The 536,356-nt window shown below is 44.1% G+C and overlaps 7 protein-coding genes, 4 long non-coding RNA genes, 1 other non-coding gene and 4 pseudogenes across 51 annotated transcripts, besides 50 other annotated features; 10 read left to right on the forward strand and 6 right to left on the reverse strand.

Annotated features, from left to right (window-relative positions):
- Window positions 3,663-4,162, forward strand: PPIAP56 (peptidylprolyl isomerase A pseudogene 56; annotated as a pseudogene).
- Window positions 10,573-11,179: an enhancer, noted in NCBI's record as "H3K27ac-H3K4me1 hESC enhancer chr18:12253496-12254102 (GRCh37/hg19 assembly coordinates)". NCBI's record gives its function as "activates a minimal SCP1, AML or CMV promoter by ChIP-STARR-seq in primed H9 embryonic stem cells {active_cell/tissue: H9 hESC(primed)}" and the evidence as "EXISTENCE:reporter gene assay evidence [ECO:0000049][PMID:30033119]".
- Window positions 11,437-34,671, forward strand: CIDEA (cell death inducing DFFA like effector a). Of its 3 annotated transcripts, NR_134607.2 has the most exons (6): window positions 11,437-12,032; window positions 19,901-20,045; window positions 20,676-20,942; window positions 21,383-21,529; window positions 31,169-31,350; window positions 34,199-34,671. NR_134607.2 is itself a non-coding variant. In NM_001318383.2 (5 exons), exons 1-5 carry the CDS (start codon window positions 11,893-11,895, stop codon window positions 34,344-34,346), a joined length of 762 nt encoding a protein of 253 aa, NP_001305312.1. In that variant the 5' UTR covers window positions 11,437-11,892; the 3' UTR covers window positions 34,347-34,671. The 3 variants fall into 3 exon arrangements, 2 of the variants coding, with proteins under 2 accessions (NP_001305312.1, NP_001270.1); NM_001318383.2 differs by lacking the exon at window positions 20,676-20,942; NM_001279.4 differs by lacking the exon at window positions 20,676-20,942 and having other exon boundaries at window positions 11,437-11,497.
- Window positions 12,089-14,532, forward strand: LOC105371996 (uncharacterized). The gene is made up of 2 exons (XR_935158.3): window positions 12,089-12,507; window positions 12,655-14,532. It is a non-coding gene; the product is annotated as an uncharacterized LOC105371996 (long non-coding RNA).
- Window positions 15,335-15,835: an enhancer, noted in NCBI's record as "H3K4me1 hESC enhancer chr18:12258258-12258758 (GRCh37/hg19 assembly coordinates)". NCBI's record gives its function as "activates a minimal SCP1, AML or CMV promoter by ChIP-STARR-seq in naive H9 embryonic stem cells {active_cell/tissue: H9 hESC(naive)}" and the evidence as "EXISTENCE:reporter gene assay evidence [ECO:0000049][PMID:30033119]".
- Window positions 28,918-29,097: a silencer, noted in NCBI's record as "silent region_9307". NCBI's record gives its function as "represses an Ori minimal core promoter by ATAC-STARR-seq in GM12878 lymphoblastoid cells {active_cell/tissue: GM12878}" and the evidence as "EXISTENCE:reporter gene assay evidence [ECO:0000049][PMID:35858748]".
- Window positions 33,348-33,971: an enhancer, noted in NCBI's record as "H3K27ac-H3K4me1 hESC enhancer chr18:12276271-12276894 (GRCh37/hg19 assembly coordinates)". NCBI's record gives its function as "activates a minimal SCP1, AML or CMV promoter by ChIP-STARR-seq in primed H9 embryonic stem cells {active_cell/tissue: H9 hESC(primed)}" and the evidence as "EXISTENCE:reporter gene assay evidence [ECO:0000049][PMID:30033119]".
- Window positions 34,773-38,727: an enhancer, noted in NCBI's record as "VISTA enhancer hs1751". NCBI's record gives its function as "enhancer in: heart[8/8]" and the evidence as "EXISTENCE:transgenic organism evidence [ECO:0001131][PMID:17130149]".
- Window positions 44,104-45,099: an enhancer, noted in NCBI's record as "H3K27ac-H3K4me1 hESC enhancer chr18:12287027-12288022 (GRCh37/hg19 assembly coordinates)". NCBI's record gives its function as "activates a minimal SCP1, AML or CMV promoter by ChIP-STARR-seq in primed H9 embryonic stem cells {active_cell/tissue: H9 hESC(primed)}" and the evidence as "EXISTENCE:reporter gene assay evidence [ECO:0000049][PMID:30033119]".
- Window positions 45,100-46,093: an enhancer, noted in NCBI's record as "H3K27ac-H3K4me1 hESC enhancer chr18:12288023-12289016 (GRCh37/hg19 assembly coordinates)". NCBI's record gives its function as "activates a minimal SCP1, AML or CMV promoter by ChIP-STARR-seq in naive H9 embryonic stem cells {active_cell/tissue: H9 hESC(naive)}" and the evidence as "EXISTENCE:reporter gene assay evidence [ECO:0000049][PMID:30033119]".
- Window positions 46,344-47,107: an enhancer, noted in NCBI's record as "H3K4me1 hESC enhancer chr18:12289267-12290030 (GRCh37/hg19 assembly coordinates)". NCBI's record gives its function as "activates a minimal SCP1, AML or CMV promoter by ChIP-STARR-seq in naive H9 embryonic stem cells {active_cell/tissue: H9 hESC(naive)}" and the evidence as "EXISTENCE:reporter gene assay evidence [ECO:0000049][PMID:30033119]".
- On the reverse strand, window positions 61,167-61,270 carry RNU6-170P (RNA, U6 small nuclear 170, pseudogene; annotated as a pseudogene).
- Window positions 64,745-86,902, forward strand: TUBB6 (tubulin beta 6 class V). Of its 8 annotated transcripts, none has more exons than NM_001303524.1 (5): window positions 64,745-64,845; window positions 65,338-65,425; window positions 65,763-65,871; window positions 68,019-68,129; window positions 82,143-83,692. In NM_001303524.1, the coding sequence occupies exons 2-5, from the start codon at window positions 65,369-65,371 to the stop codon at window positions 83,204-83,206; spliced, it is 1,341 nt and encodes a 446-aa protein (NP_001290453.1). In that variant the 5' UTR covers window positions 64,745-64,845; window positions 65,338-65,368; the 3' UTR covers window positions 83,207-83,692. The 8 variants fall into 8 exon arrangements, with proteins under 8 accessions (NP_001290453.1, NP_001290457.1, NP_001290459.1 ...); NM_001303528.2 differs by lacking the exon at window positions 64,745-64,845 and adding an exon at window positions 77,705-77,820 and having other exon boundaries at window positions 65,317-65,425; NM_001303530.3 differs by lacking the exon at window positions 64,745-64,845 and adding an exon at window positions 77,612-77,820 and having other exon boundaries at window positions 65,317-65,425; window positions 81,885-83,645.
- Window positions 64,803-65,292: a silencer, noted in NCBI's record as "silent region_9308". NCBI's record gives its function as "represses an Ori minimal core promoter by ATAC-STARR-seq in GM12878 lymphoblastoid cells {active_cell/tissue: GM12878}" and the evidence as "EXISTENCE:reporter gene assay evidence [ECO:0000049][PMID:35858748]".
- Window positions 65,383-65,482: a silencer, noted in NCBI's record as "silent region_9309". NCBI's record gives its function as "represses an Ori minimal core promoter by ATAC-STARR-seq in GM12878 lymphoblastoid cells {active_cell/tissue: GM12878}" and the evidence as "EXISTENCE:reporter gene assay evidence [ECO:0000049][PMID:35858748]".
- Window positions 65,503-65,852: a silencer, noted in NCBI's record as "silent region_9310". NCBI's record gives its function as "represses an Ori minimal core promoter by ATAC-STARR-seq in GM12878 lymphoblastoid cells {active_cell/tissue: GM12878}" and the evidence as "EXISTENCE:reporter gene assay evidence [ECO:0000049][PMID:35858748]".
- Window positions 75,620-76,120: an enhancer, noted in NCBI's record as "H3K4me1 hESC enhancer chr18:12318543-12319043 (GRCh37/hg19 assembly coordinates)". NCBI's record gives its function as "activates a minimal SCP1, AML or CMV promoter by ChIP-STARR-seq in primed H9 embryonic stem cells {active_cell/tissue: H9 hESC(primed)}" and the evidence as "EXISTENCE:reporter gene assay evidence [ECO:0000049][PMID:30033119]".
- Window positions 75,660-75,729: an enhancer, noted in NCBI's record as "active region_13101". NCBI's record gives its function as "activates an Ori minimal core promoter by ATAC-STARR-seq in GM12878 lymphoblastoid cells {active_cell/tissue: GM12878}" and the evidence as "EXISTENCE:reporter gene assay evidence [ECO:0000049][PMID:35858748]".
- Window positions 84,642-85,491: an enhancer, noted in NCBI's record as "H3K27ac-H3K4me1 hESC enhancer chr18:12327565-12328414 (GRCh37/hg19 assembly coordinates)". NCBI's record gives its function as "activates a minimal SCP1, AML or CMV promoter by ChIP-STARR-seq in naive H9 embryonic stem cells {active_cell/tissue: H9 hESC(naive)}" and the evidence as "EXISTENCE:reporter gene assay evidence [ECO:0000049][PMID:30033119]".
- Window positions 85,026-85,320: a silencer, noted in NCBI's record as "tiled region #11778; K562 Repressive DNase unmatched - State 25:Art". NCBI's record gives its function as "represses a minimal TATA promoter and a strong SV40 promoter by Sharpr-MPRA in K562 cells {active_cell/tissue: K562}" and the evidence as "EXISTENCE:reporter gene assay evidence [ECO:0000049][PMID:27701403]".
- AFG3L2 (AFG3 like matrix AAA peptidase subunit 2) lies at window positions 86,020-134,303 on the reverse strand. 2 transcript variants are annotated; one of them, NM_006796.3, is made up of 17 exons: window positions 134,045-134,303; window positions 128,668-128,767; window positions 127,925-128,002; window positions 124,352-124,458; window positions 124,041-124,193; window positions 120,858-120,932; window positions 117,003-117,127; window positions 115,746-116,019; window positions 113,770-113,907; window positions 110,081-110,234; window positions 108,382-108,489; window positions 108,161-108,286; window positions 105,349-105,459; window positions 101,208-101,323; window positions 97,277-97,477; window positions 94,417-94,611; window positions 86,020-86,859 (listed from the first exon to the last, which is right to left on the reverse strand). In NM_006796.3, exons 1-17 carry the CDS (start codon window positions 134,156-134,158, stop codon window positions 86,641-86,643), a joined length of 2,394 nt encoding a protein of 797 aa, NP_006787.2. In that variant the 5' UTR covers window positions 134,159-134,303; the 3' UTR covers window positions 86,020-86,640. The 2 variants fall into 2 exon arrangements, with proteins under 2 accessions (NP_006787.2, XP_011523903.1); XM_011525601.4 differs by lacking the exon at window positions 97,277-97,477.
- On the forward strand, window positions 90,688-101,399 carry LOC107985154 (uncharacterized). Of its 2 annotated transcripts, none has more exons than XR_002958227.2 (2): window positions 90,688-93,978; window positions 101,125-101,399. It is a non-coding gene; the product is annotated as an uncharacterized LOC107985154 (long non-coding RNA). The 2 variants fall into 2 exon arrangements; XR_001753363.2 differs by lacking the exon at window positions 90,688-93,978 and adding an exon at window positions 94,876-95,656.
- Window positions 91,272-92,127: an enhancer, noted in NCBI's record as "OCT4-NANOG-H3K27ac-H3K4me1 hESC enhancer chr18:12334195-12335050 (GRCh37/hg19 assembly coordinates)". NCBI's record gives its function as "activates a minimal SCP1, AML or CMV promoter by ChIP-STARR-seq in naive H9 embryonic stem cells {active_cell/tissue: H9 hESC(naive)}" and the evidence as "EXISTENCE:reporter gene assay evidence [ECO:0000049][PMID:30033119]".
- Window positions 92,986-93,841: an enhancer, noted in NCBI's record as "OCT4-NANOG-H3K27ac-H3K4me1 hESC enhancer chr18:12335909-12336764 (GRCh37/hg19 assembly coordinates)". NCBI's record gives its function as "activates a minimal SCP1, AML or CMV promoter by ChIP-STARR-seq in naive and primed H9 embryonic stem cells {active_cell/tissue: H9 hESC(naive and primed)}" and the evidence as "EXISTENCE:reporter gene assay evidence [ECO:0000049][PMID:30033119]".
- Window positions 133,868-134,767: a silencer, noted in NCBI's record as "silent region_9311". NCBI's record gives its function as "represses an Ori minimal core promoter by ATAC-STARR-seq in GM12878 lymphoblastoid cells {active_cell/tissue: GM12878}" and the evidence as "EXISTENCE:reporter gene assay evidence [ECO:0000049][PMID:35858748]".
- Window positions 133,868-135,071: a biological region, named in NCBI's record as "H3K27ac hESC enhancer GRCh37_chr18:12377463-12377994".
- Window positions 134,540-135,071: an enhancer, noted in NCBI's record as "H3K27ac hESC enhancer chr18:12377463-12377994 (GRCh37/hg19 assembly coordinates)". NCBI's record gives its function as "activates a minimal SCP1, AML or CMV promoter by ChIP-STARR-seq in primed H9 embryonic stem cells {active_cell/tissue: H9 hESC(primed)}" and the evidence as "EXISTENCE:reporter gene assay evidence [ECO:0000049][PMID:30033119]".
- Window positions 135,072-135,601: an enhancer, noted in NCBI's record as "H3K27ac hESC enhancer chr18:12377995-12378524 (GRCh37/hg19 assembly coordinates)". NCBI's record gives its function as "activates a minimal SCP1, AML or CMV promoter by ChIP-STARR-seq in primed H9 embryonic stem cells {active_cell/tissue: H9 hESC(primed)}" and the evidence as "EXISTENCE:reporter gene assay evidence [ECO:0000049][PMID:30033119]".
- Window positions 157,488-157,549, forward strand: RNU7-129P (RNA, U7 small nuclear 129 pseudogene; annotated as a pseudogene).
- Window positions 159,086-159,380: a silencer, noted in NCBI's record as "tiled region #1882; HepG2 Repressive non-DNase unmatched - State 10:DNaseD". NCBI's record gives its function as "represses a minimal TATA promoter and a strong SV40 promoter by Sharpr-MPRA in HepG2 cells {active_cell/tissue: HepG2}" and the evidence as "EXISTENCE:reporter gene assay evidence [ECO:0000049][PMID:27701403]".
- Window positions 164,404-165,065: an enhancer, noted in NCBI's record as "H3K27ac-H3K4me1 hESC enhancer chr18:12407327-12407988 (GRCh37/hg19 assembly coordinates)". NCBI's record gives its function as "activates a minimal SCP1, AML or CMV promoter by ChIP-STARR-seq in naive H9 embryonic stem cells {active_cell/tissue: H9 hESC(naive)}" and the evidence as "EXISTENCE:reporter gene assay evidence [ECO:0000049][PMID:30033119]".
- Window positions 164,404-165,832: a biological region, named in NCBI's record as "hESC enhancers GRCh37_chr18:12407327-12407988 and GRCh37_chr18:12407989-12408648".
- Window positions 164,803-165,382: a silencer, noted in NCBI's record as "silent region_9312". NCBI's record gives its function as "represses an Ori minimal core promoter by ATAC-STARR-seq in GM12878 lymphoblastoid cells {active_cell/tissue: GM12878}" and the evidence as "EXISTENCE:reporter gene assay evidence [ECO:0000049][PMID:35858748]".
- On the forward strand, window positions 165,005-189,314 carry PRELID3A (PRELI domain containing 3A). Of its 8 annotated transcripts, none has more exons than XM_024451076.2 (7): window positions 165,005-165,295; window positions 177,401-177,569; window positions 178,616-178,705; window positions 184,117-184,187; window positions 184,297-184,399; window positions 186,426-186,512; window positions 188,226-189,314. In XM_024451076.2, the coding sequence occupies exons 2-6, from the start codon at window positions 177,432-177,434 to the stop codon at window positions 186,477-186,479; spliced, it is 456 nt and encodes a 151-aa protein (XP_024306844.1). In that variant the 5' UTR covers window positions 165,005-165,295; window positions 177,401-177,431; the 3' UTR covers window positions 186,480-186,512; window positions 188,226-189,314. The 8 variants fall into 8 exon arrangements, with proteins under 8 accessions (XP_024306844.1, NP_001135877.1, NP_006544.2 ...); NM_001142405.2 differs by having other exon boundaries at window positions 165,005-165,083; window positions 188,226-189,310; NM_006553.4 differs by having other exon boundaries at window positions 165,005-165,083; window positions 186,426-186,509; window positions 188,226-189,310.
- Window positions 165,066-165,725: an enhancer, noted in NCBI's record as "H3K27ac hESC enhancer chr18:12407989-12408648 (GRCh37/hg19 assembly coordinates)". NCBI's record gives its function as "activates a minimal SCP1, AML or CMV promoter by ChIP-STARR-seq in primed H9 embryonic stem cells {active_cell/tissue: H9 hESC(primed)}" and the evidence as "EXISTENCE:reporter gene assay evidence [ECO:0000049][PMID:30033119]".
- Window positions 165,583-165,832: an enhancer, noted in NCBI's record as "active region_13102". NCBI's record gives its function as "activates an Ori minimal core promoter by ATAC-STARR-seq in GM12878 lymphoblastoid cells {active_cell/tissue: GM12878}" and the evidence as "EXISTENCE:reporter gene assay evidence [ECO:0000049][PMID:35858748]".
- Window positions 172,750-173,700: an enhancer, noted in NCBI's record as "NANOG-H3K27ac-H3K4me1 hESC enhancer chr18:12415673-12416623 (GRCh37/hg19 assembly coordinates)". NCBI's record gives its function as "activates a minimal SCP1, AML or CMV promoter by ChIP-STARR-seq in naive H9 embryonic stem cells {active_cell/tissue: H9 hESC(naive)}" and the evidence as "EXISTENCE:reporter gene assay evidence [ECO:0000049][PMID:30033119]".
- Window positions 177,560-177,709: a silencer, noted in NCBI's record as "silent region_9313". NCBI's record gives its function as "represses an Ori minimal core promoter by ATAC-STARR-seq in GM12878 lymphoblastoid cells {active_cell/tissue: GM12878}" and the evidence as "EXISTENCE:reporter gene assay evidence [ECO:0000049][PMID:35858748]".
- Window positions 188,836-189,354: an enhancer, noted in NCBI's record as "H3K4me1 hESC enhancer chr18:12431759-12432277 (GRCh37/hg19 assembly coordinates)". NCBI's record gives its function as "activates a minimal SCP1, AML or CMV promoter by ChIP-STARR-seq in primed H9 embryonic stem cells {active_cell/tissue: H9 hESC(primed)}" and the evidence as "EXISTENCE:reporter gene assay evidence [ECO:0000049][PMID:30033119]".
- On the forward strand, window positions 189,850-204,874 carry LOC105371998 (uncharacterized). Its single transcript, NR_136514.1, has 6 exons — window positions 189,850-190,076; window positions 194,651-194,804; window positions 195,480-195,700; window positions 196,061-196,182; window positions 200,469-200,651; window positions 204,620-204,874. It is a non-coding gene; the product is annotated as an uncharacterized LOC105371998 (long non-coding RNA).
- SPIRE1 (spire type actin nucleation factor 1) lies at window positions 203,588-419,167 on the reverse strand. Of its 14 annotated transcripts, XM_047437674.1 has the most exons (19): window positions 393,317-393,428; window positions 392,715-392,776; window positions 392,138-392,172; window positions 303,750-303,980; window positions 292,552-292,677; window positions 269,530-269,607; window positions 263,553-263,717; window positions 253,092-253,178; window positions 250,148-250,277; window positions 243,035-243,076; window positions 236,775-236,947; window positions 221,944-222,034; window positions 220,427-220,569; window positions 216,831-217,004; window positions 211,422-211,559; window positions 210,144-210,214; window positions 209,561-209,588; window positions 209,331-209,467; window positions 203,588-206,972 (listed from the first exon to the last, which is right to left on the reverse strand). In XM_047437674.1, exons 3-19 carry the CDS (start codon window positions 392,147-392,149, stop codon window positions 206,714-206,716), a joined length of 2,085 nt encoding a protein of 694 aa, XP_047293630.1. In that variant the 5' UTR covers window positions 392,150-392,172; window positions 392,715-392,776; window positions 393,317-393,428; the 3' UTR covers window positions 203,588-206,713. The 14 variants fall into 14 exon arrangements, 13 of the variants coding, with proteins under 13 accessions (XP_047293630.1, XP_011524003.1, XP_024306992.1 ...); XM_011525701.2 differs by lacking the exons at window positions 392,715-392,776; window positions 393,317-393,428 and adding an exon at window positions 414,606-415,183; XM_024451224.2 differs by lacking the exons at window positions 392,715-392,776; window positions 393,317-393,428 and adding an exon at window positions 413,727-413,808.
- Window positions 207,490-208,148, forward strand: HMGB3P28 (high mobility group box 3 pseudogene 28; annotated as a pseudogene).
- Window positions 222,244-222,402: a silencer, noted in NCBI's record as "fragment chr18:12465167-12465325 (GRCh37/hg19 assembly coordinates)". NCBI's record gives its function as "represses an EF-1alpha promoter that drives an FKBP-Casp9 reporter gene in an ReSE screen in HepG2 liver carcinoma cells {active_cell/tissue: HepG2}" and the evidence as "EXISTENCE:reporter gene assay evidence [ECO:0000049][PMID:32094911]".
- Window positions 251,515-251,714: a silencer, noted in NCBI's record as "fragment chr18:12494438-12494637 (GRCh37/hg19 assembly coordinates)". NCBI's record gives its function as "represses an EF-1alpha promoter that drives an FKBP-Casp9 reporter gene in an ReSE screen in K562 erythroleukemia cells {active_cell/tissue: K562}" and the evidence as "EXISTENCE:reporter gene assay evidence [ECO:0000049][PMID:32094911]".
- Window positions 285,633-285,833: a silencer, noted in NCBI's record as "peak3058 fragment used in MPRA reporter construct". NCBI's record gives its function as "represses an SCP1 promoter by STARR-seq MPRAs in K562 erythroleukemia cells {active_cell/tissue: K562}" and the evidence as "EXISTENCE:reporter gene assay evidence [ECO:0000049][PMID:32103011]".
- LOC124904371 (small nucleolar RNA U13) lies at window positions 290,500-290,601 on the reverse strand. The gene has a single exon (XR_007066489.1). It is a non-coding gene; the product is annotated as a small nucleolar RNA U13 (small nucleolar RNA).
- Window positions 297,035-297,214: a silencer, noted in NCBI's record as "silent region_9314". NCBI's record gives its function as "represses an Ori minimal core promoter by ATAC-STARR-seq in GM12878 lymphoblastoid cells {active_cell/tissue: GM12878}" and the evidence as "EXISTENCE:reporter gene assay evidence [ECO:0000049][PMID:35858748]".
- Window positions 404,643-405,467: an enhancer, noted in NCBI's record as "OCT4-NANOG hESC enhancer chr18:12647566-12648390 (GRCh37/hg19 assembly coordinates)". NCBI's record gives its function as "activates a minimal SCP1, AML or CMV promoter by ChIP-STARR-seq in primed H9 embryonic stem cells {active_cell/tissue: H9 hESC(primed)}" and the evidence as "EXISTENCE:reporter gene assay evidence [ECO:0000049][PMID:30033119]".
- Window positions 408,645-409,228: an enhancer, noted in NCBI's record as "NANOG hESC enhancer chr18:12651568-12652151 (GRCh37/hg19 assembly coordinates)". NCBI's record gives its function as "activates a minimal SCP1, AML or CMV promoter by ChIP-STARR-seq in primed H9 embryonic stem cells {active_cell/tissue: H9 hESC(primed)}" and the evidence as "EXISTENCE:reporter gene assay evidence [ECO:0000049][PMID:30033119]".
- Window positions 414,603-414,722: a silencer, noted in NCBI's record as "silent region_9315". NCBI's record gives its function as "represses an Ori minimal core promoter by ATAC-STARR-seq in GM12878 lymphoblastoid cells {active_cell/tissue: GM12878}" and the evidence as "EXISTENCE:reporter gene assay evidence [ECO:0000049][PMID:35858748]".
- Window positions 414,913-415,332: a silencer, noted in NCBI's record as "silent region_9316". NCBI's record gives its function as "represses an Ori minimal core promoter by ATAC-STARR-seq in GM12878 lymphoblastoid cells {active_cell/tissue: GM12878}" and the evidence as "EXISTENCE:reporter gene assay evidence [ECO:0000049][PMID:35858748]".
- Window positions 414,913-415,370: a biological region, named in NCBI's record as "ReSE screen-validated silencer GRCh37_chr18:12658125-12658293".
- Window positions 415,202-415,370: a silencer, noted in NCBI's record as "fragment chr18:12658125-12658293 (GRCh37/hg19 assembly coordinates)". NCBI's record gives its function as "represses an EF-1alpha promoter that drives an FKBP-Casp9 reporter gene in an ReSE screen in phorbol 12-myristate 13-acetate-treated (for megakaryocytic differentiation) K562 erythroleukemia cells {active_cell/tissue: K562(+PMA)}" and the evidence as "EXISTENCE:reporter gene assay evidence [ECO:0000049][PMID:32094911]".
- Window positions 415,373-415,442: a silencer, noted in NCBI's record as "silent region_9317". NCBI's record gives its function as "represses an Ori minimal core promoter by ATAC-STARR-seq in GM12878 lymphoblastoid cells {active_cell/tissue: GM12878}" and the evidence as "EXISTENCE:reporter gene assay evidence [ECO:0000049][PMID:35858748]".
- Window positions 415,493-415,642: a silencer, noted in NCBI's record as "silent region_9318". NCBI's record gives its function as "represses an Ori minimal core promoter by ATAC-STARR-seq in GM12878 lymphoblastoid cells {active_cell/tissue: GM12878}" and the evidence as "EXISTENCE:reporter gene assay evidence [ECO:0000049][PMID:35858748]".
- On the forward strand, window positions 415,814-482,816 carry PSMG2 (proteasome assembly chaperone 2). Of its 2 annotated transcripts, none has more exons than NM_147163.2 (7): window positions 415,814-415,849; window positions 463,626-463,797; window positions 469,778-469,836; window positions 475,593-475,711; window positions 477,586-477,759; window positions 481,575-481,695; window positions 482,515-482,816. In NM_147163.2, the coding sequence occupies exons 2-7, from the start codon at window positions 463,662-463,664 to the stop codon at window positions 482,605-482,607; spliced, it is 702 nt and encodes a 233-aa protein (NP_671692.1). In that variant the 5' UTR covers window positions 415,814-415,849; window positions 463,626-463,661; the 3' UTR covers window positions 482,608-482,816. The 2 variants fall into 2 exon arrangements, with proteins under 2 accessions (NP_671692.1, NP_064617.2); NM_020232.5 differs by lacking the exon at window positions 415,814-415,849 and adding an exon at window positions 460,118-460,240.
- CEP76 (centrosomal protein 76) lies at window positions 419,032-459,853 on the reverse strand. Of its 8 annotated transcripts, none has more exons than NR_073537.1 (13): window positions 459,562-459,853; window positions 458,034-458,189; window positions 456,906-456,976; window positions 456,055-456,279; window positions 454,299-454,484; window positions 452,330-452,427; window positions 448,435-448,563; window positions 443,338-443,526; window positions 437,738-437,904; window positions 435,185-435,518; window positions 431,612-431,829; window positions 430,464-430,579; window positions 419,032-419,245 (listed from the first exon to the last, which is right to left on the reverse strand). NR_073537.1 is itself a non-coding variant. In XM_005258149.6 (13 exons), exons 1-13 carry the CDS (start codon window positions 459,622-459,624, stop codon window positions 419,229-419,231), a joined length of 1,974 nt encoding a protein of 657 aa, XP_005258206.1. In that variant the 5' UTR covers window positions 459,625-459,799; the 3' UTR covers window positions 419,034-419,228. The 8 variants fall into 8 exon arrangements, 7 of the variants coding, with proteins under 7 accessions (XP_005258206.1, XP_047293764.1, XP_016881470.1 ...); XM_005258149.6 differs by having other exon boundaries at window positions 419,034-419,245; window positions 456,906-456,981; window positions 459,562-459,799; XM_017025981.2 differs by lacking the exon at window positions 419,032-419,245 and adding an exon at window positions 426,706-427,064 and having other exon boundaries at window positions 456,906-456,981; window positions 459,562-459,799.
- Window positions 458,944-459,841: an enhancer, noted in NCBI's record as "H3K27ac hESC enhancer chr18:12701867-12702764 (GRCh37/hg19 assembly coordinates)". NCBI's record gives its function as "activates a minimal SCP1, AML or CMV promoter by ChIP-STARR-seq in naive H9 embryonic stem cells {active_cell/tissue: H9 hESC(naive)}" and the evidence as "EXISTENCE:reporter gene assay evidence [ECO:0000049][PMID:30033119]".
- Window positions 459,127-459,426: an enhancer, noted in NCBI's record as "active region_13103". NCBI's record gives its function as "activates an Ori minimal core promoter by ATAC-STARR-seq in GM12878 lymphoblastoid cells {active_cell/tissue: GM12878}" and the evidence as "EXISTENCE:reporter gene assay evidence [ECO:0000049][PMID:35858748]".
- Window positions 459,437-459,486: an enhancer, noted in NCBI's record as "active region_13104". NCBI's record gives its function as "activates an Ori minimal core promoter by ATAC-STARR-seq in GM12878 lymphoblastoid cells {active_cell/tissue: GM12878}" and the evidence as "EXISTENCE:reporter gene assay evidence [ECO:0000049][PMID:35858748]".
- Window positions 479,863-480,364: an enhancer, noted in NCBI's record as "NANOG hESC enhancer chr18:12722786-12723287 (GRCh37/hg19 assembly coordinates)". NCBI's record gives its function as "activates a minimal SCP1, AML or CMV promoter by ChIP-STARR-seq in naive H9 embryonic stem cells {active_cell/tissue: H9 hESC(naive)}" and the evidence as "EXISTENCE:reporter gene assay evidence [ECO:0000049][PMID:30033119]".
- Window positions 491,408-491,574: a silencer, noted in NCBI's record as "fragment chr18:12734331-12734497 (GRCh37/hg19 assembly coordinates)". NCBI's record gives its function as "represses an EF-1alpha promoter that drives an FKBP-Casp9 reporter gene in an ReSE screen in phorbol 12-myristate 13-acetate-treated (for megakaryocytic differentiation) K562 erythroleukemia cells {active_cell/tissue: K562(+PMA)}" and the evidence as "EXISTENCE:reporter gene assay evidence [ECO:0000049][PMID:32094911]".
- Window positions 496,562-506,498, reverse strand: LINC01882 (long intergenic non-protein coding RNA 1882). The gene is made up of 2 exons (NR_110763.1): window positions 506,370-506,498; window positions 496,562-497,006 (listed from the first exon to the last, which is right to left on the reverse strand). It is a non-coding gene; the product is annotated as a long intergenic non-protein coding RNA 1882 (long non-coding RNA).
- Window positions 507,436-507,555: an enhancer, noted in NCBI's record as "active region_13105". NCBI's record gives its function as "activates an Ori minimal core promoter by ATAC-STARR-seq in GM12878 lymphoblastoid cells {active_cell/tissue: GM12878}" and the evidence as "EXISTENCE:reporter gene assay evidence [ECO:0000049][PMID:35858748]".
- Window positions 523,604-524,105: an enhancer, noted in NCBI's record as "H3K4me1 hESC enhancer chr18:12766527-12767028 (GRCh37/hg19 assembly coordinates)". NCBI's record gives its function as "activates a minimal SCP1, AML or CMV promoter by ChIP-STARR-seq in naive H9 embryonic stem cells {active_cell/tissue: H9 hESC(naive)}" and the evidence as "EXISTENCE:reporter gene assay evidence [ECO:0000049][PMID:30033119]".
- Window positions 524,106-524,605: an enhancer, noted in NCBI's record as "H3K4me1 hESC enhancer chr18:12767029-12767528 (GRCh37/hg19 assembly coordinates)". NCBI's record gives its function as "activates a minimal SCP1, AML or CMV promoter by ChIP-STARR-seq in naive H9 embryonic stem cells {active_cell/tissue: H9 hESC(naive)}" and the evidence as "EXISTENCE:reporter gene assay evidence [ECO:0000049][PMID:30033119]".

The raw sequence follows: 536,356 nt of genomic DNA on the forward strand, positions 1-536,356 counted from the left end.
TCCCTCTCCCCTTTCTTTCTTCAGACTCCCTCTGTCGCCGAGGCTGGACTGTACTGCCGTGATCTCAACTCGCTGCAACCTCCCTGCCTCGGGCTCCCGTGATTCTCCTGCCTCGGCTAACCGAGTGCCTGGGATTGCAGGCACGTGCCGCCATGCCTGACTGGTTTTTTGCGTTTTTGGTGAAGATGGGGTTTCGCCGTGTTGACCGGGCTGATCTCCAGCTCCTGACCTCGAGTGATCTGCCTGCCTCGGCCTCCCAAGGTGCTGGGATTGCAGACGGAGTCTCGCTCACTCAATGCTCAATGTTGCCCAGGCTGGAGTGCAGTGGCGTGATCTCTGCTCGCTACAACCTCCACCTCCCAGCTGCCAGCCTTGGCCTCCCAAAGTGCTAAGATTACAGCCTCTGCCCGGCCCCCCCGTCTAGGAAGTGAGGAGCGCCTCTGCCCGGCTGCCCCGTCTGGGAGGTGAGAAGCGCCTCTGCCCGGCTGCCCCGTCTGGGAGGTGGGGAGCGCCACTGCCTGGCCGCCCCGTCTGGGAGGTGGGGAGCGCCTCTGCCAGACTGCCCCATCTAGGAAGCGAGCGCCTCTGCCCGGCTGCCCCGTCTGGGAGGTGGGGAGCGCCTCTGCCCGGCTGCCCAGTCTGGGAGGTGAGGAGCGCCTCTGCCCGGCCGCCCCATCTAGGAAGTGAGCACCTCTGCCCGGCCGCCCCGTCTGGGTGGTGTACCCAACAGCTCTGAAGAGACAGCGACCATCAAGAACGGGCCATGATGACGATGGTGGTTTTGTAGAAAAGAAAAGGGGGAAATGTGGGGAAAAGAAAGAGAAAACAGATTGTTACTGTGTCTGTGTAGAAAGAAGTAGACATAGGAAACTCCATTTTGTTCTGTACTAAGAAAAATTCTTCTGCCTTGGGATGCTGTTAATCTGTAACCTTACCCCCAACCCCGTGCTCTCTGAAACATGTGCTGTGTCCACTCAGGGTTAAATGGACTAAGGGCGGTGCAAGTTGTGCTTTGTTAAACAGATGCTTGAAGACAGCATGCTCGTTAAGAGTCATCACCACTCCCTAATCTCAAGTATCCAGGGACACAAACACTGCGGAAGGCCGCAGGGCCCTCTGCCTAGGAAAACCAGAGAACTTTGTTCACGTGTTTATCTGCTGACCTTCTCTCCACTATTATCCTATGACCCTGCCACATCCCCCTCTCCGAGAAACACCCAAGGATGATCAATAAATACTAAAAAAAAAAAAAAAAGAATTCTTCACAATTATGTCTATATAATTACACAGAAGTAACTGAAGAGCATTCTGAGCTGATATTGAAAGATAACTAATCAATTAATACCTTATATTGGTAATACATGCATGTGGTTTTAATTGAAATTAAAAGGTACAAAATTCAAAAAGTACGAAAGATCACAGGAAAAATCTCAATTTCCTTTCCATTTCTGTTTCATATCCCCAGTGCCATCCACTAAGGCAAATGCTGTGGGCAGTTTTCTGAGAAACTTAAAAAGCCGGACTCCACAAAACCAAATATTGAGGTTCTGGTTGAGGCCTGAGAGTCTGGGAGTTTTGTGTGTCCATGTGTGTTAAAGGTGCAAATACGAGGTGGGTATTGCAAACAACTCCAGCTCATTCTCAGGGACTCACCTGAGACATTATAAGCAGTGCCTCAGAATTCTTACAAGGCCTTATTTAATTCTCTCTTTCCATCTTATGTAGGTAAAGAGAAACATTGTACGACTGAGTTTGAAGTTCACACATAATGTGAGGTGGTAAGCTTGTTTCTTTTGTTTTTCTTCTTTCTATTTTGTCAATATTTGTAGACCAACCCATCAGATTCCATGCCCTGTAGGAGCATCAGAAATTGCAAATTTAAGAGGAAAAAGTGGAGGAGCTCAGGAAGACAATAATGAGGATACATTGTTTACTCGGTAAAAATTACTGCACTAGAGCATCCATGGTGAACACAGTTAGTGGGTTTTTGAATTTTTTCTGTCCTTTAAGCAGTTTTCATCTAGTCACATGATCCTTGGGGTTCTGTCATTTCAGGTTGTCTTTAATTATGAAGTGGAAAGGAGGGGAATGCCTTTCTCTTAGCCAATCCTGGGTGTCATATAATAATAAGGGAGAGAAGATTCTGGTTGCATTAACACGATTTTTATGAGAGCTTCCCTTTCTCTGAATGTTGGCTATTGAATCCAGGTATGTCACTTCATGACTATGCTGCTATTTCAGAAAGTGTAATCGCCTGAAACACGTGCTCCACTTAGGGCTCTAACATAAATCCCTCGAAATGCCGAAACTTCGCCTTTTCCAAACAAGTCATTTTTCTTCTGGCCCCAGGGCTGCAGTCAGAGCTCGGCCTGCCCCACCTAAGAAGACAGGGTTGGCGGCCGCAGTAGCTCACGTCTGTAATCCAGGCCCTTTGGGAGGCCGAGGCGGGTGGATCACGAGGTCAGGAGTTCAAGATTAGCCTGACCAAGATGGTGAATCGCCGTCTCTACTAAAACTACAAAAATTATCCAGGCGCAGTGGCAGGCACCTGTAATCCCAGCTACTCAGGAGGCTGAAGCAGGAGAATCACTTGAACCCAGGCCGCAGAGGTTGCAGTGAGCCGAGATCGCACCGCTGCACTCCCGCCTGGGTGACAGAGTGAGATTCTGTCAAAAAAAAAAAAGGAAGGCAGGGTCGGCCCTCAGACCCACTCCCCATCCCGTGGTGTGCTGAAGGGGGCCCTGGCACCAGGTCACTGTGCTCTGCTGGGGCCTCTCAAACCACGGCCATGCCAGGGAGGAGGCAGCGTTGAGCAGCCACTGGCTCTTTCTGGTCAGGGCCACCCCACCCAGCAGGGTCAAAAGAGGACCATTTCCATGAGCTGAAGGGAGGCACCAGGGAGGGCAGAGGCTGGAGCTCCAGGCTGGAGGTGAAGATGGCAAAACCCGGGCATGAGGAACAACGACGCAAAGCCAGCCGGGTGCAGAGCCGCCGCAACCCCACAGCCGCCACCAACCTCCTTCCTGCCCTTTCTGCACGAGACCTGCCGACTGAGTGGACCAAATACACACCAGGGGTGCCGCGGCTGCCAGAAACGGTTCTCGGAAGTGGAATTGGTGGAGGAAAGGTGAGGCTCATTTGTTCAAGTTTTGATACATATTTACCCAATTACTTTCCAAAGAGTGGAGCAGGTGATCCTCCCATCAGCAGTAAGAGTACAAATTCCTGTTTCGTTGCACCCTCCCCAACATGGCTGGGTTCTTTTAAACAAGCTTTACCAAACGGACAGGCAAAAGGCGGCATCCAGGGACTGTTTTATTTCCCTTTGATTATCCGTCATCCTGGACATTTCCTCAAGGGCAATTCTCACCAGCCATTTCCATCCGTTTTTCTGTTTTTCTATTGTTTGAAAAGGTAAGTTTCTGAATAAGGTTGGAAGGAAGGCATAAACCGCAGTTATTACATTATCATTAGTATGATGTTGATGTCATAGAAAGGGGAAGGAGAGCACTGTAGAGACACCGTCCAGCCAAGCTTCATGGTCAGCACAGGGAAAGGGGCTGCATACATGCAGGAAAGAGAAGCAAGGCGGGATCTATTGAAATTTTAAAATACACAGCTTTGCAGACGCCGCTGCCTCCCAGAGTCCCCTGCCATCAGCCATGGTCAACCCCACCGTGTTCTTTGACATTGCCATTGGTGGTGAGCCCTTGGGCTGGTCTCCTTCCGAATATTTGCGGACAAAGTTCCAAAAATAGCAGAAAACTTTCATGCTCTGAACCCTGAAGAGAAAGAATTTGCCTATGAGGGTTCCTGCTTCCACAGAATTATTCCAGGTCTTGTTGCCAGGCTGGCGACTTCACAGGCCATAATGACACTGGCGGCAAGTCTGCAGGGAGAAAATTGATGACAAGGACTTCATCCTGATTCATCTGGGTCCTGGTGTCTTGTCCATGGCAAATGCTGGACCTAACACAAACAGGTCCCAGTATCTCACCGGCGCAGCCAGGACTGAGTGGGTGGCAAGCACGTGGTCTTTGGCAAGGTGCATGGACACGGTGGAAGCCACGGAGCGCCTGGGCCCAGGAATGGCACGACCAGCAGCGGATCACCACTGCCGACTGTGGACAGCGCTAACGATTTGACTTGTGTTTTCTCTTAACCACCGGCGCACTCCTTCTGTAGCTCAGGAGCGCCCCCTCCACCCCATTGCTCACAGCGTCCTATCATCTTTGTGCTCCCGCTGCAGTTCTTTGGCTTCCACAGTTTTCTTACTTCCCTCCATATTTAGCTGGACTGCACTTTATGGTTATGAAATAAAAACGAAATAACAAAATAAATAAATAAATGAAATATACATACCCTAAAACCCACCAATTCCACTTCTTGGTATTACCCCCAGCGAGGCACCCACGGAGACAGGATGCATGCGAGCATGCTCAGGAGAGCACTGTGGATGCCAAGGACCAACTGGAAACAGCGCAGAGGGCAGCAAGAGGGAGATGTTCGCTGTGATGCGCTGTACACCTGCCGGGAACTCCAGGCAGTTACAACAGCGGGGCAGTCCCCGTGCCCGGGGACAGGAAGAGCTACACACTGTTGGGTGAGAAAGCAAGCTGTGAACATTCCGTGGAATATGATACCGCTGTGCAAACCACCCACAGTGCAGAATCCCACTTGTGATGTGTGGGTATCACCCACAGGACAAGGCACTGGAGGATTCAGAGCGAGCTGAGGACGGGGCAGGAGAGGGGCAGGATTGGAGGCCATGATCCCAGAAGATTTTGCCTTCTCCACAACGTTTACATAAAAATCATTAATAATGACACAGTATTTATCTATTACTTATAGAGTTAAGATGTTATTAAAACCTTTCTGGAAGATCAGGACATTTTGTATGGAGAGCCTGGGGCTGGTGTCTTGGACGTGCTGCTGTTGACGCTGACACCCCCATTGCACGAAGCAGAGTCTGCTCTGCCCTCCTGCCCAGTTGGGAAAGTCCTGGAATTAGCTCTGAACACAGGCTTCTTTGGCCACTTTTTTTGGACAGAAAAACACATATAGAAGTCAGTGAAAAGAACATCACCTTTGTTCCTATATTTGGAAGGAAAATAAACATCCAAGCCCAGCAACAGCCACAACCAAAACAAGTGTCCGGAGTGCCCAGCTTGTTAATAGCACAAAGCACTGAAGGGTCGGCTGCAGCCTGCAGAGACCATGCCTCCCCTCAGAGCAGGCTTCCCAGCCTGTGGCACAGGGGACCCCCAGAGTGTGAGCACAATGTCGCTGGGTTATATGAGTCTTTTCGGAGAGAAGGGCTATCACTCTCATCAGACGTTTCAGGGATTTTGAGCCCCAAAAGGTTAAGAATCAATGTATGGGGGCCCCATTAAATATCGTAGGCATGAAATAATACAAGATTGAGTTTTGTTAAATTTTATTTTATTTTGTTTTTTAGATACAGAATCTCAATCTGTTGCCCAGGCTGGAGTGCAGCAATGCAATCATAGCTCAGTGCAGCGTTGAACTCCTGGGCCCAAGTGATCCTCCCACCTCAGCATCCAGAGTAGCTGGGACCACAGGTATCCCCCACCGCACCCAGCTAATTAGTTCATTTTTGTAGAAATGGGGTTTCACTATGCTGCCCAGGCTGGTCTCAAACTCCTGGCCTCAAGAGATCCTCCTGCCTTGGCCTCCCAAAGTGCTAGGATTACAGGTGTGAGTCACCACGCCCAGCCTGCCACATTGAGTTTTTATTGTAAGCTGCCCAAGAAATCAAGAAATTCTTAATGTCTACTCCAGAATTAAAAGGATCTTTTGCTTTTCACCTAGTTGGACAAGCAATTGTCTACACTGAGTTTCCTCACACAAGTTTCCTCACACAAGTTTCCTGACTGCCCTCACCCTTTGCAACCTTGGGTACCAACTCTGAAACCTAGGACCTGCACTTCAAATCGGGCATTGCTGAGGGCAGGTGAATTTCAACTCCTCCTGTTCGGAATGTGCTGCAGCTGCCCTCTCAAATTCAGCTCTCTGCATACATGACAGCATACACGACAGATGCAGAGAGCCGGATTTCCCTGTTTATGGTTATTCTGTGTGTGGAACTGAGGCTTGGAATTGGAACACCGAGGAGAGATGGCGCCCTGACTTCCTGCGTAATCTTTCCCACACCACAGGGCTCACCAGCCCTGGGCCATCAAGTGTGAACCCACTAAAGCCCCATCTGCTGCCCTGGCCCTTCTGCCTACAAACCCGCTCACTTTCCTAACGGGCACGCCTGACCTCATTAGTTAACAATGTGAAGAAAGACATCTTAGTCGACTGCAAGCAATGCTCCTCAATTTTGTGAAAATTCACCTTAGTTTTTTGCTGTAACCCAGCTCATGGCCAAGGCATCGTTGCATAGATTTGAGACACTAGAAATCAAACCTGAACTGCCGGAAGTGCAGATGCCCAGGCAGACCTCCTGGTCAGGCTTCAAATCCCACCTTCCACACCTGTTCCTGGGAGATGAAGTTTGTACCCATGGTCATCTGTCCCTCTGCCACTCCATTCAGATGTGTCCACGTCTCCATGGCCCCTCCATCCAAGAGAAAGCAACACACATGTGCAACCAGGAAACATACAAAAGTGCCTTGCAGCCTTGTGGATCCTTACCGGCCAGATAGCCATGGGCTGTGGAATGGAACATAAATATCACACAATGCAGTTTTCCTTGGCAGCAAAAATGAGCAAACAAATAACATACATAATAAAATGAATAATTTCACAGGCACAATGAAGAGTGAACAAAACCAGGCACAAATGAGAACACCCTGCGTGATTCTATTTATACAAAGTTCAAGAATACGCAAAATGAACCTGTTGTAATGGAAGGCAAAACAGTGTGATCTCCCAATGAGATACCATCTCACACCAGTTAGAATGGCAATCATTAAAAAGTCAGGAAACAACAGGTGCTGGAGAGGATGTGGAGAAATAGGAACACTTTTACACTGTTGGTGGGACTGTAAACTAGTTCAACCATTGTGGAAGTCAGTGTGGTGATTCCTCAGGGATCTAGAACTAGAAATACCATTTGACCCAGCCATCCCATTACTGGGATATACCCAAAGGATTATAAATCATGCTGCTATAAAGACACATGTACACGTATGTTTATTGCAGCACTAATTCACAATAGCAAAGACTTGGAACCAACCCAAATGTCCAACAATGATAGACTGGATTAAGAAAATGTGGCACATATACACCATGGAATACTAAGCCATAAAAAATGATGAGCTCATGTCCTTTGTAGGGAGGGACATGGATGAAATTGGAAATCATCATTCTCAGTAAACTATCGCAAGGACAAAAACCAAACACCGCATGTTCTCACTCATAGGTGGGAATTGAACAATGAGAACACATGGACACAGGAAGGGGAACATCACACTCTGGGGACTGTGGTGGGGTGGGGGGAGGGGGGAGGGATAGCATTAGGAGATATACCTAATGCTAAATGACGAGTTAATGGGTGCAGCACACCAGCATGGCACATGTATACATATGTAACTAACCTGCACATTGTGCACAGGTACCCTAAAACTTAAAGTATAATAATAATAAAATAAAATAAAATAAACAGTGTGATCTCCAGTGTGGGGTGGGTGGTACGGCCTTGAAGGGGCAAAGGGAGCCTAATGGGCACTGCAAATATTCTGTCTTGATCCAAGCAGTTTATGAACATAAACATTCACACAAAGATCTGTGCATTTTCGCAGATGCACATTATTCTGCAGTACAATTGTTCTTAATTTTTTAAAGCCCAGCATGAACCAACTGGTAGCCCAAGGGCAAGGAGCAGCCCGTGGGGCAGCCTCCTGAGCACAGGGCTGGACAGAGAGGGCGGGGGAATGGACCTGGTGGAGAGCTAACCAGTGAGATGCTCAGAAAATGCTTGCTGAGTGGGACAGCAATCATTTACACCTTAGTATAAATAACTATAGAAAGTTTTTTCAAACAGGGAGGCTGGAAGCTATACGGAAATAGGAGGACACTTGGCTTTGGCAAATAGCAGAGCAAATTGAAATAAATTATTTGCCTTACTGACCATTCTGCTGAAGATGCCCTGGCTATGTGTTTAACGGTGTTTGGATTAGTCCTCTTCCAGTGCTTGATGGTTCACAATGTATTTCAAAAGCATTACCTCACTCGACTCTCACTGCACCCCACTGAAACTTGGTAAAAAGTGCATGTCATCAGGGATCAGTAGGAATAAAGAAACTGAAGCTCAAAAAGGAAAGTTCCCACAGTGACAGAATTTGAAAGTAGCAAGGCCAAAGTTCAGGGATGATTGTTTCCTCCACCAAAAAAAAACAAAAACAGAAATTGGATTAGAAACTGGAGTTTCTTTGAACCCTAAGCACCGATGTTTATAACGTATTGCGGTAAGTGGGAATCAATTTCTGTTTCAGGCACGCGCTCTTGGCTAGGAGTAGGGAGTGGAGCCGTTCATTGCTGTCGTGGTCAGTCCCACTCACGCTGCTGGAGCTGACCAGGCCGGCCCTTCCCTCATGGCATTTGAGTCTCACACACCCTGTGAGACAGACAGGCCGCTGCCCTGTGACAGATGAAGATCTGAGGCTTGGGGTAGTTATGTGACTGGCCCAAGGTCACCCAGCTAGAGGAGGCAAAACCAGGCTAGGAACCTAGGTCTCTGCACTCCAGAGCATGGGCTGTGCCCAGCACATGCTGAGACTCGGGGAGTGGGGAGGCATCCATACTTTGGAGAAAGAGCAGAGCCCACTGTGGCATCACCCCACAGATACTGCTGGGAGCCGAGGGAAGGCAATGCTGAGGTCCCTCCCTGAGGGTGTGGGTGTCAGGTGGAGCCCACTGTTCACAGCTGCACAGGCTCTGTGACAACAAACATTTGGTGAATTGAACTAAAAAGCTGGGTTCCCAATCCTGGTTGCCCGGGCACAGAGTAGTTGTTGAACATGGATGAATGAAACCTGTCGAGTGAGAGTGGAATGAATTTGTGTGCTGGAGACGAGAATATGCTGGAAGGCTGGGCATGACTCGCACTGTTGTCTTCTCCATCATCTGTTGGGTTTGCAGCCAAGTCCCCTGGAGCTCAGTCTGCCCTCTGCCCTCTCCCACCTCTCCCCACCACCCTCCTAGCGCAGCACTCCAGGATTCCCACTCAGCAGCAGGGCAGTGACCGACTTTTACTCCCAGCCTGAAGATCTGCATGAGAACCAATGCACACCAGGGCTATGCTGCCTCCGTGACCAAGGGGTCCCCAGGGCCTGGTCTCACCACCATCTCCGCTTCCACCACAGACTTGCTCCCGTCCAGGATTCCTCATCTCTCCAGTCTCCCAAGCTCAAAACCCCAGGGTGATCTCCTGCTGGGTCCCTTCTGCCATCGCCATGGCCTGGAAATGTTTGCTAGTCCCCACCCCACCCCCATGTCCACACTCAGTGCCCAGGTCTTTATTTTTATTTTGTTAGAAGTGATAATGTCACTATGGTTATGTATGAGATCATGTCCTTGTTTCTCCAGAGATGCAAGCTAAAGGATTTAATTTGGAAGGGTTCAAATTCAAATATAAAGAACAAAGAAATATGTCAAAATGTTAACAGTGGTTGAATCCAGGGGCTGGGTGTAAGTGTGCTCATTGTACTGTTCTCTCTTATCTATCTATCTATCTATCTATCTATCTATCTATCTATCTATCTTATATATAGATAGATAGATATATACACACAAACAGATTTTTTTCTTTCTTTAGAGAGAAAGTCTCACTCTGTTGCCCATATTGGAGTGCAGTGACATGATCACAGCTCACTGCAACCTCAAACTCCTGGGCTCAGGTGATCCTCCCTCCTCAGCCTCCTGAGTAGCTAGCACTACAGGTGCTCGCCGTCATGCTTGGCTAATTATCGTTATTTTTGTGTAGAGATAGTAGTCTCACAGTGTTACCCAGGCTGGTCTCAAATTCCTGGCTTCAAGCCATCCTCCTGTTTTGGCCTCCCAAAGTACTGGGATTACAGATGTAAGCCAGTACCCTCAGCCCTGTTCTTTCTATGTATCTCTATATTTGAACTTTTTCACAATAAAAAGGTTAGAGGTAAGTTGACCTGAATTGATTGGACCCATTTTCTCATCCATCACATTGGGGCTGTGAGTGGGAGGGGCAGTGAATGACCTCCTAAAGCTGTGTCCGCTCAGTGCCTCTGGGGGAAGCTGCCCCCTGTGAGCCTGGAGCTGGGTGTTCCCAGCAGGCGGAGTCCTTGACTCTGGAAGGCAATTGCCTTTGGCTTCAACAGTCCTGCAAGTCACAAGGCTTGTTGACCACGGTGACCCTTTCTGAGAGCCAGCGGAGGAAGAGGGCGGGCATAGGGTCAGGTCTTAAGAGATCAGGTCAGTCTGCTCAAACCAGGTGGGCTCAGGAGGAGCCGGCGAGGGTCCCGCTGCAGCTCCCGAAACGCTGTTTCCAGGCGGCAGTCAGCAGTTGGGCACGAGAGGATATCCTAGCAAGCCTCCATCCCAGAAAGTTACACCTCTTACTGCCCGAGTCCCACCCCTCAACACTGAGCCCACCTCTTCAGTCCTGTAGTGAGGGGTTCTGGGAACCCCTTGTAACTGCCCGCCTTCCTCGGAGGTCTCAGAGGCCCTAATTGCGTCTTCCGATGGGAACAACCATGAGAGCAGGGTGTGGACGGAAGTCCCCCAGCCCCAGCGGGGTTCACTCTTTGCCTCCTCACTCTGCGAGGGTCCCTTACTACAGCTAAAAGGCAATTCATGCAGTCCAAAGGCTCCTTTCCCCTCCCGTTCTGCATGCCCTTCTCACTGTCCCCAAATGCTCATGACATGGCCTTGAGAGCAGCGCAGCGGGCAGGAAGCCCAGGCGCCTCGGAGAACCTGAAGGGCTGCAGGTCCCGGTGTCTGCGGCAGCTTCCGCATCCCTGCAGGGAACCAGCGGCTCGCTGAGCCTGGGGCTGGGCTCTGGGGGACTCCAGAGCTGGAGGCAAGTGGCGCTCACATCCGTCTCCTCACCTGCCCCACCCGTGGCCTGGGTTTAAAATCCACATACCCGTCTTTCCGCGGCCAAAGTGATGCTGCCAGGATTGGTTATGACCCCAACTGCCCCGACCCCCAGAAGTGCAAAACGAACAGGCTGGCAAGTGACCAAAAGAGACCCGGGGAGCATCTGGGCTTCCAAGGTCCTCGGTACGGCCCAAGGCAGCGAAGGACGCGCGGCTCCAGGCTGCGGGAGCCAGGACGACCGGGGGCTCCCAGAGCGCGAAGTCGCGATCCTCGGCGGTGGAGAGCTCGTGCCAAAACGTCCTCCCCTGCGCCAGTCAGGCCTTCGCGGGGCTGGCAGGCGGGCGGGGGCGGGGCCGCCGCACTTTAAGAGGCTGTGCAGGCAGACAGACCTCCAGGCCCGCTAGGGGATCCGCGCCATGGAGGCCGCCCGGGACTATGCAGGAGCCCTCATCAGGCGAGTGCCCCGCGTCCCCCTGATTGCCGTGCGCTTCCAATCGCCTTGCGTTCGGTGGCCTCATATTCCCCTGTGCGCCTCTAGTACCGTACCCCGCTCCCTTCAGCCCCCTGCTCCCCGCATTCTCTTGCGCTCCGCGACCCCGCGCACACACCCATCCGCCCCACTGGTGCCCAAGCCGTCCAGCCGCGCCCGCGGGCAGAGCCCAATCCCGTCCCGCGCCTCCTCACCCTCTTGCAGCTGGGCACAGGTACCAGGTGTGGCTCTTGCGAGGTGCGCGGGCGTCTGCAAACCAGGTGACAGCTGGCGAGTGGCTGCATGCATCTCTGGCCGCTGCTGCAGTCGCGGGCGCAGAAGAGGGTCCGGTCCCAGGAACCCCGAGCAAAGCTTCCGCGATGCGAGGGGACCGGGCTTCTGGGGGTCCTGGAAATCACAACGGGAGCTGGGCGCGGGAGGGGCCCAGGCTTGGCCCCTCCTGGAAGCGCGGGCTCTGGTCTCCGAGGGGAGGCCCCAACCGTCCGGCGGAGCCCTCCAGGTTGGTGGTGCTGGGAGAAGCGCTCCTCCTTGCCTCCGGGTCCAAGGGCGGAGACGCTGCCTGGGGAGCAGGGGGGACAAGGGGCGGGTGGACCCTGAGGAGTCTTCCCTGCGCTTCGCACCCGCTCGTGGTCGAACAGGCAGCATTGGCTATTTTCCTGCTTGGGTTAATATTCATATCCCAACAGACCCAAGCCAATTCTTGGTAAAATCCTAAGTCATTGCGTGGCAGCAACTGTAAAGTAAGGTCTAAGAGGGAGATCGTGTTTCTCTGAAGATCAAGTACCTGGAAAAGGATAGAGAACCATTTGCGGGCTTGAAGGTGCAGGCGTTCAGCGGCGCCGGGTCCCACTGTGTGTGCTACGTGTGGCGGGCAGAGAGACTACATGTGTGAAAGGGAGCGGTCCGGCTACGAAACGCAATCTATGAGCTTCCAATCCCGGGTTCTTAAATGGGAGCTGTTGTAGACACTGCAGGTTAGAAGCATCTTTCTCTTTAAAAATAAGCCCACAGTACAAGTCGGGGCGGTGGCAGGGGGACGCTGAGAAACACCTGCTTCGTGTATGGTCATTAACACGCTTAGGCCTAAAGGTCAGGGCCCTGTATCTTTTGCGTTCTTCCAGAACCATCCACACCACAGTCCCACTTCCAGGAGGGGAGGTCTTAGCAGTTTGGAATGCGTCCTTCCAACCACTTTTCCAGTGAATTCACAACACACCCACTGTTCCTCCGGAGCATGGGGGAAGGAGGTGTGGGCTGACTCGCACTAACCAATCCTGGTTGGCCTCTGAGCAGGATTCAGGCTGAGCCTGTCCCTGCCTCTGACTATTATAACAGCTCACCAAAATCCAAAATGCATCTGTGTGGGGTCTCTGTGAGGTCGTGTGAAGTGGAAGTGACTTGCTTATGAGCTGTTGACAAATGAAACATTGGGAAACCTTGAGTCTCCTAGGACACATTCCTTCCAGCTTGGCTCATCCCAGGAGTGAATGACTCTACCTGTTATGGACAAGCTGTTGCTGCAGTTCTTTGAAATCTACCTGCTTCCAGGCTGAACTACTGTCATTCTGTGAAATCTACCTGCTCCCAGGCTGAACTACTGTCATTCTGTGAAATCTACCTGCTCCCAGGCTGGACTACTGTCATTCTGTGAAATCTACCTGTTACCAAACTAAACTGGAAGAAAACAATCTGTAATTCTTGTTGAAGGGAAAACACCTTTTCTTCCCTGCCCCTCTCTAAAACCCTGTCCGGGCAAAAGAGCCAGAGGCCAGGTCCTAACATATTTGCTAATTGTGCTCTTGCTGGACTTCGGCTTCCTCTCAGGGTTCCTTAATTTAAACCAGGTCCAGGATGTCATAATTCTGTCTTTATTAGTAACTACATTTTACCAAGGAAAGAACCGAATCAATGTGCACAAAAATTTTTAAAAATCAGGTACTTGTAGTCAGTGGTGAAACCTTAACCCAGGCATTTGTTAGTCAGCTAGAATCGTTAGGGGCCTTGGTCCTGAGGAAAGCAGCCTGAGGTCTCACAACAAAGCTCCAGACATCAAGGAGGTCCACATGCAGGTTGACTATCACAGACAAAGTCTGCTCTGTTCCTGTGTTCTGCCAGTGATAACATTCCTGCCAAACGCTGAAGTTGTTATGAAGCTGGTACATGTTATAAGCTTCGTGTGAAATGGCTGCTTTCATAGCTATCTAGCACATTTTTCCTTTCCTTGAACAAGGAACTCTAGGTTTTGTGCTGCTATTTCAGTACAAATTTCACCAGTCTTCTTAGTGACATTAGTAAGGAATTAAGTATGCTACAAGTCAATCTCTCAGCTTTCTGCTTCTTGAATTTAAATTCTTATTTTAACGAAACTGCAAAGTGTTCAAAGACTTCATGGTCATGTATTGAACACTTGATAATGTCAAGCCTTTAGGTAGCTTGCGAAGAACTGAGCCATGAACCAGGCAGTCCTTGTCGGGGCGAGTTTATCTGGGGGGTAGGTGTGCTCCCACCTGCATATGTCACGTCCAAGAGCCCTAGGGGAGCCGGGCAGCAGGAAGTCTCGTCAAGGCAGCACTTGCTTCCCTGCTTCCTGCCACTGACCCCACCATCCTCTGACACTGTCTCTACAGCTCAGGGACTCTTCTCCAGGCCTGTGGAGCACTTTCCCAGCCCTCCCTTCCTTCTCTGCGTGGCTGTGCTTGACCTCACACTTCCCTCCTTGGCATTCCCTGCTGCTCTTGGTGACAGTGCTCGGTTGGCTTCTGTCCAATTCCTGTGTACTGCTTCTTCCTCCCACGGTGGCTGCCTCTTTTTCTTCCTAATGATGAGATGCAGAGTTCCCTCAGCCATCACTGCCCCCTGAATATTCCCAGGCACTATTTTACACAGCCTGTACTGCTGCCCCCTCACCCATGACACCAAAATATTTCACTTTGAGGAAGACCTTAATACTGGGCCCTTTTCCTCCATAGGTGGCATGTAAAGAAAGCTTTTTAATTCTCTGTACGGCTCAGGTTTGTTTTACTGGAGAAGAGTTCAGGTCTACTGTCAGTCTGTGGCTTGTTGGTGTATTTCACACACTTTTGGAAGTTGGCGGCGCCCTGCCTCCCTCGGGGCAGAATACAAAACCTTCCCTTCCCACCTGTTCCTGAGAGACATGCCGTTTCACAGCGTTCTATGAAGTCTGACTTTTCCTCTCTGGATTTCTGTGAAACAGCCTACTTCCTTAAACAAACTGTTTCCTTATATCTTCCCTGTTAGAGGGTTATTTCCCTTTCTGTTTCCTGTGGTTGTGTGCCCCCACTTTCACAGGAATTAGGAGCGGCAGTTCTCATGTGTGGTGTGTCTAAACGCAGGATCCTAGGGCCGCTCAGTGGCCCTGCTTTTAGGCACGGTGCTGATGGCCAGTGATAGAGATGACTCTACTCAGCGGGCTGGAGGTGACTTGGGTGGAGACGGTGGCTTGTTCATGTAGCAGCAGATTCGGTACCTGTAGGGTCCTGGAGTACATAGGCCTGGCGTGCAGAACATCTCATTCAACCCCTTTCTGTGTTACATATGAGACAGCCTTGATTTTACATAATTTGACCCAGAAATCACTCACCTCCTCCTTGACAAGAAGGTGGGGTGTAAATTTCCTTTCCTCTGTGCCCCCACCAGCCTTTCCTCCAGCAGTGACGCAGCTCTTGGTTTGGAAATGCTACAGGTGAGAACAATAGGTGTTTTTTCACTGACGATGGCAATCTTGAGGGCAGGTGAAGGCAGGGAGAACCAGAAATGGTTGCCAGCTCTTATCTTGTCAGACAGGTAAAGACCGCAGGAACCTGGAATTAATCATCTGGGCCAGGTCACCGGAGCACAGGTGCTTACGAAGGCGTGAGCATGTTCGTCCAATGAGGAGATGCAGGGCCAGGGCTGCGCCTTTGACCACTGGGGCTGGACCTAGCATTGGAAGACATGGACCATGTTCTCTCATTTCTCTGATTTTGGCCTAGCATCTTTCACTCAGTAAATAGATGGCGTGCTGACAGGCGCTGTGGGAAAGTAGGAGATGCACCGCCAGACTCCGTGAGACAGATGCTAGAGGCCTTGTGCAAGACTGTGGTGACTTCCTGCCTTGGGGGCGAAGAGGGGCTCTTTCTCGCTGCTGAGGCCGGGCCCTTCTCTCTTGTGGGAGCCGCGTCTTCTGGCCAGGTGCCGCACCGCTGGGTGGAAGCCGGAGCTGGATTCAGACCCTGGTCTAGCCTTTGCTGCCCTGACGATTCGCCTCCTGCTTTCCCCAGGCCTAGGTTTCACTGTAAGGTGGATCCCAAGGAGTGGTAAGGCAAGGCGCTAGCTCTCACACACGAGGGTTTGGCATCCAGCGGCACTTGGGCCTTTCTGTCACCCTCCTTGAGGGGACTTCAGCTAGTTTAAATTTCAGCTGCCATGATGAGGTGGAGGCGACGCCAGGGTTCTGAACGTGAAATGTAACACAGCCCGTCCTCACCGCCCTCTCCCCCCGGGTCACCAGGAGTGAGAGTGTGCCCGAATTCCCCGTGGTGTCAGCACAGCAGTGTTGTTTATGGCATTGTGTAACTGAGAACCCTGCGTCACTCTCTTAATCGAGGTGACAGTTCAGAAGCTGTGTGCCAGTCCTGGGGCCGCGTTGGTGCACAGCCCGGCCGGGCGAGGCTCTGATTGGCTAGGTGGGTCCCTGGCAAACGTGTGCGGGTCATTCTGACAGGTCCGGAGCCCCAACCCAGCACATTTCCCTCGGGCTTGCCTCATTGAAAACAAACTGTGTAGCAACTTTGTCTACCCAGAAGGGAAAGGCGTTGAGGGCATGAACTCGAAGCGCTGCTGTGCTTTCAGCCATAGAGCAGCTTTTCCGCACAGCCCTCTAGATAGATGTTTATTGCTTGAGATTTGAAGTTCAGAGGATGGATAACAAAACAACCTGCTCCCACAACCAAAAAAAGTCTTGGCTTTGGACAGACCTGGGATCAGGTTTTATCTTTTTCCCTTATTGACTGGCCCACTTGGAGAAGCCACTCTGAGCCTCAGTTTTCTCATCCGTGAAGTGGGGCAATAGTTTCCTTGCAAGGTTGTGAGGATAATTTGCTAATATTAATTAATATTGAATTAATGGGCATGGTGGTGCACACCTGTAATCCCAGCACTTAGGGAGGCCAAGGTGGGCAGATCACGAGGTCAGGAGTTGGAGACAAGCCTGAACAACATGGTGAAAACCTTTTCTTTACTAAAAATACAAAAATTAGCCAGGCATGGTAGCGGGCGCCTGTAACCCCAGCTACTCAGGAGGCTGAGGCAGGAGAATTGCTTGAACCCGAGAAGCAGAGGCTGTAGTGAGCCCAGATGGCATCACTGCACTCCAGCCTGGGCAACAGAGCGAGACTCTGTCTCCAAAAACAAACAAACAAAAATTGAACTAACATTAACAAGAGCTGAAATTGCTAATACACTGCTGGCCATGGTGCTTAGATGCCAGCAGTTATGAGGCCCTGATGTCATCCTGGCCAAGGATACTCCAGACCAAATTCTTGCCAATGACCTTGGTCTGGTTCTAGAACGACACTTTGTTGGTGAGGCACCTGGAGAAGGCACAAACACTCACGATTATGGAAAGCCTGAAACTGGGATCAAGCTGGTAGCGTGAACTCAACAAGGCGATTTTTGAGAGCCAGCTTGTTACTCTACTCTCAGGTTTTTGGTCTGTTTTTTGTTTGTTTGTTTGTTTGTTTGTTTGTTTGTTTGTTTTAGAGACAGTGTCACTCTTTTGCCCAGGCTGGAGTGCACTGTGGCCCCAATCTAGGGCTCGAGCAATCCCCTTGCCTCAGCCTCCCAAGTAGCTAGGACTACAGGCATGCACCACCACGCCTGACTAATTTTTTTTTTCAATTTATTTTTTGTAAAGATGAGGGTCTCACTATGTTGCCCAGATTGGTCTCTAACTCCTGGGCTCAAGTGACCCTCCTGCCTCAGCCTTCCAAAGTGCTGGGATTACAGGCATGAGCCATTGCACCCAGCCAACTATCGGTTTTTTATATTACAAACAATTTGGTAAGTCATTGAATTTTCACTTGGATCCATTTGCAGAGCTTTAAGTTAGATAATATACTATCTAAAATGTATGTGCCTACAACTAAGCTAGGTATTACAGGAAATATAACAACGAAGTCTTTATCCATACAGAAAATAAAGCATGGATAGATGGCTGTGTGTCATAAAGTGCCAAATCGCAGGTGACAGGCATTGGCAATCCGTGCAGGTGTTCCCTAGTATTTTAGCATTCAGTGAGTTAATCCAGAAAAACTGCTCTAAGAGTCAAAAAGCAGTGATGTGCTCACTTTGTGTCTTTTTCAAGGTTGTCCTGAAACTACACCCTTTGTTTCATTCTCTTGAATGTCCGTGTACAAGCATTTGTCCAAATAGCCACTAATTTGAGCACCTGTGGTAGGTGGGTGCTCTCCGGGGTGAGGGAAGTGTCCAGTCCTGCTCTGTGGGGGCATGGGGATTCAATGAGGTCACACAGATGCCACTATCACGGTGCCTGGCTCTAGGTAAGACCTGAACCCTTGCTGATTTCTGATTGTGTTATTTGCAATCATTTTGTTATGAATCTATTTCTGAATGTAAAAAAGTCGGCCAAGAGTGCTGGCTCACGCCTGAAATCCTAGCACTTTGGGATGCTGAGGTGGGTGGATCACTTGAGGTCAGGAGTTTGAAACCAGCTTGGCCATCATGGTGAAACTCAGTCTCTACTAAATATACAAAAAATTAGCTGGCCATGGTGGTGCACGCCTGCAATCCCAGCTACTCAGGAGGCTGAGGCAGGAGAATTGCTTGAACCCAGGAGGCGGAAGAATCGCTTGAACCATTCCAGTCTGGGCAACAGAGCGAGACTCCATCTCAAAACAAACAAACAAACAAAAGTCTGCGGTCCTGGGTGAAAACTCTACATGTGGCTCTACTGGCCCCCCTTCTAGTGACAGCAGCAGGGTAACTGTGTCTCCCCTCTTGGAGTTATTTTTATAAAATTTCATGCCTTCATGCTTTTTGGTTTAAAAGCATGCAATCATGTGTTGAAGGCAGTTTCCCTTTTCTTTTCTTTTTTCTTTTTCTTTCAGTTGGAGTCTCACTATGTCATCCAGGCTGGAGTACAGTGGTGCAACCTTGGCTCACTGCAGCCTTGACCTTCTAGGTTCATCCGGGCTCAAGCAATCCTCTCATCTCCACTTCCTGAGTAGATGAGAGTATAGCTGCACCACCACACCCAGCTAATTTTTTTTTATTTTTATTTTTTTGTAAAGACAGGGTCTCACTATGTTGCCCAGGCTGGTCTCGAACTCCTGGGTTCAAGCTATCTTCTTGCCTCAGCCTCCCAAAGCACTGGAATTACAGGCATGAGAGCCACCATGCCCAGCAGGTTTTGCATTTCTTAAATTGCTATCAAAAGCTTCATCTGGGAGGCTGAGGCAGGAGGGAGGACTGCTTGAACCCAGGAGTTCAAGACCAGCCTGGGCAACAAAGTAAGGCCCTGTCTCTACAAAAATACAAAACTCAGACAAACATGGTGGCTTGCACCTATAGTCCCAGCTACTCAGGAGGCTGAGGCAGGAGGATCGCTTGAGCCCAGGAGGTCAAGGCTGCAGTAAGTTGAGATCACACTACTGCAATCCAGCCTGGGCAACAAAGCAAGACCCTGTATCTAAAAGGAGAAAAAAAAAGTAAATTTTTGAATTAATTCTTTGATAAATGTGGACTTAATCCAAAGTGTCCTGTGATGTAAGCCCTGAAGGTCTTTTCTTTCTTGTGATTCCAGCCACAGTTCTAAGGGTGGTTCTGCTGTTCTTGGTTCCTCCTAAGTTGATTTCAGAAACTTCATTGATTGCTATAGTGACCAATATTGCACTTTTGAATTGATTTCTGGCTTACCCTTATTGTGTAAACATGTAGCTATGTGCACGTGTCTGAGTGCACTGAGTCTCTAACTCTGCGTAACTACTTCATGGCCACTAGAAATCATTCTTTTGGATTTTTTAAATCTCCCACCCATATTTGCAGAATATAATTCTTATTTCTTGTTTGAGTTGAATTCCCTAACCATTCCTTCTCAAAGAGTTTCAGCAAGGACTTTGGATGTTCTAGTAAAATAGGAATAAAGATGGATGTGTGTTTTGGCTTGATGTGTTACTTGTTTCTTCTTTGGAATTATGTGTACACTTGTATATATAATTTTTAGTAATCCCAACAACTGAATTTCTTTCTTTTAGATGCAAATATTAAAAATGCATTATTTTTATGTACTTTCACACTTCTTCTGACAGACTCTTTTTAAAAAGTTTTACTTTTCACCTCCATTTTCAGGCCCCTGACATTTATGGGATCACAGACTAAGCGAGTCCTGTTCACCCCGCTCATGCATCCAGCTCGCCCTTTCCGGGTCTCCAACCATGACAGGAGCAGCCGGCGTGGGGTGATGGCAAGCAGCCTGCAGGAGCTCATCAGCAAGGTGCCCCACATCCCGCACCTCTCCCCCAGTCCACAGGGGTGCCCTGCACTCACACAGGGCCATGGTCTTGGGCTCTAAGCCAGGGCCAGCACAGAAAGATCAAGAAAAGCAGCATCTCACTGGGGGGAAACGGGGAGAGAAATTGGGAATGACTGCTGGTGGTTATGGAGTTTCTTTTTCTTTTTCTGTTTTTGAGACAGGATCTTGCCATGTGGCCCAGGCTGGCCTCAAACTCCTGGGCTTAAGTGATCCTCCCACCTCAACCTCCCAAGTGCATGCCAGTTTCTTTCTTGGGTGATGAAAGTGCTGTAAAATTGATTGTGGTGACGGTGGGCCAACTCTGTGAGCATACCAAAAACCACTGCACCGTATACTTTAAATGAGTGGATCATATGATATGTGAATTATACATCAGTAAAGCTGTTTTTAAAAGAGGAGGAAAAGAAAGAAGGAGAAACAGCAAGTTAAACTCATCAGACCCTCTCTTGGCCTCAGAGACTCTGAGAGTAAAGGTTAGGTATAAATGATCAAGGGGAACATTACATCTCTGTACCATAAAACATTGAGGTACAGAGACAAAAACCTTAAAACAGTCACTAATGGAGAATGTTGCTTTGTTTCTTTGACAAGGGAGGATGCAGGGATGGAGCCGACTTTGGAAGTCTGGGTTTGGTTGTAAAGGCCAGGATCTAGAACAGTGTCCTAGACCACCAAATAAGGAAGAATCCCAGCCTCTCAGAGAAGCATAACTCAGACTCAGGCACCCATGGAAACAAGAAACAAGCATCCAACATGCAGTCTCTGAAGCAAGAGAGACACTCAGCTACGCACACGAGGCTGTGGCTCTTACAGCAGCAAACATGCAAGAGCTTTCTTTTTATTCATCTAAATAAATAGGTAATCTTAGAAATTACAAATATTATTTAATGTAATCATTACCTCATGTATCTTAAGAAGACAGATCCATTAAAAATCTTAACTTCCCGGCCGCATGCAATGGCATGTACTTGTAGCCCCAGCTACTCCGGAGGCTGTGGCAGGAAGATTGCTTGAGCCCAGGAGTCTGAGGCTGTGATGCACTATGATTGTGTCTGTGAATAGCCACTGCACTCCAGCCTGGGCAGCATAGTGGGTCCCCATCTTAAAAAGAACATTCTTCACTTCCCTGTTTCCAAGCAAAGACTGAGTCATAGACACAAGTCAAGGTTACCTTTACCATTAAAATTTTATCAGAATCAGCCCAACACTTTTGAAAACTGTAACTTAATAAATGTCATTGGCTGGTCACATGGAAATACCTGGCTTCACTCCATTTCTCTGATGTGTTGCACACCTAGACTCTGGATGCCCTCGTCATCGCTACCGGACTGGTCACTCTGGTGCTGGAGGAAGATGGCACCGTGGTGGACACAGAAGAGTTCTTTCAGACCTTGGGAGACAACACGCATTTCATGATCTTGGAAAAAGGACAGAAGTGGATGCCGGTAAGCAAAAACACTGTCACCCAAACAGCTACTGGGTAGACTTTTTACCTACAAATTTGTGTGCCCTACTTGGGTGTTGACTTGTCCACTTTCTTTCTTTTTTTTTTTTTCTTTTTTTGAGACGGAGTCTCGCTCTGTCACCCAGGCTGGAGTGCAGTGGCGCGATCTCGGCTCACTGCAAGCTCCGCCTCCCGGGTTCACGCCATTCTCCTGCCTCAGCCTCCGGAGTAGCTGGGACTACAGGCACCCGCCACCACGCCTGGCTAACTTTTTGTATTTTTAGTAGAGACGGGGTTTCACCGTGTTAGCCAGGATGGTCTCGATCTCCTGACCTCGCGATCCGCCCGCCTCTGCCTCCCAAAGTGCTGGGATTACAGGCGTGAGCCACCGCGCCCGGCCAACTTCTCCACTTTCTAAATATGCACTTTGTATTCACCTAACAACTGGATCCACTGCCCTCAAAGGGATTCTTACAAATGTTTCTAGGAAACTTAGTCTCTCTGTGAACTGAGGCTATTTGATATAAAGCAAATAATTCCAGGGAACAGGCTTTGGCCAGTGAGTAGCTACAGATCCTGTAAATGCACGGAATTGACTTGGCAACTCTTCACCATCTCTGTTCTTAGAAGGCTGGAGAAGTAAACACCATCAAGGAAGTTAGGGAGAGGGGTGTGTGTGCATGTGTGAATATGGAGATTTAGAAAAGTAAAGAGACAGAATGAAGCCTTCGGTCTCTGGGAAAACTATAGATGATATAGCCCAAAAAACCTTCTCAGTATAAAATGCCTAAAAATGTAAAGCACAATATCAAAATATCTTTTCACATAATAAACTGATCTCCAAGAAAGAGAAATCCTCAGTGGTTAAAATGTTGAGGCCAGCATCCAGAGAGGAACACGAACACTGAAGCTGGCAGTTCCCCAGGCATCTCCTCTGGGGTTCCCCCACCTGTGAGCACCCACAGACCTCAGGGACAGATGCTGGGAGGACAGGAGACAGCCTCCAGCTGACACAAAGTCAAGGGGTGAGATGTGAGGGTCTGCGTAAAGCAGGGAATCTTAGAGCTCTCTCCTGGCAATTTGGGCCACAAGCTGCCCTCATGAGGGTTTAGGCATTGCTGAGTCCCAAACCCCTAAGCTGAGAGTTCGGTTTTCAGAGATCTGGGGGAGTAGCATCAATGGAGGGGTTTGCTCATTGGATTCTCTTTACTCCAGCCCCGTTTCCAGGATTGATAGTGCCCCAGGTAACTAGCAGGAGCTCAGGCAGTTCCGCTTGGGATGAACATCCATCCTGGCCTCAAAGAGTTTTCATTCGTAACGTTCTCACAATGCAAGTTCACAATCAAAACACAGAACGTAAGGACTCAGGCACCACATTCATGAGAGTAAGCAGAAGCAATCAAGTCAGGCCTGCCAGGACCGCAGATGTTGGAATCATCAGACATACAGTATAAAATTAGTGTACTAAAAATGCTCACCCATGGCTAAGTTTGACTGACTAAATAAATAAATTAATTAAATGCTCAAAGAAACATTAAAAATAATCTAAAATAAGAATAGCTAGGAATTGAAGACCAGCCTAGGCAACAGCAAAACCCCAATCTCCACCAAAAAAAATTTTTTTAAGGCTTAGCTGGGCAAGATGCTACACACCTGAAGTCCTAGCTACTCAGGAGGCTGAGGCAGGAGGATCACTTGAGCCCAGGACTTGGATGCTGCAATGAACTATGATCACACCTCTGCACTCCAGCCTGAGTGACAGAGCAAGACCCTATATCAAAAAAAACAAAAAATAAGAAAATACCAGCCTGAGCAACATGGCAAAACCCCATCTCTACCAAAAAATACAAAAATTAGCCTGGCGTAGTGGTGCATACCTCTAGTCCCAGCTACTTGAGAGGCTGAGGCGGGAGAACCACTTGCTCCTGGGAGGTCAAGGCTGCAGAGAGTCATGATTGCACCATTGCACTCCAGCCCCAGGGACAGAGGGAAACCCTGTCTCAAAAAATAAAAATACATTAAAAAGGAACAAGAGCTAATAAGAACTGACTATACAGATTTGAAATAATCAAATAGAATTTTTGGAAATGAAAAATATAACAACTAAAATCAAGTAAATGGAGACTCAGGTTAGACAGAGCTGAAGGTAATGATAAAAGATCTGAAAGATGTTGCCTGTGATGTAACACAAAGCAGTAGAGGTGGGGAACACGAAGGATGTTAGAGACCAGACTGAAATCTAATCTCTCTCTCTTTGGCATCCTCACGTAGGGAAGGATTTTTTTAAAACAAGATACAATGCACAAGTCATTTTTTTTTTTTTTTTGAGACAGAGTCTCACTCTGTTGCCCAGGCTTGAGTGCAGTGGTGTGATCTCGGCTCACTGCAACTTCTGCCTCCCGAGTTCAGGTGATTCTTCTGCCTCAGCCTCCCGAGTAGCTGGGACTACAGGCACGTGCCACCACGCCTGGCTAATTTTTGTATTTTCAGTAGAGATGGGGTTTCACCATATTGGACAGGCTGGTCTCGAACTCCTGACCTTGTGATCCACCTGCCTCGGCCTCCCAAAGTGCTGGGATTACAGGTGTGAGCCACCGCACCCGGCCGATTTTTTTATTTTTAAGATATAGGGCAACACACTCCTCTACTACCACCAACAGCTACTTAATGCAGCAATTTGCTTCATCTCAGAGAGTGAGGCACAGACTATGACCCAGCAGCTGCTTTCCTGGGCATGAACCTGAGATTCCAACAACACCACGTCAGCAGGTGTGTGTTAGAGCGTCCATGGCAGCAATGCCCTAAGTGGTGAGAACAAACACTGGAAACAAATCATGTACCCTTGCAGCACACACGTGTGCCCAGCACATAGAAGTACTTCTAAGTAAATACACACGAAGAAACTGTAATGTGGTCCCTGAACAGAATGCTCTTCAGCTGTGAAAATGTGTGAAGTTCAGCTACAGGCATCCATGTGGATACACATCAGCTATGCTGAGCAAAAGATCACAGGATAATACAGTAAACAACGCATCCTCAAACTTTATCTCAGGACCTCTTTACTCTCCTAAAAATTAACGAGGACCCCAAACAGCCTTTGGCATGATCTCGGCTCACTGCAACCTCTGCCTCCCTGGCTCAAGTGTTTCTTGTGCCTCAGCCTCCCAAGTAGCTGGGATCACAGGCAAGCCACCACCACGCCTGGCTAATTTTTGTATTTTTAGTAGAGACAGGGTTTCACCATGTTTTCCAGGCTGGTCTTGAACTTCTGACCTCAAGTGATCCACCGGCCTTGGCCTCCCAAAGTGCTGGGATTACAGGCATGAGCCACCACACCCGGCTTGTATCAATAAATTCTATAGACATGTGCCAATCAGAGGTTCTGAGCTGCAGAGACTTTGTCCCTTGGGGGACATTTGTTAATGTCTGAAGACATGTTAGGCTGTTGCATCTAGTGTGTAGAGACCAGAGATGCTGCCAAACATCCTGCAATGCACAGGACAACCCCGACAGCAAAGACTTATCCAGCCTCCAATGTCGTTAGTGTCAAGGTCGAGAAACTATAAGCTATAGATAGATATAGATATTCCCAATAGTCAAAATTGTTTTTTGTTTGTTTGCTTGTTTTTTGAGATGGAGTCTCGCTCTGTCGCCCAGGCTGGAGTGCAGTGGCGCGATCTCGGCTCACTGCAACCTATGCCTCCTGGCTTCAAGGGATCCTCCTGCCTCAGCCTCCTGAGTAGCTGGGATTACAAGTGCCTGCCACCATGCCCGGCCATTTTTTTTTTTTTTTTTTTTTTCATTTTTAGTAGAGACGGGGTTTTGTCATATTGGCCAGGCTGGTCTCGAACTCCTGACCTCAGGTGATCCACCCACCTTGGCCTCCCAAAGTGCTAGGATTACAGGCATGAGCCACCGCCCCCAGTGGTTTTTTTTTTTTTTTAATTTGTTTGCTTTTTGTTTGGAGACAGTCTTGCTCTGTCGCCCACTCTGGAGTGCAGTGGCACGATCTCAGCTCACTGCTACCTCGACCTCCTGGGCTCCCCCACCTCAGCCTCCCAAGTAGCTGGGACTACAGGCATGTGCCACCATGCCTGGCTGATTTTTGTATCTTCTTGTAGAGACAGGGTTTTGCCATGCTGGCCAGGCTGGCTTCAAACTCCTGGTTTCAAGCTCCTGAGCTCCAGCGATCCACTACCTCTGCCTCCCACAGTGCTGGGATTACAGGCGTGAGCCACCCCGCCCAGCCAATATTCAAATTCAAATTGTTTGGAAGTTACTGATTAGCATATTTTTGAAAGAAATTAAAATTCAGAAATTTAAAAATAGGTATTAATTCATTAAAAGTAATAACCCAATACAGATTAACTTAACTCACTTTTTTTTTTTTTTAGATGGAGTCTCGCTCTGTCGCCCAGGCTGGAGTGCAGTGGCGTGATCTCGGCTCACTGCAACCTCCACCTCCTGGGTTCAAGCGATTCTCCTGCCTCAGCCTCCCAAGTAGCTGGGATTACAGGTGCCTGCCACCACGCCCAGCTAATTTTTGTATTTTTAGTGGGGTTTCACTATGTTGGCCAGGCTGGTCTTAAACTTCTGACCTTGTGATCTGCCTGCCTCAGCTTCCCAAAGTGCTGGAGTTGCAGGCACGAGCCACCACGACCAGCCACCAGGTTAATTTAACTCATATTTTTATGAAAAGTGACTATTTTCCAAAACAAAAAGATGGAGGAACGGCATTTTTTACATTTTTGTAAATTTCTTTAATGTCTGGCTTAATAGAAGATTCTTATATCTGCTTCTTTATATTCAGTCTGTTGTAACATATTGTTTTGATGGAAGTATGAAGAAAATCCATCCTGACACAGATATGCAGCTGGGAAAGGAGGAGGATTTTAATAGCCTATTCAGATAACTGAGGATATTCTTTTTTTTATATTATGCCAGAACTCACCAAGTCATGGTTTCAGAATAGTGAGTTGAGGTGTTTTCAGAAAGGTCAGATGCAGCGTGTAATCTGAAGGTATACCAGTGAAGTTGGCCTCCTCTGTTACAGTGAATCCATCAGTCCGTCTTCCATTTTGAATGGACCTTTTTCCTGGGGATGATTTTGTAACAGCAGGCGTTGGTCATTGAGAAAAACTGATTCACTGAGTTATGCAGGTTTTCCAAATGTGCTGTGGAAACAGCACTTCTTGTGAGAACAAAGAAGGCAAACTGCATCTTACTGTTTATTATGGCCTTTCTTTCTCTTTTTCTTTTTTTTCGAGGCAGGGTTTGCTCTGTCACCCGGGCTGGAGTGCAGTGGCGTTATCTTGGTTCACTGCAGCCTTCACCTCCTGGGCTCAAGGGATCCTGCCACCTCCTCCTCCCAAGTAATTGGGACTACCGGTGCATGTCACCACACCCAGCTAAATGCTTGTATTTTTTTAGAGATGGGATTTCTCCATGTTGCCCAGGCTAATCTTGAACTCCTGGGCTCAAGTGATCCACCTGCCTCAGCCTCCCAAAATGTTGGGATTACGGGCATAAGCCACCGTGCTTGGCCTAGTTTTGACCTCTCAGTCCCTTAATAGGGCCTCAGGATTCCTGGATGTCTCCAGATTACACTTTGATAAACTCCACATCAAATCATTTACAGATAATTCAAAAATATGCAAAATTAACAATATAATGTTTGAGATACACATGTGCTAAAAATAGAGAAAAGTAAGGGGAAAACGCATGGCATAAAAACCTCTTGAGAGGAGGGGAGATGTGGGAGGTGGATGGGGTCTCTAAGGGATGGCAGTGTGTAGGTTTCATTTTACGTCTTTCTGTCCCTTACTTCTACATATATTATACATATACATATATATTATATATATAACCTCACAATTTTCCTGACTGGGAAAGAAACCACAGACCAATTATAAAAGCATAATATTTAGAATAAAATGTAATCTTTAATGTAGATGAGGGCTGGGCGCAGTGGCTCACACCTGTAATCCCAGCACTTTGGGAGGCCAAGGTGGGTGGATCACAAGGTCAGGAGTTCAAGACCAGCCTGGCCCACGGGGTGAAACCCCGTCTTTACTAAAAATACAAAAATTAGACAAGCATGCTGGTAGGCACCTGTAATCCCAGCTACTTGGGAGGTTGAGGCAGATAATTGTTCGAACCTGGGAGTTGGAGGTGCAGTGAGCTGAGATAGCACCAATGCACTCCAGCCTGGGCGACAGAGCAAGACTCCGTCTCACAAAAAAAAAAAAAAAAAAAAAAAAAAAAGCAGGTGGGGAGATGTCTGTAGATGAGACTATTAATTGTGGGGTGAATTAGACAAATCATTTAAAGCAAATATTGGTCTGCATGGCTTTTTGCTTGAGGAAAGTGTAACAGCAAAAATAATGCCCCCACAGACCACAGACACCTCTGTTTGTTTTCTTTTCTTTTTCTTTTTCTTTTCTTTTTTTTTTTTTTTTTTTTTTTGAGACAGTTTTGCTTTTGTCGCCCAGGAGGGAGTGCAATGGCGTGATCTGGGCTCACTGCAACCTCCACCTCCAGGGTTCAAGTAATTCTCCTGCCTCAGCCTCCCGAGTAGCTGGGATTACAGGCGCCCACCACCACGCCCGGCTAATTTTTGTATTATTAGTAGAGACGGGGTTTCGCCATGTTGGCCAGGCTGGTCTCAAACTCCTGACCTCAGGCGATCCACCCACCTCGGCCTCCCACCGTGCTAGGATTACAGGCGTGAGCCCAGGCGGCCGGACAGACGCCCCTGTCTTAATCCTCAGCCGTGGCAGATGGGATTAAGTGAAGGTTACTGGGGCGGGGTTGGGGTGGGGTTTGTCCTGGATCATCTGGGTAGAGGCCGAAGTCTTCACAAGGGTCCTTATGAGAGGGAGGCAGGTGAGCATGAAGGCCAGAGGCAGAGGAGGAGGAGAGATGTGGGGTACCCACCAAGGCAGGCGCCCAAGAAGCCGGGAAAAGCGAGGGGCCGGGCCTGCCCCGCAGCCCCCACGGCGGCCCTGCGCCCTGGCTTTGACTCTGACCTCGGCAGTGGGACAGCATTGGTGTGTGGGTTTCATGCCACTGAGGTTCTGGTCGTTTGTTACAGCAGCAGTAGGAGATGGGAAAGGCGGGTTTGTTTTTCTAAAGGAGACACTCAGCTAACAGGGAGGAGTTGGTGGTGGGCGCTGGGAACCTGGTTGCAGGGCAGGGTGGTGGGGGCGGTCGATGCCACGGGTGTAGATGCCACCGCCGGCCACGCGCTCCAGGGGGCTCGCGGCCCCCGTTTCGGCTGCGCAACCACCTCCCTGGATCCCAGCCACCTGTAGGCCTTTCTGGGCAAAACCAGTTTAGACTGAGACCAGAACGCTGGAGCAGGAAGCCGCCAGCAGGTGTCTCGCTCCCCGGTCCCAGCGCCCTCAGGAAGAGCGCGGCCCCGCAGCCCCCGCCCGGCGAGGCCCCAGCGGATCCGCGGCGGGAGGGCGTCATAATTTTAACCAAGACTGGAGACATTTAGGGAGAGTAAAATTAAAACTTTCAAAAGTCAGAAAGGGATGTGAGGCTCGGAAAAAGAGGCGCGGGACGGGAGGAGAAGCCCTCTCTGATGCCAGGATCTGAGCTTTCCAAACACGTTTCCCGGCTGAGGGCTCGCTGGCGCCCCCAAGAGGCCGCTGAGAGAAAACGGCCTCAGCCTCAGCTTTGAGTGTGTGTGTGGGGGGGGGGGGTTGGGGGGGGGTTGTTGTTGTTGTTGTTGTTGTTGTTTGGTTGGGTTTTTTTGTTTGTTCGTTTGTTTTGAGATGGAGCCTCACTCTGTCGCCCAGGCTGGAGTGCAGTGGCGCGATCTCGGCTCACTGCAACCTCTACCTCCCAGGTTCAAGTGCTTCTCCTGCCTCAGCCTTCTGAGTAGCTGGGATTACAGGCGTGCACCACCATGCCTGGCTAATTTTTGTATTTTTAGTAGAGACAGGGTTTCGCCATGTTGGCCAGGCTGATCTCAAACTCCTGACCTCAGGTCATCTGCTCGTCTCGGCCTCCCAAAATGCTGGGATTACAGGTGTGCACCACCATGCCCGGCTAATTTTTGTATTTTTAGTAGAGACGGGGTTTCGCCATGTTGACCAGGCTAGTCTCAAACTCCTGACCTCAGGTCACCTGCTCCTCTTGGCCTCCCAAAGTGCTGGGATTACAGGTGTGAGCCACTGTGCCCGGCCTCAGCTTTGATTTTTAAAGTAATAAGAGGGAGCTACAACCGCTTAGAAAAGGATGATGAAGTCAACCTCACCCGAGATTCCACCTCACAAAATTTTATTTTCTTTTTCCTTCTTTTTTTTTTGACAAGGTCTTGCTCTGTCATCCAGTCTGGAGGGCAGTAGCACAATCATAGCTCACTGCAGCCTCAACCTCCTGCCCTGTTCAAGGGGTGCTCCTGCCCCAGCCTCCAAAAGTGCTGAGACTACAGGCATGAGCCACTGTGCCTGGCCACAAAATGTTTCCTGAAAGACAAATTCAAGTCAAAGACAAATGCCTGATATTTGTACCTTGGGGCAGCTTTGCTCTCTTATATTTTTAAAGTGTCACAGGAGGGAGAGCTTTTAGTTGACAGATTCCTAATCCATACATACCCCAGATCTATTCAAACAAATTCTGTATGATCCGAATTAGAGGCTACAACTGGAACCACAGGTGGGTTTGTCTGTATGGTGGGACAGGGGAATAAAGAAGGCTGGCCACGGCGAGGAGGGTTTGGGTAATTTTAGGGGTATTTACATTTTAAGTTCCCATTCATGAGGTCACTGTCATTGGTGAATTTACCATTCACAGCTTCAGCGGCTCCCAACCTCGAAGGCTCACAAGACCTAGTAACCCTGTGTAGACCCGAATCCTGAGTGCTGCAAGATCTGTATGTGGCACAAGCCACTCAGAAAGAACAGCTCCTGGCCTGTCATTTGTACTGGGGGCAGCTTTGCTCTCATATTTTTAAACCATTTTGTGGGGAAAATTCTGTTCCGGTGCTGTTTATAAACCTGGGATGTGTAGAGGTCACTGACTTCCTCCTCCCACCCAGGGGGGTCTCCTCCCACCCAGGGGTTCTGCTGCATGGCTTTGGGCTTCCCCATGGAGTCCGCTCTCAACCCTGGGGGGTTATTAAAACACAGAGGTGCTCTGGGAAGGTGCCCACTCTGCCCTCACTTCAGCCATATGATTCTGGTACTTTCCACCCAGTAGCCCCCATAAAATTGAACCAATGCTGCCTGCTTCTCCATTACCATAACTGTGTTACAGTGATGAGATGAGATTCTTTTGTCACCAGGTAACCATGGTGGCCTCCAGGGCGAGTGGGTCCCCACCACTCATCAGGGCACATCTATCCACTGAGCAACGGGGTCCTAAAATCCAGGCCCTGACGCCACACCAGACTCACCCTGAGTCCGGAACTGAAGGCAGATCAGGGACAGACGCCTCGTGGCTAATTGGACACAGTCGTAGTGTGTGCAAATGGGTCCTGCTGAAAGCATCTCTCTATCGATTAGCCACGGAGCCGCTCACAGACCTTAAACAGACACATAGGAGAATCTGAAGCTGGCATAAGAGCAGAGTGATGACGTGGGAGGGTTAGGAAGGCTCCTGAAGCCTGCCCCTCCCCCCATTGTCACAGGGCAGCCAGCACGTCCCCACTTGCTCGCCGCCGAAGAGGTCGGGAATAGCGAGAGTCACCTTCGACTTGTACAGGCTGAACCCCAAGGACTTCATCGGCTGCCTTAACGTGAAGGCCACCATGTATGAGATGTACTCCGTGTCCTACGACATCCGGTGCACGGGACTCAAGGGCCTGCTGAGGTAACACACTCCAGGGGTCACCTCCGGGGGTCTGCAGACTGCACAGGGTGTGGCACAGGCAGCAGTCCCCACCCTGTTCCTCTGGGCTCCCAGGCCGGCTAGCACTGTTAGGGGCAGTTGGAGTAATGTTGTCTGGAGGTCAACTCTTATCCCACAGGCTCATCTCACACAACAGAAAATCTCAAGCCAAAACAGATTTATTTCTTCCAAAGACCACTAACTATTCATTAGAAACAAAAGCTAAATAATAAATATAAAGAGGAACCACATTCATTTTAAGAACTAGAGCACTTAATTCTAGGTGATGATGACTAAAACCAGAGCCATGGAGGTCGTGGCCGGGTTTGTACAGAACGGTCACCTAGACCCTGGTGAATCACACGCCTTTGCATGTATCTCCTGTACTCCTGATAACTTCAGCCTTACCAGTAATGTGGCATGGGCGTGTGTCCTCTCCACATAATGCCAGGGCACCGTCATCCCAAAGACGAAGGCCAGGCTGGTTGCACAGCATCCCAGGAAACAGAACTTTTAGAAGACAGACTCCTGATCCAGCCATACCCCAGACCCATTCAAACAAATTCCATGTGATCAAAAGGAGCCTTCCTGGGTGTTCCTGCCCCATAACTGGGTGCCACCCCTGCCATTGAGCCTGGGACTGAGAGAAACACCAGCAGTCCCTGCTCTAAGGAATCAGCTGTGTGACCTTTCACAGACTCCTTAACTTCTCTGAGCCTTGCTTTTATCATCTTTAAATGAGAAGGTTGGTCAGGCATGGTGGCTCACACCTATAATCCCAGCACTTTGGGAGGCCAAGGTCAGCAGATCACTTGAGGCCAAGAGTTCGAGACCAGCCTAGCCAACATGGCGAAACTCTGTCTCTACTAAATATACAAAAATTAGCTGGGCGTGGTGGCGGATGCCTGTAATCCCAGCCACTCAGGAGGCTGAGGCAGGAGAATTGTTTAACCCCAGGAGGCGGAGGTTGCAGTGAGCTGAGATCCGCCACTGTGAGCCATAACCACACCACTGCACTCCAGACTGGGTGACAGAGCAAGACTGTGTCTCAAAAATAAATAAATAAACAAACAAAAAATAAATAAAATGAAAAGGTTGCTTCCAAGCTCTTTATGATTGCCAGGGCTCTAACTACACCTACTTCTACTCCAGTAAATTTACCGTTGATCCTTAAAGAACTAACCTCTGTGGAGGGAGTGGATGGGAGAGTGGCTGATTGCAGTAGAAAGGTCTTCAAGTCGAAAAGTTTTGCAGCTGCTGCCATTCCAGTGCCCCCTGCACGTCCCTGTGGGCAGGGCCGCCCGTTTCTCTTTGAGGGTGTTGTTTCCGTCCCCCGTGGCCTTGACAACTGCTCTGATTTGTGCTGAGCACAGCAAAGGGGAAATGCCCTCCTCTCAGAGGTCTCCTGGCCTCACCTGAGGTGGGCCAGGGTGTGTGGCTTCTCTGTGGCCTCAGTTTCCCATTCAGAGCCATCAGTGGCTGACTCTAAACTACAGTCACTGTCATAGTGTTGGAGTCTTGACTCCCAGGAGAGCTTCCTTTTTTTTGTCTTTTCCTTTTTGCCGGGTTAGGAGAAAATAGCTTTACACTTGGATTTTAAAAGTTAGGCAAGAGAGTTACAACAACTGAAAAAGGTAAGATGAAGAAAGCTAACCTCACCCAAAATTCCACCTCAGTGAAATCTTTTTTCTTTTTCTTTTCTTATTTTTTTTCTTTTTTGAGACGGAATCTCACTCTGCTGCCCAGGCTGGAGGGCAGGGGCACGATCTCAGCTCACTGCAACCTCCTCCTTTCAAGTTCAAGCCATTCCCGTGGCTCAGCCTCCCAAGTAGCTGAGATTACAGGCATGCACCACCACACCCAGCTAACTTTTGTATTTTTAATAGAGACGGGGTTTCACCATGTTGGCCAGGCTGGTCTCAATCTACTGGCCTCAGGTGATCCACCCACCTCGGTCTCCAAAAGTGCTGGGATTACAGGCATGAACCACATTCCAGGCCCTTTTTCTTTTTTTTTAAGAAAGAGGGTCTCACACTGTCCCCCAGGCTGGAGTGCAGTAGCACAATCATAGTTCACTGCAGCTTCCAACTCTTGGACTCAAGCGATCCTCCCACCTCAGCCTCTGAAAGTGCTGGGATTATAGGCATGAGCCACCACACCTGGCCACAAAGTCTTTCTTGAAAGACAAGTTCAGCCTTCTTGTTACTAATTTGTATTCTCTGATAAATCCGATGACACCACAAGCAGCCATGGAACTCACGACAGCCCCCACACTGGAGGCACCGCCTGCTAGGGACCCTGTTGTGGGTGCTGGGGGCAGTGGGCCCTCCTGATGAGACAGCTGCCCAGGCTTGGCTATCGCATCCCCATGGGCTCAGTCACTGCTGAATGTCCTGCTACTACCTTAGGAAGGGAAGGGATTTCAGTAGCAGGGCCCCTAGAACAGCCCAGCAGCCGAAGCCCAGGACACAGCACACCTGTGCGGGTGCGGCCATCTGCTCCACACAGAGCTTGCCAGCCACTCAACAAGCAGGCCGCACTTCAGGTGGCTCATGGGAGCCGTGCTTCTTGCGGTGGTCTTGGGCCAGCAGCAAGGGGGTCCTCAGGGAGCTCACAGAGACCTGCTCCTGGCCAGACCCACTGCCACGGCAGCTGCATCTGTGCCAGCCCTGGGACACGTGCACTCTGAGAGTCAGACAGCCATGCTCTAAATGTCAGCCTGGCCTCCTCCGAGTGCCTTTTGGTGGGGGGAGTGAAGTATTCCCATCCTGTCTGTTTCTCACTGGCCCAAAATCCCAAGCTAAAGCCTCCCCATCTGCCTCTGCCACAGGAGTCTGCTGCGGTTCCTGTCCTACTCCGCCCAGGTGACGGGACAGTTTCTCATCTATCTGGGCACATACATGCTCCGGGTGCTGGATGACAAGGAAGAGCGGCCATCCCTCCGGTCACAAGCCAAGGGCAGGTTCACGTGTGGATAGGGATGCAGGCTGTCGCCGGCTCTTGAGCCAAACACTGTGTTTCGTTTGGCTCAATGACGAATGTTGAAGATGCTTTTATGTTCTGAGCCACATGCACTTGGAGGCCGCTGGTCACGCTGCTCAGGAGTGGTGCCCAGAAAAGGAAAGGGCTTGGTGGTACATGAAGTGGGGGCAGTGGGCAGGGTGCCCTGGGGGGGAGGCATAGAGGGCCCTGGGGGTCATGGGAAGCGAGCACGCAGCAGGCGTGCCCAGGAGCGTGTGCATGTGTCAGAGCCATTTGGTCCATCATCTCCTGCAATAAACCCATCGCAAGAATGACCTTCAAGATGTGTGACACTTCCTGTGTCTCCTTTATCTCTCAGAAGAGCAAAAAGCAAACAAAACAAAACAAAACTATCAGAACAGCAAAAAAAAAAAAAAACTTTATATAGAAGCAAAACTCATCCAGGAATATTCTGCTAACAGATATAATCTCTCATAAGTCTTTATTAGTGCCACAAAAATAACAAGCTGCAAAATGTTATTGTATGTTTTTTTCAAACATGGATTTTTAACAGGCTCAAAGGGGCCCTCACACTGAAGGACTCAAATTGTGGAGGTCTTCAAGGACTTTTTTACTTTTTCACTTGTGAAAGTGAAAGGACTTTACTTTTTCAGCCTCTTTTTTCTTTTTCTTCTTTTTTTTTTTTTTTTTTTTTTGAGACAGGGTCTAGCTCTGTCACCCAAGCTGGAGTACAGCGGCCTGATCTCGGCTCACTGCTGCCTCGACCTCCCTGGGCTCAAGCCATCCTCCCACCTCAGCCTCCTGAGTAGCTGAGATTACAAGTGCACACCACCACCCCTAGTTTTTTTTATTTTTGTAGAGATGGGGTCTTGCTATGTTGCTCAGACTGGTCTCAAACTCCTAGACTCAAGCAATCCTCCTACCTGGGCCTCCCAAAGTTCTGAGATTACAGACGTGAGCCACCACACCCGGCCCAGCCTTTTTCTTAAAAACCAAAAAACAACTGCTGCACCCTCAGCTGCAGATTCTGCCTGCAGCCAGGTGGGGCACCGCGTTGCCAAGGTGGAGCTGTGCCTCATGCTGGCTCAGCTGCGAGGAACCTCCTGTCCGTGGCTGGGATCTCTAGCTGCAGGCACAGCTGGACGAAGGCAATCAGACAACATTGTAAGAATCTGTCTCCCACTCTCTTGGATCTGATTCCCTGCAGGGAGGGGGGACCCCCTCAAGTGGAAGCAAGTGCAGACCTCAGGCCCTGCAGCAGGAAGCTCTGGGCTACACCTTGTCCCCCCATTGGATGTCCTGGGTTACACCTCATGCTGCAGACACAGCAGCTGGTGGCTCTGCCAGGCTGGGCCACACACTGAGTCCTGGAGCCACCCCAAAGAGAAATAGGGTGCTGTTCCTAGAATCAGGGGGAACAGATGCTAGAAGAAAAATATTTCCTGATTAAGAAATGATGCCTTGGAGGCCTTTTCCTTCCCTAGCCACCAACTCTGGCCACAGAAAGACACCACAGTGTGTCCCGGAACCCTAGAGGAAGAAAAACTCTCCCCTCCCCTACCCCCTTCCCGGGGCTCCCAGCTGCTGCTCAGCCGTTCCCGGCAGGGATGGTCCTCCCTTCACAGACAGTTTGCAGTCCCCTTTGAGAGGCCCCGTGACCGGCGCTGAGTCCTGGGCTCTCACTGTGTCTGAGCCAGTTCTTGGAGAAGCTGGGCCAGGCCCCACAGCAGGACAGACAAAAGGAAAGGAGGTGGCGTTCCTCAAAGCACAGGCTCTTCTTTCACACTGCGAAAAAAACAGGCACTTTCAGTATTATCCCTTCTTGCCTTCCAGAATGAGCTGCGCTGCTGGTAGAGCGAGGGTTACAAAGAGTGTTCAGGCACAGGCCGTCTGCTGTGACTTCAAAACATTTCCTATATAAGGAGCTCCTGACCGCCCTGCCCACCTCGGGCCAGCAGGAGAGGAGGTGAGGAGGAGGGCTGTAGCCAGGCGTGTGGCCGGCCTGGCCGAGGGGCGCTCACTCCTGCCTCTCACTGACTCTGGGCTTGCGTCACTTCCCAAGGATTCCACCGGCCTGGGCAGTGACTGCCTGGCTTCCAAAAAAGGAATTTTCACTCCAGTGCCTGATCCTGTTGACTCAGCCCCTGCCCTCACTCGCTGAGAGGCCCTAGGCCTACGTCCAGATGGTGGGGAAACTGTGGGGGCCCAACCTGTTCGAAGGGAGGAATTGGGGAAGGGACGGGCTGGCCTTCTCCCCATGGGAAAGGGGAGGACATTCAGAAGGACCTCTTGGCATTTGGGAGCTTCTGAAGGAGCTGCGGCCACCGCCGCCCTGTCTCCTGTGCCCATGATTCACGGAGTGGCCCGGGACAGAGCAGCCTCTTCGCAGAACCCTCAGGGAGGCTCCAGGCCTCAGGGAGGAGGCAGCAAAGGTTGGTTTTGCTATTGTCAAAGTCTTCAGTGGGCCCTTGGCCAGGAGACTGGTGGAATTGAAACCCACTCCCTTAGGGGAAGGGTCCCAGCAGGCGTGGCTGTCTTGTCTCTGGTTCGGATTAGGTGACAGGCACTCCAAATGTGACACTTTCTCGTTCTCATCTTAGTTTCTCTATCATCTGCATTTAGCCCGCTAGCTCAGACCAGGATGTGCCCCATGCAGGTGAGGGTGGGTGGGGAGAGCCAAGGCACTCCAGCGGGCTCAGGGCCTGGACCCTGTGAGGCCTGGATGCCGCCTCCACCTAAGCCTTCAGCTGAACCCCCAGGGTGGCGTGTGTGTCCCTTCAGGGGCTGAGTGTTCGTCTGTGTGTCTTTGATGGGGCCAAGCAGAAGAGCTCGAATTGGAAATTATTCACTTCTAGAATCACAATTCAGAAAAAAAGAAATGGTTCCCATGAGCCCAGGTTTCATGCTCCTGCAGTCACTACATGGACCTGGACGTCACTCCTATGACCTCTTTTTCAGGCGCACAAACACAGGTAGCTGCCATGAGCATCCCACGCGCATGCGTCCTGGTGTGTTTCTGCCACATGATCCGTAGGCTAGATTCAAGGAGCACTTTCTGCCAGCAGCAGGGAACAGAGTGCAGGCCTGGGATGAACTGAGGACATCAGAATGAAATGCTCTAAGAGCCATGATCTCATGGCCAGAGACAGACTCTGGCTAAAATCACCTGTAGTGACCAGACTTCACAGCCCAAACCACTGTCTTCATCCATAAAATCAGGATCCAATCGACTTGGTCCAGGAACTCCATTCCCAGACAGATTTTCTTGGCCCAGATTTTAAAAATGTAAACACGGTCCCTCTTCCAGCCAGCACTTTTCAGCTGGCCAGCCACAGCTTGCCCTTCTCCTGCACCCCAAGGAAACTGTCACCACCCGCCAGGTCAGGAGCCCAGCTCAAAGCCATGGCGTAGGCCTCTTCAGGACTAGGATTCTAAAACGGGGGTCCATTTCCCCAAAGGGAAGTTCTCCTTTCTCCTCATGTGATGAGGTGGGGGCGGCTCATCAAGCCACATGTGGGGGTGGGCCTCCACCCAGGATGGCACTGTCCCCACACAGGGTCTCCTGGCTCCCACTCCCTCCTGTGTTATAAATTGTAGGGAAAGAAAACTGTGGCCAGCACCTTTCTCTACCATCACCTCCACGGGGACAGCTATTCCTTGCTAGAATTACCAGGCCCCCTCCAGCAGCAGAGGCCATGGGGCTACCTGCCTGCCCTCCAGCTCTGACAGCCAGCTCTCAAGTCCCAGTGGGCCAGGAGGAGAGCTCTGTCTTCCCCAAGATTTTATTGTATTGTGGCAAAATCAACATAACTTTTTTTTTTTCTTTTGAGATGGAGTTTCGCTCTTATTGCCTAGGCTGGAGTACAATGGTGTGGTCTCGACTCACTGCAAACTCCGCCTCCTGGGTTCAAGCGATTCTCCTGCCTCAGCCTCCTGAATAGCTGGGATTACAGGTGCGTGCCACCACACCCAGGTAATTTTTGTATTTTTGGGGTTTCACCACATTGGCCAGGCTAGTCTTGAACTCCTGACCTCAGGTGATGCACCCACCTTGGCCTCCCAAAGTGCTGGGATTACAGGTGTGAGCCACCATGCCTGGCCAACATAACATTTTTTTAAATGTATCTTCCACCTCAGCCTCCCAAGTAGTTGACACTATAGGTGCACACCACCACACCCAGCTCATCATCTTTTTTTTTTTTTTTTAGATTTTTTTTTTGTTGTTAGCAACAGGATCTTACTATGTTGCCCAGGCTGCTCTCCAACTCCTGGGTGCAAGTGATCCTCTCACCTCAGCCTCCCAGAGGACTGGGATTATGGGCATGAGCTATTGCTTTTAAAATCTGATGATCAGTGCAGTGCCTTTTATTCTGAGCCTCCACTCCACTGAGTGGTCTCCCCCACTTCATGCCCCAGGGGCTCATGTGCCAAGGCAGTGGGGGACACACTCCGACTATGGGGAGTTGTGTCCCACCCAGGCCTCCCCTGAGATGCCCACTGGCTATGACTGTCGGAGGCCAGTCTGTGAAGGTCACTGCGGCAACTCCCCCAGCCCACCTGCAAGAAGGCTTCAGGCCACCACTGCTGGGAGCCAGGTTCTCCCTGCCACTCCAAGGCCAGGCCAGGGTACCAGGACCCCTGTGATATTGTGATATAATAAAAAATACGTTTTTGGCCTCTGCCCCCATTCCTGACATAGATCTCCTAAAATCTGTAATCTCCTGAGTGATTGGAATGGCTGACAGAATTCCTAAATCCTTTGGAATTTCCTGGGTTATGGGGGCATCTTTTCTTTTTTTTTTCAAGACAGCATCTTGCTCTGTCACCCAGGCTGGAGTGTAGTGGTGTGATCACAGCTCACTGCAGCTTCCTGGGCTCAAGTGATCCTCCCACCTCAGTCTCCTAGGTAGCTGGGACTACAGCTGCACACCACCATGCCTGGCTAATCATTTTTATTTTTTGTAGAGATGAGGTCTCCTTATGTTGTCCAGGCTGATCTCAAATTCTTGGGCTCAAGCGATCCACTTGCTTTGGCCTCCAGAAGGGCTGGGATGACAGGCATGAGCCCCCGCGCCTGGCCAGGAGCATCATTTTAGGAGACTCTTGGTGGGCTCCTGCATGGCCTCAGGATAGGGGCTGGTTGCCAGGGAACCAGCCCTGTGATTAAAGGGTCAGGACTTTCAGCCACATCCCCCAACCTCTGGGGAAGGGAGAGGAGCTGAAGTTTGAATCAATCACCAGTGGCCAATGAGGTAATCAATTGTGCCTATGTAATGAAGGCTCCAGAAAAATCCCCAAGCTACAGGGCTCAAAGAGCTTCCAGAGAGTGAACACGTACAGGCTCTGAGATCGTGGTGTCCAGGGAGACCACGGAAGCTCCATGCCCTGCCCCACATGCCTTCCCCATGAGTGTCTTCATCTGTGTCCTTTGTAATATCCTTCATAATAAAAGGCTAAACATACAGAAAGGATTTCCCTGAGTTCTGTGAGCTACCCTAGCAAATTAACCACCCCCAAGCCGGGGATCAGGGGAACTGAGATTTGTCACAGCTTGGGGCTTGCAATGGGCGTGAAAAGTGAGGGCAGCCTTGAGGACTGAGCTCTCAGCCCGTGGTGTTTGATGCTGTCTCCAAGAGGACTGTGTCAGAGTTGAATTGAATGAGAGGACACTCAGCTGGTGTCTGCTGGAGAACGGGTTGTCTGTGGAGAGAAATCCCCACGCATTTCGGTGCCCTAAGGTGAAATACTCTGTATTGAGAGTGAAAGCAGAGAGAAAAAGCAGTGTTTTTTCCACAGCCCCCCACGCACCCAGCCATTGTGATGTTACTGCTCGTGATGGTGACTTTACGTGTCCACTTGGCCAGGCCACGGCACCCAGTTTCTGGTGAAACACCAATCCCGATGTTGCTGTGAAAGATATTTTTGAAGATGAGACTAACATTTAAAGCTGTGGACTTTACGTAAAGCACATGCCCTCCAGGTTGCCCATTAGGGAGTGGCCTCATCCAGTCCATTGAAGGCCTTCAGAGAAAAAACTGACATCCCCTTAGAGAAAGAATTCTGCCCGCAGACAGCCCTGCGGGTGGCGCTGCGACATCAGCTCTTCCGGGGCTCCAGCCTGCAGCCTCCCTGCAGATTTCAGACTTCCCAGCCCGCACAGTCACACAACTGTACACACAGCTCATGGGAATGACATGTGGGAAGACAACTAAGGCAGGATCACTTTCAAGCCATATACCAACACCTGCCTCATTGGTATGTGGTTAGACCTCAAACTTACAAAGGCTGGGCACAGTGACTCACACCTGTAATCCCAGTACTTTGGGAGGCTGAGGCAGGAGGATCACTTGAGCCCAGGAGGTTGAGGCTGCAGTAAGTTATGACTGCACCACTGTACTCCAGCCTGGGTGACAGAGTAAGACTCTATCTCTTTTTTTTTTTTAAAAAAAAAAAAAAGAAAGAAAACCATGCAATCTGCAGAGTCCTAATGAGGAAAAAGGAGTCAGGTTGGTGGCACCAGGTGAAAACAAAGAGATAAAGCAGATGAGCAATGGGTCTGGCTTCCTCCATGGTCCAGGACAGATAAACAAAGAGAGGAAACAGACATGCTGTGGGTCTGTTTTTCTTTATGGTCCAGGACATGTGGCCCTCCTGAGCAGATAACGTACAGAGCTCACAAGCTTCCTGCTTATCAACAAACACCTTAATTTATCAAACACCTAGGCTGATAGAAAAATGGAAGTTAGTTATCAGTCAGCTCAAGTTCCATTCTATAAACTCCCCAGCCAGCCTTGGTCTCCTGGCAGGCAGCTCCTCTTCTGCTGATTCTGCCCACTGCAACCTTGCAACACATTTTCCTACTTTCTCTAATAAATCTGCCTTTCTTTACCTACAACTGTCTTGGTAAATTCTTTTACCCCTGCGCCACCGGCCCAGTGAGTCTCCGCTACCTGCCACACAAACACAATAAAAACCTGAAAGGTTTGACTCACTCCTATACCTAACAGAAGAATTAACAGTAATGCTTTGACTTATTCCTTTACCTAATTCACCAGGATTTACTCCAAATGATATTTTACTTTAGGAAAAAAATCATCTCTCTCCTCAAAGGATAAAATGTGCCAGGGTTGGGAGCTGAGTCTCAGATGTTATGAAGGTGCACAGAAACCCTTCTCCCCAAGATCCCCGTGCTGTTCACCATCCTTGGCTTGAACACTGAGATATGGCAGCCCTTGCAACAGGAGCTCGTTCAACTTGTGCAGTTTTGTCTGTCTTAGGGTGTGTTTTATTTTTTTAAGGTAAAGTCTTGCTTTGTTGCCCAGGTTGGAGTGCAGTGGCATGATCAGAGCTCACTGCAGTCTTGACCTCCCAGGCTCAACAGATTCTCCCACCTCAGCCTCCCAAGTAGCTGGGACTACAGGTCCACCATGGCCAGCTAACTCTGGGGAGGTTTCAGACAAATATCTGGGTCCCTAAAACTTCTACCCACAGGTTATAGTTCTGTCCTCTTGAGTTATTTTTTTTTAATCCCTCCTGTCCAGCTTCCCTACCGCAGGGCAGTGCCTTTGTGCTTGATCCAGCATTTCCCCAAAAGGACCCCACCCCACTTCCTCCACAAGCCAACATGTAGAGTCCTCTCAAGTCCACAAACTGGGCTCTCCAATGCTCTGCCCTGAACCTGCCCCAATCCTGCAGGGTGTATTTCTTTCATTAGCTTCTTTTATTTCCCTGCAGTCTCTGTCAGTGTGAAGCAGAAATGTTAAATGACAATACAATCTTTCAACAAGACCACGACAAATGGAAGGAGCCCCCTTCAGAGTGACCACTCCAGGGGGCTCAGGGAGGCAGCCCGGGTGCAGCTGTTGAACAGGGGATGTTAGAATGGGTTCCACCTGGGGGGTCCCCCAGGGAGGCAGGGCTGGCCTTGGGGCAAGCCTGATGGTCCCTTTGTGACCAGCCTTGGGATCTCTCTGAAAGCCACCTCTAAGATCCTGGGGATGTAGAGAAGAAGACAAACCCACCTGGTCCTCCTCCCCTCCGGGACTGGGAGAGACCATATCCACAGGTGCCTCCTCGGGCGTGCTGGGTCAGCCAGGCCTCTGGAGTGCCTGGGTTATGGGGGTTATCATCTTATTCAATTACCACTGGAGAGCCTGAAGTCTACGCAGGAAGCTGAGATGGGAGGATCACTTGAGGCCAGGAGTTCAAGACCAGCCTGGGCAACATAGAGAGACCCTTGACTCTCAAAAAATATATATATAAAGTGTTGTATAATGCAACAAAATATGTAAACCTGGAATCGCATCAGATTTTTTACTCCATAAACTTTTTATTTGCTCCCAGATATCTCTTAAGTGGCATGAAGAATCTACTGATGTGTCTGGCAAGCTGGGAGCTAGAGTAAGACTAGCTGGGCCTCAACAGGCAGGCTGCAGAGCCAAAGCTGAAAAGGCAAATTGGTTATTTTCTTTTATTTTCTTTTTCTTTTTCTTTTTTTTTTTTTTTTTGACAGAGTCTCACTCTGTCACCCAGGCTGGAGTGCAGAGGCACAATCTTGGCTCACTGCAACCTCCACCTCCCAGGTTCAAGCAATTCTCCTGCCTCAGCCTCCCAAGTAGCTGGGACTATAGGCATGCGCCACCACACCTGGCTAATTTTTTTGTATTTTTAGTAGAGATGGGGTTTCACTGTGTTGGCCAGGCTGGTCTCAAACTTCTGACCTCAGGTGATCCATCTGCCTCAGCCTCCCAGAGTGCTGGGATTACAGGTGTGAATCACTGCACCTGCCAAATTGTCTATTTCAAGCTTTGCATATTCACTCTAATTTTTAAATGGGGCCGGACGTGGTGGCAAGCACTTGTAGTCTCAGCTACTAGGGAAGCTGAAGTGGGAGGATCACTTGAGCCCAGGAGATGGAGGCCAGCCTAGGCAACATAGCAAAACCCCCATCTCTAAATAAAAATAAAAATAAAGAGCTTGGAGCCTGGATGGGGCTGGGCATATAGCAAGCACAGATGCTTGGGAAGTACACCCTTTAATTTTCACACTAAGGAGAAAGAAAGGGCTAAGAGTAGTTCAATACAGTATCTTCAAAAGGTTTGACCATTTATTTGCCCATTTTTTCCTGAAAAGAGTGAATGAAAACATTTACTATAACTCAGATACTAATACACCTTTTTGTTTCTTTTCTTTAAGAAACAGGCACAGTTGTTAAGATCTGTTTCAGATGAAGTTGGGTGATGGATACATGGGCTTTCATTAGTCTCTGATTTGGGTATGTTTTTAATGTTCTATAATGAAAAGGGTTTTATTGATTGATTTCTTTTCTTTTCTTTTTTTTTTTTTTTTGAGACAGAGTCTCGCTCTATCCCCCAGGCTGGAGTGCAGTGGTATGGAGTACAGGGGCGTGATCTCGGCTCACTGCAACCTCCGCCTCCCGGGTTCAAGCGATTCTCATGCCTCAGCCTCCCAAGTAGCTGGGATTACAGGCACCTGCCACCAGGCCTGGTTAATTTTTGTATTTTTAGTAGAGATGGGGTTTCACCATGTTGGCCAGGCTGATCTCAAACTCCTGACTTCAGGTGATTCACCCACCTCGGCCTCCTGAAGTGCTGGGATTACAGGCAGGAGCAACCGCGCCCGGCCAATTGATTGATTTTTTTTAAATGCTTCCTCCCTCCCAGGGAACTGTGAATGAAGCTCTTCTTTTAAATGTATATATTTCAGAGATGGGGATCTCACTGTGATGCCCAGGCTGGTCTTGAACTCCTGGCCTCAGCTGGTCTTGAACTCCTGGCCTCAAGTAATCCTCCTACCTCGGCCTCCCAAAGTGCTAGATGACAGGCATGATCCCGGCCAAGCCCTTCCTTTAACCACAGCTCTGGAGACTGTCACTTGGACGACCAGGGCTGCCAGGGTTTCCGGAGGGCACGGCCTCCTGACTGCTCAGGGCTTCCTCAAGGTGAGCTCAAGACCCGCAGGGCTTCCCTATGGCAAGCCGTCGAGGCTTTCTTTGGATGCAGGTGGCCGCAGAGCGCTCATGCGGCGTCGGTGCTGGCAGCCAGGTGAGCTGCGCCAGCTCAGCCCGAATGAGCGGTGTCAGGCTATGCACCGTGCTCCCGCCCGCCCTGCGCCCAGACCTCCGCCTGCCCTGGAGGTGAAGGACGCGGGCTCCCCACGCTCCCCCGAGTGATGGTGCAGAGGCGTACTCCCTCTCGGGGTCCCCACTCCACATTCCGGCGTCCTCGGAACAGCCGGCACAGGCAGGGCGGGCGTCAGCTGTCCGGTCGCACCTCCCTGCAGGGGCATTCCTTGGCCTGCTGCTGCCTGCCAGGCTGACCCAGGCGCAGGCGCTCAGGTAAAGGCAGTGGCCAGCCCAAGCTGCCGACCCAGCCGCTCCTCCCAGCAGAGGCCAGGTGAGGAGGCGAGGATGGTGGGGGTCGCCCAGGGAGAAAAATCTCATCCGACAAGGAAAGCCTGGTGACCCCCTGTCTGCCTGGGCAGAACTCCCCTCCCAGGAATGAGCTTTGGACAACGTGGTTCCTCCCGTTGAATCAGGTTCTGACCGAGTCCGCTGCAGCTGCAGGCGGGGGCGCCCTGCCGAGCAGATACCCAGCGGAGCTCCGGGGCCCCGTTTCTACTGTAAGCAGCTGGGGGCCAAATGTGCGCCCGGGCACGTCTCTTGGCCTCTCCCAGACTCGGCACCCTCATCTGTAAGAACGTGAACGATGTCCGCCCTGGACAGGACTGCGGTCGCGAGAGGTGCCCGGGCCAGGCAAGGGACACAGCGCGGATCTGCTGGTTTCCCCCTTGATTCCATGCGTGGGCGTGAAGCGTATTCTTGGGAGTCAGGCACAAATGTGACTTAGTAAGGAAGGGTGAGCGTTGCTGGGATGGGTGGGGAAAAATGTTTTCTGCATCACGGGGCCAGCTGGAGCGGGGAGTGGCCACCGCAGGATTCCTGGGTGCAGCTGAGACAGCTGGGGCGGGGCGTGCTGGGCTCACACTGAGTTCAACTCTCCAAATAGCCCTCGCGCCACTGTCCAGAACAGACGATAAGAATTTCACAGGACTTTCGTCTGGAAGTTTGCGGTTGACAATGCGTTTTTACCTACATGATCACAGTAACTTTCCCAGCAAGGCTGTTAGCTAAAGAAGGTGCCCTCCCCGCCCTGGAGCCTGAGAGAGGACGAGCTGCAGCCTTGTCCAAGAGAAAGGCCCGGGGGACCCAGCCATCCACCTCCCTGCCCACCACCACCCTTCCTTCCAAGGAGCACGCAAGACCAAGCCTAGGACTCGCTACAAAGCTCGGTTCCTAACTAGACCGGCGGGGACTGACTAGGAATGGAATCCAGGCAAACACCTGGCCGATCATAATCAGGTGCAAACCATTCTGATTCTATTTTTTAATGCCATTCTAATTTATAATATGTTAAACTCTGAGAAAAGCCTAGAGAGAGCCACTTTGCTAAGGCGTGCATTATTCAATTTTTCCTTATTCCAGTCATAATATTCTGGGTCCTCCTCTCATAATATTCTGGGTGCCTCCTGCAAGGCAAGCTTTCTGCCGTCCTAGTCTCTCCATTCACAATCACTCGCTTAGGGCATTGGCATAGAAAGTAACACACTGAGTCTTATGCACAACACGCAGGAGGTGTCCTCTTTAACCTTCAGGAATGTGTATTCTAGTGCCGGAGGTGGGACTTCTGAATGTGAAAGGCGGGATCCTCTGCTGGGACAGGGCTTGGTGAGTGCAGAGGCTGCGGTGGGTACAGACAGGAGGCGGTCGCTCAGCTCTCACAGAGCTGGCCTGGTGATATCCTGCCCACCTGGAATCTGGGACCTGAAAAAGAGCACATTGGCTCATCCTAGCCTGGAGGTGCAGACAGTGCAGATTAAGTTGATTCAAACCAATCCACAGGGGTAAAAATACCTCAAAAAAAGAATGAACCTTCCACTTGTGCTTTTAACTGAGAAAGTGCAGCACAGCTTTAGATATCTTTGCTGGCAGCTGTTCATTATGCAACAGTTCAGCTGGTGGCAGGAAAGGCAGGAAGAAAGATGAGCATATCCAAAAGATCCAGAGATGGGGAAGGGGCTGGAAGGAGGGGAGGGAAGTGGGCGAGGGTTTTGTTTTTGGTTTTTTTTTGTTGTTTTTTTTTGTTTTTGTTTTTGTGTTTTTTGAGACAAGAGTTTTGCTCTGTCGCCCAGGCTGGAGTGCAGTGGTGTGATCTTGGCTCACTGCAAGCTCCGCCTCCTGGGTTCACACCATTCTCCTGTCTCAGCCTCCCAAGTAGCTGGGACTACAGGCACCTGCCACCATGCCTGGCTAATTTTTTGCATTTTTAGTAGAGACGGGGTTTCACCATGTTAGCCAGGATGGTCTCGATCTCCTGACTTCGTGATCCATCCGTCTTGGCCTCCCAAAGTGCTGGAATTACAGGCGTGAGCCACTGCACCCAGCCAGGCGAGGGTTTTTTCAGAGGTGAAGGGCAGAAGTCCCAGAGGTGGATGGGCACGAGAGCAGGGTCCAAGCAGAGGACAGAGGTGGAAGTCTGGGACCAAGGATGGAGGTAGCAGCTGTGGGGAGAGCAGGAAACAAGAAGTGCGGGCTGCAGGGAGAGACTCCAGGTCCTGGGAGGGCTCGTCTGGAGTACCTAGGCAGGGTCTGAAGCCTAGGGGAACAAAGTTCTGTGACTAGAGCCAAAGGTCAAGGTTCTGAGTGGGGTCCACTGAAATTATGGCTTTTCCATGAATGCCATCACAAAGCAAAGAGGAAGATAACTAATCAACAGATGCAAGTTCTGACTTATAAAATCTGTGTCACACAAAGCTGTATCCTGGCCTGCATGCACACACTTTCTGGACTCACCACAGGCATGGTCCTGGAAACCACTGGCCTGCAAGGCAAGAGAAGGCAGAAGTCACCAGGGTGCCCCTGGGAAATCCTGTTTCCCAGAACCTGTGCCAGTTCAGCTGTGTTGCACAAAGTCTGCCCCTGCCCCCTGCAGGGTTGCATCAGGGCCCCTCTGCCCTGCAGACTGGAGCACGGGTGCCCTCACTGTTGGCTGTTGAGCCTCCCAGCCCTGGTGGAAGGCAGGCTGCCATTCCTTGCTAGGCACCTTCCACACCCTGCCCTCTTGCCCTCACCAGCAGCTTCCCGCATTCATTCTCAGCACTTCCATCCTCAGTATGGACAGGAAGAAAATGTGCCAATCCATGTAATAGTAAGAATGATGGCAGTCACTATTTGTTCCTGGAACAATTTTATAAATTATTATAATAATATTGGCTGGATGCCGTGACTCCCGGCTGTAATCCCAGCACTCTGGCCAAGGTGAAAGGATCACTTGATCCCAGGAGTTTGAGACCAGCCTGGGCAACATAGTGAGACCCTGCCTTTTATTATATTTAAAAATTAAATATACAAAAGAAAAATAGGCCAGGCGCTGTGGCTCACACCTCTAATCCCAGCACTTTGGGAGGCCGAGGCAGGTGGATCATCTGAGGTCAGGAGTTCAAGACCAGCCTGACCAACATGACAAAACCCTGTCTCTACTAAAAATATAAAAATTAGCCGGGTGTGGTGGCTGGTGCCTGTAATCCCAGCTACTCGGGAGGCTGAGGCAGGAGAATCACCTGAACCTGGGAGGTAGAGGTTGCAGTGAACCAAGATTGTACCACTGCACTCCAGCCTGGGTGACAAGAGTGAGACTCTGTCTCAAAAAAAAAAAAAGAAAAAGAAAAAAATATAGATAGATAGATAGATATAGTATCATATGATTATATAAGTTACAATAATTATTATGATTATTTTTGTCTGTTTCAGATGTTACTAAATATTCATAAGGATTACAATCAGCACCTAGCACAGTGTCTGGGACATGGCAAGTGCTCAATATTTATGGAAGAAAAGAGTGAATAAATCAAGAAATCGTCATTAAACACCAAAATTGTGTTTAACAGAACCAAACAGCGCCACGCACTTGTGACCCTGACCTGAAGCTTCTGGTCGAGAAGGCCCTTGAACTCCCAGGCCCTCCCTGTAAGCAGGTTGGGCAGTGCAGAGGGCACAGGGCACAGGGCGGAGCCACAGGGAAAGATGAGCAGGGTGCTACCCACAGGAAGGTGCCCTCCCGATCCCCCCACAGCCTCTGCCCCCTGTAAACACAGTGGCCTGTCTTCTCTGGGCCTCTTCCCTTTTCTCTGCATCCTGCCCTCTATTTTCTTCTCACTAACACAGAATGGAACATTTATTTTGTTTGTTACATGATCTTGGTAAATACTTGTTTGATTGTAAATAAAAGGTGAATGAGTATATCCTTCTCTATCCCAAAAATCCCACACAAAACAACAACCTTCCAAATCAAATAATCACTTAGATCAATATTTTACTTAATGTGACCTTTACTTTTAATAGCCCAGTGGCCCTCAACAAAACAGTTTCAGAACTGTCTCCTACAGCTTCAGGACTATTGGTGCAGGTATGTGGTGTGCATGCCGCCAAACATGTGACATGCCTGCCGCGTGCAGGACAGCAACAGGACGAGACTTACACACAGCACACAGCTACCCGACAGCCCCATACGGTTACAGTTACATCCCCCAGGTTCCCGTGTGGCAGAGCCCAAGTTAAGCCACAGAGCTGTGAGACGCGCTCATCCCAGCCACCCCTCTATTAGCAGGAGGGTTCTGTGCTCTGACAACCGCAAGGGCTAGACACTACGGAGTCACATTGAAGGGGACGGAGAATACTGCAAATGAAACCGTCAAGACAGTCCCTGGAAGAAGGGTGTGAGCAATACGGCCTGCAGAGCATAGAGCTGTATCTGTGTTATCTTTGGTTACTCTTCAGTGTTCTCCAATGTTTGTGAAGCTTGTCTATTACTCCCCTTCCCCCTTTACAAAATCGCACCACTGTACTCCATCCTGGGCGACAGAGCGAGACTCTGCCTCTAAAAAAAAAAAAAAAAAATTGTGGTTAAGGACCGGGCATGGTGGCTCACGTCTGTAATCCCAGCACTTTGGGACACCGAGGCGGGCGGATCACGAGGTCAGGAGTTTGACACCATGCATGGTGGCATGCACCTATAATCCCAGCTACTCAGGAGGCTGAGGCAAGAGAATGGCTTGAACCCAGGAGATGGAGGTTGTAGTGAGCTGAGATCGCGCTGCTGCACTCCAGCCTGGGCAACAGAGTGAGACTCTGACTCAAAAAAAAAAAAAAAAAAAATTCTGGTTAAAAAAACATATCAGGCCGGGCGCGGTGGCTCACACCTGTAATCCCAGCACTTTGGGAGGCCGAGGCGGGTGGATCACAAGGTCAGGAGTTTGAGACCAGCCTGACCAACATGGTGAAACCCTGTCTCTACTAAAAATACAAAAATTAGTTGGGTATGGTGGTGCGTGCCTGTAATCCCAGCTACTCAGGAGGCTGAGGCAGGAGAATTACTTAAACTCAGGTGGTGGAGGTTGCAGTGAGCTGAGATGGTGCCATTGCACTCCAGCCCGGGCGACAGAGCGAGACTCCACCTCAAAAAAAAAAAAAAATCTCATGCCGGGCGCAGTGGCTCACACCTGTAATCCCAGCACTTTGGGAGGCCGAAGCAGGCAGATCACCTGAGGTCGGGAGTTTGAGACCAGCCTGACCAACATGGAGAAACCCTGTCTCTACTAAATATACAAAAAAAAAATTAGCCTGGCATGGTGGTGCATGCCTGTAATCCCAGCTACTTGGGAGGCTGAGGCAGGAGAATCGCTTGAACCCAGGAGGCAGAGGTTGTGGTGAGCCAAGATCACACCATTGCACTCCAGCCTGGGCAACAAGAGCAAAACTCCATCTCAAAAATAATAATTATATATAAAATTATATATAAAATATAATATATATTATTATATCATATATATCTCATATATCTCTATATCTCTCTCTCATAAAATTAACCATCTTACCCATTTTTACATGTATAGGTTAATAGCATTAAACATATTCACATAGTTGTGCAACCGATCTCCAAAATTTTTTCATCTTACAAGACTCATCTATTATCATCTATTACTTTTTTCCTTCTTTTTTTTTTTTCCTGAGACAGAGTCTCACTCTGACGCCCAGGCTGGAGTGCAGTGGTGCAATCTCAGCTCACTGAAACCTCCTCCTCCCAGGTTCAAACAATTCTCATGCCCCAGCTGCCCAAGAAGATGGGATGACCGGCACCCACCACCACGCCTGGCTAATCTTTGTATTTTTAGTAGAGACAGAGTTTCACCATGTTGACCAGGCTGGTCTCAAACTCCTGACCTCAGGTGATCTGCCTACCTCAGCCTCCCAAAGTGCTGGAACTACAAGCGTGAGCCACCATGCCCAACCTCATGAATTACTTTTTAATGGAAAGGTAATAAAAGAGTATTTTCAAACATGTAAGCCCCAAGAGCATTTTCAAACATGTGAGCCCCAAAGGTAATAAAAGAATATTTTCAAATATGTGAGCCCCAAGTAAGAGAGTTGTCCTGCTTCTGCTGCTTTCAAAAATCCCAGGGTGAGGGTGCCTTTCCTTACTTCCCCTGCCCCTACCCTGAGTCTCGGGTTGGGAGATTCCAGAGTTGGTTCTCACCTGGCTCCCCCTGCCCATCCTGGAGCTTCTCTCCCCTCCTCTCGGCTCCTGCTTCAGCCCCCAGCCCCTGCAAGCGTGTGTTCAAGACCAGGGGCCAGGCTGGGGTGGGTGGAGGATGAAGGTCCACGATCATGTTGGGGCATGTGACAAGAAGGCTCTGGGGCAGCCCAGGAGTTTGGGATCCTCACATGTGGCTTGATTCAACCCCCCGGTGTTGCAGAGGAAGACGCTGAGGCTCAGAGATCACACAGCTAGTTAGAGGTTCATCAGGGACTAACCCAAGGGTTCCATCACCTCACTCAGAGCCCGTCCTACTAAAACGCGCTGAAGGCAGAAGGGTCGCGCTCTGCAGGGAAAAGCACTCCATCACAGCTGTGAGTGGGATATGCCCCCCGTATGCTGAACTGCTGTACAACAAGACAACCAGCCTGTTAGCATGAGACAGGTGTCAGGTCACATGTGTTACAAACCGGACTTGCTGCGCTCAACTGTCTACACAAATATTTATTCTTCATCGTGTACTTCATGGATAGATGCTCACTACCATCTTAGAAGAGGTGAAATGGGGTGGTGAGATGTTGGTCAAAGGAAACATAATTTCAGTAATAGGAGGAATAAGTCGGTGAGAGCTATTACAACATGGTGACTGTGCTTAGTAACAGTGTATCGTGTTCCTGAAACTTGCTAAGAGAATAGAGTTTGAGTGTTCTCGTCACAAAAAAATAAGTATGTGAGGTAATGCATACATTAATAGCTCAATGCAAGGCCGGGTGCGATGGCTCACGCCTGTAATCCCAGCACTTTGGGAGGCTGAGGCAGGCGGATCACAAGGTCGGGAGATCAAGACCATCCTGGCTAACATGGTGAAACCCCGTCTCTACTAAAAATACAAAACATTAGCCAGGCGTGGTGACAGGCACCTGTAGTCCCAGCTACTCAGGAGGCTGAGGCAGGAGAATGGCATGGACCCGGGAGGCGGAGCTTGCAGTAAGCTGAGATCACACCACTACACTCCAGCCTGGGCAACAGAGTGAGACTCCGTCTCAAAAAAAAAAAAAAAAAGATAGCTCGATGGAGCCCTTCCACAATGTATACCTCTTTCCAGACATGTTGTACACAATAAACATACACAATTTTTGTCCATTAAAAATAAATAAATAAATGTTTTGTAAAAGAGGAAGTCAAATAAATTCCTTGATATCAAGATCTTTTAAAATAGAATTGGCAAATCAACTATAATTAATAGAGAAATAGATAAAATAGAAAAAATGCGGCAAGCAGGCTGTAGCCTTGTAGAGGGAGTTGTATCAACTGGTTTTTGTTTTTTGCGTTTTTTTTTGAGACGGAGTCTAGCTGTCGCCCAGGCTGGAGTGCAGTGGCACAATCTTGGCTCACTGAAACCTCTGCCTCCCGGGTTTAAGTAATTCTGCTGACCCAGCCTCCTGAGTAACTGAGATTACAGGCGCCCACCATCACATCTGGCTAATTTTTTTTTTTTTTTTTTTTTTTTTTAGTAGAGACGGCGTTTCACCATGTTGGCCAGGCTGGTCTCAAACTCCTGACTTCAAGTGATCACTCGCCTCGGCCTCCCAAAGTGCTGGGATTACAGGCAACTGGTTTTCTTTAATTTAAGAAGCACTGGTATTGATTAGTCATAGGATGTGAGAGCTGGAGGGAATTTAAAGATCGTCCGGTCTTACTCACTGGCCAAGGAGGAAACTGATTTTGTCTAAACCGAGAATTTCCAGGATGCAGGGAAAGAGGCGCTGTGAGCTTTACAATTCATCTTCTAGGTGGATCAAAACCCTTCACACAGGACTTCCTCTATCGCTCTTGGGATTTAGCAGTTCCACAAAAACAGAAATATTTTCTAATCAGACATCCCAAACCTGTCTAGACTCTTGCTCTCTTGTCTAGGAAAAGAACATAAACAGGTTTTTTATTTTGTTTCCAACCCTACATGAAACCAACCCGAGGGGGAGGTGCAGAGGTATGGCCCATCCCCAGACCAATGCCACCGTCCAAATGTACCCAAACATGGAACCCCGGGTGCATTTCAGCGCACGTCCTCCCAGAGACCTCGATGGACTCGATGTCACCCCCACAGTAGTCAGCGGTCCACTGCCTCTCTACCCAGCACGAGAGAGGCTTGGTCATGCTGGTGGGGTGGAATTAGCCCAAAGGGGTTGTGCCCCTAACTGACCAGCAGAGCCCTAGAAGTGTAGAGGCCATAGTGTTCATGCTGGGGCCAGGCCACTGATCTTGAAGCTCTGGTTGAGAGCTGCCTGCGTGTGACCCCTGATATGGCAGGATTCATGCCCCAAACCCGCTCTATGGGCCCCATCCACCTCCTGACTCATCATCACAGGAAAGAGGCCCTTGGAGACAACTCCTCTGAAGTCACCCTGCAGCTCACACTGGGCAGGGCCTCCCGCCACCTCAGGTCTTTGTGAAATTGAAGCTCCTGCTTCTTAAAGTAAAACCAGAGGTGATTGCTGTCCTTTGAAATTCTGAGCCTGGAAGGACTTAACTCATTTTTAAAATGGGAATAACTGAAAATCCAATGAGCCTGCAGGCCTCTAAGGACATCGTCCTGGGTGGTCCCTGCCACACAAGGCACTATTGCCCCAGATCATAACCCAGAAGGCAGTGGCTGGACTTCCCAGACAGATGCTTCCTGCCCTGGCTGGGAGTGCCCAGGGTAGCCAGGGAGACTGGTTCCTGGGGACCTGGAAGGCTGGGAAGTGACCAGGGCTAGCACAGGGTGGGCCCTCCAGCTGGAGCACACCCTCCATTCCTCTCTCTCAAAATCCACACTCAGAGTCCAGTCACCCTTTTCCAAATTCTTCAAACTGTTGGTCACCTGTCAGTTGGTCTTAAATCAATGTCAGAGGCAAATTGCCTTCAAAAGGCTCATGGAAAATGTATATTATGAAAAAACTATGCATGGATTTCAAAATGTTTTTGTGCCAAAATAAACTCACATGAACTTATGTCTGAATAAGATTGAGTTTGAGGCACTAAGAAAGATAAGACACCAGTTTGACAAGAGCTTCTATGAGATCAACATGAATTTTGCTAAAAGTGAAACAAGAACAAATAACAAATTTACAGCGAAGCTTGAGTGAAAGAATGGTGAAATCACTGATGCTTTATGAAAAGGTTATGGGGGCCGGGAGCGGTAGTCACACCTGTAATCCCAGCACTCTGAAAGGCCAAGGTGGGCAGATCACTCGAGGCCAGGAGTTCAAGATCAGCTGGCCAACATTGTGAAACCTGTCTCTCCTAAAAATACAAAAATTAGCCCGGTGTGGTGGCACACACCTGTAATCACAGCTACTCAGGAGGCTGAGGCATGAGAATCACTTGAACCCAGGAGGCGGAAGTTGCAGTGAGTCGAGATCGCACCACTGCACTCCAGCCTGGGTGACAGAGCAGGACTCTACTTCAATAAATAAATAAATAAATAAATAAATACATACATAAGTTATGGGGACAATGCCCCAAAGAAATCAGCAATTTATAAATGGATAACTTAGCTGGGTGCAGTGGCTCACGCCTGTAATCCCAGCATTTTGGGAGGCCAAGGTGGGCGGATCACTTGAGGACAGGAGTTTGAGACCAGCCTGGGCAACATAGTGAGACTCCATCTCTACAAAAAATTTAAAAATTATCCAGCCATGGTCACGTGCACCTATAGTCTCAGCTGCTCAGAAGATGATAGGAGGATCTCTGGGCCCAGGAGTTTGAGGTTGCAGTGAGCTGTGATCACACCACTGCATACCAGCCTGAATGACAGAGCAAGACCCTATCTAAAAAAACAAATAGAAAACCAAATGAATAACTTGTTTTAAAAAGGGACAAGATGACGCTGAAAAGGAAGCCTGTAGTGGCAGATCATCCACATTCTTTTTTTTTTTTTTGAGATGGAGTTTCACTCTGTCACCCAGACTGGAGTGCAGTGGTGCAATCTCCGCTCACTGCAACCTCCACCTCCAGGGTTCAAGCAATTCTCCTGCCTCAGCCTCCCGAGTAGCTGGAATTACACGTGCACGCCACCACATCCTGATAATTTTTGTATTTTTAGTAGAGATGGGATTTCACCATGTTGGCCAGGCTGGTCTCAAACTCCTGACCTCGTGATCTGCCCGCCTCAGCTTCCCAAAGTGCTGGGTCTACAGGTATGAGCCACTGTGCCTGGCCATCCACATCCATTTTTGAGGAAAAAATTCATCTTTCTCATGCCATAATTGAAGAGGCCCAATGACTAATAGCAGAAACAATAGCCTATGCCATAGACATCTCAATTGGTCCAGCTTACACAATTCTGACTGAAAAATTAGAATGGAGCAAACTTTCCACTCAGTGGAAACCACTGTGTCCAGATCAGCTGCAGACAAAAGCAAAGCTTCTGATGGAAATTTTAAACAAATGAAATCAAGATCCTGAAACATTTCTTTAAGGAACTGTAACAAAGGAAATGTGGCTTTACCAGTACAATCCTGATGAAAAAGCACAACCAAAGCAATGGCTACCAAAAGATGGGAATGGTCCAGCCAAACACGAGTGGACCAGTCAAGAGTAAAGGTCAGGGCAACAGGTCTTTGGGATGCTCAAGGCAACTTGTTTGTTGACTTTCTGGAGGACCAAAGGATAACATCTGCTTATTATGGGAGTGCTTTGAAAAATTAGCCAAACTGGGCTGGGCACGGTGGCTCACACCTATAATCCCAGCACTTTGGGAGGCCAAGGCAGCTGGATCACTTGAGGTCAGGAGTTTAAGACCAGCCTGGCCAACATGCTGAAACCCCATCTCTACTAAAAATGCAAAAAAAAAAAAAATTAGTTGGGCATGGTGGCAGGCACTTGTAATTCCAGCTACTCAGGAGGCTGAGGCAGGAGAATTGCTTGAACCCAGGAGGCAGAGGTTGCAGTGAACCAAGATTGCGCCATTGCACTCCAGCCTGGGCAACAAGAGCAAAACTCCCCCTCAAAAAAGAAGAAAGAAAGAGAGAAAGAGAGAGGGAGGGAGGGAGGGAGGAAAGAAGGAAGGGAGGGAGGAAGGAAGGAAGGAAGGAAGTAAGGAAGGAAGGAAGGAAGGAAAGAAAGGGAAGGATAGGAAGGAAAGAGAAAGGAAGAAAGAAAAATTAGCCACACTGTTAGCATAAAAATGCCCAGGAAGCTTCACTAGAAAGTCCTGCATTACTACAATATCTCTGCTCATTCTTCTCATCAAAGAAGGGCAATTTTGTGAGGGTTTCAACAGGAAATCATGAGGCATCCACATTATAGTCCTGATTGGGCTCCTTCTGACTCCTTTTTGTTTCCTAATCTTAGAAAATCTGTAAAGGGCATCCATCTTTTTTCAGTTAACAATGTAAAAAACACTGCATTGGCATCGTTAAATTCTCAGGAGCCTGAGCTCTTTACAGATGGACTAAGTGGCACATCATCATTGACAAAAATGTCTTGAACTTGATGCCATTTATATTGAGAAATAAAGCTTATATTTTCTTTTTATCCTTTAATTCCATTTTTCCATGAACTTTTTGAATTCCTCTTATATACTAGAAATGGATGAGGTTTTTGGTATGTAAATGACCCTTGAGTAAAGCTGTTGGAAATCAGTTTGGGAAATTGTAACAGCATTTAAAAACTGGGATATGCTAGAAAAGAAAATATCAGAGTACATAGCACATACTAAATTTATTTTGTGAGGCTTGTATTCGTGTGTGTGTGATGTGTACATGTGTACTGAATCACTAATATATTTGAAATTATAGGTCAAGTAAAAAAAAGTGAAAACCACCAATTTAGGCTGATTTTCTTAGAAGAGCCTGCCTTTTGCTTTAGATTCTCTCTTCTCCTTTTTTCCCCAAATCTTCCAAGTCCCCCCATACAGGCCAGCTTTGCTGGGTCTTCCAATCCCAGCCCCATTGAGTTGGAGAAACCTTTTCCCTCATTGTCAGAGCAAGCTGAGTGTCACCTGGCATATGTTATCAGAGAGAAGGATACCCTTCTCCAACAGTGCCCTTAGCCCAGAGAAATCTGTCATTAATGACAGAGGTCAAGATGCCATGGTTCTCAGGGACAGGAAGATCATTTAGAGCCAGGAACCCATCCAGAGGTATCCAGGGGCTGGCAAGCATCCCTGTGCCCACAGATGAGGCTGGCCCTGCCCAGAGCCCCATGCTCAGCCCCGTGCTGGAAGGTTCTGTGTGCCTCAGGTATGTCCCATCCAGACAGACTGGAAAGATGCTAGACTGAGAGAGCTTTCATTAGAAGGATTTTAATAGACGTTAAAATATATTTCTGTCACTTGTGCCTCACTTCTCAACTTCTTCTCTACTAACAGTTATAATCATCATGACTGCAACTCAAAGTCCTTACCAAGACCCTCTTTGAATGAGAAAGCTCTGCCATGCCTTCCCTGTCATCATCCACTCTTGCAGCACAGCTGGCCCTCTGTATCTGCGGGTTCCACACCGATGGATTCAACTGACCGTGGATCAGAAATACCCAGAAAAAAAATTATATCTCTACTGAACACATATGGCCTTTGTTTTTCATCATTATTCCCTAAACTATACAGCATAACTATTTACATGGTATTTACATTGTGTTGGGTATAAGTAATCTAGAGATGATTTAAAGTATACAGCAGGTTAGAAGCAAATGCTAAGCCCTTTTATATAAGGGACTTGAGCATCCTTGGATTTTGGCATCCAAAGGAGATCCTGAAACAACTGCCGCAAGAATACCAAGAGCCAACTGACTGTCCTAACACCTCTGTGTCCTCCCATCTTCCACGTGGTGCTGTCATCCACTTCCTAAAATCTCTTCCATGCATTTTATACTTTCTATCTTGGCTGCAATTCCCCATCTGTTCACGTATGGTGTCCACTTTTCCACTAGATCGTCAACATGTTTGTCATAGTTGTTTTAAAGTCCTATTGGATAGTTCCGACATCTGGGCCAGGCCTGGGGTTGGTTCTGCCGATTGCTCTGTCTCCTAACAATAGGTTGGGTTTTCTCTTGCCTTTTCCTATAACTTTTGTAGAGAAAAACGGAAGAGATTGGGATGAATGATATTGATGCCTGGAAATGGGCGTGCCTCTTGTCTTGTATGGACATCACGTCAGTGTGAGAGTTGGAGTTCATCTGGCCAGTGGTGAGCTGGGCTTGGGTCTTATGGTGGTGGTAGTTACCCTCAGAGGCAAAATCCCCTCCAGCAGTGGCCGCTGTGACCCTGGGCTTTATTTATGTTGACTCTGGGCTGTCAGATGATTGTTTTTCTTTAAGAGCTTTACTGAGATCACCTACCATACAACTGACCCATTTAAAGCATTCAATGGTTTTTAATGTAGTCACAGATTTGTGCACCCATCACCACAATCAATTTTAGAACATTTTCATCACCCAAAAAGAAACCTCACTATCCTCGCCTGCACCTGCCACTTTCCTGACCCTACCCAGGCCCTGACGGCCCCTCCTCTACTTTCTCTCTGCTTTCTGTCCTGCTCCTTTCATAGAAGTGGACTCATATAGCATGCAGCCCCCTGCGCCTGGCATCCTTCACTCAGCACTCTGCTGTCCAGGCTCATCCTGTCTCGCACGCGTCAGTGCTTTGTTCCCCCTTATCGCAGCACAGTACTGCATTGTGTGGGTGTCTGTGGGGCGAGGGGTTCTCCCCGCTCCTGTTCCATCCTCAGCTCTCCTGTCCCTGCTTGGCTGGCCCCAGAGGAGGCCTCCCTCCATGCTCTGGCTTGGCATTCAGTGTTTAACTCCTGGTGGAGGCTGGGGAGATGCCAGGTTCTCCTGGTCCAGTCTTGCTCCTGGTCAGGCCCCCTGAGCCTGGGCCTGAGGCTTTCTCAGTGCCCTAGGGCACCCTCCAGGCCATCACACTCTGCCTGGCACTGTGGGGAGTGGCCTGGCCCTGCAAGGGAGCTCAGCTGGGGGAGCATAGCAGCCGCATCTGCACGCCTGCCCCTCTCACCAAAGCCCAGTGGAGGCCCTGGGAAAAGAGCTGCTAAGGGTTGGGTTCCCATGTCTGGGGCTTCCAGGCCCTATGAATGGTGGGACGAGCACACACACGTTGTTCATGGAGCCTGTTAGCATTTGAGACACTCTCCTTCCCACTTTAGGAGCCAGCTTGCCCCTGCTGGGCTTTGCCAAAAGTGGAATAGGTTGCATCTCCTCTCTCCTGGAAAGGCCCTGTCCCTCCTTGGAAGTTAGCTGGAACTCTATGCCCACCAGGCCTGTGCCCACTGCTGTCACCCTATCTGTGGCACTCTGGGACAGCTATTTGGGGCAGGGTCTAGCTCTTTGTATACCTAGAGCCAAGAACAATGCATGGTATGCAATTGACACTTAATATATGTGTACTGCATGAAAGAGAACTGATAAATTAGTGATTCTTAAACAGGGGTGCACGGCAAGATTTCCGGGGAGTGAACCCCCCACCACATCATCCCCACCCCACCTCACTTGGAAGCACTGTCAGCCTTTGATTCAAGCCAGGGGGTCCCTGGGTCGGGCTCCCCCAGCATGAGTTCCCCGCAGAGTGAGCCTCGTGCAAGGCCAAGGAGATTTGCCTCTGTGTTGTAGGCCTCCCTCTGGGCACCCACCCTGGAACTCTCTGAGCCCTGGGCCTGCACCAAGGGATGTGGGCCCCACCAGCCTCCCTGCAGCAGGCCTCACCACCAGCATGTGTGACCCCGCCAGCTCAGGGAGGGTAACCGCTTGGACGTATAGAGCCAGATGTTCACTGTGTTCAAACAGGGCCCCATGGTGCAAACAGGAGTTGCTAAAGATAAGAGGATCAGTTTGAGGGCTGGGGCCAGCTCTCCAACGTGGTCCAAATCAGCAGAGAATTCTGAACGACCCATCAAGAAGTTCTCAATTCAAACCTAGCCTACTAGAGTGACATGAAAGTACATGTTTGTCAAAGCATGAAAATAAAACATACTATTAGTAATATTCCATAACTTTAAACACAGTCATGTGCCCTGTGGGCCCCCATCTGCATACTTACCCTGGGCCCTGCAGATGTAGGGAGGGCCTGTGGTCCACACCCAGCCTCCAGCGAGGGTTGTCTTGCCTGTTTCACACACCACCCTCAGCGTTGGGTGCTCTGGGACCCCACGTTACAGCTGAGGGTCTCAAGGTGCACCGAGGCCAGTCATATGAACTACTGGCCCGTCATAAAGCACATGACTCTAGAGTCAGGCCCACCCCAGCAGTCTGACCTGACAGCCCCGCACTTTGCAGCTTCCCAGAGCCCCTTGTACTATGCTGGGTTGTCCCTGTCCCAGGCACTCCCTGGGACTCTCTAGAACAGGCTCCTCTCATAGCCATTTGGCCTGTGAGCATGGTTCTCTGGTTGATCAAATATTATTATTTTAATACTCTATGTGAAATATTATTTTTCTTTAAAAAAAAATTTTGGCCAGGTGCAGTGGCTCATGCCTGTAATCCCAGCACTTTGGGAGGCTTAGGTGGGCAGATCACGAGGTCAGGAGATCGAGACCATCCTGGCTAACACGGTGAAACCCCATCTCCACTAAAAATACAAAAAATTAGCCAGACGTGGTGGCGGGCGCCTGTAGTCCCAGCTACTCCGGAGGCTGAGGCAGGAGAATGGCGTGAACCTGGGAGGTGGAGCTTGCAGTGAGCCGAGATCACGCCACTGCACTCCAGCCTGGGCCACAGAGCAAGACTCCGTCTAAAAAAAAAAAAAAAGAAAGAAAGAAAATGGACAAGTCAACAGCCAAGTAGGGCGTGTACTTTTGTAGGTAAAAAGTCTACCCAGTAGCTGTTTGGGTGACAGTGTTTTTGCTTACCGGCATCCACTTCTGTCCTTTTTCCAAGATCATGAAATGCATCTCAAAAAAAAAAAAATTTTTTTTAGGCCAGGCACTGTGGCTCACACCTGTAATCCCAGCACTTTGGGAGGCTGAGGCAGGAGGATTACCTGAGGTCAGGAGTTCAAGACCAGCCTGGCCAACATGGTGAAACCCTGCCTCTACTAATAATACAAAAATTAGCTGGGTGTGGTGATGTGCGCCTGTAATTCCAGCTATTCGGGAGGCTGAGGCAAGAGAATCACTTGAACCCGGGAGGCGGAGGTTTCAATGAGCCAAGATTGCACCACTGCACTCCAGCCTGAGCGACAGAGTGAAACTGTGTCTCAAAATAAATAAATAAATAAATATGAAACGCTTCATGAATTTGCATGTCATCTTTGTGCAGGGCCACGTTAATCTTCTCTGTATCATTCCACTTCTAGTATACTGCTGCCAAAGCAAGCACGAAATATTATTTTGCAAAAGAATTAGAACCCAAGAGAATACATTTAACTTGACTGCGCAAACACAGTCTAGTGTTTAGCAGATCCCCGGGCCGCCTTTATAAACTTTGACTCCCCCATTTGTAACCAAGACTGCTCAGGCCGACTGACCTAAGAACACCATGGATCATGGTTACATTCATCCGCCCATCGATACTGGCCCCTGTGCCCACTCACCAGATCAGGAGGACCATGGCTGCTCTTTCCGGGAGAACCTGCAGAGAGTAAATTCTGACAACGCTTCACTGAAGGCGCCAGATAGCAGGAGAGCTTATTCTCAGCCTAACTCAGAACTGATGCCTGCTTGCCTGGCTTGCTGCTGGGAGCCGCAGGTTCCCTTCCCCAGCGAGGCAGTGGGGAGCAGGAAGTGTGTTCCAGTCCTTGAAGTCCACGTGGCAACTCCCAGGGCCTAGAGAGAGTCAACACTGGGGCACCCCAGCCTTCCCAGCCTCCCCATGGCACCCTCCCACTCTCCACTTCTTGTCCCGGCCTCTGCCTCTCCCTGCACAGTTGGCAGGTGAAATATCCACTTCTTTCTGGAGAAACTCCATATTTTATCTACCAAGAGGAACGTCACATAAAAACACCAGGGTCTGATGTCATTCATTTTTCCAGATTTGGGGGTTTAGTTGAAAATAACACCACTCACGGCCATTACCAGCCTAGTTCAAGAGCCCCATTGGCCCCTCCGGGTCCCCTTCCCCAGGGACTTCTCAGCATTTGGGGAGGACGAGACCCTCCTGTCTTATTCCTTGGTGCAGCCCAGAAAAGGGCGAGAGAGGAAGAAACACTCATCAGCCATCTCCTACGGTCCAGGTGTGTGTAAACACCAGCATTCAAATCTGGGCAGTGAGCCCGGAATCCTCTCTACACATGCATGAAACAGAAGGAGGCGTTCAGAGAAGCAAGACTGTGATCTAAGGCACAGAAGAGACGGGCAAGAGGAGGAGGAAAGTGAGCAGACAGGAGTGCACGGGTAATGTGGCTCGCCCAGAGCACCAAGTCATGAACGCCATCACTGCCTTCGACCCAGGTGAGGGGCCTTGTCCTTGCCTGCCCCCTCCCTACAGGGCCACTGGGATGAGCCCACAGCTCCTAGATGGCACCTCAGCCCCCCGGACCTCAGGAGTCCCTGCCCAGACCTCCCCAAACCTACTCCTAGGGCCCCTTCTTCCCGCAGGGTGGCCTGGGATGGCTGTGAGTGGCTGAGGACTGAAGTGTCCACAGGCATGTACTGGAGACCCATCTCGGCGTGGGACAGAATTGGAGGTGGGGAGAAAGGCGGGTGTTGAAAGTGAGGACTGCAGGCTGAGACCAGCCCCCGCACTTCCACGCCCTGATGCAAATCAACGAGGAGCCCAAGAAGTCTACCGATTTCTTTTTTATTTTATTTTATTTTATTTTTATTGAGACGCGGTCTCACTCTGTCACCCTGGCTGGAGTGCAGTGACATGATCACAGCTCACAGCAACCTCCACCTCCCAGGTTCAAGCAATCAATCCTCCCACCTCAGACTCTGGAGTAGCTGGGTACAGGCATGTACCACCATGCCTGGCTAATTTTTTAACTTTTTGTAGAGACAAGGGTCTCACTATAATGCCCAGGCTGGTCTCGAGGTCCTGGGCTCAAGCAATCCTGCCATGTCAGCTTTGGAAGTTTTGGGATTACAGGCGTGAACCACTGTGCCCGGCCTAGCCTGAGAATTCTAAACTGGAACCTGGCTTTCCAGATACCATGGTGTATTTTTTAAGGTAGGAGAAGAGAATGTGTCCTCTACGCTTTTTTAAGTTTGGTTTGCGGCTTGTGTGCATTTGGACACACCGCGTCACAAACAGCCTCGCCCAGGAGGAGTGAGGGCCACAGATCGGGAGGGTAGGGGGCCCAGAGCCTGGAGAGCCCCAGGCCGGGCTCACAGGTCAGGGTTTCACCTGCCGGCTCCCAGAAGGGAGTGGCCAACAGACACCAGGGAAGTCAGGGTTGGGATTCAAAGAGAGGCCAAGGCTGCAGAGAGACTGGGAGCCACTTTAGGAAAGAAACGTGAATTCAGGCTTTGCACAGCAGAACTGTCCCCATGTCCTGGGGAGGCCTTGGTTCATTCTGCGGGGAAATCCCTTGTGTCTTGCGGGGCCCCGCCTCTGATGAGAGGGAAGGGAGATAAGCTTTGCAGGGGGAAGGTTTCCTCCCGGTCTCCTCACTCTTCGAGCACTGAGTTTCTCCAGACAAAGCGCACTCCGCGGGCACCAATCCCTGCAGACAGCGCAGAGCGCACAGCGAGCAGGAGCCCAGAAACCAGCAGGTCGGCTTGTCCCTTGTCAAATCCAAGTGACAACGGACTTCCGGAAGCCACGCTGACACCTACTTTCTGGCTCGATCAGACCCCTGGACTTAAATTCCAGCCCAAGGGCTAGCACTGAAAGGGTGGCTATTTCAGCAAACGACCAAAGCTTCTAAAGTAGACACTTTCTTTTAAACCACTTGATGGCTGGATTTCTTAGAGAGAGAGACTAAAGCTGGAGGAAGGGTTCTTCCAGGGATGGCACAGGCCCTCCGCTCTCGGGCTCCCCACACTAGACTTCGGGCCGGCAGGATGGGTTAAGGTAGCACTCGTTGGAGTCAATAATTAAGCAATGGAAACAAACAGCCTAAATAAGGGTGTTGAGGACTCAGGAGAAGGTGGCTGATTAATCTCAGGCTCATAGTTTGAAATGGGAGCGCAGGGGCTGGGCTGTGGCCTCCTCATCTGCTCCCTGGGCGTGTGGCTGTGTAAAGAGGTGTGGGGACCCACAAGAAGGCCGAGGAGCAGCACTGGGGTGGAGAGAGCAGTGGGGAGGCGGGGACCCAAGGGTTAAAAAAAAAAATTCCTCAATTTGGAAACATTTGCAAAACTCCAGAAGAAAAACTTTTAAAAGTTCTCCACTCCCTTCCAAACGTACAAACATGCACACACACAATTAGGAATTTCCCAAAGTTTTCATCTGTCTAAAAAGAAAGTGCCAGTGCAAATTACAGAACATCGTCGCTTCCTCATGTGCGGCGTTTCTACGGGCCTGGGAGGGGACGCAGAGGCTACCCCGGTGGTCCCAGCCTGCAGCGTTCACGTGAGGAAACTTCCGCAAAAGCCCTGATGCATGCACATTCTGACTGCAGAGGCCAGAGCATCCCGCATTTTGGAGGCTGAAAGGCTCCCCTAGGATAACCTTTTCCGTTAACAGAGGAGTCCGCTGAAGCGCAGAGCTAACTGAAAACAGCTAGAATTAAAATCCAAGTCACCCGGCCGGCATCAGCAGTCATTCCTTTCCACCACACAAAACTGGCCAGGAAGACGGACTCTGGCGCGCCCTCCCAGGCCGAAGCGCATTTCTTCGCTAACGCGCGAGGAGTAGGCTGCATAGACCCGGCGCAGGAGGTGTTCATTTTCGGATCCAGCCCTGTAGTCACTTTAGCTAAACCCGGTTCCAAAGGGGTGGGAGTCGTCGGAGAGGAATGGCCTCTGTATCTCCGGAGACGGAAACACCAGGACGAAGAGGCCCTAAGAACGTGTGCCCGGGGTGCGACCGGGGGGTGGGGGGCAGGGGGCAGAGACCCTGAAAAGCTCCACCGCCGAACCCCAGGGCAGTGTCCCGGCTTGGCTGGACTGGGCGCGGGCGGCTGCAATGCTCCCGGGCGCGGCGCTGGGACCCCGCGGGCCACGTCGGCTCCGCTGCCCCGACGCCAGGGCCCGACTCGCGTCTCCCTCTGGCGGGGCACCACAAGGGGCAGCGAAACGGTGGTGGGGGCGGGCGCCGCGCTCCTTCCCGTCTCCTCCCCGCCAGCTCCGGGCCCGTCCTTTTCCGCCCGGCTCCCGGCAAGGGTCCCCCGACTGGCGCCCGCGCGTCCTCCCTCGGCTGCTGCAGGCCGGGCCGCGGCGTCGAGCGGGGGCGGCGGGGCGGGGCCCGCAGCCATTGGCGAGCGGCGGGGCGGGGGCGGGGGCGCGGAGGGTCGGCCCCGGGACGCGCGCAGCCGGCCCGCAGTTGCCGCTGTCGTCCGCAGAGCCAGTTCCTAGCGCAGAGCCGCGCCCGCCATGAGGGAGATCGTGCACATCCAGGCGGGCCAGTGCGGGAACCAGATCGGCACCAAGGTGGGCCTGGCGCGGTGCAGGGCCTCTCCGCGGGTCGGCTGCTGGCGGGCCCCGGGTCTCCCGGCGCGACCCCCGCCGGGGCGCGCACCCGCTGTGCGCCCCTGGGTCCTCGGAGCCCGGTGCGGACCCGCGAGGGCCGCAGGGAGGGAGCGCCCGGGGCGTGGCCGGCCGGGGACCTTCTACTCTTCGCTCCCCACCCCCATCCCAACTGGGAGCGGCTGCCGGCGGCTCAGGCGCGCCTGGAATTCGGCCGCCGGGGCGCCTGGGGTGGGCGCGGGTGGCGGCGTCCCGGGCTCTGGGTTCTGAGCGTCTGTCCCCCCGCCTTGCCCTGCCCAAGTTTTGGGAAGTGATCAGCGATGAGCACGGCATCGACCCGGCCGGAGGCTACGTGGGAGACTCGGCGCTGCAGCTGGAGAGAATCAACGTCTACTACAATGAGTCATCGTGTGAGTAGCAAGGCCGCCGCGCCCTGCCCGGCCGGGACCCGCGTGGACGCTCCGGCGCCGCCTCTTAGCGCGGCGAGTTTGCTTCGGGAAAAGTTCTCTCGGGGTGTAGCAGGATGCCCGGCCACTCCCTTCGCTCCTCCGGGGCGGGAAATCCGCCGTCAGTTTATTCAAACAGCTCGATTCAGCCTATCCTGAGGGTCTGAGCGCTTGAACGGGACCACCCGTTAGCGTTGTGAAATCAACGTAGCGGTTCCTGCCCAGCCTTCTCTGTCTAGCCGGGCGCGGTGGCTCAAGCCTCTAATCCCAGCGCTTTGGGAGGCCGAGACTGGAGGATCATTTGGGGCCAGGAGTTCAGGACCAGCCTGGGCAGCATAGGAGACCACCCCCCGCCCCCCTCCCGCCCCGATCTCTACAACAATTTTAAAATTAGCCGGGCTTGGTGGCCCACCCCTGTAGTACCAGTTAACTGAGGGCTTGAGCTCAGGAGGTCGAGGCTGCAGTGAGCTGTGATCGCGCCACTGCACTCCAGCCTGGGTGACAGAGCGAGACCCTGTTAGAATAAATTAGAGCGTTTCTCAAGGATCCTTGGGAAAAACAAAGCTTCCCCCCCCCCCCCCCCAGTTTAAAACGTATCTCTTATTGGGGATTCTTGGCTAAAAATTTGAGAAACGCTCTCTTAAGTGACTTTTCTGGTCCCTTGCAGACCTCTAAAAAGACTTTAACCTCCCTGGAAGCTGAAACTCCAGGCAGTTCTCAGCAACGAGTGGAGTTTTATTCATTTACGCAGCAATGACAAAAGGCTGGGAACATCAGGGCATGGAAGATGAAATTTCTAGAGGACACTAAGGATAGTTCCAGTATACACTGCACTTCATGTTAATCCCTCACCCAGCTTGGGTACATCCATTTTCGATCTTGGCGAGTGCACTGCAGGACAGGAGTTGAAGAGCAGGTCCTATCTGGAATCATATTAACCGTGTCCTCACCGGGAACAAGTTCTAGCCCAATTGGCATGAAATTTCCACACAAGAACACTCTGACTCAAAATGAGAGTGACTCTGGGGAAACAGCCAGTGGCGTGCTCCGGGTAACAAGGTTCTCAGACTGCACATGGGCACATGTATGTGTATGCATGGGGGAGGTGTCACAAAGCAGAGAATTTCATCCAAACCTGGCAATTTGCTGTAAATACCTAGTTTATTTCCATGGAGCTAAAGTTGTAAAACTTCCTAACAGGAAAGAGGTGTCAGGGTGAGCTGGAAAATACAGTAGGCAGGAAGTCAGGGGACTTGATTTCTCATCCTGCCTCTTCCTGGAACCTCCTCTGCCAGGTCATGCCTGGACTCGTTCCTCATTCCAGTGTTAAGGTTCTAGGATTTTTTTTCTTTCTTTTTTTTAAGAGACAGGGTTTCGGCCAGGCACGGTGGCTCACCCCTGTAATCCCAGCACTTTGGGAGGCCGAGGTGGGCAGATCACAAGGTCAGGAGATCGAGACCATCCTGGCTAACACGGTGAAACCCCATCTCTACTGAAAATACAAAAAAAATTAGCCGGGCGTGGTGGTGGGCACCTGTGGTCCCAGCTACTTGGGAGGCTGAGGCAGGAGAATGGCATGAACCCAGGAGGCGGAGCTTGCAGTGAGCCGAGATCACACCACTGCATTCCAGCCTGGGCAACAGAGCGAGACTCCATCGCAAAAAAAAAAAAAAAAAGACAAGGTCTCACTCTGGAGTACAGTGGCATAACCATGGCTCACTGCAGTCTTGACCTCCTGGGTTCAGATGATCCTGCCACCTCAGCTTCCAGAGTAGCTAGGACTAGAGGTGCACACTACCACACTTAGCTAATTTTCTTGGTTTTTTGTTTGTTTGTTTTTAGAAACAGGGTTTTGCTCTGTTGCCCAGGCTGGTCTTGAACTCCTGGGCTCAAGCGATCTGCCCACCTCAGCCTCCCAATGTGCTGAGATTACAGGGATGAGCCAGTGCGCCCAGCCAATTCTGTGATTCTAAGAAAGTTCCTGTACCCTTTCTGAAAAGACCCTGGTTGATCCATTCCAGGCAGCTAGAACTGGTGGGACTTGAAACGGGGAAGTCAATTACTTTAGAAACCTGAAAGTAACTCTTGTGGGTGGTTCTTTTCTCCTCCAGCTCAGAAATATGTGCCCAGGGCCGCCCTGGTGGACTTAGAGCCAGGCACCATGGACAGCGTGCGGTCTGGGCCTTTTGGGCAGCTTTTCCGGCCTGACAACTTCATCTTTGGTAGGTTCCATCTTTCTCACTTTCTTCTTCTTCTTTTATTTTTTTAAATCAAATATTTTATATGCCAGATTTAAAGCATCATGTGTCATAGAAAAAGTGTGAATGGAAATCAGTGGTTCCCAGCCCCACCCCTCCCATCCCTAGCTGGGTTCATCACAAGGAACAGTTTTTTTTAAATCTTGACTTTTTTGGTGGGAAGGAACCTCTATATCTCTAAATGAAATTCTTCTACTGGTAGTTCTTGATTAAAAAACAAAAATCAAGCCAGGCGCGGTGGCTCATGCCTGTAATCCCACCACTTTGGGAGGCCAAGACGAGCGGATCACGAGGTCAGGAGATCAAGACCATCCTGGCTGACACGGTGAAACCCTGTCTCTACTAAAAATACAAAAAATTAGCCGGGCATGGTGGCACGTGCCTGTAGTCCCAGCTACTCGGGAGGCTGAGGCAGGAGAATCGCTGGAACCCGGGAGGTAGAGGTTGCAGTGAGCTGAGATTGCACTACTGCACTCCAACCTGGGTGACAGAGCGAGACTCCATCTCAAAAATAGCAAAAAACAAAAAAACAAAAACCAAGAAACAATTTTAGACATTAGCTTCTTTTTCCCCATCATTATAAAGTTATTTTGCCATTTGTTTTTGGTTCCTATATTGGTTTTATCAGAATTAGGTAAATCCTTTTTTTCTTGCTTCTTCCACCTAAAAAATGATAGTAAAACATATCTTTCTGCAGACTTCTGAAGAAAATTATATAAAATTACATGAAGTGGTACCATTAGTGTTATCAAGTAGAACCTACAGGATAGGTGGCAGATTTGGAAGTTTCCCACCTATTTTAATGTTAGAGACCACATATCTATTGACATTATTGCTAAAAAAAAAAATTCCTCACTCAATCAAACATATTTCCAATACCTGTGAAAAGCAGTGTCTTCCAAGAAAATGTGAAGAATTTGAAGACTGATTCTGGCTTAAAAGCACTATGGTGTAGGAATCAAATACATCATGAAAAATCTACATTCTAACCCCTTTCTCAAAAGGCACCAGGAAGAGATAGTTTAATAGAGGGTAACAGACAATCCCATTATCCAAACCATTCCAGAGAGAAAATGATGGAAAACTTCCCAACATTTCCTATGAGGCTAGGTAGCTTCTACTAGAACATACAAGTGAAAGCTGTATATCAAACTTACTTAAAAATATAGATGCAAAAATCCAAAATAAAATACTTAGAATATCAAATGTAGTTGTGTTTTTTAAAAAATATATTAATAGCACATTGTGACCAAGTAAGACTGAGAGGCAGACAGTGTAATGGTTAGGAGTCTGGCTGTGCTGCCAGACTCCCTGGGTTTAAATTTTGGCCCTTCCACTCACTATGTGGCCTTAGACTTATTTAACTTACTTGTGACTTAATTTCCTCATCACAAGTGGGACTGTCTACCTCTTAGTGAGATGTAAGGATTAAATAAACACTTAGAATGTCTAGTACAAAATAAGTGTTTGAGAAATACTAGCAACATCCCAGGAATGCAAGGATGGTTCAACATTAAGAAGTCTACTAATAGATTAAAGACAACATCTTAATAGATGACCCAAAAAAGTGGGTTTTTTTTCTGACTCCCAGCAGGAAACAATTTTTTAAAAAAGATTAAAGTTTTGGAAGCCAGGAGCAGTAGCTAACGCCTGTAATCCCAGCACTTTGGGAGGCCAAGGCGGGCGGATCACCTGAGGTCGGGAGTTTGAGACCAGCCTGACCAACATGGAGAAACCCCATCTCTACTAAAAATACAAAATTAGCCCAGTGTGGTGGCACATGCCTGTAATCCCAGCTACTCGGGAGGCTGAGGCAGGAGAATCACTTGAACCCAGCAGGCGGAGGTTGGGGTGAACCAAGATCGCACCATTGCACTCCAGCCTGGGCAACAAGAGTGAAATTCTATCTCAAAAAAAAAAAAAAAAAGATAAAGTTTTGGATGTGTTCCTGATTTGTAGAGGACAAAAAAACTTCTATGTAAGCTGGAAGTAGAAAGAAACTTCCTTTATTTACAGATTATCTACCAGAAACCCATAGCAACATTACACTCCCTGGTGAAACAGAAGCATTTCCAGCAGAATTAGGTATAAGAAACAGATGTCCATTGTCTCTACAATTATTCCATGTTCTGAAGGCTTTAGCCAGTGCACAAAAACCAGAGAAAGAAAAAATGCAAATCATGTAAAGGAAAAGACAAAAGTGTTATTTGTTGATGAAATGATTCTCTTGGAGTTTCCAGATAGGCTATCAGCTGAAAAATGACTAGCACTTACAAGACTTCAGTAAGGGAGCCAGACACAAGATAAAATATTCAGAAATTAATAGTTTTGCGATCAGGTTACCAATCTTTCTGATTTGCCTGGAACTGGGAGGTGTTCCCCAGGACACTAGACTTTGAGTGCTAAAACTGCCAGGGTCCCAGGCAAACTGGAACAGATGAATCACATTAAAAGCAATAATCACTGGGGAACACATCCTATTCACAACTGTAATAAAAGCTATAAATACCTGGGGACAAAATTTACTACTAACTAGAGGCAAGAGGGAATTAAAACAAAATATTCTCCCACCAGATTGGCCAGTATTTCAGAAGCTGCTAAGACCTAGTGTTGGTGAAGGTGTTTGGGAAAATAACAGCTGTTCAGAGAACTACTTAGTAGATTGAGCAAATCAATAATTTCCATCCAAGAGTTCCAGTTCAAGGAATCTGTTCTGCAGAAATGCTCACACATAGAGATTGCAGATTGGCCTCCAGAAGAGCTGAATCCATTTGCATGCCCACGGGGGGTGTCTGAGAGCTCCTCTTGCCCAGTGTCATCCTTGTCAATTCAGAGGGACTGCTCTCTGAGTACTGTAATAAAGACCTGACTTGGATAACATTAATATTCTGTATTGTGAGAAAGGAAAAAGGACGATCCTACTTTATACAGATCAGCATTGAGTAACTCACTTACTAAGTAGGTATAGACTCAGCAGCCACAGCTTCTTTCTGGACCACATTCCCAGGTCACAGAGTTAACATAGCCAGGAAGAAAGAGCACCGCACCGGGAGAGGGAAACTGAGCAGCTGACCCTAGCTCTGTGCCCGCTGGCAGCATCAGTTCCCTTCTCTGGGGGTCTTCATTTTACTATCTGAAATGAAGGACCCCCCCCAAGCATCTTGGGGTCACAGACCCCTGTAAGAATCTGCGAGAAGAAATGGCCCTATCTCCCCCACTTGTTGTAGAATTCTGCCCAGTCTTCTCCTTGAGGTTCAGTGGATTTTTGGTGAGAATCTGAGCGAGCGGACAGCTAAGATTTCTTGAGTCTGAATTATAGTTGGCTGAGTCTACCGTAGTCTCAGTAAGCTTTACCAGACACAATTCATGTATTTCCAACTAATACACCTTTTAGAAATCACACCTCTTCTTTGATAGGCAGTGTGTGCACATGGTGCGTAGCTGGAAAGGCCATACAGTGAAAACCCACCTCCCTCCCTGCCTGCCTCCCTCGCAGGAGTCCTTCCTGAGATTGGGAAACAGTTACAAGCATATCTGTGAATTTTTATAGATAAAAAAGATCTTAAAGTTTTACATATGTAAAATATATACCTTCTTCAAAGAAGGATATGAAACAACAGTAAAAGACAGGCATAAATGTAGCAGTTTACAACACAGAGTCAACTGTGAGCTCAGCTGTGGCTGAGAATTAATTTTAGCTCTGGGTTTCTGGCAACTAAATCCAAAAAAGGAAGCACAGCAGGTGACACAGCTGACATTGTCTCATAAAGGGGAATATATGCTTTTAATATATTTAAAAGGGAGCTCTCCCCACCATCCTGAGTGATTCGTATTTATTTTTAATTTGTACTTTGCTTTGCTTTTTAAACTTTGCTTTTTTTTTTTAGCAAAAACTAATATAACCACACTCTTAAAAGTTTAAAACTAGAGTTAAAAAAAAATTCTGTATGTTCATCATCTTAGTGTAATTATTGTCAGCACTGAGGTATTTTTTTCACCTTTGTTTCTTTTTGCTGACTCTCATTATTGTAATCATGGTATCATTTATATCTTTTTCCATTGAACATTATATTATAAACCATATTTCACATTTAGTTTCTAAAATCCATAATTTTTAATAGCTCCATAATGTGTAATTAATTCTTTATGCAACTTTATAATGGCCAATAATCAGGAAGCTGTTTCTTTTCAGCTTTTTGCTCTTAAAAGGAATATTGAACATCTTGATTCACTTAAATTTGTCTGTTTCTCACTTTGATTTCAGAATAGATTCTCAAAAAGCAAAATTACTGGGTCAAAGAGTGAAGAGATTTAAGCCCTTTTTACACACTTCCAATTGGATTAATGCCACCAGCAGTGTCTGAGAGCGTAGTTTTTGCTGCACTTTTGCCTGAAATTAAACTTTTCAAAGAAACGTAGCAACTGAATGCTTATTTTATGAGAGACTCAGGGCTTTAAGAACTACTTTATAGGAAATGTAAGAACAGCTCTGAATTTGGCCCTTCTATTCTACACTGACGTAAATTGTCAGCGTAAAACAGAGAAACCTGCACACATATCACGCCAGGACTCACGCATAGAGGAGCCGGAAGGCAGGACATTAAAATGCAACTCAGCGCACGCTGCACTGTTTCCCAGGGGAAGGGTGGTTAGCCGAAACTCATGCCACACCCATTACTGCTTTTTGAGATAAAATAGGAAAAAAGTATATAATTCTACATAGTTGAGTAAGTTCACACTCACACTTGTTACACAGGGCTTCATGTACCAGTGGCCGGTTTTATTTCTTAAATGGGTAGTAGGTGTGTAGAGATTCATATTATTTTTCATATGCTTTTGCATGCCTTAACTCTGTCAAAAAAAAGATATCAGTTGTCTCAAAGGTGTGGTCACGGAAAAGGCAGCTTTCATGGAGAAGGTTTTCAGCAGGTCATGGCTGTCTGGCCCCGGCCCAGTCTGCCCCAGGCCTGGCAGCAACTGAGGGACCCAACCCAGTCTGGATGGGTGCCCCGAGGAGGCCTCACCCACCAGCAGTCAACGCAGTGCAGCCAGGACCTGGCCAGGTCTCAAGAGAGAGTCGAAGCCATGAACTGATCTTTATGACATGAGTGCATCACAAACTATTGAAGTGGTGAGAAGCTAGTTTCTCACAGCTGCCACTTTAGCAATTGTGAGTTTTCTTTGGTTTATTTGAATTGAACATTGGGAGAGTGTAAGGTCTTTCTAGCTGTTGACAAATGGGATCACGAAGATTAAGACAAATTAAGACAGACCTATGGTGCCCATTTAGTTATCTAATTGTCCCTGTAAGCCTTCAAAAATGTTAGAAATGACCTTTGGCACATAAAAACTGTCCCCGAAATTGCTTCTTGCATCTTTGCTTCATCTGACTTGCAACCCTATTTTTGATTCAGAATGTTTTAAGTTTTCAACAGGTTGTACTAACATGATATGTCTTTAATAGGAATTTTAGCAAGTTGACACCATTTTGAGTTAAGAATTGTGACTTGTTTAAATGAATATGCTTATTTGTTAAAATAACATATTATGGAGAATGGAGAAGTATCCAGAATGTATAAACATTCTATATTGTTTAGCTAAATAGTTTTTAAGTCGTTCTCCAGTAAAAGAGGCAGAATTGTCTGTGAACTGGAGATGATCCATCCTCACTGGCTTTATACCATATTGTTCCAGTTAGAGTTGGTAAATTACAATAAACCAGTGTCATTCCATTTCCAAATAGAGTTTGAAATGATTTAGGAAACACTCACTTACATTAGTAGTGTATACTTTTAAAAGTGAAAGTTACCTGTAATTCCAGCACTTTGGGAGGCGCAGACAGGCAGATCATCTGAGGTCAGGAGTTCGAGACCAGCCTGGCCAACATGGTGAAACCCTGTCTCTCCTGAAAATACAAAAATTAGCCAGGCGTGATGAGTGCCTGTAATCCCAGCTACTCGGGAGGCTGAGGCAGGAGAATCACTGGAACCTGAGAGGCGGAGGTTGCAGTGAGCCGAGATTGAGCCATTGCACTGCAGCCTGGGTGATGGAGTGAGACCCTGTCAAAAAAAAAAAAAAAAAGAAAACTTCCCAGTTGGGCAGTGGCTAATGCCTGTAATCCCAACACTTTGGGAGGCTGAGGCAAGTAGATCACTTGAGCCCAGGAGTTGAAGGTCAGCCTGGGCAACATAGTAAGACCCTCTGTACAAAAAGTTTTTTTAAATTAGCTAGGCGTGGTGGTGTGCACCTGGGGTCCCAGCTATTCAGGAGGCTGAGGTGGGAGGATCACTTGAGCTAGGGAGGTTGAGGCTGAGGCTGCAGTGAGCGGTGTTTGCGCCACTGCACTCCAGCCTGGGCGACAGAGCAAGACCCTGTCTCAAAAAAAAGAAAAGAAAAACTTCTGTAATGAATTGCTGGTTGCATAGCAGTCATACCTACTCTATTGTTGGAAAGTTTTGTGGGAAAAGAATGAAGCACCAGAAAGGTAAACGTTCTTCCAGCCTCTTTCTGTATTTCTAACTTTTTCTTCCAGATTCAGGGCTAGAAGAGGGGGCAGGAGTGCACAGACCCTTGACACTTATTCCATCACCCATTGTGAGCTTGAAACCAGAGGGGGGACTCAGAGAAAACCCTGGGGACCTGTTGCAGCCCCACTGCCAAAAAGCTTAGAGTTGGCAGCCTCCTGCTAACTGTCTGGAGTCACTGACTAACATCACACCGTATCAGTACAGAAGATGTTCAGTTCACAACTCCCAAATATTTAACTGGAACATCTGTTGCTATGAGACAGTGGCAAAATATTTTTCAGAAGTCACCAGCTTCCTCCTTTCATCAAGAGCACAGAAAACTTCATGGCTATTCATGCTATAAATATTGAGGAAGCTGGGTAAATGGTGTGAGCTGCAGAGGGAGTCAAGTTCAGCATCTCCGTCCACTTACAGCTAGCTCAGGTCTGATTGATTGGGGTTCTATGTTTGCCAAAAGCCACCTACTATTTTCAGTTGTTGGTTTCTGCTATTTTAATGAAATAGGTCCCAGGCTATTTTGACAGCTGCCCTGGGTCTTTCCTTTGTAAAATGTGACAGTTCTAGCACCGAGTGTGGACCAGCCCCGAGCTTGTTCCTCCCAATACCTATGTTGTAGTTTTGCCAGGTGCTGCCTGCTAGGTTGGGTGGGGAAGGGGTGGAGAGAAGTTGGTGGGGGCTTAGGAAGGACGGTGACCATTTTCTCGCCTACTAAGAGAAGGCAGTCAGCTAGGATTCACTGTGCAACACAGCTGGGCAGGAAGAAGAGAATCCCCTGTTTGTAAGAGAACAGTCACATACTAGATGCTGTCTACGGCTTGTGAAAAACACAAGGAAACGGCCACCTGAGAGTACTAAAGTGGCCAGGCCCACGGGGTGTGCTGCAAGCACACAGCAGGCATCTGCCTAGCCCGGCCCCTCTGCAGAGCCATAGGGCCTGCCATGCCAGTGACACTGGGCTTTGGACTGCCAAATGGGGCAAAGACAATAGGAGAGAAAGGCTGAGCTGATTTCTCAGTGGGACTGAGACGGAGATCTAGGGAGGCTGATGCTGCAGACAAGTGCAAGGGCCCTCTGTGGTCAGTTTCAGCTGGCCAGTTCTGCTCTCTGGAAACTTCAGTGTTCAATATTTAAATGTGTGGTTTTGTTTGTTTGTTTGTTTGAGATGGGGTCTCGCCTTGTCACCCAGGCTGGAGTGCAGTGGTGTGATCATAGCTCACTGTAGCCTCAAACTCCTGGGCTCAAGCAGTCCTCCCACTTCACCCTCCTGTGCTAGGATTGCAGGTGTGAGCTCCCATAGCTGGTCTTATACAAAAAAAAGTGTTTAATGTTTTCATGTCAAAGTTAAAACAAAGTGCTTGTACATGGTTTTTTCAAACAGTACACATAGATTGTGTATACAGTGCAGAAAGGGAAAGCTGTCATCCCTTCTACTGGTGGCCCCTGAGGTTTTATTCCCTAGGGGGATAACCGAGTGTGTAGACAGTTGTGCTGTGTCCTGCTGACATTTTTCCTTTTTCCTTTTTTTTTTTTTTCTTTTTTTTTTTGAGACGGAGTTTCGCTCTTGTTGCCCAGGCTGGAGTGCAATGGCGCAATCTCGGCTCACTGCAACCTCCACCTCCTGGGTTCAAGCAATTCTCCTGCCTCAGCCTCTGGAGTAGCTGGGATTACAGGCACCTGCCACCACACCCAGCTAATTTTTTGTATTTTTAGTAGAGATGGGGTTTCCCCATATTGGCCAGGCTGGTCTCGAACTCCTGACCTCAGGTGATCCTCCTGTCTCGGCCTCCCAAAAGTACTGGGATTACAGGTGTGAGCCACCGCGCCCGGCCCTGCTGACATTTTTCTGTGTCCATGTGCACCTAGGTGAGCACACAGAGCTGATTTTGTCTGGGGAAAATGGGATCCTGCTATACACACCATTTTGCAGCCTTTTGAAAAATTCATTAATGTATCTCAGACATCCTCCGTGACAGTCACAGTGCCTACCATTGTATATGTCATCATTTAGTAATTTCCCACTTACTGATGACATTTTAAAATTTTTCATTAAAGAAGAGCTGGGCTCAGGCGTTCACACCTGCCATCCCAGCACTTTGGGAGGCCAAGACAGGATGATCACTTGAGTTCAAAAGTTTAAGACCAACATGGACAACATAAGGGGACCCTCTCTACAAAATTTTTCTTTTTTTTGACGGAGTCTCACTCTGTCGCCCAGGGTGGAGTGCAGTGGTGCGATCTTAGCTCATTGCAAGCTCCACCTCCCGGGTTCACGCCATTCTCCTGCCTCAGCCTCCGGAGTAGCTGGGACTACAGGCGCCCGCCACCATGCCATGCTAATTTTTTTTATATTTTTGGTAGAGACGGGGTTTCACCATGTTAGCGAGGATGGTCTCAATCTCCTGACCTCGTGATCCACCCGCCTCGGCCTCCCAAAGTGCTAAGATTACAAGCGTGAGCCACCGTGCCCAGCCAAAAAAATGTTTTTTTAATTGTCCCAGCTACTCAGGAGGCTGAGGCAGGAGGATCCCTTGAGCCCAGGAGTTGGAGGCTGCAGTGGCTATGATTGCACCACTGCACTCCAGCCTGGGTAGCAGTGGAAGACCCCATTTCTAAAATAATAATAATAAAAAATTCCTTTTTTATACTTTAATATTCACTTATCATAAAATAAATGTTTTAGTTAAAATGTCATAAAGCTAGAAATGAACTCTCTTAGGACCCCATCCTTCAAAGACAACCTGTGCTTTCTTAATTGCATTGTAAATGTTTTAATAAAGTAATTTTTTTTTTCATTTTGCTAGCTAGCTAGGTAAAACATTTTCATGGTTTAGGACTTAAAAGGAACAAAAGGGTATATAGTGAAAAGTTGATCTCCTTCCTACCCCGAACTAGTGTTAAGATTCTTGAATGTCCTTTCAGGTATGTTCAGGCAGACGCATATATTTACACACATACAATGGAGCCAGCTGTATACACTGTTTAGTACCCTAGTGTTCCTCCCTGGCTCCCCAGCAACGTATTTTGAAGATCTTTCCATTTCACAAGTATGGCTGCCTCATTCCTGTTGATGGCTGATAGTATCCTCTGCAGAGATACCGCCGTGGATTTAACCAGTCTTCAGTTGATAGGTATTTGGGTTGTTCCCCTTTTTATTATTATAAATTGTTCCTCAGTAAACATTTGTATATATGTCATTTTGCACATGTATGGGTCTATCTAGAAAAACTTACAGAAGTGTAATTGCTGTGTCTAGGGGGATAATTTTGATAGCTGTAGCTCAGCTGTTCTACAGCCCACTGCCCTTGCTATCTCCAGTAGCTCCCGTGGGAAGTGGCCTTCCCCAAACCCTCAGCAGTGCAACTCAGGTGTTTGGATCTCTGTCAGTTTCACAGCAGAAAAATAGAATCTCCTTGTTTTAATTTGCGTTTCCCTTATGAGAAGGGTTTAGCATTATTTCCAGTACCTAAGCTATTGGAATTTCCTTTCCTGTGAGCTGTATGTTTATAGCCTTTGCCTGTTTTCCTAATGGCTGTTGTTTTTCTTACTGATTTAAGGACTTCTTTAGATATTGAAGGAGGGTATCCTTTATATGTGATATGAGTTATTAACAGTCCAGTACATACATTTTAACATTAAGTTCAGTACACTTAATGAAGAATCACAGAATTTGTTTTTTCTTGCACTGAACACCTACAGTGTGTAGCACTGATAAATGCTTCATCCCCCCCAAGAGTAGAGCCACTGTGTAAGGCTGCACTTGTTATGTACTGCAGAAGCCAGGGGTGCCATCAGTAGACCTCATTGTGAGCAGGCCCGTGTCCCAAATTGCATGGGAGCCCCTTGTCCACTAATTAAAGATTGACAAGTGAAAGGCAGCTTGCTTACCCGATGTAGCACTTGGCAGCTCTCAGAGGCAGCCTTGGTGGTTTCACTGCTTCATAGTTCAGTGCCCCCAGGGTGAGTGCAGCATCAGGGATGGACCTGCCCACGTGAAACCAGAGAGGCTGGTCTTTGGCAGTGGCTGTGAATTGTTGCCACCAGCCGTGTGTAGACAAAAGTCAAGTTGGAGTAAGTGGGGAGAGGTCTGTATAATGCAATGCAAGTTTTTATGACTTGAATTAGTTAAATCTGCAGCCCAAAATTTCATGAAAATAAATATTTAAAACATTTTATTAAAAATTAAATTGACAAAGTCATATTAGAAATTAGTATTTCAATTTTCCCAACTCTAAGTATACTGGAATAAATTGCCTTAAAGTGAAAGAGTGAGAGTGTATTTAGTAAGTCTTGGTTAAGCCTTTTTGGTTTACATTCAGAAACAAGAAAAGAATGACTGATGTAAAATGTCATGACCTGCAAGTTAGGTCGTTTCCAATTCTGCTTTCTTCAACATTGAGTTGTTGGCCAGGTGCGGTGGCTCATGCCTGTAATCCCAGCACTTTGGGAGGCCGAGGTGGGCGGATCACTTGAGGTCAGGAGTTCAAGACCAGCCTGGCCAACGTGGTGAAACCCTCTCTCTACTAAAAAATACAAAAATTAGCCGGGTGTGGTGGCAGCACCTGTAATCCCAGCTTCTCGGGGGGCTGAAGCAGAATTGCTTGAACCCAGGAGGTGGAGGTTGCAGTGAGACAATACCGTGCCACTGCACTTTAGCCTGGGCAACAGAGTGAGACTCCATCTCAAAATAAATAAATAAATAAATAAACAAAATTGAGTTAAGTGACAGATGATTGAAAATACTTTTTTTTTTTTTTTTGAGACAGGGTCTTGCTCTGTCACCCAGGCTGGAGTGCTGTAGCACAATCTTGGCTCACTGCAACCTCCATCTTCTACGCTTAAGTGATCCTCCCACCTCAGCCTCCCGAGTAGCTGGGACTACAGGCATGCACTACCAGACCCAGCTAATTTTTGTATTTTTAGTAGAGATGGGGTTTTGCCATGTTGCCCAGGCTTGAAAATACTTTTTGATAATAGCTCACTATTTGATTTTTGGGATGTAACTCTGAAGACAATCAAAGAACTGAATGACATTGTAGAACATAATTCATTCCCATTTACATATATCTGTGGACAAGATTTCTCATATATGTAAAAATTAAGAGGAATAGAATTGATCCCAAGCCTTGGCCCTTTCTGGCAGTATTTAATATTCACCCTTGGATAAATGAATTAATAGGAAAAAAATAGATATAGATAGGTAGATAGATAACATTTAATACTTTGTAATCACAGGAAATTAAAAAGAATCAACTTCAACTGATTGGAATTATTTCTGATTTTTAATATATTCTATCAATACATTTAACAGAAGAAGAGTTTTTTAAAGTGATTATATTGTTTCCAGAAATTAAAATTATATCATATGCAACTATTTGACTTATGAAAAATAATAGATGTTAACTTTAAAATAAATGAGAGGTATCTAGTATCTAGTTTTTTCAAATGTTCATTAGCCAAGTGTAGTGGCATGTGCCTGTAGTCCCTGCTACTCAAGAGGTTGAAGTGGGAGAATCACTTAAGCCCAGGAGTTCAAAGCTGCAGTCAGCTAGGGTGGTGCCAGTGTACGCCACCCTGGGTGACAGAGCGAGACCTTGTCTCTAAATAAATAAATACAGATGTTCACAGCAATGTATGAAAGCCATTGCATTATATGAAACTCGTAGTGCCCAGAAAACCAAAAACAAAAATTAGTTCCTCCCACTCCTACGTGCATCTGTTCATATGGACATACAAACCTGTGTAATTTTTACAGCTGGGAAAAAAATGCTTCTGCTAGTGAAATAATCCATTTTAAAATGAGATAAAATGAAAAATAGGATTTTAAATTTAAGAGCCAATCTTTCAGATTCAATTTTTTTTAGGTAAAGTAAGATATACATAAGCCTGTCTGGCAAAAATGCACCATTATGGGGCTGGCCCGGTGGCTCACACCTGTAATCCCAGCACTTTGGGAGGCCGAAGTGGGTGGATCACGAAGTCAGGAGATTGAGACCATCCTGGCTAACATGGTGAAACCCCATCTCTACTAAAAAATACAAAAAATTAGCCAGGCGTGGTGGTGGGTGCCTGTAGTCACAGCTACTTGGGAGGCTGAGGCAGGAGAATGGTGTGAACCCGGGAGGCGGAGCTTGCAGTGAGCCGAGATCGCACCACTGCACCTCCAGCCTGGGTGGCAGAGCAAGACTCCGTCTCAAAAAAAAAAAGCACCATTATGCAGAAAACAGACTAGGTCTCTTTCTTGTTACTTGAACTCTGCATAAAATACAGAAGTCTTTCAGACATATTAAGCTCCTTTTCTCAACTGGCCTGGAAACAATTTGAGGGCAGGAATTACTTCCTGTGCTTAGTATTTAATTATAGGGGCAGAATAAATAATTGGTTCTGCAAACATTTTGCAACAGTAATTCTGGATGATGAATGAGGGGCTCCATTAACATGAAAAAGTGTCAAGTTTTAAAAATAAAATACTTGGGCCGGGCGCCGTGGCTCACGCCTGTAATCCCAGCACTTTGGGAGGCCGAGGCGGGCGGATCACAAGGTCAGGAGTTCGAGACTATCCTGGCTAACACGGTGAAACCCCGTCTCTACTAAAAATACAAAAATATTAGCCAGGAGTGGTGGCAGGCGCCTGTAGTCCCGGCTACACGGGAGGCTGAGGCAGGAGAATGGCGTGAACCCAGGAGGCGGAGCTTGCAATGAGCCGAGATTGCGCCACTGCACTCCAGCCTGGGCGACAGAGTGAGACTGCGTCTCCAAAAAAAAGAAAGAAAGAAAAGAAAATACTTATACATAGTACAGTATAAGATTCAGAAAGCCCAAAGGAGAGAACTTTTTTTTTTTTTTTGAGCTGTAGTCCCATTCTGACGCCCAAGCTGGAGTGCAGTGGCACCATCTCAGCACACTAGAACCTCCACCTCCCAGGTCCCAGGTTCAAGCAATTCTCCTGCCTCAGCCTCCCAAGTAGCTGGGACTACAGGCTCCCCACCACCACGCCCGGCTGATTTTTGTATTTTCAGTAGAGATGGGGTTTCCTCATGTTGCCCAGGCTGGTCTCTAACTCCTGACTTCAAGTGATCCACCCGCCTCGGCCTCCCAAAGTGCTGGGATTACAGGCATGAGCCACGGCGCCCGGCCAGTAACTTATTTTTTTAATGTATACCTTTTGTTCCCTTTGAATTCTACCATGTGCAAGAATTACCTCTTTAACATGGAACAACCAGGTCAAAATGTATATACATCTTTAAAATTGACCAGTAGCTACTTTGACTTGCCTAAAAACGTACCAGTGCATCTGCTCAGCTGCACCGTTGGTGGGTGCCTGTTTCCCCGGCCCCTCCCTTTGGCTAACAGCACATCATGGAATCACTTCACACCCTCCTTGTCGGTGACCAAGCATGGTGATGGCGCAGCCCTTTCCTGTTTAAACGGCACGGGACTCTCTTTGTTGCAGGCCAGACGGGTGCAGGGAACAACTGGGCGAAAGGGCACTACACGGAGGGCGCGGAGCTGGTGGACGCAGTGCTGGACGTGGTGCGGAAGGAGTGCGAGCACTGCGACTGCCTGCAGGGCTTCCAGCTCACGCACTCGCTGGGCGGCGGCACGGGCTCAGGCATGGGCACGCTGCTCATCAGCAAGATCCGTGAGGAGTTCCCGGACCGCATCATGAACACCTTCAGCGTCATGCCCTCGCCCAAGGTGTCGGACACGGTGGTGGAGCCCTACAATGCCACACTGTCGGTGCACCAGCTGGTGGAGAATACAGACGAGACCTACTGCATCGACAACGAGGCGCTCTATGACATCTGCTTCCGCACTCTGAAGCTGACAACGCCCACCTACGGGGACCTCAACCACCTGGTGTCCGCCACCATGAGTGGGGTCACCACCTCGCTGCGCTTCCCGGGCCAGCTCAATGCTGACCTGCGCAAGCTGGCGGTGAACATGGTGCCCTTCCCGCGCCTGCACTTCTTCATGCCTGGCTTCGCGCCGCTCACCAGCCGCGGCAGCCAGCAGTACCGGGCCCTGACCGTGCCCGAGCTCACCCAGCAGATGTTCGACGCCAGGAACATGATGGCCGCCTGCGATCCGCGCCATGGCCGCTACCTGACCGTGGCCACCGTGTTCCGCGGGCCCATGTCCATGAAGGAGGTGGACGAGCAGATGCTGGCCATCCAGAGTAAGAACAGCAGCTACTTCGTGGAGTGGATTCCCAACAACGTGAAGGTGGCCGTGTGCGACATCCCGCCCCGCGGCCTGAAGATGGCCTCCACCTTCATCGGCAACAGCACGGCCATCCAGGAGCTGTTCAAGCGCATCTCCGAGCAGTTCTCAGCCATGTTCCGGCGCAAGGCCTTCCTGCACTGGTTCACGGGTGAGGGCATGGATGAAATGGAGTTCACCGAGGCGGAGAGCAACATGAACGACCTGGTATCCGAGTACCAGCAGTACCAGGATGCCACCGCCAATGACGGGGAGGAAGCTTTTGAGGATGAGGAAGAGGAGATCGATGGATAGTCGGAATAGAGCCGCCCCAACTCAGATCCTACAACACGCAAGTTCCTTCTTGAACCCTGGTGCCTCCTACCCTATGGCCCTGAATGGTGCACTGGTTTAATTGTGTTGGTGTCGGCCCCTCACAAATGCAGCCAAGTCATGTAATTAGTCATCTGGAACAAAGACTAAAAACAGCAGAGAATTGCGGGTTCTACCCAGTCAGAAGATCACACCATGGAGACTTTCTACTAGAGGACTTGAAAGAGAACTGAGGGGCCACAAAATAAACTTCACCTTCCATTAAGTGTTCAAGCATGTCTGCAAATTAGGAGGGAGTTAGAAACAGTCTTTTTCATCCTTTGTGATGAAGCCTGAAATTGTGCCGTGTTGCCTTATATGAATATGCAGTATGGGACTTTGAAATAATGATTCATAATAAAATACTAAACGTGTGTCTTCATCTCTCTAGCCATGTGCATAAATGACGTAAGTTACTTTGTATGGTTACAATGGCTACTTGGGTCACTGGTCTCTCCCTGGGGTGAACTCCTCCCCACTTCAGTTCACGAAAACAACAGAGGAAAGGGCTCTTCTTTAAATGGAGGCTTTAAGGGGGGCAGCCAAAACTGTTGCTAGCTGGAAGGCAATGCAGTACAGACAAAAGCCCCTCCTCCATCCGCAGCCACCTTTTAGACTCCCACAGGATCTTGCATTTTCCCAAGTCAGGTCCTGGGCTAGGGTTCCCCAACCTTGTAGGGGAACAAACAGCCCCAAAAGGCCTCCGGACAAAGCCAGGGGTGCTGGGTGGGAGCTGGGGTGCCAACAGCCAGCCCTGCATGGAAGGGATGGGCCCTTTTCTGCTGTGACCCATCACACCTGATGGCTTCTACCACCGGCCACACCTTTGGAGTTTCCAAAGATAAACTCCACGGGGCACGCACAGTAGCCCTGCTAGTGCCTGGTACAGACCTCACTGTTGACAATATTTTTGCTTTACTTCTTCCTGCCCTCTTGAAGCTGTGAACGTGGGACTTGCTCTAGCCATAAGAATGGGCATAGTGTGTCACCCCCGAGTGGAAGCGTCATGTGCCAGTGCCAGCCCTCCTGCTCTGCCTCCCACGTGGGCAGCCCCCCCGATCCCTCCTGTCCACCCGTCCAGGTTCCTGAGTGACCATCCTGGGCAGAGCCCACTCTGACCTGTGTTGGACAGGGAATAAGAGACAGACAAAGCTTTGTCATTCGGGACCACTTAGGGTTAGGGTTCCCCACAGTACAACCACAACACCACCCTTGGTCTGTGATCCCAGGCCTTACATTGACTAGCTGTATTTATTTTGTGTTAAGCCCCAGCCTTGGGCAGATGGAAAGTTCATCACTAAACACAGCAGCATGGCTTGAGGTGATCACAGATCTTTTTGCAGAAATCTGAACTATTCTGAGACCACAGTAAAAATAAATCTTACCAGCTCACCACCCACATCTGTCCTGAAAACATGTTCTGTGTGACCGTGGAAAGATCTATGCATGAGCAGGCCCCACAAGATGGTGGCACAGGGAGCCACGGTTGCTCCTAGCACAGAGGGCCACTTGCACAGGTTGAGCAGCCATCCAGGGCCCAGAGCTTAAGGTTGCTCACCTCACCAGAAACATGGGTGTTGTCGGTGCTATCTGGCTTTGTCACTCTTACTGTATCAAGCCTGACAGACAGTGGGCCCCACTCTCGTCCCCCGGGAGGTCTCACAGCCAAGGCCTGTGAGAGGGCAGCCCACGCTGGCTCCATGCCTTGCAGTGGTTGGATAAGGAGTAGAGAGCGTCTCCTAATCGTCTACTGCCTGTATGGTAAAAAGCACACCCAGCACCCTCACAACTGTGTGAGCCTCAGCCTGGAAACAATGCTTCATTGGGCACCTCCCAAAAACACCCTATGAGGAAAGGAAGTGGCCAGTGTGGCAATGCCTGCAGGTGCAAAGGTCCAGCAGGGGGCGCCTGTTCTCCTGGCATGCTGAGCTGTGGAGTCCAAACAGCTGCTTCCACGGCCTGCCGGGGACAGGTGGGTATCTCAGGCTGCTGGGAAGTAGCCATGGGTGGAGCATGCATGGCCTGGGGCCATGGCAGGGATGCCACTAGATTGTGTTAATTCTAAAGCCACTGTTCCGACAACATCAACACCACACAAGGCAAGCTGGAATAATGCTAAAACAGACTGCTAAAAATGTAAATAGTTAAAAATGCCAGTGTCTCCTCCATGTCCAAATAACAGCAATTGATAGAAGACATAGCAAATCTTCCTCATGCCATCTTTTTTAAGGAATTTTGATATAGGTTTGCAACACTACAGACTCACTTTTCTGGAAGCACATAACCAATAACTCCCTTTCAATAGACAATAGGAGCAGCTTACCAGTCAGACCACTCCTGAGATGTCCCCAGAGAGCCAGGGCCCAGGGGACTCCAGCTTAGTTCCACTGTTCCTTCTCTAAAATCCAGGTGACGGCTCAGGTCAGCCTGCCAGGCCCGCTACAGTTATACGTTAACTTCTATACCCAGAAGGTGTGGCCAACATCTGGCCATGACTGGCCTCTTGAGGACCTGCACTGGGGTGGTTATCACAGATTCAGGCCATGACTAACCCCTCAGGACCCATGTACTTTATATCCAGAGCTCAGTGCATCTTTACAGGACACATAACTCTAGAAGGTTCCAACCTCCTGTGGGAGCTAATGAGAACCAGCGAGGCTGAGATTTTGAAGGATTCTCCTCTAAAAAGCAAGAAAATTTAATTTCTTGCCATTATGTTTTCTAAAAATATCCAGAGCATAAATAGGGACCCTATGTGTGTTCAGAAAAGTACAGTGTTGACATTTTATTTTTTATGTAAAGAAGCCATATTTACATAATACATTCATATTTTTAAGTATGTTACAGCTCCTGTAGAAAACCATTCCATTAAGACAGCAACAAGTGATCTGGATTCAATCTTTAAAATATTAAGTCAAATTAAAATGTTCTTATCAAGACTCCAATTTAATTTCACAGCCCATCTGCACAGGGGAACTGAGGAGAAACAGGAATGAAGAGTGGGCGACAAAGAGAAAGCATCCCTTCCCACACGCCAAGAGTCCAGTGCAACGATCCCTGCCACACGGTCAGCCGACCCCACTTGGTGCCACAGGGTCCAGCCTCGGCCACTCTGGGCTCAACCTTTCCAGCACGTCTGGGAGCCCAATGAGGCTATGGGACAGTGTGCATTTCCCTCAAGGCCTCCGGAAAGTCACCTGCCACCCACTGTGACCTCTGAGGCTGAAAGGACTAAGGACTCCTTTCCCCATCATTTCAGCTGGGCCAGTGGCTGGCTAAAATCAGCGCAGCATTCCCATTCTTCTGAAAGCCACAGCTGAAATAATGCACCAGCTGAAACCACAGTGGACAGACTGAGATGGCCTCCCTCTGGGCCTCTAGTTGGCAACTTTCTCACCCGGGGGCTCCTCTTTCTCCTTTTCCCGCTCCTTGTTCCAGTCCTTAAGGCCTTCTGGAAGTGAGGTGTCCTCATCCAAGCTGCCAGTGCCTTCCACAAATTCTTCATAGGTAGATTTTTCCGCAAATGGTCTGGGGCCCAAAAGTTCAACCATATCATTCTTATCTAATACTTCTTTTTCTAACAACAGAAGAGCAACCTGAAATATGAACAATTTTCATTAAATACAGTTACTCAGCAAAGTCTATTCAGAAATATTAATTTTTTATTTACAGGTGACCCCATTCCAAAAAAGGATTTAAGACCAATGAAAAAGATGTCTCATACATAAGGTTGCATAGTTTTAGAGTAAGATGTGCAAAATATCAAAGCAACCAATGTCCATCTGTAAGGGATACATTTCCATACTAGACATATTTCCACACATCTGCACAATGAATGCTGACCATCTATAATGAGGAGGAAGCTGGCCGGGCGCGGTAGCTCGCGCCTGTAATCCTAGCACTTTGGGAGGCCGAGGCGGGTGGATCACAAGGTCAAGACCATCCTGGCCAACAGGGTGAAACCGTGTCTCTACTAAAAATGCAAAAAAATAGCTGGGCATGGTGGTGTGCGCCTGTAGTCCCAGCTACTTGGGAGGCTGAGGCAGGAGGATCACTTGAACCCGGGAGGCGGAGGTTGCAGTGAGCCAAGATTGTGCCACTGCACTCCAGCCTGGGCGACAGAGCGAGACTCCTTCTCAAAACAAACAAACAAAAAAAAATAGGAGGAGGCTGTGTATGTTCTATATACATCTCAGAGATACACACTTCAATTAAAAAAACAAGATGTTCAGTGTGCACAGCATCTTACGTTTGCTTTTCTGAGGTGATAAGAATGTATCTTTTTATGTGCATTAAAGCAGAATAGGCAGCCAAGTGCAGTGGCTCACACCTGTAATCCCAGCACTTTGGGAGGCCGAGGTGGGCGGATCACCTGAGGTCCGAAGTTCGACACCAGCCTGGCCAAAATGGCAAAACCCCGTCTCTACTAAAAATACAAAAATTAGCCAGGCGCAGTGGTGGGTGCCTGTAAGCCCAGCTACTCAGGAGGCCGAGGCAGGAGAATGGCTTGAACCCAGGAGGCAGAGGTTGCAGTGAGCCGAGATCGCGCCATTGCACTCCAGCAGCCTGGGCAACAGAGCAAGACTCGGTCTCAAAAAAAAAAAAACAGACTAGGCAGGAGCCATCAGCTTAGGGCTTTTTCTGTACCCAGAACCCATCCATACACAAACTGGAACTTAACCTAGAGGCATTCTTTGTAACTAACTTCAAATTAAGCTTCTACCAATCATAAACAGCCAACCAGCCAACTGTGGCAGAACTTGGGACCATGCATTGGACCACACAAATAAGGCAAATGCCCAGCAGTAGCCAATCAAGCAGTCATGCACCGCTAAGAGCAGTCATGCACTGCTAACAACGTTTCAGTCAATGATGGGCCCCATGTAGATGGTGGTCCCGTAAGATTATAATACCTTATTTTAACTGTACCTTTTCTATGTTTAGATGTGTTTAGATACCATTGTGTTACAATGGCCTGAAGCATTCAGTACAGTCACATGCGAGCAGGTATGCAGCCTAGGAGCAATAGGCCACACCACACAGCCTAGGTGTGCGGCAGGTGTAGCGCACTCTGATGCCTGCACGACGACAAAATCAACTAACAGCAAACTCCTCAGACCGTATCCCCATCATTAAGCAACACATGACTGCAGTTTCTTTCTTTGCTTCTAGGCTCAGCCTACAAAAGCTTGCTGCTCATGCTGCCGGAGCAGAGCTCTGAACTTCTAATTCTGAGGGCTGCCCGATTCCCAAACTGTTCTTTGCTCAAATAAACTTATCTGTTAAATTTACTTTGTCTAAAGTTTCTTTTAAATGGTACATAAAAAATATATGGCCACGCGCAATGGCTCACGCCTGTAATCCCAGCACTTTGGGGCGGCGGATCACCTGAGGTCAGGAGTTCGAGACCAGCCTGCCCAACATGGTGAAACCCTGTCTCTACTAAAAATACAAAAATTAGCCTGGCGTTGTGGCACCTGCCTGTAATCCCAGCTACTCAGGAGGCTGAGGCGGGAGAATTACTTGAACCCAGGAGGCGGAGGTTGCAGTGAGCCAAGATGGAGGCACTGCACTCCAGCCTGGGCAACAGAGGGAGAGTCTGTCTAAAAGTAAATAAATAAATATATATATATATATATATATATATATATATATATATATATATATATATATAAAACAAGGGCAGAGATACAAAATGAAGGCAGGAAGGTTAATGTGACAGTAGTTTACTTTGAAGTTCTATTCATTTGTTACAGCTGGACCATAAATTTGACATTACACGTTTTAACAGCCTACAGAAAAAGGGACCCCTACCGGAGTACACACATGGAAGTGTGACGGTATCATGAGAAGAGGGAACAGTGTTTATGTTAGATCATATACCTAGTGTAAAGAAAATTAAGCAGTTTAAATTATAAGTTGATCTCATAAAATGATTTTTTTTTTTTTTTTTTGAGACAGAGTCTTGTTCTGTCACCCAGGCTGGAGTACAATGGCGCGATGTTGGCTCACTGCAACCTCCGCCTCCCAGGTTCAAGTGATTCTCCTGCCTCAGCCTCCCCAGTAGTTGGGATTACAGGCGTCCACCACCACGCCCAGCTAACTTTTTGTATTTTAAGTAGAGATGGGGTTTCACCATGTTGGCCAGGCTAGTCTCAAACTCAGCCCCTCAAAGTACTGGGATTACAGGGATAAGCCACTGCACCTGGCCAGACTTATTTCTTGAGATAACTCCTTACTCTGAAATTTAATCTATTTGTAGTTTGCAATAAATGTTATGTTTTTAAAGATATAAAATTATGAAAGTTTTGTCTTTTCAGTTTTTAAAAATTTTATTATAAAATGCTTCAAATAGGTACAAAAGTGGAAAGAATGGATAATCCCCATGTAACCACTATCAACAGTGATCAATTTAGAAACATTCTTGTTTCAGCTCTCTAGATTATTTTTAAGAAAATCCCAGATGTCATATCATTTTATCCATATATATATATATATTTTTTGTCTATATCTCTAAAAGATTAGGATTGTTTAGAAAACCAGAATACTATAATGCTCTGATTTTAAAAATATATTGTCTGCATATACGTAAGGGAAAAAAGCTTTAGGATTCATTCTTAGGCCATTTTTAATTCTCAATTTGCTTATACACACACACACACACACACCATAGTTGTGGGTGATCACTTACATTTCAATAATTTAATCCAATATATAAAAAATATATATTATATATAACATATACTATATAACATATAATATATTATATACTATAATATATTATATATTATATAAATATATTATATAAATTATATATAATATAAAATATATTAATAATATATAAAAATATATAATCTATTATATAATAGATTATAATCTATTATATAACTATTATATAATAGATTATAATCTATTATATAACTATTATATAATAGATTATATATATAATATATATAATATATAATAATCTAATATATATAATAATAGATAATATAATAAATAATATATATAATAATCTAATATATAATCTATTATATAAATATATGATATATAATTATATAAATATATAGATTATATATTATAAATATAGATTATATATAATATATAAATATATATTATATATTATAAATATATAATATATAAAATTATATATATAATATATAATTATATATATATATTTTTTCCCCCTGAAACAGGGTCTCACTTGTCACCCAGGCTGGAATGCAGTGACGTGATCACAGCTCACTGTAGCCTCTAGCCTCAACTTCCTGGGCTCAGGTGATCCTCCCATCTCAGCCTCCAAGTAGCTGGGACTACAGATGCACACCACCATGCCGGGCTAATTTTTTATATTTTTAGTACAAACAGGGTTTCACCATGTTGCCCAGGCTAGTCTCGAATTCCTGGGCTCAAGTGATCCACCCACCTCAGCCTCCCAAAGTGCTGGGATTATAGACATGTGCCACAGTTCTTGGCCAAAATATTATTTCAACATGTGACGACACAAAACATGATTGAGGTTTTTTTACATTCCTTTCTTCATGCTGAATCTTCAGTAACCAGCATGCACTTGACATTTAACAGTTCTCGATTCACAGCGGCCACCAAGTGCTCGGCAGCCCTCCGCAGCTGCCTTACAGGGCCACACAGGCTCAGGGAGAGGGGAACGACCAGGGCTCTGCAGGCAGGACACCTGGGTCAGACCCTGGCTGTGCTGCTTACCCACTGTATGACCCTAAGCAAAGCTACCTGACCTCTCTCTGTTAACAGCTTCTTCACCTGAAACTGATGTAAGAGGTCACTAATGTTAGCCACCTCATGAGGTCACAGGGTTTTCAGAAAGGAACCCTCAGGCAGTGCCTGGTACACAGGTGTTGGGTGAATGCTGGCAAGCCCTCAGGTACACACTCCCTGCCCTCGCAGAGTCTGGAAGGCAATGGTTTCAGGAGCACAGGCCCTAGCCCCTCTCTTCTCCATAGCCTCCCTACCTCCTGGCTGGCTCTGCAGTATTCTGCACGTGGCTCATTCTCTCTGATGGACCAGAAAGTACTTCAAAACTGTCCAGTGTTTCAAGAGCCTCACCATGCTAACCCAATTCTCCTTTCAATAAACAGACCTTAGTTGTGCAGCGTGAGTCGTGTGAGTACAGACACTGAGACTGTGGATGGGTGGGAGAACTGGGGAGATTCTCACATCACTGCAGACCTCCTCAGTGCCTCACAGAGGGCTCATCTGGACTGGGCTCTTCTGCATTCCTGTCTTTCACAGCTCAACACCTGGCTATCTGGCAGCCCTGACCTCTGTTCATATTCTGATTGCAAATGCGCCTTGCTCAAATCCTCTTGGGTGTTGAGACCAAACCGTTTATCACTCCCTTTCCTCCCCCTGCCCAGGGATGCCTTGGAGTCATTCTTGGGCTTTCTTCTCTTTTGTTCTCTATGAAGTCTTGGTTTTACAGCTCTGCCTTTGCCTTTTTATTTTCATGGCCACCCCTGCAGGCACCACCTGAGGAGTGCTGAGATGCCCCCACTGCTTCCAAGCTGGTCTGGTCTGTGTTCCTGTTCCAATCCAGCTGGCATGCTGCCACCACACTCTCCTGAAATGATCTTTTCATCATTTCTGCTCAAGATTCTTTAAGGACTCCTTTAAGAACTACTACAAAATAAGGAGGCTGGGTTAGATCATTTTTAAGATCACTTCTACTTCTAAAGCTGTGTGCCTCAACTTTCTACCTAGCTCTGGAGGGCCTGGGACTTATGAAAGGAAAATAAAATCTCGGGACCCTAAACGCATTATGCCAAGGGGAAAAGTTAAGCTTGGAAACTGAGTTGCACAAGAGCTGCCTTCCTATTGTTCCTAAAGAGATGGCTGCAAAGACAGAAACCATTTATCTCCCCAGGTGGCCTCCCTCACTCATTGCTCACAAGGAGATTCCTTGTGGGCCCTAAAACCTTTACCCTGAAACAAAGTTCTGCTGGATCTCACCCTGACAATGTAAGTTAACAGCTTATCTCACAGGAATGGACAAAGACCAGACCAGAAATCATCCCTCTGCCAACCTGAGACAAATGTGTATTTGACTCTTTCTTCTACTCTATGTTTACTTTATTGCATGTAAAATGAGGATTTACTGAACAAGAGATGCATGCGTAACTGACATCCCTCTACTCCTCCTTTCACATGTCACATGTGGATTCAATGGGCAAAAATCAAGAATGCGACCACTCACCTTCACCACCTACCCTCCCCTTTTCTCCCTTCCTCCTTCCCTTCCTGCCACTCTTTCCCCTTTAAATATTCAAGCCCTCGAAGCTCTCTCTGGAAAAAGCAGGGACCACAGATCCCCTGTAACTGGTGTTTCTTTTTCCCTGGGTACATCCTCAACCTTGACGAAACAAACCTCTAAGCTGACAGAGATCTGTCTCAGCCACTCTTGGGTCTACAGGGTCCACCACCTGCAAGTGCAGCAGGCTCAGGGCTGCCCCCGGGCTCCACGCCGCACACTCTTCCTTCCCCTTCCTTCAGCTCTATGACCTGCTCATCCTTCTGGGTACCTCGGCCCTATCTCCTGCAGAGCCGTCCTGGACCACTCTGCCCATGCTGGCCTTTTCTTCCTCAGAGCCCTGCTGCATGCTTTCCAGTGTTTTGGGGATGCTGGTGCTCACTCATTTCACTGCACACTTTTGTGCACCGACAGCATGGATTCTTCTGAAGTCTAACATAGGGGTTATAGTCGGCTTCTTGAAGACTTGCTGATTGAACAGCATAATCTTAGTGAAGCTGCCTTTGCAAAATTATAACAGCAAGAGAAATTTGGCATGGCTGACTCCATCTTGCTTCTAGCCTCACACACTGTCCTCACTTGTTCCCGGGTGTGGGCCAAGCTAGCTTCGGGAGGAATTTATAGTTTAAATGATAATAGCACTTCCCCAAAACTAAACTACCCTTGTAAAACTAATGAAAGGCCACCAAATTAGGAGGATAAGAGGAGACTGCATTCTACTAAGATGTAGGCATGGTTAAATAATTACCAGCCATTATTATGGAGGTCAGATTTGCAACTTCCCCAATTACTCCTACAGATAACATCTACTGTAAAACTTAGGCTTGGCCTTTTGCGATAGCTTTTCAGCTTTTTGCATTTCTGACAACCAATGGCTCCACCTGGACTTACCAACTGGTCCTGTGGCCCCACTCAGAAACTGACTCAGCACAGGAGGATAGCTTCCATGCCCTATGATTTCACCTCTGCCCCAACCAACCAGCCAGCATTCCTCACTCCCTGGCCCTTACCTGCCAAACTATCCTTGAAAAACCCTGGTCTCCAAGGAGACCGATTTGAGTAATAATAAAACTCCAGGCTGCCATTCAGCCAGCTCTGCATGAATTAAGCTCTTTCTCTACTGCAATTCCCCTGTCTTGAGAAACTGGCTGTACCTGGGCAGCAGGCAAAATAAATCTATTAGGCAGTTGTGTCAATCCCTTATAAAAGGCTTTTACATTTGTGTTTTTCTCATTACAGTATAGAATATTCAAAGTTTTTTTTAATTCTAATTTTTTTCACATGGACTCTGGAAAATTAAGAAGTTACCAAATGCAAGAAATCCACTGAGTTCAGAAAGGGTCCCTTCCTTTTGTAGGTGCTATCAAATGAGGTACAACAACGACAAACACAATGCTTTCTTGTGGAAGTTCATGAGCAAGCCACAAGCAAGGTAACTTTCACGTACCAATTTCCTACTTAGCAGTTTGGCTGCTTCTTTTACTTGCCCTTTCATCTTTCACTACCTATTTATTTTAGAGGTGAAACACAATGGTAAACCAGGCAATCATGCTTCTCATTAGGAGTACTGTGAACTATCTGGTGAGGGAGAGTCCTGATTTGTTTACTTTGTGGTTACTGACAGACTTCATTAATCATTCAGTCACATTCCTAAGAGCCACAGGAGCCGGGACAGTGTCAACTTCTGCTCACCACATTGCAACCCCCGCTTGAAGACAGAGCAGACAACGAAACATCAGAACGAACGGACCCATGGGTGAGCCAGAGAGAGGGAATTCTGCAGTCTACACACCAACCAAAACAGTCTATCTATCACTTCAATCTTTTTTTTGCAAAACTGTAAAGAATTATTCCCACAACTGGCACCTACCTTCTCCACGTCAGCTTTCTTTTCTGTGAGAAGAGCTACTGTTCTTTTATAAGCATCATTAATAAGTATTCGTACTTCATCATCTATCAATCTTGCAGTGGCTTCACTGTAAGGTTTCTCCAATACCATGTCCCCCTGACGTGGGAGGTCAAAGGAGATTTGCCCAACCTTTTCATTCATGCCAAACTGAACAATCTGAAAAATACATAATTAGTGGTGATTACATATGATTGTTCTTTAACCAGACAAAATCTACACAGCAGCCTGGAGCCGGCTAAAGTGCACAAAGGTGCTCTGTGTAGCCAGCAGCAGCAGCAGCAGCAGCACAGTGCTTTAAACTCATGACTAGAAACACAGAGCCAGAAGCCCAGGCATAACACCTACAACAAAGTTAGGACGCAAATCCCAACTGTATGATATTATTACCTGATTTCTCTCTTTTTTTTTTAGACAGAGTCTTGGTCTGTTGCCCAGGCTATAGTGCAGTGGCACCATCTTGGCTCACTGCAACCTCCACATCCCGAGTTCAAGCGATTCTCGAGCCTCAGCCTCCCAAGCAGCTGGGATTATAGGCACCTGCCACCACTCCCGGCTAATTTTTGTATTTTTAATAGAGACGGGTTTTTGTCATGTTGGCCAGGCTGGTCTTGAACTCCTGACCTCAGGTGATCTGCCCGCTTCGGCCTCCCAAAGTGCTGGGATTACGGGCATGAGCCCAGCCACTACCTGGTTTCTTTTTGTTTTTGTTTTGAGACAGGGTCTTGTTCTGTCGCCCAGGCTGGAATGCAGTGCATGATCATAGCTCACTGCAGCTTTGACCTTCTGGGCTCAAATTATCCTCCCACTTCAGCTTCCCAAAGTGCTGGGATTACAGGTATGAGCCACCGTGCCCAGCCTGATATTACTATCTGCACAAGAGAAAGTAGAGAAGCAGCAAGAAGCATCTGATAGACCTGAAGAAACAAGAACCCCCAGCTGCCAACAGGTTCTTCCCAGAAGGATGGCATGCCACTCACGCTGAGAACATGTGAGACCAGAAGGGCAACTGCATTTCCCCGTTCACTGAGTCCATGGGGCCCAGGGAACAGTCTGAAGAAGCTGATCCAGTCTGGACCCATGAGCCCCCAAAACTAACCAGCACCACAAAGGAGGAGGCTTCTGCAAGTAAGACCCAAACTCACTGGAAAAAAGAGAAGGCCCAGATAAGAGTGGGGATCAAACAGCCAGGGATGCTTGGAAGGTAGGAAACCACATTCCTAACATTTCATGAATACAGTCAGAAAAGCTCCTAGACCTCCTCCCACCTAAGAGAGCAGCAGAACAAATTTCATGTAAAAATAGGCAATAGAAAAATCCCTTATAAAGTTATTATAAGAAAAAAATAAGCTGAATAGTTTCTCCAGAGATAAGAAAAGTGGGATGAAAAGACGTGTCAATATTAAGAGGAAATCCGTATCTTCTTATTTCAAAACAGGCTAAAAGAAATCAGGGAAATGACATATGATATGAAAGATCTACTTAAATCAGAACTAGAAAAGCTTCAATGAGGTGCTAGAGAAAAAATACATATCAAAGCCACCACGCCCAGCCTGAAATAAACTTTAAATACTGTACTAAAAAAAGGTTTCTCGGGGCCGGGCACGGTGGCTCACGCCTGTAATCCCAGCACTTTGGCAGGCCAAGGCGGGCGGATCACCAGGTCAGGAGACAAGACCATCCTGGCTAACACAGTGAAATGCCTGCCTCTACTAAAGATACAAAAAATTAGCCAGGAGTGGTGGCGGGCACTACTTGGGAGGCTGAGGCAGGAGAATGGCGTGAACCTGGCAGGCGGAGCTTGCAGTGTGCCCAGATGGCGCCACTGCACTCCAGCCTGGGCGACCGAGACTCTGTCTCAAAAAAAAAAAAAAAAAAAAAAAAAAGGTTTCTCAGCCAAGCACAGCGGCTCATGCCTGTAATCCCAGTGCTTTGAGAGGCCGAGGCGGGCGGATCACCTGAGGTCAGGAGTTCAAGACCAGCCTGACCAACATGGAGAAACCCCGTCTCTACTAAAAATACAAAACTAGCCAGGCGTGGTGGCACATGAATGTAATCCCAGCTACTCAAGAGGCTGAGGCAGGAGAATTGCTTGAACCCAGGAGGCAGAGGTTGTGGTGAGCCGAGATCGCACCATTGCACTCCAGCCTGGGCAACAAGAGCAAAACTCCAGATCAAAAAAAAAAAAAAACAAAAAAGCTGGGCGCAGTGGCTCACGCCTGTAATCCCAGCACTTTGGGAGGCTGGAGGATCACAAGGTCAGGAGATAAGACCATCCTGGCTAACACGGTGAAACCCTGTCTCTACTAAAAATACAAAAAAATCAGCCAGGCGTGGTGGTGGGCGCCTGTAACCCCAGCTCCTCAGGAGACTGAGGCAGAAGAATGGTGTGAACCTGGGAGGCAGAGCTTGCAGTGAGCCGAGATTGCACCACTGCACTCCAGCCTGGGCAAGAGTGCGAGGCTCAGTCTCAAAAAAAAAAAAAAAAAAAAAATTAGCCACATGTGGTGGCGCATGCCTGTAATCCCAGCTACTCAGGAGGCTGAGGCAGGACAATCACTTGAACCCAGGAGGCAGAGGTTGCAGTGAGCCAAGATAGAGCCACTGCACTCCAGCCTGGGCAACAGAGGGAGACTGTGTCTCAAAAAAATAAAGTTTCTCTTCATAAGTTTTAATTGCTTTACTTCTTTTAAGAGATAATCCTTGCCTAAAAAGCCTAAAACAGTGAAGCACAACTATATTGTTTCAGAGCCATTCATAGAATGTCAATTTCTCGTGCAAATATGAATACATGAGGAGGAAATGCACTCTTTCATATACTCACTTGGGCATATGCACTCTGAGTTACTTTTCTCAAGTCATCTTGAGCACCAGTTGTAATTCTTCCAAAGAAGATTTCTTCAGAGACTCGACCACCTAAAGTCATACACATCCTATCCAAGAGCTGCTCTTTGGTATAGAGGTATTGTTCTTTTGGTAAATACTGAGCATAACCTAGTCCTTTGCCACGTGGGATGATGGATACCTGGTAAGTAGAAAACAGTGTTGAAGATCCTACTACAGATGAAGACTTGATCAAAACATCTGTGTATAAACAGATAAACTCATTGACTAAAAATAAGCACAACAGCCGCACAGTTCATCAGCCTTAGTGGGATGTGATCTAGCAGTGACTGCTCAGGAGGAGTATTTTCTCTCAGGATAAGTTCACCTTAGAGTGTTTTTTTTCTTGAGATTGAGATTGAGTCCTGCTCTGTCACCCAGGCTGGAGTGCAGTGGCACGATCTCAACTCACTGCAACCTCCACCTCCCGGGTTCAAGTGATTCTCCTGCCTCAGCCTCCTGAGTAGCTCGGATTATAAGCGCCCACCACCAGGCCTGGCTAATTTTTTATTTTTAGTAAAGAAGGGGTTTCACCATGTTGGTCAGGCTGGTCTCGAACGCCTGAGCTCGTGATCCTCCTGCCTCAGCCTCCCAAACTGCTGGGATTACAGGCGTGAGCTACCACGTCCAGCTTCACCTTAGAATTCTAAATGGCTTTTCTTTTTTTTTTTTTTTTTAAGTAAAAACAGGGTCTCACTTTGCTGCTCGGGATGGTCTTAAACTCCTGACTACAAGCAATTCCCCCACCTTGGCCTCCCAAAGTGCTAGGATTACAGGCATGCGCCACCACACCCAGCAAATTTCTTGTCTTTTTGTAAAACTCAATTGAAAGTATTCCATCTTGACATTCTGACAGTTCTGATGTTGTGCAAGCATGCAGGCTTCATTCAACTCTGCTGTCGGACGTGGCCACACCCTCCTTTGAAGGAAGAGGGGTACAGCAGGCCAAGATGCTCGGCAGCCTTTCCTTTCCAGTCCTCTTTTGCAATTAAGTAAATTCCTTTAATTTTTAAAAAATTCAGTTTATTGAGAGATGACATATATGGTAAAATGCACCCATCTGAAGTGTAGAGTTCAATGAGTTTTGACAAACATAACATCAAGCCACAATGAAGATACAGAATATTCTCATCATGCCCAGAAAGTTCCCTTGTACCCACTGGTAGGGAGTCTTTCCCTCCACACCCAACCCCAGGCAACCACAGACATGCCTTCTGTCCCTATGGATTAGTTTAGCTTCTAGAATTGCAAATAAATGAAATTGTATGGCACATACTTCATTGTTTGGCCTCTTTCCCTGTTTTTGAGATCCATAGATACTGCTGTATGTATTAATAATCATTCATTTTTACTGCTGTGTGGCACTCCACTGCTACAAACATACCAAATATCCATTTCATTCTTGATGGAAGTCAGGGTTATTTTCAGTTTATTGATATTATACATAAAGTAGTAACAGTCCTTGCATGGACATAGGTTTTTATTTCTCTTGGGGAAATAAAAGTTGAATTGTTTGGTCACATGGAAGTGTTCGTCTACCTTAATAAGAAACTGCCAAACTGTTTTCCAAAACAATGGTACCATTTTACATTCCCTATTTTTGTTTTTGGCAGAGCTTCATTCTGTCCCCCAGGCTGGAGTGCAGTGGCACGACTGCTGCTTACTGTAGCCTCCGCCTCTTGGGTTCAAGTGATCCTCCCCATCTCCAGTGATTCTCCTGCCTCAGTCTCCTGAGTAGCTGGGATTATAGGCGTTCACCATCATGTCTGGCTAATTTTTCTATTTTTAGTAGAGACAGGTTTCGCCACGTTAGCCAGGCTGGTCTCAAACTCCTAACCTCAAGTGATCCGCCTGCCTCGGCGTCCCAAAGTGCTGGGATTACAGGCATGAGCCACTGTACCCGGCCCCATTTTACATTCCTATCAATAACGTGTGAGCGTTTCAACTGCTCCATATCCTTATCAACAATGAAGACTGTCTCTTCTTCATTTTAACCATTCTAGCAAGTATGTTCAGGTAGCTCATGGGTGAATTTGCATGTCCCTGATAAATAATGATACCCTGTGTGTGCTTAATGCCCACTCATATACCTTCTGGGAAATGCATGTTTAAATCTTTCGCCCATTGTTTTACTGGGTTGTTTTCTTATTATTGAGTTCTAAGAGTTCTTTACAGGTTCTAGAAATAAGTCCTTTGTCCTGTATATGTACTGCATGTATTTTTGGAGGGCGTGGCTTGCCTTTTTATTTTCTTAACTGTCTTTCAAAGAAAGAGAGTTTGAAATTTTGATGAGATCCCACCTATCAACGTTTTCTTTTGTGGCTCATGCTTTTTGTGTCCCAAGAAATTTTTGCATGGTCAAGGCCACAGAGATTTTTCCCTGTATTTTCTCCTAGAAGTTTGATGGTTTTAGTTCTTATGACCTGTTTCAAATAATTTTTTGCATATGATGCAAGGGTTAACGTTCACCATTTTTCCTGTGAATACTCTGTTGCCAGAACCACCTGTAGATAAGACAATTCCTCCCCCTTGAATTATCCTGGTACCTCTGTGAACCAAAAGTTTGTGGTTCACTTTCCGGGCTCCATTCCACCCCACTGGCCTGCGTGCCAGTCCTCTTACCAGCACTACACTCTCATCACTGTAGCTGCACAGTCTTAATACTGGGATGAGTAACTTACTGTTTTGGCTACTCTTACTCATTTGTATTTCCATATCGGTTTTAGATTCAGCTTCTCAATTTCCACAAAAAAAAAAAATCTGCTATAATTACCAGAGATTGCACTGAAATTATCAATTAGTTTTGGGAGAACTGATGTAACACTCCATGAGCAAAGTCCACCTCTATTTTTATTTAGGGCTTGTTATCAATGTGCATGTCCTACAAATATTTTCTTAAATTTATTCCTCCATATTTCGAGTTTTTAGATGCTACTGAAATTGCTAATGAAATTGAATTTTTAAAATTTCATTTTCCAATTGTTTATTGCTAATACACAGAAATACAATTGGTCTTTGTATACTGACCTTGAATTCTTCAACCTTGCTAACTTTACTTATTAGTTCTAGTGGGTTCTCTGTGGGTTCCTTAGGATGTTTTATGGACACTCTAATGTTGTCTTCTCTATGGTTCCCTTGCTTCAGGGGACCCCCACACCCCTGGCCCGCCTCAATTCCCAGCAGCCCTGATACCCATCGCAAGGCAGGGAGGCAGCTGCTTTCTGTCATCTGTGCTGCAGCAGTTCGGGAAATGCCTCAGTTGAAAAGCAAAAAACTTAAAAATCTCACATGGTTCCCCCGTCTTTCAGGGGTAGATTTCTCTTTGGTCTCTGCTTACCCTTTTGCCAGGTTCTCTGGGATTGCCACTGTGCATGTGTAGTTTAGTTGTCGGCCTGAGATTTGGGCAGTTCCTGCTCAGATTCGGGCCTCACCACTTGGTAGTTTTCTTGCTTCTGGGATTTTCCTGTTAAATTTCCAGTATTCTTTAAGTCCTGGACTATCTCCTCTACCACCTCAGGATAATAAAGACTATGTCTCATACCACTGTAGTGTGGAGATTATGAAAAACCCTTTGGCAAGAAAGCCACAGGCTCCCAGTTCAAACCCACTGCAACTGCTGCTTTATAGGAGCAAACTCTCCAGCTCTCGCCTGCTTTTGGACACTCTGTGGTCCCTTTAAATAATTTTCTGTCCAAATTTTATATTTATCTATGGGACGGTTTGTGCAACTATGGTTACCAGAAGTTACCAGAAGTTTTGGCTAAAGCCTTGTTTCTTTCTCCTTTGCAGGAGTGTAGCTTGCTTCTTGAGTGACTGCAGCGAGCATCTGCTCACCCATGCACTGGCTGCCTAGTGCAGCTACCCTGCTTCACCTTTAAAAGCGGGTCTGCGTGCTCCAGATACCAGCCGGCAACCGCATGGCCTGCTTCGTGGTATGCCACAGTCTTCTTCTCCTCAGGCTGCAGAACCTGCGTTTTCTTCTCTAAGCCTAACAAAATAACAACAAAAAAACCCAAGCCATTGTTACAGTGACACTGACATTAAAAGACAGTTATACAGTGCTATACATTGCCTTACCTAAAATGGGGTTTGGAGACTGAGCTGCCTATCACAATCCAAAAATTCCTAATCAAGGCCAGGCGCAGTGGCTCATGCCTGTAATCCCAGCACTTTGGGAGGCTGAGGTGGTCCAATCACTTGAGGTGAGGAGTTCGAGACCAGCCTGGCCAACATGGTGAAACCCCGTCTCTACTAAAAATACAAAATTAGCCAGGCGTCGTGGTGAGCGCCTGTACTCCCAGCTGCTAGGGAGGCTGGGGCAGGAGAATCACTTGAACCCAGGAGGCGGAGGTTGCAGTGAACTGAGATCATGCCGCTGCACTCCAGCCTGGGCTACAGAGTAAGAATCCGTCTCAAAAAAAAAAAAAATTAAATTAAGTTAAAAATTTTTTTAAAAAATTAAATAGAATTCCCAATCAAGGTCAGAATAAAAGCAAAAGGTCAGGTTCAAAATACAACTACAGCAAAAATGCACTCACTCCCCCATCCCCAGGCCTGCTTTCACCCTAACTCTCTCACTTTTAAGCCACACACCCTGTGTTTTGGGAAACAAATAGAAATGTAAAATAAAATTCAGCATTAAGGTCATTTTAAAACACGCAAAATTACAGAAACCAAAACTCTGGAAAGGTCCTCATTGCATAGTCTAGGTATTCAGAATTATCAAATACTGGGCACGCGAAGATGGCTGCCATAAGACACTACCTGCTGTCTGTTCTGCTGGAAGGCAGAAGAGAGTCTGAGAAAGCAGGCAGCCAGTTCAACACCCGGAGCTACCTAGGTGGAGCCAGCCAGGCTGATGCTGGCGCACCCTCACCTAACCAGCCGGCCCTATGGCTCAGAGCAAGCCACAGAAGTGGCAGAGCAGACCCAGAGGGCAAACCCCAGCGACACAGGGCCCACAAGACCCGTGCTGCAGCCTGCGTCCACCACAGTGCTGACCGGACTCTAGTCTGAGCGTGATTCTTCTCTGGCCTGGATCAACGTGGGCTCTGCCCCTCACTCCATACCTCTGTGCTGTAAAAACTAACTGCGCCATTTGTACTAAAACAAATCATCACACAGTGGCAAAAGTAGTTTTGCCATGTTCATGGTAATCCACCTGAGAATTTCTCAGCTGATGTTAAGGAGACTGGAAGACAAAAACAAAAGCTGTGTTCCCAATGACACAACCCAAGACAAGCATATGCCACAGGGCGGGAAGTTACAAAACAGGAGTTAAGTCTGTCTGCCGATGAACACTTCTGGCTTACCTGTAAAAGCAAAGAAGCCTTCTTTCCCCACAGTTCACCTTAGGAGTCATTCATTTTCTCAGTGCCTATCTCACTACACAACACTGCCTGCGGGGCCCAGCAGCTGCCTCAGAGCAAAACCTGCGGCTGCGTGGCTGCCCGCTCTGCCCTGCCCTCTCTGATCACTTCTCCTTAACCTAAAAAAAAGGCATAAATACACAGTTTTCACCTGTCTCTACAGTGAATTATTATATTTTGCTTCATTCCATTCACAACTCTTACCATCTGAGGTTTACCTTTTCAATAACAAATTTATAGAATAAAAGGGCTGGTGATTCATTCATTCAACAATTCATTGTTTACTGGGCACCTATCCCCGGCAAACCACATTGCTCTACCAGCCTCTATGTCCTCACTGGAAGCCCCACTCGTCTGGTTTTGTACCCTCTACTCAGATGAACTGTCAAAAGTCACCCTAACACGCTCACTGCCAAATCCAAAGTTCCTCTTCCTCCTCCACATCCCTGTGCCTCGCCCTACTGCCAGCGCCTCATTTCCTGTCCCCTCCAGCCTACAGGTCCCTGTTACTGGCACATCTTCCTCGCTTGTCTGCTGATGCACCTTCAGTGCTTGTGGTACACCATGAGCACGGGTGACCTTGCTGACTCACCTTTCTCTCCTCTTACCAAATGTGAGCACTGGGTAACATTTCCTCTGCAACTCCCTCTCTCCCAGGAGGGTGGCTCCAAGTGTCCCCAACCGCCCATCTCACTCCACCTGGCACACCCTGGGACCACCACTGCCTGTTCCCAAGTCACACACGCATACCCCTGCCCCGGCTCACATGCAGGACAGCTCATTCTCTACGAGCCAGCTGCCTCTGCAAGCGCCCCACACTCCTGCGGTCTCTCAGTCTGTCCTCATTTTTTTTACGGCTGTCACTGGTGCTCCCCCCTGATAAGCTGTGGGCTCATGGTGCTCACAGTGATGACTGCAAGGTTCTCTGCCTCCATCCAGAGGCTTCCCTACTCTTCAAAGCCAGATTCATTCTCCTAAAATACCATCGATCATTATGTTACTCAGTGGCTCACGCCTGTAATCCGAACACTTTGGGAGGCCGAGGCAGGCAGATCACCTGAGGTCAGGAGTTCGAGATCAGCCTGGCCAACATGGTGAAACCCCATCTCTACTAAAAATACAAAAATTAGCCAGGCGTGGTGGCACGCACCTGTAATCCCAGCTGTTTGGGAGGCTGAGGGAGGAGAATTGCTTGAACTCGGAAGGTGGAGGTTGCAGTGAGCCAAGATCAAGCCACTGCACTTCAGCCTGGGGGAGAGGGCAAGACTCCATCTCAAAAAAAAAAAAAAAAAAAAAAAAGGAGTTAGAGACCAGCCTGGCCAACGTGGTGAAACCCCATCTCTACTAAAAGTACAAAAATTAGCCGGGCATGGTGGCAGGTGCCTGTAATAGCAGCTACTCGGAAAGCTGTTTATTTGAACCCTGGAGGTGGAGGTTGCAGTGAGCCGAGATTGTGCCACTGCACCCCAGCCTGGGTGACAGAATGAGACTCTGTCTCAAAAAACAAAAAAACAAAACAAAACAACAACAACAAAAAACCCACCTTAATTCAACACTGGCCATAGGACAAAATTTTAAAAGTCTTTGAGCTTAACATTCAAGACTTTCCAAAACTGACCAGTTTACTCTCCCTCAACACAGGGTAGACTGCCTCAAGTCCATCTGCCAGGCCACTTCCACGTCACACCCCAGTTTCATCCTGAGCCTGGGGCACACCCCTCCTCTTCCGTGGAACTCTGCCTGGTGCAGGGCTTCCCCTTCCTTTGAATGCCCAAGTTCTTGAATTGCTACTTGCCTTTAGGGATTAAATCAGAAGCCCTATGGAATGCTAAGAAAACGCACTGTGTGCGCTCCCCCTATGCTGACTGAGGAAGCACTTCCAGCTCTACGCCTGTTACAGTTATTTTATTTTATTTATTATTATTATTTTTTTTTTTTTTGAGACAGAGACTTACTCTGCTGCCCAGGCTGGAATGCAGTGGCACGATCTCGGCTCACCATAACCTCTGCCTCCCGGGTTCAAGCGATTCTCCTGCCTCAGCCTCCCAAGTAGCTGAGACTTCAAGTACGAGCCACCATGCCTGGCTAATCTTTGTATTTTTAGTAGAGATGGGGTTTCACTATGTTAGCCAGGCTGGTCTCAAACTCCTGACCTTGTGATCTGCCTGCCTCGGCCTCCCAAAGTGCTGGGATTACAGGCGTGAGCCACCGCACCCGGCTGTTACAGATATTTTACACCCATCACCTGTATCTAGCACAGAGCACCTCTAACTCATGTGATGAAACTTTTGTAAACAGGAAGGTTGTGAGCTTTTTAACAAACTTGATTGGTATAGTTCATGGGTAGACACCTCGCTGCTGGCTGCCTGTGCAAGCAAAGCATTCGTGAGCTGCCATCTCAAACTCACCCAGCACCATGGACCTCCATGCAGAGGGCAGGTGGCAGGGGACGGTGGCAGGAAGAAGGAGGAGAGGGAGGAGAGGCATGGGAGGGGCCATGACACCAAGAGAGCACAAATGTGGTGGGCCCCAGGGCTGAGTGGATACACTTTCTTTGCTTCTAGTTCTTGCCCAAACAGAGAAATCCCTGGCCTCAAATTCATTTTATCAGCCTTTCCACTTGAGTTATGTTCAGTTTCCTTACCACCAATCACTCGTTCAATTGCCTGTTCAAAGTGTTTCTGATTTATGGAATCTGACAGATGCCTTGCAGCAATCAACGCAGCTTCATTACAGACATTAGCAACATCAGCACCTAAAAAATGAACACAGAACAGCTTACCCACCGAAATACGCCCAAACTGATCAGTCACACAATATGGACAGCCAAATCCATAGTTAATTTTTAAATCAGCAGTACAATGAATAAAGGTTTTGTGTAAATATAATTCTGTTTTGACTCATGATAACCCTAAGCTATTCTAGCGTTTAATGTAAGCCTGGTATAATTCTGGCCCTCTGAACTAAGATGAAAGTATTAGTAGTCAATAGATAATTACAGGCAACTATTTACCTTAATAGACAATATAGCTCACATAATAGCAAACTAAGACAGCATCTAAAAATGCTCATTTAAATAACTTAGTTCTATCACCTGTGTTGGAAAAATGGCTTGCATAGATATTAGGTGAAGTACTGATATATGATGAAAAATCTAATTTTTATAATCACCTAGTACATTCAGTGAAACAACTAAATTTAAATATAGCTAAAAGCTTGTCAAATGCTTTTTAGATCCATCTCTTTAAACTAACTTTTCAGTTAAGTATATGGTAGCATAAATAAGCTACAGCATACCATCTGTGTTAAATAAACAAATATTAAAACATTATAAATTTCAAAGTCCAAAGACAAGTAAAAAGTTAGGATCCCTGGAACAAGATGATCATCTTCTGACCACACTATTGTATATAATCTTTTCATACTTCTCAAACTGTTCTTTTTTTATTTCATTTTGCGTTCAGAAGGAGAGAAATAGGGAATGGGAAAGGATCATATTTTACATTAAAAAATTATTGGAATAAGCACATGAAAAGATGCTCAACATCACTAGTCATTAGAGAAGTGCAAATCAAAACAACAGTGAGATGCCAAATCACACCAGCTAGGATGGCTGTAATAAAAAGACAGTGACGAGTGCTGGCAAGGATGTGGAGAAACTGGGACCCTCACAGGTTACTGGTGGGAATGTAAAATGGCACAGGTAATTAAAACAACCTGGCAGTTCCTCAAAAAGTTAGAGTTACCATATCACCCAGCAATTCCACTCCTAGGTATATACCAAGAGAAACACTATGACCACAAAAAATCTGTACACCGATGTTCATGGCAGCATTATTCATAATAGCCAAAAAGTGGAAACAGCCCAAATGGCCATCAACTGATGGGTGGATCAACAAGATGTGGAACAGCCAAACAATGGCACATTTACTTGGCCACAAAAAGGAATGAAGTTCTGATGCCTGCCACAATTTGAATCAATCCTGTTCATTATGTTAAGTGAACATAAACCAGGCACAAAAGACCACATGTTTTTATTTTTATTTTTTTGAGGTGGAGTTTTGCTCTTGTCACCCAGGCTGGAGTGCAATGGCGTGATCTCAGCTCACTGCAACCTCCACCTCCCAGGTTCAAGCGATTCTCCTGCTTCAGCCTCCCGAGTAGCTGGGATTACAGCACCCCCACCACCACGCCCGGCAATTTTTGTATTTTTAGTAGAGACAGGGTTTCGCCTCATTGGCCAGGCTGGTCTTGAACTCCTGACGTCAGGTGATCCACCTGCCTTGGTATCCCAAAGTGCTGGGATTACAGGTGTGAGCCACCGTACCTGGCCAAAACCACGTTTTTATATAATATGTACAGAATAAAAAAACCTAGAGAGACAGAAAGTTTGATTGTCTTGAGATGGAATCTTGCTCTCTCATCTGGGCTGGAGTGCAGTGGGGTGATTTAGGCTCACTGCAACCTCACCTCCTGGGTTCAAGCCATTCTCCTGCCTCAGCCTCCCGAACAGCTGGGATTACAGGCATGCACCACCATGCCCGGCTAATTTCTGTATTTTTAGTAGAGACAGGGTTTTGCCATGTTAGCCAGGCTGGTCTCGAACTCCTGACCTCAGGTGATCCACCTGCCTCAGACTCCCAAAGTGCTGGTATTACAGGTGTGAGCCACCGTGCCCAGCCCAAAATGTTTTAAAATTATAGTGATGGTTGTACAACCCTGTAAATATACTAGAAACCATTAATTGTACACTTTATACGGGTGATTTTTAGTTAACTTTATTTCAATAGAGCTTTTAAAAAAACGCTTAGGAATAATTCCTACAATATTTATAGAAAAAAATGATACACTGTCAAGAATTTTTCACAAAATACTCCCGAGGAAGCAGAAAGAGAAGAGGGTATAGATAAAAGTAAGGTCAGATGTGAATTAGTAATTGTTCCTGAAACTAGGTGACAGGTACAGATGGGTTCATTACACCATTTCCTCAAAATCTGTGTATGTTTGAAATTTCCCATAATAACAAAGTAAAAATAGTCGGGCACAGTGGCTCATGCCTATAATCCCAGCACTTTGGGAGGCCAAGGCAGGAGGATCACTTACAGCCAGGAGTTTCGGGCCAGCCTGTGCAACATAATAAGTAAGACCCTGTCTCCACAAAATCAAAAAATTAGCTGGGCATGGTGGTACATGCCTGTAGTCCCAGCTACAAACAAGGCTGAGACAGGAGGATCACTTGAGCCCAGAAGGTTGAGGCTACAGTGAGCTATGATTACACCACTCAGTCCATCCTGTGCAATTAAGTGAGACCCTGTCTCAAAAAAAATAAAAATGAGAATATAAACTTAGGAAGCCCACAGTAAAGAAGTGAAAAGGTAAGAAAGTAAACCGGTACCTGGTAACTGTTACTGATTTTAATATGCTTCTAAATAGGGTCCTCGTTATTTTCCACTCACCTGAAAACCCTGGAGTTAAAGATGCCAGTTTTCTTGCCAATTTATCCTTCTCCAGGGTACTGTCCAGTTTTAGCGGTCGGAGATGAACTTTGAAAATAGAAGCTCTTCCTTTTATGTCTGGTGGTCCTTTAGAAATCATTTTTAAGGAAAAGAAAATCATATTGAAACAGTCACACCTACACTCATGAGCACTGGACCTGCCCCAGCAAACATCATCTCACCAATAAAGATCTGCCTGTCGAAACGCCCCGGCCTAAGCAGCGCGGGGTCCAGGATATCTGGTCGATTGGTGCCGGCCAAAATGACGACATTTGTTGTTGTATTAAAACCTGAAAGATAACAAAAATGCAAACACTATTAAATGACAAGAGGCAGAAAGCAACAGTGCACCATCAGGAACATATGAGCACTGCAAATTCATAGCTACAGTAAACACATTTTCTATTCATTATCTAGTGTTTTTTGTTTTTTTTTTTTTTGAGACGGAGTTTCACTCCTGTTGTCCAGGCAGGAGTGCAATGGCGTGATCTCAGCTCACTGCAACCTCCGCTTCCCAGGTTCAAGCAATTCTCCTGCCTCAGCCTCCCGAGTAGCTGGGATTACAGGCATGCCCCACCACACCTGGCTAATTTTTGTATTTTTAGTAGAGATAGGGTTTCTCCATGTTGGTCAGGCTGGTCTCGAACACCTAACCTCAGGTGATCCACCCGCCTGGGCCTCCCAAAGTGCTGGGATTACAGGCGTGAACCACCGCCCCTGGCCTATCCAGTGTTTTTTAAGTTACAAACTTGAATTATTTTTTTACTATTCAGCTCGTCCTTGAAAATAATCATATATTAGACTTAAAAGTTTTACGAGTAAATTTCCTAAAGACAAATGACCAAATATTTAAATTTAACTAGAAATTTAACAGATAATGTCAATTTTAAAAATGTCTTAAAATCAGATTAAATTGGCAAAGGATGTGTCTGACACCCTGGGCCACAGGACAACCAACTGCCTATCTGAAGGCAGAGATCAACCTCTACCTCCCACCTCTTCTCCACACTCAAATGGCTCAGTGTTACTGCCCATTTCTCAGTGTAAATGCCATGGTCCCAGGCCCTTCACCCTCAGGACCCTGGCACGGCAGGAGCTCCTGGGTGAATTTCCCTCAGATGTGGTGCTCCAATGTGAACGCAACAGGGGCTGACCATCGCGGGACGGAGGAGGCTTTCTACCTCCTTATTCTGCCCCTATGCCTGGCTTCATCATTGAAGCCAGTTCAGTACTGGCACTGTGCTTCCCCTTTCTGCACAAACAACCAAGCATCCACATTTTTATCTTCCAGCAGGAAGAACACATGACATCCTGAGAAGTGGCTTTCCTAAATGAAATAAAAGCTGGCTAGCATGGAAAGACTGCTACTCTCTTAGTAAAAAAGTATTCAAAATTTGCTAAATTCACACTTGGTTAGGCTTAGATTTTCCTTATGCTTCAGAGATGGTGATGATTTAGAGAATGAGATGGTAATTCTTTTGTGACTCATTTCACCAATTCTTCTCTTATTCAAACACCAGACACAAACAGCATGTTAACACCGATATTAAGTTATGCAGGCTGCCAGGAAAAAATATTTTGCTATTATTTGTATTAGTATAAAAGGGCCTTTTAAAAGAGCTGTTTGTTTTAGGGAATGCTTTTTTTTGTTTGTGATACTCAATATTGGAATAAGGACTCTCATTTTGGGGACATGAAAGGCATAAAAAGTGCAGCTTAAACTCAGGAGACTGAGGCAGGAGGATCGCTTGAACCCAGGGGTCAGAGGATGCAGTGAGCCGAAATCACACCACTCACTTCAGCCTGGACGACAGAGTCAGACTCCATCTCAAAAAAAAAAACAAAAGTGCAGTTAAAGATACAAAAGCCTTGACCACTCACCATCCATCTCCACCAGCAGCTGGTTGAGTGTGTTCTCCTGCTCACTCTGCCCTCCAAAGTTGCCTCTTCCTCTCTTCCTTCCCACCGCATCGATTTCATCGATGAAGAGGATGCAAGGGGCATTCTTCCGAGCAAGGGCAAATAAGTCTCGGACCTTGGCAAAAACAGAAAGAGAGTCACCTGACCAGAGAATATTATGTATTCTCTGAATAAGAAATGAAATAAATCGGCCGGGCACAGTGGCTCATGCCTGTAATCCCAGCACTGTGGGAGGCCGAGGCTGGTGGATCACCTGAGGTCAGGAGTTCGAGACCAGCCTGACCAACATGGAGAAACCCCATCTCTACTAAAAATACAAAATTAGGCAGGCATGGTGGCGCGTGCCTGTGATCCCAGCTACTCAGGAGGCTGAGGCAGGAGAATCGCTTGAACCTGGGAGGCAGAGGTTGCAGTGAGCTGAGACTGAGCCATTGCACTCCTGCCTGGGCAACAAGAGCGAAATTCTGTCTCAAAAAAAAAAAAAAAAAAAAAAAATGAAATAAATCTTCAGCTTCCCGTCCCATGTGCAGACAATCTTTTTGTGATACACACTGTAAGGTACATTTTTTAAAAGAGTTACAAGTAGCAAAGCAGCAGCAAATGAGGAGTAACCTGGGTAACCGACTTAAGGTGAGCAAATCTTTCTCAGATCCCATAAATTACTGTATATGTAATAAACACTGATAATATCTGCTATTTTTGTAACATCAACAAATTAACATTACATATATACCTAAACAAAGACAACACAGTAGAGCTGTAAACTTTACATTCAGTTGAAAAGTTCAGACTTCTCTAGAGTTCACATTTCATGCCTAACACAGTTATTAACAAGCTGAGGCTACTAAGGAGTCTATGCAATCACACATATACAGTGAAGCCAAAGACCATCCAAGCCCATCAGCTCATCCCCAAAGAGGGGGTGACAGCCTTCGTCTGCCACCCACCCCACCACAGACCATCCTGATAGCACATACCCTCAGACAAACCTGCAGTCAGGAAGAGGAGGAAGAGCCACTCAGCACCTCACCATCAGTCACCTGCCCCTTCAAGGAGAATCAGAGACAACTCTCCACCTGCCCACTCCCACCCCCCCCCCCCCACTTCACTGGACAGAAGTCCAGGTCTTCCTGCCTGGATTTCTGGATGTTCATTCCTACACTGCTCTGAACACATCCCCTAAAATAACTGGTATCCTTCTCCAGCCTCCCCTCTGAATTCCAGATCTGTGACCTACAGACCCACACCTTCATAGTACATCCATCCCATCCCGGCATGAACAGGAACTCAGCCATTCCAGCAAGCCTTAAGCAGGAGTCTGCATCTTCCCCTACAGGCTAACTGGAGCTGGGGTCCACCTCACACCCCACTGCTGCTGCCAAAATAACTGCTGGAAAAGCCCCTGCTTGCTGAGGCTCAGGCCTTGTGGCAGGCACTCCACCCCACTGTGCCATGGGTCTCCCCCAGCCTGACTGCCACTAGGCATGATGTCCTCAGTGATTTCCATCCATGTGGCTCTCGGTCTCTCAGTTCCCTGACCACCCCTTCATTCACCTTTTACTTCACTCTGACAAGACCAGCACTGCCAAGGTTGCCTTTTAAACCACCATCTTCAAGTCATCTACTCTCTGAGCACCCCCTCCTATCATCTGGACCCACAGACACACTCAGGTATCTCACGCCAACTCTTTACCACTTCTCAGCTCTGCAACCCACCAGGCCCACCCTTCCCCACCACCCCCCACAGCTCCTCTCCTGTCTTCAATTTCCCCCCATCCACTTTATATCTCATGGCCCATCATCATTAACACCCAACTCCCCCTCATTCCCTATTTTTCTATGACTTATCTGCACAACAACAGCAAAGTGTGAAATAGATGTGAAGGTGAGGCCGGACAAGGTGGCTCACGCCTGTAATCCCAGCACTTTAGGAGGGCAAGGCAGGGGGTGCATCACCTGAAGTGAGGAGTTCAATACCAGCCTGGCCAACATAGTGAAACCCCATCTCTACTAAAAATACAAAAATTAGCTGGGCATGGTGGTGGGTGCCTGCAATCCCAGCTACTAGGGAGGCTGAGGCAGAATCACTTGAACCCGGGAGGCAGAGGTTATGCCGCTGCACTCCAGCCTGGGCGACAGAGCAAGACTCCATCTCAAAAAAAATTAAAAAAAAAAAAAAAGAACTCTTACAATTCAACAACCAAAAAAACCCAATTAAAAAATGAGCAAAGGATCTGAATAGACAACTCTCCAAGGAAGATATACAAATATACAAATGGCCAATAAGCATATACAAGATGTTCAACATCACTCCTCATCATGGAAATGCAAATCAAAACCACGAGATACTACATCACACCCACTAAGGTGGCTATCATCAAAGTGTTGGTAAGGGCGGGGAAACATCAGAACCCCTTACACATTGCTGGTAGGGATGGAAAATGGGCAAGTAGTTTGGAAAACAGTCTGGTGGTTCCTTAAAATGTTAAACATGGAGTTACCATTCAAAAACATGTTAAGTGAAAGAAATCAGGCATAAAAAAACCACATATTGTATAATTTCATTTACATGGAATGTCTGTACTAGGAAATTCCTTTGGGTAGTTTGCTTAGGACTCCCGATTTACATATTTTTTTTTTTTTTGAGACGAGTCTCACTCTGTCACCCAAGCTGGAGTGCAGTGGCGTGATCTCAGCTCACTGCAAGCTCTGCCTCCCAGGTTCACGCCATTCTCCTGCCTCAGCCTCCCAAGTAGCTGGGACTACAGGCGCCCGCCACCACGCATGGCTAATTTTGGTTTTGTTTTTTTAGTAGAGATGGTGTTTCACCATGTTAGCCAGGATGGTCTCGATCTCCAGACCTCCTGATCCGCCTGCCTTGGCCTCCCAAAGTGCTGGGATATCAAGTGTGAGCCACCACGCCCGGCCACGATTTCTTCTTGATGTAATGGAAATGTTGTAAAACTGATTGTGGTGATGGTTGCACAAATCTGTGAATTACTAAAAGCTACTGAACTGTATACTTTACAGGGATCAATTGTTTGGTATGTCAATTATATCTCAATAAATGTTGTCACCAAAAAAAAAAAAAATCCACAAATAAAGCAAAATTTTTTTTTTTTTTTTGAGACAGCGTCTCACTCTGTTGCCCAGGCTGGAATGCAGTGGTGTCATCTTGGTTCACTGCAACTTCTGCCGCCTGGGTTCAAGAGATTCTCCTGCCTCAGCCTCCGAAATAGCTGGGATTATAGGCATGCGCGACCACGCCTGGCTAATTTTTCTATTTTTAGTACAGACAGGGTTTCGCCATGTTGGCCAGGCTGGTCTCGAACTCCTGACTTCAAGCGTTCCACCCACTTCAGCCTTCCAAAGTGCTGGAATTACAGGCATGAGCCACCGCGCCCAGCCGTCAATTCTTTAAATTGGTCTACTATAGGTAGCAGACTGCAGTCCTAGCTGGTGCGAGGGAAGGTGGGGTGGAAGTCACAGGCCTTGCTGAAGTCTTAGGCCTGGAGGAGAGCTCAGGCCAGGGACTGGTGAGAGGTCACTCTAGCACTCTAGGGGGAAGGGCCATCTCTAGCAAGTGCCTCCATCTGTGGTGAAGTGGTGGGTGCAAGGAAGCTGTACCATCCGAACAGAATGAGACTCACTCTAGCAGGGCCCACACCAACGAACATCTCCAAAAACTCAGATCCACTAACGGTGATGAAGGGGACATTGGCTTCTCCGGCTGTGGCCTTAGCTAGCAGCGTCTTCCCAGTGCCTGGAGGACCAGTGAGAATGGCACCCTTCAGATATGAAAAAAGAAATTACATTTAATGAGAATTCCAGAAAAGTAAATTGTGTATCCACAAATAATTACAAGATATAACTCTGTCTCTAAATCTTATTGATATATATTAAATATTACTTAAACATCTGAGCTATGGTAGAACATTTTTATATTAGTAAGAATAAAAAGATTATCAAAAATAATTTTGTTTCAAAAAATTTGGTAAGAATGTGAAATTTAAAATATTTCCTTTTTTTCCTAGGGCTGATTTTTAGACCTTTAGTCTAACAGTATGTAAAGGGTGACTTGGGCTAGGAATATACTAATAAATCTGCTAAGGTTTACTTAAATAATTTAAGAAGACACCAACACCACACTCCTGATTTATGTAATTCTTTTACTCTTTACAAGTAAAATTGGTTTTTGAGCTCAAATAATTAATAAACCCAACTTCTGACTTCTACTTTCATGTACAAATCAGTACATTTTTAGCATGGTTGGACGTGCAACTTAAAACCTAACTGTGAATTTGTTTTTATTTCCACTGACTACCCACAAACAGTATCCTCTCTTATTTATAGACATACTACCACACTACCATATCCAAATACTGTGAGGAGGTAGATAATATGGTCAAATGATATTTTTTCTAGGCTTTGTAATAAAACCTTAAGGTATTTTTAAAATTTTGCTTATTTTCTTCTTTAAAAGTTTCACAAATGAAGTAGAAATCTAACGACCAATGATGAACTTAACTTCAAAGAAAGATGTGTTTGCTCAAACAATACACTTTTTTTTTTTTGAGATAGAGTTTCACTCTTGTCCAGGCTGGAGTGCAATGGCACGATCTCGGCTCACTGCAACCTCCACCTCCCAGGTTGAAGCGATTCTCCTGCCTCAGCCTCTTGAGCAGCTGGGATTACAGGCGCACAACACCATGCCCAGCTAATTTTTTGTATTTTTAGTAGAGACAGGGATTCACCATGTTGGCCAGGCTGGTCTCGAACTCCTGACCTCAGGTGATCCACCCACCTCAGCCTCCCAAAGTGCTGGGATTACAGGAGTGAGCCACTGCGCCTGGCCCTACACAACTATTATATTAAGTTGTAGAGACAGTTAGGTGTAATGCAAACGGGTACTAAGTAAGTTATAAATTCATAAAATATGACTTTTTATCTATAGAAGTAAGACATAAAAATCAAGGAAATGATTATCTTTCAAAGGATTCCTTTAAAGTAAAATTTATTCATGGACTTTTAAAAGAATTATACCTTTTTATTCATTTACTTAATAGCTGATCCATTTAACAAATATGAAGTTAATGCTCCACGCCTAGCCCTAGGGGCACCAAGCCCTGTAGGGTACAGCCCACCACTAGCACAGTGGGCAAGAGCATATTTGCTGGAAAGGGGAAGGTGATGGTGAGTGCTGTGTCCTCTCCACTGGATCCTGTGCCGTGAACCTCAGCGCCAGCACAGGTGTCCTGTCCACATACATCCCTCGAAGGGACACTGGGTGACAGCAGAGTGTGACATTGTCAGTGAGCTACAGCGGGCCTACAGTTGCTGAGAGATAGGGCATCTAAATCAGATTGGAGGGAAAAGGAAGACGAATCAAGAAAATCTTCCAAGAGGAGGTGACACAGATATTTTCAGGAATACATACACTATACAAGACACATGCACACAGAACTGACCCAAAACGATCCTCGAGTTGGGCAGAGGCTAGCCTAGTAAGCTGAGAAAGAGGAAGGACAGAAAAACAGCTATCTATAATAAGTAATCAAACTTCACAGAATTATAACTTCAGAGATCAAGAAACATTTCAAAAAGTTAATCTTAAATTTCATTTTACCTTTGGGATTTTTGCTCCTAGGTCTTGATACTGCTTTGGGTTTTTCAAGAAATTCACAAATTCCATGATCTCTAGCTTGGCCTCCTCACAGCCAGCCACATCTTTGAACTTCACATCAATTTCATCCTTTAAGACCTTGGCAGTGGTTTCTCCGACACTGAAGAGTCCGCCCATCCCTCGGCCTGTCCGGCCAATGCCAGCAGGCCCTCTTCTGATGGTGTAGAGCAAGAAGGCGATGATGAGCACCGTAGGCAGCATGCTCAGCAGAAAAGAGCTGGGGACACACAGCGCAACACGGGTTAGGACTGGCTGCTCACCTCCAGCTTTCACATGTGGTGCAAGATATCAATATAAATATATATAGCTACACCAAGGTATACCTTCTGCACTTAATACAAAGGAGGGTAACTTGCAAGTGTTCTTCAAAGGCAACAGAATTCCCAAATAAGCTCCATGGCAACCAACTCTTCGAAATAAATGGAGCATCTGCCCAGACTTTAAGTGGGGTTACTAACATGGTCTTATTAAAGACAACCCCCAAAGAAGAAGTTCTGATGAGAGAAGAATCACCTAAAAATCCTGGAAAACTGTGAAATGTAAACATAAATGATAGTTCAAAGATGGGAATGGCACTCTTTGATACAAAGGGGTTCTTTATGCTAAAATCCTACCAAAGGTCAATGCATTGAATGTTAATACCCTAAACCACTGCTTCATCAAGATAAGTATAAATGTGTACAAAAGGAATGAATCAAAAATAAAAATAAAAATAAAAATAAAGATAAAAAGCCAGGTGTGGTGGCTCACAACTGTAATCCCAGCACTTTGGGAGGCGGAGGCAGGTGGATTACCTGAAGTCAGGAGTTCAAGACCAGCCTGGCCAACATAGTGAATCCCTGCCTCTACTAGAAATACAAAAATTAGCTGGGCATGGTGGTGGAAGCCTATAATCCCAGCTACTCTGGAGACTGAGGCAGGAGAATCGCGTGAACTGGGGTGGGGACAAAGGTTGCAGTGAGTCAAGATCATACGACTGCACTACAGCCTGGGCGACAGAGCGAAACCCCACCTCAAAAAAAAAAGAAAATGAATGAGTCATGCAAAAACTAGTGAGTTACTAATAGTTTTTTAAAAATCTGGCCAAACTGATAAAGGCCTGTTTGAGAATATAATGTATAGCCCTGCACCCAGGGACAGAACACAGTGAACCACAGGCAGCACAGTCAACAGTCTACAAAATATTATATTTGAGATTACCCATCACTTTCAGCAATGTAGACAACAGGCACCCGATTTTCTCCTTCTATGCCCAATTCCTGCTGTAAAGTTTCCAGATTCCGTTCAAAGGTGTCCACACTGCCAATATTAAACCAAACGTATTGCTATAAAAACAAAAAAACAAATATCCTAAGAATGTAGTGAAACTAAAAGGTTCAATTCACTAAACGGTTCAACTTTTTAAGAATTTTCCAGAAATACTGAAAATTTATAAATTAAAGAATAAACAATAATAAAAGACTGGCTTTAATAATGGTGGTGATTAAATGTCACTCATTGAGAACACTTGGCAATTCTTGGCAAATAAGCATTTCTTTAGCAGCAATATCTCAGTGGCTCTAAAATTATAAACTCAAAAAACAGAATGAAAAACCTATTTGAAAACGTAATCCTTTTTAAAATAAATATGCATTATTTCCCTCTTCCTCTATTTCCTAGGTATTTTAGCTCCCTATTCCCAAATTTAAAACTACTGTGAAACAGGGATAAGAGCTAAAGTTTACTGGGCATGTACTAAGTACCAGGCATTGTTCTGGGCCCTTCAGATGCATTAGTTCATTCAATCCTGAGGACCATCCTAAGAAGCAGGTGCCATCACTGGGGGTGATGTTCAAAATCCGAGCACCGCACCCCACTGTGCAACTGGAACAGATGCGCCTTGCTGTGCCAGGCACTCCCTCTTTATTCTCTAGAGCTGCAGAGACCCAGAGGGCCCAGCACAGGGACACCTCAGGGGCCAGGTCAAGGCTATTCTACCAATCAGCACATAATTATTTCCTATTGTACTCGTGTCTACTGACTGAATATGAGCCCTGACTCCTGTTTCCATTCTACAGATGACAAAACTTGCTCATGGTCACACATGAAATAAGAGGCTGGGATCTGAACCCAGACAGTCTGGCTCCTGAACCAGTGTCCTAACCACAATGTCACACTGCCTTTACACAACCATGAGGACACTGATTTTAACAGCTCACATTTATGGAGTTTACTAGCTAGAAGACCCCATTTCAAGCACTGTGCATGTATTAGCTCCATTTTATAGTACAAAAAAACTTTGTTTCTCCTCTAACCTGCAATCATCTTTTTTTAGAAAAGTATTTTTTAAATCAAAACAGTAAGTCTATCATATAAAACTCATTAGAGAGGCTGGGCACAGTGGCCAGTAATCCCAGCACTTTGGGAAGCCCAGGTGGCAGATCACCTGAGGTGAGGAGTTTGAGACCCCCCTGGCCACCATGGTCTCAAACTGTCTCTACTAAAACTACAAAAATTAGCTAGGCATGGTGGCACCCACCTATAGGCCCAGCTACTTGGGAGGCATGAACCTGGGAGGCACAGGTTGCAGTGAGCCAAGATTGTGCCACTGCATTCCAGTCTGGGCAACAGAGCGAGACTCCATTTCAAAATAAAAAACAAGGCCGGGTGCAGTGGCTCACGCCTGTAATTCCAACACTTTGGGAGGCCAAGGCGGGTGGATCACAAGGTCAGGAGCTCAAGATGAGCCTGGTCAAGATGGTGAAACCCCGTCTCTACTAAAAATACAAAAAATTAGCCAGGCATGGTGGCAGGCACCAGCAATCCCAGCTACTTGGGAGGCTGAGGCAGAGAACTTCTTGAACCTGGGAGGCGGAAGTTGCAGTGAGCCAAGATCGCGCCACTGCACTCCAGCCTGGGCGACAAAGTCAGACTCAGTCTCAAAAAACAAACAAAAAAACAAAACCTCATAGAGAGCAACAAGTCATCGCATATCCTTCCAACCAGTGTTACTGAGTGAGGAACATTACTTTGGTATTTCTCTCCAAGTATCTAAAAATAAAAGATGAAGAGTAAGTTTTATATTATATAACAACATAACAGTATTTGGTAAATTATTCACCAACAAAGATACAAAATTCACATGGTTACAAAGCCCCAAAACCTGCTCAGAATAGATTAACCACAGAGGATGGAACATTCCCCAACTCAGCCCCTGCTATCAACTGGGCAATGGGCCAAACGCCTGGCTCCCATCACAGAAGCAGTGTGAACCCAGGACCAGCAGCATAGTGCCACCCAGCAGCATGTTAGAAATGCAGATTCTCAGAACACAATCTAGATAAGAACCTCTGTGGGGATGGGGTCCCAGGACTCAAGTTTTAATAGCTTTCTAGACAATTTTTATGCACACTAAAATTTGAAAACCACGACTGACTCACCCTATCTCATTTAAGCATTAAGCCCTTCTCTACTGTCACAGAGAAGGTAAGCCATCTACTAGTCAAGAGTAGAACTGATGTAAGGCTAAAGGCTGTGTGTGTGCAGCACTGCACAGTGATTAATACTGCTGCTCCATTCACAGCAAGACACTGAAAATCTGTTTCTGAAAGCTCAAAACAAGAAGTCTTTAGTAAGCAGGTAATATACATTCGCTGTAAAAACTTGGGATATGCACATACAGAAAGCAAAGACATCCATAACCCCAACATTCAGACACAAACAACATCAGCATTTCAGGCCTGTCCCTCAAGACTGTATAATGCCACCTTTACAATCTTGAAATACAATTTTGAAAAGAAATCAATATAAACCTTAACTGTAATATAAAAGAGAAATACAAAGAAAGCACTTTATATACAATGGTATGAATTTCAACACATAAATGCTTGTGCATGCCAACACTGGAAAACAAGTTCCCGCCAATGTCAAAATCACCCGTAGGGACGGCACTGCCCCCAAGGACAACTGCTCAGCCGGAAACAGAACAGGGAACAAGGATTCCCTGTTAACCCTGTGCCTGACATGGGCCGCTGGGCTATTTCTCATTTTTTGCTACGTATAGACAATGTGTGAGAGGACGTCCTTGCAGAGACATCCCACACACATCCCTACTTTCTCCCTAGGCTTCCCTCCTAGAAGCAGAGGGATGGGTGTGTGTGTGCTTCCCACAGTGCTGGAACACACGTTGCCTACCGGCCTCATGAGAAAGTGCCAACTTAATTCCCAGCACTAAAGTCTGAGGATAAAGCACGGTTATTAATAGGCATTGCATCACTAGGTAGAGGGAATGGGAAATCAAGACAATTAAAATACCTTCCCAAACACAGGGCAACACCAGAGCCCTGTGACTTTACAGACATTCTGCTATTTGCTGACATGCAATTAAACAGAGAGATATGGTCACCATCACTTCTAGTTGTCCTTAAATGTTGCCCTGTCCAGGCGGGATGGCTAGAAAATGGTTAAACACAATTATCCTAAGGGAGCCTAGCAAGTCCTGGGAGCCTCAGCTTCACCTCTCTCCCCTCCCCTCCAGAATTCCCTCAATGCATTCAGCTTGCTCTGGGGTCTCTGGAAGTATATTCCAGACTGGTTGGAGAGGAACTACAAATTATTTTTAAAATAGGAAATCAAATGGAAATTAAAACAATATAATATCACAAAATGGTTGGGAGATGGTGGGGATGCTTTTAAACTAATTTGATAAAAGCTGTCTCAAAACATAGGCAATTGAGATTTTAATTTTTTTTCCTAATCAAATAACTACTTCTCAGTCTTGAAAAGTCACAGACTATTCTGGAATACTGAAAACTGGGATTTCACTCACTGTCTTCTTAATGTAGTCAAAATGATTATCAGAAACAAAACAAAACAATGACCCAATCCCTATATCAATAATCCATACACAACATTCCCATTTCCACTGATGTTAGTAAGATCACCCCTGCCACACTGCCCAGTTCTGATATATCTGGTGCGTATAACTCCTAGAGTATGAGGCAGGTTTTCCTTTCAGCTTTAAATCTGAAAAAGTTAATTTACAACTAATTCACATCAATTAATAAAATGATTTACCCCATCAACAGGAGTTTTTCCTGGTGTAAAGGTCACTCGAACAAAACGCTTGTTGACGACTTCCAATCTGTCTACCTAGAATTTTAAAAATAAATTCACACATAAATTCACAGAAAATACTTGAGATACTCTTTTAAGCTCATTTAAAATGCATATGATGTTTCAGCCACACAAGGAAAGAATAAAGAATCAGATAAAGATGCCCCCATGTTCCCCCCTATAATTCTGCAGAAGCTCCCAGGCACATCCCCTCCCAAAGGGGGCTATGCTCTCATTTAGGGGCTGCATTGCCCAAACCACATCCTTACACTTGCACTACACATGAAGGTAACCCTACACGATATGCACATTCCCTTCTGCCTGTTTTTAACTTTAAAAATGGTCTTGTTTTATATATAAGTATTCTTCTACAACTTTCTTTTTCCCTCCAACATTGCATTTGTGAGGTTTACGCAAGCTGACACTTCCGTGCTGCAGGGTACGCCATGCTATGACCACACCCAAGGTACTGATCCATCCTCCTGTTAACAGACAGCTAGCCTGTTACACATTTCTCACAAGCAATGCTGTTACGAACATTCCCATATCTACCTTTGTGGGCACATCTTAAAAAACTTCTCCAGGAAACACACCTGTAGATAGACACACTAAGGCTGTGTTGCAGGGTATACATACCTTTGACTTTACTAGATATTGCCAAATTGCTCTCCAAAATGGCTCCCCAATTCACACTGCCATGAGCAAAACATTATTATTGCTCTATAGGACATAGCCTATCGCTCTATAGGACATACCAACATTTGGTAGTATAAGACTTCTTAATTTTTGTCACTCTATAAATATAAAATAGTTTAAGCTTTTTTTTAAATTGAATCACCTAGTTATATAGGATCCTTTTTTTATTTGTTTTTAGACAGGATTTCACTCAGGCTGGAGTGCAGTGGTACAATCATAGCTCACTGCAGCCTCAACTTCTCTGGGCACAAGAGATCCTCCCACCTCAGCTTCCTGAGTAGCTGGGACTAAGAATGCAAGCCACCACAGATGGCCAATTTTTTTACATTTCTTTGTAGAGATGGGGTCTCCCTACATTCCCCAGGCTGGTCTCGAACTCCTAGATTCAAGTGATCCTCCCACCTCAGCCTCCCAAAGTGCACAGATTACAGGTGTGAGCCACCACGGCCAGCCTACATAGGATTCTTAGTAACACTGTTAAAACACCACATCCCAAGGACTGTAACTGGTTTAGGAGCATGAGCGCTCTGGGATGTGCTTATTTCTAACTGCTTGCTTTGTCAGCAAGTCTGGAAGGCAAGAATGACAAACAAAAAGCAAAGGAGCCCCAGAGCAATCCCAGAGGGGCTGGAATCGGGGAGCAACTGTTCTTAAAGGCAGTCTCTGTCAGAGAGGAATGACTGGCACTGCTCCACCCCACAGACACCCGCTGGGGAGACAGCAGACTAATGCCAAAGAGCCAGAGGGTCAGGAGGAGCTGCAGCTATGGAGAAGCCACCTCGAGGACCTGCCATCCCAATCAGAAGGACGGCTGCAGCCCAGTCCACACGCAATGACCACTGCTTCTGAGCAGCTTCTGAGTGGGAGTCCCCACTACATCTGAGAATTACACATATAAGATCCTCACTTTCATAAGATAAACATGTTTCAAAAATCCAACTAGATAAAAGGACTCTGGAAGATGGTGGCATAAGGAAGCACCAGGAACCCATCTCCCTACGCACAGGACAATGGTACAGGCAGGATCTGTCCGATGTAAGCATTTTGGAATTCTGGAGTCCACTGAAGGTTTCCAACTTCCAGGGGAAACATAAACTGAAGTTAATCTCAGTCAACTTCAGCTCTTAGCACAGTAGCAGCTGCTCATTTGAGTAGATAACCATTTCTTACATCCTTACCTTCCTGCACAACCTTCAGAACGAATTCAAATTCTTTACACTACCTCAGTAAGTATTCATGTCGTCTTACTTTATCCATTTCATGGATGAAAACCCAAGTATTAAGAGGTTAAGGGGTTTCCCCAAGGCTACACAGCAGGCCTAATTCTGGTGTCTATCACTACACTGCATCAATTCTTTTTTTTTTTTTTTTTTTTTGAGATGGAGTCTCGCTCTGTCGCCCAGGCTGGAGTGCAGTGGTGCAATCTCGGCTCACTGCAAGCTCCGCCTCCCGGGTTCACGCCATTCTCCTGCCTCAGACTCCCAAATAGCTGGGACTACAGGCACGTGCCACCACACCCGGCTAATTTTTTGTATTTTTTAGTAGATTCGGGGGTTTCACCATGTTAGCCAGGATGGTCTCAATCTCCTGACCTCGTGATTCACCCGCCTCGGCCTCCCAAAGTGCTGGGATTACAGGCGTGACCCACTACGCCCGGCCACTGCATCAATTCTAAGACACACATTTTTCATATTTTAACATCAGAAATGGAGATCCATTTTACAATTGATGGCATGTCATAATTTCATCAGCATCTTATTAGATTTGTCTTAGCAACTTATAAAATACCATGTGTCTTACAATCAATAGCATCTTAAATATGCTGAAATATGGTCTTACTTATTTCCCATTGGTTGTGGTGAATATAGTCACACATGGGCAAGCCCAGCAGACAGTAACAAAGGCTGCTCCGCAGACAGAGAAATGGCAGGGACCACGCACCCACTTGGCCCTCCCTTAGAGCCCCATCTGCTCTGACAACACACGCTGATTAGCTGCCACGCCCACAGGTGACTAAATGTAGTAAAGACCCACAGAGGGCCCAAAGAGGCTGGCACACAACAGCACAAAGCAGGGGCAGACGCTGGCACATGATAGCACAGAGCAGGGGCAGAGGCTGGCACACGACAGCACAGAGCAGGGGCAGCTGAGGGCACGTGAGAAAAGGGCGCAAGCAGAGGACTGCCAAGACCATGGTCAGAAGCAGTGGTTCCAAAACCCAGTTCTGGGAGGTAGTGAAATAAAAGAATTTGTGGGTAAATTTGAGGACACCAGGTCAAAACACGGGTTCTCTAGTTGCAGTACTTCTCAGCATTAGAAAAATCTGAGTGAAAATAACAATTTTACAATGGACGAGCCAGGTTAACCTGCTGACTGTCACTTCTTTGGTCTAATCTGATGAATTTCACCTTTGAACCACAACAGCCACCAATCCCATAAAATACTTACTACTCCTTTTGAAAGATAGTTATTGACAAAGTCCTTCCAAGTGATTTCTCTCCCGGATCTCTTGAGCAGCAAGTAAAACATGACTCCACCCCAGAACAGAGCAGTCCAGAGGAAGAACATCCTGAAATCCTTGTCGTCCCATGGAATGTCACCCTGGGCAGAGAGGGAGACAGCTTCTGTGAAGAATGAAATTCCACAATACGATCTATGCTCTGTGAGACACAAATCCCTCCAACACTACACTAATGCCTCCCAACCTTCTCTGGGCCACCATCATAACCTCAAAATTCACACAATGTATAGCATCAAACCTTCTGAAACCTGGACCACCAGTGAGAATCATCTTTCTTGCCACCTCGTTTTCCACCGCCACCACCTCCTCCTCCAGAAGAGCGTGTGGTAGCAGCTGGCTTTGATTCTGTTCATAAACAAAGAGCACACACAGAAGCACGGCAAGGTTTTAGCTCTCTCAGCAATGTCTTCATGTATACGGTTTAATAAAAGACTCATTGCAGAATACACTGTGGCAACTGATCAGTTACTAAGTGAAGCACTATGAGAAAGAATACAAATACAAAGCTTACCAATCAGGGAGGCTCCCAAGGGCTATACTTGCATCATCTCATGAAATATGCACAATAACCCAATAACCCAAGAAATTATAGGACTGTTATACCCTTCACAGAGGGAGAAAGTATAGCTTAAGTAACTTGTTGGATGGGTGGCAGTGTTAGGGGACAGTGAATAAGTCACAGAGTTGGGATGCAAATTCCTCAGTCCCCACTCAAAGTTTAAAGTGTGTTCTGGCCACGCACGGTGGCTCATGCCTGTAATACCAGAATTTCGGGGGGCCAAAGCAGGAGAATCCCTTGAGCCCAGGAGTTCAAGACCAGACTGAGCAACAAAGCAAGACCCTGCCTCTGGCCGGGCGCGGTGGTTCACGCCTGTAATCCCAGCACTTTGGGAGGCCAAGGTGGGCGATCACCTGAGGTCGGGAGTTTGAGACCAGCCTGTTCAACATGGAGAAACCCTGTCTCTACTAAAAATACAAAATTAGCTGGGCATGGTGGCGCATGCCTGTAATCCCAGCTACTAGGGAGGCTGAGGCAGGAGAATCGCTTCAACCTGGGAGGCGGAAGTTGTGGTGAGCCAAGATCACGCCATTGCACTCCAGCCTGGGCAACAAGCGTGAAACTCCGTCTCAAAAAAAAATAAAAAATAAAAAATAAAAAAATAAAATAAAAATTAGCCAGGCATCGTAGTGTGCACCTGTGGTCCCAGCTACACAGGAGGCTGAGGCAGGAGAATCGCTTGAGTCCTAGAGTTTGAGCCTGTAGTGAGCTGTGATTGTACCACTGCACTCCAGCCTGGGCAACAGGAAGACCTTATCTCAAAAACAACAGCAACAACAAAACAAAACAAAAGTAAGTACTCCCTTTCCCACTCCCACAAAGTATACATTGTTAACACTTTCTTGTGCAGGAAAGCCCATGGTTTTGACAAATGGCTAAAAAAACACACCCACAGTTGGTATTCAGCTGGCATCTTTGCTTTGTAGGGAAATGTATGTAAGGAAAACTGTAAATCAGTCCTTGTTGTTGTTTTAGACGGAGTTTCACTCTGTCTCCCAGAGTGGAGTACAATGGCGTGATCTCAGCTCACTGCAACCTCTGCCTCCCAGGCTGGAGTACAATGGCGTGATCTCAGCTCACTGCAACCTCTGCCTTCCAGGTTCAAGCGATTCTCATGCCTCAGCCTCCCAAGTAGTTGGGATTACAGGAGCACGCCACCATGCCCGGCTAATTTTTGTATTTTTAGTAGAGATAGGGTTTCATCATGTTGGCCAGGCTGGTCTTCAACTCCTGACCTCAGCTGATGCACCCGTTTCGGCCTCCCAAAGTGCTGGGATTACAGGCGTTGAGCCACCGCACCCGGACCGAATACACTTCTAATGTCTTCAGTGACCATGAAGCAACCCCTCTAGTGTAGCAGGATGGGAGGCTACAGGCACCCGGTCATCCTCAGTGGCTATGTAACATGTGGCTTCATGACACATTCACTCCGCTATGCTGCATACGAGGGGCTTCTGCACCTCTGTCTCGAGTGGAGTCTGAGACAGGTATGATATGCACAAGCCTCAGCCCCCAGAATGAGGCCCAGGACTAAAAAACACGCAGTAAGCACACCACTAAAGCTGTGCAACACTCCAAACCACTCAGGGAGAAAGGAATGTCCACACAAAAGCAACCCAAAAGCTTGCATGGGTTATCATTACTCGGCCCCCACACCAAGACTCAAAGACCACCTAGCATGCACTGGGAGAACTGTAGGTACTGCTCCAATCTAGAGCCCCGGGGCTGTCACCAGCCCACACCAGTGCTTCTCCCTCCCCATGTCCCCTGGCTCTTACTCCTTTGCATTCTTTGGGCATATATTTGTCTGTCCAACTAGATGACAAGTACATTTAAAAACGTGGACTCCTCGAGGCCAGGTGCAGTGGTCACGCCTGTAATCCTAGCACTTTGGGAGGCAGAGGCGGGTGGATCACATGAGGTCAGGAGTTCAAGACCAGCTTGGCCAACATGGTGAAACCTCATCTCTTAAAAATTAGCTAGGCATGGTGGCGCATGCCTATAATCCCAGCTACTGTGGAGGCTGAGGCAGGAGAATCACCTGAACCCAAGAGGCAGAGGTTGCAGTGAGATCGTGCCACTGCACTCCAGCCTGGGCGACAGAGACCCCTCCTCAAAAAAAAAAAAAAAGAAACTGAATTACAGTTTTCTTTACATTTCCCTAAAAAAGCAAGGATGGGCCGGGCATGGTGGCTCACGCCTGTAATCCCAGCACTTTGGGAGGCCGAGGCAGGCGGATCACAAGGTCAGGAGATGGAGACCATCCTGGCTAACACAGCGAAACCCCGTCTCTACTAAAAATACAAAAAAAAAAAAATTAGCCAGGCGTGCGCCTTTAGTCCCAGCTACTCAGGAGGCTGAGGCAGGAGAATGGTGCGAACCCAAGAGGCGGAGCTTGCAGTGAGCCAAGATCATGCCACTGCACTCCAGCCTGGACGACAGAGCTAGACTCTGTCTCAAAAAAAAAAAAAAAAAAAAAAAAGCAAGGAAGTCAGTCAAAATGGGCACAGGAGGCCCACTCAGTCCCCCAGCCACCGTGCTCTAAAAAAGTCTCTCCGAATCCCTAAGGTGAGGTAATGCTCTGAGGAGCAATTTTTAAAACACTGCCCTAAACACAATATGTATCAAATAAATTGCATGTATTAGATTTCTACGATTTTTCTCAATGTTTTAAATTATGTGCCAGATATCTACCAAATATGCTTAGTTTGACCAGACAATACCTCTAAGGTAGCCTTAAATTACTTCAATTTGCAAAATGACAGAAAAATATCAACAGAAAATTAAGGTGAAATGTAACATAAGGTCTCTAGAATTTTATATGTACTTGCAACCTACAGCTTCACAACTGACTTACTATAACTTTCTTTTTTTTTTTTTTTTCTTTTTTTTTTGAGACAGGGTCTCTCTGTTGCCCAGGCTGGAGTGCAGTGGCACAATCACAGCTCCCTGCTGGGCTCAGGTGATTCTCCCACCTCAGCCTCCCAGGTAGCTGGGACTACAGGTGTGCACCACCATGTCTAACTAATTTTTTGTATTTTTAGTAGGGACAGAGTTTCACCACATTGCCCAGGCTGGTCTCAACCTCCTGGGCTCAAGTGATCCACCCGCCTAGGCCTCCCAAAAGGCTGGGATTACAGGCGTGAGACACTGTGCCCGGCCTGATAACTCTTTTCTTTGTTCAGTGGAAACTACCACCATTATACATGAGGGGAAAACACAAAATTCAAATATAATATTGTCAAAAGGTACCTTTTTTCTCTCCCATAACTTCTTTAGGTTCACTAGCTTTTTTTCCATTTTTTCCATTAGGAAAGTATTTTTCAAATCCTGTTAGAAAAAGAAAAAAAATACTTATCTTCAAACTAAAATTCATCAGGTTTGTGTTCATTTTGTTTTCAAAGCAGCTGATGCATCACTGAAAAGCACAAGCTGGCCAGGCGCAATGGCTCATGCCTGTAATCCCAGCACTTTGGGAGGCTGAGGTGGGCAGATCACCTGAGGTCAGGAGTTCGAGACCAGCCTGCCCAACATGGCGAAACTCCGACTCTACTAAAAGTACAAAAAATTGGCTGGGTGTGGTGGCAGGTGCCTGTAATCCCAGCTACTCGGGAGGCTGAGGCAGGAGAATCGCTTGAACCCAGAAGGCGGAGGTTGCAGTACGCCAAGATCGCACTAGTGCACTCCAACCTGGGCGACAAGAGCCAAACTCAGTCTCCAAAAAAAAAAAAAAAAGCACAAGCTAAAAGCATAACATTTCTTGTGTACAAGTACATCAAAGTCTAAATAATATAGTTCACAACCCAGAAGTGTTAAAGGAAAAAGCCTCCTTTTTGCATATCAATTTCATTATCTACAAATGTGTTACATTTGAAGATGACATATCTTCATCGCTGTAATCAGACATAAGTTGGAGGCAGGGGAATGGGTTACAGAAGGAGACAAAAGACCCAACCTAAGAATGTAGAACACTACAGCCACACCTAAGCATTTACCTTTTGGGGGTCGAGAACAGAATCTTTGATAAGCAGCAATTATATCTGTCAAAAGAGAATTTCTGCTGGCCCTTGCTTGAGTTGTAACAAATCGGTAAAGCTGCAACAAGACATAAAAATAAAACCATAGTTATATCAAGATAAAAAACTTAAAAGAGCTTCATTTCCTGGTCATAAAGTAGATGAAAGGTCTCTCTCTTCCACAGGTGGTTATGAAGTAACACAGAATGACTCCCTTAGTGAGGACTAGGATTACCTAGCACTAGGCCACTGATTCCAGCAAAAGAACCAGGAGACACACATTATTATCCAGAAAACAAGAATATTTCAAAATCAGACATAATGTAGAATTGCAATCCAATTATAATTATGTGACAACACATTCACTTTGATGATGTTTGTTTAATTTGTAGCATTCAAAAGACAAACCCTGGCCAGGCGCAGTGGCTCACACCTGTAATCCCAGTACATTGGGAGGCCGAGGTGGGTGCATCACGAGGTCAGGAGTTCAAGACCAGCCTGGCCAAGATGGTGAAACCCCGTCTCTACTAAAAATACAAAAATTAGCCAGGCACAGTGGCAGGTGCCTGTAATCCTAGCTACTCGGGAGGCTGAGGCAGGAGTACTGCTTGAACCCAGGCAGCAGAAGTTGCAGTGAGCCGAGATCACGCCACTGCACTCCAGCCTGGGCGATGGAGTGAGACTCCGTCTCAAAAAAATAAAAATAAAATAATAGTTATAAAAATTACAAAACCAAATAAAACCACCTCACATCCACTATAATCAAAAAGACAGACAAGTATGGGTGAGGATGTGAGAAACTGGAGCCCTGTACACTGTGCTGGTGAGAATGTAAAATGGTGTAGCCACTCTGGAAAACAGTTTGACAGAGCTCCAAAATGGTACCACATGACTCTATGGGTCACCATATGACCCAGCAATGCCATCCCTACCCAAGGAAGCTGAAAACACATGTCCACGAAAAATATGCACACAAATGTTCACAGAAGCCTTATTCATAACAGTCAAAAAGTAGGAACAAGCCAAACGTTCACCACCTGATGATGAACAGATAAATAAAATGTGGTATACCCATACAAGAGAATACCAGTCACTCAAACAAAGGAATGAAGTACTGACACGTGGATGAACTCTGAAAACATCATATTAAGTGAAAGAAGGCAGACACAAAAGGTCACATATTATGATTCCATTTATACGAAATGTCTAGAATAGGCAAATCCATAGAGAGATAGACACATTAGTAGTTGCCTAGAGTTGGGGGAATGATTACAGAGAAATGCGAAATGATTACTAATGGTCGCAGGGCTTCTTTCTGGAGTGCTGAAAATGTTCTGGAATTGGAGACAGTGATGATGGTTGCATAACTTTATGAATATGTTAAAAACCAATGAACTGTACATTTAAGATGAACAATGGTTTGTAAATTAAAATGTCAATAAAAAACAAATAAAACAGAATGAGATGATTTAACTTCAAATAAATACAGAATTCCACACAGCAAAACAGGACAGGAACACCAACACTGTTTTTGTCTGAGTGCAATACTGGCCTGGGAGACTTTGGAGCTTATGTTGTGTTACACCCTGCCCAACCACAGGAACACTTGGCCTATGAAATAACCACTGATAACAGATAAGAATGCAACATAAGAGTTTTTTTCCAGTGCCAAATCCATTAAGGGTGTAGATTAAAATGAAATGTTATTCAAGCTAGACAAGTCAACAACTCCAGGCCAGGTGCTGTCAAGCAGTGGGGTGTCCGAAGGGGAATCAGAACCAGTTCCCACCCCTAAGAAGCACAGAAACATAGGGAAGAAAATCATGGGACAAATCAGTTACACTATGGCATAACAATGTAACCAAACAAAAGCTCTGAGTACAGGGAACAGGAGTGGTGCAGAGGTAATATGAAGGGGTCTTTATATTGCCACGTCTTAGTCTTAGTCCTTTCTGTTCCGCTATAACAGAGTGCCTGAAGCTGGGTAATTTACAAAGAAAGGTTTATTTAGCTCACAGTTCTGCAAGAGGGGAAGTATGAGAAACAGGGTGCTGGGCTTATGGTGAGGGTCACATGCTAGGTCAAATTATGGCAGGAGAAGGTGCTACATCAAAACACGGTGGGAGAAGGTCAATGGCAAAGCAGCCACATACCATGAGGGAGGAACTTCTACTTTATAACAACCTAAGGTCTCTGAAATTAAGCCAGTCCCAATACAGCTCACAGAACTCACTACCTCTAGAATGGCACCAAGACACTCATGAGAGCTCCACCCCCATGGCCCAAACACCTCCCACTGGGCCCCACCTCTCAATACCACCACGATGGGGAACAAATTTCAACATGAGTTTTGGTGAGGCCAAACTCAAACCATAGTACCATATAAAGCAAGTCTTTATATCACCATAAAGTTTAGTACAGAACAGGGCACTGTATGCGCTCCATAAATATTGACAGAAAAGCCCTTTTTAGGCTCTATTTTCAAATTGTGTTGACATGGAATATCCCTAGCAATAATCCGTGACTGAATTTAACACTGAGGTTGTGTTCTATGAAGAAATCATCAATGAAACTTCTTCTCCTCTGCATATGTAATCCAAGATCTGCATGTCTAGCATTCAAAGAATAATGTAAGAGATACTAATTCACAAAATTTAAGTTGAGAGCACCGCATTTTGGAGAATTAGCCTTTATGTTTGACAACAGGAGCACTTTTCAGTTGCTTTATCATCAGTCTTATTCCTCTGGGCATCACACCTGAGAACTCATCTCTCAACACATCAGAATCTCTTCCTCACCGTGAAAGCAGTACTTCTGTCTCTGATCTTTAAGGGTAGCAGGAACATAAAGGAAAACCTGTCCTATCAGACTCCCTCACAGCACAGTAATGCCCAGGTGTCACTAGGCAAATCTTCAGAGAGTACCAAAGAGTATGTATCAGGACCGCGAACCCCCACACCCTCCGCAAATCAATCAGCTACAGCTGTCAGCACAGAGGACTTCCTTATACATCAGCATCTGAGTGATACAGGGACAATAGTGTCACTCAAAAGGAAAGCCTTTGGGTAACACTTCTGACATAAAACTGCAAACTCACAATGCAGATCCCCACCTGGAACTGTATGTCTGAATCCAATATTCATGAGCAGCAAAAGAAAAGCAGTCAGGCCGGGCAAGGTGGCTCACGTCTGTAATACTAGCACTTTGGGAGGCCAAATGGATTGCTTGAGGCCAGGAGTTTGAGACCAGCCTGGCCAACAAGGTGAAACACCATCTCTACTAAAAATACAAAATTTAGCCAGGCGTAGTGGCGGGCGCCTGTAATCCCAGCTACTCGGGAGGCTGAGGCAGGAGAATTGCTTGAACCCTGGAGGCGAAGGTTGCAGTGACCCAAAATCACACCACTGCACTCCAGTCTGGGCGACAGAGCGAGACCCTGTCTCAAAAAAAAAAAAAAAAGAAAAGAAAAGAAAAGGGATCAGAGCTTGGTAAAACAGGGAAATGGATACAGGAAACCGAAAAAGGACCTACCACACGGCAGCGTGGCGTGACCATGGCGAAGAAATTGATTTAAGACTGGCAAGGGAGCCTCAAGGAGTAAAAATCATGAATGCAGGCACTATTATTCCCCCTCCCCACCCCCGCTCTTTTTTTTTTTAGGAGACAGAGTCCGTCACCCACGCTGGAGTACAGCAATGCAATCAAAACTCACTGGAGCCTCAACCTCCCGCGCCAAGCAACCCGCCTTGGCCCCCCGAGTTGCTGGGACTATAGTCATAAGTCACTGAGCCCAGGTAAGAAAAAAAAAAAAAAAACAATTTGTAGAGGCCAGGAGCTGTGGCTCAGGTCTGTAATTCCAACACTTTGAGAGGAGGAGGCGGGAGGATCGCCTGGGTCCTGGAGTTCCAGGCCAGCCTGGGCAACTGGGCAAGATGGTGAACCCTATCTTTTGGGACGGAGTCTCGCTCTGTCGCCCAGGCTAGAGTGCAGTGGCCCGCTCTTGGCTCACTGCCAGCTCCACCGCCCAGGTTCACGCCATTCCCCTGCCTCAGTCTCCCGAGCAGCTGGGACTACAGGCGCCCGCCACCACGCCCGGCTAATTTTTTGTATTTTTAGTAGAGATGGGGTTTCACCGTGTTAGCCAGGATGATCTCGATTTTCTGACCTCGTGATCCACCCGCCTGCTGGGATTACAGCCGTGAGCTACCGCGCCTGGCCTCTCCAGAAACTTTTTAAAAATCAACCACGGTGCTGTAGTCCCAGATACTCCGGAGGCTGAGGCGGGAGGATCGCTTGAGTTTGGGGCTGCAGTGAGCTGTGTTTGCGCCGCTGCACTCCGGCCTGGGCGAAGAAGCAAAACCCCGTCTCTTAAAAAATAAAAATAAAAATAAAAATCGTAGATCGGAGGGTCTGCTACCCTACCCAAGCTGGTTTCCAACTCCTGGAGTCAAGCGATTCTCCCGCCTCGGCCTCCCTAAGTGCTGGGATCGCAGGCGTGAGCCCCGGCACTAGCCTATCTCCCCTTACAGTGAAGACGTTGAGCTGACTACAAGGGCGCTGGGATAGCAGGAGGCCAAGCCAGGTTCCCGTGGCCGACCCGGGGACCTCAACCACCACCCGTACACCAGTGCAAGGCTGAGGAACCGTGTCACTTAAACAGTGAGAGCGACTATTCGACACGTGAACCTTTCATTGAGACTGATCACGGCCATGGTTCTGTCAACACTCTATCATTATGTCAGAAACACGTATCAGGTCCCGTGTGTGTATCTAGAGGGATGGCTACCAACAGAGAAAGAGCCTCCTGCTGAGAGCAGGCCCTGATATGCAACGAACACAGAGTCCCTGCTATGAAAAGGTGACATTCTTAATAATAATAGCTAATACTGCCAGTCCTGGAATGCCCGCAATGGCCCCATTCAACAGACGGGAACACGGAGACTCGGAGAGGTTAGGCAGCCCGACTCCAAAACCCGTCCTTGCGACTACATCGTGCTCGTGCTGCTGACTCAAAATTACAGACGCCTTCGTTCCGTGCTCCGGGGACACGAAAGCGGGGACAAGGACGGCCACCAAGCCAACATGACCTTCGAGGCTTCAACCGCCCCGGTGAAGCGCGAAAACCCGGCTCTACTGAAGCTGCGCGTTTTCAAAACTTGAATCCCACAGGCAGGGCTGAGCGCGAATCGGCGCTCCCGGGGCCGGCTGAGAGACAGCGCAGGGCGCCCAGGCCCTCGGCAGGGACGGCCCGCGTGCGGCCGGAGGGCGGGGGCCAGTGACCTTGACGTCCGCTCTCCCGAGCCGGAAGTGGGCCCGAGGCAGGGTGGAGGGCGCCGGGCGCCCAGGTAGGACTCACCGTCCGGAGGCAGGGCTGCTCGCCCGGGCCCACGCCGCCAGGCACGAGGAGCTGCTGTAGGCCGCGGGGCCAGCAGCCGCCCCGGCCCCACAGCCGCAAACAGCGGTGCGCCATGGCCGCCGCCGTGGCCCTCTCGGCCCGGGACGCTGCGCAGGCGCGGGCAGGCGACGACTGGCGGCCTCGGGAAGCGGGCTCGGCTCGGGGAAAGGCCGCCAGGCAGCGAAGCGCGCCGGCGGCTCACGGAGGAGCCCAAGCTCTCAACGCGGCGTCTCCTGCCGCCAGCCCCGCCCCGGCGCGCTGACGTCGGCGTCTCCTCTCCGAGGCCCGCCGCGACCTCCGCCAGTGCAGAAGACAGGACCAAATGGGAGGAGCATGGGGGCGGGACCGGAGGCGGGGGCCGACGGAGCAGCGTTGGGGGCGCGGCAGGAGGCGGGGCCGAGAAGGACCCTGGAGGGCAAGGGGGAGCTAGAGGCGGGGACCGGGCCGAGGGAGGACTCGGGAGGGCGAGCGAGAGCTGGGGGCGGGGCTGATGGCGCACGTGGGGGGCGTGGCTGGAGGTGGGGCCGAGGAAGGACTAGGAGAGCGAGCAGGAGCTGGAGGCGGGGCCGACGGAGGGGTGTGGGGGGCGTGGCTGGAGGCGGGGACTAAGGGGAGACGCGTGACTGGGATCCTGGGCTTCCGAGCCTGGGCAGCCGGGTGGGCCAGCCAGTAGGAGCGAGGGGGAAGTAGCGAAGGCCCCAGCGGCGGCAGATGGAAGGACCCTCCGAGCGCCAGCTGAGTCATGGGGTGGTGCTAGGCTCTGGAGACACCGAAGCACACATTCCTGACCCCTGGGAGGGCGATGCGAAGATTCACAAGCAGCAGGGAATGTTGGGGCTGTGCCGTGCAGCCTGCGCTCTAGGAACCCTGTCGGGGAACTGGTTCTCGGAGAGCAAGTCGAGTCTTCCAGGTAGTGGAAACTACACATTGTTTCCTGTACCGTGACAGCGGAGGAAAAAGGAGAGGTCTTTGAACTGAGGTGGGGGACTTGGGGGTTTTTCTGAGACGGGCTCTCGCTCTGTCGCCCAGGCTGGCGACGCTGGACCTCAGGCAAAGGACAGTAATCCTTGAGAGACAGGAGACAAAACCAGGTGAGTCCTGTGATTACCCCAGTGGCAGTAAAACAATAACAAAAAGATATACCAGATACACCATCATACCATGCTCACACAAAAGAAAACTGAGTAGACAAATAGATTTTAGGGCAAGGAAATTCCAAAGAAAATTAATTGCAGGGAAAAGAATATCACTAAGGATGAAGAGGATCGGGTTTCTTTTCCAGAGACAGGGTCTCAGTCTGTCACTTAGGCTGGAATGCCATGGTGCAATCGTAGCTCACTGCAGCCTCTAACTCCTGGGCTCAAGGGATCCTCCTGCCTCAGCCTCCCAAGTAGCTGGGACCACACACGCTCGACCACACTCGACTTTTTTTATTTTGTGTAGAGTTGAAGTCTCACTTTGTTGCCCAGGCTAGTCTCAAACTCCTGGCTTTAAGCAATCCTCCTGACTCAGCCTCCCAAAGTGCTGGGATTACAGATGTGAGCCACCCACATCTGGCCAAGAGAATTATTATTATTATTATTATTATTATTATTATTATTATAAAGGGGTCAGTTCATCAGTAGGACATAACAACCCTAAACATCTTTGTTCCCATTAACAGAAGCTTAAAATACATGGAGCAAAGACTGACAGAACCACAACTTCCAATTATATTTGGAGATTTCAAATCCTTCTTTTGATAATTGACAGAACAATTAGACAGGAAAATAGTAAGTATATAGAAGACTTAAACACAACCAACTAAATCAAATAGACATTTATAGAAAACTACTCATAACAACAGAATACACATTATTTTCAAGTTTTCACAGAGCACTTATCAAAATAAACCATATTGTAGGCCATAAAAATATTAAGAGGAGTCAAGTCATATAAAACATATTTTCTATCCACAATGAAATTAAATTAGAAATCAGTATCAGAAATAGGCTGAGGTGAGAGGATCACTTGAGCCCAAGAGTTCCAGACAAGCCTGGGCAAAACAAAGACCTCGGCTTCAAAAAAGAAAAAACTAGACAGAAAATGAAGTAAAACCAAAGAACAGAAAGAAGATAAAAGTAAAAATCAATAAAATTAAAAACTAAAAGACATAGAGAAATGAATGAAATCAAAGTGTGTTCTTTGAGAAGATCAATAGTCAGAGCAATCAGGAAAAAAGAAAATGACACAAATTGGCCCAGCACGGTGGCTCATGCCTGTAATCCCAACACTTTGGGAGGCCAAGGCAGGCAGATCACCTGAGGTCAGGAGTTTGAGACCAGCAAGCAGGCCAAAAAAAGAAAGAAAAAGAAACAAGGAAGGAAAGAGAGTGAGAGAAAGAAAGGAGAGAGAGAGAGAGAAAGAAAGAGAAAGAAAGTAAGAGAGAGAGAGGCCGGGCAAGGTGGCTCACGCCTGTAATCCCAGCACTTTGGGAGGCTGAGGTGGGCGGATCACGAGTTCAGGAGTTCAATACCAGCCTGGCCAATATGGTGAAACCCCGTCTCTACTAAAAATACAAAAATTAGCTGGGTGTGGTGGCGTGCGCCTGTAGTCCCAGGTACTCAGGAGGCTGAGGCAGAAGCAGAAGAATCGCTTGAACCCAGGAGGCGGAGGTTGCAGTGAGCCAAGATTGTGTCACTGCACTCCAGCCTGGGTGACAGAGCGAGATTCCATCTCAAAAAAAAAAAAAAAAAGGAACAAAGAAACCCCATCTCTACTAAAAAAAAAAAAAATACAAAAATTAGCCGGGCATGGTGGCAAGCACCTGTAGTCCCAGCTATTCGGGAGGCTGAGATAGGAGAATAACTTGAACCTGGGAGTCAGAGATTGCAGTGAGCCAAGATCGCGCCACTGCACTCTAGCCTGGAATGCGAGACTCCATCTCAAAAAAAAAAAAAAAAGACACAAATTACCAATACCAAGAATGAGAAAGTTGACATGACTTCACATTCTACATATATTAAAATGAAAATAGAATATACGCCAATGAATTTGAACAATGAACTATACAAATTCCTTGTGAAATACAAGTTACCAAAGCTCACTTTTAAGACAACACAAAAAGTCCTACATCTATTAAATAAATTGAATTTGTAGTTAAAAACGTTTCCATGGGTTGGGCGTGGTGGCTCACGCCTGTAATCCCAGTGCTTTGGGAGGCCAAGGCAGGCTGATCACCAGAGGTCAGGAGTTCAAGACCAGCCTGACCAACATGGAGAAAACCCGTCTCTACTAAAAATACAAAATTAGCCAGCCGTGGTGGCACACGTCTGTAATCCCAGCTACTTGGGAGGCTGAGGCAGGAGAATCGTTTGAACCCAGGAGGCAGAGGTTGCGGTGAGTGGAGTTAGCACCATTGCACTCAGCCTGGGCAACAAGAGCAAAACTCCATCTCAAAAAAACAAAAACAAAACAAAACCTTTCCATGAAGGAGACCCCAGGCCTGGATGGCTTAACTAAGAAATTCTACCAAACATTTAAGGAAGAAATAATACCAATTCTAAAGAAGTTCTTCCAGAAAATTAACATGGGGAAGTACTTCTCAATTCTTTCTATGAGGCCATTACCCTAATATTAAAACCAGACAAAGACATTACTGAAAAACAAACTACAAAACAAAACACTATAAGCCTATATCTTCCATGAATATAGTTGCAACAATTCTCAACAAAATATTAGCAAATCAAATCAAACAATGTATAAAAAGAGCTATATACCACAACCAGTGGGATTTATCCCAGATATGAAAGGCTTGTTCCACATCAGAAAATCAATGAATGTAATCCATCAAATCAATAGGCTAAAGAAGAAAAATCGCATGATCAATAGATGCAACAAAAAAAAGCATTTAACAAACTCCAACACCCATGCATGATTAAAACTCTCTGTAAACTAACGAATAGAGGGGAACTTACTCAACTGGATAAATAATTTTTACCAAAAAACCCACAGGTAAGATGGTACTTAGGGATAAGAAAGTAGAAGCACGCCTGTAATCCCAGCACTTCAGGGGGCCAAGCTGGCAGATCACCTGAGGTCGGGAGTTCAAGACCAGCCTGACCAACATGGAGAAACCCCATCTCTACTAAAAATACAAAATTAGCCGGGCATGGTGGCGCATGCCTATAATCCCAGCTACTTGGGAGGCTGAGGCAGCAGAATCACTTGAACCCGGGAGCCGGAGGTTGCAGTGAGCCGAGATTGCACCATTGCACTCCAGCCTAAGCAATAAGAGTGAAACTCCATCTCTAAAAAAAAAAAAAAAAAAAAAAAAAAAAAAAAATTATATATACATATATATATATGTATATATACACACACACACATTCATATATGTACTTTTTTTTAGAGACAGGGTCTCCCTCTGTTACCCAGGCTATAGTACAGCAGCACAATCACAGCTCACTGCAGCCTTAAACTCCTGGGCTCAAGCAGTCCTCCTCCCTGAGCCTCCCAAGTAGCTAAGACTATAGGTCCTTGCCACCACACTCATCTAATTTTTAAATTTTTTGTAGAGTCAGGGTCTCACTATGTTGCCTAGGCTGGTCTCAAACTCCTGGTCTCAAGCAGCCTACTGCTTCAGCCTTCCAAAGGACTGGAATTACAGGTATGAACCACAGCACCCAGCCTATATATAAAGATATATTGTATACAATATAGAGAGATGTAAATATATTTATATATTTCTTTTTATGTATTTATTGAAAATATAGGTTTATATATAATTTTATATGTAAATAAATATAAATATAGTTTACATATATTATGTTTATATGGATATATAAAATAATTTTATATAAGCATATACATTTTTATATATTTTACATATATAGTCTATAAATATAAACATAAATTGTACATATATGTTTATAAGTATAAACATATTTTTGTACATATTCTGTATATTTATATATTTAACATATATTCATGTTTATAAATATATATCATATATATGCATCACATTACTTCTGTTCTCCAGAAAACCATGACTAATACAAAGACATACAAAAAACAAGTAGCAAATGTTAGAAGTCCTTCCTTCTTATCTTCAATTACTTTAGGGCTGGGCGCAATGGCTCATGCCTGTAATCCCAGCACTTTGGGAGGCTGAGGCAGGTGGATCACTTGGGTCCAGGAGTTAAAGACCAGGCTGGGCAACATGGCAAAACCCTATCTTTACAAAAAATACAAAAATAAGGCAGGCATGGTGGCACATGCCTATAGTCCCAGCTACTTGGGAGACTAAGGCAGAAGGATCATTTGAGCCCAGGATGAGGAGGTTGCAGTGAACTGAGATCACACCACTGCACTCCAGCCTGGGCAACAGAGTGAAACCCTGTCTCAAAAAAATAAATAAATAAGTAATTACTTTAAGTGTAAGTGGATTAAACTCTCCATTCAAAAGGTAGAGACTGGCCAAATGATTAAAAAAAAAAAAACATGATTCAGCTGTATGCTGTCTACAGGAGACCCAGTTTATATCCAAAGACACAAATGGGTTAAAAATAAAGGATGGAAAAAGATATTCTGTGCAAATAGTAATTAAAAGAGAGATAAGAGGCAGGGCGCAGTGGCTCACGGCTGTAATCCCTGGGAGGCCAAGGCCGGCGGATCACAAGGTCAGGAGATCAAAACCATCTTGGCTAACACGGTGAAACCCTGTCTCTACTAAAAAATACAAAAAACTAGCTGGGTGTGGTGGCGGGTGCCTGTAGTCCCAGCTACTTGGGAGGCTGAGACAGGAGAATGGTGTGAACCCGGGAGGCGGAGCTTGCAGTGAGCAGAGATCGCACCACTGCCCTCCAGCCTGGGTGACAGAGTGAGACTCCTTCTCAAAAAAAAAAGAGATAAGATGGCTATACTAATATCAAATAAAAACACATTAAGATAAAAACTCTTGGCTGGGTGCAGTGGCTCATGCCTCTAATCTCAGCACTTTGGGAGGCCAAGGCAGGCAGATCACCTGAGGTCAGGAGTTCGAGACCAGCTTGACCAACATGGTGAAACCTCATCTCTACTAAAAATACAAAAATTAATTGGGCATGATGGCACACACCTGTAATCCCAGCTACTCACGAGGCTGAGGCAGGAGAATTGCTTGAACCCAGGAGGCAGAGGTTGCAGTGAGCCCGGATTGCGCCACTGCACTCCAGCCTGGGTGACAGAGAGAGACTCAGTCTCAAAAAAAAAAAAAAAAAAAAAAGATAAAAACTCTTATAAGACACAAGGAAGGACATAATATACTGACAAAAGGATCAATTCATCAAGTAGATATAACAATTATAAACATATGCACACCATTCAACAGAGCCCCCAAAATATATGAAGCAAATATTGATAGAATTGAAGGTAGAAATAGATGGTTCTACAATAATAGCTGGAAACTTCAATACACTACTTTTAATAATGGATATAACATTTACACAGAAGATCATTGGGAAATGGAGGACTGTGTGTGTGTGTGTGTGTGTGAGTGTGTGTGTTGTGGTTTTTTTGTTTTTGTTTTTGTTTTTTTGAGATGGAGTTTTGCTCTTGTTGCCCAGGCTGGAGGGCAATGGCGTGATCTCGGCTCACCGCAACCTCCGCCTCCCGGGTTCAAGTGATTCTCCTGCCTCAGCCTCCCGAGTAGCTGGGATTACAGGCATGTGCCACCATGCCCAGCTAATTTTGTATTTTTAGTAGAGACAGGGTTTCTCCATGTTAGTCAGGCTGGTCTTGAACTCCCGACCTCAGGCGATCCACCTGCCTCAGCCTCCCAAAGTTCTGGGATTACAGGCGTGAGCCACTGCAACCGGCCATGTTGTATTTTTAAGTCAGGATCTTGCTCTGTCATCCAGACTGGAATGCAGTGGCACAATCACAGCTCACTGCAACCTTGACCTCCTGGGCTCAAGTAATCCTCCTGCCTCAGCCTCCCAAAGTGCTGAGATTATAGATGTGAGCCACCACACCCAGCTAAACAATACTATAGCTCACACCTGTAATCCCAGCACTTTCAGAGGCTGAGGCAGGCAGATCACTTGAGTTCAGGAGTTCAAAACCAGCCTGGCCAACATGGTGAAACTTTGTCTCTACTAAAAATAAAAAAATTAGCCAGGCATGGTGGCGCATGCCTGTAGTCCCAGTTACTTGAGAGGCTGAGGCAGAAGGATTGCTTGAGCACAGGAGGAAGAGCTTGTAGTGAGCAGAGAGCATGCAACTGCACTCCAGCCTGAGCAAAGGGAGTGAAACCCTGTCTCAAAAAAAATAAAATAAAATAAACCATAAACCAACTAGACCTACAAGACGTATATGCAGAGCTCCTCCCAACAACAGAATACACATTCTTCTCAAGTGCACAGGAAACATTCTCTGGGATAGACCATATGATAGGCCACAAAACAAGTCTCAATAGATTTAAAAAGACTGAAATCATGCAAACTATCTTCTCTGACCACATTGGAATGAAGTTAAAAATCAATAACAAGAGGAAAACTGGAAAACTCACAAATATGTGGCTGTGAAACAACACACCCTCAAATAGCCAATGACTGAGAGAAGAAATCACAAGGAAAATTAGAGAATACTGCGAGACAAAGGAGAATAAAAACACAATATGCTGAAACTTATGGATGCAGTGAAGGCAGTTCTCAAACAGAAATTTATAGCTGTAAATAGCTACATTTTAAAAAGAAGAAAGATCTCAAATCAATAACTTTACACCTTGAGGGAATAGAAAAAGAACGAACTAAACTCAAAGCTAGATGAAGGAAAAAAATAATAAAGATTAGAGCAGAGATAAATAAAATAGAAAAGAGGAAAAGCAATCGAGAAAATTAACAAAAACAGGAGTTGGTTCTTAAAAAGATAAATAGGCCGGGCCCAGTGGCTCACATCTGTAATGCCAGCACTTTGGGAAGCCGAGGCAGGCAGATCATGAGGTCAGGAGTTTGAGACCAGCCTGACCAATGTGATGAAACCCTGTCTCTACTAAAAATACAAAAATGAGCCAGGCATGGTGACACGCACCTGTAATCCAAGCTACTCAGGAGGCTGAGGCAGGAGAATCTCCTGAACCCGGTAGGTGGAGGTTGCAATGAGCCGAGATCTCGCTATTGCACTCCAGCCTGGGTGACAGAGCAAGACTCCATCTAAAAAAAAAGGAGATCATGTCTAGCTATATTGCCCAGGCCAGAGTGCAGTGATATGACCATAGCTTACACAAGCCTTAAACTCCCAGGTTCCAGTGATCCTCCTGCCTCAGCCTCCCAAGTAGCTGGGACTATAGGCATTTGCCACCATGCCTAGCTCTAATCCTTTTCCTGTAAAAGGTCAATAGTAGTTACCCCACTTTTATTTCTGATTTTAGATATTTGCAACTTCTCCCTGTTTTCTTTGTCAGTCTAGTTAAAGATTTGTCAACTTTGGCCGAGTGCGGTGGCTCATGCCTGTAATCCCAGCATTTTGGGAGGCCAAGGCAGGTGGATCACGAGGTCAGGAAATTGAGACCACCCTGGCTAACACAGTGAAACCCTGTATCTACTAAAAATACAAAAAAATTAGCCAGGCGTGGTGGCGGGCGCCTGTAGTCCCAGCTATTTGGGAGGCTGAGGCAGGAGAATGGTGTGAACCCGGGAGGCGGAGCTCGCAGTGAGCTGAGATCGCGCCACCGCACTCCAGCCTGGACTACAGAACGAGACTCCATCTCAATAAATAAATAAATAAGTTTTGTCAATTTTATTTATCTTTTTTTTTTGAGATGGAGTCTTGCTGCTCTGTCACCCAGGCTGGAGTGCAGTGGCACAATCTCAGCTCACTGCAACCTCTGCCTCCTGGGTTCAAGCCATTCTCCTGACTCAGCCTGTAATCCCAGCACTTTGGGAATCCGAGGCGGGCTGATCACGAGGTCAGGAGTTCGAGACCGGCCTGGCCAATATGGTGAAACCCCGTCTCTACTAAAAAAATATAAAAATTAGTTGGGCATGGTGGTGCACGCCTGTAGTCCCAGCTACTTGGGAGGCTGAAACAGGAGAATCTCTTGAACCTGGGAGGTGGAGGTTGCAGTGAACGGAGATCATGCCACTGCACACTCTAGCCTGGGCAACAGAGTGAGACTTCATCTTAAAAAAAGAAATTTAAGAAGACTTAAATAAGTGAAAGGGTATTCCATGTTAGTGGATTGGAAAACAATATTGTTAAGATAGCAAAACTGCCCAAAGCCATCTACAGATTCAGTGCAGTCACAACTCTAAGTGCCTGCCTGCTTGCTTGTTTTCTTTATCTTTCTTTCTTTCTTTCTTTTCTTTCTTTCTTCCTTCCTTCCTTCCATCCATCCTTCCTTCCTTCCTTTCTTTTTCTTTTTGCAGACATGAAAATGCAATCTTCAAATTCATATGGAATTGCAAAGGGCCCCAAATACAACCTTGAAAAAGAATACAGTTGTAGGATTCATACTTCTCATTTACAAAACTTCATAAAATCAAAACTGTAGGTATTGGCATAAGGACAGACATATAGACGTACAGAATATAATTAAGAATCCAGAAGTAAATTCATACATGTCAACTAATTTTTGACAAGGATGCAAAGTTCATCTAATAGAGAAAGAATAGTCTTTTCAACAAATGGTTCTAGGAGAACTGGATGCAAAAGAATGAGTTGGAGCCTTACCCCTCACACCATATACGAAATTAGATTGATTTATTTACTTATTTATTTAGAGACAAAGTCTTACTCTGTCACCCAGACTGGAATGTAGTAGTGTGATCATAGCTCACTGCAGCCTCAACCTTTGGGCTGAAGTGATCCTCCCACCTCATCCTCCAAAGTAGCTGGGACTACAGGTGCACACCACTATACCTGGCTAGTTTTTTAAATTTTTTGCAGAAATAGGGTGTCACTATGTTGCTTACACTGGTCTCAAACTCCTGGCCTCAAGCAACCCTCCTACCTCATTCTCTCAAAGAGCTGGGATTATAGGTATGAGCCCCTGCACCCAGCCAAATTGTATATTTAGATGGTTTAAATGACAAATTTATATTGTAAATTTTTAGCACAATAAAAAAGAAAAAAATGCTTCAATTAAAAAAAAAGAAAAGAGGTCAGGTGCGGTGGCTCATGCCTGTAGTCCCAGCATTTTAGGAGACCAAGGCGGGTGGATTGCTTGAGGCCAGGAGTTCAAGACCAACCTGGTCAACATGGCAAAACTCCATCTCTACTAAAAATACAAAAATTAGCCAGGCATGGTGGCGCACATCTGTAGTCCCAGCTACTTGGGAGGCTGAGGCACAAGAATCACTTGAACTTGGGAGACAGAGGTTGAAGTGAGCCAAGATCACGCCACTACACTCTAGCCTCAGCCACGGAGTGAGACTCTGTCTCAAAAAAAACGCCTGTAATCCCAGCACTTTGGGAGGCCGAGGTGGGCGGATCACGAGGTCAGGAGATCGAGACCACGGTGAAACCTCGTCTCTACTAAAAATACAAAAAATTAGCCAGGCGCAGTGGCAGGCGCCTGTAGTCCCAGCTACTCGGGAGGCTGAGGCAGGAGAATGGCATGAACTCGGAAGACGGAGCTTGCAGTGAGCCGAGATCGTGCCACTGCACTCCAGCGACAGAGCGAGACTCCGTCTCAAAAAAAAAAAAAAAAACAAACAAAAAGAAAAGAAAACATGAATGAATCTTGAAAATAGTATGCTACACAAAAAGGCCACATAGTGTGTGAATCAATTTACATAAAATGTCCAAATAGGCAGATCTATAGAGACGGAAGCAGATAGTGGCTATATAGGGTTGATGGAGGGAGGGGAGGGATTGGGAAGGGTGCTAGCTAAGGGTTTCAGGTTTCTTTCCAAGGTGATCAAAATGTCCTAAGATCAATTGTGGTGATGGTTGTACCGCTCTTTGAATGACCTAAAACCATTAATTTCAACATTTTAAATAGATGAACTATATGGTATATAAATGATATCTCATTGAAGCTATTTTTTTAATGGGCAAAGGACTTGAATAGACATGTCCTCGAAGAAGACATACAAATGGCCAACCAGCACATAGAGAGAGGCTCAACATCATTAGCTGTCAATGAAAGTCAAATCAAAACCACGAGATTCCACTTCACACTCTAGGAGGGCTGCAATCAAAAATACTATAGATAGTACAAAATAATATAGATGTATACATAATAAAGATAACAAGTATTATCAAGAGTGTGGAGAAATTGGAACCCTCACGCTAGTAGGTCTATGGAAAACTGTCAATTTTCATAGGTTAAACATAGTCATATGACTCAGCATGTCCACTCCTGGGCATCTTCCCAAGATAATTGAAAGGATATATCCACACAGAAACCTGTACATGTGTTCATAACAAAGGTACATATGCTGTGTTCATAGCAGCATTATTCATGATAGCCAAAAACCAGAAAGGGCCTAAATATGTATCAACTGAATGGATAAAATGAAATGTGGTGTATTATTACAATGGATTATTATTCAGCCATAAAATGAAGACCTGATACATGCTATAGCATGGATAAACCTTGGAAACAAAGAAATCAGACATGAAAGACCACATATTATAAGATTGCATTTATACATATGAAATATGCTGAACAGGCAAATCCATGGAGACGGAAGACGGTGATTAGGGATTGCCAGGGGCTGGGGGGATGGTTGATAGAGTGTGCAAGACTAATGAAGGTGGCTGCCTACAGCAGGCAGGATGGTGTGGACTGTCTGAGCTTCTCGGTGTGTGCTTTTTCACAGTGTTTACCTTATTGAACCATGTGAAAATATTACCTATTCAAATAAAATATAATACAATCTAAGACTATTAAAGGATGTTATTTTTTTCAGTGCTGAGTGAGATTACAAGTACTTTTGAAAAAATAATTTTATGACTATGTATATTTTCCAAATATCTTATAATAAATGTATAATAGTTTTACGAGCAAGAAAATGTAAAATGTTGAAATATAAAAGGTTCAGTATAAGGATGGGGCCAGGTGCAGTGGATTATAGAATCCCAGCACTTTGAGAAGCCAAGTGGGGAGGATGGCCTGAGGCCAGGAGTTTGAGACCAGCCTGGGCAACACAGTGAGATCCCCGTCTGTACAAAAAAATTTAAAAATTAGGCCAGGTGCAGTGGCTCATGCCTGTAATCCCAGCACTTTGGGAAGCTGAGGTGGGCGGATCATTTGAGGTCAGGAGTTCAAGACCAGCCTGGCCAACATGAGGAAACCCCATCCCTACTAAAAATACAAAAATTAGCCAGGCATGGTGGCACGCACCTGTAATCCCAACTACTCTGGAGGCTGAGGCAGGAGAATCACTTGAACCCGGGAGGGGGTGGTTTGCAGTAAGCCAAGATCAAGCTACTGCACTCCAGCCTGGGAGACACAGTGAGATTCTGTCTAAAAAAAAGAAAAAAAAAAAAAACCGCCAGGCACGGTGGCCCATGCCTGTAATCCCAACACTTTGGGAGGCTGAGGCCGGGTGGATCACAAGGTCAGGAGTTCAAGACCAGCCTGGCCAAGATGATGAAATCCGGCCTCTACTAAAAATACAAAAATTAGCCACGCATGGCCAGGCGCGGTGGCTCACGCCTGTAATCCCAGCACTTTGAGAGGCCAAGGCGGGTGGATCACGAGGTCAGGAGATTGAGACCATCCTGGCTGACACAGTGAAACCCTGTCTCTACTAAAAATACAAAAAATTAGCCGGGCGTGGTGGCGGGTGCCTGTAGTCCCAGCCACTCTGGAGGCTGAGGCAGGAGAATGGCATGAACTCGGGAGGCGGAGCTTGCAGTGAGCCGAGATCGCACCACTGCACTCCAGCCTGGGTGACAGAGCGAGACTCCATCTCAAAAAAAAAAATTAAAAATTAAAAATTAGCTCAGTGTGCTGGTACAGGCCTGTAGTTCAAGCTACTCAGGAGGCTGAGGCAGGAGGATTGCCTGAGCCCAGAATTCAAGGCTGCAGTGACCTATGATCACACCATTGCACTCCAGCCTAGGTGACAGAACAAGACTCTGTCTTTCAAAATAAAAAAAAAGTTCAGTATAAATTTTTTTTTCATCAGTGTGGACAGAAACAAAGTTACAAAATGAAAAGTAAAAGTATCTTCATTTCTCATGTTCACATCTTAAAGGTAACTTTCTTTCTTTCTTTCTTTCTTTTTTTTTTTTTTTTTGAGACGGAGTCTCACTGTGTTGCCCAGGCTGGAGTGCAGTGGCCTGATCTCAGCTTACTGCAAGCTTTGCCTCGCAGATTTCAAGCTATTCTCCTGCCTCGGCCTCCCAAGTAGCTGGAATTACAGGTGCTCACCACCATGCCTGGCTAATTTTTTTGTATTTTTAGTAGAGACGGGGTTTCACTGTGTTAGCCAGGATGGTTTCGATCTCCTGACCTCGTGATCCACGCACCTCAGCCTCCCAAAGTGCTGGGATTACAGGCGTGAGCCACCGCGCCCGGACTTTTTTTTTTTTTTTTGACACAGTCTCACTCTGTCGCCCAGGCTGGAGTGCAGTGGCTGATCTCGGCTTACTGCAAGCTTTGCCTCCCAGATTTCAAGCTATTCTCCTGCCTTGGCCTCCCGAGTAGCTGGGATTACAGGCACCTGCCACCATGCCCGGCTAATTTTTGTATTTTTAGTGTTTCACTATGTTGACCAGGCTGGTCTCTAACTCCTGACCTCAGGTGATCCACCTGCCTTGGCCTCCCAAAGTGCTGTGATTATAGGCATGAGCCATGGTGCCTGGCCTTTAAAGGTAAATTTCTAGGTAGTTTTTTCTGTGTGTGTGTGTCCATACATTTTATATGTATTTGCAAGCATATAGAACTAATTTTTAGGCCAGGTGTGGTGGCTGATGCCTGTAATCCCAGCACTTTGGAAATCCAAGGCTGGTGAATTGCTTGAGGCCAGGAGTTTGAGACCAGCCTGGCCAACATGGTAAAACCCAGCCTCTACTGAAAATATAGAAAATTAGCCGGGTGTGGTAGCATGCGCTTGTAGTCCCAGCTACAAGGGAAGCTGAGGCCTGAGAACCACTTCAACCCGGGAAGCAGAGGTTGCAGTTAGCCGAGATGGTGCCACTGCACTCCAGCCTAGGTGACAGAGTAAGACTCTGTCTCAAAACAAACAAACAAAAAAAAAAAAACTTATTTTTACATGAACGAACGTGTACTTTATGCATCTTGATTTTTTCTTTTGTTTAACATATATTTTTGTATGTTAATAACATATAGTTCCCCCAAGGCATTAATAAACTCTATTGTATTCTCTTGTAAAGCTTTAATAGTTTTCTCACCAAGCGTCATTTAGACTAATTCTCATTTCTTTTTATTTCAGAAGCCACCGTGAGCTTTTTTTTTTGAGACAGGGTCTTGCTCTGTCACCCAGACTGGAGTGCAGTGGCACGATCATAGCTCACTGTAGCCTTGAATGCCCAGGCTCAAGCCTCAACTTTCCAAATAGCTGTGACTACAGGCCTGCGCCACCACAGCTGGCTAATTTTTAAATTTTTTGTAACGTTGGAGTTTCACTATACTGCTGAGGCTGGTCTTGAACTCCTGGCTTCAAGTGATCCTCCCATCTTGGCCTCCTAAAGTGCTGGGATTACAGGCATGAGCCCACGCACCCAGCCAATTATTCTTATTGGTACATGCATATATACACATGTGCCAGCTTCCATTCAGAGGATGGTTTCCTAGTAGAGAGATTGCCTGGTAAACATTAGTTTTTAGAAAATAATTTGTGTTTTGTGGCTAGGGCTTGGGCTCGCTACCCAGAGTTGTGCTGCATACGGTTCCCCACTAGGCGTCAGGAGAGCCCTATACATCTCTAGACAACGCCGTGCATTTCCAGAAAACCTTCAGATGTGTTCACAAGGCTGGTCTGGATTTTTCAAAAAATAATTTTTCTATTGTTCATAGTTCATCTCCACGAACAACCTAATGCTGTGTTTTCTATAAAGTGAAGCTGACATAATCTTTTCCAGTGGTGGTCTTGGTTTGTGCTACTGTTCCTGGCAATGGGCCTCAGGTAAAGGAATAGAAAAGACACAATGCCCAGTTGCTATTTTCCAGATGATAATGAGTAAAACCATGAATGATGTCACTGATGCCAGGGTGCTACCAATGCACGTTTCATGAATGACAACTGCAGAACATTTAGAAGATTCTTTATCACCCTTTTACTAGGTAGTGATCAAATATTTTTCTAAAAGAGTTGACCACAATGGTATACTCAAATCATAAAGTTTCTAGATTTTTCCCAATTGTGTCTTCTTGTAAAAAAATGTGATGATTGCTTTGGTACACCAAACTCCTTGTCATAAGCCATCTTTTGAGTACAGTACCGCAATCCCAGAAGGCATTATGTGAGAAGGCATTTGAAAGCTGAGAAGGAAATGGTTTGTTAGGAACCTAGTGAGAAGCTCTGTAAGCTAGATTGGATAGAATTAAAGTACCCAGAAATAGAAGTAAGGAGGAGAACATAAGATGTGTATTGAAAAGACTTACTTCAGCAATTTTTTTTTTTTTTTTTGAGACGGAGTTTTTTGAGACAGAGTTTCGGTCTCAGCTCACTGCAACCTCCGCCTCCTGGGTTCAAATGATTCTCCTGCCTCAGCCTCCCAAGTAGCTGGGATTACAGGCACCCACCACCACGCTCGGCTAATTTTTTGTATTTTTATTAGAGACGGGGTTTCACCATGTTGGCCAGGCTGCTCTCGAACTCCTGACCTCAGGTGATCCACATGCCTCAGCCTCCCAAAGTGCTGGGATTACAGGCATGAGCCACCACATCTGGCCTTACTTCAGCAATTCTATGTAGGTGTTGAAAAGAGGAAACATACCACAGAAAGTAAAAGGGATGTGCTCCTGTTTTTTCAGAGACAGAGTCTCACTTGTTGGCCAGGCTGCAGTGCAGTGGTGTGATCATAGCTCACCATAACCTTGAACTCCTGGGCTCAAGTGATCCTCCCACCTCAGACTCCTGAGCATCTGGGACAACATGCTCACAGCACCACACCGAGCTAATTGTTCTATTTAAAACAATTTTTTTTTTTTTTTGGCCAGGCACAGTGGCTCACGCCTGTAACCCCAGCACTTTGGGAGGCCGAGGTGGGAGGATCGCCTGAGGTCAAGAGATTGAGACCATCCTGGCCAACATGGTGAAACCCTGTCTGTACTTAAAAAATACAAGAATTAGCTGGGCGTGGTAACAGGCACCTATAGTCCCATCTACTCAGGAGGCTGAGGCAGGAGAATTGCTTGAACCCAGGAGGCAGAGGTTGCAGTGAGCTGAGATCACACCTCTGCACTCCAGCCTGGTGACAGAGTGAGACTTCGTCTCAAAAAAAAAAAAAATTTTTTTTTTTTTTTAGAAATGAGGTCTGGCTATGCTGTCCAAGCTGGTCTCAAACTCCTGGCCTCAAGCTATTCTCCTCCCTCAGCTTCCTGAAGCACTATGATTATAGGGATGAGCCACCATGCCTGTCCTGCTCTGTTTTAATAATATACTGGTACATCTTGTCCATTTGAGTCTCAAGATGTTTGTGAATTTAGTAAGAGAACATGTCCTTGGATTCCAGCAGTATTCTATAAGTTCTTAGAATAGCTAGGTGCTGGCAGGTAGCTAGGCACTAGTAGGTAGCTACTTCTGCAACTTGCTCTGACAACGTGGCAGGTCGAAGTCTCTGTAAATAAGATCTTTACTACCATTGTATTTGAGGATCAGCGAAACATTACAGCCTTAGTTTTGTTATAGTCCTGGGGTAATAGATGAGGCAAATATCCATGACAAATTGGAAAGAAACATCCCCTCAGAATCTTCTTACCTATTGGGAGAATGGTTTTCTCTCTAAGTTAAAACAAACTTTCTGATACAGTAGTTTTCAAACTTATTTATTTTTAGCAGCAGTCTTTTGTAAAAATGAAAATTTGACATGGACTTTCAGTGTATAGAATCTGAATATATACAAACAAAAAGTAGGACCACTGCTTGAAAAACTCCTCGGTTTACCCCCGAGCTGGTCAATAAGGTCATAGGGCTTCCCGGACTCGGCTTGAAACACACTAGACTAGACGGCTCTGTCAGTAATTACACTAGACAGAGCCCCCGCTGCCCCATGGCCAAGCCACTCCCAGTTTACAACCCCCTAGGAGTCACCCTTGACTCACTGAACAAGCAATGTTCAAGTGACTACTGTTTGCCACCACCTGGGTTAGACCCTGGGTACACAGAGATGAAGGAGGCTCAGGTCTCATCCTTGAGGAGCTCAGAGTCCATGCAGAACTACTTTCTAAACTTTAGGGAGCATTGTAATTGCCTGGGCTGCTCATTAATATGTATTATTTCTGGTTTTCACCCCAGAAATGCCCATTCAAAAGGTAAGGGGTGGAGCCTAGAAAGTTGCATCTTTAATATGCATTAACCTAGTGGGAGAAACACAAACATAAACAAGTGCAGTAATGAGGAACCAATGTGCTGGGTGTGAACGGAGGCAGCGGGAGGATTGCAGGATGACAGAGGGGCGTGAGAGGCACCCAGGCGGGCATTATGAGGCCTGGAGGGCATGCCAGCAGAGGGAGCCCCAAGGGGCAAATCCCAACTGCCTAGCTGTTAAAGTCTTCCAGAGGAGTGAGCCACAGCCAGGGCTGAAGGGGCCGCACAGTAGGGCTGGTCATACAACAGCAACCTGAGAGGAGCTCGCTCACATCGTGCACTGCCTCGCATCACTGTGCTAAGGACTTCACACTTATTCTCCTTTCATTCTCACAAGTCCCACCACATAGTGCTACTAATATTCCCACTTCATGAATGATGTTGACATTTAGCGAGATTAAGTGACTTGCAGAAGGGAAACCAGGACTGGAACCCAGGTTTGTTCCTTTCCAAACCCATGTCTTCAACTATTAAATCCTATTTCATCTTTTTTTTTTTTTTTTTTTTTTTTTTTGAGACGGAGTCTCGCTCTGTTGCCAGGCTGGAGTGCAGTGCCGTGGTCTCAGCTCACTGCAACCTCTGCCTCCTGGGTTCAAGCGATTCTCCTGCCTCAGCCTCCCAAGTAGCTGGGATTACAGGCACGTGCCACCACACCCGGCTAATTTTTTTGTATTTTTAGTAGAGATGGGGTTTCACCATGTTGGTCAAGCTGGTCTTGAACTCCTGACCTCGTGATCTGCCTGCCTCGGCTTCCCAAAGTGCTGGAATTATAGGCGTGAGCCACAGTGCCAGACTTTTTTTTTTTTTTTTTTGAGACTGAGTCTTGCTCTGTCACCCAGGTGGAGTGCAATGGCATGATCTCAGCTCACTGCAGTCTCAGCCTCCCAGGTTCAAGCAATTCTCCTGCCTCAGCCTCCCAAGTGGCTGGGACTGCAGACATGCCCCACCATGCCCAGCTAATTTTTGTATTTTTAGTAGAGACAGGGTTTTGCCATATTGGCCAGGCTGGTCTTGAACTCCTGACCTCAGGCAATCCACCCTCCTTGGCCTCCAAAAGTGCTGGGATTACAGGCATGAGCCACTGAGCCCAGCCCCTATTGCCTCTTAAAGGATGTAGACAAGGGAATGGACCAAAACAATCTGTAAGAGGTAAATTCCAGAGGACTTGATGATTGGTTGGCTGTAAGGAGTGAGCAGTCATTCCCTATTCTCCAGCCTGGGGTGCCTGAGTGATGCCACTGACCTGAACAGTGCCTCCTGGAAGAGGAGCGTGCTGAGGAAGGAAGGCTCTGGTAGCTGCCTAGGGAATGGCCTGCAGGTAGCTGGATGTGTGGGAATGAAGGTTGGGTAGAAATCTGATATAGAGATATTGGTTTGGGAATCAGTGGAAACTGTGAAACTCAATGAGTTCACTCACAGAGAGAGGCCTTGAGTGAGAAGAACAGAAGAATGGAGGAGAAGTAGAGTGTGCAAAGGAGGCAGCGAAAGGGAGTGTCATGGAAGCCAAGGGAGTGGAGTTTCAGCAAGAGTCACCTGAGTTCAAGTGACGTAGAGAGGTCCAGAAAGATGAGGGCTGAACAGTATCCACTGGATTGGCACGTTTGATGGTTGACGACCTTAAGGAGACAAGTTTCAGGAGCCCGTTACAGCACGTCGCAGAAGAACTAAGTAGGAACAACAGCAAGCTGGAGAGAGCAAGCATGGACCATTCTTTTGAATGGCTTGAATGAGAAGTGAGGGCAAAAATTGCAGGACATGACAGGGAGTGGAGCAGCCTGGAAGACAGACTCCCAGTGCTTCTCTGCACGGGTTGGCATTTGCCACCATAAACTGCTAGGATGGCGAGAGTAATCCATCCTTTGCCTTGTGAAAATGGGCTTTTGCAACCAGGCAGATGACTGTGGTTCTCAAGCCAAAGAAATGGAGAAGAGGCATCGCAGCAAGGGACGAATTTTTCTTCAGAATTCTCCATTTCCTGGAAGTCTTCATTCCTAATTCCCACACCTGCTGGTGACAAGACACAGTCCTGATTTCCCTGCCTGAGAGGCTCAGCCGGGGACCTCAGGGACAGCTGCATCCTGGTGTCCTTCCGCCAGCCAACAGGTGGCCACCTGCCCTTCTGGGTGGCATCTTTCCAGTTCTACAGAAACTATAAAACTGCAACAACAACAAAGGGACTGCTGGGCGTCGCTGAGTCAGACCCGTGTGTCACCTGGCCGCCCGCACCCCCATGCCTGCCTGCGAGGGCCTTTCTGGGCTGCTGTCCAGAGCGCATGCGCCGCCCTGCTGCGACCTCTCCGCAAGGGCTGCAGGGTGGGCCAGGTGCGTCTCTGCTGGAGCGCTCTTCTAAAAAAGGGCATGGCTCCACTTACTATTTACTTAAAAACAATGCATCTTTTTCTGTTGGAGTGGTGGGCGATTGGGGATTGCTCCTTTGTTTCCCACAAACAGAAGCAAGGGCCGAGAGGGGGAGTTCTCCTTCTTTTTTCTTTTTTTTTTTTCGAGACGGAGTCTCGCTCTGCTGCCCAGGCTGGAGTGCAGTGGCGCGATCTCTGCTCACTGCAAGCTCCGCCTCCCGGGTTCACGCCATTCTCCTGCCTCAGCCTCCCGAGTAGCTGGAACTACAGGCGCCCGCCACCAGGCCTGGCTAATTTTTTGTATTTTTAGTAGAGACGGGGTTTCACCATGTTAGCCAGGATGTTCTTGATCTCCTGACCTCGTGATCCGCCCGCCTCGGCCTCCCAAAGTGCTGGGATTACAGGCGTGAGCCACAGCGCCCAGCCTCTTTATTATTTATTTATTTTTTTTAAGTCAAAAAGACTTGGCCATATTTATAATCAAGGGTGGGATGCAGGGTGGAAGAAACCGAAATTTGAGTAGAGAAGACTTGCAGAGCAGATTCCCCCACCACCCCGGGCCCCGCGGAGAGTTGGGGAGGTAGGCGTCATCTGAGGACAGAGGGCAGTGTGGGGAGCTTGGTCTGGGTCCAGATCGTGACAGCATCTCCTGCAGATGGGATATTTGCCCTGTGTCTGACACTGTGTCAGTACTCACTACCACCTGTGGGCCGTCCAAGGCCATGAATGAGGGGTGACCCAGTGTGGGCCCCAGCAGCCGCACTCCAGAGCCTGTGCCCTTAACCAGCACAAATCAACATACAGCTCCACCGTATCTAACCAAAGGGCCCAAAGGCAATAGAGATCACACTTCTTGGATTAATTTTCTCTACGTGGCAAGCAGCAAAGTCATCAACCCAGAGAGAGAGGGAACGCGAACTGACAAGGAGGTGCGGGGAGCATGGTCCGGGTTGGGGGAGGGTGATGACCAAGGATGAATGTATTACCCTTAGGGACCTGGATAAAACAAGATACCTGGAATGTCTTCTTTGACAATCGGTAAGATCCTGCCCTTTCTCCAGTAGCACAGAGTCATTTGGGCTCCTACCAGAGAGGGCCGACTGCAGCACGGAGGGACAGAATGGAGGGACCGGAGGCGGGAGCAGCTCAGATTAGCCCTGATGAGGTGCAGGACAGGTAGGATGGGCAGGACAGGAGGGCCGGGAGTAGGAGCTAATGGAGTGTTTGGGGGCTGGGGGTGGCTATGAGGTTGAAGAGCAGGTGCCACCTGAGTGAGGTGGCAAAGAGGGAAGGACTGGAGACTGTGCTCAGAGGATGGGGGACCAGTGAGGGCTTAAAGATACATATACATTCAGATGGGATTCAACAATGCAGCCATTTATAATAAAAAACCACGACCGAGGCTAAGGAGGGTCGCTGGTGGGCTGAGTTGCTCTAGACTGAATGTTTGTGTTCCCCAATTTCATATGTCAAAGCCTAATTCCCAGTGTGGTGGTATTGGGAGGTGGGGCATTTAGGAGGGGATCAGGTCGTGAGGGTGGAGCCTTATGAACAGGATGACTGCCCTTATAAAAGGGACCCCAGGGAGCTCCCTAACCCCTTCTGCCACGTGAGAACGCAGCAAGAAAACACCATCTAAGAACCAGGAAGCCGGCCCTCACCAAACACCAAATCCACCAGGGACTTGATCTCCCCCACCTCCAGCACTCTGAGAAATGATTGATGTTTAAACACATTTATGCCTGAAGTTGCAATTTTTTGAATTTTTGCTATCAGACCTTGGTAATAACTTTGAGCAGTAGGATATAAATAGCTCCCACATGCTTAGCGTTCCGATAATGGAATACTAGGCGTAAATGGGTTTAAGCTGCCCAGTTTGCGGGATTTTGTTGTGGCAGCCAGGGCAGACTATGAGGGAGTGGCTATGTCCTTGAGAACTGTTCCTTTACTCTCTCTTTCTTCCTTCCTTCCTTCCTTTCTTTCTTCTCTTTTCTCTTTCTTCTTTCTTTTTTTCTTTCTTTCTTGCTTTTTTAAAATTTCTTTCTCTCCTTCTTTCTTCTTTCTTTCTTTCTTTTTTTGTTTTTGATGGACTCTCACTCTGTCACCCAGATTGGAGTGCACTAGGGCGATCTTGGCTCACTGTAACCTCTGACTCTTGGGTTCAAGTGATTCTCCTGCCTCAGCCTCCCAAGTAACTGGGATTACAGGTGCCTGCCACCACTCCTGGCTAAATTTTTGTATTTTTAGTAGAGATGGGGTTTCGCCATGTTGCCCAGGTTGGTCTCAAACTCCCGGCCCCAGGTAATCCGCCCACCTCAGCCTCCCAAAGTGCTGGGATTACAGGCATAAGCCATCATGCCTGGCTTTACGTTTTCTTTCTTGCTGGTGATTTTTACCCTCCTGCTGGCATTGAGATGGCCACACCAGTTCCAGAAGCTAAACAATGGAGAAGACTTGCTCTTTGGACCAAGGGTCTTTTTCCTGGCAGCCTCTCAGCAGTCACCCTCATGTCTCCCAGGCCTGTGCTGGGTCACATGAAGGCACCTAAGTGAACCTCAGACCCTCAGACCACAAGGCAGCCTTGCAGCAAGCGGGGCGGCTTCCCTGAGGCACTGAGTTTGAGGTAGGTACACCACAAAGTCAAGGTTCTGTTAGGGAGGAAGAAGGTCCTTATAGTGGGATACTGGCGTTTGAGATTTTTGAGGTGAAAGAGTTCAAAATGTGAGCAAGAGGCCAGGCACAGTGGCTCACGCCTGTAATTCCAGCACTTTGGGAGGCCAAGGCGAGCAGATCACCTGAGGTCAGGAGTTCAAGACCATCCTGGCCAACATGGTGAAACTCCATCTCTACTAAAAATATAAAAATTAGCTGTGCGTGGTGGTGGGCACCTATAATCCCGGCTACTCGGGAGGCTGAGGCAGAGAATCACTTGAACCTGGGAGGTGGAGGTTGCAGTGAGCCAAGATCTTGCCACTGCACTCCAGCCTGGGTGACAGAATGAGGCTCCATCTCAAAAAAAAAAAAGACAGGAAGGCCCAGGGACCACAGGCCTCTGGGTGGGTCATCCATGGGGATATTGACATCACCCAGAATTATGGCACAAGGTGGCTGGGGCATGGAGAGGGACACAGCAAGCCAACCTGCCAGACCCCATAAGTGGAGGGGTGCTGGAGAGGAGCAGGTGACAGACAAAGAGGAAAGGGGGGTGGGGTGTGCTTCTTTTCCTTCTCCCTGAACCCCGTTGACTATAAGCACCTACTGCTTCGTCCTACTGCTCTGGGCAGGTGCCCATGTCTCTTCTATCTAGAGCAACAGCTTCTTGCCTGGCCTCCCTGCCTACCCATGCTCCCTCCACTCCCTGGTTTCCAAACTTCACTGCATTCCGGAATCCTCAGGGAGCTTCTCAAAACCTAATGCCCAGGCCACACTGTAGTCCAGTTGAAGGAAAGTCCCTACGGCTGCTTCCAAGCTTCAGCGCTTGCCAGAACTCCTCGGGTTATCCATTATCATGCAGCCCAGGTTGGAACGACACCTCTGCCTGTCCCCACACTGCCCATTCTCTTCTCAAAAGCCAGGTGGAAGTGGTACAGTTCTTTTGGAATTTGTCTAGCAGGTCTTCTTGTTTTTACTGGAAAATCCTCCAAAGGAAAAAACAATAAAAAGGCAGTAGGAGCAGGTCATTCCCATTCATTCAAAAAACAGTTGTCTGGCTAGCACCGTGGCTCTCACCTGTAGTCCCAGCACTTTGGGAGGCCAAGGCAGGAGAACTGCTTGAGCCCAGGAGTTCAAGACCAGCCTGAGCAACATAGCAAGACCCTGTCTCTACACTATCTTTTGTTTTTATTAGCTGGGCATAGTGCCTGTGGTCCCAGCTACTTGGGAGGCTGAGAAGGGAGGATCACTTGAGGCCTGGAGGTTGAGGCTGCAGTGAGCTATGATCACACCACTGCACTCCAGCCTGGGTGACAGAGTGAGACCCTGTCTCTTTTTTTTTTTTTTTTTTTTTTTGAGACAGAGTCTTGCTCTGTCGCCCAGGCTGGAGTGCAGGGGCATAATCTCGGCTCACTGCAACCTCTGCCTCCTGGGTTCAAGCAATTCTCGTGCCTCAGTCTCCCAAGTAGCTGAGATTACAGGCACGCACCACCACACCCAACTAATTTTTGTATTTTTAGTAGGAGACGGGGTTTCACCATGTTGGCCAGGCTGGTCTCGAACTCCTGACCTCAAGTGATCCCCCCCTCCTCGGCCTCCCAAAGTGCTGGGATTATAGGCATGAGCCACCACACCCGGCTGACCCTGCCTCTTAAAGAGAGAAAAAAGGCCAGGCACGGTGGCTCACGCCTGTAATGCCAGGCCGAGGAGGGCGGATCACGAGGTCAGGAGTTCAAGACCAGCCTAGCCAATATGGTGAAACCCATCTCTACTAAAAATACAAAAATGAGCCTGGTGTGGTGGTGTGCGCCTGTAATCCCAGCTACTCGGGAGGCTGAGGCAAGAGAATCGCTTGAACCCTGGAGGCGGAGGTTGCAGTGACACGAGATCACGCCATTGCACTCCAGCCTGGGCAACAGAGTGAGACTCCGTCTTAAAAAAAAAAAAAGAAAAGAAAGAAAGAAAAAAGAAAAAAAAAGTTGTCAAGTCCCTAATATTTTCCAGGTACTGGGAATACAAAGATAATAAATACATGAGGGTCCCCCACAACAAAGTCAAACAAAGACACTTCCTCAGGGGACATAAGTATACACAGCACTGTGATAGGTGCTATGGCAGAGGACAGCTCCACGGCATCCAGTAGTCACCTCTAAACCCGAGGTGGGGAGGGGGCTAGAAGCCTTCCCAGAAAGGAGGCCCTTTCCGGCTTCGCCGTCTTCATCTCCACTTGACTTTGGCCTCCCAGAGACGGCCAAGCCTACCTCCTGGACCTAGCTTGAGTTAAACGGTTTTGCCTCACAAATCTCAAATTCTAAAACCTGTCTGAGCTCACCATGAATTATAAAGCCTTTTGTAATTCATGTGACAACTTGTGCCATGAGCTGTGGCTCCCGTCTCCCTTTCTGGACTCAATTCTTGCCATTTGCCATGGGACCCTACAGTCCAGCCTCCAGCTTCTGGGCCTTGTGTATTCTGCTCTCCTCCCAGGAGGATGCCTCCAGGACCAGCACAGAGCAGGGCTCTCTGGGTGGAGGAAACTGAACCAGTTCCTGGGATGAAGAAGGTGAGGGCATGTGCAGGAATCACCATAGCTCAGGTAGGCTGAGGCCAGTGCCCCTAGGACGGGGAGGGGTCTCCTTTAGTGTCAGCGTCTCCCGGAGAGCTGGTCAAACCACGAGTTCCCGGGCCCCACCCCAGAGATGCTGCATCCTGGGTGTGAGGCGGGGCCTGAGAGTTTACCTTTCCAACACACTCCTGCGCGATGCAGCTGGCTCTGGACCATGGGAGGTGACACGGAGTGAGGAACAGGGAGAGACAAGAATAGAATGTGGACTTAAAAAAAGATGTATCTGTCAGCATAGGACTTTAAGATGAACTTTATTTATTTATCGTGTACCTACTATGCTTCTGACTCTGGAAACAGCAAGAAGAAAAATAACATAGTTCTTGATCTCAGAATAATTTTAGGTCTGGTGCCATGGCTCATAACTGTAATTCCATAAAATGACAGCACTTTTGGAGGCTGAGGTAGGAGGATTGTTTGAAGCCAGGAATTTGAGACCAGCCTGAGCAACTAAGCAAGACCCTGTCTCTACAAAAAAAGAAGAAGGAGGAGGAGGAGGAGCAGGAGGAGGAAGAGGAGGAGGAGAAAAAGAAGAAAGAAGAAGAAAAAGAAAGAAGAAAGAAAAAAGAGTCAGGCGTGGTGGCACACCCCTGTAGTCCCAGCTACTCAGGACAAGAGGCTGAAGCGGGGAGGATCCTTTGAGCCCAGGAGTTCAAGGCTGCGGTGAGCTATGATCACACCACTTCACTTCTGGCCTGCCTGGACCACAGAGAGAGACATAATTTTTTAAAAAAAGAGAAATTTTTTTAGCCCAGTGGGAGAAGCAGAGAAATACGCAGATGATTTTAACACACTGTGGTGAGTCTGAGGGAGGTGCATCCGGGTGGATGTGTAACTGCAGAGGGGAAGCTGCAGAGGAGTGACCACATCTGCCCCAGGGCTTGGACGCCCAGTGGAATTCCGATAGCAGGGTGTGAAGTAGATTTGAGGGTGAGGCTGGATGCTGTGGCTCACGCCTGTAATCCCAGCACTTTGGGAGGCCAACGCTGGTGGATCACCTGAGGTCAGGAGTTCAAGACCAGCCTGGCCAACATGAAATACTAAAAATACAAAAATTAGCCGGGCATGGTGGCTGGTGGTGGGTGCCTGTAATCCCATCTACTTGGGAGGCTGAGGCAGGAGAATTTCTTGAACCTGGGAGGCGGAGGTTGCAGTGAGTTGAGATCGCATCACTGCACTCCAGCCTGGGCAACAAGAGCGAGACTCTATCTCAAAAAAAAAAAAAAAAAAAAAAGATTTGAAGGTGAGGGTGGCAGGGGAAGAGGCAGAGAACATTGAGACTGTGTTGTAATAGTCCAGGGATTGAAGTCTGTTCTCATTTCATTACAGTTTTCCGTCTGTCCAGCTCCACCACTAAATAGTGTCTTTATTCCGAGGAGCTACCTGATTTGGGACTCAGTCTTCCTACAAGGCAAAAAGAGAAGACCTGGATGCTCCACGTGGTCCAGACATGGAGCAAGTAAACCGAGCTCTCGCCACACCGCACAGTCTCCTCAGCCTCCTGCTCAATGTGCTTTCATTGGAAATGCTTATTGTAAATGATGACACTTTTTTAAAACCAAAATTCAATTAAATTCAATACATATTTATTGGGCACATGCTTCATTTAAGTTCCTGGTTTACAAAGATCCATTCCTACCCCTGAGGACCTCATAATCTGTGGGAGACATAAATAGAAACAGCTGAGAATGATCATATAAAATCCACACATAGCCTCTTGCACACATATCCCAGAAAGGAAAGGACAAAACTTTAAACGCATCCATGCCTTTGGTTTTGGAAATGTTACGGATTTTGAGAGTATCAAATGCAGTACATTCTCCTATTATTGAGAGTTAGGTAGCTCAGACAATCTTCTACAGAGATATGAAAAGATAGGTTGAAAAAATAAGTCTCCAGTTTCTTTGGAGTTTGCTGTTTAGGAAAAAATGCAACGTAAGTGTCTCAGGGTTGGCTGGGTATGATGACTCATGTCTGTAATCACAGTGACTCAGAAGGCTTCAGTGGGATGGATGGTTGAGTCCAGGAGTTTGAGACCAGCCTGAACAACATAGCAAGAGCCCGTCTCTAAAAACATTTTTTTTTAATTAGCTGGAACGGTGGCACGTAACTGTAGTTCCAGCTACTTGGGAGACTGGGGCAGGAGGATCACTTGAGCTGAGGAGGTCAAGGCTGCAGTGAGCCATGATCATGCCACTGCACTCCAGCCTGGGCAACAGAACAAGACCTTGTCTGGAAAAAAACAGAACAAAACAAAAAACCCACAAAAGTTACAGGTTGAAGTAGACAATATGGTACTAAGATTCATAATAAAATAATGGGAATCACTTATGTACTCTATTTTACTTAGTCATTGCATTTAAAATCTGTGATGAAATATACAATTATAGGAATAATGTAATTTAAAACCAGTGAAAGGCTGGGCATGGTGGCTCACACCTGTAATCCCAGCACTTTGGGAGGCTGAAGGAGGTAGATCACTTGAGGTCAGGAGTTTGAGACCAGCTTGGCCAACATGGTGAAACCCCGTCTCTACTAAATATACAAAAAATTAGCCAGGCGTGGTGGCGTGTGCCTGTAGTCCCAGCTACAAGGGAGGCTGAGGCACAAGAATTGCTTGAACCTGGGAGGCAGAGGTTGCAGTGAGCCGAGATCACACCACTGCACTGCAGCCTGGGTGACAAAGCAAGACTCTGTCTCAAAACAAAAAAAACAAACAAACAAACAACAGTGAAAGACAGAACTGGTAAGAAGAAATCAGATCTGCCTTAAATTTGGGATCTGCTAAAATAGTGGCTCTGTGATACATTGTAGCAAGTCAATGGATAGCCTCTGCCTTTAGGCAAAGCGATGAATATTAATCACGAAAGCTCCCCCAGTTTAAGCAATCTAGTAGGCAGAACCAAATTCGGCATATTGTAAGAGCTCTGGTCTTCCAGCCAGAATGCCTGGTTTCTGATTGCAGCTGTTACTTCCTAGCTGTGTGTTCTTGGAGAAGTTACTTGATCCTCCTGTGCCTCAGTCCCCTTGACAGTAAAATGAAGATGATGGTAATAGTATCTGTCCATGACTAAATGAGTCACTCCACAGCCCAAGGCAAATGCTCCATCAGTGCTCAATACTATAATTGTGATCATGCTGGTGTTAAGCATCCAGGTTTGGGGTTAGGATCTATCTAGGAAATGATTCCTGACAAAGTTTTCAGAGATCCTGGAATCCGTTGATGAGGGTGGTTGCAGTGTCTCCTCTCTAGAATATTTTAGAAAAGAAAAGGCTAAGAGGCTGGACCGGGTGGCTCATGCCTGCAATCTCCGCACTTTGGGAGGCTGAGGAGTGTGGATCACTTGAGCCCAGGAATTTGAGACCAGCCTGGCCAACGTGGTGAAACCTTGTCTCTACTAAAAATACAAAAATTAACCCAGGATGGTGGTGCGTGACTGTAGTTCCAGCTACCTGGGAGGCTGATATGGGAAGATTGCTTGAGCCTGGAAGGCAGAGGTTGTAGTGAGCACTCCAGCTTGGGTGACAGAGTAAGAACAAGAAAAAGAAAGAAAGAAAGAAAGGAAAGAAAAGGAAGAGAGGGAGGGAGGGAGGAAGAAAGAGAGAGAGAGAAGGAAGGAAGGAAAGAAAGAAAGAGAAAGAAAGAAAAAGAGAGAAAGAAAAAGAAAAAGAAAGAAAGAAGAAAGAAAGAAAGAAAAAGAAAGAAAGAAAGAAAGAAAGAAAGAAAGAAAGAAAGAAAGAAAAGAAAAGAAAAGAAAAAAGAAAAAAAGATGCTAAGGGATAGTTATCTGGCTAGCCTTAGCTAGTGATAGAAGGAACGGATGTTCTAAAGATACTAGTAAACCGTAATGTCCACACATGGATGCATCTAATCCTTACCACACACCAGTGGGGTGGGCAGTATGATCCTCATTTGACAGGTAACAAGACGGACTGGATGAATGAATGTTCCACAGCTAGATCTGTTCCTACTCCTAGAGGATAATAAATGGCAAGACTGGACTTTGAAATCAGGATGTGGCTTTGAATTCTGGGTGGGATAACTCCTAGATATGTGACCTGGAACAAGCGTGTTGCCTCATGTTTTTTCAATAGTGCTTGGCATACAAGAAGTGTTCAACAGCTGGCCCAGTGATAATCTAGAATCAGTGCAGCACAGTGGGGAGGGGGAATCTTGTAACCTGGGTTCTCACCTCAGCGTGTGATCATGGGGTAGAGAGCTTTGAAACCTGCTTGAACTTCAGTTAACTCATTTGTAAAACGGGAAGAATAGCACCAACTTTGGAAGATCATCCTGAGCTTAACGCTGTAGGAGGTAGAGGTCAATGTGAGTGGACGGTGGAGCCAGGACTGTAGCCCAGGTCTTTCGGGTCATGCTGTGTGCTCTTCCACTTCCCTGCCTCACTGCACAAATGCGCTCCCCACGCCCACGGACGCCCCAGGGGCGCCAGGCGCTGCTCTAGGCTGAGACTCAGCCGACTCAGACAAGGGCCCTGCCCTCTCGCCCTATCTCATCCTGGAGAAGAGTACCCTCTTCTTAGAACAAGCATCTCACTTCCGTGCACTTCAACTTCGTTTGTGGCAGTGCAGGGTACTTTGCAAAGCTAAAAAGTAGTTTATGCGAAAGGGAGACTCTTTTTCCTTAGAGGATTTGCCAAGTTGTAATCACAAATTCTTTTTGAGATACACGTACATTTTTTTAAAGCTAAATAAGATTTCCCCCCAGTTTTATAACTCAAGAATGTATTTTCTCAAGGACTTGGGAGTCATCTCTTTGAAATGTCATCCCCGTCTCCCAGTTTTGTGGGAGGGTAGGAGCCCAGCTACCAGAGAGCACCTGGCTTCAAATTGTAAACCTACCTCCTGTCATAAAGGTATGAAAATTCATTTTTCCTTTGGATAAAGGCAATTAGCAAACGCAAATGGCCACTGCATTTACCAATGGCCACTCCATCATCAGGCGAATTTAGGATGAACTCTGCGACAAATGGTGTAGTGGAGTCCCCTCCCCGGAGGGCTGTCTCGTTTACCTCGGGAGCATGCGTGGGGTAGGTTGCATCCTCCCGGCTGTTTGATACAGGCTGAGATTTCTGTCTTTGCAGCCTATTTGGCGGATTGCTTGTGATGCACATCACATGCTGGTTTTGTTTTGTTTTGTTTTGTTTTGTTTTGTTTTGTTTGAGACGGAGTCTCGCTCTGTTGCCCAGGCTGGAGTGCAGTGGCGGGATCTCGGCTCACTGCAAGCTCCGCCTCCCGGGTTCACGCCATTCTCCTGCCTCAGCCTCCCGAGCAGCTGGTACTACAGGCGCCCGCCACCACGCCCGGCTAATTTTTTGTATTTTTAGTAGAGACGGGGTTTCACCGTGTTAGCCAGGATGGTCTTGATCTCCTGACCTCGTGATCCGCCCGCCTCGGCCTCCCAAAGTGCTGGGATTACAGGCGTGAGCCACCGCGCCCGGCCTCACATGCTGGTTTAATGTTTGTTCAAGACCCAAACTGCAGTGGAGTTTTGAGGGTTGGCAGGTTTGTTTTTCATCACACGTCCCCGACAGTACAAACCGGCGTAGCTGGACAGGGCCTTGGGAGAATTTGGACAGTGGGAGTAAGGACGAGCGTCGCCTCCTACGCCCGCGGCATCTGCAGCAAGCGCGCATCGCGCACCCCAGGGTAGCAGCGCAGGTCTGGGGCTGCGCCACAGCCGCGCCCGCAGAGCTATTTTTAGCCGCTGCAGCCAGCCTAGCCACCAGACGGGGTGGGCGGCATCCAAGGGCGCCCCGCCCATCGAGGCCCCGCCCACGCCGCGCCCGGAGCCGCGCGGCCCGAAGCACCCGGCCCGGATCGCAGAGCCCGCGCCCTGCGCCGGCGGCAATGAAGATCTGGAGCTCGGAGCACGTGTTTGGGTGAGGCCGGGCTGAGGGCCGCGGTGGGGCCGTCCAGACGCCGGCTCCTGCTCCCGAGCCCGGCTGGAGCGGTCCAGGAAAGGCCGGACCTCACAGCGGGCCTCGCGGAGATCCCCGCCCCGCGCCGGCCGTTCCCAGACCGCAACTTCGGCGTCCCGGAGAGGGCACGCGCGCTTCCCCGGGACCGCGGTCTGGGCGAGGCTCTGCGCCGGGTACGGCCTCTCCCCCGGCGTGCGCAGGGGCCTGGCTGCAGGCACAGAGGCCCCGCTGGTGGTCGACAGCCAGGGCGGGGGCAGCCGGAGCGGGGGCGGCCGGGGCGGGGGCGGCCGGAGCCGGGGGGGCGGCCGGGGGCCTGGCGCTCGCTGCTCTCCTTGGGGTCGGGAGCAGGGCAGGGGAGAGGCCTGCAAGCTGGCGCCTTTGCTGAGATTGTCATAAACCTTCCGCGCGTTTCACGGAGGGCCCACGGCGGGCTGTGAGCTCTGGAGGAAGCTAAAGGGGCAGAAGGCATTTCGGGGGCCCTGGCTCTGAACTCACTTGTAGGCATGGAAGGCCTCCAAGCTAGCGTGGAAAACCTCGAACTGTTTAAAAATGCTCCCCCGGCACACGGATGGAAGTGGAGGTCATTATCTTAAGTGAAGCCAGGCCCAGAAAGACAAGTATCGCATGTTCCCACTCCTAAGTGGGTGCTTAAGAATGTGTTCACATGGATGTGGAGAGTGGAACGTCAGATGATGGAGACTCTGAAGGGTGAGGGGGTGGGTGCAGGGAGGATAATGAGAATTGCTTAATGGGTGCAAGACACCTTCCCGGGTAATGCATACCCTAGAAGTCCTGACTTGACCACTACGAAATTTATGCATGTAACGAAATTGCACATATACTCCATAGAATTGTGCAAATAAAAAGAAGAAAAAAGTGCCCTCCTAACCTAAGTGGTATCTTTTCCTTAAGTCAGTGATCTGTGACACACTGAAATTATTCTTTAATGTTTATTTACAGCAACAAAGATTTTTTAATTATCTGACCTCACTTAAGCATTAAATATTTTATTTTGGGGGGAAAAAAAGTACTGCGTGGAAGGAAATTGTCATCCTTTGACTCTTTTTATTTATTTTTTTCGAGACAGAGTCTCATTCTGTCACCCAGGCTGGGTTTTTTTTTTTTTTTTTTTTTTTTTGAGACATAGGCTCGCTGGGTCACCCAGGTTGGAGTGCAATGGCGCGATCTTGGCTCACTGTAACCTCCCCCTCCTGGGTTCAAGTGATTCTCGTGCCTCAGCCTCCTGAGTAGCTGGGACTACAGGTGTGGGCCATCACGCCCGGCTAATTTTTGTATTTTTAGTAGAAACAGGGTTTCGCCATGTTGGCCAGGCTGGTCTCGAGCTCCTGACCTCAGGTGATCCACCCGCCTCGGCCTCCCAAAGTGCTGGGATTATAGGTGTGAGCCACCGTGACTGGCCTGACTTTAAACATGTAAAATTATAATAAAAATATATCAAGTGGTTTCAAAACCTCTGAAATTATTTTTCATGAAGTCTTTAGACTTGATGGGATCTAATTTTTTGTATGGCTTGCAGTGTTTCTCAAGTGGGTTTCCATCAGCAACAAGGATGGGGGCATCACTGAGCCGTCTGGATGCTGTGGACAGTTAAGTCATTGCATACCAGGAGTGCCAGGTGGTTGGGGCTCAGTTTTCTCATGGAATGGCCGAGGTCTGCCCTAGAGGTTTGTGAAATGTCTGTGGACAAGCACAAATGAATAGCTAGCTGTGAAAAATCACAGTTGATGCTTTTGAAAATTGTTGCAGCTGCTAACTCCCATTTATTTTTTTTAAGCTTTACCGAAGGATACTTTACATACCATAAAATTATACACATTTTAAGTGTATAATTCATTAAGTTTTGCTAAGTATGACCATCACACACACAGTCCAGTCTTAGAACACTTCTGTCCTCCTGCAGAGGTGCCCCATGCTCATTAGCTTCACATTTTACCCCATTTTCACCCCTGCCCCAGGCAACCAGGAATCTTTTCTGTTTCTATGAATTTGCCTTGTTGGGACATTGCATGTAAATGTCATCCTGCAATATGGGGTGTTTTGTGTCTGTCTGCTTTCACTTAGCATGATTTTCTTGAGGCTCACCATGTGGTAGAGTGTCAGTATTTCATTTCTCCCATCATTCATTTTGTATTCCTGGCACCCCGCCGGGGCCCGGCGCCTAGCAGGTGCTCGGAAGGGGTGAGGAATCTTACATGGAGATCAGATGTCCTTCCAGGACAGGGGCAGCTATCCACCAAAGGAATCCCGGTCATCCCTGGAGCTGCTGTGGACTAGGTGCTGATTCTCTGCCATAGACTTTTGAACTTGAAAGCAAAGGGCCGTAATGAAGCCTGACAAATGTGGAATGTGGCTGGCCGAGGATGCTGTCATTGGCCTGTGGCTGGACGGGTTATGAATGATGTGGTACCATGAGGTGGTACCATGAGGTGTCATAGCATCCAAATGACAGTACAAATTGGAAGTCTGGCTTCCTGGCTGGACTTACTGTGTAGTTTTCCCCTTGTTTCGTCCATTGAAACCCCTGATTTTTTTCCTTTGAGGATTATAGACCTTTCTTTTTCTTTCTATACTTAAAAAAAGTTTGTTGTACTGTTAGGTGAACATTTGATTGGAAATAATACATTTACTTTTTTTTTTCCTTTTTTTTGAGGCAGAATCTTGCTCTATCACCCAGGCTGGAGTGCAGTGGCACGATCTTGGCTCACCACAACCTCTGCCTCTCCGGTTCAAGCAATTCTTGTGCTTCAGCCTCCCGAGTAGCTGGGACCACAGGCGTGTGCCACCACGCCTGGTGAATTTTTTTGTATTTTTAGTAGAGACAGAGTTTCACCATGTTGGCCAGGCTGGTCTCAAACTCCTGACCTCAAGTGATCCACCCACCTCGGCCTCCTGAAGTGCTGGGATTACAGTACTTTTGAAATGAAGAAATAATTAGGCACAAACAGTTTGATCTTATCAAGTTTTCTTCCTGTGTCCACATTGAGAAGAAACTCCGCCCCTGAGATCATCATAGCAGACAGCAGTGTAAACACTCAGACAAAAACAGAGAGCCCGGGGAAAGGCCACTGAATTAACGTGTGTGTTACCTAGACAGGGGTGAAAGTAGTTTAAATAAAATTAAAAGTATATGGCCAAAATATAGAAAGGGGCATTTAAAAATGCGGGCGTTTCACAAGGTCAGGAGATTGAGACCATCCTGGCTAACACAATGAAACCCTGTCTCTACTAAAAAATAAAAAAAAAAAAAAATTAGCTGGGCGTGGTGGCGGGTGCCTGTAGTCCCAGCTACTCGGGAGGCTGAGGCAGGAGAATGGCATGAACCCGGGAGGCAGAACTTGCAGTGAGCCGAGATCGCGCCACTGCACTCCAGCCTGGGCGACAGAGCGAGACTCCGTCTCAAAAAAAAAAAAAAAAAAAAGGACAGGGTTTAAAATGTCTTCTTCCCAGCATTGAGGTTTCAGGCAGACCTATGACAAAATCATCAATAACAAAGCCCATCACAAATAGATTTCCTGCAGGGTTCAAGGCTGCACACACCTTTGATTCTGACAGCTGCCAGGAATGTCTGGCCATGCCCTTCTCAGGGCAGGACGGGCTTTGGGGCATGGGGAGTCATGCCTAAAGCAGGCTTGCCTTACAGCTAGGAGCAGGGAAGAGAAATTGAACATTACAGATGAGTTGAAGCCTGCTCTTCCCCTCCCCACTGGTGTTCCACTGTGTCTCCCTCCCTGCAGGCAGCCGTGAGGATCAGTTTGGTGGGCATCCTTCTGAGGGGGTCTATATTCCAGAGGTTCACTTTACCGCATCTGTGTATACGCATGTGTCATATTGTCTTCTTTTCTTTCTTTTTTTTTTTTTTTTGAGACGGAGTCTCGCTCTGTCGCCCAGGCTGGAGTGCAGGGGCGCAGTCTCGGCTCACTGCAAGCTCCGCCTCCCGGGTTCACGCCATTCTCCTGCCTCAGCCTCCAGAGTAGCTGGAACCACAGGCGCCCGCCACCACGCCTGACTACTTTTTTGTATTTTTAGTTTAGCCAGGATGGTCTCCATCTCCTGACCTCGTGATCCGCCCGCCTTGGCCTCCCAAAGTGCTGGGATTACAGGCATGAGCCACGGCGCCCGGCCTTTTTTTTTTTTTTTCCAGGTGGAGTCTCACTCTGTTACCCAGGCTGGAGGGCAGTGGCGGGATCTCAGTTCACTGCAACCTCTGCCTCCCAGGTTCAAGCAGTTCTCCTGCCTCAGCCTCCTGAGTAGCTGGGATTACAAGCACCTGCTACCACGCCCAGCTAATTTTTGTATTTTTAGTAGAGACGGGGTTTCGCCATGTTGGCCAGGCTGGTCTCCAACTGCTGACCTCAAGTTATCAGCCCACCTGGGCCTCCCAAAGTGCTGGGTTTACAGGCGTGAGCCACTGCGCCTAGCCCTATTGTTTTTCGAAAATCCATCCATATGAGATGTCTATAGATGTCTACATAAATATATGTAGATATAGATAGATATTAATAGCTGTATGAATGTGCCACCATTTATTCTTTTTCTTATTGAAGGGCATTAAGTTTTCCTCTTATTACAAATCGAACTGCAGTGACCAGCCCTGTGTCTATTTCCCACTCAATCAAGGGCCCACTTAGGCCAATGGATTTCAAGCTCTTCAGCCTCAGGACCTCTTGATTTAGCAAAACCCTAAACAGTTTTGCTTATGTGGGTTATGTCTGTCAATATTTACCATATTAGAAATTAAAAATGATAAATTGAAAAAGTTAATTCATTAAATTTAACAATAATAAACCTGTTATAATGTTTCTGAATAAAAAACTGTATTTTCCAAAAATTAGTGAAAGGAGTGGTGCTGTTTCTGTTTTTACTAATATCTACAATATCTGGCTTAATAGGAGATAACTTGATTCTCATATCTGCTTCTGCAGTCTGTGTTTGGCAATATATAGTTTTGGTTGAAGTGTATGGATAAACCCCAGCCTCACACAAACATGCAGCTGGAAAAGGTGGGAGCATCTTAGTAGTCTTTTTAAGTAATTATGGCTATTCTTTCCTGTTATGACAAAAGAAACGGTAGCTTCTTAACACTTAGTTGGAATACAAAACCTGAAACTATAATGAATAGAGTATTGAACTCTGAGGCCTAGCGGGGGTAATCGGTTGAGCTCAGGAGTTTGAGACCAGCCTGGGCAACATAGTAGAATATGTCTCTACAAAAAATAAATACAAAAATTAGCCAGGTGTGGTGGCTTGTGCCTGTAGTCCTAGCTGTTCAGGAGGCTGAGGCAGGAGGATTGCTTGACCCCAGGAGCTTGAGGCTACAGTGACAGAGCCATACCATCTCTTAAAACAGCCACCACAACAACAAACCCATTGGCCTGTCCTGTGTATGAATGAGTCTTTAACCCAAGTATGACTTGGAAGCATTTGGAATATAGGCCTCCACTGAGCGTGCAGCATGAGGCAGTCATCCAGCTCCTGGTAGCAGATACAAGTTTTCTGAAATTTCAATTATCACTTTATTTATTTATTTTTTTTCCAAGACAGAGTCTCACTCTGTCGCCCAGGCTGGAGTGCAGTGGCATGATCTCAGTTAACTGCAACCTCTGCCTCCCAGATTCAAGCAATTCTCCTGCCTCAGCCTCCCAAATAGCTGGGATTGCAGGTGAGTCTCACCACGGCCTACTAATTTTTGTATTTTTAGTAGAGACGGGGTTTCGCCATGTTGGCCAGGCTGGTCTTGAACTCCTAACCTCAGGTGATCCGCCTGCCTTGGCCTCCCAAAGTGCTGGGATTACAGGCGTGAGCCACCGTGCCTGGCCAAATTATCACTTTAAAGCTCAAATTTTATCTTTGGCAGCAAATGCTATCAGTTGTTTTCCTTGAAGCACAGGCTTACTTTGTTAATTTTCAAGAAATCATCTGCCAGATCCCCAAGTCTGAATAAGCAAAGTTTATCTGTTTATTGTTCTTTCTGTTTATTGCTCTTTCAAGTACAAGAGGCAGGCAGTGGAAAGCAGCAGAGAGACAGGGGCTCCCACTCAGAGTGAACAAGTGCCGGCGCCCCCCAGACACCCCAGAGTCGAGGGACTTGGGCCGCAGCAGCAGAGGGGCTTCTGGTGCACTTCTGTTCCCTCACACAGAATATCAAAGAGAAGAGTACTCAGGGGTCAAGCAGTCATAAAACTAATCACTTGGCCATTTACTCACAGATGTCCCTAAGAGAAACTGGCATTGTTTCCCAAGTGCACAGCAGTGAGGACTGCGGTGACCACATGCAATTTGGAGCCCTGCCTTGATGCTGGGAAGATACTGGCTCTGTCCTTTTATTGCTTTTGCAGAATTAGCGCAAATGTCAATACAGCAAAAAAGGCCAGTCATTGGCCGGGCGCCATGGCTCATGCCTGTAATCCCAGCACTTTGGGAGGCCGAGGTGGGTGGATCACCTGAGGTCAGGAGTTTGAGACCAGCCTAGTCAACATGGTGAACCCCCATCTCTACTAAAAATACAAAAATTAGCTGGGTGTGGTGGCTCATGCCTGTAGTCCTAGCTACTCGGGAAGCTGAGGCACGAGAATTGCTTGAACCCGGGAGGTGGAGGTTGCAGTGAGTTGAGATCACACCCACTGCATCCCAGTCTCACTCTGCAACAGAGTGAGACTTGGTCCTCCCCCCACCCCTCCACCCCCACCAAAAGAAAAGGTCAGTCATGTCTCAGTAGCACTGTGACAACAGTTATGTCTGGAAAAGTTCTTGGAGCCACCAGGGTGTGTGGCCCAAATGCTAAGGAGCAGCTGATGGAGGCCTTGGGTCACTTGGTGGTGGGGTATAGCAGGCCTACTATCTTGTTTTTGGCTGCCTACATCTTTTTTTCTTTCTTTTTTTTAGAGACGGTCTTGCTCTGTTGCCCAGGCTGGAGTGCAGTAGTGCAATCACGACTTACTGCAGCCTCAAACTGTTTGGCTTAAGTGATCCTCCCATCTCAGGCTCTGCAGTAGCTGGGACTATGGTTGCGAGCTACCACACCTGGCTAATTTTCGTATTTTTTGTTGACATAGGGATCTTGCTCTATTGCGCAGGCTGGTCTTGAACTCCTGGTCTCAAGTGAACTTCCTGCCTTGGCCTCCCAAAATGCTGGGGTTACAAGCATAAGCCAACACACCTGGTCTGCCTACATCTTTTTTTTTTTTTAATTTTTATTTTTTTGTTTTGTTTTGAGACAGGGTCTCACTCTGTCACCCAGGCAGAAGTGCAGTGGTGCGTTCTTGGCTCACAGCAACCTCTGCCTCCCAGGTTCAAGCAATTCTCCTGCCTCAGGCTCCTAAGTAGCTGGGACTACAGGTGTGCGCCACCATGCCCAGCTAATTTTTGTATTTTTAGTAGAGACTGGGTTTCACCATGTTGGGCAGGCTGTTCTAGAACTCCTGTCAAGTGATCCGCCCGCCTCGGCCTCCCAAAGTGCTGGGATTACAGGCATGAGCCACTGTGCCTGGCCTTAAATCTTTTTAAGACAGATTTTTGCTATGGAAATTTCACAACTATGCAAACATGGAGAGACTAGAATACTGAGAGCCGGTGCCACCCCCAGCTTAACAGTTACCCTCTGGCAGCCAGTCCAGGGTCCTCTGTGTCCCCACCCACTGCTCCTTCCCCTGGGTTATTTTAGGCAAATCCCAGACATCATGTAATTTCCTCCTTCTTCATCTTCCCGACACTGTTGGTGCTTAGAGAGTCCTTTGTTATTCCTTTTCATTCCCCAGCTCAGAAACCAGCTTCCCTTAGCCCGCCAGGCAGACCCACCACACACATGGTGTCAGAGCACTTGGGACACGTGTATGTGGGGAGCCATCCATGCTGGGTGGCAGCGGAGGCCTCTTGCCCTTGGGGGATAGGATTCCCCAGAGGTCTCCACGAACAGCAGCAGAGGAGGCTCCTGCCGCCTGGTTGGGGATCTCTGAGTAGGCAGTTCTCTGCTCCTCTTGAAAATAAACTTCAGCACATTCCTCTTCTGCCTCAACCAGGCAGCTGAGAACCCTGACTGATTTCGGCAGGGGCGGGGTGTCCATTTTCAGCTTCTCTGGGTAAACTGCTGCCATTAGTGCCTGTGCCAGTTTGTGTCCACCAGCAGCACTTCCTGTTGTCCTATTTCCTATACCCTTTCCAGTACTCAATATTGCCAGACTTGTCTATTTTTGCCCATTGAAAGCGTGTCAGGCTATTTTTGTTCTTTCTGGGTTTTTGTTGTTGTTGTTGTTGTTTGTTTTTTTAGACAGGCATTTGCTCTGTCACCCAGGCTGGAGTGCAGTGGTACAATCATGGCTTGCTGCAGCCTCGACCTCCGGTCTTAGGTGATCCTCCTGCCTCAACCTCAGCCTCCCAAATAGCTAGTACCACAGGGGTGTGCCACCATGCCTGGTTAATGTTTTCTGTTTTTGTAGAGATGAGGGGTCTTGCTATATTGCCCAGGCTGGGCTTGAGCTCCTAGCATCAAGCAGTCTTCCTGCCTCAGCCTCCCCAAGTGCTGGGATTTACAGGCATGAGCCACTGTGCCCAGACAAGGCTATTTTCTTTTCTTTTCTTTCTTTCTTTTTTTTTTTTTTTTTAGACAGAGTCTCACTCTGTTGCCCAGGGTGGAGTGCAGTGGCATGATCTGGGCTCACTGCAAGCTCCGCCTCCCGGGTTCACGCCATTCTCCTGCCTCAGCCTCCCGAGTAGCTGGGACTACAGACGCCTGCCACCGTGCCCGGCTAATTTTTTGTATTTTTAGTAGAGTCGGGGTTTCACCGTGTTAGCCAGGATGGTCTCGATCTCCTGACCTCGCGATCCACCAGCCTCGGCCTCCCAAAGTACTGGGATTACAGGCACAAACTACAGTACCCAGCCAGACAAGACTATTTTCTTTAACCAAGTGTGTGCTATTGACTTGCTGTGCTTAGACTTTATCATTTTAGAGATGTTGAGATATTTTTATTATGTTTATCATTTTCCTCCATTGTTCTGTTGCTATATGTGTGGTCATCCTGCTGTAATTAGTAAAATTATTTATTATGTGCATATTTTAAGCAGATTGTATTTAGTTTAAATCATCAGCCAGAAAGATGCAAATTTTTTTATTTTTATTTTTATTTTTGAGATGGAGCCTTGCTTCGTTGCTCAGACTGGAGTGCAGTGGCGCGATCTCGGCTCACTGCAACTTCCACCTCCTGGGTTCGAGCAATTCTTCTGCCTCAGTCTCCCGAGTAGCTGGGATTACAGGTGCCTGCCACCATGCCTGGCTAATTTTTGTATTTTTCTTAGAGATGGAGTTTCACTATGTTGGCCAGGCTGGTGTTGAACTCCTGACCTCAAGTGATCTGCCCGCCTCAGCCTCCCACAGTGCTGGGATTACAGGCATGAGCCACTGCATCCAGCCCTAAGATGCAAGAATTTTATATGAAAGAAACATTATTTGAGATAAGCTTAATGCAAAAATCTCTCAATGTTTAGATTATTTTAAGCTTAATGTTAGAAGGCATACCCTGTTCTGCTTAAAGTAATGATTTCTATGGGAATAAGTCTAAGGAACTTAACTGAAAAGCCATCAGACTATTCATTGAGGAGGCTCTCCTGGGTGACTGGGACCCTTTCTGCTTCACATGTATCTCTAGATTCACCTTCCTTACCTAGATCTGGGGTCTGCCATGTCCCTGACAGTTCTTTCCTAAACCTCAGAGAGACGAAAGGGCTCCACTCTGACTGAATTCCTAGAGTGATCAGGACCACCCAGTCTTGGCTTCTTCATCCCTCTCTTCTCTTTATGTTAGCCAGTGGAATGCGTCAGCTTAGTGACACAATTGCATGGTTCAAAAAACTGAACATAAGTGTTCTATTGTTAAGAGAGGATTCCAGGCCAGGCCCTGACAATTTAGAGGCCACCGAATGTAATAGAACAGGTTAGGGAGCTGCGAGACCTGGTTCTCATCTGGGCCCTGCTGCTAACTTTCACCTAGGACAAGAGTGTTTGATGAGGGTAAAGTAAATTACTGATCACTCTGTTATATTGAAAATTGACCTCAAATATGGAAGAAAAAACTTCAGTATCCTCATAATCTTTCATATTTTATTTGGAAATTTCATTTCTACAACTTTATCCTAAGGAAGAATTAGATATGTTGAAAGACTAATGTACACAAATGTTCACTACTGTTATAATTTATCGTGTAAAAGTGAAAGCAATCTACATAACATAACCCACCATAGAGGACTGGTGAAATATACACAGCCACAAGATGACCTAGTGTACAGCTGTTTATAATCATATTCCTGAAAATGGCTTCATGATATAGGAAAATGTTTATCAGCAGTTATAAAAAATGGATGGTAAACCCATATATTGAGTGTAATCCCAGTTTAATTTTTCAAGATGTGTGTGCATGTGCATGTATGTGTGTCTGCATGCATATGTGCACACATGTGAATGTGATGGTGCATAGGTGTGTGCACACATCTGGGCTTGCCTCTGGGCTGTGTCTATACATATGCTGGACAAACCTCTCTGGGCACTTCTGAAGAAATGATGATCTTGTCAGAGAATGTTTGTCCTTGCAGGAGGCTCAGAGGCTTCCTGGGAGAGAGCACACCTTGAAGGAAGGGTGGATTAGGACAATTAGGGCAATAAAGTGACTTGCTAGCAACCCCTTAGCAGTCCGGGGGAAGGTCCATGCTGGACAGGTGTGGTGGCCCCTCACTTGGCTCCCTTCAGACGTGTGTCTGACCCTGCAGGTTTCAGGCCTAAACAAGTGCAGAGCTCTGGAAAGCAATGGGTGACTTGCAACCACTCTGATGGCAGGAAATAAAACAAGGGGAGGCTGAGTGCGGTGGCTCATGCCCATAATTCCAGCACTTTGGGAGGCCAAGGCAGGAGGATTGCTTGAGGCCATGAGTTCGACATCAACCTGGCAACATAATGAGACCTAAAAAAATTGTTAAAATAAAAAGTTGGGCTGGGCACGGTGGCTCACGCCTGTAATCCTAGCACTTTGGGACGCTGAGGCAGGCGGATCACGAGGTCAGCAGTTTGAGACAAGCCTGGCCAACATGGTGAAATCCCGTCTCTACTAAAGATACAAAAAAAAATTAGCTGGGTGTGGTGGCGGGCACCTGTAGTCCCAGCTACTAGGGAGGCTGAGGCAGGAAAATCGCTTGTACCCGGGTGGTGGAGGTTGCAGTGAGCCGAGACAGAGCCATTGCACTCCAGCCTGGGTGACAGAGCGAGACTCCATATCAAAAAAAAAAAAAAAAAAGTTGGCCAGGCGTGGTGGCTTATGCCTGTAATCCCAGCACTTTGGGAGGCTGAGGCAGGCGGATCACTTGAGGTCAGGAGTTCCAGACCAGCCTGGCCAACATGGGGAAATCCCATCTCTACTAAAAATACAAAAATTAGCCAGGTGTGGTGGTGGGTGCCTGTAATCCCAGCTACTAGAGAGGCTGAGGCAGAAGAATCACTTGAACCCGGGAGGCGGAGGTTGCAGTGAGCTGAGATCGTGCCACGGCACTCCAGCCTGGGTGATAGAGTGAGACCCCATCTCAAAAAAAAATTAATTAATTTAAAAAGTTAGGCCGGGCGTGGTGGCTCACGCCTGTAATCTCAGCACTTTGGGAGGCCGAGGCGGGCAGATCACGAGGTCAGGAGATCGAGAGCACGGTGAAACCCCCTCTCTACTAAAAAATAGAAAACAATTAGCCAGGCATGGTGGGGGGCGCCTGTAGCCCCAGCTGCTCCGGAGGCTGGGGCAGGAGAATGGCGGGAACCCGGGAGGCGGAGCTTGCAGTGAGCTGAGATCGCGCCACTGCACTCCGGCCTGGGTGACAGAGCAAGACTCCGTCTCAAACAAAAAAGTCATTCAGGTTTGGTGGCACACGCCTGTAGTCCCAGCTACTGGAGGTGGGGCAAGAGGAGGCTGAGGCAGGATGTTCACTTGAGCCTGGGAGGTTTGAGTCTGCAGTGACCCTGATGGCACCACTGCATTCCTGCCTGCTGGGCGACAGAGTGAGACCCTGTCTCAGACAAACAAAAACCAAGGGGCTGCCAGGTGCCGAGGCGTGCAGGTGCTGAGCCGGCGGCCGGGGAGGGCTCGCGGGACTCCTCAGATTTGTCGGACCAGCCTTTCATTAAAGTGAAGAGACTAGCGCGTTGCCCAGGCCTGGCGGCGGCTTTTCCTCCCCTTCACCCTTGCGGCCCCGGCCCCGGCGCTTGCTCACCGCCGCCTATGCTCTCCCCGCAGCCACCCGTGGGACACGGTCATCCAGGCGGCCATGCGCAAGTACCCGAACCCGATGAACCCGAGCGTGCTGGGCGTGGATGTGCTACAGCGCCGCGTGGACGGCCGCGGCCGCCTGCACAGCTTGCGCCTGCTCAGCACCGAGTGGGGGCTGCCCAGCCTCGTGAGAGCGGTGAGCGGGGCGGGGGCTGCGGCTCCGAACGCGCCCGACTCCCCCACTCCCGCCCCCGCCCTCTCCCGCGTCCCTCCTCCCCTCATCAGTGCCTCTGCTGCTTTGGCTGCCATCGGGGTGGGAGGGCGGCGGGGGGCCTTTCCTGAGATCAGGGGGCGCGGGGTGGGGGTGGCGGTGGGGGGAACTTCCCCGAGATCAGGGGGCACGGGCTGGGGGGCTGGTGGGAGGGTTTTCCTCGAGATCGGGGGGCGTGGGGTGGGGGGTCGGTGGGGGGGGATCTTCCTCGAGATCGGGGGTCACGGGGTGGGGGGACGGTGGGGGGGTCTTCCTCGAGATCGGGGGTCGCGGGAGGCTCTGCCTGGCGCGTGGCGTCTGGCATCCCCATCTGTCCTCCCAAAGGGCCCGGGCCTGCTGGATTAGCACTGCCAGGCGCCCCTCCTCCTGGTTTAACCGCCTCTAAAGCCCAGCGTCCGCAGCCAGCCGCATCCTAGGGCACCGGGATTAGGCTTCACCATGGTTCAGCCCCCCGTGGCCTCTTCCTCAGAGCCAGGGAGGTCGCTGGAAATGCAAATCTGAGCACGGCTCACCCCAACCCGGCCCCTGGATCTCGCCTCCACCTGCAGTCCACACCCTGGCCTGGCGCAGGCCTCTCAGTCAGCCCAGCTCCTGCTGCAGGGGCCTGCACCTGCTGCCCCCAGCCTGACACCCCCACCCCAGCACTATGGTGGTACCTTCCTCTTTGGGGCTCTGCCCAGACTCCGCCCGGCAGAGGGGCCTCCTAGCTCCACTGCCCGCAGCCTGTTTTATTTTGCCGGGAGCATAGTGCTGCTGCACGCTCCACTCTGTTGGAATTCATTTCTTTGCTCAGTGGCTCACCTGCTGGAGCGGAAGCGCCCTGGACACAGGGGTTTTGTCTCTGTCCCTTGCTGCATCCCATGATATCATTTCTTGAATAGTGAACTAATTAGTAAATGCAATGGTATTCGGTGGTGATATGAAGTAGAATTTTTAACGTTCCACTATGCTAGTTTTGCTTTGTTTTCTAGATTTTGGGAACCAGTAGGACATTGACATACATCCGAGAACATTCTGTGGTGGATCCAGTGGAAAAGAAAATGGAACTTTGTTCTACCAATGTAAGCAATGGCCTCAGATGAGAAACGGGCTCAGTGTGTCTGGGTGGTGGTGCGTAAGGCCTTCGTTTAATTCTATTTCCAGCCCACCTTTGGTCTAGGTGTTGCTTATTTTTAACAGAAAGGCTGAATTCATTTAGCAGTTTATCTTTTTATTCAAGTATAATAAGTATATAGAAAAATGCACATAATGATGAATTGTCACAAAGAACGCACCTCTTAACTAGCAGGCAGTTCAAGCAACAGAATTTGACCAGCCCCTGAGACCCCTTGGGCACCCCCCACAGGATAACCACTGTCCTGACAACCAGCAGACGTTTTTGTTTTTTTAAAGATGGGGTCTTGCCCTGTCACCCGGGCTGGAGTGCAGTGGTGTGGTCATAGCTCAGTGCAGCCTCGCACTCCTGGGCTCAAGTGATCCTCCTGCCTCAGCTTCCCAAATAGCTGGGACCACAGGCACGTGCCACCATCCCTGGCTGTTTTTTTATTTTTATTTTTCACAGAGATAGGATCTCGCTGTTGCCAAGGCTGATCTCAAACTCCTGGTCTCAAGTGATGCCTTTCAACGTGCTTTTTTTTTTTTTTTTTTAATTTTTGAGACAGTCTCTCTCTCTCACCTAGGCTGGAGTGCAGTGGATCTCAGCACCCTGCAACCTCCACTTCATGGGTTCAAGCGATTCTCCTGTCTCACCCTCCCAAGTAGCTGGGACTACAGGTGTGTACCACCAACAGGCATTTTTTTTTTTTTTTGAGATGGAGTCTCACCCTGTCGCCCAGGCTGGAGTGCAGTGGCGTGATCTCGGCTCACTGCAACCTCCGCCCCCTGGTTTCAAGCCATTCTCCTGCCTCAGCCTCCTGAGTAGCTAGGATTACAGCCGCGTGCCACTACACCTGGCTAATTTTTGTATTTTTAGTAAACAGGAGGTTTCACCATGTTGGTCAGGCTGGTCTCAAACTCCTGACCTCGTGATCCACCCGCCTCAGCCTCCCAAAGTACTGGGATTATGGGTGTGAGCCACCGCACCTGGCCCCAACAGGTATTTTTAAAGCTACTTCCCCCCTTCACTCCTCTCTCACTTCTCTCAATTAAAAAATGTATATTGGCCTAATGCAAATGCAAGAACATGTTGGGAAATATGCATGGGCTAGCAAAATTATTTATTTCAAAAAATAATCCTTATTTTCAGCAAATATAGAAATGGGCTATGGTGGGTGAAGTCAGCGGTGCCCTCATCTGGCCTCACTTTTCTGTCCCCAGTGCCATGGTTGGCTCTAGCCACCACTATTTACTGGTTCTGCCAACGGTATCAAGTGCCTGCCAGGTACCCAGCACAGTGCTAGGGATGGGGAATGCAAGGATTAAGATATTTCCTCCTGACTGGCTCTGTCATCGCACGGTGGGCATCTAGACAACCCACATAGGTGGCAGCGAGCAGGAGCTCCCCTAAGTGGCCATGTGAAGGTAGGTGACAGGGAGCCTGGCAGGACTTCTCCATACACACTGGCAGTGGGCGCCCTTGAGCCTTAGAGAGCCACAAACAGATGGCGTTAGAGACTAAGAGGGGAAGGTGGTGTGGGAGGGAGGAGGCTGGAGAGGGGCAGGCACAAGACCACAGAAGAGGCAGAGGAGCCGGAGGTCGTTTTCGTGGTAAGAGGGAGCCACTGAGAGTTTGTTGCAGGAAGGTGAGGTAGCCGGGTTGTGTGTTGGGAAGAATACCTTGGCAGCCCTGTGGAGAGAGGGCCGGGGGGATGTTGGGACCTGAGCCAGGGAGACCAGTAGTCCGGGCAGGTAATTGTCCAGGTGAGAGGTAGCAGAGGCCACCTGGGGTGAGACATGGGGAGTAAGGAACAGGAGGCTCACGACGCAGCTCTGCTCTCTGGTTAGGGCGCCAGGCTGAATGGTGGCCCATGAGGGGCAGGTGTGAGAAGAGAGAGGTAAGCTTGCTTTGCACATCTTGAGTATGCAGCCCCTGCACAGCAGGCTGTGGAGTGTCCAGCCTGAAGCTGAAGGTGCGGCCAGCAGTGCTGCAGTGAGGGAATGGCGACCTGGTCCCAGGGGCAGGCAGGGCTGGTGGGTGCAGTGGGTGGGGACAGGGCTGAGGAGCAGGTCATCCAGGCGGCCATGCGCAAGTACCCGAACCGGTACCTGGGCAGCTCCCCATCTTCTCAGCATCTTGTGGGAGGCCCAGTGTTTGAAAGAAAGTGGAGCTGCTCTGGGTCCTGCGGCTCCCCTGCCCCAACCAGAGGGCCTCGGGAGCTCCTATGAGCTTCTCAGGTGGCCATGGGAACAGTCCCCCAGGATGCTCAGTGCTGTCGGCCAGCCACACTCTGCCCAGCTGGGAGCACCTTCCGTAGAAGGCAGTGGGTGCATCCCTGTGTGCTGAGATGAGGCTGTGAGCCACCTGCAGGATAGAGCCTAGCTCCTTAGTGTACTACCTGGACTTCTGCCAATGTTCCCTGGTCCTATTGGCTCCTTGTCCCAGGCTGCACAAAGTCACAGGAGCCTGTCAGGTCCCCACTGGCTATTCCTGACAGCTTACGTATTATGTTCTTTCTGCCCCCAAAACCAATATTTACTTATGAAATTCCACCTTATCCTTCCAGAAAACTCAGTTGTATGTAAAAAGGAGCAGTTTATGCTCCAGTGAAGTCTGATGGGAAGGAAACAGGGTTTGGAGCAAGACAGACATGTGCTTGCATCCTGAAGCCATCGCTGGATGGCCCGATGACTTGGGGATGCTATTTACATTTTCTGAGTCTCACATTTCTTGTATAAAAAAGAAAAGAACAAACCTCAGAGGAGTAAGGTTTATGAAACACAGTGACTTGCATAAAATATTGCACATAAAATGACAACAGCTAATCAGAGTTTAATTTGTAATTGATGCTGTTAGATAGTTCTGTTGAATGTAACGCCCATACACGTGAGACTCTTGATAACCTGGCACTCTGTAGGAGGAGAGAGATTTCCTACTAACCATTTGCATTGGGACAGTGAGGCTGGGGGAGGGATTCAGTGAGAGATTACTGAAAAAATGAGTATTTATCACTACAGAAAGGTTAATTTGCTTTTCACTGTTTAAACTTTTTAAAACATGGTCTTTTATCAGAATTGGCATTTTGAGAAGAGGGTGAACTGAGTTAAACAATGAAGCAATTCTAGAGCTCTGTTGTCCAGTGTGGCAGCCACCAGCAACATGTGGCTATTTAATTTTAAGCTATTTATGGCCAGTGCGGTGGCCCACGCCTGTAATCCCAGCACTTTGGGAGGCTGAGGCAGGCAGGTCACCTGACTTCTCTGAGGTCAGGATTTCCAGACCAGCTTGGCCAACATGGCAAAACCCCATCTCTACTAAAAATACAAAAATTAGCCGGGCATGGTGGCGGGTGCCTGTAGTCCCAGCTACTCTGGAGGCTGAGGCAGGAGAATCGCTTGAATCTGGGAGGTGGAGGTTGCAGTGAGCTGAGATCGCGCCATTGCACTCAAGAGTGAAACTCCATCTGAAAAAAAAAAATTAAACTAATTAGGATAAAATAAAATTAAAAATTCCATTCCTCAGTCACATGAGCCACATTTCAGGTGTGCATTAGCTGCATGTGTGTGTGGCTACCATATCAGACAGCATGCATAGGACATTACTGTTAGCACAGAAAATTCTGTTAGTGTGGCTCTAGAGCTCGAGTGTTTAAATTGGTTTTGACAGAAAATATAGGCTGGGCGCAGTGGCTCATGCCTGTAATCCCAGCACTTTGGGAGGCCGAGGCGGGTGGATCATGAGGTCAGGAGATCAAGACCATCCTGGCTAACATGGTGAAACCCCGTCTCTACTAAAAATACAAAAAAAAAAAAAAAAAATTAGCCAGGCATGGTGGCGGGCGCCTGTAGTCCCAGCTACTGGGGAGGCTGAGGCAGGAGAATGGTGTGAACCCAGAAGGCGGAGCTTGCAGTGAGCCGAGATCATGCCACTGCACTCCAGCCTGGGCGACAGAGCGAGACTCCATCTCAAAAAAAAAAAAAAGTAGAAAATATAGGCCGGGCCCAGTGGCTGACACCTGTAATCCCAGCACTTTGGGAGGCCAAGGTGGGAGGATCGCTTGAGCTCAGGAGTTTGAGACCAGCCCGGGCAGCATTGCAAAATCCCATCTCTACAAAAAATTTAAAAATTAGCCGGATGTGGTGGTGTGCACCTGTAGTCCCAGCTACTCAGGAGGCTGAAGTGAGAGGATCACTTGAGACCTGGAAGTTGAGGATGCAGTGAGCCTTGATCACACCACTGCACTCCAGCCTGGGCAACAGAACAAGACTCTGTCTCAAAAAATAAAAAAGAGGCCAGGTGTGGTGGCTCATGCCTGTAATCCCAACACTTTGGGAGGGTAAGGCAGACAGATCACGAGGTCAGGAGATTGAGACCATCCTGGCCAACATGCTGAAACCCTGTCTCTACTAAAATACAAAAAAAAACTTAGCCAGGCATGGTGGCACATGCCTGTAATCCCAGCTACTCCGGAGGCTGAGGCAGGGGAATCACTTCAACCTGGGAGGCAGAGGTTGCAGTGAGCCAAGATCATGCCCCTGCAGTCCAGCCTGGTAACAGAGCGAGACTCTGTCTCAAAAAAATAAGAGAGAAAAAGAAAAAGAAAATATAGGCCGGGTGGAGTGGCTCACGCCTGTAATCCCAGCACTTTGGGAGGCCAAGGCGGGCGGATCACGAGGTCAGGAGATCGAGACCATCCTGGCTAACACGGTGAAACTCCGTCTCTACTAAAAATACAAAAAATTAGCTGGGCATGGTGGCAGGTGCCTGTAGTCCCAGCTACTCGGGAGGCTGAGGCAGGAGAATGGTGTGAACCCAGGAGGCAGAGCTTTCAGTGAGCCGAGATCGCGCCACTGCACTCCAGCCTGGGCTACACAGTGAGACTCCATCTCAAAAAAAAAAAAAGTATAAATATGTACATAAGGAGTTAGTCTGTTTATAGGAAGCGGTACTGGAGGAGACAAGAACCCTGCAGTCTCCATGTAGATTCAGAGTCTGTCCCATCCAGTCCTAGGAGACAGTGCTCTGTGGGCTGCCATGGGTAGGTGAAAAGCTTTCTCTCACTTATATGGACACACAGGCCTATTTGTCCTTTTCTATGGTACAACTGCTGATAGTTTTGGCAGCTTGACTGTACCTTGAAGGCCAGAGCCCTGCTCACATGTGGAGTGGGACATGGGAAGAAGATAGATGACAGTTGCCAGAAGGAACAGCAAAACCATGGTTTCCTAGGATTTAATGTGGTCGTATCTCCTATGCCTAAAAGTTTCTTCTGTTCTGGCCCCACTAAGTGCTAATTTTGGGATGGAAGAGTATGGGCAGTTGGCTTCAGAAGAAATGCAAGAGAAATACAATCTAAACCTTTTTTTTCTTTTTAAGATCACACTCACAAATTTGGTGTCAGTTAATGAGAGGTTGGTGTACACACCTCATCCAGAGAACCCAGAAATGTGAGTCATCTCCTGTGGGATTGACACATTGAATGCCACGGGTGAGGGCAGGGCAGACCCTCCTCTCTCTCAGGGCTGGTCAGCCCCTTTTCTTCTTGCTCTTTTGCAGGACCGTGCTCACACAAGAAGCCATCATCACTGTGAAGGGGATTAGCCTTGGTAGTTATTTGGAAAGTTTAATGGCCAATACGATATCATCCAATGCAAAGAAGGTATGTATCTCAATCCTAGGAGTCCTGTGTGTGCTCTAGTTGTTAAGTGCCAGATTAAGAATATGACATTTTTAGTCTCATCAGTCTTCCTGGCTGGGCATGGTGGCTCATGTCTGTAATCCTAGCACTTTGGGAGGCCAACGCAGGTGGACCGCTTGAGGCCAGGAATTCAAGACCAGCCTGGCCAACATGCTGAAACCCCATCTACTAAAAATACAAAAATTAGCTGGGCATAGTGGCACACCTCTGTAGTCCCAGCTACTCGAGAGTCTGAGACATGAGAATTGCTTGGACCCATGAGGCGGAGGTTGCAGTGAGCTGAACCACCACTGCACTCCAGCCTGGGTAACAGAATGAGACTCTGTCTTAAAAAAAAAAATAAAAATAAAAATAAAAAATAAATAAATAAAATCCTGAGTGCTGGGGCTCTCCATTTATGCTGAGCTCATAATGCCACAGTATTTCAAAACTAGGGTAGGGAAAGGCTGACCCAGGTCTGAGGGAAGTGTGTGCATGAAAGCCAAGGGAGCCAAAGTTACTCTTCTCAGTAGAGAAAGTATGGGGTAAACCTGGAGCATAAACCCAGCCAAGGCAACTACCACTTCAAAGAGCCCAAATGTCATAAGCTCAGTTACCAAAGCAAACTAACCCACAACATCAGAAATACAAGGTGTTAACAGTGTCAGGTAGGCTATTCAGGACTTATAGTAGTTTCCTATTTAATGGGCATTAAGTGGCTTTGGCTGAACCTCTCCAGCAGTGACGCTTCCATGGAGCCTGCTGCCGTCTTCACAGCTCCTCTCTGGCAGGATTTGGCAGTAAGCTTTGTGGAGGTGAGAGGAGAAAGGATAGATCCCAGGAGGCCATCCATGGTACTCCCTTTGTGTCCAGGGCACTGGAACAGAGGAAGAGATTGTTCTAGGAGTCCAGGTTGCCCTCCCCTCCAGCAGAGTTGATGGAAAGAGCTTGAATGTTTGGTAGGAAGATGTTCCTCACATTTAAAAGATGCCACTTGCCAGAGCAGGGCCTTTGCTTTTCACCTGGGCCCGCCTCACAGGCTCATGTCTTCTCTTTGTCTGTCCCTCCTACCCCTCACTCTTCCCTTTCCTCCCTCTTTCTCTTCCCTCCTTTTTGGGGGTCAGAAATGAGTCTTCATTTTTGAGATCAGTGGGTGATTCCTAAGGCTGTACTTCCCTTTCCAATGTCCTTCCATGCTTAACTCTCCAACTAGTGGAAAACCATTTATGGCTTGCATTTAGTCTCATCACCAATAGAATAGCCTGTCTATCTAATTCTGTAGAATCCAGATTTGAGAAACAGAGATTTGAGCAGCTTAGCTCAGTTCAGAGGAGGTAGGGCAGCGAAGGCCAAAGGGGGAGAGCTTTGTCCATGCTGGAGGAAGGAGACCGGATCTCACCCATCGTTGTTTCCAATGCTTGGCTTAGGGCAGAAGCCCTAAATGTTTGCCAAACAAAATATTATAAGAGGAAGGGAATATTCAGTGAGGCCACAGCTACCTTAGACCTTTTATGTGAAAAATTTGGGGTAAACTCAGTGAGGGCAAATTGGCTTTCCTTTATTTCACTTTATTAGAGGTTGTGTTGAAGGCTTAGGAGAGAATCACTAAGGTGGGGAGAGGTGTTGTGCCTGGAAACAGCGGAGCGGCCTGAGGGCAGGTGCAGGGGATGGGGTTGGGGGTGCGTGGAGGTGTCACCCTGGGCTTTCCTGGCCTCCTGGGGCAGCCTCAGCGCTGGGATTTGGGAGGTGAGGGACAGGACTTGCTGTATTGAGCTAAGCCGGGCGCTGGTTTGCTAACACAGCAGTGACTCTTAGGCACTGTTTTCCTTCCCCCTTCTGAGCTGGAGGAACTGCCTGCCTGTGTGAAGATCACTCGGAAAGGTCACTGCTGTGTCTCCTTGTAACTGCAGCGCTTGCCTTCTGCAGTTTAGCCTGTGGACTTGTCGCTTGCTGTCTGCAGCGGGAGGCGGGACGACCCACTCAGTGCTGAAATCTTTCTGTGTTGCAGGGGTGGGCTGCTATCGAGTGGATAATTGAACACTCTGAAAGCGCTGTGAGCTAAGGAGGCCTGTGCCTGTGCTTGTCATAAATGGTGGTGAGTACAGTATTCACTCACCTGGGGGGGTACTTGCAGCCTCTTGTGACCCGTGTGCATGGTGCACATGGTGAGGGGACGCCAGAAGTACGCAGCTGCTGGTGGCTCTCCAGCCCGGAGCTCCTTAGTTTTCCACGGTGACACAGAATCACTGGGTTCATCCTCTTTCTATTTCATTCCTTGCTTCGTGGCAGGATTTAGATTCCGAGGAAGCTTGAGCTGCGGCCCTCTGGGTCGCATGGTGGCAGCTCGGCCTCTCCAGCAAGCCACCCTCGGGCTGGGTTGCTGAGGTGACCCCGGTGACTGTGCAGAGTTGGCGCGAGTGGCCAGGCCTGTCCTGACAGGGCGCTGTCCTTTGGGTGCATCTGCATCTGCTGCTGTGAGCGAGGTCCTGTGCCCACCTCTTCACTTGCCCCAAGCCAGTACATGGCCACACGGCTGCAGCCGGCCATTTCCTTTTAGCAGTGGAAGCCTTTCTGGCGTTTCCTTGAGCTTCACGAACATTCCCTGGCTTCTTGTGGCATCAGCAGCTGGACTTCTAGTGGCCCTGCCCCGACGGCCAGCGGCCACCAGGGCCTGATCCCCGGGGAGGACGCGCCTCCCACCAGAGGCTGTGCTGCGCTGCTCTGGGCTGCTCGTCCCCATCTGTCCCCCGTGTGTGTGGGTTCGGGGATCCTTAAGAACTTCGTGCTGATTTTGCCTGAGTCACTGAAGCCACACTTTGCTCTCCTTGAACCCAAGCCAGGGGTGGCCATGGGCCTCGCCTCCTTCATGGCCGCACCCTGAGTTCAGTGCCTGTAAGGAGCTTCCTTGCCTGGCATCCTGTATCTGTGTGGTGTGTGGTGTGTGCTGTGTGGTGAGTATCTATGTGTGTGTGGTGAGTGCGGTGTGTGGAGTGTGTGCTGTGCGTGGTATGTATATATGTGTGTGTGGTGTGTGTGTGTGTGCAGCGTGTATGGTGTGCATGTGCTGTCTGTGATGTGTTGCATGTTTGTGTGCTGTGTGTGCTGTATGTTGTGTGTGTGCTGTGTGTATATATGTGGTGTGTGTGTGTGGTGTGTATGCTGGTGTGTGATGTGCGTGTGTGGGGTGTGTGTGATGTGTATATGTGTGTGGTATGTGGAGTGTGTGTGTGACATGTGTGCTGTGTGATGTGTATATGTGTGGTGTGTGTGTGCTCTGTGTATGTGATGTGTATATGTGTGTGGTATGTGTCGTGTGTGCATGTTTGTATGATGTGTATGTGATTGGTGTGTGCTGTGTGTGAATGTGTGTATAGTGTGTGCTCTGTGTAATGTGTATGTGTGTGGTGTGTGTGCATGTGTGTGATGTGTGTGCATGCGTGTATGATGTGCATGTGTGTGATGTGTGTGTGCTATGGGATGTGTATGTGTGTGGTATGGGTGCATGTGTGTGAGGTGTGTGATGTGTATGTGTGCTCTGTGATGTGTATGTATGTGGTGTGTGTGCATGTGTCTATGATGTGCATGTGTGTGATGTGTATTGTGTGCTGTGTGTGATTTGTGCATGTCTGTATGATGTGCATGTGTGTAATGTGTATGTGTGATGTGTATGTGTGTGGTGTGTGCATGTAAGATATGCATGTGTGTGATGTGTATGTGCGGTGTGTGTCATGAGTGTGGTTTATGTCTTGAGTGTGGTGTGTGGTGCGCCCTCTGCTCCTCTGCAACCCGACCCCTGGTGTCTCTGCAGATGCTTCCCAGAAGAAAGGAAAGAAGGAGGTGAGGAGAGGACGAGCAAGGACGGGACGGAAAAGCACGTCTGGCTGCGAGGGCACACAGGGCCGGGGAGGAGGATTAGGCTGGACTGATCGCGGGTCGCAGGTGACCCCGGGACCAGATGTCCCTCCCCTCATGAGCGTGCAACAGGGAGCAGCCCCAGCCAGCCCCACCGCCGCCGTCTGCGTGGATGGAGGGCTCGAGGCCCTCGCCCGTGTCCCTTAGGGGCGGCGCCCATCGTCCTGCCTGCCGCAGTGGCCCAGCCCCTTCTCTCCCTGCAGGTGACCCGCGCCGCCCCCGCCCGCCCGCCCACGCTGTCCTCCACTTAGGCTCCTCCACAAACGCTGGCGGGTGTGCCGCCCTCCAGCCTCTCCGCCCCCGTCCCCTCGGTCCTGCAGATCACCAAGCAGCTCTCCTGGGCCCGCGGCTGCTCCGGGCCTCACATCTGCTGCTGGCCTCGGTGGGCTCTGACTGCGGGGCTCACGGGGCCTGGGGCCATGGCTTTCTTCTCGGCCCCCAAATGCCTTTCCTGGAGTGGCTAAGCCTCTCCTGACGAGGCTCCTCATGCGGGGAGAGGGCTGGGGTCCAGGGGTTTCCCGGCCCTTTCTGCAGGCTGTGCCAGCCCCCTCCAGTCTGCCACTGCCGTGCCCGGGGGACATCCTGCGCCCAGGCTGGAGGCCCTGCCTCGCTGCTTGCCAGCCTCACCTGCTGGGGCTGGAGGCCATGGATCCCTCATAGTATCCAAGGTTTGAGTTCCTGTTTTTCGCCTTATAGTTTTGTGAGTGTTTGAGGGACAACGACCAAAGGTCTTTTCCCCACCATCTTTAAATCAAAGTTGTTTAAAACAACATTAATTTTAAAAAATACATAAAAGCAACCCATGCTTATGGTTAAAAAAGAGTACAGGAGTCTGGAGTCCGTTGAAGGGTAAAGGCCTCCCGCAAGCTGCCAGTCGGCTCTTTTTCGCAAAGCCTTCCAGAAGTTTTCTGTGCTTATGAAAGCGTATGTGTGGCCTTTCTCTTCCCTTCTTTTATTAAACACAGATAGGTTTATGCTGGATAAACCGTTTCGTGTCTGTCTTTTTTCAGCGTTTAAGCAGCGTCATCTTGAGTGGAGCTGTGCGGCGCCTGCCTCCCCAGTCCTGAAGGCAGCGGGGCCTCTGGCCGGGGTGCTGGTGCGCTGTCCCTGCGCCGCCCTTCCCGGCACGCAGCGCCCTTGAGTGGCCCATCTTGCTCCCGTAGCAGCTCTGTAATGTCCCAATGGGAATGGTCCAGAACTTGTCACCTGGTGGTTCTGCTCTAGACGGAAACAAGCAAACGCGGGATCTGGAAACCATCTCTGAAGCAGGGATGGAGAGACAAGGTCGCACACTGGCTGGGGCACGCAGAGGTCCCTGCGTATTTTGGGGGCACGATCACATTTTTTAGGCGAGGACAGTCGTAAATGTCAGACTCCAGCCACTTCAAACCTTTGGTGACCAAAGTGGGGTAAAAACAAGCACCTGCGTGCGTTGTGGTTATTCTATGCTCTCCAATATATATAAATTTTAAGAAGTTTTTCTTGAGGTGGTCAGTTCTTAAACCAAGAAAGTGGTAGTAGTTGATTTTAATTAGTGTAAAGTTGTCTTCGTAACTTCCGTGTTGGTTGGAAATAGGTTCATTCTTTGTTTTGAAAAGGAGTCAAGCGCAGTGGTGAGAAGGGGAAGAGGAGAGCAGGCGGTTCCAGTGCGACCCAACGGCAGCCAGAGGCCGCCCTGCCCCGCCGGCCAGAAGCGGACTCGGTGCAGACATGCAGCTCTCTCCGTGGAATGTGCATGTGCACGGAGGTGAGTGTGGTCTGATAAGGCCGCAGGCAGCTCGTTTGGGAAAACTGCGCAGGGCTCGGCCTCAGTGGCCAAGCAGTGTTTGTGGGGCACCGGAAGCGGCGCCGCACCCGTGCTGGCCGGCCCGCCACTGGGAAGAAACGCCCCCTCGGGCGGCCTACTGCTCCCATCGAAGCCCACAGGCCGTGGCCCTGAGGGCACCCAGTGCTGCTCGTGCGCAGGGTCCGGGACTTTCGCCAGCAGGAACCGCAGTGCACTTGCTGCCTGTTGGCCTCAGTCTTTTTTATTTATTTGTTTATTTATTTTGAGGCATAGTCTGGCTCTGGAGTGCAGTAGCGCGCGGCTTCCGCCTCCTGGTATTAGGTGATCCTTCCGCCTCAGCCTCCTGAGTAGCTGAGACCACAGGCCCGTGCCACCACACCTAATTTTTTTTTTTTTTCTTTTTTGAGACGGAGTCTCGCTCTGTCGCCCAGGCTGAAGTGCAGTGGCGCCAACTTGGCTCACTGCAAGCTCCACCTCCCAGGTTTACGCCATCCTCCTGCCTCAGCCTCCCGACAGCTGGGACTACAGGCGCCCGCCACCACGCCCGGCTAATTTTTTGTATTTTTTTTTCAGTAGAGACCGGGCTTCACCGTGTTAGCCAGGATGGTCTCCATCTCCTGACCTCGTGATCCGCCTGCCTTGGCCTCCCAAAGTGCTGGGATTACAGGCGTGAGCCACCGCGCCCGGCCAGTATTTTTTTTTTTTTTTTAAGAGACGGGGCCTCACTATGTTGCCTAGGCTGGTCTCAAACTCCTGGGCTCGAGCCATCCTTGCACCTCAGCCTTGTCCCCAAATGCTGGGACCACAGGTGTGTGCCACCGCTTGGGGCTGCAGCCTCTCTTACAGGCGCCCCTGCATCTCCTGTGAACAGACAGAAAACGGGCTTGCTCCTCCCGCCACACGGCTGTCCTTCCCCATTTCTAATAAGTGCTGCTCCCATTTCCCAAACACAAAGCCCGGGTCCCCGGCCGGCCGACGTCTTCCTCCTGCCTTTTCTCTCGGGGCTGTTTGGACATGGCACCTTCCTCCAGCATCTAGGCTGAGTTCTGGGTTTCCCCGCCCCGTTCTGCTCTGCGTACTCGTCCCTGGCGTTGCCACTCTGTGACCTTGCCTGCGTGTCGCGTGCCCGCTGCGGAAGCCGGGCCGCGGGGCTTGGGAGCTGAGGGGAGGCCGAGTCCGGAGATGCGCGGCGCGAGCCCGGCCGGCCCGCACATGGTCACTCCGCCAGGCTTGGAGGACCCTGGAGGGGCCCTCAGAGTGGCCACTGCGGACGCCATCCTCCAGCCCGGGTGCAGCCCCCGGAGGCTGCGGGTCCCGCTGCCATCTCCACTGCCACCTCGTGCGAGGCCCAGGCCGGGATCCCCCGCCAGAGCTGCTCCCGTAAATGCTCATCACCTCCTGCAGAGCCCGGGGTCGTCTGTTATGCAGGCAGTGAACGCCCCGCCTCGTACTTGTCTGCACAGTCACCTTCTGTCTGGCCTCTCGCTCATGCTGTCCCACTTCTTACACTACTCCAAAAATATTCCTGTCATAAAGTCCCTTGATTAGAAAGCTAGGGAGGGTTCTCGTCCCTTTCTGAAAAAGGTCAAAAGCAAGGCCGAGGCACCGGCACGGGTGACTGATGCAGGCGGGCAGCAGTGGCCCCTCTGAGCCCAACCTCAGATCTTCTGCGGAGCTGTCCCTCCGGCGCCGGCCCACAGCGCCACAGCCCACCATCACCATCAATTCCTAGAGATTTATGTTGCCTTGAACTATTTTTTTAAACTATTCGCATATGTATTTGACCAGCCTGGGCTCAAAGTTCTTCCGTGCCAAGGCAGATGTCCTGCTTTTGCGCTCATGATCCTGGGTCTTCTCTAAGGGCTTTGGTGACTGGAGAACGGCCTGGAGTCAGAGCTGCCCGAAGGCGGCCCGAGGGCAGCTGCAGCCTCAGCTTGATGCCGGGCTAGTGGTTTCACCTTAAGCAAATGACTACGTTATTATTCCCAAGTTTTGCATCTGTAAAAGAGGCCGTTAATAGCATCTGTGTGAGAGTTGAGTGTGGGAGGAGAGAATGGGACGCTGAGCAGGATGCTTGCGTACAGTAAGCCCTGGAAAACTGGCAGTGGTCAGCTACTGAAAAGCAAAGTTTCTAAAACTATGTATTAATAGTAACATAAGCATAGAATGATGTCATAAAGTTTATTTTCATATTTTTCCTTATTTTATTATTGGCCAAATTATCTTAATATGACACATTTGAAAGTTTAATGTTTACTTCAGCCTAACTGGTATAAAATCGTTAATCAAACTTTAACACTCATTTTTGTTTAAATTTAAGGGGTACAAAGGCATTTTTTGTTTTGTCTTGTTTTGAGACGGAGTCTCACTCTGTCACCCCCAGGCTGGAGGGCAGTGGCATGATCTCGGCTCACTGCAACCTCTACCTCCCAGGTTCAAGCGATTCTCCTATCTCAGTCTCCCAAATAGCTGGGATTACAGGTGTCTGCCACCCTGCCAGGCTAATTTTTGTATTTTTAGTAGAGATGGAGTTTCACCATGTTGGCCAGGCTGGTCTAGAACTCCTGACCTCAGGTGATCCACCCAGCCTTGGCCTCCCAAAGTGCTGGGATTACAGGTGTGATTCCACCGCGCCCCGCCAAATGCAGTTTTGATACATGGATCTGTCACGTAGTGGAGTCTGGGCTTTTAGTGTACCCATCACCCAAATAGTGTACATTACACATTAGGTAATTTCTCACTCCTCACCTCCCTCTCACCCTCGGAGTCTTCCATTGAGCATATACTATGTGTTCTTTAGCCCTTCGTCCACTGATGTACATTCAGGTTGATTATGTCCCTGCCATTGTGAATAGTGCTGCAATAAACAAAATTGCAGGTATTTTTATGAATTATTTTCCTTTGTGTAGATACCCAGAGGTGGGATTGCTGGATCAAAAATTAGCTGGAGAGAGAGTTGTGCCCTCATGTCACTTCCTCCCATTGCCGACTCGCTGGTGCTGCCCACGGGGCTCTGCAGAGCACGCCTGCTCCCCCTGCCAAGTGGCTCCCTCACGTCGCCTCTTCCTTCCCACTCCTCCCTGCAACACGTCCCACTGCTTATACCTTCTGCATTGTATGTTGATGTGTGCCTGTAGTCCCAGCTACTCAGGAGGCTGATGCGGAAGGATCACCTGATCCAGGAGTTTGAGACTGCAGTGAGCCATGATCAAACCACTGCACTACAGCCTGGGCAAGACAGTTAGACCCTATCTCAAAAAAGCTAAAACAAAAGAAACCAGAAAACTCCATACTGTTTTCCACAGAGGTTGTACTAATTTGCATTCCAACCAACAGTATATAAGCATTCCCTTTTCTCCACATCCTTATCAATGTCTATAATTTTTTTGACTTTTCAATGATAGCAATTTTGACTAGCTTGAGATGGTATCTCATTGCGGTTTTAATGTGCATTTCTCTGATGATAGTGATGTTGAGCATTTTATTTATTTTTTATTTCTTTGAGATGGAGTCTTGCCTTGTCGCCCAGGCTGGAGTCCAGTGTTGTGATCTCAGCTCACTGCAACTTCCCCCTCCTGTGTTCAAACGATTCTCCTGCCTCAGCCTCCCAAGTAGCTGGGATTACAGGCGCCTGCCACTATGCCCAGCTATTTTTTGTATTTTTAGTAGAGACGGGGTTTCACCATGTTGGCCAGGCTGGTCCCGAACTCCTGACCTCATAATCTGTCCCCCTTGGCCTCCCAAAGTGCAAGGATTACAGGTATGAGCCACAGTGCCTGGCCGATGTTGAGCATTTTAAAATATGCTGGTTGGGCCAGGTGCAGCGGCTCAGGCCTGCAATCCCAGCACCTTGGGAGGCCGAGGCGAGCACATTGCTTGAGCCCAGGAGTTGAGACCAGCCTGGTCAAGGTGGCAAAACCCCATCTCTACTAGGAACACAAAAAATTAGCCGGGCGTGGTGGTGCACCTCTGTGGTCCCAGCTGCTTCGGAGGTGGTAGTGGGAGGATCACCTGAGCCCAGGAAGTGAAGGCTGCAGTGAGCCGTGTTTGTGTCACTGCACTCCAGCCTGGGTGATGGGAGTGAGACCCTGTCTCAATAAAAAAGAAAATAAATTAAAAAATAAAATATGCTTGTTGGCCATTTGTATGTCTTCTTTTGAAAAATGTCTATTTATGTCCTTTGCCCACCTTATTATTGGGCTATTTTGCTGTTATCCCTGAGTTCTGTGTAAACTCTGGATCTTAGTCCCCTGCTGGTTGCGTAGTTTGCAAATATTTTCTTCCATTCTGCAGGCTGTCTCTCCACTCTGTTTCTTTCTTTTGCCATGCAGTAATAAAACTTGTATGATTACTCTTTTTTTTGAGATGGAGTCTCACTCTGTTGCCCAGGCTAGAGTGCAGTGGTGCGATCTCAGCTCACTGCAAGCTCCGCCTGCCAGGTTTATGCCATTATCCTGCCTCAGCCTCCCCAGCAGCTGGGACTACAGGCACACACTGCCACGCCCGGCTAATTTTTTTTTTTTTTTTTTTAGTAGAGACGGGATTTCACCATGTTAGCCAAGATGGTCTCCATCTCCTGACCTTGTGATCCGCCCGCCTCAGCCTCCCAAAGTGCTGGAATTACAGGCATGAGCCACCACGCCCAGCCGTATGATTACCCTTAAGAGTTAACTACCACACTCAAAAGAGGCAAGTAGTAAAAAATTAATGAGTACAAGCTCTGTACTAATAAATCCCTTTGCATTCATAAAGCAGCTTTGATGACAGGTCTTCAGGATCCCTGTTCTTCTGCACATCAGTTTGTTAATGGGAAAAGCCAGGTTGGGAGGCAGGGCTGTGCAGGTCCCCCGACTTGGGTTCTAGTGGTGGGTAGAGCCAAGAGGAATGTGTGACGAGTGGCACTTTCAAGCGGGAGGTAGAAAGCCCAGACTGGCACAAGTCAACCATGCTCACAGCATGAGCTGCTGACTTGGCCTTCTCTATTCTAATGAGCTGTTTTAGGGCTGCAGTAATTTGTTGACTTAGAATTGTACTCCTGACTTAAAGGCGCGGGGCTGCGTGTCGCATTTATCTGTTGAACTGCACAGTTGACACACCATGTCAGTTGAAGACATCTTGATGGTTCCATCTTTGTATGTATCACTTATTCTCATGTCCGTATTAACCTGCTCATTCAGTCAGTAATTCCCTCCACGGTTATTAGGCACCTGTTACATGCCAGGAATTATTTTCAGAAGCTGGGGATACAGCAAGTGAAGCAATCTGACAAAGATGCCTGTGTTCATGGAACAATGTAGTAGAATGTTAGGTGGTACAATGGAAAAAATACAATGCAGAAGCCATAAGCAGTGGGACGTGTTGCAGGGAGGAGTGGGAAGGAAGAGGCGACGTGAGGGAGCCACTTGGCAGGGGGAGCAGGCGTGCTCTGCAGAACCCCGTGGGCAGCACCAGCGAGTCAGCAATGGGAAGAAGTGACACGACGGCACAACTCCCAACTCTTTGACCTATTCAAAGATGGAACTTCACAGAGAATCAGCTCTGCTTTGTCCTAGACACATTTAAAGAGAGCTGAGACGGCCTGTCAGGTGAGAGGTTGTGGGTGATTCCTGCCGAAGGGTGGCCATGTGTCTTATCAGCTCTAAATAAAAGCTGGCCATAGAGATCAAATTTAGTGAGGAGTTCAGGCAGCGATGGAGACTTTGGCACTGAGGGCCAGAGCGTGAAGTCTCCCTGCCAGGATCTCATTAGTATACATGAGAGGTGCATATCTCAGGGACTACCTGCAGCGGTGCTCGCTATCCTTGACCAAGCTGGAGAACAAGAGTTGTCTTTACTTGTGTTTCCTTTTAGCGCAACTAGGGTTGCCACACACGCCAAGTGGAGGAGAAGAGCCTGCTGTGTGCGCGCACCTGACAGTCACCGGCTTCTCTTTACGTTTCCAATAGGAAGCGCACACTACGCTGTGGGAACAAAAACACCAGGTGTCTGCTATGGCCAAGGCAGATAAGGTCTTTCTCTCCAACAGGATCCAGAGATGAGCCACTGGTACTAACACCCAACGGCTGATGTAAGGGGCTGTGTCCCTTTTTAAAAAGTCAACTCATCTTTCTGAGGTTTTTCTTTTTAATTTTGAGAGATGGAGCCAGGTTCTTTGTAGCAACTAGTAAAACTGAATTTGCCTTTGCCTCCAGTTTCGAATAAGTGCAGCACATTTTGCACTTTCCTTACTTTCATGTAATATTCATAATCAGGTTTGTCATCAACACAGAAATAATGCTTAGAAAGTATCAGTCATTTCACACTTCACTTTAGTGAAGGGCTGGCTTGGATTACACGCTGTTTCTCAAGTCACACTGGCTCAGGCTTCAAGTGTCTTTACTTGTTGATGCCTGTGTAGTACTGGTTGTTCACACAGTATCCTGAATCTCTCTCCTAGTTGAAAGTGACCTTGGAGAACACCTAGTCTAACACACTTGCTTTATTTCATTTATTTATTTTTTCTGAGACGGGGTTTCGCTCTTGTTGCCTAGGCTAGAGTGCAATGGTACGATCTCAGCTCACCACAACCTCCGCCTCCCAGGTTCAAGCGATTCTCCTGCCTCAGTCTCCCCAGTAGCTGGGATTACAGGCATGCGCCACCACGCCTGGCTAATTTTGTATTTTTAGTAGAGACAGGGTTTCTCTGTGTTTGTCAGGCTGGTCTCGAACTCCCGACCTCAGGTGATCTGCCCTCCTCGTCCTCCCAAAGTGCTGGGATTACAGGCGTGAGCCACTGCGCCTGGCACACTCTTGCTTTAAACTCGAAGAGACAAATTCATAAAAGCTCAGGAGCTGTCCCAGTGTTAGGTAGCTGTTTTGTTGCCACGGTGGAGCACAGTTTTGCCATGCTGGAGCACAGTTTAGTTAGAACCATTCCAGATACTTGAAAACTAGGTGTTGCCGAGAAATAATCTACTTTGCTAATTACAGACTAGTTTTTTTCAGTCATCAGGACAAAAGGTTCTGGGTCTTGAAAAAGCCGTTTTGCTAGTTGAGTATTACTTTGGAGTAGAGAGGCGTCCCTCACTGCAGCTGCTGCACCTGGAGCAGTGTCCAACCAGTCACACCCAGAGCCCCTGGTCCAAGCCGATATTCTGTGCATCTGCCTTCTGCAGCAACCTTGAGATTGTGGTGGATGCCCCCCTAGTGGCTTCTTCTCTCGAGTCATGTTCCCCTTGGTGGGCAAGCTGAATTCTTAGGCTTCTTTTCCCTTTGAGATATTTAAGATGAAAGTTTTATCACTTTAAGGCCTGGCACGGTACCTCATGCCTGTAATCCCAGCATTTTGGGAGGCCGAGGCGGGCAGATCACTTGAGCTCAGGAGTTCAAGACCAGCCTGGGCAATATGGCAAAACCCCATCTCTAGTAAAAATACAAAAATTAGCTGGGCATTGGTGGTGTGTGCCTGTAGTCCCAGTCACTCAGAAGGCTGAAGCGGGAGAATTGCTTGAACCCGGGAGGCGGAAGGTGCAGTGAACCCAGATCGTGCCACTGCACTCCAGCCTGGGTGACAGAGTGAGACTCCATCTCAAAAAACAAAAACAAACAAACAAACAAACAAAAGCACACACAGAAAGTGGCCAGGCATGGTGGCTCACACCTGTAATTCCAGCACTTTGGGCGGCCGAAGTGGGCAGATCGCTCGAGCTCAGGAGTTCCAGACCAGCCTGGGCAATATAGGGAGACCCCTGTCGCTACATTTTTTTTTTTTTAAAGTTAGCCAGGCATGGTGGCATGCACCTGTAGTCCCAGCTACTTAGGAGGCTGATGAGGGAGGATCGCTTGAGCCCAGGAGCTCAAGACTTCAGTGAGCAGCTTTGCACCACTGAACCACTGCACTCCAGCCTGGCTGAGAGTGAGACCCTCTCTCTTAGAAAAAGAAGTGACTGGGTGGGCATGGTGGCTCACGCCTGTAATCCCAGCACTTTGGGAGGCTGAGGTGGGCGGATCACCTGAGGTCAGGAGTTTGAGACCAGCCTGACCAACATGGAGAAACCCCGTGTCTTTATACAAAATTAGCCGGGCGTGGTGGCAGGCGCCTGTAGTCCCCAACTACTCGGGAGGCTGAGGCAGGAGAATCACTTGAACTGGAGGGAGGGGGGTGGGGAGCGTGGGGAGGCGGAAGTTGCAGTGAGCCGAGATCGCGCCATTGCACTCCAGCCTGGGCAACAAAAGCGAAACTCCATCTCAAAAAAAAAAAAAAAAAAAAAAAAAGGAGTGACTTTTCTGTAGAAGCTGCATTGCTCGTTAGGCTCTCCTGTGCAGACGTGGGCTCGCTCCCTCCTCGGCCACGCTATTCCCTAGAGGCTCCACACAATGTCTGCTCACGAGCCTGAGGTTCAGGTTAGAGCTGCAGAAATCCTCATCTTTGGCTTTCTACTCTCCTAAAAACTCTTGCTGCTGGGAGGAATTGGGATGTGAAGCTTTCTGCTGTCACCCTAGGGAAGGGGGTTAGGGATGGAGGCAGATCAGGGACAACAGATAGACGATTGCTGCAGTCAGAAGGCAGCCCCAAAGCAAAGAAGAATGTATACAAGACGGGCAAGCTTCAAGTGAGCCGCATGCCCTCGATTCACAGACAACCTGCCTCATTGCAGCAGCTGTGACCATTCCCAGCACGGGACCCACAGTGTCTGGCCCTCTTGGTGCCAAAAGAAATCTGAATACTAAGCTGTGTCAAACATGCAGATGCTTCTTCAGCTCTCAAGCCCTGAGGACATAAACTTCCAGATGCCCCACATTTCCGGAGCGCTGTCCTGTCAGTTCTGGAGCGCTTGCTGTCACTGCTTCCATCAAACGGGCTCCGAGGCAGCCACCAGTATCGGGAGCACAGCTGCAGTGCCCTGCACGGCAATGGCTAACATACTAGACACCATGTGTATGTTAACAAGATGAGCTGGAATAGTGGTGAAAATTCAGTCTTCCAGGTAACTGCATCTGAACTTTTTTTTCCACCCAGGCTGGAGTACAGTGGCGCAATCTCGGCTCACAGCAACCTCCGCCTCCCAGGTTCAAGCGATTCTCCTGCCTTAGCTTTCTGAGTAGCTCGGACTACAGGTGCGCGCCACCATGCCCAGCTAATTTTTGTATTTTTAGTAGAGACGGGGTTTCCTCATGTTGGCCAGGTTGGTCTTGAACTCCTGACCTCAAGTGATCTACCCACCTCAGTCTTCCAGAGTGCTGGGATTACAGGCGTGAGGCACTGCGCCCGGCCTGCATCTGAACATTTGATTCGTGTAGGCAGAGGCCTTTTCTTTTTTTTTTTTTGAGATGGGGGTCTCGCCATGTTGCCCAGTCTGGTCTTCAACTCTTGGATTTAAGCAGTCCTCTCACCTCGGCCTCCCAAAGTGTTGGGATTACAGGCATGAGCCACTGTGCCCGGCCTAGAGCTTTATATTAAGGTCTTAGCTCTTAAAACTTTTTTGGGTGGGCAAAGGGAGAGGTTTCGCATGCCTTTGGCTAATAGGAGGGAAGCACCACGCCTTTTATTAGCATTATAATCAATGTGTGTGTGCATGTGCCTGGTGCGAGCACTTGCACATTCTGCAGCGATATCAGGAGTCTTTATTTATTTGAGACTGGGTTTCTCTCTTGTTGCTCAGGCTGGAGTGCAGTGGCATAATCTCAGCTCACTGCAACTTCCGCCTCCCGGGTTCAAGCGATTCTCCTGCCTCAGTCTCCTGAGTAACTGGGATTACTGGCACCCACCCCCACGCCAGGCTAATTTTTTGTATTTTTAGTAGAGACAGGGTTTCACCATGTTGGGCAGGCTGGTCTCGAACTCCTGATCCACTCGCCTTGGCCTCCAAAATGTTGGGATTACAAGCATGAGCCACCATGCCTGGCCAAGGAGTCTTTAAATAACTCGTGTGTGCAATCAAGCCCTTTCCTAAAGATAGTTTTCTTTATGAAATTGTAGACTGTGATTTACAACTGTACATCTTTTCCTCAACTGGAGCTGGTAAGAAAAAAGTTAAATATGTGTTACCCAAAGCTTTTCCTACTTATGGTATCCAAATTCTTTGTATATCTGCAATACAGGAAGCACGAGTCAAAGATTATGACTTGGACTTAGTCACTGGACATGTGGATTATGAGTTGGACACATACACACAAGTATCTTGACATACACATATCACAGAGGAACTTCAGAGGAAGGGGCTCCTAAGAAATGTCTGGCAACTGAGGGAACAGGTTATGTAAATGGATTAATATAAAACTCAACTTTATATAATGTGTAAGATATTTAGAAGGTAAACCATGCATTCTTAGTTAAGATAAAAACACAAGAACTTTCCTCTGCTCGTATTTCAGGAATACGTCTGCTGAGGGACACGTTCTACAAAACAATGAAGTTTGCTGCATCAACTGCATTTTCCTTTCATGAAAAATTTCTCTGTACCATGCAGTGGTGTTTGACAGCATGTTACCCACAGTAGAATTACTTTCAAAATCTGAGTCAATCTTCTCAAACCCTGCCGCTGCTTTATCAACTAAGTATGCACTACTGTAAATCTTTGATCACTTCAACAATGTTCACAGCATCTTCGCTGGTAGATTTCCTCTTAAAAAACCACATTGCTCATTCACAAGAACCAATGCCTCAGCAATTTACGTTTTCTCATGAGACTGCAGTAATTCAGTCACATCCTCAGGCTCCATGTCTAATTCTAGTTCACTTGCTAGTTCCACCCCATCTGCAGTTACTTCCTCTACTGAAGTCTTGGAATGAACTTCTTCCAAACTCCTGTTCATGTTGCATTTTGACCTCCTTCCATGAATCACCAATGTTTTTAATGGCATCTAGAATGGTGAATCCTTTCCTGAGGGTTTTCAATGTGCTTTGCCCAGATCCATCAGAGGAACCACTGCCTGTGACAGCTAAAGCCTTATGAAGTGTATTTCTTAAGTAAAAGTAAAACTTACTCCTTGATCCATGGGCTACAGAATGGATGTTGTGTTAGCAGGCATGAAAACAACAACAGTCTCCTTGTACAACTCCATCAGACCTCTTGGGTGACCAGGTGCATTGTCAATGAGCAGTAATATTTTGAAAGAAATCTTTTTTTCCGAGCAGTAGGTCTCAACAGTAGGCTTAAAACGTTCAGTAAACCTTGCTGTAAACAAATCTGCTGTCATCTGCCGAGGCTTTGTTAGTCATTGGCAGGGTATAGGTAGATTTAGCTTCAGATTCAAGGGCCTTAGGATTTTCTGAATGGTAAATGAGCACTGGCTTCAATGTAAGGTCACCAGCTACATTAGTCCCTAACAAGAGCGTCAGCCTTCGAAGCCTGGAAGCCAGGCATTGACTGTTCTCTAGCTATGAAAGTCCTATATGGCATCTTCTGTTTCATCTGCATTGCAAAAGTGTAGTGTAGCCACCTTTTTCAAGATCATAGCTAGATCTTCTGGAGAACTTGCTGCAGCTTCTACATCAGCACTTGCTGCCTTACCTTGCACTTTATGTTATGGAGATGGCTTCTTTCCTTAAACTTCATGAACCAACCTCTGCAAGCTTTCAAATTTTCTTCTGCAGCCTCCTTACCTCTCTCAGCCTTCAAAGAATTGAAATGAGTTAAGGCCTTGCTATGGATTAGGTTTGGCTTAAGGAAATGTGGCTGGTTTGATCTTTATCCAGACCACTCAAACATTCTCCATATCAGGAAATAAGGCTGTTTTGCTTTCTTTTTTTTTTTTTAAAGAAATGGAGTCTCTCTCTGTCACCCAGAACAGAATCCAGTGGTGTGATCATAGCTCACTGCAGCCTCAAACTCCTGGGCTCTAGCGATCCTCCTGCATCAGCCTCCTGAGGAGCTAGGACTACAGGCATGCACCACACACAGCTTGCTTTCTTATCATTAGTGTTCAATGGAGTAACACTTGTAATTTCCTTCAATAACTTTTTCTTTGCATTCACAGCTTGGCTGTTTGGTGCAAGAGGCCTAGCTTTGGGCCTATCTCAGCTTTTGAATGCCTGCTTCACTAAGCATAATCATTTCTAGCTTTTGATTTAAAGCGAGAGACTTTCGACTTTTTCTTTCACTTAACACTTAGAAGCCACTGTACTGTAGGGCTTTTGGCCTCATTTCAATATTGTATCTCAGGGAACGGGGAGCCTGAGGAGAGGGGAAGAGAGACGGGGGAACAGTCAGAACACACACAACATTTATCAATTAAGTTTGCCATCTTATATGGGCACAGGTCATGGCTCCCCAAAACAATTACAACAGTAACATCAAAGATCACAGATCACCATAAAAGAGAGAGTAATAATGAAAAAGCTTGAAATGTTGGGAGAGCTACCAAAATGTGATGCAGACACACAAAGTACGCACAAGCTGTTGGAAAAATGCTGCCGACTGACTTGCCTGCTGCAGGGCTGCCACAAACTGTAAAAATGCAGCGCACCTGTGAAGCGCCACGAAGCCACACATGATGGGGTGGGACACGTCTGTGCATGGCTGGGGAAACAGTCACCCTTGTGGGTGTACAGCTCTTCAGATGTTTTGCATTAGAATGCAGGCATAAAGTCCCTTATGTATTTTTAATTTCCAAGCAACAATAATTTAAAAATCAGTTGGAGAGTGTCAGCAGGTGCTTCTAGGTTCTGTGTGGTGAGCCCCCAGGTCCTGGCGTGTAGGGCTCTGGATGTCTCTGTACACGGGATAGAAACATGGTCACGTGGGAATGCCAATATGACTTATTGCTTATTGAGCTGTGCAGGCTTTTCTGCTTTATCAATTACGCCTCCAGGAAGCTGTGAAAGAAAGCTTCATCCATCTCCCACAGGATTTGTCTCCATATTTGTGACACATAATAAAATGTTATGTACTCTTTATGTAATTTTACTCTCCTACTCATGGCTGCTTATCACTTGTGACAACATGTTAATTTTTCCAGTGCGGTCCTTGTAGACTGTTTTTCTTTTTCTTTTTTTTTTTTTTTTGAGGCGGAGTCTTGCTCTGTCACCCAGGCTGGAGTACAGTGGCACAATCTCAGCTCACTGCAATCTCCACCTGCCGGGTTCAAGCGATTCTTGTGCCTTGCCTCCCCAGTAGCTGGGATTACAGGAGCACACCACCACGCCTGGCTAATTTCTGTATTTTTAGTAGAGATGGGGTTTCACTATGTTGGCCACCATGTACAAAAATACAAAAATTAGCTGGGCATGGTGGCGGGCACTTGTAATCCCAGGTACTTGGGAGGCTGAGGCACGAGAATCGCTTGAACTCCTGACCTCAGGTGATCCGTCTGCCTCAGCCTCCCAAAGTGCTGGGATTACAGGCGTGAACCACCATGCCCGGCCTAGACTGTATTTCTTCAAAGATCACAGGCTGCTTATAAAAGTACCCTGCCTTCCCAATTGAGGTGATTTCTGACAGCTAATTACCAAAAGACATCACCGTCTTACGATAGCAACTCAACACAGAAAGTCTGATGGAAAGCCATTTTATTTTTCTCTAAATTTTAAAATAGAAGACTTTAATGGAAAACATTTAGTACCATCATGTCACCCTGAATGCCAGCAATACCTCGACTTTTACACACGCAGGAAGCCTAGTAAAAGCCCCGTCAGTAGTACACATTTCTCTATGGTCCTTCAACAGTTTTGCATATACAAAATTTTCTGCTATTTTGCTTTAGCAAACAGCAATAAACTTTTGTGTTTCCTATATGACACCTAATATCCAGTCCTACAGTAATATAGTTAGAAAAATAAAAGGCTTAAAAATTTCATAGTACGAGTTCATGGTGCTAATAACAGAATCTCTTTAAACATAAGATCATTTTAAGCCTCTTACATAACCACCTTCTGGTTTCATTTGAAATCCTTAAGAATTAAAATCTAGTAAGATTGTTAAATCAACGTACGTCAATCATTCATTTTCACTTGCCTTGGGAGAGTTAATTCCCACTGTCCACTGAATGAATGCCTTTCAAATATTAATAAATATATTACAGTATTTACAAGCATTCTTATACACTCCGACACTGACAGGGAGTTAAGCCATGGAGAGGGAAGCACAGGTTTCCCAATAGTGTGACTTCATGACGTATGGGACAAAAGGAACCGGTGCTCAGGCCTGGAGGGAGCTGAGATGAGAGCAGGGATGATGGTTCAGATACGCACACATGCTCTAAGACACATCAGACTCTAGCTGAGACCAGCCAGACATTTCTTTTGTTGTTGGATTAGAAGTAAAACTGAACAAGAAACCAGGACACGGAAGGAAGAACTGGAAGCTATGCCTAAAGTCAGACCAGGCTAAGGATTTTAAAACCAAGCTCCACAAGCTCTTAGTGAATTACCCTGTGGAAACTATGTAGCTGACGTGAAGTGTGGAGGGGGGTGGTAGAAAGGGGGGTTAAATGTAAGACTTTGTTTTGGCAACAAAAAATGATAGTAATTTGATTTCTACAACTTTAACTGTGCCATGTGCCCTTTCTTACCCCACTTTCTGCAGATTGTTTCATATGAACGTACCCTCCACGTGACCTCTTTAATGCACTTGGCAAACTCCGTTAATGCTGTTGAAGAATGTATGTTCTGTGCTGTGGTAAGAGGTGATCGTAATGCCCAAATCATCCAATACACTATCATAAAGTGAAGTGAAAGACATGTACTAGATGTTTGCTTTGTGAATGTGAATGAAAGTCTTATTTTGGGGGTGTAGTTTCTTATGTTTTAATAAAAACAGTAGTCATTATTTTAAAAAGCACATTCTCCTAGGTGCATATTTATATACATATACAAATACCATTTCCTTCCCCCTTGTGCCCTTCTGGGTAGTCATTTTAAAAACTCAAGCCTGGGGTCATCAAAAGGGGTAGATTTATACTCCCACCTAACTGTCTGGAGTATAGAGTTCAGATAGTCTCTTAGGAAGTTTTATAAATGAGATTCACCCAGTACAATTCTGAAAGCTCTTAAACAGGAGTCTTTAAAATAATGTAAACACTTAAGTAATCAATAAGGGTTCTCTGGTGGCCCACTTTTACATGCAAATACAGACCAACTGTTAACATGCATTATTTTAGTCAACTGGTAAAGTTTATTTCATAAGTATAAGTAATTTTAAGCCTTTTACTAAACTGTAAATTTCAATCCATTAAAAACTACTACCGGAGCAGTTTTGAGGTATTACTGTTAATTTAGTATAGAAATGTTACTGTATTTTGATGTGGTATGAAATGCAGCCGCCATGCCTTTCATGAAACGGTGCTATCGTGGTGCTGACTACAGACATGTCCTATGGCTTTCAGGAAATTATTGTGCATGTGCATTAACAGATTTTCCAAACATTAATGACAATTTGATTGGTTAGTCATTTGTAAGCATACCAAAATAATACAGTATAGCCCACGTATGAGCCAAACACACTGAGACATTTGAGGCATACAATGCTACCCTCCAGTCTACTTTCGTCAGAAACCAAACCTACTCACTCAAATCATTTACAAGGAAAACTAGTGCAGAAAGCACCCCAAAAATGTTGCCTGTCAGCAGGTTAATTTTCTTCTAACTTTAAAAGAAGTAGATATTTTTTCTTTTAAAATTCATTTATAAAAATAAATTTTAGTTTGAGACCCTAGGTACCAAATTGTGGCTTAATTTACTCAAGATGGATGTACTACAAAGTTATGAAAAATGTAGCTGAAAACCCATGAGCTCCAGCTCATTTCTGCAGCGTGGCCAACAGCTGCCACTGTACACTGTCACAACCCTTCTCATAGGTAACCAAAATACGCTCAACGTCTTGACAAACTTTTAGCCTTCCTTTGTCCTGAAACTCCCACACAACTTTAATTCTTAGACCTCCATTATAAAACTATTAGTAACCATAATACATTCAAGATAGAGAATGAAGACCTGTCATCCACTCAGGAGACACTGAACCAGGGCACTGGGACAACACGGCCACTCAGGGGAAATAGTCACCCTTGTGGGTGTACAGCTCTTCAGATGTTTTGCACTAGAATGCAGGCAAAAAGTCCCTTATGTAATTTTTATCTCCAAGCAACAACATTTAAAAATCAGTTGAAGAGTGTCAGCAGGTGCTTCTAGGTTCTGTGCTGTGAGCCCCCAGGTCGTGGAGTGTAGGGCTCTGGATCTCTCTGTACACGGGATAGAAACACAGTCACGTGGAAATGCCAATATGACTTACTGCTTAGGGCTGTGCTGACATCGGCATCTCTGTTAGACTGATTCTCGTAGGAGAAGCTTTTTTTTTTTGCCTTAGTCAGGAGATTATTCGAGGAACAGTAAAGAACTGAACTAAGGAAGTAGCTACTGGCTTCCAAAGCCACACACACACAAAAGTAAGTTTCAAACTGTTGTCCTCTCTCAGTGCAAACGAGCAATTGGCGGACCTGTCACGTTTCATCAATCGATACGAACACAGCATTCAGTCTGTGGAACAATGTGATGCGGCAAAAATCTGATCTAATGCAAATTCAAGCCCATTAAATAAAACCACAGAAAGGAGAGCCAGCCCGGCTCAGTGTCCTCGCGCACGGACGCTGACTCGTAGCACAAAAGCAGCTGAAAGGCACGAGGCTCAGATCTCACTGATCGTCCTCTCTGAAGGGCAGTACTCCGAGGGGCCTGGCGAGGACATGTAGAAAGACTGCGTTTTCCTTTTCAATCGGGCCCTTTTGTTGGCCAACACCAGACTGCGCCGGCTTGAACTGATGATTTCCGAAATGAACTTCTTGCAGTCCACACACACCTCCATGGTGCTCCAGTCCTCCATCAACTCTTTGGGAAACTGGAGTTCTTCATCTGATTTGTCCATAGACTTAGATTTTGAGGAGAACCTGGGGTGAAAACAAAACAGAAGCCCAGCATTGTTACTTATAGGTCTGCTGCAATATTAAGAAAATATGTATAAAAAAAAGTAAATTTGTTGTCAAAACATCATGGAATGGATGAGTGATTTAATCATATGTCCTTCTAAAAAAATTTCTTATTGGTGACAAGGCTAAAAAATATTACTTAGAAAAGAAAGTAGGAGGCCTAGTGCGGTGGCTCACGCCTGTAATCCCAGCACTTTGGGAGGCTGAGGCAGGCAGATCACCTGAGGTCAGGAGTTTGGCGAAACCCAGTCTCTACTAAAAAAAAAAAAAAAAAATAGCCAGGCATGGTGGTGGGCCCCTGTAATCCCCACTTCTCTGGAGGCTGAGGCGGGAGAATCGCTTGAACCCGGGAGGTGAAGGTTGCAGTGAGCTGAGATGGCACCACTGCACTCTAGCCAGGGTGACAAAAGCGAAACTCTGTCTCAAAAAACAAAAAAAGAAAAGGAAAGAAAGCAGAAAACATGTCTTATTAAGACAGGCACTGCCCAGACTATCGAACAATACAGTCAGGATGGCTAAAGGTGACCCCAAGAAACCAAAGGGCAAGATGTCTGCTTATGCCTTTTTGTGCAGACGTGCAGAGAAGAACATAAGAAGAAGAGCCCAGCGGTCTCTGTCAATTTTGCAGAATTTTCCAAGAAGTGCTCTGAGAGGTGGAAGACAATGTCTGGGAAAGAGAAGTCTAAATTTGATGAAATGGCAAAGGTGGATAAAGTACACTACCACTGGGAAATGAAGGATTATGGACCAGCTAAGGGAGGCAAGAAGAAGGATCCTAATGCCCCGAAAAAGCCACCGTCTGGATTCTTCCTGCTCTGTTCAGAATTCCACCCCAAGATCAAATTCATAAACCCTGGCATCTCTATTGGAGACATGGCAAAAAAGCTGGGTGAGATGCGGAATAACTTAAATGACAGTGAAAAGCAGCCTTACACCACTAAGGCGGCAAAGCTGAAGGAAAAGTATGAGAAGGATGTTTCTGACTATAAGTTGAAAGGAAAGTTTGATGGAGAAAAGGGTCCTGCTAAAGTTGCCCAGAAAAAGGTGGAAGAGGAAGATGAAGATGAACAAGATGAAAAGGAAGAAGGAGGGGAGGAGGAGGAGGAGGAGGAGGATGAATAAGAGACTGTCCATTTGAAAAAAAAAAAAGAAATAATACTAAAAACTCTTAACCACCCTTCTAGAATTCTTGAAAAATAGGGTATTCATCTGATTCCCAATGAACATTAGCTAACTGTAGATGGCAGGTCAGACTACGGGAAATTCAAGTAAATTTATCTTAATCCCATGACACATCCTAAAAACTAAATTTTGACTAGTTTTCTCATCATTTATGTATTTATCAAACAAGCTTCTCCCTCCCCAACAATTCCCTGTATTTGTGCGATTATTTATTGGGATTCCAAGGAGCTGGAGATAACCAGACCAACATCATAGTAAATATTTCCAGGAATGTCTGAGATAACCAGGAATCATCTACTTATTTACTATTTTAACTAAACCAAACAGGATATAAATGGGTAGTCTATAGTATGTTCAGAGTTAAGTATGGAAAACTGTAGCAGCTGTTATGTGCACTGCCTTGAGCTCACTGAAAATTCACACCCAGAGGTCTCAGAGGAGGCAGCCCAAGCACAGAGGCAGACGTTTCAGGCACAAGGTTCATGCTGGGCTCACAGCTTCCTCGCCTCGCTGTCCACAGAGCCAGGACATGTGGTTGGTAGATCAAAGCCCAGCCTCTCGGCCCTGCCAGCTTGAGGCTTGAGCTGGCCTACCTCCTTCCATCTTTCTTAAGGCCCAACACTAAACTTACCCTGCACTAAATGCAAAGGGACTGATACTGAGGTGATGTTTTTTCTTTTAAATTATTAGCTCTTGGCATAAAGCTTTATTTCTGCCTTTACAATAATAGTAAAGTCAGTCAAAGCTATGGCAGAACATTGTAAACAGGATTAAACAGATTCCTTTCAAAACTAGACAAGGAGGAAAGGATGAGACTGTTACATTCCAATTTTCAACTCCATTGAAAACAAGGTCAGTTTTAAAGATGACTCTTACAGGACACAGTAAAACAGTTATTTCTAAAGTAGAAAAAAATATAAACTCTGTGATGAAAGTATCTTTCAAGTAGCTAGCCATTATTCCTTGAAAAGTTACCTTTGGGGAAGTTTTGGAGATTTGTGTGTAAAACTGTATTAAAACCAACCAACAAACCAATAAAAACCCCTCGAGCCAAAACCCTAACACTCTACCACAGTCCTCAAGAGTAGAACTCTTCTTCTGCAAAGGATGGTTTGACAACCCAGGCCCCTTGCTCACCTGGCAATGCTCCGAAGTGGCCGATGATGGGCAGTGGAGGGTTTTTCTGACCTCATACTACTTTCCCCTCTTTGCAGAGCAGAAGGTCCCAATGAAAAGATAGGAAGAGTGGAGTATGGTTTGGAGGGCAGCCGCATCTATTATCCCAAATAAAACTGGCAATGAGCAGTACCGTTAAAGAGGCAGTCACTAAAAGGAACACAAGTATAAATGAACCAAGCTTAGCTTACCTTTTTGCAACACTGTGAGCACACCGGCCTGTAAACAAAATCATAAATGTTATTTGGCATGATACCAGGGGACGCAACTGGGAGTTAGAGAAGCCTATGGCAGTACAGTTGTAAGTTTCCACAATAAACTGCATAACTCTCCCTTCTTCTATTAGAATGTAACAAATTGACACACTGAATTGCCAAAAAGATAATCTACAGAACTTAACTCTTACACTGTCTCCTATAAAAGGATCAACTTACATGTGTTTGGAATTTTCTTATTTGTCTATCCAGGGATCACATGATAATCACATCTTATTTTTTTTCTGTTCAAACATGACATATTATTAGAATGATCTTAGTTATGTAAAAGAAGTAACATACAGAGAAACATTTTCTAGGTTCAATATCAAATAAATATTTGGCTCACTCTCTTAAGAAATCAATATTCCTAACCTACAAGGATAGCACAAGGTAACGTAACAGAGTGAGTCATTTCTAATTTTATTCCTGTTTAGAAAGATGGTGAAATAAGGAAGATAATTGGTATTTCTCTTACGACTGTTAAATTTATCTTTTCATCAATTACAAAATACCTTACCTCTTACAGAACTGACAGGTATAAGACCAAGTGAAGAAGGAAAACCTCCTGGTTCGGCAACAAAAGCAGAGCTAAAAAATACAAATTTAAGAGGAAAAAAAACATTGCCAACAGCAAATTTCCTAATATCCATGTTTGAATATGCTTTACATCTATATATAGGGGAAGCTGAACAGACAAGAGGAGGAAGACAATTCAGAAATCCTGTTTATAACAGCTGGCTCTGTGATGCTGATAATGTAGCTCTGTATTTAATTATAATTCTATTTTAAAAGGTAATAAAAGGCCACAGCTCTTAAGTGTCTCCTCATCATGGAAGGAATCTGCAGAAGGTTCTGAAAAACCCTCCTCTGTTTCTCAGATACATTTTTTTTTTTTTTTTATGAGATGGAGTCTCACTGTTTCGCCTAGGCTGGAGTGCAATGGCATGATCTTGGCTCACTGCAAGCTCCGCCTCCTGGGTTCACGCCATTCTCCTGCCTCAGCCTCCTGAGTAGCTGGGACTACAGGCACCTGCTACCAGGCCTGGCTAATTTTTTGGTATCTTTAGTAGAGATGGGGTTTCACTGTGTTAGCCAGGATGGTCTCGATCTCCTGACCTTGTGATCCGCCTGCCTAGGCCGCCCAAAGTGCTGGGATTACAGGCGTGAGCCACTGCACCCGGCCTTCTCAGATACATTTTCTTTACAGATCCTTTAAAAGTGTAATGACTAAATGCACACATGGCTTTTTTATTGAGACGGAGTCTCACTATGTCACCAGGCTGGAGTGCAGTGGCGCAATCTCAGCTCACTGCAACCTCCACCTCCTGGGTTCAAGCGATTCTCCCACCTCAGCCTCCCGAGTAGCTGGGATTACAGGCACGCACCACCATGCCCAGCTAATTTTTGCATTTTTAGTAGAGACAGGGTTTCACCATGTTGGCCAGGATGGTCTTGATATCCCAACCTCGTGATCTGCCCGCCTCAGCTTCCCGAAGTGCTGGGATTACAAGCATGAGCCACCATGCCTGGCCACATGCATGGTTTTAGGAAGACATATCGATATTTGTTATGGTTGCTTGAAAACCTTCCAGTTTTGATTTCTAAGGCAGAAACAAAAATGCCCCCTCTTGTGAACGAGACAGCACATGTACTGTCTACTAGGATATGAACATCACACATCCCAAATCCCCTCAAAGTCTGTGCCACCTGGCTAGCAGATAACTCTCCCAGGAGACTATGCATGGGACTGGCCATCCTTCTACTCTTCTGATCAATCAACTTTAAACAGCACTACCTTTCCTTTTTTCAAGGCGGTGTAGATGTCTTTATACTGTTGGTATTTTTCCAGCTCTGCCTTCACCAGGACCTGGCGAATATGCATCACTTCTTCCACAGTAAGAGCGAGGCATTCCACTGGGTAGCAGAATTCCTCCTGAAATTCAAAATGTCACGTGAATAAGAGATTCCTACCCCCTGTTCTGGAAGTGCAAAATTTCCCTTCAGATCAGACCCCTGATTAGTAGCTTCAGAGAAGAGAACAGGTTTCCCAATGACCACTGGGGCAGAGCTGGCTCCCTCTGGGGACCACATCATTTCCAATTACACTAAGACTAAAGATGGCAGAAAACATGTGGGGACCAAGTGATCTACTGAAATTTCCAATAAATGAAAGTTCCTCACGTTTGCTCAGGTATTTTGACTCAAGTAACTCTATTCCGTTAAGCAGGGCTATATTGAAATATTTCAAGCAGGGCTTGAAATCTTGAAAAAAATTTTATTCTAAACCAATTTTGTGTCAGTTGTCTTCTACACCTATGAAAAAGACATTACTTAGTGTTGTGTTGTACATTATATACCAATAGATAAAAAGCAAATCTACAGTGGTCCTTTTTTTTTTTTTCCACAACAGGGTCTCATTCTGTCACCCAGGCTGGAGGGCAGTGATGCGATCATGGGTCACTGCAGCCTTGACTTCCTGGGCTCAAGTGATCCTCCCACCTCAGCCTCCCAAGTAGCTGGGACTACAGGTGCATGCCACCATGCCCAGCTAATTTTTTTGTATTTTTTGCAGAGATGGGGTTTCACCATGTTGCCCAGGCTGGTCTTGAACTCCTGGGCTCAAGTGATCTGCCCACTTCGGCCTCCCAAAGTGCTGGGATTACAGGCGTGAGCCACCATGCCTGGCCTGGCCCTGTTTTTAAAACTCATTTGTGGTACCCAGAATAGCCAAAAGAAGATGGTTAGTAATTTTTACTGACAAGCATTATTTAGTGATCAGTTACATCAGCACACCTTTACAAATCCTAATGGTACGAGTGGAACTGGAACATGAAACTACTGGAGCATTTATATCCAAAAGGCAGTCTCTCCAGGCTGCCCCACAGTTCTCTAGATTTGTTGTTACTTTCAACAAATGCTAAATGTATAGTCAGCAATGGAAAGACTAGAGAAATGTAAAAGATTTCATAATAAATATTTATGTTGGCTGTCTTGTGTTAATGGTTTCCCTACAAGCAGCTGCGGAAGATGTTGATGTAACTGATCTCATTGAATAAGAGCCTCACACCCATCCGCTCCCCATCCGGCCCCGCACTTGATTGGTGGATCTCAGAGAAAGACAGAACAGTCTTGTGCATTCGGACCCTGCCAGGCTGCAAGGGGCCATTGTGGTGCAGTGACACTGAAACTGAATGTTCTCAGCACAAACACATTATAATTCACTCCCACACACACACAACAGCATCGCTCACAGGCACTCAGGAATCCAACACGCCAGTGAGAAAGCACATGACTATGAATGCAGTCAGTTTATGGAGTTTTAACAATCAGTTCTGTCTTTCAATCAGAGAAAAACAAAAATCAATCTAGGTTGCAAACTTGTCAAACATTAGCATTTTACTTAAAAAAGTAGTCTGAAGAACTACTGCTTCTTACTAAAAATCAATGCAAAACCATCTCTGTTCAAGCTAACTTAAGGAAGATTACATTTGCTTAAAAATGCTTTGGGAAAAATCCTGCATTTGAATTTTTAACATGAGAAGCTTATTAGTATAAGAGGACAGGGGGATGAGTTTACTCAGAAAGATTATATCATTTGCTCTAAAATGCCTAAAATACGCATTTAAAAAATTAACGATCACAGTTTTCTCTTTCAACAGGAACTACTTTCAGAGATGACAGAATTAAATCAGCGTGCCTGATACCTACTCTGTTTTGCTCCATCCTCAGAAAAAGAGTAGTGTTAGGTGGGAACAATAAACGGCCTTTTTGAGGGTTAGGCCATTAAAACTGTGCACTAAGTAAGTAGTGTTGGCTGAATACATCCGAATGATGGCATTTCTCAGCTTTTAATGTATTTCAGAAGTTTTGCTCTTATTTTTATTCATCAGTGATGAGTATAAGTAGGGTATGCCTTCTGATGGCTAACGATATGACAAAATGGCTATGCTGCAACAAAATAATGTGGGAATCTAGCACATAACCAGGGAAACACTACTAGATTTATTACGTAGCAAATAACCAGATAGCCAGATTTGTTATTGTTTGTGCTAGCAAGACAGCAGATGGTACCAACTTAACTGACTTTATGATGTGGATAACTGGGCTGTAAACCCTTCAGGCAGATGGTGATTTTTTTCATTTGTAGGGATACGCTAGCATGGCACAACAGACCTGGCAGCTTGCACCTCCCTGTCTTCAGTCTTGAGTCACAAATGGGCTTAGTAAAGCATATTTTCAACTCACTGCTTTGACCCACATGAAAATCCAGTACTTCATGGGATATAATCATTTTTCTTTCGTTTTGAGACAAGGTCTCGCTCTGTCACCCAGGCTGGAGCACAGTGGCATGATCTTGGCTCACCGCAACATCTGCCTCCCGGGTTCAAGTGATTCTTGTGCCTCAGCCCCCTGAGTAGCTGGGATTACAGGTGTGCACCACCACACCTAGCTAATTTTTGTGTAGAGATGGGGGTTCGCCATGTTGGCCAGGCTGGTCTCGAACTCCTGTCCTCAAGTGATCTGCCAGCCTCAGCCTCTCAAAGTGCTGGGATCACAGGCATGAGCAACCGCGCCTGGCCATCATGAGATATAATTTAAAAATAGTAGATTTTTGTTTGCTTTCTTGTTCTTTTTTAAAAATTTTCAAGCAGATTACCCTTTAGTGAAATAATTTCCATCCAGTCAAATGCTAATGTTTTAATTTTGGAGACTTCCCAAGGACAACAAAACTTTAATGCAACATAAAAGAAAATGATAAATAGTTACTAAAATAGTTTTAATTATTTTTTTCAGTTTACAAAAATATTAATTCGACATCTCCAAAGCCAAATTAAACTTCCACAGATCTCGCAGAGCTATTAGCACTCTGGAATGTGGAGGGCACTCAAGGCCCCAGCTAGAGCGGGAGCCCTTCCCCACCACGGCACTGCCTGGGGCTCCCACTGCATGTGTTCGGCCCGTTTGAGTGGCCAGATGTGGCCGGGTAAAGAACCACACTAGCGCACCTCTAGTTCCCTTGCTTGCTCATGTGTCAATGGGACTCCCAGATTCAGGAAAGGGAAGCTAAATCTTAGAGCGCTTTAATGAAGACAACAATGTGCTATAAGACTTTAAACTTACTTCTATGCATGTCACTAAAATTGTTGAGTTTTTTTTTTTTGATGATTATTCTGGCTATATTTTACCATTCAAGAGGGGTCAGTTAGGCAGCACGGAGATTAGACAGCATAATGTAAAATTTTGGTTATTGTGCCACAGAGAGAAATGGGAATAGTCACCTTTCTTTTCTTTTTTCTTTTTTTTTTTTTTTTGAGATGGAGTCTCGCTCTTTCGCCCAGGCTGGAGTGCAGTGGTGCGATCTCAGCTCACTGCAAGCTCCACCTCCAGGGTTCACGCCATTCTCCTGCCTCAGCCTCCTGAGTAGCTGGGACGACAGGCGCCCGCCACTGAGCCCAGCTAATTTTTTGTATTTTTAGTAGAGACGGGGTTTCACTGTGTTAGCCAGGATGGTCTCGATCTCCTGACCTCATGATCCACCCGCCTCGGCCTCCCAAAGTGCTGGGATTACAGGCGTGAGCCACTGTGCCTGGCTGGGAACAGTCATCTTTTATACAGTGTTCATGATTAGTAAAAACTTCATAAATTAACCAGTATTTGAAAATTACCCAAAATAACCATTGCTTTTTGAGTTTTTAATAAACCAAAGAGAGGCAAATTTAAATAAAAACAGCAACTATTAAGTTTACTCTTCTTAATCAACTACAAAACTCAAAGTGAAGGCCAGGCGCAGTGGCTCACGCCTGTAATCCCAGCACTTTGGGAGGCCGAGGTGGGCGGATCACGAGGTCAGGAGATGGAGACCATCCTGGCTAACATGGTGAAACCCCGTCTCTACTAAAAATACAAAAAAAAATTAGCCGGGCGTGGTGGCAGATGCCTGGAGTCCCAGCTACTCGGGAGGCTAAGGCAGGAGAATGGCGTGAACCCAGGAGGCGGAGCTTGCAGTGAGCCGATATCGCGTCACTGCACTCCAGCCTGAGTGACAGAGAGAGACTCCATCTCAAAAAAAACAAAAACAAACAAACAAAACTCAAAGTGAATCCTTTCTTTGCCTAAAGTGGTATATGGCCTTAGTGTTCAGATATCTCTGTTTGGGGAGAATTGATAATCAAATGCCAGCAGGTCTTCAGTAGAGGCAGGAGTGACAGGAGTTAAAAAGCCACCGTGGCACCTGACCACGTGCTGCCCAAGAGCACATCTAAAACGGGAAAAAGGACAGAGGTTTTTCCTGCATTTCATGACAAAGATCAGAGAAAGGAATGTTTTGTGTCTTATTTACATTGAGTCTCCTTTCCATATCAAGATGACTAAGAAAGAGTAACAAAGAAACCAGCTGCGGGGTCATCTGTCAAGGACAAGGTTAGTAAATCCAAGGCTTTAGAGAGCCAGGCCCTGCCTACTGTAGCACAAAGGCTGCTCTGAGCACCTGCTACGTGGTGGCAGAAGAGGCTTCAATATGGTCGTAGAGCTTTTTATTTCACGTAGAATTGTGAAGGTTCAAATAATGATATATTATTCTGTGTAAAAAAACCTCAAAAAACAGTAATATAATGCAGAATTATTTAAAATAGCCACATCATTAAAAAGGAAACTTGAAATTTCTCTTTGCAGAGAAGTGACGTACACACCCTGGTTGTCATAACACAGCTTCATGACAGGTGATGGGAGCACACAGGTTTCCTGAGCCCATGCCCTGGTTGTGCAGGTGTCTGTGGGTGGGCGGAGTCCACCATGGCTACCTGGCCTGGCAGGAGGATGCTCTGCTCACGGAATGAGTGAGCAAATACTCTTCTGATGGTGGGGGGAGGCCCTAGGAGGAATGCACCCCACGGGCTCAGAGTGCCTGCTGCACATGGAGAAAGGTGGCAGCACTGACTCTGCTATACAATTAGGTCACCCGAGGAGACAAACACCCACAGGTCCCCTTCATCAGATGCTGCATTTTGAGTTTGTTGTCCTTTCCCAGTTATTTCCCTCAACTGAGACCACGGCATGATCGGTGCATCCTGCACAAGGGTGGAATCAATGATTGGAAGCAAAGTGCTATCTAAGCGGTTAATTCTCAGAGAACGCAACAGTTGAGGTGTCACCGTCAGAGATACAGAGAATGAAATAATCCCAGACCCAGCAGAAAGAGGCCAACCTTTGAGGATTTCCACCTGCTGGTAAAAGCTCTCTCACACAGATAATACATAGCCCCTGCTACCCCAAACATGGCTGCTTCAAAAGGATGAGAGCTGAGCAGAGAAGCTGTTTGTATGGTAGAAAAAAGTGGTCGAAAAGGCGTCCTTGGCCATACACTGGTTATCCTAGGAACCTGAACAACAGATAAGGGAAAAAGAAAATGGCAGGGGGAAAAGAAAAGGAGAAAATAATGCTGAACACAAGTGACCTACACATAGTGATTACAGATCACAAAAGGAAAACAAAACAAAAAACACCATGAGGCTGGTACAGTCCGTGCGAACATCTGCATCCACACGTATAAATCAGTGATGAAACCACGAAGTCCTTCCTGGAGAATCTCAGCGTTCACACAGCAAGGATTTTTCTAATTTAGGGTCCTGCAAACACTCTGAGTTTCCTCAGTGGGGCTTGTTGTGATGAAGGATAGAGGCAACTCGTTACTGTGCCTGAGAAAGCATGGGGACATGTGCCAGGCAGCCACTTGCACCTGCCCCAGGAAGGTACTGCCAACACGAGGTGCCTTTAGACTGGATGGGCATTTGCCCTCGGTTATTTGACCAAATGATGAAAAAAAATGACATTTTAAACATCACAAGAAAAGGGAGGGAGATACAACAAAAATAAAAATTATCAGCCGGGCACAGTGGCTCACGCCTGTAATCTCAGCACTTTGGGAGGCCGAGGCGGGCAGATCACCTGAGGTCAGGAGTTCGAGACCAGCCTGACCAACATGGAGAAACCCCGTCTCTCCTAAGTATACAAAATTAGCCGGGTGTGGTGGCACATGCCTATAATCCCAACTACTTGGGAGGCTGAGGCAGGAGAATCGCTTCAATCCGGGAGGCGGAGGTTGTGGTGAATCGAGATTGAGCCATTGCACTCCAGCCTGCGCAACAAGAGCGGAACTCCATCTCAAAAAAAAAAAAAATTATCAACAATAAAAACATTCCTGCCATTTTCAGTTGAGGAGTTACAAATACAAAATGATTCTTTGTTTTCTAAAATGCAGCTACATTTAAAAATTAATTACACTTATAAAAACAATACTTACCAAGCTATAGGGCATTACTACAAGGTATGATTTTATGGATTTCCCAAGATAAGCTATTAGCAAGGAAGATCATTTCGTCTCTGCTGGTGCTTGGAGGCCTGCGTGGACTCTGCTCCCTGCCCTCAATCTGACCACTGTTCAGTGCTGAGCAGAGCGGCTCTCCCACTGCCTGCTCACTGAGACCTTCCTCAGTGATTGCAAGTTAGTTTATCTTGCTCTCCTTCCTGCTCCACAAAAAAACAGTGCACGGCCTGACCTCGCAACACTAAGAGCTCTGCTTTAACAGGAAACAGACACAGTCATGGGCCCTTGGGGTCAGCTGAAGGTCTCAGCATAACTTCTATTATAAGCTGAAACTACCTTGTAGCTAAGCTGATAGTTCCTTTACATTGCTAATTTTAAACTTTAAGTCTAACCTCAATAATGACATTGTATGATCACATAAAGGCCAGTTACAAGCTGAATGATAGACTGGCTTCTAGGAAAAGCTGAGTGAAGAAGAGAATACCCTAATGATTAGACTTATGAAAAAAACCACAAGTTCCCTCTTACCTATACACATGTATGTGTGTGTGTGTGTATGTATGTATATACATACATGTGTGTATGTATGTACATATGTACGTACATACATATGTGTGTATGCACGTACATATGTACGTACATACATATGTGTGGTATGTACGTACATATGTATATACATACATGCGTGTATATGTATGTACATACATATGTATATACATACATACACACACATATACACACACATACACATATGTGTGTATATATATTTTTAGAGACAGGGTCTTGCTGTGTCATCTACGCTGGGGTGGAGTGGCACATTCTTAGTTCACTGTGGCATCAAACTCCTAGGCTCAAGGGATCTTCCCTCTGCAGCATCCTGAGTAGCTGGGATTACGGGCATGCGCCACCACATCTAACTAAGTTTTTAATTAAAAATTTTGTACAGACAGGGGTTTCTTAAGTTGCCCAGGCTGGTCTCAAACTTCTGGCCTCAGGCGATTCTCCTCCTTTGGCCTCCCAAAGTGCTGGGATTACAGGTGTGAGCCACTGTGCCTGGACCCTCTTACATATTTTAAAGTTGTGATAATAGCTGTATATTTTGGTAAAAGCAATAACTTATTCACATGAAAACAAATTTTTAGATTTTTACGTTTGAATCTGTCTGGTCAGAGTTCTGTTTTCTTGTTGGTAAGTCACTGACAAGGCTATATTTAATCGAATAGCTGTGTTTTGGTGATTATTCTGGAGCTAGAAGAATCCTATCAGGAATCGCCATAAAATCATTAGTTCTTTAATTGCACTGTTTTGGCATAGAGATGAATGACCAAATATTAACATTCTAAGCTCTGTTCAAAATCCCTGTCTTCACAATAATCGCATTATCTCCCATCTGTTATTACTTTAATTGAAACTCTAATAATTCATCACAGCCTTAAAAAATGGACTTAGTATTCAATATATTCTATTATTTTTTATTCATGAATATTTGAAAACACATTAGATATTTGACTGTGGGTAGAATATTAATTACAGCTGTGCATCTTGCCTACAAATATTTCAGAAGCCAAGTGGCGCTACAAAAGAGTCTTTGGAGACCTCTGTTGGCTGGGAGATCTACTAATTCCTCCTGGCAAACCCTTGTGTGCTGCCCACTGTCCTGAGAAATGAGCACCCACTATAAGAACCTGCAAGTCTCTGGAAAACAGCAAAAACTATAAACCAGTTCAACCAAAATAACACCACTGGCCCCAAATATCACAAAACATACTAGAAAACAATGTACAGTAGTTATTAATGGATCAAAATTCTCCCTCGCTTGTACTTCTGCCTCAATAAGATCACCTACTGTAGTCATTTTGCTAAGAGTTTTTTTGGTCAATTTTTAACAATTTTTAAATGGATTAATAGCCTTTGAAAGAAAGAAAGCATTTCTTTAATAATAATCCATACTTTCAACCACTGATAAATTTTCTTGAAAAAAAAAAAGAGCTCAAAATGAACAAACACTGGTCAAGTTTCGTTTAGGTTATGGATAGAGTTTGGAGAAGGTGTCACTCTGCTGCCCAGGCTAGAGTGCAATGGTGTAGTCATAGCTCACTGCAGCCTTAACCTCCTGGGCACAAATGATCCTCTCACACCTCATCCTCTTAAGCAGCTGGGGCCACAGGTGTGCACTACCACACCTGGCTAATTATTATTATTTTTTTTTGCAGAGACGGGATCTCACAATGTTGCTCAGGCTGGTCTTGAACTCCTGGAGTCAAGTAATCCTCCCACCTTGGCCTCCCAAAGTGTTAGGATTATAGGCACGAGCCACCACGCCTGGCTGTTTGTTTTCTTTAGCTATTAAGTAAGTTATTCAAAATTCATTCTAACTTTTGCAAGTTTTTTTCTCCTTATCATCTTCATAAGAAAGCTAATGATTCTATGTCTTCTAGCTGGTCCCTAAGTTACTACAAAGTCTTTCCTGTACTTACAAGAGAGCGGGAACTCTGCCTGGAAGGCGGCAGGAACTGCCTCACGTTAGTAGGCGTTTCCTTTTCAATGGAATGTCGTCTCTGGGGTGGCTGCCGTCTCTCTGGCTGGGGTGTTGATGATATGGGCAGGAATTTTGGAGGCTCTAAAGATTGAACCAAATGAAATAAAACTTACTGTGAATTTTCTAACACAAAACCTTTTGACATTTGTGACAAACACTGTAATTCAAAGATGAATTATTTATTTCATTGGAGAGATATTTTAAGATGGTAATGGTAATCCTTAGGAGTAGACTCTGAGGGCTGTTACAGAAGAATCTTTGCAAAGTAAACTTGCTACAGAAATAGCAAGAAAAAAGGAAAAATGTTAGGTGTAGCCAGAAAGATTCCCAAATCATACCAAAATTCTCAATGTACCCTCTTTTTACATTCTCCTTTTTAAAGATAAAATAAGGAAAATCCTTCTTTCTACATGTTTACCAAGACATTTTGTCCTTAGGTTTAAATTAAACTGTATTTAAACTGCAAAAAGTAAGCTTCAGCTTTGATGTTAATATTGTACCATTGTCCTTCTCTGCCTAGTAATATTTTAAGACTGTTTAAAAGGAGACTGCTTTAGTGTCTGAACGGTTCTGGATTCCCATTTTGAAAACAAAAGGAGAACATTAGAAATAAATTATGGTGCCAGAGTTTTATTTAGTGCTTCCTCCTACTCTATCTACAGAGTAGAGCTGCTTCAATGTAGTGGGTGTGGAAAGTGAGAGTCAACACAAAGTTACATATGATCCATCTATTTAGACTGTCCCACCATGAGAAACCACTAAAGGAAAACACAGATATAATTTCCACAGTCAAGAAAAGATACAGAAATCCATTATGTGATTCAATTGGGTCCCTATAATATCCAATTGTGGATAGTCAGTACCTACTGTTTTTGATATAATCTGTGTAAATAATAAAACTACTTAAAGAATTTTTGTGTATGAGAAATCAAGCCAATATATAATTTTTAATACTTCATAATGTTCTTATAAATGAAAAGGATTATTAAAAGCCTTTAGAAATCCCTTAACTTTAGATATCTGTGTTCAGAATCTATCTCCTAAAGAGTTATAAAGGTGTTTTCACTATCTACACAGGTTTTTGGAGATGGGTGTGTGTGGGTGGTAGGTGGAATGATAATAAATATGGTTGTGTTGGGCTTCTGGTTTAAATTTAGCCAAGGAGGTAATCTATCTAAAACAAAACAAAACAGAACGCTACACACACAACTGATTTATAATATTTCCCATGACTATTGTTCGTAAACACACATGTGCCTGCTCTGTCATAAGACCCCGAGGCCTGGTATGATGCCACTCTTGGAAAATAAGTATTTCATCTCCCGATCAGTGAAATGCCTGAGTTAGTTCTTTCTACCCTAGATGATCACAGGGCGCTCTGGGATCTCTGCTCTAGGTCAAGTGTGTTTTGTAGTAAGACATCCGACTACAGCTCTTAGCACCACAACTACTCACTCTTCCTTGTGGACACGGCCTCCAGGACTGGCTCTTCAGGGAAAGAGGGAGACACGCTGCTGCTGCTGGTCGACTTGTGCAGCGTTTCTTCCTGAGCAAAGTACAGGTGGAGAAATCGACTTCTTAGACATTTGTGCTCTAGTGCTACGTAATAACATTTTATTATTAAACAGTTATTTTAACATGAGGCACCAAAGTATGTCAAAGGTTCAAGGCAAGCAAAAGACAAACTAGAAGGGGTTTCAAACAAGACAGGTCTGGGTTTGTGCCTTGGCTCTGCCCTGATGAGAGTGATGTGAAACTGAGCATGCTTCTTTCTGTTTTTTGGAGACAGGGTCTCACTCTGTTGCTCTGGTAGCAGTGCAGTGGTGTGATCTGGGCCCACTGCAGCGTCTACCTTCTGGGCCCAAGTGATCCTCCCACCTCAGACTCCAGTAGCCAGGATCACAGGTGTGCACTTCCACACCCAGCTAATTTTTAAATTTTTTGTAGAGACAGGGTCTTCCTATGTTGCCTAGCTGGCCTTGAGCTCAAGCGATCCTCCCAAAGTGCTGGGGTAACAGGTGTGAGCCGCTGCACCTGGCCTGAGCATGTTTCTTATCTTAGTTTCATCATTGTGAAAGAGGGTATTTAATATCACTTTTTCCATAGGGTTATTGGAAAGATGAAATGAGGTAATGCATTCAAAATGCTTAACACATTACCTGGCACACAATAAAACAGTGGTTAATATTATTAGGGAAATATTTAATACATTTATACAAGTAATACATTGTCAGCCTCATGGGAGCAGATGCTGGGTCTGTCTTGCTCACTGATGTATGTCCAGTACCAAACCCATCACTTAGTAAGTAATGAGTGTTTGTTGAATGAATGGATGAAAAAATAAACATTTCATGAAATGTCATATGAGTCTAGAAAAATGTCTACATTGTGGGCCAGGTACGGTGGCTCGCACCTATAATCCCAGCACTTTGGGAGGCCAAGACGGGCAGATCACGAGGTCAGGAGTTTGAGATCAGCCTGGCCAGCATGGTGAAACCTCACCTCTACTAAAAATATAAAAATGAGCCAGGCGTGGTGGCACGCGCCTGTAGTCCCAGCTACTTGGGAGGCAGAGGCAGGAGAATTGCTTGACCCGGGGAGGCAGCGGTTGTAGTGAGCTGAGATCGCATCACTGCACTCCAGCCTGGGTGACAGAGTGATACTCCGTCTCAGAAAAAAAAAAGAAAAAGAAAAAGAAAAATGTCTACATCGTGCCAAATAAAATTAAAATTCTTATTACCAGTGAGAAGAGATCCTAACTTGTTTTAGACTAAACAAAAATAAAGTATAATATTTATTCCTGAAATATTTACTAAATACTATGCGAGATAAACATTTACTTGTAATTTCTACTTAGTATCTATAGATATATATATATTTTTGAGACGGAGTCTCACTCTGTTGCCCAGGCTGGAGTGCAGTGGCATGATCTCAGCTCACTGCGACCTCCGCCTCCCGGGCTCAAGCAATTCTCCTGCCTCAGCCTCCTGAGTAACTGGGATTACAGGTGAGTGCCACCACGCCCGGCTAATTTTTGTATTTTTTTGTGTGTAGAGATGGCGTTTCACCATGTTGGTCAGGCTGGTTTTGAACTCCTGAGCTCATGATCTGCCTGCCTCAGCCTCCCAAAGTGCTGGGATTACAGGCATGAGACACCACGTCCAGCCTATAGGCATTTTTAGATACAAAAGGAAGAAAATTAGGCAAATATATTCACTCATGACTATGTGAGATAGTGAAAATTTTTTGATGTTCTTAGCTAAAATGACTTAAATTTTTTTAATTTAAAAAATTTTTGTTTTATTTTTACTTTAAGTTCTGGGATACATGTGCAGGATGTGTGGGTTTGTTACATAGGTAAATGTGTGCCATGGTGGTTTGCTGTACCCATCAACCCATCACATAGGTATTAAGCCCAGCATAAAGTAACTTTTAAGAATTCGCTGTTCACCAAAAACTGGCCTCACCTAAAACCTACTGCTGAAATCATTAGTTTCAAGTAAGCTACAATACAAAGTGTCTGGTCAAAGAACAGGGCGGAAAAAAAGGCCACGTAAACGACATAGTTCAAACAAAAAAGGGCTAGGCTGGGCAAGGTGGCTCACGCCTGTAATCCCAGCACTTTGGGAGGCCAAGGCAGGCAGATAACTTGAGGTCAGGAGCTCAAGACCAGCCGGGCCAACATGGTGAAATCCTGTCTCTACTAAAAATATAAAAATTAGCTGGATGGTGGCAGGCGCCTGTAATCCCAGCTACTTGGGAGGCTGAGGCATGAGAATCACTTGAACCCGGGAGGTGGAGGTTGCAGTGAGCCAGGATCGTGCCACTGCACTCCAGCCTGGGCGACAGAGCAAGACTCTGTCTCAAAAAACAAAAACCAAAAAACCCAAAAAAGGTTTAAATAGTGACCTCCACACTTTTGGGACTTATCATGAACACCAAATCAAGCACTGTAAGCAAAGCCTCTATCCCAGATACGATGTAGGTCAGTCATAGTAATCTCCAAAAAACCTAGCATGCAATTAGAACAATCTTTTTCTGTTTACAGAAGGTCAGACAAGAAATAAAAGCAGAGAGTGTCTCTTAGAAAAGGAACAAAGGAGTCATATACAGTACTTCCCAGATAATTATCTGCTGAGGAGTCATACACAATACTTCCCAAATAATTATCTGCTACCCTGATTAAAACAGCAGAAACCATCCCTGTGCCTCACACGTGTACTTCAGCTCACCTTCGCTAGAAATATTTTTAAAGTCGGCTGGGCACAGTGGTTCACGCCTGTAATCCCAGCACTTTGGGAGGCTGAGGTGGGCGGATCACGAGGTCTGGAGCTGGAGACCAGCCTGACCAACATGGAGAAACTCTGTCTCTACTAAAAATACAAAATAAGCTGGGTGTGGTGGCATGTGCCAGTAATCCCAGCTACTCAGGAGGCTGAGGCATGAGAATCACTTGAACCCGGGAGGTGGAGGTTGCGGTGAGCTGAGATCATGCCACTGCACTCCAGCCTGGGCAAGAAGAGTGAAACTCCATCTCAAAAGGAAAAAAAAAAAGAAATATTTTTAAAGTCTAATTTTACACGTTGTTACCTTTGTTAGTGTTAAGGGAGAATTAGATCACGTTTCTTTACTCCAGGGTGGAAACCAGTTAGAGTTAAATTCTGTATAATGAAAATATCATACTTAATTCTGTAAGAAAACTATCTCTGAGAAAAAGTGGCTCTATAAATAAGCAAATAGGTCAGAATGAAGTCTTTTATAAGCAAATTAAAAAGATCAATGATTTTATGACCACAGATGTTAAAATTCTAAAGAAAACTGAAAACATGAGGAAGCACAATCATCTGTATCTGAAGAGGTGGAGCCGGAGCACACTACTGCAGCCCAGCACTGGCCACACTTCCACTCAGCTCAAAGAATGGCAACATCTAGCTGTACATGCGATGTGGTCCTCTCATGTTTCCTTTATATTTCATGTCCCTTTTAGGTACATGTTGAGCTCCAAAACATGGAGAGCAGTGGAGGGAAGCTTTGCTGGAAGGGGCTCTTTTCTCTCATTCAGACTTTATTCTCAGTGACGTCCTATGAAACCTCCAAATTGGATTTTTCCACCACTGCATCTGATCTTTAAAATGACTACTCAATGTCTGATGGTCCTGAAAATCCTTTGAAGAAGCAAAGCAACTTAATCGAGAGGCTTCACTATGCCCAAATGAGCCAGTTCCACTCTAATCAGTCAGAAGAACCTGGGTGCATAACTCAGCATTTCTCAGAATCTTTTTTATCTAGAAAATGTGGTTGGGTGGAATACTCTTTATAGTCCTCTCCAGTTCAAAAATGTAAATCAAAACTAAGTGTCTTTCCTGCCAGGCATGGTAGCTCGCCCCTGCATTCCCAGCACTTTGGTAGGCTGAGGCCAGAGGATCGCTTAAGCCAGGGAGTTTGAGACTAGCCTAAGGAACATGGTGAGAGTTTGTCTCTACAAAAAATAATAAGAAAATAATAGCCAGGTGTGGTGGTGCACACCTATGGTCCTAGCTACTTGGGAGGCTGAGGCAGGAGAATCCCCTGAGACCAAGAGGTCGAGGCTGCAATGAGCTGTGTTCACACCACTGCCCTGTAGCCTGAGTGACAGAGCGAAACCCTGTCTCGAAAATAAAAGTCTAAGAAAGTCTTTCCTGAATCTCCGTTTTAAAGTAACACTAAAAATTTGCAGATATGGTTCTAGGGGAATTAACATTTCAGTTTAGGTGAATTTAAAGGTAACATTTTGATTTTTAAAATCTTTTTATTTATTATTATTATTTTGAAACTGAGTCTTGCTCATTCACCCAGGCTGGAGTGCAGTGGTGTGATCTCAGATCACTGCAATTTCCGCCTCTTGGGTTCAAGCGATTCTCCTGCCTCAGCCTCCCTAGTAGCTGGGATTATTGGCAAGTGCCACCATGCCTGGCTAATTTATATATATATTTTTAGTTTTGCCATGTTGGCCAGCCTGGTCTCAAACTCCTGACCTCAAGTGATCCTCCCGCCTTGGCCTCCCAAAGTGCTGGGTTTACAGATGTAAGCCACTACGCCCAGCCACATTCTGATTTTTTAAAATCCTAATAATGCTGAATGCTTTTATTTCATGCTTACTCTTTATATATATAAATTATATATATTATATATAGTATATATTATTTATATATTTATTTATATTTATATAAATGTAATTATTTATATTTATATAAATATATTATTTACATATAATTTATATATTATATATAACATATATAATTTGTATAATTTATATAAATATATTTATATAAATATAATTATATATTATATATAATATAATTATATATATACACATATACACTTTACGAGGTCTCATGAGACTCTTATAGATGCAACTGAGGCAAAAGTAAGCACATTTGGAGTACTAGATTTTGGCACTCAGAGGGTGCATTCTCTATTTAAAAAGCATATACTCAAGATTTAAAAATAACATAAGAAAACCACATAACATATTAATTTTTATGTTCATTAATTAACTAGTTAATTAGAGACAAGTTCTCACTCTGTTGCCCAGGCTGGAGTGCAGTGGTGCAATCATGGCTCACTGCAGCCTTGACCTCCAGGGCTCAAGTGATCTTCCCATCTCAACCTTCCAAGTAGCTGGGACTACAGACATGTGCCACCATGCCCAGCTAACTTTTAAAAAACATTTGTTGTAGAGACGGGGTCTCACTATGTTGCCCAGGCTGGTCTCGAACTCCTTAGCCTCAAGTGATCCTCCCACCTTGGCCTCCAAAAGTACTAGGATTACAGGCATAATCTTATACTGGCCACCATGTGTGGCCAGTATATTAATTTTTTAAAAATGCTTTTCCAAGAAGGAAATAACTAAGGTTTGACATTAGCATCTGATGTACCTTGATTACCCAATGCACATACAATATACTGAAATGTTACAGATATAAAGAATTGTTTTAAATTTTACGTTGCTCCCCCAGAAGTGTTAATGGCCCACTGTCCCTGAATACCCACAACAGGCAGCTGCACACAATTTTCTGATTGCTTAAAATGAATCTTCTCCAGGATTAGTTCTTGCCCCAGAGGAATCACACTAACCTCTGCTAGCATATCTTGGGTAACTTAGACACTCAGAAGGAGAGCCAGGGAACTGTTAACAGTCAGGTCTCCTGAGAGAAGGGTGTGTGAGTACACACGTGTGTGCATATGTGTGGGTACATGCATGTGCATGTACAGACTCCTGTTTGCTGCATACCCTCTCGTGTCTATTCCAACTGCCTAATCACTTTTTGCTTATCTGGGGAATTCTGATGGGTCTCTGACATTTCTAGAACATCAGTCTCTTCTACTGCCTGGCCTGCTTCCCGAAATCTGCTTGTGTTTTTTGTCTGATCTCAGAGGCTGGCTGATCCTCACTGAGTTAGGGCTTCTCTAGCTCAGAACCATGGCTGCAGGAAAGCCTCTCGCACTGCTGCTTTGCTCCAGGGCTCACTGGTGCCGAATACTGCCAGAGTATAGTTTCAGGGGCCAGTCTGGGCACGTAACTCACTTAACAGGAATGGAAATCTTCCTCCTCCTGAAAAGAGGATCAAGCAGGGCTCAGACACAGCTCCTTTGCTTAGCTTTCCTACTGGAAGCTTTGATATGGCTACAATCAAAACTCATCTTTCAGTAAAAAAAAAAAAAAAAAAAAGTTACCAAGATAGGCTAGCAAAGGTTATTAAAGATAACAAGAGACACTGAAGTTAGGTTTCCAGGAACTGAAGAAAAGAGTAATGGAAAGAAGGTCTGGGTGTGGGGGTCTAATTTTATAGGGGATCTGTGACTAAAACACTGTATGGCTTTTCTAACTCAGTTTCTACCTGGCTAGGGGCTCAGTTTTCTCACTGAAAAGTAATGATGCTGGACAAAATTTCTAAGGCCCCTTCCAGTTAAAAAAATACTGGTTTCTTTCTTTTTTTTTTTTTTTTGGACACTAGAGTCTTGCTCTTCAAGAGATTCTCATGTCTCAGCCTCCCAAATAGCTGGGATTACAACCATGCACCACCATGCCTAGCTAATTTTTGTATTTTTAGTACAGATGGGGTTTCACTATGTTGGCCAGGCTGGTCTTGAACTTCTGGCCTTAAGTGATCCGTCCGCCTCAGCCTCCCAGTGCTGGGATTACAGGCGTGAGCCACCATGCCCAGCCTTTGTTCTTTTCTTTAATTCAGGCATTCTCATGTACCGTGAGAATACTAGCAAGTTCATGAGATACATGGACTTCAGAGTTAGACAGACTTGGGTTTCAAATCTAACTTTATCATTTACTAACTCTTTGAACCTAGGCAACCATTTCATGTGCCTGTTTTGTTATCTTCTTCTTCTTTTTTTGGAGAGAGTCTTGCTCTGTCACCCCTGTTGGAGTGCAATGACACAATCTCGGCTCACTGCAACCTCCGCCTCTGGAGTTCAAGTGATTCCCATGCCTCAGCCTCCCGAGTAGCTGGGATTACAGGTGTGCACCACCACACCGGGCTAATTTTTCTCTTTTTAGTAGAGATGGGGTTTTGCCATGTTGGCCAGGCTAGTCTTCAACTCCTGACCTCAAGTGATCTGCCCACCTTGGCCTCCCAAAGTGCTGGGATTATAGGTGTGAGCCATTGCGCATGGCCAGTTTTCTTATATTTTATACAAGGATCATAGCTGCTATCTATGGTCTTTGTGAAGACAAACTGATTTATATCTAAAGTCTAACAGAGGCTGGGCATGGTGGCTCATGCCTGTAATCCTAGCACTTTGCGAGGCCGAGGCAAGAGGAATGCTTGAGACTGGGAGTTCAAGACCCCTGTCTCTATAAAAAAATAAAAACAAACAACTAAAAACCCCAGCAACAATGAAAGTCTAACACAGGGTTAGCTCAATACAAAACCATTATAGCGACACCATGCCCTGTGCTTTTTTTTTTTTTTTTTTGAGACAGGGTCTCACTCTACCACCCAGGCTGGAGTGTAGTGGTACAATCACAGCTCACTGCAGCCTTGACCTCCTGGGCTTAGGTGATCCTCCCACCTCAGCCTCCCAAGTAGCTGCGATTACAGGGATATGCCACCATGCCAGACTAAGTTCTTGTATTTTTAGTAAAAGTGGGGTTTTGCCATGTTGCCCAGGCTGGTCTTGAACTCCTGGGCTCAAGTGATCCGCCTGCCTCAGCCTCTCAAAGTGCTGGGATTACAGGTGTGAGTCACTGTGGTTGGTCTTTTTTTTGCGGGGGGGGACTTGCTCTGTCACCCAGGCTGGAGTGCAGTGGCAATGATTATAGCTCACCACAGCCTTTAACTCCTGGGCTCAAGTGATCCTCCTGCCTCAGCCTTCCAGTAGCTAGGACTACAGGTGTGCACCAAATGAAGTCTCACTCTGTCGCCCAGGCTGGAGTGCAGTGGCGTGATCTTGGCTCACTGCAACCTCCACCTCCTGGGTTCAAGCAATTCTCCTGCCTCAGTCTCCCAAGTAGCTGGGATTACAGGCATGCATCACAAAGCCTGGCTATTTTTTTTGTATTTTTAGTAGAGATGGGGTTTTGCCATGTTGGCCAGGCTGGTCTTAAACTTCTGAACTCAAGTGATCCACTCACCTTGGCCTCCCAAAGTACTGGGATTACAGGCGTGAGCCACCACACCCAGCCAAATTTTTGTAGAGATGGGGGTCTTGCTATGTTGCTCAGGCTGGCCTCAAACTCCTGATCTCGAGCTATCTGACTGGCCTGGCCTCCCAGAGTGCTGGGATTATAGCTGTGAGCCACCCACCTGGCTCATTATAGCTTTCTTTAAGGCACTTAGCAGTATGTATCAAAAGCTACACAAATGTGCATTCTTTCACCCAGAAAATTCAGTTCTGGCAAAAAAAAAAAATTGAGAAAGAAACAAAAGCAAAAATATAACAATGTTCACATAGTGTTGCTCTTAATAATGGTAGAAAACTGGAAAATGAAAGCAAAAACATAATGTTCACAATAGTGTTGCTCTTTATAATGGTAGAAAACTGGAAACAGCCTAAATCTTAAAAAATAGAGGACTGAGTAAATAAAATACAGTAGGTTATTACTGTGGAATACCACACAGCTATCAGGCATCATGTTGGAAAAGGACATTTAATCAAATGGAAATTGCTCATATTTTGTTAATTAAAAAGCAAGTCAGTGTCTTTGTTCTTAAAAGAATTAAGGAGTTTTTTCTTTTTATATAAAACAGTTGAGTTTGTAATTGATAATGTAAATAATTAACATCATTCTAATTTCATGAGTATTTGATCTACAATAATATATTAACTGATTACAAAGAAATTCAGAACTAAATAAGGGTTATTTAAGCAGTAAACTGTTCTGTGTGATAATTTGGACCCACATTTAAGTTAACCCCCAAACACAGCAATGTGTGGTAAGAAGTTTCTGGTGGATGTCATCAAATGAAAACTCTGCAGGGGAGCACAGCTGATATTGTGGAATGGTGGAAGGTATCTCTTAAAAGAATATAGAGTTTCTATGGAAAAGGAGATTAAATAAGATCACGTATATATACAGAGTTTACCATACAGTAGGTATTATGGTGGCTAGAAAGCATTTATTAAAATGTAAAACAAACAAACCAAAAAAACCCCACAAAAACCAAAAACATTGCTAGAATGAGTCCTGATAAGTTAACAGGTGAAATTTACATACACGTGACAGCATTTCCTATATCAAGAGTGAATAAAGTGTTCAGTTTACAGTTGGAAGTGTCACTGCTTCCTCTTCAAGGGGAAATTCTGGTGTCTCCTTCAATTGTTCTGTGGGCTTCATTACAGAGAGTGGACAAAGAGGCTCATGCAAGGGGCAGCAGAGGCAGGTGGACTCCACTGGTGAGTTCAGTGCCAGCTGAGTACTGACTCAGCAGTGGGCCACTCCCTCTTGGAATGGAAAAGAAATTTCACATTGCTCTATGAGGCCTTCAGGAGGCCCTGAAGGATGGGAAGGGTGGGTGGTGGTGGGTGGGGAAGGCTCTAGTCCCCATCTCCATTTCCAGCTGATTGACACTGTACTTCTGTGTAAGTCTGGTGTCAAGAAAAAGTTTTGGCACTTAAAAACATGTTTGGGCCCAGGTGTGGTGGCTCATGCTTGTAATCCCAGCACTTTGGGAGGCCGAGGTGGGCAGATAACCTGAGGTCAGAAGTTCGAGACCAGTCTGGCCAACATGGTGAAACCCTATCTCTACTAATATTACAAAAACTAGCTGAGTGTGGTGGTGGGCACCTGTAATCCCAGCTACTCGGGAGGCTGAAGCAGAATTGCTTGAACCCGGGAGTCGGAGGATGCAGTGAGCTGAGGTCGCTCCACTGTGTTCCAGCCTTGGCAATGTAGTGAGGCTCCATCTCAAAAAACCCCCCCAAAAAACCATGTTTGGAAGCCAGCCATTAAATTTGAGGAGGAGAGGGAAAATGGGGAAGTAGGTGATACAACTGAGAAGCAGGAAGAAAAAGAATAAAGTCAACCTTTTTGAGACTGCCCTTTATTTGTTCTCTACTGTCTTCTACAGCCCTGAGTCTTCACTTGGTCTTTGCTCATGGTGCAACGTCAGCCAGGAATTCACTAGACAAGTCAGCAGAGTCACTAGATGCCAGACATGCAGTAAGGAGCAGAGGTTTGAGTAAGACTGCATTTCTGCTATTGGGAAGGCACGGGAGAAATACATCAACATGCTGTGGCACAGCCCGGCTCACATCTCATAACAAAATGGAAAGCCCTCTGCTGTCTTTTATACTCATTCTAAAACCTAAATCCTACTACTCTTCCACGTGGCTTCTCCAGCCTTTTCAGTCCCTGTGGTGTTTACTGACTCACTGAACTGACCTCTGCCGTCTCTGGACTTCTGTAGTGTCCAGTCACATTCTACATACCCTAAGACACTGTGCTCACTAAGCACTTGGAATGATTCTTAGGTATGTTTTTTATATTCTATTTAAATTATAAACAACAGAAGGGCAGAGACCATCATATTTCTGTCTGTACCTGCAGTACTTACTGAAGGCATTCAATAAATATTTGAATGGAAAAAATGGAGTGGTACTGGAAAAAAAAAAGAAGTTGGTGAAAAGAATAGGAGAAGAGTTTAAAAATGCACTAAAAAGTAGGGAACAAAAAATTACTATAAAATGTGAACGAAAAAAAACCCTGTAATGTGACATGGGATGTATTTAACAGTCTCTGTATTTGTGGCCATTTGTAAGACAGCAAATATGACCAGAGGTAAGTCAATCTTGGTTTAGGAATAGATAGAATTCCTCAACATCTTTTCCAGTTTCATGCTTCTGGAGCAAAACTACCACGTTTTGGAACTGGAAGAGACCTAGAAATCACAGAATCAGCTCCTCTCATCAAAGGGAGAATACGCTGATGGCCAGCAAGATCAAGTGTCCATTCCAGCACCCAGTCCGTACACCCTGAGCGGGCCTAGGGCAGGTGCCACATGGAGAATTGTCTTTACTAATTCACACTGTAAGGAAACACAGTTTGAGTTTCCAGGTGTTCATTCATGTCTATATAAATGTCAGTTCATTAAATGGCTTTACAACAGACCTTCTTCTGAGCTGGCTTTAACCAGTTGATGATCTGAAATTAGCTAATGTTAATAGTGTTTTAGAATAAACACAATTCATCTACCACTATTAAAGAGAACTACTGTCTCATCAATAGAAAGTTTATTAAAACTTTGATTAATACAAACACAAAACTTGAAACAGTTGATTAAAAATAAAGACTTTGGTTTATCTGTGTTTTCTAAATGTTAACATATGAATACATTTAGAAGTTTTCAGCTGGGCGTGGTGGCTCACGCCTGTAATCCCAGCTCTTTGGGAGGCTGAGGCAGGTGGATCACTTGAGGTCAGGAGTTTGAGACCAGCCTGGCCAACATGGTGAAACCCCATCTCTAATAAAAATATAAAAAAATTAGCTGAGCATGGTGGCAGGCACCTGTAATCCCAGTTACTCGGGAGGCTGAGACAGGAGAATCGCTTGAACCTGGGAGGTCGAGTTTGCAGTGAGCAGAGATTGGGCCATTGTGCTACAGCCTGGCTGGCAGAGCGAGACTCTGTCTCCAAAAAAAAAAAAAAAAAAAAAAAATATATATATATATATATATATATACACACACACACACACACACATATATACACACACATATATATACACATATATATAAAAGAATTTCAAATATATATAAAAGAATTTCAAAACTTCTAAATATATATATTAAAAAGGAATTATGTATATATTTAAAAAGGAACATAAGGCATTCCCACATTTAATACCTTTGCTCTTCCCTTATACTTAAAAACATCAATTTTAGATTGAAGAGGAAGAGAGGAATACGCTTATTTCCATACCCTTGTCTAAGATCATTCACTCTGTTCCATAAATCTTTGAGATTTCTACCACCACTGACTTAAGAACTATGATTCATCCGGGTTTAAACCAGTAGCTAGTGACAAAAGTCAGAGGTAGCTGGAATCCAGATCTCACATTTCTCTTTTCGGCAATTTATTGCTTGCTTCATGTTCTAACTGATGAAAATGGCCTCTCTTTGATTAAGAAGAGTGTGCCTAGCAAATCATCTCAAGATTTGGATTTGGGGCATTACCACTTTATCTTCAAAAAGAGGACCACAAAGAAGGTTACAGAGGCTGCAAATTTATCTGATCATGCCTTGCTGTGTAGTGTTGCCTCATGAGGTGATGAAAGAGGACTAGAAAAGGAGTTAAAAGTAGGCCTGTGGGGGTGCAGGAAGGTAGTTCCTGGCAGCTGCAGATTGGTGCCACCCAACCAAACTCTGTGAAGGGACTGTGATCTGTGTAGCCGTGGTCACAGAGGTTCCTGGGCCCTTGAGTGCCATGACTGAGAAACTGAGTTCTTCATTTATTTAATTTTAATATAACTTAAATTTAAATAGCCACATGTGGGAGTGGCTACCGAATTGGAGCTCTGTCTAGATATCTGAGCTAGATGCTTTTAAAATGTAAATCACTGTTCTTATAGGTTAGTATGAATTTATCTAAATATTTGAGTGTCTACTGAGTGTTAGAAACTGGTGATATAAAGTAAATTCAGCATGGTTCCTCCTCTCAGGGAACATGTACTCTGGTGGGACAGAGAAATAAGTGAATAATTACATGACAGGGTGTTAAAGTGTTCCAGTGAAACAGAGGGATGAGTGGGTTATGATAGAATCACAGAGAAGGGGTCCTGGCAGGCTAGTGGTATCCAGGAGACTTCCTAAGACAAAGCGAGGCCACGCTGACTCTGACAAGGACGTGAGGGGCAGACCGCAGACACAGCTAAGCACCAAGCTGAGCACCGATGGGCTGTGCAGGAAGAGTGAACGGCTGTGCGTGGCTGAGGCATAAACCAGAGACAGGGAAGGTGTGACATTAGACCAGAGGTGTCTGCAGGCGTGTGATCAGGGGATGCAAATTTTATTCTGTAAGTGCCAGGGAGCCTTCCGAAGGTTTTAAGCAGGAGTTACAAAGAGCGGTGAGTGCAAGACGGAATTTGGGGAGCCAAGAAGAAAGTCAGATAGACTGAAGAGACGGTGAGAAAGAGAGACCAACTGACGTTAGTAATATGAATATTTCTTATTGTTATTAGTGTTTGAAAAACCTTTAGTAGCAAAATTATTATTGGTATTGCTTGGAATGGAGTGGAGACCGATGAGAGGAGAATTAAAGAATAATTCCTCAGATTCTACCTTGGATGGAGCCAGCAACTAGGATAGCAAGCAGAAGATGAGAAGCTAGGGGGTATGTGTGCATGCACGCAGGTGTGTGTATGTGCATGTGTGTAGCTAGGGTGTGAAGCTGGGGTGTGTATGTGTGTGTAGCTAGGGTGTGTGTGTGCACGCATGCATGTGTAGCTAGGGGAGGTGTGTATGAAGCTAGAGTGTGTGTGTGCGCATGTGCGCGTGTAGCTAGGGTGTGTGTGTGAAGCGAGGGTGTGTATGTGTGTGTGTAGCTAGGGTGTGTGTGTGCACGCACACATGTGTAGCTAGGGGAGGTGTGTATGAAGCTAGAGTGTGTGTGTGTGCATGTGTGTGTGTAGCTAGGGTGTGTGTGTGAAGCTAGGGTGTGTGTGTGAAGCTAGGGTGTGTATGTATGTGTGTGTGTAGCTAGGGTGTGTGTGTGCGCGCGCATGCGTATGTAGCTAGGGTAGGTGTGTGTGTTTGATTTGGCAAGTGGGTGAGGGAGAAGGGAGGGAAGAAGAGAATTTCATTTTACCTAAGTTGATTTTGAGGAAGGGCAGTGGAGACCCAGCAGGCAATGACGTATACAATACTGACATCGCAGATGGGGGCTTGAGATGGATGTGGGAAGCATTAGCATATAGGTGGATGTTGACATCAGGAAGGATATGAGATCTTCCCTCTCCACAAGGGGCAGTAGGTGGATGATGAAATCTGGAGAATACTATTAGAATTTTCTTTTTTGGAGTTTTGTCTGTTGGTATTACTATTACAAAAAGAACAATCCTAAGTATGAGTGTGTGTATATGTGTGTGTGTATTTTAGAAGAATCTATGCAAAATGTTTTTCTTAACTTTATTTTTTTGTTCCCCAAACGAGAAGATATTAAGGTAATATAAGCTGGAAAACTTGCTGACTTGTTTTAACCCCACATATAATTTAAGACTACATATATGTGTGTGTGTGTGTATACATATATGTATTTTTTTTTTCTTTTTCTTTTTTTTTTTTTTTTGAGACAGAGTCTCACTCTGTTGCCCAGGCTGGAATGCAGTGGCACAGTCACAGCTCACTGCAGACTTGAACTCCTGGGCTCAAGGAATCCTCCTGCCTTAGCCTCCCAACTAGCTGGGACCAGAGGTATGCACTACTGCATGTGGCTAACTTTTTAATTTTTTGTAGAGACAGGGTCTTGCTATGTTGCCCAGGCTGGTCTCAAACTCATGGGCTCAGCGATACTCCTGCCTTGGCCTACCAAAGTGCTGGGATTATAGACGTGAGCTAACATGCCCGACAAAAATTTTAGTGTTCTATAATTATAGCCACTATATTGGTCTTTACTAATAGAAAGTAATCTATTATTTAATTTCCTGCAAACCAAATTAATTTTAATCCTAGCTTTACTGGTTGAAAAATGGGAAGAGATTAAGCAACAACTGAAGCAAGATAATCAGTAAACTGCATCAGACAGCATTAAGCACCCTCATCTTGGGAGTCAAGCTGGGTGAACTGGGGCCTCACCTCAGACTCAGAGCTGTCCAGTTCGGCCAGAGTTGGGGCTCTGAGGAGCTTCTTCCGCTGTGCAGGCACCTGCTGTGAGGTACTTAACCCGTTTTCTTTTGTTTGTGATGTCAAACCTCCATTCACCATAGATGACTCCACAAGATTCTTTGTAGATTCAGGGGTAGTCACATCTGGTAAAAAAGCAAAAGCTTACCTTTTCTTGAGCCAAGAAAGGTTATCTGTGTTGGAAGCATACCAGGTAACAGAGCATTTCATACAAAAACACAGAGGCTTGATTCAGTAACACCTTGCCTATGTATAGAAAACTTCTTCTGGTTGGATATTAACTGTCAAATTCAATTAAAGGAAACTTTAAAATGAATAATTACATATTCATACTTGTAGATTAGAATTTAGACTTAAAAGGAATCCTACAGATAACTGACTCACAACTTGTTTATTTTCCAGATGAAGAAACTGGGGCTGAGAGAAGCTAGTTTACTTCACAGCCTCTAAGGATCCAGTGATGTATGGATGAAGAGAGGACACACACAAAGCCTTACCAGACACATGGCTGTAAGATCTGAAAAAGTTTTGGTTTGAAAATAAAAATGGCTAATAATCTATATTCATATAAACATATTTAATGTGAACACAAAAAGTCTGGGATACATTTCCTCTGATGAGTCTGATTTATATTATTAAGAGCTCAAATTTGGATGAGAAGGCAATACAACAAATGACAGACAATGAAGCAGTCTATAGTGTGGTGTGGGGGATGGTTTGGGTCTCTACTGCTATCTAATCTCCTTTCATCTGTAAAATGAGGATACTAACAGACGTGGGCTTGTTGTGAGCATTAAACAGGTTAATAATTGCATATAAAATTCTGTGCCTAGTACAGGCAGTGAACAATAAATGTTAGCAATTATTCATACTGATTTTGATCTCTATTGGTGAATAAATAAACTAAGGCTCAGATGGATTCGGCAAGTGGCACCATGGTGTCATGCCACAGCTGATCCATGAGTCTTTGTCAGTACTGACTCTGATGGCCTGCTTTTTGGTACCATAGCCTGGAATCCTCCAAGGCAAATGGAACTACTTTTCTTCAGTATTTCAAATGAAGAGTTAAAAATGGGCTAAATTTAGTAACTATAAAATCGGTACATTTATAAGTGAAAAAGAGCAGTTACCGCATGATGTAATTTATAGACCAGCACACTCGACTGCTCTTTGCATGCAGTCTGTGAGGCTGCCGTAGATGGGGCAAAGGGCATGCTAAGTACTAAAGTGAAAAAGACTGACTGATGCTCTTTTAGAGGGGAAAGCACTGTAACTGAGGTTACTATAAAAAACAAGAATGTGGCCCGGCATGGTGGCTCACGCCTGTAATCCCAGCACTTTGGGAGGCCGAGCCAGGAGGATCAATTGAGGTCAGGAGTTTGAGACCAGCCTGACCAACATGGTGAAACCCCGTCTCCACTAAAAATATAAAAATTAGCCAGGCGTGGTGGTGGACGCCTGTAATCCCAGCTACTCGAGAGGCTGAGGCAGGAGAATCAAAGTGAGACTGTGTCTCAAAAAAAAGAACAACCCCCGCCCCCCGCAAGAATGTGCTGTTTACAGTAGGATATTCCCCCCTAGCAAGTAATATTTACACACCTTAAGTACGAGAGGTAGAGCTCCAGGAAACACTTGGTATATAAGTGTGTTCTAGTGCAGCTTTCCCTGACATTATTTATAAAAACCATGTAAATTATTTCTTATTACAAATGATATATATCTTATTTAATATTTATAATTTCTACTTATTTTTGAAGGGTTTGAACAAGCTAGAAATAATGGAAGGAAAAGAAAAAGAAAAAAGGGAAAGAGAAGGGAGGAAGAAAGGAAAGAAGGAAGAACAGCTGTCCATTAATTATCTTTTTACATAAAATTTTTAATTGAGAACTTGACAACACATGCATTTCTTTTACTGTTACCTTCCCAGGCATTAAATAGCTAGAACAAATAAATAATTGGTGATGGTGGTGGGGAGCACTGAAAGGGACAAAAGGCAAAAAGCAGCAAGTTTTTATACAAATTATAAAGGTAAAAATCTTAAATCTTTCAATAAGGAGATAAGAGAAATAGAATTGTTGATATTTTGTAGGAATCTTCTAAAAGGAGATATAATGAGAAATAGAATTGTTGACATTTTGTGGGAATTTTCTAGGAGAAAGCACAAGTATTTCAAACGCACACACCTTCCACCTTTCCTAACCACGTTCTCACAGAGGCTCCCACCGCTGACCTGGCAGCAGGTCACTTTCTAATTACTATAATTGGAGTTATCATAATAAGAGAAACACAACCAGCTTCTCATGCTGGCCCCACATTTCCAATCGACAAAGCCAGAGTTTCCCTAAGAATAGCACTGTATGCATACCACTGCACAGAGGAACACTCAAATAGTTTTGGCAGTTATTTATTTTTTATTTGAGACAGTCTCGCTCTGTCTCTAGGCTGGAGTGCAGTGGCGCGATCTCAGCTCACTGTAACCTCTGCCTCCTGGGTTCAAGCGATTCTCCTGCCTCAGCCTCCAGAGTAGCCGGGACTACAGGCATGTGCCACCACGCCCAGCTAATTTTTTTGTATTTTTAGTAGAGTCGAGGTTTCGCCATGTTGGCCAGGATGGTCTGGATCTCCTGACCTTGTGATCCGCCTGCCTCAGCCTCCCAAAGTGCTGGGATTACAGGCATGAGACACCGCACCAGGCCCATATTTATTTTAATGTGCTGCAAAATAAATAAATAAATAAATACTTTTTGCTGCAGAAAAAAAATACTGTATTTTAAGATCCATGATTTTATTGCTTAAGAAATGTTTAAAGTTGTTTATGGCAGATTAAAAATTTTTAATAGTACCGGGGCACTTAAGGCTGGCAGAAATTCATAAAGATGGCATATGAACTGAATTTTAGGGAACACTGTCAAATGCCAGTGGCTGCCTTGAGTTCAGTTTATTCTCAATGCAGGGGATTTGAGAAATTGTCCAATAGCTCTGTAATTGCCTGAACCCTGTGCTATGAGATTGATAATTATTATTTTAGCTAATTGACTGAGACTACTGAAAGAAAACATCTGTACTAAATTCAAAGCTTTGAGAAAAACTGAATTAATAAAAAACGGGTTATGTAACAGCCAGGTTTCAAGATGATCTAAACACTTGAGTGATTTTATCTCATACCACAGACTGGCAAAAGACTTAATTGCACTTTTTTTTTTTTTTTTTTTGAGACAGGGTCTCATTCTGTTGCGCAGGTTGGGGTGCAGTGGCACAATTATGGCTCACTGCAGCCTTGACCTCTCGGGCTCAGGCGATCCTCCCACCTCAGCCTCCCAAGTAGCTGGGACTACAGGTGTGCACCACCACGCCTAGCTAATTTTTTGGTATTTTTTTGTGTGTGTGCGTAGGAGACAGGGTTTTGCCATGTTGCCCAGGCTGGTCTTATTTTAAACTCCTGGGCTTAAGCAAACTGCCCACCTTAGCCTCCCAAAGTGCTGGGATTATAGGCGTGAGCCACTGTGCCCGGAAAACATATTTTTAAGAAGTTTGATCACTTATAGTTTTCTGTTTGAATGAATAAATTATCATTTTTACTTTAATGTATCAAATGAGAAAAGCAAAACACTTGGATAGGCTTTGTATTTCTTGTACATAAGATGGCATTTCTTAAAAAAAAACTGGTGATATTTATATGTAAGCAAAATATTTAAGAGGTGAAATATTTAGATATGGCTTTAGAAATCACATACCTTAGGTTTAGAACCTAAAATGCATACCCATGATATTAAATATATGTGTCTGCTGCCTTATTTAGTGTGAGGAAATGTGACTGGCATATAAATTATATATTTAATACCTGTATAGGAAAAATAAGTTATACTTACCATAAGTGATGTTGAATAGGTTAAGATTTTCACTAAGAATTAATATTTCTAAGATATACTTAAGCAGCAGAATATTCATCATTATCTTGTACTTAAGTTCAGAGTTATCATCTACACTATATGTTTACAATGTTTCTCACTAGTTTGTTCATTTTCTAACTCAGAAAATGCACTCCAATCTTTGCATTTAAGTTAGAAGAATGAATCAATCTTTTCTATTTATAATTTGGGAAATTTTAATTAATAGTTAAAATGCAACAATGAAAAACATAAAAGCAGCACAAGAAATCAAGAATGAAGCATTAGAAAATCACGAAGTACATGAAGACATGAAATAAATTATAGCAAATGATAAGCAGTGAAACCAAATAAAAATTCTCTGCTACCCTTTTACACTAAGAAATTTAAGTACCAAGAGTTTTCTTTCCAAACAGAACCCATCGTATAGGCTGCAAGAACACAGAACACACAACATACCTATAGATGAGGTGTGTAAGCATGCATACTGTCAAGATCAGCAATGTGTACCTAATTTAGATTAGCCAATGGTCAATGTGTTTAGGCAGCCAACCACTCGCTTTCTTATTACGGTCCAACTAATGGAAGCATCTTTTGTAGATATTCAAAAAAGGTAGAGTATCTGTAATGTATATTGCCAACTTTTGGGGATTAGTAGTGACATATATATTACTATGTTCCTGTGTTTATTTTCCAGACCAAATTTTTTACAAGGTCACTTTGCAAATGGCTGAAAAAATAAAAATTCCAAATGAATAAAGAAAATAGAAAAAGCTCTTCAGTGGTCAGTCAAAAATAGTAAGTGAGTGATTGTAAAATATTACAGTCATGCCTGAGACCTACACAAATAAGCAAAAGATTTAAAAACAGTTGGAAACTAGCTTTGTAGCTGGAAGATACTCAATAAATATTCATATACAGAATATACTAGAACTCTTTAAATATGAATTTGTACGTAAGGTATGCCAACAATTCTTTGTTATCTTAAGAGGCATTCTATGGCATTTAAAAGAAAATCCCAAAAGAAAATATTTGTGCCAACATCTCATCTCATTTTATATTTAAAACAGTAGCTTCCAAAATTAAAAACTCTAACTTGCAAAATATTTTATTGGGATTAAGTTGGCTTTGAAAATTCACCTGGCTGGGTGAGGTGGCTTACGCCTGTATTCCTAGCACTTTGGGAGGCCAAGGTTGGTGAATTGCTTGAGCCCAGGAGTTTGAGAGCAGCCTGGGCAACATGGTGAAACCCTGTCTCTATTTCCTAAAATAAATAAATAAATAAATAAAAGAAAATTCACTCATATATATTTAAAGTTTTAATTTATAAAGGGTTGATTTTATAGCTCAAATTTAGTTATTTCACTATTAATCTCTGTTTAACAGAAGGGTCTAAACTTGTACTACAAATCTGAGGCACATAATTATATATTACAACCAAAGCCATTACAATGCTCTTGTATTTTTATACTCTTTTTTTTTTTTTTTTGAGACTGAGTCTCGCTCTGTTGCCCAGGCTGATGTTCAGTGGCGCGATCTCGGCTCACTGCAACCTCCGCCTCCTGGCTTCAAGCAATTCTCCTGCCTCAGCCTCCCAAGCAGCTGGGACTACAGGTGTGTGCCACCACGCCTGGCTAATTTTTTTGTATTTTTAGTAGAGACGGGGTTTCACCGTGTTAGCCAGGATGGTCTCCATCTCCTGACCTTAAGATCCGCCCACCTCAGCTTCCCAAAGTGCTGGGATTACAGGCGTGAGCCACCGCGCCCGGCCTGTATTTTTATACTCTTAATCAGCATTCAAAGTCATTCATGACTAGGCTCTATCCACTGAGCACAAAGATACAAAAGAGTTCTTGCCCATCAACTGAGGTGCTGTCATCTGAAGTAGATAACCATTTTAAGTTTAGTTACTTAAATAACTGAATGCTTTAGAGAACAGGAAGTAGATGTGTCAGAATTTTGTTTCTATGAAGTTTTTTTCTATTCTCTTAGGGCAAAGGTCTGCTGTAGGCTTTAACCTCATTGCTCTAGAAGAGCCTGGACAGTGACAGCCGCCATTAAGATGGGCACCATCTTCTAGAACCATGAGTGTGGTGTGATGGTTCTTCCAAAATTGCTTAGGAGAAAACAGATTTACTGTAGTCTTGTATCTTTTTTACATATATTGTTTTCAAACAAGCAGAATGTTTTATTTTACTGACCACGGCTTAGCAGAAGCCTTTCAATTTTCTTTTTTAACATGTTTGAACAAGCAGATGAATGAAATGTATTTCACAGAAACCACAAAACCCACGTCAGGTGTAAAAGTGTTTTTGTTTTTTTTACCTGACAAGTCAAAACTGTAAGACATGCTAAGTGGCCGCATTGCTGAAAAAAAGAAAACAAACAATAAAAAGAAAATAATTCAGCTGTTAGGAATATACAGAGAGGACAAAAAAGGGAACGGATTAATGAAGACCCTTAGTGGCTACATGTCAGACTCTAAGGCAGGCAGAAGCTAGTGAATGAAAATCTGAAATACATTAAAACCATGCAAGAGTCTTAGTTTCAGTTATATCACTAAGACTTCAAATGGAGGAACAATAAAAGGAAAAAGTAACTTTTTAGAAAACAAGTAAAAAATGAAAGCATGATAAAAATACAAACATTTTAAAGAATCACAGAATAAGATGTTTGACTTAAATATAGATTTTTAAAAAAGCCATGTTTTAAAACATGATTTTAGGGAACATACAACATCTTTAAAATTTCAGAGTAAATTTATCCTTCAATAATTTATGTCAGGATGAAAATTTGGCTCTCAGAATAAAGGTGAAACAGTTCATAAAAAATTCTCAGTTCAGCTAGTTCAGCAGCATCACCATTATGTGTTAATAAACTATCTATTGTAGGCCATATAACCTAGTAGTTGAAGGACAGGACAGATTGCCTGAGTTTGAACCTCAGCTCTGCCACTAACTGGGAGTGTGACCCCAGGCAAGTTACTTAACCTCTCTGTGCTTTAGTTACTTCATCTGTAAAATGGGAATAATCCTATCTTATGGAATTGTTATAAAGATTAAATAACTTCATGTAAAAAAGGTGCTTAGAATAGTGCTTGACACACAGTAAAAACTGAATATGGTGGTCCTTCCTTATCGTATTTTCACTTTCCATGGTTTTAGTTACTCATGATCCAAAAATATCAAATGAAAAATCCCAGAAATAAATAATTCATAAGATTTATTTATTTATTTTGAAATGGAGTCTCGCTCTGTTGCCAAGGCTGGAGGGCAGTGGTGTGATCTCAGCTCACCGCAACCTCCGCCTCCCGGGTTCAAGCAATTCTTGTGCCTCAGCCTCCTGAGTAGCTGGGATTACAGGTGCCCACCAGCATGCCTGGCTACCGTTTGTATTTTTAGTAGAGACGGGGTTTTGCCATATTGGCCAGGCTGGTCTCGAACTCCTGATCTCAGGTAATCTACATGCCTCGGCCTCCCAAAATGTTGGGATTACAGGCATAAGCCACCATGCCCGGCCAATTCATAAGTTTTAAATTGCATGTTTCCTGAATATTACTTTTTCTATTTTATTATTAGTAATTGTTGTGAATCTCTTACTGAGCCTATTTTATAAAATAAACTTTTTCATAGGTATGCATGTAAAGGAAAAAACATAGTACATATAAAGTTTGGTACTATCCATGGTTTCAAGCATCCACTCGGGGTCTTGGCATATGTCTCCCCCTCAGATAAAAGAAGACTACCGTAATTATCATTTATTTTCTTTCTTTTTTTTTTTTTTTTGAGATGGAGTCTCACTCTATTGCCAGGCTGGAGTGCAGTGGCTGCAGTGGTGCAATCTCGGCTCACTACAACCTCTGCTTCCCAGGTTCAAGCAATCTCCCGAGTAGCTGGGATTACAGGTGCCTGCCACCAGGCCCAGCTAATTTTTGTATTTTTAGAGAGACAGGGTTTCACCATGTTGGCCAGGATGGTCTTGAACTCCTGACCTTGTGACCCGCCCGCCTCGGCCTCCCAAAGTGCTAGGATTACAGGCGTGAGCTACTGTGCCTGGCCTATCATTTCTTAAAAATGAAATTATTATTTATTTCCTGTTGAAGCACTCTGCTTTTACAATTTATGCATATAATAACCACTAAATTGTATACTTTAAATGAGTGAATTTTATGGTATATAAATGGCGTAAAGCTCAATAAAGCTGTTAAAAAGGTTATTGCAGAGATGTGATGATTTTAGGTATTCATGACAGCGAGGATTATCTATTTTCACTGCAGTCCAAAGCTCTTACCAGTACCTTTGCATCAAAGAGAAAACATCTTTCCTGTGACACAGGCTCAGCCTTCCTAGGATTGTTCAGAAACCAGCACATCAGACACTGATGCACAGGACTTCAGATATCCATTGGCCATTCTTCCCTTCCTCTCCAACAAAGCACAGTCTTCGTTTTCCATTCCAAAAACTAAATCTACCAGGACTTCCCATATTCTCCAAAACTGCTGAAGCCAAAGCAATGCCTCACTGAATATCGTTTGCCATATCCTTTCTTCTGTTCTTTTAAATCCTCTTCATATAAAGAGGGTAGAATAATTTGAGATGTTAATTATTTTTCCTTGTAATTTTTTTGTCACCCCATTTCACAAAGTTGGCCCCTTGGTGAAACTCTGTTGTCACCAAAGATAACCTTGCCTTCCTGGCTTTTGATTTCTGGAAGCCTGAGGTCCTGGTGGGGATTATGCCCAGTGGGGAGGGCCTTTGTGGTTGGAGACGGACACACTGCAGAGCAGCAGTAGCTTCGGAAGTACAGGCATATCAGGCACAATGTCTCTCTAGTTGCTGTTTTCCAGGGAGACAGCCTCTAGACTTCTAATACCCCAATTTAATGGAATGTAAATATGTCTCAGTGTGTATTTTAGCAGCTGGTTTTAAAGGAATAATTTTTATTTACAACCCAAAAGCTCAATATTAAAAAAAAATGACGTGAAGGAAAAGTACTTATTTACATCCCAAGCACACATTAGCAAGATGTCAGAATCATATGTAGATGTTTTTAGATATACACACGTCAATAAAGGGGATATGCATGTTAGATGTGGCAAATAAATCAACTATTATTTAACAATCATACTTACTGTTCAAGGACTGGGAAATAATATTTTAAGTATTTTCATCCTAATGTATAGTATGTTTTAAACAGGCATTTTACTGTGTTTTAATTATCTCATAGGAAATTGATTAGGGATTTTGTGTTGATAAGAATAATCTTCCTTGGGTCAGGCGCGGTGGCTCACGCCTGTAATCCCAGCACTTTCGGAGGCCGAGACGGGTGGATCATGAGGTCAGGAGATTGAGACCATCCTGGCTAACATGGTGAAACCCCGTCTCTACTAAAAAAAATACAAAAAATTAGCCGGGCTTGGTGGCGGGCTCCTGTAGTCCCAGCTACTCGGGAGGCTGAGGCAGGAGAATGGTGTCAACCTAGGAGGCGGAGCTTGCAATGAGCCAAGATCGCACCACTGCACTCCAGCCTGGGAGACAGTGCGAGACTCCGTCTCAAAAAAGAAAGAATAATCTTCCTTGAACTTATCTCGGAAAAGTTTTCTAAAAAGTAAAGAAAAAAAACATCTTCCACTCACCATTCAAAAAACCGTACTTCTAAACTCCTATATTACCTACTCTAGATTGTCCTAATTATGTATAGCAAATAAAGTATTACATATTATCACAGCACTCTTCCATCTTCTCTAATATCTTTTTATTCTGCTCTTTTTTTCTCTAGCACTTGAATATATCTTTTGAAATAAGGCTGACTACTGTGTTAAGAAGGGGATGCAATTATTTCTTGGGAGATGACATTTATATATTTTCCAATCTCTATATCAAAAAGAGGACAAAAATTGAGGATGTCAATTAAGATGTTTAGAAGAAAACAAATGATCAGAGACATGAACAAAGACTGATGTACAAGAATAGTAATTTCAGACTTACTAGGAAAAAATAGAAAAAGCTTGTGAATCAGGAAAATAGGTAAATAAAACCCAATTTAGCCATCTGTTAGGAGATCACATCCTTATAAATCGTATTTGGAGTCATATTTAATGACATAGGAAGATGGTCATGCCAAATAAACCATTAGATGCAGATAACAAAGTACTGTATATACACAGTTTTCATCCTCATTTTGTAATGCACAAGTAAATTCACAGTGGATGCCTCCGGCTGTTGTTATTATGGGTAACATTTTCATCTTTAAACATTCAGGCATTTTTGCCATTGCTGCATTGAGCTCCTACTTGCAATTACATGTAGGGGAAAGTGATACAAATATTTAGGGAAACTTTTCTTCAAGTTAATTCTGCCAATATTATCAGAACTGAACTCCCCAAAGCAAAACTGTATAGTAAGAACCAATGTAGTTCTGTAGAAAAAATGACCAAAATCCCTTACTTTACAATTAGGGTTTAATATCCATTTGAACTCGGAATTCTAGAAGTAACACTCTCACAGAACAATATCTTTCTGTAACAGCTCAATTCTGGTGGTTGTGAAATACCAATTGTCAAGGTTAAAATAAAGACATACTTAACATAAAAATGTTATTTAATTATTCTAAAGTAGGGTTCCCATTAGCAACTACATATAATTTTAAAAAGTGAAACTGAAGAATATGGCTTGCTATGAGAGATTGAATCACTCATCAAAAAGCTCCCCAACAAAGGCAGGTTCAGGACCAGATGGATTCACTGGTGAATTCTACCAAATATTGAAAGAAGAATTAATGCCAATCCCTCTCAAGCTCTTTCAAAACACTGAAGATGAGAGAACACTTCTAATTTTGTTTTACGAGGCCAAAACCCCCAAAATTACAGGCTAAAATCCTTAATGAATATAGATTCAAAATTCTGAACAAAATACTAGCAAACTGAATCCATCAGCACAATAAAAGGATCATACATCATGACCAAGTGGGATTCATCCCTGGGATGCAAGGACAGCTTAACACATGAAAATCAATTAACATGATACACCACCGTAACAGAATAAAGAATAAAAATCACATGATCATTTCAAATGCAGAGAAAGCATGTGACAAAATTCAACACCTTTTCAAAATAAAAACACTCAACAAATTAGGAATAGAAGGAAATTACCTCAACATAATAAAGGCCACATATGGAAAGCTGACAGCTAACATCATACTCAATAAGGGAAAACTGAAAGCTTTTCCTCCAAAATCAGGAACAAGGCAAGGATGACCACTTCTATATTCAACATAGTACTGGTAGTTCTAGCCAGAGCAGTTAGGCAAAAAAAGAAATAAAAGGCATCCAATTGGAAAGAAAGTAATAAAAGTGTCCCTGTTTGCAGATGACATGATCTTACAGATAGAAAACTCCATAAAAATTTTTTTCAATACACTAACAACAAAAAGACAATCCCATTGACAACAGCACCAAAAAGAATAAAATATCTAGGAGTAAATTTAATAAGGAGGTAAAAGACTTATATACAAAAACTATGAGACAGAAACAAATGGAAGAATAATATTCATGAATTGAAAGACTTACTGTTAACATGTGAATACTACCCAAAGCTATATACAGATCCAATAGAATCCCCAAGAAAATCCTAATGGTATTTTTTACAGAAGTAGAAGATAATCCTAAAATTCCTATGGAACCACAAAAGACAATGAATAGCCAATCAATCTTGAGAAAGAATAACAAAGCCAGAGACATCACACTTTCTGATCTTACAATATATTATAAAGTTACAATAACAAAAACAGCATGGTACTGGCAAACAACAGTGGAACAGAACAAAGAGTCCAGAAATGAACCCACACATATACAGTCAACTGATCTTTTTTTTTTCTTTCTTTCTTTCCATGGAATCTTGGTTCACCCAGGCTAGAGTGGAGTGGTGCAATCACAGCTCACTACAGCCTTGATCTCCTGGGCTCAAGTGATCCACTCTGAAGCTTTGTCACCAGAAAGTACATTTAATTATTTCAACCCATGAGAGTACTCTGTACAGCCCAGTGCTGTACTAGGGACACAACAACGAACAAGACAGACATGGGCCCTGTCATCACGAAGGTCACACAACAGAAGGGTCAGGATTAAACAAGGAAAATCAATATGGAATGGTGGAAGAATTCAAGACTGGAAGCAGGAGGACAATCAGTGCTGCTGCGACAGATGACAGCCTCGGCTGGGATAGTGGCTGCTGGGCTGAGAAGAGTAGAAGATTAAAAAGATCCAGAGGAAGTAAAATCAACAGGGGTTGGCCATCGGGTAAGAGTCAAAGATTATGTTAAGGTTTCTACATTGGGAAAACAAAATGCAATGGTTTGGGGAGAGACAGGATGAGTTCACTTGTGGAAATATTGGGTTTGTCTTGCTTGTAGGATATGATAAGGCTCTATCTAGCAGACAGCTGGACGTATGAGTCTGCATTTTTACAGATCTGCAATGTAGACTGTGAGCTGGAAGGTAGTCAGAAACAAAAACCATGGAAGAGGGTATGGTTGCTTAGGGAGAACAGAAGCCAGGATAGAAACTTTGAAGTCCAAGAGTCTGAAAAAGGCAGAAGAAGAGATCAGAGGAGAAAACTAGCAGAGTGGGGGTCACAAAACCAGATCCTTTCCTGTTAAGGTACCACTATAGACCGTTTTCGTAAAGGCAGTTTCTCTGGATTCTTTGGGCATTTTTAGTCTTACAAACTGAAAGACAGTCGTATAAATAAAAATGTTTACAGACATCTTATAATATGGCCTTCCTATAAATCAAAATCAATATGTGCTTGTAGTATACACTAAAAAATAAAAAATAATAACTGTAAAGGAAGTTTAGAAATAAGTTAAGTAATATCCGGTAATAACATGCTTTCATGACATAATATTACGGGTATCTTTAAACCCATAATAAACAAACATAAGGTAAAACTGTACATCTATCATCTATATTTTTAAAATATAATACGTTATCTTTGTATATGCAATACAATTTATAAAGTATTTTTTTACCATAATCCTATTTAATTCTTACATAAAACTCATAATGTAGGTTAAGAGGAACTTTTATCCCCCTTCTGCCAATGAAGAAAATGATGCTCAGAGAGGTAAAGAGACTTTCCTAAAACCTCAGCCTAGAGACTGGCAGAGCTCTTTCAATTACGGCACGATGTTCTCATATAGTTCAGTATTAGATAGGCGGAAGGATTTCCCACCCTATAAATTTCAAGTAAGTGTGAGGGGGTATGTATATGAGAGAGTGAGAGGGGGTATGTATACGAGAGAGTGAGAGGGAGAACAAGTGAGTGAGATACAGAGAAATGAACAAGGAATGAGAACTCTTTACTTTCATGGGGCTGGGTGTATAAAGATCCTTTTCCCAGGGGATGACTCTAGACTGAGTACAGGAAGCAGTGGACTCACCTAATCTGCTACGTCTAATCTCCTCTGGTGATACAGGCCGCAGCTTTCTTTCTGCTTTAATTTCTTCTAATATTCTTTCATGGAGGCTCCGTGGCCGTGGTGGAGTTGGTTTCAGTTTTCTGGCTGAGACCTTGAAAGTAAGAAAAATGGCTAAAGACTTCAGTAATTAAGTAATTTTTACTGAAGTCTAGTCATACAGTACAGTATTATAAATTACATTTCATTGACTGGAACACTGCTTGATAAAAGATTACTTTCAAGTCATTAAATATTAAGGTTCCTAAAGCAATAGGGAGATTACTGGATATCAGAGTGATTTGGTTATACATTCTCAAATTGTATTTTATTGCTTACAGGAGGGGTCTCACTCTGTTGCCCAGGCTGGAGTGCAGTGGTGCAATCTCAGCTCACTGCAACCTCTGCCTCCCGGGTTCAAGCGATTCTCGTGCCTCAGCCTCCCGAGTAGCTGGGATTACAGGCGTGTGCCAACATGCCTGGCTAATTTTTGTATTTTTAGTAGAGATGGGGTTTCACCAAGTTGGTCAGGCTGGTCTCGATCTCCTGATCTCAAGTGATCCACCCTCCTCAGTCTCCCAAAGTGCTGGGATTACAGGCATGAGCCGCTGCACCTGGCTACACTTTGAATGTCTAAGCTCAAGGGGTCCTTCTGCCTGAGCCTCCCAAGTGGTTGGGATTCCAGGCGCATGCCACTGAGCCTGGCTTGCTCAACTAATTTTAAGCAGTTATAATTATGTTCCCTATATGCTAGCGTGATAGGTAATCAGTTGCAATGCAGGTTATTACTACTGTTCTTTTTTTTGTGTTTTTGTTTTGTTTTGTTTTTTGTTTTTGAGACAGGGTCTTGCTCTGTCACCCAGGCTGGAGTGCAGTGGCACGATCATGGCTCACTGTGGTCTTGACCTCCTGTGCTGAAGTGATCCGTCTACCTCAGCCTCCTGAGTAGCTGGGACAACAAGTGTATGCCACTGCACACGGCTAATTTTTTTTTCTTTAATTTCTTTGTAGAGAGAGGGTCTCTCTATGTTGCCCAGGCTGGTTTTGAATTCCCGGGCCCAAGCAATCTTCCCATCCTGGCCTTCCAAAGTGTGGGGATTACAGGTGTGAGCCACCTCCCAAGTGCTGTGAACACCCCGCTCTACTGTTTTTAAAACTAACATTTTTTAGTAACCACCCATAACCTTCTTAGATTGTTATTATCTTCATTTTATAATTGAGGAAATAAAGGCTCTGGGAGGCTGATTAGCTCCCTCAGAGATACGTGGCTGCTAAATTGTGGAGCCAGTGTTCAAGTCCAGGTTCACATGGTCCATGCTCCTTCTGTTCTACCATGACCTACCATCCTACCATGACCACTCTGGCCTGGGAGACACAGTGAGACTGTGTCTCAGAAACAAAAATAATATAATTTACAGCTGGGCTTCATCTTCAGAGTAAAAAGCTCAGAGAAAAAACCTCGGCCGGGCACGGTGGCTCACGCCTGTAATCCCAGCACTTTGGGAGGCCGAGGTGGGCGGATCACGAGGTCAGGAAATCAAGATCATCCTGGCTAACACGGTGAAACCCCGTCTCTACTAAAAAAAAAAAAATACAAAAAAAATTAGCCGGGCATGGTGGCAGGCGCCTGTAGTCCCAGCTACTTGGTAGGCTGAGGCAGGAGAATGGTGTGAACCCGGGAGGTGGAGCTTGCAGTGAGCCGAGATCGCGCCACTGCACTCCAGCCTGGGCGACAGAGTGAGACTCCATCTCAAAAAAAAAAAAAAAAAAATACAAAAAAAAACAAACCCATCTCTACTGAAAATACAAAAAAATTAGCCAGGCGTGGTGGCAGGTGCCTGTAGTCCCAGCTACTCGGGAGGCTGAGGCAGGAGAATGGCGTGAACCCAGGAGGCGGAGCTTGCAGTGAGCCGAGATTGCATCACCGCACTCCAGCCTGGGCGACAAAGTGAGACTCTGTCTCAAAAAAAAAAAAAAAAAACCCTCCTAGGTAGCCCTCTTTGCCTTCTTTAAAAAAGATTTATAAAAAGGATCATTAATTATGCTTTAGTTGTATACAAACTGAGAAATACTATTCACTTTCTAGTTACTTTATGTACACTGTTTTGAGAGGCTTTGGTGAGCACTGGCTATTGAGCCGGGTAAAAAAGAAATAAGGAACAGAAGAAACACAAACCAATGTTCCAACAGATTAGAATATTCTGAGTCTATGGTTGCTAGAAAGAACTCTGTTAACAGAGGAACATGATAATTAACATAGAAATGGATGTACAGCAGGTGGATTTATTATAAAATATGTCAATATGACAATTTAATCAAGGAGGGGTAGGTTGCATCCTATAGTAAACTGGAAGGACAATCCATAACAGGACTATCCAGTAATATATTTAGCTGTTATCTAGGAGGTATATGACCAGATTTTGCACCATGACCCAGGTTGTTTTGAGTAAAAGTATCCTAAGACAGCCTTGTATTAAATAATTTTAAGATTTTTCAGTGACTTAAGAATATAATTTACAAGGCCAGCTGTAGTGGCTCATGTCTGTAATCCCAACACTTCAGGAGGCTGAAGTGGGAGGACTGCTTGAGGCCAGGAGTTTGAGACCAGCGTGGGCAACATGGCAAAACCACATCTCCACAAAAAATTTAAAAAGTTAGCCTGGGCATGGTGGTGCACACCTGTGGTCCCAGCTACTTGGGAGGCTGAGGTGGGAGGATCACTTGAGTCCCAGGGGTCACTCCAGCCTGGGTGACACAGTGAAACTCTGTCTTAAAAACAAAAAATATAATTTACAGCTGGGCTTCATCTTCAGAGTAAAAAGCTCAGAGGAAAAACCACCTAGGAAAGCTGAGTTCTAGAGATGACACCCTAGAGTAGAATAATTCATTATGATATCTCCAATCTAGAGAACTATGTCGAATTACATACTGGATTTAAAGGAGGTCTGGATCTGATGAAGTCGAGGATGATTTCATGAGCACTCTTTTTTAACCGAGGGGGAATATCACCATTCACCTAAAAGGAGACAAAAAGCAGAAGATTCATGTGACTATATAAGACTATCATGAATTTCTGGGTATAGCTGTTATCTCAAATATGCCATAAAATTAGTGAAGTGTAATTACCAAGGATACATTTCAAATCAATAAAGTGGGGAGTAAATGGCTGAGTGATTCAGAGGAAAGACTGTGAAATTGAAGAAAATCCAAGTTTACTTTAATTCTATCACTTTGTGAAATTTCAACAAAAAGTTTCTAAAATTATGAATGTAAATGGAATAAATAATACTTGAACTTATTCAGTATTTTATGATTTAAAAAACTTTTTACCTCTTATTTTCCTCCTTGTAAAAAAAACCTAGGTAGGCCGGGAGCAGTGGCTCACGCATGTAATCCCAGCACTTTGGGAGGCCGAGGCAGGCGGAACCCCTGAGGTAGGGAGTTAGAGACCAGCCTGGCCAACATGGTGAAACCCTGTCTCTACTAAAAATACAAAAATTAGGCTGGGTGTGGTGGCTCACGTCTGTAATCCCAGCACTTCGGGAGGCCGAGACGGGCTGATCACAAGGTCAGGAGATCGAGACCATCTTGGCTAACACGGTGAAACCCTGTCTCTACTAAAAATACAAAAAATTAGCCGGGCGTGGTGGCGGGCACCTGTAGTCCCAGCTACTCAGGAGGCTGAGGCAGGAGAATGGCATGAACCCAGGAGGCGGAGCTTGCAGTGAGCTGAGATCACATCACTGCACTCCAGTCTGGGTGACAAAGCAAGACTCCGTCTCAAAAAAAAGAAAAATAAATAAATAAAAATAAAAATACAAAAATACAAAAATTAGCCAGGCATGGCAGCAGGCGCCTGTAATTCCAGCTACTTGGGAAGCTGAGGCAGGAGACTCGCTTGAACCTAGGAGGAGGAGGTTGCAGTGAGCCGAGATCACGCTACTGCACTCCAGCCTAGGCAACAGAGCAAGACTCTGTCGCAAAACAACAACAACAACAAAACAAACAACAACAAAAAAACCCCACAAAAACCTAGGTAATAGAAAAAAACCAGGGATAAGATTCACATTTTGTAAATAAAACTAAAGCACAGAGCAGAGGATATCTGCCTCCATCCACAAAACTTTTAAGTAGAAGAGCTATTGTGGAGGACCAGTCTGTCTCTGATTCTACTCTAATGTCCTCTCTTTTTAATGCAATGTGTTAAAAACAATTTTTTTTAGAAATTTTTTTTTTAAACCCAGAAAACCACAAGAAGCAACAACTTAAATTCCCATTCTGACCACTTAGAAGGCACAGTCATGACCAGTTTGTCCTGTTTGTTTCCTGGTCTTGTTTGACAAAATAGAACCTCAATGGCCACTCCTATGCCCTGTCCCTTCCCCAGACGTGACCACATATTGAGTTCAGAGTGTGTGGCAAGCCTGCTGGGGCCTACTCAACATCCACTCTCCTCTTCCTCCCTATGCTAGTCCTCCCTCTCCCCCAGTCCTGAATGAGGGCAGGATGGCCCAGAGCAAGCTTCAGGAATAACTGCTGCTGCTTGAGCCAAGCCAGGCATATGACTGCTAGTTTAAGGAGGGTGATCGAGAAGCAGAACCAGTGGCCTAACCTGGCACCACCCACTACTTGTGGATTTCATATTATGTAGATTAAAAAAAACCTTATTTCATAAAACAGTTTAATCAGACTTTTCTATTACTCACTAGTCTACTACTGAATAACATGTATCTTTCTGGCTAATTTTCACATGCTTTCTTTGTATCCTAAGAGCAGGAATGAGAATGGATTAACTGAGGCCAACCCTATACGTTCCATTCCCAAAACAAGCACATTAACTGTAGTCTCCTCAGTAGTCAGAAGCTGTATCCTGGGTCCCAATTACAGATGTGGGACAATGCTCCTGAGGGAGGCAGCAGGCCATTATGGACCTAAGTCAGTACGGGTGGAGGAAGCTCCCTTATCCAAATGCTTGGGACTAGAGTGTTTCAGATTTTTCAATATTTACATTATACTTATCAAAAAATCTGAAATGTTCCAATGAGAATGTCTTTTGAGTATCATACTGGCCCTCAAAAAGTTTGCTGGAGCACTTCAGATGTCCAGGTTTGTGACGCTAAACCTGTATAAGGATAAGTGGTTGTGTGAAAACCATTTTGCTGCTGGGTCAGTTAAATTATTTTCCTGTAAGTAAACAAGCTCTCTGAAGCAAAATGAGAAATGATTCCTGGATGAACACAAATAGTAGATGCTTAAATAAATAAGATCAGTTATAGAAATTTGGTATTATTTTTGAGCAACAATGCCTTAAACAAGCAAAAAACTTTTTTGTATTTTACTTAGTAGAGATGGGGTTTCACCATGTTGGCCAGGCTGGTCTTGAACTCCTGACCTCAGGTGATCCGTCCACCTCGGCCTCCTAAAGTGCTGGGATTTCAGGTGTGAGTCTGGGCGCCCGGCCCAACAAAAAACTTCTAACACATAAAATGATCTCCTCTGAAAAATTTAAAACGTCTACCCTGTACTCAATCTTGTTTCTGAAATAATTTTCTTTTTTTGCGACACGGGCTTGTTCTATGACCCAGGTTGGAGTGCAGTGGCGTGATCACAGCTCACTGCCGTCTTGACCTCCCAGGCTCAAGCGATCCCTCCACCTCAGCCTCCTGAGTAGCTGGGACTACAGGTGTGAACCACCATCCCCAGCTAGTTTTTAATTTTTTGTAGAATTGGGGGTCTATGTTGCCTAGGCTGGTCTTGAATGTTCAGACTCAAGCGATCCTAGCACTTGGCCTTCCAGTGTTGGGATTACAGGTGTAATCCCAACTGCACCCTGCCCATTTATTTATTTATTTATTTTTATGGAGATGGGGTCTCACTAAGTTGCCCAGGCTACTCTCAAACTCCTGGGCTCAAGCAATCTTCCTGCCTTGGCCTCCCACAAAGGGTTGGATTGCAGGCATGAGCCACTGTGTCTGGCCTTTTATTTTTATCTTAAATAAAACAGAACCATTAATGATGACATAAGACCACAGCTAATAATCTACAAAACCAAGTTATAGTTTAGTGACTGATATTGGTCCCCTAATGAAATTTCAAGAAGTGTGAGGTTAGGGCCAAACATCCTTCTTTGCATGTTGATACCTAGTTGTCCCAATATCAATTGGTGAAGAGACCTATTCTTTCTCTATTTAATGGTCTCGGCACCCTTGTTGTAAATGGATTGAACATAGGTGTATGAGTTTGTTTTTGTACTCTGAATTCTGTTTTTTATATCCTACACTGTTTTGACTACTAAATCTTTGTTGTAAGTTGTAAAATGGGGATGTGTGAGTCCACCAACTTTTTCTTTTTCAAGATTATTTTGATTATTTGGGATTCCTTGAGATTCCGTAAGAATTTCAGAATCGATTTTTCCATTTCTGCCAAAAAAAAAAAAGTCACTGGAATTCTGACAGAGAATAATGTTTGACCCTTACCTTGCACCATATATATAAATTAACTAAAAAAACTGATCAAAGACTTAAATATAAGAGCTAAAACTATTTATAAGTGTCTCAGGTGAGAACATAAGGGAAAATCTTCATGAACTGGATTTGGTAATGAATTCCTAGATATGACACCAAAATCACAAGCAACAGAAGGAAAAATAGATAAATTGTATTTCAGCAAAATTAAAACCTTTTGTGCATCAAAGGACACTATCAAGAGAGTGAAAAGACAGTCTGCAGAATGGGTGTTTTTCTATACTTGCAAATTATCTATCTGTCAGGGGTCCACCATCCAGAATATATAAAGAACTCTTGCAACTTAACAGCAGAAATACAAACAATCCAATTAAAAAATGAGTACAACACAGCCATAAAAAAAGAATGAAATCATGTCCTTTGCAGCAACATGGATGGAGCTGGAGGCCATTATCCTAAGTGAGCTAACTCAGAAACAGAAAACCAAATACTGCATGTTCTCACTTATAAGTGGAAGCTAATAATGGGTACACATGGACGCAAAGATGGAAATAGTAGACACTGGAGAACTCCAAAAGTGGGGAGGTTGGGAGGGGGGTCAGGGTTGAAAAGTTACCTATCAGGTACAATGTTCACTATTTAAGTGATAGGTACGCTAGAAACCCAGTCTCTACCAGCATGCAATATACCTATGTAACAAACAGGCACATGCACACCCGCATCTAAATTAAAATGTAAAAAAATGAATACAAAATCTGAACAGACATTTCTCCAAAGATATACAAATGGTTCACAAGCACATGAAAACATATATGACATTGTGAATCATCAGGGAAATGCAAATCAAAACCACAATGAGACATCATATCACACTGTTAGGGGAGTTACAATTAAAAACAAAATGAACAACAGCAAGTGTTGGCAAGGATGGGAGAAACTGGGCCCCTCATACATTGCTGGTGGGAATATTAATTGGTGCAATTGCTGTGGAACACGGTTTGGTAGTTTCTCAATAAGCCAAACATAGAATTACTATATGATCCAGCCACTCCACTCCCAGGTATATACCCCAAATAACTGAAAACAGGTATTCAAACAAAAATGCGTACACTACTATACACTGCAGCACTACTCATGCTAGCGAAAATGAAAGAATCCAATTGGAAAGAACCCAAATGTCCATTTGGGTCATGAATAAACAAAATATATCTGTATAGCCATAAGAAGAAGTAAAGTAGCTCGCTGGACACAGTGGCTCACGCCTGTAATCCCAGCACTCTGGGAGGCCAAGGAGGGCAGATCACCTGAGGTCAGGAGTTCGAGACCAGCCTGACCAACATGGAGAAACCCTGTCTCTACTAAAAATACAAAATTAGCTGGGTGTGGTGGTGCATGCCTGTAAACCCAGCTACTTGGGAGGTGGAGGCAGGAGAATGGCTTGAACCCTGGAGGCGGAGGTTGCAGCGAGCCGAGATCACGCCATTGCACTCCATCCGGGGCAACAACAGTGAAACTCTGTCTCAAAAAAAAAAAAAAAAAAAAAAAGAAAAAAAAAAAGAAGGAGCAAAGTACCTCAGCATGCTACAATATGAATGAACCTTGAAACATTATGCTAAGTCAAAGCCAGACACCAAAGGTCATATATGATGAGGCAATATGCATGAAATATCCAGAATAGGTAAGTTCACGGAGACAGAAAGCATATTTGTGGTTACCAGGGGATAAGGGGAGAGAAGAATGGGAGTGATGCTTCATGGATACAGGGTTTATATAATAAATGGGTACATGGGTATATATAATAAAAAAGAAAACTGGAAGAAAAAAGTCAGACTTTTTTTGTTTGTTTGTTTTTGAGACAGAGTCTCGCTCTGCCGTCACGCTGGAGTACCAGTGGCGCGATCTCAGCTAACTGCGACTGCGCCTCCCGAGTTCAAGCAATTCTCCTACCTCAGCCTCCCGAGTGGCTGGGACTACAGGCACATGCCACCACACCCAGCTAATTTTTGTAGTTTTAATAGAGACGGGGTTTGACCATGGTGGCCAGGATGGTCTCAATCTCTTGACCTTGTGTTCCGCACGCCTCGGCCTCCCAAAGTGTTGGGATTACAGGCATGAGCCATGGCGCCTGGCCCAGGTGTGGTGGCTCATGCCTATAATCCTAGCACTTTGGAAGGCGGAGGTGAGAGGACTGCTTGAGCCCAGGAGTTCAAGACCAGCCTGGGCAACATAGCAAGAACCTGCCTCTACAAAAAATTAAAAGGAATTGCCATATGTGGTGGTGCACACTTGTAGTCCCAGCTACTCAGGAGGCTGAGATGGGTGGATTGCTTGAGCTGGGGAGGTTAAGACTGTGGTGAGCCGTGATCATGCCACTGCACTCCAGCCCAGGCGACAGAGCAAGACCCTGTGTCAATCAATCAATAAATGTCTTTTATTTACCACAGGAGAAACGTAATTATTTATGCTAGCAAACATTTTCCATTTTGGATGCACAGTTCTTTGTCATTCTATCACACACCATTACTTCCCTAAGCCTCATCTAGGGTGCTTATAACATACAGATTCCTAGACTCTAGCTGAGGACTGTTAAATCAGCAACTTCGAAAGGAACCTATAATTCTTAGTATCAAACAGGTTGACTACTATTTAGCACAATTATTTTTTCTGATAAAAAGAGAAAGGTTCTTGCAGTGTAAAACTCTGCTAAAAACTAAGAAAAACAAAAAACAAAAAAGATTTAGCAATATCAAAGATGACAGTTAAAATACATTAATGATAAATCAAATAGAAATGTTAATTATCTACTAAGACTTATTTTAACACTGATATGAATTTTTGAATAATTCCTTCTGGATAAGGAGGAAAATCACCTAAGATTAACATTAAGTGCTCCCCCAATCAGAAAGGACAAAGTTCAAATAAGTACACATTTTTGAGAAAGATAACATTACCCAGTATTGGCAATAGGAACGGTCTTGCAAAACTAGTAAAAATGTAAATTCGTACAACCCTTCTGGAGAGAACTCTTGCAAAATATTAAGTACTAAAATTTAAAATATACATTATAAAAGAAGCAATAAAATGTGCATTATATTGATCTATTCATCTCACCAATAAAAATTTAAACCATGGGGATAATTGGGTAAGATGTTTGCATTTGGATGTTCATCATAATATGGATTAAAACAATGAAAACTGGAAACCATCAAATATCTATTAATAGGGGGCTGGGTACACAAGCCACGGCACACACATACAAGGAAATACCCCATGTGGGTGGGGTGCGGTGGCTCATGCTTGTAATCCCAGCAGTTTGGGAGGCTGAGATGGGTGGATCACCTGAGGTTAGGAGTTCGAGACCAGCGTGGCTAACCTGATGAAACCACATCTCTACTAAAAATACAAAAAAGTAGCTGGGCGTGGTGGCAGGCACCTGTAATCCCAGCTACTTGGGAGGCTGAGGCAGGAGAATGGCGTGAACCCGGGAGGCGGAGCTTGCAGTGGGCCGAGATTACGCCACGGTACTCCAGCCTGGGCAACAGAGTGAGACTCTGTCTCAAAAAAAAAGAAAAAAAAAAAAAGGAAATACCCTGTGTGTTCCTCCAGATGCTATCAATCTTTCATCTTCTTTTAAACATTCTTAAAAGAAACTCATACTGTTTGCTCACTGTCACTACTGCCTCACCTACTACCATAAAATCTGGTTTCTCTCTTTTACTTTAATAAAAGGATCAAATAATTTCCATGTTGCTAAATCTGTTAACCATTTCACAGCGCGCATCCGACCTCTCTGAAACACTGCCTGCTCTTTGCAGCTGTGCCTCCATTTCCCCTGACTTTCCAGCCTTCTCTCTGGCTATGCCTTGTCCGTCTTTATTTTGCCAGATTCCTCTACTCATCCTTCAGCGCCGAGGCTGCACGGGTTCGGTCCTGAGTTGTCTTTTCTTCTCACCTTTCCAGTTTCCTGCATTCTGTTCTATCCTCTAATGATGGCGAGTTGTTTTTGTTGTTCTCATGTGTCAGATCCCATTGCTGCTTGATCTTTGGATATGTTGGGTTTTTTTCCCCCTACTTAGCTGCTTCCCTACAGGTTATCAGTGGCTGCCAAAATACTGGAAGCTTTGAGAGAACAGAGACTGTAATACGTCCTTCCAGAGTCAGAATAAGGTCTAGCACATAGAAAGTCCTTAACACATATATGTTAAATTAAAATAAAATTAAGAAATACAAACAGCTAGCACAGATTTTTAAATGTTTAAAAGCATGAAATAAATGTAGATGTTAAAAATGAAAGAATATTTTCTTTCAGTTAAAATGGTCAACCCCAAAAGACACCCAGTTTGTGCAAGGATGTGAAGCAATGGACAAAACTATTCTGTTATAAATAATCATCATCACAGTATTTCTGAGGGCAACTAGGGAATATGTACATAGCACAGAGCACTGGGGTCAGAGAGAATGAGGCTGACCCTCAGCTCTGCCTTGTAACCAGCTGTCTGAACTTGGGAAGTTACTACTGAGCATCTTTAAATTTCAGTTTCCTCATCTGTAAAGTAAATCAGATTTGATGAAAAGTAAATAAATATAATATTTAGTTGAAATGTTTAGCTTATTAAAATTAACAAGCAGCTCAAATAGCCACTTAAACCAATTTACTATAAAACCAAGTGACGTGGCTGGGCATGGTGGCTCACGCCTGTAATCCTAGCACTTTGGGAGGCTGAGGTGGGCAGATCACCTAAGGTCAGGAGTTCGAGACCAGCCTGGGCAACATGGTGAAGCCCTGTCTCTACTAAAAATACAAAAATTAGCCAGGCGTGGTGGCATGCGCCTGTAATCCTAGCTACTTGGGAGGCTGAGGCACGAGAATCACTTGAACCTGGGAGGTGGAGGTTGCAGTGAGCCAAGATCACGCCACTGCACTTCAGCCTCGGCAAAAAGAGTGAGACTCTGTCTCAAAAATGAAAAACAAAAAACCAAGTGATGTTTCATAAGAACCTTCTAACATAAAATAACTTTGATTAAATTTCCTCAAAAATGTGGATAGAATTCATTAATCCATCCTATAACTATTTAGTGAGCACAGTATTCAGTATTTGGTTGCATGTCAGGCCCATGTTCTTGTCAAAGGGGATAAACAGTGAAAATAACTAAGTTATTGTCTTTGTAAGGGAGACAGACAATAAATCCGGAAATACACTGCAATGTCAGCTAGTGAAACACGAGAGTAAAGAGATGGAGAAGACTTTTCTAATGTGGGAAAACTTGAGCACAGGCCTGAAAAGTAAAGAGGCAAATTATGTGGCTATGAGGGAGAGGAGAGCTCCTGAGAGAAGGAATATCCAAGGCAAAGGCTCTGTTACAGGATCACACTAGGCACTGCTGAGACACTGGCAGAGATCAGGGTGGCTAACAAGCAGAACCCTGCAGGGAAGCATAGCAGAAGATGAGGTCTGAGAGGTAACCTGGATCCAGCCGTGTGGGCTGTGCCGGCCACGGTAAGGACATGGAGTTTCTTCTGAGGGTGATGAAAAGCCAGTGGAAGGTTCTGAGTAGAGCAATGACATGATCATATTTTTTACTTAAGAGGCCTACTTGGTTGTTTTTGGGAAAAATAGATTGAAAGGGGCAGGGTGAAAGCAGGAAGGCCACTTAGAGGTTACTGTCATAGTCTGATGAGAGATGATGGTGGCTTGGAATAGAAGATATTTTGGCCAAGTGCCGTGGCTCATGCCTATAATCCCAGCACTTTGGGAGGCGGAGGCAGGTGGATCACTTGAGCTCTGTTAGGAATTAAAGACCAGCCTGGGCAACATGGCAAAACTCCATCTCTACAAAAAATACAAAAAACACTAGCTGGGCATGGTGGCGCACACCTGTGGTCCCAGATACTCAGGAGGCTGAGGTGGGAGGATCACTGGAACCTGGGAAGTCGAGGCTACAGTAGAGCTGTGATCATGCCATTGCACTTTAGCCTGGGTGACAGAGCAAGACCCTGTCTCAAAAAAAAAAAAAAACAAAAAAACTCTCAATTGGAGATGGAGAGAAGTGGTCAGAATCAGGATATATTTTAAAGGGAGAGCTGTCAGAATTTGCTAATGAACTAGATGTTCCGCATCTAGGAACTTAAGGATTTCATGGTGGACATTTAAAAAGATTTACATACAAGGATACACAAAATATGTTGCTTATAAAGGGACACAAGGTGATTTGTTTAATAAACTCCGGAATAGCCATAAGCTAGAAACGATATAGCCATTTAGAAATGATAATATTGAATATATAATGACATGGAAAAAATAATCATGATATGTTAAGCAAAACAACCAGTAATAAAACAAAGCATTCTATATTAACTCACTTTGACCAAATAAAGTGCATAGAAACAAGGCTAAAGGTTATTGATCAACATGTTAACAAAATTTCTCTCTGGGTTATGGAATTACATGTTTGTAACTTTCCTTCTTTAAGCTTAATGTACTTTCCAAATTTTCTACAATGATCAAGTATTACTTGTATAAAAATAAATAATTTTTAAAATTTAATATTAAAACTATTTTCAACAAATGCAATTATGGATGAATAACCATTTGAGTCCATTAATAGTTTTTTGTTTTTCTTTTTTGAGATAGGGTCTCACTCTGTCGCTGAGGCTGGAGTGCAGTGGCTCGATCTTGGGTCACTGCAACCTCCACCTCCTGGGTTCAAGCGATTCTTCTGCCTCAGCCTCCCGAGCAGCTGGAACTACAGGTGTGCACCACCACGCCCAACTAATTTTTGTATTTTTTGGTACAGACAGGGATTCACCATGTTGGTCAAGCTGGTCTTGAACTCCTGACCTCAGATGATCCACCTGCCTCGACCTCCCAAAGTGCTGGGATTACAGGAGTGAGCCACATGCCCGGCCTGACAGCTTGGTTACTTACCATCACTTTTCGCAAGGTGTATCTTTTGCAGCGAATGTCATCCATTAACATCTCATAAGGGGTGAGCTGATATTCAATGGGCAAAGGGTTGTACTGCCGCTCTTGGACCTTCTTAAGTTTTACCCCATTCCTCAAATCCCTCATCACCTGTACCCAGAATCGTGCCTGAAAGAACCAAGGATAGAGAGACATCAATGAATAAATGTACTAGTTTCTTCTAAACAGCTAGTCATACAGAATAAATGAAGAGCTTGGATTACAAAACAATGAGTAAACCAACAAAAAACTATTTTAAAAATTAGATTTTGGGTACTAAAAGATGGGTGGAAAGCAAGTAGAGAATCCACAGGCTCTACCTGCTGAGGCACATGGGTTTAAACCTAAGCTCCACCACTGTGGTAGGCTTCATTAAGGGCTCAGGTTCTTCATGCTTTCCTGTGTCTATGCCGTTATGTGACTCTGCTCACTAAAGGGGATTATATTTCCCACACCCTGACTTTGGGTTTGGCTATATGATTTGCTTGGCCACTGGAATAGTGGTGGGTGTGATAAGACCAAGGGCTTCAAAAGCATATGTACAATGGGCTTGTCCCTTGTGTTTCTATTATGGCCACGAAAATGTCAAGCCTGGGTTAGCCTGTGGTCCCGGGATAAAGATGAGATACCTGTAAAGTGGAGCTACCACAGGGGATCTGGAGACCCATGAGTTAGTAAGTGCTTTTGCTTTATGCGGCTGTGATTTTGTAGTGGTTAGTTACACGGTATTACTGTGACCACAGCTGACTGAGATAAGGCCACTTGCCAGCTATTTGACACGGAGCAAGTTGCTGCACCTTTCTGAGCTGTAGTTTCCTCATCAATAAAGAAAGTGGTACTTTATCACTTGTTGAGAAGATCAGAATCAGTAGATGGTGTTCTATACATAGAAAATACTAAAAAAGGCTGGGTGCAATGGGTCACACCTGTAATCCCAGCACTTTTGGAGGCCAAGAAGGGTGGATCACCTGAGGTCAGGAGTTCGAGACCAGCCTGACCAACATGGTGAAACCCTGTCTCTACTAAAAATTCAAAAATTAGCTGGGTGTGGTGGTGTGCGCCTGTAATTGCAGCCACTCAGGAGGCTGAGGTAGGAGGATTGCTTGAACCCGGGAGGTAGAGGTTGCAGTGAGCCCAGATCGCACCACTGTACTCCAGCTTGGGCGACACAGTGAGACTCTGTCTCAAAAAATAAAAAAAAAACATAAAATAATACAAAATCTATTTATATTTGTATTATACTTTAACTCTTTTGTTCTCCTGCCTATAATGTGTCAAAGTCTCTACTTGAGTGAAGTCCATCACAATATTTAGCTAAAAACCTGTAACTTGTTAAAATTAACAAGTGACATGGCTGAGCGCAGTGGCTCATGCCTGTAATCCCAGCACTCTGGGAGGCTGATGTGGACAGACCATGAGGTCAGAAGATCGAGACCATCCTGGCTAACATGGTGAAACCCCGTCTCTACTAAAAATACAAAAAATTAGCCGGGTGTGGTGGCACGTGCCTGTAGTCCCAGCTACTCAGGAGGCTGAGGCAGGAGAATCGCTTGAACCTGGGAGGCGGAGGTTGCAGTGAGCCGAGATAGTGCCACTGCACTCCAGCCTGACGACAGAGTGAGATTCCATCTCAAAAAAATAAAAAATAAAAAAAAAATAAAGTGACACAATAGTTACTTAAATATATTTGCTGTAAAATCAAGTGATATATTTCATAAGAATCTTCTATGTAAAATAACTGATTAAATTTCTCAAAACATCCTCAATAACGATTCATAATTTTAAAAAAATGTTGGGTTTGGACAATAAGAAGCTACCAAAAAATATAAAAACCATACCATTTCCCATCCTCTTGTTCCAAAAAGGATTTGAGGTACTTATGGTGTACCATTAGATGCCTCCTAAAATATTCATATTTAAAAAGATTCTTAGATTCTGCCATTAAAGATGTTCTAAAATAATACCCCTAAAATATCCATATTTCTCTCAGGAATGCTTTTGTCCCAACTTCCACATTTCTCTTATTCATTCCTTTAAGATGCAGTTCAAATATCATCTCATCTTTTAAAAGTCTCCCTTTGGGCTTTAAATTAGGAGACAGGAGACAGTTACCCACATTAGAAACTTTTGCTATAATTTATAAAAGGATTCAAACACACTTGGTTTTTTTTTTTTTTTGAGACGGAGTCTTGCTCTTGTCGCCCCATGTTGGAGTGCAATGGTGCAATCTTGGCTCACTGCAATTTCTGCCTCCCGGGTTCAAGTGATTCTCCTGCCTCAGCCTCCTGAGTAGCTGGGATTACAGGTGCCCGCCACTATGCCAAGCTAATTTTTTGTATTTTCAGTAGACACAGGTTTCGTCATGTTGGCCAGGCTGGTCTTGAACTCCTGACCTCAAGTGATTCAGCCGCCTTGGCCTCCCAAAGTGCTGAGATTACAGGCGTGAGGCCCTGTGCCTGGCCCACACTTTGTTACATAGTCGGTTTTGTGTGCATGATTGTTTGGTTAAAAAATTTTACATACTACTTTTCAGAAATTAAAGTCACAGTTATTATATAAAATAACAGACAACTGTCATCATATGCATTCCTGGAGATTATAATTTATCCCTTATCCCATTAGGGAAATTCTGAAACTAGAATCTGCTAGTAAAGACATTCTAATTCTCTCTTAACTCTTTGCTCTTTTCATTCTAATCTTTCTGGGTAATTCACTTAGTGGTCTTATGAGGAGGAAGCTGGTGATCTACGCAAATATAACTCCCTCTGGAGTTAGTGCTTCTCTTGTCAGGGATGACACTAGTTTTCAAATGAAGGTGGCTTATAGTAAGAAATTAAATTTTTACTTTAAGTTTATACTAGCTGTTTGCTAACTTCTGAACACTGGAAGTTATTTATCTGGTTTCAGTGGCTGGGAAAACCAATTTAAAATTTATTGGCCAAGATGATATACACTTAGAACAACACTATCCAAGTATTCTTCATAAAGGAAAATCAATAATCAATTTTATTCTAAAATGACAAATAATACCAGCTTTTAAGACAATGTAGGCAAGTATTTTTGTTTTGTCTTGAATGTTACAAATATCTTGAAGATATCTATCAATAAATTAAGAATATTGCAAACAAGAAACAACCCAAATGACCAGCAACAGATGAAGAGATAAACTGCGATATATTCACACAATGGAATACTTCTCAATACTCTACAGATACAGACAGCAACATGGATGAAATCTCAAAACAATTATGAAGAGTGAAAGAAGCCAAACCAAAAACAGTACATACCAGCTGGGTGCGGAGGCTCATACCTGTAATCCCAGCACTTTGGGAGGCCAAGGCGGGCGGATCACCAGGTAGGTCAGGAGTACGAGATCAGCCTGACCAACATGGTGAAACCCTGTCTCTACTAAAAATACAAAAATTAGCTGGGTGTGGTGGTGCGCACCTGTAATCCCAGCTACTCAGGAGGCTGAGGCAGGAGAATTGCTTGAACCCAGGAGGCGGAGGTTGCAGTGAGCCGAGATCACGCCACTGTACTCCAGCCTGGGCGACAGAGCAAGACTCCATCTAAAAAAAAAAAAAAAACTAAAAAAACAGTATATACCATATGATTACATTTATATAAAATTCTAGAAAGTGCAAACTAGTCTATAGTCACAGAAAGCAGATGACTAATTGCCTAGAAACTGGGGAGGAGGGAGGCAGGAGGTAGGATCATAAAAAGGTATGAGGAAACTTTGGGTGTGATAAATAGGTTCATTATTTTGATTGTGGTGATGGTTTCATGGCTGAATATATATATGTACAAAATATATGTCAAAATTTATCAAGTTATGCATTTTAAATATGTGCAGCTTATTGTATATCTATTATATCTCAATAAAAGTTAGAAAATAATGTGACAATTAAAACCTAATATGGTCAAAAGCAACCCATTCATATGATAATGGCATGATTTATCTAGCATTCTTAACCTAAAAAGTCAGAATCCTAAAATGTGCCTTCCCCCAATACCTGGACTTCAACAATCTTCTTTTTTTTTTTTTGAGACAGAGTCTCCCTCTGTCGCCCAGGCTGGAGTGCAATGGTGCGATCTCGGCTCACCCCAACCTCCACCTCCCAGGTTCAAGCTATTCTCCTGCCTCAGCCTCCCAAGTAGGTGGGATTACAGGTGTGCACCACCACACCTGGCTAATTTTTGTATTTTTTAGTGGGATAGCTGGCCATGTTGGCCAGGCTGGTCTCGAACTCCTGACTTCAGGTGATCCGCCCACCTCAGCCTCCCAAAGTGCTGGGATTACAGGTGTGAGCCACCACACCTGTCCTTGGACTTCCACAATCTAACACACTCCACAACATTCACTGTCTGTACCCAAGACTGTCATGCCTACCAACTCTAAGTTTTATATGACAGCAGGGATTTTTGGAGTCACTAGGATTTAGTACTATGCCTGAAAAACTGTAGATATTCATGTGTCACATGAATAAACCACATTATCTGTTTTACAAATCTGTCTTCTGTTTTAGACTGAGTTTTATTGGGAGAGAGAGCTCATATTGTTTATTCTGCATTCCCGGAGTCCTCACACAGGTAACTGTTCACTGGATAAATAAATGTACAACACTGTTAGTTTCACACTTAATTCTGAAAACATAGCTTAAACTTTAATTTATACACAAGAATATGTTAAGGCAGGGGTTTGCAACCCCCAGTCCACTGACTGGTACTGGTCTGTGGCCTGTTAGGAAGTGAGCGGCACAGCAAATGAGTGGTGGATGAGCAAGCGTTATGCCTGAGCTCTGTCTCCTGTTAAGATCAGCAGCGGCATTAGATTCTCAAAGGAGCACAAACCCTACTGTGAACTGCACATGTGAGGGATCTAGGTTGTATGCTCCTTACGAGAATCTAATGCCTGATGATCTGAGGTGGAACAGTTTCATCTTGAAACCACCCCTCCACCCCCAATCCTTGACATTGTCTTCCACAAAACCAGTCTCTGGTACCAAAAAGGTTGGGGACTGCTGTGTTAAGGTATTAACATAATTGGAAATATTAATATTTTAAAACACTACAATTCTCAGAGACATTGGGGGTGGTTTTAATAAAACCAGAAAGCTTTTTAAAATGGGGAATAGATATTTCCTCAAATGTAAGACTAAGCATTCAAATTTACATATCAATTCATACTACAGTCCTTAATGACGAGTATTTTATTTTTTATTTTTTTGAGACAGAGTCTCACTCTATTGACCAGGCTGGAGTGCAGTGGTGTGATCATAGTTCACTGCAGCCTCAACCTCCTGGGCTCGTGTGATCCTTCTAACTCAGCCTCCCAAGTAGCTGGAACCACAGGCACATGCCACCAGCCCGGCTAATTTTTTTATTTTATTTTTTAATAATAATAAAAATCCTCCTATTTTAGTGATAGGGTCTCACTATGTTGTCCAGGCTGGTCTTGAATTCCTAAGCTCCAGCAATCTTCCTGCCTTGGCCTCCCCAAGTGCTGGGATTACAGAAGTGAGCTACCATGCCTGGCCAATAACTAGCATTTTTAAAAATATTATACAGGTTGGGCAAGGTGGCTCATGCCTGTAATCCCAGCACTTTGAGAGGCCCAGGTGGGAGGATCACATAAGGTCAGGAGTTTGAGACCAGCCTGGCCAACATGGTGAAACCCCGTCTCTACTAAAAATACAAAATTAGCCAGGCGTGGTGGCACATGCTTGTAGTCCTGGCTACTTGGGAGGCTGAGGCAGGAGAATCACTTGAACCCAGGAGGCGGGGGTTGCAGTACCCGGGAGGTGGGGGTTGCAGTGAGCTGAGATCGCACCATTGCACTGCAGCCTGAGCAACAGAATGAGACTCTGTCTCAAAAAAAAAAAAAAATTATACTATTTCTTAGACAGTAAACAGATCAGAAAGCATTTCCAGCTCTTACCCAGTCAGCGTTTTTCAGCTCTTCCAAGTCTGTGCTAGATTCATCGCTCTTTTCCATTTCTTGAATCTTCTTAAGATTCTACAGGTTAAAATAATACAGGCATAAACATTTCATTAAGTTATCTTCTCAAATTAAAATTCCTAACATATCTTCAGATAAGACATATATTCAAGTACCAGTGAAGGAGATGGTACAGAATCTATTGCTCCGTAAACTCTAGGGCCAATTAAAATGGAACCCTGAGGATCCATTTTACTGAGGATGGACGGAGATTGCTCACTCTAATTTCCTTTCAGGCCCTGCCAACACAACTTTCTTTTTCTTTTTTTTTTTTTTTTTAACTTAAGCTCTCTTCTTTTCATCTCTACTACAAATCCATTACTCTAAACACCATCATATTTTGCCTGGGCTTCTGAAGCAATCTGATCCCGGATGCTCTCCTTTCCTCACCCCATGGCTGGTCTCTTTCATTGTCTACTTTCATTCTTCCTTTCAGATATCACACTCAACAGAATCATCGATTCTTCAGAGAAGCCTTCCCTTCCTCCCTGAATAAGTCAAAATCCTCCTATTTTAAAATTTTATAGCACCATTATACCTCTAACAGCTCTTATCAACATTGTAATTTTACACATATTAGTGCCTTCCCTCTAGACTTCATGAGGCAGAATCCCATCTTCAGAGGCCACACAAGCACTGGCACTTGCTGATGCTCAATATATATTTATCAAGTAATTTGATGAGTACATTTTAATTGATAAAAATGCCTCAAACTGCATCAATTCAACACTTGCAACTTTAAGAAAATCTTGGTTGCTAAAATATATTCACATATTAATTCTAAATTTATGATACAGCAATTCTACTTACAGTAATTCAACCCTAATATATTTACTTTTTGCTGAGCTATGTGCCTGCCTGCACTTAAACTGAGTTTTAAAAAAATTTTTCCCTAATCCCCACGTTGATCAAAAGACTGTTTAAATGCACTGTATGAAATCTAGCTTGTTTTATATGAGAATAATGAATACTTAACTTTATTTATTTATTTATTTATTTATTTATTTATTTATTTATTTATTTATTTGAGGTGGAGTTTTGCTCTTGTTGCCCAGGCTGGAGTGCAATGGTGCAATCTCAGCTCACTATAACCTCTACCTCCCGGATTCAAGCGATTCTCCTGCCTCAGCCTCCCGAGTAGCTAGGAGTACAGGCATGCGCCACCACGCCTGGCTAATTTTGTATTTTTAGTACAGACAGGGTTTCTCCATGTCGGTCAGGCTGTTCTCAAACTCCTGACCTCAGGTGATCCACCCGCCTCGGCCTCCCAAAGAGCTGGGATAACAGGCATAAGCCACTGCTCCCGGTCTGAAATATTTATTTTTAAGATTTATTTATTTATTTTTAGAGACAGGGTCTTCCTCTGTTGCTCAGGCTGGAGTGCAGTGATGCAATTACGGCTCACTGCAGCCTCCACTTCCTGGGGCTCCAGTAATTCTCCCAGCTTAGCCTCCCAAGTAACTGGCACTACAGGTGTGCACCCCTATGCCTGGCTAATTTTTGTATTTTCTACAGATAGGGTCTCACTATATTGCCTGGGCTGGTGTCGAACTCGTCAGCTTGCGATCCCCTTGCCTCAGCCTCCCAAACGGCTGGGATTATAGCCTTGAGTCACCACACTTTACCTCATCTCCTACTATTTCTTCCCACTCCAGCCTTATGGTATGCACACTGGCTGCCACCTTCTTCCTAGAATGCTTTACATCTCAAATATCCAGACTGAATCACCTCATATCTGTTACACACTTGTGCAAACGTCACCTTCTCAACGGGGTCTATCTTGACCAAATTCCAAGCCCCATCCCCAGCTACTAGCAGTTACTCTAGTTTATGTCTTTTTCCATAGCTCTTCCTACCTTTTAGTGGTCTACAGAATGTACTTATTTCATATGTTTACTGTCTACCACCTCCTGCTGGATTCAGACTTTAGGAAAGAAGAATTTTTTTTTTTTTGTATTTTGTTCACTGATGGGATTCACAAATCTCCAGAATAGCCTTGCATAGAATAGGTGCTTAGTAAATATTTCTTCATTAAGTAGATTAAGACACTTTCAACCATGCATGTTTAAATACTTAAACCTATTTAATAGCCCTTACCAAGTCAACTTTAGTAAGAGGAAGCTCAATCAGAGGGAGTAATATTCAGAGAAAAATCTATGTTCTCCTCTAAATTCAGAATCCCCTAGGGAAGTTGGGGAGCGGTATCTTATCTGCCACACAGAAACACATGCTCTGCGTTTTAGGAAAATAAATCTTCAACCCAGGCTCACATTACATTTAAGTGTCTCATTCAGCCAATAGGTGGATGAATAAATAGGTAAAATAAAATAAAGAAGAAAAAGAAATGCATTTCTAATACCATACAGAAGAAAAGAGGTAATTATAGTATTAAACAGGTCAACAAGATTCAACCAGCATCAAATAAGCTGGTTTGGAACCTTAGCGCCTGAGAAAATCAAGTACGCATAAATGGACCAACCTTCTAACAACCCTCCTTTCCTTAGACATAATGGAATGTGGGGTGGGGCTGACACATGCCCACTTGGAAACACGTTCTTTCTGCCATATTCTCCCTTGTCACCCAAAGGCTGATCCCACAGAAGCAATATACTGCTTACCCAGGAGCTTATAAACCATAAAAATATGAAAAAAGCTGAAATCATGATGAATAAACTCATCTTTATAAGCCCATACTTTTTTCTTTTTTTTTTAAATTCCAGACCAGGTGCAGTGACTCATGCCTATGATCCCAATATTTGGGGAAGCTGAGGCATGAGGACTGCTTGAGGCCAGGAGTTGAAGACCAACCTGGGCAACACAGTAAGACCCTGTCTCTCCAAAAAAACCAAAAAATTAGCCGGGTGTGGTGGCGCTTGCCTGTAGTCCCAGCTACTCAGGAGGCTGAGGTAGGAGAATCACTTCAGCCTGGGAGGTTGCGGCTACAAGTGAGCTAAGATCACACCACTGCACTCCAACCTGGGCGACAGAGAGAAACCCTGTCTCAAAAAAATAAAACAAAATATTAATAAAACAACAGATAAACATGACATATTTTCCTGGAATTAATGTAATGAAAGCTGTGGTAAGCTGCCCTCTGTTTCAGGAACAACGTCCTCTTCCACTAGTGGCTAGAGATGTCTGCTAAAGGCTCACTACTTAACCCTCCTCAGGAACTGCCCTTTAGCCAAAGGAAGCTGCTTTGTCAAAGTTACATCCTCCCTAGAGTAACCTATATCCAGTCACTGGTCTGTGAGGAAGTACAAAGATCAGGCCTCCTTGCTTCAATTTGGGACATCTCTGAAGAACCACCCCTAGCTGCTGAGCTCCCTGTGGGATCGGCTGAGGCCTCTGCTGCATCTGCATCACATTTCAACATTTCCCTCTGCTCAATCCTGCTTTCCTTATTCCTTATAGGTGTTCCCAAAAGCATGCCCCAATAAAACCTCCTGAATTCAAATTTTACCCCTAGGAGTCTCCCAGGGAAATCCTAGGGGAGCTTAATCCACAGCATGAAACATTAAAAAAATATTACAACAGACATCTCAGACAAAACTTACATGAATTTCAAAAGTAAAATCCACTATGTCAAAGATATTTTAACTTGCACTAGACGAGCAAGTCTTCAGTGGACAGCATTAATTTTTCAAGAAAGCCTCCCTGCTCCTTCCTCTGATAAAGATCCTTCTGTTGAGAAATGCATCCCATACGGTTTGAGCAGGGCTGACCCAGTACCTCACTTCCTATTTACAAGCGTAAGAACATGACCTAGACCAGCCAGCACAGCCTATCTCCTGGCCACTGTGACTGGTTACTAAGTGGGTATATGACTCCAAATCTTCCTCTAAGACTTTTTTGCCCCAATTAACAGAAAAGATTTGCTGCCAGAGTTCTAAATTGATAGAGTGTGAGAATAGGGCTGCAGACGGTAGTAAGAGACTGTCCTGGAAAGGGTTGGAGAGGAAAGGGAGGGAGCATGCCAGCCCTAATTACAGCCTTTGAGATTCTGGATCCAACTATGCCTAAAACTAGCTGTACCCTTAGACTTCCTAATTATGTGAGCCAATACATCTCTCCCCTACTCTGCCCATGCTTATTTGAGTGGGTTTCTGTCATCTGCAACTGAAAGTTACGATTTAATATGTCCTTAATAGTCTACAAATATGAGTTCATGCTTTTATGTCTTAGGGGTACTTTGGTAGAATAGTGTGAGAAGCAGCAAAATATATTCAATCCAAACTCTTTTGCTTCAATGCCCCCCAAAACAGGGCCCCTTTTCCACCCAACCTTAATTTTTACTATTCTCCGACACATCCCTGACTAAATGTAGTCAGGAGGGTGTCACTGTTAGGCCTGCCTACATCTCTACCTTTATTTGTGCTGTGATCAAATCCCTCACTCATTGCCACTAAGAAAAACTATCTGTTCTTTATAACATTGAAGACAATTGAAATGGTCCAAGAATTTCACATTTCTTTGTTTTTCTGAACAATAGCACAAACTGTAGCTCAGATACTTTCCAGCTGCGTGACTTTGGGGAAATTTTTAAATTGCTGTAATCCTGTTTGATTTTCTCATATATTAAAGTGCAAATAATAATAGCTATCTTTTGGATTTTATAGAAGAAATATACCAGAAGAATACAGATGAAACACAGCATTCAGTTCAGACCATATTGAACATTCAGTAGGTATTAGTTATTATGTCAATGAATACCTATGAGGATTTGATTGTGAATACTTTTACTCCATCACAAAAATATTTTATACTAAGTGAATTTGTTTTGCAAAATGATACCTCTCCTTAGCCTCTTCATCAAATCAAAATCCTGACTCAGCAATAAATCAATGTAGATAGCTTAGAATCTATAAATACTGTAATCAAACAAGCTTGATCAAATATGTGGCTAGAAAGCTCAATTTTTCTAGTTAGCAGTAAAAACAAATGAGTTATTTGAAAGTAAATTACAGATTTTTCTTGTTTTAGATTCAAGCTGTCAATTATACTTTAGCTTCTGAATGATTTTTCTTTTTTTTGCTTGCAGAAATGTAATAACAGATGTCAACCTGTGCTTGAGATATGGTGAGAAAGTTCTAATTGGGAGAACCCACATGGCAATTACGCTTCCCATTTCTGACATTACCATTCTCAAGCTGGCAATTAGAACTGCTCAATGCCAACATTTTCAGTTCCTGGCAACTTAAAAAACAAAATCTACTCTGTGAATCAGAAGTATGTCAAATGCTCAGAGAATAATTTTAATCCATTTGTGTAGGTTCAACATCAGCTCACATATAAGTACCCCTTTACTAATTAAATCCTTCTTATTCACATATATGTTCATATATTAAAATAATAATGTATTTTTTATGACAGCATTTTAATGATCACCATTTCCACCATTTAAACTATCTTATTTCCCTATGCCATGTGTACATGTTTTCAGTTAGACATTTTTAAATGCATTATAATAAGGAATATATTTCAAAAATTCCTTGAACAAACTTTTAATTAATTGTTGAGACCGAGTCTCACTCTGTTGACCAGGCTGGAGCAGTGGTGTGATCATGGCTCACCGCAGCCTCAACTTCCTGGGCTCAAGCAATCCTTTCACCTCAGCCTCCTGAGCAGCAGGGACTACAGGCATGTACTACCACACCTGGCTAATTTTTGTACTTTTAGTAGAGACAGGGTTTTGCCATGTTGGCCGGGCTGATCTTGAACTCCTGGGCTCAGTGGTCTGCCCGTCTTGGAGTCCCAAAGTGCTGGGATTATAGGCGTGAGCAACCACACTGGGCAACATTTTTAATAACTCAGTTAAAATATGCTAATGTAGGCCAAGTATGATGGCTCACAACTTTAATCCCAGCACTTTGGGAGGCTGAAGCAGAAGGACTGCCTGAACCTGGGTGTTGGAAGTGCAGTGAGCTGTGATTGCATCACTGCATTCCAGTCTGGGCAAAAGAGCAAGACCCTGTCTCACACACACAAAAAAAAAAAAGAAAAGAAAAAAGCAACAAATTACTGCCAGGCACAGTGTCTCATGCCTGTAGTCCCAACTACTCGGGAGGCTGAGGTAGGAGGATTGCTTGAGGCCGGGAGGCAGAGGTTGCAGTGAGCTGAGATTGCATCACTGCATGAGATTACCCCAGCATAGGTGACAGAGCCTGACCCTGTCTCAAAACAAAAACAAAAACAAAAACAAAACAAAAAAAAACAAAGAAATTACTTACATAAAGAGTATTAAATACATTTCATGACTGACATTATTTCACAATATTGTCTATAATAAATTAAAAAATGAATATCAGCCACACAGATTATGAGCTATGACTTTTTAATTCAAATATATTTTATCTGAAAAGAGGGAAAGAAGATTTTATCACATTGACTAGTCCCAAATTAATATTTCAGAAATTAGGGTACAAAAACCCAGTAAAAAGTTATAGCAGTTGTTCTGATAACTGGAAGTCTCCCATGCAGAGTTAATGGATAAGTACTAAAGAATATGATTTATATTTGTGTCAAACTTTATGGTGCATTCTTAAAGATATAACACGCTTCTCCTCCCTGAGGGGTGGATGGTGGCCAAGTAACAACTATAGCAATTATGAAAAAAGTCAAGAGCATTTTATTGAATAAAAAATGTAAAATGTTAAACTATAAATTGATATTCTGTACTACTTAATTCGAATTTATATGGTTCACTACAGAAATTAGAAAAACTATAGATGAAGTCATAAAAATGAAAGCAATTCATTTCTAGGTTCTAGGAAAGGAATTCCTAGAATTCCTCTATTCTTCCAGTATTTTTTGTACCTATACACACATGTGCACACACGCACGCACACACACACACGCAAACACTCTCTCTCTAACAAATGTCTCTGCTCTATACAGCTGGACTGACTCCGCTCTACATAGCTGGACTGACTCTGCTCTACATAGCTGGACTGACATTATCTGCTAATACACATTCACCTTTTCTGTTTTTATACTCATCAGCTCTTCACACCTATAGAAATGCAGTGATGATGATAAAAATGACCATTAAAATATCACAGACAATATTACAAATTATATCACAAAGTTATTTTCTTAATAAATAAAGACAAATTAATAAGACCAATGGCTCATTAGAAAAATGAACAAAGGAAATGAACAAGCAATTGACAAATGATTCTTAAGTACATGAAAAGATATCTGATCTCATTTACAATAAGACAAATGCAAATTAAAATTGTTAAGATACTAATTTTCACTTATCACTGTGAAAACACATTGTCAAGATGTAGGAGAATAGATAGCCTCACACATTGCTAAGGACAGTATCAACTACTAAACCTCTAGGAAGGACAATAGTGTAATATTTTATAAAAATTATAAATGCACATTTCCTTTGACCCAGCAAGTCTACTTCTAGGAATCTACCTTACACTTATGTTCACACTCAAGAAAAATAGGTTAAAAATTATCCATGACACCACTGTTTGTAATAGAAAAAGAATGGAAATTACTTAGTAGCTGTCAATATAGGACTAGTTAAACTCATTACACCATACCCACAAAATAGATTATAAAGGCCTACAGATGTGAAAGCTATTTACTGATATGAAATGATCTCTAAGACATATAATTAAATAAAAAAGGAAAGTTTAAAAGTGAAAAAAGGAAGAAAATACTGATATGCGCTTGTTAGTTATACATAAAATCTCTCTGCAAAGATAAAAAAGAAATTAATAATATTTGTTGCCCATATATAGGGAGAGTGTGAGTAGTAGACAAAAATAGAAGGGTACAATTTAATGTAATATTTTTACAACTCCTGGGTTTTGAACCACGTGAAATTTTTTGTTAAAAATAAATTAAGTTTTAAAAGCTGCAGGATCTGAAAGGTGGCAGAGTTCTTCCACGAGCTTTCAGTAAAATATTCTTGTGAAACATTTTAACAGGGAGAGCAGCGCTAAGAGCAATGACAGGAGGTCAGAGAGAGATTTACTCCTCCCTGATGAGACACCAGTGCTCGGCATGTTACCAACACTCAAAACAAAAATAACAAATCAAACAGAAAAAAGACAGACAGCAGCAAGGACCCTAAACATTACAAATGATGAATGATCTCATTAAAACGAACACATGGCACACTTACAAAAAGACATCTGGTGGTGGATTTTCTGTCAAAAAGTGGTATGTTCACCACTTGGAGGGATATAAACCTATTTTAGGTCTAGAAAGAAACTTCCAGCCAACTTAAATGCCAGAATTTTATTATTGGAGGTGTTGGCATGAGGTGAGGAATAGGCAAGGAATATGAGAAAGCTGATTAAAATACCCTTCAATCTGTGAATGAGACAGACGTCTTGGGGCTTTTTCTTTGCAAGGCTATTCAAGCAGAAAATAAGTTGAAGTCATGTCACAAACAGGTGTCCCAGTGTGAGTTAGTTAACATGCAATTGGCCCTATGACACTGGCGGATTTGGCTACTGGCTTGATAAGAGATTGGGGGGTGGAAAATACTTACATTTGATTTTTCAACCAATTTACAGACTATAAAATGTGGCTATAAGATTTTAAAAACAGACAAAACCATTTCATAACAGCCTAGTCATTTTAGAAAACACTGTTTTTCCCCCAGCAAAAGAAGATACTTTATATACATGAATATAGTTTTTCATTTTAGGTAAAATATTTTTTAGTTTTATTTAAGATAAACCGAGCTCAATAATTTCATCAAGTTATGATTTCTTGCATAGGGCTAACTGAAATAATATATGTACAGGCATACCTCATTTTACTGCCTTTCGCTTTGTTGTACATAGCAGATACTTTTTTTTTTTTTTTGGACACAGTTTTACTCTGTCGCCTGGGTGGGGTGCAGTGGCACGTGATCTCAGCTCACTGCAACCTCTGCCTCCCAGGTTCAAGGGATCCTCGTGCCTCAGCCTCCCGAGTAGCTGGGATTATAGGCGTGCACCACCACACCTGGCTAATTTTTGTAGTATTAGTAGAGATGGGGTTTCATCATGTCGGCTAGGCTGGTCTCGAACTCCCGACCTCAAGTGATCTGCCCGCCTCAGCCTCCCAAAGTGCTGGGATTACAGATGTGAGCCACCCCATGCCTGGCCAGATATCGTGTTTTTACAAATTGAAGGTTTGCAGCAACCCTGAGTTCGGCAAATCTATTGGTGCCATTTTTCCTAGAGTATGTGCTCACTTTGTATCTTTCTGTCACATTTTGGTAATTCTCACAATATTCCATTTTTTTTTTATTAAATCTGTTATGGAGATCTGTGAGGAGTGATCTTTGATGTTACTATTGTCATTGCTTTGGGGTGCTCATGACAGTGTCCATATAAGACAACAAACCTAATTGATAAATGCGTGTGTTCTGACTGCTCCGCTCACTAGCCATTCCCCCATCTCTCTCCCTCTCCTGGGGCCTCCCTATTCCGTGAGACACAATGATAATTTAATTAGGCCAATTAATAACCCCACAATGGCCTTTATGTGTTCAAGTGGAAGGAAGAGTCATAAGTCTCTCACTTTAAATCAAAAGCGAGAAATGATTAAGTTTGGTGAGGAAGGATGTCAAAAGCAAAGATGGGCTGAAAGCTAGGCTCCTTGCACCAAACAGCCAAGTTGTGAATGCAAAGGACAAGCTCTTAAAGGAAATTAAAAGTGCTACTCCAGTGAACATGAATGATAAGAAGGCACAACAGCCTTAATTCCTGGTATAAAGTTTTAGTGGTCTGGATAGAAGATCAAACCAGCCACAACATTCCCTTAAACCAAAACCTAATCCTAAGCAGGGCTCAAACTCTTCAATTCTATGAAGGCTGAAAAAGGTGAAGAAGCTGCAGGAGGAAAGTTTGAAGCTAACAGAGATAGGTTCATTAGGTTTAAGAAAAAAAGTTGTCATCGCTCGATAAAAGTGCAAGGTGAAGCAGCAAGTGCTGAATGTAGAAGCTGCAGTAAATTATCAAGAAGATGTAGCTAACTGATGAAGGTAGCTACATTAAACAACATATTTTCAATGTAGATGAAACAATTTAATATTGGAAGAAGATACCATCTGGGACTTTCATAGCTAGAGAGAAATCAGTGCTTGGCTTCAAAGCTTCAAAGGACAGGGTGACTCTCTTGTTAGGGGCTAATGTGGGTGATGAAGTTGAAGTCAATGCTAATTTACCATTCTGAAAATCTTAGGGCCCTTAAGAATTATGTTAACTCTACTCTGTCTGTGCTCTATAAATGGAACAACAAAGACTGGATGGCGGCACATCTGTTTACAGCAAAAAAGATTCCTTTCAAAATATTACCACTCATTGACAATGCATTTGGTCACCCAAAAGCTCGATGGTAATATACAAGATTAATGTTGTTTTCATGCCTGCTAACACAACATCTATTGTACAGCCCCATGGACCAAGGAATAATTTTTACTTGCAAGTCATATTTAAGAACTACATTTTGTAAGGCTATAACTGTCATAGACAGTGATTCCTCTGATGGGTTTGGGCAAAGCACATTGAAAACCTTCTGGAAAGGATTCATCATTCTAGATGCCATTAAGAACACTGGTGATTCATGAAAGGAGGTCAAAATGCAACATCAACAGGAGTTTGAAAGAAGTTGATTCCAACCCTCATGGATGACTTTGAGGGGATCAAGACTTCAGTGGAGGAAATAACTGCTGATGTGGTGGAAACAGTCAACAGAATAAGAAGTGGAGCCTGAAGATGTGCCTGAATTACTGCAATCTCATGAGAAAACTTGAACTAATGAGGAGTTGTTTCTTATGGATGAGCAAGGAAAGTAGTTTACTGACATGGAATCAACTCCTGGTGATGATGCTGTGCACATTATTGACATGACAACAAAAGATTTCAAAAATTATATAAATCTAGTTGATAAAGCAGCAGGAGGGTTTGAGAAGATTGACTCCAATTTTGAAAGAAGTTCTACTGTGGGTAATGTGCTATCAAACAGCACTGTATGCTACAATGTATTCTGATTTTTCAGAAAGGGCCAAAGCCACCCTAACCTTTAGCAGCCACCACCTTGATCAGTCAGCAGCCATTAATGTCGGATCAAGACACTTCACCAGCAAAAAGATTACAACTCACTGATGGCTCAGAGGATCACTAGCATTTTGTAGCAATAAAGTATTTTTATTCTTATTTTTTTTTGAGACATAGTCTCACTCAGTTGCCCAGGATGGAGTGCAAAATGGTGTAATCACACCACATGGCAGCCTTGACCTCCCAGGCTCAAGCAATCCTCCTACCTCAGCCTCCTGAGTAGCTGGGTCTACAGGCATGAGCCACCATGCCAGGTTAATTTTTTTAAAAACTATTTTTTGCAGAGATAGGATCTCACTACATTGCCCACTCTAGTCTCAAACTCCTAGGAAGAAAGTATTTTTTAATTAAAGTATGTATTTTTTTGATGTAATGCTATTGCACATTTAATAGACTATAATATACATAAAGATAATTAATTTTGTATGCATTAGGAAACAAAAAAATTTGTATGACTTGCTTTATTGCAATATTTGTTTCATTGCAGTGGTTTGGAATCCAACCCGCAATATCTCTGAGGTATGCCTATAAATCACTTAACAAAGTTTCTCTATATGTATTGGATTATATTGTGTAAAATATACTCATATAATACTTTGAAAAATTCATAAGCCATGCTTATATCCAATTCATTGTTTTACCCCATAATTGTAATGTCTGGTCAAATATTAGCAGCTAAAGATAAACTGGCTCTAATCTGGGCATCTATAATTCATCCTCCCATCCTAGGATTTCATTAAATTTGGGGTAAGATTTAACCATTCAGAAGAATTTGGCCGATGAGGTTTAAACCAAAATCCCATGTAAGTGAGAATCATTTAAACATTTAGAAAATCACAAATTGGCAAAATACTACTTTTAAACAGCATAGCTATTTATACTGATGGGGGGAAAAATGTTTTCTTTTCTCTAGGAAAACTTTAGAAATATTCTGGGAAATGAAAGATCAAAGAAGTCAATTTACTTCTTCAGTATAACAGATTGGAAGGCAAAGATGAATAATTTAACATTTAAGTTTTTCACAGTAAAATGCCGGGATTATAAGGCATGAGACACCGTGCCTGGTGAATTGTGCAGAATTACACATTAAAGTAATAACAGGCAAGGCACAATGGCTCATGCATGTAATCTCAGTGCGTTGGGAAGGTAAGGTGGCAGGATCACTTGAGGCCAGGAGTTTCAGACCAACCTGGGCAGCATAGCAAGACCCCATCTCCACAAAAATAAAAATAAAAAAATCAGCCAACCATGGTGGTGAACACCTGTAGTCCTAGCTACTTGAGATGCTAAGGCAGGAGGAACACTTGAGCCCAGGAGCTAAAGAGCTATGATCACCCCACTACACTCCAGCCTGGGCAGCAGAGTGAGACCGTGTCTCTCTAGGAAGAAGAAAAAAAAAAAGTGGCCAGGCACGGTGGCTCACGCCTGTAATCCCAGCACTTTGGGAGGCCGAGGCAGGCAGATCATGAGGTCAGGAGATCGAAACCATCCTGGCTAACACGGTGAAACCCCGTCTCTACTAAAAATACAAAAAAATTAGCCGGGCGTGGTGGCGGGCGCCTATAGTCCCAGCTACTCAGGAGGCTGAGGCAGGAGAATGGCGTGAACCCGGAAGGCGGAGCTTGCAGTGAGCTGAGATCATGCCACCGTACTCCAGCCTGGGCGACAGAGTGAGACTCCGTCTCAAAAAAAAAAAAAAAAAAAAAATAATAATAATAATAATAATAACAAAGGCTATTATTAAAATTTTAAAAATAAGGATAAAAATTGTTTATCGTGATGCTAGTTAGGTAGAAATGGGAGTTAAAATATATAATACATTAATATAGAAAAAACAAACCTGCTTGTGTTATACATTTTTTAAAATATCAATATTTAATTCAACACTGTTGTCATTTCATCTGTTTAAGAAAATTATACCCCTGAAATTCTTTTCTCTTGCTGCTTTTAGAAAAAAAAAGTTTCACATCAAGCATTTATGGGGGATTGGAGTGGGAAGGAAACAATAAATGAACCTCATTAGTAATTAAAATCAGATCCCATGTGTATAGAACTTCGTGACTATACACACGGGAACCTGCTTCCTCGCTCACACCAGCTTCATCTGGATTAAAAAGCCCCCCAGTAGCCACAGATTTACCAAGATTTCTGTTTTAAAGCAAAAACTATCTTTAAAACAAAGGAGTTCTATTTCTTGAAACCTGAAGAACTAAAGACTAGCTTTTAGTATGTTATAACTCCATCTACTCATTCCTAGCATCGTAAAGATCTTCCCTAGGATGCAGTTCATCTTCTTTGCCATGATGCCTTGCTCATTAGGGGTGTTACAGAGCTCCCTGAGCAATGAGGCTTAGAGATCATCATATGCTCAGAAACTCACTACCTGGAACACAAAGGTTTCCAGTAATACATGCTAAACAAGGGATGAAAGCAGTACAGCAGTCTAGGGTCAGAATACTGAAGATACACACACACACACACACACACACACACACACACACAGAGATGTATCTGATGCCTGCAGAAAGCCATTCAGAGCATGGGTAGTCACAAAACTATAGACTCTTCTGGTGCATCTTCCCATCAGATGCTTGTATAGTATCCCTGCATAGTACCCTCTGAGACAGTGGTCCCAGTGTTTGAGAAGTCACTTCTCCCTCTGCCCTTCTACCTTGCTTGCTCTCATCTCCTGGCCTTCATGTGTGCTGTTTACTATGCCTGGAACACATTTTCCATCCACTATTTTGCCTCAGCATTTGGGTCTCAGCTTCGAAGTTACTTCTGGGAAGCTGTGCATGGTCCCTTTGGTGGCTTCCACAGCACCCTGCACCCACTGGCCACGGCCCTTCTAACACGGTGCTGGATGACATGCTCCTACACTGTCCTCCTTACTCTCTTGAGTTCTGTGAAGGCAGAGATCATGTTCATCTCATTCACCATCGTACCGACAGTGAGAAAGGCAGTAAGAGTAGCACTTAAAACATGGCTTCTGTGAGGACTCAATGAATATTAATGCACATAAAGTCAGAACAGCATTTAGCACAGAGTAAGTATGGAATAAACGTTAGCAGTATTAATCATAGTAGCACCCATTATATGGAAGACATTTTATTTTTTTTAATTTAATTTTTTTTTTGAGAGGAGTCTCACTCACTGTCGCCAGGCTGGAGTGCAGTGGCATGATCTTGGCTCACTGTGACCTCTGTCTCCTGAGTCCAAGCAATTCTCCTGCCTCAGCTTCTCGAGTAGCTGGGATTACAAGCACATGCCACCACGCCTGGCTAATTTTTGTATTTTTAGTAGAGATGGGGTTTCACCATGTTGGCCAGGATGGTCTCAATCTCTTGACATCGTGATCCACCCGCCTCACCCTCCCAAAGTGCTGGGATTACAGGCGTGAGCTACTGCGCCTGGCCACGGAAGACATTTTAAATAACTTGCATGAATAAAATGATTCTCCCAACTGATCCTAGTTCCTCTGACAGCCAGCATCTCTCCATTCACTAGGCTTTGTGATGTCTCCATATGGATATTATGTTCTGTCAAGTCTTCTTCAAAATCCCAAGCTCCTCCACTGTTTCTTCTGTATTAAGGTTTGTAGACACCTCACTCACATCCTGACCTACCTCAAGATCAACTTTTATTGTCTATCATTTGTACAAAGTTAAAAATTAGGTCTAATTTTAAGTCCTTTTATCATCACAGGCAGCTACTTTATTAAGGTTTGTTGAACCGTGCTTCAGTTTTTCTATCTACACGAGTGAGGCAGTGAAGGGTAATACTACCAAACTCACAAGAACATCACAAGGATTAAAGTACTAACATAAACAAAGGATGAGATACCCAGGGTTTATATATAAGGATAGGCCTTTCGGTGAACATGATGTAGGTTGTCTGGGCTTAGAGCTGCTGCAGAAGGCTTTGGATCTTTCTTCCCCCAAGTACATAAATTATATTAGAAATATTTTAAAAATTAATGAAAATAAAGCAGCATTCAATTTCAACCCCCAGCCCTCAGGTTCCCACTTCTGGAGAGCAGAATGAATATGAAGAGGCAGCTGTGTGTCCAGGAGCCCCAGGTGTGCATTAGCTGTGCACCATTCCTGTGCTGCTCCTGGCTCCTGATAACTCCATAATCGGCATCTTAAGGTTGATTCTATTCTCCTCTGTTTCTTCTTGAATAAAAATATGTTGGCCAGGTGCAGTGGCTCACGCCTGTAATCCCAGCACTTTGGGAGGCCGAGGTGGGTGGATCACGAGGTCAGGAGATGGAGACCATCCTGGCTAACACGGTGAAACCCCGTCTCTACTAAAAATACAAAAAATTAGCCGGGCGTGGTGGCGGGTGCCTGTAGTCCCAGCTACTAGAGAGGCTGAGGCAGGAGAATGGTGTGAACCTGGGAGGTGGAGCTTGCAGATTGCGCCACTGCACTCCAACCTGGGTGACAGAGCAAGACTCTATCTCAAAAAAAAAAAAAAAAGTTAAAGGCTTAGAAGACTCCAACTCTAATATTTATTAGGTTAAAAAAACTTAATCTCATTGATGGAGGCCCCAGTGTTACCCTAAGCTGAGGAGGCAGCAAAGGAGACATACCTAAAAAGACTACAAGAGATACTGTCTTGGGTCCCTAAATCTATGACAGGACTGACAGTACAAACATGGTCCTTGCCCTTAAGAAGTTCACAGTCTAGTGGGAGATAAACGTATACAGTAATTACAACACAGTGTCACTGTTGTAAGTGACAGAAAGATGCCAGAGTGGAGTGCTCATTGAATGAACATAGAGAAGAAAGAATGACTTCGATTGGAAAAAGCATTTCAGAATAGTAGATAGACATTTGAGTTAGGTCTTAAGGAGAAGCAGGCATTTTCTAGGTAGCGAAGAGGGGAAAGGGACATTTCAGGTAGGTGCAGAGGCCCTGGACATTCAGGAATGAAGGAAGTGTAGGCAACACCAGCACACATAGGGCAGGGATGAATGGTGAATGAAGAGCCTGGAGAGGTCAGAACTGGGTCAGATTGTGAACAGCTGCCCTGTCATGCTAAGGGGTTTACACTTTCCACCTACAAGTATCAAGAAGTCATGAAAAGGGAAGTAACATTAGAGGGTTTGTCATGGTCCAGGCAAGAGATGTCAAACCAATGCGTGAGGCAAGGTAAGGTAGACACAGTGAGAACACGAGGGAGGCTCTGCATTTTGGAGATAACTGAAGAGCATCAGGGGACCAAGATGCAAGACAGATGGTGAGAAACCAGACCTACAATAGCTAAACCACAGATTCTTTAATTCATTTAACAATGATCAAATATCTACGGAGTCCCCATTACACTGGGATATAACAGTGAATTAGAGAGAAAAGGTCTCTGCCCTCAATGAGATTATATTCTTGTGGCAGACATCAATGAATAAGAAAAGAGACCAACAAAACAACTACAGACCATGATGGCTGCTAAAAGGGAGATAATAGGGCAACGCGATTAAAATGAAAACAGCAGGCTGGGCACAGTGGCTCACGCCTGTAATCCCAGCACTTTGGGAGGCCGAGGCGGGCGGACCACGAGGTCAGGAGATCAAGACCATCCTGGCTAACATGGTGAAACCCCGTCTCTACTAAAAATACAAAAAATTAGCCGGACGTGGTGGCGGGCGCCTGTAGTCCCAGCTACTCTGGAGGCTGAAGCAGGAGAATGGTGTGAACCCGGGAGGTGGAACTTGCAGTGAGCTGATATTGCGCCACTGCACTCCAGCTTAGACGACAGAGCAAGACTCCGTCTCAAAAAAAAAAAAAAGGGCAGTATGTGCTGAATATATAAAGGTGTCTGGGGTGGCCTGAGGAGATGTCCTTTCAGCTGAGGTATGAAGGGTGTGAGTGAAAAAATCATACTTGAAAGGGTCAAGGAAGACAACACTTATAAGAAGCGTTTAATATGTCAAGAAACTAAGCACCGCAGGTACAGCCACACTTGAGAAGAGTGCAAAGATCATTATAATCAGATAATCAGAAATGACAACCCACACCTGTAGAGCCTACTGCTGAAGAAATCCAAGATGAGTTAACTGTATTAGACATCTTATCTCTCAAAGATCAAAATGTTTGAAATATTCTACCTTAATTTGGGTGATGTTTATGTGTATGAATGACACAAGAAAGTGCAAGAGGAAGAGAAAATTTTCATCACTTTGAGTACATAATCTAGAGAACAGAGATTAGGACATTAAAAACCTATTTTACATGCCTTATAAAGTTCTTGCTGCAATATCATGAACACATGCTATACAATGCACAATTATTTTCACTGTTCATTCACTGATGACTAATGTTACTGTATTACGAATTTATTCTGTACAAGGATTTTCTACCAGTAGATTGTGAAAATAATTTTATTTTTAGCCTATACTGACATCAATATAGTAGTAATGTCAGTATTGAATGTTACAGCTAGCTTACCAATTTTAAAAAGTTAAATCTGTGTTTTTAAAAGGCCTACAGCATCCTCAATTTTGATTAATTTATCTACAGCATTGAACTGCTTTTCTGTAAAATCTATCTCAAATTTAAGATATAAAATAAAATAGTATACAATAATTTCATAGAAAATTCTACCAGGAATGCACTTACTTATCTATATACACTTTGCCTACAACGTAAGACTAATAACAAAAATGAGGAAAAGCTTGTTGAATAAATAGAACAAAAAATTTAGTCACGCAAATTTTATTTTCTGCATAAAATTTTAAGACTAGACGGAAGCTTAACATGTCTTGCCTCCTCCCCGATTTTTATGTTTTTAGAGACAGGGTCTCACTCTATTACCAAGGCTGGATGGAGCACAGTGGTGAGATCATAGTTCACTGCAGCCTTAAACTCCCGGGCTCAAAAGATCTTCCTGTCTCCGCCTCCCAAGCAGCTAGGATTCCAGGATTCTATGATCTTGCTATGCTTCTCAGGCTGGTCTCAAAACACCTGGTCTCGGCCTCTCAAAGTGCTGGGATTACAGAAGTGAGCCACTGAGCGCCAGGCCTTCCTCCCCATTTTTAAAGATGAGTAAACAGAAGTCTTGCAAATGCTATTTGATTTTAAGAAGTTACATGAATAATGAATGGTATGATTCACCAATAAAGGGGCTTTTACAAAGGTCAGTGGTAATATAAATATTTCAAATTATGAAATAAATAAAAAATGAGTTATTTGCTTTAAAGAAAGCTTTCAAAAAATTCTTTTAAAACAGTGTACTCTTATGATACATCAAGTTTCTACTATAATATCATTATACCCCTACTATGAAACAGTGTATTACTGGAGAATTTGGTGAGCATACTGCACACTCTCAACGTGGAGGCAATGATGGCTAGAGCATGCTAGGAACGTATCAGAAAAAAATCAACTGACTTTCTAGTCTTAAAATTATTTTATCTCAGTCTTTGACACTTCTATGATACTCTATCTTTTCTCATTTCACATCTCCCTCTTTATTTATTTGTTTATTTTATAGATAGGGTCTTGCCTTGTTGGCCAGGCTGGTCTTGAACTCCTGGCTTCAAGTGATCCTCCTGCCTTGGGCTCCCAGAGTGCTGTGATTACAGGCATGAGCCACTGTGCCTGGCCTCCCTCTTATTTCATACCTCAACTTTACATGGTACCCCCCCATCCCATTTATGTGCATATGCAGGACCATCATCCCCTAACACCAGCATGTGCATGCCCACACATTCTCTCATAAACTCTCTTCTCTCCAAAGCCAAATCTTAGTCTTTCTGACTCACATATTCTCTCTCCAGAACTGCTCAGAAACCTACATCAAAGTATCTACCTCCATTTTCTTCAGAACTCTCTCTTTAGTTTCATCTAATAATGCATTTTATGTGACACTCTTAGAGGAAAATAGCAATAACTTCTATGTAGTGGAACACCTTTGCCGGACTGAAGGGTATGATGAGGATGAAAATGCTGTTATCAGCAGCACTGAGAACTTACTTCTATGTGAATCTCTAATCTCTCTAAGCCTCAGTTTACTAATTTGCAAAGAGTCACAGGATTGTTACAAGGATCAAATGGAGTAAGGAAGAGAAGGCATTTTATAAAGGAGCTGTATGAATATGACAGTAAAGTAGCAGGGGTTAAAGTTTTAGGTAATGATAAATAATTTTATTTAACAATAACAAAACTGGGGACTGATGATCAAAAAATTACCTGGACCACAATAGATTAAAGGATACTACCATTAATATAATTTCATTTTCTCCAATAAAAAATTTTACAATTGAAACTGCCCCCTCTGCACAGCACAGGCTCACCAGCTACCCCTGCAGTATGGCTCTGGAATATGGTGGTGTCACTGGCAGCAGGGCAGGGTGGCTCTTCTTTCATACAACCTGATGCACTCGATGGATTGCTTAGACAGTGCCTCCAGCTATACTTAACTTACAAGGATATCAAATTTCTTAGGAGACACAGTAATGTGTACTTATTTTCAAGGATATCACATTGCTTAAGAGACAAAGTAACAGCAGGCCTACCCAAATCTTTATCATTAAAAGAATGACCTTAAAGGAGTTCATTGGTTGTTTAAGAAGAAAATCATCACATCATGAAAGGGATTAGAATATAAACAAATTTGCTTTCTAAATAAATAGATGATGAACCAGATACTGTGCTTTATAAAGTAGCCAGGTTCAGTAAATGCACTTAACACTTTACAGAACAAGTATAACATTGGAAAACAGATGGTAGATTTTATATTTTAATAAATTGCCAATTTGCCATATAAGAAATTTAGTATAATTAAAGTACTTTTGGACTATCAAATCAGACACATTATCAGTAACTGAGCTCAAGTGTTCTGACACTATGCTTCCACCCCAATTTATATGCATTCATGCACACACATATACACAGATATAAGGTAGTTTGAAAAATTGTTGATACTCAATTTTTAATTTCGTTGAATCAGTCTATTGTTTCAAAAATTCCACTTGGTACACACTAACTCATAGGTATAAAGAATGATTCTTAAAATATATTAAGTATTTTGGGATCTTCCGAAAAAAGTCAAATTAACAAATAGTATTTATTAGTGTGAAAACAGTATTTTTGAGAAAAGGCTGAAACCATTTACATACATAAACTAACATGTATAAAAATGTTCTATCATTTCAAGAAAACCTTATACATTGCAGAGGTGAAAGAAACTTACATTCCTGAAACCTGAGTGTTGATAGGCAATTTATGTGCTTTCTTTGTCTAGGAAGTCACTCAAGATGAGAGAAGTGATGACAGGAGCTTCAAAGGAAGAAGGGTGTTTCAACAAGGATGAAGGCTGATTACTGGCAGGCAGCAGAGGAGAGACAGAATATTAGCAAACCCACCTCAATCGAAACAGGGAGATGTAGAGGAGAGATCGGCTTCCCGCAGGAGGAAAGCAAGAGAAAGCACTACCCTTAGGGGAACAAGTGTTGTCAGAAGAGCCTGAGGGGACTCTTTTCAAAATGGAGTGCAGTTTCCAGAGAAGACTGGGAAAGGGTGAGATGGAGATCAACGGAGTAGAAACAGAGGAGAAGGAGATATGAAAACAGGATGGAACTAATGCCTATAAAGTCCTAGTCTTGGGGTGGTGACAGAGTGAGAGATGTGGCTGGAGCTTCAACCAGTTGTGAGGGCCCAACCTCGGTCAGCCTGGCCAGTTTCTGCAGGCACTGCCACACAGCAGTTTTACTCCACCTGTCAGCTTTTTCTTTAAATAAACTTTAATAATGTTTGAGCCTCTTTTTGAAAGTGTGTTTGCATATCTTGCAAAGCAAAATTTTAATCAAGAGCAAAAAATTTTTTTTTACATCAGATGAGTAATGTGCTGACATAACAAGGTTTAGAAAAAGGAACATCTCGCACACAAGTGTGAATATCCAATCATCACGCTTAGGAACTGCAAAAGGATCAAGAGCAAACATTTTTTAAATGCTCACTGCAGTAGAGTAGTAAAAATACTAATATTGTTCTATTTAAGCTCAGAAATAGTTTCTAAGAATGCCAGTGTTGGAAGGACTTTAAGAGCTCATTTAATTTCCTCTATTAACAAATTTGCTTTCTAAATAAATAGATGATGAACCAGGCACTGTGCTTTATAAAGTAGCCAGGTTCATACATGTACACCCTAAAAATAATGCTCTGGGGAAGGCAATCTCAGTTTTAACAAGCTGGGAAAGGTAACGACAGCCTTAAAAAGTAATCTTTTCTACTATTCGAGAAAACCTAGTTGAGGATGTGCCTTTGGATGTTCACTTTGAAGCTTTTAATCAGATCCCACTTCCTCTGGTTCTGCTCAATGAGAACAGCTAATCCATTACACACACACACACACACACACACACACACACACACAACTTATTTATTCTTCACAGAGGGTTCACCTTTTTTCCACTCTGTTGACAACTTTCCTCCTTGATCCAATTTTATAAAATTAAAAAAAGAAAAAGGCAAAGCTTTTCATTGCCCTATCATAAAAAGACAGACTATAAGCAGTACCCTAGCTAGAGCAGAGGAAGGATGCTTAGAGCTCTTATTCATATATACACAATGGATCTATTTAAGGGTGATTTATTAAGGGTGATCTGCCTGAGACATCCATCACCTACTTACTACCAGGGTTAAGTACACCTTATTGGGCAAATAGTTTAGTTTTTCCTTTTTTGCTTACATATCCAGTATGTGTTCTTCCCCAAACTGTGGGTCATGGTAAGTTTTAGCCTAGTGCTTCTGATAAACCCTGTATGTTAGTTGTAAAAGAAATGATACTGTGACAGTTAATTTTAGGTGTCGACTTGACTGAATTAAAGAATACCTAGAGAACTGGCAAAGCATTATTTTTAGGTATATATTTAGATGAATGTGTTACCAGAGGATACTAGTGTGTGAGTCTGAGTGGACTAAGTGGTGCCCTCAGTTTAGGTGGGCACCATCCATTTGGCTGGGGCCCTGGATAGAATAAAACAGAGGAAGGAAAATTGGTCTCTCTCTCTCTCCTGGTGCTGGGATATACTTTTCTTCTCCTACCCTTGGTCTTTGGACTTGGACTGAGCTGTGCTGCTGGAATAACAGGGTCTCCAGCTTGCAGACACCCTGTCATGGGACTTCTCAGCCTCCATAATGACATGAGCCAATTCCCCTAATAAGTCCCCTCTCATATATCTTGAACTCCTGGCCTCAAGTGATCCTCCTGTCTGAGCCTCCCAAGTAGCTGGGATTACAGGCATGAGCCTGCACCTGGCCCCCTTTCATATACCTATATGTCTATATATCCCATTGGCTCTGTCTCTCTGGATAACCCTGACTAATATATACCCATTACCTAACATGTACTGAGCTCTCACCTTCTGCCAGATGCTGTGCTATTTTATATAAGATCTCACTGAATCTTCACAACCACCTATGTAACACATGGTGACTCACCTTTTAAATAAATAATAAATAAAACAGTTAAATGATCAGATGTGAGTGTCACCTCTTTTCTGAGCCTTTATCCCTTCCCGGAAGAGGTCCTAACATGTTTCAGAATGGACAGAAGAGAAGAGCGACAGAAAGGGGGTGGAAAGCAAGTCACATGAGAATGGACTGAACTAGTTCAGTAGCATTTATTTCCATTTGCAAGGAATCTGTATGAAAATCTGTTTCTTAAATGGTTCACACTGTTGATATTTCAATACAATAGATTTAATTTTACCTAAGTTGCTTCTTTCCTAAATGACTTTCAGCACTCATCTAAAGGATAGTAATAAATCTTTTAAAACAATACAGCGGACAATATTGAAAATTTAGGTTTCTCTTCCAACAAATATCAAATGCATGCCAATCAAACAATGCCAATAAATATCAAAGCAGTAGTACTCACCTCTTTCGCACTCTTAATTTTGGTCAGAAATGTATGGAGCTCCATTGTTTCTGCAAACAGTGCACGACATACTGCCTGATAATGATTTGGTGCATCTGATTCAGTAGGGAGATGAGCAGCACACAACTATAGAAGGGGAAAATAAAATAATGGTGCTTGGTTACTATTTGGGTTTTTTTTGTACTTAAAAACAGACACGAGCAGAGTGCAGTGGTTCACGCCTGTAATCCCAGCACTTTGGGAGGCCAACGCAGGCAGATCATGAGGTCGAGAGTTCAAGACCAGCCTGACCAACATGGTGAAACCCTGTCTCTACTAAAAATACAAAAATTAGTTGGGCGTGGTGGCACACACCTGTAATCCCAGCTACTCAGGAAGCTGAGGCAGGACAATCGCTTGAACCTGGGAGGCGGAGGTTGCAGTGAGTGGAGATCATGCCACTGTACTCTAGCATGGGTGACAGAGTGAGACTTCATCTAAAAATAACAATAAAAACCAAAAAAACAGACACACCCCCATATCTGTATTTTCATATCAGACAGCCAGGCAATTCCCATCATCCAGGGCTTAATGTACCACAAGACCATCAGTAAGGTCTACATAATTATACGGGAAAAGTGGTCCACTAACTAACAGAGACCCAACAGCACAGATGAGCTTACTAGAATTAGCTTCTATTTGAAAATGATAGGACATATGTAAAAGTTTTGGTTGGGAACAGAAAGAGAACCACCGTTTATTGTATACTGATGACGGATCCAGTTTTTTAACAGCTACCATTTATTAAGCAATTATCATGCCAGCTACAATATCTGACATGTCGTATATACAACATAATACCATTTACTCTTCAATGTACTGCTGAATTATCCTCATTTTAATGGAAAAAGAAACTGAGGCTAAGAGGAGTCACATGACTTGTCTGTCCATAGTCACATGGTTACCAAGAGGGAGAAGGAGAAGTCAAACACAGTCAGTCCTTACTGGGTTCTGAAGCCAGGCTCATTCCAATACATGTCGAATTTTGTAACGTAGTAAAAAAAAAAAAAAGAATGTCAGGAAAACATATGGACCTCAGGGAAGCTGCCTCATCAGTAGATGGGGAGTGGAGGAAAGAGGGCAGAGGGCAATGTAAGGCCACAGGTGCTGCCTACAGCCCTAATGTCCTTTACCATACATAGTCCATAATCCCCACCCAACTACTTGTGGGTAAAAGGTGCAACTTAGTATCATGCAAAGCAATTCAGAAAAATCAAACACCATTTAATTTATCAGATTGGAAAGACATCCTATTAAGAGTCCCATACACAGGAATAATTTTATCTTTCTATAAAATAATTTTGTATCCACGTACAATCATTACATTTTAAAGTACTTCATTTGCACTAACAAGCTGTAAGTTCTCTTAATTTCTTACTAGTCAGTAAACTTGACACTAATACAATAACTAAAAATACGCATCTTATTTTAATAATTTCTATCAATTAAAGAATAAATGACATCTTTGTAGTTTGTAATAGCCTTAATAATGTGGCTTTCTGTTTTCACGTATAGTAACCATCTTACACAATCTAATAGATCACTAGCTTTTACAAAATACATTCTCAAGAAAATATCTCTAGTTTGAATAGGAAACCTTCTTCACAGTAGCAAAAAAAGCTAAAAGCTGCTTTATCCAGAAGCATTAAAAGCAGAAATCTCACAAGTTTATTACTCACAGAGCCACTAGTAAACAGAGAGTATATTTTGTGCTCAATTATTTTTATATTTAGAAAACATCTTGCAATACCGAATTGTCATTCAAGGTAATGAAAGACAACAACTGAGGCTTTACCTTATGTAACTTAACCCTAATCTTACATTCCAGTCACATAAAGAAATGGCATAAAGCCACTGGGTTTCAAAGTTTTCAACTGCTATCCACAGTAAGAAATAAATTTATATATATTCACATATTATACACAAACACATGCATATGTGCCTATTATACATACAAAAGCTTCACAAAACAAAACTTGCACATTCAATTGAATTCACAACCCATTCACTGGTTGTAAACTGCAACTTTAAAAACACTGGTGTAAAGGTAATAGCTAGGTCTAAAAAATGTTTTTTTAAATGCATATGACAATCTTACACATAAAAAATCTAAAGGAATACTACTAGAGTTCATAAGCAATTTCAGCAGTTGCAGAATACATGATTAACAAACAAAATCAGTTGTATTTCTACACATGGCCAGAGAACAATTGGATAATGAGGTCAAGAAAATCACTCCATTTACAATTGCATCAAAAATGCTAAGAAATAAATTTAACCAAGGAGGTGTAAGACTTATACACTGAAGAGTACAAAATATTGTAAAAGAAATTAAAGAAGACCTAAATAAACAGAAAGACATCTTGTACTCATACATTGGAAGACAATATAGTTAAGGCAACAACATTACCCAAAGTGATGAACAGATTGAATGCAATCCCTAACAAAATCCCAACAGCCTTTCTTTAAGAAATAGAAAGACTGATCCTAAAATTCATATGGAATTGCAAGGGGCCCCTTGCAACAACCCAATTTAGAGATCAGGAAACTGAGATTTAGACCACGTAAGTAATTTGCCCAAGGATACACAGCTAGTCAATGGCATAAATGGAACCGAAACCAGGTAGTCTCTCTGGAGCCCAAGTTCTTTTCCATTCTACTCTAAAATAAATGTAATTCCCTTTATATTAAAGGGAATAATGTTCTTAAAGTACTTAAAGCATAGAGCATGGTATACAGTAAGCATGCAACAAAATCATTTTTATAGTTCCAAAAAAAGAGACATCAGGGGTTAGGGGGACAAAATTAGGTTATATGACCTTGGACAAGTTATTTAACATTGCTGGGTTTCCATTTATCTCTAAAAAGAGAGGACTGGTTTATGTAACCTCTTATATAAATCTGTCTCTCCTCTTTGCTCTACATATAAACTTCTAAATTAAACTGAAATACTGAGGTTTTTGAGGGAGCAGTCTTGGATCTTTGGGTATCCTCTGCTTACTGTAGCTGCCCTTGTCTAGTCTAATGGCTTTAAATGCCACCTATAGGCTGGTAACTCCTCAACCCCTATTCCAGGCCAGCCCTTTATGTTAACCACTTATGGCTATGTACTTAGCATTTCCACTCAGAAGTCACAAAGACAGCTCAAACAACTCTGAGAGTCATCCTTTTTTCCCCCCTTAATATAGGGTCTTGCTATGTTGCCCAAGCTGGTCTTGAACTCTTGGGCTCAGGCAATGATCCTGCCTCAGCCTCCTGAATAGCTGGGATTACAGGTGTGTGGCACCATGCCCAGCTGAGAGTCATCCTTGATTATTCTTTATTCCCATACCACTCATATCCAATCCATCAGTAAGTCTTGTTGTTTCTACCTTCAAAATATACCACCTGACAGTTCTCTACTTTTCTCCATCTCCTCCACCATCATCATGGTCACAGCTACCATTTTCTTTCATTAGAGGACTCCTAACTTCCTCTCTCACTAGTCTACATGGTTCTTCTTCACCTGACAGGCAAAATCTTTTATAAATATAATTTGGATTATGTTCATCCCCTGCTTAAAAGCATCCAATCATTCATTCAAACAATATTCACCAAATGCCAACTACGTACCAGGCACTGTGGCAGAAAGAAACACAGTATTTGATATGGTTTGGCTGTGTCCCCACCCAAATCTCATCTTGAATTCCCATGTGTTGTGGGAGGGACCTGGTGGGAGGTAACTGAATCATGGGGGCAGGTCTTCCCCTTGCTGTTCTCATGACAGTGAGTAAGTCTCATGAGATCTGATGGTTTTATAAGGAGGAGTTTCCCTGCACAAGCTCTTTTTTGGCCTGCTGCCAGCGATGTAAGACATGACTTGCTCCTCCTTGACTTCCGCCATGATTGTGAGGCCTCCTTAGCCACGTGGAACTGTGAGTCCATTAAACCTATTTTTCTTCCCAGTTTTAGGTTATGTCTTTATCAGCAGTATGAAAAAGGACTAATACAGTATTGAACAAGTCAACATCCCGTTCCTCTCAAAAATAGTAATGGGTATCTCAGACCCTTAAACATACACATACACACACACGCACACACACACACACACACACACACACGTTGGGAATAACAGCTACTATTAAGAAAAATAGGCCAAGTGTGGTGGCTCACACCTGTAATCTCAGCACTTTGGGAGGCTGAGGTGGATCACCTGAGGTCAGGAGTTTGAGACCAGCCTGACCAACATAGTGAAACCCCGTCTCTACTAAAAATACAAAAATTAGCTGGACATGGTGGCGAGTGCACCAAGTGCCTCAGCTACTTGGGAGGCTGAGGCAGGAGAATTGCTTGAACCCGGGAGGTGGAGGCTGCAGTGAGCCGAGATCACGCCACTGCACTCCAGCCTGGGCAACAGAGAGAGACTCTGTCTTAAAAAAAAAAAAAAAAGAAAAGAAAGAAAAAGAAAAAGAAAGCAGATGAGAGGTAGAAAATGAGGCCAGTGGTGGGGAGGGGCAATAATGTGGAAAGAGTGGTCAGTAGGTGGCACCAGAGCAGAGAGATCAATGAAGATTGGAGTGAGCCATGCACAGACCTAAGGAAAGAGTGTCCCAGGCATGGGAGGGCCAGTGGCTCCCACTGAACTTAAAACCCAAACTCTTCAGTGTTCCTCAAGTCCTTCGTCATCTAGCTCACACCTACCTCTCAAATCCCATTTGTGGCTTTTCCTTCCACTTTGTTTTGGTAATCCTAGACTTGTTTCTTTAAAACACACCAATCTTTTTGCTGATTCCTCACTCCTCCAGGTGTTGATTTCAATGTCACCTGCTCAGAACGTCTTCCCTGTTTGTCCTTTCTAGATGAACTACCCCCCTCTAATTTCTCTGTTACTTTTTTTTTGAAATGGGGTTTCACTCTTGTTGCCCAGACTGGAGCGAAGTGTTGCGATCTTGGCTCACTGCAACCTCCGCCTCCCAGGTTCAAGCGATTCTCCTGCCTCAGCCTCCCAAGTAGCTGGGATTACAGGCTTGCACCACTATGCCCGGCTATTTTTTGTATTTTTAGTAGAGACGGAGTTTCACCATGTTGACCAGGCTGGTCTCAAACTCCTGATCTCAGGTGATCTGTCCACCTCGGCCTCTCAAAATGCTGGGATTACAGGCGTGAGCCACTGCACCTGGCCTCTCTGTTACTTTTTAATCACTGCATTCTGCATTTTCTTCTTAGCAATTGTTAGGATTTAAATTACAGTAGTTCCTCCTTATCCACAGTTTCACTTTCCATGGCTTCAGTTATCTATGGTCAACTGCATCCAAAGATATTAAATGGAAAATTCCAGAAATAAATAAATCCTAAGCTTTAAATTATATGCTGTGCTGAGTTGCATGGTGAAATCTCACACCATCCTGCACTGTCCTGCCTGGGGTGTGAATCACCCCTTTGTGCAGCATATTTGCTCTCAGCCTCAAGCGATCTACCTGCCTTGGCCTCCCAAAGTGCTGGGATTATAGGTGTGAGCCACCAAGCCTGGTCTGCATACCACAAACTTTGATAGGTCACGCATTTGTTATTATTCAGTTTATTTCCACTGTGATTTCTTCTTTGACTCTTGGGGCATTTAAAAGTAGTTTCTTAATTTCCAAGTATATGTGGAAATAATAAAATCTTTTTGTTATTCATATCTGGCTTAATTCCACCATGGTAACAGAACATTTCCTATGTAATTATAACCCTTTGAAATTTGTTAAGACTTGCTTTAAGGCCTGGAATACGGAGAAATTTTTAATTGTTCCATGTATACCTGAAAAGAATGTGTACTCTGCAGTGGGTGGGTGGCATGTCCTATTAAGTCAGGTTTGTTATTCTCATTATCCAAATATTCTATATTTGTACTGATACTAAGAGAGGTATTTTAAACCTCCCTCTATGGTTGTACATTTGTCTACTTCCCCTTTTAGTTGTATTTGTTTGAATGTTGTTCAATGCTACTGTTACAGGCTATGTTACTAGGTGCACATAAATTTATGAATGCTATTTCTCCTTAGTAAATTGAACTTTTTATCAGTAAGCATCCTTTTTTATCTCTAGTAATGCTTTTTGCCTTTAGGTCCATTTTATATTAAAATAATGTCTGTGATACTTTTCTTTTGGTTAGAATGTTATATTTTTCCATTCTTTTACTCAAGCTTTCTATGTCCTATTTATAGTGTCTACTCAGTAAACAATGTATGATTGGATTTTGTATTTTTAATGCAGTCTAAAAATCTGTGTCTTTTAAAAATTAGAGTATTTTAGGCTAGTACAATCCACAGAAATACAGTGTGAGCCATGTATGTAGTTTTAAATTTTCTAGTAGCCACATCAAAAAAAAATAAAAAGAAACAAGTGAAATTAACTTTGATAATATATTTTAGTTAACCCAATACAATAATATATATTATTGTAATACTTCAAATTATAGCCAATACAAAAATTATTAATGAGGCTTTTTTTTTTTCTTTTGAGATGGAGTCTCGCTCTGCTGCCCAGGCTGGAGTGCACTGGCATGATCTCGGCTCACTGCAACCTCTGCTTCCCGGGTTCAAGTGATTCTCCTGCCCCAGCCTCCCGAGTAGCTGGGATTACAGGCATGCAGCACCATGCCTGGCTAACTTTTTTGTCTTTTTAGTAGAGACGGGGTTTCACCATGGTAGTCAGGTCTCGAACTCCTGACCTCAAATGATCTGCCCACCTCAGCCTCCCAAAGTGCTGGGATTACAGGCATGAGCCACCGCACGCAGCCAACAAGGCATTTTACATTCTTTTTTTGGTACTAAGTGTTTGGAATCCAGTATAGATTTTGTACTTTCAGTCCACGTCAATTTAGACTAACCACATTTCAAGTGATTAATAGTCACATGTGGCTAGTAACTACTGTATTGAGCAGTATAAATTTAGACCATTTACATTTAATGTAATTACCAATATATTTCAGTATCAAATTACCATCTTCTATTTGTTTTCCCATCTGTTCTATATTCCTTTTCAATTCTTTCCATCTCTTCTTTTGGATTACCAGTAATTTTCTTAGCTCCACCTGCCCCCTTCCCTATTGGCCTGATATTTACAAATTCTTTTATTTATTTTTAGTGGCTTTTCTAATAAAGGTTAGGCTTTAGTGGCTTTCCTAATAAAGGTTAGCACTAATAAATTAGTGCTTTAACCTCTTCCCAATGCCAAGGTCTTAGAACACTAACTCCACGCTACTGTTATACATTTTAATTCTAAATATATTCTAAATCATGTAAGACATTATTATTTTTTGCTGTTAATATTCATTTAGATTTATTTTCATGTTTATTTTTCTTTTTTTGAGGTGGAGTCTTGCTCCATCGCCCAGGCTGGAGTGCAGGGGCACAATCTTGGCTTACTGCAACCTCCGCCTCCCAGGTTCAAGCCATTCTCCTGCCTTAGCCTCACAAGTAGCTGGGATTTCAGGCATGCACCACCATGCCCAGCTAATTTTTTGTATTTTTAGTAGAGATGGGGTTTCACTATGTTGGCCAGGCTGGTCGTGAACTCCTGACCTCAAATGATCCGCCCGTCTCGGCCTCCCAAAGTGCTGGGATTACAGGCGTGAGCCACCATGTCTGGCCCATGTTTATTTTTCTTTGCTCTTCAAATATTCTGCATCTCCTAGTTTCTACCAGACATGGACTGCCTTCTGCCTGATGTATACTCTTTGGTATTGCCTTTAGTCAAGGTCTGCTGGTGACAAATTTTCTGTGTTTGTCAGATAAGATATTTTACCTTTTCTTAAAGAAACAAAACAAAAAAAGATCTCACTGTGTCACCCAGGCTTGAGTGCAACGGCACCATTACTGCCCACTGCAGCCTCAACCTCCTGGGCTCAAGTGATCCACCATGCCTAGCTGATATTTTACCTTTATTGTTGAGACATTATACTGGATAAATAATTCTAGATTTAATGTTAGAACTTTGAAGATAGCATTCCACTCTGTCTTCTAACATTACTCTCCCCCTGACTTACTTTGTGAAACGGGTATTGGAATGCCTGCCCAATCTACCTCACAGTGTTACCCTAAGGCTCCAGTAATAGAAGGGGGATATAAAGGCACTTTTCAACTACAATGTACCATATTAAAACATAACAAATTATTAGATTACTTGAAATAAAAGACTATCCGGGACAAAAGTTACACATTAAAGAGCGTCTTGCTTGCTAAGAATTGAAAACAAATTGTTTCAAGTTCTTAAACATCCTATTATTTGTATTAATTAAACTTAGTTTCACATTTCTACTTCAAACAAGGAGAAAGCAGTTACAATTCTTCAGATAATTCTTGTCTTCTCTTCCAACAAAGTAAACAATGAGTCAATTTATGAATTGAGGTTTTTAACCTGCTAACCAAACCACAAACTCATATCTGCACTACACGATGAGGAATCATGGGTTTTATAATACTTTAAAATTTCCGTTTACTTGTAAAATGTTTCAGCAATTATTTTTCTTCTCATTCAGCTACATGGAACATTCAGAACAGTCACAGATGTGGAGAATTTTATGGGTCAGTTTTGATTAGCATGGAAACCAAGAAACAACAGGTGAGGTTGTGATATTCTCCAATAAAATTTCTAATAGAATTGGTAGTCTTCAGTTTTCCTTCAATCTATAAAACCTTAAAAAAATTTTTTTTCTTTCTTTCTTTTTTTTTTTCTTTTTTTGAGACAGAGTCTCACTCTGTCACCCAGGCTGGAGTGCAGTGGTGTGCTCTCAGCTCAATGCAACCTCCACCTCCTAGGTTCAAGAGATTCTCATGCCTCAGCCTCCTGACTAGCTGGGACTACAGGTATGTGCCACCACACCTGATTAATTTTGTATTTTTTTTTTTAGTAGAAACAGGGTTTCCCCATGTTGGCCAGCTAGTCTTGAACTCTTGGCCTCAAGTGATCCACCTGCCTCGGCCTCCCAAAATGCTGGGATTACAGGCATCAGCTATCGCGCCCAGTCGTTTTTTTTTTTTTCCTTTTAAATAGAGACGAGGTCTCACTATGTTGCCCAGGCTGGTCTCAAACTCCTGAGCTCAAGTGATCCTCCCACCTGGGTCTCCCAAAGTGGTGGGATTACAGGTGTGAGCCACCATGCCCAGCCAAAAACCTGTCCTCGTAAGCACCCTTTTAACTATTCATTTTTCATATAATGATAGCAATAAGTTAGGGAACCACAGTAGCTCAAATTAAAAAATAAAAGGTATCCATTCAAACTTCTAAATGTCCAATAATTTTTTTATAAGTTAAGATATTTAATGTCATTGAATAAGAATTTTAAAATTCCAATTACTCTCTGGATCTCATCTTCCAAACCTGTAGTTTAAGACAGCAATCTGGCTATGACATGTTACATTACTGGTGCCAGGGTTGATTTTATGGATCTAGTTGGTTAGGTGGGTGTTCCTTTCCTCTTTCACCACTCCTTATGTATACTTCCCCCAACACACACACCACCAAAATACTGTTAGCTCACTTTCAGATGTATGAGTGGTTTTGCTACTTAATGTAAAATGTTTTACTCTTCATTTTTTCAATCACTATTTATCAATGGTCTTCCACAGAACAAGCTGGTCATTTGTGGTCTGCAGAAAGTTTAATTGGCCTTTAAGTGTGTTTACATGTTTTTAAAAAATAAACCTTAACATCTAGAAAACATAACATAAATAAAACACATCAAATTTCTATTTGTTTGTGTATTTATATATATGTATTTTATGTGTAGAGCCTGCTGATTTAAAATGAGAAGCACTACACATCTTAAAAGAACTAAAGAATATATCTGAATTTCATAAGAATAATAACTTGTATAGTTCTTTCCAGAGTCCTTGAGAGTTGTACCATCTAAGGAGGCCTAAGGAACAGGGGCACTCAGCACACCTGAAAACTACCACTGTCACAGTGCTTCTATATTCCTGTCTCTGAAACACCTTTATGAAAAGTTGGAAAATAAGAGATACACCATTGACACTGCTTATAAAACCTAGTAAATATCATATATAAATAACTGAAAACAGAATGCTTTTATGGCTAATTTGACAGATCTGTTTGATGTTAATCTCTGTACATTTGGCATGGTAGAAATTATGACCTTCAAGTACATAGCAAAATTTAAAAGAGAAAAATTCAGTATAACCAACCAAACTTGCTTCATTACATATAAATACCACTAAGTAGGTCAAGAAAACCTAAAACAATCAGCTGTGACACTTGAGATGCAAAATCTTCATGTAAGTAAGTGGATCACAGTTGTTTTTTACTCTAGAAAAAGGAAATACAGAGGTCAACTGAAGATATAATGCCCAGTCAAGCTGATACATGACATGTAATGATAAGGGGTATATAATATCTAAAAGCGGTTTCTTGAGTTATGATTCAATCATAAATGTCCATGTTCAGGCTGCTGACAAATCTGGGAACTATTATTAAATGCCGAATCACCGTTCTTTATTATTATTATTATTATTGAGACGGAGTCTCGCTCTGTCACCCAGGCTGAAGTGCAGTGGCGTGATCTCAGCTCACTGCAAGCTCTGCCTCCCAGGTTCACGCCATTCTCCTGCCTCAGCCTCCCAAGTAGCTGGGACTACAGGTGCCCGCCACCACGCCCAGCTAATTTTTTGTATTTTTAGTAGAGACAGGGTTTGACCGTGTTAGCCAGGACGTTCTTGATCTCCTGACCTCGTGATCCGCCTGCCTCGGCCTCCCAAAGTGCTGGGATTACAGCCGTGAGCCATCGCGCCCAGCCTCGTTATTATTTTTAAATAAATGTAGATATGTGTCAACCATTCAATTTTTTAAAAAATAACAGCTTGGACACAGTGGCTCATTTCTGTAATCCCAGCACTCTGGGAGGCCAAGGCAGGAGAATCACTTGAGCCCAGGGGTTCAAAACCAGCCTGAGCAACATAGCAAGACCTCATCTCTGCAAAAAATTTAAAAATTAGCCAGGTGTGGTGGCATACACCTGTAGTCCCAGCTACTCATGAGGCAGAGGCTACAGTGAGCCATGATCACACCACTGCACTCTAGCCTGGGCGACAGAGTGAGACCATCTCTCCAGGGGGGGAAAAAAAAGAAGAAGAAATAACAACTCTTGAAAAAAACAAGTACTGCATAAAACGCTGCCTTACCTTCATGACATCTCTATATGACCGAATAGCTGAGATTTTTCTCTTTTCATCTTCATCTCCCAGGCCTTCTTCTGCAGCCTCATAGCCCTCATCATTGCTACCGTCAGCTTCCACCGTGTTGGCCATGTGATCGATAAGCTGCTCTAGGGGAGGGCTTAATTCCCTTTCTTCATTCTCCTTCAAACCATAGTCCAGTGCTTTATAAATAATAATTCCCAAAGATTCAATGACCTAGGAACATTTAAAAAAGTGGTTAATGGAGATGAATGAAGAGCTTTCTAGGACTAATTGTGAGGCATAAGATGTTTAGTATGATTTTTTCCCTCAAACCAACATACAACACATACACAAACCCTTTTTATATTCTCTTAGATTTATACTTTGTGTTAAAATTTGTATTTGCCATTCATATATAAAATATTAACCGAGTTGATTTTCCACATTTCCCAAAGGTATTTCTGAGAACAGATATAGTTATCAAAGAATATATCCTCTCAGAACTCTTATGCCAATGTTTATCTAATTAGAGATGCACAGACATCCCAAGTATCTGAAAGACTGAAAACTCACTTACGGGTAGCAATTAACTCAAGCCTAAACAACAACAAAAATCTATTCATATCCATGTATACACACTTCTCTAGTTCCATTCAATCACTGAAAACACATCTCTCTCAGACGATGCAAACAAATGAGAGACCTTTTGCAAACCCTGAATTTTCAAGGCAGCTCACAGATAACCCTCCCTACCACACACCTCCATCAATATTACTGCCGGGCAAATGAACCTCATTTATGAACAGTAGATACACCACTGTTGCATACCACCTCGACAACTGCTCCAGACTTTGGCCAATACAGGAAATCCCACTTTATTTCTCAATAGTGCCTTTCTGCTATATATTTAAAAAAGCACATATAAAACCTTTTAATTTTATTGTTCTCTCTCTCTCTGTGTCTCTCTCTCTCTCTCTAAAGAACACTGGCAGCCAGCGTGGTGGCTCATGCCTGTAATCCCAGCACTTTGGGAGGCTGAGGCGAGCAGATCACTTGAGGTCAGGAGTTCGAGATCAGCCTGGCCAACATGGCGAAACCCTGTCTCTACTAAAATTACAAAAATGAGCTGGGCGTGGTGGCGTGTGCCGGTAATCCCAGTTTCTTGGAAGGCTGAGGCAGGAGAATCGCTTGAACTGGGGAAGCGGAGCTGACATTGCGCCACTGCACTTCAGCAAAACTCTATCTCATAAAAACAAACAAACAAACAACAACAACAACAACAAACAGGCAATGAAGCCAAAGAATTAAAATTAAATCCTGACTTTTACCACTAGCCAGCTGCCTCAGGACAAATCATTTTAGTGATGACTTTTCTCATCCGTTAAATGGGGATGTCAATGATACCTCCATTTAATAAGATTCTGTTGAGACTATGCATTCACTATGCATGGAAGTACCTGGTACAATATCTGACTTATTACAGGGACTCAATAATGATCTCACTGCTCTCTCCTTCCTTTAGCCCATTCTTTTCCAATGTTTATCAGTTACTCCCAAAATAAATAAAATCTTTCATTTTCAGTATTTCATTTATAGCTGGTAATACCGCATTTTTAAAAAAGTGCATCACAAATAAAAAAGAAAGTCAGAAGTTTCTAACATGAGTTAAATACAAGAGAGTCATTGACTAGCTCTTAAAAGCCTCACTCAAAATTCTCTACAAAAATTCAAAAATTCTCTACAAAATCTGAAATCTACTTTACCAATGAAATAATATTTTCTCAACACTAGCATTCAAAATGAATATCATGCTTAAAAATTCTTAACTTCTAAGTTTTTAAACAATACTGTTTTAAAATATTTTTTACTGAAAACATGTAATATTTTCACTGGATTTACAGTCTGACCTGGCACTGTAGCCATTCTTTTCTTTCTTTTTTTTTTTTTTCTTCTTCTTTTGAGACAAGGTCTCACTCTGTCACCCGGGCTGGAGTGCAGTGGTACAATTACGGCTCACTGCAGCTTCAACCTCCTTGGGCTGAGATGATCCTCCCACCTTAGCCTCCCTAGTAGCTGGGAAAACAGGTACACACCACCAGGCCTGGCTAATTTTTTTTGGAATTTTTTAGAAACGGGGTTTCACCATGTTGTCCAAGCTGGACTCAAACTCCTGGACTTAAGCAATGGGCCTGCCTCGGCCTCTCAAAGTGCTAGGATTACAGGAATGAGCCACCACGCACTATTTTCTATTATAAAAATGAATTTAAACAATGGATCTTCTAAGTTCCAAGGCAATTGACTACTTTAGTTATCCCTCCTGGCAGTGTCCCAGGACAATCCCCACTTTGTCCACCAGCCTGTTCAGGAGAAGGTACCATTTCAGTGCTTCCCTGGCACAGGGTACACATTGCTCTCACAGCATGTACCATTCTCACCACAGGCAGGTGCTGCTTAGGGCAAGGATTTTAACTTTCAAAGACGGCAGAGCCTAACACTGTGGTGTGCATTAGAAAAAAACTTGTTAAACTGAACCTAGGGCAGTCACTTTAACTATCAGAGCGTCCCTACTAATATAATGAAAGCCTCAGAAATCAAAAAGTTAGATTACATTCAGTATATATATTTTTAAGGCTGAGAAGGTCTTGTTGCAATTATTCCCAGTGAGAAATCACAATTAACTGAGTTTTACATGATTGGATGACTCTAACCATCCATATAACCCTCCCCTTCTTTTTTTGTTTTGCTTTTTGTTTGTTTTTGTTATTGTTGTTTTTTTTTTTTTTTTTTTTTTTTTTTTTTGGAGACAGAGTCTTGCTCTGTCACCAGGCTGGAGTGTAGTGGCGCGATCTCGGCTCACTGCAATCTCCACCTCCCGGGTTCAAGGGATTCCCCTGCCTCAGCCTCTTGAGTAGCTGGGAGTACAGGTGTGCACCACCATGCCGGGGTACTTTTTGTATTTTAGTAGAGTCGGGGTTTCACCATGTTGGCCAGGACAGTCTCGATCTCCTGACCTCGTGATCCGCCTGCCTTGGCCTCCCGGAGTGCTGGGATTACAGCTGTGAGCTACCGTGCCCAATCAACCCTATCCTTCTTCCTAGGGAGGCGGGAAAAACCCTGTTATATAACCCTATCTCTCCCTCTAGAGCTGGGGGGAGAAAAATCACAAAACCATTGCAAATATCAACACCAGCGATGGCTTCCAACCATAGCAAAGACCCAAGAATCACTCAGCAAGCTTGCTCTTTTCTCTGCTCAATTACCTTGCCTACAGGAGCTGATCCATTCTTCTTCAAGAAGTCATTTTATATCATCTTTCTCTTTAATCCAACACTCTTTTCTGCCTCTCTAGGGCTCAGCTCCAAATAAAACAATCATTTTCCCACTTTCAAATGTACAAACTGATAGGAATCTCTACTTATTTTCCCTTTCTTCCTTTCACAGTGGAGGAGTAGGTCTTCTATTCCTGTTTAAAGGTCAGCCCCACTCTCCTAACCCCTCATACCCTCCAGTGCAATCCCATTTCTGTGCTCCCTTTACAAGCAAACCTCCCGAAAGGGCGGTAGCAATGCTGATGGTAGCAATGATGCCCTCATCTTTGCTATGAGGCTGCAGAAGGCCTGGAAGATGAAGATGAAAAGAGAAAAATCTCAGGTATTCGTTTGGATAGAGTCATGAAGGTAAGGCAGCAGTTTATGTAGTACTTGTTTTTCTCAAGAGTTGTTATTTCTTCTTTTTTTTCTAGAGAGACAGGATCTCACTCTGTCACCCAGGCTAGAGTGCAATGGTGTGATCGTGGCTCACTGCAGCCTCTGCCTCCTGAGTAGCTGGGACTACAGGTGCATGGTGACACCTGGCTAATTTTTAAATTTTCTGCAGAGATGAGGTCTTGCTATGTTGCGCAGGCTAGTTTTGAACCCCTGGGCTCGAGCAATCCTCCTGCCTTGGTCTCCCAAAGTGCTAGGATTACAGACATGAGCCACTATCTGTAATGCGCCCATCTCTCCCTTCCCTCCTTCCATTCACTGTTTAATTCATTCCCATCTAACGTCTTTCCTTCTGAAACCACTGAAACACAAATACTAAAATCACAAACAATCTCTATATATGAAGTTTAACCCATTCTCATCCTAAATGACTGCTTAATAGCATCCAACACAAGTGACTCACTTCTTCCGTTCTAAACACTCTGGATTCTAGATTTTCTCTCAGCAACTACTTCTCAATCTGTCTACAGATCCTTCCTCCTGCAACTGTTTAATTGATGGAGTTCCTCAGAGCTCATGCACTCTACTTTCTTCCAAAATCTCTTGCAAAGTGCTCTTATACATAGCCAATGCTATGAATACAATATGTATTCCGATATTTCCTTAACTTATATTACTAATCTACAGTTTGTCTCTGGGATGCAGGCAATATATCATATGGTCTACTTAATACTTCCATGTGAATAAGTAATAAGCACCTCAAACCATAATGTTTGTTTATTGTCTACTTTCTCCACTAAAATGTAAGGCCCATAATGCTTTGGATCTTGTCTATTTTGTTCACCATTGTGAACAAAATGCTGTATGTCATACAGCACTTGGTTCATAGCAGATGCTAAATAAATATCTCATAATTAAATTGGTAAGTTGTTTTATAACAGTAATACATCTACTTCTGAGTTCCTTTTTGTATATATAAAATAAAATATTTAGTAGAAATCTTTTCAAAAACTTATAGAATTGTATTCTTAAAAGTCTGGGTTGTGGCTGGGCGCGGTGGCTCACGCCTGTAATCCCAGCATTTTGGGAGGCCGAGGCGGGCAGATCACGAGGTCGGGAGATTGAGACCATCCTGGCTAACACGGAGAAACCCTGTGTCTACTAAAAATACAAAAACAAAATTAGCCGGGCGTGGTGACAGGTGCCTGTAGTCCCAGCTACTCAGGAGGCTGAGGCGGGAGAATGGCATGGCAGGAGGTAGAGCTTGCAGTGAGCCAACATCACGCCACTGCACTCCAGTCTGGGTGACAGAGCGAGACTCCGTCTCAGAAAAAAAAAAAAATATGGGGCGGGAGAGGGGTGGAGCAAGAGAGCTGAATAGACAGCTTTATTGATCATCAGCCCTGCAGGAACACCAAATTTAACAACTATCACAAAAACGGCACCTTCATAAGAACCAGAAATCAGTACCAGGTTTTAACTTCAGACCACCGAAAGAGGCACCAAAGAGGGTAGGAAAGACAGTCTTGAATTGCTGATGCCACCCCTCCTCCACCTCCTGGCAGTGGCCATGGGCCGCAGAGAGAATCTGTGTGCTTGGGAAAAGAAAAGCACAGCAATTGTGAGACTTTGCACCGAATTCAGTGCTGTCCTGTCACAGGGGAAAGTAAATCGGGCTGAGGCCAATGCCCACTCACAGAAGGAACATTAAGACCAGCGCTAGCCACAGAGGAATCGCCTAAATGCCTATCCCCGTAGTGGGAACTTGAGTTCTGGCAAGCCTTACCACTGCGTGCTTAAGTGCTCTGAGGCTCTAAATGAACTTGAAAGGCACTCTAAGCCACAAGGACTGCAACTCCTGGCAAGTCCTGGTGCTGAGCTGGGCTCAGAGCCAGTGGACTTGTGGGGTACATGACCTACTGAGACACCAGCCAGGATGGCTAAAAGAGTACTTGCACTATCCCTCTCCCAACGCCAGGCAGCACAGTCTGCAGCTCCAAAAGAGACCCCTTTTTTCCACTTGAAGAGAGGAGAGGGAAAAGAGGACTATATCTTGCATATTGGATACCAGCTTCAGCCACAGTAAGACAGAATAAGGGAGGAGACCACCCCTCATATTGTCTTATGCCCAATTTCTGCCTCCAAAGAGAGAAGTAAAAACTAAAAGGCAGAAATGAAATCCACAAGCAGACAGCCCGGCACCACACCCTGGGCCTGGTAGTTAAAGATCAACCCCTGACCTAATTGGTTATTTGCATAAAAAAAGCACTGTGAAGATCCCTGTCCTATTCTGTTCCGTTCTAATTACCAGTGTATGCAACCCCCAGTCACGTACCCCCTGCTTGCTCAATCAATCACAACCCTCTCACGTGGACCCCCTTAGAGTTGTGAGCCCTTAAAAGGGACAGGAATTGCTCACTCCAGGAGCTCTCTTGAGACAGGAGTCTTGCCAATGCTCCCAGCCAAATAAACCCCTTCCTTCTTTAACTCGGTGTCTGAGGGGTTTTGTCTGCGGCTCTTCCTGCTACAAGAACACCAGGCAGTCATGAGACCCCCATTCCAGGCCCCAGCTAATGGATTTCTAGGTATACCCTGGGGCAGAAAGGAACCTGCTGCCTTGAACAGAAGGAACCAGTCTTGGCAGGATTCATCACCTGCTGACTAATGAGTCCTTGGGCCCTAAATAATCAGCAGCAATACCCAGGTAGTACGCCATGGACCTTGGGTTAGACTACAGGATGAGTTGGCTTCAGGTGAGACCCAGCCCCTTCCCCGCTGTGGTGGCTAAGGTGAAAGACTTCTCGTGCTTGAGTAAAGCAGAGGGAGAAGTAAAAGGGGCTTTATCTTGCAATTTAGGTACCAGCTTGGCCACAGTGGGGTAGAGCACCAAGTAGGCTCTTGGGGCTCCCAGTAAGAGGACTTGGCTCTAGGACAGCATTTCCGGATCTGCACTGGGCCAGAGGGGAGCCCACTGCCCTGAAGGGTGAGTCCCAGGGCCTGGCAGCATTCACTAAAAACTGACTGGAAAGGCCTTGGGCCCTCAATGAACATCAGCAGTAGCCTGGCAGTAATCCCCATGGGCCTGTGGTGGTGGCCATGGGGTGAGGCTCCTCTGCCTGTGGAAGAGGCGAGGGAAGAGTGGGAAGGACTGTGTCCCATGGTTTGAGTGCTAGCTCAACCACAGTAGAACAGAATACCAGGCAGAAAAGTAGGCAGATTTCTAAGGTTTCTGACTCCAGTCCCTAGTGACCAGACAGCATCTCTAGACCTACCCCGGGGCCTGGGGGAACTTGCTGCCCTGAAGGGAAGGACAAGGGCCTGGCTGGCACCTACATTAAAACAAACAAACAAACAAAACAAACTAAAAAAACTTCAAATAAACAACCTAAAAATGCATCCTAAAGAACTAGAAAACTAGTTTCTAGAAAACTAGAAAACTCCAAATTAGTAAAGGCAAAGAATAAAGATCAGAACAGAAATAAATAAAAGTGAAACAACACAATACAAAAAATCAACAAAACAACAAGTTGATTTTTTGAAAAGACAAATAAAATTGACAAACCTTTAGCCAGACTATGAAAAAAAGACAAAAGACCTAAATAAACAAAATCAAAGACGTAAAAGGAGACATTAGAACTGATACCAGCTGGGTGCGGTGGCTCATGCCTGTAATCCCAGCACTTTGGGAGGCCAAGGTGGGTGGATCACGAGGTCAGGAGTTCAAGACCAGCCTAGCCAAGATGGTGAAACCCCGTCTCTACTAAAAATACAAAAATTAGCTGGGCATGATGGCACGTGTCTGTAATCCTAGCTACTTGGGAGGCTGACGCACAGAATTGCTTAAACCTGGGAGGCGGAGGTTGCAATGAGCTGAGATTGCACCACTGCACTCCAGCCTGGGCAACAGAGCAAGACTCTGTTCAAAAAAAAAAAAAAAAAAAAGAACTGATACCCCAGAAAGTCAAAGGATTATTAGTGTCTACTATGAACAACTACATCCCAATAAATTGGAAAACTCAGATGAAATGGATAAATTCTTAGACACATACAACCTACCAAGATCAAACCATGAAGAAATCCAAAACCTGAACAGATAAATAATAAGTAATGAGATCAAAGTGATAAAAAGCTTCCCAGCAAAGAAAATCCTAGGACCCAATAGCTTCACAGCTGATTCTACCTAACATTTAAAGAAGAACTAATACCAATCCTTCTCAAACTATTCTGAAAAATAGGAGGGAATATTTCTTCCAAACTCATTCTCAAAGGTGAGTAATCCCCTGACATCAAAACCAGACAAAAGACACATCAAAAAAAGAAATCTACAGGCCAGTATCACTGATGAATATTAATGCAAAAATCCTCAATAAAGTACTAGCAAATCAAATCCAACAACACATTAAAAAGATCATGCATTAAAACCAACCAAGTTGTTGCATAGAGCTGATAAATTTCTCTGAATAGACATAGAAATTGATTCTCCCAGTCTTAACACTTGAAAAAGTTTCATTTGTCTTATCCAAGTTCCTTTCTCAGGAAACCACCCATCAGGCCTCCCAGAGTATGAAGGAGCTGAAACTTACCAGATCACTGCACCTGGACAATGAGAGTTCAAATCCCCCACCCATCATGATTGCCTAACCGACCACCTACTTCCTGTTGACCAACTTCTTTTCCTCACCCCTCCCTAACGCTTGTTTTCCCACACATGGTTACATTTCTTCCCTGTATATAAACCCCTAATTTTAGTTGGCCATGGAGATGATTTGAGACTGATCTCCCATCTCCTCAGCTGCAGGCACCCAATTAAAGCCTTCTCCCCTGGCAATAACTGTTGTCTCATTGACTGGTTTTCTGTCCAGTGAGCAGCAGTACCTAAACAGAATCCCTGGCACTTTGGCAACAGAACCAGAACCAGACAAAGACTTATCAAAAAAAAAAAAAATTTTTTTTTGGATACTGAATACCTAATTATTAAAAAAGAAAAATAAAAAAAGAAATCTACAGGTCATTATCACTGATGAATGTTGATGTAAAAATTCTCAAGAAAATTCTAGCCAACTGAATTCAACAACACATTAAAAAGATCATTCATCCTAACCAAGTGGGATTTTTCCCAGGGATGCAAAGATGGTTCAACATATGCAAATCAATCAATCTGACACATCATATCAACAGAATGAAGGACAAAAACCATATGATTATTCCAACTGATGTTGAAAAAGCATTTCATAAACTTCAACATCCCTTCATGATAAAAACCCTCAAAAAACTGGGTATATAAGGAACATATCTCAAAACAATAAAAGGCATATATGAGTAACTCATGGCTAGTATCATACTGAGTAGGGAAAAACTAAAAGCCTTTCTTCTAAGATCAGGAACACGATAAGGATGCCCACTTTCATCACTGTTATTCAACACAGTACTGGAAGTCCTAGCTAGAGCAATCAGACAACAGAAAGAAATAAAGGCCATTGAAACTGAAAAGGAAGAAGTCAAATCATACTTGCTTGCAGATGGTATGATCTTATATTTGGAAAAACCTAAATCTGAACCCCTCCCGAAAATCTATTAGAATTGATAAATTCAGTAAAGTTGGAGGATACAAAATCAACATACAAAAATCAGTCACATTTCCATATGCCAATAGCAAACAAGCTGAAAAAGAAATCAAGAAAGTAATCCCATTTACAATAGCTACAAAAAAAAAATACCTAGGAATTAAAGTGAAAGGTCTCTATAATGAAAACTATAAAACACTGATGCAAGAAATTGAAGAGGACACACAAAAAATGGAAAGATAGTCGATGTTCATGGATTGGAAGAATCAACATTGTTAAAATGTCCATATTACCCAAAGCTATCTTACAGATTCAATACAATCCCTATAAAAATACCAATGACATTCTTCATAGAAATAGAAAAAAAAAATCCTAAAATTTATATGGAACCACAAAAGATCCAGAATAGCCAAAGGTATCCTAAGCAAAAAGAACAGAACTGTAGGAATCATGTTAACTTTAAATAATACTACAAATATACAAATAACACTGTGTCCGGAATTGGTGGGTTCTTGGTCTCGCTGACTTCAAGAATGAAGCTGCGGACCCTCACGGTGAGTGTTATAGTTCTTAAAGATGGTGTGTCCGGAGTTTGTGCCTTCAGATGTTCAGATGCGTCCGGAGTTTCTTCCTTCTGGTGGGTTCATGGTCTTGCTGGCTTCAGGAGTGAAGCTGCAGACCTTCGCCATGAGTGTTACAGCTCTTAAAGGCCCAGGGCATCTGGAGTTGTTCATTCCTCCCCTCTGGAGTTGTTCCTCCCTCCCGCTGGGTTCATGGTCTTGCTGGCTTCAGGAGTGAAGCTGCAGACCTTGGCGGTGAGTGTTACAGCTCATAAAGGTGGTGAGGACCCAAAGAGTGAGCAGCAGCAAGATTTACTGCAAAGAGCGAAAGAACAAAGCTTCCACAGTGTGGAAGGGGACCCCAGCGGGTTGCCACTGCTGGCTTGGGCAGCCTGCTTTTATTCCCTTATCCGACCCCACCCATATCCTGCTCATTGGTCCATTTCACGGAGAGCTGATTGGTCCATTTTACAGAGAGCTGATTGGTCTCTTTTGACAGGGTGCTGATTGGTGCGTTTACAAACCTTGAGCTAGACACAAAAGTTCTCCAAGTCCCCACCCGACTCAGAAGCCCAGCTGGCTTCACCTAGTGGATCCCGCGTTGGGGCTGCGGGTGGAGCTGCCCACCAGTCCTGCGCCACACGCCCGCACTCCTCAGCCCTTGGGCAGTCAATGGGACCGGTCGCCGCGGAGCAGGGGGTGGCGCCCGTCGGGGAGGCTTGGGCCTCATGGGAGACCACGGCAGCGGGGCAGGGACAGGGCTCAGGCATGGCAGGCTGCAGGTCCCAAGCCCTGCCCCACGGGCAGGCAGCTGAGGCCCAGTGAGAATTTGAGTGCAGGCAGGCCGACAGTGCTGGGGAACTCAGCGCACCCTCTGCAGCTGCTGGCCCAGGTGCTAAGCCCCTCACTGCCCAGGGCCGTTGCTGCCAGCCACTCCAAATGTGGGGCCTGCCAAGCCAGTGCCCACCCAGAACTCATGCTGGCCCGCGAGCGCCTGGCGCAGACCCAGTTCCCGCCCACACCTCTCTCTCCATACCTCCCTGCAAGCAGAGGGAGCCGGCTCCAGCCTTGGCCAGCCCAGAGAGGGGCTCCCACAGTGCAGTGGCAGGCTGAAGGGCTCCTCAAGTGCAGCGAGAGTGGATGCTGAGGCCTGAGGAGGCACCAAGAGCGAGCAAGGGCTGCTAGCACATTGTCACCTCTCACTACAATATACAAATATATATATATATATATAAAATACCACAAATATACAAATACTACAACTATATTACACTACAAAGCTACAGTAACCAAAACATCATGGTACTGGCATAAAAACAGATACACAGACCAATGGAACAGAATAGAGCCCTCAGAAATAGATCCATACATCTACAATGAACTCATTTTGGACAAAGTTGCCAAGAATATACACTGGGGAAAAGACGGTCTCTTCAATAAATGGCAGGAAAAATGAGAAAACTGGATATCCACATGCAGAGGAATGAAACTAGACCCCTATCTATCGCTATGTACAAAAATAAAATCATACTGGATTAAAGACTTAAATGTAAGACCTCAAATTATGAAACAAATGTGTCTGGAATTGGTGGGTTATTGGTCTCACTGACTTCAAGAATGAAGCCGCGGACCCTTGCAGTGTTCCAGTTCTTAAAGATGGTGTGCCCGGAGTTTCTTCCTTCAAATGTTTAGATGTGTCCGGAGTTAGTTTCTTCTGGTGGGTTCCTGGTCTCACTGGCTTCAGGAGTGAAGCTGCAGACCTTTGCGGTGAGTGTTACAGTTCTTAAAAGCGGCATGTCTGGAGTTGTTCGTGCCTCCTGGTGGGTTTGTGGTCTCGCTGGCTTCAGGAGTGAAGCTGCAGACTTTCGTGGTGAGTGTTACAGCTCACAAAGGCAGTGCAAACCCAAAGAGTGAGCACCGGCAAGATTTACTGCAAAGAGCGAAAGAACAAACCTTTCACAGCATGGAAGGGGACTCGAGCAGCGTGCCACTGCTGTCTTGGGCAGCCTGCTTTTATTCTCTTATCTGGCCCCACTCACATCCTGCTGATTGGTCCATTTTACAGAGAGCTGATTGGTCTGTTTTACAGAGAGCTGATTAGTCTGTTTTGACAGAGTGCTGATTGGTGTGTTTACAATCCCTGAGCTACACACAGAGTGCTGACTGGTGCATTTACAATCCTCTAGCTAGACATAAAAGTTCGCCAAGTCCGCACCAGATTAGCTAGATATAGAGTGCTGACTGGTGCATCCACAAACCCGGAGCTAGACACAGAGGGCTGATTGGTGCATTTACAATCTTCTAGCTACACATAAAAGTTCTCCAAGTCCCCACCAGATTAGCTAGATACAGAGTGCTGACTCGTGCATCCACAAACCCCGAGCTAGACACAGAGTGCTGATTGGTGCATTTACAAACCTTGAGCTAGACACAGACTGCTGATTGGTGCATTTACAATCCTCTAGCTAGACATAAAAGTTCTCCAAGACCCTACCCAACTCAGGAGCCCAGCTGGCTTCCCCTAGTGGATCCTGCACCAGGGCGGCGGGCAGAGGTGCCCGCCAGTCCCGTGCCACGTGCCTGCACTCCTCAGCCCTTGGGCGGTAGATGGGACCAGGCACCTTGGAGCAGGGGGAGGCGCCCCCTGGGGAGGCTCCATCTGCTTAGGAGCCCACGGGGTGGGGTGGGGTGGGGGGGCGCCGGCATGGCAGGCTGCAGGTCCCGAGCCCTGCCCCGCAGGGAGGCAGCTGAGGCCTAGTGAGAATTCGAGCACAGTGCAGGCGGGCCAGCAGTGCTGGGGGACCCAGCGCACCCTCCACAGCTGCTGGCGCGGGTGCTAAGCCTCTCATTGCCCGGGCCGGCGTCGCCAGCCGGCAGCTCTGAGTGCTGGCCGGGCGAGACTGCACCCACCCGGAACTCGTGCTGGCCTGCGAACACCACGCGCAGCCCTGGTTGCCACCCGCGCCTCTCCCTCCACACCTCCCTGCAAGCAGAGGGAGCCGGCTCCGGCTTTGGCCAGCCCAGAGAGGGGCTCCCACGGTGCAGCAGCAGGCTGAAGGGCTCCTCAAGCATGGCCAGAGTGGACGCCGTGGCCTGAGGAGGTGCCAAGAGCGAGCGAGGGCTGCTAGCACGTTGTCACCTCTCACTACTACAAGAAAACATTGGGGAAACTCTCCAGGATGTTAGACTGGGCAAAGATTTCTTGAGTAATAACCCACAGGCACAGGGAACCAAAGCAAAAATTGACAAATGGGATCACATGAAGTTAAATAGCTTTTGCCAGTGAAGAAAACAACAAAATGAAGAAACAACCCAAAGAACGGGAGAAAATATGTGCAAACTGTCCATCTGACAAGGGGTAATAACCACAATATATAAGGACCTCAAACAATTCTATAGGAAAAAATCTAATAATCTGATTAAAAATGGGCAAAAGATCCGAATAGACATTTCTCAAAGTAAGAATTAGAAATGGCAAACAGGTATATGAAAAGGTGCTTGACATCATTGATTGTCAGAGTAATACAAATCAAAACTACAATGATATCTCATTCCAGTTAAAATGGCTTCTATCTAAAAGGCAATAACAAATGCTGGTGAGGATATGGAGAAAAGGGAACCCTTGTACACTGCTGGTGGGAAAGTAAATTAGTACAACCACTATCAGGAACAGTTTGGAGGTTCCTCAAAAAAGTACCAATAGAGTCCATACGATCCAGCAATCCCCCTCCTAGTTATATACCCAAAAGAAAGGAAATCAGTATATCAAAGAGATATCTGCACTCCCATGTTTACTGCAGCACTATTTACAATAGCTAAGATTTGGAAACAACCTAAGTGTCCATCAACAGATAAATGGAGAAAGAAAATGTGGTACATATATCTAATAGAATACTATTCAGCCATGAAAAAGAATGAGATCCTGTCATTTGCAACAACATGAATGGAACTATGTGTCATTATATTAAGTAAAATAAGCCAGGCACAGAAAGACAAACTTCACATGTTCTTACTTATTTGTGGGAGCTAAAAATTAAAACAATTGAACTTCTGGAGATAGCAGAAGGAAAGGCTGAGTGTGGTGGCTCACATCTCTAATCCCAGCACTTTGGCATGCCAAGGCGGGCGGATCACTTGAGGTCAGGAGTTCGAGACTAGCCTAGCCAACGTGGTGAAACCCCATCTCTACTAAAAATACAAAAAATTAGCCAGGCATGGTAGGATGTGTCTATAATCCCAGCTACTTGGAAGGCTGAGGTGGGAGAACTGCTGGAATCCGGGAGGCAAAGGTTGGCAGTGAGCCAAGATCGCCCCACTGCACTCTAGCCTGGGTGACAGAGCAAGACTCCATCTCAAAAAAACAAAACTAAACAAACAAAACAACAACAAAAAGAACAAATAAGACTAATATTTGCTAGCACAACAGGGTGACTACTGTTTAAAATAATTTAACTGTACATTTAAAAATAAGCAAAAGAATATAGTTGGATTGTTTGTAACACAAAGGATAAATGCTTGAAGTGATGGAGACCCCATTACCCCAGTGATTATTACGCACTGGATGTCTGTATCAAAATATCTTACGTAACCCACAAATACATACACCTACTACATATCCCCACAAATTAAAAAGAAAAAAGAAATATTTAAAAATCTGGCTTAGCAAGAAAAATAGTTTGGCTATCTTTGAATATAGGTGGTCTCCTTACACAAGTTACACTGAATTTAGGTTCTTCTTTTTAAAATATAAAACAAACTAGAATAGATCAATTTTTTTTTTTTTTTTTTGAGACGGAGTTTTGCTCTTGTTGCCCAGGCTGGAGTGCAACGGCATGATCTTGGCTCACTACAACCTCTGCCTCCCAGGTTCAGGCGATTCTCCTGCCTCAGCCTCCCGAGTAGCTGGGATTACAGGCATGTGCCACCATGCCCAGCTAATGTATTTTTAGTAGAGACGGGGTTTCTCCATGTTGGTCAGGCTGGTCTCGAACTCCCGACCTCAGGTGATCCGCCCGCCTTGGCCTCCCGAAGTGCTGGGATTACAGGCTTGAGCCACCGTGCCTGGCCATTAAATTATTTTTACCAAGACCACCATCAGCACTATCATCACCTCACATCATTTTATTACTACATCTCCACAGTCTCTTATCTAAAATCTTTAAGGTTAGCTGTGTTTGTAAGTTCATAATTTTCAGATTTTTAGAAAGGTTTATTAAAGACATCCCATATATTTTGTACTTCTCCCAAGTGGGATCTGGGTCAGAATCCTATAATCAACACATTAATATTCCTATAGTGAAATATATGAATATTTACAGCTAGCAGGAAAAGAAAGACTATTTATATACATAGTCTCATATCAGTTCGGTTAAATTTTGCCACCAAATGAGTTTGGGTGCCACAATTGCAAAAGAACTTTTGATTTTCTGAGCTTTTTGAATTACACAGTAACAAGTAAGGGCTGTACAATAGTACTATCACCAGCAACATTAGTACAATTGTCTGACCTCTGGGAAGGATTGTTAATGAGATTGACAATAACAGCATCCAAGTTAAGTTTACAAAGTTTTCTTTTTGTAATCAGAAAACTAGCATTCAGTTTGATTCATTCTTTCTTATTAGTAGGAGAGCAAGAGAAATAAGAAGGATGGCACAGACTCTATATCCTACCCACATTTTCATCCACTAAAATGTTCTAACATCAGGGATTTACAACCTTGTTTATGCTATGGACCTCTTTAGTATTCTGATGAAATCTATTAATTTATTCTCATAATAATGTATTTGTTTTGTTTTCTGTTTCTGAGACATGATCTCACTCTGTCACTCAGGCTGGAGTGCAGTGGTGTAATCATGGCTCACTGGAGCCTTGACTTCCTGGGCTCAAGTGATCCTCCCATCTCAGCCTCCAGAGTAGCTAGGACCACAGGCACCTGCCACCAACACCTGACTAAATTTATTTTATTTTCTTAACATTTTATTTTATATTTTTTGTTTTATTTTATTTTATTATTTTATGTTCCAGGATACATGTGCAGGATGTGGAAGTTTGTTACATAAACATGTACGATGGTAGTCTGCTGCACCCATCAACCCATTACCTAGGTATTAGGCCCAGCATGCATTAGCTATTTTTCCTGATGCTCTCCCGCCCCCCACCCCCAATGCCTGGCTAGTTTTTAAAAAAATTTTGTAGAGAAAGGGTCTCACTATGTTGCCTAGGCTGGTCTTGAACTTCTGGGCTCAAGTGATCCTTCTGCTTCTGCCTCCCAACGTGCTGGGATTACAGGCATGAGCCACTACACATAGCCTATAGTAATGTCTTTAAATGCATACAACACAACTTCTAAGATTATAAAATATACTAAAATATAGTTAACACAATAACAAAATTATAATATAGTTTCATGTATATGCTTCTTTATACACCCATTAAATTACATGATATTGGCAGATGCAATTAATTTTAGAGTGGTGATGAGTATATTTGAGAGATATGCAATCACTGTAATTTAACATGAAAAGATCTGTGTTTTCTATTGGTGACAACACGAATATGCTAATACTACTGTGGTTTATCACTTAGATTCACAGTTGAATGAATGTTTAATTTCAGTTACAGGGTAGCAAAAGTAACGATGCATTTTCTCCCATTCACACTCACAGATACCCCCAACCCCGATTATGAATCCCTGTTCTATACTCATTAAAAAAAAAAAAATCTGAGTTCTAGGTATATGGTGTTGATCTATACATTTATATAAGAAAGTATTATCTATGAGCATCAAAATAATACAAATTTCATACAACTATTATATTAGTCTTTTTTTTTTAAGAGATGGGGGTCTCCAGCCCAGGCTGGAGTGCATTGGCCCTTCATAGGTGTGATCATAATGTACATCAGCCTAGAACTCTTGGCATCAAACAATCCTCCTGCTTCCACCTCCCAAGTAGCCGGGACTAGAAAACTCTCATATTTGCTAAATTCATTTAGGTTCCTATGAGTAGATATAAATTAGAACATTATGAGATATTCCAATTATTCATAAAAACAAATGCAATCATGTTACCTGAATGTAAAAACTTCATCTATATAGTCCAATGAATCTTCTAAAAATAGTTGTGATACAAGAAATATGTATTGTCCTTTTCCATGTTATTGGCATCAATTGTATCTATAATCCCTTAGATCTTTAGAAGATTCTTGGGGCAAATAAAAAACCCCAAAACTGTTACCACTCAAAATAGAACAAGATACCGAAAAAGAAAAATTAAAGGAATATAAAATTATTTAAAAACTTTAGGAGTTACAGAAGAACATAAGATGAAAATATACTATTAAAGCCAAACAAATCTATTTTTATGTACAAAAGCATTCCTGAAATGTGTAAATATTCAAGAGCAAACTATTAAATTCTATCTTTTTCTAATGAACAAAAATCATACATAAAGCCGATGTAAATAGAGTATATATATTATGTTTTACATATCTTCAGTTTCTTAAACAGCTATTCTTTTCCTGAAATTCATGTTGCATAAAAGGGGCTTTTCATACTGATACAAAAAGCATAGTTTTACAATGTCAGGTTAGAACTAGCCAAGTTCATCCTAAAATTCATATGAAAAAATAAACTAGCAAAACATCCAGGAAAATTAAAGGGTCCCAGCTCTATCACATACTCAAGGATCTAATCAATGATTAGAGCAGTGTGACCCTAGAGCATAAACAGGCATACAGACTAATGGAACAGACCCAGTGGGCAAAGAAAGTTGGACTGGGTAGTGGCAGTCATTGGAAAAAAAATGAAACCAAGAAACTACTAGGAGAATAAAGGGGGCGAATTAGAGAAGACTTCCCTAACTATGAGTCAAACTCTAGAAGCCATAAGGAGAAAGACAGTTATGTTAAACATAAAACACATGTATAAGGCAAAACAAAAATTTTAAAACACCATGAACAAAGTAAAAAACAAAAAACAGTTTCTAAATCCACATGTAAGGAGCTTAGAAGTCACTACTCTATTCTGACAACAAGTAAAAAGCTGAACAAATGGAAAAATCAACAACTCTTCCTGGATCCATACAGATGAGAGCAGAGGGCAAACCAATGTCCCCAAGATTGGAGAGGCAGAGAGGTGAATACAGGTATTCGTGGCTTCCAGAGCAGAGCATTATAAGTGGAAACTGCCCTGGGAACCAGCGCCAGGGTGGGAAAAATTGAATGGTAACTGACCAAGTGCTAGGAGCTTAGCACAGCAATCCTGAGAATTAAAAAAAACTCCAGGGGACCTGGTCAGAGGAGGACCCTCACACTTGTGTATGTTTTACCGAAGAGAACTGAAAGCTCCAAAACTGAAAAGCAAAGAGAACAAAGACTGGGGAAAAACAAAAACAAAAAACAAAATGGAGTATCTAAGGACTGTGGGACAACTATTATGCAAAAGGTATAAATTATGTGTAATAGGAATAACAAAAGAAGAAAGAAAGAAAAAGAAAAGAAAAGAAAAAGATACCTGAAGGAATAATGACCAAGAATTTCCTTCAATTATTGTCAGACATCAAACTACAGGTCCAAAATTTTAAAGAACATCGAGCATGATAAATGCCAAAAAACTACACATAAGCATATCAGTTTCTAACTACAGAAAATCCAAGATACAGCAAAAATTCTTAAAGAAGTTAAAAGGACAAAAACCACACCTTACCTATGGAGGAACAAAGATAAGAATTACATTTCACATCTCAGAAACCATGCAAGCAAGAAGAAAATGGAATGAAATATTCAAAATGTTAAGAGAAAAACCTGCATCAACCTAGAGTTTTGTATTCAGCAAAATTACCCATCAGAAGTGAAGGAGAAATAAAAACTTTTCCTTTTTTTTCTTTTTTCCATTGGGAAGGAGCCTCGCTCTGTCGCCCAGGCTGGAGTGCAGTGGTGCAATCACAGCTCACTGCAACCTCTGCCTCCTGGGTTCAAACGATTCTTCTGCCTTAGCCTCCCGAGTAGCTGGGATTACAGGTGCACACCACCATGCCTGGCTAATTTTTGTATTTTAGTAGAGACGAGATTTCACCACGTTGGTCAAGCTGGTCTTGAATTCCTGACCTCAAATGATCTTCCCGCCTCAGCCTCCCAAAGTCCTGGGATTACAGGTGTGAGCCACTGCGCCCGGCCAAGACTTTTCAAACAAATAAAAATGGAAGAAATTTGTTGTCAGTAGACATGCCTTGCAAGGAATGTTAACAGAAGTTCTTGGCCGGGCGCGGTGGCTCACGCCTGTAATCCCAGGAATTTGGGAGGCCGAGGCAGGCAGATCATGAGGTCAGAAGTACGAGACCAGCCTGGCCAATATGGTGAAACTCCATCTCTACTATAAATACAAAAGTTGGCTGGGCATGGTGGTGCACGCCTGTAGTCCCAGCTACTCGGGAGGCTGAGGGAGTAGATCGCTTGAACCTGGGAGGTGGAGGTTGCAGTGAGCCAAGATCGTGCCATTGCACTCCAGCCTGGGCGACAATACAAACAAACAAACAAACAAAAAAAAAAATTCTTTAGGCTGGGTGTGGTAGCTCCCTCCTATAATCCCAGCACTTTGGGAGGCCGAGGCTGGCAGATCACCTGAGGTCAGGAGTTTGAGACCAGCCTGGCCAACATGGCAAAACCTCATCTCTACCAAAAATACAAAAATTAGCTGGGCATGGTGGTGCATGCCTGTAATCCCAGCTACACGGGAGGCTGAGGCAGGAGAATGGCTTGAACCCGGGAGGTGGAGGTTGCGGTAAGCCGAGATTGCAACACTGCACTCCAGCCTGGGCCACAGAGTAAGACTCCGTCTCAAATAAAAAATAAATTAAAAAGAAGTTATTTAGAGAGAAAGAAAATAATATGGGTCAAAAATTCAGATCTACGTAAAGAAAGGAGGAGCACTGAAGTAAAAATAAGTGATGGTAAAATAAAAACTTTTATTTTGCTTATTCTTAATTGGTCTAATAGCTAACAGTTTGTCCAAAATAATAATAGCAACAATGTATTCAATTATGTATGCTTATGTATATATCTTATTCGGGATTATTTCATTAGTACAGGGCACTCACATTACCTATCAAGAGGTAGAGTGTTATTTGAACTGGGCTTGGATTAGCTGTAAATGTATACTAGAAATTCTAGGGAAACCAATAAAGAAACTCAATAAAAGAATAAATAATTAATAACCTTCCAAAACAGAAAGCACCAGGACCAGATAGGTTCACTGGTGAATTCTACCAAACATTCAAAAAGAAATTATGTCAACCCTCTACAATCTACCTCAGAATATACAAGCAGAAGGAATATTTCTAATTCATCCTATGAGGCCAGCATTACCCTAATACCAAAAGCAGAAAAAGATACTATGAGAATACGACAGACCAATATCTCTCATGGACATAGACACAAAAATCTTCAGTAGAATACTAGCAAATTGAATCCAACCATGTACCAAGAAAATTATACACCACAACCAAGTGGCATTTATCCCAGGTATGCAAGAAATAAAACTTAGTTCGCAGATGACATGATCATCTAAGTAGAAAATACAAAAGAATGAACAAAATCCCTCTGGAACTAATAAGCAATTATAGCAAGGTTGCAGGATACAAGGTTAATATACAAAAGTCAATCATTTTAATACATATCAGCAATGAACAAGTAGAATTTGAAATTAAAAATATAATACCACTTACATGAGCACCCCCCAAAATAAAATACTTAGGTGTCAATCTAACAAAATACATACAAGATCTGTATAAGGAAAAATACAAAATACTGATGAACAAAATGAAAGAACTAAAGACACGGAGAGACACTCCACATTCATGGACAGGAAGACTCATTGTCAAGATGTCAGTTCTTCCCAGCTTGATCTACAGATTCAATGCAATCCAAATTTCAGCAAATTATTTTGCAGATATTAACAAACTAGTTCTAAAGTTTATATAAAAAGGCAAAGGACCCAGAATAGCCCACATAATATTACTCTTAACTGGTGGATCACAGTGACATTTTGGGTCTCCTAGAATCACTATCTGTTCAGAGCCTGTGTCCAGCTGTCCCTAAGAGGTCTGATTACTCCTTTTTCCCCAATATGCAGTTACACTGGTAAAAAGCCCTAAGTCCTTTGGGGAAGGATTAACAAAATATAAATTTTTGGTAGCATACCAGGATCCTTCCTTAAGGGAATTCAGCCTCCCTACATTCAATGGATTCTGGGTCTGGAAATGGCTCAAGTATGGGAATTGACTGAGGGTCATGACTCTCTGTTTTTATTAATCAAGTTTGAGTTTTGTTTACCTAACCTATAACTTTCCTGCTTATACAAATCAAGTAAGAATTTACTACGTTTCCCATTTCACTTCTAGAAATGCCATGATCAAATAACCAAAGCCATTGGTCTTTGTGAGTTGGACTATTATGACTGCTGCTTTAACTCTGCTGTTCATTTTGGTAATCATGTCTGCCTTGCCTTTGGTGACTGAGTGCCACCATTTGGCTCCTGCCACCCTGGGATCCAATTACTTCCATTGCATTAGGTTTCCCAATTCAGTGACCAGAGTTCCCACTGTAAGGTATGGCATACGTAGACGTAGAAGAGTGATCGGGGTACTTCAAGGATGCTGGGGTTCCCCTTACTAATTTATTTTTCACAGTCATGGTGAAAGTGTTTTCTGGACCTTCCCAGGGTGGGAACATAGGTGTTAAATGACAAATCCACTCTTACATGCCAATCATTTTTCTCATCTTACTACAAAGTTACCTTTGCAAGCTAATTTTAGTTATCACTCATGTATGCTGCTGTCCAGCTATACTGATTTCTTACTCTTTCCTTTATATGCTCTACACTTTCTCATCTCTATGCCACTGTTCAGTATCATTCCTATTTTCTGCATGGCCTTTCTCCTGCATTTTGTATGTCCAACTCCACTCATCTGTCCATCCTCTTGCTCTAAAGAATCTCCTCTATGATGCCTTGGTATCCCTGATTCTACCATCGCATCACAATCTCTATGAATTAATGAAAACAACTATTTTTTTCTTCAGAATCTTCATGATGTTAATTTGCATGTTTATGTGGTATATTTCACTTGTTACCTTGGATTATGGCTAATTATATACCTATCTTAATTCTCCAACAAGACTAAGCTCCTTGAAGGCAAAATCCTTCTGTAATTCATCTTTATATCTTCACATTATTTTATAAACAGTAAGGACTCAAAAGTTAATGAGTGAATGAGCCAAGATATAAATTATTTCCTCTCAGACATATATGGTTTAAAGTTAGATATGGAACTTATGAACACAGAAAGTTACTCCACCTTTGTCATTCCAACAGATCACTGTAGTGGTGATCCAGCGTGATCCAGCCTGAACAGCTCTGAAACATCCTGGAGGAACTGCTAGCCCAAGGATAAACTACATCTGGTCTGGTTAAACATCCCAAATCTACTCACCTTTCCTAATTTAAACCTGAGCCAAAAAGTAATTCTAAAATTAACCCATACTCTTAGAAATACAGGCATAACATGGCCGGGTGCGGTGGCTCATGCCTGCAATCCCAGCACTTCGGGAGGCCAAGGTGGGTGGATTACAAAGTCAGGAGATCGAGACCATCCTGGCTAACACGGTGAAACCCTGTCTCTACTAAAAATATACAAAAAAATTAGCCAGGCATGGTGGCAGGCACCTGTATTCCCAGCTACTCGGGAGGCTGAGGCAGGAGAATGGCGTGAACCTGGGAGGGAGCTTGCAGTGAGCTGAGATCACACCAATGCACTCCTGCCTGGGCGACAGAGTGAGACTCCGTCTCAAAAAAAAAAAAAAAAAGGAGCACAGGCATAACAAGGCTTGGCATTATTACACTGGCATGTGCACCAGCTGACTCATCACTTTCACTGGATTGAGGGAATGTCTAATATTTTGCCAGAAAAGCATATACCTAGTTCTTCGGACACCATCTTGAATTGGAGACAAGGGGGGCTACCAGAAAAATGACTGAAACATAAGAGTACCTGGACAGGTGACTTTGCATAGATATATACTTATTTATGCTAATTTTAGGAGGTTATTGGCCAAAACGTAGAAATGTTTAAAAACAACAACAACAAAAAAAAAAAACAAGAGAAAAGACAGCATCAGATCTAAAATATTCATCTGAGTTACTAGTCTCAAGGCAGGTGGAAAACCGTTGCTCATGTCCTATCACAGTAGCACCAGCCCCCTTGCCCCCTTGGACATTTCCAGGGCCTCTGACATTCGTTAAAATGAACATGAATTACAGTGTAAAGTTTTAGAACTAAATGAAACAAGTGGTTTTAAAGCCCAACCAATTGAAATGGGGTAGAAGAAAAGAGGGCACTAAATAAAACCACATATTCTAAAATTTAAGGCTACTACAATGTCATATCTACTTGTTTATCCTGTGTGGGGTCAACAGACACACAGATGGAACTGCTTGTTCTCTAGCTGCCAGGTCCAGCCACTGAGGGCAGCCTCACTATTGAATAGCAGCACACACACTAACACCAATGCTTCATGCAGAGCACCCACCACGTATCCCATAATCAAGTCTTCCCATCACCACGTTATTCCCCTTCATCCAGCCCCTCTTTGTGCTGACTTTGACTTCCTAAAAGTATTGGAGTCCATATTTGTCTCCTTTGCTGGCATGATCAAGTATGATTCTTCTTGGTATTTGCTAGAATGCAGCGCTTTGCTCTCCATGCAGTATGTGCTTTAAAATTTTTGTTTAACATGTGTAAATAGCAATAGATAGCGTAAGTCTTAAATGTCAAATCTGCTGAAATGGAGATGACCTATATCAAATATCAAGGTTGTGGAGCACAGCGCCTACCCTTTCAGTTGTTATCTAACAAACAGTAGCTGCTATTGCCTTTGTCGTCATGCTTCATTACCAAAATCCCCTCTTTTCCAGCTTAAAAATTCAAAAACCAAAACCAGAAAAGTTTCTTCAAGTCCCCTTGTCAATCAAATAAATGGGATTTCCTTATATCTGTATAGCACTTCATTAGGAGTATGTTTTCCTTTATACATTACGATGATCCTGGGAAGCAGACATTAATTATTCTCATTTTAAACATGAGAAAACTGAGGCAGTTAATATATAACAAAGCCAGGCTGGAGTCCTCCTCACTTATGGAATTCCATATCCATAATTCTACTCTCCCACAGAGCCGCACACCTGGACATCTCCTACTCTGCCATGCTTGGGCTAAAATGTGGCATCAAGAATTAAATCCTATTCCATGTGTTGTATAATCATCAGATAACACACCAAATGAGGACTTCCCTTGTTCCACACCACATAAATACAACCAGTTCAGTATTCAGATTTCTGGTAAGCTCATTAAATTATCAACCCTTTGGGTTTACAGTCAACCAGAATGGCCAAGTCACACACATCATAATAGTTAAGCATATTTCTCCTTTAGTGTGTGTTTCTTTTTTTTAGCTTGTGAAAGATGTTTTTCAGACCTGGTAAAAGGTTACATATTTATCTCAAACCTATTTTATCCTATTTATTTATTAATTTTATTTTTTTGAGATGGAGCCTTACTCTGTCACCCAGGCTGAAACGCAGTTGCACAACCTCTGCTCACTGCAACCTCCGCTTCCTGGGTTCAAGCAATTCTCCTGCCTTAGCCTCCCGAGTAGCTGGGATTACAGGTGCCAGCCACTACGCTCGGCTAATTTTTGTATTTTTAGTAGAGATGAGGTTTCACTATGTTGGCTAGGCTGGTCTCAAACTCTTGACCTCAAGTGATCCGCCCACCTAAGCCTCCCAAAGTGCTGGGATTACAGGCATGAGCCACCACACCTGGCCCCTATTTATTTTGAACAATTATTTTAGCTTGGTAGAATCATGTAAAATCTAGAGTCTGCCATCTAACACATTATCATGCCCAGACCAAAACTGGCCAATCTGGGTATGCATTCTGCGTCTTTAGAAAATTTATTTAAAGGTGAGTCCCAACTAAGAAGCCCTTCAGAATACCAGGGACATTTTCCCCATGCTGACACTGATTGCAACCTAACTTCATAAAATGATCTCACATTTTTCCACTGTGTTCACAAAAATACTATAAAGCTTTAATAAAATACTTTGTCACAATCTCTAAATACTATTGTAATCCCACATCTAATAAACTCTATCCCTTCAAAAGCATAATTTTCTATTAATCTAGCTAATGTCCACTGTGCATAGTTCCCTTCATTAATTCAGTCAACAGACATTTCCCAAGAGCAAAGTGTATGTGGCAATGGAGATACAGCAATGAAGAAAACACAGGAGGTTTATGGCCTTCACAGAGCTTTTGACTTGGGGAAAACAGATAATAAACTGACTCATATAACCATGTTAAACATTACAATAACGAGAAGGTGTCATGGGAGCATATAACAGGGAACTACAACCTAGTCTGGGGTCACGGAAGCCCCTCACTAAGAGAGTAAAGTTTAAACAGACACCTGAAAGATCAGTAGGAGTTATACAGGAGCAGATGGGGTTACAGTAGAGTTCCAGAAACAGGAAATACTGAGTATGAGGGACCAGAGGTCAAGAAGAACATGGAATGACTGAGAAAAATCCTAATGACTAGAGGAAGAGCGAGGATGAAGCTAGACCAGCAGTGGGGGCTTGGGGGGGTCAATTACACAATCACACAGGGTCTCATACAGGCTATCTAAAGGATATGGGTCTTTATCAAATAAAATTAATACAGGCCACTGATGTGTTTTGTGGACCAAGATGATCTCATCTCATTTTTTTTTTAATAGACAGGGTCTCACTATGTTGCCCCAACTGTCCCAAACACCTGGCCTTAACTGATCCTCTTGCCTCAGCCTCACACAGTGCTAGGATTACAGACATGAGCCACCACACCCAGCCTGTCTCTACACAGAATTAGAAAATTACCCAGGCATGGTGGCATGCACCTGTGGTCCCAGCTATTTGGGAGGCTGAGGCAAGAGGATCGCTTGAGCCCAGAAAAAAACTGCAGTGAGCCATGTTGGCACCACTGCACTCCAGCCAGGGTAACAGAATGAGACCCTGTCTCGAAAACAAAACAAAAAAAATTGTTAAAAAAATTTTTAAATAGAAGATACACTGTGGTACTGGCAAAAGAAATGATAAAATAGATCAATGGGACAGAGTACACAGCCGAGAAATGTACTCACAGAAATAGAGTCAACTGATATTTCACAAAGGAGCAAAAGCAATACAAAATGAAGCCAGGATTGTCTTTTCATCAAATGGTTCTGGAACAACTGTATATGAACAAGTAAAAATATGAATCTAGACATGGACCTTAAACCTTTCACAAAAATTAACTCAAAAGGGATGATAGACCTAAATGTAAAATCCGAAACTATAAAACTCCTAGAAGATAGGCAGCATTGGGTTTGCAATGATGTTTTAGATATGACACCAAAACACAACCCATGAAAGAAGAATTGACTAAGCTGGACTTTATTAAAGACATTTTTCAGAGAATAAAATGATCAAGCCACAGACTGGAAGAAAATATCTGCAGAACACATATCTGATAAAGAACTGGTATCCAAAATATAGAAAGAATTCTTAAAACCCAGTGAGAAAACAACCCAATTATATAATAGGCAAATAATGTGAATGTACACCTCACCAAAGAAGATATACAGATGGAAAATAAGCATATGAAAACATTCTCTACATCATATGCCATTAAGGAACTGCAAATTACAACGAGATACTACTACACCCCTCCGAGAGTAACTAAAATATAAAATACTCGTAACACCAAATGCTAGCAAGGATGTGGAGCAATAGGAACTCTCAGGAATGCAAAATGGTACAACCACTTTGGGGGACAATTTAGCAGTTTCTTACAAAACTAAACACACTATTACCAAATGATCTGGCAAATATGCTTCTTGGTATTTACCCAAATAAGTTTAAACTATGTCCATACAAAAACCTGCACATGAATGTTTATAGTCAAACTTAGAAGCAACCAAGATGTCCCTCAATAGGTGAATGGGTAAACAAACTGTGGTAAATCCAGATAATGGAATAATATTCAAAGATAAAAAAGAAATGAGCTATCTATATAACAGTAATGATGGACATGTGTCATCATATATCTGTCAAAACCCACAGAATATAAAACATAAAAAGTGAACCCTTATGTACTATTGACTTTTAATTTTTCTTTTTTTTTTCCTTTGAGACGGAGTTTTGCTCTGTTGCCCAGGCTGGAGTGCAGTGGTGCAATCTCGGCTCACTGCAAGCTCCGCCTCCCGGGTTCACGCCATTCTCCTGCCTCAGCCTCCCGAGTAGCTGGGACTACAGGTGCCTGCCACCACGCCCGGCTAATTTTTTGTATTTTTAGTAGAGACGGGGTTTCACCGTGTTAGCCAGGATGGTCTCCATCTCCTGACCTCATGATCCACCCACCTCATTCTCCCAAAGTGCTAAGATTACAGGCGTGAGCCACCGCTCCCGGCCGACTTTTAATTTTTAATGTATCAATATTGGTTCATGTAGTAAATGTACTACATGAACAACATTGGTTCAATGTAGTAAACGTACTGCATTAATGCAAGATACTAATAACAGGAGAAAGTGACTTAAGATTATGTGAGAATTCTCTATACTTTCTGAACAATTTTTTCTGTAAACCTAAAACTGCTCTAAAAAAAGTATTAATTTTTAAAAAAATAGATAGATAATGTGGCTTTAAAAATACAGTGTTAGAGAACGGATTAAAAATGGGCCAGAGCAGATGCAGGAAGATCAAATAGGAGGCTACTGCAGTAGAGTCAAATCTAGGGCTGATGGTTTCTTGGGATGCATAGTAATAGGTAGATAGAGAAAGTCTTTAGGAGGTAGAATGGACAGGACTTCACAATGCATTAAATGTAGGGAGAAAAAAAATGATTCCTGGGTTTCTAGCTTGAGCTAGTAGGGATAGTGGTAGAATTTACTGATATGGAAAACTGGAGGAAAAAGAGTTTGGAAGAGAAAGATGGCAAGTTAAATACCTGTGGGAAATATAATCACAGACACTAAATAGGCAGCTGTGTGGGTGGCAAAGGAGAGCCATGGGCTAGGAACATACAGTGGGATTCCCTGGCATGTCATTGGTTACTGAAGTCAGAGTGTATGAGACAGCCTAAGGAGAGAATGCACACAGGAGAAGAAGAACTAAACATTCAGTGGCTGGCCAGAGGATGAGAAACCAAGAGATTGGACTGTAAAGGAGCAACAGTGTTGGGAAAGGGAGAAAAGGATGAAATCCAAAAACTGTGGTATCACAAAAACCAAAGAAAGAAAATATTTCAAGAAGGAAGGCATCGTCATATGTACTGAATGTGGATAAGAAGTAAGAGGAACTCTAGCACACGTCCACTGGATTCAGTAAGGTGGAGGTCATTGGAGACTTTGGCAAGGGCAATCTGGGTGAGTAAACAGAAATGTGTACACAGCAGTCTCAGAAAATTCAATGAAGAAAAGGGGAAATACATGTTAGTAGCTGGAGATGAGACAGGGCAGAGGTAGGTGTTTTCAGTCTGTCTTTTAAGACCAGAGTTTTAAGCATGTTTTGAATGGTGATGAAAAGAAAGTAGAGAGGAAAAAGTTGAAGATGATGGAAAGACAGGGATCAAAGTTACTGACAGTGATACAGCAATTATTCATGACTTTAGTTTGACAAACTAGATCCTCAAAAATGGCTAGTTATGACTCAGTGAACACAAAGAGTAAAAAAAAATAAAAAAATTAAAATAAAAAAGCTAGTCGTTTCTCAAAAAAGAAAAATCTTCCCCTGAATATTTATTTATTTATTTATTTAGACACAGGATCTCAGTCTGTTGCCCAGGGTGGGGTGCAGTAGCATGATCATAGCTCACTATAACATCAAATCCCTGCCTCAACCTCCTGAATAGCTGGGACTACAGATGCACACTACCAGGCCCAGCTAATTTTTGTATTTTTTTGTAGTGATGGGGTCTTGCTATGTTACCCAGGCTGGTCTCAAGGGATTCTCCCAAAGTGCTGGGATTACAGGCATGAACTACTGAGCCTGGCCTTTCCCTAAAATTTAGATATGCTTTTGTTGTTTTTATTAAGTGGTAAATAAGCATATGTATTTGCATCTGCATAAGAGTTACTCCTGCTTACAAAAACTTGCAATATCCTAACACTGAAAACTATACATTGCTGAAAGTAAAGGTCTAAGTAAATGGAGAAATATACCAAATTTATGGATTGAAAGACTAATATTGTTACAACGTCAGCTCTTTCCAAACTGATTTAAAGTCAACGCAATCTTAAAATCCTAGTTAAGATTTTTAGAGAAATTGACAAACTGATTTTAAAATGTATATGGAGGCCAGACGCGGTGGCTCACGCCTGTAATCCCAGCACTTCGGGAGGCCCAGGCGGGCAGATCACCTGAGGTCAGGAGTTCAAGACCAGCCTGACCAACATGGAGAAACCCCGTCTCTACTAAAAATACAAAATTAGCTGGGCATGGTGGTGCATGTCTGTAATCCCAGCTACTCGGGAGGCTGAGGCAAGAGAATCGCTTGAACCCAGGAGGGAGAGGTTGCAGTGAGCCGAGATCACCCCACTGCATTCCAGCCTGGGCGATATAGTGAGACTCGTCTCAAAAAAAAGAAAAAAAGTATATGGAAATGCAAATTATCTAGAATAGCCAGAACAATTTTGGAAAGGAATAATAAAGTTGGATGACTTACACTACCTAATTTTAAGACTTATAATCACCGGGCATGGTGGCTCACCTCTGTAATCCTGACACTTTGGGAGGCTGAGACGGGTGAAACTCAAGACCAGCCTGGCCGACATAGCGAAATCTCGTCTCTAACTAAAATACGAAAATTAGCCAGGTGTGGTGGCGGGTGCCTGTAATCCCAGCACTTTGGGAGGCTGAGGCAGGAGAATCACTTGAACCCAGAAGGCGGAGGTTGAGGTGAGCCGAGATCGTGCCACTGCACTCCAGCCTGGGCATCAGAAGGAGACTCCATCTCAAAAAAAAAAAAAAAAAAAAAAAAAAGACGGGGCACAGTGGCTCACGCCTGTAATCCCAGCACTTTGGGAGGCCAAGGCGGGCAGATCACGAGGTCAGGAGATCGAGACCATCCTGGCTAACACGGTGAAACCCCGTCTCTACTAAAAATACAAAAAATTAGCCAGGCATGGTGGCATGTGCCTGTAGTTCCAGCTACTTGGGAGGTTGAGGCAGAAGAATTGCTCGAACCCGGGAGGTGAAGGTTGCAGTGAGCCGAGATTGCGCCACTGCACTGAAGCCTGGGCGACAGAGTGAGGCTCTGTTTCACAAAAAAAAAAAAAAAAAAAGGCTTACAATAACAGTCATCAACACTGTTTAATACTGGCCTGGCCTAAGGGTCAACAGGTAAACTGGGAATCCATAGTCCCACACTTACATGATAAATGGATTTTTAATGAAAGTGCCAAGGTAGTTCAATGGGGAAAGGATATCATTTCAACAAGTGGTGCTGAAACAACTGGGTATCTATCTGAAAAAAGAATAGCCCAGACCCCTGCCTCATACCATATACAAAAATTATTATTATTATTATTTTTATTTTTTGAGACGGAGTCTAGCTCTGTCACCCAGGCTAGAGTGCAATGGTGCAATCTCGGCTCACTGCAAGCTCCGCCTCCCAGGGTTACACCATTCTCCTGCCTCAGCCTCCCCAGTAGCTGGGACTACAGGCGCCCGCCACCACGCCCAGCTAATTTTTTTGTATTTTAGTAGAGACGGGGTTTCACCATGTTAGCCAGAATGGTCTCGATCTCTTGACCTTGTGATCTGCCCACCTCAGCCTCCCAAAGTGCTGTGATTACAGGCATGAGCCACCGTGCCTGGCCACTACAAAAATTATTTTTAAATGTATCATATATCAAAATATAAAAGCTAAATCTAGGAAAATTCTAGAAAAAAAGGAGAAAATCTGCATGACACTAGTAGTGTTTGCAGATTTTTAAATGTTATCTACATAGTCATTGTCATTTAGGTAGACAAATATTTCTTACACAAGATACATAAAAACACTAATCATAAAATAAAAAGTTGACAAATTAGAGTTGATCAAAATCAAAACTTTTATCACTTCTCGGCCTTTTGGCTAAGATCATGTGTAAAATTAAAACTTTGCTCTTCAAAAGACAACAATAACAATAAAAAGACAAGTCCCATGCTGGGCAAAAATATCTATTTTACATATATGTGTATTTATCTCATCAAGAACTTGAGTCTAGAATGTATTTTTTAAAAAACAGAACTCAGTAAGATAAACAATCCAATAAAAAGTGGGCAAAAGATATAAACATATACCTTACAAAAGAAGATATACAAATGGCTTATAAGCATGTGAATAAATGCTATACTTCACTAGTCATCAGGGAAAAGCACATTACAATGAGTTACCATTTTACATCCTCTAGAATGACTAAAATTAAAAATACTAACAATAATAAGTATTGGTGAAGATGTGGAAAACTAGAACATGTACATTGCTGGTGTGAATACAAAACAACGCAACCACATTGTAAAATTGTTTAGGAGTTTCTTACAAAAGTCAAACATAAATTTATCATATGACCCACCAATTACATTCCTATTTACCCAAGAAAAATAAAAAGCATATATCCATAAAAAGACTCATACCTAAATGCTCATAGCAGCTTTATTTGCAATCACCCAAAACTGTAAATAACCCAACTGTTCATCAACAGATGAATGGATAAACAAATTGCAATATATTGACACAATGGAATAATAGCCAGTAATACAAAGGGACGCACTACTAGTGCACACTCAACACAGATGAATCTCAAAAACACTGCTGAGCAAAAAAGGTCAGCACAAAAAACACATTCTGTATAGTTCAATTTATATGAAGTTGGAGCTGGGGGACTGACTGCACCGGAAACTTTCTGTGGTGATGAAATGATTGGAGCAGTGATTACACACTCATCAAACTGTACATTTAAATTATCAGCATTTTATTATATTTAAATTATACTCCAAGGTTGATTTTTTTAAAAAACTGAACAAGTATTTCCACTGTGAACAGACTACCAGACTAGTAATCGTGAGAGGAGACTCTACCCACTATCCGATGTGTAGCCCTGGGTCAATCTCTTACTCTTTAGTCACCTAGTCTATGGTATTCCATTATAGCAGCCCAAACTGACTAAGACAGTGAGAAAATACAGAATTCAAATACTAAAAGAAACACACAGGCTATAAATATGTGGAGTTCTGCTTATGCAAATGTCACAGTTGAAGAACCACAGAAGTTTTGACTTTTTTTCTATAAGTAAGCCTCACAGTAAATTGTACTTCAACAGAAGTAAAGAAAATTTGCAGCAATAATCAGCTACCTTGGAAAAACCTCAAAAATCATCATAGGAACTTGACCGGCTTGCTTTGCAGAAACATTCAATTTTGGAAATGGGTCTTTTTGAATTTTTTTTTAAAAAAAGTTAGGCCTTAAAGGCTTTTAAGAGAAGGGGAGGAAAAAAAACCCAAAAACCATCAAAGACAATCAAATCTGAACCAAGCTATGAACAAGACAGGAATTTTCCACTGAGAGGAAAAAGTTTACACACACACACATACACACACACACACACACACACACACACACACAAAATACTGACTAGTAATGAAGCCTATTTTAAAACGTGTGGGGCTGTGCATACAATGGAATATTACTCAGCCTTTAAAAGGAATGAAATTTGTTACATGTTACAACATGGATGATCCCTAAAAACATTATGCTAAGTGTAAGAAGCTAGACACTAAAAGGCAATTATTATATGATTCCACTTACATGAACTATCCAGAACAGGGAAATTCAGAGAAGCAGAAAGTAGATTTAAGGTTAGCAGCAGGAGAGCAGGAAAGGGGACTGGGAATTCCCACTGAATAAATACAGAGTTTCAATTTGGAATGATGAGAAAGTTTGGGAAACAGATAGTGGCAATGGTTATATAGCAAATGCCACTGAACTATACAATCAAGATTGTAAAAATGGTGAATGTTATATGTATTTTATCACAAACATATAGAGGCTGCTACAATTTCTTGGGGAGCATTACCATGCAGCAACATTCACAAAGGTATGATTCCCCTTACTTGCCAGGGGTTACAAAAATTTCCAAAACAAAATAAAGGTCCCAGGAATCAAGTTATCTCTCTACTCTTGCATCAGGACTAGAACTGCTTTGGAAATACCACTGTACTTCACTCTATCACTGTACCTCACTCTACCACTTCACTCTGTTTCGAGCCCTGAGCACAGGCCAGTTTGCTTGAATCATCAAGCCTTTAAACCACCTGTAACCAGCATTTGACACAGTTAACCTCATCTTATTTTTAAATACTTTCTTCTCTTGATTCTACATTCTTCTAATTTTCTTCCTGTCTAGCTTGATGGCCTTGACAAGAGATGCTTTCATAGAGTGGGTCTTGGTGAAAACATGATAAGAGGAAGTAGAAACAGGATAGAAACAGCTCCTTCTGGTTATTTCTGAAGTACCGTCCTTGAGAAGGTATTTGGTAAAGATGCAGGCAGGTGGACTGGACAGTGGGACAATGTGAAAGTTCTCTTCAGGTTGCTTCTATTTTCTTGAGTGAAAAAACATAAATGAGATTGAGAAAGGAGAAGAGGGTGTTGCAGGGTTGGAGAGGAAAGGTTTGAAATAGTATCCCAACCATCTAATAATGTGTTCTCTCTCTCTCTCTTTTTTTTTTGGGAGATGGAGTCTCGCTCTGTCACCCAGGCTGGAGTGCAGTGGTGTGATCTTGGCTCACTGCAATCTCTGCCTCCCAGGTTCAAGCGATTCTCCTGCCTCAGCCTCCCAAGTAGCTGGGGTTACAGGTGTGCACCACCATGCCCGGCTAATTTTTGCATTTTCAGTAGAGACGGGGTTTCACCATGTTGGCCAGGCTGGTCTTAAACTCCTGACCTCAGGTGATCCACCTGCCTTGGCCTCCCAAAGTGCTGGGATTACAGGTGTGAGCCACTGTGCCCAGCCAAGTAATGTATTCTCTTTTAAAATGTCAATTTTATCATGTCCCTCTCTTGCTAAAACACTTCACTGCTTTTTAAAAAATGAACTACACTACAGCAAAGAATTTCCTCATAACTCTCAGTCACATGCAGAAACACTGTCTTCAAGGCCCAGGCATGGTGGCTCACGCCTGTAATTCCAACACTTGGGAGGCGGGCGGATTGCTTGGGTTTAGGAGTTCGACAAACGCTTTCTTCAGTTGGAGAGAAAGCAGTAGAGCTAGTTATTCCTGGTGTGGTGCGGATGACCCCAGCCTGTCCCTCAATACTGGAGATATTTTCTGAGGGAAAAAAACTTCTCTTTTCTTATTGCCACATGATTCCACTTATCCCCATGGGTGGAGAGTATGTATTATTAGGTCTGCCTTTTCCTAGCACACTGTCTTGCACATGATAGGTACTCTATTTAATACCCACTGAACTACTAAAGTAAGCAAACACTTTACTGAGTTTCTAGGCCAAGTAATGATAAAAAAGGACTTGAGAATTCCACAGGTGAGACCGGCAATCCCCAAGAAAGGGGAACAAACACACCCCACGTCATCAAAAGAGCGCAAAGCAATCATGGCATTTAAGTCAATAATCCTGTGTTAGTCATTTCCACAGAAAGTTCTCAAACTGCTTATTCAAAATATTATTACTATAGGACTTTGAACTAAAGTGACTTTCATCTAAGTTGCTTACAGCACTTGATTAGTAACCATTAATTAAGGTTTCACGCTATACAATGTATAATTTCCGTTTTGAAAACAGTAAAACCAAGGCACTAAAAGGTTAAAAAAAATAACCAAGATTAAAAGATGAAAATTTAAAAAGTAAAAAAGCCACACTATTTTTACTCTATCCTGAGTAAATCTGAAAAATACCATTCCTGCTAACATTTTTCCTTAACTATACCTACTGGGTCAAAATTCATTATGACAGGCCAGGCACGGTGGCTCATGCCCGTAATCCCGGCATTCTGGGAGGTCAAGGCGGGCGGATGACCTGAGGTCAGGAATTTGAGACCAGCCTGGCCAATGTGGCAAAACCCTGTCTCTACTAAAAATACAAAAATTAGCCGGGCATGGTGGCACACACCTGTAATCCCAGCTACTCGAGAGGCTGAGGCATGAGAATCGCTAGAACCCAGGAGGCAGAGGTTGCAGTGAGCCAAGATCACACCACTGCACTCCAGCCTGGGCATCAGAATGAGACTGTTTAAAAAAAAAAAATCATTATGAGAGACTGTTGTTCTAAAATGCTTAGTTTCAGAACACAGACAACAAGAAACTTGATGAACTACTTTTTCAATCATAGGTTTCATTAACAACTGTCTGCAACCCTAAAAGGTTCACATTCCCATAAAGTTTGCTCCTTAAAGGCAAATGAATTTCCTAACTCCACAGATGACTTACCTCAAACAAAACATCATGGGTACAACATAGCAGACCAAAATCAAAATTGAGTCCTTTGTATGCCAGTCAGTTTCATAAACTATAAACCATGGTAAATTTCAACTAAGAGAATCAGTATCTTAGAAAACAGGAAAAGCCCAAGGTCTGTAGTTCAACCACACATTCTATGCTTCAATCCCCTTTGGTTATTTCCAATTATTTATATGGTTAATGAAAAGGCAGAGAGGCATGCTCAGAAAACTGTCTCTTGTAGAGCAGATGAAAAAAAGTAGAAATTATTATTTGAGAAAAGGAAAAATTTAATATTGCTGCTCTGATGTCACCCAAATGGCAATGACCAGCTATCTCCAACTTTAAAAAATATGTAAAAATAAAGCTAAACTGTGGTATGTTTCCCTACTTTAGGGGAACCATGGCCCTATATTAAGTAGATAAATAGATTACTGTATAATTATACAGTTAATAATTGCTCCACAATTATTAACTAAAGCAAGAGTCGCAAGTGTGTCTCAAGGTAGAAAAATCCATAAAACATGAGGTCAAATTATTCCAAATCTCTCTGATAATCAGAGTATCTGGGGGAATTTTTTGTTAGTTTCTTAACACATGTATATCCAGGCTCCATATCAGACCTACCAAATCAAAATCTCCAGAGCATGGGAGCCAGGTTATCAGTATTTTTTATAGCTTTCTAGATGATTCCAATGATCAGCTGTTCATTCATCCATCCCTTCATTCGTTCAATAAATGTTCATTGAACACTTACCACCCAAATGTTCACTGAGTACCTACAAGTACTATGCCTGATGCTGGGGGTGTACTGGGGAAGGAAATAGACAGTCTGGACTCTACCATCATGGAACTTAGTACAAAGATCAGACATATACAGTGAACCGCCCAGTGGGGACTGTGGCAAACTGAAGAGTGCAACTCCTAAAGGTGGATATCTGCTTTACTAATTCAATTCAATATTTCCATGAAGGAATGCATGCTTGATACTGACATATGTGATTTTTAAAGAAGGCAAGGGAAAAAGGGGGCAAAAATATTGGATGAAACATGACAGATGGCACAAAGAAAGATGACAGAAATTAGTCCAAAGATATCAGAAATCATAATAAGTGTAAACAGGGGCCAGGCTCAGGTGACTCACACCTGTAATCCCACCACTTTTGAGAGGCAGATGCAGGAGGATTGCTTAAGCCCAGGAGTTCGAGACCAGCATGGGCAACAGCGGATGATCTCTTTATATTTAAAGAAGAAAAAGGCCGGGTATGGTGGCGCAAGCCTGTAATCCCAGCACTTTGGGAGGCCAAGGCAGGCGGATCATGAGGTCAAGAGATTGAGACCATCCTGGCCAACATGGTGAAACCTCATCTCTACTAAAAATACAAAAATTAGCTGGGCATGGTGGCACATGCCTGTAGTCCCAGCTACTCGGGAGGCTGACACAGGAGAATCGCTTGAACCTGGGAGGTGAAGGTTGCAGTGAGCCAAGATCGTGCCACTGCACTCCAGCCTGGTGACAGAGTGAGACTCCGTCTCCAAAAAAGAAGAAGAAGAAGAAAAAATTAAAAATAAAAAAAGGCCAGGCCAGGTAGCTCATGCTTGTAATCCTAGCACTTTTGGGAGGCTGAGGTGAGCAGACTGCTTGAGCCCAGGAGTTCAAGATCAGCCTGAGCAAAATGGCAAAATCCCACCTCTACAAAATACAAAAAAAAGTGCTGGGCGTGGTGGCACACACCTATAGTCCCTGCTACTTGAAAAGCTGAGATGGGAGGATCACATGAGCCTAGAAGGGTTAGAAGCTGCAGTAAGTCATGATCACGCCACTGCACTCCAGCTTAGGTGACAGAGAGAGACCTTGTCTCAAAAAAACAAAAACAAACAAAAAAAACAAAAACAGAAAATAAACCAGTAAAACATGCTTATTAAAAGACAGACTCTCAAATGAGATATAAAAGAGATAATAACATACTGTTCATTAAAAATACGCTTAAAGCAAGACACAGAAAGGTTAATATAAAAGGACAGAAATATATAATACATGCCAGGAAAAAACAAATCAGAAGAAATATCAAAAAGAAAAATGGGCCAGACACAGTGGCTCACGTCTATAATCCCAGCACTTTGGGAGGCCGAGGCAGACAGATCATTTGAGTTCAGGAGTTTGAGACCAGCCTGGCCAACATGGTGAAACCCCGTCTCTACTAAAACTTCAAAAATTAGCCGGGCATGGTGGTGCACGCCTGTAGTCCCAGCTACTTGGGAGGCTGAGGCAGGAGAATCTCTTGAACCTGGGAGGCAGAGGTTGCAGTGAGCAGAGATAGTACCACTGCACTCCAGCCTGGGCAACAGAGCAAAACTCCATCTCAAGAAAAAAAAAAGAAAAATGAATTTAAGAAAAACAGTATTTAAAAGAACCAAAGAAGTATTTCAAAAAATAATGATTATGAACTTGCCTGTACCAAATAATATAGTCTCAAAATTTAGACTTGAAAATTTTACCTAAAACAGGCAGCCAGAATTACAAGGTGAAAATAATAAATCCATAGTCACAATAGGAAAATTATGAACATCTCCCCTCAAATTAGCCAGGCATAGTGGCATGCACTTGTAGTGCTAGCTACTTGGTGGCTGAGATGGGAAGATCACCTAAGCCCTAGGCGTTTGAGTCCAGTCTGGGCAACATAGCAAGGCCCTGTCTCTAAATTAAAAATAAATAATATATATATATTTTTTGAGAGGGAGTCTCGCCCTGTTGCCCAGGCTGGAGTGCAGTGGCGCGATCGCAGCTCACTGCAACCTCCGCCTCCTGGGTTCAAGCGATTCTCCTGCCTCAGCCTCCTGAGTAGCTGTCCTGCCTCAGCCTCCTGAGTAGCTGGGAATACAGGCATGTGCCACCATGCCTGGCTAAATTTTGTATTTTTAGTAGAGATGGGGTTTCACCATGCTGTTCAGGCTGCTCTCGAACTCTTGACCTCGTGATCCGCCCACCTCGGCTTCCCAAAGTGCTGGGATTACAGGCGTGAGCTACCACGCCAGGCCAATAAATATTTTTTTAAAACAACACCTCCTCCCAAAAAAACTTACAAATCAGACCAAAAAAATTGGATGAAGACTGTCTTAATAATATGAATAAGCCAAATGGAACACTTACACATACACATATATGTTTGTGTGACATACAGAATATTACAACACTTCATCCCTCAAAAGTTAAGCATTATTTTTAATTAGAAAACCAAAAGTTAAGGAGCTGAGAAACCAAAAAACTTCATGATAGGAAGGGCCAAGAAACATATAGGTAGGATCCCACCAGACAAAAGGCTTTCAACAGTGGCAATAATTTAAGAGATGTCGCAATGTCATGTCAAGGCAGTCTCTGAAATCAGCTGCCTATAGTCACATCTAGGATCTAGTACTCACATGCTGCATGATTTTGAGAAAGTTTCTATCTCTATAGCTGTTAGTGTGTCTATATAATGGGGATAATAACTGTACCTGCTTCATAAGGGTCTTGTGAAAATTAAGATATATGGAAAGAGCTTAAAACAGTGTCTAGCAAACTGTTAGCTTTAAAAAAATGTTAGTATGCTATTAAACACAATGAGGTAGGTCTATATGTACTAACATGTAAAAAGATGCTCAATATGTATTAGGATTAAAAAAGGTATGTTGCAAAATGCTAAGTAAACCATGCATGAAAATGTTTATATAAAAAGAAAATATGTAAATAATAAACCCATATACATATATATTTTTCTAGGAGAACACACAAATTGTTAACAGTTATCTCTGGCAAGTGGGGCCAGAAGAGCTCGGCAAACATTTTGTTTCTATATTGTGTGAATTTGTTTCTATATTACTTTCATTTGTTATATATGTATGCATGTATGTATGTATGTATTTAGAGACAGGGTCTTGCTCTGTCACCCAGGCTGGAGTGCAGTGGCACAATCATAGCTCACTTTAACCTCAAACTCCTGGGCTCAAGTGATCCTCCCACTTCAGCCTCCCAAGTAGCTGTGGCTACAGGCGTGTGCCATCACGCCCTGCTAATTTTTAAAATTTTTAAAATAAAGACAGGGTCTCATTATGTTGCCCAGGCTGGTCTCAAACTCCTAGCCTTAAGCAATCCTCCCATCTCTGCCTCCCAAAGTGCTGGGATTACAGGCATGAGCCTCTATATCTGGCCTCTTTCATACTTTTTAAATTACAAAAAAACGTAAAAATCACATTTCACAACTGAGTTATTTTGCCACCATAATCCTAAAACAGTAAGTCTAAAACTGTTACTGCCATAAATAGTTTGGTTTGTCCCATCTCTACATTCGTTCTTTTGCCCATAAAACAATGGTTCTCAAACCAAGTTGCCAGATTACCTTGGTATTCCATAGGCTGGAAATGAAGCATCAGACCACTAAGGCCTAATAATAGCTTTTCTCAAGTCACAGAAATACTTAAACTAATGAGACAATTCTCTCAGTCATGGCATCTGCTATACTTTTACTGGCAAATGATGAAACTAACAGTATGCAAATTAAAAATAACATCCATTTACAAGTTTATTAGGCTTACTTCTATATAGCTTTTTTATGGATGTGTATGCTTATAGTGAATTTATATTATATAAATCCAATAAAGTCATTTTCTACTAGTAAAACTGTTTCTCATTTATAAGACAGATAATCATGTGTCTGGAAACTCAAGCATGGTAACTCTAAGCTCTGAACAAATTTGAAACTCATTGCTCTAAATTTGCCTCCTGAGCCCCTGAAGGAAAATTATAATGTAGGTTTTTTGAGAAAACACTTATTTTAACTGTCCTTTTAAAAATATTTCATGACTCTAGACACTTAAAGAAAGCAAGTATCTGAAACAGTCTATTACTAGAAATAAGTTGACATTTACTGAGCATGTGCCAGCACTTCACCTGTGCCAAGCACTTCACTTGTATGTTATTGTATGTTATTGTAAATCCTTGCAGTAATTCTATCAAGTAGGTATTATTCTTACCCTATTTCCTTCTGATCAAGAAACTGAAGCATGAAGAGGTTACATAATTTGCTCAAAGTCACACAGCCAATGAACAGGTAGAGCCACTAAAAAGTAGGTGGCACCAACACCTGTGGAGGTCAAGGAGTGGTAAGGGATGATTATATACAGAATAAATTCTGACAGACGGTGTGATGAAGTGAAAAGAGTACTGGATTGGGCACAAGCTGACTTAAATCTGGATTCCAGTTCCCTAACTTCATAGTTTTGAGACTCTAGGAAAAAAACCTCTCCAGCTTCAGCTACCTGCTCTGTAATAAGACAATGCCAGAGTGATTCTCATATAATTTCGAGCTCTAAATATATTGCTAAATATATATTTTAGCACTGATAAGGTAGCCAAAGCAAGAGAATGAAAATAAAGGCTGGATCAACTGGCCCAGGAGCATATTCTAAGAGAACACAGAAAGGTTCTCAATTTTTGAAACAAAACAGCTGATTCATCAAGGTGCCCATTAGAAATCAGTCCCAAGCCCCTTCACAGGCCTGCAGAATTAGAAACCATAGAGGGAGGATCTGGTACTCCACATTTTTAACAACTCTACAAGTGACACATACTGAGAACTACTGGTCTAACAACTACACTGATTTTTCCTACCCAGTGATTTAGGCATTAGAGAGAACAGAGCTCAATGTAAAGGATATATTCCACCACTTCTGTTTCTTGAAATTAAGAATTCTTTCAAATTGCTTAATAAAAAAACTCTGAAGGCTTTCTTAAGATACAATCACCATACAATGCACCCAAAGTATCCATTTTAATACTTTTTAATATACTCAGAGTTGTACATTCATGATCACAATTAATTTTAGATCATTTTCATCATCCCAAAAGAAACCCCATACCCATTAGCAGTCACTCCCCATTTTTCTCCAACCCTACTCCCTCCCCTCAGCTCTAGGCAACCACTAATCTACTTCCTAGCTTTATAGATTTACCTATTCTGGGCCATGTCATATAATGCAATCATATAACATGTGGTCTTTTGTGAATGGCTTCTACAACTTAGCATGTTGAAGCATGTATCAGTACTTCATATCTTTTTATTGTCAAATAATATTCTGTTGTATGGATATATCACATTTTATTCATCCATTCATCAGTTGATAGATATTTAGTTGTTTCTAAATTGCCTAATTTTAATTTTTTTTTAAAAGTAGATTAGGTTAAAAAAACTGCATTAGAATTTTTCCAGGTAAATACATCAATGTCATCTATTCACTATAGTAAGTCTTATTGCAGTATAAAAAGTACTACTTACAGTTAATAGTGGCTTTCATATGTTATTTACTGCTATTAAATAGGCTGTCAAAATATAAATGATTATCATTACATGTTTAAATAGTAGAGATTTATATTTTTTAAACCAAATATTGTTTCTTTCAAAACCAGTTGTTAAATTCTGGTTCTGCCACCAAAGGTTATCTCTTCTGTACTGGAAAATTACTGACTTCACTTTCCAGTTCACAAATGCTCTCCTTGTCTCACTTTAAAAAAAAAAAAAAAAAAAACCTCCGTGGACTTGCTCCAGTCTACTTCACAGACCTTATTTCTTACTACTCCCTTTCTTACATTGCTAGTGCTGACCTATTAATTGTCCTTACGGGCAAATATGTCAGCTGCTATTAAAAACTCCGGAAAACTACACAGATTTTCCTAAATCTTTGTTTTTTTAACTTCAGGGTTCTTTTATTAAGCCTTTAACACTTTACACTTGCTTCAATTTAAATTTCTTTTCCTACTTTAGATATAGTCAGAAGTTTTCTTCCAATAACTGACAACTCTCAAGGTACAAACATCTTTGCCACTTGGATTCCGTGTGGTCAGAGACATGTCTGTTTTGGTCACTCTTGCATTCTCAGAACCTAGGAGAGGTCATGGGTAGTTATTCATACAGATACATACAGAGATAGAAAGAATTTTTAAAGGCAGCTTAAAGGTAATTTTCATAATAGCTGACATCTACTGAGCTTCTATGTGCAAGGTCCTATGCACATATTATTTATTAATGTGAATTATTTCTCATACAATACTATTAAATAGGTATTATGCATATTAACACCTCTGCACCCAATTTCAGAGATGAAGAAACTAAGATTAAGTAAAGTAACTAGAGACTAAGTAAGTAACAGAGCCAGAACTCAAACCCAGGTCTTTCTCCATAGCCCATGAACTTGGCCACTATAGAGCTCCATTCATATAAAGTAAAAGGCAACAGAGCTAAAGACAGAAAGAGCAAGTGAAGGAGGAGACCTGGACCCTGGACCACCACCCAGGTACTAAGGAAGGAGGTCTGAAGGCCGCCCACTCTGCCAGGGTGTCCGGTGGAGAAAGCAGGCATACTCTTTCTATGACCTTTCCTCAAACACACAAGTATCATCAACAGGAAAGAAAAGGCACAAATATTGCCAGGATACATAAAATGTTTTCCCTCAGTACCAGGTGCACTTAGGTAAAAGGTGCTCTTAGGTAGAACTAGCCTGTTCTGAATGGTTTACATTTCATCATTTCTAAAAAAATCTTCTGTGCCAAGCTGAAAAAACAAACAAAAAAGCCCAACCTGAGAAGAACTGGGGCAAGGACAGACACTAGCTAACATCCAACTGCCAATTCCTTCTGGTTCTCATTCAATGACAGCCACTGCCTCTAATTCAATGACAGCCACTGCCTCATTACTCATTTTATCTATGTCAAAACAGGGAAGCAGGGACCAAATGTTTTTAAGAATTAGTTTATTCTTTGCTACAGCATAGTTTAATGCAACAATGATATCCACTGTCTGTTCATACAAACTTTATTTTTATAAAACAAATTTATATTGATAAGAACAGACGTTTGCAATTTTTAAAGGCTTAGATACATAATAAATATATTTTCAGGACTAGCTGGCATACAAGAATATTTTAATCTTGCCTAGTAACATTTTTCCTATGCAGTAACTGAAAAAGCCATCCTAAAATGCCATCTCCTAATTTCTTTTTTTTTTTTTTGAGACGGAGTTTCACTCTTGTCGCCCCAGCTGGAGTGCAATGGTGTAGTCCCGGCTCATTGCACCCTATGCCTCCCAAGTTCAAGTGATTCTCCTGCCTTAGCCTCCTAAGTATCTGAGATTATAGGCATGTGCCACCACGCCTGGCTCATTTTTTTGTATTTTTAGTAGAGACAGGGTTTCACCATGTTGGCCAGGCTGGTCTCAAACTCCTGACCTCAGGTGATCCACCTGCCTTGGCCTCCCAAAGTGTTGGGATTACAGACGTGAGCCACCGTGCCTGGCCGCATCTCCTAATTTCTGAATGAGTTATGTCCTGAAGTTCCCTTTCAATGCAATCTGAAAACCATAAATCAATTTTTCCCATAGAAAAAGTTTTCGGGCCTAAAGAAGAAAGCCCAAAGGAAAAAAACAAAAAGAGAGAAAGTTATAAGATGTTCCAGTATTGGGCCACAATAGACTATTTAAATTGAAAACAGAGTATAAAAGTGTCCTGAGCCTCATGTCCACCTTACAACCCCTGAGCCCTGAGCAGTAGAATGGCAGCATCAGCGTTGTGGAGGCCTCGAGGGCTAGATTTGAAGAGCAGCAGTGAGAAGACACAGGCATGAAGACCCCCAGGAAGCCACTCTCAAGCGGGGGCAGGAGCGCTACAGGCCCCTGGGCAAGAAGGTTGGCAGGAGAGGCACCTTTTCTTGAGTCCAGGACTTCCCATGTACATATGTTACTGTGTACAGTTTGTAAAATGGGTTATGCAACTGTCATGATTTCTTTGGCCTTAAAACAAATTCACTGAGGTAGTACTTAGCCAAAATAATATCTATAAACAATATATAGTCATATATTATCATTTTATCCTCACTATTTTTACATATGACAAAGTCTCTGACCTCCAAAACATACATTCTAGAAGAGGGAGAGAGGCAATAAGATTAATAAACAAATTACAGTACATTAGAAGGCATTAAATGCTATGAAAAAAATAACATCAAATGCAGAGGTGGCTATTAGGGTAGTAGTTTGCAGTTTTAAATAGCACAGTTAGTTTAGTGTAGCCTTCACATCAGATGGTTACACAGGAGTAGAATGGAAGGAGGTGAGAGGCTAAGTATGCGACTATCCAGGGAAAGAGAGTTTCAGGCAAAAGGAACTGCCAGTGCAAAGGCCCTGAGAAGGCAGTGTGCCTGGAATGTTATGAAAATAGCAAGGCAGCTAGTGTGTCTGAAAGAAGTGAACGAGAGAGAAAAAGCATGAAATGAGAGGTCATGGAGCACCAGGTCACACAGGGCCTTGCTGACCACTGGAAGGGCTGTAACTTTTACACTGAAGAAGAGGGGGAGCCACTGCAGGTTAGTAGAGGAGTGACACATGACGTTACATGACAAAAAATGGTTGCCTCTGGCTCCTGACTGAGAATAGACTCTAGTAGAGTAAGGGCAGTCGGAAGGAGTGCTGATGAGAAATGGGCAGTTTCCGGCTACCATTTCAAAGCACAACCAAACGCATTTGCTAATACATTGACTGTTAGGTATTAAGAATCAAAGGCAACTTCAAGGTTTCTGTCTTGGTCAGATATAGAAAACATTAAGAATAGGCTAGCGTGGTGGATCACGCCTGTAATCCCAGCACTTTAGGAGGCCGAGGTGGGCAGATCACGAGGTCAGGACCATCCTGGCTAACACAGTGAAACCCCGTCTCTACTAAAAATGCAAAAAATTAGCTGGGCGTCATGGTGGGCACCTGTAGTTCCAGCTACTTGGGAGGCTGATGCAGGAGAATGGCGTGAACCTGGGAGGCAGAGCTTGCAGTGAGCCGAGATCGCACCACTGCACTCCAGCCTGGGCGACAGAGCAAGACTCCATCTCAAAAAAAAAAAAAAAAAAAAAAAAATCAAGAATAGGTTTGGGGGGAAAAAATCAGGAATTAACTTTAACTTTGAGATATTCCATTGATATCTAAGTGCACCAGTATGTTGGTAGTCAATTTCAGAGGAGCAAATAATTCAGAGAAGATACCGAGCTGTAAGTCATCAGCACAGAGATGAGATTTAAAACAATGAAACCAGATGAGATCACTGTCCTGGATTTGAGTTTGAGTCTCAAGAAGAAAAAAAGAGTTCACCAGGATTTTCTTTTTTCTGAGATAATAAAGAAATTGTCAGTATTTTACTTAGCTGAAGACTCAATTTGAAGGGCTTTTAAAGTGTACGATAATATTAATATCTGTTAAACTAATGTAATATCACATTTTAGACAAAGTTATAATCACATTTTTCATTTCTTCTTTGAAGAGCAAGATTCTTTTTGTATGTGCATCAGAAAAATGAGAAGATTTATAAATGTGAGTTTACAGATCATCTAATCCAATTCCTTTGTTTTATAAAAAGGAAGCGAAGGAAGGTGAAGGTGAAGAGAGGCTAAGTGACCTGCTTGAATTCACACAGCTCACCCGTGGTAAACTACAGCCCTGGTCTGCAGACTCCCTGTTCTCTGTGTCACTACTGGCTTTTCAGGTTAAGGAGTTCCAGTTAATAATATTCTTGCAAAGCCTGTCTCTATCTTAATATAACTGATTATCATTCAATATCGCCACAATGGCAGTAACTGCAGAGTTAGGTAGACGACAAAGCATCTGAAAAAGCTCCTTAGGTGACTGTGACAACCAACCCATCCTCACCCCTAGGTGTGCCATGTCACTTAGTGACAATATAGAGAGCTGTAGATAATTAACTTCTATCTCCTAAGCCTAATCCAGTCGTTGTTTTCCTTTCTTTTTTAGAGACAGAGTCTCACTATCTTGCCCAGGATGGCCTCCAACTCCTGGCCTCAAACAATTCTTCCACCTCAGCCTCCCCAGTGGCTGGGACTACAGGCGCAAGCCACCACACCTAGCTAAGTGGTTTTACTGTCTAATGTTACTGTTAGGTTCTCTGGTCCCTAAGTCTTTGTTGTAGATTACTCTTCGTGTTACAAAATAAAAATAAAAGCTTTTAGCTTCATGCTATGGTTTTAAATTGGTTTAAACTATGGTTACAAAACCCTCATCAGAGTTGATGCCTAATTATTGCTTAAGAGAGGCTTAAAATATAAATTAAAAACTATAACCTATTAACTGTCTCTACTTAAAAATTTAAGACCATACAGATGTGAGAATTACTAACATTATCACTTAACTATCAATAAAGGGCAACATATTAAGGAATTTAAATAGCAGACCAATTCATTTGATAATGCAGAATAAATTTACTAAGAATTCATTTCCTTGCCAATATGAAACAACAATTTTTAAACATTTTATGTTCTATAAAGCACTTTACAAATAAAAGTTGCTGTTATTATGCTTATCTGATAAAAAAGATGAGATTGTTAAAGGTCACCATTTAATGATCCACGCTGAAGACCAGGAAATGTTTCATGCATTTGCCATTTGAAAGAATATTTACTAAATTCCCGCTATATACCCAGCATTACACAGGGCTGGGAAATACAACGGAAACAAGACATAGGTCCTCTCCTGAAGGATTTTATGGTTTAGTGGGAGATACACTTAAGAAAGCATGCAATTGGCCAGGCGGGGTGGCTCATGCCTGTAATCCCAGCACTTTGGGAGGCCGAGGCGGGCGGATCACCTGAGGTCAGGAGTTCAAGACCAGCCTGATCAAAATGGAGAAACCCCATCTCTACTAAAAATACAAAAAAATTAGCCGGGTGTGGTGGCACATGCCTGTAATCCCAGCTACTTGGGAGGCTGAGGCAGGAGAATCGCTTGAACCCGGGAGGCGGAGCTTGCGGTTGAGATTGCGCACCACTGCACTCCAGCCTGGGCAACAAGAGAGAAACGCTGTCTCAAGAAAAAAAAAAAATAAGAAGAAGAAAGCATGCAATTAAAATAAAGCAGACTGAGTTTTTCCCTAGGAATTAGTATAAAATGCTGCCTATGATGCACATTGGAAGGACAACTAATATAGTCCGGGAAACGATCCAAGAAGAAAAAATAAGCCCAGGTTTTAACAAATGTGTATTAGCTAGGCAAAGTAGGAAATGTGTTATGGGCAAAAGGAACAGTACTGCAAATACCTAGAAGTTAAAGAGAAGATGAAGCTTTCAAAGCCTTAAATATGGATCAATACCACCAAAGTAAAGACTGGGAGGGGAAAGGGATGAACCAGAGATATCTGTGATCAAACCAACTATGTTATTAAATGAATAAACAGCCTATTAAGCAATGGGGGGATCAGTTAAATAATAATGTCCATTATTATGGACATTAATTAATGGAATATTAAGCAATCATTAAAAATGATGTTGAAATATATTTGATAACAGAAAATGTTCATTAAAACAAGTATTTATTGATAATCTGTTACTGTACTAAGCTAGGTAGTTGAAAAATTAGGTTACAAACCACTATGTCCACATGTGATATAATTCTTAGGAAAATCACACATATGTCCATAAGAAAAAATGATTAGAAGAATATAAAATGCTAACAACAGCTATTATTGTTGGGGAATGGGGTTGCAAGTGATTTTTCCTTTGCTTTTGCTTATCTTTATTTTCTAATCTTTCCCTCTTATTATAAAAACTAGTATGGTTGACCCTTGAACAACACGTTTGAAGTGCATGGGTCCACTTATACACGTATTTTGTTTTCAATAAAAATTACTCTTGAGTGTTTTGCCTGTCTCTCTTGCCTCCTCTTCCACCTCCTCCACCTCTTCAGCCACTGACACCCCTGAGCAACAAGACCAATCCCTCCACTTCCTCAGACTATTCAATGCAAAGATGAAGACCATTATGATGATCAATCTCCACTTAATGAATAGTAAATATATTTTCCTTATGAGGTTCTTAATAACATTTTCTTTACTCTAGCTTACTTTAAAAATACAGGTCTGGGTGTGGTGGCTCATGCCTGCAATCCCAGCACTTTGGGAGGCCAATGCGGGATAACTGCTTGAACCCAGGAGTTCAAGACCAGTGTGGGCAAAAGAGTGAGACCCTGTCTCTACCAACACAAAACAAAACAAAAATTCGCTGGGCATGGTGGTGGGGACCACTATAGGGGTGGCTCATGCCTATAATCCCAGCTACTTGGGAGGCTGAGGTGGGAGGATCACCTGAGCCCAGGAAGTTGAGGCTGCAGTGAGCTATGATTGTGCCACTGTACTCTAGCCAGGGCAACAGAGCCAGACCCTGTCAATAATAATAATAATAACAATAATACAGGATATAACACATATAAAATATGTATTAACTGTTATGTTACCGGTAAGACTTTCAATCAAAACTTAAGTTTGAGAGAGTCAAATGTGTTATACTCAGATTTCTGACTGCAAAGGAGGGTCAGTGACCCTAACCACCACGTTGTTCAGGGTCAACTGTATAAACAATCCAAAGGAGATTACAGAACTTTTCATAGGACCAAGTGCTATTAAAAGAAAACTATACGTGTGGCTCATCTACCAGAAGTTCTGGCAAATGGCAGACATCTGAAGTTGTATCTGTGTTTTTTAAACAATTATCCAACTAACCTTTATTGAGTACCTATTTGTATCAGGCACCAAAATATAGATACAAAAATAAATGAGGCATAGTCCTTGCCCTCAAAGGGCTCACAGCCAAGTGGAATAGACAAACACATATACATACAATGTGTGCTGTGGTGAGGTAACTGTTAACAGAGATATCACAAAATACTATGGAAGTACTGAGGACAGAGACCTCCAGCATTTCAGAAGCTGCTATTTAATACACAGATATCTAGGTGTATTTAGAAAGTCACATTTATCCCACATCACCTTGACCTATTTGCCACAAGAAAAAAAAGAGGGGATGGGGGATTGGAAGAGACACTACACTAATTATACAAACTAGATTTACAATGCAGTATTGATGTACTAAACCTGCTCTACAAGGAGCCTATTGTAGGAATTACACAATGACCAGACCAAGAGACACATTATCAGATGGTCTACTCCTGTTCTTTAGCACTCTAGGTTGTCAAGGGCAGATCTGCAATCAAGTCTGACTGTGTATGAATGGAGTTTTCAAGTAAAGTGAAATAGCTAGAAAAGAGGAAGCCATATATATTACCCAACTTTTAGTGAAAGAAAACAAAAATGAAGGGCAAAATAAAAGCCAAGAAAGAAGACTAGAGTCTGTTCGTTTCATTTGTCAAATAAACCAAAACAATTAACTTCCCCCTCTTGAAACACTTGCTTTAATTTCCTATCCTTATTTTGCCTTTGTCATTGCATAGACATTTAATTTTCTTTTTCACCATTCTAGTTCCAATTTTCTTTTAAATATAATAGGAACAATCAAATATACAGTATCAATCTGGTCACTTTGAGTACTTAAACCTCTATTATACAGAAAATTATGAAAAAATATTTTTTCCCACAAAGTTGAAAGGGGGATGAGAAATGTTTTGACAGTGTAGGCCACATAAGTAATTGTAATTACCCACACAAGATCCTCACTGTGAAATTTCCTCAGAAGGAGAAATCTGTGGCTCATATAAAATTCCATATATTATAATGATTATGGCATTGGATCTAATTTTTTAAAATACTGTTTTATGGTTAATCCTAATATTTAAAATGAATGTGTATATTATATATCAATTATAAATAAAATTAATTTTTAAGAAATGCCTATCAACTGACAAAATACAGTTGGGAAATTTGACATTTGTAATTTACCTTAATTCATTACATGTTCCTCAAGAAGTCACTGTAGATAGGAGAACTTAATACCACAGCTATAGCCCTGCACTGTCCTGCTAACCCCCTTCCTGTTTCCTCCTTCACCTGCACTGTCCTGCTAACCCCCTTCCTGTTTCCTCCTCCACCTTAAGAATGAGCAACCCGCCCAAAAGCCTGCTCCAGTCACCACTGCCCTGTTAACTTTTATTCTAGCCAATCATCACATCTCTTGACAAATGCCTTCTTCTCTTCCTGTGCTCTTTTATAACCTAAGCACCCTTTCATTATCTTACCTCAAAACCTCTATTCACGGATTTTTGCAACTTCCCTCTAGTGTCTCTTTCTACACACACACACACACACACACACACACACACACACACACACACACACAGAGGGAGAGAGACAGAACCACTCTTGATAATCCATTAATAGCTTATTTATAACCCCCCAAAGTTGAAAGTGATCCCCCATTCTGACCACCAGATTTTTCTGGGCCTGGTGGAGTGCAGCAGGCCTGAAGGAGAGCTAGAGGGGCTCCAGAGCACACACACAGGGAAGGAAAGCCTGGTGGGAGAGGGGCGTTACTTTATTCTGTGTGGGCAAGCATCGAAGAGGCCACCAAACAGGTATGAGCCAGAACAGCTTTCCTGTGCCTAACTCATACCAGCAACTATTGGGGAGACTGTATTTGAACTATATCTCTGGGCCTGGCACTTTTTTTAACATTTGCCAATGAATGGTTTCATCTCAGCGCCCCAGAATAGTTCAACTGCTTCAAAGAAATGTTTGGAAGAAGAAATAATTTGCTGTATAGTAATAATTTGCTGAGAATTAAATACTAACAGCCTCAACTGCTGGTTTCTCTTGTACTAAGAGTATTCAAAAAACAAATAGATACGGTCTCCGCTGTTTTTTAGAGCTGCCCAACTACTTAAAATAGCTGCTTAATTTCTTTGCTCCACTTTCCAGGGGCACAATTAAATATGCAGGCTGGAGGAAGAAGAGTGGAATCAAATGGCACAGATGCCCACATGACTGCATAGCTGGGTGTGTAGGCCCTGGACTGCCCCAGCTCACCCCCATCCACTCATGTCTAGATGTAAGACTGAGGAAAACTGCAGCGAAGGTGTGGGTGAGCAAACAGCTGGGACTGCATTGGCCAGGGACGCATGTGCAGAGGCGGCAGAGTTCACATACTTTGGATTTTTATACAAGAGACTAGCTTGAGTCACTAACCAGAGGGCACATAATCTTTGACATTTCAAAATTTCGAGATATATGATGTAAGAAAACCATTTACTCCTAATATTTTCTTATGTCTAATATTTGACATAATTACGTCTTCCTAAACATACACATTTTTAAACTAAATTAGAAATGTAAAATTATTATAAGATATCTCAAATCTAAAATTCTTTTTGAATTCTGTCAGAAGAAATGATTCTTTCAAGAACACTCCCTAAATTCCTGGTTATTAAAAACAATATTTTGAATACTGCCTAAGATTTCCTTTAGAGGTCACATAAAAGGCCAAATTACATTTTAATGACTATACAGTAGAAAACTATACTTCTATAACAACTGGCTTTCTGGCAGTATCTGTCCTAACATATTTTTAGCATATGCCACTGTTTACACTGTTTTTTTTTTCCCTAGTAACAGTGAAACTTCACCAGACCAAATTAACTACCAATTTAAGAAAAATTTAAATATTATCAATAAAACCTATTTTAATGACTTCCTTGGATTATTCTCGAGACTTTTCTAACAGGTCCTTACCTTTGATATCACTTAAAACTTACAGAAAAGTCTCAGGAATTAAAATGACTGAAAAGGCAAGGATATCGACTGGCTCAGTGGGAAAGCATGCAGCCCTGATTGTCACTGGCAATCACCTAAAATCTCAAGAGGAAGTGGCTGCTGGATGAAGCACACACTGAGGGCTAGAAGGCGGAAAGACAAAAAGAACCTGAGTATTTGATAAGACTGTGGAGCTCTAAATAAAGCCAACTCTGAAGCCCACCCCTCTGGAGTTCTAGCTTCTGAGCCAATTTTTGTATCACTTTAAGTTTTTTGGCATTTTTTTTGTTTTGATATAATTTTAAACTTACAGAAACGCCTCAAAAATATACAGAAATTATCAGGAATTCCTGTATATCCTTTGACCAGATTTATCAATACCAATGTTTTACCCCATTTGCTTTATTCACATTTTCTTTCACAAACCGCTGGAGAGTAAGTCACAAACTTTATGCCCATCTCTTCTCCAAATATCTACAAATAAGGGCATGTCTTAGATGACCACAATATAATTATAAAAATAAGAAATTTAACATCTAATCCACAGTCTATATTCAAATTTCAACTGTTCCCCAAACATGCTCTTTGTACTATCCTTCCTAACCCAGGCTCATCCATTGCATTTGTTGTCTTATCTCTTTAGCTTTTTTCTTTTTTTGAGACAGAGTCTCATTCTGTCAGCCAGGCTGGAGTGCAGTGGCACAACCATAGCTCACACAACCAAGCTCATAACCTTGAATTCCCAGGCTCAAGTGATTCTCCCACCTCCTGAATAGCTAGGACTACAGGTACGCCCCACTACACCTGGCTAATTTAAAAAAATTTTTTTATAGAGATGGCATCTCGCTATGTTGCCTAGGCTGGTCTCAAACTCCTATCCTCAAGTGATCCTCCCACCTTGACCTCCCAAAGTGCTGGGATTACAGGTGTGAGCCACCACATCCCTCTTTAGTCTCCTTTAATCAAAAACAGTTCTTCAGCCTTTGTCTTTCATTACAATGACACTGGAAGAATACAGGTCAGGTACATGGTTCCTCAGGTATTTGGTTTGTCTCATGTTTCTGCAGGTTATGCACACTTGGCAGAGATACCTGGCAGAGATACATGACCCTTTCAGTGAGTCAGGAGGCACATGGTATGGTTTGTCCTAATACTGGTGATGTCAACTTTTATTACTGTGGCACACAGACTCTAAGACATCCCTGTCCTTGCCACCTCCTGCTGTTCATGCCCTGTGTGACTCCTCCCTTTGAGTCTAGGTGGGACCTGTGAAGTGCTTCTAACTGACAGAATACAGCAAAAGTGATGGGATGTTCACTATTACAAATACATGATTATATTACATAAGACAGCTTCCATCTTGCTGGAGTCTCCTCTCCTTTGCTGGCTGTGAGGGAGCAAGTGGCCACGTTGGGAACCCACATGGCAAAGGAACTGCAGATAGATAGTCTCTACGTGCTGAGGGCATTCTCCAGCCAATGGCCAGCAAAAAAAAAAAAAAAAAATGAAGCCATCAGTTGTACCATCACAAGGAGCTGAATGTGGCCACAAGCACATGAGCAGGAAATGAATCCTTCCCAGACTAAGCCTCCAGATGATGAGCCCCAGCTGACACCTGAATTAGAATCTTAGGAGACCCTGAACAGAGGACCCAGCTAAGCCAGGCCAGACTCCTAACTAACAAAATCTGTGAGATCATAAATTTGTGGCTGTTTTAAGCTTCTAAACGTGTGGTAACATTGTTACACAGCAATACAAAACTAGTTCAGTCACTTAAGGTGGTTCTGCTAGATTACTCCGGTATACTATTTTTGCCTTTGAAATCAACAGGTATTTAACAGTGAACTCTTTTGAAACTGTTAATATCATGGTCCTCATCAAACCTTCATTAACTAGTTTTAACAACCACTGATGATTTTTACCTAAGTCAGCTAATACTATGATGGTTGAAAAAGAACAACATTCCATCCATCATCACTCCTTCTATATTTGTGAGTTGGCACTGTAAGGAAGAACTTTCCTTTCTCCCCATTTATTCACGTATTTAGAGTCTTGTGGATTTTATTATTTTATCAGTTTTATTTGGTAACTAATTTAATACATTATCATTATTCTTTTTTTTTCTGAGGTAGGGTCTCGCTCTGTCACTCAGGGTGGAGTGCAGTGGCGCCGTTTCAGTGAACTGCAGCCTCGACCTCCTGGACTCAAAAGTGTTCCTCCTAAGTCAGCCTCCAGAGTACAAGGACCACAGTGTACGCAACCACACCCAACTAATTTTTGTGTTTTTGTAGAGATGAGGTCTCACTATATTGCCCAGGCTGGTCTCAAACTCCTGGGCTCAAGCAATCCACCTGCCTCGGACTCCTAAACAGCTGAGGTTACAGGCATGAGCCACTTTGCCTGGCCCATTATCGTTAGTTATTCTGATGCTCAAGTATTTCCAGACTTGGCCAGTGGGCAGTCCTGCAAGCTGACTCCTGAGTCCTTGTGACCTCTCCCATAACTTTTAAAAACTGCTTTATTGGCTGGGTGCGGTGGCTCACGCCTGTAATCCCAGCACTCTGGGAGGCCGCGGCAGGCAGATCACTTAAGGTTCGAGACCAGCCCAGCCAACACGGCAAAACCCCATCTCTACCAAAAAAAAAAAAAATACAAAAAATAGTCAGGCATGGTGGGGGGCACCTGTAATCCCAGCTACTTGGGAGGCTGAGGCAGGAGAGTCACTTGAACCCAGGAGGTGGAGGTTGCAGTGAGCCGAGATCACACCACTGCACTCCAGCCTGGGCGATAAAGCAAGACTCCATTTCAAAAAAAACGAAAACAAAAAACAGAACCAAACTGCTTTATTGAGGTATAATTTACTTACCCTAAAATTTGCTGATTCAAAATGTACAATTATTTAATGATTTTCAGTGAATTTATAAAAATATGCAACCATCACCACCACCACATAATTTTAGAATTTGAATTTTTTATCACTCCAGATGAAAGAAAATTCATGCCCATTTGCAGGCACTCCTCTTCTGACCCCCAGCTCCATGAAATCACTCACGTACTTTCCGTCTCTACAGTTTTGCCATTTCTGGACATTTTATATAAATGAAATCCCACAACGTGGCCTTTGTCTCTGGATTTTTTCACAGTGCCTGTTTTCGAGGTTCCTCCATGTGGCTATATCAGTATTTTGTTCCTTTTTATTGCAGATGGTACTCCATGGCATGGCTGCACCACCTTATCAGGCTTTGTATGCTTCCTTATACCTGGCACAACAAGATGATTTGGCCTCATCTTGTCCTTCCCCTGCCCCAACCCTGGAATCAGCTACTTCTCTGGGGAGCCCTGGTTACTGGTAGTGGGGAAGGCTATTTAGAAACAAAGACGTGGGTGACTAGTTGTGCTCACTTGGGTGACTAGGGGTGCCACTGCTTCCAGGCCCTTTCACAGTGTGTGCGCATGTCTGCACGTGTGCACATATAACGTTTACATAAATACATAGACATATATAGACATATACACACACACATACACATAAAGGGCTGAGTTACTTTTTGTTGCTTGTAGTTGAAGGCATCCTAACAGACAGCAACATAAGAGATCAGATAAAAATCCCTTCCTTTCTCTATTTAGGAAGGAAATGGTAGTAAAAAACAGATCAGTTGTAGTTTCATTCTGCTTCAGAACTCTGAAATGCATACTCAAAAGGTTTCACTTGAGCCTTTTGGCACAAGAAATCTTTTCCAAGCAATGATCCCAAATGCTTGATGTTCATTTTTAATTTTTATTCTATCAATTCATATACTGGCTTAGTGAGTAGCCAGCAAGGAGAGGCTGCTCAGTCCCAGGGTGCTGGGAGTTCACCCTTTGAGATTGTCATCCCACACTAAACACAATCCAGAAAAATGACAGATATGAATTTTTAAGTGTTTTTGAGATATAGCCACTTTAAAGAAATCAGTAACTCTGTGGCGCAGAAACAGAACAGAAAAATGCTGCAGTATAATAAAAGGGCTGAAGCCATGGTCTCCCTGATTCTCTATCCAGAAGCAGCCAGGAGGCTGCAACCCAGATATAGGAGACATGCAATCAGGTCTACTGTGTAAGGCTGGGGCAAACCTTTCCTACTGTGAAACAAGGCTGATGAAAATTGTGAAGGCTGTGCAGATTACAATTTGTAGGAAGAAACACTGCCTGCTCAGGGATTGGATCTATAGCTCTAATATCGCTGTAGGATGAATACTCCAATCCACCCATAAGAATGGTCAACGGCCTAGTTATGTATGAAGTCCTTCTATGGACATCAGGTGAAGAACCCATTGATTTGTAGGTAAACATTTTAGTATACAGATGCTGCTTGACTTATGATGGAGTTACATCCTGATAAGCTCATTGAAAATACCATATAGTGAAAATGCATCTAATACACATAACCTACAAAACATCATAGCTTAGCCTAGCCTACCTTAAACAGGTTCATAACACTTAAGTTAGCCCATGGTTGGGCAAAATCATCTAACACAAAGCCTATTTTATGATAAAGTGTTGAACATTTTATTGAATACAACTGAATAACTGAACAATTTATTGAATACAATATGGTTGTATGGGTACTCAAACTATAGTTACTAAATGTTTATCACTTCTACACCATCATAAAGTCGAAAAATCTTAACTTGAACCGTCTGTAACTGTGTTTGCTTTTCTGGGGAAATGTGATATTTTGAAATACATATTTGGTCTTCATCCCTATCTCCTGGCATACAACTCCTAGAATCCTTGGAATGTCCAAAGTGATGGGTGTCTTTTTGTATATTAATGATTGAAGGCTGGGCCACCCCTAGGTAGCTTCAGGATGGGGCTGGTCACTAGAAAGATGAAGGCATGATTAGAGGACTGGGACTTTCAGCACCAACTCCAAAGAGGGGAGAGAGGCTGACGTCTGAGCTGATCACCAGTAGCCAATTTTTTTTTTTTTTTTTTGAGATGGAGTCTCACTCTATTCCCCAGGCTGCAGTGCAGTGGTGCAATCTCGGCTCACTGCAACCTCCGCCTCCTGGGTTCAAGCAATTCTACTGCCTCAGCCTCCCGAGTAGCTGGGACTACAGGTGCCCGACACCACGCCTGGCTAATTTTTGTATTTTTAGTAGAGACAGATTTTCACCATATTGGCCAGGCTGGTCTTGAACTCCTGACCTTGTGATCTGCCTGCCTTGGCCTCCCAAAACACTGGGATTACAGGCATGAGCCACAGCGCCTGGCCTATCACCAGTAGTCAATGATTTATGCAGTCATTCCAACATAACGAAGCTTCCCTAAAAACCCAAAGGGACTGGGTTTGGGGAGCTTCCAGAGAGCTGAACATGTGGGGGCTCCTGGCGGGTGGTGAGCCTGTACTGGGCACAGGAGCTCCACACTCCTTCCCATGTGCCTTTCCCATGCTTCTCTTCATCTCGTCACCAGTACCCTTTGTAGTATTCTTTATAATAAACCAGTAAACCTGTTTCCCTGAGTTCTGAGAGCCACTCTAGCAAATCAGTCAAATCAGTGTATCGAGTAGGGGGAACCCCAATTTAGAACAGATGGGTCAGAAGCATAGGTGAGAACCTATTACTTGCGATTGGTGCTCAAAGTGGGGGTCAGTCGTGTGAGGCTGAGCACTCTCACCCTGTGCTCTCTCCAGCAAGAGAGCATCAGAACGGAACTGAATTAGAGGACACGCAGCTGGTGTCCACTAAAGAATCCACCAGAGAACTGGCTGCTGGTAGGGAGAAATCCCCACACACTTCTTGGTGAGCAGAAGTCACAGAAGTATTCTGTATTGAGAGAGTCAAGGAGATAAAAACTGTTTTTTTCCAGAGGAAAGTTCTGTATTTTTCATCAAATTTTCAGTGAGATCTATGATCTGCAAATAGAAAAGGCCCACTGCCCTAATATATCCTAATATATATCTGAGTTGACATGATGGCCTCCGGAGTTTGCCTCACTGTGTTTAGTTCTGTCATTTATTTCTTCAAATATCTCTGCATGACCACTAGGTGCAAGACACTGTTTGTGAGCATTAGAAACATGGCAGAAAAAAACACCAAGTCTCACTTAGTGAGGGAAGGGAAGGGTCAGAGTGAACGTTTTTGGACATAAATCAGATCACATCCTGTCAATCTGTTGAGAACTCTCTAGTGGGTGCACACTTAAGTTCATAGCAGCATTCTTCACAATGGCCAACAGGTAGAAGCAACCAGTTGTCCACCAAACAGATGGATAAACAAAATGTGATGTTTATACACAATAAAATATGATCCAGCCTTCAAAAAGAAAGAAGCTCTAACACACTATAGCATGGTTGAACCTTGAGGACATTATGCTAAACGAAATAAGCAGTCACAAAAGGATAGATACTGGTAATTCCACTTCTATGAGTAACTGGTCAAATGCATAGAGACTGAAAGGAGAATGGTGGCTGTTGGGGAAAAGGAAAAGGGGAGTTGTTATATAATGGGTAGAGTTTCAGTTTTGCAAAATGAAAAGGTTCTGGAGATATGTTTCACAACAATATATTTAACACAACCGAACTATAAACTTAAATGACTAAGATGATCAATTTTTTATCATAATTTTAAAATAAAAGGCTGGGCATGGTGGCTCACGCCTGTAATCCCAGCACTTTGGGAGGCCGAGGTGGGCGGACCATGAGGTCAGGAAATGGTCAACATGGTGAAACCCTGTCTCTACTAAAATAAAAAAAAATTAGCCAGGTGTGGTGGCACGCACCTGTAGTCCCAGCTACTCAGGAGGCTGAGGCAGGGGAATCGCTTGAACCCGGCAGGCGGAGGTCGCAGTGAGCTGAGATCCCGCCACTGCCCTCCAGCCTGGTAACAGAGCAAGACTCTGTCTCAAAAAAATAAAAAATTAAAATAAAATAAAGAAATTCTTTTCACCTTACTTATTTGCTAGCAGATTCTAGGAGGACAAAATTACTTATCCAAGCAGGCCAGCAATAAGAGAAAATCTCAGAAACGTGGTTTTAAAAAAATTACCACATGCATTACTGATTATTGAAATGAAACCTGTATTTAATAACACAGTCATATTATCTGCTACTTGAATTACTCCTAGGTACAAAGGAATTAAATACGTAATGGTACACAAATAAATATGAATATCTGTATTAGAGTACTACTAGCTGCTGTAATAAACTTCTCCAAAGGTTTCCAGATTCACTCAGATGAGAGCTTACTGTACCCAATGGGGCCCTACACGACCTAGCTCCCTGCTGCTTGGCCTCCCTCGTTCACCGCCACCTCCCCTAGCCACACTGGCCTCCTTCATGTTCTTGGTCCACCTAGGCATCTTCCCACTGCAGGCCTTTGTGCTTGCTTCTTCTTCTGCCTGGCTTACTCCCTCATATCACTCAGATCTCTGCTCAAATGTCACCTCTATTGAGAGGCCTTCAGTTTTTAAACAAAATTGAAAAATGGAATTGAAGTGAACCCTCTCCTCTCTGTCCACCCACCCCTGCCCAATTATACTCTATCCCTTGCCCCCCCTTTATTTTTCTTCATAGCACTTAACACCACAGAGTATTTTATATACATTTACTTATATATTATCTGTAAGTACTAGAATGTACAGTCTATGCAAGCAGAGGTTTTGTCACTTTTGTTTATTGACATACAACCCAGTGCCTAAAACAACTGTCTGGCACATTAAGTTCTCTCTTTGTACAAAGAAGGAAAAGAATAAAGACAGAAGAAAAAAGAGAGATAAAGAGGACAGGGAAGAAGAATAGAAAAGAAACAAAGAAAAAGGAAAAGGAGAAGGTGTCTGATAACTTAACTCAGGGCTATTCTCCTGGTCTACCTTGTTTCTAAAGCTGCTCACTTTCCTAAAACCAGTAAATTATTTTCTCTCTTTAATTATCTGATTTTTTTTTTTTTTTGAGACAGGGTCTTACTCTGTCGCCCAGGCTGGAATGCGGTAGCACGATCTTGGCTCACTGCAACCTCCACCTCCCAGGTTCAAGTGATTCTTCTGCCTCAGCCTCCCGAGTAGCTGGGATTACAAGCATGCACCACCATGCCCAGCTAATTTTTATACTTTTGGTAGAGACCGGGTTTCGCCATGTTGGCCAGGCTGCTCTCAAACTCCTGGCCTCAAGTGATCCGCCCACCTCAGCCTCCCAATGTGCTGGGATTACAGGTGTGAGCCATCGCACGGGGCCAGATTTTTAAATTAACAGTGTTAGTGCTCCCTTTTATTAGTATTATACACATAATTAAACAGCTGACTTACTCTTATACCTGCTGAACAATGGAATAAAACATAATTGTGTTAAGGACATACAACTTGCTTTCTACTTAGCTCAAGGTAAACAAATTTCAGAAAATATTTCAATTATCTAGGAAGTCATCTGATGCAAGAATAGCACCGAATCTGACAGCTTCATTACTATGCTTGTTTAACTGTGACTCACAGACTGTTTTACAGAAGAGTAAATTTCCTGGTTTCTAATTTCTTGAGGAACTTGTGACAATCACAAGGTCCTGTTTTTTTGAAAATGCATTGTGCTAAGTCACCAATATTCACAGAAAGACTTTAAAAAAAATAGCAGTTCGTTTTTTTAGAAAGACCTGTAACTGCTAAATTTCCCTTGTATCTTACACGTTTTTCTTTTGAGTGGCCTTCAACAGACATTTTCCATCTCAATTCCAGTTTGATTCTCTCCTAGCTAAAAATTATTGAGATCCCTAAAGAGACTCAATGTTATGGGAATCAACAAAACCATAGTTCTTGAGTTGCTGCCAGGCTCCTAAGGCATTGAATGAGCTTGGTTCTATGCCTCCCTTGCCCTTCAAGTACCCTTACAGTCATGGGACTGGGTGTGGGTTTTGACAACAGAATGGAAGAGACAGTTACACAGTCATTCATGACTAATAAGAAAGCTAAATGTATGTCTCCACCTTTAGGGTTTTCTACTCCACAGCACTACACACACACACACACACACACACACACACACACACACACACACAGTCTCTTGTTTTCTTATTACAAAAGCAAGTCACATTCATTATAATCTCAGAAAATAGAAGCAATCTAAAAGAAAAGTTAAAGACTTACCTGGGAATGTTTGTAACACACAGAAATGTGTTTATAACACAAATAAATGCATTTGTAACACAAAGAAATGTGTTGAGGTGACGGCTACCCCCATACCCTAATGTGATTATCACATTGCATGCCTGTATCAAAATATCTCACCTACGGCCGGGCGTGGTGGCTCATGCCTGTAATCCCAGCACTTTGGGAGGCTGAGGCGGGCAGATCACAAGGTCAGGAGATCGAGACCATCCTGGCTAACACGGTGAAACCCCGTCTCTACTAAAAAAATACAAAAAATTAGCCAGGCATCATGGCCGGTGCCTGTAGTCCCAGCTACTCAGGAGGCTGAGGCAGGGGAATGACGTGAACTCGGGTGGCGGAGCTTGCAGTGAGCCGAGATCGCGCCACTGCACTCCAGCCTGGGTGACAGAGCGAGACTCCATCTCAAAAAAAAAAAAAAAAATCTCACCTACTCCATAAATATATCCACCTACTATGTACCCCAAAAATTTTTTTTTAATTTTGTCTGAGGCTATCACTATTAATTGTTAATACAATCACTTATTTTTGTTCTTCAGATCATATTCTTTGCACTTTTAATACAATTGGATCATTCAGTACCTACTATTTTGTAACCTATTTTATACTACAATGAACCATTATTCCACATAATCAATTACATTCTATCCGTTTGTTTCTAGTAAGGTAAAGTCTTTTGTTGCACAATAGTTAGACATTTAGGTAGATTCCACCTTTCCTCTCTTACAAACAGTACTGCAAACAAGTATCTTCTTGCTTCATTTTCCCACATATTCTTAGTTATTTTCTTTGGAAAAGGTCCCAGAAGTAAAATTACTAGATCAAACCCATGCTCTTAGATGTGTGATATGTGTTACCCAATTGCTCTCTAAAAAGTTAACTCCAATCTCTACTCCAGCCTTTGCATATGAAAATACAGGTATTATCCTCTGGTAACTGAGTTCCTTTGTAATAAAGCTTTACATTAAGGTGATGGCAATAATAATATCAATAGTATCCACCATTCCAGGAACTTTTGTTCTACTTATTCTCTAATCCTTACAACAACAACCCAAGGAACAGGTGCTAATACCCTCTGTTTACAAAGAAACTGAGGTTCCATAAGGTTAAGAGTCACAAAGAAGCAAAACTGAGGATTACTAGTAGAACTCCAAAGCAGCAGTCCCCAATCTTTTTGGCACCAGGGACGGTTACACGGAAGACAATTTTTCCACAAATGGGGGTGGGGTGTGGGGATGGTTTTCAGGATGAAACTGTCCCACCTCAGATCATCAGGCATTATATTCTCCTAAGGAGCACACAACCTGGATACCTCGCACGCACAGTTCACAATAGGGTTCGAGCTTCTATGAGAATCTAATGCCACTGCTAATCTGGCAGAAGGCAGAGCTCAGGTTGTAATGCTCACTCAACCACCACTCACCTTCCTAACAGGCTGCGTCTGTAATGGTCTGTGGCCCGGGGATTGCAGACCCCTGCTCTAAAGCATTCAAACGGTACACAAATATTTTAAGGAAAATAGAGTCTGCTCTAAAGTGTGTGGTATGCTAGAGAGTTCATATCAAGGACTATCGAGAGCCAAGCTGTCCAATATTCAGGAATCTTACAAGCTGGTTGATGAAACCTCTGATAGCCTGAAACTGGCAAGGTGGGAGTACTTATAGCACAGAAATTTGTGTTTGGGGGGTTTTTTGAGAGCCAGTTTACCAGCACACCAAATTCAAGTAGTAACATTTGTCTTCCGTTTTCCCAGCCATTTCTCCTTTTCATTACCCTGGTAAGAAAGGCTGGCTTCAGTCTTCTCTTGCTACAAGCTAGGTAGAATCTGTTCCAGTCTCAACGATCTGAGACCTATTTCTGGGTATTTCTGTCTGCAAGAGTCAAAAGGTAGCTCCACTCTCCTTACTCTCCAGCATCCAAAGCCTCACCACCCTATTTGAGCACCTATCAGAACCAGGGCTAACATCATTTTATCTTGTGTCCTCACTGACATAAATCAGTACAGAAGCCAGAGGCTCCCACTGCCCATCTCCCAGAAGGCTATGCCTCTTCTGTCCCCATCTTCTATGCCTACTGCCCACCCCTCCCCACCTCTTGAGAGGCTTCCGGTGTAACCTCCAGAAGTAACGGTTCCCTAGATCTTTAACATCTCTGAAGGCCCCCCTCCACCTTTTTGCTCCAGACTAAACCTGAATCTCCTCAGGATCAATGTTGGTCCTCATTGTTCTTTCTGTCACAGTTATCAGGTTGCTGAACCTGGAACTGGGAGGAGGTCCTTCTTGCTCCTCACTGATGCTTCCTCCCCACCCCTCCCTCCTCTTCCCAGCCTGGAACCAGAGGTCCAACTACCATATACCAACTGTCTCCTTATCGCTGCCATCTGTTGCTCCCCAAGTTACCCGTTCTCCTGTCTCAAGAATTCTAGTTGCCGGTTTACTGTCACTCTTCTCTCTCAATTCTTGGTGATTTTAACATATGTATGCCTGACCCTTCCAATATTGTGGCCTCTCCTGTCTGTGAGCTCCTCTACCTAATGATCTTGTCCTCCACCTGATCTCAGACATCCTTTAACAGCCTCCACCTATCTTTCTAGTTCATTCCCTCTAATATTTGACTCCAGTAATCTTTCAACCCCATCAGGCCCTACCATCCATTGATCTTAAGTTATATTTACTTTCCCTCATTCCTCACCCCTATGCTCTAAACTTCCTTCTTAAGCAGGTTAAATTCTAAGATCAAACATTGTAATAATTTGCCCTTCAATCCCTTGCCTTTTCTCTCTTTGTACTCATTTGGACAGACCACACACTGGTTAAATCTACCTCTTCACTGCCTCCCCACCTGCATTTGTATAGCTGAATGTGGCTAGAGTAAAACACAGAAAACTATACTGACTGATCTTGCCTTAAATTCATGACCCTGAATCTTGTGTGGGTCATTAATGCTCCCCCCAAAACCACGCATTTCCTTGGTCCACTCACTCTCCCACTGTCCTTGGTGACTATAACTTCTCTTCTTCCCTCCTGAAACCTGATACCTCTTCTCTCATCCTCATTCTCAATGACCCTGCTTTCCATTTCACTGAGAAAACTGAAGTAACCAGAAGAGAACATCCACAAACCTCCCACCATCCCATCTCAGCACCTCGTAGCATCTTTTGACACACATACTGTCTTCCCTCCTGCCACTCTAAGTGGACTACCCTCATCCTGTGCAAAGCCGAGTCCCCATTCCTTTACTTATGCTCCACATCATATCCCCTCTCGCCAAGGTAATAACTCTCCAACAATTCTCTACTCTCCATTCTGCATCAATAATTTTCCCTTCTATACTGGATCGTTACTGGTGCAACAAACAAATATGTTATTGTTTCCATCAATTAAAAACAAAAAAACTTGCTAGGGTCCCACTTTCCTCTCCAGCTACCCTCAAATTTCCTGCTCTCTGGGTTATCCAGCCTCCATGAAGGCCCCTAATGGCCCCCACCCTCTTGGTATTCAGGTTCTTATGCAGTCCCCTCCCACACTGTGTCCATGTGATCAACAGAATACAGCAGAATAACGGAATGTAACTTCCATACATGGTAGCTTCTCTCTATATATCTTGGATCATCCTCTCTGAAAGAAGCTGGCTGCCTTGTCAGGAGGATACTTAAGCACTCCTATGGAGAAGAAGCCTATATAGTAAGTAAGAAACTGAGGCCTCCTGCCAACAGCCAGATGAAGTGAGCCATCTCAGAGGCAAGTTCTCCAGCTCAGGTCAAGCCTTCAGATGACTGCAGCCCTGGCCAATATATTGACTAAAACTTCACAAAACACTGAGCCAGAATCACCCAGCTAAGCCATTCCTGAATTCCTGACACACAGAAACTGAAATAGTAAATCTTTGTTGTTTTAAGTGACTCTTAAGTTTTACTTTGTTTTTGTTTTTTGAGACAGGGTCTTGCTCTGTTGCCCAGGCTGGAGTGCAATGGCATGATCATGGCTCACTCAGCCTCAACTTCCCAGGCTCAAGTGATCGTTCCTGCCTCAGCCCCTGGAGTAGCTGGGACTATAGGCGTGCACCACCACATTAAGCTACTTTTCTTTTTTTTTTTGTATTTTAGTAGAGAAGAAGTCTCACTATGTTGGCCAGGCTGGTCTCAAACTCCTGAGCTCAAGTGATCCTCCTGCCTCCGCCTCCCAAAGTGCTGAGATTACAGGCGTGAGCCACTGTGCCCAGCTTAATTTGTTATGTAGCAATAGATATCTAACATACACACCCTTTACAAAAAAATGCCTCAGTAACTTTTATTTATTCACTATCTCTGATTTCTCTCCTCTCTTCTCTTTGAAACCCACTCCAATAAGCCTTTTGCCCTCACGCTACCCAGCTACCTGCTTGTCAATAACCACTATGTTGTCAAACTCAATAATCAATTCTTAGCTTTCCTCTTACTTGACCTATCAAGCAAGATTTCACACGGTTGATCACTTCTTCCTCCATGAAACAATTTACTTGGCTTCCTGGAGAAAACACAGAAAACTATACTGACTGATGTTGCCTGAAATTTATTTACATTCATGGGCCCTGTGGGTTTCCTTCTCGCTTTGTGGCCACGCCTTCTTAGGCTTCTTTGCTGGCTCCTCCTGTCTCGCCATCCTCTTAATGCTGGAGTGCGCCAGGGCTCAGCCCTTAGCCCTTTCCTCTTCTCTATTTACCCTCATTCCCTTGGTGATTTCAATAGTTTCATATTTATATAGTCTTACATGGCCCTTAAGGCCCTATATCCTTACTAATCAAACTGTGGTCCCAGGACCAGTAACTTCACCGTCACCTGAGGGTTTGTTATCTCTGACCCAACTCAAGATCTACCAAATCAGAATCTAAATTTAACAAGATCTCTAGGAAATTTGTATGCATATTAAAGTTTGAGAAGCACTTCTTTTGTGATCTGCTACCCTACTCCTCCCCTGACTACATATCCTAACTCACCTGCCTCTAACTGAGATGACATCTTCGCCACTGCAGGTGCATGGCAGGTGCATGCCCACCTCCAGGCCTGCCAATACTGATCTCTCTGTCTGAAATGCTCTTCCCCCAGATATCTCAATACCTTTTTCCTTATCTCCTTCAAGACCTTGTTAATCTATAACTACTTTGGGAGGTGTACTTCGACCACCTTGTTAAAAATTGCAAACCCACCATCACTACCACCATTATGCTCCCCATCACAGGGCCCTATTTTACTTTCCATAGCACTCAGCACCTTTTAATGTACTATAGTTCACTTATTTATCCTATCTATTATGTCTCCACCCACTATATTACAAACACTTGAGGGCTGAGATTTTTATCTGTTGTGTTCACTGATGTATCCTATATCCTAGATGAGAGCCTGGACACAGCATGTGCGCAATAAACTTTTGTTTTTTAAAGTCTTGTCTTCAGTTGGTTCTTCAAGGACTTAGTAACCAAGTCTCTGACTAAGGTGCCACTGAAATCTACTTTCTTCATTAGCAGGGTTATTCTCATAAATCTTTCTCCCTGTGTCCACCTGGAATCTACTGTGTGTTTGTGAGAATATTCATCTACTCTGACTAGCCTTTTACCAGACCCTTTGACATGCTGCTCCCGGCTCCCCACTAAGCCTCATAATTTTTAAAGACAATTCAAGACCAAAACTTCTCTTGTCCCTTCAAACATCTCATTTCTTAAATAGTTCTATTCCTTCTTCTCTCTGCTCCTTTAGCCAAATGTAGCTACAGAACACTTGACATGTGGCTAGCCCAAACTGAGAAGTGCAGAAGCATAAAATACACCCCAGATTTGAAAGACTTCATAAGAAAAAAAGAAAATAAAATAGCTCATTAATAATTTTCGTATCTGGCCGGGCACGGTGGCTCACACCTGTAATCCCAGCACTTTGGAAGGCCAAGGTGGGAGGATCACTTGAGGTCAGGAGTTTGAGACCAGGATGGCCAACATGGTGAAAGGCCGTCTCTACTAAAAATACAAAAATTAGCTGGGCAAGGTGGCATGCGCCTGCAATCTCAGCTACACGAGCAAGAGATTCGCTTAAACCAAGGAGGCGGAGGTTACAGTGAGCCAAGATTGTGCCACTACACTCCAGCCTGGACAACAAAGTGAGACTCTTGTCTCAAAAAAAACAATAATAATTTTCTTATCTGTTACATTTGATGTGATAGTGGTTTAGATATACTGGGTTAGATAAAATATATTATGAGGGCAAGCACGGTGGCACACACACTGCAATCCCAACACTTTGGAAGGCCAAGGTGGGAGGACTGCTTGAGGCCAAGAGTTCAAGACCAGCCAGGACAACAAAGCAAGACTCTAACTCTACAAAAAATAAAAAAATTAGCTGGATGTGGTAGCACACACCTGTTAGTCCTAGCTAGTTGGGAGGCTGAGGCAGGAGGACTGCTTGAGCCCAGAAGGTGCAGACTGCAGTGAGCTATGATCGTACTATTGCACTCTAGCCTAGGCAACAGAGTGAGAACCCATCTCTAAAAATAAATAAATAAAAACTGGAAAAAAGATATATATATAATGAAAGTTGATTTGACCTGCTTCTTTTTACTTAATTTATCTACTAGAAAATTTCAAATTATGTCTATGGCTCCCCCTGTATTTTTACCAGACAGTGCAGCTCTAGATCAGTCCCAAACAAAATAGCTCCTTCCTCCCTGCAAGAAACTCTTTCCCTGGTTTTTATTTTAATAAGCAGGAGACTGGGAAAGAAGGGAAGGGAATGCAATATGCAATTAAAACCAGAAACTAAGCGGGAAGCAGTGGCTCACGCCTGTAATCCCAGCACTTTGGGAGGCCAAGGTGGGCAGATCACCTGAGGTCAGGAGTTCAAGACCAGCATGGCCAACATGGTGAAACCCCGTCTCTACTAAAAATACAAGAAAAGTAGCCGGGCACGGTCACGGGCGCCTGTAACCCCAGCTACTTGGGAGGCTGAGGCAGGAGAATCACTTGAACCCGGGAGGCAGAGGTTGCAGTGAGCTGAGATCGCGCCACTGCACTCCAGCCTGGGCAGCAAGAGCAAGACTCTGTCTTAGAAAAAAAGAAAAAAAGAAACTAAATAAAATCTCTGTATTACTTTAAAATTTTAACTTTGATCTTCACATAAAATCCAAAATTTTATGGCCAGGCCCGGTGGCTCATGCCTGTAATCCTAGCACTTTGGGAGGCCAAGGCGGACGGATTGCCTGAGCTCAGGAGTTCGAGACCAGGCTGGGCAACATGGTGAAACCCTATCTCTATTAAAAATACAAAAAATTGGCTCGGAGCGGTAGGTCATGCCTGTAATCCTAGCACTTTGGGAGGCTGAGGCATGCGGATCACCTGAGGTCAGGAGTTCGAGACTAGCCTGGCTAACATGGTGGTTAACCCCGTTTCTACTAAAAATACAAAAAATTAGCTGGGCGTGGTGGCACACACCTGTAATCCTAGCTACTCAGGAGGCTGAGGCAGGAGAATTGCTTGAACCCAGGAGGCAGAGGTTGCAGTGAGCCGAGATTGGCCATTGCACTCCAGCTTGGGCAACAAGAGTGAAACTCTGTCTCAAAAAAAAAAAAAAAAAAATATATATATATATATATATATATATATGCATGTATATAAAAAAAATAGCTAGGCAAGGCGGCGTGCGCCTGTAGTTCCAGCTACTCAGGAGGCTGAGGTAGGAGAATTGCTTGAACCAGGGAGGTGGAGGTTGCAGTGAGCCAAGATCTCACCACTGAACTCCACCTTGGGCGACAGAGAGAGACTCTATCTCCACAAAAAAAAAAAAAATCCCAAATTTTAAGATAACATTTTTCAAAGACAAGAAATTTGGTATATTTAAATGACATTAAAATATAACATTATTATCACCTGTAAAAATTCATCAAGCTATAACTTAATGATCTGTATACTTTCTCAGTGTTCTGTACTTCAATAAAATGTTCTAAAATACGCTAATGCCAAATAAATCAATTGTACACAAACCAAATTATTTCTGTGTTTTAAGAAAAAGAAAATTCTTGCTCTTGCTTGATTCCTAAAATGTTAAAGGAATAAAATAAAAGAGTCCTCTCCTTTCATTTCCTGCCTTTAGAAGTCAGAGTTCAGTTACGGATGATTTAAATACTATTCCTTCTCATAAGAATCTCCTTAGCAACCTTTTACAGCTTGTCATGAGTTGCAGAATTCTCTCAATCTTCCATTCTTCAAATGGCCTGTGTCCCCTCTAGAACAAACTATTTTAAAACAGAAAACTTAACAAGCTCTTCGTTTTTTTTTTCCAGGAATAGAGGTATTAACAAGCTCTTTGAAGAGAAATTTTAAGGCAGTCTCACAGTCTCCTTCAATTCTTTTGCCAGCTTCTACCTTCTAAGCATTCTTCCCTCTTCCCTTCCCAAGGTAAAGTCACATCCTCTGTAAAAATAACAGTGGCCTCTTCCAAAGATATCTGGTAGTCATTACTAAAGTTTGTTTGTGGTGTAGAATGGAGAAAATGAAAAGAAAGCCCTGGGATCAGGTGAAGAGAGGAAAGGAAAAGGAAAAAGAAGGCCATAAGCCACGTGATCCTCGACTCCATCTGGAGTGGAGAGTCTAGATATCAGCTGAAATGGAAAAGCAAAGGACAGAGAGAAGGGAGGATAAAAGACAGGCCAGGATCCAGGGAAGTGGGTGATGTGACCAGGCACAGGGTGTTGAGGTTTTACTTGCGGGTGGGTGGAAGGTAGAAGGTCCCAGAGCAGCCACAAGAGAAGAGAAAGTTGAAGAATTTTTAAAAGGGAATTTTGATAATTTTAGTAAGTGTTGTTACAACCTATAAAATGGATCTACTAAGATCCTTTGAGAGATGTTTTTAATTGCATTACTGTGCTTACTTACAGGCAGTGGTAGTGCGAAGGCGGAGCCCTGCCTCATAATTGACCCAATGTTTGAATTCATAAATTACAGGAAGAAGAGAGAAAAGCCAGGCAAGAGAGCAGTTTAATCAAAAAGCTCAGGTTCTGTCATCTTATTCAGCAATGCAATACATTCATGTGCTACGTTTTATTAAGATTACTGGTAAACCAACAATTCTTTGTATTCATTTTATTTATTTTATCATTATTATTTTTTTTAGATGGAGTCTTGCTCTGTCGCCCAGGCTGGAGTGCAGTGGTGCAATCTCGGCTCACTGCAGTCTCCACCCCCGGGGTTCAAGCGATTCCCCTGCCTCAGCCTCCCAAGTAGCTGGGATTACAGGCGCCCACCACCATGCCCAGCTAACTTTTGTATTTTTAGTAGAGACGGGGTTTCACTATGTTGGCCAGGCTGGTCTTGGACTCCTGACCTCAAGTGATCCTCCAGCCTCGGCCTCCCAAAGTGCTGGGATTACAGGCATGAGCAACCATGCTCACTATTTTTTTTTTTTTTTTTTGAAATGGGGTCTCGCTCTGTCGCCCAGGCTGGAGTGCAGTGGTGCGATCTCAGATCATTGCAACCACCACTCTGTCACCCAGGCTGGAGTGCAGTGGTGTGATCTCAGATCACTGCAACCTCCGCCTCCTGGGTTCAAGCGATTCTCCTGTCCCAGCCTCCCAAGTAGCTGGGATTACACGCACCAACCACCATGCCCAGCAAATCTTTTTGTTTTTTGTTTTAGTTGTTTTTTGTTTGTTTGTTTGTTTTGGAGACAGAGTTTCGCTTTTTTGTCCAGGCTGGAGTGCAAGGGTGCAATCTCAGCTCACTGCAACCTCTGCCCCCGGGTTCAAGTGATTCTCCTGCCTCAGCCTCCCGAGTAGCTGGGATTATAGGCGCCTGCCACCATGCCTGGCTAATGTTTGTATTTTTAGTAGAGACGGGGTTTCGCCATTTTGACAAGGCTGGTCTCAAACTCCTGACCTCAGGTGATCCACCACCTCGGCCTCCCAAAGTGCTAGGATTACAGGCGTGAGCCACCATACCCGGCCTCCCGGCTAATTTATTTTATACTTTTAGTAGAGACGAGGTTTCACCATGGTGGCCAGGCTGGTCTCAAACTCCTGACCTCAAGTGATCCACCAGCCTCAGCCTCCCAAAGTGCTGGGGTTCCAGACATGAACCACCATGTCTGGCCTCTTTTTATTCATTTTATCATGGTAATACTCTAGCAAAACTGAACATTTAGAGGACAGAACCGTGTTGCCTATGCTTAGTACAGGGTCTATAAATAGCAAGTCCTCAACAAATGATGTAAAAAAAATTTATATTTTTACCTGTAGTTCCATGTTCCTTTCACAACTCTTCATTTTCCTAAGAGCTCCTATCTATCCATGAGAATTTCCCCCTAGATAACAGGTTCAAACTATAAGGTACTTATTTTTTATTTTTTATTTTTTTGAGACAGGAGTCTTGCTCTGTCGCCCAGGCTGGAGTGCAGTGGTGCGATCTCGGCTCCCTGCAAGCTCCACCTCCCAGGTTCACGCCATTCTCCTGCCTCAGCCTCCCGAGTAGCTGGGACTACAGGCACCTGCCACTATGCCCGGCTAATTTTTGTATTTTTAGTAGAGATGGAGTTTCCCCGTGTTAGCCAGGATGGTCTTGATTTCCTGACCTTGTTATCCGCCCGCCTCGGCCTCCCAAAGTGCTGAGATTACAGGCGAGAGCCACCGCGCCCGGCCACTATAAGGTATTTATTAATTACCCACAGAAGCCAAGGCCACAATCTATAAACTATCTCATGAACTTTCTGTTGCTGAAGAAAAATAAGCAGTTATGTCAAATGAAACCTCTAGAAATAAAAACAGGGAAGTTCAACAGCTAAAATCAGTCAACTAGTTTGAAAGCTATCTATACTTTTTAATCTTATATTCTAGAATGTTGCTCTTCTAAAGAGAAAATTATCCTAAAGGGAAACAAAAACCGCTCCAAATTCAGTTACAATGGGCCAAACCGAAAAGTTTGTTTCAACACACAAAAAAACTGTTTTTAAACACACACAAAAAAATATTTCCACTTGAAATATAAATTATATAAACATGCTCTCATAAGACTGTTATTTAACATTCAAATATTTAAATATTCTCTCATAAAATACCTTTGAAATAAATTGTTTAAATGCTTTGGGAGAATCTATTCCACCCGCCAGCTCTGAGCCCCACAAAAACAATTTTTTTCCCCCCCAAGACAGAGTTTTGCTCTTGTTGCCCAGGCTGGAGTGCAATGGTGCGATCTCGGCTCACCACAACCTCTGCCTCCCAGGTTCAAGTGATTCTCCTGCCTCAGCCTCCTGAGTAGCTGGGATTACAGGCACCCGCCACCACGCCTGGCTAATTTTGTATTTTTAGTAGAGACAGGGTTTCTCCATGTTGGTCAGGCTGGTCTCGAACTCCCACTTGAACTCCCAACCTCAGGTGATCCGCCCGCCACGGCCTCCCAAAGTACTGGGATTATAGACGTGGGCCACCACACCCAGTCCACAAAAACAATTTTTAAAAATAAACAGCAAGAGGGCCGGGCATGGTGGCTCACGCCTGTAATCTCAGCACTTTAGGAGGCCAAGGCAGGCCAATCAGGTCAGGAGATTGACACCATCCTGGCTAACACGGTGAAACCCCGTCTCTACTAAAAATACAAAAAATTAGCCAGGCGTGGTGGCAGGCGCCTGTAATCCCAGCTACTCGGGAGGCTGAGGCAGGAGAATGGCGTGAACCTGGGAGGCAGAGCTTGCAGTGAGCTGAGATCGTGCCACTGAACTCCAGCCTGGGCGATACAGCGAGACTCCGTCTCGAAAAACAAATTTAAATAAACAAATAAAAATAAAAATAAAAAATAAAAAAATAAACACAGGCTAGGCGCAGTGGCTCATGCCTGTAATCTCAGCACTTTGGGAGGCCGAGGTGGGTGATCAGGAGGTCAGGAGTTTAAGACCAGCCTGGCCAACACAGTGAAACCCTGTCTCTACTAAGAATACAAACATTAGCCAGGCACAGTGGTGTGTGCCTGTAGTCCTAGCTACTCAGGAGGCTGAGGCAGGAGAATCTCTTGAACCCGGGAGGTGGAGATTGTGGTGAGCCAAGATCGCGGCACTGCACTCCAGCCTGGGCAACAGAGCGAGACTCTGCCTCAGGAAAAAAAAAAAAAAAAGCAAGAAAATAAAAAGGCATCCAAATTGAAAATTAAGTAATGGTATCTCTATTCACAGATGACATAATCTTATAAAAAGAAAATCCTAAGGAATCTACTGAAAAAACATTAAAATTAATAAATGAATTCAGCAAGGTAGCAGGATATATGATGAATAAACAAAAATCAGCTGAGTGCAGTGGCTCATACCTGTAATTCCAGCACTTAGGGAGGCAGAGACAGGAGGACACCTTGAGCCAGGAGTTCAAGACCTGCCTAGGCAACATAACAAACCTGTTCTCAAAAAAAGGGGGGAATTCCCCTTTTTTTGGAGTCAACGAAGACCTAAATAAATGGGAAGACATACTGTGTTCATGGTCTAAGGCTTAGCATTGTTAAATGCGATAATAACCAAATCCATTTATAGATTAAAGGCAATCCCTATGAGAATTCCAGCTGGTTTCTTTGTCAGAAGTTGAGCTAATTCTAAAATTCGTATGACAATCAAAGGACCTAGAAGAGCCAAACAATCTTGAAAAAGAACAACAAAGTTGGGGGACTCACACTTACCAATTTCAAAACTTATTTAAAAGCAAGAGCAATCAAGGCAACATGGCACTGGCACAATAGAACGGAACTGACAGTGCAGAAATAAACCCATACATCTATAATCAACTGATTTTCAATCAGGGTGATAATACCATCCAACAGGTAAAAAATATTTTCAAGAAATGGTGATGTGTCTATTAGATATCCACACATAAAAGTATGAAGTTAGATCCTTTCCTCAAACCATATACAAAAATTAACTGAAATCGATCAAAGACCTAAATATAAGAACCAAAACTATAAAACTCTCAGATGAAAATAGGCATAAATCTTCATGATCTTGGATTTGGCAATGGATTTTTAGATATGGCACCAAACCCCACAAGCAATAAAATAAAAAATAAATACACTGGACTTGATTGAAATAAACTTCATGCTTCAAAGGACACCATCAAGAAACTGGCATGAAAATCCACAGAATGGGAGAAAATATTGGCAAATCATGTATGTGATAAGAAATTTTATCTACACTATATAAAGAACTCTTACAATTCAATAATAAAAAGAGAACCCAATTTTAAAATGGGCAAAGGTCAAGGCTGCAGTGAGCTGTGATTGTGCCACTGCACTCTAGCCTGGTGAGAGAGCGAGACCATGTCTCTTAAAAAAAGGGGGAGTGGGGGGCAAAGGATCTGAATAGTCATTTCTACAATGGTCAACAACCACATGAAAATAGGCTCAACATCATTAGCTACCAGGAAGATGTAAAGCAAAACCACATGAAATACCATTTTACATGCACTAGGATGCCCAGAATCAAGAAGTCAGATAATAACAAGTGTTGGCAAGGATGTGGAAAAATCAGAACCCTTATACACTGAGATGTCAAAAGATAGAGTTACTTTGAGAAACAGTTTGGAAGCTCTCAAAAAGTTAAAATATAGAGTTACCAGTTTACTCAGAAATTCTTCTCTTAGGTATATATCCAAGAAAAATGAAAACATATGTCCACACAAAAATTTGTACATGAAAGTTTATAGCACCATTACTCATAACAGCCAAAGGGTAGAAACAATTCAAATGTCCATCAACTGATGAATGGGTAACAAAATACAGTATATCCATACTATGGAATATTTGGCAATAAAAAGGAATAAAGTACTGATACATGTATGACATGGATGAACCCTGAACATTATGCTAAATGAAAGAAGCCAGTCCTAAAATAACCTATGAGTCCGTGCATATGCAATGTCCAGAATAGGCAAATCTATACATATAGAAAGTAGATTAGTGATTGCTGGGGCTAGGAGGTGATAGCTAAAAGGTACCACATTTCTTTATAAGGTGACAAAATGTCCTAAAATTGTGGTGATGGCTGCATAACTCTGAATATCTCAAAAACCGCAAATTGGGTAAGTGGGTAACTTGCATGCTTTGTGAATTATATCCTAAAAAAATTATTTTTAAAAAAATTAGAAACATCATCAAAAAATTAGGAAATGGTCATAAACCGAGGAAATTATCTAATTTTGCTGATAATGGGTTTTTAAAAACCTTATTTTAATATCTGCTAAATACAGTAAAATCTCCACCAAATTGAGAGAATATGTCGAGACACCATACTGAACTGCAGAAGCTCAATTAGCCTCCACCTAAATGACTCATCCATCTCTACTCCCTAATCCCCAGATCTATCATACTGACTTCTCTCCACGTCACAGGCCAGCTACTCCTTCAGTCACCAGGCATTTCTGTTCCTATGCTTACCATGGGTCAGTTGGGTTTGTTCCCAAACCTATTTATACAACTGCACCACTATTATTATGGTACCAATTAATTAAATGATGTATAAACTGATGAAATAATGAGTGTATAAAACACATCTGTGTAGCGTGGGAAATACAAAGAATGTAAGAAAACAGCAGATGAACAATACATAACAACAGAAGAATGATCACAGGAATAGAAAAAAATTTCAGACAGAAATGTTTCTTCCCTTGAAGGGAAAACGGAGCTATGTCCAGTCTTTTTTTTTTTTTTTTTTTGAGACAGAGTCTTGCTCTGTCGCCCAGGCTGGAGTGCAGTGGCGCGATCTTGGCTCACTGCAAGCTCCGCCTCCCCGGTTCACGCCATTCTCCTGCCTCAGCCTCCTGAGTAGCTGGGACTACAGGCACCCACCACCATGCCCGGCTAATTTTTTGTATTTTTAGTAGAGACAGGGTTTCACTGTGTTAGCCAGGATGGTCTCGATCTCCTGACCTCGTGATCCGCCCGCCTCAGCCTCCCAAAGTGCTGGGATTACAGGCGTGAGCCACTGTGCCCAGGCCTCAGCTGTGTCCAATCTTTAACATGACCTGTAATACTTGGCACCACCTTGTCTTTCCTACATTTTCTTTAACTCTCCCTCCTTCTCTATGCTTCAGACATCCTTGTGTTCTGTCAGTTTCAAAAACAGCTAGCTCTTTCAGAATCTTCACTATGGTGTCCTTCTTCCTGGAAAGTTCCACTGGATTTACCTAAATCCTTTCCCTCAGCCTGGCTAACTCCTTCAAGCCAAGTCTGTCTTTTAATGCAAAGATGCATGTGACTCTAAGAATGGCACACAACAGATGCTCAATTAATGTGTCAATATTGTTATGTACCTAAGGGAAGAGATGCCGAGAAAAATACTCTAAACAGCCACTATCACTAAGCAGTAGGGTATGAAGTGATTTTTACATTCTTTTACCCTTCAAGATGTTTTAATTTTTACAACAAATATACATTTTTTTTTTTTGAGACAGAGTCTCGCTCTGTTGCCCAGGCTGGAGTGCAGTGGCGTGATCTTGGCTCACTGCAAGCTCCACCTCCTAGGTTCATGCCATTCTCCTGCCTCAGCCTCCTGAGTAGCTGGGACTACAGGCGCCCGCCACCACGCCTGGCTGATTTTTTGTATTTTTAGTAGAGACAGGGTTTCACTGTGTTAGCCAGGATGGTCTCAATCTCCTGACCTCGTGATCTGCCCGCCTTGGCCTCCCAAAGTGCTGGGATTACAGGTGTAAGCCACTGCGCCTGGCCAACATCATTTCTACAAATGCTACAAATGAATAAATGTACTTTGAAAAACTAAATAAAAATCTAGTCCCTTCCCACACAGATCCCATCCGCATTGCATTATGTGTGCTGAAAAATACTGGTTTTATTTTATTTAAATCATTTTAATTTTTCACTAAGACAGACTGATAAGGCAAATTCTTTTTTGTTTTGTTTTTTGAGAGAGTTTCACTCTTGTCACCCAGGCTGGAGTGCAATGGCATGATCTTGGCTCACTGCAACCTCCACCTCCCAGGTTGAATCAATTCTCTTGTCTCAGCCTCCCAAGTAGCTGGGATTACAGGCAACCACCACCATGCTCAACTAATTTTTTGTATTTAGTAGAGCCAGGGTTTCACCATATTGGCCAGGCTGGTCTCGAACTCCTGACCTCAGGTGATCCGCCTGCCTCGGCCTTCCAAAGTGCTGGGATTACAGGCGTAAGCCACTGCACTCGGCCTTTTTTTTTTTCTTGAGATGGAGTCTCACTCTGTCGCCCAGGTTGGTGCGCCCTGGAGTGGTCTCGGCTCACTGCAACCTCTGCCTCAAGGGTTCAAGCCATTCTCCTGCCTCAGCCTCCCGAGTAGCTGGGATTACAGGCACGTGTCACCACACCCAACTAATTTTGTATTTTTAGTAGAGACGGAGTTTCGCCATGTTGATCAGCTGGTCTCGAACTCCTGACCTCAGGTGATCCGCCCGCCTCGGCCTCCCAAAGTGTTGGGATTACAAGCGTAAACCACCATGCCTGCCTAATAAGGCAAATTATTAAAAAAAAAAAAACATTCTACATGGCTGGGAGTGGTGGCTCACACCTGTAATCCCAGCACTTTGGGAGGCTGAGGCGGGTGGATCACTTGTGGTCAGAAGTTTGAGACCAACCTGACCAATATGGTGAAACCCCGTCTCTACTGAAATTACAAAAATTAGCCAGGCGTGGTGGCGTGTGCCTGTAGTCCCAGCTACTCGGGAGGCTGAGGCAGCAGAATTACTTGAACCCAGGAGGCGGGGGTTGCAGTGAGCCGAGATCGTACCACTACACTCCAGCCTGGGTGACAGAGCAAGACACTGACTCAAAAAAAAAAAAAAAAAAATCTACATACTCTATTGTAAAGTACTGGGAGGTGTTTAAGCTACCCATATAGTAAATATGGTAAACTCTTTTGAGACCAGCCTGGCCAACATGATGAAACCCCATCTCTACTAAAAATACAAAAATTAGCCAGGCATGGTGGTGGACACCTGTAATCCCAGCTATTTGGGAGGCTGAGACAGAATTGCTTGAACCTGGGAGGCAGAGGTTGCAGTGAGCCGAGATCACGCCACTGCACTCCAGCCTGGGCGACAGAGTGAGACTCCATCTCAAAAAAAAAAAAAAGTAATTATAAAATATTTACTCCCAGATAATTTGAGTTATTCTGAAATCCTTTGCCAGACATATAACTATTATTTGTCTTCAGATATAGTAAAAACTATTCAAAGGAACACTACTTGTATAAATTATGTATCCTATGGTCAAATCATGTCCCCTGATAGACATCTATGACTGTAACCCAGAAAGGTCATTTTAGTAATAAATGCCAACTGGGCGGGGGTGGGGGAAGCATGACTGAATTTCAAATATGCCAAGTGACTGTCATAATGTCCTAGTCTATGTCTGATACATGAAATCTAAGTGGAGATTATCTATTCATCACACTACAATGATCCCTCTGCCAAGACCTCTATTAAAATTGACACTCGGAAGCGGCAACTCATGTACAGACACAATTTCCTCTGAGGACGTACAAACTGATTTCCACACCGTGTTGCGGCCATGGGAATTCAGGTGTGTTTGGGGTCTTTAATCCAAAAAGACAGAAAGTAGAATGCAAGCATTCCTAAACATTCCTCTTAGCCTGCTGACCAAGGAGAAAATGCTGTTGTTACCAGCAGTTACTGGAGTTTATTCTTCCAGTCCTCTTTGACAATACATTTCATCATTTTAACTTCTTGTGATGCAATTCCATTTACAAACCCATAAAGCGTAAGATCAGGCAAAGCCATCTGCTAAAAGAGTAGATTCAATAATAATTGCCTTGTTGTTTCTACAAGATATTTTAAGATTTAATTAGTTTGGTATCAAATACTATTTCTCAGTCACATAAAACAGCCTCATTTATGCAGCTAAAGTTGTGCATGCATGCAAATATTTTCATGTGTGCATAACTACTACTTTCTTCTTTCAGGTTGGATTTTTTAGTTACTTTTGAAATTAAGGGCTACCCATTGTCAATTAAAAGAGGCAATACAGGGCGGGGCATGGTAGCTCATGCCTGTAATCCCAGCACTTTGGGAGGCCAAGGCGGGTGGATCACCTGAGGTCAGGAGTTCGAGATCAGCCTGGCCAACATGGTGAAACCCCGTCTCTACTAAAAATACAAAAATTAGCTGGGCGTGGTGGCGGCTGCCTGTAATCCCAGCTACTCAGGAGAATCACTTGAACCCAGGAGGCAGATGTTACAGTGAGCTGAGATCACACCACTGCACTCCAGCCTGGACAACAGAGAGAGACTCCATTCCCCACACCGCCCCGCCCCCCCCCAAAAAAAGGAAATACAAATCTAATTGTCACCTAAACGAGCCAGAAGGTAGAATCAATTATGGGTAGTGAGCTGATTTAGCTAAAGACAAAAAAAGACATTTTAAAATGTTATACTCCGTATAAAGCAGCAAACCCCATTTACAGCCTTTAGTAGTTTATTTTAGGATGCTCAGAAAACATTAAAAATTGATATAGCCCTGTTTGGGTCAAAAACTGTACATAACCAGATCGAGGTCCAAGAGACTATGATGTATTTCTTGGCTTCTCTCAAGATCTCTGGGTCCCCTAAAGCAGATTTGACTTTCCAGGAGGTTCAACTATATAGAACAATTCTTGAATCATTTTGAGTAATTTGGAATCAGACTACTTTACAAGTTCCTACAGTACAGACCCTGTCCTCATCTAAGAGGTTGAAGGTTCATGGACTGCGTTAACACTTTTGTCAAGGTTACATCTAACAGGACTATATCCGTTGGCTATAAAATGCCAAGAACTGAAGTAGCTGCAGTTAAGAGGCATATAAGGAGATACAAAGGCATCTCATTATTCCAAATAAGGCACTAAATTAACCATCAGCATTATGTAGATACCTTACATTGCAGATACAGGCTGAATAAAGAAAAGACAAATATATGAAAAGTAAAGAGATAAAGTGGTTCCGCAACTTTCTGGCTATGTCGGCTTGGGCAAATTACTTAACCTCTCTATATACTTAGCTCTCATCCCTAAAATGCAAATAATAGGATCTACTTCATACATTTGCTGTGATGATTAATTAATGTCTATAACAGTACTTGGAATATAGTAAGCTGTAAAATATATATATATATATATATTTTTTTTTTTTTTTTGCCCAGAGGATGATCATTTTTAATTTAAAAAGATTGTTAACAGGTCTGAACTCTTTTGTTATTTACATAAACAAAACAAAATTTTTTGACTGAGAGTAATTAATGCCTCTTAATTCAAACTAAATATTCTTTTGCTTCAGAGGTGGACAGAGAAACACTCTTCTAATTGTAAAATTTTTTTGTTATTATACTTTAAGTTCTAGGGTACATGCGCACAATGTGCAGGTTTATTACAGAGGTATACATGTGCCATGTTGGTTTGTTGCACCCATTTACATTAGGTATTTCTCCTAATGCTATCCCTCCTCCCTCCCCCACCCCACAACAGGCTCCAGTGTGTGATGTTCCCCACCCTGTGTCCAAGTGTTCTCATTGTTCAATTCCCACCTATGAGTGAGAACATGTGGTGTTTGGTTTTCCGTCCTTGCAATAGTTTGCTCAAAATGATGGTTTCCAGCTTCATCTATGTCCCTGCAAAGGACATGAACTCATCCTTTTTTATGGCTGCATAGTATTCCATGGTGTGTATGTGCCACGTTTTCTTAATCCAGTCTATCATCGATGGACATTTGGGTTGGTTCCAAGCCTGCTATTGTGAATAGTGCCACAGTAAACATATGTGTGCATGTGTCTTTATAGTAGCATGATTTATAATCCTTTAGGTATATACCCAGTAATGGGATCACTAGGTCAAATGGTATTTCTAGTTCTCGATCCTTGAATCGCCACACTGTCTTCCATAATGGTTGAACTAATTTACACTTCCAAAAACAGTGTAAAAGCGTTCCTATTTCTCCACATCATCTCCAGCATCTGTTGTTTCCTGAATTTTTAACAACTGCCATTCTAACTGGTATGAGATGGTATCTCATTGTGGTTTTGATTTGCATTTCTCTGATGACCAGTGATGATGAGCATTTTCTAATGTGTCTGTTGGCTGCATAAATGTCTTCTTTTGAGAAGTGTCTGTTCATATCCTTTGCCCACTTTTTGATGGGGTTGTTTTTTTCTTGTAAATTTGTTTGAGTTCTTTGTAGATTCTGGATATTAGCCCTTTGTCAGATGGGTAGATTGCAAAAATTTTCTCCCATTCTGTAGGTTTCCTGTTCACTCTGAGGGTAGCTTCTTCTGCCATGCAGAAGCTCTTTAGTTTAATTAGATCCCATTTGTCTATTCTGGCTTTTGTTGCCATTGCTTTTGGTGTTTTAGTCATGAAGTCCTTGACCATGCCTATGTCCTGAATAGTATTGCCTAGATTTTCTTCTAGGGTTTTTATAGCGTTAGGTCTAACATTTTAAGTCTTTAATCCATCTCGAATTAATTTTTGTATAAAGAAAGGGATCCAGTTTCAGCTTTCTACATATGGCTAGCCAGTTTTCCCAGTACCATGTATTAAATAGGGAATCCTTTCCCCATTTCTTGTTTTTGTCAGGTTTGTCAAAGATCAGATGGTTATAGATGTGTGGTGTTATTTCTGAGGCCTCTGTTCTGTTCCATTGGTCAATATATCTGTTTTGGTACCAGTACCATGCTGTTTTGGTTACTGTAGCCTTGTAGTATAGTTTGAAGTCAGGTAGTACAATGCCTCCAGTTTTGTTCTTTTTGCTTAGGATTGTCTTGGGAATGCGGGCTCTTTTTTGGTTCTATATGAACTTTAAAGTAGTTTTTTCCAATTCTGTGAAGAAAGTCATTGGTAGCTTGATGGGGATGGCATTGAATCTATAAATTATCTTGGGCAGTATGGCCATTTTCACGATATTGATTCTTCCTATCCATAAGCACGGAATGTTCTTCCATTTGTTTGTGTCTCTCTCTTATTTTGTTGAGCAGTGGTTTGTAGTTCTCCTTGAAGAGGTCCCTCATATCCCTTGTAAGTTGGATTCCTAGGTATTTTATTCTCTTTGTAGCAATATGAATGGGAGTTCACTCATGATTTGGCTCTCTGTCTGTTATTAGTGTACAGGAATGAGTAAGCTGTAAAATATTTCTTCAAGATGCATGTGGGAATGAAACACAGAATAGGTACTTATGCCCAGTATACATGAACTTTATTTCTGAGATGTGAACATGAGTCTTTTTAATAGTTTCCCTCACTAAAGCTTAAATGATTCTATGGTACAATTTTTACAAACCAGTTCTATCAAGATTAAAGTAATGATAAAAGTTCATTTAACTTTATATAATACTTTAACCTATTCCACTTAAAATACAGTTAATCCCCCAAGGGAACAGGATTGTTCTAGTTATTCATTTAACCTTCTTTCCTGCTGAAGGGAAAGGGCCTCTGAGTGCTACATAATTAGTGGTGATTAATAGGAGACAGGAATGTGATGAAATTTGGAAAGCTGGAAAAAAACCAATGTAAAAGCCTCAATTAAAATACATGGAAATTCAAATCAGTTCTGTTTTAGCATTTTCAAATATTTAGCAATTTTCTTCAAAAGTAAGATTATAATCCACAAAACTATTTAAACAATGGCAGTAGGAAAAATTTGTAAAATTGGAATAAAAGCTACCCTTAAATCTGGGTCTGAACTGCTTCCTTGACAGGCAAGCGCCTACGAGTACAGGTTAGTCATTCAAGAGTTTATAAATTAGTAGTCTGAGCTGTGAGCCACTACTAGGAAGGGAGAAATATGGGTCACACGCTGTTTAAATTACATGTCCTTTTCAAAACTGTAAGAACAACATACAGATCAGTGGCTAAGAGGGGCTGGGAGGAGGGGCAGGGCTAACTACAAAGTGGCATGGGGGACGTTAAAGGGGTGACAAAACTTGATTGTAGGGATAGTTAACAACAAAATATCCTTGTCAAAACTCAAAGAATTAAATAAAAAGGTAAATTTTACTGTATGTAAATTATACTTTCAAAAAGCAGAAAAAGTTATAGGGAAAAATTAAATTGCCTATTAAAGTAAAAAAATTTGCATGTCATTTAAAACAAATCATATGAAAGATTTCCATTAAGGAGTTCAAATGCTGGAAAATACTTAGTATAATCAAGTATATTAAAACATTTTCCAAACAGTAAGAAATAAGGTAAAATACTTGATTTTAAGAAACATTAGCTTGAGGTAAAAGATCACATAAAAGTTAATCAAATACCTATATGTGATTTCACTGCTTTCTCAGAACTCATAATTTTTAATTTTTAAGAATATGGTAAAAGTGCTAAAAAAGTTATAATTAAAACTACAAAATAATTCATAACATGATTTTTATGTACTACAAAAACTATTAAAATTAAAAAGTTGAACAATTGATGTTCTCTATTTCAATTCTATGACTTGATGAGGGTCCTAAAACCCCAGAGAGATAAAGAGATTTTGTTCTCCCTGGGAGTCTGTAAGCCTTGCTTAAGAAGGACTTCCTTCTTGCTCCCAGGAAACCTTACACTTCCCAACCAGGAATGACACATAATATGCTGCACGTATAAAGCTAGGCTTGATGCTGAATAAAATGTAAATAATTTTTATGGCAGGCACAGTGGCTCGTGCCTGTAATCCCAGCACTTTGGAGGCTGAGGCAGGCAGATGACCTGAGGTTCCGAGTTCGAGACCAGCCTCGCCAACACGGCAAAACTCCATCTCTACTAAAAATACAAAAATTAGCTGGGCGTGGTGGCACATGCCTGTAATCTCAGCTACTCAGGAGGCTGAGGCAGGAGAATCGCTTGAACCTGGGAGGCAGAGGTTGCAGTGAGCTGAGATCATGCCACTGCACTCCAGCCTGGGCAAGAGCAAGACTCTGTCTCAAAAAATAATAATAATTTTTGCAGCTATCCACCCTCAATGGAGAATCTGAGGCAGAGAAGCGAGAAGGAAAGGGAGGCCCCATGAGCTGAGCCTGGGCACAAGGGCCACCTAACAAGGCCTCTCTGAATTCAGAAAGGCTGAACAGGCTGCCCCAGAATGGCAGCCAGCCTCTTCCTTCAGGCAGCTTATACTAGCAAGAGTTGGGTGAGGGGTTTACAGAGGGAATGGCAGAAATAGAAAAACAATTTGTTTTGCTCAACAGAAAAATAATTTAAGAGCCAAGAGAGGCTCTAGTAGTCAGTCCCCTTTGTGACCCCGTATAACCTCAGTCTCAGAAATGAGCCTGCCTTCTTGCTGACAAAAAGAGCCTTAAACCCATATGGCAAGGATGCCTGGGCTTCCTGCTGCCTACCCCACAACTCTAGTTTCCTCCTACCTCCCTATTCTGTTTCTTAGGAAGAAGTACCTCTGCCATCTGTGCTCTCATACCACAGCTCTCAAACCTTTAAATTTTGGTTTTAGACTCTCTTTACACACTAAAAAATTAGAGCCCAAAGAGCTTTTTTTTAATGTGGGCTATAATCTATCAATATTTACTGTATTAGAAATTAAAACCAAGGAATGTTTAAAATATGTATTAATTCATTTAAGCCCATTAAATGTTAATAACATTTTATGGAGGAAAAAAAAACTACATTAAAAAAATGAGAACAGTGGAATTGTTTTACATTTTACAAAACCTTTTAATGTCAGGCTCAATGAAAGCCACAGAGGCTGGGCAAGGTGCCTCACATTTATAATCCCAACACTTTGGGAGGCCGAGGCATGAGGACTGCTTGAGCTCAGGAGTTGGAGACCAGCCTGGGCAACATAGCAAAACCCCATCTCTACAAAAAAAAAAAAAAAAAAAAAAAAAAACATAAAAATAAAAAAACAGGCCAGGCACAGTGGCTTACGCCTGTAATCCCAACACTTTGGGAGGGTGAGGCGGGAGGATCACGAGGTCAGGAGTTCACAACCAGCCTGGCAAAACCCTGTCTCTACTAAAAATACAAAAATTAGCCGGGCATCATGGCGCACGCCTGTAGTCCCAGCTACTTGGGAGGCTGAGGTAGTAGAATCGCTTGAACCCAGGAGGCAGAGGTTGTAGTGAGCCAAGATCGCACCTCTGCACTCCAGTCTGGGTGACAGAGTGAGACTCTGTCTCAAAAAATACACATAAAATAAAAAATAAAAAACTGTCCAGGTGTGGTGACATGCACCTGTAGTCCCAGCTACTCAGAGGGCTGAGGTGGGAGGATGACTTGAACCTAGGAAGTTGAGGCTACAGTGAGCCGTTATCATGGCACTGCACTCCAGCCTGGGTGACAGAGCAAGACTCTGTCTCCAAAAAAAAAAAAGGCTGGATCTCATCTGCTTCTGCAGTCATTCTGACAGTCTTCCTCATGCCTCCAAAAACTCCATGGTACGCTCTTAAGAGAATGAAAGTATAAAGGCAAATGATATCCTAGTAGTACTATGAAAATAGTTTTGACCTTGCAGATCCCCTGAGAGGGTCTCAGAGACCACAGAGCCCTGGACCAGTCTTGGTTCTGAGCAGCACTACTCCAGACAACCATCGTCTCCCATGTGTTCCTGGGTCTGCTTCATTAGATAACCACTCTTGAACCTGGCTCACGCACTCCAGGCTCCCTCACACCACCACCACCAAATGGCCCATCGTCTCTAACCTAAAACGCAACAGAAAACTTCCTCCTTATGCTGTTTTTTAATTCCTTCTGTCATTTCACCAAACTTCTAAGAAAAAGTAGTTCCCTCTGGCTCTACCGCCTCACCACTCCTGCTTTTTGCTATCTTAATTACCAAAGTAATACACAGATACTTTTTTTTAAATCAAACAATATGGATAAATGACCATCCACAATCCCAATCTCCTCCCCACTGATAACCACTGTTAGCCCTAGAAAATACCTATTTTTCTGAATTAAATCAATATCAGATTGAAATTTTTGTTTCCTTGTGTTTTGCCCCCTCCAAATTTTTACTTTTTTTTTAATTCTGAAAAACTTCTATTTAGTTAGATTCCAATTCTTTTGGTGACCTATGTTATGGATCAAATTATAAGGGCTGTCAATTAGGAGATAAAATGAACTAATGCTTCTTTACAAAGTGAGTACTAAACTAATGTTAAGATCATGTGGATTTTATGACAATATAATAAAACGATAATTAGATAACTGTGCCTTGTATGTAAAATCTTCATATTTCATTACCTAAATGCAGATGAATGCTGACTATATTTGTATCATCTTAATTCACAATAGTGCATTTAAGGTTTATGAAACATTTTAATATATAGTATCTCTTTAAAAATTTCATAAGCTATGAGGTTAATACAAATTACCATTAACATTTTATAGATAAGAAAGACAAAGTTCTGGAAGAAAAATTACTTACTCAAAATTGCATAGCTAGAAAAATACACACCCAGAAACCACAAAACTTACCTCTTCTGACTCAAATCAAATCCCACCCCTTTGTGTCATGTTGAATAGTATATCAAAAATTCTAACAATATAAAAATATTAAGTTCTTGCCTTTTTAGATCTAACTTGGAAAAAATTGTCCCTCCTTTCAAAGTTGAATAGAAAATGCAAAAATGGGCCGGGCACAGTGGCTCACGCCTGTAATGGTGGATCACCTGAGACCGGGAGTTTGAGACCAGCCTGGCCAACATGGTAAAACCCCGTCTTCACTAAAAATACAAAAACTAGCCAGCATGGTGGCATGTGCCTGTAGTCCCAGCGACTCGGGAAGCTGAGGCAGGAGAATCACTTGAACCTGGGAGGTGGAGGTTGCAGTGAGCCAAGATTGTGCCACTGCACTCCAGCCTGGGAGACACAGCAAGGCTCTGTCTCAAAAGAAAAAAAAAAAAGAAAGAAAATACAAAAATTAATGCCAAAAGGGATAAATTATTTTTGTTTCTCTATTATACAATATAATCCCTTGGGAAGCCTACATTTCATTTAAAACAACAGTTAAAACTTACTAAAACCTACAACAATATGTAGATGCATTATAAAATTTGAAATACAACTTCTTAAATCCTTTATTTGGGCATTGCCACTAACAAAACACCCAACACCCCCAATCTAAGGATGATGAAACTGCTACTGAAAAGAACACCACACATATATGCTGACCTGGTATTTCAGTATTATGCTTGAAATCCCTGCAATGAACACATAGAAACCCCTTAAATTTCACAATCAGAAATTTGAAATTAAATTATTAAAAAATAATAAACCAGGCCAGGCACAGTGGCTCATGCCTGTAATCCCAGCACTTTGGGAGGCCGAGGCGGGCGGATCACGAGGTCAGGAGATCGAGACCATCCTGGCTAACACGGTGAAACCCTGTCTCTACTAAAAATACAAAAAATTAGCTGGGCGCGGTGGCGGGCGCCTGTAGTCCCAGCTACCTGGGAGGCTGGGGCAGGAGAATGGCGTGAACCCGGGAGGCGGAGCTTGCAGTGAGCTGAGATCGTGCCACTGCCCTCCAGCCTGGGCGACAGAGCGAGACTCCGTCTAAAAATAAAAATAAAAAAAAAAAAAAATAATAATAATAATAAACCTACTTGTATAAATAACAAAGCACCAAATTTATTATTAATCTTACTAAAACATTGTTTCTAAGTCCCTATTTTTTCTTAAATTAAGGCAGCTCCAATGGAGTCTAACACATTTAAATGCTGTATTTATTATATGACATACTGCACTGAATTATGAAAAAAAAACTGAAATTACTAAGAGCTCTGGATCTTAGCTAACTCAATTCTGCAAATAATAATACGGTTAAATTTTAAAATGATAATTAAGCTATTCTTTATAACACAACCTGACGTTACAAAAATATGGACAAGGCAAGTAATTTTTCTTCACATTTTACTCTTCCTAAACCTAGAAAACACACCTGCTCTCAAAACATCTTATCAGGGCCAGGTGCGGTGACTCATGCCTATAATCCCAGCACTTTGAAAGGCCAAGGCGGGTGGATCACCTGAGGTAAGGAGTTCAAGACCAGCCTGGCCAACATGGTGAAACCCCGTCTCTACTAAAAATACAAAAATTAGCTGAGCGTGGTGGTGGGTGCCTATAATCCCAGCCAGTCAGAAGGCTGAGGCGGGAGAATCGCTTGAACTCAAGAGGCAGAGGTTGCAGTGAGCCAAGATCGTGCCATTGTACTCCAGCCTGGGCGACAAGAGCAAAAGTCCATCTCAAAAAAAAAAAAAAAGAAATCTTATCAGAAGACCAAGAACCTATAGTGAGATAGTTCAGTACTCAAGTTAGTCTAAACAGGACTGCAAAGCTGCTTTACTAAGAAATATTTGAGTATTTCACTTACCTCTGTTTCCATACATTGTGAATATCCCAATTTACCTGTAATAAAAATGAAAAGGATTACTTTAAAAAGATTTCAGCTTTTTTAAATCATTGATAAAAATATTTGAGCTTCTCTGGCTATGGCTTTATTATGTCTATGAGAATATCTATGCAAATGAAAGATGCTAGAATGACCAAATATCCCTGAAGGTCCTACTTAGAGATTTAAGTTTAAATAGGCCCATTAAAAAATAACAAAGAAAAAAGGTGAGAAAAAAATGCTTAACTGTAATAAGATCTAAAACATATGTACATATTTAATACAGATATATAAATCAATCAAACAAAAACATTTGAAAGTCTTGCTTTCTTTTAAGAAACACCTTAAAATACTTTAAAGGTATTTTATTTTAAGTATACCTTAGGAAATCTTAAAAGACTGCAAATATATTTCCAGTTTAAAGATACAGTGATCATTTCAATGAAAGGAATAATGTTTAAATTCATACTTTCTTTAATATATGCTGACTGTTTTTCTTTAATATATGATTAGGCAAAACCATATAATTAATTGAGTAATTTTTCCAACAGAGGCTCACTTAAAGAATAATTAGAACTGAACAATATTTGGCTGCACCAACATTAGTATTTTTCTCCATCACTGATACATAATACCAAAGAACATGAACAATTAATACATTTCTGTCAATGTCGCTGACAAAAACATACTTCTTAAACAAAAACAGCTATTTTAAAGAATCACTTATTAAATAGTTTTAACAAAAAGAACGAATAACACAATTATACAATTAATTATACTGCGTACTAGAAAATTGGGTTTTTTTGGTTTTTTTTGTTTTTTTTTTTGAGAAGCAGTCTCACTCTGTCACCCAAGCTGGAGTGCAGTGGTGTGATTTTGGCTCACTGCAACCACCCACTCCCGGGTCCAAGTAATTCTCCCACCTTGGCCTCCTGAGTGAGTAGCTGGGACTACAGGCACCCACCACCATGCCCAGCTAATTTTTGTATTTTTAGTAGAGATGGGGTTTTGCCATGTTGGCCAGGCTGGTCTCGAACTCCTGACCTCAAGTGATCTGCCTGCCTCGGCCTCCCAAAGTGCTGGGATTACAGGCGTGAGCCACCATGCCCAGTCAGTACTAGAAAATTTAATTTCCCCAGACTACACTTAGATTTCACTGACCTAAATTCAAATATGCATTTAGCTCTATACCTTTCCCTTCACCCAATACTATCCTCCCACTTCTTCCTCTCCCCAGGATTTACCCTCACACCTAGCCCACAGTGGTTATTCTAACAGCCTTGTTATTTTTTTAGTACTTAACTAGAATTTCTATGCCTCAGACTGTATTATGACATCACAAAAGAAAAATCACAAATAATAGCTTTTGTATGCTCCCAATTCTTAAAATAAAAAATAAAATTGAAACCACAATTTCTTATTTGAAATGAGTTGGTTGAAAAAAAAACAAAAATGAAAAAATAAAAGAAGACAACCACAACTCCTCATCTCTTAATGATCCTAATGAGAAACACTGGCTGAAACTGAGACCAGAAAATAAGGGGCCTTAGGTTCTATGAATTAAATTAAAAATTATATATGAGCAATAAAGACTACATGAACATATATATAAAATGAGCTTACTAGCTAAGGGTTTATATAATAGGGTTTGATAAGTATAAGACTGTTATTTTACTTATATATTTATTTATTGTTACATAAAACTCTACATTCAACAGTGATTTATAACATACATTTTATTTATTTATACATATGATTGTTTGTTCAGACCATTAATGCTTTTGGTAGTTAAGAATACTTAACTCCCATAAAATTGGTAATTAATTTTACTCGGCAAAGTACTACTGGACAGAAACAGCTCAAGGAAGGGTACAGACTGCCTTTCGGCAAACAGTTACTGAGAGCCTACTCTGCATGGGGGGAAGAGAGAGAGGGAGGAAGAGAGGAGCACTCAGGCAAACTGTAACAGAGAGTAGCCTCTTTAAGAGTATATGAGTTGGCCAAGTGCAGTGGCTCACGCCTGTAATCCCAGCACTTTGGGAGACCGAGGCAGACAGATCATGAGGTCAGGAGATTGAGACTATCCTGGCTAACATGGTGAAACCTCATCTCTATTAAAAATACAAAACATTAGCCGGGTGTGGTGGCAAGTGCCTGTAGTCCCAGCTACTCGGGAGGCTGAGGCAGGAGAATGGCGTGAACCCGGGAGGCAGAGCTTGCAGTGAGCCGAGATTGCGCCGGTGCACTCCAGCCTGGGTGACAGAGTGAGACTCTGTCTCAAAAAAAAAAAAAAAAAAGAGTATGTGAGTTTACATCTTCAGTAGGATATATTCTGAAGATAAAGAGAATTACAAAGAAATCTATAAGTTTTTGTAGTACGTTTCTTGTTGGTAGTATAAAATTCTGAAACTATTTTAATGTATTGCAGCAATGAGCACATGAGTAAATACACTGATATTGCTGGGAGTCATGACTTACACTATGGGAGAAGGAATACACAAACCTAACGTGAGAAGAAAAGGAGCCCTGTGGTGGCAAACTGTAACTAGAGATATTACACAACTTCAAAACATTTCCTAGCTCTGCTCATCAAAAGTGGGAGAAGCCCATGGGGCACGCCAAGCCCATTCCCCTTCAACAGAATCAGGATTCCTTGGGAAATTGGCTGATTTCAGGGCTGGGACAGGGAAATTACAAGGTAAGTCAGGAACATCTTTTTGTACCAGAAAACAATGAAGTGCTTAAAAACAATGATAGAGGAGTGCCAAAAGGGCATAAGAGTCTATAAAATAAGATTTTTTTCAATGACCTGCATTATAAAACTGAAAATGCTGTAAAAGTACTAAAAATTTTTGTGAGAATTCAACAGCTCTTGGTCATTCAATTTGAATTGGTGAGTAACTCACGGTAATATGAAAAGGCTGTAAGTACAAAGTATTTGACCAACTACACAGGTCTGCCATCCAAATTCCTGCTCAAAAGCTAATCTAGGAATCCAAAAATCCCAATCACATGACATCAGAGCTTAAAGGGATCTTGGAAATGATCTTGCTCAATCCATTCATTTTATACATGAGTAATTTGGCTGGGTGTGGTGTCTTGCGCCTGTAATCCCAGCACTTTGGGAGGCTGAGGTGGGAGGATTGTTTGAGCTCAGGAGTTTGAAACCAGCCTAGGTAACATAGCGAGACCCAGTTTCTATCAAAAATAAAAAATTAGCCACGCATGTTGGCACAAGCCTGTAGTCCCAGCTACTCAGGAAGCTGAGGAAGGAGGATCACTTGAGCCCAGGAGGTCCAGTCTGCAGTGAGCTGTGATAGTGCCACAGCACTCCAGAACAGGTGACAGAACAAGGCCTTGCCTCAGAAACCATTAATTAATTAATTAAAAACAGATGAGTAATCTGAGAGCTCAAGGAGTCAAATGAGTTGCACATAATGACACAGAGTTGGTGACAGAGTGAAGAGCACACTCTAAGGCTCCTGATTCCTCCTCATGTATGTTGGTGTGGTTTTCTTATTCTAATCCTCTTGATATGGTTTGGTTCTATGCCCCCACCCAAATCTCCTGTTCAATTATAATTCTCAATGTTAGAGGTGGGGCCTGGTGGGAAGTGATTAGATCATGAGGATGGTTTCTAATGGTGTAGCACCATCCATCCCCCTAGTGCTGTCCTGTGATAGCGAGTTATCATGAGATCTGGTTGTTTCAGTCTGTAGCACCTCCTCCTTCCCTCTTTCTTCCTCCTGCTCCAGCCATCCAGGACGTGCTGGCTTCCCCTTCACCTTTTGCGATGACTGTAAGTTTTCTGAGGCCTCCCCAGCCATGCTTCCTGTACAGCCTGCAGAACAGTGATCCAATTAAACCTCTTTTCTTTATAAATTACCCAGTCTCAGGTAGTTCTTTATAGCAATGCAAGAATGGACTAATATATCTCCATTCCCACTTTCAGTGGCTGTTGGGATTGAGGGGAACTGCAGGGGTACTGTCCAGGCTAACTACCATTTCTACTGTTTCTGAGGAATGGGGAAATGCATTCCTCAAAAAAAATTTTTTTTTTGAGACGGAGTCTCGCTCTGTCGCCCAGGCTGGAGTGCAGTGGCATGATCTTGGCTCACTGCAAGTTCTGCCTCCTGGGTTCAGGCATTGCACTCCACCCTGGGCGAGACAGCGCCACTCCATCTCAAAAAAAAAAATTCTGGGTGAAGTCACAGGATTTGTAAGTTTTAGAGGGATTCATTCCTTAGGTCTGGTGCAGTAAAACAGAAGTGGCCAACCTTTGAAGAAAGACTCAGAACTTGTCAAGTGTAAATCCCTTGATGCTATACTGGTAGTTTCCAATTGAAGAAGCTGTTGTTGAATTGAGGAATGCGGCCAGGCGCAGTGGCTCATACCTGCCATCCGAGCACTTTGGGAGGCCAAGGCAGGTGGATCACGAGGTCAGGAGTTCAAGGCCAGCCTAGCCAAGATGGTGTAACCCCATCTCTACTAAAAATACAAAAATTAGCTGTGCATGGTGGCAGATGCCTATAATCCCAGCTACACGGGAGACTGAGGCAGAGAATTGCTTGAACCCAGGAGGCGGAGGTTGCAGTGAGCAGAGATCACGCCACTGCACTTCCAGCCTGGGCGCAAGAATGAGACTCCATCTCAAAATAAATAAATAAATAAATAAAAATAAAAAAAAGAAAGGCTGAGGTGGGAGAATGGCTTAAGCCCAGGAGGCAGGCAATGAGCTGAGATGGTACCACTGCACTCCAGCCTGGGCAACAGAGCCAGACATTGTCTTTAAAAAAAAAAAAAAAATTTATTAGACGAGTCCCCTTATGTCCCAGGAAACAGAAAAGCCTATGCCTTCCTATAAACTGACACAGAATGGCTTTACGAAACAAACTAGTCCTGATATAAAATGTCTGTCATAAAGAATTCATAACTAAGGCAACACTGTCATCTTCAGCAGACATTATAAATCTTAAATATTGATAATCAGATCATTTCACCATGGGTCTGCTCAGAGAATGCAAATAATACTTTCAAATTAAGGTAGCTACTTATCTTTAAAGTAGAAACCTCAGCATATGGCTGACTTATCATGCAGTCACATTATCAATATGATTCAAACTAGCTGAATAAGCAAAAGGCAAACTATACCTACCAAAAAAACAGAATTTCTGGAACTTTTAAGATAAATGGTTCTCAGAATTATTCTCCAGCTTTTTACTATGTGACCAAATTCTAGACAATGTTTCAGTCCCTCTAACCATGTGAAATTATGTTCTTTTTCATGCTAAAACTGAGATACCAATGAATACACCCTGCTCTCCTGCCAGCATACCTCTGCCACCTTCATTTGTTCAGTAAATATTTATTCACCACCTACTAAGTACTACTCATAAGCACTGATGACACACTGTCGTAGTAAACAAGCTAGACACAGTTCTTGCCTCATAAGGCTTACATTTTATTGAACACAGCCCCAAAAAAGTAATCAAACAAAACAGAACTCGTGATAAATGGATCCAAAAGGGAGAGAAAGTAACAGAAATGACCCCATCTGGGGTGGTCAGGTAAGATTCCTCCAAAAGATGATATTTAAACAGAGACCTTGAAGCTGGGTAGAACCAACTGCAGGGCGGGAAGAAGAATCTGTTCCGGAAGCAGGAGGTGGCGTGTGACAGGCCTGGGAAGTGTTTGGTGGATGAGTAACATAAACTGTGTTTAGACAGGCAGGGGGCAGATCACACAGGCTTGTAAGGATAGTATGATGAGTTCAGATTTGACTTTAAGGAAAATGGGAAGCTATTGAAGGATACCAGGCAAGAGGGTCAGCTGCGTCCAGGTAGTTTCCAGGTCAGTCTTGCTATAATGTGAAGAACGTAGTGGAGACAGCCAGATGGAAAGCTCAAGGCCAGCGAGGAGGCTACTATCATTGTACTGCAGCACTACACGCGGGCGGCCAGGCAGGGAGATGGCAGTAATGAGGGTGAAAAGGAGAGGGTTCATGAAATAATTTGGAAGTAGAACAGGATTTGTTAATGGATTGACAAACAACATCCTGAACATGCTCCATGTTTTCAAGAATAATATTCTCAAACATTTGACCAAAACTGATCAACAACAACCATTAGTTTAAGAACTATAATACTTTTATAAGAAAGGAGTTTATTAAATATGCTTCTGGGACAATTTTTGTATTATTACTAGGAAAAAAAACCCATAGTTTTGTAGTTAACAGGCTGAAATTTAGCAATAAAAAAATTTCTACAGCCTAATCATACCCGAATTTCTTTTTTTCTTTTTTTTTTTTTGAGATGGAGTCTCGCTCTGTCGCCAGTCTAGAGTGCAGTGGCACGATCTTGGCTTACTACAACCTCCGTCTCCAGGGTTCAAGCGATTCTCCTGCCTCAGCCTCCCAAGTAGCTGGGACTACAGGCACACACTACCATGCCCAGCTAATGTTTGTATTTTTAGTAGAGACGGGGTTTCACCATGTTGGCCAGGATGGTCTTGATCTCTTGACCTCATGATCCGCCCACCTCAGCCTCCCAAAGTGCTGGGATTACAGGCGTGAGCCACCACACCCAGCCTCATACATGAATTTCTAAAGTGCAGTGGCCACTGAGGACTTGGAATCAATGAACAGAACTTCAAAAGTTAGGACAGTGAAACTACGTATTTATTAGCTTAAACCAATTTCCCCCAACAAAATCATCTTTGCCAAGTTGCATTTTAAGGGAAAAAAGAATGTTATGCTTTTTTTTTTTTTTTTTTGAGATGGAGTCTTGCTCTGTCGCCCAGGCTGGAGTGCAGTGCATGATCTTGGCTCACTACAGCCTCCGCCTCCCAGGTTCAAGCAATTCTCCTGCCTCAGCCTCCTGAGTAGCTGGGACTACAGGCACGCACCACCACGCCCAGCTAATTTTTGTATTTTCAGTAGAAATGGGATTTCACCATGTTAGCCAGGATGGTCTCAATCTCCTGACCTTGTGATCCGCCCGCCTCAGCGTGAATGTTATGGATTTGATACAAAAAACAGTCAGGGACATGACCTCTAATTTTAAATATCTCTCATGGAAAAAGCATTCATCTGTTCATTCACCAACAATACGTTTGTGTGACAGGCACTCTCCAGAACTTGCATCTTCTTCCTTGAGATTATCTGACCCCCACCCACAGACTCTGCCCCAAGCCAGGCTCTAGGACTTTCAGCCTTCAATCACCTTTGCCATAAATGTGACTTCTATCCTAATTCAGAAATGGAAGCTCCCACTTTATTTTTGACATAGACTACACTTTGCTTCCTAGATTTGTAACTAAATCCCTTACCTTTCAAAAAAAATGACAGCCTTGGATTGTTATTACCAGTCACCTTCCCAGGGACTAGAGTCTCCCCTTGGACCTAGTATCAGTGATTAAAACCCGCCACAAAATTTGGATATTATCTTTTATCTATTTTATGTAATCTGGCAACACTGGAAGCTTGCAGAGCAAATAAGTTTCATCTCTAGTGCCAATTCTGAGTAACAGTGGCTGTCTAGAATGTCATCTTCAGAAGTATTCTGATGGCAAGTACAGGATAGGAGGTGCCCAGGACTATTTAGAAATGGTCTCACTCATAAGTGGGAGTTGAACAATGAGAACACATGGACACAGGGAGGGAAACAACACACACCAGGGCCTGTCAGGGATGGCAGGGGAAAGGGGAGGAAGAGCATTAGGACAAATATGTAATGCCTGTGGGGCTTAAAACCTAGATCACGGGTTGACAGGTGCAGCAAACCAGCATGGCACATGTATACCTATGTAACAAACCTGCACATTCTGCACATGTATCCTGGAACTTAAAGTAAAATTTTAAAAAAGAAGAAGAAATGCTGCCATAGGAATAGAAGACATAATATTTGTATTTAAAGAATAGTACTGTATTCATAAGTATAATAAAAATGTGTAACTTACAAAACTCATTACAAAAAGATATTTCTTGACTATGTATAGTATATGTAGTAAAGGATAAATAGCTAAAAATGTTTATAGTATAAACATTTTTAAATGTTTATACATAAATAGCTAAAAATGTTTATAGCCTGGAGCCACATTTCTGACACTCCTGTGTTAGAAGACAAGGACAATGAAAGTCAAAGTACTCTTTGTAAACTGGGTTGATTTGGATTAAACTTTTCCCTAGTAACAGCAATTCAAACATTGCTTAAACTTCACAAGCTCAAAAATACATAGACATATCACTAGATTTTAGGAATGAGAACTTGGAGGGGAACCTCCCCAAGCCAAATCATAAACAGAGTTCTAGCAGGTGACAATCCCAAATGTTCTACTATTCCCTATCAATTGAAGAGTTCTGGTTTTCATGCATTTCATACACACATCTGTGTCCATTCTCTTTAGAATCTCCTGCCCCTCTGTGGCATCTGAGTATGAGACAACCTAGCCAACAAGAGCCCTGCAGAGAAGCATCCCAGGAACTTCTATCTTCCAAGCCCTAATTCCCTTTAGTTATATCACAACTCTACCAGCCATATCCACTTACCCAAATGTGTTACTTTCCCTCTGTCAAGATTTGGGAGATCTGATTTAAAAACTATAAAAACAACATAGGCTTGACATAGACTACACTTTGCCATTTTTAGCTATTTAACCTTTACTATAAACATTTTTAGCTATTTAACCTTTACTACATATACTATATATAGTCAAGAAATATTTTTGTAATGAGTTTTGTAAGTTACACATTTTTATTATACTTATGAATACAGTACTATTCTTTAAATATAAATATAATGAAAAGATCATTAATTAAAGAAGAAAGTCAAGCTGAGCACTGTGACTCACATCTATAATCCCAGCACTTTGGAAGGCTGGGGGTGGGGGCGCGAATCATTTGAGGTCAGGAGTTTGAGACCAGCCTGGCCAACATGGTGAAACCCTGTCTCAACCAAAAAAAAAAAAAAAAAATTAGCTGGGCATGATGGCACATGCCTGTAGTCTCAGCTACTTGGGAGGCTGAGGAGGGAGAATCGCTTGAACACAGGAGGCGGAGGTTGCAGTGAGTTGAGATCGAGCCACTGCACTCCAGCCTAGGTGACAGAGGGAAACTCCATCTCAAAAAAAAAAAAAAAAAAGGTCAGGGTTAGGGGGCAACTATCATTAATTTAAGGAACTTAACAATTTCCCATCAAAAACATTTAAGTTTATACACATCAGGCAATACAACAGTTCAAATATTTCATCTAAACTATGGCTTATCTTATAGGTCTCAGATGAAATGTGTTCCAAGAGTTTATAGGGAAAGTTATAGTTACATTGTTTTATTATTTACATAAATAAGCCCTCCTATACTCCCCAAAGGATTGAAAGAAGCTAAATTAAATGATCAATAAATGAGTATCAAACAAGTCAGAAAGTGGCAAAAGAAGGAAAAAAACAAATTCAAGATAATATAAAATATATGGAAATCCATAAAAAATATAAACGGTGGTCAAGCACTAATTACCTTTCCCTGATAATCTGCAAGTAACCCTCCATAGTCCATTCTAAAAACCTGGTGGAGCACCTAAGGCAACAAAGGTCTAATCACATGGACACCCACATTTCAAATTTTTTCAACCTCAAGAATCATTTTATAGACTTCCAAACATATATTTAATATTGTTTTAGAACTTCTTTATCAATCTTGACTCAAATAATTTGGAAGTATTCATCTTTTTACAAAGGATAGCAATGGCTCAGTAAAAATGTATTTGTGCAGTACATACAAGGTAACAAAATGCCCCCACATATATTTCTTCATTTGAGTCTCATAACAATTTCACAAGAAGGGCTGGACAAATATTACTTCCATTTTACAAATAAAGAAAGAGAGCGGCCGGGCACCATGGCTCACACATGTACATGTAACCCCAGTACTTTGGGAGGCCAAGGCAGGTAGATGTCTTGAGCCCAGGAGTTCAAGACCAGCCTGGGGAACCTGGCAAAACCTGGTCTCCACACACACATACAAAAGAATAAAAGAAAAAAAAAAATAAGACAGTATCAGCATCAGAAATAGTTAAATGGCTTGCCTGAGGTCATAACTATTCAATAGTAAGCATCAGAGCCAAAAGAATTGAAACTGCATCTTCTGTAGCCAGCTCTTAGTTCTCTCCATGTTATGGTGTGACATTCAACAGCTGATTTGCAACTATCTGGAAGGCAGCAAAGGAGCTTGGTGGGAATCAACATGACTCCACAGGAAAAAATATTTTCCAGGCCAATTTAATTTCCAACAAGTATAAACCATCATCTATCTTCCCACCCTAACCTGCCCCTCCTGCCTACCCTGTCACCCAAGCACCCAGGCAAGAAGTCAGAGCCTTTGAACAATCCTTCCTCTTTCTCACCCACACATAAAAAGTGGAAGAGCTATACCATGTCCTATTTCCTAAATCACTCTCAATCTGATTCTTTCTCTCCATTCCTACTGCCCTAATTCAGACCTCCATCATCTCCTGTTTGAACAGCCATAACACTCCTAACTGGTTTAGCAACTTAAAGGCTACAAAGATCTAAAGATATATAAAATGCCTACTGGTGTCTATGCCCTCCATTTTACCCAATTCAATACATCTACAAAGCCCCTACATTTATCTTTCTAAAAAGAGTAATCTGCTTACATCATTTTCCTGCTTAAAACCCTTCCATAGCTCTCCACTGCCTGTACAGACTATAAATACACACTCGACCATGTGGCTGGCACAAAGTCCTTCATCATCTGATCCCAGCCAACGTGCCTTTCCAGCCCTTCTGACTCCGACTCCCACACACATCCTCCGCTCCAGGCACAGGGAACACCCACTACAAAGAAGACAAACAGGTTTAACCTCACGTGCCAACTCCAAATAATTAGTAGTGGCCACCTGAAGCATCCTGTTGAGAACTCTTGGGGCTGCTTACGAATTCGGCAGCAAAAAATGCGGTAACTGATTAGCAGTTATATGCTTTTGGCATGGGGAAGTGGGTGGCAGCACAACGCCACACTTGCCATCCATGTACTGCTGCTCTCTGAGTACCATATAACGTCCTCCACATCTCCAAGCCTTTCCACTTGCTGCTGCTGCTGCTGCCTCACATAGTCTTCCTTTTAGGCTACAGCCCCATCCTGGAGACCTCCAGAAACCAGATCTCCTCTGTAACACTCGCCTACTGTCACCAGGCAGGGTCAGCCACTCTCTTCTCTGGGCTCTCATAGTTTTCTAAACATCTTTATTATTTTAAAATTATTGCACTGTACTGTGTTAGTTTCTCCATCTATGAGCTTCTTGAAGGTATGAGTGCAGTTTATCCCTCTTTGTATCGTCAACATCTGGCACAGTGCACTTAGAAGGCACTCAAATATTGGTGAAATGAATACATGAAATCAGGTAATGGGAATATCGCTAACATGGTATTTTCACTAAAAATCCAGGAAGACATGACCAAACCCTGGGACCAGGCAACCTATAGGGATTGTTAGTGACATTCTAGCACTACCCTCCAATTATCTCTATTTATATTTTTATCTCTCCGAAATACAAGATATTAAAGGAGTATATTAGGTAGGAACTTAACTTCTAATTAAATTAAGGGATGGGAGAGAAAATGGGAAATATGACAGAAAAAGACCACAGACTTAATTTAAAAAAATGTATTAGGCCCGGCGCAGTGGTTCACACCTGTAATCCCAGCACTTTGGGAGACGGAGGCGTGTGGATCACTTGAAATCTGGAGTTTGAGACCAGCCTGATCAACATAGTGAAACTCTGTCTCTGCTAAAAATACAAAATTAGCCAGGCGTGGTGGTGCATGCCTGTAATCTCAGCTACCATGGAGGCTGAGGCAGGAGAATCACTTGAACCCAGAAGGTGGAGGCTGCAGTTAGCCAAGATCGCAGGATTGCCCTCCAGCCTGGGCAACAAGAGCAAAACTCTGACTCAAAAAAAAAAAAAAAAGCATTAGCACAATTAGTATAAAAAGACCTAAGAGTCACAGTTTTCAGAAGCCAGCAGTTTGGTATTATTAGGAATATAAACCCTCCATATACCTAATCGAATCCTTTTTAAATTTATACTAATGTCTCATATCAGTTTTAATTTTAAAAGTTTGTGAGATACAATCACTTTGGAAAATTTCTGGCAATATCTACTTATGCTGACCATACATCATGAATTAGCAATTGCACTTTTAGAAACATATTCAACAAAAATGCTACATTTGTTCACCAAAAGACACGTGCAGTAATGTTCACAGTGGCATTATTCATACTATCCAGTAAGTCGATATTTGAAACCCAAATATCCATCTAGAGTTTGAACATCAAAAATAAACTCTTTAACATTTCTTCTTCTATATTAAAAACAGGCCAGGTGCAGTGGATCACACCTGTAATCCCACCACTGTGGGAAGCTGAGGCAGGAAGATCACTTGAATGGGGTTCAAGACCAGCCTGGGCAATATAGTGAGAGACCCTGTCTCTACAAAAAAATAACAAAAAAATTAGCCAGGAGTGGTGGTGTGCATTTATAGTCCCAGCTACTCAGGAGGCTGAGGTGGAAGGATCACCTGTACCCAGAAGTTCAAAGTTACAGAGAGCTATGATCACATCACTGCACTCCTGCCTGGGCAACAGAGCAAAACTACAACTTTAAAAAATAAATAAAAACAAAACAATAAGCAACAAGCATACCCAGTGCTAAGATCATGGTTTCTAAACACCATTCTCCAATAAAAGAAACAAGAGCTCCCTGGAAATATGGGTGACTCTAGGGCTGGGGCAGGAAATATATAAGATGATCCTTGAAACATCTTGCAGTGCCAGAAAGCAAGGACGTGCTCCACCAGACAGAAGGAGGGCTGCATATCAAAGGAACCCAGGAGCCAAGCCTAAGGAGCAATCAATGGCCACAGCGGGAACAATCTGAGCAACAAAACAACCAAAGTACAAAATACATGTCAATCCAGACTGATATAAACAAATGATTGAATATATAAGTAAATGGAGGAGAAGGCACAAATCTTCTTCACAGAATTCAAAATAACTCTAAGAAGATATTCACGTCTCCAGGAGGTGGTTTAATTACCTGGCCCTATCCTTGAACGCAGGCTGGAATTAATGACTCCTTTCTAAAGAACAACATATTAAAAAAAGGTAAAAATAGTAACTTTTTAGTGGAGAAACCTGACAACACTGTCTTAATCAAGTGTCCAGGTTATCGTAGCCAGTGATGTCACATGGTTATCATGTGCCCCAACATGATGTGATCAGGGGGAGCCCTTCACCTCGCTGGTATTCTTCCCCCAAAACTATAACCCAGTCTAGCCATAAAAATACCAGGCAAGTCCAAATGGAGGGACATTTTACAAAATAGCTGACCAGTACTTGCCAAGACTGTCAAGATCATGATAAACTGTCACAGACCAGAAGAAACTAAGGAGATATGATGACTAAATGCAATATGGTATCTCGAATGGGATTTCTGCAATAGAAAAAGGACACTAAGGCCAAGCACAGTGGCTCACGCCTGTAATCCCAGCACTTTGGGAGGCCGAGGCGGACAGATCACCTGAGGTCAGGAGTTTGAGACCAGCCTGACCAACATGGAGAAACTCCGTCTCTACTAAAAATACAAAATTACCCAGGTGTGGTGGCAGGTGCCTGTAAATCCCAGCTACTCGGGAGGCTGAGGCAGGAGAATCCCTTGAACCCAGGAGGTAGAGGTTATGGTGAGCCAAGATCGCGCCATTGCACTCCAGCCTGGACAAGAAGAGCGAAACTCCGTCTCAAAAAAAAAAAAAAAAAAAAAGAAAAAGGACATTAATAGAAAAACTGGGGAAACCCAAATGAAGTCTGGAGTTTAGTTAATAGCAATGCATCAATGTTGTTTTTTCAGTTTTGACAAATATACCACAAGAATATAAAATGTTAACATTTAGGGGAACTGGGTGAGGGGCAAATAAGAATTATCTGCATTCTCTTTTCAACTTTTCTGTAAATCTAAAATTATCCCAAAATAAAAAGTTTGGTCAGGCACAGTGGCTCGCACCTGCAATTTCAGCACTTTGTGAGACTGAGGCAGGTGGATCATTTGAGGTCAGGAGTTCAAGAGCAGTCTGGGCAACATTTTTCTCCACTAAAAAATAAAAATAAAAAATTAGCCAGAAGTGGCAGCACACACCTGTGGTCCCAGCTACATGGGAGGCTGAGGTAGGAAGACTGCTTGAATCCAGGAGCCGGGGGCTGCAGCGAGCTATGATCATACTACTGCACTCCAGCCTGAGCAAGAGAGAAAGACCCTGTCTCTTAAAAAAAAATTTTTTTGACTAAAAATTCCCACTACATTTGGTAACTCAATATTTCCTTCATAGTTTTAAACAAATATCTGAAAGAAGTTATTTTCCTTTTTTCTACTTAGCCAACAAGAAGTAAAAGGGAAATACATACAGCTCTAATGACACTGTTATGAAAGCAGGATGAGAACTGCTGTTATTTTATAGGACCAATGATACAGGAGAGTGAATCTGACCTTCCATATATAACAAGCAGAGTGCAACTCATCATCTCTTATCAACATATAGTCCTTGGTAGCTCAATGATTTTTTTCTTCTAAAGTTTAGTCAAAACTCTTAGTGAGGCCAATGGTTTCCTAAGAGTCCTAACTTACTTGAGGACTAATATCTGTAGATGACTAAATTCTTTCTACTGTTTCCCTCTGCAAAAGTAGAAACACAGATACAAAACCACAAATACATTATTCCAAAATTTCTCCCCAAAACTCTTGTGACCCCTCTCTTATAACCCAACACACGTAGAAATATATTGCATGGTAAATTGGAACCAAAAGTGACAGTAGGTCAGGCTTGGTGGCTCACGCCTGTAATCCCAGCACTTTGGGAGACCAAGGCAGGCAGATACTTGAGGCCCAGAGTTTGAGACCAGCATGATCAATATGGAAAAACCCTGTCTCTACTAAAAATACAAAAATTAGCCAGGCGCAGCGGCATGTGCATGTAATCCCAGCTATTTGGGAGGCTGAGGTGCGAGAATTGCTTGAACCTGGGAGGCGAAGGTTGCAGTGACCCGAGCTCGTGCCACTGCACTCCAGCCTGGGCAACAGACTAAGACTCTGTCTCAAAAAAAATAAATAAACAAATAAATAAAAGTGACAGCAGGCCAGGCATGGTGGCTCATGCCTGCAATTCCAGCACTTTGGTAGGCCAACGTGGGCAAATCACTTGAGCCCAGAAGTTCCAAACAAAACTAGGCAACATGGCAAAATCTCTGTCTCTAAAAAACGATATAAAAATTACCCAGGCATGGGCCAGGTGGTAGTGGTGGCTCACATCTATAATCCCAGCACTTTGGGAGGCCGAGGTGGGTGGATCATGAGGTCAGGAGTTCGAGACCATCCTGGCTAATATGGTGAAACCCCGTCTCTACTAAAAATACAAAAAATTAGCTGGGCGTGATGGCACGTGCCTGTAGTCCCAGCTACTCGGGAGGCTGAGGCAGGAGAATCGCTTGAACCCGGGAGGCAGAGGTTGCAGTAAGCCAAGATCACGCCGCTGCACTCCAGCCTGGTGACAGAGCAAGACTCCATCTCAGGAAAAAAAAAAAAAAAAAATTACCCAGGCATGGTGACACATGCCTGTAGTCCCAGCTACTCGGGAGGCTGAGGTGGGAGGATTGCTTGAATCTGGGAGGTCAAAGCTGCAGTGAGCCGATCAAACCACTGCACTACAGCCTGGGTGACAAAGCGAGACCCTGTCTCAAAAAAAAAAAAAAAAAAAGTGATAGCAATCTTATCCAATTACAGCTAAAATCTTAATTTTGCAAATGAACATCTAAACTTACTGTTAAGGCTCCTCCCACTCACTTAGAAGGGGCCTGTGTAAATGAAGGGACTTGAAGTTTAAGCTGCATTAGATTCATGGTAAATTCACCACTGTGTTTCTGTTTTATTTTCTCTTCTTTAATGACTAGAACTATTTGCCCTTACATCACCCATGTAAAACTAGAACACTACTTGTACATAGTAGGAACTCAAAGCATATTTGTTAGATTGAATTAACCTGACATATTTGAACTTATTATTCAAAGAGAACAATTTTTATCTATTACTGTAACTGATAAGGCATTTCACCAATCTCTAATTCTACCATTCACCCCCACTACCTACTCTGGAAACCTACACATATACTTCATATATTCCTTTCCTTTAATGATCAGGATGGGAACACAAGAAATACAGAAAGAGCAGACCAAAAAAAATGTTTTTAAACATTTTTTTGCTGGGTGCGGTGGCTCACGCCTGTAATCCCAGCACTTTGGGAGGCTGAGGTGGGTGGATCACAAGGTCAGGAGATGTAGACCATTCTGGACAACATGGTGAAACCCGTGTCTACTAAAAATACAAAAATTAGCCGAGCATGGTGGCGGGCGCCTGTAGTCCCAGCTACTCAGGAGGCTGAGGCAGGAGAATCGCTTGAACCCAGGAAGCGGAGGCTGCAGTGAGCCGAGATCACGCCACTGCCTCCAGCCTGAGCAACAGAGCGAGACTCCATCTCAAAAAAACAAAAACAAAAAAAACATATTTTTTCACTATTTCAACCTTTTCCACAAATATTCTCTCTTTAAAATCAAATAGGATTTTATGCCAAGACGATCTTCCCCTCCAAATTAGCATGAACCTTGCTGAGAAGCTTGACTGATCGTATCCTCTTTTCAAAACCCAAACAAAGCCTGAATGTTCCCTATACCAAGAAACCATTCTCAAGGGATCCCTTTATTAGTATGCACACAGGCATTCATTGTTCCTTTCAGGAAAACCTTCTACCAACCTTAAGATTATTTTAAATCAACATATGGCCATAATTTTTAAACGATTCTTTATACATCTAAACTAAAGGTACATCAAAAATTTTGAAACCAAAAGTTAAAATAAATGATTGTTGTCAGACGGGTATTTAAGTCCTGAAAGACTGTGAGACCACACATGATTCTAATCTCTAAAACTACTGCTATTAATAATTCTTTGTGGCATGCCAGAAAAGCAAATGCTTTTTAACCATGTGAAGATCTAGACTATAACCTAAACTGCATCAGTTACTACCTTCTAAAGACCCTGTATACCAAAATGTGCTCTAATTGCTAGTCAGGTATACTTATGAGTATACAAAGAGCCTGCGTGTCTTTAACCCCTTAATTAAGCGTGTGAAAGTTAAAACTTCATCAACTTGTACCTAATAAACTTTCCCAAACAACAAAGTCTTATTATTACTACAACTGCATAAACACTGGAGAAAATAAAATGTTAAATAAGCCACCAAACAAGAATCATAAACTCTCTTGATTCTAAGCAATCTATCCTCCTGTCATCACAGAAATACTTCTTAACCATACTGCTCATTTTAGGACGTTATACATAATTTAATCTTTTTACTTTCAAGAGATCCTCTAAAGAGCTAGTCTTTCCTTTTTCTTGAATTTATCTTCTTGGGTCCTATATCACACTACTTTTATGGCCATGCTAGCAATTTGGCTCTAAGTTTTACCTGAATGCTAAATAAACTCACTAATTCTTCATTTTTTTCCTTCATTGGTCTCCAGCCTCTGACACATTTCAACATTTTTCTGTTTTTCTTATAGCATATTTCTATTTATTTCATTCAAACTGAATCTAACCATTCTCAGATGTATCAATACTGTTAAAAGTAAACAAGAATTAAAATCAATTACTACCACATTCAGTCCCCTAAAAAGTCAGTAAAGCCTATGAAGTACTATTTCTTCTAAAAGGACTAAATGGAGTGATACTGCTGGTACTGGCAAGAACCAGTACGACTCATTCAGCTCAACAACAGAGTGACAATGGCCTGTAGAAGGATTCACTCACTTGAGGATTACAGCCAGAATCCACTTCTCTACCCTGAACACAATCCTGGGCACCACCTGCTAGAGCAGTGGTTCTCAACTGGGATGATTTTGCACCCTAGGGAACATCTGGCAATGGACAGAGACTTTTTTAATGTCACAATTGCAGGGGAGGGGCCTACTGGCATCCAGTGTTAGAGATCAGATCACGGATGCTGCACAGAACAGCCACCACAACAAAGTATTACTCAGCCAAAAATGCCGACAGTGCCAGTTAAGAAACTCTGACCTTGACATTTACCCCAATTCTTGGTAAAAACATAAAACAGATGGACTAGAGACAGTATAGTGGTGAGAAAGGACCACAGGATTAGAGGAAGAAGGAAACTAAAACCTACTGAGTACCTGCTATACAGCAAGTCTTGCCACTTGACATATATTATCCTCACTTATGCCCCAATCCTGTGAAAACAACAATATATTCTGATTTTACACAGAAGGCTAGACTCAGGGTGATTGGGGAACTTACTCACTGTCACTTATCTAAGGGGAAGAATCACAAAACAAATTCAAACCAAATGTTTCATTCCACAACACTACTAAGCCTAGACACTAAAAGACCAAGATTTGATTCAAAGAGTTACTAATCACTTAACTTCCCTAAACGTCCATTTAGAAAATATATCAGGCCGGGCGTGGTGGCTTACACCTGTAATCCCAGCACTTTGGGAGGCCAAGGCTGGTGGATCACTGAGGTCGGGAGTTCGTGACCAGCCTGGGCAACATGGGGAAACCCCGTCTCTACTAAAAATACAAAATTAGCCAGGCGTGGTAGTGCATGTCTGGAATCCCAGCTACTCGGGAGGCTGAGGCAGGAGAATCTCTTGAACCCGGGAGGCGGAAGTGGCAGTGAGCCAAGATTGCGCCATTGCACTCCAGCCTGGGCAACAAGAGCAAAACTCCGTCTCAAAAAAAAAAAAGAAAGAAAGAAACAGAAATCAATGGATGTGAAAACATAAACGTTGCAGATTGCTAACTACATATAATCATGATAAATACAATGAAAAAGAAAGTGTGGCCAGGCACCGTGGCTCACTTCTGTAATCCCAGCACTGTGGGAGGCTGAGGCGGGTGGATCACCTGAGGTCAGGAGTTTGAGACCAGCTCAGCCAACATGGTGAAAACCCTTCTCTACTAAAAATACAAAAATTAGCTGGGCATGGTGGTACACACCTGTAATCCCAGCTACTTGGGAGGCTGAGGTAGGAGAATTGCTTGAACCCTGGAGGCGGAGGTTGCAGTCAGCCGAGACTGCACCACTGCACTCCAGCCTGGGCGACAAAGTGAGACTCCACCTCAAAAAAAAAAAAAAAAAAAAAAAAATTTGGCTGGGCACGGTGGCTCACGCCTGTAATCCCAGCACTTTGGGAGGCCGAGACGGGCGGATCACGAGGTCAGGAGATCGAGACCATCCTGGCTAACATGGTGAAACCCCGTCTCTACTAAAAATACAAAAAAATTAGCCAGGCATGGTGGCAGGCATCTTTAGTCCCAGCTACTCGGGAGGCTGAGGTAGGAGAATGGCATGCACCTGGGAGGCGGAGCTTGCAAGCTTGCAGTGAGCTGAGATCGCGCCACCACACTCCAGCCTGGGCGACTGAGCGAGACTCCGTCTCAAAAAAAAAAAAATTATTTTTACTTATTTTCCCCAACTCTTCCCTACAATGGAAGTCTCATGAATACAAACGTTCCTTAAAACTGAAACGAGAAGTCAGGCGCAGTGGCTCACGCCTGCAATCCCAGCACTTTGGGAGGCCGAGGCAGGCGGATCATGAGGTCAAGAGATCAAGACCATCCTGGCCAACATGGCGAAACCCCATTTCTACCAAAAATACAAAAATTAGCTGGGCGTGGTGGCATGCGCCTATAGTCCCAGCTGCTCGGGAGGCTGAGGCAAGAGAATCACTTGAACTCAGGAGGCAGAGGTTGCAGTGAGCCAAGACTGTTCTACAGCACTCCAGCCTGGCAACAGAGGGAGACTCCATCTCAAAAAAAAAAAGAAAGAAAGAAAAGAAAAGAAAAAGAAAAGAGAGACTGGGCAAGGTGGGTTACACCTGTAACCCCAGCACTTTAGCAGGCCAAGGCAGTTGGATCACTTAAGCCCAGGAGTTCCAGGCTGCAATGAGCTATGACTACAGCACTGCACTCCAGCCTTCAGCAGCCTGGGCAATACAGCAAGACCCTGTCAAAAAAAAAAAAGAAGAAAAGAAAAAGAGAGAGAGAGAGAGAAAGAGAAAGAAATAAAGCGAAAGAAAGAAGGAAGGAATAGAATTTTTAAGTGTGCACACCACCAAATTATTCATCAAGTGTAAGAATCAAGATAAAATCTTCAGAAGACTGTATCTTCCTGAGCCACGCAACTATTCTTAAAGCCAATGAGGAAATAAACTAATGTTTTAGTATGAACTTCTTAAATAATTTTAGGCAACAGAAAATGCTCAAGTCTCTATCAACAACTTTGATTAGGCCTCCTCCATAACTGGTAGCGCAGGTCATGAGCAGAACTGAGAAAGAGAATTATAAACCTATTGCGAATTGTGGAGAACAACTCCACTCACTATTTTCTCCATAAAGGCAGTTTATTACACTGAGATCAACATGTTATCACTCACACTAGTGATGTAAAAAATAATCCAATTCAACATAAGATTCAGACCAAAAAAAAAGAAAAAACCCATCCACGAGAATCTATCAATCTTTGACAACAAAACTACACGATTTTGGGATTAAATTTAAGTGACAAGACAATGTAAACTGGGGGCTTGTTCTCTCCGGAAATCACCACTACCAACGCTGCTTCTAAAAGCAGGCTGCACACAACCATTTTTCCTCTGGAAATAGCTAAATCCCAAGGCACGATATTGCTGTATTTTTTTTTGAGACGGCGTCTCGCTCTGTCACCCAGGCTGGAGTGCAGTGGCGCGATCTCAGCTCACTACAGCCTCCACCTCCCAGGTTCAAGCAATTCTCCCACCTCAGCCTCCCGAGTAGCTGGTATTCCAGCGGCACAACACCACGCCCGGCTAATTTTTGTATTTTTAATAGAGACGGGGTTTCACCATGTTGGCCAGGCTGGTCTCGAACTCCTGACCTCAGGTGATCCACCTGCCTCGGCATCCCAAAGTGCTGGGATTACAGGCTTGAGCCACCGCACCTGGCAGACATTGCTGTATTTTATAAATGTATCTTTTGTACCATTTAATACACTATAAATTATAATTGCAAGTATTTCCCACTAAGATTAAGTCCAAGTTTAAAAGCAATAAGCCCATCAAAGAAACAAAAATACTATTTGAAATAGTTTCAAAAGAACAATTAAAAAGATGGCTTTAAATAAAAAATCGTTTACCTGACGCTAAAAAATAAAAGATAAAAGCATGTAAATAAAAATGTGTTTACCTGACACTAAAAAATAAAAGATAAAAACGTTCTGGTGGAACTGAAAGAATAACTATAACCTTGAATATTGTTTTAATCAAGTTAGACAAGGGTTTTCATTAAATGTCATTTTACTAATTCGAAATTACATCTTTCACCTTAAGCATTTTGACATTTCCATCAACTTTCTAAAAGTGAGGGTAGATTGTTTTTCTATGTTTTTAATAGACTTGCCTCTCAAAAGAATGAATTAGATAAAAACTGATGGGAGAAACCTTTTCTCAACCTCCTCCTCCTCTTCAATGAGCATCTGAGTAAACCCTGGCTATAAATTACTGTTTAGGTCATAATCCTGAAAATTTTACATTAGACAATGACGTAACTAAGGCCCATTTTCTCTTTGTATCCCGACATCCTGTCAACTTTTCACTTTACAAGCCTGTTTTTCATCACAACAAATTTTCACATACAGGAATGCAATCAGTATTTTCTAACGTCCAGGAGCCAAAAATCACTATTTAGTCTATTTTTCCATTTCTCCCCAAAGAGCAGAATTCTCACGGTTCAGAATCATCTTTACATTTCCGAACCGAGGAAAGGCTGTCTAATGTGGAATACTGCTAGTTTCCCGTGAGGAGTGCGGTGTTTCCGACAGCGGCACTGAGGATCCGTGCGGAGCCCCCGCGTGAAGCCTGCGATGCCCTCCCCACCCCGTGAACCCGGCCGTGTGTCAGCAGCCACGGCGTGAGGCGCACAGGCCGCTGGCCCGGAGCAGGGCCCAGCCCACCGCTCCCAAACGCGCCGCGGGCAGCTGTCCCGCGGGCAGCACAATGACGAGCGCCCCGCGGCCCGCAGGCCCAGGCCCACCCAAACGTCCTCCGCACAGCGGATTTGCGCCGTCGCCCGCCACGAGGCTCTGACCTCCGAGGGGCCCCGGCCAGCCACGGCCTGACGCCGTCCTCCCCTGCGGGTCCCCGCCGGATCCTCCCGGGGGTCTCCCGTGGCAAAATGGGGGGGGACGGCGGGGGCGGAAGGGCCGGGGACGCTGAGGGTAAGGCGGCCCAGCCGCGGGTGTTCCAAGAACTACGAGGGAAAGGGGCCCGGCGGCCTCACCCGCAACTGGGGGCGGCTCTCCCGCGTCGTCGGCCGCGGGCGCCAGGGTGACGGCGCCGTCCCTCCAGACGCGGATCTGCGCGGCCGAGCGCACACGGTGGCGGGGCTGGCGGCGGCGGGCGGCGGCGCGCAGGGAACCGCAGCACTGGTAGCACACGGCCCACGCCTGCTCCTCGTTGATGGGCTGGTTGTACAGCCGCAGGATCTCCTCCAGGCTCAGCGCGTCCCGGGAGCCCCCGGCCGCGCCGCCGGCTGCCCCGGGCTCCCGCGGCCCCTCGCCGCCCACTGCCTCAGTCCGCGGCTCCCCGCCGCCCGCCGGGCCAGCCGCCTGAGCCATCCCGCGGGTGGGCGCTGCGCTCGGCAGTCGCGCCGTGTGCCGGCGTCTCCTCAGCTCCGGAGCATCGTCGTCGCGCGCCGCCGCCTCACCATCCCCGGAACCGCCGCCGCCCAACGCGGCCGCGCGCGCCGCCGCCGGGACCAGGCGAGTGCCCGGGAGGCGTGGGCAAGAGGAGGGCGGCGAGGACACGGCTGCAGTCCCGGTCAGACAGCCGCCGGCCGGTAGCGACGCGATGGCGTCCGGCGCCCCGCCCCGCCCCGCCCCGCCTCGCGCCGTCCAGCGCCGCCCAGCGCCCGCCCCTTAGGGGGCCGCACGGGCCGGGGGATGCACGCTCTGGAGGTGAGGACCAGGCAGGAGGGCCTCGCCTCGAGGCGAGATGGCCGCACGGTCTCTAGCCCGCAGGGCTCTCAGAGTCGCAGGCGGTGACGCCCGGTCGGGGGGCCCGGTCGCAAGGGACACACAGCTGGGGGCGCAATGGTGAGGGCGGCGACGCACGGTCCGGAGGGGATGCGCGGCCGGGTAGGGCGTGCAGGGTTGTGGGGCGTGGGGGACACGCGGGGCCGGGCGCGCGGTCGGGGGGCGCAGGGGCAAGAGGGTGTCGCATTTATCAGGGAAGTCCCCGGCCGACTCTGGCGGGGAACTGGGCGCGCCAACCCGGGTCACCGCCCTGCACAGCGGGAGAAGTCACCCGCATTGACGTTCCCTAGGCGCTGGATCGCCGAAGGTCTGGTTGAAAACTTGAACCCGCCTGGAGCGGATGCCTAAGAAAATGCAGGCCCGCTGAAGCCTCCCCGCCGGGCCCTGGGCCCTGAAAGCCTCCGGCAGTTTCCCGTGACCCCGCGGCCGCTCTGCGCGTTTTCCGATTTCTTGCTGGTTGAATACCTCCCTCTCCACTCCCATCTTCAGGGTAAGCACCGTAAAGACGGGGATCTTTACGGGTTTTCCTCACTGACTTCTCCCAAAAGCTAAACCAGCGCCTGGAATATAAACATGTACATAATTTGCAGGTGTTAGTTTTAGCGTCCTTCCGGATTCATTTGTAACATTGGTCCCTTCCCTCACTAAGGTAATGTCTCAAGTACCACACTCATCAGAGCATGTGGAATGAATATCACAGTGGTAAAATTGAACTGAGGGCAATTAGCCGTAGAAAGAAAGAATTCCGCCCCCCCAACCTATTAAATATGCAATAAAACAGATAATTCTTAATCACCCATTGGTAGATTAATTTAATCGATAAAATTCCACTGAGGCTAGTCCTGTGTGAAAGCCCTACAGAGTGTTGAAAGCATCAACCAAATAGGCAATGTATATTAAGTTCCAGTAAACCTTTTACGGCAGTTTTATGTAAAATGTTAGAAATCACGCTCTCAACAATTGCATCTTGCGGTAGAAACTACAACAGTCTATTTAAATAACAACAGTCTATTAAAATGAGATACCATCTTACATACAGCTGGGAATGGGGAGGAGGGAGAAAAGCAACAGGACGAAAAGGAAAATTAAGAAATTGAAAGAGGGCCGTGCGCAGTGGCTTAGGCCTGTAATCCCAGCACTTTGGGAGGCTGAGGCGGGCAGATCACTGAGGTCAGGAGTTCGAGACCAGCCTGGCCAACATGGGGAAACCCTGTCTCTACTAAAAATACAAAGAAAATTAGCCGAGTGTGGTGACGCACGCTTGTAATCCCAGCTACCCGGGAGGCTGAGGCAGGAGAATCGCTTGAACCTGGGAGGTGGAAGTTGCAATGAGCCAAGATCACACCACTGCACTCCAGCCTGGGGGACAGAGCGAGAGTCTGTCTCAAAAAAATAAATAATAAATTGAAAGAGGAGAAGAAAGCTCCCCAGGCAACTTATTATAATTTCAGTACGAGAGAGACAAAACAACCCCTTAAAGTAGCATCACTTAATTATAGGTTCATAATCTCATTTGTAGCAATGCAGTATCTATGTGTGCCAAAGCCCAGAGAGGCAAACATGTAATTCCTTATGTGTGACACTATATACATATAAATATATCTCTGTCCTCTTGATTAAAAACAGACAAACATTCCCAAATTTTGCTATTTCAAAAGTTTATCCTGTGTGGATTTTGCAAATACAGACTGGTTTAAAATATTTTGAACAATCCAGGAAAAAAAATGAAGGTCTACTTTTATGGACAACACTACCACCTCCTGGCCTTATGGGATACTGCTGCCCATTGCACTTGGACAACTACAGCCAAACACATTTTTATCTTTGCCTTACCCACCAGTAAACAAGATAAATGGGTTAATAAACTGAGGAATCTATGAGCCATTAACCTGCTAACCCTGGCATAGAGCAGTAAATAAATCTTGAAGACAACAATACAGGGAAGGAGGAAGTGAGTAAAGGAAATCCAAACTTTATCTTTTAAAAGATGCATTCTTCTTTTTTTAGTCATCCCTCTAATCAATGGAAAAAGATGCATTTTTTTTTTTTTTTTAATTGAGACAGAGTCTCACCCTGTCTCCCAGGCTAGGGTCAGTGCCGCGATTTCAGCTCACTGCAACTTCCGCCTCCTGGGTTGAGATGATTCTCGTGCCTCGGCCTCCCGAGTAGCTGGGATTACAGGCACACGCTACCATGCCTGGCTAATTTTTGTATTTTTAGTAAAGACAGGGTTTTACCATGTTGGCCAGGCTGGTCTCAAACTCCTGACTTCAGTGGTCCACCCGCCTCAGCCTCCAAAAGCGCTGGGATTACAGGTGTGAGCCACTGTGCCCGGCCAAAAGATACATTCTTAAAAACAAATTTGCAACACTAGGATTTTCCTTGAGTGATGATTTTTTTTAACATATACACATTTTGAGAGGGAGACATTACTGCACTGTATCACAAGACAGTTATATCCAACAGAAGGGCTTTTTTTTTTATTGCCAAGTAACAATTCATGGTATGATATACTTAAATATTTTGCCTGTGTGAGCATATATGTAATTAAGTTGAGGAAAGATGACAAGTAGAATATTGTGTGATGTTTCTTCTCTACACAAAATAAAGGAAAATCTTTAAAATCCTAGCTGTCTTCTAAGTGTAGTTATACAACATGAACACTTGACTCTTTTTTGTATAAAGACTATAACTTACTAACTTCTAAATGATTTTCAGTACTCCTTAAAGTTTTGATAAGCTGGCCAGGCATGGTGGCTCACGCCTGTAATCCCAGCAGTTTGGGAGGCCGAGGCGGGCAGATCACCTGAGGTCAGGAGTTCGAGACCAGCCTGGCCAACATGGCAAAAACCTGTCTCTACTAAAAATACAAAAATTAGCTGGGCATGGTGGCAGGCACCTGTAATCCCAGCTACTCGGGAGGCTGAGGCAGGGGAATCACTTGAACCCGGGAGGCGGAGCGTGCAGTGAGCCGAGATCACGCCATTGCACCCCAGCCTGGGTGACAAGAGTGAGCCTTCATCTCAAAAAAGAAGAAAAAAAATTGATAAGCCTTACCGTCATCCATCATCACAACACTCTGAAAGTGACTGCTGACCACTCAAAGGCTACCAGCCATTGATATCTTCTCAGTGGAGTTCTAGCACCCCTGTGGAATAACAGCACTGTCCCATTTTCTCATTTTCAATTCAAATTCAAAGATTTGAGGCCAGGCGCAGTGGCTCATACCTGTAATCCCAACACTTTGGGAAGCCAACGCAGGCAGATCGCTTGAGGCCATGAGTTCGAGACCAGTCTGGCCAACATGGTGAAACCTCGTCTCTACTAAAAATGCAAAGAAAATTAGCCAGGCATGGTGATGCATGCCTGTAATCCCAGCTACTCGGGAGGCTGAGGCAGGAGAATCGCTTGAACCCAGGAAGTGGAGATTGCTGTGAGCCAAGATTGTACCACTGCACTCCAGCCAGGGTGACAGAGTGAGAGTCCGTCTCAAAGAGAAAAAAAAAAAATCCAAAGATTCAAATGCCTTTATGTTCAGGATATTTTGTTCCCAATTTCAGTCATTGATTGTATTTTTACTCTATGACTTCATATTTAAAATGTCTGAACAACTCAAATCAACATTTAAATGTCTTTTTCAAAGTGCTGTGAAGTCCATGTTACTCTGAATATGATTTTGTTTTGTTGATTTTGTTACTTTATTAAAAATTGAATCCTTGACTTTTTTTATATTTACTTCTTATTCTTGTAGAATAAGTGTACTTCATGCTTCATACTCTGGAGGTACTGGCTGTGCTGCTCTGAGTCTTTCAGGGAGCACCATCACTGTGCAGCCCAAGCTTTTCCCAGACACTTCTGGACAAGTGCTCCTAAGAGGCACATTCACCTAGAAAAGTGCACCAGAAAGGAAAAAAAAAAAACAGCATATTTTTTAATGTTGTAACCTAAATTTTCATTGCCCACAATTGTAATACCTTATACATCTGTAGTGCTATTTATACTTTCAAAATGTGCTCTTCAGTTATACAACTTGAAGGGTCAGATATTATTATTCCTATCTTACAGAAGAGAAAATACAGTCATAGGACAAAATACAGAAGCAGTAAATGAAACAGTTGGTACTGGAATTCAGGCCTCCTGACCAGCTCAGCTCTTTCTCCTACATTACAATGTCCATGTACACTCACAGAGAGCGAGAATAAAGTCCTGAGCCCGGCCATGGGGGCTCACACCTGTAATCCCAGCACTTTGGGAGGCTGAGGCAGGAGCATCATTTGAGCTCACAAGTTTGAGACCAGCCTGGGCAATGTGATGAAAATCCATCTCTACAAAAAATACAAAAAAGTAACCAGGCATGGTGGTGCACACCTATAATCCCAGCTGCTCGGAAGGCTGAGGCACAAGAATCGCTTGAGCCCAGGAGGCAGAGGCTGCAGTGAGCCGAGATCATGCCACTGCCCTCCAGCCTGGGCGATAGAGTGAGACCTTGTCTCAAAAAAAAGAAAAACATTTTTTTTGACGAAAAGTAGAGGATTGAGATAAAATGTGTGAACAATAGTGTATCAATGGGTTCATGAGAGACCCTGGAAAATACTAGGCTAAGCAATAATCACGTTTCACCTACTTAATGTGATTCTCCTTTAAGATAATTATTTTTAAACCATTATAAATGTATGACGTTCTGATCTGAATATAAGTGTAATTATTAGCTTCAACTAGTTAAGAAGATTTGACTTGGAAAAGACCTCATAAATATGAATTTTAGGCCAAGCCACTATTTTATGCTTATGGAAATTGGAGCCTGCAAATGTTAAGTGACTTACCCCAAATTACTGCTAGTTGGCCTGAGATAATTCAAATACATTTCCTATAACACAAACTTTCCAAATACTCTTTTATAGTCATATTACATAATTCTGATCAGATTTCAAACATTAGGACAAGCAGTAGCTTACTCCTTAATTCCAGTGGGAAATTAAAAACAAAATAAGGCCCAAAAATATATATTCTTTGAGACAGGCTCTTGAGGCCAAGGCTTGAGTCCAGTGGCATGATCTCAGCTCACTGCAATCTCCACCTCCTAGGTTCAAGCAGTCCTCCCACCTCAGCCTTCCAAGTAGCTGGGACCACAGGTGCACACGACCACACCGGCTAACTGTTGTACTTTTTTGCAGAGACGGGGTTTCACCATGTTGCCCAGGCTGGTCTGGAACTTCTGAGCTCAAGTAATCCACCCACCTCTTCCTCCCAAGGTGCTGGGATTACAGATGTGAGCCACCACAACCAGGCACAAAAATATCTTTATTTTGTAGCAAAGTTTGATGTTTGACAATAATTGCTTAAAAATGGAGAATTATCAATAAAATTTTAACCAGAGTTTTGTGTTGTGTAAATTAAAAATTTTCAGACTGAATCACACTTTGCTGATGAGACAATGCAAAAATGTTTTTTCAAGCCTCTATTATTTAATTTTTCCTGATTGATTGTGTGTATGTGTAGAGAGACAGAATCTCATTCTGCTGCCCAGGCTGGATGGAGTGCAGTGGTGCGATCATAGCTCACTGCAACCTCTAACTCCTGTGCTCAAAAGAATCCTCCCAGCTGGGCACAGTGGTTTATGCCTGTAATCCCAGCACTTTGGGAGGTTGAGGCAGGCAGATCACCTGAGGTTGGGAGTTCAAGACCAGCCTGACCAACATGGAGAAACCCTGTCTCTACTAAAAATACAAAATTAGCTAGGCATGGTGGTGCATGCCTGTAATCCCAGCTACTTAGGAGGCTGAGGCAAGAGAATCGCTTGAACCCGGAGGGGCGGTGGTTGCGGTGAGCCGAGATCGTGCCATTGCACTCCAGTCTGGGCAACCAGAGCGAAACTCCATCTCAAAAGAAAAAAGAGTCCTCCCACTTCAGCCTTCTGAATGGGCCGGGACTACAGGGATGTGCCACCACACCCCGCTAATTTTTTAAAACTTTTTGTAGGCCGGGCATGGTGGCTCACACCTATAATCCCAGCACTTTGAGAGGCCGAGAAGGGTGGATCACGAGGCCAGGAGATCGAGACCATCCTGGCTAACACGGTGAAACCTCTACTAAAAATACAAAATTAAAATACAAAAATTAGCCGGGCATGGTGGCATGTGCCTGTAGTCCCAGCTACTCAGGAGGCTGAGGCAGGAGAATTGCTTGAACCCGGGAGGCAGAGATCGCAGTGAGCCAAGATCACGCCATTGCACTCCAGCCTGGGTGACAGAGCGAGACTCCGTCTCAAAAAAAACAAAATTTGTAGAGAAGGGGTCTCGGTCTGCTGCCCAAGCTGGTCTCAAATTCCTGGGCTCAAGGGATCCTCCCGCCTTGGCCTCCCAAAGTGCTGGGATTACAGGTTTGAACCACTGTGCCTGGCTAATTTGTCCTGATCTTTTTTTTTTTTTTTTTTAAGACGGGGTCTTGCTCTGTCGCTCAGGCTGGAGTGCAGTGGTACAATCTCAGCTCAGTGCAACCTCTGCCTCCCAGGTTCAAGTGATTCTCCTGCCTCAGCCTCCTGAGTAGCTAGGATTACAGGCGCCCGTCACCATGCCCAGCTAACTTTTGTATTTTTAGTAGAGACAGGGTTTCACCACTTTGGCCAGGCTGGTCTCAAACTCCTGATCTCAAGTGATCCACCCACCTCAGCCTCCCAGAGTGCTGGCGTGAGCCACTGCACCCGATCTATCCTAATCTTTATTGAGAAAAGATGGCCCTTTCCTGTTGCTCAAAAAAGGTTTTTTTTTTCCCTGATGTACAGGTAGAGGTCTAGAGCTGCTCTTGGCTCTTTATGCATTCTACTTTGACCCTATGAGAACCTCATTTCTCTTCCAAGGTGAGCATGTAATCAACATAAAATATGACTTCCCTTTAATTCAACTAGATGTTTAATGAATTCAGCACATTCCAGATGTGCTAAAAAGCTGGTCTTTTAAGTTTTGCCTTAGTAATTTTTGTAGAAGGGTATAGGTAAAGGTATAGGCGTGGTGGTATGTGCCTGTGGTCCCAGCTACTCGGGAGGCTGAGGTGGGAGGATTGCTTGAGCCCAGGAGGTAGAGGTTGCAGTGAATCGAGTTCATGCCTTATATGTATACTTGTGCTTTTCCTTAGGATTTCCCCTGAACAGTTCTGTTAACCTGAATTCCTGTCCTCCTCATCTTTTGTATAAAGAGCCACTGATGGAACACTGTGTCTTTCCCTTATGTGCCATACCTGTTCATGCCTCTCAGGAACCAGAAGTGTAACCCTCGCTCCTACTCTCGACCTAGCAATCTAATCCTTCTTAAGAGATGTTGGAAGAAAAATTATTGACACTGAAATTCATAAAAACATGACATCCCAGAGCTTAACCTAAATTTATAAGAGAATGTTTTAAACAAACTTCTTAAAAATTTTTTTTTAATTTTTTTTGAGACAGAGTCTTGCTCTTGTCACCCAGACTGGAGTGCATTGGCACAATCTCTGCTTACTGCAACCTCTGCCTCCCAGGCTCATGCAGTTCTCCTGCCTCAGCCTCCCGAGTAGCTGCGATTACAGATCACGCCACCACACCCAGCTAATTTTTGTATTTTTAGTAGAGACAGGGTTTCACCATGTTGGCCAGGCTGGTCTTGAACGCCTGACCCCGTGATCTGCCCACCCTGGCCTCCCAAAGTGCTGGGATAACAGTCGTGAGCCACCGTGCCCGGCCCAACACAATTATTTTAATTGTATCAAAATTGTTCCTTTGTGGCTGGGCACAGTGGCTCATACTTGTGATCCCAGCATCTTGGGAGACTGAGACAGGAGGAATGCTTGATGCCAGAAGTTCAAGACCAGACTGAGCAACATAGCAAGAACTCATCTCTACAAAAAAAAAAAAAAAAAGTTTAAAATTAGCCAGTCATGGTGGCATACACCTATATTCCCAGCTACTTAAGAGGCTGAGGCAAGAGGATCACTTGAGCCCAGGAGTTCTAGGTTAAAAGTGAGCTGTGATCACACCCCTGCACTCTAGCCTGGGTGACAGAGTGAGACCCCCAGCTCAAAATAAAAAATTATTATCTTGCAAAGTTTGCTAAGTAATGGTCATTCTTCAACTGTGATATTGTCTTAATGCCATGGGCATTTTCAGGGTTAACAAAATTTTATGGTTTTTTTTTTTTTTTTTTTGTGAGGTAGGGTCTCCCTCTGTTGCCCAGGCTGGAGTGCATTGTGCAATCATGGCTCACTGAAGCCTCCTAACGTCCCGCCTCAATTGATCCTCCCACCTCAGCTTCTCAAATAGATGGGACTACAGGTGCACGCACCATGCCTGGTTGTTGTTGTTTTTGTTTTTGTATTTTTGGTAGAGACAGGGTTTCGCCACATTGCCCAAACTGGTCTCGAACTCCTCACTCAATTGATCTACCTGCCTTGGCCTCCTAAAGGGGTGGAATTACAGGCTTCAGTCACCACACCCGGCCAAAAAAAAAAAAACTTTTGAATTGATTTATTCTACCACATTTAGAACAACCTCTACTTTATCACAAACAAGCTATTTGATTCTTCCAATCAGGTTTATCAAAACTGAAGATTCCAATTTAACATCTTTAATCCAAACATCAGTTTTATTAATATATTGACAAAAAAAGTAAATCTTATTCATAATGAGTTTAAAATTAAAAATTCCATATATTACTGAAATTAAGCTAATATAAATCTCAATCTGATTCTGATAAATTAAGATGTATACGGAAAACAACAACAACCAAACAAAAATAAGATGTATATGGAAACCCTAAAGCAAACACTAAAAAACCCCTCAAAAATTAGTGATTAAAAAAAGAAAATATTGAAAATAGTGATAAAAATCATTAAATAAATTAAAATGTTAAATTAGAAAATATTATTTTGGGCTGGGCATGGTGGCTCACACCAGTAATCCCAACACTTTGGGAGGCTGAGTGAGGAGGATCGCTTGAGGCCATGAGTTTAAGACCTGTATTTGAGTGAGACCTTGTCTCTACAAAAAAATTTTAAAAGTTAGCTGAGTGTGGTGGTACATGCCTGTAGTCCCAGCTACTCTGGAGGCTGAGGCCAGAGGATCCGTTGAGCCCAGGTGTTCAAGGCTGCAGTGAGCTATGATCACACCACTGCACTCTATCCCCAAAGACAGAGTGAGACAGTCTCTTGAAATTAAGAAAATATAATATTCGGCCAGGCCGGGTGGCTCATGCCTGCAATCCCAGCACTTTGGGAGGCCAAGGCAGGTGGATCACAAGGTCAGGAATTCAAGACCAGCCTGGCCAACATGGTGAAACCCCCGTCTCTAGTAAAAATACAAAAATTAGCCGGGCGTGGTGGCACGTGCCTGTACTCCCAGCTACTCGGGAGGCTGAGGCAGGAGAATTGCTTGAATCTGGGAGGCAGAGGTTGCAGTGAACCAAGATCGTGCCACTGCACTCCAGCCTGGGTGACAGAGCAAGACTCTTTCTCAAAAAAAAAAAAAAAAAGAAAAGAAAAGAAAATATAATATTCACTTAACACAGAAGAAAGCAATAGACCTGCAGGTGCTTTCTGATCCTTTTTTTTTTTTTTTTTTTTTAAATAGAACAAGAAAGCAGTAAGGGAGAAACAAAGGGGGAAAAAAACACGAGGGAAAAGTAAAATGGCAAACACAAATCCAGCCACATCAATAATAACATTAAATGTGAATGGGGCTGGGTGCAGTGGCTCACGCCTGTAATCCCAGCACTTTGGGAGGCCGAGGCAGGCGTATCACCTGAGGTCAGGAGTTTGAAACCAGCCTGGCCAACATGGTGAGACCCTGTCCCTACGAAAAATACAAAAATTAGCCAGACATGTTGGTGCAGGCCTGTAATCCCAGCTATTTGGGAGGCTGAGGCAGGAAAATCACCTGAACCTGGGAGGTGGAGGTTGCATTGATCTGAGATTGCACCACTGCACTCCAGACTGGGCAACAGACTGAGACTCCAACCCTCCCCCAACTCCTCCCACCGCCACTGGCCAAAAAAAGTGGATGGAGGCTGGGTGCCGTCGCAGATGCCAATAATCTCAGCACTTTGGGAACCCGAGGTGGGCAGATCACTTGAGATCAGGAGTTTGAGACCAGCCTGCCAACAAGACAAAACCCTGTCCATACCCAAAAATACAAAAATTACAAAAATTAGCTGGGCATAGTGGTGTGCACCTGTGGTCCCAGCTATGGAGGCTAAGGCAGGAGAATCACTTGAACCCAGGAGGTAGAGGTTGCAGGGAGCCAAGATTGCACCACTGCACTCCAGCCTGGGAGACAGAGTAAGATTCCATCTCAAAAAAAAAAAAAAAAAAAAAAAAAAAAAAAATAGTGAATGTACTTAATCCAATCAAAAAGCTGAAACTGTTCAGACTGGATTAAAAAAAGAAGATTCAACTATGTGTTGTCTACCTAGCAAGATACACTTTATTCCTTTTTTTTTTTTTTTTTTTTTTGAGACAGAGTCTTGCTCTGTCACCCAGGCTGGAGTGTAGTGGAGAGCAATCTCGGCTCACTGCAGCCTTCGCCTCCCGGGTTTAAGCGATTCCCCTGCCTCAGCCTCCCAAGTAGCTGGGATTACAGGTGTGGGCTACTATGCCTGGCTAATTTTTGTATTTTTAGTAGAGACGGGGTTTCATCAAGTTGGCCAGGCTGGTCTTGAACTCCTGATCCAGGTGATCTGCCTGCCTCAGCCTCCCAATTACAGGCTTGAGCTACCGCACCCCCCGCACTTTTTTTTTTTTTTTTTTTTTTTTTTGAGACAGAGTTTCACTGTTTCCCAAGCTGGAGTGCAGTGGTGTGATCTCAGCTCACGGCAACCTCTTTTTTTTTGAGACAGAGTTTCACTGTTTCCCAAGCTGGAGTGCAGTGGTGTGATCTCAGCTCACGGCAACCTCCACCTCCCAGATTGAAGCGATTCTCCTGTCTCAGCCTCCCGAGTAGCTGGGAATACAGGCATGCGCCACCATGCCCAGCTAATTTTGTATTTTTACTAGAGACAGGGTTTCTCTATGTTGGTCAGGCTGGTCTCGAACTCCTGACCTCAGGTGATCCGCCCGCCTTGGCCTTCCAAAGTGCTGGGATTACAGGCATGAGCCACCGCGCCTGGCCCCAATTTTTTTTATTTTTCAGAGATGCCATCTCACTATGTTGACCAGGCTGTGCTCAAATTTTTATTCAATAGGTTCATGCTTGACTAATGAAAAATGAAGTTTCTGGTTTCTGATATTTTTCTATTAACTAAATAGACATATATAAAACTACATATATATAATATAGAGGGGACTGTTGGCATACATATTGTCAAGAACACCACCTTGGAGACATTATGTTTTTTAAACTTTACATTTTTAATTGAAAAACAACTTTTATGACAGCTAAATATACAAGGTAAATTTAATTCTTAAAAAGAAAAATTGGCGAGGCATGGTGGCTCACGCCTGTAATCCCAGCACTTTGGGAGGCCAAGGCGGGTGGATCACCTGAGGTCGGGAGTTTGAGACCCTCCTGACCAACATGCAGAAACCCTGTCTCTACTTAAAAAAAATTAGCCAAGTGTGGTGGCGCATGCCTGTAATCCCAGCTACTTGGGAGGCTGAGTCAGGAGAATCACTTGAACCCAGGAGGCGGAGGTTGCGGTGAGCCGAGATTGCACCATTGCACTCCAGCCTGGGCAACAAGAGCCAAACTGTCTCAAAAAAAAAAAGAAAAGAAAAAGAAAAAGAAAAATTATTAGTAAGAAGAATAGGCCAGGTGCGATGGTCCATGCCTGTAATCCCGGCACTTGGGGAGGCCAAGGCAGGTGGATTGCCTGAGCTCAGGAGTTCGCGACCAGCCTGGGCAACAAGGTGAAACCCCTCTCTAATAAAATACAAAAAAATTAGCTGGGCGTGGTAGCGTGTGCCTGTAGTCCCAGCTACTTGGGAGGCTGAGGCAGGAGAACTGCTTGAACCTGCGAGGTGGAGGTTGCAGTGAGCCAAGATTGTGCCACTGCACTCCAGCCTGGGCAACAGAGTGAGACTCTGTCTCAAAAAAAAAAGAAAAAAGAATAGCAGACTTCTAGTGGTAAATGCACTGAAATTACCTTATTAAGTCTTCAGAGAAAAATATTAATGCCAGACTCTATTGGTGCATAAAAAGCATATTTATTACAGAGTTTACACCAAAAGCACATTTGAAATACACGTTACTCTGGTACAATAAGGTGGGAAGCTCAGCCTCAATGTTAATACAGCCTTGATCTTAATATAGTCTGTCTCTTAGTACATACCTCATAGTTTGTCTCAAAAGTTGAAAATTACAAGCAATTTTCTGTTGATAGCTTTTTTTGTAATTTTGGCAAAAGAGTGGTTTTTTTTAACTTTTTTAAAAAGTTTTTTTTTTCTTTGAGATAGGGTCTTGCTCTGTCACCCAGGCTGGAGTGCAGTGGCACAATCTTTTGGGCTCAAGTGATTCACCCACCTCAGCCTCCCAAGCAGCTGGGACCACAGGTGTGCACGATCACGCCCTGCTAATTTTTTACATTTTTTGTAGAGAGGGGTTCTTGCTATGTTGCCCAGGCTGGTCTTAAACTCCTGAACCCAAGAGATTCTCCTGCCTCAGCCTCCCAGAGTACTGGAATTATAGGTGTGAACCACTATGCTTTAAAAAAAGCTTCAATTATTATTTTGCTAATTTTCTACAGTCATGTCAGTCTCACAAGAAACATCTGATTACCATTTTTGATGAAAATTGTAGAAGAGGGATCATAATATTTCAGACTTTTTAAACAAATTGAATATTTATTATACATAAAAATAAAACAAAGTAGATTTATTCTTTTAGAGAAATAGGGGGGGGTCTCTCTATGCTCCCAGGCTGGTCTTGAGCTACTTCTTGGGCCATCCTCTGGCCGCAGCCTCCAAAAGTGCTGGGATTATAGGTGTGAGCCATCACACCTGGCCCAAAAAGTAAATTTTAAGACACTTTTAGATTTTAATTTTCGAAAAACGAAATCATTTTATTTGTAGGGGTGAATTAAAGTGATTAAAAGAATTAATAACTTGGATAGCCAACTGGTATAGAGTTACTTTCTTAAGACCAATGGATAAAGCAACTAAATTAAGAACTACACATATCAGAGTGAACAAAGATTCTTTGAAAAAATAAAAAACTTAAAAAAAATGAAAAGAACTATGCACAGAAGTGCTAAATGGGCAATCAAACCCCTCATATCATGTATTATGCAGCTTCTTGCAAAAAGTTGAATTGCTACTCTTTTTAAAGTTTACTTTTGTTCACTTAACACTTTTTTTAATATATAAAATTTTAAAATAAGTTGAGGAATCAGGTTTCACACTTTCTTTTTTTTTTTTTTTTTTTTTTTTGAGACAGAGTCTTGCTCTGTCACCCAGGCTGGAATGCAGTGACGCGATCTTAGCTCACCACCTCTGTGGACTCAAGCGATCCTTCCGCCTCAGACTCCCGAGTAGCTTGGATTATGGGTGTGTGACACCATGCCTAGCTACTTAAAATTAACTTATAAAAAACATTTTTTTTGAGATGGAGTATTGCTCTGTTGCCCACGCTGGAGTACAGTGGCATGATCTTGGCTCATCACAACCTCCGCCTCCCAGGTTCAAGCGATTCTCCTGCCTCAGTCTCCTGAGTAGCTAGACTACAGGCACATGCCACCATGCCCAGCTAATTTTTGTATCTTTAGTAGAGACAGGGTTTCACTGTGTTGGCCAGGCTGGTCTTGAACCCCTGACCTCGTGATCCACCCACATCAGCCTCCCAAAGTGCTGGCATTACAGGTGTGAGCCACCATGCCTGGCCCTTTTTTTTTTTTCTGAGATGCAGTCTCGCTCTGCCTCCCATGCTGGAGTGCAGTGGCGCGATCTCACCTCACTGCAACCTCTGCCTCCCAGGTTCAAGCGATTCTCCTGCCTCAGCCTCCTGAGTAGCTGGGATTACAGGTGTGAGCCACCGCACCCGGCCTAATTTTCGTATTTTTAGTAGAGACAGGGTTTCACCATGTTGCCCAGGCTGGTCACGAACTCCTGACCTCAAGTGATCCACCCACCTCGGCCTCCCAAAGTGCTGGGATTACAGGCATAAACCACTACGCCGAGCCTTACAAAATTTTTAAAACGTGCTCAATTTTAAAACAAAAATCAGTATGGAATCACTCACATATGCTTGTTTTCAGTGGTCTCACACAATCAATCTCTTATTTAGATTAGTCACATATATGCTGATTTTTTTATCACAATGAAAGAAAAAAGGGTTTCAGAAGATAGAATCCATGAAGAGGCTAATAATGAATCCTCTGACCACAGAAAATCAGTGATCGACTGCAAGATCACAATTTATCAGTATCATAACAAAGAGGTATAATAAAGTTTTTCTAAAATACCCAATTCATTTTTACAACAAATCACAGTGATAAATATTTCTAAATGATTCATGTACTTTCATATGAGGTTATTAATATTTATGCTTTTCTGGTATTAGTTTTTTCCTACTCTTGCTTCAAGGTCCAACCATAAATTTCTGGACAGTCTCAAATATCCCAAGGACCACGAATAAACCACAAAAGTGGTAATTCATTAACATTTATTTTCACCAATGCAATAAATAAATCTGTCATGAGGTTAATTTCTCCTAATCTGTATAAAATAATTCCATTAACCTGTGAAAAGTAATGATCATACTGATTTGTCTAGGGCTCAAACCCTTAGACAAACATCTCTTTGATTACCTGTTTGTGTAAAGAAAACTGAATGCATTTTATATTAATATTTAAACTACTGATAACTGTAAACAAAGTAGCATTTATTAAAATAGAATATACACTTAATTTATACTAAATTCCAGGGAGATTTATACAAGTTTTTCAGCCTTAATTTTTAAAGGAATGCATGATTTTTTTTAAACATTACCAGTCAAGTATATACAAAATTGAAGTATGCCATTCAAGCCAGATTGTGATTTTAAAATAACAAACCTCTAAATAGCTAAGTAATGTACAATGTGTAAAATTCCAATTAAACACAGGTATAAATCTTATATAAATATTGGCCCTATAATACCGAGCGATATTTACAAGCAAACATGATCCAAACAGCACATGCAGATTCAGGGTAAGTAAATACTCGGACACGAACTGCCAGTCGCACTTGGTCTCCACGGCAACAGATTATTTCTTCACAGAAAGGAGATCTATTTAAGAAAAAAAAAATTATTCAATTAAGAAGTGACCATACACTTTAATTCCTTATTTGCAAGTAAATCAGTATTTAAAATAATTTTTTCAGGCTAGGCGTGGTGGCTCATGCCTGTAATCCCAGCACTTTGGGAGGCCGAGACAGGTGGATCACCTGAGGTCAGGAGTTCAAGACCAGCTTGGCCAACATAGTGAAACCCCGCCTCTACTAAAAATTACAAAAATTAGCCGCGTGTGGTGGCGGGCGTCTGTAATCCCAGCTACTTGGGAGGCTGAGGCAGGAGAATCGCTTGAATCCAGGAGGCAGAGGTTGCAGTGAGCCAAGAATGTGCCACTGCACTACAGCCTGGGCGACAGACTGAGACTCCATCTCAAAAATAAATAAATAAAATAATTTTTTCAAATTCTGTCTCTGCTATCAAAGACACTGTAATTTTGGTCAAGCTATTCAAATTATAGACTATTTCCTTATAGTCCAAACAAAATCAGAGATACCTGAGACTGCACCAAAATCACTGGGCAAATAATCCCAGACTATCTAGGGCTACATTTCAGACCAAATGAATCAAAATCTGTGGCAAGGAGGGTCAGTCATTGTAAAAGCTCCCATATGACTTGGATGTCATTTCTAAATAACTACCAGATTAGGCTGGGTGCAACGGCTCACACCTGTAATCCCAGCAATTTGGGAGGCTGAGGTGGGAAGACTGCTTGAGCCCAGGAGTTCAAGACCAGCCTGGGCAACATAGGAAGACCCCCATCTCTACAAAATAAAGATAAAAAAAATAGCCAGGTATGGTGGCACATGCCTGTGGTCCCAGTTGCCTGGGAGGGTGAGGTGGAAGGGTCACTTGGGCCCAGGAGGTCAAGGCTACAGTGAGCCATAACTGTGCCACTGTACTCCAGCATGGGCAGCAGAGCAAGACCTTGAGTTAAAAAAAAAAAAAAAAGGAAATTAAAAAAACCCCTGCCGGACTGATCTGTAAGACTCCTAAACTGAAAAAATGATTCCGTAAATTACACCTTACCGAAGACATGTGGCAAATGCACGTCTTGCATTTCTATACACAAAATGTATTGGGAACCCTTTAAATGTGTGACCATCAGGTACAGCCCTTCTTATGGCATCTTGAAATTCTTCATTGCCTGCTGATATACTTGTTGTACGCTCAAATTCATAAGAAGCCAAAGCTGGTGATAAAAGGTAGGAGAGCTGGTCTTCCCAAACAGTAGTGAGGCCAAGATCCTATGAGCAATCAAGAGAAAAAGAAAAAGTGAAATACATTAATATTTTTAAAACCAACTAAATAAAAATGTTGATTATTTTAATGTATACCAAGAAAAGATTTTTAAAAGCTATCATAATATTTTAATAATAATAATTATAGGGATACATAGAAATAAAAATCAGATAAAAGGAACTATAGGTGATCAGATTTTACTTTTTAGAGAAACAACCAAAAAACATTCAAAACAATGTTCACAAAGTCTCCAAATCCTGTACTTCTCTAATATCTACTACAAAATACTATATGAAATAGTCCTAATATGGAGGACAGGTATAATTCTTATATTTTGAGATATTTTACTTAACTTTAAAGAGTTTAGGCCGGGTGCGGTGGCTCACGCCTGTAATCCCAGCAGTTTGGGAGGCTGAGGTGGGCGGATCATGAGGTCAGGAGATTGAGACCATCCTGGCTAACAAGGTGAAACCCTGTATCTACTAAAAATACAAAAAATGAGTTGGGCGTGGTGGCGGGTGCATGTAGTCCCAGCTACTTGGGAGGCTGAGGCAGGAGAATGGTATGAATCCGGGAGGCAGAGCTTGCAGTGAGCCGAGATCGTGCCACTGCACTCCAGCCTGGGCAACAGAGCGAGACTCTGTCTCAAAAAAAATAAATAAATAAAATAAATAAAAAAGAGTTTAGTAAGAATGAATCTGTTTACTAAAGACTGACTCTTCCTACCATAAACTCAACTACAGAGGTGAGAAAAGTCAACAAATTAATTCTATGTGATTAAACAAATATTTACTGAACATGTACTCTATAAAACTTATATACTGTAAGAGATAAAAAGATGAAGACATTTTATAGGCCCTTAGGGAGCTTAAAACATATTTCTATGGAATGTTAAAAACAACATGATTCCATTTATTTTTTATTTTTTTAAATTTTTTGAGACAGAGTCTTACTCTGTTGCCCAGGCTGGAATGCAGTGGCGCGATCTCGGCTCACTGCAACCTCTGCCTCCCAGGTTCAAGCGATTCTCCTGCCTCAGACTCCTGAGTAGCTGGGACTACAGACACCTGCCACCATGCCCGGCTAATTTTTGTATTTTTAGTAGAGACGGGCTTTCACCATGTTGGCCAGGCTGGTCTCAAACTCCTGACCTCAAGTGATCCACCCACCTCGGCCTCCCAAAGTGCTGGGATTACAGGCATAAGCCACCGTGCCCAGCCCATGATTCCATTTATAACACCAAAAGACCTATTGATATCTGGACACATGAAGTTAAAAATAATAATATTACAAATACAAAAAATTCTCAAAATTCTAGATATTTTGATTATCATAATGGATCTTTGGTATTTCCTCATTTTATATTCAAGGTTTTAACTCATCACAAATGGTCTCAAAGATCCACGATTAACAATGCTTTTCCTGCGGCAAAATGTGAACTTTTGCTGATTTACAGGCACCTTAACTTAAATAGTGATCAACACTGGCATCTATCACAGCTTTGTTTTCTTTTTCTGTAAACAGTAATTCCTTTTTTTTTTTTTTTTTTTTTTGAGACAGGGTCTTACTCTGTCACCCAGGCTGGAGTGCAGTGGCACAATCTCGGCTCACTGCAACCTCTGCCTCCCCGGCTCCTTTCACCTCAGCCTCCGAGTATCTGGGACTACAGGCATGCACCACCACACCCGGCTAATTTTTGTACTTTTTGTAGAGATAGGGTCTCACCACGTTGCCCAGGCTGGTCTTGAACTCCTGAGCTCAAGCAATCCACCCATCTCAGCCTCCCAAACTGCTGGGATTACAGGCGTGAGACACTGTGCCTGGCCAAAAGTAATTTTTATAAGATATTGCTTTTATTTGTAAGCAGAACCTAAGAAAAGAAAGCTAAAGCCAATACAAGTGATGGAAGGAAAGAAAAAGTAATAAGGGGCATTCATTTCCAGCAATATAATGGACCAGAGGTCCCCTGACCAACTTTTGCTGAAAACATATTACAAATGCCAGGTTTTCCAAAATGTATGTTTAAATGCTTTGATAAGTTGACAAGTGAATAAGAAATATTTAGAGGCCAAAGCTAAGAGTAACTGGGAACCCAGAGAACATGTTTGATAAATCAGTTTGCCTTTGATAGCCCCAAAGAACACAGAAAACAGGGCTCACCCAAGGTGAGGAGTGGAACAGGGAACCCTAAAAGGTGAATCAGAAATATTTTGTAGGCATTTTGGATTCTAGTCCTTTGTTGGTGATATGTGTTACAAACAACTTTTCCCACCCCACAGCTTCAATCTCTTAATGTCTTCTCTTGATGAGCTTAAGTCTTTAAGATACATTAATCTTTTCCTTTATGACTAATACTTTTTATGTCTTCTTAAAAGCACTTTACAAAGGAAATCTACATGCTATTTGACAAGAGGCTTGATCTGGCTGGGCGCAGTGGCTCACAACTGTAATCCCAGCACTTTGGGAGGCTGAGGCAGGTAGATCACTTCGAGATCAGCCTGGCCAACATGGTGAAACCCTATCTCTACAAAAAATACAAAAACTGGCAGCGTGGTAGCACATGTCTATAATCCCAGTTATTCAGGAGGCTGAGGCAGGAGAATTGCTTAAACCTGGGAGGTAGAGGTTGCAGTGAACCAAGATCACGCCACTGTGCCAAGATCACGCCACTGCGCTCCAGCCTGGGTGACAGAGCGAGAGATTCCATCTCAAAAAAAAAAAAAAAAAAAAAAAAAAGAGGTTTGATCTCAAAAGTAATCAGGGAAATGCAAATTAAAGCCAGACGTCTACCCAGTTGAGTACAACATGAAAACAAACAGAAACCAACCTGGGGAGAAAAATGAATATGAAAAAAGTATAACCCAGTATACATATTTTTTCTTTAAAAAATAATAGAGATGATGTTTCACCATATTCCCCAGGCTGGTCTTGAACTCCTGGGCTCAAGCGATCCACCCACCTCAGCCTCCCAAAGTGCTGGGGTTATAGGCATGAGCCATCAAGCCCAGCCTAACCCAGGATTTTTTAAGGGGCAAATATGTGAATAAGCATTTCACAAAGACAAAATCCAAATAGTGGTATTCAGCAAAAATCTTGACTCTAAGGGATGTGAACAAGTTCACCATTCTTCATTTCTAGGAGGAAGTAATTCATTCTATAAGTATTAATTAATTTGAAGATTTTTGAGTCTCAGAACTTGAACTCTCATGACTTTCAAAATTATAAGCTTCATAATAGTAGGGACTGTAGTTGTTTTGTTCAGGGCTAGAATAGTGACTGGCACTATCACACACACCAAAAAACAGTTAAATACATAAATGAAAAGAAGTATGAAACTACAACTATTTCAGTGTGAATTACCTTCCTGTGTTCTGACACCAGGAGCCTCAGCTGCATTTCAATTTCATTACTTGTTACTGACGCGTCAATTGTGGATGCACACAGAGGTGGAAAGGGAGGAAGGGATGTTGTAGCTCCAGGAGCACACACAGATTTAATTGCTTCCTCACTCATGGGTTTCCATTTGGATTCATCGTTCAAATCAAATACACAGGTTTCTACTGCATCAGAGGGTTGACAATTTCCCAGGAACATCTGATGGTTGAAAACACAACCAATTGTTCGATATGGGTACAGTGGTTTGGGCTGTTCAGCAACTGGAGGTTCATCAGGATTGGTAGGTTTATGGATGTACCTAAAAAAATTAAATAATTTTATATATGAGAACTTAAAAATTAAAAAGGCAGCATCTTACTGAGAAAATTATTCTAACACTTAAGGCCATAACTACTTCTCAGAACTACAGTTTAATACTTGTTTTTCTTTTTTATATTTCCACAATTTGATTACTCTGTATTAATTGTATGGTACGTCTTTACAATATTGAAACCAACTCTGTTAACAACAGAATACATTCTATGTATACTGTTAAGATCAAAGGCCGGATGCGGTAGTCCCAGCACTTTGGGAGGCCGAGGCAGGGGGATCACCTGAGGTCAAGAGTTCGAGACTAACCTGACCAACATGGTGAAACCCCGTCTCTGCTAAAAATACAAAAATTAGCTGGGCATGGGAGCACGTGCCTGTAGTCCCAGCTACTCGGGAGGCTAAGCCAGGAGAATTGCTTGAACCCGGGAGGCGGAGGCTGCAGTGAGCCGTCCAGCCTGAGCAACAAGGGCGAAACTCCATCTCCAAGAAAAAAAAATAAAAATAAAAAAAGTTTGCCTCAGATAACATAATTAAAATAATTTGGTTATGCATTTTTAGGCACAACTAACCAAAACATTATTAGGCATGATTATCAACCAGGGAGAAAGAGGACTCGGGAATGAAAAGAGGGCCCAGGGCTGGGCCTCTAGAACACACACATTTAAAGACAAGATGAAGGAAAAACTAAGAACAGCCAGAGAGGAATAATAAATATTGAAAGACAATGATAAAAAAGAAGCTAAGGAAAGAGAATGTTCCATGAAGAAAGAAGTGAGACAGCCAGGTGGAAAGGGGTCCCCAGAGAAACTCCAACCAGCCTGTGCACTGGGAGGAGTGCACACTGGGGAGAAGCCACAGAAGTTCGAGCAATTTGCAGTGGGGAGGAGCTTGGCCCCTCCTCTTCCTGAGTGGAAGCTGGAATTCAATCTGCGAGGCAGGAAGCACACTAGCAGGCAGGAAGCACACTAGCAGGCACGAAGCACACTAGCAGGCACTCTGGCTTTGTGGAGCGTCCGTTTCCCAGTGTTTTTCCTTTTTGTTCAATAAATTCCATTTTTCTCCCCCTTCAAATTGCCTGCGAGCCTAATTTTTCGTGGCCATGTGACAAGGACTCAGCTCTTAGCTGAACTAAGGAAGAAGTCCTACAACAGAAGTACTCAGCTGTTTCAAAATCTAATGACAGGCTAAAGTACTTTAAAAAATGTGTCCAGTGGATTTGCCAACGTGGAGATGGTAACCACATCAAATTTTAAAAAGAAATCATCATTTACAACTTGAACTTATTTTCAGACTTAGGTATGATCATCAGAAAAAAACATATGCCAGCCAGGTGTGGTGGCTCATGCCTATAATCTCAGCACTTTGGAAGGCCGTGGCAGGTAGACTGCTTGAGCCCAGGAGTTCAAGACCAGCCTAGACAACACAGCAAAAGCTCATCCCTACAAAAAAATTAGCTAGGCATGGCTGTGCACACCTGCAGTCCCAGCTACGCAAGAGGCTGAGGTAGGAGGACCACCAGAACCCAGGAGGGGGAGGCTGCAGTGGGCTGTGACTGTGCCACTGCACTCCAGCCTGAGCAACAGAATGAGACACTGCAAAAAAAAAAAAAGAGAAAACTGAAAAAAAAATATGCTAATCATACAAAACTAGTAAACATAATTTACTGTTTACCAACATCATGTTGGTAAAGAATATTTGAGGTAAAAGTTTTCTTAGAGTTCATTTACTTGGCTGCCATAATTGAAGTACTTTTTTACATAATCACTGAAAAGGCTCTAACTAAAATCATCAACACGTACCTTCAAGTACCATCAATATGGACAAAAAACCCTTATAATTTAAAATACTTATAACTTAAGCCGGACACAGTGGCTCACGCCTGTAATCCCAGCACTTTGGGAGGCTGAGGTAGGTGGATCACCTAAGGTCAGGAGTTCGAGACCAGCCTGGCTAACATGGTGAAAACTTGTCTCTACTAAAAATACAAAAATCAGCCAGGTGCGGTGGCACATGCCTGTAATCCCAGCTACTTGGGAGGCTGAGACAGGAGAATCGGCTTGAACCTGGGAGGTGGAGGTTGCAGTGAGCTGAGATTGTGCCAGTGCACTCCAGCCTGGGCGACAGAGCGAGACTCCATCTCAAAAAAAAAAAAAAAAAAAAACTTATAACTTCATTTTAATATCCTTATAAACTTAGTAAACTAACCTGTGTCCTGTTAAACTCTCCCAAAAAGTGATGGCCCCATCAGTTCCACAAGTCATAACCCATGCATGAGGTACTCCTTTTGCCTTGGTCCCAACACAAACAAAGGCTTCTAATCCATATCCAAGAAGAAGGCTGCACAGAAGGTTAGCGTGATCTTCACAGTCACCCTGGAAGATAAATTAAAATGAAGTATTCATTCTTCCATATTATTTCCTCATTACATACTTAAATACTAAATTATAATAAAAATTTATTGGCTGGGCACAGTGGCTCACGCCTGTAATCCCAACACTTTGGGAGGCCAAGGCGGGTGGATCACATGACGTCAGGAGTTCAAGACCAGCCTGGCCAACATAAGGAAACTCTGTCTCTACTAAAAATACAAAAATTAGCCGGGTGTGGTAGCACACACCATTAGTCCCAGCTACTCAGGAGGCGAGGCAAGAGAATCACGTGAACTTGGGAGGCGGAGGTTGCAGTGAGCTACAATCGCGCCACTGCATTCCAGCCTCAGCAACAGAGTAAGACTCTGTTTCCAAAAAAAAAAAAAAATGTTTATAAAGAACTCACACAACACAGAAAGAAAAGTAGAACATTTTTTTTTTTTTTTTTTTTTGAGACAGGGTCTTCCTCTGTCACCCAGGCTGGTGACATGATTCATAGCAGCCTTGACCTCCTGGGCTTAAGTGATTTCCCCATCTCAGCCTCCCAAGTAGCTGGGACTAAAGGTGTGCACCATGACACCTAGCTAATTTTAAAATTTTTTTTGTATAAACAGGGGTCTTACTGTGTTACCCAGGCTGCTCTTGAACTCCTGGGCTCAAGTGATCCTCCTGCCTCAGCCTCCCAAAGTGTTGGGATTACAGGCATGAGCTCCTGTGCCCAGCCTGGAATATTTTAATAGATTAATAGCTGAAGTACATGAACAAACAAGCAAACAAGTCATACAGCAAGAAATGCAAATAAATGGAAAACACTCAACCAATGACTGATAGTATCTATATGTGATAATTTCAAGAAAATACATACATAAGAAAAATGACTGGCAAGAACAACAACAAAATGCCAACAATGGTTATTACTGGGGAGGTTATATATAATTTTCCACTCTTTTTCCAGATTTTCTTTGGTTATATTACTTTCAATTTTAAAAAGTTATAAAGACCTATAAAAAAATAGAAAATATTAGCTGGGTATGGTGGTGTGTGCCTGTAATCCCAGCTACTCAGGAGGCTGAGGCAGGAGAATCGCTTGAACCTGGGAGGCAGAGATTGCAGTGAGCTGAGATCGTGCCACTGCACTCCAGCCTGGACAACAGAGTGAGACTCTGTCTCTAAAAAAAAAAAGAAAAAAAGAAAAGAAAATATCTGATACTGTGTTCTGTGAAAAAAATTACCAAGATATTAAACACTATGGTTACAATTTCGTATTTAAGTGTAGGAAGACTACACGCGAAAGCAAAAATAACTATTTGAGTTGAGTGTCCGAATGAAGAAATTTCTTTTTTTTTTCCTCTCTTTTGAGATAGGGTCTAGTTCTGACACCCAGGCTGGAGTGCAGTGGCATGATCTCAGCTCAATGCTGCCTTGACGTCCTCAGCTCACTGCAGCCTTGATGTCCCCAGCTCAAGTGATTCCCCCGCCTCAGCCTCCTGAATAGCTGGGACCACAGGCACTCATCACCAGGCCCAGCTATTTTTTGTGTTTTTGTAGAGACAAGGTTTCACCAAGTTGCCCTGGCTGGTCTCGAATTCCTGGACTCAAGCAATCCGCTTGCCTCAGCCTCCCAAAGTGCTGGGACTACAGGCATGAGCCACCTTACCTGGCCAAGAAATTTCTTTCTCCAAAAAATTGGATTTGGTGGTGCTAAAGTTTTTTAAAAAAAATTAACTGTAAGAAAACAAATAGCATTTTATAGTTCTTCAAGTGGCTTTACAAAAATGTAATAACCAATCTTTTATTTTTTAATTTACTTTTTTCTTTTTTGAGACAGAGTCTCGCTCTGTCACCCAGGCTGGAATGCAGTGGCATGACCTCGGCTCACTACAACCTCCTCCTCCCGGGTTCCAATGATTCTCAGCCTCCTGAGTAGCTAGGACTACAGGCGTGCACCACCACACCCAGCTAATTTTTGTATTTTTAGTAGAGAGAGAGTTTCATCATGTTGGCCAGGTTGGTCTTGAACTCCTGACCTCAAGTGATCCACCCACCTCGGCCTCCCAAAGTGCTGCGATTACAGGCATGAGCCACTGCGCCTGGCTTAATCAACCTTTTAGACCCAATTATTTCTGAGATTTTGTCCTAAAGAAAATTCAGAAGTAAAATAAAAATATCTGCAAAGATAGTCAGTGTGAAAGTTCATTCATGGCAACATTAAAAAATTTAAAATGAGCTTAACTTTATGGCCAGGTGTGCCAGCTTTTGCCTGTAATCTCAGCACTTTGGGAGGCTGAAGCGGGCAGATCACTTGAGGCCAGGAGTTTGAGACCACCCTGGCCAAGAAACCCCATCTCTACTAAAAATACCAAAAAAAAAAAAAAAAAAGCCAGGCATGGTGGCTCCATGCCTGTAGTCCCAGCTACTCAGGAGGCTGAGGTAGGAGAATTGCTTGAGGCTGGGAGGCGGAGGTTGCAGTGAGTCGAGATCGTGACACTGCACTCCAGCCTGGGCGACAGAGCGAGACCCCGTCCTAAACAAAAACAAAAGAAAACAACAACAACAAAACCACTGAATAAAAAAAAAAGAGCCTAACTTGGCAGTTCCTACAATAGGGAAATAGTTAAATGTATTTTGTATATTGACTCAAGGAAACTTAAAACACTCATTAAAAAACGGAAATCAGCACTTTAGGAGGCAGAGGCGGGCAGATCACCTAACGTCAGGAGTTCGAGACCAGCCTAGCCAACACAGTGAAACCCCATCTCTACTAAAAATACAAAAATGAGCTGGGGGTGGTGGCGGGCACCTGTAATCCCAGCTACTAGGGAGGCTGAGGCAGGAGAATCGCTTGAACCCAGGAGACGGAGGTTGCAGTGGGCCGAGATCATGCCATTGCACTCCAGCCTGGGCGACAAGAGGAAAACTCTGTCTCATTTAAAAAAAAAAGGAAATCAGAAAGACTGTAGCAACACATAGAAAAATGTTCATAGCATAATGCTTAATTATAAAGCAAGATACAAAAATTTATTTACAATTATAATTATGAAATAAATGATACATATACAGCAGAAAAAATATAAAAAGAAATAATAAACTAGGAATAGAATTATAGGTAAAGTTTCACCATTACTGTTGTAATGCTGTTGTTTGTACAGTAAAAAATCTAAATATATATATGATATATATCATATATATGATATCATATATATATGTATTTTTTTTTGAGACAGAGTCTTGCTCTGTCGTCCAGTTTGGAGTGCAGTGGCGCGATCTCAGCTCACTGCAACCTCCACCTCATGGGTTCAAGTGATTCTCCTTTTTTTGTGTTTTTAGTAGAGATGGGGTTTCACCGTATCAGCAAGGATGATCTCGATCTCCTGACCGTGTGATCCGCCCGCCTCAGCCTCCCAAAGTGCTGGGATTGCAGGCGTGAGCCACCACACCTGGCCCATGCCTGGGTAATTTTTATAGTTTTTTAGAGAGAGGGATTTTGCCATGTTGCCCAGGTTTGTCTGGAACTTCTGGGCTCAAGTGATTTGCCCACCTTGGCCTACCCAAGTGCTGGAATTGCGGGCATGAGCCACCATGCCTGGCCTGCTGTCACCTTTATTTATTTTTTTTGAGACAGAGTCTCGCTCTGTCACCCAGGCTAAAGATAGTTTTTTGTTTTTTTTTTTTGAGATGGAGTTTTGCTCTTATTGCCCACACTGGAGTGCGATGGCGTGATCTCGGCTCACTGCAACCTCCACCTCCCAGGTTCAAGTGATTCTCCTGCCTCAGCCTCCCAAGTAGCTGGGATTACAGGAGCCCGCCACCATGGCTGGCTAATTTTTGTATTTTTTCAGTAGAGATGGAGTTTCTCCATGTTAGCCAGGCTGTTCTAGAACTCCCGACCACAGGTGATCCACCCTCCCCGGCCTCCCAAAGTGCTGGGATTACAGGCGTGAGCCACCGCGCCTGGCCTAAAGATAGTTTTACTTGTTTGTTATCATACTATCAACATTTTTAGAACACAGATTAGGAAATATCCCATAATCTATAAAATTAGTTTACTAAAATCAAGTCATTCAAAAAGTGTAATTAAATATACATTTGTATTTAAATACAAACTAAACAAACTAAATAGCATGCAATTCAAGATTTTTTTCTATTTTAATATTTTTTCTATATTAATTTTGTACTGCCATTTTCTCTTTTTTTTTTATGGAGTTTCGCTCGTTGCCCAGGCTGGAGTGCAATGGCGCGATCTCAGCTCACCACAACCTCCGCCTCCCAGGTTCAAGCAATTCTCCTGCCTCAGCCTCCTCAGTAGCTAAGATTACAGGCACGTGCCACCACACCACGCTAATTTTGTACTTTTAGTGGAGACGGAGTTTCTCCACGTTGGTCAGACTGGTCTTGAACTCCTGACCTCAGGTGATCCACCCACCTCTGCCTCCCAAAGTGCTGGGATTACAGGCATGAGCCACCACGCCCAGCCTTATTTTCTCTTTTTTAAAGATGTATTATCTGAGCAAATTGCAACACATCAGTAGTACCAGAAAGCCATGGTCTGGTCCTGGTGCTGTTCCTAATTCATTCTGCAACTTGATTTCTGACATTTTAGTACTTGTAGGTCCCTACATCACAGAAATCACAATAAATAAGAAACTACATGAGAAAATAAAGATGCTGAGTTTTTTGTGTATTGATATTTAAATGTTATGAAAAACAGAACAAGGTTCTGACGTGGTCAAGCTGATAGCACCCCAAAGCGGTTAGTTCCAGGACCCTTGCAAAACAAAATCCGTGGATACTCAAGGCTTATATAAAATAGTATTTTTTTTTTTTTTGAGACGTGTCTTGCTCTGTCCTCAGGCTAGAGTGCAATGGTGCGATCTCAGCTCACTGCAACCTCCGCCTCCAGGGTCCAAGTGATTCTCCTGCCTCAGCCTCCTGAGTAGCTGGGATTACAGGCACACGACACCATGCCCAGATAATTTTTTGTATTTTAGTAGAGATAGGGTTTCACCATGTTGCCCAGACTGGTCTTGAACTCCTGACCTCAGGTGATCCACCTGCCTCAGCCTCCCAAAATGCTGGGATACAGGCATGAGCCACTGCGGCCAGCCAAAATGGTATAGTATTTTATATATAACCTAAGCACATCCTCCTATATACTTTAAATCACCTCTAAATTGTTTAAAAATCTCAATACAATGTAAATGCTACATAAACGTTGTTACACACCATTTTTTAATTTGTACTATTTTTTATTATTGTAATTTTTTACTTTTGTAAGTATTTTTGATCTGCAGTTGGTTGAATCTACAGATACAGAACCTGTGGGTACAGAGGGTTGACTATATGTGCATTTTTCTAAGGCATTCTTTTACAAATGGATTACAAATTCAGAGTAACTATGATATACTGCTACTTAATTCTATTATGTGTGTATAATACCTTGTTTCTACAGAGAAAGGCCAGCAGAGTGCACCACTGCTCCTGTTTACCTCCTCCTCCAATAACAGGGGCTCGTTCATAACCAAGGACATTAACAAATCTTGCTGCTTGCCTTGGAGTATCAAGAAGCCGTCCAGCTCGAAGTGGTTTAACATAGGAACAGACTGGTCTATTTATCCCATTTTCATCCTAGGGAAAAGGGGAAAAACATCTGTAATGACATATTAATCATCCCCAATTATGTTTTTTTCAAATACATTAATGTAGGATAAAATAATTCAGCATACCATTGATCGAGTGCTTACCTTGTATCCAGTATTTGGCTGCAAAGTGCTGTGTATATAATTTCCCTTAATCCTCATCTCCGTTATTTTCATTTTATAGATGAAAACTGAGGAGCTACAGCTATTATGCAACAGAGCCAGGTTCAAGCTCTGAGCTGTTTTACTCCAAAGGCTGTGGCAATAAGAACTCCTCTGAGAAATGTGTGGGTAGGTATGTAGGGGAGGGAGAGGTGCTCTAAGCTGAAGTATTTTTTCACATTACCATATAGAATTTAACAACATATAGCCAGACAGAACAAATAACTCTTCTGATTGGCTGATATAACAGAAATGATTGTAGCTTGATTCTAGTTTGTTTCCATTAGGGCCTCAAATTTAGAGATCCACAGGAAACAATAATTTGTTAACCAAGTCAATTGAAAGCAAAATTTCAAAAAACACTCTAGAAAAAGTTTTACATCCTAAATACAGGATATCTCCTGGTGTTGGTGCTGAATAACTTGTATGCATATATAGGTCTCTGATGACTGTCTACCACTGTGATTTTACAGTGAGTATTACCAAAGTCCACAATCTCTTTACCTTCATGGTTACTGATACGGCACTGTGAAAGGGCCACTTACTATTCAAGATTTGGAGATGACCTACCCTCCCTGATAGGGTTCCTCAGGACATGAGATCTAACCCAGCCAAAAGAAACACCATCTGTTTGAATTATCAGAACCACTGATGTCTTTCTCCACAACCAGAACATCTTTTTCCAATATAGTCCCATACTTTAGCAAGGAAAAAAAAACTCACTTATTTACATTTGATTATAATGAGAAAGATCATTAATTTTTATGTTGCAGAGCAACTTGGCTATAGATTCCACTCATACCTATAGTTCTCAACTATAGAAGGCATCAATTTTTTTTTTTTTTTTTTTGAGACAGAGTCTCGCTGTTGTCCAGGCTGGAGTGCAGTAGTGTGATTTCGGCTCGCTGCAACCTCCGCCCATGGGTTCAAGCGATTCTTGTGCCTCGGCCTCCTGAGTAGCTGGGATTACAGGTATGTGCCACCACACCTGGCTAATTTTTGTATTTTTGTAGAGATGGGGTTTCACGATGTTGACCAGGCTTGGTCTCAAACTCCTGACCTCAAGTGATCCGCCCACCTCGACCTCCCAAAGTGCTGGTATTACAGGTGTGAGCCACTGTGCCTGGCCTAGAGGGCACCGATTTTTAAAACAGAGGATTATTATTCTAATTTTGGGGGGATGTAGAGAACTATGGTTTTCTTTTACATGAACTTAGCATTACTAATAATCTAGTGTGGTATAAGAATACTAAGTCCTGAAATCACAAACTAAATATTAAAAGAATATCCTCAATCCTCAAGTGATTTACAACATTTTCTTAAAACCTAATGGCCTTAGGCTGGGCACGGTGGCTCACGCCTGTAATCCCAGCACTTTGGGAGGCCAAGGTGGGTGGATCACGAGGTCAGGAGATCAATTCCATCCTGGCTAACATGGTGAAACCCCATCTCCACTAAAAATACAAAAAAAATTAGCCAGGCATGTGGTCCCAGCAACTTAGGAGGCTGAGGCAGGAGAATGGCATGAATCTGGGAGGCGGAGCTTGCAGTGAGCCGAGATCGTGCCACTGCACTCCAGCCTGGGCGAGAGCGAGACTCCATCTCAAAAAAAAAAAAAAAAAAACAAAACCTAGTGGCCTTAAAGTTCAATTTCTGTAACTTATTTTAAAGTTTCTTGCACTAAAAAGTTCAAAAAGCATCATTCAATGAATTACTACTATACTATAGCAAAACCAGCTAACAAAGGGTAAAAAGAATAATGAATTTTTAAGTATAATGGCCACGGCAAATCTACAGATCTTTGGTTAGTATTGAGGTGCAGGACTGTTACTCCTATTCTTACAAATCCACTAACAGGCAAGAAAAGATGAGCACATAAGAAGTGGAAGCATTTGCCTAAGTCAATCATCAATAGTAGCATCTTAGAATGTAAGATATATCATTTTATTACAGCAATATTCTAATATTATCTAAATATATCCCCACAAGCTACTTAACTGTTTTGAAAAGTTAATATTTCAACCTCTGAATGGGCACTGTCCAGTGAGAAAATCACTAACCATTATGAGCTATTTAAATTTTAATTAAAATTTAAAATTCAATTATTTTTAGTCATAATAGCCACATTTTGAATGCTCAGTACATGGCTGGTGGCTACCATACTGGTTAGCACAGATACAGAACATTTCCATCATTGCAAAAAGTTCTTGGCCAGGTGTGGTGGCTCACGCCTATGATCCCAGCACTTTGGGAGGCCGAGGCGGGCGGGTCATGAGGTCAGGAGATCGAGACCATCCTGGCTAACACAGTGAAACCCCATCTCTACTAAAAACACAAAAAATTAGCCAGGCATGGTGGCACGTGCCTGTAGTCCCAGCTACTTGGGAGGCTGAGGCAGGAGAATCACTTGAATCTGGGAGGTGGAGGTTGCAGTGAGCCAAGATCGCACCACTGCACTCAACCCTGGGTGACTGAGACTCTGTCTCACAACAACAACAAAAAAAAGTTCTTTACTTTACTTTCAGTGCTGGATACATTAGAAATTTTTTTGGCCTGGATATGTATATTAACGTTTTGATTTATAACTATTGTTTTTATAATTAGATTGACTGTTTTACACTGTTGTTGTTTAATTTCAGAACTAGTCAAATACAGGAAGCAGCAAGAAACAGTTCTGAGGAATCTAAATTAAATCAGCATTTTATTTACTCTATGTATATGGAAAGAGGTGGCATAAACCAAAAAGGCACCAGTTGAAACTCCAATTTGACACAGACTTTGCCATGACTGAGTTGCTGTTTGGCCTTGAAAAGACTGTTCACTTCTCTAACCTTCATACTGTTTACAAAAAGAGCCAATGCCTGGCCACTTGACAATCTTATATGGTTACTATGAGACTAAATTACGTTCTATGGTTCAAATCTTAAAATGAATTCTGAGAGAGGAAGTCGTTTAAGTAATATTTCCTAAAAGAAAATCCCACTTCCTTGACTTCCTTAGTGCATTTCAACTTCTTCCTCCTCTTTGATCCTGCCATTTCTCTGATTCACTGCCTCACTCCATCCTGAGTCCTCTCTAGTTCCTAATTCCACGTGGCAATGAATAAATGCCTCAGACTATATAGACAGCAGGGAGCCAGTTTATATATATATATATGTATATTTTTTGTCGTTGTTATTGTTTTGAGACAGAGTCTCACTCTGTTGCCCAGGCTGGAGTGCAATGGCGTGATCTTCGCTCACTGCAACCTCCGCCTCCCGGGTTAAGCAATTCTCCTGCCTCAGCCTCCTGACTAACTGGGATTATAGGTGCCTGCCACCAAGCCTGGCTAATTTTTGTATTTTTAGTAGAGACAAGGTTTCGCCATGTTGGCCAGGCTGGTCTCAAACCCCTGACCTCAGAGGATCCACCTGCCTCGGCCTCCCCAAGTGCTGGGATTACAGGCGTGAGCCACCGCGCCCGGCCAGGAAGCCAGTTACATTTTGATTGGTTTCTCCTTGCCTTTGTCCTGATAATGTTGTTACCTTGCCAACCAGTCATTCAATATATAAACAACGCTATCAGAAAGTCAGAAGCCATTTCCCTTATTCCCACCTCTAGTCAACCTCTCATTCCCAAGCTCCCCATCTGGACACTAAACCACTTTTAGCCTGTTCCAAAATCTAGGGAAAGTAGGGTAAAGCTGGATGAATGTACAGGATTTGAGAAACTTAACTTAAAATAATATACTACACTATACTTATATGAAAGCATCTGTATGAGGCTGAATATATACAAAATATTTGAACTGTTCCTTAGGAGTTACAAAAAATACGTGAACCTGACCACATTTTTTGTTGTTTTTTTTTTTGAGACGGAGTCTTGCTGTGTTGCCCAGGCCGGACTGCAGTGGTGCGATCTCGGCTCACTGCAAGCTCCGCCTCCCGGGTTCACGCCATTCTCCTGCCTCAGCCTCCCGAGTAGCTGCGACTATAGGAGCCCGCCATCACGCCCGGCTAATTTTTTGTGTTTTTAGTAGAAACGGGGTTTCACCGTGTTAGCCAGGATGGTCTCGATCTCCTGACCTCTTGATCCACCCACCTCGGCCTCCCCAAGTGCTGGGATTACAGGCGTGAGCCACCGCGCCTAGCTGACCTGACCATATATTTTATATTGGTCTGTTAAAGAGAGAAAATGGGTTTAGGACTCAGGAAAAATGGAGGCAGAGATATATAGTTGAAATGCTTCAGTTAAACATTACTGGTCACTGGCTTAGAAGTCGTGGTTATATACAATTTTTTTTAAAACCCTAACAAAAAATATATATATGCCCAGAGCCCCCCCCCGTTCTGCACACAAGAGCTGGATTTACATATAACCTGCAAAGTGTCCAAATGGTTAATTATTTAGCACTAAGTATCAAGCAAATACACATTCCAAGTTAAACAAAATGGATTTTCATCTACTTTAAATCAAATATATTCAGAAAGGGTTTAAAACACAATAATTGATTCAACCTGAGAAAGGTGATTTTTCAAAAACCCACAATAACTGAAATTGAAAGTAAAATAAGACATAGATTGATCTTGCCACTCACTATGCAGTGAAAGAGAATATTACAAAATCAGCATTTTATTTTACAAATACACTTTTATTTTTTGGAATACATTTTACAAATAAATATTAAATGAAATTTACACACATAACAGTAAATCTCAAATACAGGCATAAAATTATTCTAATATAATTTACAAACCTGTGCAAAAATCTTAACCAGTCGTGAGTTGTGTGAGGGTCGAATTTGCAAATATTCTCTCCACCACTGCTTAGCATATACAAGAAATAATCGCTCTTTCTCTGCAGTTTTCTGACGTTCCAAAGCAAGCTTGAAATTGAAAAAAATATTTTTCAATTTCTATTCATTATCTTTAATTACTACAAAATATGTAGCAAATTTATCTACTTCTCTACATCATTACCACCCTAATCTGAGTCATCATCATCTTCTATAAGAGCCTCCTGACTTCCCTATTTCTACACTTACCCCTAGTACAATCCCATCTCCATACAATAATCATAAGTCACCTTTTTTTCCTCAAAGACAGAATTTTTTTTTTTTTTTTGGTTGTGGAGGATGCAGTCTTGCTCTGTCGCCCAGGCTGGAGTGCAGTGGCAAGATCTCAGCTCACTGCAACCTCTGCCTCCCATGTTCAAGCAATTCTCCTGCCTCAGCCTCCTGAGTAGCTGGGACTACAGGCACGTGCCACCACACTCAGCTAAATTTTTTTTTGTATTTTTAGTAGAGACAGGGTTTCACCACATTGGTCAAGCTAGTCTTGAACTCCTGAGCTCATGATCCGCCCGCCTTGGCCTCCCAAAGTGCTGGGATTACCGCGCCTGGCCCAGAAATTTTTAAATAGTAAATCATACAAGCCGGGCATGGTGGCTCACGCCTGTAATCACAACATTTTGGGAGGCCAAGGCAGGTGGATCATTTGAGGTCAGGGGTTCGAGACCAGCCTGGCCAACATGGTGAAACCCCATCTCAACTAAAAATACAAAAACTAGCTGGGGATGGTGGTACATGCCTGTAATCCCAGCTACTCGGGAGGCTGAGGCAGGAGAATTGCTTGAACCCGGGAGGCAGAGGTTGCAGTGAGCCGAGTTCATGCCACCGTGCTCCACCCTGGGCGATAGAGTGAGACTCTATCTCAAAAAAAAAAAAAACATACTGTCATTCTCTTGTTAAAACACTTCATTCTCCATCACATTGCAAAATACCTGCCCTGGCCTATGAACTCTGGCCCGACTATCTCATTTTCTCCTCTCTCCCCAACCCACTACGCTCTAGCCACACAGGGCTTTCGGTCCTCCATAGGGGCTTTTGTTCTAGGCTGTTCCCAGTGCTGGAAGCTCAGCCCCAATCTTTGCATGGCTGGTTACTTCCTGTTGTTCAGACTCTTTCCCTACCTTAGTCACTCGACCTATAATTAGCCACCCAATAACCACTGTATCATATCACCTGTAATAATTCTCCATAAAACACCTTCTACTATCTGATTATTTTGTTTGCTGACTTATTGTTTCTCCTGCACTAGAATCTAAACTCCTTGAGAGCAAGCTGTCTAGCTGTCTGCTGCCCTATACACAGCTACATCTCCAGTGTCTAGAACAGTGTCTAGCACATTTTGACATCTATTTAGGATCCATACATATTTCTGACTTTAATTTCTTTTAAGAGACAGGGTCTTGCTCTGTCACCCAGTCTGGAGTGCTACTGCATGATCATGGCTCACTGTAGCCTCGAATTCCTGGGCTTAAGCGATCCTCCCACCTCAGCCTCCCCAGTAGCTGGGACTACAGGAATGCACCACCATGTGCAGTTAATTTTTAAAAATTTTTGTAGAGATGAAGTCTACCTATGTTGCCCAGGCTGGTCTTGAACTCCTGGCCTGAAGTGATCCTCTTACCTTGGCCTCCCAAAGTGCTGGGATTACAGATTAATTAGCCTGGCTAAAAGTTTTAATAGTGCAATTTTAAAGAGAAAATTAGAAGCAATTTATTTATCAGATAATAGAATAAACTTATGTTTTAGTCACTAGAAATTATAAATATGACAGTGGAAATATAAGAAAATACATATAAAATAATGTTAAGTTTAAAAAGGAGAACCTGGTGGGGCACAATGGTCCATGTCTGCAATCCCAATGTTTTGGGAGGCTGAGGCAGGTGGATTGCTTGAGGCTGGGAGTCTGAGGTTTCAGTGAGCTATAATCACACCACTGCACTCAAGCCTGAGAGAGTGAGATGCTGTCTCTAAAAAAATAAAATTTAATTAAAAAAAACAAGCTACTACCCCAAAAAAGTAGAGCCCAAACATTTACTTTATATGTCACATAAATATATGAATAACATGATTAAAACTCATGTATACCACTTTGGGAGGCCGAGGCAGGCAGATCACGAGGTCAAGAGATCGAGACCATCCTGGCCAACATGGTGAAACCCTGTCTCTATTAAAAATACAAAAATTAGCTGGGCGTGGTGGCACCCACCTGTAGTCCCAGCTACTCAGGAGACTGAGGCAGGAGAATTGCTTGAACTCGGCAGGCAGACGTTGCAGTGAGCCAAGATTGCGCCACTGCACTCCAACCTGGCGACAGAGCGAGACTCTGTCTGAAAAAAACAAACAAAAAAACCCCTCACGTATACACATAATGTATATGTGTGTATACACCATTTATTTAAGAGACAGGGTCTTAGTCTGTAACCCAGGCTAGTGTGCAGTGGTACAATCACAGCTCACTGTAACCTCAAATTCCTGGGTCAAGCAATCCTCCCATTTCAGCTTCCCAAGCAGCTGGGACTACAAGTATGTACCACCATGCTTGACTAATTTTTTAAAATTTTTGTAGAGACAGGGTCTCACTATGTTGCCCAAGCTGGTCCTAAACTGCTGGACTCAAAAGTGATCCACCCACCTTAGCCTCCCACAGGGCTGGGTATTTATTTGAGTAACATCAAAGTTGGTTCTCACTATGTGGTTTCAGGTATATATACCACCCATGACACATGTCAGAAGCTAGAGATTAGAGGGAGATGAGAGTTTACAAAAGGAAGGAAAAAAAGTTTAAAGAAAACAGGGCAGGACATTGTTTGCCTGAGGGAGAAGCACTAGCGTCTAACCACAGGTCTGTAAAAGGAACAATATGACAGGCAGGGTGGAGTAAAGGGTGGTGTATGTAATCAAGGAGAACCATTCCACAAGTGCCATCCCGGCAAGTCAGCAGATAATGAGAACCTCCAAACTAAAGACTGGCAAGAACTAAACATGGATGGCAAATCCAATGTGAAGGAATGAAAAAATCTGCCGATCTTTTAAGACCCAGGAAGAAAGTAATTCATCAGAGACCTGACAGTGGAATTAGGGAAAAAAGCCTCTCCAAACACACTCTAAAAGTGGCAAGCACTTCTACCCTGAGAGAACAGAGCAGAAAAGACATAAGCAGCAAGCTTTCAATAAACGCCTGCGAAAGAACGTTAAAATCCCATCCCACTGAGGTTGCACTTTACTCTTTGATCTTCTTCAGCTTTATCCTGTAATTCTTTTTTTTTTTTTCTTTTTTTGAGATGGAGTCTTGCTCTGTTGCCCAGGCTGGAGTGCACTGGTGCGATCTGGGCTCACTGCAAGCTCCTCTTACCGGTTCACGCCATTCTCCTGCCTCAGCCTCCCGGGTAGCTGGTACTACAGGTGCCTGCCACCACGCCCGGCTATTTTTTTTTTTTGTATTTTTAGTAGAGGCGGGGTTTCACCGTGTTAGCCAGGATGGTCACGATCTCCTGACCTTGTGATCCGCCCGCCTCGGCCTCCCAAAGTGCTGGGACTACAGGCGTGAGCCACCGGCCTATCCTGTAATTCTTATGCTGTCTCAATAAATGTTCATCGTATTTCCTAAACTAGACTACAGATTCTGCTAGGAAAACAATCTTGTCTTTATTTTCTTCCTCATCCTTTTTGTGAACCTTTGAGTGCTAATCTAGAAAGTAATAAATGGTAATTTTCTAAAAATAGAGTGCTTTCTAGGATCAACAGGTAAATATACTACTATGAAAACAAACACACAAAAAAAGAGAAACTCATAAGTATTTACCTGTGTGTTCACTACTTCTTGAGATAACGTTTGATTGAGTGGTGGATACATTTCAAGTTTTATATTTAAAATTCCCACAGAAACTTTTGATTCTGTGCCTATAAACATAAATATTTTGAACTTCAGAGATTTCAATACTATATATATTTAGTCAACCAAAGTCTAACCAAAATAATTTAGGCACTTGGGTGTTTTATCACTTACATGGAATAAAGATAACATTCAACATTACCTTTAATATTCATATTAAAATGAACCAAATCAATTTTTTTAAACAAAGGTGTTTAATTATAAGGAGATTATTTTCTTAGCTTTCTGACACTCTTTTTCTTCTTTAAGTAGAGATGGGGTCTCCCTATGTTATTCAGGTTGGTCTTAAACTCCAGGGCTCAAGTGATATTCCTGCCTCAGCCTTCCAAAGTGCTTGGTGGGATTACAGGCATGAGCCACTACACCTGGCTTTTCTAACAGGTTTTAAGAAACTTTTCTGACTTAAAGGATTTGAGACTCTTAATTTTTGTCTTAATTAAATGTATAATATCAACCAGACTTACATTAAATTCAAAGTCAAAGCAACTGTTAACACCTCATTCCTTCTCCACACACACACACACACACACACACACACACACTAAAAATTAGAAAGCATTTATATTGTCACTTATAGTAACTCCCATTTGTCACTCCCCATTATCCAATTACAGGCTGAGTAGAAATTTTCAATCCATGCCTGGATTTAAAGAACTAGAAAACAAATATACTTCACATCAAAACGATTTAATGTTTCTTCAGTGAATCAGAATCTGCTTGTTTCCAGGTCACTGCTACGATTATCATGTTAGGCCTATTTTTGAAGACAAATTGGGTATTGTTTTTGAAAATAAATTTCTTACATAAAGGACACTTTTTCTATAATTTTTATTTAAAGAAAAATACATTCTTGGTATGACTTATTAAAATCTAAATTACTGGCTGGGCGCGGTGACTCACGCCAATATCCCAGCACTTTGGGAGGCCGAGGCGGGCAGATCACGAGGTCAAGAGATCGAGACCATCCCGGCCAACATGGTGAAACCCCATCTCTACTAAAAATACAAAAATTAGCTGGGTGTGGTGGTGCATGCCTGTAGTCCCAGCTACTTAGCAGGCTGAGCCAGTATAATCGCTTGAACCCAGGAGGCGGGGGTTGCAGTGAGCCGAGATTGCAGCACTGCACTCCAGCCTGGTGACAGAGCGAGACTCCATCTCAAATAATAATAATAATAATAATAATCTAAATTACTAAGGCTATGCTGTCCACTGGCAAGGTTTAACTCTGTGACTAAGTTTAAAAACCAAAGTAATTCCATTATATGTTATAGATAAAACATTGGTAGGTTTTGTTTTCTCATTTTATTAGCAAGTATGTGTTACATAGCGGGCAGTGTGCAAGATTCCAAGGAGACTATGATAAATAAGATAGGCACCAGCTCTGCCCTCAAGGACTAGTTGATACTAACACTGAGCAAATTATTTCCTCTTCCGAGTCTCACTCACCCACACTGTAAAAGGTTGGGAGAACATCTACTCTGTATTTTGCAAGAATCACTGGTACCAAAGGGGATGTATTCCAGGGTGTGATGACTGGACACACATAAGTTTGTATGTGTGTCAAGAATATTAATTTTCTTTATAGCCTTATATTTAATCAAATGAACTTGAAATTAAAACCCTCAAAATTCCTGTATTCATTTTCCAGAAAAAAACATTTCTCCTAAGACAAGGTCAGATTGACCATGAAGTGCTATACTGATATTATTCTTCAAGACATTTCTCAAGATTAGGATGCTGAGGTCCAATTGTAACTCTAACGAAATTCTATTTTACAGGTTTCCCTCTTGGATTATAAAAGCATTTTAAAGATATAAAATATATTTACAAATGAACTGTGGCTATAAAAAGGTTAACAATGATATATTAATCACCATACCTACACCCATAAGTTCCACAGTCAGACTGGTCACTCCATTTTCTGAGCCCAAAACCGATCGCCATTCCAGAAAATATGATGCTACTAAAGTCGTCTCACCAAATATGTCTGTTTTGATTAGCACCATATGAATTGGATCACTTATTGATAACATTGTTGTTGAATCAGCCATTCTAGTTCCATCACCTAGCAATATAATCCAAACGAAATTATACCACACTACATATTCAGTTAGGCCAACATAAAAGAATACTTTTATTAAACAGTAAATAATAAGCTTATATAAAACCAAAGAGAACAATTTGCTAATGTCTCAGAAAGCATGCAAAAAACTGGAAATACAAGTACAGTCCTATTTCTATCACTAACTTTTCAGAAGACTGGCAAATTGTGATGAGTTATCCAGTAACTTACAGCATATCAGTGCTTTCTGATTCATAAGATAAGTCTGTTCTTTAAAAGTACTTAACTAAAGTATATGCTACTACAATAAAAAGCCTTCAAGTATGTCAATATTAATCCCCAAACTACCTCAAGAAATCCCTTTAACCTCCAGAAATTATCACTGTATAATTGACATACAACTGAAAAATACAGCACATCGAATCTAGCAATTTATCCTATTAATTGCCTTATTAAGGTAACATCTTTCAAAGGGAAAAAAATAAATTTTAGTAATGTTTCAGTCATCTTTAAATCTAAAATTGTGAAGACATTCTGAAACTTTGCTTAGTTTACAAATATAAAGATTTCCATACTGACAATTACAAAATACAAAATACCTTTACTGAAAGAAACATAGTGTAAAACAATTACAGGAATCAAGTAGCATAAAATTTAGTTATGAGAATTACATGCTTTATTGGAGAAATAAGAAAAAAAAGAAAAAATTAAAATGACAGTTATATGTTCACATCTAAATTTGACTTTTTATTTTATTTATATTTATTTGTAAGTATTTATAAAAATTTATTAGAAGTTTTTATAAATAATTTATAAATATTTATTCATTTATTTATTTATTTAAACAGAGTCTCACTCTGTTGCCCAGGCTGGAGTGCAATGGGGTGATCTCGGCTCATTACACGCGCCTGCCACCATGCCCGGCTAGAAATTTTGTATTTCTAGTAGAGACAGGGTTTCGACATGTTGGCTAGGCTGGTCTCAAACTCCTGACCTCAGGTGACCCACCTGCCTTGGCCTCCCAAAGTGCTGGGATTACAGGCATGAGCCACCACACCCAGCCTATTTTTTATTTTTTGTAGAGACAATGTCTCACTTTGCCCAGACTTGTCTTGAACTCCTGGCTTCAAATGATTCTCTCACCTAGACCTCCCAAAGTGTTGGGATTTCAGCTGTGAGTCACCGTGCTCAGCCTAAACTTCGACTTTTAAAAGTTACATAACATCATCAATCTGGTTATATTTTATAAATGAGAAGGACCATGTCTCATTTTCCACTATATCATCCCAGCACCTGCCTAGCATAACACTATGCACATAATAGGTATTTAAGTGTGTATTACTAAAGAATCAACAATGAAAACAGTCAAAAAATAATATCCAGGGAAAATGAATAGCAAACAGAATATTGCAAGAAGGTGGATAGTAGTTTAAATTGAAAAGAGCAGTGGGAAACAAAATAGAGATTCCTCCATTATAAATCTCTCCTTACAGAAAAAGTCATTATTATTGTTTCACAATAAAACATAACAAAGATTTACTCAATTAAATGACAATTTATTACTGTTTCTTACCCAAGCTTTCTCTGTGTACTTCAAGTAAAAAGCCATCATGAAAATCTGGTTCACAGGCACATGGAACAGGTTTAGAACGAAAACGTTGGTTTCGATAATGTAAACATAAAGTAAACGTTGAACAAACTTGTCCAGGTAAAGGCTCAGGTTCTTGCAGATGTTCCAAGAAAGCTTTTCCACCCAAAACCTGAAGGTAAAGATACCTCCGTGTTGGATCAATATTAGCTGTAAAGTGTAGCAATATATATGAGGAAACTGCCAAATAACTTAAAAGAATGTGATCAAGACATTAGGAAATAAAAACTTGACAGATAAAAACCCAATACCAAAGACTAAAAAAAAAGCAAAAGAGTAACAAATTTATTACTGTATATGCCAGAATCATTTGCACTCTGGGGAGAAGATACACAAAATATGATATTCTTTTCTGAGTTTACATCCAGGCTACTTTCTCCCAGCTGGAAAAGGCATCAGAGCCAATATGTAGTATACTTTTGCTTTTTAACTGCTTATCCAACATTCCTCCACCTTCACAAACCAACTCATATAATTATCAATTCAGCAAGTGTATTTGTCAATTATATTAATATTTAAAAGCAAGGCTGTACAGTTTTTATAAAACATATTATTAAAACACAAGAAACTGGTGATGCTGTTTTTGCTTCTACCGTGCTATACATTAACTCTTCTGATATACTTCATGCAAAACAATCTGTTTTAGCCAACCATAAAATTTTAAGTATTTTATTTTGGGGGGAAAAAATGGAAATGTCTTCTATCAAATACGAAAGACTACACCACATCAATATTTACTATTAACCACAACTAAATTAATGTTAAAATATACATACTTTTTTTTAATGTCGATTGTCTATCAAAACAAATAGGTTGTTTTGGAGAGGAAGGGAGTTCTTGCTCAACACTGTCCTAGAAAGGCAGGAAAAAAAAATCAAAACAAATTAGAAAACAATTATAGGTTAAGGAAATGTCAATAAACATGACTAAGCACTGAACCTAAAGTCAACAGGGTAAGGCCCTTTCAAAGAACCCCTTATTTTCCTAGCCTAATTAAAATAATGAAAATAAAAGCCTGCATAAAAGATGATGTAAACTGATCACTCCTAAAATCAAATGCTAAGGAATTAAACTGTCTTCAAGTAATACTATCCACATAAAGCTAAAAACAAATCCTTAATACCTTCAACAAGGTTAAACTTTCTGTAAACCTTATGTAACAGTTGGCTTATAATTCCACTATGAGCTGATTTTAATAAAGTGTCATCACAGAGTAGAAGCTGTTATTAGGTCAATTTTTATAACAAACGGGTTCATAAACTTCAAAAACCAAAAAAAGGTGCTGTATTAAAATACTTATTCCCTATTGTATTATGAAGTCCATCCAATTTTCACATTATATTACCCAGGTATTGAGGTCACAGTTTCCATTATTGCCTCACTTTCAAATGAAGGCCTACTTACTAATTGTGCACTGAGAGACTATCATCCCATTATTGACCTATTTGTATTAAAAGATTTGAGGACTCTTATGCAGTCAATTATTTTCTTAAAGAAATTTGTAATTTGTTAATCATAGAGAATATAATCCCAAAAGAGTGCTTATTTTAAAAATACGCTTAATCTAAAAAAGTTACAGATCATAATGAAAAAGAACTTTGTTATGGTGAACTAATTGGACTAAAGTATGTATATTCAAATTTACAGACCTAGAAAATAAGAGAAAATTCTGTCACTGTAGAGACAGGAATAAGATATCTAACACAAATTTCATTGATACACAAAACTATTCAGTATATTCAAGGGCAGAGCTAGCCTATACTTGAAACAAGGACACTAGTAAACAGAATGACCTTGAAGTGGTTTTACTAAAACGAAAGGCCCCACATCGGAACCTTATAAGTAGTGTTACGCATTAGTATATACATATATACTCTCATTTATTTCCCTAAAAGATTACTCACAGTAACAAAATTAAGTTCTTTCATCACATCGTCAATGATTCCTCGACGTCTAAGGGCTTTGATCAAATCTTCTGTTGATAAATGCTGTTGATCAGGTGCCAATTCTTCCCGTATAGTCTCAGCAAGGATTTCTCTTATTCTACCATGGACATCCATCTATGTAGAAAACTCATATTACAATTTATAACATCACAAAGCAGTCAAATACTGCTTCTGAAGTTTTAAGGTTCTCCAGCTAACAGTAAATGCACAATTGTTACCACAATTGAATGGGAACAAAGGTAAGCTTTTAAAGAATGAATCTTTTGAGTACAAATTCTAGAAATAGTCTCCACTGGTTATCTGGCACCTTTGTTACCATTTCTCCACAAACAACACTCAACCAAAAGGAATCTTCTGAGAGGGAGTATAGTATAATCAGAAGAACACGGACTGGGAGTAGGCAGATCAAAGTATGATCTTATTACTTTCATACTTTGATCTGCCTAATGATAAGGGAATCTTACCAGCTTTCAACTTAGTAGATGTGTAACCTCAAGCCAACTTATTTACCCTTTATAAATCTGTTTCGTCACCGATAAGAATGGAAAAACCTAGTGTAGTGCCCTCTCACGATAGTGTTGTGAGGATTAAAGATACTAGACAGCACAAAGCCTGGCACACAAGGGCACCATAAATGGTCGCTTTTATCACTTCAGCATCTTGCACTCAGTCGAGCGAGCGCTGCAGAAACTGGAGGTTCTTCTGGAGCTCCGAAATATTAACAAATTCCGTCATTACAAACCCTTTAGTAACTTCTCTTCCATGACTTATTTGAGAATTGCTGATTGAAGCTCCTGGTTCAACTTCGCTGATACCCACATGTTTCAGCGGTAAAGAAACCCTGATATCTGCCGGGCGCGGAGGCTCACGCCTGTAATCCCAGCACTTTAGGAGGCCGAGGCGGCCGGATCACGAAGTCAGGAGTTCGGGACCAGCCACACCAACATGGTGAAACCGTCTCTACTAAAAATACAAAAATTAGCCGAGCGTGGTGGCGCGCGCCTGTAATCCCAGCTACTCGGGAGGCTGAGGCGGAGAATCGCTTAAACCTGGGAGGCGGAGGTTGCAGTGAGCCGAGATCGTGCCACTGCACTCCAGCCTGGGCAACAGAGAGACTCCGTCTCAAGAAAGAAAAAAAACCTGATATCTTACAGCAGAATATAAACCTCCAAATACAACTTACACTCGATCCGACTTCCAGAAGTCGCTCGCTAAGCGCTTCATTCTCACGGCCGTCCTAAAACGCCAAGACCGCTCGTTCTATCGCCCCAGACTCTTGCTAGCACCTGCTCGGCTCGTTTTCTTTCTCGGAGACGAGGACGCTCTCCTGCCTCAAACTCAAAGCTCTGCCTACTCTGCGTTGCGCACCCCACAATCCTCGCTACAGTCCCGGCAAGCAGATGCCGCTGTCGGCCCGGGGCCGCCGGGCAGGAGGGAAAGGTTATGGGTCGGCCCGGCGGTCTCTCCCAGCACCCGCGACTCTCACCTTGCTCAGCTGCTGGTGGATGAGCTGCTTCAGCTCGGAGGCTTTCTCCGGAGGCAGCGACATGCTGGCAGCCGGCGTCTCCCCGCCGCTTCTCCCCGCCTCAGATGCCCTAACTGCGCGGCCCCGGCCGGGCCAGGGAGCGTTAGGAGCGACTGGAGCACAAAGCGCCGCAGCCGTTCGCCTAGCGCAGCTCCCGGGGGACGCAACGCCGCGTCAGGCCGGGGGCTGACCTGGAAATGAGGCCCCGGCGGCGGCGGCGCCAACTGTTTTCAAACAGTGGCGGACAAACAGGGCTTGGGGCTGGCCCGCACGCTGCCTGATCGTTTCCGCCCGCCGCTCCACCTCCCCGCGGGCCCCGCACCCCGAGACCTCAGCGCACCCCATCGCCTTGCTTGCCAGGGTCTCCGAAAGCGCTGCTGGCCCCTCTTCGCGGCCACCCGGCGGCCTCTTTCCGCCCTCTGAACCGGCAGTTAGCTGGACGGGCCTCAAGGGCCCGGCGCCCAGGGACTCAAAGGACCCTCCCGCGCCCCGCGAGGCTCCGGGGTCTCGGGCTTCCGCCTTCTTGCTGCCCTCGTTCTTGCCAGGGCCGCGGTTAGTCCCTGCTGGCCACCCCACTGCGACCATGTTCGTTCCCTGCGGGGAGTCGGCCCCCGACCTTGCCGGCTTCACCCTCCTAATGGTGAGTCTCCATTTGCGCTCGGGGCTGCCGCCTCCCGAGGCCCCTGCGGTGTCGCCACCCCGACGCGGGGTGTTTGGCGGTGCCTTGGGAGAAATAGGGCACTAGTTTCTATTTCATGTTTTCGGCCGGAAAAAACAGGGAGGTTGTAGCCGGAGGCAGCCGTCCAAACAGAACCTTTGTCGGCTGTAAAACCAAACGTAGTCAAGTCTACAATTTGTAGTCTCTGTTTCCTGTAAAACGTGATGTGTTCGTACGTTCTAGATACACTGTACTTATGTTTTGCAGGGCATCCTTCAGTTTTATCCTAGAAAGTCTTTCTACGACTAGTTTTAGAATTAGTCTTAAGCTAGCATATTATCGTTGTTAACCGGAGAACTACTGATAGGGCAATAAACATTAACTCTTGCCGGTAGTTAGCGCAGTTTTATCGCTCTTTATATTCATTCATTGTTTTAATAAAGTCTGTTATGTGCGAGTATTAGAATAAGACTAGGTGCGTGCCCTCAAAGAATTTACACTGTAGTTGGAAACATGTAATCTAAGAGCAATAAATGCTAGGCTAGAAGCTTGAAAGGGTATAGAAAGGTCCTGAGATAATTGGGAGGGGAGGGACAGATGGCTTGTTAAGAAAGGCTTTATAGAGAAAGTAGTATGCAAAAGATGGAGGGCCCGTGGGCTGGGAGTAGGGGAAAGTAGGCGTTTCAGAAAGATGGATGTCTAAAACAGAGTCAGTAAGCAGGGGGACTTGAAGACTGCCAAGAATTTGGAATGACACATTGAGAGAGAATAGGCTGTAGGCCCTGTGAACCCAGAAGGCACCATTGGAAAATGCACTGTTTGGAGTGGTATAAGGCTGGAGAGAGCTGGAAGTGTCATCCTTATTCATTACATATAAAACACACAGCCCCAGAGAAGAGTGTTTCAAAAAGGAGGGAGTGGCCATGTCAAAAGTAGCCCAGAGATGTGTAAGGTGAAGAAAGTGTATGTTTGGATTTAGCGACATGTTAATGATGGTCACCTGGACAAACAGTTACCAGTGAAGTGGTGAAGAGGAAAGCCATATTGGAGTGGGTTGAATGAATGATAGAAAACAAGTTAAAGATTTGGGTTGTATAATATATATTCAGTCATTAATTCAGAGACAGGCATGATGGCTCATGCCTGTAATCCCAGCACTTTAGAAGGCCGAGTACAGGAGGATCGCTTGAGCTCAGGAGTTCAAGACCAGCCTGGGCGACATAGTGATACCTCATCTCTACAAAAAAATAAATAAAAATTAGCCAGGTGTGGTTTCCTGCACCTGTATCTCAGCTACTCGGGAAGCTGAGGTGGGAGGATCACTTGAGCCCAGGAAGCAGAGGCTGCAGTGAGCTGAAATCGTGCCACTGCACTCCAGCCTGGGCGACAGAGTGAGACCCTGTCTCAAAAAACTTTTTTTTAATAAGAGATAAAGTTTCTGCTTATGTTTTCGTGGACGACTTGGAGAATTTTTGCTACATAGAGAAACAAGAAATGAGGTTGCAGTTAGAGGGCTATGTGGGGTCAAGGGAGAGCCTTTTAGAATGAAAGATATTAGAGCATGTTTACGTGCTGATGGGAATAATACAATATTGTGAGGAAAAGAAGGATGGTACAGAAGAGTTTAACCCAAGTAGCAAAATCGTTGAGAAGGGAATTGCAGGAGGTAACTAGGCAATTGGTAGGTGACAACAGTGAAAAGTGGGAGAACATGCTGAGGGAACACCCGAAGGACAGAAAACAAAAGGAGTTGTTGGAAGAATGCAAAGGAGGAGCTACATTAAAAGGATACTTGGGGGATAGCCTCAATAAAAATTAGGCATGTATTAGATGTAGTTGGTAAGGGAATGGGAAGAAGTTTAGGTAGATTGAATAATATTGAACTTTTTTTTTTTTTTGAGATGGAGTTTTGCTCTTTTTTGCCCAGTCTGGAGTGCAATGGCACGATCTTGGCTCACTGCAACCTCTGCCTCCTGGGTTCAAGTGATTCTCCTGCCTCTGCCTCCCGAGTAGCTGGGATTATAGGCATGCACCACCACGCCCAGCTAATTTTGTATTTTTGGTAGAGACAGGGTTTCACCATGTAGGCCAGGCTGGTCTCAAACTCCTAACCTCAGGTGATCCACCTGCCTCGGCCTCCCAAAGTGCTGGGATTACAGGCATGAGACACCATGCCCGGCGCCCTTTTCTAAAATACAAAATATGGGGAAAAATTTGGGCAAAAGTTTATAGTTTTGGACATGTGGAATGTGAGTTTCCTGTGACCTAACCATGTGGAGACGTCCATTAGGTTGTGGAGCTCCTACGTGTTCTGGGATGTAGGTAGGGATTTGGCAGCTTCATTATTTTAAGTCATGGGAAAAAGAGAGAGAGAGAGAGAGAGAGAGAGAGAGAGTGTGTGTGTGTGTGTGTGTGTGTGTGTTTAGTGTGAAAAGATCACTTCAACCTTTCGGAATGGGTAAAGAGGCACTAATAAAGCAAATGGTAAGCAGACCCAAGAGTGCTTCTGTTCATACCTCGAAGCCTTTACACTTGCTTTCCCACTGCCTGGAATGTTCTTTCCCAGATCTCTGTACGGCTGTCTCCTTTACCTTTTTCAGGTCTCTAGTCATTTGTCACCTAGGGTGAGTCTTTCCTCGAACACTCTACTTAAAATTGCAATCAACCATGTACACACATCCTCACACTCACTTTATTTTTCTCCGTAGCAATTACCACTGTATATTTTAGTGTTTGTTTTGTTTATTACAGGTAAACCACTCTCACTGGAATGGAAGTTCCATGAGGGCATGAACTTTTGTTGGTTTATTTTACTGCATTCCCAGTGCCTAGAGCAACAATTGACATATAGTAGGCATTCAATAAGTATTTGTTAAATAGTCTCAAAGGTGGAGGAGGCCCCAGCAGTTGTAGTTAATGAAAATCAATATCTAGCTATGATGTTATGATGCTTTCAGTACTAATATAACTATTGTATTCTGTCTAAACTTTTTGAAGTGCTGTGGGCCAGGCGTGTTGGCTCACGCCTGTAATCCCAGCACTTTGGGAGGCTGAGGCGGGTGGATCACCTGAGGTCGGTGGATCACCTGAGGTCAGGAGTTTGAGACCAGCCTGGCCAACATGGTGAAACTCCGTCTCTACTAAAAATACAAAAATTAGCTGGGTGTGGTGGTGCGCGCCTATAATCTCAGCTACTCAGGAGGCTGAGGCAGGAGAATTGCTTCAAGCCAGGAGGCAGAGGCTGCAGTGAGCCAAGATCACGCCACTGTACTCCAGCCTGGGAGACAGAGGCAGACTCTGTTTCAAAAAATAAAATAAAGTGCTGCTAATTTTGGTGACTTACTGAACATATCTTTTATAATTTCAGCCAGCAGTATCTGTTGGAAATGTTGGCCAGCTTGCAATGGATCTGATTATTTCTACACTGAATATGTCTAAGATTGGTTACTTCTATACCGATTGTCTTGTGCCAATGGTTGGAAACAATCCATATGCGACCACAGAAGGAAATTCAACAGAACTTAGCATAAATGCTGAAGGTATGTAAGACTTTACCTTGTATTTTTCCACTACAAAGTAGAGTTGTTTTAAATTAGAAATAGACTTTATTGATAATTGTTTTGTAGCAAATGTTTACTTAGTGCCAACTTTGTGTAGAGTTCACAACCCAATCACATTGTCCTATTCTTTTATGTCCTGGTTTTAGTTGTTGTTAGCCTCTTGTAAATGGCAAGTCTTACGAAGGTTGAGAATAAGATCATACTTGTATCTTTTTTTTTTTTATTATTTTTGAGACGGAGTCTCGCTCTCTTGCCCAGGCTGGAGTGCAGTGACGCGATCTCCGCTCACTGCAAGCTCCGCCTCCCGGGTTCACGCCATTCTCCTACCTCAGCCTCCCGAGTAGCTGGGACTACAGGTGCCTGCCACCGCACCTGGCTAATTTTTTGTATTTTTTTAGTAGAGACGGGGGTTTCACTGTGTTAGCCAGGATGGTCTCAATATTCTGACTTCGTGATCCAACCGCCTCAGCCTTCCAAAGTGCTGGGATTACAGGTGTGAGCCACCGTGCCCAGCCCATACTTGTATCTTTTCTAGAATTTTTAAATTTCCTTGTTTTTCAACATGGATTTTTTTCCTTCTATCCTCAGTTTTATCTCCTGTTCTTACTGGTATGTGTAACCATCACTAATAATATGGAAAGGCGAAAAGTAGATTGCGCTGGACTCAGTCTTGTAGGTTTAATATATGTTACGTCAACTAAGTCTTATCCTCGTAGTCATCTTCTTCCATTATAGGATCCATAATAATATGGTATAGATAAGGCTCAAAGAGATTGACTTGCCTGATGCCACTAATAGGTGTAGGCTTTTCCCATACTGTAAATCTTTGTAATTCCTCATTGGACTATCAGGCTTGATTAATCAGGGAACACTGGTTATAATGCAGCACAGCACCAGGTGAGTAAGAGAAGAGCTCCTGTTGATCATGAAGCATGGGAGCACCCAGTTACTACCTTTGATGGCTAACTGTTCTGGTGATCTTTCAGTCTTCTGTTTACCATTTTAAGGTCAAATCCAGAGGTGACAGAAGAGCATGAAAGGCCTTTGGTGAATTGAAAGACAAATGAAGAAGCATTTTGGTTTTTGTGTCTTACTAACCATATCATTGTTTTTAGCTTGCGATAGTGAAATGTACATTTGAGAAATGACCTTATTATTGAACTTCCTACAGGACAGATGGCTTTGTCAACGCAAGACTAAATTTGAGTTACTGCCTCAGAGGATAAAGGACTATAAATGGTTAAAACCAGAATTCATGACCGGGTGCGTTGGTGCACATCTGTAATCCCAACACTTTGAGAGGCTGAGGTAGGAGGAACGCTTGAGCTCAGGAGTTTGAGACCAGCCTGGGCAACAAAATGAGACCCCATCTTTACAAAAAGAAAAAGAAAAAAATTAGCCAACCTGTAGTCCCAACCTCTTAGGAGGCTAACTAACTTGGGAGGACTGTTTGAGCCTGGGAGGTTGTGGCTACAGTGAACCATGATGATGCCACTGCACTCCAGCCCGGGTGACAAAGTGAGACCCTGTCTTAAAAAACAAAAGCCCCTAGAATTTGTATACTTTCCACTAGTGATAACAGCTATCTTTTATTGAGTATTACTATGAGCTAAATGCCATGTACTTTTTTTTTTTTAATGAGATGGAGTTTTGCTCTTGTTGCCCGGGCTGGAGTGCAGTGGCGCGATCTCAGCTCACCGCAGCCTCCGCCTTCCAGTTTCAGGCAGTTCTCCTGCCTCAGCCTCCCGAGTAGCTGGGATTACAGGCATGTGCCACCACACCCAGCTAGTTTTGTATTTTTAGTAGAGACGGAGTTTCTCCATGTTGGTCAGGCTGGTCTTGAACTCCCAAAATCAGGTGATCTGCCTGTCTTGGCCTCCTAAAGTGCTGGGATTACAGGCACAAGCCGCTGCGCCCAGCGGCGTTTACATGTAATTCATTTAATCTTTACAACGTTCTTTTTTTTTTTTTTTTTTTTTTGAGACAGAGTTTTGTTCTTGTTGCCCAGGCTGGAGTGCAATGGCACAATCTCGGCTCACTGCCACCTCTGCCTCCCGGGTTCAAGCGATTCTCCTGCCTCAGCCTCCCGAGTAGCTGGGATTACAGGTGCCCACCACCACACCCGACTACTTTTTGTTTTTGTGTTTTTAGTAAAGATGGGGTTTCGCCATGTTGGCCAGGCTGGTCTCAAACTCCTGATCTCAGATGATCCGCCTGCCTCGTCCTCCCAAAGTGCTGGGATTACAGGTGTGAGGAGCAACTGCGCCCGGCCCCCGTAAACTTTATTTTATTTTATTTTATTTATTTATTTTGGGTGTTTTTTGAGACAGTCTCGCCCTGTTGCCCAGGCTGGAGTGCAGTGGCACGATCTCGGCCCATTGCAACCTCTGCCTCCCGGGTTCAAGCGATTCTCCTGCCTCAGCCTCCTGAGTAGCTAGGATTACAGGCACATGCCACCACGCCCGGCTGATTTTTTGTATTTTTAGTAGAGACGGGGTTGCACCATGTTAGCCAGGATGGTCTCAATCTCCTGACCTCGTGATCTGCCTGCCTCAGCCTCCAAAGTGCTGGGATTACAGGCGTGAGCCACCGCGCCCGATTTGAGATGGAGTCTCACTCCGTCACACAGGCTGGAGTGTGGTGGCGGGATCTCGGCTCACTGCAACCTCTGCCTCCTGGGTTCAAGAGATGCTCCTGCCTCAGCCTCCCAAGAAGCTGGGATTGTAGGCACTCACCACACACCCAGCTAATTCTTGTATTTTTTTTTTTTTTTGACAGAGAGTTTTGCTCTTGTTGCCCAGGCTGTAGTGCAATGCCACGATTTTGGTTCACTGCAACCTCCACCTCCCGGGTTCAAGCAATTCTCTTGCCTCAGCCTCTGGAGTAGTTGGGATTACAGGTCCACGCCCCCACGCCCAGCTAATATTTTGTATTTTTAGTAGAGATGAGGTTTCACCATGCAAGTCAGGCTGGTGTTGAACTCCTGACCTCAGGTGATCCAACCACCTTGGCCTTCCAGAGTGCTGGGATTACAGGCGTGAGCCACCACGCCTGGCCTAATTTTTGTATTTTTAGTAGAGACAGGGTTTCACCATGTTGGCCAGGTGGGTCTTGAACTCCTGACCTCAGGCAGTTCACCCGCCTCAGCCTCCCAAAGTGCCGGAATTACAGGTATGAGCCACCACGCCCAGCCCTCATAAACTTTTTTTTTTTTTTTTGAGATGGAGTCTTGCTCTGTCGCCCAGTCTGGAGTGCGGTGGCACGATCTCGGCTCACTGCAAGCTCTGCCTCCCGGGTTCACGCCATTCTTCCGCCTCAGCCTCCCAAGTAGCTGGGACTACAGACACCCGCCATCACGCCCGGCTACTTTTTTTGTATTTTTAGTAAGACGGGGTTTCACTGTGTTAGCCAGGATGGTCTCCATCTGCTGACCTCATGATCTGCCCGCCTCAGCTTCCCAAAGTGCTGGGATTACAGGTGTGAGCCACCACGCCCGCCCCTTTTAAAGCATCTGTGATTTCACCATTTATCTACCCAAGCTTCACCATAAATTTGATGTTCTTGCTTCAGTTTAAGCAGAATTCATGTTGCTGTGATAGGGGCACTTAATGCCTTATCCTTCTTAGTGCCTCAAACCAGATCCTTTTCAGGCGTGTTACAGCAAGTCAGTACAAGTTTATTTTGGTGCAAAATGTTTTCGTAAGTACACATTTCCTGTGAACTTTTTGAAGACCCCTCATATATCCGATTGTTGTGCTGTGCCCTTGAAATCTCTTTTACTCTAGAGCAGTCCCTTTTTTTTCATCACAAACCGATTTATTGAAGAAAAGACTAGGTGTATTGTTTTGTACAATGTCCCACCTTCTGATTTGTCTGATTACGTCCTCTTGTCACTTGGCTTGTTGTTCTAGCCCCTGTGTTTTCTGTAACTGGAGTTAGCTCTAAAGGCTTGATTAGATAAAAGGTTAATGTTTTGGGGCAGAATACAGAAAAGGTGTTGTTGCTTTCGTAATGTATCACATCAGAAGAAAAAAGTACTAGGAAACAGGAACCTAACAACAAAAAGAATTGCATAGGCCGGGCACGGTGGCCCATGCTAGTAATCCTAGCGCTTTGGGAGGCCAAGACGGGTGGATTGCCTGAGCTCAGGAGTTCGAGACCAGCCTGGGTAACATGATGAAACTCTGTCTCTACTAAAATACAAAAAATTAACCCGTTGTGACGGTGTGCATCTGAAATCCCAGCTACTCAGGAGGCTGAGACAGGAGAATCGCTTGAACCCAGGAGGTAGAGGTTGCAGTGACCCGAGATCACACCATTGTACTCCAGTCTGGGTGATAGAGCAAGACTCTGTCTTAAAAAACAAACAAAAAACAAAAATTAGCCAGGCGTGGTGGTGTGCTCCTGTAATCCCAGCTACTTGAGAGGCTGACACACAAGAATCACTTGAACCTGGGAGGCAGAAGTTGGAGTGAGCCGATATCGCACCACTGCACTTCAGCCTGGGTGACAGAGCGAGACTCTGTCTCAAAAAAAAAGAATTGTATGATACGCTGATGAGGAGAGTATTGCTATCACCGAAGAAGTGGTAGCTTACATTTTAAAAAGCTTAGCCTGTCCACCCCCTACAGATACATTCTTTTCAAACCTAGGTCAGTTGAATTGGACTACATGTGTTTGTCACAGATAGGTTAGAGGCTGAGTAATCTTTGCCTTAGTCTCTTTTCCCTAAATTTATACCCTTTTCCCTAATTCCTAAACTTCCTTTGGACTGAACATACCTGGTGCTTGCTAGATTTGCTGAGTTCAGCATACCCCCCAGTCACACCACATCACGCCAGCCATAGGAGACAATTTCCGAAAGACCTGTAACAGTAGAGACCTGATCCACCAAAGGATTTGCTGTTATTTGCAATCTGTTTATGGTAACCAACACTTACCCCTTAGCACAGTAGTAATCCTGTGTCCTTAGAGAGTATTTTATCCCTGACTCAGGAGCTTCTCATTCTTTTTTTTTTTTTTTTTTTTTGAGATGGAGTCTTGTTCTGTTGCCCAAGCTGGAGTGCAGTGGCGCGATCTCTGCTCACTGCAAGCTCCGCCCCCCGGGTTCACGCCGTTCTCCTGCCTCAGCCTCCTGAGTAGCTAGGACTACAGGTGCCCGCCGCCAAGCCTGGCTAATTTTTTTATTTTTTAGTAGAGACGGGGTTTCATTCACCATGTTAGCTAGGATGATCTTGATCTCCTGACCTTGTGATCCACCTGCCTCAGCCTCCCAAGGTGCTGGGATTACAGGCGTGAGCCACCATGCCCAGCTGCTTCTCATTCTTAGAAATGAAGTTGGGCAGGGAAGCCTTAAGCATTTCTAGAGTGTGCCCCTTGTAGAACCTGATGAAAGCTATGGATCCTTTTCCCAGTAAAAAATACAAACACATTGACTCACATGACATTTTATGTTATTTCAGATCCTTTAAAAAGTTCTAAGGAACACACATGTACCTATTTCAGGATTTTATTACATGGCTAACATTCTCCTACCTTTTACTGTTTTTTCTGTTAATCCCAATGAGTGTTGCTGTTCTCTGGAGACAAAGAGGGGAGAATATCAAAAGCCAAAAAGTTCAGTTTTCTTAAGGATGATTTTATTTGTCATAATACCAGAAATTTTCAGGGGAATACTTCTCTGGTTTTGCAGTTAAAGTCAAAAGAAAAATAATTTTTTATATTTTCTTACAGTTAACTTTTCAGAAATGAATCTGTTCCATAGAATAAAGCCCACTGGCTTATTTTAAGGTACTTCTAAAAGGTCTTATTTTAACCAGATGTCATATATGTTCCGTATTTTAATTATTGAAAACATTTAAATGCAAAAGGTATTATAATTCAATTTTTGTTTATCATAATAATTTCAACTTGTATAACTTCACTGTCATATGATTTCATTTTCTTCTTGTTTTTATAGTGTATTCATTGCCTTCAAGAAAGCTGGTGGCTCTACAGTTAAGATCCATTTTTATTAAGGTTAGTATGTTGTAGTTTGCCTTTTTGTTTATTAAAGTGTAATGAGAAAATAAGTAACATTAGGGATTAAGATTCAAAAATTACTACTGTTTTTACCATATGTACAGTTAAGATCTGATTCTACAGAGAAATAATCTTACAATATTTCAGATGTGTTACTGTCTTTTCATGATTATATAGAAAGGAAGCAGGGCTTTTATCTTGAGTGTTAACATATTTTCAGTTCGGGTAGCATTGGTGAAAAAATGTAAGCATATTAATATTAGAGGTTTATTCCATTTGTATTACCTTTCAGCTGGTGGCATCTACATATAAACTATGTATATATCAAATTATGTATATGTCATAAAATATTCTGAATCCGACTTCTTTCCTCCTCCACTGCTGTCATTGAGTGCAAACCAGTGTCATCTTCATGCCCCTGACTAACTTGCTGATCTGCCTCCCACAAACAGCAGCACTGATGATCCTCTAAACGTACACCACATCACTACTCTCTTTGAAACCCTCCAGTGGCTTCTCCTCTCACTCAAAATTGTGATCCAGGAAAAGGGGCTCGCTTCCTGATGCACTGTGACACCAGGTTTTTGAGACAAGAAAGGCTTTATATTGCAAATTGACTCCCAAGGAGACAGGAGTCGACCTCAAATCTGCCTCCCTGTGCTGACTTCAAGGCAGTGTTTTTATTAGAAAAGGTTCAGAGGGTGGATTCTGAGATCAGTAGGTGAGCGATGGAAGGAAAGGGGACATCTGGAAGGTCCTTGGGCATGCACAGTTATCTCCTCATGCTAACTCATAGGGCTCATGTGCCAATTCAGGGGAATGAGTATGAAACGTGATGGAGAGTCAGCTTGCGACACCAGGAAGCTTGTTCTCTGCAGACTCTACTTGGCCATATTGGTTCCAACCAATTTCAGCCAGTTCTTTTATCCCATAAGGGGAGGAAGTTTCAGTATTTTACCAAGTAGTTTCTTATCTGCTACCCTGCAAACTCAATAATTTCTTTCTTTTTTTTTTTTTGAGACAGTCTCCTCTGATGCCCAGGCTTAAGTGCACTGATGTGATCTCAACTCACTGCAGCCTCTGCCGTCCTGGGTTCAAGTGATCCTCCTGCCTCAGCCTCTGGGATTACAGGGACACGCCACCACACTGGCTAATTTTTGTATTTTTAGTAGAGACGGGGTTTTGCCATGTTGGCCAGGCTGGTCTCCAACTCCTGCCCTCAAGTGATCCACCCACCTTGGCCTTTCAAATGCTGGGATTACAGGTGTAAGCCACGCCCAGTCCAAACTCAAGAATTTGTTAGTCATTGGTTTCTTTAACTCTTTGAGGATGGTTTCAAATTCACAGCCCTTACTGTGGCCTATGAGGCTGTATATCTGTGCTAATACAGTAGCCACTAGCTACATGTAACTATTTACAGTTTAATTCATAAATTTAAAATTCAGTTCCTCACGTTCCAAGTTCGCAGGAGCCCCATATGCAAAAAGCCAGCATAACAAGAGTCATGCTCACAGGAGCTCTGCCAGACTGCTGCTTTGCAGAGCCTAACCTGCAGCCACACTGGCTTCCCTGTGTTGTTAGACATTAAGCTCATCCTGTCTCAGTCTTTCCACTAGCTTCTCTGCCGAAATTCATTTTCTTAGAGACTCCAATGGTTTGCCTCCTTTACTGTTTTCTTAAATGTTTCTTCATGAGAAAGGCCCTCCTAAACAATCCTTTCTTCCTTTTTTTTTTTTTTTTCCTTGAAACAGGGTCTCTCTTGCTCTGTCACCCAGGCTGGAATGCAGTGGCGTGATCTTGGCTCACTGCAACCTCTGCCTCCCAGGCTCAAGCCATTCTCCAACCTCACCCTCCCGAGTAGCTGGGATTACAGGCATGCACCACCACACCCGGCTAATTTTTGTATTTTTTTGTAGAGGTGGGGTTTCGCCATGTTGCCCAGGCTGGTCTTGAACTCCTGAGCTCAAGCAGTTCATGCTTCAGCTTCCCCAAAGTGCAATGGCGTGATCTCAGCTCACTGCAACCTCCGCCTCCTGGGTTCAAGTGATTCTCCTGCCTCAGCCTCGCAAGCAGCTGGATTACGAACGTGTGCCATTGTGCCCGGCTAAGTTTTGTATTTTTAGTAAAGATGGGGTTTCACCATGTTGGCCAGGCTGGTCTCAAACTCCTGACCTCAGGTGATCCACCCACTCCACCCACCTCAGCCTCCCAAAGTGCTGGGATTACAGGCATGAGCCACTGTGCCCGGCCCTCTTTTTTTTTGAGGCAGAGTTTTACTCTTGTCACCCAGGCTGGAGTTCAGTGGTGCAATCTCAGCTCACTGCAACCTCTGCCTGCTGGGTTCAAGCGATTCTCCTGCCTCAGCCTCCTGAGTAGCTGGGATTACAGGTGCCCGCCACCACACCTGGCTAATTTTTGTATTTTTAGTAGAGATGGGGTTTCACCATGTTGGCCAGGCTGGTCTCAAACTCTTGACCTCAGGTGATCTGCCCGCCTCAACCTCCCAAAGTAGTGGGATTACAGGTGTGAGCCACCACACCCAGCCGAAAGTAAGCTTCTGAAAGGAATGATGAAGTGTCATTTACTTTTATATCCCCAGCTCATAAGATAGTGTCATGCACATAGAGAAGCTCTCAGTAAATATTTGCTAAGGGATTTTTTGGAATGACCTGAGGTATCATCTTTTCAGGAGGTTAGAAATACAGGATTTTAGTGACATGGTTAACTGCATAGTACTTTTTATTTTAACTTTTCTTTTTGAGATGGAGTCTTGCTCTTGTCGCCCAGGCTGGAGTGCAGTGGCGTGATCTCAGGTCACTGCAACCTCCGTCTCCTGGGTTCAAGCAATTCTCTTGTCTCAGCCTCCTGAGTAACTGGGATTACAGGTGCCCGCCACCACGCCTGGCTACTTTTTGTACTTTTAGTAGAGTTGGGGTTTTGCCATGTTGGCTAGGCTGGTCTCACACTCCTGACCTTAGGTGATCTGCCCACCACAGCCTCCCAAAGTGCTGGGATTACAGGCGTGAGCCACTGTGCTCAGCCATTATTTTAACTTTTTATCGAAGTATGACGTACATGAGAAAAGTGCACAAATCATAAATATACAGCTTGGTGAATTTTCATGCAGTAAACCCTCTGTGAAACCAGCTTTCAGATCAAGACATAGAGCATTGTCAGCATTCCAGAGGACCCCATAATGCGTCCTAGTCAGTATTCTATTGGTGGAATTCTGTGGTATATACTTACAGCATCTAGCTTCCTTTCTTAACATTCCCTTTGCGGGGTTCACCCATGTTGTTGGAAGTAGCCATAGTTCATTCGTTCTCATTTCTCTGTGGTGTTAAGTTGTATACATAAGCCATAATTTTTCCATGGTACTTTTGATGCTACATTTGATTATTTCCAGTTTGAGACTATCATGAATAGTGCTGCTAAGATTATTTTTAATTCTTATACTAGAATCACTGCTTTCTTTAGTTAACATTATATACCCAAAGTTTTGCAGTTAGAGTTGGTAACATTTTTACATTGTGCCACATGGCTTTTTGTTCTCTTTCTAATCAGTGTAAGTTGAAAAATTATTTAACGTATAATATAAATTTTTGGCAGCTGGAAGTAAAGAGTGAATTTTTTTTTTTTTTTTTTTTTGAGACGGAGTCTCGCCCTGTTGCGCAGGCTGGACCGCAGTGGCATGATCTCGGCTCACTGCAAGCTCCACCTCCTGGGTTCACGCCACTCTCCTGCCTCAGCCTCCCGAGTAGCTGGGACTACAGGCGCCCACCATCACGCCCGGCTAATTTTTTTGTATTTTTAGTAGAGACGGGGTTTCACCGTGTTAGCCAGGATGGTCTCGATCTCCTGACCTTGTGATCTGCCCGCCTCAGCCTCCCAAAGTGCTGGGATTACAGGCGTGAGCCACCGTGCCTGGCCACAAGACTAATTTCAAAATAGCAAACATTTATTGAGCATTGATTCTTTGTGCTGATACTGTTCTAAGTACCTTATATTTATTACTTAATCCTCATGACAAACCTATAAGACAGATACTAATATTATCCTTATTTTTCAAAGGAAACACTGAAGTACAGAAAGATTAAGCAATTGCCTGACACATGATCTTAGGGAGGCAGGACCAGCACTCTAACCCAGGCAGCCTGGCTCCAGAGCTTGCCTTTTTTCTTTTACTTTTTTTTTTTTTTTTTTTTTTGAGACAGGGTGTCACTCCACCCAGGCTGGAGTGCAGTGGCACAACTATGGCTCACTACAGCCCTGACCTCCGAGGCTCAAATGATCCTCCCACCTCAGCCTCCTGAGTACCTGGGGCTACAGACGTGCACTACCATGTGTAATAATTTTTTTTTTTTTTGTAGTAACAGGGTCTCACTATATTGCCTAGGCTGGGCTTTAACTCCTGGGCTCAAGTAGTCTGCCCACCACGGCCTCCCAAAGTGTTGGGATTACAGGAGTGAGCCACCTTGCCTGTCCCAGAGCCTGCCTCTCTTAACTGCTGCACTAGACTACCTTCTTATTTTAAAAGTTAGCCTGCATTTCTCTTACCTGCATTTTAAATTTTATTGAGTAGTTATTTTATGAGCAGTCTTTGAAAAATTTTCATAAAGCGGGCTCCCCCTGAAATTTTATAACCCACATTCCAGATTTACCAGCTGTGAATGTCTTGCCACACCTACTTGATCTCTCGCTATGCGCGTACACAGTTTCCTTCTTCGAAACAATCCAGAAGTAGGCTAGCAATGGTCACCCCTACATACTTCCGCACACATCTTTCAAGAACAGGACACCATTACCACACCCAAGAAAACCAGCATTTAATGAATTTATTCAGGAGTATCATCCAACATACTCAAATTTCCACAGCTGTTCCGAAAGTATCCTTCAATTCTGGATCCATTGATGGTTCACAGGTTGTATTTGGCTGTTACATCTTTTTAGTTGTTATCCTTCAGAGTAAAACTGGCCTGCCCCTCTTTCTTTCTTTACAATATTGACTCCTTTGAGGAACCGGGGCTGGATGTGGAGCATTCTCCATTCATCTGATTGTTTCCATGTGACCAGATTCGGGTCACAAATTTCTGGCAAGAACCCTTCACAGATGACCATGTATTGGTTATTAGGTAACAATAGATTACTCAAGTAGAGAACTGGGAAATTGTCCTTTGTCCATCACAATAGATTTTTTTTGAAATCTAGATTCCTCATGATTCATTGATTTCTTTTCTTTTTCTTTTTTCTTTTTTTTTTTTTTTTGAGAAAGTTTCACTCGGTTCCCCCGGCTGGAGTGCAATGGCACAATCTCGGTTCACTGCAGCCTTCACCTCCTGGGTTCAAGTGATTCTCCTGTCTCAGCCTCCTGAGTAGCTGGGATTATAGGTGCCTGCCACCATGCCCCGCTGATTTTTTTATTTTTAGTAGAGATGGGGTTTTACCATGTTGGCCAGGCTGGTCTTGAACTCTTGACCTCAGGTGATCCGCCTGCCTCCCAAAGTGCTGGGACTACAGGCGTGAGCCACCATGCATGGCCATTGATTTCTTAATTATAAAGATACATTAGATAATTCATTGCTCTTTATCATTCACTTTCGGTTTAAGCACAGTAAGTGGATCTGAAAATAATTTCAGTATATATAAATTATATATCATTATCACATAAAGTTGATGAAATAGTATATAGAATGTTTGTATGCTCTAAGACTAACTTTTAGATTTTCTTTTTATTCTCTCAATGGTGTGCAAAGTATAAATCAAAGCCATTCTGTGAAAAACTGCTTTCCTGGGTGAAAAGCAGTGGCTGTGCCAGAGTCATTGTTCTTTCAAGCAGTCATTCATATCAGCGTAATGATCTGCAGCTTCGTAGGTATGTTTCTGCCTCTGGAAAGTTATTTTTGGTATGGTTTATACTATGATAATTTCTCTATTAAAAAGTTAAACTTTAAAAGCCACGTAGATCCTTACCTCTTCTTACTGGAGTTTAGAAAGAGGGGGGTAAGAGAAGGTCAGGAGATGGGAGGGAGTACAGTTAGGCAGATCTTTTCAGTTCCTGTGAGCTTAGTAGAGTTGGGGCATGGGGAAGACATCGTGTAGAGAGAGAGAGTTTGGGAACCATGTTTTTAGTGTTTCCCGTCACATACATGGCAACATCACAGAGCTCAGCTAATTGAAGAGAATAAGCAGAAAAGGTACTCAAGATTTATAAAGTTGCTAACTTTTGAAAGGTTAATATTTTCAGTTATTTCCATATGTTACCTTGAAAGATTAATATTTTCAGTTATTTCCATATATGCTACCATTTTTTAAAAAACATTTACTTTTTGTAGAGACAGGGTCTAGCTATGTTGCCCAGGCTGGTCTCGAATTCCCAGGCTCAAGCAGTCTGCCTGCCTCAGCCTCCCAAAGTATTGGGATTGCATGTGTGAGCCCCCCGCACCTGGCCACATGCAACCATTCGTATTTGCAGAAATCCACTTGCCTAAAGGGTAGCTCCCTGGCATGTCAGAGTGAGTTCTTAAATGTAAGACAGAGTATCCCAGAAATAGAACTATAAGCTATCATTACCACATAAAGTTGATAACATATCATATAGAATACTCTTATACTCTAAGATGTAGCTTTTATTTATTTATTTTTGAGACGGAGTCTTGCCCTGTCACCCAGGCTGGAGTGCAGTGGCATGGTCTCAGCTCACTGCAACCTCCACCTCCTGGATTCAAGCGATTCTCCTGCCTCAGCCTCCTGAGTAGCTGGGATTACAGGTACCTGCCGCCACGCCAGACTAATTTTTGTAATTTTAGTGGAGGCTGGGCTTCACTGTGTTGGCCAGGCTGGTCTCAAATTTCTGACCTCAGGTAATTCGCCTGCTGGGTCTCCCAAAATGCTGGGATTACAGGCATGAGTCACTGTGCCCGTCCCCAGGATGTAGCTTTTTTTTTTTTTCCTCTTTTTTTTTTTGAGACGGAGTCTTTCTCAGTTGCCCAGTTCTCAGTTGCCCAGGCTGGAGTGCAGTGGCGCAATCTCGAGTCACTGCAACCTCTGCCTCCTGGGTTCAAGCGGTTCTCCTGCCTCAGCCTCCCGAGTACTTGGGACTACAGGCGCATGCCACCACACCCGGCTAATTTTTTGTGTTTTTAGTAGAGACAGGATATTGGCCAGGCTGGTCTCGAACTCCTGACCTCAGGTGATTTGCCTGCCTGGGCCTCCCAAAGTGCTGGGATTACAGGCATGAGCCACCACGCCCGGCCCCAAGATGTAGCATTTAGATCATTTATTTTTTATTTTTTATTCTTTTGGGGATGGAGTCTCACTCTGTCACCCAGGCTGGAGTGCAGTGGCACAGTCTTGGCTCACTGTAACTGTTTTAGATGATGTAGATCATAACTTTTATCACTTAGACACCTATAAAACCAGGATGAAAAAATACCAACAAGCCAAGAGTTACCTTTCAAAATGAGCTAATTTCCAGGACTTTCACAAAAGACATTACAGGCTTCATGGCAGAAGGGAGGAAAGCTGTGGGAAATTTTTGCAATGGGCTTGCCTAAGTGTTTCTGTCTTTTTATATTGTCTCCTAAGTAAGTAAGTAAGTAGCAAATCAGAGCAATATTTTTTACTTAAGTCTGCTGAAACTTGTGTTTTGCCTGTGCAGCAGAATATATGGAGACCAAGAGAATTTTAGCTAAAGAACCGATGTTTGCTTTAGAGTTTTTAAAAAGTTAACTATATGATTATTTCTAGTACTCCCTTCCGGTACCTACTTACACCTTCCATGCAAAAAAGTGTTCAAAATAAAATAAAGAGCCTTAACTGGGAAGAAATGGAAAAAAGCCGGTGCATTCCTGAAATAGATGATTCCGAGTTTTGTATCCGCATTCCGGGAGGAGGTATCACAAAAACACTCTATGATGAAAGGTGAGTTTGTTTGCCTGTTCATTTGTTTCCCACTTTACTTAAAAATGAAATTAATGCAGTGAGCTGAGATCGTGCCACTGCACTCTAGCCTGGGTGACAGAGCAAGACTCTGTCTCAAACAAAAAACAACAACAAAAAAAACAAAATTAAGTCAGAGAATGTATTGGATTACTTACTGAAACTTTGAGAATATATTGCTAGGCCGGGCACGGTGGCTCACACTTGTAATCCTAGCGCTTTGGAAGGCCGAGGCAGGCGGATCACGAGGTCAGATCAATCAAGACCAGGAGATCGAGACCATCCTGGCTAATATGGTAAAAACCTGTATCTACTAAAAATACAAAAAATTAGCTGGGCGTGATGGTGGGCACCTGTAGTCCCAGCTACTCGGGAGGCCGAGGCAGGAGAATGGTGTGAACCCGAGAGGCGGAGTTTGCAGTGAGCCGAGATCGCGCCACTGCACTCCAGCCTGGGAGACAGCAAGACTCCGTCTCAAAAAGAAAAAAAGAAAATATATTTACAAAACTGGTACTATTGTAGAGCTCTTGCATTTAGGGGAAAGATTTAAACTTGGTTATAGAAGAACTGGTTTCTCAAAAGCCATATTTAATGCTTTTATTTTGTGTGACTTTTTAGGGATTCTAATACTTATTCTTTGCAACCTCTACACGCGCACTTTTTTTTAATTGTGGTAAAATATACATCGTGCAAAATTTACATTTATCACACATTTTAACTATATTTAAGCGTACAATCAAGTGCCATTAATTCACAGCATCTGCATCCATCAGCACTGTCTACTTCTAGAACTTTGTCGTCATACTAAATTAAAAAATCTGTACCCATAAATAATAACTCCCAACTTTATTTCTGTAAAATTGGTGTTGATGTTCCCATTTTCATTTCTTATTTTAATAATTTGAGTCTTTTCTTTTTTTTCCTAGTCAAGCTAGCTAAAGATTTGTCAGTTTTGTTTTTCTTTGAAGAACCAGTTTTGATTTTGCTGATTATTGTTTTTCTATTCTCTATTATTCTATTATTCTCTATTATTTCTCTCTTACCTAATCTTTATTTTTTTCCGCTAGCTTTGGATTTGATTTGCTTTTTTTTCTCTTTTCCAAGGTGTAAACTTAGGTTATTAATTTAAAAGTTTTTTTCTTTTTTACTGAATGTGTTTACAGCTGTAAATTTTCCTCTTAGTGCTGTTTTCACTGCATGCCCTGGGATTTGACATGTCGTGTTTTCATTTTCACTCATCTCAGTATTTTCTCATTTCCCTTGTGTTTTTGTTCCGTGTTCCTCTCTTGTCCCCCTTGCAAACACCTACCTCCTTTCTAAGAGTCAACTTACCCTTCACCTCCTGTCTGCAATCTTGCCTTTTCCTGTCTTCTAGACAAGGAAGTTGCGTCTGCACTCCCACTGCACTCCACCTCTTCTATACTTTGTTGCACTTACTTTACCAATCAATCCTCCTAAACTTTTGCTTCTGACCAAGACAGAGTAACTGATATCAGACTTGCCCTCCTGCCATAAAAATACTGGAACCTGACAATTTATGAAACAACTGTTTTCCAGACATTGGACTACAGGCAGCACATAGCTGTCATCCCTAAGAGAAGGCAAATTTTAAGTCTACAGTTGCCTGGCTTTCTGCTTGAGATACTTTCTGGACTGCAGCACAGGGAGCGGAACCCAAGCAGAGCTGAGTGGAGGAAATCAGTTAAGACTACAGGGAGGCCGAGGCAACTGGAAATACAGGGCAGAGAATCCGAGGGCAGGGGTGCTGCTCATCAGAGTCCAGGGGTCTGTTTCCTTGGGTCTGTCTTCTTGGGTATAGGGTGAAACTATGAGGACAGGCAAAGAACAGCTTCTGGTTAGCTATAAGCTTGCCCACAAAGTTAGCGGTGATAAACAGAAAGTATTATAAAAGTTAGACCTACTCAGCATCAAACATTCAGGAAATGCGGATTTTACCCTGAAGAAACAATATTTAAAATACTCAGTTGTATCAACCAGAATAAAATAGTTCCAAATAAAAAAGTAATAATAATAGTCATCCTCTGCCTTTCTTTTTAGCAGAAGACCAGAGGGTAATATTGAAATGATTATCCCACACTGTGTGACAAACTAATAAGAGGCGCGATAAGCTGAAGAGCATACCCCTGCGCTTTCCAAGTTAGAGCCTTGAAAATGCAAGCACAGCCTCGGAGCCAGCCTTCTCCAGGCGAGAGCCTTGCCTGAGGCCATCACAGCAGACGCATTTAGGAACTGGAATTTTCTGAGCCATCAGAGCTCATAGTGGTTCCATACAAAGATTGAGAGCCCCTAAGGTGTTTGAGAACCAAGTACTGGGCTAGGGTGAGTGAGGCTAACAGTTTCTACTTTGTAGTTTTTAGAGACAGAAACTAAAGTTAGCCTGGTATCATCTGAGACTTCCGAATGTATATATCAGAGTCTCCTCGGTGCCTTTCCTTCCTTAGAACTCGGCTCACTTTTATTTCTGTAGCTCTCTTCTCTGTCAGTCTCGTGCTTTCAAGTTTTGGCATGGCATTTTTCTCATAGTTCTTGGTTTTAGGGTGTTAGGAGTAATTTTTGCATTTATTGGCAAGCAGGAAACTTTTTGCCTTGGTGTATCTCCATCTCATCACTAGCTTGAGGCGTTTATAGTATGATAGGAGACTATGTTTTGGAGTTAGAGAGACCTAACTAGATATAGTTAGATATAGAGACCTTACTAGATATAGAACTTTGGGCATGTTAACTATGTATTAAATCTTTTTTTCTTCATTTGCGACAGAGTCTTGCTCTGTCTCACGCAGTTCTCCTGCCTCAGCCTCCTGAGTACCTACAGGCACATGCCACCATGCCCAGCTAATTTTTATATTTTTAGTAGAGACGGGGTTTCACCATGTTGGCCAGGCTGGTCTCGAACTCCTGACCTCAAATGATTTGCCCACCTCGGCCTCCCAAAGTGCTGGGATTACAGGCTTGAGCCAGCGCGCCCAGCCTGTATTCAATCTCTTTAAACCTGTTACCTCATAAAAGTAGCTAATACTTCTTTCATATTTACTGTGTGGTCACTGTTTTAAGCATTTTGCCTCCACTACCTCCTTTCAGCCTCACAACAACCTGTGAAGTAGGTTCCATTATCATCCCCCTTTTATAGATGAGGAACACCCCTGGTTAAGTAACTTGCCCAACATATCTGGTAAGTTGAAGAGCTAGAATCTGAATCCTGGTGTCTGTCTTTGTTCCCGTTATTCCAAACTGATTCACTTATAAAATGGAGCTAATTATAGCTTCTTCAGGATTATTACAGGGATTGTCATAAAATTTGCAGATAATGCTTAACACATAATAACCACTCAGCGTTTTCGGAAGAAGTAGGAACTTTTATTTCCTTTAATGATTCCATTCTCTTCCACAGTTTCCCTCACTGCTTTAGATAGTAACTAGGTGTTATTTTCTTTCAGTCTCTGCTGTGGTGCTTCTGAAAATTACTGTCTTCTGAAGTAGGTTTGGGGAGTAGGTCAGAACATACCTTATCTGCTGTAGCCAAGGACAGAAAGGCTGGTTTTTCATGCAGCCATGGGGTGAGGCATGATTGTGCGTGTTCCCCAGTGGGTGTTACAGGGGCCTGCTCTCACAAGTAGAAAACTCTGTGTGGGGCGAAGGGAGATGATAAGTGATCTTATGGTGTGGCGTCTTTTCCTTTCCTAAACCAGGTAGGTTATCGTAGCTGTAAAAACAGACACACTAGAGTCAGCTCTTGTACCCTATGAAAGAATACTGATTCTTATTTTTATTTCTTGTAGCTGTTCTAAAGAAATCCAAATGGCAGTTCTGCTGAAATTTGTTTCAGAAGGGGACAACATCCCAGATGCATTAGGTCTTGTTGAGTATCTTAATGAGTGGCTTCAGATACTCAAACCACTTGTAAGTTCTATTATAGCTTAAGCCTCTTCTTTGTCTGGTTGTATTCATTAACTCGCACTTTATATACTACCTAAGTAGACCAAGTAAGTGAACGTTTGTATTAAATATAGACATATCTTTACATAAAATTTAGTTTAAGCTGAACTTTTGAAAATTAGAGGACAGTTAACCAACCTATTATTTACAGTTTTTTCATTAAAGCTGACTTTCCAAAAAGGAAAATCCTTAGTTCTTCATTGTACTTACTATTCATGTTAGATTAATTATGCCAGACATAGTCTTGCAATAATAAACAAGCCTTCTGTGGAATTCAGGAATTTTTTTAGGGAAGTAAAAAGTATTGCTATGTGAGCAATACTGTAGCTATTGAATATGTATTACAGTTGATATTTTTCTCTATTATGAAATGAGAGCATTACACCCAGGGAAGTGAGTTAGCCTTTAGGCATAACAGAACACTGAGCATAAGGCTGCTTTCTAAGATGGGTAACTAGCTTTTTAATTCATGCTTTTGCCAAGAACAAATTGATACAAATCACATAATGCTGATTTTTTTTTTAATCCCTATTCTTTTTGAATGTGATTTTCCCTAATAAACTTCATCTACAGCCTTTCTGGCATATCTTTATAATTTGGAACTTAAAGAAATTTATCTTCAGTTGACATGAAGACAAAGAAACTTTATTTTTCCTTAACAATAAAACCTGGCTATAAAAGTGCCAACCAAAAGGAACACAAAAGGAGAGTTTTATAATTCACTTTAAAAGGAGATTTGATGGTAAAGTTTAAAGATTAAAATATTTTGTTCTTCAATTACAGAGCGATGACCCCACAGTATCTGCCTCACGGTGGAAAATACCAAGTTCTTGGAGATTACTCTTTGGCAGTGGTCTTCCCCCTGCACTTTTCTGATCTAATTTCTGTTTTATACCTTATACCCAAAACACTTACTACCAACACAGCTGTTAAACATTCTATACAAAAAAATTGTATGATCTGGTATTAGGAAATTACTTTCACAGTAAATATCAAAGAAAAAAGATTAAGGGTCTCTTTGCCATGCTTTTCATCATATGCACCAAATGTAAATTTTGTACAATAAAATTTTATTTCCTAAGTAATTTTGTCTTAAATGTATTTTTTTTAATTTCAGACTCTCTATTAGCTTCCTAGTTTGTCTCTAATAAATCACCACAAACTTAGTGACTTAAAACACACCAGTTTAATTTTTTCATTAACTAATTAATTAATTTTCATTCTGTATTTTAAGTAAAATGAGACGAGGTCTTGCCATGTTGCCCAGGCTGGTCTCAAACTCCTGGGCTCAGGCAATCCTCCTGCCATGTCCTCCCAAAGTGCTGAGATTACAGGCATTACACCACTATGCCCAGCCACAAATTTGCTTTTAAATTCTGACTTCTGAGTTCTAGGAGTCAGAAATCCAACAGTGGGTCTGACGAGACTAAAATCAGGGTGATCGCAGGGCACTGCTCCTGAGGAAGGCCTTAGGGAGAATTTGTGTTCTGCTGTTTCCAGCTTCTAGAGGCTGCCATATTATTTGGCTCATGGGCCCTTCTATCTTCAAAGCCAGCAGCTTAGCATCTTCAAATCTCTCAGTTATAAAAGGACCCTGTGATTGCATTGGGCCCACCCCAATAATCCAGGATAGTTTCCCCATTTTAGAATAATTTTACTATAAAAGAAATAATAAAAATAGTTATCATTTTCGAGTGCCTGCTGCATACTAGTCACTGTTCACCCCTAGTCTTTGGGATGTACGATTTCACTGTGTTACCTCTGTGCCTTGGCTCTCTCATCTGTAACACAAGGGCTTGTAATATTTAAGGATACAACTACTTCCCAGCACTCCGGAAAGGTTTCCTTTTGATATGTAAATCATGCTGGATTCTGTGGCCTATTTCTGTTTCCCTTTTGGTTAAAATATGAAATGGGGGTTGACATCAGCAAGATGGCAAAATAGGAAGTACCAGTCCTCATTACCCCACAGAGACACCAGTTTAATTTATAGACCAGGATACCAGAAACCAGTTAAGTTGCAGTATCCCCAGGTGAGTGCAAAATTAAGAACAGCCACGTTGAAATGAGTAAGAAGAGTCATTTCACTTTACTCCACCCAGGATGACAGCCCAGCATGATGGCGAGTACGCCAGCTCCTGGCTTTTCCCTGGGTTGAAGGGGGCAGACTCGGTGAGGGGGAGAGAGGTAGAGAACGTTGGAGCATGTGACCAAGATTCTGACTCTTTCGTCTTGTCTGACTTGGAATACTGACAGAACTGGCATCCTTTGGATGTCTGGAGTCTGCTAAAAGCACGGGAGAGTTGGAGGATCGTTTGCCGTGCCACCAGAGCCTGTAGTACCACAGACAGGCCAGTGTGGCTGGACACCACCAAGAGAAATCACCCAACTTGCATTTTCTCTCCCAGGAGGAATGGAACTTACACGCCAGCATTGCAGCTTTTTGTAGTGCTGCCCAAGGGACTGTTGCCCATCTCATCTAACTTGGGGTGCTTATAGGAAGCTGTCATGCTTTGCCAGAGAGCCACTGAGAACAAAGGGGCGACTTGCAGCTGCAGCACTAGGGAACGTGCAATTCTGAAGACAGACACCAGAGGGAGCAAGAGATTACAAGATGAAAAACCAGCAACCTTCAGTTGGGAAATAACACAATCCTAAAAAGTTGAACTTGGAAAAACATTTAAGAGGTTTCAGAATCTCTACCTGGGCTAGCTGGTGAAGGTCTGCCCTGTACAAAGCCAGTATGCAAAGATTGGGAGTGGCCGAGTGTAGTGCCTTACACCTATAACCCCAGCACTTTGGGAGGCTGAGGTGGGAGGATCACCTGAGGTCAGGAGTTCGCGACCAGCCTGACCAATATGGTGAAACCCCATCTCTACTAAAAATACAAAAAAACAAATTAGCCAGACATGGTGGCACACACTTGTAATCCCAGCTATGCGGGAGGCTGAGGCAGGAGAATTGCTCAAACCCAGAAGGCGGCGGTTGCAGTGAGCCAAGATCATGCCACTGCACTCCAACCTGGGCAACAGAGCGAGACTCTGTCCCAAAAAGAAAAAGAAAATATGAGGCTCACTGGCAAACTAAATATAGACAAATGCAGAATCCTTCAGGACTATAATGGTAGTGCACTTTTAATTCTGGTCCAGAATTGACAAGACAAAGCATAAAAATAACTGTAACTGGCCAGGCACGGTGACCCACACATGTCATCCCAGCACTTGGGGAAGATTTCTTGAAGCCAGGAGTTTAAGACCAGCCTGGGCAAAAAAGTGAAGCCCCATCTCTAAAAATCAAAACAAACACTGTAACTATAAAAATATGTTAAAATATCTTAATGGGTACGCACTATGTAAAGGTGTAATTTGTGACATCAATAATTTTTTTTTTAGCTTTTGCACAGCAAAACAAACAGCAGAGTAAGCAGACAACCCACAGAGTGGGAGAAATTTGCAAACTATGCATCCGACAAAGGAATAATATCCAGAATCTATAAGGAACTCAAATGAGCAAGAAAAAAATAATCCCATTACAAAGTGGCAAAGAACATAAATAGACAATTCTCAAAAGAAGATATACAAGCAGCCAACGAACATGAAAAAATGCTCAACATCGCTAATCATCAGGGAGATGTTAAGACCGCAATGAGATATCACCTTACTCCTGCAAGAACGATCATAATTAAAAAGTCAAAAAAACAATAGATGTTGGTGTGAATGTGGTGAAAAGGGAACACTTCTACACTGCTGGTGGGAATGTAAATTAGTACAACCACTATGGGAAACAGTGCGGAGATTCCTTAAAGAACAAAAAGTAGAACACCATCTGATCCAGCAATCCCACTACAGGGTATATACCCAAAGGAAAATAAGTCATTATATGAAAAAGACACATGCACACACGTTTATAGCAGCACAATTCACAATTGCAAAGATATAGAACCAACCTAAGTGACCATCAACCAATGAGTGGATAAAGAAAATGTGGTATATTCATCGTGGAGTACTACTCTTCAGCCATAAAAAGGAATGAAATAATGTCTTTTGCAGCAACTTGGATGGAGCCAGAGGCCATTATTCTAAGTAAAGTAACTCAGAAATGGAAAACCAAATATTGTACCTCTCACAAGTGGGAGCTAAGCTATGAGGGCTCAAAGGCATAAGAATGATATAATGGACTTTAGCAGGCCAGGCACAGTGGCTCACACCTGTAACCCCAGCACTTTGGGATGTCAAGGTGGGTGGATCACTTGAGGCCAGGAGTTCGAGACCAGCCTGGCCAACATGGTGAAACCCTGTCTCTACAAAAAAAAAAAAATACAAAAATTAGCTGGATGTGGCGGCATGTGCTTGTAGTCCCACCTACTAGGGAGGGTGAGGCACAAGAATCACCCAGGAGGTGGAGGTTGCAGTGAGCCAAGATTGCACCACTGCACTCCAGCCTAGGCAACAAAACAAGACTCCATCTCAGGGTAAAAAAAAAAAAAAAGAATGATATAATGGACTTTGAGGACTTAGCCAGGGAGGTTTGGAGGGGGTGAGGAATAAAACACTACATGTTGATTATAACATAGACTGCTTGGGTGATGGGTACACTAAAATCTCAGAAATCACCACTGAAGAACTTATCCAGGTAACCAAAAACCACCTGTACCCCAAAAACCATTGAAATAAAAATTTTAAAAATAATTTTTTTAAGATGAGAGATCTTGCTATGTTGTCCAGGCTGGTTTTGAACTCCTGAGCTCAAGCCATCCTCCCACCTTGGCCTCCAAAAGTGCTGGGGTTACAGGCATGAGCCACTGCACCTGGCCCTACATCAATAATTTAAAAGTAGAGTTGTAAAAGTGGTTTTTGTATATGATTGAGTAAGTTGTTATCAGCTTAAAATAGATTATTACAAGTATAAGATGTCTCATGTAAGTCCCAGGATAACCACAAAGTAAATACCTATATTCTTTCAAAATTGAAGTCAATCCTCTGAAACCCTGCCGCTGCTTTGTCAACTAAGTTTATGGAATATCCCAAAATCCTTTGTTGTCATTTCAACAATGTACACAGCACCTTCACCAGGAGTAGATTCCATCTCAAGAAACCACTTTCTTTGCTCATCCATAAGAAGCCACTCCTGATCTCTTCAAGTTTTATCATGAGATTGCAGCAATTTATTCACATCTTTAGGGTCCACTGTTAAATTTAGTTCTTTTGCTATTTCCATCTTGCAGTTACCTCTTTCACTGAAGTCTTGAACTGCTCAAAGTCATCCATGAACGTTGGAACTGACTTATCTTAATGTTGATATTTTGACCTCCTCCCATGAATCAAAATATACTTAGTGTCATCTAAAATGGAGAATCCTTTTCAGAAAGTTTTCAATTTACTTTGCCCAGATCCATCAGAGGAATCACTATTTATGGCAGCTATAACCTTAGGAAATGTATTTCTGAAATAAGACTTGAAAGCTGAGATTACTCCTTGATCCATGGGCTGCAGAATGGATGTTATATTAGCAGGCATGAAAACAACATTAATCTCCTTGCACATTTCCATCAGAGCTCTTGGGACCAGGTGTATTGTCAATGACTGGTGGTATTTTGAAAGGAATCTTTTTTTCTGAGCGGTAGGTCTCAACAGTGGGATTAAAATATTCAGTGAGTCATGCTCAAACAAATGTGCTGCCATTCAGGCTTTGATGTTCCACTGATAGAGCACAGGAAGAGGAGATTTAGCATAATTCTTAAGGGCCCTGGAATTTCTGGAATGGTAAATATTGGCTTCAGCTTAAAGTCACCAGCTGCATTAGCCCCTAACAAGTAAGCCAGCCTGTCCTTTGAAGCTTTGAAGCTAGGCATTGACTTCTGCTTTCTAGCTATGAAAGTCCTAGATGGCCTCTTCTTCTGATAGAAGAATGTTTCATCTACATTGAAAATCTGTTTTTTGTTTTGTTTTGTTTGAGACAGAATCTTGCTCTGTCGCCCAGGCTGGAGTGCAGTGGCGCGATCTCGGCTCACTGCAAGCTCCGCCTACCAAGTTCACGCCATTCTCCTGCCTCAGCCTCCGGAGTAGCTGGGACTAGCCTACAGGCGTCCGCCACCACGCCGGGCTAATTTTTTTGTATTTTTAGTAGAGACGGGGTTTCACTGTGTTAGCCAGGATGGTCTCTATCTCCTGACCTCGTGATCCGCCCGCCTCGGCCTCCCAAAGTGCTGGGATTACAGGCGTGAGCCACAGCACTGGGACGAAAATCTGTTGTTTTGTGTAGCCGCCTTCACCAATTAGCTGGATCTTCTGGATAACTTGCTGCAGCTTCTATATCAGTACTTGCTGCTTTACCCTGCATGTTTACGGTATGAAGACAGCTGTTTTTTCTTAAATCTCATAAACCTACCTCTGCTAGCTTCCAGCTTTTCTTCTGCAGCTTCCTCACCTGTCTCAGACTTCACAGAATTGAAAAAGAGGTACAGCCTTGCTCTGGGGTAGGCTTTTGCTTCAGAAAATGTTGTGGATGGTTTGCTCTTCTATTCAGACCACTAAACTCTCCACATCAGCAATGAGGAGGCTGTTTTGCTATCATTTGCGTTCACTGGAGTAGCACTTTTTTTGTTTTTGTTTTTGAGACAGAGTCTCACTTTGTTGCCCAGGCTGGAGTGCAGTGGCACAATCTTGGATCATGGCAACCTCTGCCTCCCGGGTTCAATCGATTCTCCCACCTCAGCCTCCTGAGTAGCTGGGACTGCAGGCATGCACCACCACGCCCAGCTAATTTTTTTTGTATTTTCAGTAGAGATGCGGTTCGGCCATTTTAGCCAGGCTGTTCTTGAAATCCTGACCTCAGATGATCCTCCCGCCTCGGCCTCCCAAAGTGCTGGGATTACAGGCATGAGCCACCGTGCCCGGCCTGGAGTAGCACTTTTAATTTCCTTCAAAAACTTTTTCTTTGCCTTCACAACTTGGCTAGCTGTTTGATAGAAGAGGCTTAGTTTTGGGCCTATCTGAGCTTTTGAATGCCTTCCTCAATAAGCTTAATCATTTTTAGCTTTTGATTCAAAGTGAGAGACTTGTGACTCTTCCTTTCACTTGAACACTTAGAGGCCACTGTAGGGTTATTAATAGGCCTCATTTCAATATTGTTGTATCTCAGGAAATAGGGAGGCCCAAGGAGAGGGAAAGAAAAGGGAGAACAAATGGCTGGTTGGTGGCGCAGTCAGAACACACACATTTATCAGTTAAGTTCTTTATCTTACATGGGTGCAATTTGCGGTGCTCCAAACCAATTACAACAAGTAACATCAAAGATCACTGATCACAGATTACCATAACATATAATAATAATGGGAAAGTTTGAAATATCTTGAGAATTACCAAGATGTGACACAGAGACCCAAAGTAAGTACATGGTGTTGAAAAAAACGGCACAATAGAACTTTCTTGACACAGAATTGCCACAAAACTTCAGTTTGTGAAAAAGCACAATAGCTGTGAATAGCACAATAAAGTGAGGGGCAATACAATGAGGTGTGCCTGTACTAGCAACCCAAATTCAACAGTACATTAACAGGATCATATACCATGACCAAAAGCAATTCATCCCTGGATGTGAGGATGGTTCAACATATGGAAATGAATAAATGCACTACAACACCTTAACAGAAAAAGGACAAAGATCATATGTCAATTCACGCAGAACAAGCACTTGACAAAACTCAACTCCCTTCCAATGCAAAACAATCAATGAACTAGGACTCCAGGGAAATTACTTCAACCTTGGTAGTCAAGGTCATATATGAAATGCCCACAGCTAAAGTCATACTCAATGGTGAAAAACTGAACGCTTTCCATTCTTACCAATTTTATTCAATGTAGTTCTTAAGTCCTAGCCAGAGAAATATACAAGAAAAAGAAATAAAAATGCATCTAGATTGGAAAAGAAGCAAAATGTTGTCTGTTAGCAGAGGACATGAACTCATATGTAAAAAACCCTTAAAATTCCATGAAATGTTAAAACTAATAAATGAATTCAGCAAAATTGCAGGATACAAAATCAACATTCCAGCATCAGTTGTGTTTCTGTACACAATGAACAATCCAATAAATAAATAAAGAACATCCCGTTTACAATAGCATAAAAGAGAATAAAATAAGTTGGGCATGGCGGCTCATACCTGTAATCCCAGCACTTTGGGAGGCCAAGGCAGGCAGATCATGAGGTCAAGAGATTGAGACCATCCTGGCCAACATGGTGAAACCCCATCTCTACTAAAAATACAAAGTTAACTGGGCGTGGTGGCGCGAGCCTGTAGTCCCAGCTATTTGGGAGGCTGGGGCAGAAGAACCGCTTGAACCGGAGAGGCAGAGGTTGCAGTGTCCGAGATCACGCCACTGCACTCCAGCCTGGTGACAGAGCGAGACTCCGTCTCAAAAAACAAAAAAAAACAAAAAAAAAAGAGAGAATAAAATAGTAATAAACTAAACCAAGGAGGCAAAAGAGTTATATAATGAAAATGATAAGACATTGCTGAAAGAGATTAAAGAAGACACAAATAAATAGAAATACATCTCATGTTCATGGATTGGAAGACTTAGTATTGATAAGCTGTCCATACTACCTGAAGCAGTCTACAGATTCAACGCAATCTGTATCAAAATCTCAATGGCTTTTTTTTTTGCAGACACAGAAAAAAAATCCTAAATTCATATTGAATCTAAAAGGACCCCAAATAACCTTGAAAAAGAACAAAGCTGGAGACCTCACGCTTCCTGATTTCAAAGCATATTACAATGTTAGAGTAATTGAAACAATATGGTACTGGCATAAAGACAGACATATAGACCAATGGAACAAAATACAGAGCCCAGAACAAAATACAAGGCATATTACAAAGCTATAGTAATTGAAACAATATGGAATTGGCATAAAGACAGACATATAGACCAATGGAACAAAATACAGAGCCCAGAAATAAACCCTCATGTTTACTGTCAAAGATCTTCAACTAAGATGCCAAGACTACACAATGAAGAAAGGATAGCTCTTCAACAAATGATGCCGCGAAAATTGCATATCCACGTAGGAAAGAAAAAAATGGGCCCTTAATCTACATCATATACAAAAATTAATTCAAAATGAATTAAAGACCTAAACCTAAGACCTGAAACTACGAAACTAAAAGAAAACATAGGGGAGAAACTTCATAACATTAGGAGAAGGGCAATGATTTCTTGGCTATGACACCAAAGGCACAGGTAACAAAATATAAAATAGACAAATGGGACTACATCAAAAACTTCTGCACAGCAAAGAAAACAACACAGTGAAAAAGAAACCTACAGAATGGGAGAAAATACTTGAAAATCATTTATCTGATAAAGGGCTAACATCCAGAATATATATTTTTAAATGTTCAAGGGATACCTCGTTTACCCTGATATTATTATTATACATTATATTCTCGTATCAAAATGCGAGTATCATATATATATATATATATATATATATATATATATATATATATATGCCTACTATGTACCCATAAAAATTAAAAATTTTTTAAAAATGGGCTGGGCGGGGTGTCTCACACCTGTAATCCCAGCACTTTGGGAGGCCGAGGCAGGCGGATCACCTGAGGTCAGGAGTTCAAGACCAGCCTGGCCAACATGGCAAAACCCTGTATTTACTGAAAATACAAAACTTAGCAGGGCATGGTGGCACGTGCTTGTAATCCAAGCTACTTGGGAGGCTGAGGCACGAGGACTGCTTGAACCCAGGAGGTGGATGTTGCAATGAGCTGAGATCATGCCACTGTACTCCCGCCTGGGCAGCAGCATGAGGCTCCATCTGAAAATAAATAAATAAAACTAGGCCAGGAACGGTGACTCATGCCTGTAATCCCAGCACTTTGGGAGGCCGAGGCGGGCGGATCACCTGAGGTCAGGAGTTCGAGACCAGCCCGGCCAATATGGCGAAGCCCCGTTTCTACTAAAAGTACAAAAATTAGCTGGACGTGGTCGTGGGCGCCTATAATCCCAGCTACTCAGGAGGCTGAGGCAGGAGAATCATTTGAACCCAAGAGGTGGAGGTTGCAGTGAGCTGAGATCACACCACTGCACTCCAGCTTGGGCAGCAGAGCGAGACTCTGTCTCAAAATTAAATAAATAAATAAACAAAAATAAAAATATGGGCAAAGAATAGACATTTCTTCAATGAAGATATACAAGTGAGCAAGTGTATGAAAAGGTGCTCAACATCTCTAATCATCAGAGAAATGCAAACTAAAACCACATGTAGTCTGTAATCCCAGCATTTTGGGAGGCCGAGGCGGGAGGATTACAGGAATTCAAGACCAGGCTGGCCAACATGGTGAAACCCCATCTCTACTAAAAACACAAAAATTAACTAGGCGTGGTGGCATACCCCTGTAGTCCCAGCTACTTGGGCGGCTGGGGCAGAAGAATCACTTGAGCCTGGAGGCGGAGGTTGCAGTGAGCTGAGATTGCACCACTGCACTCCAGCCTGGGTGACAGAATGAGACTCCATCTCACAAAACAAAACAAAACAAAACAGGCCGGCACAGTGCCTCATGCCTGTAATCCCAGCACTGTGGGAGGCCAAGGTGGGCAGATCACCTGAGGTTAGGAGTTCGAGAGCAGCCTGGCCAACATAATAAAACCCCGTCTCTACTTAAAAAATGCACAAATTAGCTGGGCATGGTGGTGTGCACCTGTAATCCTAGTTACTCAGGAGGCTGGAGAATCACTTGAACCCGGGAGGTGGAGGTTGCAGTGAGCCGAGATCGCACCACTACACTCCAGCCTGGGCAACCGAGTGAGACTCCATCTCAAAAACAAAACAAAACAAACCACGTGAGGTATCACCTCATACCCATTAGGTTGGCCATTATTAAAAGAAAAAAATACAAGCATTGATGAAGACGTGGAGAAACTTGAACTCTTGGACACTTTTGGTGGGACTGTAAAATGGTGCACTTGCTATGGACAACAATATGGAGGTTCCTCAAAGAATTAAAATAGACATAATATAACCCAGCAATCCTACTTCTGGGGTATATGTCCAAAAGAAGCAGAATCAGGATCTCAAAGAGTTATTTGTGCACCATGTTCATTACAGTGTTATTCATAATAGCCAAGATGTAGAAGCAGCCTAAATGCCCAGGGACAGATGAATGGATAAAGAAAAGGTGGTATAACAGGTAATGGAATATTATTCAGCCTTAACAGGATGTAAATCCTGGCATATGTTATAATACGGATGAACCTTGAGGACTGTCTTAGTCCATTCAGGCTGCTATAGCAAAATACCATAAACAGGCTGGCTTATAAACAACAAAAATTTATTTCTCACAGTTCTAGAAGCTGGACCTTCAAGTTCAAGGCAGATGTGGTGTCTGTAAAGAGCCAGGCTTTCTGGCTAATAGACGGCACCTTCTCGCTGTTCCTCACATAGAAGGGGAAAGGAGTCTCTCTTGGGACTCTTTTACAAAGGCACCAATCCCAGTCATGAGGACTGCACCCCCATGACTGACCTGATCACCTTTCAAAGACCCCACCTCCTAACACCATCAACTTGGAAGGCAGTGTTTCAACAAAGGATTTCAACATAGGAATTTGGAGAGGGGACACAGACACTCAGACCATACCGTCAGGAGAAATCAAATCTTTGAACCTAAAAGATTTGGTAGCTACACCAAAAATAATGTGGTTTACTCTTAGCTTTCGTCTTCCCTTTCTTTAGGAGGTATTTTCAGTTCCCTGCGGCATATATAAAGGTACTAATGTGTGGGAATAGGGAGGAGATGACCCTAAGCCAGCCTGGCTGTTCCAGTGTGAGGAGGTGATGTCCAAGTGCAGTAAGAGTTAACAAATTGAGGGTGGGGAAGCGGGTACCGGGCAGAGAGAACCACTTGGACGGAGGCAGGGGGCCGAGAAGCAGTGCGGTGGGGTGGATGCTCAGGAGTGCGTCTCACCACTGCCTTCATCTTTGCACCCCACTGCCTAACAGCATTTGCTGAGTAAATGTCTGCTCAATGAGTAAACAATAATATATGCAGAGATTTTCATCTGAAAGAGCCCAGTGAAAATGAACAATGAGCAGAACATATTGGGCACACGGGGGTGCATTATCATTATGTGTGTGTGTTTTAATTGTGGTTGCAGGGAGTAGAAACCAGATCACTAAAATTGCTCTGCGCGTGAGGAAGGAAGGATTTCTTTGTGGCCTCTAAGGAGGACAGGAGGAATCCGGCCATTAAGACAGACTTAGCTTTGTGCTGGCGCTGCAGGGTACAGCAGAGGCCTGGGACAGGACAGCTGAGGGATGGGTAAGGCCAAAACTTCTAAATTGCACCCTTTCTCCCCGGGTTTGTACCGTGTACACAGGGACCTCTACTAACTCCTCCATCACCCTGGCCACGTGGCCATGCTAACAAACCTTGGTAACGTTTTTGTTTTCCAATTCCAAATGGTGGTTGCACTTGACACATTCAGATCTTTGATTAATTCTCAAACACTCCAAATATTTTCAAAAGGTCTAGATTTAGTTATTGATGTTAACAAATCTGCCAGGCCTGGGTAAATTTTCTTTTGCTTTTCAAAAAAAAAAATAAGGTTTCTTTATTGTCTTGGATGCAAATATAGTTTTAAAATGCACTGTGGTGTTGAATACAGCTGATGGAAACGTGCTTCTTGACGGCAGAGCATCAGAGGGGTGTACTCAGGGTGACATGGGCCGCAGGGGGCCTCTGGCCAAACCAGATTCTTCTCCAGTTTGTTCTTCAGACCACGAGGTGGAACCGTCTCCTCAAAGGAGCCCTGCCACAATCACCAAAGCTCACACCAGAAAAAAACACCATTTACACAATAAACTGAACCTGAACAAGAAACAGAACATGGTGCTTCCGCCGTGAACAAAATCCGCAAGCGAACCCGCTTTCCTTTCCCGGGCTGTTCGAAAAAGATACAGCTAGAGAAATGGGGGCACTGTGGGCGGCCTGTGGGGGACGGGCTGGAGCTGCGGGGCCCGGGCTGAGCCCTTCCAGCCTTTTAACTGCAGGATGTAAAATCTAAGGAAATGTATAGAACTTCAGTTTCTCCCAACCGTCCACAACCTCAACTCTTGAGACCACCAAATGTCTGTTAGGAAACGCAGAAGAGAGTCCTTCAAATGAGCTACACCCAGGTTCAGAGCGCAGAACCAACAGTGTGACTGGGGCATGGAGGTAAATTCTAACACATAATTGGAGGGGAATTTCACAAAAACAAAATCCTGTGAAGTAAACACGCACATGCAAGCTTGTGCAAGTGCGCACGCGCGTACACACACACACACACACACACACACACACACACACGCAAACACAGTCAACATTCAACGTGAAGAGTTCCCTTTTCTTTCTTGAAGGTTGATTTTTACAAGCTCCGACAAGGAAAGAGTCCCATGCGGTGGCCGGTGGGGCCAAGACCTCAGGATGAAAAGGCCGCAGCTGCTCTGCCCTCACCCACTCTGGAGGCCAGCCCTGGTAGAAGCATGGGGGTGGGGGTCCTAAAACACTTCGTCAGCGTTCCTGGAGCCTCCGCCAAGCTTCCCACGTGCCCCGTGTGTGTCCCTCACATCACAAAAACCTGTCCAGCCGCCCAAGGGCCTGGGTAAATTTTCATATGACTTTGGAGGCAAGGGACGGACGTGTGGCAATGATGCTATTAGGAATGAATGGGGGCCCCAGGCGAGGCTTCCTCATCCCCTACAACCCTCTACCGAGGTCATCTAGGTAGCCACACCTCAGGACAGGGGCCCATCTTGATGGAACAGCTGCCTCTGCTTGCTGGAAAACACAGCAGGCAGGCCGTGTCCTCCCTCCTGAGTCCTAAGGTGTTTACTGGGCACTGTGATTTCCAGTCATGCTGGGAACACTCAGGCCTGCAGGACAGCCCTGTGCAGATACCCAGGCATTGTTAACACAAGAGAATTCCACATCCATGCTGACCCTGTCTGCCCGAGGAGAGCCATCTTGTGCACACACAAAGCAGGCAGCTGTGTTTTCCATGTGGACCGTGTGAGAACTGGAATGAGAACTAAATTTAAACCATTCTTATTGGTCCCAGGCTTATTATACAATATATTCATTTCAATTGTCCTGAATACATACTTTTGTTTTTTTCCTGAGATGGGGTCTCACTCTGTCACCCAGGCCGGAGTGCAGGATGCCTCAGCATCCTGAGTAGCTGGGATTACAGGCGCCCGCCAGCACGCCTGGCTAAGTTTGTATTTTTAGTAGAGACAGGGTTTCACCATGTTGGCCAGGCTGGTCTCGAACTCCCGGCCTCAAGCAATCTGCCCGCCTTGGCCCCCTAAAGTGCTGGGATTACAGGTGTGAGCCACCTCGCCTGGTCCTGAGTGCATATTTTAGAGAATAAAATCACCCAACTGCCCAGCAGATACATGAGGATGAGTGAGGTTAAAGAGGACACAAGCTGTTTCTTAGATATTAATGTCAAATAAAAGGTTAGTTATCGGCTGGGCGCAGTGGCTCACGCCTATAATCCCAGCACTTTGGGAGGCCGAGGCGGGTGGATCACCTGAGGTCAGGAGTTCAAGACCAGCCTGGCCAACATGGTGAAACCCCATCTCTACTAAAAATACAAAAATTAGCCGGGCGTGGTGGCGGGTGCCTGTCATCCCAGCTACTCGAGAGGCTGAGGCAGGAGAATCTCTTGAACCTGGGTGGCGGAGGTTGCAGTGAGCCGAGATGGAGCCACTGCACTTCAACCTGGGCGATAGAGCGAGACTTTGTCTCAAACAAACAAACAAAAAAAGCTCCTGGATTCACATAACTAGAATCCTTTATTTCCCTAGAATAGATGGCCTGCATTCCATTTTTAGGAGAAAGACAGAAGAAACAGTTGTCAGAGATTTAGTTAAGGCAACCCTGCCTTAACTGTCCTGGAGTCCGTGTGGGAACAGCTCGGGCTCCAGGCCTTCAGCACTTCACTTCGTTTGCTCTGTGGAGAGAACTAAAGATTGGACTGAAGAGCCTCTTCCAGAATATTCAATTCTTAAAAACAAAGTCTGACTATCTTCAGCATACTCTACTTAATTTGTCAGGATGGCTTTCAGAAAATTCTTCAAAAACAAGAGCATTCTCTTATTAGTATTGGATGAGTCCTCGGGAATGAGTGTTCGTGGGGGACTGATCTGAGGAGAACAGGCTGCCTACTTGGCCTTTCATTGTACTTCCCCAGCCGTGTGTCCATCTTCCTGCATTCCTAAAAAGAGAAAGGGATGATTTCAGATCTAAACTGTGCACTTTTTCTTTTTAATTTTACAATTTGCATACCATAAATTTATCATTTGTAAATACAAAACTCAGTGGTTTTGTTTTAGTATATTCAGAGTTGTGCAACCATTACCACAATCAATTTTATATTTTTTATCTCAGAAAAAAAAAACCAAAACTCCTTACTCATTAACCTGGTAAACTTCATTTATTTATTTATTTTGAGATGGAGTCTCGCTCTGTTGCTCAGGCTGGAGTGCAGTGGCGTGATCTCGGCTCACTGCAACCTCCACCTCCTGGGTTCAAGTGATTCTCCTGCCTCAGCCTCCTGAGTAGCTGGGATTACAGGCATGCACCACCACGCCTGGCTAATTTTTGTATTTTTAGTAGAGACGGGGTTTCACCATGTTGGCCAGCCTGGTCTCAAACTTCTGACCTCAAGTGATCTGCTGGGCTTGGCCTCCCAAAGTGCTGGGATTACAGGCGTGAGCCACCACACCTGGCCTAGCTTGTAAACTTTATAAGCTGTTATAAAACTCTTCTCCCCTCCCCAACCCCTGCCAACAACAAATCTACTCTCTGACACCATGTATTTGCTTATTCTGAGCAATTCATAGAAAAGAAGTGATGGAATATGTGGCTTTTTGTGGCTGGCTTCTTTCACTGAGCGCATTTTCAAGTTCCATCCATGTCGTAGCCCATGTCAGCACTTCATTCCTCTTTTCTGCCAAAGAATATTCCATTTATGGATATAGCATAATTTGTTTATCCATTCTTCAGCTGATGGACATTTGAGTTGTTTCTACTTTTTAGCTATTATGAATAAGGCTGCTATGAACATTTCTGTCTATGTTCTTATGTGACCATATGCTTTTATTTGTCTTAGATGCTATATTAGGCTGGGCTCTCCAGAGAACAAAAACAGGACTTACAGGACACACACACACACACACACACAGAGTATATACACACACATACATATAGGTGCATGTGTATACACATATATACAGTATACACACACATGATTTACTATCAGGAATTGGCTTGTGTGATTATGGAGGCTGAGAAGTCCAAGATCTTCAATCAGCAAACTAGAGACTCAGGAGAGCCAGTGCTGTAAGTTCTAGTCCAAGTCCATGGGCTGAAAACCAGGAGAGCCAGTGCTGTAAGTTCCAGTCTGAGTCTGATTCTTATTTTTCTTTTTTGTTTTGTTTTTTGTTTGTTTGTTTGAGACAAGGTCTCACTGTGTCACTCAGGCTGGGGCCATCACAGCTCGCTGCAGCCTCGAACTCCTGGGCTCAAGCGACCCTCCTGCCTCAGCTTCCTGAGTAACTGGGACTACACGGGTTCGCCATCACCTTTTTTGTTCTTTGCAGGCCTTCAATGGGTTGAATGAGGCCCGCTGGCTTTGGAGAAGGCAACCCGTTTTGCTCTGTGTACTGATTCAAACATGAGTCTCATCCAGAAACACCCACAAAGACAGCCAGAAACATGTTTAACCAAACATCTGGGCCCCTTGGGGCCCACGTATGTTGACACAAAATTAATCATCACAGCTACACTCCTAGGAGTGGAATTGATGGACCACATGATAACCCTATGCTTCACTTTTTGAAAACCTGCCAAACTATTTTTCTACAGTGGCGGCACCATTTGACCTTATCGCCAGCGATGCCTGAGGGCTCTAATTTCCCCATACCTTGCCATGCCATCCTGCTGGGATGTGGCATCTCTTTGTGGTGAGAAGTGGCGTCTCTTTATCTCTTTGTAATTTTGATTTACATCTTTCTAAAGACTAAGAATGTTGAGCATCTTTTCATGTGCTTGTTAGCCATTTGTATATCTTCTTTGGAGAAATGTCTATTCAGATGCTATGTTTGTTTTTTTTTTTTTTGAGACAGAGTCTCTCTCTGTCACCCAGGCTGGAGTGCAGTGGCGTGATCTCGGCTCACTGCAAGCTCTGCCTCCCAGGTTCATGCCATTCTCTTGCTTCAGCCTCCCGAGTAGCTGGGACTACAGGCGCCCGCCACGCCCGGCTATATTTTTTGTGTTTTTAGTAGAGACGGGGTTTCACCGTGTTAGCCAGGATGGTCTTGATCTCCTGATCTCGTGATCCGCCCCCCTTCGGCCTCCAAAAGTGCTGGGATTACAGGCGTGAGCCACCGCGCCCTGCCCTATGCCCATTTTTTAATTGGGTTACTTATCTTTTTACTTTTAAGTTGTAAGAATTCTTTTTACCTTCTGGATAATAGAATCTTATCAGATACATAATTTTCAAGTATTTCTCCCACTCTGTGGCTTGTCTTTTTATTTTCTTGATAGTATCCTTTGGTGCACAAAAGTTTAAAATCTACAATGGACCTTTTTATTATTATTATTATTATTTTCAGACAGTCTTGCTCTGTTGCCCAGGCTGTAGTGCAGTGGCACAATCTTGGCTCACTGCAGCCTCCGCCTCCCAGGTTCAAGCAATTCTCCTGCCTCAGCCTCCCGCGTAGCTGGGATTATAGGCGTCTACCATCACACCAGCTAATTTTTGTATTTTTAGTAGAGACGGGTTTCACCATGTTGGCCAGGCTGGTCTTGAACTCCTGACCTCAAATGATCTGCCTGCCTCGGCCTCCCAAAGGGTTGGGATTTCAGGCGTGAGCCACCGTGCCCAGCTACAATAGATCTTTGAGTTGAGTAATACAAGCCCTGCTTCCTTTCCCCTAAAGAAGCTTGAGTCAAACCTACATTACTCATTAATGCATTAATGTGAGCACATTCTTTTGATATTGAGTCCATAAGAGAATATGTGCCTAGGAATTCACAGAAATCTAGCAGCTTGGACTTCCCCACACTGTAGAAATGGGGTTTGAGGAACTTCATTTCAGCACAGGTCAAGGGGCTCCAAATGAGTTTGGGTTATGCCACTATTAAGGAGATATTATTCACTATTATTCATTGCAAATATTGTTTACTACTTTTATTGTAATAACACACTAGTTTAGCTAAATTTTGGATAAGATAGACTTTTGAGAAGCACAACTTAAGAAGCACATTTAAAGCATTATGCCTATGGCATGATGTTTCAAGTTCTAAATAACCACATAATAGAAACACGCAATCCACAGAGAAATTGGGAACTTCCTACATATGATTTCATTAGTTATCTCAGTAATTAGTTTGGCAGATTTTGAGTAACCAAATTTTCATCTTTGCAATATATGTTTCTTTTCTTTTCTTTTCTTTTCTTTTTTTTTGAGACACAGTTTCACTCTGTTGCCCAAGTTGGAGTGCAGTGGCGTGATCTCGGGTCACTGCAACCTCCGTCCCCTGTGTTTAAGTGATTCTCGTCACTCAGCCTCCCAAGTAAGTAGCTGGGATTACAGGTGCCCTCCACCACTCCCAGCTAATTTTGGTATTTTTAGTAGAGACGGGGTTTTGCCATGTTGGCCAGGCTGGTCTCAAACTCCTGACCTCAAGTGATCTGCCTGCCTCGGCCTCCCAAATTGCTGGGATTACAGGTGGAGCCACTGTGCCCGCCCTGCAATATTTGTTTCTTAGGGAATAAACTCTTAACTAAATAACTGTTAAAAGCAGATAATGAGTATGTTAAAAATAATAATTGAAATGAGATTCTTTTCATTGAAAGAAAATACTTTTATGTTCTAATTTTTTACCAGACTTTAAACACTTTTTCTTGATAAATAGAATCAATTTCTAATTATAAGCCTGAGGCTGGTGTGGTGGCTCACACCTGTAATCCAGTACTTTGGAAGACCAAGGTGGGAGGATCGCTTGAGACCAGAAGTCCTAGACCAGCCTGGGCAACACGGTGAGACCTATCTCTACAAAAAGTAAAATGAAATTAAAAATTAGCTGGACATGGTTGTGCATGCCTGTAATCCTTAGCTACTTGGGAGGCTGAGATGGGAGGATCACTTGAGCCCAGGAGTTCAACGTTATAGCAAGACTCTGGCTCAAAAAAAGAAAGAGAGCAAGAGAGATGCATGCATGCTTATTATAAGATATTCAGAAAATATAGTTCAAAAGAATATATAAAAATAATACAAATATCACCCATAATCCTTATAGCCAGAGTTAAAAATTGTTAACCTTCTGGTGTGATACTACCCAAACTTTTGAAAATACATATATAAATGCATATATATGCATTTTAAAAAAATTACATAGAATTGTGTATGTTGCTTTTGAAAATTATTTAATTATATAAGTGATGAATACAGTCCCACTATAAACTGCTTCCTAGCTGGTCCTTCCTACCCTATGCCCCTCCTCCTGAGTGACCCATTTCCAGTTTGCTGAACGCTCTCTGACTTTTCTGTGAATCACAGTATGAAAGAATATGGCATGTCCAGCTTCCTATTAAACCTTCCAGTAGAGGGAACTGTTTGACTATCTTCTCTTTTGATGCATAAGTTCTATTTCTTTTTTCTTTATGAAAGTCTAAGCATTTTGTATGTTATTTCCACAATGCAGAACGGTATATCAGATTATAAAGTTAACTCTACTGAGTAGTTTCTAACCTAAATAAGATTTTTACATCTTATATTCCCTCTTCCACCTTTTCATTGGTTTTTGTTTTCTTTGACCTTGAGATGACATGGTTTTTAAAGGATATTGTATATTCGTAGGGAAAAAAATCATTACTGCTGGCAGAAATATAATTGTCTCTTTCCTTTGAGAAAAGGTAAATCAGGTAAAAGGAAATAAGAGGTGAGGACGAAGCTTAATTTATCTGGCAGCAATTCAATTTAAAATTCTAAACAGATTAAAACTATACTGAAACAAACAAAATGACCCTTTTTTTCTGACACGGAGTTTTGCTTTTGTTGCCCAGGCTGGAGTGCAAAGGCACGATCTTGGCTCACTGCAACCTCCACCTCCCAGGTTCAAGCGATTCTCCTGCCTCAGCCTCCTGAGTAGCTGGGATTACAGACACCCGCCACCAGGCCCGGCTAATTTTTGTATTTTTAGTAGAGATGGGGTTTCACCATGTTGGCCAGGCTGGTCTCGAACTCCTGACCTCAGGTGATCCACCCACCTTGGTTCCCCTCAAAGTGCCGTGATTACAGGCGTGAGCCACCGCACCCAGCCGACAATTTTTTTAAAGTTTCTTTGAATGGAGATGCTTTGTATTTAGATGCTCTGAAAATATTTGTTTTTCCAAGATAATAAATTCTGTGAATATAAGTATTTTCAATAATATTTTCTGTAAATTTTATATATGTATATATACTCTTTTTTAAAAAAAATTCCATAGCAGTTCTTAATTAAGAGAGCTCAGCAAAACCCGCCGGCATCTTCGGTCCATTGTGATGATGCAGTGGTGGTTTTGTTCTCACAGCTGTTAGCAATTTGCATATTAACTAAAATACCCTGAAATGGTGTAGTTAGGCAATGAAATATCCTAGTTATGAGAGTTTTCCAAATAACTGATACTCATTTAAATGCCAACACTTTTCATTTTTAACCACTGGAAGGAAATCTCTCTCAAGAGATTCAGCTTCTAAAGCAGGGGATATTGAAACCTATGTTTTGTTATTATTGACTGTGTTGTATTTTAATCCCTATGGGATTGTCTGTGTGCTCTTTGATCAGTTTTTCTCTCCCTAGCTGGCGAAGTGTGTTTGCACAGTGCCTGTATGTATCACTTGCTTAATGAATATGTGATGAATAAATGAATGACGATGACGAGACTGCTGCTCTCCAACTGTCATTTTGCATGTAGCAGCAGGTCCTGCTACTTGGCCATTCAAGCCCCGTATTCTCCCAGCTCCCCTCCCCTCCTGAGTCCCCCACCTCTTAGTTTGTCACATATAATCTGCTATGTGGAAAACCAAAATAGCCAAGTGTATTTATTAAAATTGTATTAAGAGTTAATGAAGAGTGGAGCTCAAAATGGGGACCTAAGAAACTTGGCCTTAGGAGCCTCTGTCAGCCATGACTGTTTCTAAAATAGATCATCCTTCTGAAGCAGACAGTCCAAGACTGGGCATTGCTTTTTGAAATGTGTGTGTAACTTATCTACAAGGATATCGTAAGCAAGGCATTAGGCTGGCTGTGATGGCTCACACCTGTAATCCCAGCACTTTGAGAGAGCCCAAGGTAGGAGGGTCATTTGAGCCCAGGAGTTCAAGGCCAGCCTGGGCAACATGACGAGACCCTGTCTCTACAAAAAATACAAAATATTCGCAAAGTGTGGTGGTGTACAACTGTAGTCCCAGCTACCCAGGAGGCTGAGGTGGGAGGATCACCTGAGCCTGGTGCCACTTCCAAGCATCTCCTGAATGTGACCATGTCTTATCATTGTCACTGTCGCCTGGTCTAAGCCACCATCATCTCTTATCAGAATTGTCTCCTGGCCCTGGCTCCCCTCTGGTCTCCTGTGGGGGACCTCGAAAGCTAGAGTTGCCTGGAAAGGAGGGGGTGATGGAGCCTGCAAATCTGGTCCCTGCAGGGTGGCCACTGGACAGACACAGGGTGAGGGGGGTGGAGAGAGACCCAGGGCCGCCAGCAGACACAGGAGGCTCGGGCCCTGCATTGCACGCCTGAATGTGGTCATTTGCTGCATAGTGTGGGATTTTTCAATGTATAAAGTGTCATCCTCAGTCAGACTGTCATTGCTTTAATTTCTTATAAAACGTGTGCTATGCATTTGAAGTGCACAAGACCATTTCCCGCTTAATACTGGGAAGACTGGGCTGGGCGGGTGGCTCACGCCTGTAATTCTAGCACTTTGGGAGGCCGAGGTGGGCGGATTGCTTGAGGCTAGGAGTTCGAGACCATCCTTGCTAAAACAGTGAAACCCCATCTCTACTAAAAATACAAAAAATTAGCTGGGTGTGGTGGCGGGCGCCTGTAATCCCAGCTACTCGGGAGGCTGAGGCAGGAGAATGGTGTGAACCCAGGAGGCGGGGATTGCAGTGAACCAAGATCAAGCCACTGCACTCCAGCCTGGGTGACAGAGCCAGACTCCGTCTCAAAAAAACAAAACAAAACAAAAAAACAAAAAACAAAAAAAACTGGGAAGATTGTTACTTTACAGGACATGCCCGGCATTCACGTGTGTGGTGGGAAGGGAGAAGTTGTGGAAAGAAAGGTGGACTCCATTCACAATGATGACATCCCTGAGAGGGTGAATGGGGGCAGCCAGGGTGGCAAAAGGACCTGCCGAGGAAGCGGCCGGCATCTGTGACCCCGTGGCCTGTGCTGCTAGAACAGGCACACGCCTGGCCGCCATCCACCAGCAGATGGTTCTTATTTAAATTCGGTGACAATGGCTGGGCGTGGTGGCTCACGCCTGTAATCCCAGCACTTTGGGAGGCCGAGGCAGGTGGATCACCTGAGGTCAGGGGTTTGAGACAAGCCTGGCCAACATGGTGAAACCCAGTCTCTACTAAAAATACTAAAATTAGCCTGTGTGGTGGTGGGCGCCTGTAATCCCAGCTACTTGGGAGGCTGAGGCAGGAGAATTGTTTGAACCTGGGAGGTGGAGGTTACAGCGAGCCGAGACAGTGCCACTGCACTCCAGCCTGGGCAACAGAGTGAAACTCTGTCTCAAAAATAAATCAATAAATAAAGTCAGTGACAGTGGCACATGTCACACAATATAAATGTGCACACACACACTGCCTCAGAGTTTAAATGTAAGATGAGGCCAGGTGCCGTAGATCACGCCTGTAATCCCAGCACTAGGGGAGGCCGAGGTGGGTGGATTGCTTGAGCCCAGGAGTTTGAGACCAGCCTGGGCAACATAGCAAGACCCCATCTCTACAAAAATTAGTCAGGCGTGGTGGTGCACTGGTAGTCCCAGATACTCGGGAGGCTGAGGTGGGAGGGTCACTTGAGCCCGGGAGGTCCTAGCTGCAGCGAGCTGAGATTGCACCACTGCACTCCAGACTGGGCAAAACAGTGAGACCCTCTCTCTCAAAAAAATAAAAAAATAAAAAATAAGTAAATAAATTTAAGATGATACACTGAGTTTCCAGTAGGTAGGCATCTTTGAAGGCTATTTTGTTCTGTGCTGAATGACCAGTGTTTGAAACTAAATTTGACATGCTGAGTGGCCATTCTTCACTGAGCTTTTATTTGGGGGGAAAATAATTAGTGGTTCCTGAACAGAGGCCAGCACTGTGGTTTCTTCCAGCAGCTCTTCATTCCCACCCCAGAATGGTTTCCCACTTCCCTTCAACTGCAAAATGACTCCTCCTGGTACAGCTGTGGCCGGGATCTCCCCAACCAGACCATCCTTCTCACTGTCAGGACTTTTAGAAAAATAGATAAATTCAGGCAGATGAGTTTCAACAGAGAGAAACTCTTACTTTTCAATATCTCTCTTTACAGTATTTGGCATTTTAAACATATTTTGGTCTTGAGAGAAATTTGAAGATAATAATTATTCAGCACATATTGACTGAGCACCTACTACGTGACAGACATGGTTCTAGGCACTGCAGACCCCTGCCCTCTTGAGGAGCTTACATTTTAGACAGGTGATAAACAAGCATGGGGAAAGTGTGCTCTGGTGACTGTAGCTAATAACAGCGGATAGTATAATTGAAAATTGCTAAGAGTAGGTCGGGTGTGGTGGCTTACGCCTGCAATCCCAGCACTTTGGGAGGCCGAGGCGGGCGGATCACCTGAGGTCAGGAGTTTGAGACTAGCCTGGCCAACATGGTGAAACCCTGTCTCTACTAAAAATAGAGAAAAATTAGCCAGGCATGGTGAGGGGTGCCTGTAATGCCAACTACAGGGGAGGCTGAGGCAGGAGAATCGCTTGAACCCAAGAGGCGGAGGTTGCAGTGAACCAAGAACACGCCACTGTACTCCAGCCTGGGCGACAAGAGTGAGACTCTGTCTCAAAAAACAAAACCCCAAAAAAAACAAACAAGAAAATTGCTAAGAGTAGTGTTGAAGGGTTCTCACCACACAAAAATGGTAAGTATGTGAGGCTGCAATGTTATTAGCTTGATTTCATAATTCAACAATGAATACATATTTTAAAACATAATGTTATGCACCATAAATACATATAATATTTGTTTATCAAAAAAAGGTACTCTGCATACCGTGTTGAAAAGTAACCTGGAAAAAGCAGATTAGTTTGGGATAGTCACCAGTGTCAGCTTGTTTTTCTTTTTTTGGTCACTTTCTTGCTCAGCGATCTCTGATGCTTCCTTTAGTTTGTCCCTCAGCCTTTGGGTCTGCACCCAGCCTCCCCTCCAAGCTCCACTGGGATCAGCTGTTTGCCTAAACTCCCCTCAGGCCTGGTTCTCCTGTCTTCCACCCTCCCTTCCAGCCCCAGCCCTTGCTCCCGTTTCTGCACTCTTGGAATCACTCTCACCTCGGGCGTGGTGGCTGCTTCCTGAAGTCTCTGGAGACACACAGTGGTGCACACGCTGGCCCTCTGGACTCGCTGGTGTCGGTCGCCTGCCCCGTGGCCACATCTCCTCGGATGCCGCTTCAAGGTCGCTGAGCTGCGTATGAACTATTTCCCCATCCACATCATCTCCTAGGGGGACAGTCACCTCCAGGATTTACCTCAGCTGCTCTCCATGGACACGATAGGCTCTCAGAAAAAGTTCTTTTGTTGATGAAATGGAAGAGAACCCATTAAGTAGACACACTCATACACAGCTTCTAAATAGATCTACCAGACCTCGTCCCCTGCTCTTAGAAGAGATAAACAAGTAAAAATTAATGCTTATTTTGTCATTCTATCTACCAGACATCAGTTTTTTGTTTTTTGGTTTTTGGGGTTTTTGTTTTTGTTTTTTTGAGACAGAGTTGCGCTCTGTCACCTAGACTGGAGTGCATTGGTGTTATCTCGGCTCACTACAGCCTCCACCTCCCGGGTTCAGGTGATTGTCCTGCCTCGGCCTCCCAAGTAGCTGGGATTACAGGCGCCCACTATCACGTCTGGCTAATTTTTTGTATTTTCAGTAGAGATAGGGTTTCGCCATGTTGGCCAGGCTGGTCTCGAACTCCTGGCCTCAAGTGATCCACCTGTCTCGGCCTCCCAAAGTGCTGGGATTACAGGTGTGAGACACCGCGCCCAGCCTCACTCAAATCTCTATCATGATAAACAGCATCGCTGGCTGTCAGACAAGCTCGTGACTTTGCACAGCCATCCCAAGGCCGTGGCAAGGACTCGGAATGTGGTGAAGACAGTGGAGATCCAGAGAAGCTCTTCTTTTCCAAGAGGCAGTGAATGTGAACAGACATGTTTAAGAACCTTTCCCCCGGGGGTTGCTTTTTCAGTGACTGCACCCTCAAATGCCACAGAGAAGAAACCGCAAAAGGCACAGGTGTCTTGGCAGAGTCAACAGCCTGCTCTGGGAACCCGGGGGTTTGCTCGAGGGAGGGCAGCCACAGGGGCCATCTGTTGTGAACGCTACTCACTTGAAACTGCTCTGAACTTGAACACAAAAGCTGAATACAACCAAAGCACCAACCGACAAGGCTGTTTAAAAAAAAAAAAGTTAAAAATGATCATTTGGAAGCCTGCTGGAGCCAAGAGGACAAAGAATGAGGTCAGATGCCAAGGTCAACAGAGCAGTGCCGCCATCATTCCGATACCCTGAGTCAGGCACAGCTGAAGCTTCTGCAGACGACACATGAAATCCTTGAGACTTTGTCAGTTTAACCCACATTCAAGGCCATGCCCAAGCGAAATCGTGAAGAGACAAAGTCGCCCTTGGTGGCTGCAGTGTCCACATCTGCCTGTCATACTCTGGTTCCCTGAAACCTTCCATCTTCTTTACCTTCTAAGTCTCAGGAAAACACGTGATACCAACAGTGGATGTAAATAGAGTTATGGCTTAGTTCAGGAGAATCTGGAGCTGGGAATTGGGAGTAAAACACGAAACCTTAGGCTTGGGAGCTCAGGGAAAGGTCTCACGATAAAGGACTTAGACTTGGCACCAGGTGGAGGAGGTGTCACGTGAGGCATGGGACAGAGACCTGGGCCCCTAAGGCTGCTCCCAGGGATTCTCCCTCTGTCTCCACTTGGGTCCTTCATCCTCCTTCCCAGCCAGTGCTGGCCTTGGGCCTCCCACCTCGGCGGTGCTTCTTGCTGCCTGCACTGGTAGGTGGGTGGAGAAGAGAATGAGAGCCCACACTCACCCAGATGTGCCAGTGCCATGTGTGCCTGATTAGGACAAATAACTGAAAATGGTTCGCCAACCTTGCAGCAGCTTGCGCTGGAAGAAGCAAAGCCCAGGACGGCGCCCTTGCTCTGCCCTGAGAGAATGTGCTTGGCCCACCACTCAGGAGCATGTGGACAAGGCTGTGTCCCCGGAGCGCAGACCGGGATTCACCCGCACTGCTCCAGCACCAGCAGCCAGAGACCACCAGCAAGTGCACACAGAGGGGTCTTCAGCCTGGGGGTGAATACACGCAACATGCATGGGTGAAGCATGGCTGACTCCAAACTCCAGAAGCTACCATCACACTTCTGTGTGCTGCACTGTAACTGTGTGCCTGTGTGTGTGCATGCGTGCACACGTGTGTACGTATAGTATAGCATGGTATAGTATTGTATATAGTCAGTTAACTCCTTGGTTGCAAATGACAGTTGATGTCCAAATGACTTAAGATAACACACAAAAAATTGACCAATAACACTACAGGGATGCAATTTAGCTTCAGACACAACTGGATCGGGGGGCTCTAATGATGTCCTCAGGACCTGGACCCTCTCCAGTGGTTAGTGCTCCCCTCATTGGGACTGGACACAGTTCCGGGCTGTCTCCACTGGGCGGATCCCAGCAACACCAGGCTGACACCTTCCCAGCCTCACATCTGGGGCAAATGCTCCCCTTCTCCAAGGTACCTGAAAAAACTCGGGAACTCAGGCAATATCCTAAACTAACAACCACATCTGGAATTGGTCACATAATGCACCTGACAGACGGGGATCAGAGGACACCAGCTCACCCAAAATGCATATGCTGGGGGTGTATGAGGAGAATAAAGAACTGTACCAGGAAGCTGCAGCTATGATGCCAGGAAGGCAGAAACACTGGAGGCCCGCCATGAAGGCCCAGCTCTACATGCTGCCAAGAGAGGTTCTGCTTTTAATATCTGCTTCCAGTTGAAGGCATCCCATCTCTCCTAGGACTGCTCCTTCCTGCTGGCTGACATGAGGATGCATGTGACACTGGCCATCTGGTGACCTCAGCAGGCTTGGGCCTCAGGGTGCGTCCAGGCTGCTGAGGATGGAGTTGGAGACAGAGCAAATCGAGGTCCCCGTGTCAGCCCTGGGGCTGGGTTATACTCACCTTGGAGCCTGCCCTACTTCTGGAGTCTTTCTTATGATTTAACTAGATTTATATCAAGTTGTCTGTGACTCACAACCAAGAGCATCCTAACTGATACATCTATCATCAGAAAGGCAAGGGAAAAAAACACGTTACTTTTTAAAACTGTATTTTTTTTTTTTTTTTTTTTTGAGATGGAATCTCACTCTATCACCCAGGCTGGAGTGCAGTGGCGCGATCTCGGCTCACTGCAAGCTCCGCCTCCCGGGTTCACGCCATTCTCCTGCCTCAGCCTCCCGAGTAGCTGGGACTACACGCGCCTGCCACCACACCTGGCTAATTTTTTGTATTTTTAGTAGAGACGGAGTTTCACTGTTAGCCAGGATGGTCTTGATCTCCTGACCTCGTGATCTGCCCACCTCGGCCTCCCAAAGTGTTGGGATTACAGGCATAAGCCACTGCACCTGGCCATCATTTTTAAATGATAAATTTTTCTGAGCCTGAATATCTAGCTGTGTCTCCAACATGACCATTTGTTTCAGGGTACTCTGCAAGTTGTCCTGATTTTTCTCAGCTCATTAATGTAAATATTTAGAGCAATCTTGAGCTCTGAAAATAAAATAACTCAGTCATAACTTAAAAGCCATGTGTTTACAATGGAGAGATCAGCTCCCGTGGCCCTACATGAGTGCTTTAACGTTGTCAATCTTGGACAACCAGGAATAATGTGCATTGAATAGAATGCCATGGGCAGTTGACAGCATCACTCCTGAAGACTGGCCATACGGGGTTAACCTGAGTCTAAGAAAGATTTTAGATCTAAATTCTAACATGTGGGAAACACAGGGGATGGAGGAGTTAACATCACAAGGAAACAATCAGATACATCTCAAAGGTGGAACATTTTATAGGACAATAAGTGTACTAAGCCAGCTCGGGCTGTTGTAGAAAGATGCCACAGACTGGGCGGCTCACACAGTCTCACAGCCCTGGAGCCTGGAAGCCTAAGACAGAGCTGCCATCAGGGCTGGTTTCTGATGAGGCCTCTGTTTCAGGCTTGCAGATGGCTGCCCTCTTGCTATGTCCTCAGTGTGTGCAAGTGGGAGAAGTTTGGGGACTAGGTCTGATGTCCCTTTTCTTCTTTTCTTTTCTTTTCTTTTTTTTTTTTAATTTGAATGAAATTTTTAGGGCCAGGCACAGTGGCTCGTACCTGTAATTCCAGCACTTTGGGAGGCTGAGGTGAGAGGATCACTTGAGCCGAGGAGTTTGAGACCAGCCTGGACAACATGGCGAGACCCCATCTCTACAAAAAGTTTAAAAATTAGTGGGGCATGGTGGCACACACAAGTGGTCCTAGGTACCCAGAAGGCTGAGGTGGGAGGATCGCCTGAGCTCAAGAGGTGGAGGGTGCAGTGAGCTGTTTGAACGGCTGCACTCCAGGCTGTGTGACAAAGTAAGACCCTGTGTCTAAAAAATAATAATTATATATATTACTATAAATATAACACTATATATATATATATATATTTTTTTTTTTTTTTTTTTTTTTTTTAGAGACAAGGTCTCACCCAGGCTGGAGTGCAGTGGCACAATCATAGCTGACTGTAACCTTGAAATCCTGGGCTCAAGCAATCCTCCTATCTGAGCCTCCCAAAGTGCTGGGATTACAGGCATGAGCCACCTCACCCAGCCTCTTTCTCTTCTTCTAAGATCACCAGATCCATGGGACCAGGGCCCACCCTTATGACCCCATTGAACCTTAACCTTAATTACCTCCTGTATTTGTCAGGGTTCTCTTAAAGGGACAGAACTAATAGAATATATATGAGTTTATTAAGTATTAACTTTATTAACTTACACGATCACAAAGTCCCACAATAGGCTGTCTGCTAGCTGAGGAGCAAGGAGAGCCAGTCCGAGTCCCAAACCTGAAGAACTTGGAGTCCGATGTTCAAGGGCAGGAAGCATCCAGCATGGGACAAAGACGTAGGCTGGGAGGCTAGGCCCATCTCTCTTTTTCATATTTTTCTGCCTGCTTTATATTCACTGGAAGCTGATTAGATTGTGCCCACCAAATTAAGGGTGGATCTGCCTTCCCCACCCACTGACTCAAATGTTAATCTCTTTTGGCAACACCCTCACAGACACACCCAGGATTAATACTTTGTATCCTTCAATCCAATCAGGTTGACAGTATTAACCATCACAAGTCTACCCCTTGTCAACTTGAACCCATACACAACTCCTGAGATCATACATAATCTTCAAATAAGGACAACAATAAGGTCATAATTACGCCTAACATAATACAACTATCCTTCGTACAACTGGAAATGCACCAATCCCCAACCCCAATACTATTACATAAAGTTAACAGTACTTAAATGCTAACATGAAGTCAATAAATCTTATGTCACATGATAAAGGAGAAAGGAAATAAAATGAAGTTATTTTCTTAGCACAAGTGTATGCATGCACAAACATGTTTTTAACGAAAGAAGGAGGAAATACTCATAACAATTACAGTCCTCGCTTCTGCAGCGGGTCACGTGGTCATGGCTGGTATTGATAACTACCTTCTTCTACTACCCGTTCTGTATTCCCTTTGCCTTCAGCAAGCACCTCAGCAGGTTGTGGCTATTTTCCTGGTGGAATGACCCAAACCTTCATTCCTGAAGGGTCTGGGTTATTTGTAATCCTGCCTGGATTGGGCTGTTGTAGTTTCCCATTGACCTTAATCACAGGGCATGGTAATACTAAGAGACGCCCTAATGGATCTCCTATATTCCATGCATACTCTTCCTTTCCTCTGTTGTGGAGTAGTGGACTGATTTCATCTTGATAGTTCGAGTCAATCACTGCAGCCAACTCTGTAACTCCCTTCTTAGCCTGTTGACTTAAAGGTAAGAGGAGCCCAAAATGTCCAGGTGGCAATTTTAACTTCCAGTTTAATGGACTCATTGTTGTGTCTCCTGTTGGCAGCTTTCCTCCCTCTGTAACTAAGACCGCTAGGCCAGCAGAAAGTAATGTCACAGGAAAAGGAAGCAAAACTTTTGCTAGTGGATCACCAGGGGTGATGGTGAGTGGTGCCACTTCCACTTCCACCCCTTGATTCCTGGACATATGAATCCTGTCTGTGGGAGAAACAGCACCATATATTGGACGCTGATTCAGAGCATACACGGCCTTCTGGAGAACTTTGCCCCAACCCTGGATGATGGGGAACATGGTAAGACCAGTGAATTCCGTGAGCATGAGCCCACTGTTGCAATTCTTTAGCCGTAAAGTGAGTGCCTTGGTCAGAGGCAATGCTGTGTGGAATACCATGTTGGTGTATAAGGCATTCTGTGAGCCCACGGATGGATGGTAGTCTTGGTAGAAGCACTGCGTGCAGGATAGGCAAATCCATATGCAGAGTAAGTATCTATTCCAATGAGGGCAAACCTCTGCCCTTTCCATGATGGAAGAGGTCCAATATAATCAACCTGCCACCAGGTAGCTGGCTGGTCACCCCCGAGGAACGGTGCCATGTCGAGGGCTTAGTATTGGTCTCTGCTGCTGGCAAATGGGGCCCTCAGCAGCGGCCGTAGCCAGGTCAGTCTTGGTGAGTGGAAGTCCATGTTGCTGAGCCCATGTGTAACCTCCATCCCTGCCACCATGGCCCCTTTGTTCATGGGCCCATTGGGCGATGACAGGGGTGGTTGGGGAAAGAGACTGAATGGTGTCCATAGAATGGGTCATCCTATCCACTTGATTATTATTGAGATGGAGTACTGCTCTTACCACCCAGGCTGGAGTGCAATGGCAACCTTGGCTCACTGCAACCTCCACCTCCCAGGTTCAAGCAATTCTCCTGCCTCAGCCTCCCAAGTAGCTGGGATTACAGGCATGCACCACCACACCCTGCTAATTTTTGTATTTTTACTAGAGTCAGGGTTTCACCATATTGGTCAGGCTGGTCTCAAACTCCTGACCTCAGATGACCCACTTGCCTTGGCCTCCCAAAGTGCTGGGATTACGCACCTAGCCCACTTGATTATTAAAATCCTCCTCTGCTGGCCGGGTGCGGTGGCTCACGCCTGTAATCCCAGCACTTTGGGAGGCCGAGGCGGGCGGATCACGTGGTCAGGGGATCGAGACCATCCTGGCTAACACGGTGAAACCCCGTCTCTACTAAAAAATAGAAAAAATTAGCCAGGCATGGTAGCAGGCGCCTTTAGTCCCAGCTACTCAGGAGGCTGAGGCAGGAGAATGGCGTGAACCCGGGAGGCGGAGCTTGCAGTGAGCCGAGATCGCGCCACTGCACTCCAGCCTGGGCGACAGAGCGAGACTCTGTCTAAAAAAAAAAAAAATCCTCCTCTGCTGAGGTCACCCATTGGTGAGCACTCACATGGGATACAAATATCGTCACAGTTTTTGACCACTCAGAGAGTTCTATCCGCGTACCTCTTCCCCAGACTTCTTTGTCACCAATTTTCCTATCATGCTCCTTCCAAGTCCCTGACCATCTGGCCAAACCATTGGCTACGGCCCATGAATCAGTATCTAATCGCACATCTGGCCATTTCTCCTTCCATGCAACGTGCACAGCCAGGTGCACGGCTCGAAGTTCTGCCCACTGGGAAGATTTCCCTTCACTGCTGTCCTTCAAGGATTTCCTAGAAAGAGGCTGTAGTGCTGAAGCTGTCCCATTTTCACATGGTGGCTGCATATCGTGCAGAACTATCTGTGAACCAGGACCTAGTCTTCTCTGCCTCTGTCACCTGATCATAGGGAACTCCCCATGAGGCCATCGGTGCAGGCTGTAGGAGAGAAGACAGGGTGGCAGGGGTGGAGATGATAGGCATTTGAGCCACTTCCTCATGTAACTTACTTGTGCCTTCCGGACCTGCTCGAGCCCGATCATGTATATACCACTTCCATTTGATGATGGAATGCTGCTGTGCATGACACGCTTTATGGCTAGATGGGTCAGAAAGCACCCAGTTCATGATAGGCAGTTCAGGTCGCATGGTGACTTGATGACCCATAGTCAAACATTAAGTTTCCACCAAAGCCTAGTAACAGGCCAAGAGCTGTCTCTCAAAAGGAGAGTAGTTACCTGCAGAAGATGGCAGGGCCTTGCTCCAAAATCCTAGAGGCCTTTGCTGTGATTCACCTATGGGGGCCTGCCAAAGGCTCCAAACAGCATCCCTATCTGCCAGTGACACCTCAAGCACCACTGGACCTGCTGGGTCATATGGCTCAAGTATCAGAGCAGCTTGCACAGCAGCCTGGACCTCTTGCAGAGCCTTCTCCTGTTCTGGACCCCACTCAGAATGGCAGCCTTTTGGGTCACTAGATAAATGGACTGAAGTAACACACCCAAATGAGGAATGCATGGACTCCAAAATCCAAATAGACCCGCTAGGCATTATGCCTCTTTCTTGGCTGTAGGAGGGGCCAAATGCAGCAACTTATCCTTCACCTTAGAAGGAATTATCTTGGCCGGGCGCGGTACCTCACGCCTGTAATCCCAGCACTTTGGGAAGCCGGGGCGGGCGGATCACAAGGTCAGGAGATCAAGACCATCCTGGCTAACACAGTGAAACCCCATCTCTACTAAAAATACAAAAAATTAGCCGGGCGTGGTGGCGGGCACCTGTAGTCCCAGCTACTCTGGAGACTGAGGCGGAAGAATGGTGTGAACCTGGGAGGCGGAGCTTGCAGTGAGCCGAGATCACGCCACTATACTCCAGCCTGGGAGACAAAGCGAGACTCCGTCTCAAAAAAAAAAAAAAAAAAAAAAAAAAAAAGAAGGACTATCTTGACAAGCCCCACACCACTAGACCCCTAGAAATTTTACTGAGACAGAAGGTCTCTGAATTTTAGTCAGATTTATTCCCCATCCTCTGGCATGCAAATGTCTCACCAATAAGCCCAGTGTGTTTGCTACTTCTTGCTCACTGGATCCAATCAGCATAATGTCATCAATGTAATGGACCAGTGTGATATCCTGCAGAAGCGAAAAGCGATCAAGTTCTCTCCAAATAAGATTATGACACAAAGCCACAGAGTTGATATACCCCTGAGGTAGGACAGTAAAGGTATATTGATGGCCTTGCCAGCTGAAAGAAAATTGCTTCTGGTGGGCCTTATGGACAGGAATGGAGACAAAGGCATTTGCCAAGTGAAGGGCTGTATACCAGGTACCAGGAGGTGTGTTAATTTGCTCAATCAGTTAAACCACATCTGGTACAGCAGCTGCAAGTGGAGTCACCACTTGGTTAAGCTTAAGATAATCCACTGTCATTCTCCAAGATCCATCTGTCTTCTGCATAGGTCAAATGGGAGAGTTGAATGGGGATGTGGGAATCACCACCCGTGTCCTTCAAGTCCTTGATGGTGGCACCAATCTCCGCAATCCCTCCAGGGATGTGATATTGTTTTTGATTTACTATTTTTCTAGGTAGAGGCAGCTCTAATGGCTTCCATTTGGCCTTTCCCACCATAGTAGCCCTCACCCTACCAGTCAGGGAGCCAATGTGGGATTCTGCCAGCTGCTGAGTATGTCTATTCCAATTATGCATTCTGGCACTGGGAAAAACCACAGGATGAGTCCAGGGACCCACTGCATCCACTGTAAGTTGGACCTGAGCTAAAACTCCATTAATTATCTGACCTCCATAAGCCCCTATTTTAACTGGAGGACCACAATGACGTTTTGGGTCCCCTGGAATCAATGTCAGCTCAGAGCCAGTGTCCAATAGTCCCTGAAATGTCTGATCATTTCCCTTTCCCCAATGCACAGTTACCCTGGTGAAGGCTGGAGGTCTCCTTGGGGAAGGATGGGAGAAAGATTCACTGTATAAACTGTAGGTAATATAGTGGGGTCCTTCCTCAAGGGGACCTGGCCTCCCCTTCATTCAAGGGGTTTTAGGTCTTTAAACTGGCTCAAGTCTGGAAATTGAGAGGCCGTGATTCTCTGTTTTTATAATTCAAATTAGTCCTTTGTCCATTCGACCTAGAAGGTTTCTGTTTGTATAAATTAAGTAGGAATGCAGTAGGCTTCCAATCAATTTCACTTCTAGGAACACCGTGATTAGCCAATGCCAGAGCTCTGTACAAGCCAGACTATTCTGATTGCCACTTTGCCTTTGCTGTCCATTATGGTAGCTATGCCCACCTTGCCTTTGATGGCTAAGTGCTGCCACTTGGCCCCTGCCACCTCAGGATTCAATTATTCCCATTGCATTTCAATTTTGTAGTTGAATGACCGCAGTTCCCACTGCTAGATCTGACATACAGAGAAGAGCAATTACAGGGCTCTTCAAAGATGCAGGTGCTGCCTTCACAAACCTATTTTGCAAGGCATATATCAAGGGTATTAAATATATTAGCTGGGCGTGATCAGGCATGATGGCACATACCTGTAGTCCCAGCTACTTGGGAGGCTGAGGCATGAGAATCGCTTGAACCCGGGAGACAGAGGCTGCAGTGAGCCAAGATTGCACCACTGCAATCCAGCCTGGGTGACAGAGTGACTCTGTCTCCAAAAAAATAAGTAAATAAATAAAAAGAAGTTCTTAAGAGAGAAGGAAAATGATATAGGTTTGAAACTCAGATCTACATGAACAATGGAAGAGCGTTACAGAGATAACAGGTGAAGGTAAAACAAAACCCAAAGGGTATAATGGGTTTCCCTTCCCTTCTCTCTTTCTACGAATGCAGTGAAAGGTGAGTTGTAATCATTTCTAATGATTTGTGCACATTCTTATAAATATTAACTTAATTCATACACATGGGTAAACATATATATATTCCTAGATTATTATTGTTTATATGACAATTTTTAATTCTAGTGAAATAAAGATGTTAATTTTAATCTATAAAACTACAAATTACCTAAAATTATTTTTGTCCCTTTTCTACATAAACTTGTTAGAAAAAAATTATGTGCTCTTCATTTAACAGAAATTTGAAATCAAGAGAACTGATAATGCTCTTATTTTCCGTAGAAGGTTTTGGATTGACCAGTTTGCGTCAGGGAAAATATTTTTGTGCTTTTCACCTTCCTCAAAGCTGACAGATAGTTAACTCTCTCCTTTCTTCCTTGGCATGCAGGTTTCCTCCATGTTTTAGGTGGGCCTAGAGATGTAAAGTCATGGCCTTTTTCAAAAGCTACAAGCTGAGCCAAGCATGGTGGCTCATGGCTGTAATCCCAGCACTTTTGGAGGCTGAGGTGAGTGGAACACCTGAGGTTGGGAGTTCCAGACCAGCCTAGGAAACATAGTGAAACCTTGTCTTTGCAATAAATTTTTTTAAAAATTAGCCAGGGATGGTGGTGCACACCTGTGGTCCCAGCTACTTGGGAGGCTGAGGTGAGAGGATTCTTTAAGCCCAGTAGGTTGAGGCTGCAGTGAACCAGGATCGCGCCACTGCACTCTCGCCTGGGTGATGGAGTAAGACCCTGTCTCAAAATGAATAAATGAAAGTAAATAAGTACATATATACATAAAAAGCCACAGGCTTGTCCGAGTGCAGTGGTGTTTACAATTAATTGATGACAATCAGTTACAGATTTTTTTGTTCCTTCTCCATTCCCACTGCTTCACTTGACTAGTTAAAACCATTTTTTTTAAAAAAGAGAAGCTACAGGCCGGGCGCGGTGGCTCACGCCTGTAATCCCAGCACTTTGGGAGGCCGAGGCGGGTGGATCACGAGGTCAGGAGATCAAGACCATCCTGGCTAACACGGTGAAACCCCGTCTCTACTAAAAATACAAAAAATTAGCCCGGTGTACTGGCGGGTGCCTGTAGTCCCAGCTACTCGGGAGGCTGAGGCAGGAGAATGGCGTGAACCTGGGAGGCAGAGCTTGCAGTGAGCCGAGATTGCGCCACTGCACTCCAGCCTGGGCGACAGAGCCAGACTCCGTCTCGGAAAAAAAAAAAAAAAAAAAAAAAAGAGAGAAGCTACAAAAAATTGTATGAAGGAAGAACAGAAGACACCAGATCAGCCACGCATTTTTCTTTCCAGTAACACAGCGCACTGAGCACGTACGTGCATGGGTGTGACCCGCACATCTCCCGGTGCGCCCTGTGAGGATGGGACTGGCTGTGGTGTGTGGCTGCTTCTCTGTGATCTAACGTCACCTCCCTAAGCAGATGCAGAGGAACAACGCCTTGGTCACAGCCCCAAGGTCACATCACCCAAATAATAGAATATTAGTGTAATATACTCAAGCTGAGCTTCAGAATGCCCAAATACAGATAGAGATGCTGAAGAATAATGAAAAAAATGAAATACCACCGATGTCAAGAAACAGCCTCAGTGTCAATTACAAGGCAAGGCATCAGAATACAGAATGTCTTTTCCTTTCAAACCTGCTGGACATTCTTTAAACATTTCATTAGTTTTCCTTTAAAATGCCTAGGTCTGTCTCCACAGCCAGTATCTGGCATAAAGTGATTTCTCTGAAATGATGAGTTTCTGTGAAATGATATTTTATCATTCTAAGAGTTACTGCCATTCTCCCTTTCTCCCATTAATAAGACTCCCTAGCTGAGTCTCATTAAATAATCTGCTCTAAACATCTACGGCTTAATTTTCTTGAAAGTGAAAAAGAACCCCATAAATTTTCTTAAAGGAGCAAATTCTAACTGTAGCTCCAGGAAGTGTCCCTCCGCAGCTTTGTTCCACATCTTGACCTCAGTGACACAAGATGTGTTCTTTTTTGCCCATGTTCAGGATTCTTTAATACACCCCCATGTATGGCTTCACTGTTGCAATTTCCTTGAATCTTGGATGACCTATGAAATTGAGCTTAAAATTATGAGTGAAATTTAGCGTGGCAGAAAAAGTTCGGAACCCAGAATCACTATGCTGGCAAAATATTTTTGCTAGGTAGAGTTTTTAATTATAAAAGTGTAAAACGAAAATAAATCTTGGGACCCCAAAGTCACTAAGCCAAAGGGTAAAGTCAAGCCAGGAACTGCTTAGGGCAAACCTATCTCCCATTCTATTCCTACACCAAGATAGCTACTAAGATAAAAAAAGCTGCATACCTCCCTCACAAGGAATTTCTTTGTGGACAAAGGACAGACAGAACTCGAAGTCACCCCTCTGCTCACTGAGATAAATGCATATCTGATTGTCTCCTTTGGAAAGGGCTAATCAGAAATTCAAAATAATGCAACTGTTTGTCTCTTATCTACCTGGAAGCCCCCTCCCAGTTTCGGGTTGTCCCACCTTTCTGGACCAAACCAATGTACTCTGTTGCCAGGCTGGAGTGCAGTGGTGATTTGGCTCACTGTAAGCTCCGCCTCCCGGGTTCACGCCATTCTCCTGCCTCAGCCTGCCAACCAGCTGGGACTGCAGGCTGGAGTGCAGTGGTGATCTTGGTTCACTGCAACCTCCGCCTCCCGGGTTCAAGCAATTCTCCTGCCTCAGCCTCCCGAGTAGCTGGGATTACAGGCACGTGACACCATGCCCGGCTAATTTTTGTATTTTTAGTAGAGACGGGGTTTCACCATGTTGGCCAGGATGGTCTCGATCTCCTGACCTCATGATCCACCCGCCTCAGTCTCCCAACCAACGTGCTTCTTACATATATTGATTGATGTCTCTTGTCTCCCTAACATGTATAAAACCAAGCTGTGCCCCAACTGCCTTGGGCACATGTCATCAGGACTCCTGAGGCTGTGTCACCCGCACACGTCCTTGACTGTGGCAAAATAAACTTCCTAAATTAACTGAGATCTGTCCTAGATATTTGGGGTTCACAAAAGTAACACATGCTAGTTGCAAAAATTTCAAACAGAAAACATGTGTAAAAACAAAAAGGATAAGGCCCTGAAAACCCCTACTAATTTTCATCCCAGTCCCCAGGGTAATGTTTTGGAGTGATTCTTTCCAGTTATTTGCATGTGTGCATGTGTGTGCATGTAATTTGTTAATCATACTACACTCACTGTTACTAAACTCTTTTTTTTTTTTTGAGATGGAGTCTTGCTCTGTCACCCAGGCTGGAGGGCAGCGGCGTGATCTCGACTCACTGCCACCTCCACCTCCCGGGTTCATGCGATTCTCTTGCCTCAGCCTCCCAAGTAGCTGGGACTACAGGTGTGTGCCACCATGCCCAGCTAATTTTTGTATTTTTAGTAGAGACACAGTTTCTCCATGTTAGCCAGGCTGGTCTCAAACTCCTGACGTCAAGAGTTCTGCCCGCCTCGGCCTCCCAAAGTGCTGAGATTATAGGTGTGAGCCACTATGCTTGGCCCAGTAAACTGTCATTTTAATTAACAATAGATCAAACACATCTTTCATGTAATTTATTTATTTATGTATTTTTTGAAAGAAGATCTTGCTCTGTCACCCAGGCTGGAGGACAATGGTATGGTCATAGCTCACTGCAACCTTGAACTCCTGGACTCAAGTAATCTTCATGCTTTGGCTTCCCGAAGTGCTGGGATTACAGACTTGAGGCACTGCCCCGGCTCATGTAGCTTTAAATACATCTTTTGAATAATTATTTAATTCTGCAGATTTTATTTTTAAATTAATACATGTTCATGGTAAAAAAAAAAAAAAAAAAAAAAAAAAAACAAATTGTGACCAGCACAAACAGCTGTACTCCAACCCCACTTCCCAGGCTGCCAGTTCCCCTGGCCAGAAGCAGCCGTGCTATTTGGGTTTTTTCTTTCTGGTGAATTTATCCAAAGATATGTTCTACTATTTCAATATTAATCGAAACTCCCCCAAATCCCTCTGCAGGTTACATGATGACCATATCTACCTCTTTGGCCAGACACATGCAGTGCTTCAGAACTGGGATTGTCCTGATAGGAACAGGACACAAAAGAGCCCATGTCTAGCACTGGATTTATAATCTAGGTTTCTTTAACCCATAGCATTGTCATAAAAGCAAAGATTTTTTGCTAGTAAGGTGACATGGCTTGGATTTGTGTCCCCACCCAAATCTCATGTCAAATTGGAGGAGGAGCCTGGTGGAAGGTGACTGGATCATGGGGGCAGATGTCTCCCTTGCTGTTCTCAGGATAGTGACTGGGTTCTCATGAGATCTGGTTGTTTTGAAAGTGTGCAGCCCCTCCCACTTCACTGTCTCTTCCTCCAGCTCCAGCCATGTAGGACGTGTCGGTTTCTCCTTCACCTTCCACCATGATTGTAAATTTCCTGAGGCATCCTAGCCATGCTTCCTGTACAGATGTGGAACTGAGTCAATTAAACCTCTTTTCTTTATAAGTTACCCAGCATCAGATAGTTCTTTACAGCAATGAGAGAACAGATGAATACATAAGGGTTTTTAAAAAAAATAACTATACAGGCCAGGCACGGTGGCTCATGCCTATAATCCCAAGACTTTGGGAGGCTGAGGTGGGTGGATCACCTGAGGCCGGGAGTTCGAGACCAGCCTGACCAACATGGAGAAACCCTGTCTCTACTAAAAATAAAATATTAGCCGGGCATGGTGGCACATGCCTATGATTCCAGCTACATGGAGGCTGAGGCAGGAGAATTGCTTGAACCCAGGAGGTGGAGGTTGCGGTGAGCCTAGATTGTGCCATTGCACTCCAGCCTGAGCAACAAAAGTGAAACTGCGTCTCAAAAAAACAAACAAACAAACAAAAAACTGTACATTATGGAATAGTAACATATAGGGATAGTGAAATGCAAAAATCTTCAATTTGTAGTTTGATTAATGTTTACATATGTGAACATTCATATAACCCCTACCCAGATTAAAGTATGAAACATTTCCAGACATCTGGAAAGAAGGTAAGCTTTTGAGAAAGAAACAAGGTTTTGAGTTCCAACAGGCTAAGATTCCAAAAGGATTAAAGCATAACATTTATACATTAAAATGTTTCTCAAAGAGACAAAATATTTTTCTGGGAGAAAAAAAGTTGTATCTCAGAAGACACGCTGCACCCTGCACCCGCTTCCAAGAAGGGGATGGGTAGGCACTGTGGAGGGTGTTGGCCCCCTGGCCCCAGGTGCCAGTGTGCGGAGGCGGAGCCTCTAGAGAGGAGATTAAGGTGAAATGAAAGCCTAAGGCCAGGGCCCTCACCTGATAGGGCTGGTGACCTCATCAGAAGAGGGAGGGACGGGGCGCTCTCTCTCCAGGTGCGCACAGAGTAGAGGCCATGTGAGGACACAGGGAGGAGACATTGTCCGTGAATCAGGAAACCACCCTCTCCAGATGCAGAGTTTAGCAGTGCCTTCATCTTGGACATCCAGCCTCCAGAACTGTGAGAAATAAACTTCTGTTATAAGCCAACCCATCTGTGGCATTTTATTATAGCAGCCTGAACAGACTAAAACCAGGGTCTCAGGGCAAGAGGCCCGTGCCTTCTTTCTAGACTATGGAGGGGGAGAGTTTAAGCCTCCCAGAGATGCCCCAGCACCACAGAGCAGGCAGGAGGAGGGCGGTGCAAGAAGCCCCCGGGGTTCCCACCCCACGCTGACATTTCCCAGGCTCCTAGAGGCTGAGGGAGAGCTGCAGGGCCTCAGAGGTGGGGTTTGATTCTATGGACCTCAGGCCAGACAAACTGGGCACCAGGCAGGACCACGGACTCCCATGGGAGACGCAGCAGAAGAGGGCCGCCTGGAGCTCGAGCCGCCCCACAGCACCTCCTGTGCTGAGACACAGGTGCAAATGCAGAGGCCGCTTTGGAGAGGAGGAGGTCCACATCCTCCTGCACTGCAGAGCCTTCACTTCCCAGCCTCAAATGCCCCCGACGAGCCACATTTCCCTGAAAAAGGCTATCTGGTATTTCCCACTTGTCAGGCAGGCTGAATGCTCAAGGCAAAATCTCACCACAATATTGGAAGACATATAACAGTTTTTTATGTATTTATTTATTGTAGATGGAGTTTCACTCTTGTTGCCCAGGCTGGAGTGCAATGACATGATCTTGGCTCACCACAACCTCCGCCTTCCGGGTTCAAGCGATTCTCCTGCCTCAGCCTCCTGAGCAGCTGGGATTACAGGCATGCGCCACCACACCTGGCTAATTTTTTGTATTTTTAGTAGAGATGGGGTTTCTCTATGTTGGTCGGGCTGGTATTGAACTCCCAAGCTCAGGTGATGATCCACCCGCCTCGGCCTCTCAAAGTGCTGGGATTACAGGCGTGAGCCACCGCGCCTGGCCCATGTAACAGTTTTCTATGCCCAAGCTGTGATCTGTGAAATCTGCAGTAACAATAAAACCACGGATGGGGCTCTGTGTGTGCGCACATGTGTGTGTACCCACACCTGTACATATCTCCCCCACTATCTGCAGTTTTTCTAGTTTACAAACCGTTTAGATTTGGATTCTGGAAAACCCAAGATAGATTATTTTCCTCTGAAAGGGGCCAGTGAGCAGACCATCAAAGCTGAAGCCCTTCCCTTCCCCTGTAGATCACAGGACCATCAGAACAAGGATGTTTTAGCAGGAGGCCACCCCGACACACCACGCAGCACCCGCAGTCCTGCCCCTTCCCGAGTCTGATGGGTTTCAGCGGAAGGGCAGTCCTGGAGTCTCACAGCGCCAGTCTGCACCACGTGTGAAGGGGCCTGACCAGCTACAGATATGCTCGCTTACAGGGACACCCCTGCAAGGAGGGACTCCGAGGAAATAAGTTCTTTCCACTCTCTCCAGACACTGGTCTATTTTCTTAGGGTTTTGTGGATCTGGCTCCCAACAGTCCTTTGTGATATCTAATCCTAGTATGTAAATAAAGGCATTGTGGTGGCTTTGGAGTACATGGTCTAGGCAAGGCTGAACGACATTTCCTGGCTTTGCTTTCTTGAATGTTTCTGTTAGGGTGGTCATAAGGGCAAACCTGTGGGAGATCTGAGGGCAGAAGTGAAGCAGGAGGTGTCACGTGTCGTACACATCGTCGCCTGCCAGTGGGCTCGCCTCGGGAGTATGGGAAGGCAGCGGCCGCAGGGCTCCACCTTCCCTGAGCCAAGCCCTGGGTCAGATGTAAAGGTCAGCTCAGTGACAAACAGCGCCAGCTCCTCCTGCAGGACACTCGGCCCAGTGCTGCCGCAAGAGCTGCCACCTTGGTCTATTCCTGCGGCCCTGCCCCCTCACCTTACATACCCCTCACCTCTGCCTGCCCTTGGAGACAGCCTTGGAGAGGTGGCTTACCCAGCTCCCACAGTTGCAGAAGGCCAAGTCCCCGTGACAAATAATGTCACATGCACCAATACATGCCCCTACCTCCAAGGGGCTCAGCTTCTCTGATTCATTCCTGACTGATAGCAGAATTTGGTACTGGAAGCAGGCTGGTCCTAGAGAATCTTAAAGATGAATTCTCTGAATTGATTCTGGGTTTTCAGGAATTGGTTGCCTGATCTGATTAGGCTTAAAATTTAATGATTCTGGCTGGCTGCCGTGGCTCATGCCTGTAATCTTAGCACTTGGGGAAGCTGAGCCAAGCGGATCGACTGAGCTCGGGAGTTCAAGACCAGCCTGGGCAACATGGCAAAACCCCGTCTATGCAAAAAGTTGAAAAATTAGCTGGAGGTGGTGGGCGCCTATAGTCCTAGCTACTCTGGAGGCTGAGGTGGGAGGATCACCTTAGCCTGGGAGGCCAAGGCTGCAGTGGGCCATGATCGTGCCACTGCACTCCAGCTTGGGTAACAGAGAGAGAGACCCTGTCTCAAAACAAAACAAAACAACACCCCTTATCTCCTGTAGCAAGAGAGACAAAATTTCTGAAAGCCACATCCAAAGTCCAACCCTGTGTGTGGCTGAATTACATCACAAATGGACCCTCTATCCTCTCAGGTCTCTTTTGCTAACATGAGGACACTGATCAGGAGGGAATGGGACCCAGGGCTGGAATAAGGACATAGGGGCAGGCTCCAGTGTTGCAGGGGACCTTAAACCCTGGCAAGTCCGCCAAGACTTCTTTGTCCATAGAAGCAGCCCTTCATTCCCTGCCGAAGTACATTCCTATCCCCCTGCCTGGGAAGACGCCACTTACTGTCCTCAGAACCAGCCTGACCACCACCCCTTGTTCTAGACCCAGAACCAGACTCAAGTTCCAGCAAGTCCCTGAGGTGAAAAACAAAAGAACTGCCTGATTTTGCCAATTTGTATTGACAGAAACCTGGGAAATAAGTGTGGAGATGGATCTTAAGGGTGTGAGATGGAGTTTGAATGAATGTAAAATGATATTAGGTCAAAGTTATCGTTAGGAGATCATCAAGCTGCCTCCAGATCCAACGTGTTAGTTTGAGGCTGGGGGCGTCTCAGTTTGCCCGAGACATTTTATGAAACATGGACCCAAGGGGCCCACAGCAAATGAAATGGAAGTGCTGGGGTGCTCCTGAGGAAGACAGCTCTGCAGGGGCTTTGGGAGATGGCAATATCAGAGTGCATTTATCGTGTGAGACCTGCTCACTCACCCCTCCCAGTGTCCCCTACGTGGGCCCAGAAAACATGCTCACCACCAGGGCTCTGAGAAACAGATTTGTGAGGGGAGCCCCAGCATCCCTGGGGAGCTCTGTGGTGGACAGGAATTACAGCGGAAGCAGATCCATTTGATGGGTACCACTAATTCCACGTGGATGATGTGTTCCAGGGTTGCAGAGATTAAGGGGTATTATTTAATCACCAAAGACAAACTGGGTGTGGTTACTATAACAGACACAGAAACAAAGCAGTCTGACTCACAGGGACCTGCAGTTGGTCAGGATGTCCACAGAACTGAAACAGTGGGGAGGCCCACTGATGTCCTATCTGAGCTGCATAATCAGAAAAGCTTTCCATCTAGTCAACAGAAATCTGACCTGAATTGCCCACAACAGAGTTAAGAGTCCTTGGTCACACCCCTGACATGATCCATCCCACACACCCAGAGCTCTTTATGTAAGGAGCCAGGTCTCCTGCTGGAAAGACCTCACTACACTGCCAAACATTTCTATTGTTGGTCTTCATCTCAGCCTTCCCTAAAGGGGACTGCACCCATTTTCTAGTGTGACTGTGCGCTGGAGAAGGTGAAAGAATCAGATGTTACAGGACTAGAAGCTGGCTCAGAATTGACACCAGTTCCTGGAGATGCAAAACACCACCGAGGTCCCCCAGTCAGAGTAGGAGCTTGTGGAGGACAGGTGACCAATGGCATTTTGGCTCATGTTCTTCTCACAGTGGTGTCCCCAGTTTTGGAATGCATAATATCTGGAACAGATATGTTCAGGAACTTGGAGAATCCATACATTAGTTCCCTGACCTGTGGTACAAGGGCAATTATGGCAGGAGAGGCCCAGAGGAAGCCACTGCCTGCCTCTACCTAAAAAAAACCTTAAACCCGAAAGCAGTATCACACTTCTGGAAGGACTGCAGAAATTAGTGCCACCATCAAAGTAGTCAAAGATGCAAGCGTGGTGATTCCTACCATATCCCCATCCAAGTCACTTATTTTGGCCTGCACATAGACTGATGTATCTTTGGGGATGACAATGGATTGTCCCTCAGTCAGGTGGTGACTCCACTTGCAGCTATTCCAGATGTAGTTTCATTACTGGAGCAATTAACCTATTCCTTGGCATCTATATGGAGCTATTGATTTGACAGATACCTCTTTAATCTATACCTTTAATAAATATCATCAGAAGCAGTTTGCTTTCACCTGGCAAGGCCAATAATACACCTTCACTGCCCCAAGTCTGGCTATATCAGCTTTCTACCCTGTGCCATAATTTACTCACCAGGAACGTTGATCACCTTTCCCTTTCACTAGTACATTGTATCAAGGAAAACATGCAGTTGGGACATTTGAGCAGGACATAACTACTTGATACGTGGAGTAGCAGCTACTTGTGCCAGAGGTTGAGAAATCAGCCCTCCAAAAATATTAAAGGGTCCAGTTGTCTGGGGCATGTCAAGATATCTCTTCCAAGTGAAGGACAAGTTTCTGCAACTGGTCCCTCCTACTGCTAAGGAAGAATAACAACACTGAGTGGGCCTCACTGGATCTTGGAGGCAATATGTGACTCATCTAGGCATGCTACTCCAGCCCACTGACCCAGTGGCCGTTCCAACCGCCAGTTTTGAGTAGGGCTCAGAGTAAGAGATGTCTCTGCAACAGGTCAGCTGTACCAGCTGCTTTGCATTTGGCCTGTGTGACCCTGCAGAACTGATGGGGCTTAAACTGTCAGTGATGGGTAAGGAAGCAGCATGGAGCCTTTGGCAGGCCTCCATGGGTGAAGACAGTGAAAACCCTCAGATTGTTAGATTATGCTATCCTCAGTGAATACTCTCCTTTCGAGAAACAGTTTTTGGCTTGCTACCGGGCTCTAGTAGAGATTGAATGACCATGGGCCACCACGTTCTCCTGTGGCCTGAGCTGCCCATCATGAATGGGTGCTGTCTGACTCACGAGCTATCCGCTGATGTGCATAGCCGCATTCCATCTTCAGTGGAATACACAGGATTGGGCTCGAGCAGGTCAAGAAGGAACAAGTTGCATGAGGAAGTAGCCCAGATGCTTGGGCCCTTTCTCCTACCACGTGGCCATCTTACTCTCCTCCCATGCCTGTAGCCTTGTGGGGATTCCCTATGACCTTGAATTTCATTCATATTTTAAACTCACTTTGGCTGGTGGTCACCTAATGTAATAGTAATTACTTTTCAGTCTTGTTTTCTAAAGTAGGGATCTGTTGACGCCTGCCCTGACATTAGTGTGTCCCACAGGATCTGTAGATCTCTCATCTGGGGCACTCTCAGGTGACTCTACTGCACTCCCGCGAGGAGCTCCAGGAGCGTATCTGTCTCCATCTGCAGCCTCCATCACGCCCCTCAGGCTAGCAATGAGTTCCTCTAAAACACCTAGCAACATGGTCCTGACTTAATCGTGCTTCCACTTGGATTTGGATTTCACATGGGGACTCCTAGATACTAATCCGCTTAACCTACAACAATGGTGAGAATTTTAGGCATAATAGGAGCAATAAGGAAATTAAATTCCAGTCATTTTTTTGGCCATGTCACAAATATCAACAGCAAGTCCAGCTCTGATTCAAATAATACAGACATTAGACATTAGTTAGGCAAACTCTGACTATAAACTAAGTAGCATTTGGAGACTGGGTGCTAGGGTTTGCTTCACTAAAACTGGGCTAGAAGATTCTTTTTATTTTTTGAGAGGGAGTCTCGCTCTGTTGCCCAGGCTGGAGTGCAGTGGTGCGATCTGGCTCACTGCAACCTCTGCCTCCTGGGTTCAAGCGATTCTCCTGCCTCAGCCTCCTGAGTAGCTGAGACTACAGGTGCCCGCCACCATGCCCGGCTTTTTGTATTTTTAGTAGAGATGTTAGTCAGGCTGGTCTCGAACTCCTGACCTTGTGATCTGCCCACCTTGGCCTCCCAAAGTGCTGGGATTACAGGCGTGAGCCACCTGCCCGGCCTAGAAGCTTCTAAGAAGCACACTGAGGTAGGGTTTCTGCAGGAGAAGGCTGGGCACAGAGTGCTGAGGGCTCCACAGCATGTCACTTAAGGGAGTCACCTTGGCTCTAGGTCTGTCCATGACTTTGCCATCCCAGAAATGTCCCTTTGTCTGTGGCTTGGGATTGATGTAACTCGGGGTTACTGACGTGATAACTAAACTCACAAAATGCCAAGCCATGTGGTCAACTGGGCCAATTTGCTTGTTGAAAAAAATGACTGTGCATTCTTCTTAACCTGGCCCGTGAATGTTTTATGCCAGGAGGCAGAAAGCTTATCTGGAAGTTGGTTAGTGAGCATGGAATCAAAGCAAGAGTGGCTGTCATCAGACTCAAATGTTTCATTGCATTGGGTCCTTGTGCTGGATGGATGGATGGATGGATGTCCAAGATAGGAATATTCTACCATGTAAAATAGAGACTTCCTTCGTGCTTGGCCTCCATGCTCCCTTCATTACTGAACTCCTTCTGATGGACACATTATATTTCTTTAGCATGTTACTACAGACAACTAGATTTTACTAGTGTTTCGTTTGGTTTGGGAGCCATTTTGTCTCTTTAAGCGACATTCAATAGGTCTGACCTCATCCTTATGTGACTATCAATTTTCAGAGAGGAGCAGTGTTTGGTGTTTTCCCCAAGCTCGTGGGAGGGGCCTCCTGTCACTGCCATACGTTATTGACATGACCTGTGCTGAACCTGGCCAGCACCACCCCCCGAGACTCTCTCCTCACCTTTCTAGTATTTGCTTTTGCCTGTCACAAAAGGATTGGTACACCTGTCACGTACCAAAAATGTATCATTTGAAAGAAACAAAAATAACAATTGTTACATGCATTTTAAGTACATAAAAATATATTAACTCCAAATAATATCTTAAAAAATAAAAAGTTGGCCGGGTGCAGTGGCTCACGCCTGTAATCCCAGCACTTTGGGAGGCCGAGGCAGGCGGATCACTTGAGGTTGGGAGTTTAAGACCAGCCTGACCAACATGGTGAAACCCCATCTCTACTAAAAATACAAAATTAGCCGGGTGTCGTGGCACATGCCTGTAATCCCAGCTACTCAGGAGGCTGAGGCAGGAGAATTGCTTGAACCCGGGAGGTGGAGGTTGCGGTGAGCTGAGATAGCACCATTGCACTCCAGCCTGGCGACAGAGCAAGACTCCATCTCAAAAATAAATAAATAAATAAATAAATAAATAAATAAATAAATAAATGGTTGCCATTGGTGCTTTCTAGGGCATTAACTAGTCTGAAAATTGATAAATAAAGGGAAAAAAATCAAGCATCATCTATCCTGTTTCGACAGTATAAACCATATTTCAGAACACCTTAGTAGTTGATGAAGGAAAGTACGTTTTGATTTTTAGAGATAGGGTCTCACTCTGTTGCCCAGGCTGGACTGCAGTGGCCTGATCATAGTTCACTGCAGTCTCAACTTCTCAGGCTCAAGCAATCCTCCTGCCTTAGCCTCCCAAGTAGCTGGGACCACAGTGCTCACCCCCACCATGCCTGGGTAATTTTTAATTTTTTGTAGAGACACAGTCTCTCTGTGTTGCCAAGGCTGGTCTCAAACTCCTGGCCTCAAGTGATTCTCTCACCTTTGGCCTCCCAAAGTGTTGGGATTACAGATGTGAGCTACCACGCCTGGCTCAAGACAAATTGTTTATAGAAAGAAAAATCATGGCTAGCAAATGCATGAGGAAATGGAATTGGAAAGTTCCTATGTTGCTTTCTCCAATGAAATATTTAGGCAATGGTCACCAATGGCTATTAAAGTCCATCAGGTGAGAGCGTGAAGTGACGCTTCATGAGGCTAGGTCAGACACCAACTGCATCCACCAATCAATCTTAGTTTTACTAAAAGTGGAACAACTAGACATGAAGTGCCTCCAGATGTGACACCAAAGTGCACAGCACCAATCATGGAGGGTTCCTGCCACAAACGTCACACTGAAATCTAATAGGCACCTGGACATAGTGATCAGTTTACAGGAAATAAATGAAAGAAGGACCGACAAATGTCACCACAAAGATATCGTCACCACATCCAAATTGTGGGAGATTTTATAGGACAAATGACCCATGTTTTTCCTCAGGAATAAATAGCATAGGGGCCAAAAGGGAAAGGGCATTGCTACAGAGGATCAGACACTCAGCTGCCATTTCCAGAAAATGCACTGGGTGGACTGCACTTGGATCCTGATCCAAGCAAATCAACAGCAAAGACACATTTTTGAGATAACCGGGGAAAACTGAAGACAGACCCGGCGTTAATAGATGTGAATGCATAAATATGGATCTTGCTGAATGGGATAATGATATTGCCATCAGGCCAAAGTAGTAAAGAGCCCTTATCGGACAGATGCATAGGACATTACATGACACCTGGGGCTAAGTTTGCAAGAAGAGCAGTGTTGAAAACTGTTGAGGCTGGGGTAACCCACGGGGTTCATAACACGATTCTCCATACTGTTCTGTATATTGGAAACATTCTGCAGTAAGTTTAACAAATTAAATTACATTTGAGGCCAGGCGCGGTGGCTAACACCTGTAATCCCAGCACTTTGGCAGGCCAAGGTAGGCGGATCACCTGAAATCAGGAGTTCAAGACCAGCCTGGCCAACATGGCAAAACCCCTTCTCTACTAAAAATACAGAAATTAGCTGGGTATGGTGCCGGGCACCTATAGCCCCAGCTACTTGGGAGGCTGAGGTAGGAGAATCACTTGAACCCGGGAGGCAAAGGTTGCCGTGAGCCGAGATCCCACCACTTCACTCCAGCCTAGGAGAGAGAGCAAGACTCCATCTCAAAATAAATAAATAAATAAATAAAAATAAATAAGTGAAAAAAAAAAAAAGGCTACTTTTGCCAGCACCAAGTGCCTGTGCGATGCCTGGGAGCCAGGCTCAGGGAGCAGCTTGGAAGGCGCCACTGCACTCCAGCCTGGGCAAGAGAGCGAGACCCCCCCCCCGTCTTAAAAAATATAAATGTATATATAGTTTCTCAGTATGTAGTTTCAAATTTTATTTCAGGAAACTTTTCTTGATTTACAAATTTCACTGTTCTATTCACTTTGGATTTCTTCTTCAGGGACTCCTATTATCTGTATGTCAGTTTCTTCCCCTGTCTTCAATATTATCACTTTCTCTTGAATCTTTTCAGTCCTCCTTTCCAATAATTGTTACATTTTAGATTCGTTGTAGATTTATAGAACAATTGCCAAGCTAACACAGAGTTCCTATATGCCCCACACCCGGTTTCTCCTCTTAACATCTTACATTAGAATGGCAAATTTGTCACAATTAATGAACTCATGCTGATCCACTGTTATAACTAAAGCCCACCATTTATTCAGCTTCCTTTAGTTTTTACCTGATGTCATTTTCTGGTCTGGGAGCCGGCCCAGGATGCCCCGTTGCCGGTGGTGGTTGTAGTTACTCTCCGCAGGCTCCTCCCAAGCTAAGAGTTCCTCACACTTTCCTTGTTGCTGATGAGCCCATCAGTTTTGAGGAGGCCTGGCCCGCTATCCTCTCAGCTGGCATGTGTCTGCTGTTTTTCTCGTGATTAGATGGGGTTTTGGGTCTGCTGAGAGCATAGCTTTTCACACCCATGCAAAAGCACACACCACCAGCATGGCTCATTGCGTAGGTGCTAACTTTGGCTGCCTCGCTGAGGGATGGCCTGATGTATTTTTTATTTTAATATAAATAGCACATTCTTCGGCTGCTAATCGTATTACTATTCTTCAGTATTTAAAAGGCGCTAGATGCTGTGATAAGCACTTTAAGATCCTATTTCTTTCTCTCAACAACACTGCAAACTACGAGTACAATCCTATTGTGCAGATAAACAGAACTCTCACACAAACACACACACACACAATTGTGGTAAAATATACATCAATTTCTATCAACCATTTTTACCCGCACAGCTCATTGGCTCCACCACATTCCCATCTGCGACCACCACCCTCCTTCTCCAGCGCCTTCTCATCTTCCCCACGTGTTCCACGTCTCACCTCTGGTCCCAGCGACACCAGGGCTTTCGGTCTTTGGGAGATTGAGGTGGTTTTGTGCCCGGGATTAGGTGGGTTCTTGGTCTCACTAACTTCAAGAATGAAGCCGTGGACCCTCACGGTGCCTGTTATGTTTCTTAAAGGCAGCGTGTCCCCAGTTTGTTCCTTCTGATGTCCGGCTGTGTTGGCAGTTTTTTCTTTCTGGCGGGTTCATGGTCTCGCTGGTTCAAAAGTGAAACTACAGACCTTCGCGGTGAGTGTTACAGCTCTTAAGTCTGCGCCTCCGGAGTTGTTCATTCCTCCTGGTGGGTTCGTGGTCTCCCTGGCCTCAGGAGTGAGACTGCAGGCTTCCACCGTGAGTGTTACAGCTCATAAAGGTAGCACAGACCCAAACACTGAGCAGCAGTAAGATTTACTGCAGAGTGAAAGAACAAAACCTCCACACTATGAAACGGAATCTGAGTGGGTTGCCACTGCGAGCTTGGGCAGCCTGCTTTTATTCACTTATCTGGCCCCACCCACATCCTGCTGATTGGTCCATTTTACAGAGAGCCGATTGGTCTGTTTTACAGAGAACTGATTGGCCCGTTTTGGCAGGGTGCTGATTGGTGTGTTTACAATCCCTGAGCTAAACACAAAAGTTCTCCACATCCCCACTGGATTAGCTAGATACAGAGTGCTGATTGGTGCATTTACAAACCTTGAGCTAGATACAGGGTGGCGATTGGTGTATTCGCAATCCCTTCGCTAGACATAAAGGTTCTCCAGGTCCCCACCAGATCAGCTAGACACAGAGCGCTGATTGGTGCACTTACAAACCTTGATCTAGACACAGAGTGCTGATTGGTGCATCCACAAACCTTGAGCTAGATACAGAGCGCCAATTGGTGTATTCGCAATCCCTTAGCTAGACAGATTCTCCAAGTCCCCACCAGATTAGCTAGACACAGAGCGCTGATTGGTGCATCCATAAACTCTGAACTAGACACAGGGTGCTGATTGGTGAGTTTACAAACCTTGAGCTAGATACAGAGTGCCGATTGGTGTATTTACAATCCCTTAGCTAGACATAAATGTTCTCCAAGTCCCCACTAGACTCAGGAGCCCAGCTGGCTTTACCCAGTGGATCCCGCATCAGGGCCGCTGGTGGAGCTGCCTGCCAGTCCCGCGCACTGCGCCCGCACTCCTCAGCCTTTGGGCGGTCGATGGGATCGGGCGCCGTGGAGCAGGGGGCGGCGCTCGTCTGGGAGGCTCGGGCTACGCAGGAGCCCATGGCGGCAGGGGGGTGGGGGGAGGCTCAGGCATAGCAGGCTGCAGGTCCTGAGCTCTGCCCGGCGGGGAGGCAGCTAAGGCCTGGAGAGAAATCGAGCGCAGCGCCGGTGGGCAGGCACTGCTGGGGGACCCGGCGCACCCTCCGCAGCTGCTGGCCCGGGTGCTAAGCCCCTCACTGCCCGGGGCCGGCGGCCCGGCCGGCCGCTCCGAGTGTGGGGCCCGCCAAGCCCATGCCCACCCGGAACTCTAGCTGGCCCGCAAGCGCCGCACGCAGCCCAGGTTCCCGCCCATGCCTCTCTCCACACCTCCTCGCAAGCTGAGGGAGCCGGCTCCGGCCTCGGCCGTCCCAGGAAGGGGCTCCCACAGTGCAGCAGCGGGCTGAAGGGCTTCTCGAGCGCCGCCAGAGTGGGTGCCCAGACAGAGGAGGCGCCGAGAGGGAGCGAGGGCTGCGAGGGCTGCCAGCAGGCTGTCACCTCTCAGTTTCAGGGCAACAGGCCCACCCCGAATAGTCCTGGAGCCAAAAGGGAACGAGCTTCTTCCTTCAGGTGGGGAATAGTTCACGGTGCTGCTTCCAACGTATCTTCTTCCTCGCCGTTTCCTGAGACTTCTCCAAAGCGGGGGCCGTGGCGCGGCGTGCTGTAGGCGCTGTGCTGGCGCCGTCCGGGCTCCCGAGCGGGCTGAGGGCCCTCCCCTGGGGCTGCGCCACCCCGCTCCGAGGCGGGGCCCTTCCTGGAACCGGCTTCCCTGCACCATTCCTGATCGGAGGCTGCGAACGGCACAAGCCCCTGCGGCGTTTTGAGTGGGGAAGTGAGCCGGGGCCTGTGCCTCCCGGGGAGCCGTGGGCAGGTGCGTGGCCACGGACTGGGCTCTCGGAGCTTCCCATAAAACCCCGGAGACCCACTCAGCACGGCTGCGGGCCCAGGCACGCTGGTGCTGGCGCCTCTCAGGCAGGACGACTCCACAGCCAGCGGGAGAACTTTCCAGATCGCCCTGCGCAGATGCTCCCCTCGCATGAAATCACTGCTCAGCGTTAGCCGCGGGCCAAGCCCCGGCCCAGCCCCAGGGAATACTTAGGGGACTGCAGGTGCAGGCCGTGGGGGCGGCCGGGCTCGGGCCGGCTCTGCAGACCCCGCTCCACGCAGAGGGCGATGCTGGGGACTCGCAGAGCTCGAGACCGCTGAGCTTCCCTCACTCATGTATGGCTTAAAGTTATTCATGCTGAACTCCAGCTTAGCACATTGTTGCACAAACACAGATATTCATTACCTGGCATTTTTATTCAAACTTCCTCAAAGCCAGTTAAGAATATCAGAAACACAAGTAAATTAATATTAATTATTCAGGTGCTTTAGTCACTTCATCCAAAGACGTTCCAGCGGCATGGTTTCTTTGGATTCATATAATTTTCTTCGTATTGCCTGGATTCCACAAGCATCCGTTCATGAGACACTGCACGTTGAGACGGTAACGCCCCTAGGCTGCAATATAATGCCCACCTTGCGCTTGCTCACCAGCATCCACCTCCAATCCTGGCTAGAAAAGTGCCATTCTTTTCACTGTTCGAGAAAGGGCAGGACAGTCATGGAACGCTCAGCGCAGAAATCTGAATCCTTAGATGGACAAACTGTGCTCCCTCCATTTTTCCGGTTTTGCAGTCTGTGATCATTGCTCGAGTTCCACAGGGTGAGATGTAAAAGACGCTTTTCCTTGTGCTTCTTGGTACACTGAACCGAAAACGATACTGACTCCCCCAACCTGTATGTATGTATGTATGTTTGCATGTATGTATTTTGAGACAGAGTCTTGCTCTGTCGCTGAGGCTGGAGTGCACTGGTGCGATCTCGGTTCACTACAACCTCCGCCTCCCAGGTTCAAGCAATTCTCCTGCCTCAGCCTCTCAAATAGCTGGGATTACAGGCGCGCGCCACCATGCCAGGCTAATTTTTGTACTTTTAGTAGAGACGCACTAACTACATTAGTAGTTTTGCTATATTGGCCAGGCTGGCCTCGAACTCCTGACCTCAAGTGATCCACCCTCCTCGGCCTCCCAAAGTGCTGGGATTACAGGCGTGAGCCACCACGCCAGGCCTCCCCACGCCGTATTTAAACACATTGACGAGGCGTCCAACTTCCTGCATGCATCTTAGCAGGAGTGCGCTGTGGGCTCATTTTTACGGTCTGCACTGGGTTGTGTGTGGCTGGCTCAACTCCATCTGAACAGCACAGCAATATGCCCACTGAAATGCTCAATTTTCTGGACTTCCTTGCCCCTAAGTGCATGTGGCCACATTCCAGCCAGTGAGGTGAGAATGGAAGTGGAATGCCACCTTCAGGGAAGCCTGA

Source organism: Homo sapiens, chromosome 18 (assembly GCF_000001405.40).
Source record: "Homo sapiens chromosome 18, GRCh38.p14 Primary Assembly".
Taxonomy (NCBI): Eukaryota; Metazoa; Chordata; class Mammalia; order Primates; family Hominidae; genus Homo; species Homo sapiens.

What these genes read in the sequence shown, in the direction of transcription:
- PSMG2 (NM_020232.5), top strand. Translation starts at nt 460,184, where the DNA reads ATGTTCGTTCCCTGCGGGGAGTCGGCCCCCGACCTTGCCGGCTTCACC. An exon ending in AAAACACTCTATGATGAAAG is followed by an intron (nt 477,760 to 481,574) that starts GTGAGTTTGTTT and finishes TATTTCTTGTAG; the next exon opens with CTGTTCTAAAGAAATCCAAA. An exon ending in TTCAGATACTCAAACCACTT is followed by an intron (nt 481,696 to 482,514) that starts GTAAGTTCTATT and finishes CTTCAATTACAG; the next exon opens with AGCGATGACCCCACAGTATC.
- SPIRE1 (XM_011525701.2), bottom strand. Translation starts at nt 414,942, where the DNA reads ATGGCTCAGGCGGCTGGCCCGGCGGGCGGCGGGGAGCCGCGGACTGAG. An exon ending in ACACCTTGCGAAAAGTGATG is followed by an intron (nt 253,179 to 263,552) that starts GTAAGTAACCAA and finishes GTCTCCTTTTAG; the next exon opens with GTGAATGGTGATATTCCCCC. An exon ending in TGGACAGCTCTGAGTCTGAG is followed by an intron (nt 222,035 to 236,774) that starts GTGAGGCCCCAG and finishes TACTTTGCTCAG; the next exon opens with GAAGAAACGCTGCACAAGTC.
- CEP76 (XM_017025981.2), bottom strand. Translation starts at nt 459,624, where the DNA reads ATGTCGCTGCCTCCGGAGAAAGCCTCCGAGCTGAAGCAGCTCATCCAC. An exon ending in ACAATCGACATTAAAAAAAA is followed by an intron (nt 456,280 to 456,905) that starts GTATGTATATTT and finishes TACACTTTACAG; the next exon opens with CTAATATTGATCCAACACGG. An exon ending in GAGAGTTTAACAGGACACAG is followed by an intron (nt 435,519 to 437,737) that starts GTTAGTTTACTA and finishes TAATTTTTTTAG; the next exon opens with GTACATCCATAAACCTACCA.
- CIDEA (NM_001318383.2), top strand. Translation starts at nt 11,893, where the DNA reads ATGCGAGGGGACCGGGCTTCTGGGGGTCCTGGAAATCACAACGGGAGC. An exon ending in CGTCCGGCGGAGCCCTCCAG is followed by an intron (nt 12,033 to 19,900) that starts GTTGGTGGTGCT and finishes CTCCATTTTCAG; the next exon opens with GCCCCTGACATTTATGGGAT. An exon ending in AAGGACAGAAGTGGATGCCG is followed by an intron (nt 21,530 to 31,168) that starts GTAAGCAAAAAC and finishes CCATTGTCACAG; the next exon opens with GGCAGCCAGCACGTCCCCAC.
- PRELID3A (XM_047437271.1), top strand. Translation starts at nt 177,130, where the DNA reads ATGGCACCACTGCATTCCTGCCTGCTGGGCGACAGAGTGAGACCCTGT. An exon ending in CCAGGTGCCGAGGCGTGCAG is followed by an intron (nt 177,225 to 177,400) that starts GTGCTGAGCCGG and finishes CTCTCCCCGCAG; the next exon opens with CCACCCGTGGGACACGGTCA. An exon ending in TGGAACTTTGTTCTACCAAT is followed by an intron (nt 178,706 to 184,116) that starts GTAAGCAATGGC and finishes TTTCTTTTTAAG; the next exon opens with ATCACACTCACAAATTTGGT.
- TUBB6 (NM_001303524.1), top strand. Translation starts at nt 65,369, where the DNA reads ATGAGGGAGATCGTGCACATCCAGGCGGGCCAGTGCGGGAACCAGATC. An exon ending in CTACTACAATGAGTCATCGT is followed by an intron (nt 65,872 to 68,018) that starts GTGAGTAGCAAG and finishes TTTCTCCTCCAG; the next exon opens with CTCAGAAATATGTGCCCAGG. An exon ending in GCCTGACAACTTCATCTTTG is followed by an intron (nt 68,130 to 82,142) that starts GTAGGTTCCATC and finishes TCTTTGTTGCAG; the next exon opens with GCCAGACGGGTGCAGGGAAC.
- AFG3L2 (NM_006796.3), bottom strand. Translation starts at nt 134,158, where the DNA reads ATGGCGCACCGCTGTTTGCGGCTGTGGGGCCGGGGCGGCTGCTGGCCC. An exon ending in GAAAAACTCCTGTTGATGGG is followed by an intron (nt 117,128 to 120,857) that starts GTAAATCATTTT and finishes TTGTTTTTATAG; the next exon opens with CAATACGTTTGGTTTAATAT. An exon ending in GCTGCTGGTGGAGATGGATG is followed by an intron (nt 108,490 to 110,080) that starts GTGAGTGGTCAA and finishes GTTATCTTTCAG; the next exon opens with GTTTTAATACAACAACAAAT.